The sequence below is a fragment of the Dryobates pubescens genome, chromosome 33, assembly GCF_014839835.1.
Source record: "Dryobates pubescens isolate bDryPub1 chromosome 33, bDryPub1.pri, whole genome shotgun sequence".
Lineage (NCBI taxonomy): Eukaryota > Metazoa > Chordata > Aves > Piciformes > Picidae > Dryobates > Dryobates pubescens.
The window spans coordinates 5,584,544-6,152,214 of NC_071644.1; the positions used below are offsets into that span (position 1 = coordinate 5,584,544).

Below are 567,671 nucleotides of genomic sequence, written 5' to 3' on the forward strand. Positions count from 1 at the left end.
AACAAGAAAAATGAATCCAGCCGTTCATATAAATCACTTCAGAAAGGCTGAGACAAACCAGTCTGAGGGGCTGGATCAATTCCATCTGCAGTATCAATCCACTGATGTCTGCAGACATACTATACAGTTGGATTTGATCACTCCAAGGGGGCACACTTTGTTCCCTTCAGAAATACCTTCATCTGGTAAAGCACAGACTCTTCACAGCCCTCTGGCTTAGACACTCTTGTGCCATTCTGTCTGGTGCACACAGCCAGGCTCATTACCATGTACAGGGTGAGCTCCAGTCCAAAGCAGAATTTGCTCACGTCCTTTCTTATGCCTGGGGAGGGGTGAGCATAAGAGATAGCTGAAGTCAGTGTCATCCATCACACTGATTTCCACTGGTGCTCTAAATCAGACCAGTGGATAGGAAACAAGTAGCCTCTTCTTCTCTCTCTTTTTCCTAGTGATCAATAGCCCCACAGAAGGAATAGTAACAGAGACCCTGGCTCATGAAAAAGTGCAAAAACAAAAAAATGTGAAGGTGCTGCTCATAGTTGTGCACAGAGTTGTGCACACAGTTGTGCACACAGTTCTTGTGCACTTCAAGCAGAAGGGAAACTCACTCAAGCCACTGCTGCCTATCCCTCTCCTTTTCTGGAACCATATTTTGCTGCCGAGCAACAAAGGGCAGAGACTGAACCACACCTAAAGGATCCCTAGAGCCTAGTCCTCCACCTGAATTCCAGCACAGGAAGCCTTAAGAAAGCCTGGTCTAGAAGAAGAAATTCCTCGTCCCTAGAATAGTTTGTAGTGCAAACCCTGGATTATCTCCAGTAGAACACTGTCCCAAGGGAGGAAGAGGTCAGAAAAGGGTGGTGGATGCCTGTTCACTGTGAATTCAGTCAGATGGACTTCTACAAGAACCTAGAGCTAGATGATTTCCTTTAGATGAAACACTTCTGCTCCTCTGATATTTCCAGTGTCACCTCTGCTCTTAGAAATGTCCCTGCTACAGAAGTGTAGAATGCCAGCTGCTATAGGGCTCCCAAGACAACACATTCCACTGAGGTTTCTGCCTATTCATCTTGCTTCCAGCAGCCTTCACATATACCTCTTGGTGTGGCTGCGTGCTGTACCTTGTAACAGGTTGCTTGTGTCACCTTAAAATGATTTGCAATTAAATATGACACTTTCAGCCTGTGAAGCCTCCTTATCCAGCACAATCTATCAGGCTTTTAAGTGGTTTTGGCTGCAATTCATAATAATTAGGGGGATTTTCCATGCCTGTCCTCCTCCTTTTAAGCAAAGATGGGTTTCCTGCCTCTGATGCTTAGCTTGGGTGGCATTTGGCCACCAGCTGTGTGCAGGAATCACGTACATCCAGTGATCTTAACCTGGCAGAAAGGACCAAAGAGCAATTGTAGTGCTTTGAACTCTGCTGATTCTCCCCACCATTCGACACCCTGGTGATTCATTGTTACCACAAAGGAGCCAGATATATTTCTGTAATCACCAGCAAGGAACCAACAGCTTCATACCAGCGTGAAATGAGAGCAGCATTGCATTCAAAATCTCCTTAGATAGTTCCTTGGGTCATAGTCCTCTAAAAAGTTGAATCATGAATCCTTGCGGTCACAAGCAAAGAAGGCAAAGTCTTTGACATCTGTGTCTTTTGCAGACTTTCTACTCTGGATGACTTGAGGGCATGACTTGTCTCACACACAGCAAACTGGCTGTCCAGGGGTAAAAATTAATCACAGACATTTCTTTTGGCAGCTGGAAATAAATCCTGACCAATTTTGTGCCACCAGGAAGCAAAGGGTATTCCAAGGAACCACTGGATGCAAGTAGTATGGTCACTGCTCCCTGCCATCTGCCTGGGGCAGGCTTGCCAGCTTAATATTGAGGACATATACAGATTAAAGTGTTTTTCAGGTCCCAAAATCATCTAAGGAGCCAAGACAAAAGCTTGGTTTACAGTCAGGCCTCCTTCCCTTCAGATCCTTGACATTCAGGACTGAAATGGGCATTTCTGGGCCACACATATTTAGGTAGAGATTGCTGTATTGCAGCATAGTCTCGAGTTTACTGAGGCTAAGACACAGCTGTCATTACAATCAGCCAAGTCCTGCCCACCCCTGGTGGATGTGCACATTGGCAATAACATCCTCACTATGAATAAAAGCTTGGTGCTAGCCTTGGCAGAAGAGAAACAAGTACTCAGAAGATTCAGATAACAACTGGTCCAAATCCCAGCCTGGGCTGGGTAAAACTGAGCTGAGTCAGATGTTTTCATCTCAAAACAGACTTTCTTTCCATAAGCAGCCTGTTTCCACTTACAGCAAGAGAGGGACAATGCACAGTTTCCCCCTCTAAAGGGCAGGAAGGAGCAAAGCTGATTTGTGTTTTCTTCCTGCTCAAGGACTCATAAAGAATGCCACACTGAGTCAGACCATTTTTCTAGCATGTATCTGTCTTTGACAGTGCTCTGTAACAGATGTTTAAAGAACTAGGACAATACTACAAGCATGCTGTGATCCTGCCTCTGATTTACTGCCTTACTCCCATGAAGGGATGGGTTAGATACTGTCAGGTTCCAGGCTTGTAACCAAGTACCTACCACCTTTTCACTGTTCTGAATCTCCACTGACGTTTGCTTGTGAGGCCCAGCATGCCAGATGGAAAAAAGGGAGTCAGGTTTCTCTGGATTTGTTTTCTGGCTTTACTGCTGACTCACTGTGGGACCTTTTGTGTCTCAGTTTCCCCAGCTATATAAATGTAGCTGGTATTTCTTCCTCTGCCCTTTATTTTGTGCCAGAGATATTTGGATGGGAGGTATGATATAGATAAAGGGTTGGAAACATGCTTTCCTAGCTTGGGCTTCAGGGATGCTGAGTAACTCCAAGAGCCTGTAGCTTCATGGGTTGTGATGTGCTTGGCCCCTCTGAAACAAATCAAATCAGAAGTGTGTTTACACTGCTGACTGCATCTGACAGGAGACACGCAGAAGACTTCACAGCCAAGTGGTATGAGTTAGCCTAAAAAAATCAAATCAATTCTCTATCTGTAAGAAACACTAAGCAGCTCCTTGCATTTACAAAGGCCAGGTGTGTATTGCAGGCAGGGATATCTGTACTAGCAGAGGAACTAACACAAGCCTCATTTCTTGTGTGTGTGTCTTGTGATTGGATCCTCTCATGCCTATAAGGTGTAACTCCTCTTATACTGGAGGGAAAAATCCAAATTCCTGGGATGTGAACTCCCAAAGCAATCTTTCCTAGCAGAGACTATCACAGAAAGGATTTCTGCCCTTGACCAGCTGCCATTTCAATGAGACTTGCAAGAACTTGGGAGCCTCTTTGTCCCTGTTAGACCCATTTGCAATAGGCCAATAATAATACTAATAAACCAGGTTGGAAGAGACCTTCAAGATCATCACGTCCAACCCCTCAACCAATCCACCCCACCTAAACAACTAACCCATGGCACCAAGCACCCCATCAAGGCTGTTCATGCAGACAGGCAGTTAAAGGGCCTAAATCCAGGCTAAACCAAAGTGGTAAAATCTAGGAAAATGAGCCTCTCTGTAACCAACACAATCCATCACTGCCCTTCTGGGTCACACATGGTCTTCTGAGGGGCATCCACATTTCATACCCGATGCTATCAGCTCTTCATTCATTGCTTGTGTTCTGTGTCTGCATTTCTAGCTGTCTGGAGCCAGTGCCATATCTCAGCATCACAACTTTAATCACAAAGCCACTTCCTGGTCCATGCCTCAGGCATTTTGCTCCTTTGTGCCATGACTCATGATTTTACACAGAATGGTGGGTGGCAGCTGGAGCAGCCCGAAAGCATCCCACGGAGAGGAAGTTGCACTGCAATTGCATTTCCTCTGCTGGGCTTTTTCTCCTTAATGTTTTGCAGAACAGTGAGGAACCTGGGAATTCTTGGTGTTGTGAATTGAGTGGAAGGGCAGGGAAGGTGCTTATTCAAGAGCCTTCAAAATCTTGTGCTATATGGTTTGGATTATGACCCAAAGGCCTCTATAGCTCATACAAACACTCACAGTTCCTACAATTTTCTTTGGATTGAACTTCAGGTGAGTTAAAAAGATTCATCAGGTGATGTTTCCAAAGGAAGTTCAATACTGTCCTTACACAGAATGGCTCTGCCAGAATCCCTGCTAAATGCAAGAATATCTGTCAAAATTTATTTCTTCTGCATGGGCCTAACAAGCAGAAAATGAGAGAGAAAAAGCAGATTAAGGAAAGCTATGTGAAACATGAACATAACAGGGCTGTTGTGATGCTCTGATGCAAATCTGAAGTTTGCTCTGAGCAGCACCTACAAGTTCTTTTCTAAGAGAAAGAAACAGTCCTGCAGTTCAGTGAATAAATCTTCCCAGGACTGACTGGGAGAGGGATAACACAGAGAAGATGGGATGTTATTTCTGTAATCAGAACTTGCAAAGCCACCAGACAGGAAGGATTGCAGTCAGAGTGTAAAGGCTGGGGGGAAGGCAGGAACAGAAACAGCCTGAGCAGCATAAAGCACCAAGGGAAATCAGACCAGGTTGGGGTAAAATTGACACACTGAGTGTGCCCAGGAAAATCTTTCAGCTTCCCCACACCTCAGTTTTCCCAGCTGTGAAATAGAGATGACAGCCCTTCTCTCCTACACAGGAGCACTGCGAGCCTAGGCTCATTAATGTTTGCCAAGCTGCTTAGAAATCCTCTGACGGAAGCTGCTGCACAGCATGAGCACAAAGTTGTTGTTTTTAGGGTTTGCTGTTTTGTTGTCCCCCCTTTTTTTTTTTTAACACTAAAGAGATGAGCAATTGAAAGAGTAACCAATGTAGTTCACTGCTTCTTTAGAAATGCCTGGTGAAATCCTAGCCAGCAAAGGAAAAAAAGGTTTGCAAGGATGTTGAGAAGCATGCCAATGCCAAGTGCAGTGAGAGAGTTCTGGCACAGGGAGGATGAAAGCATCCCTCCCCTCTCACACTTGCCTGGTAAGGAGAAAAAATAAAAGAAAGAAAGAGAGGAAAAGAAAAACAAAAAAAAAAAAGAAAGAAAAAAAAAAGAGGTGGGGGAAAGGGTAGAAAAATCAGAGAGAGAAAGAAAGAGGGAGGGAATGCAGTGCAGTGTAGTTGGAATAACTGCTCACTGTAGCGTGTCCAATAACAGCCCTGGCGGATCATAAAACAGCCTCTCACATCCATGTGGTTTTTGCTGCTAGGAGACAAGGTACAAAACACACAACTTCACGCCGGGCTCTATAAAACCTTATATTCCCCCTCAGGCCCAGAGTTCATCTGAAGAATTTGCATCACCTAATTAGACCAGAGCCAAGTTTAAAACATATTTTTTAAAAAGCACAACAGAAAAAGTGAAGTTTCTTTACCTTCTTTGTCCCCTTGCTGGTTTTTTTTTTTGGTGTGATTTCAGTGACCTCTTCCCAGGAGAAGTTCCACGCAAAAGCTTTGCTGGCAGGTCTTGGCTGCTGAGCACATTTGAAGGCTAAAGTCACTTCCTTCTATTGGTTGCCCAGAGGCAGATGTACCCTATTCTCCTACTCCATGGTGAGAATTGCTAACAGATAGATCCTGAGAAGCACAAAGAGCCCTCAGCTGCAGTTGGCATTTCCAAGGTTGTTTTTCTGCACAGAAAAGCCAATCTTCTGTGTAATAGATAGTGTGATGATTTTTCTCTTTTAATTTTCATTCTTTTTATAGCTTTATATTATATTTTTTTCAGTCCTAAATCAGGATAAACCATACTGTGGTCCAAGTGCTTAAGCTGGTGTTGTCTTTAGCTGTAACAGAGGCCCTCACAACCTTTGTGTTAATCCCTAATACTGCAAATGTACTATGCAGCTTTATCTATGCATCCTCTTGCTAACTCAGTCCAGGGCCGCCCATAACTGCAGGCCATCATGCATCCAAAATGCCACAGCAATACCTGTCACAGGCTGAAAAAACACAAGGTTTGGCAGTCACACGCTGGAGGGTGCAGCCTGGCTGCCATCTGCTCTCTTGTGCTGCTCCTCATGGCTGGCCAGTCCCCTGGGGAAGCGAGGCCATGGGCAGCTGCTCCAAGCAGTGGCCTGTCAGCTGTGAAGTGTGAGAGCAGGGAGGAGTGCTTGGGAGGAGGCAGATGATTCACGTGGCCTGCATCCAGGCATTACAACCCGCAGAGACCATGGGCATGTCTCTCCTGCCCTCACATAATGCAGACTGCAGGGCTCTTCTGTCCTCTGCAGCAGAGCCAGAGCATTTCTCTCAGAAGATCTCACATTTACTGTTCCTCTCAGAGGGGGCCATTGCCTCATGGTTAAAGGCACATACTTGATTTTTGCTCTTATTTCTCCGTTGCTGTGAACAGGGAGGGGAGTGCAGGGATTTGCTCACCCTCTCTGCACTGCCTCAGCCTGACTGGCCAGCGGCTGCAGGCCAGGTCCCAGTTCCTGTGCAGGCTACAACAGCCTGCATCCATCCAAGCCATGGAGAGCATGCTGTAGTAGAGGAGGAACAGCAGTGGTGGGGTCCTGGGCCCTGTGGCCCACCCAAATGTCACACTGATGTGGCAGTGGCTTCTAGTCAAACAAGCCTTAGCAGCAGCACAACGTGGCCTGTACCACACCAACGCTCACCACCACGTGCTGAAATCTCCCAGCGGTGACAGGACAGCCGTGGCTTGCTCTGCGGGGCTCTGAAAGGCACAGCAGCAGCCTGTGGCTGGAGGCAGACTTGTGGATGTCACAAGGAGGAACGCAGCGTTAGGACCCTCCTCAGAACTTGCCAGGCCAGCACGAAGAGCAGAGCCTGAGGCCTGTCCTTGGCCTGCTTCTCCCCTCTGCCCACACCTCATAGTTGCCTTCTTTCGGCAGAGGGGCTCTGAGCAGGGGACAGGCTGTAACTATGGGTTCAGATTATATTTTGATTACAGAGGCTGTGAGCAACGTTCACTCCTAGTGGGTGTATCCTGGGTATGGCTTCCGGAGAAAGCAGCCAGTAGAACAGCAACAGATCCCTGGCAGGGAGGGCCGCATCCGCTCCAGCCTGTGCACCCCAGAGGATGCAGCTGTATCCTCCCTGTCGCGCTTGCACTTGCATTTTCCTTCATCAGAACTCAAGTGAGTGCTGTGCCTCCTCTCCTTGCAGCCCCAACAACCAACCTGCTGAGTGTGCCTGCCCTGCACAGAGTGCTCAGGTGGTAGGTGAAAGGGGATTAAACACATCCACCCTCGCACCACCATGCCTACCAGAAGCCTTGGGCTGCAGCAGGAGGAGGCAGCTGGTTTAGGGAAGGAGTTACCATAACCTGGCCTCTGCAACTGGAGTCCACCCTCACAGTCTTTTAACACCCACAGACATAACAGCAAGGACCCACCCTAGAGACACTGATGTCAAGGAGACCCAATGGACACTGTATGCGTCACTGTGCTGAGAGGAAAAAGTCATCTCAGGGAGGGAGAGCAGAAAGAAAACAAAGACCCTCAGGATCACATGCTCAGAGGATGAGAGGGGAAAGAGGTCAGTTCCTGACAAGCAGCTCAAAACAAACCTATTGTTCTGAGTGAGACTCTGTCCCTTCTCTTTCACCAGGTGTTACCTGGAAAATCCATCTGCCCACTCCCCCTCCCTTCACCATTCCTCTGCCCTGGCTGCTAGCTAAATGGGGAAATTCAGGAGACAGCTGTAATGACACCAACTTCCTGACCAGTCTCACCTCACCTTCCTAAAGGAAAATCAGCAGATCTGATCTGATGCCTGGAGGAGGAAGCATGCCCTGGACTGAACTGGATGTGTGCACCAGACAGCCCTAAGACAGACTCTCTTTGTGGCAGAAGTGCCACATGCCACGGTAGGATACTGTATTTCATTACTTCTGTGTTTTTTCCTGGCCTATAAATAACTGCTCTGTGGGTTCACCTGCCAGGCACTGCCCTGTAGTAATACATACCAGGTTTAGAACCCATACCATCTCATAGAAATGCTGCTGTCTTTCTGACCTCCATACATTTTCCACTACCTGCTGTCACCTTCTAGGAAGGCTAAAACCCACAGACAGCTTCCTAGAAGAAAGGAAAAAAAACAAACACCCAGGCCTTCTAGACCTTTCTCTGTATGTCAGAAAGAAGTCCAAATCTCTTCCCTGCCACAGCTCCAGTGTCCCTTCTGAGTCTTCTCACAGTCTGTAAGGCATTTCAGAACAAAGCTGCAGCCCTGGATTTTGCGTCCTAATAAAGATGGAGCCTAGAAAAACGACGCTCAAACACGGTTGTCAGAGCTGTCCATTACTGTCCTTGCATCACAGCAGGCTCCATGGGCACACATGGAGTATACAAGCATTTTGCATAGAAGGGCTGTCTTTAAAATTGTTTAAGATCATATTGCCAAAGAAAGGACCCTGCAGAGGCCAGTGGTGCATACACAATGAAAATATTATGCTCCCCAAAATGCTGTCATGGGAAAGAAACACAGAGAAGAAGGCAACTTCTCCTCGTGGTTGATTTGTGGTTGCTTTGGCTCACAGCCCCCTTAGAATACCCCAAGCTTTTGGAGGACCTATGGAAATGAAATGCTGAGGAGGTTGTATGTCCTCCAGTCAACTACAAACAAAGTGCAGGTTTGATAAAGAAGCTATGTGAACGCTATTAAAAGCAATTTTCTGCTGGGTTTTGGCATTGTGTCTAATACTGCTGGCCAGAAAGGTTGGTTTGGAGCAGGAATTTGGGGATTTCTTAAAAATTACAGCATTGGGAAAATGTTGAAATGTTGACATTTCCCACAAAATGAGAGTTCTGAGTTTCTCTTTGGTCAGGAACCATAAAACTGTATCCATGTTCAATACAATTGGATGTGTGACTCTTCCAATATTTGAAAGGCAAGGTGAAAATATTAACCCTTTTTTGGCTCTGTAGTACCCAACTCCTACCTCCCTGGAGGGACTCTAGCTAAGAACTGGTGGTAACCACAGACAAAGCTAACTCAAGTGTTCCTTACAGAGGTCACCTACGTGAGTGTTTAAATCGGAGAAGGTGCTGAACCCTTAACTTAACATGTTCCTGAGTTGAGGCCAAAGACAGGCAGACACTGAAGTCACTGAATCAAGCTTTGCCCCTGACAGCAATAGGATTTAGCATGAGCCCATTCCTCATTGCAATTGTCATTACACTTGTAAGGCAAGTCCTTGGTTTCCTGAGCTCTAGGCACTGCTGTATGCCCTTCACCCCTGGTTGATATGAGTGTGCTGGGCCTTGACTATAGCCTTGCTCCTCTGTCTTTCGTAAGGTACAACTGATATTTCAGATTGGAAAGGAATGTGTTGAGCACACAAGTATCTTGTCTGCTCCCCAGCACAGCAGTTTCCAAGTGGATGCCACTCTGGCTCCTAGCCCTGTCTTCGAGAGTCAAGCAATAAATTCCATTCCTTTTACGCAGTTTAGCAAAGGCCACATGAGTCATCAATGGGTATAAGGACAATGATCAATGTTCCTTTAAAACGGTTTCTCCTTGACTATTCCTTCTTTAAGAGGCCTTTTGGGAAGGGATAATCAGGTCCTTGGAAAGAAGGGCTGCTCTGGGCCTTAACAAGCTGCAAGATGCTTTCTGCTGTGAAAAGCTGAAAAGACTTTTCTCCAGGTATTGCCCTGCTCCTCTGGGATATTTGCAGTCAGGCTGCTCTTTTCACAGGCTGGGTATAGCTTAGAGGTGATGGTAACTGCATGGATCCACTTGGCTGGCTGCTTCTGCCCTAGTTAGTAAATCTTGGGTGCAAACAGCAAGACAATTCCCAGTGAACATAGCCATCAGTCTCTTGATAATGATGAGAAAGGTGTAGAACTATAAAAAATGCACAGCTAACCATATCTATTACGGCAATTTAATTTTCTTTCCTTCCCACTGATGCCCACATGAAGTAAAGGAAGTGGTTTAGTACACAAAGCCTGCATCAGGAGGTACCACAGACAGTACTGAAACATGAAATAGAAACATACGACCTCAGTTGCAGTTTTCATTCCCATACTCTTACAAATGGAGGCAAAGTTTTCCTGTTTGGACAGATGGAAAGGGAATCAGTACCCTGTGCCTCTCACTGCAGCCTCAGATTGTGTCAGGGGATTAATGCATCTCTGCAGCTAAGCCAGTAGGTATGTACTGCAGCTGCTGTAAGGGGACCCTCCTGACACAGAAGCAGTGACCAAGATTGATGAGACAGAAGAAAAATAAAAGCAGTAGGCAGGATCCCTTCAGCCATAAGACAGTGGTTGTGAGTGACACTAGGGCTGAGATTTCCTTCTCTGTGGAACCTTGGGTAGTCACTAGTAAGCCATGTGTATAATTTCTAGAGAGCAGAGCCAAAAAGATTCTAAGGACCTTAAATGAAGGTCTTACCCACACTCTCATGGGTTATCTCCCCATTTTGAAACAAAGAGCATAAATCAGCTGTTGCCAAGCAGCTAGAGAATATCATTTTAAACCCTCAACAGCTGAGAATGAACATGTCCACGTGTTTGGAAAAGACATGTCACACTCCCATAGGTTTTCTTGCCAGGAATCTGGGTTTGCTGTATGAAAGGTAAAGGATTGCACCTTGCATTTCCCAGGATCAGGACAGTTTCTTTTTCTTTGTTCTTTTTAAGTGCTGTCATTCTTTAACTTGCAGGCAGCACTTCAGTGGGAGCTGTTCTGCAGCTGACTGTTCTGGGATATTCACGTGGCATTTTCTGTGGTCTTAGCTCAGGTCAGCTCTGCATCTTTGTTCCAGGCAGCCCTTTTGTTGACTACTCACGCTAAACTCTCCCATTAGATGTCCTGAGAACATGAGGGCTTTTTTAAGAAGCTGGCCGTGATCCATTCCCAGTAGTGTGAGGGCCATTGTTGCACCAAAGCCCTGCCTGGTCTTTCCAAGAGACATTTACCACCAAGTCTTAACAGGCCCACAAAAAGTGGGAAACACTGGGACAGCTCCAAATGTTTGGGGTTTTCCTAAACAAAACCCCATACAATTAAGAAGAAATAAACAACTAACTAACTAACTAAATAGCATTTGTTTCTGCAACAAGAGACTGACAATACCGTCAGGGAGCAGCAAGTGCAGGACAGGCCAACAGGCTATTCTGCTAGTGCATCTCCATCCTCTCCTCTCTCTCCTCCTTTCCTTGTTTATAGAATTTAGCAATAAAACTGTAGATTAAGCACCCAAAAGTCATGTGAGAATGTGCATATCCCCATCCATCTCTGACAGGTAAATGTGGCCTGGAGAGAAGCTACAGGCAGCCACCCCACGAGTAGGTCAAAGAACACTACAAACAGCTGCAGCAGTGCTGCAGGAATAATTGCTGTTTCTTCAGCCTGTGGTGCTCACCTCCCTTGGTGATCTTAGCTACATGGCCACTTTGCATAAAGGCTGTTGGTTCCTAGTTAATAAACACAGGTCTCAGCACACTGTTCTCTCCTGCACATTCCCAAGGCTTGGGGGTGGCAGGTTCTGGAGAGTGCTGCATAGTGACTCTGCACAGCTGTAATGAAGAACAGAAGCTGCAAGAAACTTCCCCTTCCTGCAGGAAAAAAAATAAAATAAAATAAAATTGAAGATCTGTATAGCAAAAGTTGTGGGAGGCATAAAAACATTCCCACTGTTCCTCTGTCAAACCTAGGAGCTGTGCCATGGAATTGTAAGTTCCATCCCCTGGTTTCTTGGTTAGAAACTCTTCACATTTCTGAGACACCAAGCATCCTGTGGCATGGCCTCAGCCAGTTCCAGTCCCCTCCAAGAGATGGCAAAGGAGATGAGAGCTGTGCTGTGCCTGTCTTCACACAGCCAGCCTCTCCTGCAGGTCTCTGTCTGCAAGCTACTTAGACAAGAGAAGGAATGAAGGAAAAAACCAAACCCAAAGCCTCAGGACTATTTTTATTTATGATCAAGTCCATGGGCCATTCTTTGTCTAGACAGCTGGTATTAGTATCTGAAACTGTCCTGGAATCTGAAATACCATTTATTTACAGGGGAAATAAAAGTCCTGGATTAAACAGTTCATAAAAATAATCTGGGAATTGACACAGAGCCCAAGGAGACCAAAGGTAACAAGATCTAGAGCAGGCATCTTTGTTTGTCTTGGCTGTAGAAATGTTTTCTTAGAAAACAAAACAAAAACTTCCCCCTTCTAACCACCCTCCCAAAACAATTTGGCTTCAGAAGAGTGTTTCCTTTTGCTTCCTCTCCTCCCACCTTTGTTTGGCTGCTTTAAACATATCCCTGTCCACATCCCCAGCAAGGAATTTTCCAAACAAACTGGTTACTCAGTTGCAAAGTGGGGACTGGAGAGGGGCAACTCTTACCCTTCCAAGAAAACCCTTGGAATTGGAGCTGCTGTATTTTCATCAGAGACTCCAAGTGTCATAGACAGCAAAAAGCCCTCTTGACACTGACATCTGACAATATTTTTGTTTCTGCAGGGAAAAAAAAAAGGGGGGAGGGGACAGAAAAAGCAGGAAGGTAGATAGCAGGAGTCCTTGATCTGCCCTTTTGCTGCCAGGGAGGCTCTGCCAGGCAATGATCGGTGCCTACTGCACTTGGAATGGCTGTGGTGCAGACCACCTGTTTGGCCTGCACACCACACTCATTTTTCACTGCCAGGTGACAGATTTTAGGAGCTTTCCAGACAGAACTAAGCAGGAAGAGACCAAAACAAACTTCTGGGCTCCATCTGCTCCCTTCCTTTGGATGAGCAGTGCACCATTACCCAGGGCTGCATATAAAGAGAGTTTGATGGAATCACCCTCTAATTTTACACAGCAGCTGCCAAATTTTAAAGACAGCCTATGCCAAGGTATGAGACCTTCCCCTTTTAGGAGTCACTGGCTCCTTGCTGAAGCAGAAAGTTCACATTAAGCAAGGCAACAGACTTAATGCATAACCGCTTGGCTAATGCAGTGCTGCAGTGCTCAAACCACACAGGGAGAGTTCAATCAAGAAGGCAGAAGCCACAGGAGAACATCAGACACAGACTGTCTCTGTGCAGCACTAGCAGGTACAAGAGCTGGGCTAAGGGCTATGGGCAGTTCTGAGCAGTTTGAAAGTATTTTGATTCAGAGGTTCTATGAGGGAAGAAGCAACCCTGGGTTCTGTGATCCTCGCGTTAAGAATGCTAAGAGTTTCTCTTTTACTTTGCTGGTGACCAAAGTGGGCTTTTCCCATGTAGCCCTTCTGGCAGCCCCCAAACATGAATGCAGAGCATGAGCCATATGTAATGAAACTACCAATTACAGATAGGAACATACAACCCAAAGAAGGGGAGGTCGTGAATGCCCCCTCCCTGGAGGTGTTCAAAGCCAGGTTGGATGAGACCTTAAGCAACCTCAGCTGGTGGAAGGTGTCCCTGCCCATGGCATGAGGGCTGGAACTGCATGATTTTTAAGGTCCTTCCAACCTAAACCATTCTATGAATCTATGAAGAAATCTGCCAGTTTAATCTAATGCAGGCAGCAAAAAAGGAAACAAAAGGTCAATGCTGGATTAGGACCAGAGTTTAAATCAAGACACAGCAAAAATATCACTCTGTTCACGTGCTAGGTTCTTGATAAAAACCATAAATAACAAAACTCAGCCCTTGCAGCTCTATGGGACAGCTTGGAAAGAAAGGTTCATGTCAGTAGTGCACCCAGGGCATGCATTTAATTTCTAGCTCATGTACACAAACAGGTTCTGTTGCCTATGTTCTAAAATGCAGCTCTTCAAACATGTTGGGTATGAAGCTGCTCCCTCTGTCTGCTTTGTTCCGAGGCAGGTACTGTCGTTCATAGCACAATGAACAACTAGCACAGGACTGCATAGCACAAAACAATGATCTGCTTCCTTTCTCCTTGCATGGTCTCTGCACTCTTTGGGGCATCTGCCACAAGACCAAGAGGGCAACTTTCAGTGGAAAATAGCCAAATTTTGCCTACTGTTGCAAGAATCAATTAATGTACTGGCCCACGGTCCTGACCCGAGATAGCCAAAGTTGTCATAGTATGGAGTCAGTGCTAATGAGATCAGAGTCTGAACAGGCAAATTCCAAAGCACAGAGAAGAGGATGTTTTCTTTTCCGCTGGACAAAACACAACTCTTCTGGCAGGCAGGCAGGACAGTCTGTCCACTTTGGCAATACCCTGCACGCCTGGACGTACACAAGTGTGTTTTTACATGCAACCCAGCTTGATTACACAATCTCCCCTCCAAGAGAATTTGGCACGAAAGGTACCTGAGAGACTTCAGAACCAGAGCAGTCTGCAGCATGCTGCTTCTCTCACTATTTCTAGCAGCTGACCACTGGCAAAGACACCAAAGACAATCACCCTGACTTGATCAAGTACCTAGCCTGGCATTTTGGGGATGCAGCAAGATTGCAGCTTCAGCCTCAGCTTGTGCCTACCAACCTGTATCAAACAGCTAAACTGCTGGGTCCAGGATCAGAACAATGAACTGGCCCCTAGGCTAAATCTTTTCCCCCTCTTTGTTTTCCAAAGAAAGATCCTGAACCTTTGCCAAATGTATCTGGTATGAGATTAACATGTCAAAGGCTTTTCCTGACCAACAATCTTTATGCACCTTGGCTTCTTCCAAACCTGGATCTTCTTTCAGTGTTCATCCTATACTGAAAATGTTGCTTAACAGCCAGCTGGGGAGATAATATTTAATGCTGGCGCCTGCTTCACCTAGACTCCAAGAGCATAACCCCTACGAGGAGAGGCTGAGGGAGCTGCGATTGTTTAGCCTGGAAAAGAGGAGGCTCAGGGGAGACCTTATTGCTGTCTACAACTACCTGAAGGATGGCTGTAGACAGGAGGGGGTTGGTCTCTTCTCCCAGGCTATCAGCACCAGAACAAGTGGACACAGTCTCAAGCTGTGCCAGGGGAAGTTTAGGCTCGAGGTGAGGAGTAAGTTTTTCACAGAGAGAGTTGTTAGCCGTTGGAATGTGCTGCCCAGGGAGGTGGTGGAGTCACCATTCCTGGAGGTGTTCAAGAGGAGATTGGATGTGGCACTTGGTGCTATGGTGTAGTAGTCATGAGGTCTTGGGTGACAGGTTGGACTTGATGATCTTTGAGGTCTCTTCCAACCTTATTGAACCTTATATGATTCTAAGTTAAACTTTCTGGGAAGTGTATCATAGCTTGTCTTAAGATTCTCGTGCTTGTTCAGGTTGCAGGTACCCTACATATATGACCATACTATTATTTGCCTTGCATTTGCTGCTTGGAGGGAAATGCACAGGCCTTGTGCTTACTGAAATGTTCTGGAGATCTGTGCTAGCAGCAGGCATCCTTAGAAAAGCAAACAAGTGTATTCTAGTCAAGGTCACAGTCCTGTCTGTGACACTTGAAACACAATTCACAAACACAAACATCAACACAGGAAAATGCAGACCTAAAGCATGTGGCACAAGTTTCTTAACTCTAAAATTTAGGCATCCTGCAAGGCATCACTTGCTGTGGATCTGCAAGTCCTCCACTTCAAGAATGTCTAAGCTCCAGGATGCAGCTTCTCAGAGTGGATTCCTGTCCAGAAATGTCTGTGGCTCTTTCAGACTCCAGCTTTACTTGCATTTCTCTGTCCCTCTTTTAAATGCAAATAAAAATGTCAGATTGCCAATGAAGAATCACCTTCTTTCCTTTCTAACAATGAAGATCTCATCATGGAGCACTTCACTTTGGAAAAGATAGTTGGCATCTCTGAAGGAACTAATTGAAAACGTCTGCACTTATCCAAGCAGGATGCATCGAAAGGACTCTGAGTGCTCCTTTTTCTAGGCCCTCCTTTACAAAAAATCAATTGAAAGCTTCATTGCTAAGTGTCTGTGAATCTAATTTTCATTGCTGCAATTTCCTATGGTGCAGCACAGTCTCAGTCAGTTGTCATTTAACAGCATTTCAGAGAGGCCACGTGCCTATCAGTACAGTAAACCTTTAAAACAGTTAGCTGTGCAGTGTTATCAGACACCACAGCCAATAACTTCTGAAACCCTGGAATGTGTGCACTGTCTATACCAGGTCAGAATGAAAAACATCAAAATGTTAGCCTTCATGATCAAATTTCCCTGCTTGTCTGCTTGATTCACTGGCTTCCCTGGGGTTTCCATCTAGCTCATTATACAAACCAAACCTGGGCCTTTGTAGAAATAAAGAGTCTGACATGATTAAATAGCTTTGCTGGTAGTGTGCACAACCCACCCAGGTGTCTAGACAGTTTGAAAAATAGAGATCATATTTAGGGGTAACAGCTGTTACTCCTCAGGTCTCTCTGTTGGACCACAAATGAAGTAGGAACAGACCTTATCAATATTGGGTGGTCCTCTTCCAAAGGAAACATCCAGCCTGTGGCAGGAAATAAGTTCCTGGTTCAGGGGGTGGCACTTCACCTTTCAGATCAATGTAGCACTTGTGCAGCCTGCAAGAAAGTTCTGCACTCCCAAAGGCACCCAATTAAGGAAAAGTTAGAGACTCCAGTTCGGACCTTCAGTTGTGGGAAATCCTCTATGCTTTTCATAGAAGAAAAAGATCAACACCTGTGTGCTAGCCAGATTACAGTTTAGACAGGTGTTTCTTGCCTGCCCGTGTACCCTGTGTAATAGTAAGTTGGAGAGCATGTTTGCTTACGCAGCTTTTAGAGAGTAACACTTTGTTAAGCGCTCCTAAATAATAGTTAATGGCTTAACAAGAGAAATGATGACAGACTCCAGTACAAACAGGCATTTATGGACAGTCAGGACAAACAGTACCTGTAGGTACTGTCTACAAGCTCATGCACAAGCAACAGCTATTTCTTGGCCTGTCCTTCCCACAATACCATCACACAACAAAGCTTCTCTGGGCCGTAAGCTGCTGCCTGCAGAACACTCATGCATGGTATCAGAGGAAAATGCAGTGCTAGTGCCTAAGAAGCTTAGACCCAAGGCCTCTGATCATTAAGAGATGCAAGTCTGAGCAAAGTGAAGAACTGCTGGTTAAACCCATTTAATGAGGGCTCTGCCTTAAGATGCTGTGCTGGTAGAGATGTGGTTTTCTAGGAGCACAAACCAAAGCTGTGTGCTTCTAACCTTTGTAGGCATATCAGGCACCTCCCAGCTGAGAGATTGGTACACCAACAGCAGAGGGATGGGGATGCTGCTGGAGCTGGGTACACAAAGGAAATCTTGAAGTATCCCTGTTCAGGGGGTATGTCTGCAGATTGAGACAAATTTGTCACAGATCTGGAAAAACATAAAAGTCTTTGTCTCAAATACTTCATTGTATTTGAGAATTTATTGCCCATCTTACTCATGGGGGGTGGGGAGTGGAGATTTAACTCAGCTAATTTACAGCTAGTTCAGGAGGCTGCCCAAGCCATGAACTGTGGGTGTTCAGAGTAAGGCTGTTTAGCAAGGCCTACATTCAGGCTGTAAGTGCTTTTATATGACTGTAAATCACCTTAACTTTTACACACTGTGGCAACATGTGAGCAGAGGAATGTGGCTGGTCTGTGCTAGTCCCAGCAAAGGTCCCAGATGAGGCCAGCAGATTGGGCAGCAGACGTGCGATACTGAGCTTTGGAGTAAAATACTCCCACTTGGATCTCCCCTGTGCTCTGTGGGTATGTGGCTAGGGCAGAGGGGTGGGAAACCAGCACAGAGGTGCTACAGGAACAGAATGCACCAGGGCAGCTCCAGCACCCGACGGGAAGAGCATCGCTAAGCAGTAAGCAAACTGTAAAACACAAGGCAGACAAAACATCTGGCAGCTGCCTCAAATAGTTTTCTGTCTGAAGGGCAGACAAGCCTGCAATAGTTTAGAATCAAAACATGTGCAAGGACAGGATCAGCACTGGGATGTGTTTTGTGCAAGCACTGAATGAGTTTTGTTCCCTTCGGCACTGTTTTGTATGCCAAAGAAAGTTGTGCTTTGGGTTAGGCTTTTAATTTTAATAGACTTTGCTAAATAAATGGCTGTGCATTTCCTTCTCCAGGCAAATGCAACTCAGCCTTTGGCATAAGATCAACAGCATTAACTCTGCATGGGAAGCACATGGGAGAGAAGGGGGGCATGCTAGGAAGTGTTCATTGTCTTACCTTATGCAGGAGAGAAGGTGTGACTGCCAAAAGAAGTTAGCACATCTCAGGCATAGGGAAAGGGACAACTGCCATGTGCTGCATTTAAAGACTTGACAGGTACAGATTGATGTCTGGGCCCCAGCAGAGAAGTTGTTTGAGCTCAGAATAATTTCTCTGTTCTGCAGACAAAGAAAAGAACTGGCAGCTATCCTTTCCCCCCCCAAATGTTTCAGTCCTGACACTGTCAGAGCTTTCATGAAGACCCACAGTAGGAACATTTGCTGGCACAGATGAGCTGCACAGGAGTGTAACCTGCACCCAACCGGCTTTCCTTTTGAAAGGAATTGCGACAGGACTACAACAGTACCACGATAAACTTCTGTATCAGCCACTGAACAGTTCCCCTCTTACACACTTCCCTACTCTTATGTAACTTTCACCAAGGCCTCAACCTCCAGGAAGAAACAAAAGCTCCTCCACTGATTGGAGCATGAGGATGCCAAGATACTCTGCAGAACTGCCACAGCTCTTCTGTATCACCAGTGGGCAAATACCAAGGCCAGAAGCCTCCTATAAAACGTAGGAAGAGTTCCAGGTGCATAAACAGGATTAGTCATCAACAGCAGGAAGATGAGAAGCTGGCCAGTGTAACAGAGTTGGTTTTCAAGGAGGCCCCAGCACCAGCAGGACTTGCAGGTTTTAATGCAAGTCAAAAAGGAGGTGGTCTGCCTGCTCTGGGCCAGTGCTTCAACACAGGCGAGAGGAGGGGAAGCAGAGAGCCACTGACTCATTAAGACTCCCTAATCTGTGATATCATTTGTTGATTCCACCAGGTCCAATCCCCATCTCATGACTTCCTCCACTGTTGCCATAGTGCTGTACATAAACACTGCAGGCTCCCAGCTCTGAGCAGGTCATTTGTTTCAAATATTCCATGCAGCTGGAACACAAGCCTGTTTGGGTGTCTGGAGCCGAGTATGAACTAATTTTGCAGCCCTCTGCACCCGCCCCACCTTGCGCACCCTCCCCAGCCTGCTGCTCTCCCAGAACCCCTCCAGCCACACTTCCAGCAAAGCAGAGGCAACCTTCCACTGGAAGGTAAAGGGGAAGCTGGCTTTGTTCATATACAGGCCAGGAAGTGCTCCACTGGAGCACTCCACTACCCGCAGCAAAACAAGTGTTGATTATTGGCTACGATGGGTATTTAAATAAAGGCTCTACTACCACTTGACTTCTCCCTGTGAGAAACCCAAACCAGCCTGACATCCAAATTTCAAAACTGGAGACAAAGGCAAGAAACCACTTCCATATTTTTTTTTTAAAGCTCTCCTCAGCCAGTACCCTTATAAGGCAGCTCATAAGTATATCGCAGCTTTAGTTGGGCCTCACATGTTGTAATGTTTGTGTGAACTAATTAAACCATTTTATTTCACACACAAGTTGGTAGCTGCAGGAAAGACAGAACTGTGTGGACAGGAGGAAGAACCAAAGGCTTTGTCATAACTGACAAAAAGCACCAAGTCATCTCCCTTGGGGTCCCTTTGGAGAGGTTTAACCTAACTGCTGGTACCATTCAGTAACAGGTTGGAAGTGGAAAAGACTTGAATGCACAAACAACAAGCAAACAGTTTGGACTCCACGACAGTATCTCCTCACAGCCCAGGAATGAAGCCTCTTGTGCAAACAGAGCTCAAAATACACACAAACACAACAACTTCTCGCAGTGGGTAGGGAGTGACTGAAAACTAATACCAAGCGACTTGAGCTTTATCAAGTTCATGACCCGAGGAAGTTACCCAGAACACATCAATCAGCCATTTTTCAAGCACACATGGTACAAGAACAAATCCCCCATCACTCAGCTTAGCTTGCCACAGCACCTTCTGTATTCAACTATGCCGTTCTACTGGCTAGGGAGCCTTTGAACTCCCATTTCATTTTGCTTTCTTCTATCCACTATCTCCCTTCCTCTGAAAAGGGACAGGCAGGTAGCAGGTCAGTGATTGGTGTTCATATGAGCTTATTTTCTGCAATCTAGGAGTGCAGTTTGCAAACCTGCACAATGCTTTGAGTCTGGCAAAATAACCAGAGCCCTGTTGGCCGAGTCCACTTGAAGGAAAAGCACTGAAGCAGCAAGTCCAGTATGGAGTAAAGTCAGCTCTAAACCAAATTAAATTCAGAAACCCAGGCAGCTGTCTCACCACAGATTTTATTCAGCTCCCTCTGGAGCAGCCATTTTCAGGCATTAGTGGCAGCTGTGTAAAACCTCAGCTTACCACACCCCACCACCCTGTATCAATAGCAGCTTGTCCTCCACCTGTACACACCTTTTAGATTCCAGCTTGGGACCGATATTCATTCAAGCAGAAACAAAGGCAAAACAGCCCTTGCATTACCTGTTTGGGATGGCTTCTTGGGAATAAGACAGAAAGGACTCTGATCCTTCCAGGCAAATAAAACCCAGCATTATGTAATAGTCAATAAAGTTTATTAGGTTACTGAGTATTATCTACAGTCATAAAATAGAAAGTCAGAATTTAAAACTGTACAAAGTGTACTGGTGAAGTGAGAAGAGATGGGAACAAGGGAGCACAAAGAGCACTAGAAGTAGGAAGAACACAGCTGCTTCCCTGGACTTCTGGAAGACACTGGTTCAAGCTGAAGGCAACCAAGCAGGGCTCCATACACATAATTTTCTTGTGTCCTACCCTGTGACAGAAACTAGTACAAACCCCTAGGTTACAAAACCAAAAAAATAAATCATACAATATTAGATTAAAAAAGGGGCACACCACGCCCCACCCAATTGGCACCAATTCTGTGCTTCAAAAAAATATACTATGCAAGTAGTTTATTCCTCCAAAAAAAAGGTACCCTACAGCAGCTGTTTAAAACATGTTCTTATACATACACCACAAATATATATATATATTAACATTTTCAACAACTAAACTCATTTGTACCTACACAGAACTGAAAGGATAACTCAAGAGCAGGAAAAAAAAAACAACAACCAACGAAAACAAAAACATCCAACCACACAAACAGGTTTCTTTTTGTTTTTTCTTTTTTTCAAGACAAAGAAATGTGCAAAATAACCCCAGAAAGGCAGCATAGTAACCTGTGGAGAGGTCAAGAGAGCAGCTCCTGCTAGTAAAGGAGTGTCATCCTCTTTACTTGGCTACTGAGGTGAGCATCTATTTGGGATGTGCTGATTTTGCCTGAATTGCTTGTCCTGTTTATTGCAGTTCCCTCCTGCCCCCCACTCCCAGCTCTGGAGAACTTCAGGTTTTTTTTCTTGCCCAAAGATCATCCCACTGGTCTCTGTTTAGACCTTAACAGGAGATGCTGATGGTACTTCTACAGCCACACTGCTACTACCTTCTCTAGAATAACTTCCCACCCCTAAGCAAGAGACAGAGAGAACTATTCCTGCTGCATAGTTAAGTTGAGATTACACCGATTGTCTGGGACAGAACAAGGCCTGGTTTGGATGACTTTAAGCAGCTTATCTAACAAGAGGAATCCCTGGCAGAGCCATTGGAGCAACACATGAGTGTTTCTCTAAAGCCTCAACATGGAACAGGCTATACAGAAAGCTGACCTAAGATGGTAGGACCTTTAGCTGTGTAACAAATCTCAGCTCATACAGCTTGTCTCACCCTATTGCAGGAGAAGTTTATCACTTTCCTGTCCCCACATCAGCAAGAAAACCCTGATCCCAAACTAGAAACCTGCAGGTTTAAGTCAGGAAGAGGGCAGGTAGAGACACAGTATGACTTCTCAACCATGAGTCAAACCCACTAGGAGGGGATGGAACAGAGGATGGAGCAGAACTGGGAAAGCAATGGTGATAAACAAGAACGCAGGATTCACTGTTTATGAAATTACATGAGAACATGGTGAGAAATCCTGGCAGAGATACAGACATCAGCAACATAACCACCTTCTCCAAGGTGTCCTGGTGGAAGGGTTTTTGAGTTTGGTGATTCAGGGCTTGGGCTTCTATTCTTTTTTTTTTTTTTTTTGGTTTTAACACTCCACAATGAATTCTTCTTGGTATTCCAGACTCTTCCCAACTCCACTGGCCACCCTGTGCCCTTCCATTCTTAGAACCTGGTCTTCAGATTTCCACTCCTAATGCCTTCTTTCCCCCAGATTATGTTCTTCCCTTTAGCTGGTACAGGAGAAAAAAAATCATTCACTCCTAGGCTCCACAACCCTACGGATGCAGCACAGCCTTTTCTCAGGAGAAGCAGGGAAGCACAGAGCTTCTGTAAATGTTCCTTTTGTAAGTGTGTTGGGGAAGTGGCTTCCAAAGAACAAAACACTCAATTGTGGAACAAGGATTACTTGAGAGCTTGTCAATAAGGGCACATGGAGACTTAAGCAGTGGTGGGAATACTTTGGCCAAGGAGTTCCAACAGTAGCGATGACACAAGGGTGGAGAGCCCGTTGCTCAGTGGGTCAGCTCCGACGTTTTGCCTTGGTTCCAACTCTGTCCTTGAACATGAAGGTCATTGGTAGAGCAGGTAACTCTTGAGGGAGGCTGGCAGTGGCAGTGTAGGGATCTGATTCAGTCTTTCCTTGCCCAGAGCAAGCCTCACAGCTCGCCGACACAAGTCCATCAAAGGCAGTGGTTCAGCTGGAAAGAGAGACCCAAAGTATTAACACCCCAACCCACAAGTTACACATTCATTCTGCTACTTCTAGAAGTCTCTCAGAAAAAAATCATCAAGAAAAGTGAATGCCTGGCATGTTTGTGGGAGCCAAGTCTTTCAGCATTTATGTATCAGCAACTTCAGCTCATCAAATACCCAGGCAGAGAATGATGTCTCTGTAGAGGTTACTTAAGCCATACAAGTGTGTGAACAAAAATAGTGCTAGAAATCCCTAATGGAAGTTCCCCCTCAGCAACAGCACTTCAAGTCAGAACACATCTTCCAGCCTGTGCCTCTTACTGCAGTATCCAAACCACCTTTGTAAGAGATTCAGTGAAGTAAAAGACAGCAGCTCCCACTGACTGCATCATGTGGTCGTGGGTACCCAGAGAGTACCATGATTTGTCTCACAGCAGGTTAAGAGCTGTCAGCCCCTTCACTTGCACTACATACTTCTTGTGCAAAACAAAGCCATCTGTCCAGGCTTCATGTCACTACTTGTATTGTGACATTTTCCATTAGAGGATTCCCTCCTGTGCTGGGAAAAATGCAAGCCTTTGGCTATCTTTTTTTGCATCCTGTATTGTAAAGGCTGCACAAGACAACACTTGTTTTTCAGGAATGGCAGTTGGGGCCCTTGGATGCCAAAGAGTCATTCACAAGATACAGGGAACTAAGGTCAAACACATCACTGCTAAAGAACAGGAAAGTACAGATCAGCTCCTCACAGCTTCAGGACTGTCAAAGCTCTCCTTTACACACCATGCTGCTCAAGCCTAAGGGGTTTCTCCTCCACCATGAGAGGGCCAACCTAAAGCCATCCTGAATTAGACAGATAACTGCCTAATAGCCTGAGGGCTGAGCAAAGACCATTAGAAAGCTTCCTTTAGATACCTTGAGTTGAACAGACACCTAAAAAACATCCACAAGAATGGCAAAGTTTGGCTAAGAAGCAGCAGTTTTCAGGAGCGCTGGTAGATGCCAACACCTCTAGCTTCTACTAGTACAAGCCAAATTAATCTGATTGTTCATACAACTGGTTTAAACACCTGAGACACTAAGCTTAGATTTTCCTGACCCTCATCATGTTACTGCTTTTTTTAAGCTAGAATAGATTCCATCAACAAGACAGGCACAAGTCCTCTCCTTCCAGATTCTAAGGTATCAGCTAACACCAAAAAGCTCAACAGAAGAATGTTGTCAGGAGCCTCTGATCAGGCCCCTCCTGATTCTGCTTTGGACAAACCAAACAGCCCTACTGCTCCAGGTAGAAAAAGACAGAGTGAAAAGTGGGGAAAGCTAATTTCTATCTGTTCTTTGGCAAAAAAAAAAAGTCTGTGAGAAGGAGAGGTTGTTAGCTGAGGAGAGATCTGGTAACAAAGTCAGGAAATGCATGCTTGAATTGGTCTGTCTCCCGAAGTTAGCAGCCAGAGCTGAACTGATGCCCTACTTCCCCTGCTAGGGCTCACAGGCTAATTACCTGCTCCAGAGGAAGCTGCAATGGAATGTGTTTGGTTTTTTCTTTTTTCTTCCTAGCAATTCCTTAAAGTTCTCCCAGTGCTTCAAGCATTAATTACTTCTGAGGACTCATTCCTCTCTATGCACACTTCTTTTGCACTGATAGCTGGGTGGAGAGCAAACAGATCTGTCAGGGCACCGCTGTTACTGCCCAAGCCCCACCATTTGTCATACACATTCTGTGTCACAGGTGACAATGTGGCTGCTCTCAGCGCAAGGGACTGCTGCTCTTGCCTGCTCATGACCTACTTCAGGATCCATGTTGTCTCCTCCACAGGGACAGGTCTCCACAGCAGGTCTGCACGTCCCTGCTCTGGCTGTGAGACTGCCAGGGAAGCCTGTTACTGGCAACGCTCCTCTGGCACTACCCAGTGCAGATTACTCTTCAACCGCTGAGGTACAAATATGCTGCATTCAAAGTGTGTCCCAATTCCCCCTGCCCCCTATGGAGATATCTGGGACAGAGGCATTGTCTAGCCAGCATCCCAAAGGACAAGAGGCCCTGACCTTTAGAGCCTATAGACATTAACATAAATAAACTCCAGTTTAAGGGCCTTAAAAGGAGAGGATCTTCTTCCCACAGAGATTAAGAAAAGAAGTTTGTCCTCATCTAGTTTGTACTGATAACCCAGTCTGACAGGAGAGCTGAGATGAAAGGGAAAGCACACACACATCTGACCTCCTTCCATTCACAAGCTCTCCAATCACTGGACAGTGTTGCTATTGAATGCTCACGAGTGCCTAGAGCCAGACACCTTCTTTCTATCTCTGCCAAAATAGCGTCCTGTCATTCCTGGCCTGGCGCCCGCAATTCACTCCCATGCTGAGAGCACACTACAACCAGATCCAGTGCTGGAGGTGGCTGCTTCCTTGCTAAGTGTGCTTCTGTGCCAATAGCTCCCCAGACTTGCTGGCTTCGAGGGGAGCTGCAGATTTTGGCTTTGACCCCTCAGGAAAGCCTGGTTACTGGAGCTGCTGCCCTTCTGTAAGCTGCTGTGGCTGAGCAAACTGGGTTTTGCTTTTGGAGAGAAAGTGCTCTGCCAAGAGCTCTCTGTTTGGTCTTGATGAGTTGATGTGTATTTGACAAGGCTCTCCTGGTTATTTTGACAGCTCAGTTTTTCTGGTGTCCAGTGTCAGCGTCTTGTATCTCCTGTCACCCTTGCCAGGGCTCTGCCACCGCTGGCCCAGCATTAGAACAGGTTCTAAGAACAAACAGAAGAGCCCAGCATGCCACAGCCTTTGAGCAGACACTGTTCTGGAATGCAAGGGACACACTGCTTTTTTCATATCAATACTGCCAAATTTATTTCACTAACAACATAAATCCAAATTTTAATCCACTTCCTTCACCCCTTTCCTCCACCCTACCCAAAGGACTGAGTCACAGCCTAGCCCCATGGGAAGTTCTGACTATGAGAGATAACAGACTTTAGCACATTTGGACAGCCAAATTGATTACTAAGCTTAGCTAGAGATTGATGTCCCTATTAGTAAAGGGCCTGGCATGCAAGTTGGCCTGGCTGCAATACCCGGCCCCACACCAGGAATGAGCACACCCTGTCCTGAAAGAAGCAAAAGTGAGCTACTTTTTATGAAAGATGAGACAGCTCCCTTTCCTTAGATAGGGACAGAACTTCCCACTCTTGCCTGCACAGGTTTCTGAAAATTCCTTTATTAGCCATTTAAGGAAAGCAACTGTCGCCCAGAGACCGCTTCCTGTAAAGAGGCACCATGACTACACTGCCAATAATGTAACTGTCACAAGGCCATTCCTGCTGCTGCTTTGGTAGCAATACAGGCATCTCTACACAGACAACTGGCATCACCTTCTTCCCCCATAGCACCTCCCAGGCCCTGGCAATCGCACGTGTGTACAGCTAAACATTTGAATTGGCCTTTATGGATTCAGAGCTGTATCTAGCAATCCTACTGCTGACAGGGTATCCTCACCTCAAGAGAAAGCAAAACCCTCCCCAGGATGGTCTAGTAAGCCTGCACTGAAGCAGCAGAGAGATCTGTGCTGCCAGAGCAAGCAGAGGGAGTTATACTCACGGTCAAGTCCATTCAAGTAGCGCATCCGTATTTCACAGTGGCCCCACACCGCGCTCACCACTGGGTACAGCTTTTTCCCTTTGAGTCCCCGAAAGGCAACACCCATGTATTGCCCATCTACGATGAAGCTCAACGTCCCATCATCCATGTCCAGAACCACCAGGAAGGAGTCTGGCACGATGAAAGTTTCATCTGGTTCCAAGAAGGCAGGATAGGTTTTGCTCGGCTGGTTCTTGCCGTCGTGGTAGAGTCTGTTGCGCCCCAGGTCCCACCCCCAGGACTCATGGTTGTTGCCTACCAGCGTGGTGTACCCTACCGAGTGCAAAGGGGCATCTGCTGTTGCCACCCCGACCACGGCGTGCGTGCCTCGCTGCCTCATGGCCCAGGTGATCTGCCACACGTGCAGGCCCCGTGTGTAGCCCACTTTGCCGCGGATGGCATCTGTACTCTGCGCCACCGGATGCCGGTGAAATATCAGTTTGTCATCCTCCTTCACAAAGACGTTCAGCGAGCGGTCGTCGTTGTTCCACGAGTGCAGTAACTGCACCTCATATGACACTGGAGGCATGTCCAGGAGTAAGTCCAGACGTGTGGGTTTGCTGTAGTCGAGTCCTTGGAGCTCCTGTTTCAGTGGCCTGTATACAGGGTCCCTCATATCCACAGTCTTTATCCCGCCTGTGACCTTCTGACCCATTGTGTGCTCCGATTCTGCCTATTTGTAGGCTCCCAAGGCAAGCTCATCGATTGATCCGGCTGCTCCTGCTGTCATTCAGCCCCACAGAAAAGCTGCTGGGAAACCTTGCCCAGATGTGCACTGGTCAGTATTGCCTAATGGATGGAAAAAACAACAAGAGAGTTAAACATTAGCACATGAAGCCTTGGATGCAACATTTACAGAGCAGACTTTTCATCTGTTAGTCTTAACAACTTGTCCTCCCTTTCCACCAGCAAAGAAGGACAATGCATGCTGCTTATACCCCGTACTCTGCACAGGGGAGGTAACAGATCAAATAGATAGCTACTAAGTTTCTGATGCTCCCTCCAGAAAGGCACTTCAGTTCCTGGTTCTTGGTCTAGGGAAGGTATAGATTCAGCCTTCAGAGCTTATCTCCTTATTACTACATTATTAAAGCTGAAGAGTACAGATCTGTACTTAGGCTGCCTCCAGCAAACCTTGCTTTCACATCATGACCATCTATAAGCTGTCCAGGCTGGGAAAGAGTTTCTTCAATGCAGAAGACTCAGAATCCAGTACACACTAATGCTTGAGATTTTTTTCCCCCCCTTACAGTCTTCAGCTAGTAGGAGGACAGAAAACAGTCTTGTGTAAGCATAAACTTGCCTCATCTCACAGCCCTAGCTCATACCACAATGTCAGACTGAACACGACATCCCAGTGAAGGCCCAGGCTGCCCACTGGTGTTCATGGTCCAGTTCTTTCCAACCACCATGAAGAATTTCTTCTCCTGCCAAAGTCATCTCTACAGCTATCCACAATAGAACCAAATCACACCAGGCATTTAACACTCAAAAGAATCCCAACAGCTCCAGTCCGTTTCTCAGAGATAGATCAGACCTGACAGTTGCATTACCTTTGGACCCTGTACTAACATCCTACGGCTGACTAGTATGGAGGGATTAATTATATGGACAACTGCTCTGCAAAGCTTTAGTCTGAACCGTTCCTAGCAGGAAAGAGTGGCATTACTGAAGAGACTTCCCCTCCGCTGCTCTAGAGAGGGTGGAATGAAACTTCGGAGTGGAAAACAGCTTCCACTAGTGATAAAAGAAAGCAGGCTGCCTTTCAGGAGGGATATTTGTGTGTTCTGTCCCAAGAAGAGGCAGTCTGGAAAGCAGGACAGGCACTATGAACAGGCTACCACCTGCAATGTTTCTCCAGGATCCAAACCAGCTTGTCTACCACACCAGATTAGCACTTGGTGTTCTCCTAGCTGGTACTCCAGTGCTTCCTTTGCAGTGCTCTAACATCTGACAGATGCTAGATGAAGACAACCAAATTCCAGCCTTCTTTTTTTGGATGACAGCTGTAAATTAAAGCTTTTGGGGAGCCTCTAGGGTAAAGGCTACATACTGCAAAGGCACACACCCCTATTACCTGTGTTTTTATCCAGTCATAAATGCCTTATAAAATGCCATTTCCTTCCTTCAGCACAAACAGTTCCAAAAGAGAACTACAGCACTGAACACAAAACATCTCCCCACAGCAGTAATCAAACAAGGTAGGAGCCAGGCAATAAAAATGAAAGCTTCTCCATCTGGAGTTACAAACCTTCTTCAGATCAGCTGGCAAAGCAGCTAGCAGCCATTGATAAGGGTCATGGAGATAATTCTCTTCAACACCACTAAAGCTTTGCTAAGTGCCTTGGAAGCCTAACTGCAAGTGCAAAACAGCAGACAATCTGCTGGGTCCAGCCTCATGGGCCACCTTGTCCAGCAGCTATTGCTATTTGCCCTATGGAATTACTGTAGTCTGGAGGAGATAAACCTGCTGTATGGTTTGTCTCAATTAAGAGGCTTCAGTTGGGGCAGCTTCTCTTCTCCAAGAGGAAAAAATGCCCATCTTCAGAGTCCAGAGGGAGGCACAAGATTCTTCTCCCAGTTGAGCAGCTTTCCTTCCAAATTGCAGAGAAACCTCTCAAATGTTCAAGGCAGCTTGGCCAGAGGTAGGAACTGACTTTGCGTACCTCTCCTCCATCCACCAGAGCGTCTCAGCTCTCACTCAGCAGCACAAACAACTCTCTGTAAGACAGCTGCCAAACTGGGGGCAGCTCTTAGGAGCATTAGAAGTGGGAGGGGAACAAACTAGCTTTCTAAGAAAAAAAAAAACCTTGTTATTTTAACATTTCCTGAAGTGAGGCAATCAGGCAGCGCTCCTGCCAGCTACACTCACAACACTTACTCACAAGCAAGGACCTCATCTGGCATAGAAAATAGAGCATGAATCAGATCTGTTTGAAAAATGTTACTGGACATCAGCAGCGAGGCTTCAGCTAGGAGGTGACAGGGACCCCGGTACATGGCACTGATGGACAGAAGGTGGTTTGTTAAGCAGCTGCCATTTAAGTAAGGTTCAATCACTTGATTTGCTGGTAAGATAACTGAGACATGATGCAGGTTAAGTAAGTACTATGTACAACACCAAAACAAATCTTGAATTACATAAGCCAGCTGGTGAGCAGCTGAAAATAAGCTAGGAACAGCAAAACCAGCTGAAGGACAGCAGTCACTGGACACCAGCCTAAGAGCACAGGCTCCCTTGCTCTGTAAATCCAAGAAGCAGTGATCTTTCAAACCAAGGGAATCCAAGCACAAGCTGATAAGACATGGAGCTCAAGTACACTGCTGTAACTGTCTTCCAGAGACTGTGGCACATTGTAATGAATCCTACAAACCACCTCAGCAATTGGTATTTTTCAGCTTCCCCTATGTGTTGCATGCAGTTATCCAAGGGTTTAGCAGCAGTTCCTCCAAGTCATCCCAGTGCTCTCATGCCTGCGTACTCTCTAGATCAGTTTTACTTCTCAAAGCTGACACCAGCTCTGTTAGGAAGAGATTTGTGCAGTCACTCTTAACAGGTACCTCCCCTAGGAAAGGGATGTTAATGCTGTCCAGAACCAATCATTTTAAAAGTTCCTGTGCAAGTTATTTCCTGATGCTGAGACAAAGACCATCAGGCTGCTGAGACAGACAGAATCCTCTAGTGTCCTACAGAACATACCAGATGAACTACCTGGCATTCCCAGAACCTATGGCATATGGACAATGGCTGTCAACAAGGCTAAAGCAGACTTGGAAGTCCATAGGCAAATTCAGCTGTTGGAACTTTGATTAGGATAAAAAACCCAAAACACTGTCAGAAAGAGGAGAGGCAGAGGTTTCCTGAGAGCTGTACAGTACACACAAGAACACTGCACAGGAAGCAAGAACCCAAAGGCAGCAGGAGTATTGGTACAGACTGCTTTGCAACAAAACACTCAGAAGATACAATTCTGTGTTCTTTGCTAGCCAAGCAATGCCTGTGGAATATTTATTTTTTTGCCTTCTGCAAACATCAGCTTCATCATATTTCTCTCAAAGCTGCTGTACCAGAAAGAGAATCACCACAGTGAAAGACAGGAGACTTCTGAAGGACATGGGACAGGACTCCACCTTGCTACCTGCTCCAAAGAGAAAGCCTTTCCCAAACAAGCACCACAGATCACTTGCATTAGTTAGGAGTCTTTTCCCAGGCAGACTCTTAAAACTAGATGAACAGAATGGCAAGAAAAGAGAGAAGGGGAGAGACAAAAAAAGACTGGAACTAAGTGGTCAGAGACAGCAGGTCAGATATACTGAGACCCATATGCCAAGGTAAGTGCAACACAGCTCCTTATTAGGGCAAGGCAACGATTCCTGCTCAGAGCTGCCTCCACTGTTCCTGGCACTAGCCTGGTCCAGAACTGCAGAGCACCTTGCCCTGCAGCCAGGAAGCACAATGATGCCCTCATTTTTTGAAAAGAGAAGTCTCTTCATGCCCAAGACAATACCAGGCACTTTCCCTCAGCAGGGCAAATAGAGAAAAGCTTACCCTGTTAAAATTAATGGGCTGATGCCCTGGGGAGCTTGATAGGAGACACAGGCAGTTCTAAGTGAAAAGGTATGCTAGGGAATAATCTGCTTCAGCCCTTTGAACTGTTACAGGTTTAAATACAAATGTAAGCACTGAAAGTACTTTTATCTATCATATCAACAGTTCAGGCTTGCTGCAATTCCACTCTGCTTAAACATGTGTTCATCTCCATAATCATGGAATCGTTAGGGTTGGAAGGGACCTCAAGGATCATCTAGTTGCAACTCCCCTGCCATGGGTGGGGACACCTCACACTAGGTCAGGTTGCTCAGAGCCACATCCAGCCTGGCCTTAGAAATGCCCAGGGGTGGGGCTTCAGGTTCTGCTCAGCTCCCTTCAGCTGGCACTGAACCTCCTAAGACGTAGCCATGAACCCAGCTAGGCAGATGTCACATAGGTAGCAGACTCAACTACTCACAGCAGAAGATATTCCCCCTAGTATGAACCAATCAACTAAATCTTTATTTCAGTATTAGAGGAACACCTTTCAAACACGAGGCTAAATAGGGCCCCTTAAACAAGTCATGCAGCTAGATTAACAAAAGTCACCCACTTTCAGAACCAGGGTCCTTACTGCTCCCAGGTAATTCACCTCACTCCCACCCATGCCAGCATTCAAATCCATTCACCTCATCTTGAACACACACAGAGACACGAAATGCAATCCAAGCTATCAATACAGTGAACTCAAGCCAAAGGCTACTAGCCCACGATGCCCTCATTGTTTAATATGAAGCCAGAAAGTTGTTGCCATTCAAGTTTCATCACACAGCAGGATTTTTTTTTCAGGTAGCTACATCTCAAAGCGACACAGGAATTTTAACTGGCTGCTGTACAGATTTTCAGCTCCATTTGGAAGCAACTTGCACAGCAGCCAGAGCCCTCGAAGTCCCACTCCAACATCTGCACACAAGGCATGGTATTGGTCAGTCAGAAGTCACTGTCACTGCTGGTTCCATTAACCAGTCTAACTCCTGCTGCCAGAGGCTTTGCACAGCATGGAGTTTCACAAGTGAAAAATCCACAGCACAAAGAGTTCTAGAGCCACCCTCTTCAAATCCTACTGGAAGATGCCTGCTCTGTAAGCACCTGTGAGACACTCCCAGAAACATCTGTTTTCTTGAGGTTGAATACTGGCAAACCATTCTCCTCCAGTTACAAAACTTACAGAAAGGAGGACCAGAAACACCTCAGAGTTACGTAAAGTTTGATAGCTTTGAGGACCTCACAGGTCCCTCCCTTGCTCTGCAGCTTAACACCTATAGGACATACCTGTCTGGAACATCAGTTATGAGAATACTTGAAGGCTCTGAAAGGCTCTGAAGGCTCCTGATCCAGATTTACTTGAAGTCTACTCCTTCCAGTCTGTTTACTGTGGCTCTGTTACTCACAACTTCCTCCATAATATTTACTGAGTGTACTTCTACAGATAAGAGGCCAGACCTTTAAACACCTAGCATATGCCGAGGTGTGCCACAGGCAGTGAATTGGAGCCCTGCCCTAAAGATTTCCAGCCTGGAAGAAAAGAATACACTTTCTGCACATGGCCATTTACTGGCTTACTGTTTTGGAAAGCTGAAGTTAAGGATCCCAGACAGTATTAATGAAAGAGACTTGAAAAACCCTATTGTAGTTCTGCTCAGGTTTTTCTAGTACAGTCATGGAAAAGTTTAGTACTCCTGGTCCACACTCTTGGGCTGAAAGTTCATCCCACAAGCCAACAGACAAAAGGAACTACGCTGCTCCTAGTCTGATGACAAACCTGCTGGCAGCAGCTTATCTAAAGGGTGTGAAAGGTGACCCCAGATGTGCACAACTACTTAGTCAGAAACTGTCCACCAAGCCCCTTGACGGTGCTAGCCCTTCTTTAGCATCATCTCTAGATGCTACTTCAACACAAGAGTCTTCCCCTTCCTCCCTTTGTGGTGATGAGAACGGACCCCTTGATCCTACAGACCTCCTGGGGTACAAACCAGACTGGGGTAGAGAGAAAAACCTCACATGCCTCCAACAGCATTCAAATCTTAGCCCCAAAGAACTAGGACACTCAGCTTTTCCCCTGCATTAATTCATAGCACACCACCTTACTGTGTTTCTCCTGCCTACCACGGAAACTGGTCGCAGGAAGGCTGTGACACCCCATCCAGCACCGATGCAGCCTTCTGGAACCCCTCCCACTCCACTAAATAATAATCAAACCTTGGGAAAAAAAGTAAACTCACCTATGCTATTGAAAATGTCTTTCAGTGCTGCTTTAGCAGAGCTCAAGCAGCCACAGAAGAGAAGACAGGAACAACTGCACTGACAACATGGTTAGAGCTGGTTTCGGAGTGTTGCAACTTTGCTTAGATCAGGGCTGGGCAGGCAACCCTCACTGCCCAGCACTGGGTTTGGCAGCACTGTCAGCCTCACTGCTGCTTTGCTCTACACAGAGAAGGTTGCCACAGGGGCAACTTCCTCGGCCCCACCTACCTGAAGAGCAGAAGCAGTTTGGCTCAGCAGGTTTAGCTGTTGGCAGGGCTGTGTGGCCTCCACAGAAAGTGAAACTGCAGTCACTGAGATCACAAGAGGTTGGGCAAGAAAGAATTAAAGATGGCACGTGTCCCAGCAAAAAGAAAAATCCTCCAGCAGAGTAAGAGGCACTTGAGAAGCAACTGTGCAAGATATGCCAGCAATGGGGAGAACAAGACACTTAGTGTTTGGCAGTGCTTGGTTTACCTGGACTACAAAGTTAACCACCTACCTGGCTGAGCATCTGCCCAGCAGACACCAAGAGCTCTGTTCTGATGGACAGGAGGCAGCTAGCATAAGCATGCCCACCCTGAGAGACACACCAGGAAAAGCTTATATCCAAAGCAGCCAAGAACATGTCATCATCAAACACTGCTGGGACTTGTAACCACTGGGAAACAGCTTGTCTGTATGACCACAGCAGTACAACCTTCCTCTCCTTGGGGTGATTCAGACAGTTTCTGCAGAAGTTCTCTAGCTATTTTTGCAATATTAAGAGCAGTTATGATGAAGGCAGCATGCCCTCTTGCATCATGTGTGGAGTGGCTGCTTCTCCAAAGCAAAGCACTGAAGTTACTCAGAGCAGCACATCTGAGTAAACCAAAACCCAAAGCAGCAACAAGCAGCCTCGCTCAACCAGAAACCAGCTGCAGCAAGTTTCCACTGTCCACCTACCCAGGCAGTTCCTGGCAACTGCAGTGCTGTATAACCTAGCAGAAGATACTAAGCAACAAGAGAGGTTACTTAGCAAGGGGTTTGTAATGATGGAAGCAACTCAGAGGTCTACAAGCTCCTGCCAGAGATCTTCTCTCCTACTGAGGTAGTTACAAACGGCAGTTTTGGTTGCAAATTAAAATACTTAAATGGGGGGGAGGGGAGGGGAGTGAACTCTGTGTTTTCCTCACAAAGGAAGTTAAACGATGCTTCAGAAAGGTCATTAGACTCTTCACAGCTCTGTGTAAGGTAGCTCCCAAATACCTTAGGAATGCCAACTGTGTTAAAGGTCAGGCCCAGTGTTTCCTCAAGGCTCTCTAAAATAGCTTCTCAGAAGCAGATTGCAGCCATTCTCCTGCTCTGGCAATGCCATCTTTGGCGGGCATCAGGCCTTAAAATGATCAAATATTTGGAGTTAAGTCCTCCTTTTCACTCCAAGCCTGTGCTTGAAGTGACAAGATTCTCTCCTAAGTCCTCAGATCCACTGTGTGACACATTCTTCCTCAGCCTCTCCCACTTATGACTAGCTGGTGCTCACAGGCACAGCACTACAGTCCCCATGCCACATGGGCACAGTGGCTCTGCCCACCAGGACAATCCATCACCTTTCATCCATCCCACCTACCTGAGCACACTTTGTAGTGTACTGCAGAAAGGATTGTTTCATGGCAGATGGTGGGCTGGAGACTTTCATTCCTTACAGGACAAATGGTAGTAAAGTAACTCTTCAGGACATCTGCTTCCTTGCCCCCACTCAGGAAGCAGAGGAAGTCAGCCTGAGTGCTACTAATCTGCATCCATAAAGAAGCTGGGAGCAGCTTTTTAGAAGACTCAGTGACTGTAAACCATTATGTTCTTGGCTTGAAGCCCGTTAGGCCATCTTCTGGTCAGCCTACTTAGACCACAGCTCTAAAGCAATTCTTTCATAGCTTTTCCAAGACTACCTTGGAGAACACAATCCTCAGTGTTCTCAGGACAGCAACATTAGAAAGCTACATAGGCTAAACAATTACTGTTGGCTTCAGACCTCTGCATTACCAACAGTGCTGCTTCTCCTTGACCCCTTGTCTGATGCCTCTCCTTCTACCCCTATTCATGGTCTGTGACCTTTACAGAGCAAATTCTGTGTTCAAATCAAGACAATGAGACTCTGGTTCATTTATTGGTGGTGTAACATCCAGATGTTGAAAGGAGTTAAGCAATCTGCTCTGGTTTCCTAGTGTGTCAGTGGTACAACACAAGCTTACTCCTAACATAGCCCTAACACTGCAGAACAGGCACATGGGTACACTGGTGCCTGCACTGCAGAGTAAGCACCAGTGTATGGTGTAAGAAGAGTTGATAAGGTGTCCATGGGGTCTGAGAGAAGTCATGGTAAGGGATGCACAGTGAGCAGGAGCTGACTGAGCAGGCCAGAAAGCCAGCAGCCATAGCTCTTCCCTAGTAAGGGAGGATGGAGCCTTGACTTCAACATCCCACACTGAACTGACAGCTTTACATCTTAGTTAAGCACTGAGAAATTGAGCCAGAATCCCTTCCCATGTCCCAAATCTGCAGCTGCAGCATTGACCTTCCCCACACCTCTCCCCTTTGCTCCCCTCTAGCTTCCTGCTGGTTTAGAATCTCTCTCCATAGCCAGCTGGTGAAGTGCTATTTTGCAGAAGCAACTTTAAGCTCTGTGTTCTAGCAAGCATTTACAGACAGCTGCTACAGACCTAGAATTGATGAACTTGGGGTTCCTGGTAGAATTCAGCATCTGGCTCATGGTTGGTGCCACAGAACAGACTGCCACATGCTCAGATGACAGCCAGCTCAGCTGGCAGCCTAGCTGTTTGCCTGTGGCTCTCAAGTTAGCAGTACATACAAATCAACTGCAGAAGTTGTGGCCAGGCTCTAGTGGGGACATACTGCTGATGAAGATCAGATGTGTCAAGTTGAGCTTTGAGCCATAGATCTGCACTCCAGATAGATTCTTGTGGAGGAAATAGCAAAGCAGCTGTGGTTTGGTGGTTAGGTCTGAGACAGCACCTGTAAGTAGTGGCACAGGAGCAGAAAGATCCACATTCCCTTCTTTCTGTGAGAAGGTACAGGAAGATGTGACAGCAGGGGCACAAAGCAATGGAGCTACTGGAGAGAGCCTGGACCAAAAATGAAGCTGCTGCAATTATGTCCTTGTGTACAGGCCCACTAGCCCTCCAAGTGCTTTGCACACCATCATCAGCACAGCCATGCTGGAGTGCAACCTGTTTACAGCTGATGCACTCAGCTGGTTTGGGCAGCTCACAGTCCCAGCTTTGAGATGTTCCACCAGCACAGCAGGTTCTCTGCATGCTTCAGCATGTGGATGCTCATTTAGAAAACAAATCCAGACCAGACAAGACACTTCCCACACACCAGGTTCTCACCTCACTGGTCATATTGGGCAAAGTCCTATTTTTTAGCTCCTGGTACCATTTCCAGGATAGATCCATCAGACATGGTATTTTCTTCAGTGCTTGTATAACCCCCCTCCCCCCTTTTCTGGGGATGGAGTTTGCTTGTACAACAATTCAGACTGGCTTCTGTTCAGATATCCTGTAGTACCCTTAGATAAAGCTGTGTCAGAGAATAGGGCTGTCATTTTATCTGCCCAAGGAGCTTAGCAACAGCTAAGTTGCCAAGACAGCCAAGTGCTAATGCAGCCACCATGGAAGTGTCCAAAATGTGCTTATCTTCAAGACCTTGTAGCTTAGATTGCTACTCAGGAAGAAATCCCAGAGCCTTCTAGGGCTCTGCTCAGTCCATCCTCACAAAAAGTCAACAGAGCAGCAAGGATTTTAAAAGTTTAATTTATAGTTGGGGAAATGAAAAGGTACAATGGAGGCACCTGCCCTGGCAAAGCTAGAGCAGATCAGTGTTGTAGTTCAGCTGCTCACCCTGAAGTACTTCAGGCAGTGTCTAGGTTAGTTTGCTACTCAGAAGCTTTTGCTGAAGACTGATCTGGAAGTGGGGAGGAGCAGGGGAAGCAGGCCAGTCTGCTCTTTCACTGTAGTTATTGGCTGGACCAGAGGATGATCATCAGGTCAGGCCTCATTCCAGTGCCATGAAACCCCCAGTCTAACCATCTGTTACTTAGGATTTTCTCTTCCCTCAGCCCTTGCTGTCCCACTCCCTCACACAACCAAAGCAAGCATTAGTGCAATCACACTGAAGACTGAATTGGGAACCAAATCCAGGGTGACTTTGTTCCCCAAGTTGTTCCACTGTCCTGTGCTACAGACATTTGCCCCAGCTCACAAGAGAAGCAATAATGTTGACAGCCACTACTCTCCAGAGCAGTAACTGCTCGGCACTGGTGTCTGCAAACTGAAGTCAGCACCTGGCCAAGCTGCCTAATGTTTCTCCCTCCCTCCCTCCCTCAAGCACTGCAGCCCTAACACCACAGGATGGGCTGCATTTAGAAAGGCATTTCCTCCACAATTAAGCCACCATAAAATTTTAAATAGTAGATGCTTATGTTCAGAGCTATTTGCATTAAAGCAGCCCACATAATCCACAAGCCACCCTCTTGCACAAGAGCTGACTGCTTCTACTTACTTCCCCACCAAGGATTTGCAACCCACACAACCCACTGTGCACCCCTCATCTTGGTTCATTAGTTTTCTCTGATAAGTAGATGAAGAGGGGAGAAGTGGATGGAAAGAATGAAGCTTGATATTTCCACCTCTATCCAGAGATTCCATTCCTCTATCAAAAGTACTTTTTTGCTATGACTGCAAGATTGGCCAACAAAACAAGGCACTGGGACAAAGGTTTTGGTAACAAAGCACTGCTTTCCCCTTGAAGCAGTTAATGAATCACTGTGGTTTAATGCTAGCAGCAGCTGCATTCAAAGAAATCCATGTTGAAGTTCCCAGCAGTCACTACTGAAATTCCCCTTCTGTCTCCTTCCTAGGAGACAGCAGGGCAGAGCAAAGACACCTGTACAGCTGCATCTCTCACCATTCTCTCCCAGTTCACAGCAGGTCAGCCTCCAGTTTTAGCCATCCTTTGCCTGAAAGCAAAGTGTTTATAAAGCCTTTCTTGTATGCTGTGTGTTTAAGGGCATGGGGGAGGCAACACCTTTGGGCTTGTCACAGGTTTAAGAGTAAAACTATGGTATCCTGATTGCTGGAGTGCTACTTCAGTTGTCCCAGCTTCTTTCCCAGGATAGTTGCTGTGCTGCTTACAGTGGGCAGAATAAGGCAATGCACAACACCTCCATAAACAGGGATCCATTAAGAGCTGAATGAAGTCACCACTACACAAGTACTAATCGCTGCATGAGAACAAGAGCTGTGCCCTTACTGCATTAGAGCATGGATTTGGGTATTACAGCCCTGAGAAGTAGTGTTCTCTCAAACAGATGGCTTGAAAAAATCTAAGGGACACAGCAGACTGGGGATTCCAATCCCTGCTCCTAATAGAAACACAGTATACTCTGCCAGGAGACATGTAGAATGCAGCAGGATTCCTTCTCTCAGGAAAGCCATGTGCAGCTTCAGCTGTTTTAGTATTAAGGTGCCCAGCTACTGCCACCTCCTTCCTCTTTTCATTTAAAGATGTCACAAGCACTGCTAACAGTAAAGCAAAAATCCCCACATCACAGCAGCTGCCAAGCACCAGATTACTCAGCCTGCTGCCCTCAAATAGGTTTATTGTGTCTGACACTTCAGTACGTGCATCTCCATCAAATATAGCCATGCCAGAGGGGAAGTTGTGCAAATGCCTGGTGCTCCTCACCAGCACTATGGAAAAAGCATAGCTGAAATCTGGGCCATGTGCTAGAAGCAAATAATCCTTGGTACATCACAGCAGTGTCTCTCTGTTCCCTTCCAGCAGAGTCTTAGATTCTTACAGCACCACAACCTGAATACTGTTCACATTGTCACAGCAAAACCAGGTCTTTATGGAGCAGGACTGAAGCTATGTTCCATGTCTGCTTCACCATCACTCAGCTTGGAAAGCTTCACAGAATGGTAGAGGTTGGAAGGGAACTCTGAGGATCATCTAGTCCAACCCTAGAGAAGGATAACCTAGTGTAGATCACCCAGGAACACATCCATACAGGTTCTGTATGCAGTAATATCATGTTCTTGGATCTGCATTTCCCCCATGGAGATGGGCAGCAATACCATCATCAACCTGCCATGCAGAGCAGGAGAAAAGGCCTTTTGCACAAGTGGAATGCCAATGAAAGTGCTGCACACTTCTCATTACAGGGAGAGAACTGGGGCAAAAGGTCCACACAGGATGTCCCACAAACTGCCTGGTACTGAAGAACAAATTCCAAGGCCCAGCACACTTGGTACCCAGCAGGACAGCATCCAGTTCCTCCTCACAAAAAGCTGCTTTGTCCCTGACATTTAAGGAAGCAGAAGTCAGCTTTTCTTTCTTCTCCTGTTTTACAATTTATTTACATTTGCATCCTAAGAAACTCCCTTGGCATTCTTTTCCTCACATTCAACAATCATCCTCTGCTTCCAAGTTCATCCCTTTCATCCTCCCTTTTACAGTCTGCTTTTAGTCACTCTGTTGACCTCTGTCAGAGCAATCCCACCAGAGTCAGGAGGATGGATGCAGGCAGACTCCCACCCAACGGGGCATGCCAGCTGCTATTTCTCAGGAAGGAAATAATAAAGCCCCTCAGTCAGGAGCTAATGAGTTTCCTGACTGAGTCTTTTCCACCTGATCAAACACTACAACAATCAAATCATGAGACAAAGAAAATCATTCCATACTCCACAAATTTAATGCAGTTTAGGACCTCTGCATAGCTGCTGTGTCACTCTCCACATGACCAGTGCTAGAGCATAACCCAGTCTACACACAGCTTTAAGCAGAAAAGGGCAGAGAAGGATCCAGCATGACAACTACTCCCCAAGCTCTTTCCTTCTACTAGCTCAAAACACACTGCCAGCAACACCTTGTTACCAGCCTCAGCCTCTATAGGACGTTTCCTTCCACTCTGTCACCAGCAGGTCAAGAGATGAAGTTCACTGTGCTCCTTTGACCTACCATGATAGTCACATCCCTCTTGAAAGGAGCGGACACCAAACAGTCAATCCAAGGGCCAAGCCTAGAAGCACTGCAGCTCAGTGTCTATCTTGTCTTGAACATCATGTAATGAGCCTGGAAGGCAGATACAGCATGGCTGCTAAGGCCTTGGGCAGCACTGCTGGGAAGAAAAACATCTTCCAAAGCTACCTTTGACCTTAGAGCTTGCATTCAGATCTGTCATCCTGTGGATCTAAGGAATATGAACTTTTCCTACAATCCTGAGCAGGTAGTTGACCTTGTTAATCATTCCCTCACATCCAGAACCCCTTTTAAGGACAATTCAAGATGCTGCTCCTTCCTGTAAATCCAGAAAGCAGAGGAATGCTGCTTGATCAAGGTCTTAAAACTTTGTTCCTCACTGCTCCCTGAGAAAGACACAACTGAAGGATCCTCACACTGCATTCTTCAGAAGGGACAAGCACCTAACAGAAGCAGCTTCACTGTCCAGCCCACAGCATTGCAACAAGTTTACAAGGGATTCAGAGGCACAGCACTTCACGGGATCGTAGCCTAACTCAGGCTGGAAAAGACCTCAGGAAGTCTTTAGCTCAATCTCCTCCTCAAAACAGGGCCAGACTAAGTTACTCAGAGCTTCATCCAGTTTGTTCTTGTAAATCTTAGAGTCTGTACAACATCTGGGCAGCCTGTTCCAACCCTTGACAAGCCTCATGTTGACAGAAGCTCTCCTTAGGGTTATACATCTTTCTCTCTCAAGGCATTCCAGTTTTTTAATCAGCCACTTTCAGGTTGAACACAGAGCTAATCCTCAGGTCAAATAAATCCTGAAGCAGCAAATGTAGTCCAGCCTCATGGTCTAGCTAGTGCCTTCTCACTGGACAGTGAATTACTCGAGCAATATAAACAGATTTAGTTCACAGATCTGTCTTACCTTGCCACATGGAAAAACTCAGCATTCCTCCACAATGTTTGCCCAGATCTCCTCATCCCAGGCTTGTTAAACGTTGATAAAGAAGACTGAAGTTAACATCCTCACGTATAAAGACTCAGTAGATCTCTCACAGCCTAAACTATAGCTCCAGGTCTTTCCTGTCCTGAGGTCTGTGGAGACTGAGGCTGTCACCACTGAAGACAAAAAACCTCACAAGAGGAGACAGTTGAGTCACTGAGGAAGTGATTGTTTTTTTTAAATGCTGTTTAGGAAATCCTTCTGTTCACTTAGCAAAAGCCTCTTTTCAGAAGATGCACATGCATCCAGACCAGGAGCTCATCACAAAAATCATGCCAGGTTCTTGAAATCAAGTTTAGGCTTCCTCATCTGAAAGCCTGTCAGATTCTTCAGAGCTTTCAGCACCCACCTATCTACCATAAAGCCTTCTGTGGCCTCCTTCACCAAGTCTGGTAGTTTTAGTAGGACCAGGCATGTAAGAGAAAACATTGCCACTTGAAAAAAAATGCCTTTTGCAACTTGTCTCCAGAAGGATCTGGGTTTGCCCATTTTCTAGAAGAAAAAAAAATCTCTTATTCCTCTATTCTAAGCAAAAAAAATGAATCTATCATTTCCCCTAGCCCCTACTCTCAAATGAGATCTTGGACACATAACCTGCACATCACAAGTGCCTCTGCTGCATCAGGTAGTTCTTGTAACATGCTAAATGGTGACAGCAACATTTTTATTTCTGTGTCCTGACCACTGGCCAAGCCAACCTCGGACTAAGTTTAGGAATTCTTCCTTCCCCAAAGATCTGCTACAGATGCTAAGCTGTGGCTCAGCCTTATCCACAGTTCCCTCCCTATAAAGGCAAGCAAGCTTCAGCATCCCCCTTGGAAACAACCCTCCTGAAGCACACAGCTCAGCCACATCACCCCTGAGGAAGTATCACACCTTGCAGGAACAGAGCTTATCTTTTTAAGTAGCAAAGATGAAAGCCAGAAGCTGGATGTTCATACAAACCTCATGCTCAGTACAAATCTTTGAAGGCAGGAAGGCTAGGGAGGGCTGGGAAAAACAACACTGTCTAGAGGACACAGACTGCTTCACTCCCACAATGAAGTGTCCCAAGACCTGTGTTCTCCTCAGCCCCTTCCCCCTGCTGTGCAGCACCTTGAGCAATGTGGTTGGCACTCCTGTGACAGCATCACCCACACTCTGCATCTCAGCAGCTGGAACGGAAGCAATCTGCAGAAACACTGTGCAGCAGCAGCAGCCACGTCTGCCACCCTCTTACCCATGTGCAGCCCCACCTCCAGAAGCTCAGCTTCATCTATGGCTCTCATCCAAAAAGAGCTGTCACTGATGTTCCCAGGCAAGGAGGGATCTGCATGTTAAATCAGAGCTAAGAGGGTTCAGGAGCTTCTGACCCTCAGATGGGTTTCAAAGGGCCGTGAATTACCTTCAAGACGACAACAAGAGTTTTATTATTGAAGTTAACTAGGTACTTTGCTTTGAAATACAGCTTCTTCCCCTGCATCAAAGGGCTGTTAATTTCAGTCTTGTAGGAAAAAAAAAGGCAAAAGAAATGAAAGCAGCATCTGCTTGCAAGAGATGAATGCAAGATAAAAGGTGTCTGTGACAGAAAGCTGGCAGCAGCCTTATGATTTCTATTCAAGTTTGATCTGGGAACAACAACAACCCTTAAAACATAACAAAAGCTGTGGAAAAACCCTTTCCAAATCCAACAGCATAGCCGGAAGATGCAATTTCTCTTCTCCAATTGCTGCAACAGTCAATAGAGGTGAAGAGCCCAGACAAATCCAAACTTGCTGTCCCACTGTAATCAAGCACCTTGGCTTGCTCAAGTCTGCAACATCCCCCCTTCAGCTTCCAAAACTCTCTTCTCTTCCAAGTCTCCAGAAGGAAAGCAGTTTCCTAGGGATGTTCCTCAGCAAAGAAGAAACAGTCACTGCATGGCAGAACACCTCCAGAGTGTTTGGGCATAAATGGCTTGTGATCCAGCCAGCAGAGAAAGGAAAAAAGCAGTGGCATTTCTTGCCTGCCTAGGACAGGCTGTTCTTTGCAGAAAGTCAAGTCAGGATCATCATGAGGTGGTTACATAACCCAGGTTTTTTAGACATGCTCCAGTCCTGTAACAGCAAGAGAAGCACTGAAGTTTGTCCCAGAAGTGTATCTGCTGTGCTCTGCTCTGAGTGGGCACACCAGCACTTCACACATTAGGGCAAGAGATGGCGGCTTCTACAGTTCATATGGAAAGCTGCTTCTACCTAACTACCAAGTGGAGAGAAGCCAACAGTGCACTCTGCCTGACCCAAGCCATGGCCAGTCTCTAGAAAGATGTTTGCCTGGGCTCTGTGAGGCAGCTGCCAGGAGCTATGTAACTCAAACATTGATTATATGAGCAAAGACCCAAAGAAAGAGCAAGATAAACATGCAACAGACTAGGGCCAAGACATTTGTCAACATTCAGCAAACCACTCCAGCAGCATGCTTAGGAAGGTAAGCCCTCCACAGCCAGGAATACACACCAGCAACCAGCCACCTCACAGCAGCTTCCAATGAAGTGCTGAACTAAGAGGATATTCCTGGCAGACGGATTACACAAGAGACAACTCACACTGCCAGCTTTACTGGAACACACACAGCAACTCCCCAAAGCACAGCATGCTGGGATGATGCCTCACTAGATTTCTGACTTGTCATTAGCCAAAAAAAGTTTAACGACATGGTTGGACTCTGTGTTTAAATGTAATTGGCCTGGGACATACCATAATTAGGAAGAGAGACATTGCACATCTCAGTGAAGCCTACAGCTGGGCACTGTCTCAGCATGATGCAATGTTTTGCTTTCACCATTACCTGAAGGAGTCCTTGGAAGTTGCTATGGTTGGGTGAGATAGGCAGTGTGACCAAAAGCTTCAGCTGGCTTCTTACATCATTCAGCACAAGGCCTCACATAACACAGCACAATTTTAGAAAGCCTTTCCAGCCTGGCTGCACAAAGTCCTATCCCTACACAAGTACAAGACAAATCAGAGCAGGCAGAGCATGCCCAAGTGCAATGGATTAAAGCACACCATACAGAGTGTGGCTGCAGGGATACACACATTGCTTCAGAGGACATCTGCTCTGTGAGGTGGCCAGAGAGCCACCAAGAGCAAGAGCAACTTTTTCCTGGAAATAACAAATTGTGGTAATAGAAGAAATGTTTTTGCCAAAAAGCCTGACTAGGACATGCACCTACAGCACTGTTCACTTGCTTCACTACCAGTCAGTGTCCAGAGCAGCTGGTTCAAGTGGCAAGAAGTGGAATTTGTCCCTTAGTCTTGGTAGGACACACTCAGAAACACATTCCTAAAGCACAGCTTTATCAGTTTAAGCTCTGTAAAGCAGGAGACATTTTAGGTACTTGACTCACCACCTGCTGTGTGCCAGCATTCAGCTGCACCTCAGTTGTTTAGTTGGAGCAATGAAGTAAATCTGTATGATTAGGTCCAGCAGAGTGGGGGGAAAAGCGAGTTTGAAGTAACAGTTGACATGGGTTGCTTCAGCACATGCAGCTAGAACAGCTGGTTAGGAGCTAAGCATGCTCTCAACCATGCAGAGGGAACATATGGTGTGACCAGCCGGGCAGATGCAGGGAGAGCAGTGGCTGCTGTCTACCTCAACTTCAGCAAGGCTTCTGGCACTAGCTCCCACAACATGCCCATAGGTAAGCTTAGGGAGTGTGGGTTAGATGAATGCATAGTGAGGTGGGTTGAGAACTGGCTGAACAACAGAGCACAGTGGGTTGTGATCAACAGTGCAGGGTCTAGTTGGAGGCCTGGTGCCAGTTTGGGTAGGACACTTTTGGCTTTCCAGGCAGTCGAGTCTGACAGCAGTCCAGTACTGTAACTGCTGGAGAGAGCACTGAAAAAGTGTTGAAGCTTTCTTTGCATGGAAAGATTCTGCCTACCAATTATGCTTAATTGCAGATATCAAAGTCATACCTTAGAGTCTTGCTCTCCTTGTAACTTGGGTTCAAACAGTAAGGTGTCAAAGATATTTTGCCCTCTCAAAAGCCAAGTAACTGAACACAGCTTGCAGCTCCACACAAGACTTACCTCTGCGCCTTTGACTCCCCAACAGCCTGGTCTTGCACAGAGTGTACAGCCACATGTCACACCCCAAGCAGCTTCAAAAAGATATTTTCTTTACATTAGAAGTACAATCTTCTGCAGGAAAGAAAAGGAATGGCCACTGCTCAGTGTCTGAGGTCTGTTTGGGGGTGAATGAAGATGCCAAGATGGTTTTTCATCTCCTGAACGCCTGACTACCACAGAAGCCTGAATAAGCAGAGGTGAAGAACATGCACGTTCATCATCTCTTCCTTCCCTCCCTAGGGCTTCTCAGCAGACTAAACTGTGGGTTTCCTCTCTAAAACAACAAAATTCCTGTACCTGTAATTAAGCCAACAGCTTGCTGCTGTGACTATTCCAGACACCACCTTCTGAGTCTTCTCCATTGAAATCACCCATTCAAAAACCTCTCCAACGTGAGAGACAAGAAACAGCACTACAGCCAGCGATGGAACAAGTTCATTTAGCTGTAAGCAAGCCTGAGTTTTCTTATCTAGGCATTAAACAGCTGCCAGTACTTTCACAGTTCAAAGGCAAGACAAAAGCTATACAGTCAACCTATCCTCCCAACATACCACAGTCATCATAGGTCCTCATAAGTCAACATGCCTTCTAAAGAAGTGTTTAACATCAACATTTGTACAGTCACTTAATTCCTGGTGAACCCAGCTATTTGATGTGGGCTACAGAAAGCTCCCATGACATCAATGGAAAGTTTCCAATTAGGAAACCAAGTTTGAAACACATTTATAGAACTTGAGAAATAGGATGAAACCTTGTAGCAACAGTCAAAAGATCTGTCCTTAAAGATGCACTCAAGCTGCATTGCTTTTTCAGAGCTCAGCAAGCAAGAAATACAGAGATAAGCAGAGTTATGTTAGCTGCTCCCTTCAGTATCTAAGCTTCTGGCTCTTTTAAGGCTGCTCAGTCTCAACCCAAGTATGCTCCCCTGTTTCTCAGCTGCTGAAGTCCTTAACCCTCCTTTGAGGAGGCTGGATGGCTTTGCCAAGATTTGCTGAGCACAACCAGCAATTTGAAAGTAATGAGAAGGCCACTGCCACCCACCGCTCAGTGCACTACAACCTCCTAAACATGGAAGAGAAGTAAACAGTCTAAAATATCTAATGACTGGGATATCAAACAAAGCCACCACATCCAACATCCTCCCCTAAAAACCTCACACCACAAATGAAAACCTTACCTTGCAGTTTTCTTTCCAGTCAGTTCATTACACAGATACTTCTAATAGCCAATGCAAGTAAGAGCTGAAGTCATCCTAATGCCTCGGTGATACATGCAAGGATTTGAAAGAGCTGGCTACAGAGCTCTGCACCCTGGGTAGATGCACCTAGCCACCTCCTAACTGGGCTGCACAGCTTTTCCATCAGACTTGCAAACAAAAAGGGCTACACTCAGTGACCTGGGAAGCCAACTCCTTCACTGCTGCCAGCCTGCCACCTGCTGGGCCATCTGCTCTGTCCACTAAGGACAGGACTTCCATGTGACACCTATTCAGCACCACAACCTTGGGTCAGGCATGATTTCCACAACGAGCTTGTTCTGTGGGTGTCTTAGACATGCTTGCCTTCTGTGCAGTCAGTGGAAGCTGTTTACCCTGACTGCTCATGTGCTGCCACATGGCTGTGCCCACAACAGCAAGGTGAGCTCTTCTACCTGGAAGGTGGGTGGCTGGGAAGGGAACACCAGCATGCACTTCCCATCATACCCTACAAAGGAAAACGAATCATTAAAGTTGGAAAAGACCTCTAGGATCATCAAGTCCAACCATCAACCCAGCACCATCATGGCCACTAGACCATGTTCCACAGTGCCATCTCTACATGGTTTTTGAACACCTCCAGGGACAGTGTCTCCACAACCTCCCTGGCAGCCTATTCACTCTTACAGGAAGCAAATTGTTCCTAATATCCAGCCTAAACCTCCCCTGGTGCCGCTTGAGGCCATTTTCTCTCATCCTATCACTAGTTACCTGGGAGAAGAGACCAACCCCCATCACACTCCAACCTCCTTTCAGGGAATTGTCTCAGCCTCCTTTTCTCCAGACTAAATAACCCCAGTTCCTTCAGCCACTCCTCATAAGACTTGTTCTCCAGACCCTTCACCAACTTCACTGCCCTTTGGTTGAGTCACAACCGAAATGTGTACTGCACAAGTCCTTAGAGAAAAAAATACCACCAAGCATTCCTGCAAGTACCTCTGGACAGATCTGCCACCCTGCAGTGACACAGCACTCAGCCACTTCCCCCTCGTAGAACCATGCACTGCTCTGGCTATGGAGCAAGGCAGGGGGCAGTTGCACAATCTGCAGATGTGGGTAATGGCTCCTTCCAGGTGTCCCCTCCCACTTAGAGTGTTGACACACAAAGCTGTGCCTCTTGCAAATCCAGTTCAGTGTCCACACACCAGGCTTTTATCTGATTACTCAGATAAAGCCTCAGGATTTAATGTTATTCATGCCAAAAGTACAGATTTGGGCCTGTGCGGGCACATATGACCTGCCCCTTTAAGAATCCCTCTGGAAATCAACATCTTGCAGCCACTTGGCATGCCTCATACCCAAAGAAAAGTACATCAGGAGCACCAGCACCTCAATAAAACAGGAATGATTTCCCTCCAGAAAAGCTCTCAGTTCCTTTAAAAGCTGCATCTTGCAAACACCAAGATAAGAAAGTTCAAGTATTTAGCAGCTTGTTGGTCCTTGAGTAGGTCATCTCAAGAACAAAACTACAGTATCTGAATTCCAGGATGGCCTCAGATACTGAAATGGACTCTTCAATAAACATAAGCTCCACAATTTGCCCTTTTTCTTCTTCCCATCCCAACATACAGCAAATCAAACCCATGACCTGGAACACCAGTAGGACATCACCATGCTGGTCTGCCTCACTCCCTGTGTTTTCACCATTACCCAAGCCCACAGCCACTTCACAGCCCCTTCTTAACTCCTACACAGCAGCTGTACATTGGCAAGACCATGTGCCACATACCTAACCTCACAGCAATATCCTGCTGGAATTGCTGCCATGTGTGCAGCTCTTCTGCCCTTTTCCTCTTAGGCTGCAAGCTAAGCAAGATCTAAGAGATGCATGTGCCTGAATCCATGCCAGAGTCAGGTCTGAGGCTGAAACCACTGATAACTGTCTGCCTGATCCTTACTGCAAGAGGGACACACAGCACTCCACAAACCCTGTGAGGTAGCAGGGAGAAAACAATGCCCTGGCTCACAAAAAAGACTGATTCACTCCCACCCCCAGCTCCATTTCATTCCAGCTGGAAGCGCACAACACGCCACATGGAAAACCCCAGAACATTAGTAGTTGAAACTGTGTGGGACATCAGGCAAAGAAGTCAAGTGTTCAAGCCAGCAGTGCAGAACCTTGACAGCAAGCTGAGGGTCAGGGCACAGCACAGCCTGCAGCAGCTCCTGCCTATCATACAATGCCAGAACATGAAGTCCAAGCAACTCATTTTCCTACTCATAAAAGTCAAGCCAGGTACTTTCCAGGTTCACACAGAATCACCAAGGTTGGAAGAGACCTCAAAGATCATCAAGTCCAACCTGTCACCACAGACCTCATGACTAAACCATGGCACCAAGCGCCACGTCCAATCCCCTCTTGAGCACCTCCAGGGATGGTGACTCCACAAGCCCCAAACCTCTCCTCAGCAGAGGCATCAACAGGTTTCTTCTGCAGCTGTTCAACAATTCATAGGAACTAGGATATAAGCATTAACTCTCCCAGCTCAGCTTACCCCTTACCAAATGGCCCACAAAGTTTTAGGTATTTCTTTCCATGGACACCACTTGAAGTCCCAGATGCACTGGTGCCCTGAGATTAGCATGGAACAAAACAATCTCTCCCTCACTGTCCAAGTTCAATAACACAAGCAGCTTAGCCTTCAAATAGCATAGGGAGAGAGGCCCCACGTAGAACTGCTGACAACTCAGCACCAACCCCAACCATTTCACATGCAATGAGTCTCAGTTCCTCCAAGAGCATGGACCGCAGACTGTTTGAAGTACCTCAAGAGCACTGTTCTCTCCTCGCTGTGCTGCCTCCCTTGCAGCACAGCTCACTAGGCTGCACCACTACAGACCCAGGGATCCTGAAGTACCATATGACCATGAATTAGGCTATCTAGGGAAGAACTACACTTGGTTCAACTCCAGGACTTCCTTCAAGCCTCCAAACACTGCAGTCAGAAACCAGACATTTGTCACATCTCTACTTAATGCAGAGTTTAACTTGCAAAAGGCCACTGGAACCAGAAGTTCTTAACAGTTTAAACAAAGAATTTCTAAACATCTGAGGCCAATGTAGCCTTCTCATGTAGGGAACAGCTTGGCCTTACCCCTTGCTTGCTTTTCTTGGCTGTTTACCATCTGTGGCTCACGTTCTTTAGAACTAAGTCGTTTCTGCAGTTTTTGTGCAACTGAGTGCCTTTGTACATTTATGGTGTCAAGGCCCCATCTGGGATCTCCTCAGGACAGATTCCTGACTTGATAACATAGCAGCTATCCAAAGAAAGCAGTTTGAAACTAACATCTACACAGCTGCTCTGACTTACAAGCTTCATCAAATTCCCCTCCCAGGCTAAAAGAATAAGTCCATGTTTGGTAACTCCATTCAGACATGATCACCTTCTGTCCCAGAGCTCTCCAGTCAAAAGCTGTTGCTCTCACTTTGAAATCAAGCAGGTGCTGGTTCTTGTTTGGATTTTTAAGTAAAAAGTTTTCTTGTCCCAGGGAAAAAATTGCATGTTACAAGCAATAGTAGCTTCCCATGTTCTGGAAGATGAAACCAGCCAGCAGAACCATAAGACAAGGAAATGTCAGTGGACGAGAGTCCTGAGGGTTAAAGAAGATAAGGCACAGGCAGGTGGCTGTTTCACTCTTAAGATCAGAAGATGTTAATCCAAACATCTTTGAAGCTGAAGGTCAATGCTGCTTAAACTACACAGCCAGAAGGGAGGATAACAAGACAGCCTAGTGTTTCATTCATATGGTAGGAATGGATGACATGCTGTCCCCCACTCCTAGCTGTGGCACTTCCACACTGTGGGCAGAAGAGACATTTCCCACCCCACTGCCAGAAATCCCTGCATGACAAATCTTTTCTAGTTCCACTCTTTTGAAGGGCCACAGGGCAGAACCCATTAAATAAAGCCTGCTATTCATATCCATCCCTGGTGATCAGGCAAGAAGAGTGTTAGCTTTATGTTCTCCCTGTTCAAAAATTCTAAAGCAATGTGTTGAGTAACTGGAGCAAGGGCATACATCAGGTCAGATATATAGAAAAGATTAGCCTACAGATGTCCCTGGCTTCTGTCCCTACACTTATCCCTCTAAACCACACTGCCTGGGACACGCACTCCTGTCAGACTGCCACGAGCACCAGCTGGTCTGGAAAGCTCTGGACCTTAAGCCCAATCTCAAGCATGACAACATAGGACAAAAGGAACTGCTCCCAGCAGTCATGAGAGGCACCAAGCACCCATCTCAGTGGCCAGCACTTGCATCTGCTCATCCCAGAACCCCCTCATTTCCAAAGCAGAGACCTCTGCAAAGGCAGCCTGCAGTACCCAGGCAGCCCCTTGGGTGGGCAGATAAGGTTTAACTCATTTTCAGCTCAACATTCCAGATCAGGTTGGATGGAGCTGATCTAGTTGAACACATCCCTGCTCACCGCAAGAGGATTGGACTAGGTGACCTCCCAATGCAAAGCATTATGATTCTATGAGCATCCTTTCCTTGCTTCTTTTGAAGAGGTGACACTGCTTTAGTAGTCCCTGGGGAAACATGCAGCACATAACCCATCTTTGCTAAGGGCAACTGCACTCATCCTCCCCCTCCTCCAGCAATTATTTACTGAAACAGTGACAGCTCTAGCAGTTACTCACAGGCAGCAGAGAGACACATTTTGTGGCTCAGTGTAGAAACTGGAAATGAGTCAACACCTTGACATCAACCCCTTCCACAATGACCACCAGCAGAGCGCTCCAGTGACTGCAGTTTGGTAGCCTTGGTTCTCAGACACTTACTCACTTTTATTCTGCAGGCATTACACAGCTTTGTCTGGAAGCAGCTAGCACCTACCTTGTATATTTTACCAGCAAATTCACTTTCTAATTCACATCAATGCCTGCAGGCAGAGGAGCAGGGCAGCAGTCTCACAGCCAGCCACACACATCAGCCTTTGGCCCAGGCCAGATTAGGGAAACTCGCACCAAAACAGAGCTTGTTACTGTTATCCATGCAGGAAACTGTTTCTCCACTGCTAGAGTGCTACATTACTTTACTGGTTTATACACCTCCAAATCTCCTTCCACAGGACATGAAGATAAGCGCAGACCAGCTGAGGTCATCTCATTGATGCTCCCTGCCAACACCAGATAACCCTCGCTCCCCTTGTCAACACAAGCCCTCAACAGCTCCAGACTCAGTCGGTGCATGTATATTACAGCCCTAAACTATAAAAACAACCAGCAATTGTCCTTTAGAGCCAGCCTAGGAGATGCAAATTCCACTGCATTCATCCCTTCTGCATCTTATATCCTTCAAAAACTACATTGTGACTGCAAAGACAAACTGTCAGCACGGTCTACTCTCATTCACAAAGCCTGGCACACACACTGTCCTGACAGGCTCACTAGCTACAAATTTTTAATTCCAGTAACTTAATGAATTCTTAATTAGCTCTCACAAGTCTGAGTTGACAAGACAAGTAGCCCTTGCAGACTGCTTTTAGTGTTCCTGAGAAAAGGAAATGTAAGGGGCCAGGGGAAAGAGACAGCAGAGCATGAAGCAGAGAACATTTTCCACATCCAGGATCTAGCAGCAGTGAGCTGACTCCACACAACTGCAGGACGTATCAGCTAGCCAGTTCCTGGAACACAAACCCGCATCTCAGGAGTATCTAAGATGAGTTTACAAACAGACTCCAACCACAGTACAGTGCACTTCAGTAACCTCTAAATATAGGGGAGAGGCTGCAAAAGCCTGCTGTTGATGTTCTGCAACAATATGATCCCCCCTAGAGAAATACACTGCTGAAGTTCATCCCTTGCCTTCAAGGGAGGAGAAGAATAAATTACTGCTTTATGTGTCCATCATCACAAACACAGAGAGCCATCCCAGGGCCAGTGGCCAGGCACAGTGACAGAGCAGGGAGGAGACCGGCACAGTAGCCACTGGTTGGTCAGGGCAGACACTCCTCCAGAGCCACTGGAGTGCTTCTCAGCATCGCCATTCACTTTGTAAACAGCAGCACGACTCCATCATATTCCCAGCAGTTCTCTTATCCACTCACCACAGAAATGAACTTCCTCATCAGCTGCAAGAGCCACTTTGACACCATCCCTCCTCAGCCAGGTCTTTTATTACAACCCACTGGGAGCTCCACATAGTTTGGTCCCAGTAACTTAGCAGTCAGCTTGCACCCAGGAAGACAGCTGCCTACAGCACTGTGCTTGGCAACGGTGGAGATCAGACATTAGCAGGGTGGGAAACGTGAAGACTACTTCTAGAATAAAAGATTCATAAATTCATCCTGCATTGCCATACGGAAGAAGAGAGCTGGTCTTTCTCCAAGGGGGCAACTCCATTTTTTTAACCATCTTGCAAACTTCCTCATCTGGAGCAATGGCTCAGACAACTCGTGGGCTTCTCACCAGGCATGGCTACCAGCAGCCACACTGACCACCCACTGCTCCAGCAGGTATAAGGAGCACAAATTACATAGTTCAGCACAGACCTACAGCAAATGTCATCTCTTCCCACAACCACAATTAAGGTACTTCAGATACGGGATTATGTAAGCTCCTATTGCAGTAGCATAGGACAAAACCAGACACATTAATGAGGCTTTGCAAGGTGTGCTCCAGAGACCACCACGGTAAACACAGACAGTGACCAACCAACCCTCCTTTCTTACCCGGCTGAAGCTCCCTGCACAGACCATGATCAGCGCTAGCTTCTCAAAGCCACACACAACCACCCCAGACAGTCCTTAGCAGACACCCATCCCTCACCGCATCCCGCTCCCAGCCCCAGGAGCCCCGCTGCTCCGGGCCCCGACGCCGACACCAGTGCTCCCCAGGGATGGGGCCACAGCCACGGCGAGCCGGTGCCCGAGCCGCCGGGGGTCTGCGAGTGCCTTGGCGCTGCCCGGGCGGCTCAGCACCGGCGTTCTCACCCCAGCCCTGCCTCTATCGCGATTTAACCTGGCGGCAATCGCGGGCAATCTCTCTCAGCTGAAAGAACAGGAGAGGAGCAAAGGAAAGGGGATCTCCGCTCCGCGCCCCTGGGAATGGAGGGAGCCAGAGGCCGCTGCAGCCCGAGGCGGGGAGCCGGGCCTGTCACCGCCACCCCGGGGAAAGACCACCACAGGGCCACCCTAGAGCCGCCCAGGCCCGCGGGCATCTGCGGGCACCCTCGAGCATCCGCCAACCCGCCTCGCCCAGCGCCCGCCACGGGCTCCTACCGTTCCCAGGCTGGCGGCCGGACCATGGCAGCGGCCGGGCCGGGCCCCGCCGGAGGCTGCTCCCGGGGCCGTGGTGCTGAGCGCGCAGAGGGCAGCGCCCGCCTCTTCCCCGCCGCGGCGGGGAGGCTGGAGCCGCAGCACCCCGGCTCCTCCCGGCGCCAGGCGCGGCAAGCGGGTCGCGGCCCGGCCGTCACATGGCCCAAATAGCGCCCGGCGGCGGCCCCGCTCCGCCCCCGGCCTGGCCCGGGGCGCGGCCCCGCTCCGCCCGGGCCCGCTCCCCGCCCCGCTGCGGGCCGCCCGCCGGGCCGGGAAGGAGGCGGGAAGCGGGGCGGGGCCGGGGGGCGCGGAGGAAGCGGCGGGGCCTGGGGGTACAGCCGGCGGCTGGGAGCGGCGCTGGGCTGCGAGGTGGGGAGCGGCAGCCTCTGATACACAGCTCCGGACCGGCCGGGTCAACAGCGGCACGGTCTCGGGGTGAGGGCGGGCTGGTTCCGTTCTGTGCTGCCCGGTTTGCGCTGAGAATGGATGAGAACGGCGGCCAGGAGCAGGCCCGAGGCCGTGTGGCTGCTCTGAGGACAATCTCGTCACTTTTTAATGAATTGCGTCCTCGGTGTCCTTCGCCAGCCACTCGGTGTCCCAGTATTTGCAAACGCTCCAGGGAACGCGTGTGTGCTCTTTGGAACTGATTTGTTTACCAAAATAACAGTTCTGTTCATTTCAGGGGTTTTGTTCATTTAGTTTGGTTTGTTGTTGGTTTGGGATTTTTTTTTTTTTACCGTAAAGCAACTTTTTGGACCATTCTGCCCGAGTCCTGTCTTTCTGAGGTGATTCGTCTTCCAGTGTTCCCAGACAAAACGATTCTTGGTAACAATACTGCTTGGGGCTATAAACCAGTGGGTTGTCATGAATTAAGCAAGCCGTGTTGCATGGAATCCCAACTGAGGACCACCTAAGAGCTGAAGGACTTGGTGTGAGTGATTCAGGAGGTGGCAGCCTGCCGAGTGCAGAGCCAGTGCCCCTGCATCCTGCTGAGCTGACTGGATTTGGGGGATGGCATTGACATGGGGCCTTGATCAGTACTCATCACTCAAGGGAAAAAAAAAACCCAACACAACCAAACAACAATAAGAGCAGGGTTCATTTGTGTGTCCTCATTTTATGTCTTTACTTCCAGAGGACTTTGCTTTCATCTTGGCTGAACTTAATTTCCAGCACAGGGCCTTAATTCAAGCAAAGTTCAATCATAAACGTGCAAGTGCGTTCTCCTGACCTAGCTAATTTAATTAAGTGGGCTTCTAAGCCATTTTTCTCCTGGCTGTGCTCTTAGGGTGTGGGAAGTGATTGCTTGTGTATGTGTGTGCTGGATCTCTGGGGAGGCTGGTGGAAGGAGGTACACTCTGCTGAGAGCTGGACAGGCTTTTGGACATGTTTCATGGACCATACATTAATGTATGACGTAGTTATGCCAGTGCTTAAAATCCTGCAGCTGCACATGGGATGAAATCAAATCACATAGTCCCCAGGGACCATAAACTCTCCACTGCTAGGTTATTTCTTCCAGTACACAAGGCTACCAGCAGGATGGAGACTCTTTTTTTGCTAGGAGTTGAATGGAGAAGACAAGGGGTGATGGGGACATGTTACTCCTGGGGAGATTCCAGTTGGACTCCAGAAGAAAATTTTTCACAATGAGAGCAGTGAGACACTGGAATCAATTCCCAAGAGAAGCAGTGAATTCCCCTACACTGGACAATTTTAAGACTCAGCCTGAAAGGTTACTGGGCCACCTCATTTCAGCTGCACTATCACCTAGAAAAGTTGGGCTGGGTGATCCTTGGAGTCTCTTCTAACCTGCGATTCTGTGAGGTGGTCACAGCAGGACTGCCAGTGACACAGAATGGGTAGGATCCAGTGCTGAACCCACCAAACTCTCAGAAGAACGCAGAAGATACGAATGCAATGCAAAGGCTGAGAGGGGGCAGTTAGTCTGCTGATTACTGTCCACCTCCTCACACCTTTCCATGCAGTCAAAAAACCCCAAGGAATCCCTAAAGAGGGTTTCAGTCAACGCAAGGAAAGAAGTTCTGTTAAACATGGGACAGTGCATGAGTATGAGGCTGTTTGTAGGAGCATTCATATCTTTGCAGGACCAAGGCATTAATTTGTTAAACATATATTGAAGTCCTTGGGGAACAGCTGCTCTGTGCCAGCCATTGTGGTTCATTAAAAAAAGCCCCAACACATTCACATTAGATTAAACTTACTACTTAGCTGGCCAGAAACATAAGGGAGATTGTAGATACAGCACAAATATGTTCTTTCACACCCTGCAAGAGAGAAAGAGGAGAAGATTTATGTTAAACAGATACATATTTGGGTAGCTTTCCCAAAACCTCTTTGCTTTGACCAGGTGCTGTTCCAGTTTCAGTCAATTTCCCCACTAATGAGTTCTTCAGCATTTGTCCCCAAGCATGTCGTGAAAATCTCCCTGTTTTCCTGCAGATTACTCTTCAGTTATTGGCCATGCTTTGGGGTCCCATATTCACCCAGAGACCATGAGAATACTGCTCTGAGGGAGCTGAGGAAGGAGTCGGGCACTGCAGACTGCTCTGGTGCTTGCTGTTGCCACACTTTCCAAAGATACTCTCCTGTCTCTTTCTTTGTCTGACATTAGGAAGATGTTCTTTACTATGCAGGTGGTGAGACACTGGAACAGGTTGCCCAGAGAAATTGTGGATTCTCATCCCTGGAAGTGTTTAAGACCTGTCTAGATGAGGCTTTGAGCAAGCTGGTCTAGTAGGAGGTGTCCCTGCCCATGGCAGAGGGGTTGGAACTAGATAAACCATCTCAAGCCTTTCTATGATTCTTCTGCCAGTGCCAAAGGTGTTAATATGTCAGGCATATGTTAGCTGGACAGAAAGACAAACAGAAGGCTCCAAAACTGCTTAGAACTGGAGCTCTGTGGATCAGGTTCTCCTTTACTACATTTAACTGAAATGCTTTGTTTCATTGCTGCCTAGGTGGGAGGCTGCTGTGAGAGCCTGACTGGTTGGAGTGGGGCAGAGGCAAGGATGGATTCATAATCTAGAAGGCAGAGGTGAGGCAGTGGTTGATGAGTTGGCTTTTGATGCCTAGAGATGTGGATGGGGAGTTTTTCTCTTACCCTGGGGCCTTTTCCTGCCTATCTACTGTGACCAAGATGAGTAACAGAGCCAGGGCCAGGGTCCAGAAGAAAGGCCAAGATCTTTCTTGTGGAGACTCAAAAGTAGGTTCTCCTTGGCCTGCCTAGCCAGAGCTCTCCAGGGTGAGCACAGCATGAGTCCCTTCTGCAGCAGCAGAGACATGTCATCACCAAGTCCAGGAAAGTTGTGAATGATGTCTGAGAGCTGTACAGGAAACTCAGCAGGCTTTAGTCTGCCTGTGAATTCAGCTGCTCTGCTAACTCCAGTACAGTCCTGTTACCTGCTTCTCGGCACTGGTCAGCAATGACCCTTTATCCCTGCCTCAGCACCCTGCAGCACATTTCCATGGCCAGGTGTGAGCTGCTTTCTCTCACAGGCTGGTGTTTTCTTGTGCTCCAGTTCCAGGTGTGCAAGGGTTTCCTGCTGGTACAGAGATCCCTGTTCTTTACAGTGAGAGGGAGGAATGGGGTGGAGGAGGTCTAAGAGCAGCAGGGAAGTTGGAGGAAACCAGACATGACAAGTGCTGAAGCAGAACATTTCAGCTTTGTGGTGGCTTCTCGCCAGATGAGATCACAGCTCCTATGGAATCTTGTCTCCTTTTATTTCCTTAATGTTTGACTTTCTTGCTTCCTTAAGAAGCAGGAATTGCTAATCTTCAATCACTTGCTTTGAATACTGCCCACATCTCAAACAGCAGTGCAAACAATGGCAGAGAGGGGGGGACTGAGGAATGTCAGTATTTACGGCCTGCAATGGAATCCCTCTAAGCCTAACTGGGGATGGAGCCTGGACTAGAAGGACTTTTCCAGGTATCATCCTTGTGAGTTTATGCTAAGATTGTTAAAAGGGAGGTGGGAGGGGGAGTGATTTGGCATGCTTCTTTTTGTGGTCAAAATTGAGTATTGTAGATTGACTATGGGGTCTGGAAGTGGATGAGCCTTCTGCGAACTGGGGCCCTTTTGAGTGTCTGAAGCTAAGCACCTAAATCCTTCCTAAGAGCACAGACTCTCAGGCTGGTACAGACTTGTGGGTCTGTTTTGTGCCTGCCTGATTCTGACCTTGTAGCAAAAAAAGGGGATCCTGCTGCTTTGCATTTGTGTGTGGGGGGGTGTCTAAAGACAGGCAGGCAGAAAGCATGCAGCTTTCTACACCCTGGGGAGAGCGGGAGAGAAAGAGAGTAAACACTCTGCCCGGAAACATGTACGTGCTGCATGCAGGCTCTGCCTGTGGGAATTAAGGGAGACAATGCAACAGATAGTGAACAATGAGTGTCTGTAATGTACAGACACAAAGCCAAAGTAACCCAGTGTGCTGCAGAACAGAGAAGGAGCCTGTTAAAACAGCAGCCTCATGAGGTAGAAATCCTGCCAAGCCTGCTTAGAGGACAATCAACAAGCCTTCCTCAGCTGGAAGACAGCTCAATGTGGTGGAAAAAGGAGTAAAAGACAGTGGGATGCTGGAGAAAAAGACAAATATTCCCCCAGGGCTTTTTTGCAAGGGAAGGGGGGGGGGGGGGGAAGAAAAAAAAAAAAAGGTCATCATCTTCCTATTAGTTAATCTTTTGTGAATTCTGATGCCAGTGCAGTCAATGAAACACTTTGCACTGCAACACAAGTAACTGAGGCTGGTGAATGAAACTGAACCCTTTATCCAGAACAAAGTGCAATCCTGGTATTTTGATGTACATTCTGGAAAAACAGGGGCTTGCTGTGATGTTTTCTGGCACTACTCCTCTTCTTCTCCCCTTCAGCACAGGGTACTGGATGTGAAATGACCTGCCTTAAAGGATGGGATACATATAACTCTGGAGAACTTGGATGCAGAAGATGCTCCACAAACTTCCAGTTCTATTTGGAACAACTCTTATCACAGCAACTAGCTGCCCAGTTACCTCTGAGGCAAATGGACTACAGACGTGACTGCCTCTTCATGAGAGCATGTCAGGAGCACCCCATTAAGATCCAGGTGTCTTTGCTGGCTGACACAACTGTCTGTAGCGGAAAGGACACATCGCAACACTCCTTTTGTGTCACAAGTGTGTATGTAGGTGCCAAGCATTTGGCTAGGGTCTGTGCATAGCAAGTCATTGGGAGTGGAGAAGCAGAAAAAGGAGTTCTGTGCCTTTTTGATGGAGAACCATAAAAGGAAAATGATAGCAAGCAAGATAGGACAGGAATAGCATCTGTTGAGTAGCTCCTGGAAGAGCAGGCTGACCAGAGAGGTCCTGTGTCACAGATCAGAGCTCATCTCTGCGCTGTGTGTGGCTCAAGGAACCGCGACAAAAGTGATGATGGCTGAGGCCCAGCGGCGTTGCCCTGTGCCTCAGGGAAAAGCTCCCTCTGCAAGACTGGGCTGTGAAAAGAAGCTCCACCAGCTCCCGCAGCGTGAGGAAGCAGCACCCTCTGCTGCTGGCTTGCTTACCTCCACTTACGGACACCTCAGTGCTTTCAGGAAAAGCACCCACAGCGATGTCCCTCTGCAGGTTCAAAACACTGCACCATGTGGGTGGTTTGTGTGTCAGACACTTCAGTCATGTCAGAATTCTGTTGCTGAGAAAGGGGATGCCAGGCAGCAGCTGCTTGCAGCAGAGAACAGCAATATGAACAGCCCTGGGCTTTGTGCTGAAAAGATTTTGCCTGCTGCTGTTGCTGGCAAGTGCTTTGGCTGATGGTGTTTGACGAACATGACTCGACACACACCACAGGGATGTGGCAGGATAAAGCTCCAGCCTCTTCCAAACATTTCCTATCCCCATGACGCAGCCAATGTACCACTGCTGCACAGCCAGAGGAAAGGGAAGCAGGCAAAGCAACGTGACCCACCCACGGGCCTGCCCTGCCAGCTCTCCTGCTAGTCATGGACCAGAGATTCCCATGGGGCTGGGAAGATGAGGAAGGATTCCTAACTCCTCCCATCCCTGAGCAATCCTATCATGGGGCATGCAGCCTGATGCTGTGTCACTACCAAACCAGCTCCCTGGAAAGCTGTGGGATGATGCAGGATCCCTGCAGCCAGAGGAATCCTGTTCACCCCTGTTTCTCCCCTCCCTTTTGCTGAGGATTTTTTGCTTTTTCCACACTGAGCTGTTGAACATCAGGTCTGTCCCACAAGCACATTACCAAGTGGGATATGCACACCTCAGACAGAGTACTTGGGCTCTTCCTCCTGTTTCTTCCCTCTCCCTGAATGCAGGCTGCCCTTTTCCCTAGCATCTGACCCCAGGGTTCCTTAAACCTGGTACCAGCTGCAGCTCCAGATTATGCATTTGAGCTCACGTTCCATCCTCCCTCTCCCATCTCACCATCTCCCTCTCCCAAATCTTCAAACACACAGACTTGTGCCTTAGGCATATTTTATGTGCCAGCCCATGAAATATGCCCACAGAAAATATGCCTGCAAAAAATGCCTGAATCCTGTTAAAAATACCCTGGGGTCTATGGAAAAGAACCTGATGAGCAGTTTGTGTCTGTGCAAAGGTCTCATTTCAGCAACAGCAACACCACTCAGAGCCAAACATCACTCACACAAGACCTGGATTATTTCATGGATAAGGAGATGCCTACAGAAGGGAGCTCTGTTTAAAGACAAAATGAGGCCATGTCTGGTCAGCATGCCACCAGGACACCATTTCTGCAGGAAATTCCTCTCTGGAGAGCGATATTGTCAGTGCAGAGCCAGCCTGTCCCTCTGCAGGGAGCAGCTCCAGGGCACCAGCCTGGCATAGCCTGCAGTGGTGCTTGCAGGTGAACCTGGTGCTGCATTGCTACAGGATGTCATGCCAGCTCTCTGCAGGGGGAGCAGCTGGAATGAACTGGATCGATTCACATTACCCACAGACGCTGCACAAGGCAGCTTGCTTCAGGAGCACTCTGACTCCTGAAATGTACTGGGTTTCATTCTCTGTCTCCTTTCTTGCCTCTTTTTAGGCAGCAGCCACATTCTCAGTTGTATTTTGGGGTAAAGAAGGCAATAACTCAAATCCCTACTAAGGCAGGTGATGAATCCAGAGTCACAAATCCCACTAAGGATTCCCCTGAAGTTAAGCACAGCACCAAATTGTTCTGAAAGTCATGAAGATGCTGAATATCTTGCTGCTTTGACTACCACTGCATCTGCTCCCTGTGTCTGGGGAGGATTCACTAATCCTCAAACTGCTTGGAGCATCTTTTCAGTGATGTGCAGTGGTCTCTAAACTAGAACAAAATTCCAAACTAGAATTAAAACACTTCTGACCTGGATGGGAAAATACTTTCCCAGCCCAATGACATGATTGTTAAATGTCCTCACCTGCACAGCCATCTTCAAGTGTAGGGTCACTTAGGTACCTCAGCATCACCCACAGCATCAGAAAGTATCATAAACACCTCATAACAACGTAGCTGCACACCCAGGGGAGCACTGGAGAGGATTTGGACACTGAAAGACCCACGTCACTCGGTACTATAGAAATGCTCTGCTACATTAAGCAAGAAAACATCTGATTTAAATATTCTTACCCTCCTCTTGCCAGGAAAATGAAGCCTTCCCCTGAGACTATATGATGAAATTGCTGTGCTCCTCCTCCCCCCTTTCCCAGGGCACACTGCACCTCTTCCATGTAATGGAGGTGCCAGTGGAGACTTCCCTTTCACAGAGAAGGTGGCTGGTGCTGGAGAGGAACATTTGGGCATCAGCTGAACTGCAGGCCAAGCCACTATGCTGTGTAATACCTTTGGAGCCAGAGTCACAGCACAGCTTGTTCTGGAAGTTCAGCTGCATAATCTCTGCTCACAGATCTTGAACAGATTACAGTTAAAAACTGCAGCTCTATAAAGTCTCTGTTATTAAGCAGCTCTCTACTATGGTGATAGTATCTATGGAAATGCAACTCAGGGAGTAAATGTGGATCAGTGGAGACTTTCTTAAGGCCTGGTGATTTGAGGACCCTACATAGCACTGGGTGACTCCGTGTTCTCACCTTAAAAGGGCTTTGGCTGTTCCTCTGTTTTGACAAAGTCCTGGCCTTGTTTGGATGACACACAAAAGAGACTCAGAGTGAACATTTAAGACTGCTGCTTTCAAAGGACAGAAAATTCAACATTGTCCTCTTTGTACATCCAGGCCTTTAAAACTTCACTCAGCAAGAGGGTAGGAAAAACCCAGAATGACCATCAATCCTTTGCAAGAATAAAAGACTAAACAGTTAAACCCAGAACGATCACCAACCTTCACAAGTCATCAAAAGACACTTCTGTTAAAAACTCTTTATTTATTTGGTTTTTAAAAATAAATGTAACTCTTTATTCATTACACAACATGAATCACAGAACTTTACTCATGGAAAAATAAGATTTGACAATTGGATTTAGAAAAGTTGAAGTGAAAAATTAACGACTTCCAGCGTTAGTTGCCTTGTAAAATACATAAACAATCACACCCCTCAAGTCCAGGAATGCACTTGCCAGTTAAAAAACCTAAGAAAACTGGTATCAATAAGGAGAAACAGACTGTAAGAAGTTATTCCATGGAGTTGCCTTTGCAAAGAAAGGTTAATACAAGCTCTCAAGAAGGTGCACATGTCCTATTAATAGCTTTCACAAAATAAAAATAGCATTGCTTCCTTGGCCCATAGCCCAGTGGATTTCTACCATTCCTCCTCAGCAGATTTGTTGCTCATTTAACCCTTTTCCCCATCTGCAGTCTCTCTCTTGCCAGTCACAAATTTGATATACATTAAAAAAATAATTGGTTTTCTTTTGGCACATGTTCAGTATTAAAGAGTTGAATAGGAATTGCCTGTGTAGAAAGAAAACTTAGCTCTAAAATATGCCAAACAAACCCAAACAACCCAGATAGTTCTGTTCACTGAGGAACAGAAAGTGTGTAAGCTTTTACTGGATTTTAATATCTTCTAGGATGGATTTTGGGCTGATCCATCAGAGGCTTTGCAAATTAACCCTATTCTCAGCTGAAAAGAACAGTAGCTCTCTGGGGGGGGGGGGGGAGGGGGAACCAACAACCACTACCAAACATATGCTTATTTAAAAGTGCAAATAAACCTCCCCAAAATCAGTATTTATTTCAAAAGGTGCCAGCCAGATATCAACAAAACATCAATGCCACAATCATCTGTACAGTACTAATACATTCAGCCCATCACAACAATACATTTATCCTCACACAGGTTGGTTTTTCCTTAAAAACATGTTCCCTCACACCAAACACAGAAGAACTGGAATGAAGTTAGCATGGCTATTTTGGTTTAAAATTGCAGTTTGAATTTATGGACATACCAGACCTAACCCATCTCCCTCTGCACAGCTGTTCCAGCCACTCTGCTGTATTTTGGAGCCAGTGTTTGCAAGCACTCATCTACAAAGAGAGTAATTCCAGTTAAGTCCCAGGCATATGCTCTTATTCCAGACTCCAGTGCCAGCACACCCACTTGACAAACGAGTCCTGCCGCAAGGAACCTGCAGTGCTCACCTTCATCCCACTTTTCTACGCCACCCTCCTTCCCCTGTGATTTATTTTCAGCCTTTGGTGTTTGTGCTGGTAGCTAAACCTGCCTGTACCCACGAAACTTATTCACAAACACCCACCAAGGATGGATAATGGATAACCAGCCATGCTGGCTGTCAAACCAGACCCCTGAAGGTACTTGTGTCTTTGTCCGTCTGAGCAAGCTAAACCACCACAACTCCCTCCTTTTCCATGCAAAAGCGAAGTGATGTGCAGCAGCGCAACTCAGCCCAGCTCAGGAAAACACAGAAAGTAAAATGCAGCTTTTCTGGACTATCTGTGAGGTGGGGGGAGGGTGTCTGCCAGAAATCACAGCCAGTCTCTGAGAATCTGGCTTTTGCCTGCTGCACAGAGCTCCTGCCAGGTTATGTTCTCACTGGCTCTGTTTGCCGAGGGACTGCTGACAAGTAAGCGGCTCTCTAGAGCTTACTCGGTGCACTTTCAGCTGTGAAGTTAGCAGAAAACAGTTCTGATTTCTGCATGAACCAGAATTATTATGCTGAAAGGCAACTTGAGAACCTGGGAGCACAGGCTATATGGACCTGCCCACCAGTGCTATCACACCGAAGCACCCAGCTTTCCCTCTTCACCTCTAGGATTTAGCAGATCCTTGCACAGGGAAGGATCTGAAGGCAATTCCTATTGTCCAGGTTTCTAAAGCAAAGGTTCTTTCTTTCCCTGCACTGCAGACTTTCAGGTCCCTAAGGGGTCACCAGACTCCCATTTTTCCCTTGTGATGCTCCAGGGCAGCGGAGGGTGGCCAAGCTCTGCTGAAAGAGCAGCACACAACTGAGCGCCGCTCGTCAGGGCCAGGGCGCCACCTCCTGTCAGCATCGGGGGCCCTGCGTCACCTCGGAGCCACCAGCTCCACCCGGTCACCCACACACAGCCACCTCTCTACAGGAACACGGCCAGCATTCCCCTTGAGAAGTCCCTTTGAAAGTGGTCTCTGCTCCTATGCAGAACCCTCGCTGCTGGCAGCCAGTCCCACATCCATGTTCCAGCTTCCTGCAGGGAGTTTGTCCCATTCTAGTGCTGCCCTAAATGACTGCATTTGCCTCTAGCCTCCAGATGGCCCATCAGACCAAATTCTCCCATTTTGTACTGTCTTGATTTCCTTACCAAAAGCTGCACTCTGGTTTGCTGTGGTAAATTACCCATCAGAGACGATCACAGAGCATTTGGGGCTATCATGAAAGCAGAGAGACCCCCACTGTGTATGGCAGTACTCTGGGAAGGTGAGAATTAGTAAAGGGAGTAGGGTCTCTAGGTAGGACTAGATGTCTCCAACCTTTCCTGTGAGCAATGACACTAGACATTTCTACAACCACATAATGCTGTCCTGTCAACACAGAGATGTAATTTACTATTCCACGTGCCCAAGAGATATGTACAGAGAAAACTTCCTCCCCTTGTAAGCCAGTGTCCTGGAGTTCAAATCTACCTCCACCCTCTGCAAACACTGTAAGCACCTTAATGTGTGGGGTAATGACAGATACCTTGATGGTTTACAAAGCTGCTTCCTGTACAAATGTTATAAGCCACTGACTGACACTGCAAGCTTTAATTCTGAGGACAGAGAAAAGCTCATTTCAGAGAATGAGACACAGTTAAAGAAAACATTTCTTTGCTAGATAAGCTCCAACAGCTCCTCTGCACACTAAGCTTTTCCCTCAGTAATTATTGCACTGCAGGCAGATAGCAGCTCTGTGAACTGCCATATTCCTCACCCTGTCCCCGTTATTCTAACAGCCTAAAAAGCAATGTGTCTTCCTTCTCCAGCCCCCATGGTACCAGCTATCCACTTAATGAAAGCAGCAAATTACTGCTTATAAACTCAGCCTCTTCTGCTGGGCAATTTGCAAAGGCTCAGGACTGCAGTGAGCTCACAAATCAGTGTCAGCGTGTAGGGGCCACGTGCCACAAAAGCAAAGGGATGTCTGTGCTTCCAGGGCGGCAGACCCACAGGCAGTGGCTCACTGGCACCAAAATGAGCTGCACAGACAAAACTACAGGCCCACATGCACAGGAAAATCATTTTACCAAAACAACAACTCTGTCCCAGCCAGACTGAGCAGGGCAGGGAATGAAAATGTTATTAACGTCTTCTAGCCTGAGAATTTAACAAAACAAACAAACAAAAAAATCTGGCAGGTAGTTAATTTAACAAGTCTCCCATAGTGCCTGCGAGGTAGTTAAATGCTAATAACCACAAAGGCCTGACAGGGAAAACTGAGGCACTTCAAGGTGAGGTAATTTGTCCAAAGTCACAGTCAGAATCCCCAGCAGAGCCAGAAATGCTGCACTGGGCTCTTGGCTCCTACTTAGCTCAGAACACTGAGCCAAGCTCCTTTCCGGGCTCAAATGTCAGAGGCACTGCAGGCCATGGATTTCCCAGAAGGTTAGAGGAGTTTGTCAGAGATGAAGCTGCTGCTGGCAACAGAGAAACATGGACGTTGTGTAGGAAAATCTAGGCTGTAAGGGACACGCAGACAAGGGAGGAGGGACATTGTGAAGGAATCACCCAAGTAGAGCTTCATAATCCACATACCACACCAGCTGTCCAGAGCTGGGGCTGACACCTGAGATAGGCCATTTCTTTGGCTCATGGCCCACTCTGCTGACCAGGGTGGTGATGTCATGCTTACCCTTCCCCAAAACCAGGACAAACACCTGCCTGGCCTTGTTGATAAGGGGTAGGCTAAAGCTCATCCTTTGGTGAGGTTTGACAGGGCTTTCAGTCAGCACCACAGTCTGAGTCCCTTCCAAGCCATTTTCAGACTGGGGGAAGAGTGAGGCAGTGTGTCCATCAGTGCCCATGCCCAGCAGCACCAGGTCAAAGCTGGCATTGGCCACCAGGGCCATGATCTCCTTGGCATACAGCTCTGTGCCTCTGTCTTCCTCCACACAGAGCCGCTGGTTCAAGTGCACAGGCATGGGGTGGATGTTGAAGTAGGGCACCCTGACACTCTGCAGGAGGTGGTTGTGCAAGCTGAAGAAATTGGACTCGGTGTCAGTGAGAGGGACACAGCGTTCATCTACCAGCCAGATGTGAGTGTCCTTCCATGGGAAGGCATAATGATGTCTGGCCAGCCGCTGGAATAGGACCACTGGGCTTGAGCCCCCTGAGAGGGCCAAGTGGAACTGCCCACGGTGTGCCACAGTCCTGCTTGCTGTCTTCTCAATGTCAGAAGCCAGCTGGGAAATCAGGCCCTCGGCCCACGCTGAGATCAGGGGACTTTGCCGAAATTTGGACTGGATCGTCTTGTAATCACTTGGCATCTGCCTGCTGGGGTTCAGCAGCTCCTCTGGCTCTGCCAGAGTGAATTCCACTTCCCCACTCACCATTTCAAAGTCTAAGAGGTGCTGGTTCTCCACACCCCCAGGGTAGAGGCGCAGAGGGTGGTGAGAAATGCTGTCCAGCAGCGGTGTCCAGAATCCCCAGGAGGCCAGCAGATTCTCAGTGGTAATGAAGAAGTCCTTCCTGCCATGGTAGATGTTGGAGATGAGGACTGAGTACGCATCTCTCTCTTTGACAGGGCTGTACACATAGTAATCAGACAAGGGCTGCCCAAAGATGTGCAGGTCAGACCGAGTCACTGCTTCCCTCCAGCTGCCTTTGGGCATGACAGGGCTGAAGAGGTTCCTGCTCACAAGCACTGCAGGGGTATTGAGCACCCCGTGCCCGATGTAGAAGATGATCTGCTTGGCTTTACACTGGCTGTGCCCTGCATCCCTCAGGGTCTCACTCTGAGTGCAGTAGGCCCTGTTCTTGAAGAGAACACGGACATAACCTACCCTTTCATCCAGAGCTTTCCCTGAAGTGAGCAGGAAAGGAACCCCTTCCCAGCGCAGGTTGTCGCTGTGGACCAGCACACCTGAAATGACAGTGAGCTCAGCTACCACCTGGACAGCAAATGGATCCAAGGGCATCTCTGTCATCCACCCAGCACTCTCCTTCCTCAGCTCTCAGAATTCTTGGCATCTACTGTGTCGCTTGCTCCACATCCAGTCCTTTCATGGCATCAGTGGACTAACTGCTCTCCAGCCACCCTGCTGTCCTTCCTCCCAGGTATCCCACTCAACTAGCCTCCTTTCCTCTTGCAGAAAACCAGTTTCTGAGTGTGAATATCATTCAAAGTGTTCAGAAGACACAGAGATGGCCTTGTGGTCTATTAATTACAGAGAACTGCCAATGCTTCATCCCTTGGATGCAGGCAGCAACTTGAATTCATGAAAAGGCATAAGAGTTTGCAGGCCGCTTCTAAAAACCAGGCAGAGATCTTATCAAGAGTAATGGGACTTTGCTCTTATGCAATGCTTCCCATTCACTGGAGCACCACTTAATGCACATGACAACAATATTGTCTTGTTACAGCTCCCAGCTACCATGCTGGTGATGCCTGGAGACATCCCTGTGTCAGCACTGAGGTCCGGAGTTAAGTAGCCGGTATCCACAGCTACATACATATCACAGACTCACTCCTCCTGCTCTCCTCAGCTCTAGACTACTCCCCTCTCCAGGGCCCAAGCTCTCACCTGCAAAGGTTGGAGTTGTGCTGATGTAGTCTTGTGGCTTCTGCAGCTCCTCCTGTACTTGGCTGGCATATGCCTGGTACTGACCCAAGACGGCGCTGCTCTTCTCCAGGCGCCGCAAGGACCGGAAGGCCTGCAGCTTGCACTGCAAGACCTCTTCAGCCCTGCTCACGTTGGCTGGGAGCTCCATGGTCAGGAACAAGAGGGCCTCTGTCAGGTGGTTCTGCAGCACATCCCGGATGACTCCGTACTGCTCGTAGAAGCTGGTGCGGCCTGAGGACAAAGAGGAGGTAAGATGGTGGTAAAATGATTTTGTTTTCCTGCAGCCTTGCCCTTTGCATGGCCAACCTGTGTGTCATGGGGAACAAAGAGCACAAGCCCTAGCTGGTCTGTACCAAGCTCCTGTTCTCCTGGACCAATGATGAACTTAAAGCTATGAGAAGTTGTGGGTGTCCCATCACTGGACATGTTCAAGGTATGGTTGGAAAGGGCTCTGAGCAACCTGAGCTAGTGAAAGATGTTCCAGCTAGTGGCAGAGGGGTGCACTACGTGATCTCCAAGGTCCCTTCCAACCCAAGCCATTCTATGATTTTATGATTCTAAGCCTTCCCTCTCCCTCCAGAGTGGCTTCCAAAATACTACTGTGCTACTCAAATAAAGCTAAAAGGTTCCAGGAAAGTGCTTGTCCTCCACAGAGCCAGACATAATCCTCCTTCTGGGTGCTTACAGAGCTTAAACCCAGCAGGAGTAATGCTCTTGCCTGATACTAACCAGCTGCAGAGAGCAGAAGGTAGTTTTGCTTTCTTGGATAGCTTATGCTTTCAGAAGATGCGGTCAGCAATTGGCAGCAATATCCAACTCAGACCTTCCACATACAGCACAATGCAAGTCCCCTGCACAGCCCTCAGCCTGATGGTGCTGTCCCACGGGTCACAGCATCTGGGCCTGGGACTCCACACAACATGCAGCTCTACATGAAATCTTGACAAGAGTAGCTGGAAAGCAGGGTCAGAGCAGGGACCTCAGAAGCTCTATAGCTACACACTAGGTCCACAGAAGAGCTGAAGCTGGGTCATGGCAATGAGCACTGCTCTTCACTGCCTCTTCTCCCATGGTTTTCATGTCCTCGGAAGGCTCTGACTAGGCCATGCCCTTGAGAGACAATATTTCATGTACAAAGCCCTCCTTCTCTTTCCCATGCAGGTAGGAACAGGAGCAGAAGGACAATGCACTTAGAGCAAAAGTGACTCAAACAGATGCCTTTTTATAGCCCAGCAGGAGCAGGCTGCACACTGCAGACCACATCAGAGCCATAGGCTTCCCCTATTGATTGATACATTTATCTCCCGTGCTCTAATCCAAAGGCACATTCATTAACGTAATCAATGCTGCAGACTTGCTGGGAGCCAGGCTGCCAGCTGAAGGCACAGGGGAGAAAAAGACATCAAATGAAAAATTACAAAGTGCTTCAAAACAGGAAGGGTAAAGAGTGTAGCTGGGGCTATGCACAGACAACACTCTTCTCCCTAGATCTCTCTGCAGTGCATCCCTCTCCCACAAACAGCCCCACCTGAGAGCTCCCAAACCAAAGATCATTCCAAGTTTGATAAAACTGCATTAATTTGTTTTGTGGTGGCTGAGGTGGAAAGGGAGGCAGGGAGGAGGAAGAGAGCAGAGGAGGTATGAGTGGAGAAGCAGTCCTGATGTTGCAGAACTGAGGGCGCCTGACATCCCAAAGTGCTGCGGGTGGCAGCTCAGCCCCGAGTGCTTTATGCTGAGCACTGCAGAGTGGATGCTGCAGCACTGCAGGGAGGGATTGCAGCCGTGTCCTTCAGCGGGAGACCCACGCTAGCAGCACTGGGCTTGCATTTTCTTTCTGCAGAGCTCTTTCTTACTACAGAGAGGAAGGGAGAGAAACAGGCAGAAGCAGACTGACCTAGGTACCAGCACTGACAGTGATGATGATATAAGTAACATCCAAGCAAAAGATACAACAGCATCTTCCAAAGAATAGCACAAATGTGTGCTCAGTGTGAGCCTGGCAGCTAACAGGACAGGAATACAAAAGGGCTGTTCTTTCAACAACCAGGTTATTGCAGCACTCGAATGAAACGGCCTTAGAAAGCCTCAGTTCCAAATCCAGTGCCTTTTAGCAAGACTTGGGATAAAAAGTGAGGTGCAATGCCCCCAGAACTCTGCAGCAGGAAAAGATAAGGGATTCTGCCCCTGCTCCCAGCTGAACTGCAATGGGAATCTTTCCTTGGAAGCAGCAACACTACCTGGAAGTGCGTCAGTCCCTAGCACATGAAATGTAAGACCTCTCCAAGGAGCAACATATCATTCATCTGCTCTTTCGTTTCTCAGCCAGCACCACCTTAAGGGCCACTTTCACATAAAGCATGAACCTGCCAGTTGTCCTTACTCATGCACCCAAGCTCTGCATGCTCTCCTCACCAACCTTTAGCATCCACAGTTTCTTTCAGGACAATCTCCACTCTCTCCACATGATGTCGGTTCCAAATGGGATCCAGAAACTGTCGGTTCTGATCTCGAAAAGGCAGGATATGGGCTACAGCCTGTGAAGGGAAAGGAATCAAAGACCTAACACAAACTCACCAGATTTCCACAGCTGTGGCCAGCTCTGGAGTGCCAGCAGACATGCCACATGGCAGAGAGCAGAGTGGGTCAGAGAAAATTAGCAAGAGAGCCTGCAGTGATGCACAATGCTCTGTAGAGTCACCACAGACCCCAGACATTAAAGGTCTTGCAGAGGCATTTTGAGGTTTCAGGTGAAAAAGACTGAACTACTAACTGCAAGGCACTCAGTTTAAATCCATCAAAGGACAAAGGGCTGAGTCAGACCATCCTGGGACTAATGTACTGTTCCAAAGTGCTGAAATACATCAGATCTGATGCTTACTCCACTAAGCCATCTGCTCTTCTGGGGAGAGAAAAAAAAACACCACCCCCCTGCTCTTATTAGAGATGCTCTCCTTGCAGCTGGACATGCAACCCTCTGAGTAAAATCTGGCCAGAATGCCATGGTTGGGACAGGCCACTTACAAAATGTGGCACTGCAAGCCTGTAAACCGAGGATGGCATATCCTTGAACACGTTCCCTCTGGGACAATGCAGCTCCACATCCTGAGCTATCCCTGCAGCAGCCAGCTCTCCATGCCCTGAGTGGAGCAGAGGGCAGCAAGAAACCTTCTCCCAAGCATCCCCTCAAATTAATATCCACCAGCTCCATATCATATCAAATTAAAAACTGCTTCTAGAAGCCAGGGCTAAGCAGAGAGGCCTGTGTGTAATGAGAGGGGAGAGCTGCGAGAGGAGAAGGGCGTCGCTTATTCAGCGAAATCAAAGCCCTGACCTTGCTGAGAAGACCAGATGAATTCTGCATCTCTCCACACACACAGAGCTCATCCCTGTACCCTGGCTTCCCTCTGGAGAGGAGACCCTCATCACTCTAAGAGGAGAAAGCCCTGCTTCAGTCTACACATTGCCTCTGCCCTGTAAGAGGATGGACCGCAGCACAGAACAGTACAGTACAGTTCTCCATGAGCAAGTGCAGGCTTAGCACACTCAGGGGTTCTGCCTGCATCTGAGAGAGGAACAGCCTTGTTATATGTAGAGCTGACACCCAACACTCCCAGCCACTAAGTCCCTCACCTTGGCAGGGAGCTGCATACTGCCAGCTGCTCACCTGTTTGCCAAGGTAGTGGTCCACCCGGTACATCTCCTCTTCCCTGAAGAAGCTTTTGAGCTCTGCAGCCAGCTGCTGGGCTGACTGCAGGTCATGGCCAAAAGGTTTCTCCAGCACCACACGCAGCCAGGCTCCTGGAGGTGGTCTGCAGCTGCTGTTGATGTGACGGGCGATCTCTGTGTAGGCAAATGGGGGTACTGAGAAGTAAAAGATCCTCCCAGCCTCCTGCAGCCCCTCCTGCTGAAGCAGCACCTCGATCTCTCTGTTCAGTGCTGTGTAGTTTTCAGCAGTCTTCAGCTGGTGGTACTGGCTCAGCTTCAGGAACTGGTCCTTGAGCACAGCACACCTGTTGGGAGATTCATCTGGGGGACAGGCCAGCTTCTTCAGCACGTCGAACATCAGCCTCTGCCCTGGCTCCAGCGCTGTCAGTGCAGCCCCATGGAACGTGAAGCTGTGGCCACTGCTCACTTGGTCCATGTAGAGTTGGAATAGTCCCTGCCACAAATACTTCTTGGCCAAATCACCTGTGGCTCCCAGTAAGACCACTGAGATGTGGCCCTGGGACAGTTCAGCCAGTGATGGCAAGGCTCCCATGAACAACACTGCACACAGGACTCTTCCCAGCATCTTGGGAGAGAAGAGACAGTCCCAGGAACACTAGATGACAGAAATAAACAAAACAACAAGTGGGTCAATGCATGTTGTAACACTGCAAAACACAGTACAAGGTACCTGCTTCCCATGGCTGAAGGGCCATGGGGGGTGGAACTAGATGATCTGTTGAGGTCCCTTCCAACCCCTAATATTCTGTGGGATTCAGCATTTCCACCCAACATGCTTTCTTTCCCTCCACAGTTTGAATCATGGTAGTAACTGGGGCTCTTGAAAAGACTGCAGGCTCCTTAGGCAAACCAAGAAGGTCTTTGAGTAGCATAAGCACTGCTCTCACAGCTGAGTTAATGAGAGGGTGTCACTGCCTTTACTCTGGGAAACTCAAACGCATTTTAATACAAGTTTCAGAGCTGGCTACAAACACACACATGTGCCTGCAAATTAAGCCCTGCTTTCAACAACCTCCTGTGTGGGACTTTGCTCAAATGGTATTATGCTGCCTTGGCACTGCTTCATGTCAATATTGTCATAGCAGCTCAGAGACAAGCCTGTGCAGGAAAACCAGCCATTATTTGACAGTAAGAGGCAAAACTACATAGCTTTTTTTATAGTGGTGCAGTTGCAGTCTCACTAGGCTTTGCACTGGTATGATTACACCAGTTTAACATGGCAGTTTTGTGAGACTACAGCTGAGAAATGGATCTTGGGTATGCAAATGAACATGATCATCTTAACCTTCTGTAAGCAGAGATGATTGATACATTCACATTCAGCTAGAAAACATCTGACTGGCTCCATCCCTTCAGCTACGGCTGTCCACATTCCCTAGGACCAAAAGCTGTCAGCTTTTACCTGCCCAGACTTACTCAGGATTGGTTTTCCTAGCCTGGAGCAAAAGGCCTGGTCCTTGCTCCCCTGGAATGGCAGAAGGATGAAACAAAGATATTGTCTTAGCTCTTGAGTTGTTCCCCTCCTGTAAAGCTCCCAGTTCCATCACTAAATCAACACAGGACCTAAGTCAGCTAAAGGATGAGGATATCTCAATTAAAATAAGGAACCTGTGAGTATTTCTCCCTATCTGCAGCTTGAACTAGCCTTTATAAACCCTGCATTTCTCTCCCCAGCAGACTCACATGATTGCAGTAGCAAAAGTAGCTGGAAACGTCTCTTCTTCACAGCCCCTCCAGAACACAGATCTCTCCTCTCCTGTGACTGAGCGGACAGCAGATGCTTCAGTCAGTGGTCAGGTGAGCAAATAAGACAAGGCAGGGTGCTCCCTTTCTGGTGAGATGAAACACCCAATTACAGCAGAGGAAAAGTTAATGAGTCTGTGCCAGCAGCTTTCCAGCACACCCCAGCTCCCAGCCCATACACGATGGCTGAGCTAAACCTTTTGGCTACTGTTCACGGGCAGGCACAGCACAGGCACATGTGGCAACTCCTACTCCTGAAGCATGTTCCTGAGCAACTCCTCTGCTTTGCATGTGAGCTCAGGTCAATGCTGGAGGTCTCCAACTGAGACCCCAGAGAGCCTCCCCAGGAGCAGTCCCCAGCTCCAAGCCTCAGAAGGGCTTCACAGGAAGGCAGAAAGGGGCAGTTTCAGTGAGCCCTCCTAGGCCAGCACTCCAGGTGCCCACTTAGGGAATCCAGCAAACAGCACTGCTAATTGCAGAGGCGCAGAAGTGCAGCTCCAAAGATTTTGCCTGATGTATAAATAATCATCATTTTAAGCAGAGGTTTGCTTTTCCTTCCCCCACTCTGGGGTTATAAAGCAGATGACAAAGTTTCTCAGTGCCACAAAGTAATATTTACACTTGCTTGAGCAACCTTTGTTCCAGGAACAAAGTTTGATGTGCTGCCCACTGCACTTCAGCAGGTACCTACTATGGCAGGGAAGGCTTTGGGTGGGTTGTTCTTCTCCACCTACCCTAAGAAATGAGTGAATTAACCACAGAGTTTCCTGGCAGATCCAGCTACCCAGTCACATGCATTTCCAAGCCAACTGAAAACCAGTTTCACAACACTTCCAATTGCAAAATATGGTGTGACACTGCCCAGAATAAGCACAGCAAACCCAGGGATGTTTGTTTACAGCTTTCAGATCAGATAATCACCACTGTTCACATCAAAAACTAATACTCCACTAATAAAACTAGAAATCCCCCAGTCTGACAGAACAAAGTTTCTCAGTCAGGCTGCAGGAAAAGACTCCTGGCATTTCAGGGCATGGTTTAGTGGGCATGGTGGTGCTGGGTCAACAGTTGGACCTGTTGATCTTAGAGGTCTTTTCTCTCTTTTGGAAGAGACATTTGAGATCATCAAGTCCAACTGCTCGCCTTCAGCTTGCTTGTCTAAAGCAGGTTACTATTATATCAGTAATTAAATGGATATGATTTTCTCATTTCAAGCCCTGAATCTTTCTTGACTCACATAAAAGCAAGCTGGGAGATGCAGCACTGATGCACAGCCATGCTCCAAAAGGAAGCAAGCTATGGCCAGCACAGTGACAGTGGCCCTTTCTAAAGCCCTTGAAAAGTAGGAGAACAAGGTTAGAGAAGAATGGCCACACGGTGCAGGTGCCATAGCAGGCACATAGGCACCAGCCCAGCAGTGGTTGCACTTGCAGCTCTGCAGTGGGTGCACCTTGCTGCTCCAGCCTGGAGCCACAGGGAATGGTAGAATCATTTCGGTTGGAAAAGCCCTCCAAGATCATCACGTCCAACCATCAACCCAACATCACCATGCCCACCAAAATGCCACATGTCTGCAGGGGTTTTGAACACCTCCAAGAAGGCATCTCATCACCCTTCCCCGGGCTCCTCCACCGATTCCCCAAGTGCTGGGGCTGCAGAAAGACCTCAGTGAAGGTCCCTCACCACGGCCGGGGCTCCAGCAGCAGCCCCAGGGAGGAAGGCCGACGGCACTGGAGGTGCTGGGAGGGACGCCGCACAGAGGAAGCGTGGCCGGGCCCGGCTCTGCAGCGGCCATGCCCCCCGCTCCCGATCGAGCTGCCTTGCTCTCCGCTCCTCCGTGCACCGCGGAAACTTGGACCGACCGACCCGCCCGCGGCGGGCTGCTGCGCGCTGCCCTGCCCGGGCGCTCGGGCGGCCAGAGGATCGCGACTCCCCCAGCCGCCCACCCGGTCTGTGCAGCGCAAAGGCCACTGCAGCACAGTGCAACGCACCGCACGGGGAAAGGCCGCCGGTTCCGGGCTGCCCACCCACAAAGAGCCGCCCCCATCCTCCGCCCCCCGCCCCGGCCCCTCGCCGGCCCCACTCACCTCCCTCCCACCCCGGGCCCGCCACTGGGGCGGCAGCGGCGACTGCGGGCGGGCCCGACACAGCTCTCCGCCCACCGTGCCGCTCCTCCCACCGCGCACCGACTCTGCGGTTGGCGTCGGATTCTCGCTAGGCAGCGGCGGTCGGGAGGGACGAAAATCGCAGGGTTCTGGGGTTTTGGGGGTGCAGCGCCAGCAGATAGCCACCCCTGTCCAACCCAGCTGAGCAGCGGCACTGTGATCTCAGCCTGGACACTGAGGCTGCACCCTTCGGACGCCGAAGGCATGTCCACGTGGATGGGCTCATGGTGCATTCTCTTGTAGTATTTTGGCTGGAGAGGTTTGTAAAACACCATCAGACCAAAGCTTCTGCTGAGGCTTTGCTTTTACTTTACTGAGGTTCAGTAACCAAGTAATCAGTAATGGCCCCATGTTACACCAGGGGAGGTTTAGGTTGGATAGCAAAAGAAACCTCTTCACTGGAACAGGCTGCCCAAGGAGGTGTTTGAAAGCCACAGAAATACGGTGATGAGGGACAGGGTTTAGCATTAGGTTTGGTAGAGTTAGATCATGGTTGGACTCCATGATCTTAAAGATCTTTTCCAAATGAGATGATTATGTGATTCTAACTGAGAACTGGAGTACTTCCTGCCCAGGTTGGTAGTCTAGCAATGCCATGCTATGCAAGACACGCCTTGCATCCTAGTTGTGATACAGCTTTCAGTTATATTTACAGTGTAATTTCTGGATGCTGTAACCTTCACCATTCTGTTCTGGGTGTTCTTACATCAGCATGTATGCCTGATCTCAAAAAGACCCTTTATGGTCTTGCATAGGTGTCACACCTTGGTTTGTCTACAAGAGATGGGTCCAAACCAGGGATGCAGGAAACTGCAGTCTGTCCTGCTTCCCAGTGCATATTGCTTTGGGATTCCAACCCTGTCACTAATGCAGCTCTGGATTGAGCAGAGTCTGAATGCCTCCAACAGTGGCCCTGCTTGTGGGAGGCAGCAGAGGGCAGATCACAAACATAACTCAAGTGATGAAATTTAACAAATTAAACTTGGTGAGGGAGTAAATAACTCATTTGAGAGAGCCAGCTGGACAAATAATCCAGCTCCAGAGATCTCCCCTTACTACTCTGTGTGATAATGCTACACAGCACATTCAGCAAGAAGCTTAGGGGAATCAGTGCTATATCCCATAGCTGTGTGTTTAACCCATTAATGCTCTGATGACAAAGCTTGCTTAGCTCTCAGGAGCTAATCTGGGTTTTTCTGGGTTTAGCGGGCTGTGAGGAGAGGTAAATGAGGGTCCCCTTTCACAGTCTGTTTTCTGTTCTAGAAGAAAAAGTGTGTGTGTGTGTGGGGGGGTGCCATCTACTTCAGCAGAAATCATTAAAGTGCAGCTCTCCCTGCTGCATGTTTCTGGCACATTGAATGAGATGAACAGCTGAGGCCTTGGTCACTTGAGCCTGTTATTATTAAAGATAGAGCTGGAAGTTGGGAGTAGCAGCAGTTGTTGAACGTCTTCTGTTGAGACACCATGTTTTCAGCTAGTTCTTTGATGCCAGCCTTTAAATATTGAGGCTGAAATTGCAGGGAGGGGTTCAATCTGTGCAGTTATTTTTTTGGGAAAGGAAAAAAAAAAAATGGTGCAGCTATTTCTGAGCTGAAGGTCAGAAGATAAAATAGGTTTTTTGATCACGTTAAAAATATCTCAGCTGTTTCATTAAGGAGCTCTAACATCTCATAATTTGGGGCAAGTAAGACTTTCATCAGGATAATGGTTTGGATCAGAATGTGCTTTTGTCAGAAAAAAGTGTGCTTTTGTCAGTGCCTCCTCAGCTGCATGCTCCTTTAAGGGAAATGGGTCCAGTGTGAGAGGCGAGACATGTGATGCCAATAAAGGCATAAAAGGTAGTTAGCAAGGGAAGAGGCAGTAAGGAGCCGGATGTTCTACAAGCAAATAAAGGCTCTGTAGGCAAACAGCTCTTCTGTAGGTGTTTGAAGATGGTGTTTCAGAGGAGGGAGTGTTAAGTTGAAGAGGACAGTGTATCAGTTCACAGAACTGAAGGGGGTTGGAAGAGATCATCAAGTCCAACCCCCCCTGCCAGAGCAGGATTACCTAAAGCAAGTCACACAGGAGCTCATCCAGGTAGGTTTTGAGTGTCTGCAGAGAAGAAGATTCCCTGATCTCTGAGCAGCCTATTCCAGGGCTCTGTTACCCTCACAGTGAAAAAGTTTTTCCTTATGTTCATATGGAACCCTCTCTGCTCCAGCTTGCTCCCGCTGCCCCTTACCCTAGGACTGGACATCTCTGAGCAGAGCCTTGCTCCATCCCTTCACATCTTTATAAACATGTATGAGTTCACCTCTCAGGCTCCACTTCTCCAAGCTAAAGAGCCCCAGCTCCCTCAGCCTTTCCTCAACATGCCTTCAGCATCTTTGTGGCTCTGCACTGGATTTCTTCAAACTGTTCCCTAAGGCCCTTCTTGAACTGAGGGGCTTGGAACTGGACACAATATTCCAGATGCAGCCTCACCAGGGCAGAGTTGAAAATTTCTGGTCTGCAAGCTTTTGGTAGATGTTGTATTTTGGCATAGCACTGAAAACTTATTCTGTGGCAAGGGGTTCTTTAGTTAAGAGTGGGAAAAGTAGTACAGAAGCTGAGCTTAGTGTCCTGAGAGTTTTTAGCCCTTTGGTGTTGTTTTCACAGCCTAGTCTCAAGATGTTAAGAGGTGAGACTGAGCCAGGTTGGGGTTGGTGCTGCTTTGAAGAGGTAAGGTGTGCTTCAGTGTAGCAAGCTTTTGATGAAGTAATCTAGAAGAAACTTGCTTGATACAGGTCACATTTATTAGCCTCTGCAAAGGCAACTACTGCCAATGGTCTATAGGTGTGGCTGTAAACAACTGAATAACTTCCCTGGATGCTTTATTGTGCCTCAGTTCCTTGTGTGTTGTTTCATGAGCTTTGCTCGGTCATGCTGCTGCAGAGCCTGGTGGGGTTTGGTCAGTCTCTGTGCTGGGGGACAAGCTTCCATGAAGGCTCTGAAGTTCTAGGCTATCAAGCTCACATGACTTTGAGTAAGGCTGTTAACTCCTGCTGTGAAGCCATAAAGAACAGCTGTACAGCAGCTGGGCTTCTTAGCAGAAAATGAAATTACTGTCTTGTGGCTTCTGGAAAACCAGACTAAAAAGCATAACAGTAGTTCTTAAACTGGTGTGGGAGAGAATAAGAAAGAGCTGCTTTGTTATGGCTATTGAGGCAAGTCAGTGATTTAGCCACAAAATGAGTTCTGGAGCTGCAGCTGGGCTTGAAGCTGCTTTGAGGTTAAACAAAGCTCCCTGGAAGCTTTGAATGGGCCTGATAGAGGGAGATCTCCAATCCTCTTCAAGAAGTTCAGATTTAAGTACCTACTACTCTTTGGTGTTAAACAATGCCATCTCTGTGTGTCAAGGCAAACTGTGTGTTGAGCCTGGAAAGCTCATCTGCAGGGGAGCTCTGTTGCAGTGATGGAAGGTGATGTTCTTAAGACCTGACTGCTCTGGTGTTCTCTATGGACAGCTTGGCTCTTAAAGAGCTTAGCATCAAAGTAAAGCTGAGGCACTCCAAGGTGAGAAAGTATTAGAGTAATGCTGCCTCTTAAGAGCTTCTGTTTCTATTGTTTGCCGACTTCTCTTCTTAAAGTGTAGCTTTGAAGTGGCAAGAATCATGTCACAGAATGATAGGGGTTGGAAGGAACCTCTGGATTTTAGCTAGTCTAACCACCTTGCTAACACAGGTTCACCCAGAGCAGATTGCACAGGATCGTGCCCAGGTGGGTTTGGAATGTCTCAAGAGAAGGATGCTTCTCAGCCTCTCTGGGCAGCCTGGTCCAGTGCTCCATTGCTCTCAAAGTAAAGAAGTTTCTCCTTAAGGTCAACCATGGGTGTGCAAACTGAAGTGAGGCAGAAAGTGTCTTAGTGCAGCTGAGCTGCTGCAAAGCTTGAGTGAATAGCATTGCCAGTTAATTCAATTACCTCTTTGCTGCCATCCCCAACCAGTCATGGGACTAAACTGTGGCTTAAGGCTCCTCTGTGAAGTTCTGTCAGCAAGACTAGAGGAGTCCTTCAGCAGTACTGCTGCAGTAATAATGCAGTCTGCTGTCCCACAGCAACCAGGATACTGCTGCAACACAAATTCTCCACAAAAGCAGTGACAAGGGGAAAGGAGCTGGGGAGTGAGGAGGAGAGCTAATTCTCACCTAGTGCTCTCCCAGAATCAAAACAGAGTTGATCGACCAAATAAGCTGAGTCTACTTCCTGCCTTTTGTTCTAACAAAGTGATGCTCTCCTCAGCTTGATCAGCAGATTAAAGTGCTGGTCTCTTCTCCAGGAACTCGTGCACGGGGACAAGCTCACTTCAGTTTTAGGCGGAATGATGGTGGAGCTGGAAATCACAGGCTAGACGTGCCTGTTCATTGGGCAATGCTGCCCTCCCCTTGGGCAAGAGGGAAAAGGAAGCAAGGCTGTGTTGCTTAGCTTCTAGTGGCCAAAGACATTACTTGTGGCTCCTGAGGACCTCTGAGTACATTAATTAACAGAATAAGTTGTACCTATCCCATCTGAGGAAAAAAAAAATTATGGAGAAACCACTGATTCATATTGTTGTAGACAGGAGTGAAGCTGGTCTAAAATCTGTCTACTCAAGGTAAGCAAAGGTAGTCCACAGATGAAGAGTTTCTCCTGACTGCCCTTGGTATTAAAAGCAATCATCTCCCCTTGCTCATTCTCCAACACGAACTGTTCTCAACGTGATCCAAAGTGATTCAGAGCTGCAGCAGTTTAATCAGTTAATTTACTTCAGAAGGAAGCACAGGACAGGTAACTTGTGTTGCTGGCTGGCTCTGACAGCTTCTGGAGTGCTCAGGAATTGGAAATGGGAGCCTTTGAAGGTTTCTGCTCTGCTGTGGAAGGGCTTTGTCCAATGAACAATGCTGCCTTTCTCCAAGCTCTTTGGGGCTGGGTACAAAAGAAATTACTTTTCTTGGCTTGAAAGGTGGGCAGGAGACAGACTTGTAGGGAGTACTGTAATCAGTGAGCTACCTGAAGATCCCCAAAATTACTTGACTGGTGTTTAATTGCTACTTATAGTGTTGATTGATGAAGACTGACACACTGAATTTCTGAAATTAATAATGGCTATTGTTGTGCTGGTAAACAGTTTACTGATTAATTCATAATGATATATTGCCCTAGATGAAAAAAACAATTAAACATTAATAGTTTATTCTCACAAGTGTGTTATTTATAAACCTTCAAATACATGGAGGCTTCCTAGTCTGGGAATATCTTATCTCATGCTTTGCCTTTTACATCTGCAGTCCTGGGTTTTTATTATGTGGATGGTGTGCAACACTGAATGCCAGGGTCCTCCTTCATATTGAATTCTTACTGAATGATACAGGATTAGCCACTGCAGGAGGTTTATTTCTTCTATTCAAGAAGTTTTGGAAGCTGTAATAAAAGTAAACCCACTATCTACCACCCACCTTTATGTTCTGATACACAAATAGTGGTCTAGACAGGATCTGATGGCATAATGCTGCTGCAGAGCTGTGTTGCACTTCATGCCAGAAAGCTGATGAGCCGAGGACTGCTGTACTCCAGAAGAGCTGAACTGTGTGAGTAGAGCTGAAGAAAGTCAAAGGTTTTCTGTGAGCATCTGACAGCTGAATGGGAAAGCAGTTTAAAAAGATACCTCTCTACCTGTAACTCAATGTCACATTAAGATTAGAGCGATTGGTAAAGTTTGAAACCAAAATCCTGCATCAGTAACTTAGTTGTTCTCCTATAGCAAAGTGAAATGCAGCAGAATGCATAGCCATGTTGCTATTAATGGACTGTGGTGCAGAGTTTGGGATGGTACATGATGTGCAGTGCATTCCTTGGCACGCTGCACATAGGCTGTGCACTGGAGCTTTGTTCCACTGAAGTGCTGCTTTCTCTCGTCCTACCTGCGCAAGATTAACTGTAACTGTGTTTCCGGTTTGCAGAGTGAGTGGCCTTGAAATATTGTGAAACACTTCTGCAAATCAATGATTTTAAAGCCTTGGCAAAGGCAAAGAAGTATGACATTTCAGTGAAATGATTTGACAGTCAGGAGAATCTCTTCCTGCTGGCTTTAGCTTCCTTTGCAGTGTCACTGGAGGCATGCAGAGGTGGTGGCTTTCTTACACTGACAGTATCCAGCCTGTTAAGGCAAGCTGCCATGCAGGAGCTGCAGCAGCTGGTAGTAAAGCACAAGTAACTAGAGATACAAAGCTAAATACCCAGCCTTGTCACCCTGTGCTCTTCTATGGCATTGTAAAACCAGAAGAATTGAGTGTGTTACCTTATGCAACAGGTATGAAGTAGTGAAAACTGACCCAGTACCTTGAATGTGAGGCTAGAGCTCTGCAGAGTGGGTGGTAATGACTGGCATGCTGGATGCAGATCTTGATCTGCATTTACTGCATCTCACCTAGCAAACAAGAGATATCCTGTGTGTCTGGGTTATGCAGCTGACAAGCAAGTAGGTGTATGTGGTCCTGTAAAAAGAAAAACCTAATCTCCAAATGGAAAAACAATGAAGGTGAAAAGGCAGGGGGGAAAAAAAAGCTTTCCAGTCAGTGCCAGGACTCTTTTGGATGCAGATAATCAGCATATCTGAAAATTTGATCTAAAAGCTTTCAAGGGTGGTACCAAAAGGAACTAATAATTTTAGACTGACCCTGATGTACACTTGGCATTTTGCTGTGGTGCATTGAAGTATGTGGATGAAAAATTAACATGTTTCAAAACTATCATGCTGCAACTGTTGGTTCCAGGGCCAGGCTGCTGTAGAGCTCTTGCCCACATTTTAAATGCTGCCTGGTTCAGTTGTCCCCCAGCAACGTCCTTCAATAACCTTGAACTTAAACTGGTTTCCCCTTCTTTGATGTCACTTTGCACTGGAGACTAGATCCAGAAATCATTGGTAACTGGTAACTCCAGGATGTAAAGTGAGGTCTCTTCTCTGGACACTTCTTTTGTGCCATAGTGCTGACTCTCACTTCCACTAAAACAGAAGGAAGATGGACTGGTGCCTGTTGTCTCTGCTCATTGACTCTCTCTGCCATGAAACAGGCTGAATCTACCATGAAATCCAGGGGTCTACCCAGACAAAAGCTTTAGCCTTTCCAATGGCTTAATCAATGGAATAGTGGAGGGGTAAACTGTGCCTTCTGTCAAACCAGTAAGAGGCAAGCATTAAATGTACACAGGGCAAAAAGCTGTTCTAGGCCTGAGCTGGCTTAAACCAGCAGCTTTGCTGAAGTTAGTGATAGCTCTTTGGATCCGGGCTTACACTCTTCTGTGGAGCAGGAGAAAAATGGGCCTGTTAAATGCTTGTGGAAGGTGTGAGCTTTTGGATTTGTTTTTGTTTTCCTTTTTCCCCAAATGTAATATTTATATTTGTAGCTTCTGTCTGAATTCTTGATGTGTTTAAAACTGGTGTTAGCACGGAGTACAAGATTCTTCCCCATTCTTTTTGCCACCCGCTGTCCTTTCTGATCAAAATTAAAGAGCACACTCCCTGCATCTTTGCAGCTTCTGTCTGCCTGAGAAGCCACTGCTGCCTCCTGAGGAAGTTCCACCCCACATTTGCACTAGCTCAGGTGGGAGCAGAGTATGCTTGAGAGCCTTCTGCAGATGTCTGATTTGCTTTTTCAGTTGCAGGAGCAACATCACCAAGTGAGAAAACCCAGCAGGCAGTGGAATGGTTCAGTCTCCACCTTGTCGGGAGTAGGGCTGTATTACAGTGAGTGCTTGCTTTTGAGACACAATCCTATAGGATCAGGGTTCTTGCAGTGTCAGGGATTTAAGACTTTTTAACTCCCCCTCCCCCCTCCTCTTTTTTTTTTCCCTCCCTTGCTTGTCTGAACAGCTCTGGGCTCTCCCGGCATCACTTCAGTGCAAGGACTCGTCTGACACTACTTATGCCAGGTCCTGCCTCCCTCGCAGAAGAAGCAGCCTGCAACTTTTGCTGCTCTAGACAACGCTTCATCTCTCAGGGAGCAGAGCTCTGCAGAGTGGATTTGGGGTAAGAAGAGAGAACTTCTGAGGGAGGGAGGGAGAGGGGGGATTCCTAACCTGGTTTAATGGATACTCTTTCCTTTGCATGCTCTTTTAAGAGAGGTGTTTTAAAGAGTGCTTCCTCCTGCAGGGTTGGATTGATAATTAATGATCTTTAATAATTGGGGAAAAGATTCTAAAGTCCCAACTTCTGGGATGTGCTTGCTAATTCAACTTCATTCAGTTTCTTTTCTGCCTTTTTAATGCTCCTTGGGACCAACGTGAGGGAAGCTGAGTCAGTGAAGTCTTTTTATTTTAATCTGCTTTTTAAAAACTACAAAATAACCTCCCCACCCCAAAACCAGAATGAAAGCCACTAAAATGACTTGTCAGGAGCTTTGGTTTTTGCGTGATGCCTGCTGCTGATTTCCCAAGCAGGTGGTGGGGTTTGGATGCCTTCAGGCTGGTGCAGTTGTGCTGCAGTCCGAGCTGTGCTGAGCTGCAGAGCCTTTGCAGGAGTGCAGCAGGACGCGCTGACTGCTGGTGCTGCAGCGCTTCGGGAAAGGAAACTTCCTGCATCTCCCCTCTTGTCCCTGCCCTGGCACTTCTCAGCTTGTCTCCCCATTCTCACTCCCCGTCACCCCCGCAAAGAAACTGGGGGTTTGTGTGACAGGATGCAGGAGGACGAAGGAGAAATTGGACGCTGCAGCTTTAAGAGTGCAGCAGAGCCAGAGCTTTTCTCCTTCAAGTGATCTGCAAAGCAGCAGCTTTAGCCAGGGATTCCCCTTTGCGCGGTAGTCCTGAGCCCTCCGGAGCTGCCAGCTGCAGTCGGGCGTTTTGCAGCACAAACTGACTTGCCTTACCTCGGAATTTTTAAGCAAACCATGAAAAGCCATCGGGTTCCTGAAATCTCCAGACTCAGCCCTCGGCTTCAGCACCCTTCTCCCAACAGACCATATCCTTGTGTGCTTGTGTCTGCTGAACTGAGCTGCGAAAGTGTGGCTTGTGAACCTGTGAAGAGTGCTCTCATGATCTCCAAGCATTAATACCTTTTTACAGCCTTCAAAAGTACAATTTGCTTTGGATAGATATTAGCACAGCTCTTTTTCTTTTTTTCTGCAGAAGTTTAACTTGCATTTTCTGGAGGAATGTGCAGTCTGCAGATGATTTTAATGGCATGAGGACAGCATTTTTAACTATAAAGTAAGAAAAAATAAAAATCACTTGGACATAAATGTCTGCTAGCAACTTTCATTTCCCTAGGATAAAAATACTTCTGTTAACTAAAAGGTAGCTGCTTCCCAGTTCCAGACTCATGGTAAGTGTATGAATGGATGAGGCAGGAGGAAAAATGCAGTTTGAGCAATTATTGGTTCTGTTGAAATAGCAGAACAGTGAAGTCAACTGTGCTGAAATCCCTCTAGATAAGGATTTCATATTCTGTGTCTGGGGGGCGAGTTATTACAGCACATACCACAACAGATCCTTGCTGCTGCTGTGGAGTTGATGCTGGATGACATTAGCAGCATCTGAAATGACTAAATATTTGACTAATCTTTTCAGTGATGTCTCCTGACATCAGGCAGGGTGCTCTTGTCCCTGCTGAAGCTGAGGCAATTACTTGTGTCTGCAACTTTATTTGAGAGTAGTGGTGTGTGTGTTTACATTGATTAGATCTGTAATTGCAGTGGGTTTTTTTTATCATGTGCTTGCACAAGGACTAAGAAAAGTCAGTCAGATCTGTAGGAAAGGTAAGTGTTCTCATCAGGCCAAAGCTTGATCTCTCAAGGTCACACAACCCAAGCTGCTGGTAGAGGCAAGCCCCCAGGCACCCTCAATTGCAAAGTCATTCTTTTAAATTCAGTGAAACTTTCAGACCTTCCATCTGGCCCTAAGTCTTGAAGGTATGAGAGGATGTAAGCACAAACCCTTGAATTCTGCATGATGGAAAGCACGAGTTCAAGTCACTGAAACTCAGATGGTTGTGATGCAGACTTCATGCAGCCCACCAATACTGTTACTCCTGGTTGCCTTATGTCATCATACTAATGAGCCAAGAGAGTAAGTGCACTTGTGAAGTGCTTATGCAGCAGTTTGTGGCATAAATGAAGAACCACTCATATTGGTAGGATATGAACAAATATAAATATCTAAGCAAACATCAGGTTTGACAGAAAGCACCAAGGGTGTGACAGAGTGTTCCAACATTGTGGAAGGGTAACCAGCAGTGAGGCATGTTGGTCTCTGCCTTCAAGAACGAAATACTGTTCTGAAATTGAACAGAAGAACAGACTTCAGCAAAGGTGGTGAAAGTGTGGGAACTGCAGGGAGGCAGCTATGCTCTCTGGAGTTCAGCTTTATAGAAGTGGGCATGAGAGCCTCTTGTAAGAGATCGCTTCATGTCTCCTTGAAATCTTGGCAGGATGACTGTCTACCAGATAGAGAAAATAAGAATGATTATAACTGACAAAACTGAGCCAGATCCAAGGGCTGTGCCTTTCCAGCAGTAGTGCCTGTTACTGAAGTGTCATTGTGCTGGTCATCTCCCATTCAGGTGGAGTATAACTGATTACATGCCACTGTGAGGAAATTAGGGGCAAAGAATCCTTCTGTGCTGAACAGTGGGAGGACAAGTTGCAAAAGACAACACAGTGCAAGGGCTGGGGAGGGAGGGTGAGCTTTCATGTTTCTCCTCTTACACCCCATACTGCCTGAGCAGTTCTTGCTTTGCACTCCTCAGGGAAGACATCCTCAGCACACATTAAGTCTTAACTGGTCCTCCAGTACCACCTTAAACTTCTGTGCTATGCCTACAGCTATCCAACATGATAGATCTCCAGACAGTGTGAATATAATATAAACCAGTGTACTGAAAAGCTTGAGTGTGTAGATTTATTGCCTCTGAAGTGTTGACTTTGCTGTGTCTGGTAAAAGACCGTATTTCAGCTGCTTTCTTCCTTTAAAGCCAGTCTCTGATCTGGAAAGCAGCAATCTTTTCCTGGCTGCCATGTTGATTTAGCATTTTGGGCTGCCTGGGGTATTTGCTTCTGCTAGAGTCCTTGCTTCTTATGAGTAAGGTGTCTTGACAGAGTACTGGCTTTCTAAAACAGGAGGCTCATCCCTAGTGCCAGCTCTTGAGGGTCATGAGCTTGCACAGAGATTTGTCATACCAAGTTCTTTGGTTATAGCCAGCACTACAGCAAGAGCCTCTGATGACTGCTTTTGCCACATGTGTGTGAGTGGGATTTAAATGATGTTTTGCTTGTTGTTACTGACTCAGCTGCTTCCCATGGCTGGTGTAGGAATGGTTAAGAGAGACAGGGTCAGATGACAGCATGTATTTTTGGAGAAGGTCATGGATTCTGTGCCTGGTGCCCCACTGCAAAAGGCAGATACCCTTTAGATGTGTGGATATGTCTGCAGTTTTATCTCCTGTCTTTGCGGCTGCTAAGGTTAATGTAGTGTAGTGCAACAGCAGGCTGCATGCAGGCTGCAGGGATGTAGCTGACTTCCAACCTAGGATATGCTTCTGCTGCCCTCCCCTTAATGAATGACATGCTCCATGGGTATTTCCTAGCACTGCAGCAGACTCACATGTTGTAGTTATGTTTCTTGCTTCCAGGACATCTGGTTTTATGTATAATGAAATACAGAAGTGGTTTGAGGACAAATCCCTTGTACAAAGGGCAATTTAAAAATGACTACTGGACCTCAGTTGGAGGGTCACTGGTGGTAATGCCCAGTCTGTGAGGAAAGGGAAGATGTGCTTCCCTTCCTGACTCATGTAAAGCATTTAGCAGTTGTGTCCCTTGTCCCGCAGACCTGAAACATTTGGACTGGGGCAAGGGAGAAAGAGAGAGGCTGCTGCTTGCAAAACCTCTGCAGATTCTTCTACTTGGCTCTTTCACTGCAGAATCCTGAGTGATCAGGAGTGCAAGGGGTGGGGGAAATTGTTGGCTCACTTGTGTGATGTGATGCACCAATGTATTTTAAAAGCCTCACCAGCTGCTGTGCATTGCTTTCTGCCCATCCCTGTCTGACACGTGAACACGAGAATTCCCATGTGCCAGGAATCTTAATGCTTCCTTCTCCTACCTCTGCCTGGGCATAAATGTCCTTAAGATGTAATTTTTTCCAGCTCAGCCTTTAGAATGTCTAATTATGCTGGGAGTGCTGAGCTGCAGCAAGGTTGCCGTTCAGTTACCCTTCGTGTGCCTGTCCCCTGCTTTTCAGACAGCTGACCTTTTGAGAAGGGAGAATCCCTACTGCTGAGTGAGTAAGAACTAAAATTTGGCAAATCTAAATGGGTCTTAATTCACATCAATATTCTGCAGCAAATGACTCTGTGTTTATCAACAGAAGGCAAAGCTTACCTCATTTTAAAAGCTTGCTTGTGGTGAATAGAAAGTACTCTGCCCTTGTCTTAAGGAGCAGAATTGAGTGAGGGTGTGCTTATTGAGGATGCCCTTCACTTGGTTTAGCAGCAGCAGTTGTGTTGAGCCCTGTGAAAAACAGAAGGAGGTCCCTGCCCTCGAAAGCTCACAGACAAGAATCTGTTGTATTGAAGAAAAGCTTGGAAATGGCCTTGAACTAGCTGTTGACCTTGAGTTGGTGGGGAAATTCTTAGGGCTAAAATGCTAGTGGGTTGCAGTTCATCATCAGTCATGAGTCCATGACACTCAAAACTGTGGAGAGTTGGCTGATTATGTAGGAATTGATTCAGCAAAGGGAAATTATGTGGAAAGCTGTTTTCAGCTTTGAAGGTCACTATCAGACTGGGGGTAGTGGGGGAGAAAGCTGCTGTTTGAGGTCATCCCTAAGGTGCTGTGTCTTGGCTCCTGTGGAGCTCCCAGGTTCTGAAGCACTTCCTCACTCACGCCTTCTCCCAGGGGATAGCTGAATGTAGCTCTATCTATAGTAAAGAACATGCTTTTCTTGACAGAAGTCCTTGTTGTACTAACTGATGCAGAGATATGGTGTTGAGGGACGTGGTTTAGCACCAGACTTGGTAGCTAGATAATGGTTGGGCTCAAACTTCTATATCTCTTCCAACCAAAATGATTCCATGATTGTAATGCAGCAGCTCTGTCAGTGGCACCTTAACCTGTCTCTCTTGCACAGTTTCTGAGAAGTGCTTGAGGGTGTCTGTGGTGCTTCTGAGAGCAACATCTGAACTGCTCTGGGCAGAGAGAGGCCTGAAGCAAAAATCCTTGAACTGAAGGACAGGAGAAATCTGGTCACTGAAGCCTGCCTCAGAATAACCCTGGTCTGTGGAAGAGCATGTGAGTCAGAACACTGGGTTGCAGTCCTGAGGAGACAGACTTTGGGCTGAATCCCAGGAACTGTTCCGAGCTCTGAGGCTGCCTTGCCTACAGAGCTAGGAACATCAGCATGCCTCAGGGTAGGAACAGAAGTGCTCTGCAGAGAAGCTGTTGGAAATGTGCTTATGGTGCACAGAGGGTAGAACTGAGCAGCATCCTTGTGTACACCTGGAGGAGTTCAAAGGAGGGGTGGTGCAAGTAAGTCCTGCTCCTCCTTGAAGACTCAGCCCTAGGACAGGCTGGGCAGCCGCTCTGTGTCCCACTGCCAAGTACCGGCTCGTGTGCCTCGGGTGGATGGGGGAGAAGCGGAGAGGAGGGAACGCTTTTGTGGTTTGCTGGCAAGTCACCCGCTCTTTGATGCACTGCAGCAAAAGCCCTGTCTGAGAAGTCTTCAGCAAAGAAGGACATTGCAGGGAAAGAGGAGTGGGGGGGGAGGGGGACAACAGCCGACCGCACAGGACTGAAAGATGCTGCTGCAAGCGCTCTGCCAGCCAACCCTTGGACCTGCTTCCACCCCCCTGTCATTTAGCAATGGAGTTGGCCAAGTGCGGTGCCTTAGGTCTGAGTACAATGCAGCATCCTTTTCCTGGATGTCCTTCAACTGCATCAAGGGATGGTGCTTCATGTGCATGTGTCCCCAGGGGCTTATTGTAACAGCCAGGATGAGGAAGCGGCAAGGCTCCAACAGGGCAATTGAAGTTGGGTGACAAACCACCACTGCAGCACCTGCTCTGCAGTGGCCTCAGCCAGACTGCTGTTGTGTGCTGGGGATGAAGACAGCAGATGTAGCGCATTGTGTAGCAGCAGTGGTGAGGGAAGTGTAGAACCAAGAGCTGAGTAACTGCTGATGCAGAGCAGGTAATGGGAAGGAAGTGTGGAATAAAGAACTGGAGAGCTGCTGATGCAGTGCAGGTGCCCCTTGGATGATGGCTGCAGCATGCAGCAAGGTGTCTGGGCTGTACCCTGAGGCAAGCAGTAGGATGGAGAGGCAGTTCCTTCATCTTATCTACTAGGGGTTAAATCTCTTCAGTTGGTTACAGCCTTTTTTGGCCCCCCCAGTGTTGCTGCAGAGTAGGACTGCAACCTGCAGGCTGCCTGGTCAGATGATCTGTTCTGTTCCTCTTCAGAGAATTACACCCCAAGGGGCAACTCAAGAGTGGAAGATGACTGACTGACCTACAGGCCAGGAGCAGGGCTGCCATGGATTTGAAGGAGCTTTGTAACTAACTGCTTACACTACAGTCATCACACTGAGGTGGAGGAGAGGGGATGATGACCTTATGTAGTTTCCTGTGGTGCTGTTGAACTGATAGCATAGGAGAAGCAAAGTTTGCAGGAGACTTCAGATGTGGAACAAACCGAAACAACTTGCAGTATCAGTTGTTTCTATGATGACCATTCCTCTCTGACACACAAGTCGAATACATCATGCAATGAATTTATTTCTGTTGCTAGGTAGCATTCATGATGTTAATATTTAGCTGATGCTTATTTTCAGACCCTCTATTTTAAGAAACTGACTCAGATTTACATGTGATAAGTGTTTCTGGTAATAAAAACTCTTCACTCTGAGACACACTACTGGAAGTGTTGGTGTGTTTAGTCATATAAACTCGAGTGGCACAGGATCTAAAACCAGTCACTTGAGGTGTGAACATGGAACAGTCATTTGTGTGTCTCAGCTGTGTTTGATTTAAATTGACCTTTATTTTTTTTGCTATGTTCTCTTCCTCTGTCTTGAAGGACCACGGTAGCAGCCAGGAGGGATGTGGAGACTTCTCCATGTGTGTTTTGAGGTGCTGCAGTTGTGTTCTTGTCTACGAGGTTGGGCCAGATGTTCCTGGGGGTCCCTTCCAATCTGGCTTTCTGTGATTTTGTATGCCTGCTCAGCACAGTGCCATCTCAGTGGGTTCAAAGCTGCTTTTCACCAGGCAGGAACAAGCAGGAGAAGGATGGATTAGGACAAGTATTTCTTTCCATGGCATTTTAAGAGGAATCGAGGGGTTGCAGTAGAGGAAGCATGGCTGGGCTAACAGAGCTGTTCGTTTTCTGCTCTGCATGTGAGGCAGCTGCACTTGACCCCTTTTTGTGTGGAAAACTCCACTGGTTCCATAAAAATACCTGTAGTCTGCTGGGCATTGGGGGGGAGGGGGGAAAGGACAGCAAAAAAGCACAGCTCTCAAAACGATTGAGCAAAGTGCCCCTCTGCCCCCACCTATGAACTAGGAGAGAAAACATGATGAGCATCTCTCACCTGAACCCCTCCTTACTCTTGTGACCTTGGGCATCTGGAAAGGCCTTTAGTGGGGGTGTCTTCCCCACTAGCACCTTAGAGGAGGACAGGATGCCTTGTCCCCAGGACGTGGTGCCCCCTCAGCTGGGTCTGCTGCCTGCCAGACTCCCAGCAGAGGGAGGCAGCAGCACACCAAGTTGCAACCTTCAGCTGCAATGTGTTCCCTCAGTCTTGGTGTCATAAAACAAACCCCAAACAAATCCCCCCACAACACTTCACTGAAAGAAAAAAAAGAGGCATTTCTCTTGCTGCTTAATGATAAAGCCTTTGAGTAGCAGGGAATTGCTACCTGTAATTGTAGCAGCTAATCCTACTAGCAGGCTCTGTCCTTCACCTTGGGTACTATTCTTAGTTCAGTCCCTACTGGATTTATGCCAGAGCAAATGCTGAGGCTTGGTCTGTGCCTTTGGAGAGGTTGAATTAGTGAATTGGGCAGCATCTTCCTTCTCTTCAGGGGCAAAGCCATGAAAAAGACTGATGGAGACCCTGCTGTTCTGAGAGAGGTAAGTTAACTACTGATGGAAGTGCTAGGAAAGAAGTGGAAAGGTGGGTGGATGAACTTGGTGAACTGTAGCTAGCCCTAACTCAGCCCAGGGGGAGGGACTGAATGACTTCAGTTTCTTGTGACTCTTTGCTTCTATGACCTTAGTACAGAAGTCTATCTTTTTGACTTCTTGCCTTTTTGATCTGAAGCTGTCTCCTGCTTGCTGCTCTTTCTTTGTTCCACCAGCTAATACACAGAATCCCTGTGCCACCCAGGCTCTGCTCCTGTGAGTGGGTGTGACACTGGGCAGGAGTGATGCAGTCCAGGAGGAGATTAAGGCCTGTGTGAAGAGATGTCTGCTTCTTAGAGGAGTAATGCGATTGCTGTGTCCTGTAGCTTTCTGCTCCCTGACACTACAGGCACAGCTTTTTGCATTGCAGACAATTAGTGTGTGTCAAAAATGCCTCAACTTTGGGCTTCTGCAGCCTGCCATTTCCCAGTCTTCCAGTGGCACAAGTTATAGAGTCCCTAAGGTTGGAAAAGACCTCTAAGATCGAGTCCAACCATCAACCCACCACCACCATGCCACTAAACCATGTCCTGAAGTGCCACATTTTTTGAATACCTGCAGGGATGGTGACTCCACCACTTCCCTGGGCAGTCTTTTCTGACAGCAGTTGCAAGCCAGGTCAATGCGTTGAGGTGTACCTGAACATCACCACTACTGCCTGGTGCCATCTCCTGTGCAGCCTGGAGATCTGCTCTGTGTCACCATTGATTTCTATCTGATCAAGAGGGAGAGAGAATCTTAACTAAGAAAGAAATACCCTGTTCTTGCAACTGGTACTGTCTGAGCAAGGCCAAGCAGACTATCAGAGTGAACAAGGCACTTCAATTTGAGCAGTCAGAGGTTTCAGTCATCACTGGAAACACTCAGCTGCCTGGAATGTTTCCCCCTTGCTCTGTGCTTGAATTAGTCCTGTTCCTTGAGCTGGTCACTCTGCTTCTCTCTGCTGTTTCTGCAGAAAGGGGAAGGGTTCCTAAGCTGTTCTACCCACAAAATGGTTCAGGAAACAATTTGCCTGTGTTCTTGGAGACCAGAAGCTTCTGGGAAATGATGCTGCTGGTGATGTCTAACTGGGGGTTTGGCTATTTAGACAGAAGCAGCACAGGAAGCAGAATTGGACCTGAGCTGCTATGCACTGATGAAGGGAAACTGATTAGCATGTGGTATGCAGGGGTAGCTTGTATGTTAGACCCCTATCTGTGAGATGGTCTTTCTGCCCTCTTGGATGAAACAGAACTGCTGCCACCAGCCTGGGCCATACAGGATCCCTGACAACCTGCCAGCCATTGAGGGATTGGGGAAGGCTCAGTGAACTCTGCAGGCTCATGTCTCAGGGCTTCTTTGCTCTTGTCAGATCTTTGCCAGTCTTTCCAGTCACTTTTTCCCTGTGTGTGAAGAAAGGGAGAGCCCAGCACTGGCAGGTGTACTTGCAGAATGAGACAGCTAAAGAATTATCCAAATGCTACATAAACTGTCTTCAGGATTAGAAGGACCTGGGTCCCTCATGTGGCTGTGGAAGTGGTAACTGAGCTTTGCAGGATGGATGAGGGCACCAGTGCTCTAGCTACCTAAGCATATGCTGAGCAGCAGTGTTCTCACTGGTGCTAGTCACTCTGCTCCATGGTTATGCCTGAAGAGTCTTTGTTTCTGTCTCTTGAGCTGTAATTAACCTCTACACAGTGTGCCTGTCCAGGCAGGTATGTCTGCAGCGGTCTTACCAGCAGGCAGTCTAAGGAGAAGGATCTGCAGAGGAGCTGAGGAGAGCTGGACCTGTATCTAAGCTTTGAAGCCAGCAAGTTGATGACAACTTGTGCTCCTCTAGCAGCCTGAGATCTTGCCTTGTGCTTATGTTCAATTCCATCTGGTTTAGCTGCTGTTGTGGTGTTAGGTCATAGGCTGGACTTGATGAGCTCAGAGGTCCTTTCCAGCCTCAATAATTCTGTGATCTGGTTAATGTATCTTAGTCTCTCTCCAGCCCTTATCCATCTGGTTGCTGCAAGTGAAAACTCCAGCAGAGAGCTACCTTCAGGAGTGGAGTGCTGGTGTGCATAGACCCTGCCCGTGTTATCAAGTTGAGTTGGTAGGTGAAATCTGCCTTCACACTCTTAGACTGCAGCATGTGAGAGGTATCTGGCTGAGGCTAAGGTTCCTCAGTGTGAGCTGACACTTGTGTTATCTGATGTGAACACAGTCTGTGAGCTTGTCCACATGGACAGCTAATCCAGCTCTGCTGAAGCATGGCATTCCCCTAGCTAAGTGAAGGGAACTTGTGCAAACTGATGATACTGCAGTTGGATGCCTTCCACATTCACTTGCTGCTAAAGTTTCCCCATTTAGATGCTAATCAAGGTGTTTCCACAATGAAAGGTGCAAAACAGGTTATTGAGGTTTGTCAGGTTTGTATGAAGACCTGGGGGCTATGTTTCAGCCATGTTCTGCATAGCCTCTGAGAAATGCTCATGATAGAAGGTGAAAGGGCCTGGTGACTATGCACAAACTATTAGGGTTATGTAATAGATACAACCATGAGCACAGTAACTAGTGGTGTACACCTCTTTCTGTTCATTAGCAGGTCACCTTGTTGCAATTAAGCTAATGAGATGCTCTGCTCATTACAGGTGGATAGCTATAAAGCCCTCTGCTTATCTGCTGTTGTAAAGGAGACTTGGAGACATGTACTTTGGGGAAAGCCTGAATTAGTTTCCTGTTTACCAAGACTCTTACCATTTATATGTTATTTGTGTTTTGAAGGGAGAGAAGACCCATGGTAGGGACTTGTGACAGACAGTTTGCATATGTGTTCATGAATCTGCCTCCAGAGTGGGACCTTTGAGGGGAAAGGGTTGGAATGGCTGAGAACTTAAAGGAGGCACTGAGTTTGCTGTTCACCTCCAGGTTATTTGAGAATATCCTCTAGCCTTGGTAGGTGATGTGGTAACTTGGTGTGATGATGTCTTGCCTGCAGGGTGGAGGTTAACAAGCTGCTGCTCAGTGAGGATTGGTAGGTCATTTTTCTGTGCATGTGTACTTCTCTTTCTCATTTGGTGTTAAAACCTACTGCTGCTATCTGCAGAGAATGCAAGTTTTTAACTAATGCATGGTACTGTGATTAAGGATAAAGCTGTGAAGGTAAAATACAGGTTGAAGTAAATTCACATTCAGATCATGGTTCCCTAGAGCTCGAGGATAGAAGGAATCTGCTGATACTGATGACTAAGCAGTGAATATTTACTGGGGCAATGGTTTTAAACTAGAGAAGGGCAGACTGAGCTTGGACTTTAGGAACAAGTTCTTTACCACAGGGGTGGTGGAGCACTGGAGCAGGTTGCCCAGGGGAGGGGATGGAAGCCCCATCCCTGGAAATATTCAAGTTCAGGCTTGACAGGGCTCTGAGCAACCTGATCTAGTTGGGAATGCTCCTGCAGGGGGTTGGGACTAGATGAGCTTTAAAGAATGGTTAGGGTGGGAAGGGACCTATGATTCAGCATACTAGATTGCTGGGCTGAACCAGAATACCAGAAAGGTGATTCAGCTGGATTTGAAGATAAAATACTCCTCCATTTGCCTACATACTGAGTTTCAAACCTAGATGCAGTTTCTCTGCTTAGCTTAAGCTGAACCTGTGGTGTTGGCTTTCAGCCACTGGCTCTTCTGCCTCCCACTGCTGCTGTAGGGAACAAGCAGCAGTATCCAGCATTTCACTCTGAGAAGAGCTTCCTTCCCTGTAATCAGGTTGTGTCTGAAGGCAGCTTGGTTTAGCAATAAGGGCTCCCTCAGTGAGACCAGTTCCAGTGCTCCCCAAGAGTCAGTAGAGCCCTAAATGCTGAGTTGGCATTACAGCAAGAATAGCTCAGCTGCTAGCTGCTGTTCCCATTTGCTCTGGAGAGCTTTCATCAGTGAGACCCATCCTTAATGAACTTAGGATAGGTTTTGAAGTGGTGACAGCTCATGCAGGTTTAAGGCAGCAGTTGCCCCTTGCATGGCAGGATGCCAGCCCTTCAAAAAACCCCTTCAGTCCTGGTGCCAGCATGCCTGCTGGAAGCCTTGGGTTGCTGGCTTCCAAATGTGTCCACTTAACAAGGTCAGGCAGCTCAGTTTTTCTGTTCAAGTGTCTCAACTGTCTGGGAACTGACAAAAGTCCACTTGTTCCTGTGGTGGTCCTGCCCAGTGAATAGGAGGAGTCTGTTTCCAGCCATTACACCTGCTTGGGGTCTATCAGACTAATAGCCACCAGTGCTTGGTAAATCTCAAGCATTTGGCTTCAAACCCTGCTTTAAATGGAGTTTCCAGGCATGACCTAGCCTGTGGTGATACCAGAAGGTCAACCCCAAGTAATCCATGCGTGTGAGTGTGGAGGCTGGCACAGCCCAGGGACACACCTGAGGAGTCTCCTTGTGCTGCAGCCCTGATCTGAAGAGCATCTCATCCCTTCAGTGAAGGAATTGTTGCTAATAATTCAACCTCTCCCGGTGCAACTTGAAAACTACACCACAACAGCAACAGGGAAAACAAACAAAACCCCCTGAACAAGCAAATAATAAAACACTCCCCCCCCCAAATAAAACCCAGCCAAACAAACCAAATAAAAACAATCACCAACAAAACAGCCCAAACCACACACACAACACCCCCCAAACAGATCAATAAAGGCAAACAAAACCAAGCAAAAGAAGAGAATCCAAACACTAAAGAGCCCCCAAACAAACCTTAGACAAACAATCCCCCTCCCAACATGGAAACAAAGTCCCAGACAAAACCAAACCAGGCAAGAATCCCCCAAACAAAACCCTGAAATCAACCAAACAATAACAGCAAAAAAGCCAGACCCAACCCCGTGGAAGTTGTACATTTGGCTTCCTTTTGTGCAGTTGTTTGGGGCTTTTTCCTTCTCTTCTCCTTTATGGGTGTCACGGGCCCGATCCTGTACTTTCTGAAGCAGGTACCAGTGCCCACTGAGGCAGCAGCTCTGAGCTTGTGCTGCACTGAAGCAGGAATCTGGCCCTGCAGCTTTGTGTGGAAAAGTAAATGTGGGCACTGAGTGATCCAAAGGAGAGGAGAAACCTCTGCATTGTGTGAGTGGGGAGGAGGCTGCTGCAGTTCTGTCTCTGAAGGGCTCGTTATTAATTAGCTGTGTGCACACTAAGTGCTTCTCTGGAGAATGAATGAGGTGTCTCAGCCTCCCCCCACAACCCTGGCTTCTGTGACAAAATTAGTGTTGGGGAGGGGGGGGAGCAGATTTTGGGAGGGGTGGACTGAAGCTGCATGTGCTGGCAGGAGGGAAGTGTCCAGCTCCTGATGGATGGGTGGGATGGTGAATGCATTTCAAACCTGCTCTGATGGGTTTCTGATGTCACTGCTGCAGTGTCTCTCTCTGTTGCCAGTTTGCTTTTTGCAATGATTGGAGCTTCTGGTGCGATTGCAAAGTTGTGGTTTACATTCCTTTACCAGGAGGAATCCTGGAGGACCCTTTGCATTCCTCCTGCCGTGGGCTTCTTGCAGCGAGAGATGAAATTCAGCCCTGGCACAAGTGTGCTGAGGTGTCAGTGCGCTGCAATCGCTGCCATCACTGATGATGCACTGAAGCAGTGAGGTCTGTGCTGTCACAAACTGGTGAGTGGTGACCTCTCTGCGGTCTGCACCAGCCTGAGGGCCACCAGAGACCATCCGTGGTACCTCGCTCTGGCATGCTGGGGGCTGGCTGCTCTCCGAAGGGGCAGGCTCAGGAAGAGGCTTTCTTGGGGCTTGTCTGGGCTTGTTCAGGCCTGAGCCTGCCTTTGTCTTTGTGATCACAGGGATCAGAGGGGATCTGCCTCTGCAATTTACAGCTGCCTTGCTGACAAGACCTCCTTGAGAGACCCCAGAAGCCATCCACTAAACTGGAGCTTTTCAGACCCCAGGTGGGTGCAGTCTGTGTTTGTACTGGTCCCTGCAGATATCCTGTCTCTGTCTCCCTGTGTTTTACTCTGTCAGCTTTCTTTCTGCAGAGCCTGTTCGTGTCTGTGTGGGGCTGGGGAAAGTGGTGGTGGTCTGTGTAAAAATGCACGGCTGGGTAAGCTTTCAGAAGGCTTGAAAGTCCTGTAGGAGAATGTTGTAGTAATTGCCCCTGCTAGTCTGTCCCGCTGGGGTAAAGGGGGTGGGGGTGGGGACTCCTTTTGCTTTTGTTTTCTTTCTTTTTCTGTAGCCCACTTCCTTCAAGCCTCCCATACACAAATGCACACCGGAGGTGGGGGGTACTGGTGAGTGTGATTTCTGAGGGAGCCCAAAAAGTAGCAGCGCCCAAAGACTCATCTGTGTGCTCACACTGTCTGAATGTACTGCAGCTGTACAGGGGAAGCTCAGGATGCTGCTTAGCAGCTTGGGTCTGCTGAGGGGTGGGTGGTTCTGGTGACTTGCCTGGTTTCTTCCAGCCCAAACCACTCTATAATTCTACACCCAGGTAACAGAATTCACGTGGGCTTAGCCACTCTGTGGTTCCTTGTCCTGTGTAGCATTTACATCAGGGAACAAGGAAACTGAGGGGTTAGTGCCTTTCTCTTTGCAAGGATCTGACATCTCTCCCCATCTCCTGCCTCACCTAGGATGGAGTGGGACAATTTGTGCTGCTTCCAGTGCCGTTACCTGGCTCAGCACGTTGCCTCTGCATTAATTTTGTGACGTAAAGGATAAATAATACAGCTGAAATGCTGCTGTCAGCTGATACTCCCACGGGGAAAGGAAGCTGTTATGCTGTGTTTGGCTCTGCTCCCCGCTGCTCTTCGTGAAGCTTGGCTTTTCCTGCACCTGGGTGTCCTGTGCATCACTCATCTGCTTATCATGAGGTTTCAGGTCTGTGAGCAAACCAACTATGATGTTATCTGTTATGTAGATAACTTGCAGCACACTGGAGGGGAACCTTTCCATGCCTTGGGAATATTCTTCTCACTTAAAGGCTGACAAAAAGTATCTATATCTAGATAAAACCATGGATAAGCTTTAGAGAAGGAGTCTGATCAGAGCAGGAAAGGAAAGGCTCCTCTGAGAATAGTAACACCTGAATTCTCTGTGCTAGCTGACCAGTTGTATTGTCTGATACTTTTGCTCTTGTTTCACTGTGTTCTGTATCATGGAGGATGGACAGGCTTATGAAGTGACACAATAGCAGATTTCATACCAGTAATGAGAACAGAGCTTTTTCTCTGTCATGACCTATTGACATCTCAGTGCCTGTACCTTGTCTCAAAGCATGGGAGAACTAGAGGCTTTTCAGTACAGAGTTTGAAAAGTCTTCTCCTTTCGCTCACTTTTACTGTGGCCTTTGAAGAAATGTGCTTAAATGAGAAACAAAACCCCAGGGCTGTCCTGCTGGGAAGATGTCCATCCTCCTCTTCATAAAACACAGTTATTTCTGCTTGTCCTTTACAACTGGATGGAGAAGACTTCTCCTCACCAGTGTTCCTTGTATGAACTGGGGTCTCCTGTTGTGTATACAATGAAACTTGCTAGTCCCTTTCATAGGCTTCATAGCTGTTTCCTCATTTTTTGAAGGTAGAAACCCAGTAATCTTGCAGTAACTGGTACAGACCATCTCTTAATACATATGGAGTGAAGTTGATTAACACATGAGCCATTGTTTTGTTTCCAAAGAGAGACTCAGCTGAAGGGGCTTATACAACTGGGGGACTCTAATTCCAGCCTTCACTTTTCTGTATTTTTTTCTGTTTGCATTTTATTGTAGGACGAGTGACCAAGCATCCAAGCTATGCCCAGCCTGGCTGCAGCAACCTTCTCCCTGAAATATGAATCTTTCACCCAGAGGACAAGAAAAGGCTTTGGTAAGAGGAATTAAAGAAATGTTATAGTACTGAAAATGGAATTTGATTCTCTTCCTCTCAAGTCTTCCTGCAGATGTTCTTCCCTGGTGATAGGAGTCTACTGTTGTACCTCTTTGCAAGGGAAGAGCTAAGATGGAAGACTTTGTCTATAATGTGAGGAGGAGCTTGGTCTCAACAAGCAAGGAAGGACAGAACTGCTTTGAGGGTAAAGCCGTTGCTCTCAGTCACCCTGGAAGTGTCCTCTATGTCCCAGCAGACTAAACTCAGGGGTCAGGAACTTCTTGGGCTAGATAAACTTGTCTTTTCTAGGCTACAAACCAACAAGTTTTGGGGTTCTTTTTTGGATTGACATGATCAAATAGAGGCTGCTGCCAGCCATGACTCTGGGTTTGTGATCTCTGGCTAGCGCTTGGGCGCCGCTCGGTTAATGACTCATGGTGCTTGTGTGGCTTACAGTCCTCAAACCTGCAGTGCATGGACTCTGCCCAGGCCTCTCCTGAGGCACTGAGTCAGCAGAACCCTGACTAGCCTGGTGGTGTCTGCTTATCCAGGCTGCTGCAGAGCAGAGCCAGCTAGGAAGAGGGGTGACCTTGGTTCCAGGAGTTGCAGCAGCACTATCCACCACGCTTTACTCCTTCACACAACGCCCTGCTGGGAAGGAATTTAGTCTGGGGCATGTCTGCACAAAAAGTAATGGCACTTGTGTAGATGAGTTGAGGTGAGGTTGTTTAGTCTGGAGGAGGCTGAGGAGAGGATCTCTTGTGCTCTACAATTCCCTGAGAGGAGGTTAAAGTGAGGTGGGAATTGGTCTCTTCTCCCAAGTAATGAGCAGAAAGACCTCAAGAGAAAATGGCCTCAAGTTGCACCAGGGGAGGTTCAGGATGGATATTAGGAAAAAAGTCTTTACTGAAAGAGTGGTCAGGCGCTGGAATAGGCTGCCCAGGGAGGTAATGGAGTCACCATCCCTGAAGGTGTTGAAAAAATTGTACACATGGCACTTGGGGATGTGGTTTAGTAGCAGCGGTGATGTTGGGCTGGAGCTGATGATCTTAGAGGTCTTTTCCAGCCTTTGTGATTCTAAGTTATATAGCTGCTAACTCGGGTGCTAGCAGAACTGTTTGTGTGAGCTCCAAGATGACAACTCCTTAAATACCTTCTCCAAGATGCTATTTCAGAGAATCAGTGTTTATGGTATTTGACAAGTGACCACAGAGCAAGTTTAACAGAACATTTTTGCTGTTGCTTAAACCTTTGGGTTCAGGCTGTGTGTTTTATTCAAGTTAGATAAGATATGGTGAGGGAATTGTGTAAAGGGAAGAGATAGCATGCACTAAGTTCAGTGTGTGAGACAGGAGGGTGCATCAGCTTTCTGGGTAACACAAGTGCTAGGTACTCCTCCAGCCACTGAGACTGGAGTACTTTAAAGAGCTTGCAGTCCAAGTTAAGATGTTGCTGCTAGACATCTCTGGTCTCACTTGAGAGAGAAGATAGAGGAAAAAGGTAAGAAAAGCTTTGTTAAATATTGTTATTACAAGGGGAAGAGTTTACTAGAATGAGGGAAGTGGGAAGCTCTTTTTTTTTTTTTTTCCTTTTCCACTTCATGTAAAAGGCAAAATGAAGTTTGAAAAGGAAGAAATTGCTCTGAATCTGGTGAGGAATGACCTGTTTAACCCTGCTGCAGAAGGCAGCACAGGTCTGATGTGCTCTGTGTGTGTTTCTCATTGCAGAGTACATGGAGAATTTCAGCAAGTGAGATGAATGTTAATTCCATAGCCTTATCTTGTTTTGATGTAGGGATTTAATGTTGCTGAAGCCAGTGATGTCGGCCAGGCCCAGTGAGATCCCAAATGAGGATTCACTTGGGTGAGATGCAAGAGGTTTTACATGTTGTGCTTTTCAAGGAATAGAAGAGATGCTTGCTCTAGATTTTCTTCTTGGTATCCTCAACTGTACCATGTTCTGTGGAATTTTTGTGCCTGTAATTGGTGGAGAGGGTGACTGAGGGGCAGTCAGAGCTGTCCTGCAGATCTCAGCAATGTAAGAACCTGAACTCCTTCCTGAATTTTGCCTGCTGTATCCGAGAGCTTTTGTGCTTCTCAGGGTGCAGGGAAGTCTGTGGAAAGAAGCTACCAAGAGCAGGTCTGGCTTCCATCTGCAAGATGATCCCTGGGCCACACAACTGCTGCTGCTTTTTCACTTGTCACCTGCAATGAGGTGAAGATAGCCTGCTACCCAAATGGCTGTGTCCCTCTGAGCTGAAAATCAGTTGGGTCAGGAATTCAGCTGCCCTGCAGGTAGAAATGCTGAGCCTCCTCAGACCAGGACTTTGTCTTTCCCCCTGTCATTCTGCCACTTACCTCTTGTGTGATTTTTGCCTGCCTTATTTTACAGAAAGAAATTGCTAATGCTGTCTGCTTCGTTGCAGGCAGCCTGTGACTCACTGCAAAGGCATGGTCCCATTTCCTTATGAGCTGAGGTTGGCCTGCAGGAGTGCTGGCAGCTCATGGGGTGGAGCCCTGACCGTATCAAGGAAGGAGGAACTGTTGGAGTTCACAGCCAGTCTGAGTTCTGAAGCAGGTGTCTGCATCTCTCTGGAGCCTGTGCTCAGCCTGCTTGTGGGGTGTCAGACCTAGCACTGGAAAGATGAAGTCACTTGGGAGCTTAGATGGACTTCAGGTACCACTGCCAGCTGGATCATCTCCTACCACAGAGCTGTAAGAAACTGGTAAGTATCATATCAGGGTCATATCTCAGAAGGAAAGTTTCTGTCTTATGGTTCATTTATAAAAGCAGCCTGTGTCCTGTGTTTGGGGAATTGGGATGCTGCAGGGAGTTCGTATGAGAAGAAAGTGACAGGAAAAGTATGATAATATATCAGTGCCTAATGAGCATTGCTAAGAGTCATAGCCTGCAACCATTTTCTGGTTGACTTGGTAGCATATTGTAGGAGTGGTAGTATGAGATGGGATCATACAGCACTAGTTTGGTAATTTAGGGAGAAACAAACCCAAACCCCAGGATCCATGTCGTAGGGCTTGTATCAAATCCAAGAGTTAATCAAATGTTGCCTTATCTTAAAAAGGGAAATCTGCCTGTAAGGTTAGAAAGAAAACTTCCTTTACTGGGAGAAGCAAGACACTTCCTCTCCTCCATGAAGGTTCATAATGGCAGAAACCAACACTTTCTTGGGGAGAAAAGAGAATTTGTCCTTGCTCTGCAGCCACCACTAGTGGTTTGGTGTAGCTTCAAGGTGATTTTTTTTCCCTCTGGGATGCCAGTTCATGCTGGTCAGCCTAATGGACTCAGCTAGGCATTAGCTCTAACTCCATGGGTTTGCAATACAACCTGCACAAAAGACATTGAGCATCCTGCTCTAGTTTTGAGGTTAGCCTTGTTTACAAGAGGCAATTGAGCTAGCTGATAGCCAGGATCCAGGAGCCTCTTTTAACCAAAGCCCTTCTGAAGTTTGAAAATCTTTCTTATCACTCAAACTCTTTCCTGTTGCTGCATTTCAGCCATAGATGTCACAGATAAAAAAAAATCCAACTTTGTTTTGCCTTAAAACAAGAAGTGCTTGAGATTTCCAGTGAGAGAGGATCTGTTTGCATCAAGGCTTCCAGCAGGAGTGGTTCAACTCTTTACAGAAACTGCCTGTAATTCTTCAGGTACTGGCTTGAAGGCTTGTGACTGGGTCAGTCATAGCTTGAAGGTCCACTTGTTGACAGCAGGAGGATGACACAATGCTGGGAAGGAACCTGAAATAGATGTGCTTAATGAAATGAAGCTTATGGTATCACATATTTCAGTGATGACAAAAAGAGTGCTGCAGATCTTACCTGGCAGGACTCGCTACCTTTCTTGGAATGCAGTAGTTCCGTAACAGGAGAGTGTTTTCATCTCCACACCCATCAGCTTCTTGGGTTGTAGTAGTGATTTCTTTACAGGCTAATTCCTTCCACTGTTACATGATCCACCACACAACTTTTTCCTGCTGCTTTATTGCCCACACAGTAACAGATTAAGCACAAATTTGCATGTAGCCACTTAACCCAGGACAAGATCAACGTGAGGTGGTGTGATCTGTGCAGATGGGGTCACCTCTCTTGAGGAAATGCACCCCAACAGCCTATGTGAAGTGAAGCAGGTTGTGTTAGCTTTTCTCTAAGGAAAAAACTGCCTGTTGGGGGCAAATGAGCCCTTACCTGGCAATTCCAACTGCACGCATTGTGACCGTGTCACACCTCTGGCCTTTAACTTGTGCTAAGGGATGCTACTGCACACTCTGCTGTCATTGGTGGGTTTGGTCACAGCTCCCTAAAACAGTGCTTGCCATAAATGCACAATCACAGGAAATTTGCCAGGTGCTTGAACTAAAGGGAGAGGAAAAGGATTTTCTGCTAGACAAGCTGCTGGAAAAGAAAAGTTGCTCTGCTTGTTGGCCAGCACCTTTGCAGAGGTCTTGTTCAACGCAACTAGCCAAGTTCTTTGGTTTCCCCATGAGACTCCAATGCTGGTCCCAAGTCAGCCATCCCTAGAAAGACAGCTTCTGACCACCTAGAAATCAGAGCAAGCTCAAGAGCTGGGTAACTTCCTCAGGTATTGCTAATGCTTGCTTTTCCTGCAGCCCCAGCCCCAGTGAATAACCAGCTCAACGATTCTAGGTCTCCGCAGAGGGGATTTTCCTGTGAGGCTGCAATATGAGGGTGGTTTTGCTGCTCCTTGTTCTCCCAGAGAGTTAAGCAGTTGCAGTTGGATGACTTATTTCCTCCTTTGCTAAAGCACTAGGAATTCTCATAGGTAGCAAGCAGTAGATGGGAGCTCAAATGTATTGAAAAATTAAAAGCAGGATCATTATCCTGCTGCACAGATACAAGGTTGTTCCTAAAAGCATCATTTTCCCTGGCCCTGTCATGCTTCATTTTTACTGGCTCAAAAGAGAGCTTTGCAGTTCCCAAAACAGCAATTCTGCAGTCTCCTATGTCCCCAGAGAAGGATGAAAGATGTAGTATCTTCCTCCTCTGTACCAGATTGTTTGGCTCTCCTATAGCTGTGCTTGTCCCTGACCTGTTAATTGCCTTTGAGATAGTCTGGTTTGTTCTGATCCTGATGGGAAATGGTGGAGGGATGATTAGGTCATTGTTTAAACAAGACAGTTGCAGAGTGGGACATGTTTTCAGGGCAGGATGATGGGTACTGCTTGTCAAGTCTTGATTTTGATGTTTTGGAATTGTTTGCTTTTTTTCCCTCAGGGTGAAAAGGTGACAGTCAAGGAGTGATTTGTTAATTAATTGGTGCTGTCTCCAGGGACCCAGGGAATGGAGCCCTCTTCCTGTTATCACAATCCATGGTGGGTATGACTGTTCTCTGCTGTGATGGTTTGATTGGTGTGTTGTTACAGCACTTCAGTTCACCTTTGTCAGTCCCCTTTGATACTCTACAGAGGGCAGGAGCCTTCCTCATCACCTGATAGAAATCACTGAACTTTGAGTCTTGCAATAAACCCAGCAGTTTTGTCTTGGATTACTGCCTGTCTTTAGGGGAAAAAAAAAACCCAAACCAAACCATGCTGGCCCTTCTGAAAACATGCTGACAGCCAGGAGTCTGGGGTTAACCTAACACCTGCTCTTCAGTTTGAAGCATTTCCAGTTCTTTCCTTTCTCTGCAGAATGGCAGGTTTCTGCTAACTTGTTGGTGGATGAAATACAGCTGATGAGGGCACTGAGGGCAGGCCTTTATGGCTCTCTACAACTACCTGAAAGGAGGTTGGAGCAAGGTGCAGGTTGGTCTGCTGTCCCTAGTATCAAGCACTAGGGCAAGAGGAAATGGCTTCCATTTGCACCAGGGGAGGTTTAGGTTGGATATTAGGAAAAATTTCTTTAGTGAAAGAGTGATCAGGCACTGAGACAGGCTGCCCAGGGACATGGTGGAGTCACCATTGCTGGAGGTGTTGAAAAACATGGCACATGGGGACATGGTTTAGTGGCAGTGGTGGTGGTGGGTTGATGGTTGGAGTCCATGATCTTGATCTTTTCCAGCTGACAATTCTATGATTCTGTGAAAACAGTGAGAGCAAGACAGAATCTAAAATCTGAGCTCAGCCTTTCTATCCAAACACAAACCAAATTCCTGAGTCTGGGAATGTGTAACCTGGGGAAGAGAAGGCTTAGATGCCTCAATATACAGACAGAGTGTTGCCAGTGGATCACTGAAAGAAATTGAAGGCTGACAAAAGCCAGCAAGCTTCTAGTCCTGCAGCATGTTTTACCTTCATACTCCAGTATTGCACAAGAGGCCCTCGAGTAATAGCCTGCTTTAGAGGCTATGATGCAAGAGTTGAGAATTGCTTTGCCCTGCAGGTTGCCTTCTCACATGTTCATGTGTTTCCAGGAACTGAGGACTGCAAGAATGCCAACACCAGCTCTTGTGCATCTCTGCCTGTTCCATGTGTATAATGGGGAAGCCAAGTGGCTTCAGTACAAATAAGTACTGGTCCCTTTTCCGTTTGTTTTGCAGGTGATTGTGTTCCCAGTGAGTCCTCATGTGTGTGACCTAAGAGCAGAGCTGTGCAGAAAAGTGAACCCACCAAAAGCTTAAGCAGGTTTATGTCTTAAACTGTTAAGCCTCTGGAAACACTGCATTGTTCCACTGTCTTGCCTGAGTGGTGGTGTGTGAAACTTGGGAGCTCCTTGAGATAAATGTGGATTGCAGACAAGTAAGATGGGTTTGTCTTGCTGATATTTGTAATTCAGAAGCTTTAACCCAGACTGGGGCTAAGGGGTAGGGTAAATGTCAGTTTGAGTTTGAGCCTCTTCTCCCTTGAAAGCTGTTTGCTTGCTTGCTTGTTTTTAAGTACTGCTGCAGTTGCTTCATTGACTCTTTCTTTGTCCCCAGACCTTCCCCTTCTGTGAATGAGAAGAGAGGAGGAGCTTGAATAACCTGCCCTAACTTCCCTCCTTGTGTGATGCCAGCTGTGAGTGTTTCTTTGGCAGTGTCTTAGCTGGTTGTTGTGAACAATGGTCAAGGAAGCAATCAGCAAGTATACTGCCCTAGAAGTGCTACACGTTGTTGGGCCTGCCTCATATCTCCGTGGCTTGAGAGCTGGATGGGATCCAGGCTGGGATACTGCCCAAGTGTGCAGTGGTGCACTGGAGCTTGGGGTGTCTGATGGAGCAGAGGGCTGCTGCGAGGAACGGCACGGGATCCTCGATGTGGTCGCTGCATTAGAGACAAGAGATGGAGAAAGCTGAATGTGTTGCAAGTTACTTTGCTCTTTCTTTGTCCTCCCCACACACCTCTTCCTGAGAGTGAAATGCCAACTCTTGTTAGTAACACTGCAAAAATACAGTTCTAGATAGTGAGAGGAGGGCTTGCTTTTAGGAAGAATTCATCTGAGCCTCAGACTGGTGAGGACAAGCCAGCTTGGCTCTGAGCCTAGCATGGGAGCAGCTCATCTCTAGTTGCTATTTCTCCTGGGTGCTGGTCAGCAGCAAATACATGCAGTCAAGGGCCCAAAACCTCAGCTGACTTTTCTGGGGAAGAATCAATTAGATTTAATTAAGCAATGAGACATTGCTTGTTATCTTGTCTGGACAAGAGGGAGGCAAGGGGGATTTGTCGAAGGGATAGATGTATGTTATGGGATTGTTTTAAGGAAGGAAATGCACTCCAACCTTTGCCTAAATCTTCTTTAATCTTCCATTATTCACATAAAGGAGAAGAGCTTATGTTAGTTTTGTTCAAAGCAAGTTGGTTCTGTGTGTTGTTCTGTCTCTCACTGGCCTGGCATGATCCTGGGTGTCATGATCCAGGGTCACCGGAGGTCCACCTCTCTTCAAAAAACCAGCTGTGATTTTTTTGCCCACACTTCTGCATGGTTTTGTTTTGTTTTTCTTCCTAGACAAGAACAAAATTGCACTGATTACAGGGAGTTGTGAAACTCCATGAACTGCCTGTAGAAGTTCTGCACTCAGAAGATGATGAATGGCCAGAAGGGAGCATGGTGCCCTTGTGTTGCAAGTCTTCTGAAGCTTCGTCTTTGCAGGATATTTGTCATGAGACAGAAGTTTCGAGTTAATACATTTCTTGATAAAAATATTACTTTTCTATGGCTTTTTACTTCTAGGGTTTGTTGTTGTGTTTTTTTCCCCTTTGTAGAGCCCAAGATGACCATCAGTGCCACACATTTGGTGGTGTTCTAGGTAATGAGACTAAAAAATCTCATTGGAAGATGGCCATGCAGATGGTTACTGAGAGTGCCTCTTTGTGTTCTGTGTAAATGCCCTTTCTGGCTCCCTTTCCCAAAGGGCCACTGCTCCATACTTGAGTCTGAGCTGGGTGTTGGCTGAGTGACTGATGCAACGATTGGAATGTGGCTGGGCTGACAAACATGTGGGGCTTGACTTGTTTCACTTTGCATATAACAGCTGAGCAACTTCACCTTTGTGTTAACAGAGTCAGTGGGTTTGAGTTCCAGGTTATAAGATCAAGTACTCTCCAAGTTTCCTCTGCTTAACTTTGCAGTAGTGCTTAAACCAGGATGGTTAGTAGTGACTAACCAGCCAGCTAGTTCCTGGAAATGTGGGAGTTTGATTTCAAATAGGTCTGTTAAATGTGCCCTTTGCTACATGGAAGGAAGCCTGCTGCAGACAGCACTGCTGAATATCAAGGGGTGTTCTGGAGCTCTGTGTTGGGAATGTGACCATGGCTGACTCCTTAGCTGGATGAATGGTAGTGGCTGTGCTGGGAGCTGAGCAGGCAGCACCCACAGATGGAGAGAGAATCTGTGAGTTGTTTAACACAAATGTTTTATGTCTGTTTGCAAAGAAGGAGGGTGAACAGTATGATGTGGTGGTTTGCAACCCATTTTTCGAGGTCATATTTGGATGCTGGATTATAGATGTTGAATATCCTTTTGTCAATGGTCTCCGGGGCTCTGTTGCACCTTGTCCCCTAACAGAATTGTCTTTTTGCTGCTTCACACTTCATCTCTTTGAAACAACTTGTGTGTAACAACCTGAGTGAGGTGTCTGGCTCATTAACTAGGGAAGATGTCATGCTTCGTGACTTCTCATACTCGAGGGTCTCATTATTACTTTTTATATTCTTCTCTCATCTGTGCTAAAAGTGCATGCTGTGGGCAGACCTTGCTGTTGCAAAGCAGAGCCTATATACCTCCAGTTCTAATCACAGTAAAAGCTACACCCTCAGAATCCTACTACTTGGCCTGTTGTCCTACTGTTAAATATAAGAGATGCTGTCAATGCATTTTGATTATAGGGAATGAGAATGGCTTAAAAAAAAGAGGCATTGAAAGACTGCCCCCAAGCTCACTGGAGCCCCTCTTTGTATGCTGTGCTAGTGCCCTTTCCCAAAGTGCCACTGCTCCATGTTTGTCTGACCTGGGTGACCTTAAGGCTAGGTCTTAAGCTGAGTATTTCTTTGCTCGTGGCATCCTCCCTTTCAGTGTGAATGCACAACACTAATCCCCTTCTCCTCCTCCACGCAGCCACAGCATGAAGGAATATCCCAGATTCATCTCCTAATTTAAATCTGAAATGAAACCCCATCACAACACATGGAGCATACTGTAATTCATTGATTGTGCTGGCTCCATTCCAGCAGTCTGACTAATTGCATTCTGCCTGCACACAAAAAAAAAAAAGAAAGGGGAGGGGGGGAAGAAAGAAAAATAATTAAAAAAATCTCCTTGCTCATGGCTTTTTGGAGAGTTTGCTGGCTTGAATCCTTGTGCACTCTCTGCAGCCTGACAGCACATTTTTGATGCTAATGGAAAGCTGCTTGAAATGACTAAGCATCTCTCCTTGCTGAAAGAAAAGCCACCGGGCTTGCTAAGCAGCTCCAGCGTAGCGCTCTGCGGTAGGTGAGGAGTGTGTCCTGCTTCAGCAGTGGTGCACACATGCTCTGTGGGGCTAGTGCTCTGGAGATGAACACAAAAGCCTGCACAAACCTCAGGCTCATCTTCCTCCAGCAGGTTTTTATGCTGTCGTGCTTGCCTCAGGGCCATCCCAGTGCTGAGCCTGCCAACAGCTGGAAGTTTGTTGCTCCGAGAGTTGCTTGTCATGTGGGTCTGGTTAAAGGAGATAAGAGGACTGCGTGTTTCAGTCTTGAGAATCACAAGGAGCCATCATGGAGTAACAGCTAACATACCTAAGTTAGTCCTCTGGTGCTGAAAGCAGACCTTGGTGTCTATCAAGAGGAGGGAGTCTCTCTTTTTCCAAGGAGTCCCACGGCAAACACAAGGGGGGATGGGTTGTAGTGTTGCAGTGCAAGGGCTAACCTGATGCTCCACCAGCCCAACAGTGAGGGGACAAGAAACACAAGACTCAGGGTTGAGATAGAGAGAAGAATAGTGAGATACTGGAGTTATTTCCCAAGGCAAGTAAAGCACTCCTCTGCATTGAACAGTTTTAAGACTCGGCTTGTAAGGCTGCTGGGCCATCTCACTTCAACTATGGTCTAGAAAGATTGGGCCAGATGATCCTTGGGGTGCCTTCCAACCTGGCATTCTGTGACCTGCCTGCCCTGAAGGGCACTCTGCTGTGGTGGTGTTGAACAGCAGAGGGATGGGGAGCAGGAGAGTGGTGAGTGTTCATCTAGAAGTAGCAGCAGCAGACTAAGTTGCAGTATTTGGTTTTGCATGCTCAAGACAAAGTGGGAGTTCATATGAGATTTAATTCGTGGGGACCAAGAAGGAAATCAAACCACTGAGCTACAAAGCTACGAAACTTTGCTCTGTAGTTTCCCACACAAGGCAAGTCAGGGAGAGGAGCACATCCTCTAGAGCTCCAAATTGCTGTACCGGCTCTGTGTGCTTTGATAAGTGCTGCAGTTCTGCTTCCACAAAGTCTGTTCTCTGTATGTGACATAGCCTCTCACTGTGCCAAACTTCCAGCATCACTCTGCATGTCAATGTCACATTTCATAGAATCATAAAAATGCCTGGTTGGAAAAGACCTTGAGATCATCAAGTCCAACCACAACCTAACATTTCCTTGTGCACATCTGTTGGACCATGTCCCTAAACTCCTCATTCAGGTATCTTTTAAACACCTTCAGGGATGGTGACTCCACCACCTCCCTGGGCAGCCTGTTCCAGTGCCTGATAACCCTTTTGGCGAAGACATTTTTCCTAGTATCTAATCTTAGCCTCCCTTGGTGCAACTTGAATTTCTCCTGGTCAGCTTGGTAGTACCTAGCTGTACCTGTTACAGAGCTGTCTTGACCCAAGAGTTTGGCAAGGAAAACTTTTCCAATCTCTGAAAACTTTTTCAGAGAAGAAAAGCCACAGGAGCTTTGACTTTGTGGTGTCTGCACCTATCTGACTGCCTTGCTGCTGAGCCTTCTTGGTAGATATGTAAGGACTGTGCTCCCTTGTGGGGTGTTGTGTTTTTTTTGGTTTTGTGGGGTTTTTTTTCTTGGTTCTTCTAAATCTATTTGAAGAAGTTGTGGCCTGGAGGGGCAGCTACTGAGAAACTGTGAGGAGGCTGTGAGTGATCATTCTGGAGTTTCCTGAGCAGCACTAGATGTCTTTAATGCTGTTTCAAGAGCTGTCTGTAATTAGTGGCTATCCAAAATGGAATAGATGGAGTTAATGAAGTGCAGGATTAGGTCCTTAATCTGCACCAGGATTGCTAGAAATGTAGGGTTTCTTTGGGTCACATGCTAGAAAAGGCAGCAAAGGACAAACATGAGGATTTTCACCTCTCAGAAGTCTGCTCTTAACCATGCTTCCCTGGCTTCCTTTCAGATGATGCAGTGAACCTGAGGATCAGGTGATGACTGAGAAAAATGGTCCCATTCTCCTGGATGTGAAGAGCTCAGGTGCTGGTAAAACTGTTGGTTAGGGTTTTTTTGTCATGTTATGATTCCAGAGCTAGGCTTAGACTTCCAGAGACTCAGGTTTGTTAACTCTTGGCTTGATGTTCTCACACACATGGTGTCTTGCCTGGCCATGGCCAACCTGTGCAGAAGAGCTGTGTCAGTGAAAGGTCCATTGAGTTCTGCATTCCTCTGCAAAGCAGAATTAGCCTTGAGGGTCTTGGTGCTCCCAGGCTGAGCCCTGAGAAGCTGAGTTAAAGAAGCAGTTGTCCTGACTTCCTTGAGAGGAACTGCATGGTGATTTGAAAACTAAGATGTTAAAGGGGGTTGCCCAAACTGAGTCTCTACTAGCTGACTTTTGAACTGTGGTTGGGTTTTTTCCCGGCCATTTCAGCACATAGCTACTTTTTTCTTTATGCAATGAAACTGGGCTTTAGGATTCTTTTTTTTTTCCCAGGCTCCTACTTGAAATCACTGTCTAAGATGTGGGTGTGACACAGGGATGGCAAAAGGTGACCAGGGTGCATCTGCTGGTGTTGGAGCCATCTGCCTTCATCAGAGAGAAGGTGAAGTGCTTGCTAGGTCAGGACGGTGATGGGGAGAATATTGCTGCCTGGAACAGCAGTGACCTCTTGTGGGTAGTGAGGATGGCTGATTAGGCTGGCAGTTGGCACTTGGAGTCGGATTATTCCCTTGTAGTTATGTCAGTGTGATGAAAGTGATGAAGCAAGCTCAGATTCTCTTGGCTGAGTACTGGAAATAAACAGCTATAAATGCTGCTGAGTCTTTTCTTCCTCACATGTGTGCCCTGAGGCTGTCCTGTGAAACAGTCTCTGAACTGTTCAGGAGCAGTCCAGACTCCTCTCCCCCTGCTGAACTCAGAGCTGACCTTTGAGCATATCAGAGGAGTCCAACAGAGTGGGACCAGAACTTCTGCTTGTGTCCCTTGTCCATGAAGTGTCGTCTTCTCTGATAAAAGCTGTCTCGCTGATCTGGCTCAACATCAGGAGACTAACATGGTTCTGTGCAAGCAGGCATTGTCTGTGATACACAGAGGTACTGGGGGAGGGCTCAGCCCCTCATGTGCACTTAAAAAACCCCAACCCTAAGGCGTGTAACCAAGTTCCCCATGAACAGAGAACTGTGTCTTAGCCCAGCTTCTCAGCCAGCTGCAAAAGCAAAGTGAAAACTTCTTGTTCAAGCCATTTATTTATTTAAAGGTTATGTCAGGACAGCCCATTTCATGCTTAGTGGAGGTGAATTTACGTAGTTGCAGCTCAGCTGATGCTCTATGAGATGCAGGGTGTACCCTGCATGTCAGAAGGCTCTTATGGTAGTCAGTGAGATGAATTCAAGTCAGGAAAAAGGACTTTGTCTTCCCTCCCAATGCCAGGTTGCTTCATCTCCTGCTTTAAGGAGGTGAAGAGGTGCTTCACATCTGAAGGTGAAAAGAAATTCTCAAAGGAGAATGTTCATTGTCTATGCTGTTGTATGACAAGCTAGCTGTTTAGATTGTTACTTCTCTCTACTCTGATACAAGAAGCACTGCCTTTGAGTTATCATGTATCTTGAGGCAGCTTCCAAGTGTTTCTGTTCTCTGGACAACTGCAGATTCCATGGGCCTGAAGGCAGGAATGTGTATCTGGGCAGAGGCAGCTGCACTGCTGCCTTGCAGTGAGGAGGAAATGGTATCAAGATGCCACAGAGATGCTGGGTGGTGGATGACTTTCACATGGAGATGTCAAGAAAACACAAGTGGGAATCTTTAGAAAGAAGGTTTCTGCCTCTTATTACTCAGTTTTGAAGCACTAGCTCTTCATCCATGGTCCTTCCCTTGAGTGATGAGTCTGTGAATTTACCATATCCCTATTTTTAGCAAATGGGGAGAGATCCAGCAGAAGACCCTCTCCCTCTTTCGTTTCTTTCTCCTTGCTAAGGGAAGGAGTCATCTCTCGGTGAATCAAGACAAAACCAGAAGTTCATTTTCACTGACTTATGGTTGTGATGCAGATATTCCCTTCCCTCCAGTTCTGAAGATTTAGCTTGACAGGTTATCATATGTTGTAGAAATAAACAACTGTCTTGCAAGACTTACTAAACTGCGTTGTAGAGCTACATCCATCACCCCAAAACATAAACAACACTCAGAAACCAGGGGCTTTGATGTCTGTGATAGGAAGATGAGTGTTTTATGCTATAAAAGTAGGGAAATGGAAACAAGAACAAAGAAGCAGCCAGGGATGTGTAAGAGCAACAACTGGCACACAGCCTTGACAGAGCTTTACTCATAGCTTAGTTTGGGGGTGTGTGTCAGGTAGTAGCTAAAGTCTGGAATAATGATTGATTAGGATACTATAGCCAAGAGTATAACCATCATAGAATGGGAGAAGACCTCTAAAATCATCCAGTCCAACCATCAACACCACCCTGCCCACTGAACCATATCCTGAAGTGCCATGGCTACAGGTTTTTGGAACACCACCAGACATGGTGACTCCACTACCTCCCTGGGTAGCCTGTTCCACTGCCTGACCAAAAGTGCAAACATCAAATGAATTGCAGGTTCTTAAGATATTTGTCAGGTGTGTTTTCTGGGGTGTGTAAGATGGCTCTGGGGTGCCGAGAGAAGCCTGGGAGAGGAATAAGGGAACTGGTTTTACAGGTTCAAATAAACCTTGTTAAAAACTGGGTAGGTAGCTGAGAAATGATTAAGCTGTTTGAGACAACAAGGCTCCTGAAACAATAACCATCTCCTTGGGAAATCAGACACATCCCTCTCCACATCAAAGATGAGGTGTGAGTTGTCTGTGTGGAAGCCAATCAGGTAAGGTAGAAGCAAACAAGGATGTGCTTTCAACTTGTAACTTCTTTGCAGGAGCTGGGTGGAAAAAGCACTTTCGTCCTACAGCAATGCAGGATCAGTTTTAATATGGCAGTGAATGCTCTCTTGTGTCTGCTCCTGGCTTTATGCTCCACAGGGCACAGGATGCTATAGGAGTCAGCTCTCAGCTGCAGTTGTGGAAGGGAAAGCTAAGGGTGGGGGCAGCTCAGGAGGGAAAGGAAAACCTGATAACCTGACTGACAACCTCTGATTTCAATGTCTGAGCATGTGTGGGTCACACTGTGCCTGTGGGTGTTCTGAGAAGTAGAATCATAGAGTCCTAGAATGGCTTAGGTTGGAAGGGACCTCAGAGATGACCTACTCCAGCCTCCTTGCCGTGGGCAGAGACATGTTTACAGCTAGACAGCTCTGGATATCTGTCTATAAAGGGTGTGTGTTTGTGTGTGTTTATAGGGCAGAGAGCTGTGTGCTCTGCTTGGGGAGCAAGTGTATCAAGGGTGACTTGGGAGGCGGCAGTTTAAAAAGCGTTTCGTTCTGAACCGGTTCCCTCTGTCACATCTCACCGCCCGGTCACGGCGCGGGGCTTCAGTTTGATTTAAAGAAAAGAGAAGGTGGATTTGAGAACAGGGCAGGTTTGGTGTTAGTGCCATGAGTCGTTCAAATATCAACCTCCTGGCGGGATTTCCCTCGGGAAGCACCCCGGAGTCAGCGGCGGGGTGCAGGGACTGGGGGGGCGGCATCGCGACGGGGCGGGGCAGCCGGGGCCGGGCTCGGGTGTCGGGCGGGGCTGGGCCAAGCTCCCTGCGGCGTCCCGGGGCGTTCTCCGATCCCCTAGGCTGCCGGGCCGGCTCCCGGAGCTCTGTCGCTTCTTTTCTTGCCGCTCTCATCCCCTCTCGCCGCGCTCTAGCCAGGGCTCCCGTCCCGCCCTGTCCTAGCCGGTCGCCTCCCCTCCCCCGGCTTTCCTCCGGCTGCTCGTCCGGGACTGGAGCCGTACCGCTGTGCCCGGCATGCCCGAGCCTTTGCCCCCCACACAGCTGCTGGTGTCGGAGCGGGCCGTGGTGCTGGTGTCCTGCGTGCTGTCCTCCCTGGGCTCCAGCCTGCTGGTCTGCACCCATGCGCTGTGGCCGGAGCTGCGCACCCGGCCCCGCCAGCTCCTGCTCTACCTGTCGCTGGCGGATCTTCTCTCAGCCCTCTCCTACTTCTACGGGGTGCTACAGGACTTCGACAGGACCTCCTGGGACTGCGTGCTGCAGGGTGCCCTGTCCACCTTCTCCAACACCAGCTCCTTCTTCTGGACCATGGCCATTGCCCTTTACCTCTACATCACCATTGTGAGGGGCTCGCCCACAGGCACGGGCTTGCTCTGCTGTTTCCATGTCGTGAGGTGGGTGCTGTCCCCTGTTTCTGGCAGAACACAAGGGGTGGACGCTGCAGGCACCCAGGCTGTGGTCAGGAGCCACCACCGCTGCATGCAGCATGTTCTGCTCGGCTACGAAGCCCTTGGATGGTTGTCGAGTCACCTGCTCTTTCCTTAAGGACAGCGTGCCCTTATCGAGTTCCTTTTCAACAGGGATTTTGCTGTCTAACTAACCAGCCCTGCTTGTTTTCCCCCTTCCCTCCCAATGAAGAACTGGCAATGTGGACAAGCAAAATGTTTTGGTTTTTTTACTTAAGTCTCACAGGAAAATCTTTGGTAAGAGAGGAGGACTCTGAAAATCCTGGCTTCTACTTTCCCTCCATAATCTGCTCTGGTGTCCTAGAAATAACAACATGAAATTCATTTTGGTAATACCTGCCTACTGCAGTCAAAACTCCTGTTTGGGATGTGTTTCTACAGGTCCCTGCCTCCCCAGTGTCAGTTTGCTCTGTTGATCCTTCCCCTTTCCCCAGGCAGGCTGCTGGAATTCGATGCTGGGTAGAGAAATGTAGCCCACAAGTGAGGAGGCTGCTTGTAAAGCACTCCAAAGGTTGTTTTGGCATGTTTGATTGAAAACAAGGCAAAACAGACCACAGAGTTACTCTGTGTCTCAGTTTCTGCTATTTAGAGAGCTCATTTTCCACATCATGTTCAGTAAAAAGCTTTCATTATGCAATCGGAGCTTGTGGAATCATGTGCTACCTCCACGCTGAGCAAAACAGTGATCCTTTAGTCCTCTCTGCTGCCAAGCTGGTGCCATAAATTACAAGAGGAATGATCTGATTTAACACCAAAGAAAAGCCATCAGCACAAGTATTGATTTTCATTTGTTTTCCTAACGTTGATTTTTCAAGCAGCATCATTTGGGAGGCGATGAGACTATGTGTTAAGGACCTGTGGTGATAGGAGAAGGGGCAATGGTTTTAAACCAGGTTCTTTACTCTGAGGGCAGTGAGACACTGGAACAGGTTGTCCAGAGAAGTTGTGGACACCTACCTCATCCCTGGAAGTGTTCCAGGCCAGGGTGGATGAGGCTTTGAGCAACCTGGTCTAGTGGAAGCTGTCCCTGCCCATGGCAGGGGCATTGGAACTAGAAAATCTCTTAAGATCCTTTCCAACTCAAACCATTCTGTGATTGGAGTTGAGTCCAAGTAAAGTTGGACCAGAAAGACATTAAGGCTATGTGTGAATCAGGGAGGAACTTCAATTCCTGCCCTACCTGCTCTCATTATTGCTTGACAAGGTCTACCTGTGAGGAGCCCCAGGTGACTGCATCTGGATACACCAGGCTGTTGGTGAAGATGGAGGAAGATGCAGTGAGACAGTAGAGTGAGTTAGTGAATTTCAAGTGAGGTGCACTGTGAGAACTATGGAGAGGATGGAATGCCAGGAAAGAGACAAGTGTTGCTTAAGGAAAAGAAGAAAGTTTGACTTCTTTGTGGGTGTGCTGCCTGCATCAGGCATCATCACAGAGTTGATGCAAATCTGGCCTGCCTGTAACTTTCCCATCTGCTAATCGCTTGCTGTGTGGCCTTTGTACTTGAACTTCTCAGTCTAGTTCAGTGCTTCTCAACCTCATGGGCTGCAAAGTGTGGAAGGAAACAGATTCACTGAAATCTTGTTGGCTTCAATCTGTGCACTTAGAACTGTAAAAACCCTGAATGATTGCTCTAACCCTGTGATGGAGAAGAAAGGAGGGTTCTAACTGAGCTTCCTCTGGGGGAATTTGCCAGGTTTGTTTTCAGGTCTTTGCAGTAAAAATGAAATGCCATTTTCTGCTCTTGGTATTGATCAGCTCCACTCGCCCTGTTTAAAGGGCAATAGAGAAGGTTCTGCTTTGTAAATGACTCCAGTCATATGCAGAGCCACTGTTTAAAGCTCCTTCCTGCTTTATGATCTGCGTGAAAAGCCAGAGAAAACAAGTGAGAATCTGTTCTCTGCCCATCCCCTCACGGCACACCTTCCTCCTTCCCTTCCCAGTGCTTTTAGCACTACCTGGGAAGCCAATCATAAATTCAATTTCTGGACAAAAGGCTTGAGGATGGCTCCTCTTTGCACTTCTCAGTGACTCCAATGTCCTTCAGGCTATCTGGTACTGTCAGCCCCCAAAACCATCTAGGCAGAAACTGCTACCACTGATACCAAAAGATACCACTTCAGACATTCAGTGCAGAGAGTGGGTGAGGGCAAAGGGCAGACAACGTTTTAAGGATTTAAAGATAACTTTCCAGTATTTTGCTCTAGGCAAGAACCTGGGAAAACTTTGTTTCCCCTTCTCACTTCACAGGATGCTGCTGCGGTCATACAGCAGCCTTTGTGTCAAGAGTCACTTCAGGAGCCACTCTGGAAGGGATTGCAGGCAGGATGGAGTTTGTCATGCATGTTGTCTATTCTTCACAAGCAGTTACTCATGAGGGGCAAGCCTTTGAAGAGGACTACTTTTTTAATGCTGAGTATGAACAGAGGCTGTTCTGTTGCTGAGTGGAGCCAACTAAATACATGTTGGAAGTTGGTACCTGGCATTTTCTTTTCAGGGAAATTAGGATGTCACACTGCATCAAACCTGTCTGACAGGTTTGTTCCTTATTGATTCATGTGATGACACATCCACCTATTCCACTGCTCAGCTGGAGAGCTGCAGCCTCTGTTTTGTTCTTAAACGTGTTGAGCTCAAATGGGCTTTGAAAACAAGCTTACAGTTAGCTTTGTAAATATTTATGTAGTTGTAAGTGTAAGTTCTGGCACCCAGAGTGTAAATTTCCAGGCTCCCTCAGTTGTCCTGGATTTCTGAATATCAAATAGCAGTCAGTGGGGTAATGTCATCTTTTCTGTGAGAGTGGTAGATCCAAACTTGGGGTGAGGAATGGACCAGAACCGACCTTGGGGCTGTTGGATTGTTTCTTGCTTTGCTTCTTGATAGCAACTGAAGTATTTGTATTTTGTGATCAGGCTGTGCAAATGGTTATAAGCAAATACAGGCTTGCTTTTACAGATAGATGAGTAAAATACACATCTCTGTGCTTATAGATATATATAAAATACATATGTGTGCTTATAGATGCATTTATAACCAGCTATATATGCCTGCATGACCATGGGGTGCTTGAAGAACTTTTCCTGCCCTACTGCGTTGTGCATCTGAATCCCAAAGCACTGCCTTGTGCCTGTGTGGAATTTCAGGACTGGATTTCAGTTCCCAAGTGCTGTCTGTAAGGTGCAGGGATCTCTTGAAATTTGCTGTGGAGTTATTTTTCAGTTTATGAGAGCTTGTAGGTCAGGCTGACAGTGGGATCAGCCTGACTGCTGGTGCCTTGGTTTTAGGTTCTCGTATGCTCCTCAGAGAGGAGACTCTGCTTGGTATTGGGAAACTGGTGGTTTGGTACTGCAAAGTGCTCAGTGTTTGAGATGGGGGGAGGGGAAGAAAAACCCCCAAAAGGCAAAAACTTAGTAAGAACAGATTCACTCTGGAGTGCTGCTTACAAAGCTGTCTCCTGAACCGTGGCTGCTATATCCAGAAGACTGATTTTTCTCTCTTCACAGAGTAAAAATTGCTGTCCCCAGAGGAATCACCTGCAGGCTTGCTGGCAGGATGGCTGCTGTCTAACCTGTGCAGGCAGGTGACAGGCTTGTAAAGAGCCTCTGGGGAGTTAAAAAAAGGGACTTGTGCAGCAGAAATCAGAATGTGGTATGAAGCAATGTGACCCAGGCTTGCTGAGGACAAGAAAGCCACCACAACCTGAGCTGTACTCTGCTGTGGTTTCATAGAATCCTAAAATGCTTTGGGTGGGAAGGGATCTATAAAGGTCATCTTACTGTAGTAAGCAGGGACACCTTTAACTACATCAGGTGAAAGGTTTCTTGTCTTACCTTGTGCAATGCAGCACTGGTTTATGTGAAAAGATGTGCTGGGCTGTATGAGTTTTTATTAATGGATTGCAGGAGCGCTATTAGGGCAATAGTACCACTGGTGTACCTGCATTGCCAGCCTGTTACAGTGATGCCAGGAGCAGTCATCTTCCCCTTCTCTCCCACACTGATTTCATTTAGATCCAAGTGTGGTGCCGAGAGCCCCAGCCTAAAAATAATTGCTCTGCTTTGGGGCTCAGAGTAACATTTTTGCCTCTTTGTCTTACCTTGGATCTTTTTAATTCCAGTCTTCATGCATACCTTGGGTGTATAACATCCTAACTCTCTTGTTCCCATGTTCTTCTAGGTGGGTGGTAGAGTGTTGGCATGTTCCAGTCTTTGGGGATCTGTCATTCAGGGCTTCTTAAGAACAAGCAAATCAGTACTCTCAGTTCTCCTTTCCAGTTTTCTAAAATGGAGCTGAAGAAGTTGCCTGAAATGTCTGATTGCTTGCTAGATTCTTTTTTACTCCACTTGGAGTCCGCAATCCTTCACCTTTGATTTGTGGTTGCAGTAGCCATCTGCTCCCCTTACGCTATTTCAGTGGAAATTAACTGCCTGACATGTGGCACTTTTCTTCCTCATGCCTCCTTTTACCACGTACTTGAAGATTTTTAAGTCCCTTGCCTAGTGGTCTGTTGCTTTCTCCTGTGGCCTCTCTTTCTGTGTCTGTACTTAATGCTGTTCTCTTTTATTTCCATGTGCAGTGATTTGACCTGGTTTTATTTTCTCATATGATTCCGTTTCAGGTCACTGTGGAGATTGTCATTAAGGCAAATTAGTTTCTTAACACACTTCCTTTTTCTTTCTGCTCGACTCATTTGTGCTTGTGTGCCTCACTATGGTTTCTTTTAGGAAGTGCCAGTTCTCTTCAATTGTTTTACCTTCCTGGCTGCCTCTTCCAAGTGTACTGCAGTTTGAATGTCTCTGCATCTCTAAGCTTTGTTTTCAGGCAAATCACAGCTTTTATCAAAATGACTCTTGAGTTCATTGAACCTCTCCTGGTGGTGGCAATGCTTGGAATGTTTGTAGCCTGCTCTGATAATAGCATGGGGAGGGCTTCCTGCAGCAGAACTGTCCTTAAATAACAACACTGACTTCAACTAGCACAGGCTGTTCTCAGCTGAGCGCTGAAACAAAATGTTCCCAACATGCTAAAAGCTTGACTCTGAATTTTCTGTCTTTACAGTGTTATATTTACATTTGTTTTGGTTTGCCAGTAGATGAACCTAGCCATCATTTAAGGGTAGGAAATGGGATATTTTTGAAATCTAATATGAGATTATCTCCTGATTTTTTCAGCTGGGCTGTGGAATTTCAGATAATCTGGTCTAGGCAACTGCTGGTTGCCTACATAGTCTGATGCACGTGAGATGGGTTTAAGGAAGATCTTTTTCTTGCTCTCTGCAGCTGCTCCAGGCTGTCAGGGAAAGATGAGTGTGAACCAGGAAGGTAATGGGAGCAGTACAGTAATGGCTTTGTTTTTCTTTGCATCTGGAGAGACCAGGAGGGTTGTGCTGGAAACTCAATCTCAGCACTCTCTGAAGCATTTGTGCCATTGATTGAAGTGTCCCTTGTCCCTCTTAAGACCCCACAAAACCTTCCTCTGAGGATAACTATGGGGAGGGGCAGGTGATGTATGCAGCTGAATGCAGGTCAGTATTTCAGCTGTGGAGTGGTTTATGAGTTGTACATCGCAGGTCAGAGCAGACCTGTCAAGTCCTGGGTGTTAACAGCTCCCAGGAAGGGGCTGAGCATTTTGGGCTCATGGAATATTTCAGTTCGTCGTTGTGGGGTTTTGTGGCCAACCCAAGCTGCTGAGTAACTTAATTCATCTGTGTCACCAGTTATTTTTCTTCTAAATGCTTCCCTATATTTGCTTTTGCTGTCATCGTGCATTTTCAGAACTGGGTATCCCAGGTCCTTGGAAATGGGTCTGCAGGCCATGTTCATAGGCTGTCAAATATCTGCTTCTCAGTCCCTTCAGTCTGAGGCAGGAGTGGTGGTGTTGTGGAATAGATATTGGCACCCTGTCTGATGGAGAATCCCTTGGGCTGTCACCCACTTTCCCTGAGGTGTGGAGGGGCTGATCATGTTCTTGGCTTCACCCCATTCTTCATGTTCTTTGCTCAGCTGGGGAGTCCCCCTTGGCATTACAGTGGCAGCTGTTGCTCTGAAGAAGATTGGCTATGATGCCTCCAACGTTTCTGTGGGCTGGTGCTGGGTCAACTTGGACGCGGAGGATCGTCTCCTGTGGATGCTGCTGACAGGGAAAGTCTGGGAGATCCTGGCCTATGTGACTTTGCCAGTGCTCTACATTCTCATCAAGAAGCACATTAACAGAGCAGTGAGTATTTTGCTGCTTTCAGCTGTGGTCACAGGCTTGCTCTGTGTGATTAGATCCTCCCTTGCTCTGAAGATTTTGCTGCATATTTGGCAGCTACACAGGCAGGAGTCACTTCATCTACCACTGAAATGCACCTAGCGAGCCTGGGAGAAGCAGTACACAACCCTGCAGCATCATTGTGTGGGGATTTAGCAGGAGAAGAATGTAAAAAGCCTTTTGAAAACGTACAAGGGTTATGTGATGTGCATGAGTGACATGTAAATCCTACAGCAAGCCTTGAAACAGGACCTGAAGGACAAACTTCAGTTTTGATGTCTTCCACAGTTCTGTCTGTACCAAGGCTGAGATTGACTCAGTCAGGTTAGGATCTCTAATGACAGCTTTAGGTGTTTATGAGTACCTGGTTTGTGCTAGCAGCATAGTCTGTGCACTGTATAGCCATGGGCACTACAGGCACCCACAACACAGGAGGACACCCTGTCCTTGGAGGGTTTCAAAATTCAGGGGTTTATTTGCTGCTGTTCCTTGTGACTACAGAGAATCCAAGCATCTAGGACAATGTTTGCATAATAGAGACATCTAGACTGAGGGTGGCAGAAGGAACTAGAGCCAGAGACTCCTTTTTTTCCCCTCTAAGTGTGTAAGGGAAAACAAGCCCCACATCTGGAGAGATGTCCAGGAAGATGCTGCCACTGCAAACCTGCTTGCTGTGGTGCGGGTGTGGTGGTTATAGTTAGGGAACAAACACAAATCTGTTAGGGCAGGATCCTGCAGATGGTTTGGAGCAGCAACATAGTGCTGAGCAGTTCCTCAGGGTCCTGGCAAAGGGGAGCTGGGATGGTTTGCTAGTGCCTGTCACCATCACCTGACGTAAAGCAGAATGGACACCGTGTTCCAGCAGCTGTCTCAGATAGCAGTGTGACTGCCTGGAAACCTGACCCTCCACCTGGCCAGGCTCTTCTCTCCTGCTCTGCCAGGATTCTTGGGCACTCTGCTCTCCTGGTCCCACTCCTGCACCCAACTCTTAGAGGAGGTGAAGGCCGGAAGCTGTCACTCTCCTCTTGTAACAGGAGTCTGTAGTTATGTCCCTGTTAGCTTGCAATGAGGTGCAAGAATTTAAGATGCTCTGGAAAGATTCCCTGAAGCTAAAAGTCTGACTTGTGTAGCTTTTTTTATTTCTGTTTTTGTCTTCCTCCCACCCTCCATGGAAGCATGCAGCTCTCTCAGAGTATCGCCCCATTCTCTCAAGAGCACCTGCATTCCAGCCCCCGACTTCCATAGCAGATAAGAAGCTGATTCTCATTCCTGTCATCTTCATCGTCCTCCGCATCTGGAGCACTGTCCGGTTCATCCTGACCCTCTGCAACTCTCCTGCAGTGCAGAATTCAGTCCTGGTTGTCTTGCATGTAAGTGTTCGTCAGGAAATGCGTGAGGAGGAGGATCCGGGAGGGAGATGAGATTTTGCTGCTCTTAATGTCACTTTCCCTGTGGCAGGGACATTTGCTGCTGGCCAGCGCTGGCTGGGGTGCTCCGCAAGAGCTGCTCCAGCAGCATCTAGTGGCCACAGACAGTAACTGCAACAGGAGCGCCGGGCAGTGCCAGCTGCTTAGAGCAAAAGCAGACTCAGAACAGGAATGTTGGGTGTCTGCCCTTCACCATAGCATCACAGAAGCTTTTCAGCTGGAAAAGACTGTTAAGGTCATCAGCTCCAACCAGGGCTCAGCGTGCTCCTGCCCTACACCAGGCTGTAGAAACAACAACCCCCAAAAGCCACCTGGGCCACTGCTGGGTGCCAGGGTGACCTTTCTGAATTTGTTTTTCCACTTTTGGAATGGGTTGCCCAGAGATGTGGATACCTTATCCCTGGAAGTATTTAAGACCAGGCTGGATGAGGCTTTCAGCAACCTGGTCTAGTAGGAGACATCCCTGCCCCAGGCAGGGGGGTTAGCGCTAGGTGGTCTTTAAGGTCCCTTCCAATTCAAGATGTTTAGTCATGAGGTCTGTGGTGATGGGTTGGACTTGATGAGCTTTGAGGTCTCTTCCAACCTTGGTGATTCTGTGATGTTCTATGAATTAGGTGGAAGTTTTTGGCTATCAGTTGGGCAGTACTGTAGCTGGTCTGACATTGAATCCTAAAGTCATTAAGGTTGCAAAAGAGCCCCAAGGTCATCAAGTCCAACTGTCAACCCAACACCACCATAGCCACTAAACCATGTTCCCAAATGCCATGTCTACACAGTTTTTTGAACTGCCCCAGGGGTGGTGACTCCACCACCACCTCCCTGGGCAGCCTGTTCCAATGCCTGACCACTCCTGGTGAAGAAACCATTTCTGATGCCCATCCTAAACCTCCCCTGGTGTAACTTGAGGCCATCCCTAGTTACTTAAGACATGATGGTTGCTCTTCTCTGGGGGTGCCTGCAGGAAGGGCTTTGGTTCATTCCTTCCTTGCTCTCGCAGGGCATTGGTAACACTTTCCAAGGAGGAGCCAACTGCATCATGTTTGTCCTCTGTACGCGGGTGGTGCGGACTCGGCTGCTTTCCTCCATCTGCTGTTGCCACTGTGATGAGTCAGAATGGCAAAGATCAAACAGCCCCTGGCAGAGCCCAGAACCCCACAAGGACAAGGATGTGCCAGGCCCTGAGCGGACCAAACCTCTGCTTTCCAGCACCTGAGCCCGGGCTGCCTGCATCTTGGAGTTGCTTTCTTGGTAAAGATCTTGTGTGAGTCTTTCCTCCTGCTCTGCCTGTGTACAGCTTCATGATGTGGGGGTTGGGGAGCAGCTATCAGTAAGCAGTTTGCAAGGGTAGGTTTCTACTGCTGCTGTGGGGGTTCCCTGTCCAGCTCCTCCTCATGCTCTTCTGGGGTGAGACCATTTATAGAACTGATCCCTCCCCTTCCCCATCAGCTGAGGCTGTGTCTGTACCTCCAGCCTGTAAAATGAGGAAGCAGACTGCAGTGCTGTCTGGCCCAGAGGGACAGCACACCAGTGAAAGCTGAAGAAGAATGTGTGGTTTCTTCTGGTGTAAAATGCCATGCACACACACATTTCTCCAGTGCTGCCCACTACAGATGCCCCATGTGTTCCTCAAAAGGTGATGCAACCCCTGCTGCCCATTGTTGCAGAAAGAGAACTGGGAATGTGTTCAGGTTTTTGAAGCCAGCCCTGAAGTGAAATGGTCACCAGCTTGTCTTCAGGGAACCCAAAACACCACCACACATACAAAATACACTCCCCTCCAAAAACACCAAACCAGCCTAATCAAAACAGACTCCTTGTTCTCAGATGCATTGTTCCACAGCAGAGCTCTGAGAAGTACTGTGGGAGGAAGATGCAGCTTCACAGAATGACACTGGCAGCTGGCAGGGGTTCAGGGAACAATGGTGGTTTGAAAAGGCCAGTGGAAAGTCTCCAGTCATCTTCCCGTAGGCAAGGCTGGAGTAAGGAAAAGAGCTCAAGGAGAACCTCAAATAGGTGTCTGTAGCTCCAAACACTGAAGCTGACCAGAAATGAAATGTGAGGTAATAAAGGAGGAGATTTACAGTAGTGCTTGGCTTCTCCTGATGAGTCCCCCTCAATCTGGCATGCAGATGACTCGAACACTTTCCTGTCAGGCATGGCCTGGAGAACTCTATCTCAGATGCTCCTGAAGGTGGCTGGGCATGGGGTACTTGGTTGTGATTTCGGATTGGGTCTGTTGTGCCTGTTTTCCGCAGTTGCATGGTGATGTGCCTGTGGCTTGAGCTGCAGCAAGCCTGTTGCCCTGGCTCAGGACAAAGCCGTGTGTGTTAGCTGCAGGAAGATGAGCCAGTCCTGGTTTTTAACTGTACTTCCTTTTGAGCAGGTGTGGGATCATCCCAGAGCCCCACAGAGGGAGCTGAAGCCTGGGGAGAAGCCCTGCTGGAGTGGCTGAAGGAACGGAAGAGGTCCTGCTTCTCCTTGGCATGCAGATAGCAGCTGCTTTGGTCTTGACTTATGCTCAGGATCCTCTGGAAGACGCTGCTTGGCTGCACTCCGACTTCCTGGGTTTCTTCCATCCTTCCCTTCTCCTTCCATTATAAATCTTTACAATTGTTTGGGAGTTTGCTTTTCTGCCTGACAAAGGCAATATGTTGTGTCTTGTGGGGTGGACAAATGTTGTGGTGATAGGAAGACTTGAGTAGCTTCTGAATAGGACTGTCCTGGGCATGGATTTCAGTCCTGGTGTGTGAGGCTTTCAGGCCTGGCTCCTGTTCCTCACTTGAATGTGGACAACTCGTGTGCAAACATGCTTGTTTTGTGGTGGTGATGGATGGATCTTGTTAATGGTTTAGTCCTCTTCCTTGGTGGTTAGGAGTTGCCATCATCAGGCTCTGTGGTGGCAGCATGCTTCCTGCTTCCTAGGGAAATGTGAACTCTGTGGCCCCCTTGATGCTCAGAGATATCTGGGTGTCCCACCCCAGCTGTCAGCAAGGACAGCCCTCCCCAGCAGCAAGACTGTGCCTGGCATATGCTCTGAACTCCTGATGTCCTCTGCTGAAGCACAGCCTGCAGTCTGCCCTTGCTCTGGGAGTGTTCCATCAGAGGCGGGGAGGAAGTGGGGTTTTGTTTGCTGTCTGGAGCTAGTGGTTTATTTACAGCTCCTCACTTGCTTGTTGTTTATATGTTTTCTCCAACTTGTACAAAATAAAGTTTAGTTCTTTACCAAGGTGTTGTTCAAGTGTGTTTGGGTAGGTCTCAGCAGCTTGGAGGATGTATAGCCAGTCAAAGAGCACATGCAAGGCACATGGGGAGCAAGCTGCTGGGTGTTAAAAGGCAGATGAACCAATAACAACAAGGTTTGGTTCACATTGCTCTGGCAGCAGGAGCTACCTATGGACTTTGCATTTCTCAAACTCCTGGCATTGGAGTTGACAATTAACCAGGTCCTGTACTGTTCCAAGTGGTCTCTGAGTGCAGGAGGTTAATACCAAGTCAGCTACACGTGGTATACCTTGCATGTAGAAGGTAAGGAGCTCGTGGGCTTTGGTGGGGAACCAAAGAGAAAGAGATCTGAGGATGAACCTGGTCTCTGGGGACTGCAGAAGTGCCCTGACAGCTTGGTCCCTGCAAGGTATGGCATTTTGGCCCAAGGACAGAGAGGCAGGAGGGTTAATTGCAGTTCAGCTTTATTGCTGAACAATTTATTGTTGACTTTGGCAAATGCCCTCTCTGCTGCCAGGGCTGCACCCCTAGAACACCTCATTCTCCCCAGAACGGAACAGTTGCCAGGCAGCCTTTGCAGCTGCACCATCCACAGCTACTCAGTAGCTGCTTACTGCTATAGCCTGGTCCCTGCGCTTACAGCTCGGGGAAAACAGCTCATTTAGAAGGTTTTGCAGTAAGTCAGCCCCTTCCCGCTGGCCAGCTGAGCACATTTCCCCTCTAGCTGGGCAGCACCTCTGTTTTGAGTCAGAGTCTGATGAAAGAACATCTGAGCTAACAGCCACACACTTGACCAAGGAAAGGAAAGAGGAGACACGAGGGAGTCGTGCAGAGAAAGGGGATGATCAGACAGCAGCAACGTGCTTTCGCTGCGTGAGCTCCTTGTTGATTGGATGCTTTCTGCAGTCACAGAGGGGAATTTTCTTTGCAGGGTGTTTTCAACCCCTGTGTTGTCTGTTTTGGCTCTAAAAGTGTGTGCTTGGCATCTGTGAATAGAACTCCAACATGAAGTTGAAGGGAAAGAAGCAGGAGAGCTCCAACAGCCATGAAGGCTCAAGGGGGGTAAGTATGCTGACCTGTATGCTTGCAACTTCAGCCTCCTGCAGAGAAGCTGTTTGAGATCTGCAGGGACCTGTAGAGGAAGGAGAAGACCAAAGTTTTGTGGGCTAACATATCTCACAGGAAGAACAGAGATGTGTCTGTTCTTGAAGGTAGTTTAGTTTATGTGTGTCGGCAGTGTCCTGTTGCACTCTCTGGTGATTTTCTCTCTCTGTCTGCAGCTGACTGACCATGTCACTCCTGGGGGACTTTCCCCTTCTGTCTGTGAGTTTCCTTTCCTACTTTCTACTCACTTGTAGGCTGCAGATGCTCTGGATGGAAGCTGCCTTTCACAGCAGTGTTTTTGTGGCATTGTGCACAATGCCATGGCTGTGTATGCTGGGGGCTGTCTGAATGTGAACAATTGCCACCAGTGGCTCTGTTGAGGCAGCCACCAATGCAGGCTGTAAACAGTCTCTCTGCAACTACCTGAAAGGAGGTTGAAGTGAGGTGGGGATGGGTCTCCCCTCTCAAGGAACTGGTAATAGGACCAGAGGAAATGGCCTCAAGTTGCCCCAGGGGAGGTTTGGTTTGGCTATTAGGAAAACCATCTTTTGTGCAAGAGTCTCTGGAGGTCTGCTGCTAGAGGTTCTGAGGGGTGTCCTGAGTACAAGGCATACAAGCAGCAATCTGGACAAATGGCAGATACTTGATGTGGGGCCTGAGCTGAGTGTTGGGACACAAAGGCTTGCAGACATTGAGGATACTTATGATGACAGAAAATTATGTGTCTGGATGTCAAATGGCTTTAGTGATGTAGCAGCAGTGAGAGGAATTAGTGAATTATTAAACCAACACAAAGCCAACAGAGCAGCTCAGCCAATGCAGCAGGGCCAGCCTGAGGACGGAACAGCAATGAAATCATTGCCAAAAGGAAAGTGCTTGTAAATCTGGGGACTGTACCCACATCATGGTTGGTGTTTGATCCTGCTCCAGGTGGTGATTTCACCCTCCTGTATAACTACAAAGTGCTGCTCTTCTTTCTCACCACCAAGCCTCCAGTGAGCTACTGGGATAAGTTCTAACTGGCTTCAGTGGCGTTCAGATTAGATCCATCACCAGCTTGATCCTGAAAAGTGGGAGGCAGGACAAGCCAGCATGTGATAGCAGAACAAATGAGCAGGAAAGAGGTTTTGTCACCTCATGCAAAATAAAATATCTTATCTTGAAAGATTTCCTGTGCCAATCTCCTGTGTTATGCACTCCCCAATTTACACATTGAGAAAAGAATAATTGCACACCATTGCATTGGGTTTTTTCCCCCCTTCCCTGCCAGGTGGTTCCTTTAAACGTGCTAACTTCAAAATTATTCATCATCCAAATGTTCCATCAGTAGCAGGGAAGAGTAGAAAGAATTATTGCAATGACTGGGTGCAAATGGAGCAGAACAGAAGGAGTGCTCATGAAAACAACCAGTTGGGCTTCTGTTGTACAGCAATGTGAAGCAGACAACACAGAAGGCAAGTCTTAGGGGACTTATTTATTTGTCATTCCTGCCTAAAAGCTTCTAAGGTGGTGTCTGTGTTTGTTCTTTCCCCTCCACAGAAAATGACACTATTGCTTGCTCTGGTAGCACTGATAGCTGCCTTTGGATCTTCTTTCCAGTATGGCTACAATGTCTCTGTGATCAATTCTCCAGCCCCGGTAGGTTGGCCTGTGGAAGGGAGCCTGGCGAAGGAGGGCAGCCTTGTAACAGCCGACTGTGGGTATTGGTGGTTCCCTGGGAGGGGAAATGGGGATGTTAAGGTGTTTGGTCTTTGCCAGCATAAGGAATGTCTTCATTCTAGAATCCAGGGGTGAGAGTGATGGGGAGGAATCTATGGTATTTGTTGGTAATGAACCTTTCCAGCATGAAAACTTGACCGTGTTAAACGTATCCTGTTTTTCGTTCCAGTACATGCAGGACTTTTACAACCAAACCTACATCAACAGGACTCACAAGCCTATGGATGGTGCCTTCATGACACTACTCTGGTCTCTTACTGTGTCCATGTACCCTCTGGGAGGCTTTTTTGGGTCCCTCATAGTGGGGCCTCTAGTCAACAATTGTGGCCGGTATGTGATAGTGGTGCTTGGGAGCTTTCACCACCTGTTTGCTGGGTTCAGATAAGATTTGCCTCACAAGTCACCACAGCTGACCAGGGCTGCCAGGAGCATGACTGTGTCTTGCACACCTTGATTGTAAAGCAGATGGGCTGCTGATTAGTTGCTGGACTCAGCAACACACCTTATCTCCCACATGTAGAAGAATTTCTGGATTCAATTTGGTCAGGCCCTGGCTGCGTGCTGGGCACTGAGCCAGGTAGACTGACTCTGTCTCCTTCCCTGCTACTTTGCAGAAAGGGCACTCTGCTGATCAATAACATCTTCTCCATTGCTGCTGCAATCCTTATGGGAACCTCAGAGCTAGCAAAAACCTTTGAAGTAATCATCATTTCACGTTTTATCATGGGAATATTTGCTGGTAAGTGAGAGGTTGGATGGCAAAAGGAGAACAATGAATGTGTTCTTGGCTATGTAAAGAGGTTGCATTCTCACAAGGAATGGTTTCACAGGTAGCAGTGCTGGCAGCCCCTGTTGTGTGCAGGGCCCCTCTACCAGGGCTGGTTCCCCATACTCTGAGCAGTCAGAATTCACCACCACTGGAGTGCAGGAGTCACTGCTAGCAGGGTTTGATCTGGGCAGTTAAAAGGCTGGTTAGAGTGTGAGCTTAAACCACTGCACCTCAGGAGTTCAGTTTGTTTTCTAGTTGCTTTATACTTGTTGCCATGCCTTTGGCTTTCAGATAACAGCTCGATCACCTGTGTAGCTCCAAGCTCCTGAAGGCTAGGAACTTTAGAAATGCAAGATAAGAGCCTCACATGGTCATCTGGCACCAGGAGCTTGGGGTTTGCATGCCAGGATTTACAGCATAGGCGTGGGAGCTGGCAGCTCTTGGTGTCACTGTGGGTGACACAGAATGATCCTCAAAATAACCTATGTCCTGCTCAAGTAGAGCTACCTACTGCAGCATGCTGATAGAAAAGGTGTGGAGATGTGAGGCACATGGTTTAGTGGTGGACTTGACAGTGCTGGGTTAATGGTTGGTCTTGATGATCTTAAAGGTCTTTTCCAGCCTGAACAATTCTGTGACTCAGTGATTCTGTGCTATCTGTAAGATAGCAAAGCACTCTGCAAAATATTCCTGAGCAATTAAAGGAGCAGTAAATTTTTAATAGCCAACAAGAGGTCACATCCCTCTGTCCTCATGCCAGCTTGTTTGGCCACTGATTTAATTTTTTGGTTTAGAGAAATCAGAAATTCCTTCCTCACACTTCGAGCTTGTTCCCAAACCTGAGCACTACATGTTTGTAATTTAATCTGCTGTGTTGAAATACTTGGCAGACCCTGCTAGGAGAAAGCTGATGGACGCTGAGAACTCCCAGATCATCTGCCAGGTCTGTAGGCAGGCTACTGCTAGTCTTTTTGGACTCCTAAAATGCAATGCTGCTGAGCAGTTAATAACCTAGACCCTCAAAGCAGCAGCAGGTGGGCAGGTTGCTCTTCTAAGGCTCATCATGCACACATAGTTGGTTCTCTTCCGTGCTTCAACTGAGATGGGTGAAACAATCCAGATGCACCAGATGCAGTGTTGGGTTTTGTACCTCTTCTCACACCAAGAGATCCAATGCCATGTGGGTTTTGTCCCATATTCCACTGTAGAAGGAGGGAAACACACGCAGCTTGTTCACTGGCTAGAAGATGGCATTAAATCTTCAGCTGGAGCAGAAGGATTTGGGTACCAAGTTTCCATAAGTCCTGCAGTCAGGCAAGGATCACTGTGGTCTCATGTGGGACACCAGCACATTGATGAAGGTAGTGAGCAAGCTGATGTCAGGCAGCTGCATGGCTAACACTGTTCTCTACCTCCTAGGTCTGGCTTCCAATGTGGTACCCATGTTTCTTGGGGAAATAGCCCCCAGAAATCTGAGAGGTGCTATTGGGGTAGTACCACAACTCTTCATCTCCGTTGGGATCCTTGTTGCTCAGATCCTTGGTCTCAACAGCATCCTTGGGAATGCTGAAGGTAAAGCCCTGCCTTGGGACTTCTCTGTGGGCTCCACTGGGGAAAGATTTCTGATGGTTGCCATCTTGTCTCACAGGCTGGCCTGTGCTGCTGGGGCTCACTGGGATCCCATCACTCATTCAGCTCCTTGTATTGCCCTTTTTCCCTGAGAGTCCCAGGTACCTGCTGATACAGAAGGGCAACGAAGAGCAAGCACGGAAAGGTAGAGCATCAGCCTTTACTGGAAGGGGAGGTGGAGTGGGGCAGGTCTGACTGTGGGGCACAACTGACAGCAAGCAAGTAGGAGATTCTGCACTGACATGGTGCTGGTGGATGGAATTGCTGCAACGTTGCTCCTTTCTGTGCACGTGTGAATCCCTGACTTCCCCCCGTGGAAGCACTGCTGGCCACGGCTTGCATCTTGTTCTCTCTTGATTTGAAGCAGGAGAGCTCACTGCACACCTGCTGCCTGGGGTCCATAACTCACTTTCCTCTCCTGACTAGCTCTACAGAAGCTGAGAGGCAGGCCTGATGTGGATGAGGAGATAGAAGAAATGCGCCAAGAAGACCGTTCAGAAAAGGAAGAAGGACAATTCACTGTCCTCAGCCTGTTCACCTTCAGAGGCTTGCGGTGGCAGCTCATCTCTATCATTGTCATGATGATGGGCCAGCAGCTCTCTGGAGTGAATGCGGTGAGTGGGAAGCAACTGGGAAAGGCCAGCAGGGTGGGAAATGTATTGTGGATGCTGTGAGGCAGTGCTGACACAGAGCTAGCACCTAGGACACCTCACGTTGTGGTGGGTTGACCCTGGCCAGTAGCAATCCAACAGTCACCTGTACCAGATAAAGACTCAGTAAGGATGGTTTGGATGCTTAGAGTAAGCTGCTTGTGTCTGGATCCAAACACCAACGTCTCCAGGAAGGAGAGAGTTCAGTTCTTGGGCTTCTGTGCACCAGTTCCAGGATGGAAAAGCAGCCAGGAAGGGATTCCTCTGTTCTGCCTTTGGTCACACATGAACACAGCTCTGGTTTTGCTGCAGGTCTTCTACTACGCAGACAAAATCTTCCGGTCAGCAGGTGTGAAAGAAGAAAGCGTTCAGTATGTCACAGTCTCTATAGGGGCCATCAATGTCGTCATGACTTTGCTTGCTGTAAGTTTCTATTCACAGTCCTCACTGGCATTGGGTACTGATGCATGGCTTTCCCATTCTCTTACTGTTATTAACACATCCGGATTTGTGCAGTTCCTGGGTCACTTCATACCCACAAACCCTTAGCAGATAGTGGAAATGTCACTGAATATCTTGGAAGACAAGGACTACCTTGGTAGATTTTGCTGGAGTAAGAAGTGTTGTGTCCACTGAGTCTGGTTTCTCACCTCTTCTGTCTCTTTCAGGTTTTCATTGTGGAATCCCTGGGGAGGAGAATCCTTCTCCTTACTGGCTTTGGACTGTGCTGTGTCTCCTGTGCAGTGCTAACTCTGGCCCTCAATCTCCAGGTGTGTGCTGAATGGCTCAGGTGATCCTCCCCATGTGTTTGGACCTTGGTGTACTTGAAGTTGCTTCTACACCATGGGTGGAGAGAGGACAGCATGAAAGGTCTCTGTACTTGTGTATGTGCCTAAAGTAAGCCCAGGAAAATCTATGATCCTGCTTGTCTGAATGCTGCTTCCAGTACTCTGTGTTCAGTACTTCTTGCATCCCTTTGTTGCAAGGTGGTTCTGGCTTAAGAATGCCTTAACACAATCACTGCCTTGAATGTGTTGGTGATGTTCAGATAGGAACCACATCTAACCCAGGATTCAATTCTTCACAGCCCACTGTCTCGTGGATGTCTTACATCAGCATAGTGTCTGTCATTGTTTACATCATCGGGCACGCTATTGGAGCCAGTAAGTACACACAGCCCAGCTGAGTGTCCTCCACAAGCTGGGTAAGCCAAGTGTTGTGCTCAATTTCAGATCAAAAGCTTTCCAGAGCTGATCCAAAGAGATCAGATTTCTTCTCTGTGTGGCCATGCACCTTGGTGATTGCCACTTTTGGCTCATTTATCACAGAATCCTTTGGCTTGGAAAAGACCTTGAAGATTATCCAGCCCAACCATTCTCTGAGTCTGCCAAGGCTGGTGCTACACCATGGCCCTCAGCACAACTCCTCTGTGGCTTTTAAACACCTGCAGGGATAGGGAATTCAGCCACCTCCCTGGGGAGCCTGTTCCAGTGTTTGAGAACCCTTTCAGTAAAGAAATTTCTTCTAGTGTCCAACGTAAACCTCCTCGGCTGCAACTTGATGCCATGTCCTCTTCTTCTGTCACTTGTTACTAGGGAGAATTGCCTTTGGGGTTTCCAAATCTGTATCTGCATTTCAGGTCCAATTCCCTTTGTGTTGATCACTGAGATGTTCCTGCAGTCATCCCGGCCTGCAGCCTTCATGGTGGGTGGGTCTGTGCATTGGCTCTGCAACTTCACCGTGGGCCTTGTGTTCCTCTACATGGAGGTAAGATGCAATCACAGAAGGCAGGGCAAGACTTCAGCTTTTTTGGATAGCTATTGCAGGTTCAAATCATTACACATACACAACTGGAGTATCCCTCTGATCCTTGCTCTGTCTTCTGTTGCTGTTCTAGGCTGGACTAGGGCCCTACTGCTTCCTCATCTTCTGTGCCATATGCCTTGCCAGCATAGTTTACATCTTCTTTATTGTCCCTGAGACAAAGAACAAAACCTTCATGGAAATCAACAAGATCATGGCCAAGAGGAACAAGGTGGAGATCCGGGAAGATAAAGAAGAGCTTAAGGATTTCCATACTGTATCAGGTGGGCAGGCAGAGAAGAAATCAACATCCAGCAGTGAGATGTGACCCAGCCCATGATTTAGCCTGGCCCAGACATTTTTCAGTGGAAGAACAAATACATCAATTCATCATTTGATACTGATCTTCTTGTAGACCTCCTGCAGTCTTTCCACAGAAGGACTTTTCCTATTAGCCATTGTGTCTTGAGATCTTGCTCCTGTTGAGTAATCAGCAGGACCATTCTGGTTCCTGCCATAGCCACTGCCCCGGCAGATCACCATTCATGGGATTTGTCACAAGAAAAGGGCAAATGTCCTCGGCCAGCTCAGCTCCTGTGATCTACTAACCTGTGTCATGAGGTGATGTATGTCCTGATTGACACATCTCAAGTGACACAAGTCAGGCTGTAGGCTGGGATTTGCCCTGAGATTTGTAGAGGAACACAAGTCATGTATTTGGGGGTCCAGCATGGGTGCCACTCTAGGATGAGGTGTCAGTTGTCCTGTTTGTTGGGTGGGCTGATAATGGCTTTCATCCTGTCAAGTCTTGTCGTCCTTCTGTGTGCCTCAAAGATTAAACACATGGCTCTGAGCCCCAGCAAGACAAAGCACCAGTCCCTGCTTGGGGCTTCACACTCCTGCAGCTGGGGATGGTGCTCTACCTTCAACAGCAGCGATCCTGTCCAGGAGTGAAAGCTAAGGGCATGAGAAGGTGAGAGAAGGGACAACATCCTGCTTTTCCCAGGACAGCCTGTGGCCATGTTCAAATGTTTTGATATTGCAATGGAATTTCCCAATTGCAGACTCCCTTCTGTAGTGCTAAGACGAACCACATTTTGATGAGTCCTGTATTGGTCATTAACCTTCTCCTAGATGTAATAAACATATCTTAGCCGTCCTGTTGTCAGCCTTCTTGCTGGTGTTAATTTCTGCATCACACTTCTGAAGGGTTGGACTTGAAGAACTTGCATGTCTCTTCAAACCAAAATGATTCAATGATTCCATGAATGCATGACTGTGCTTTTCTGCCCCGCAGGCAGCAATGGGATTTCAGCAACAAGACAGTGCTAACCTGAACCACACTCTTGAGGAGCCCTGGCAAAACCAAGGCTTAGCTTCCAGTTTTAGTAACAATAAAAGCGGTAAATTCCTTTTCTCTCTCCCCACAAGTCTTTATGTTCATACAGGAAGATGCAAAGGCAATGTAAGAATCATAGAATTGGTTTGGTTGCAAGAAACCTTTAAGTTCATAAAGTCCAATCTCTAACCCAGCACTGTACCACATCCCTCAGCACCGTCTATCCATGGTTGTAGAAACCCCCAGTCCTGGGGACTCCACCACTGCCCTGGGCAGCCTCGTCCGGGGCTTCGCCGCCCTTTTGGGGAAGAAATTTTTCATATCCAACCTCACCCTGGTGTCCGAGATGTGGCCTCACCAAGTGCCAAGCACTGGGCACCATCACTTTTCTAGCGCCTGTAGACATACGCTTAGTGCACAAAGGAAACGTTTCCGTCGCCGACAGGGCAGCAGAGGAGCTGCTTGGCTTCCCCCGACGGACACCAACTCTCCACCCTCTGCCGCACCTCCCCTCAGCGCCTGGGCGGTGCCAGTGCAGGTGGAGGAGGGCGCGGCCCCGCCCCTCCCGCACCACCACGCCCACGAGCCCGCCTCTGGCTCGAGGAGGCGGGAGTCCATGAGAATGCCGTGAGGGGCTGGGCCGAGCCGACCAATGGGAAGCCGGAGAGGATCTGAGCCGGCCAATGGGGAGCCGGAGGAGAGCGGCTCAGCTGCGTGGGGTGTGCTCTACCGCTACAGCCTGGAGTCCGCGCAGCCCAGCGGTGCTGGTGAGAGGTGAGGCGGTGAGTCAGGCTTGGCTGGAGCGGCTTCCTGGGCTCTAGGTGAGTGTGGCGGCAGCGGCGAGGCCTTCCAGCCCTCTGACCGTGTGTGGTCTGAGCCGCTCGTCCCCTGTAGTGACGCTCGAGGACCCTGTGTGGCCGCGGTTTCCCACTCCGTGGCTCTGCCGGGCTGCCCGGAGCTTCCGCTGCCCCCGTGAGACGAGACCTCGCCGTCCATGTCCTCCCAATGCCAGGCTGCTTCACATCTGAAAGTGAAAAGAAATTCCCGCAGGGGAGTTTTCATTTCCTAAGCGGCTGTATGACAAGCTAGCAGTTTAGGTTGCTACTCTACTCTGAGGTACAAGCAGGCAAGACCTGGAGAACTCTATCTCAGATGCTCCTGAAGGTGGCTGGGGATGGGGTACTTGGTTGTGCTTTTGGATTGGGTCTGTTGTGCCTGCTTTCCGCAGTTGCATGGTGATGTGCCTGTGGCTTGAGCTGCAGCAAGCCTGTTGCCCTGGCTCAGGACAAAGCTGTGTGTGTTAGCTGCAGGAAGATGAGCCAGTCCTGGTTTTTAACTGTACTTCCTTTTGAGCAGGTGTGGGATCATCCCAGAGCCCCACAGAGGGAGCTGAAGCCTGGGGAGAAGCCCTGCTGGAGTGGCTGAAGGAACGGAAGAGGTCCTGCTTCTCCTTGGCATGCAGATAGCAGCTGCTTTGGTCTTGACTTATGCTCAGGATCCTCTGGAAGACGCTGCTTGGCTGCACTCCGACTTCCTGGGTTTCTTCCATCCTTCCCTTCTCCTTCCATTATAAATCTTTACAATTGTTTGGGAGTTTGCTTTTCTGCCTGACAAAGGCAATATGTTGTGTCTTGTGGGGTGGACAAATGTTGTGGTGATAGGAAGACTTGAGTAGCTTCTGAATAGGACTGTCCTGGGCATGGATTTCAGTCCTGGTGTGTGAGGCTTTCAGGCCTGGCTCCTGTTCCTCACTTGAATGTGGACAACTCGTGTGCAAACGTGCTTGTTTTGTGGTGGTGATGGATGGATCTTGTTAATGGTTTAGTCCTCTTCCTTGGTGGTTAGGAGTTGCCATCATCAGGCTCTGTGGTGGCAGCATGCTTCCTGCTTCCTGGGAAAATGTGAACTCTGTGGCCCCCTTGATGCTCAGAGATATCTGGGTGTCCCACCCCAGCTGTCAGCAAGGACAGCCCTCCCCAGCAGCAAGACTGTGCCTGGCATATGCTCTGAACTCCTGATGTCCTCTGCTGAAGCACAGCCTGCAGTCTGCCCTTGCTCTGGGAGTGTTCCATCAGAGGCGGGGAGGAAGTGGGGTTTTGTTTGCTGTCTGGAGCTAGTGGTTTATTTACAGCTCCTCACTTGCTTGTTGTTTATATGTTTTCTCCAACTTGTACAAAATAAAGTTTAGTTCTTTACCAAGGTGTTGTTCAAGTGTGTTTGGGTAGGTCTCAGCAGCTTGGAGGATGAACAGCCAGTCAAAGAGCACATGCAAGGCACGTGGGGAGCAAGCTGCTGGGTTTTAAAAGGCAGATGAACCAATAACAACAAGGTTTGGTTCACATTGCTCTGGCAGCAGGAGCTACCTATGGACTTTGCATTTCTCAGAAACACCTGGCATTGGAGTTGACAATTAACCAGGTCCTGTACTGTTCCAAGTGGTCTCTCAGTGCAGGAGGTTAATACCAAGTCAGCTGCACGTGGTATACCTTGCATGTAGAAGGAAAGGAGCTCATGGGCTTTGGTGGGGAACCTGTGTCCTGCATACTGTGAGAAAGAGATCTGAGGATGAACCTGGTCTCTGGGAACTGCAGAGGTGTCCTGACAGCTTGGTCCCTGCAAGCTGTGACAACTGTAGCATTTTGGCCCAAGGACAGAGAGGCAGGAGGGTTAATTTCAGTTCAGCTTTATTGCTGTTGACTTTAGCAAATGCCCTCTCTGATGCCAGGGCTGTACCCCTACAACACCTCATTCTCCCCAGACGAAGCAGTTGCCAGCCAGCCTCTGCCGCTGCACCATCCACAGCTGCCCAGTAGCTGTTTATTGCTGTACCCTGGTCTCTGTGCACATAGATGGGAAAAGCAGATCATTTCACACTATCTCAGTACATTAGAGGTTGGAAGGGACCTCTAGAGATAATGGAGTCCAACCCTGTTCATGGAGTCCAACCCCAGCTCATCAAGTCCAACCCCAGATGGAGTCCAACCCCAGATCACTGAGTCCAATGCTGCTTTTGCAGTAAGTCAGCCCCTTCCCACTGGCCAGCTGAGCACATTTCCCCTCTAGCTGGGCAGCACCTCTGTTTTGAGTCAGAGTCTGATGAAAGGACATCTGAGCTAACAGCCACACACTTGACCAAGGAAAGGAAAGAGGAGACACGAGGGAGTCGTGCAGAGAAAGGGGGCGATCCAACAACAGCAACGTGCTTTCGCTGCATGAGCTCCTTGTTGATTGGATGCTTTCTGCAGTCACAGAGGGGAATTTTCTTTGCAGGGTGTTTTCAACCCCTCTGTTGTCTGTTTTGGCTCTAAAAGTGTGTGCTTGGCATCTGTGAATAGAACTCCAACATGAAGTTGAAGGGAAAGAAGCAGGAGAGCTCCAACAGCCATGAAGGCTCAAGGGGGGTAAGTATTATGGCCTCTATCCTTGCAACTTCAGCCTCCTGCAAGAGGAACTGTTTGAGATCTGCAAGGACCTGTAGAGGAAGGAGAAGACCAAGGTCTTGTGGGCTAACATATCCACAGCTGATCTCACAGGAAGAACAGAGATGTGTCTGTTCTTGAAGGTAGTTTAGTTTATGTGTGTCGGCAGTGTCCTGTTGCACTCTCTGGTGATTTTCTCTCTGTGTCTGCAGCTGACTGACCATGTCACTCCTGGGGGACTTTCCCCTTCTGTCTGTGAGTTTCCTTTCCTACTTTCTACTCACTTGTAGGCTGCAGATGCTCTGGATGGGAGCTGCCTTTCACAGCAGTGTTTTTGTGGCATTGTGCACAATGCCATGGTTGTGTATGCTGGGGGCTGTCTGAATGTGAACAATTACCACCAGTGGCTCTGTTGAGGCAGCCACCTTGCAATCACCAATGCAGGCTGTAAACAGTCTCTCTACAACTACCTGAAAGGAGGTTGAAGTGAGGTGGGGATGGGTCTCCCCTCTCAAGGAACTGGTAATAGGACCAGAGGAAATGGCCTCAAGTTGCCCCAGGGGAGGTTTGGTTTGGCTATTAGGAAAACCATCTTTCGTGCAAGAGTCTCTGGAGGTCTGCTGCTAGAGGTTCTGAGGGGTGTCCTGAGTACAAGGCGTACAAGCAGCAATCTGGACAAATGGCAGATACTTGATGTGGGGCCTGAGCTGAGTGTTGGGACACACAGGCTTGCAGACATTGAGGATACTTATGATGACAGAAAATTATGTGTCTGGATGTCAAATGGCTTTAGTGATGTAACAGGAGTGAGAGTTATCCCTATCATGGCTGGTGTTTGATCCTGCTCCAGGTGGTGATTTCACCCTCCTGTATAACTACAAAGTGCTGCTCTTCTATCTCACCACCAAGCCTCCAGTGAGCTACTGGGATAAGTTCTAACAGGGTTCAGTGGCAATAGGATTAGATCCATCACCAGCTTGATCCTGAAAAGTGGGAGGCAGGACAAGCCAGCATGTGATAGCAGAACAAATGAACAGGAAAGAGGTTTTGTCACCTCATGCAAAATAAAATTTCTTATCTTGAAAGATTTCCTGTGCCAATCTCCTGTGTTATGCACTCCCTAATTTACACGTTGGGAAAAGAATAATTGCACACCATTGCATTGGGTTTTTTTCCCCCCTTCCCTGCCAGGTGGTTCCTTTAAACGTGCTAACTTCAAAATTATTCATCATCCAAATGTTCCATCAGTAGCAGGGAAGAGTAGAAAGAATTATTGCAATGACTGGGTGCAAATGGAGCAGAACAGAAGTGGTGCTGATGAAAACAACCAGTTGGGCTTCTGTTGTACAGCAATGTGAAGCAGACAACACAGAAGACAAGTCTTAGGGGACTTCTTTATTTGTCATTCCTGCCTAAAATCTCCTAAGGTGGTGTCTGTGTTTGTTCTTTCCCCTCTGCAGACACTGACACCGGTGCTTGCTCTGGCAGTATCAACAGTTGCCTTTGGATCTGGTTTCCAGTTTGGCTACAACACAGCCTCGGTTAATTCTCCAGCCCCGGTAGGTTGGCCTGTGGAAGGGAGCATGACCAAAGTGGCAGTTTGCAAACTGAGAAGGCAGCCAGGTAACAGCAGACTGCAGGTGTTGCTGGGCTTGTTCTGCATGCTTTGAGTCACCAGGCAACTGGGGAAAAGTGGTTCCTTGGGAGAGGAAATGGGAGATGTTAAGATGTTTGGTCTTTGCCCAGCATCAGGAACTTCTTACTTCTGGAATGCAGGGGAATCTCCTAAAGCACGATAACTTGGAGTAACAGTTATCTAGTCCAGGCTTCTCCATCCCTCTCTTGCATTTCTTTTCCCTCTTAGCCATTCTGGGGTTTATCAGCATATATTTTGGGGGGCAGGAGGGGGAAATCTGTGGTATTTGTGGGTAATGAGCTTTTCCAGCTTGAAAACTTGACTGTGTTAAAGGTATTCTGTCTTTCATTCCAGTGCATGCAGGACTTTTACAACCAAACCTACATCAACAGGACTGACAAGCCTATGGATAGTGCCTTCTTGACATTACTCTGGTCTCTTACTGTGTCCATGTACCCTCTGGGAGGCCTTTTTGGATGCCTCCTGATGTGGCCTCTAGTCAAAAAGTGTGGCCGGTATGTGACAGTGGTGCTTGGGAGCCTTCATCACCTGTTTGCTGGGTTCAGATAAGATTTGCCTCACAACTCACTCCAGCTGACCAGGGCTGCCAGGAGCATGTGTCTTGCACACCTTGATTGTAAAGCAGATGGGCTGCTGATTAGTTGCTGGACTCAGCAATACACCTTATCTCCCTCATGTAGAAGACATTTCTGGATTCAATTTAGTCAGGCCCTGGCTGCACCCTGGGCACTGAGCCAGGTAGAGGGCAATGATGAAAGTCCTGGGGTGGGATCACAGTCAGGCGCAGCTTGTGCTGCTTGGGTCCTCCTGAGAAACTTCAGCTCATTCTTCAAGCCTTCATTCCCTGTAGGACAAACAACACATTGGGATAATCAGCATCTTCTCTTTGATTAGTCTTTGGGGTGGTGATTCACTTGAGTTTTGTCAGCATAACACAGAGGGCCTTTATCTGCTACTAAGGCTGACATAAAAATAAACTGACTCTGTCTCCTTCCCTGCTACTGTGCAGAAAGGGCACTCTGCTGATCAATAACATCTTCTCCATTGTTGCTGCACTCCTTATGGGAACCTCAGAGCTAGCAAAATCCTTTGAAGTAATCATCGTTGCACGTTTTATCGTGGGAATATTTGCTGGTAAGTGAGAGGTTGGATGGCAAAAGGAGAGCAATGAATGTGTTCTTGGCTATGTAAAGAGGTTGCATTCTCACAAGGAATGGTTTCACAGGTAGCATGTTCTAGCCATGCATCCACATAAAAATGCACTACTTGCCTGAGTAACACTTGTCACCTAGAACACAGTGGTGGTGAGGCTGGAGGAGATGTACAGAGTAGATGAGTCTGTGATGCAGCTACCCTCTGCAATCAGCCTCTGCCTAGGTGCTGGAGCTCCAACAGCCAGGAAACCTGCTCAGAATAATCTTTTCCCAGACATCTCAAATCAGTTGGCCTGGCTTTTGTGTGCCTTTTTGCTTTTTAACATAATCCGAAACAGAAGAATCCTTCTAAATCAAAGACATGGAGGACCACAGCAGATCCAATAATCCAGTCCTGGAACTGACTGTTCTTCCTGTTGGAGGAAAGAAATGGGAAAAGGGAGAGCAAAGGGTTCAGTGCCACAGGATTTACTGCAAAGATAGGAGGAAGTCAAGGAGCAGGCTGTGCGTGGGCTGCTGGTCAAGTGGCTCTATCAGAGCCAGAGTTATGTGGAACAAAGAGACACCCAGCACAGCTGGGTACCTTGTGCAGTGGTACATAGCCAGGCTGATAAAGATCCTAACATCATTTGGGCTCAATTAATTGGCTTTGGGATAATGAGACTTACATGCTCCATGATTTATTAGTGAGTTGGGATGCCCTGTGAAGATATAATGAGAGAACAAGAAACTGACCCAGGAAAACAACTCATTCTGTAACATGCAGCATTTCAAAGCATGAGCTAAGGCAGGAAAGTTGCCTTGTCAGATGCTTTGGATCTGTCTTTTCAGTCTCCTAAGCTGGGCAGCTGTTGTATTGGTTCTCTAAATATTAAGGGAGCTGTGAAGTGTCATCCCTCTTTCCAGTTATTTATAACAGACAAAAGAATCAGGACTGGCTGTCCTGACTAGCCCTTCACAGCTTGGTCTCTCTGGAACTATGGACTTCATGTCTGGTGAGGGAAGGTGATGAGCCTTGACCTGCTCCAGGCTTTGGAAGGATCCAAGCAAGACCTTTCCTTGCAGAAGAGCAGCTCTAATGCTGCTAGATGTGCTGGCAGCCCCCATTGTGTGCAGAGCCCCTCTACCAGGGCTGGGTCCCCATACTCTGAGCAGTCACTCACTGCTCAGTGAGTGCAGGAGTCACGGCTAGCAGGGTTTGACCTGGGCGGTTAAAAGGCTGGTTAGAGTGTGAGCTTAAACCACTGCACCTCAGGAGTTCAGTTTGTTTTCTAGTTGCTTTGGCTTTCAGATAACAGCTCAATCACCTTTGTAGCTCCAAGCTCCTGAAGTCTAGGAACTTTAGAAATGCAAGATAAGAGCCTCACATGGTCATCTGGCACCAGGAGCTTGGGGTTTGCATGCCAGGATTTACAGCATAGGCGTGGGAGCTGGCAGCTCTTGGTGTCACTGTGGGTGACACAGAGTGATCCTCAAAATAACCTATGTCCTGCTCAAGTAGAGCTACCTACTGCAGCATGCTGATAGAAAAGGTGTGGAGATGTGGTGCTGAGGCACATGGTTTAGTGGTGGACTTGACAGTGCTGGGTTAATGGTTGGTCTTGATGATCTTAAAGGTCTTTTCCAGCCTGAACAATTCTGTGACTCAGTGATTCTGTGCTATCTGTAAGATAGCAAAGCGCTCTGCAAAATATTCCTGAGCAATTAAAGGAGCAGTAAATTTTTAATAGCCAACAAGAGGTCACATCCCTCTGTCCTCATGCCAGCTTGTTTGGCCACTGATTTAATTTCTTGGTTTAGAGAAATCATGTGGGACACCAGCATCTTGCTGAAGGTAGTGAGCACACTGATGTCAGGCAGCTGCATGGCTAACACTGTTCTTTACCTCCTAGGTCTGACTTCCACTGTGGTTCCCATGTATATTGGAGAAATAGCCCCCAGAAATCTGAGAGGTGCTCTCGGGATAGTACCAGAGAGCTTCGTCACCAGTGGGATCCTTACTGCTCAGACCCTTGGTCTCAAGAGCATCCTTGGGAATGCTGAAGGTAAAGCCCTGCCTTGGGACTGCTCTGTGGGCTCCACTGGGGAAAGATTTCTGATGGTTGCCATCTTGTCTCACAGGCTGGCCTGTGCTGCTGGGGCTCACTGGGATCCCATCAGTCATTCAGCTCCTTGTATTGCCCTTTTTACCTGAGAGTCCCAGGTACCTGCTGATACAGAAGGGCAACGAAGAGCAAGCACGGAAAGGTAGAGCATCAGCCTTTACTGGAAGGGGTGGTGGAGTGGGGCAGGTCTGACTGTGGGGCACAACTGACAGCAAGCAAGTAGGAGATTCTGCACTGACACGGTGCTGGTGGATGGAATTGCTGCAACGTTGCTCCTTTCTGTGCACGTGTGAATCCCTGACTTCCCCCTGTGGAAGCACTGCTGGCCATGGCTTGCATCTTGTTCTCTCTTGATTTGAAGCAGGAGAGCTCACTGCACACCTGCTGCCTGGGGTCCATAACTCATCTTCCTCTCCTGACTAGCTCTACAGAAGCTGAGAGGCAGGCCTGATGTGGATGAGGAGATAGAAGAAATGCGCCAAGAAGACCGTTCAGAAAAGGAAGAAGGACAATTCACTGTCCTCAGCCTGTTCACCTTCAGAGGCTTGCGGTGGCAGCTCATCTCTGTCGTTGTCATGATGATGGGCCAGCAGCTCTGTGGAGCGAATGCAGTGAGTGGGAAGCAACTGGGAAAGGCCAGCAGGGTGGGAAATGTGTTGTGGATGCTGTGAGGCAGTGCTGACACAGAGCTAGCACCTAGGACACCTCACGTTGTGGTGGGTTGACCCTGGCCAGTACCAAATCCAACAGTCACCTGTACCAGATAGAGACTCAGTAAGGATGGTTTGGATGCTTAGAGTAAGCTGCTTGTGTCTGGATCCAAACACCAACATCTCCAGGAAGGAGAGAGTTCAGTTCTTGGGCTTCTGTACACCAGTTCCAGGATGGAAAAGCAGCCAGGATGGGATTCCTCTGTTCTGCCTTTGGTCACACATGAACACAGCTCTCGTTTTGCTGCAGGTCTTCTACTACTCAGACAGAATCTTCCGGTCAGCAGGTGTGGAAGAAAACAGCGTTCAGTATGTCTCTATCGCTATAGCTGCCACCAACGTTGTCATACCTATAATTGGTGTAAGTTTGTGTTGGGGCTTCTGGAGCTCCAGTCCTCCAGTCCCCCCAGCTACCTCTATGTAAATTGGATGATGTTATGGACACATACTGGGAGCTGCTTTACACAACAGATGCCCTGCAGTGTTGCCCAGCTGAAGGTACCTCTGTTGACCAAAGCAATCAATTCTGATGAGCTCTCATGTGCCTCAGAAGTTTTCGGTCTCTGGGTTGGTAGACCCCTTTTTGCTACCTGGTGTTACCATGTAAGCTTCTGTTCCACACAGTCCTCACTGGCATTGGATACTGATGAATGGCTTTCCCATTCTCTCAGTGGTTTTAATTGATCCAGATTTGTGCAGTTCCTGGGTCACTTCATACCTACAACCTCTCAGCATGTGGTAGAAATGTCACTGAATATCTTAGAAGACAAGGACTACCTTGGTAGACTTTGATGGAGTAAGAGGTGTTGTGTCCACTGAGTCTGGCTTCTCACCCTCTTCTCTCTGTTTCAGGTTTCCATTGTGGAATCTGTGGGGAGGAGAATCCTTCTCCTTACTGGCTTTGGATTGTGCTGTGTCTCCTGTGCAATGCTAACTCTGGCCCTCAATCTCCAGGTGTGTAGCTGAATGGCTCAGGTGATCCTCCCCATGTGTTTCTGGACCTTGGTATACTCCCTTAGTTGGAAGGTGGTTCTGGCTTTAGAATGCCTTAACACAATCACTGCCTTGAATGTGTTGGTGATGTTCAGATAGGAACCACATCTAACCCAGGATTCAATTCTTCACAGCCCACTGTCTCGTGGATGTCTTACATCAGCATAGTGTCTGTCATCGCTTACATCACTGGACAGGGGATTGGAGCTGGTAAGTACACACAGCCCAGCCGAGTGTCGCCCACACGCTGGGTAAAGCCAAGTGTTGTATTCAATTTCAGATCAAAAGCTTTCCAGAGCTGATCCAAGGAGATCAGATTTCTTCTCTGTGTGGCCATGCACCTTGGTGATTGCCAGCTTTTGGCTCATTTATCACAGAATCCTTTGGCTTGGAAAAGACCTTGAAGATCATCCAGCCCAACCATTCTCTGAGTCTGCCAAGGCTGGTGCTACACCATGGCCCTCAGCACAACAACTCTGTGGCTTTTAAACAAATTAAATTAGAAGCAACTCTAATGATTTTTGTGGTCCTGCAGATCCCTTTGCAGAAAGGAGGTGTGCAGATAGTTGTGGATATTGGAAAGGCTGTGTCCTGATTCAGCTTCTCAGAGTGACAGAGCTGTCTGTTTCTCTTGGAGAGCCCTGCCAGACCCTTGCTGGGTGTAGGAATGTGGGTTGAAACTCCCATAGGGGTTTCACTGGCAGATGGAATTACATACAACCTTTCCTGTTCCCTTGGTGCCATCAGGCAGGTTCAGGCACTGGGAACAAGCAGACTGCTGGAGGGGGAAGACCGGGCTGGACTGGTGGCCTGACCTGGTTTATGAGAGCATGGCCTGTTTCAGCTTGGCTGTGCCACAGGATGGCAGTGCAGGGCGTGGGCTGGAGGGCTTCTTCCAGGAGACCTCACCTCAACACGTGTTGGGCTGACTCCTTGCTTTTCTTTTTTAAGCAGCAGTGACTTGCTTAGTTGCTGCTCCTGGGGTGCTCTCTGGGGAGACAGTTGGTGTTTATTGATCTCATTTTGCAATTTGTGCTGCAGATAGGTTCATGATTAAGGTGCAGTCATGGGAGAGAAGAGGCTGATTGCTCAGTGTGAGCTTAGGAAAGTCATTTAGCTGCCCTGGGTTTTGTATTTAATCCCTTATTTGTTTTAGCAGTGTTTCTGAACACTGGCAGTTTACAAACCATCACCTGCTGCTGAACTGAACAGTGTCATCTAGGAATTCAGAGTGGGAGAATTGCCTTTGGGGTTTCCAAATCTGCATCTACCTTCCAGGTCCAGTTCCCTACGTGTTGATCAATGAGATGTTCCTGCAGTCATCCCGGCCTGCAGCCTTCATGTTGGGTGGGTGTATGCACTGGCTTGGCTATTTCGCCTTGGGCATTGTGTTCCTCTACATGGAGGTAAGATGCAATCACACAAAGCAGGGCAAGACTTCAGCTTCAAATTGGTATCTACACCCCTGGGCTCTTTGAGACACCTGTCAGTCCTGAGAGCTGTGAAGCTGATTCCTGGTGGCTCTATGCAGGGTTGCAGGTTAAGGGCAGGAAAGTGATGTTAATCAGCTTGGTTTTGTCAAGCCTGTTGCTTGTGGTTTAAAAGCAAGCAGTTCTTTTTCCAGGTGAATGCCTCATCCTGAATTCAGGAGCATGAAGAGGACTGCACTTTTCCCATCTTCCATTAGGGGATGGTGGAGAATTGGCTCCCAGGGATCCAGTTTTAGCTTTTGATCATTAGGTCATCGGTTAAAACTGCTCCCCAGCAGCAGTGACTCATACACCCTGCAGTTGCCTATATTAGCCTGTGCAAAGGGAGCTGTTGAGTTTAGTTTTACTGATGTAAGAGACCCTCACCCTCCTTTTCTAGCAAATCCATGGTGGTTTCAAATAAACCTGTGGTGGTGGTATGAGAAGACAGAATCTAGACCAGCCCTAACTTCAAATCGTTCAACTTAAAATATGTGCAGCTGACCATGTCTGCTTTTGTGGATGTCACATAGACAACTGGAGTATCCCTCTGATCCCTGCTCTGTCTTCTTCTGTTCTCCTAGGCTGCACTGGGGCCCTACTGCTTCCTGATCTTCAGTGCTGTCTGCCTTGCCACCGTGGTTTACATCTTCTTTATAATTCCTGAGACAAAGAACAAAACCTTCATGGAAATCTACAAGATGATGGCCAAGAGGAACAAAGTGGAGATTCAGGAAGATAAAGAAGAGGTTATGGATTTTGATGCTGTCTCAGGTGGGCAGGCAGAGAAGAAATCAACGTCCTGCACCAAGATGTGACCAGGCCCATGGTTTGGCCTGGAAGAACAAATAAATCAATTCATCACATGATACTGATCTTCTTTTAGACCTCCTGCAGTCTTTCCACAGAAGGACTTTTCCTATTAGCCATTGTGTCTTGAGATCTTGCTCCTTTTGAGTAATCAGCAGGACCATTCTGGTTCCTGCCATAGCCACTGCCCCGGCAGATCACCATTCATGGGATTTGTCACAAGAAAAGGGCAAATGTCCTCGGCCAGCTCAGCTCCTGTGATCTACTAACCTGTGTCATGAGGTGATGTATGCCCCTGATGTCGTGATTGACACGTCTCAGGTGACACAAGCCAGGCTGTAGGCTGGGGTTTGCCGTGAGGCAGACCATCAGTGGTCTGGGATCAGGTATCAGTTGTCCTGTTTGTTGGATGGGCTGATAATGGCTTCCATCCTGTCAACTCTTGTCCTTTTGTGTACCTACAAGATTAAACACATGGCACTAAGCCCCAGCAAGATAAAGCAGCAGTCCCTGCTTTGGGGGTTCACACTCTCACAGCTGGGGATGCTGCTCTATCTTCAACAGCAGCAATCCTGTGCAGGAGTGAAAGCTAAGGGTACGAGAAGGTAACTGAAGGGACAACATCCTGCTTTTCCCAGGACTGCCTGTGGCCTTGTTCAAATGTTTTTATCTTGCAATGTAATTTCCTCTGATTGCAGACTCCCTTCTGCAGTGCTAACCTGAACCACACTCTTGAGGAGCCCTGGCAAAACCAAGGCTCAGCTTCCAGTTTTAGTAACAATAAAAGCGGTAAATTCCTTTTCTCTCTCCCCACAAGTCTTTATGTTCATACAGGAAGATGCAAAGGCAATGTAAGAATCATAGAATTGGTTTGGTTGCAAGAAACCTTGAAGTTCATAAAGTCCAATCTCTAACCCAGCACTGTACCACATCCCTCAGCACCGTCTATCCATGGCTGTAGAAACCCCCAGTCCTGGGGACTCCACCACTGCCCTGGGCAGCCTCGTCCGGGGCTTCGCCGCCCTTTTGGGGAAGAAATTTTTCATATCCAACCTCACCCTGGTGTCCGAGATGTGGCCTCACCAAGTGCCAAGCACTGGGCACCATCACTTTTCTAGCGCCTGTAGACATACGCTTAGTGCACAAAGGAAACGTTTGCGTCGCCGACAGGGCAGCAGAGGAGCTGCTTGGCTTCCCCCGACGGACACCAACTCTCCACCCTCTGCCGCACCTCCCCTCAGCGCCTGGGCGGTGCCAGTGCAGGTGGAGGAGGGCGCGGCCCCGCCCCTCCCGCACCACCACGCCCACGAGCCCGCCTCTGGCTCGAGGAGGCGGGAGTCCATGAGAACGCCGTGAGGGGCTGGGCCGAGCCGACCAATGGGAAGCCGGAGAGGATCTGGGCCGGCCAATGGGGAGCCGGAGGAGAGCGGCTCAGCTGCGTGGGGTGTGCTCTACCGCTTACAGCCTGGAGTCCGCGCAGCCCAGCGGTGCTGGTGAGAGGTGAGGCGGTGAGTCAGGCTTGGCTGGAGCGGCTTCCTGGGCTCTAGGTGAGTGTGGCGGCAGCGGCGAGGCCTTCCAGCCCTCTGACCGTGTGTGGTCTGAGCCGCTCGTCCCCTGTAGTGACGCTCGAGGACCCTGTGTGGCCGCGGTTTCCCACTCCGTGGCTCTGCCGGGCTGCCCGGAGCTTCCGCTGCCCCCGTGAGACGAGACCTCGCCGTCCATGTCCTCCCAATGCCAGGTTGCTTCACATCTGAAAGTGAAAAGAAATTCCCGCAGGGGAGTTTTCATTTCCTAAGCGGCTGTATGACAAGCTAGCAGTTTAGGTTGCTACTCTACTCTGAGGTACAAGCAGGCAAGACCTGGAGAACTCTATCTCAGATGCTCCTGAAGGTGGCTGGGGATGGGGTACTTGGTTGTGCTTTTGGATTGGGTCTGTTGTGCCTGTTTTCCGCAGTTGCATGGTGATGTGCCTGTGGCTTGAGCTGCAGCAAGCCTGTTGCCCTGGCTCAGGACAAAGCCGTGTGTGTTAGCTGCAGGAAGATGAGCCAGTCCTGGTTTTTAACTGTACTTCCTTTTGAGCAGGTGTGGGATCATCCCAGAGCCCCACAGAGGGAGCTGAAGCCTGGGGAGAAGCCCTGCTGGAGTGGCTGAAGGAACGGAAGAGGTCCTGCTTCTCCTTGGCATGCAGATAGCAGCTGCTTTGGTCTTGACTTATGCTCAGGATCCTCTGGAAGACGCTGCTTGGCTGCACTCCGACTTCCTGGGTTTCTTCCATCCTTCCCTTCTCCTTCCATTATAAATCTTTACAATTGTTTGGGAGTTTGCTATTCTGCCTGACAAAGGCAATATGTTGTGTCTTGTGGGGTGGACAAATGTTGTGGTGATAGGAAGACTTGAGTAGCTTCTGAATAGGACTGTCCTGGGCATGGATTTCAGTCCTGGTGTGTGAGGCTTTCAGGCCTGGCTCCTGTTCCTCACTTGAATGTGGACAACTCGTGTGCAAACGTGCTTGTTTTGTGGTGGTGATGGATGGATCTTGTTAATGGTTTAGTCCTCTTCCTTGGTGGTTAGGAGTTGCCATCATCAGGCTCTGTGGTGGCAGCATGCTTCCTGCTTCCTGGGAAAATGTGAATTCTGTGGCCCCCTTGATGCTCAGAGATATCTGGGTGTCCCACCCCAGCTGTCAGCAAGGACAGCCCTCCCCAGCAGCAAGACTGTGCCTGGCATATGCTCTGAACTCCTGATGTCCTCTGCTGAAGCACAGCCTGCAGTCTGCCCTTGCTCTGGGAGTGTTCCATCAGAGGCGGGGAGGAAGTGGGGTTTTGTTTGCTGTCTGGAGCTAGTGGTTTATTTACAGCTCCTCACTTGCTTGGTGTTTATATGTTTTCTCCAACTTGTACAAAATAAAGTTTAGTTCTTTACCAAGGTATTGTTCAAGTGTGTTTGGGTAGGTCTCAGCAGCTTGGAGGATGTATAGCCAGTCAAAGAGCACATGCAAGGCACGTGGGGAGCAAGCTGCTGGGTGTTAAAAGGCAGATGAACCAATAACAGCAAGGTTTGGTTCACATTGCTCTGGCAGCAGGAGCTACCTATGGACTTTGCATTTCTCAGAAACACCTGGCATTGGAGTTGACAATTAACCAGGTCCTGTACTGTTCCAAGTGGTCTCTCAGTGCAGGAGGTTAATACCAAGTCAGCTGCACGTGGTATACCTTGCATGTAGAAGGAAAGGAGCTCATGGGCTTTGGTGGGGAACCTGTGTCCTGCATACTGTGAGAAAGAGATCTGAGGATGAACCTGGTCTCTGGGAACTGCAGAGGTGTCCTGACAGCTTGGTCCCTGCAAGCTGTGACAACTGTAGCATTTTGGCCCAAGGACAGAGAGGCAGGAGGGTTAATTTCAGTTCAGCTTTATTGCTGTTGACTTTAGCAAATGCCCTCTCTGCTGCCAGGGCTGTACCCCTACAACACCTCATTCTCCCCAGACGAAGCAGTTGCCAGCCAGCCTCTGCCGCTGCACCATCCACAGCTGCCCAGTAGCTGTTTATTGCTGTACCCTGGTCTCTGTGCACATAGATGGGAAAACCAGATCATTTCACACTATCTCAGTACATTAGAGGTTGGAAGGGACCTCTAGAGATAATGGAGTCCAACCCTGTTCATGGAGTCCAACCCCAGCTCATCAAGTCCAACCCCAGATGGAGTCCAACCCCAGATCACTGAGTCCAATGCTGCTTTTGCAGTAAGTCAGCCCCTTCCCACTGGACAGCTGAGCACATTTCCCCTCTAGCTGGGCAGCACCTCTGTTTTGAGTCAGAGTCTGATGAAAGGACATCTGAGCTAACAGCCACACACTTGACCATGAAAAGGAAAGAGGAGACATGAGGGAGTCGTGCAGAGAAAGGGGGCGATCCAACAACAGCAACGTGCTTTCGCTGCGTGAGCTCCTTGTTGATTGGATGCTTTCTGCAGTCACAGACGGGAATTTTCTTTGCAGGGTGTTTTCAACCCCTCTGTTGTCTGTTTTGGCTCTAAAAGTGTGTGCTTGGCATCTGTGAATAGAACTCCAACATGAAGTTGAAGGGAAAGAAGCAGGAGAGCTCCAACAGCCATGAAGGCTCAAGGGGGGTAAGTATTATGGCCTCTATCCTTGCAACTTCAGCCTCCTGCAAGAGGAACTGTTTGAGATCTGCAGGGACCTGTAGAGGAAGAAGACCAAGGTCTTGTGGGCTAACATATCCACAGCTGATCTCACAGGAAGAACAGAGATGTGTCTGTTCTTGAAGGTAGTTTAGTTTATGTGTGTCGGCAGTGTCCTGTTGCACTCTCTGGTGATTTTCTCTCTCTGTCTGCAGCTGACTGACCATGTCACTCCTGGGGGACTTTCCCCTTCTGTCTGTGAGTTTCCTTTCCTACTTTCTACTCACTTGTAGGCTGCAGATGCTCTGGATGGGAGCTGCCTTTCACAGCAGTGTTTTTGTGGCATTGTGCACAATGCCATGGTTGTGTATGCTGGGGGCTGTCTGAATGTGAACAATTACCACCAGTGGCTCTGTTGAGGCAGCCACCTTGCAATCACCAATGCAGGCTGTAAACAGTCTCTCTACAACTACCTGAAAGGAGGTTGAAGTGAGGTGGGGATGGGTCTCCCCTCTCAAGGAACTGGTAATAGGACCAGAGGAAATGGCCTCAAGTTGCCCCAGGGGAGGTTTGGTTTGGCTATTAGGAAAACCATCTTTCGTGCAAGAGTCTCTGGAGGTCTGCTGCTAGAGGTTCTGAGGGGTGTCCTGAGTACAAGGCATACAAGCAGCAATCTGGACAAATGGCAGATACTTGATGTGGGGCCTGAGCTGAGTGTTGGGACACAAAGGCTTGCAGACATTGAGGATACTTATGATGACAGAAAATTATGTGTCTGGATGTCAAATGGCTTTAGTGATGTAACAGGAGTGAGAGGTATCCCTATCATGGCAGGTGTTTGATCCTGCTCCAGGTGGTGATTTCACCCTCCTGTATAACTACAAAGTGCTGCTCTTCTATCTCACCACCATGCCTCCAGTGAGCTACTGGGATAAGTTCTAACAGGGTTCAGTGGCAACAGGATTAGATCCATCACCAGCTTGATCCTGAATGTGCTTTAAACATGCGAACTTCAACATTATTCATCATCCAAACGTTCCATCAGTAGCAGGGAAGAGTAGAAAGAATTATTGCAATGACTGGGTGCAAATGGAGCAGAACAGAAGTTGTGCTCATGAAAACAACCAGTTGGGCTTCTGTTGTACAGCAATGTGAAGCAGACAACACAGAAGGCAAGTCTTGGGGGACTTCTTTAGTTGCCATTCCTGCCTAAAAGCCCCTTGTGGTGTCTGTGTTTGTTTTTTCCCCTCTGCAGAAAATGACACTGGTACTTGCTCTGGCAGCACCCACAGCTGCCTTTGGATCTTCTTTCCAGTTTGGCTACAACACAGCTGTGGTTAATTCTCCAGCCCCGGTAGGTTGGCCTGTGGAAGGGAGCATGGATAAGGAGGGGTTTTACAAACTAAGAAGGCAGCCTTGTAACAGCAGACTGCAGGTGTTGCTGGGCTTGTTCTTCCTGCTTTGAGTCATCAGGCACCTGGGGATCTGGGGGGAATCTATGGTATTTGTGGGTAATGAGCTTTTTCAGCTTGAAAACTTGACTGCATTTAAGGTATCCTGTCTTTCATTCCAGTACATGCAGGACTTTTACAACCAAACCTACATCAACAGGACTGACAAGCCTATGGATGGTGCCTTCATGACATTACTCTGGTCTCTTACTGTGTCCATGTACCCTCTAGGAGGCTTTTTTGGGTCCCTCATGGTGGGGCCTCTAGTGAACAATTGTGGCCGGTATGTGATAGTGGTGCTTGGGAGCTTTCACCACCTGTTTGCTGGGTTCAGATAAGATTTGCCTCACAAGTCACCACAGCTGACCAGGGCTGCCAGGAGCATGACTGTGTCTTGCACACCTTGATTGTAAAGCAGATGGGCTGCTGATTAGTTGTTGGACTCAGCAACACACCTTATCTCCCTCATGTAGAAGAATTTCTGGATTCAATTTGGTCAGGCCCAGGCTGCACCCTGGGCACTGAGCCAGGTAGACTGACTCTGTCTCCTTCCCTGCTACTTTGCAGAAAGGGCACTCTGCTGATCAATAACATCTTCTCCATTGCTGCTGCAATCCTTATGGGAACCTCAGAGCTAGCAAAATCCTTTGAAGTAATCATCATTTCACGTTTTATCATGGGAATATTTGCTGGTAAGTGAGAGGTTGGATGGCAAAAGGAGAACAATGAATGTGTTCTTGGCTATGTAAAGAGGTTGCATTCTCACAAGGAATGGTTTCACAGGTAGCATGTTCTAGCCATGCATCCACATAAAACTGCACTACTTGCCTGAGTAACACTTGTCACCTAGAACACAGTGGTGGTGAAGCTGGAGGAGATGTACAGAGTAGATGAGTCTGTGATGCAGCTACCCTCTGCAGTCAGCCTCTGCCTAGGTGCTGGAGCTCCAACAGCCAGGAAACCTGCTCAGAATAATCTTTTCCCAGACATCTCAAATCAGTTGGCCTGGCTTTTGTGTGCCTTTTTGCTTTTTAACATAATCCGAAACAGAAGAATCCTTCTAAATCAAAGACATGGAGGACAACAGCAAAGCCAAAACAATCCAGATGCACCAGATGCAGTGTTGGGTTTTGTACTCCTTCTCACACTGAGAGATCCAATGCTATGTCGGTTTTATCACATATTCCACTGTAGAAGGAGGGAAACACACACAGCTTGTTCACTGGCTAGAAGATGACATTAAATCTTCAGCTGAGGCAGAAGGATTTGGGTGCCAAGTTTCCATAAGTCCTGCAGTCAGGCCGGGATCACTGTGGTCTCATGTGGGACACCAGCACATTGATGAAGGTAGTGAGCAAGCTGATGTCAGGCAGATGCATGGCTAACACTGTTCTCTACCTCCTAGGTCTGGCTTCCACTGTGGTTCCCATGTTTCTTGGGGAAATAGCCCCCAGAAATCTGAGAGGTGCTCTCGGGATAGTATCAGAGAGCTTTGTCACCAGTGGGATCCTTGTTGCTCAGATCCTTGGTCTCAACAGCATCCTTGGGAATGCTGAAGGTAAAGCCCTGCCTTGGGACTGCTCTGTGGGCTCCACTGGGGAAAGATTTCTGATGGTTGCCATCTTGTCTCACAGGCTGGCCTGTGCTGCTGGGGCTCACTGGGATTCCATCAGTCATTCAGCTCCTTGTATTGCCCTTTTTCCCTGAGAGTCCCAGGTACCTGCTGATACAGAAGGGCAACGAAGAGCAAGCACGGAAAGGTAGAGCACCAGCCTTTACTGGAAGGGGAGGTGGAGTGGGGCAGGTCTGACTGTGGGGCACAACTGACAGCAAGCAAGTAGGAGATTCTGCACTGACATGGTGCTGGTGGATGGAATTGCTGCAACGTTGCTCCTTTCTGTGCACGTGTGAATCCCTGACTTCCCCCTGTGGAAGCAGGGCTGGCCATGGCTTGCATCTTGTTCTCTCTTGATTTGAAGCAGGAGAGCTCACTGCACACCTGCTGCCTGGGGTCCATAACTCACTTTCCTCTCCTGACTAGCTCTACAGAAGCTGAGAGGCAGGCCTGATGTGGATGAGGAGATAGAAGAAATGCGCCAAGAAGACCGTTCAGAAAAGGAAGAAGGACAATTCACTGTCCTCAGCCTGTTCACCTTCAGAGGCTTGCGGTGGCAGCTCATCTCTGTCGTTGTCATGATGATGGGCCAGCAGCTCTGTGGAGCGAATGCGGTGAGTGGGAAGCAACTGGGAAAGGCCAGCAGGGTGGGAAATGTATTGTGGATGCTGTGAGGCAGTGCTGACACAGAGCTAGCACCCAGGACACCTCATGTTGTGGTGGGTTGACCCTGGCCAGTACCAAATCCAACAGTCACCTGTACCAGATAGAGACTCAGTAAGGATGGTTTGGATGCTTAGAGTAAGCTGCTTGTGTCTGGATCCAAACACCAACGTCTCCAGGAAGGAGAGAGTTCAGTTCTTGGGCTTCTGTACACCAGTTCCAGGATGGAAAAGCAGCCAGGATGGGATTCCTCTGGTCTGCCTTTGCTCACACATGAACACAGATCTGGTTTTGCTGCAGGTCTTCTACTACTCAAACAAAATCTTCCAGTCAGCAGGTGTGGAAGAAAACAGCATTCAATATGTCTCTATCGCTATAGCTGCCACCAACGTTGTCATCACTTTTCTTGGTGTAAGTTTCTTTTAAGGCTCCTCCAACTCCTCCAGTCCCCCCAGCTACCTCTATGTAAATTGGATGATGTTATGGACACATACTGGGAGCTGCTTTACACAACAGATGCCCTGCAGTGTTGCCCAGCTGAAGGTACCTCTGTTGACCAAAGCAATCAATTCTGATGAGCTCTCATGTGCCTCAGAAGTTTTCGGTCTCTGGGTTGGTAGACCCCTTTTTGCTACCTGGTGTTACCATGTAAGCTTCTGTTCCACACAGTCCTCACTGGCATTGGGTACTGATGAATGGCTTTCCCATTCTCTCAGTGGTTTTAATTGATCCAGATTTGTGCAGTTCCTGGGTCACTTCATACCTACAACCTCTCAGCAGGTGGTAGAAATGTCACTGAATATCTTAGAAGACAAGGACTACCTTGGTAGACTTTGATGGAGTAAGAGGTGTTGTGTCCACTGAGTCTGGCTTCTCACCCTCTTCTCTCTCTTCCAGATTTCTATTGTGGAATCTGTGGGGAGGAGAATCCTTCTCCTTACTGGCTTTGGATTGTGCTGTGTCTCCTGTGCAATGCTAACTCTGGCCCTCAATCTCCAGGTGTGTAGCTGAATGGCTCAGGTGATCCTCCCCATGTGTTTCTGGACCTTGGTGTACTCCCTTAGTTGGAAGGTGGTTCTGGCTTTAGAATGCCTTAACACAATCACTGCCTTGAATGTGTTGGTGATGTTCAGATAGGAACCACATCTAACCCAGGATTCAATTCTTCACAGCCCACTGTCTCGTGGATGTCTTACATCAGCATAGTGTCTGTCATCGCTTACATCACTGGACAGGGGATTGGAGCTGGTAAGTACACACAGCCCAGCTGAGTGTCCCCCACAAGCTGGGTAAAGCCAAGTGTTGTATTCAATTTCAGATCAAAAGCTTTCCAGAGCTGATCCAAGGAGATCAGATTTCTTCTCTGTGTGGCCATGCACCTTGGTGATTGCCAGCTTTTGGCTCATTTATCACAGAATCCTTTGGCTTGGAAAAGACCTTGAAGATCATCCAGCCCAACCATTCTCTGAGTCTGCCAAGGCTGGTGCTACACCATGGCCCTCAGCACAACTCCTCTGTGGCTTTTAAACACCTGCAGGGATGGGGAATTCGGCTACCTCCCTGGGGAGCCTGTTCCAGTGTTTGAGAACCCTTTCAGTAAAGAAATTTCTTCTAGTGTCCAACGTAAACCTCCTCGGCTGCAACTTGATGCCATGTCCTCTCCTCCTGTCACTTTTTACTAGGGAGAAAAGACCACCATCCACCTCACTTCAATCTCCTCAGGGACTTGTGGAGAGCCAGGAGTTCGCCCTTCAGCCTCCTTTTTTCCAGACTGAGAACCCCAGTTCTCTCAGGTCCACCTCAGCTGAGTTCTCCAGAGCCTTCCCCATCTTTGTTGCCCTTCTGTGTACACACTCCAGTATTTCAATGTCGTTCTTGGAGTGAATGGCCCTGAATTGAACACAGTATGTTCTAATGATTGGCTGCCTGTGCCCATGAGGCTGGAGAGCATCTGGCTTTAAAGAGCAAAAGCAAAGTTAGAGTTGTGCTTGTTCCTAGTACAGTTCCTACAGTTGTGCTCCCCCTAGTAAGATCTGAGCAAAACTGTGTTGACACAGTGAGCCTTACCACAGATGTTGTGTGCTTGCATCTGTAGGCAACAAATCAAATTAGAAGCAACTCTAATGATTTTTGTGGTCCTGCAGATCCCTTTGCAGAAAGGAGGTGTGCAGATAGTTGTGGATATTGGAAAGGCTGTGTCCTGATTCAGCTTCTCAGAGTGACAGAGCTGTCTGTTTCTCTTGGAGAGCCCTGCCAGACCCTTGCTGGGTGTAGGAATGTGGGTTGAAACTCCCATAGGGGTTTCACTGGCAGATGGAATTACATACAACCTTTCCTGTTCCCTTGGTGCCATCAGGCAGGTTCAGGCACTGGGAACAAGCAGACTGCTGGAGGGGGAAGACCGGGCTGGACTGGTGGCCTGACCTGGTTTATGAGAGCATGGCCTGTTTCAGCTTGGCTGTGCCACAGGATGGCAGTGCAGGGCGTGGGCTGGAGGGCTTCTTCCAGGAGACCTCACCTCAACACGTGTTGGGCTGACTCCTTGCTTTTCTTTTTTAAGCAGCAGTGACTTGCTTAGTTGCTGCTCCTGGGGTGCTCTCTGGGGAGACAGTTGGTGTTTATTGATCTCATTTTGCAATTTGTGCTGCAGATAGGTTCATGATTAAGGTGCAGTCATGGGAGAGAAGAGGCTGATTGCTCAGTGTGAGCTTAGGAAAGTCATTTAGCTGCCCTGGGTTTTGTATTTAATCCCTTATTTGTTTTAGCAGTGTTTCTGAACACTGGCAGTTTACAAACCATCACCTGCTGCTGAACTGAACAGAGTCATCTAGGAATTCAGAGTGGGAGAATTGCCTTTGGGGTTTCCAAATCTGCATCTACCTTCCAGGTCCAATTCCCTTTGTGCTGATCAATGAGATGTTCCTGCAGTCATCCCGGCCTGCAGCCTTCATGATGGGTGGGTGTATGCACTGGCTTGGCTATTTCGCCTTGGGCATTGTGTTCCTCTACATGGAGGTAAGATGCAATCACACAAAGCAGGGCAAGACTTCAGCTTCAAATTGGTATCTACACCCCTGGGCTCTTTGAGACACCTGTCAGTCCTGAGAGCTGTGAAGCTGATTCCCGGTGGCTCTATGCAGGGTTGCAGGTTAAGGGCAGGAAAGTGATGTTAATCAGCTTGGTTTTGTCAAGCCTGTTGCTTGTGGTTTAAAAGCAAGCAGTTCTTTTTCCAGGTGAATGCCTCATCCTGAATTCAGGAGCATGAAGAGGACTGCACTTTTCCCATCTTCCATTAGGGGATGGTGGAGAATTGGCTCCCAGGGATCCAGTTTTAGCTTTTGATCATTAGGTCATCAGTTAAAACTGCTCCCCAGCAGCAGTGACTCATACACCCTGCAGTTGCCTATATTAGCCTGTGCAAAGGGAGCTGTTGAGTTTAGTTTTACTGATGTAAGAGACCCTCACCCTCCTTTTCTAGCAAATCCATGGTGGTTTCAAATAAACCTGTGGTGGTGGTATGAGAAGACAGAATCTAGACCAGCCCTAACTTCAAATCGTTCAACTTAAAATATGTGCAGCTGACCATGTCTGCTTTTGTGGATGTCACATAGACAACTGGAGTATCCCTCTGATCCCTGCTCTGTCTTCTTCTGTTCTCCTAGGCTGCACTGGGGCCCTACTGCTTCCTGATCTTCAGTGCTGTCTGCCTTGCCACCGTGGTTTACATCTTCTTTATAATTCCTGAGACAAAGAACAAAACCTTCATGGAAATCTACAAGATGATGGCCAAGAGGAACAAGGTGGAGATTCAGGAAGATAAAGAAGAGGTTATGGATTTTGACGCTGTCTCAGGTGGGCAGGCAGAGAAGAAATCAACGTCCTGCACCAAGATGTGACCAGGCCCATGGTTTGGCCTGGAAGAACAAATAAATCAATTCATCACATGATACTGATCTTCTTGTAGACCTCCTGCAGTCTTTCCACACAAGGACTTTTCCTATTAGCCATTGTGTCTTGAGATCTTGCTCCTTATCTGGTTCCTGCCATAGCCACTGCCCCGGCAGATCACCATTCATGGGATTTGTCACAAGAAAAGGGCAAATGTCCTCGGCCAGCTCAGCTCCTGTGATCTACTAACCTGTGTCATGAGGTGATGTATGCCCCTGATGTCGTGATTGACACGTCTCAGGTGACACAAGCCAGGCTGTAGGCTGGGTTTGCCCTGAGGAAGTATCAGTCATGTATTTGGGGGTCCAGCATGGGTGCTGCTCTGGGATGAGGTGTCAGTTGTCCTGTTTGTTTGGTGGGCTGATAATGGCTTTCATCCTATCAACTCTTGTCCTTTTGTGTGTCTCAAAGACCCTTAAGTGCAAATGCTTCTTACTGTAATCTCACCCCCACCCTGCTCACCCAGCTCCTCTTCAAATCAAACTTAGACCTCAGTCATTGCTGAGTCCTTCCAAAGCCTTATTCTTCAAGTTTGGAGCCATCCATCTGGCTGATGTTTATTCACAGCCAGTTTAGACCCATTTGCTCCAGTCCTTGAGCTGTTTAGTTAATTTCACTTTCTAATGTTTATGCTTCAGTTCCCAGAGAACAACAGTCCCTCTCTTTAGCCCTTTACTAATCCCCATATCCCTTCTCTGTACCCATGAGCCAACTGAAGCTCAGTTTTCCCCTAGAGACATCGAACTCTGGGAGAACCTCCCTGCTTGCCTTGCGGGAGTCCAGTTCAGGTTGATTCCTGTGCAGTAGGCTACAGGTTGGAGCCTGTGTTTGCAAACATGTCCAAAATTGTCTTTAGCTTCTCACAGTGAGTTGCTTAAACTTAGGTTTTGAAGTAACTCAGCTCTCAGGCACTTGAAACCACTTGAGAAAGCCTTCAGATGGTTTGGATCTTGGTCCTGCTAGTGGTTTCTGGTTGTGTCCTCTGAGACACTGAAGGCTAAACTGGTTTGGAAAAACTCTGAGTCTAAGGACTAGTGCTGACTCTGGGGGGGAAAAGTGCACACTGATGGAGGGGAAAAAAAGGGATTTCCTACAGTATTTATTAGTTTAAAGGCTTTTGAGGTTAATTATGGCAGAATTTAACATGGAGAAAATAAACTTAATTAATCATTGTAGGGAGCTGCTGCCCTCTGTTTCGAAAAAGGGTAGAACTGTTGAACAGCTTGGCATGGATTTTGTGTTGGTGGAGATGATCCTTCCCATGACCAGCCTTAGAAAATGAATTTTCTGCCTGCCCTCAAACTTCTGATGCTTACATGTTAAAAAAAGAAGCTGTTGCCACCTCTGTCTCTCCCTCCATGCACAGAAAGGAAGGCAGGCACTGACTGAAGCACAGCTGTTGTGCAGGAGCTGAGATGTCCTGCAAGGGTGTGACAGTTAAGGCTGTGCCTTTAAGAAAGGATAGCTGCAGAATTCTCTAGCTGGATGTTTGGGTGTAAAAAGGAAAACAAAAGGAAGATAATTTTCAGGACCCTTTCCAAAGTGATACATCTGCAGGGGAAGGGGTAGTGATTTGGGAAGAAATGGGAAGGAAGGAGGCATGCAAGGGAGATGGTGAGAAACTGAGACTGAGTGAAGGGTGTGAGATAATTTTTTTATTTGAGAAGTGGTTCCTTTGAGTAAAGAGTGAAGCTCTTTGGCATGTAGGAAGCTCTACCTATGGGGGCCTAAATCAGACTCCTGCCAGTGACAGGGCATGGTGCTGGACTGTGCCAGGTTCTGCTCTTCGCCTCTATCTCACTGACAGGGGGTAAAAATGACCTGGAGCACTAGCAGGTGAGTAATGACCCTAACACAGGAGAAAGGAGCAAGCAGTATCTATGTTTTCCCCAGTCTCCCCAACAAGCAGTTTGGATTCTTCTGCTGCTTTCATCAAAACAAACAAACAAAACAAAAGCAAACACTGAAAAAGAAAAAACAAACAAACACACACAAAACCCAAACCCCAAACCCTGAGATCACTGACAGCTGGTGTCAGACTCCAGAACCACTCCTCCCAAGAGTGCCATAGAGGTTTCCCCCCATGCTATGATATCTCCCTTCAGCTGGCTTGGTTTGCACAGTGCAAGTGCACGGACATCTGCAGCGCTCAGAACTTGGCTCCACAGGTTCACATGAGTCATCCATCCTGCAAAACCATTGGAGAATGTCCCAAGAAGAATGTCTCTGTCTTTCCCAAGGACAAGTGTCCCTCCAGCCTGGCTTACATACCCCTGCTGGATACTCTTTTCTTTACCAGCTGCTCCATTGAGCCATAAATTTGCCATTCCAGACTGGGAGGCCCATGCCACGCAGTAGTGCAGCCAGTCTTGTGCCTTGTGGTGGAGAGGGAAGCTGATGAAATGACCTCCTATCCACAATCCCACATCTGAGCCCACGGTCATCACTAGCTCATTATCCCTCTCCTGTGTGGAGTAGGAAAGAACAGTCTGAGTGCCATCATGCTGGGCTTTGGTCCAGAAACACAAGGTGAAGGCTTGAAGAGACATATCATGGAGAGGATGAACGGTCACAAAACTCTCAATGTTTTCCACAGGGAAGTAGAAAGCTGGAAAAGTGCTAGATTTAAGACCTGCAATAACCAAAAAGCCAGCTGTTATTTTTCCTGCTGTGCTTTTACATTAGCCATTGGAATGTGCTGCCCAGGGATGTGGTGAAGTCACCGTCCCTGGAGCTGTTCAAGAGGGGATTGGACATGGCACTTGGTGCCATGGTCTAGTAGGCATGAGGTCTTGGGTGACAGGTTGGACTTGATGATCTTTGAGGTACCTTCCAACCTTGTTGATTCTATGATTCTACATCACTCCAAATCCTGAAGAACACAGCCACAGGATGTGGCAGTGTTGGCTGTCTGAAGCTACAGCTCCTGGTGTGTGTCTTACCAATAGGGAAGGGGCCTGATAAGATTAAAATCTGAACTCCCTCACACAATTGCTTGGAAAGTAATTTTTTCCTCCCTCCCTTCTTCCTCCTTCCTCATCTTGTGTAAAACAGAGATGATGATTATCTATCCTAGGGGAACCATGAGCTGAAATTCCCCACTGTTTATTAGAAAGTGCTTACACATTGCAGGAGAAAGCTGTGAGAGTAGCTAGATTAGGGTTTAGCTTTAATGATGCTGCAGCTGAAGAATTCCCACCAGCAAGCCTAGATATGGGACAAAATTCTCTCAGCACATCTCAGTACCAAAGCTGTTGGTGGTTTAGGCTTTTGAGGACAACACCCTTGCATGGTGAACTGGACTCAAGAGTAGATTGTTCCTTACCTGTGTGGCTCACTCCATTCAGCAACTCTCTCTTCATGTCTTGGAGCTGCACCTGGATTTGCTCCAACTTGAGGTCAAATTCTTCTGGGTGGCATTGTTCTAGAGCAACCAGACAGCTGAATTTACAGAAAGCCAGGACCTGCCCATGGTGGATTTTCTGCTTTCTACTTTGTACAGGGTTTGGGGGAAAACTTCTGTTTTATAATGCAGTGTCTCCCCTCCAGATGATGCTTGACTACTAAGCTATGCCAGAGCTGCTTCTATAAGGGCTGTTGTACTCCATCCATATGGATGCAGCCCCACCTGAACCTGGTATGGTGTCCTGCCATAGAGCAGCGCTTACTTTGGAGATCTGTGCGATGCTCTTAAAGGCAAAAGAAAGGGCTGCCAGCCAAAACAAAGGGTTGCCACCCAAGCTGCAGCCACCACTGCACTGTTGGGAGCAAGATGTGCTGGCAAGGGGCAGCGGCACAGGGGTCATCTCTACCTGCTGTGCAGGGACATTGGGAAAGGTAATCTCAGGCATACCCAGCTTAAGTGATTTACGACTGAACTCTTTCTTGCAAGGGTTTCTTGCCTTTCCTTGGGGCAAGCCTGAGACCTGCCTGTTGACTGCCTTTACCTTGGGTGGGTTTGGGTCTGAAGGAGGACTCCACCACCCTCCCGTTGAGGGGCTGAGCATGCCGGTAGTCGTTGCGCAGTGTCCTGTTGTGCCAGTCCAGCAAGGTGCCCTCCAGCAGGCTGATCTGTGAGCAGGGCAGGTTTGGTAAGGAGGGCAATGGGAGCAGCAGCTCTGCCTAGAAATTCAGAGCAGATCCTGCAGCTCCGGATTAAACCTAGCCATTTGTTGTGGAGGAACCCGCAGGGTCTCTTGTTGAGTAGCAGCGAGGGAAAGGAAGAGAACGTGAGGGCTTTTAGCAGCTAATTCATGACAGAGATCTTTTGCCTGCAGGAGGTTTTTAACACCTGCCTGATGGCACGCACGGATGGAGGTTTTGCTGCCGCTCTGTAGCATGCTGCTTTCTCACAAGCTCCTGTTAGCCTTTCCCCTGCCAGAAAGAGCCTTGCTTTCCCAAATGAGACTGCGCTGTGATCCTCCACTGCTACAAGCCTCCACTTTACCTTGCTCTCCCAGAAACAAAAAACCGCTTCTGATGCTTCTTTTTCCTTAAGGAAGATGAATCACTCAGCAAGACTCAATAGTAAGCTTATTTAACTGGTGTTCCTTTTTTCCCCTGCTGAAGTCTTTGTCCTGGCAAGGCAGACAGAGAGAAGAGGAGATCCTGCCATGTGATGGTGCTCAGCTGCTGGGACAAGTGGGGTTGCTGCCCAGCGCTCAACAAGGTCCTCTATAATGCTTCTGGAGCCTGGACAAACCCTCTCCTGTCACACAGCCAAAACTCACAGCAGGCCTGAAATGATCCAGTCTAGCTGCACAGTGTAAGTGTAGACAAGAAAAGGGAAAAAAAACGCCAAACACCCCAAATACTCTGCTAAAACTGGGCCAATTAGTCTGTAATTATTTTCATGCTATGAATGGCTCTCTGATGGTGGGGGTTTGGTTGTTCTGGTGGGGCTTTTGGTTGTTCTGGTAGGGATTTCTTTTGTTGTTGTTCTAGTTGGGGGTTTGGTTTCTCTGGTGGGGGGTTTTTGGTTGTTTTGGTGAGGGTTTTTCTGCACTTTCTTGCAGTACTTTTTGCCTTGGTAACCCTGACCTGACTGGTCTCTTCTTTTTTATAGTGCTTCAGTATGGCTGAGAGCTTTGCTAGACCTCAGGAAAACTGCTGCTATATAGAAGCCCTCCCTTGCTTTTATTCCAGTTGCTTAGGAGTCTATTCCAAAAGCCCTATGGGAGAAATACTTCCCTGTTAGGCTGTTCCTGGGGGACAGAAAAGGAAAGGTGAAGCATAGAGGAGAGAGCAGCTGCCCTGTCTGGTAAGTAGCTGCCACTTACCTGTGTGTGTGACAGGACAATTGGAGAATGAAAGATGGTCCAGATCACACTCTCAGAGCAAGGTGGGGTTGTTAGTGAGCCCTGGTACCTGTAGAAGTGTGAGAGGTTTTCTGGCAGCATGGCTTGGACATCCAGAGAGCCGAGCTTTGTTGATTGACCTCAAAAGGAAAGAGAGAGGCAATGGTAACAATTAATGGAGAACAAAGGTGGGAGTGGAGTGAGGCTGGCAAATCACTTTGCCCAAAGCACTGCTGTGGCAGATCTCTGGCAACTGGATGAAGAACTCTACAACCACCTCAAAGGAGGTTGGGGTGAAGTGGGAGCTGGTCTCTTTTCATATGCAACAAGTGACAGGACAAGAGGAAATGGCCTCAAGTTATGCCAGGGGAGGCTGAGGTTGGATATCAGGAAAAATTTCTTCACAGAAAGGGTTATCAAGCATTGGAACAGGCTGACTAGAGGGGGTGGAGTCACCATCCCTGGAAGGATTTAAAAGCTGTATGGATGTGGTACTGAGGGATGTGGTTTAGTGGCAGCGGCTTAGCAGCAGTGGTGGGATTTGGAGCTCCAGGCAAGTATTTGGACTTGGTGATCTTAAAGGTCTCTTCCAACCTTAACAGTACAATGAAAACAGAGGGAAGTGAATGTTATCTGATGGAGCTGCAGTGTGTTGCATGAACCTACCATGACTACAGTTATTGATGCCTGGAGCACCTCCCACACCACCCTGCTGTGGTGAGATGTGTGGGCAGGGATGGTGTGAAGGTGTGTGTGGCTGAGGGTGCTTGGCCATGTAATTGCAAGCAAGGCAGCTGCAAAATGCCTGTCCCCAGACCCAGCACATACAAACAGGCTTTGAGAACATCAAGGATGGAGAAAGGCATTCCCAGGTCTTACCTGCAAACCTGATTTTTGCCAATTTGGAAATGAATTCGCTGTAGTAGGTGTTCTCCAAGTGTCCATCCTAAACACAGCAGAGAAAGATGAGCAACAAGTGATCTGCCTGTTCCTTCTGTGCTGCTGCTCAGCTTGGGGGACTAACTGCTGAACTGGGAGACAAAAAGCCAAATACTATCTCTGATCTCTGGGGGGCCCAGACAGTCCTGGGTATGACAAGGTATGTACACATAGATGTTGGGTAGAAGAGTGAACCATAAGGATCTTTTTTCACCACTTCTGAATCCACACAAAATGAAAGCCTTGAGGGGAACCCAGCTGCCACACCTGATAGTCCATCTGTACTTCTTATGGGGCAAGTTTTTGGGGGTTCCCACATAGTACTGTGTGAGCCTCAGGTGACATAAGAGAAGAACATCCCTGCTATGGCTCAAATTGGTGGCAGCTATCATCTCATCAGATGGATGAGCAAACCTAGGCCAGCCTGCTTGTGTCTGGACCTGCTCAGACTGTGATTACACCACAAGCAGTGATCACAGCCTGGCCTTGCCCAGCATGGGCATCCAACCTACCACATACAGGAAGGCAAGGACAGCCAGACCATTTGGTTTGTCTTTGGCTTCTTCAAAGCTCAAGTAGTCAGCAGAGTTGTAATGGACAATGTGCAGCTGTCAGAAGAGAGATAAGGTTACTTAGGAAGAAGTGATAAATGGTTTCCTCAGTGCTTTAAAGGACCAAAAGCAGACTGAGGAGAGAGTCACCATCCCACCTTCTCCTGCTTGTGCCTCACAGCACAGCCAAACAGACCTTTAATTGCAGGGGTTTGTGATGAATGTGGAGGAACAATTCTGTCTTTGAAGGACATCAGTGCCATTGAAACAGCTTTTCTTAGTCTTCTGTGCCAGCACCATCCGGTCTGGCCCTTGCACTGCACCAACCACCTGCACCTATGGGAGCTCCATTTCTCCCACTTGCCTCTGCATTGCTCTCTGCAGGTTTTGTGTTTTGCAGCTTCCCTTTTCCCCATTGCCAGACCAGCCATGCGCCCTCCCTCCAGCCCACTCTGCTCACGAGTACCTCTGCGAAGTATCTCATCCCATCTATGGTGTGTTCAGAGCCACTGGTCTCCAGGTCCAGGCCACCCCAGTGCAGATGCATCTGTACAGCTGTGTAGAGGCTTGGGAGTCCTCTGGAGATGTGCATGGTGGGGGGCAAATCAATCTGAACTGGAAAACAGGATTGGAGACAGCAATGGGTGCAGCCATGCTTGTTCTTGTAGCTGTGCTTACAGTGCCTCCTGCTTTCTGCCAGTAACACTCTCTGGAATCACAGAATCAGACTGGTTCACACTGGAAGGGACCTTTAAAGGTCATCCCTGCAGTGAGCAGGGACATCTTCAGCCAGATCAGGTTGCTCAGAGCCCTGTCCAAGCTGACCTGGAATGTTTCCAGGGACGAGACTTCTACCGTGTGTCTGGCATAAGCTGGTACAGTCATGTTCAGGGAACTGACTCCAGCATGCAAGGAAAATCACTGAAGCTTAAAGCTAGGTATGCTTAAAATCCTTCCTGACCTCAGGCTTATGCAGCACAGAGAGCACAGCAGCAGGCACAGGGATGACTGGGCACTAGCTGTGTCAGCAGAATTGTTTTCTGTCTGAGCAGCTCTGGGTTTTCCCTTAGGCAGTAATAAAAGTGCTTTAAAGCTAATCTCTTGCACAGTACATCACATCTTGCAAGGCTCTGCAGAGATTTGTTAGGAAAGGGGGGGATAGGAACCAACAAAGTGACTGGCCTCATCTCACCTGTCATCATAATTTCCAGTATTCTGGACCCTGCATCTTCTAGGACCAGACAGACTGGGCCAGAGCCCTTTGAGTTTGCAAAGGCTGAGTTAATGCTGGGAGGATTTGGAGAGACAAATCTCTTCGCTTCTCCTTGCCAAGGAGTATTCACAAAGAGACGACGAAACATTTGTCTTCCTGCTAATGTGCGGCCACAAATCATGCACTAGGTCAATAAATATGCCAAAGCTGGGGTTGAAACTGGAGAACTGCCTCATCCTGAAGAAAGCCCAGAGCATGCTGCAAAAATTAGCAACCCTCCTTGCAGAATGCAGCACGGTCTCTGATTCATTAGTCACAGTTTGGGCTTGTGAGAAGCTTCTTTTGTTTTTAAATTGTTAACAGGCAGACAAGATGAAAACATGTTTCCTTCTACTACCCCAGAGAGTCTAGAGTGGGGATAAAAAGCCCTTCTACCTTGCTTTTTACAGGAGATCCCTGCTGACTGCCTTTCAAAATGAGGATTATTTATCTCAAGTACCTCGCTGTGATTTCTGCTTTCTGCAAAACACAGAGAGAGAGTTGTGTTCTGAGGTTATGGGAAGCTTAAGCCTTCTGTAACATATTTTACACAAATACTTTGGTGAAAGCATGAAGATGGATAGCAGCCCAGTTTGTGTCTGCTTTTCACCTGTGTAAAGCGTGTGTAGAGAGTATGGCTGCTCTGAGCTGGAAGTGCCTTACCCCTACTTAGCTCTAGTCTTGCCAGGCAGTGGAAAAGCTGCTGGGATAATGCAGTGTGAATCTTGAGTGCAACTGTGCCTTTCTCTGCTCTGCATTTGGCCTCCTGTCTATTAACAGCTCACAGCACAGCCAGCCCATTTCCCCATCTCTGGCCTCTGGGGAGGTAGAGTTAATGAAGGCCACACTTGAGATCCCAGTTCTAAGACAAATGTGCTACTAGAGGATGTTGCACACATCCTGCAGGGATGGTATTTAAATCTCCCAGGGCTAGGTGTGTCCCTGCTACCTGCTAGAGGACCAATCTTGTTTCAAAAAGCAGTGCAAATGCTAAATACAAAAGGCTTCATTAAGCTGAGGTTCTCTGTGTGAGTGTGTCTGCACACAGACACTGCACTGCTGCATCTAGGCTTTATCAGGTGGGATTTAGCCTGGTAATTGTACAGCCACAGAGAAAAATGTGGCTGGTTTCTTAGGTGAGACACTTGGTCGTCAGCTCCTGAGAGGCTGTAAGGAGAGTCCTGCTGATAAATCCATCTCCTGTCCCTTTCAGATCTGCTGTATGTTTTCTGATGTGTCCCAGTGGACTATTTTCCTTGCTCCCCTGTCCCATCTCACTGAAGCCAGTAGAAAAGCCTAGCCTGACTTCACAGGAGCTGTGAATAGGGACAAGCATTTGCCTTTGTGCTTGACTAAAATGCCCTGCACCAGAAAATCATTGTTTTGATGTTAACAAAAGGACAGGAAAACACACACGTGCAGCCAGGTCTGAAAGCTGAACCTGCAGGAATCCATTGTAGGCACTCAGTGGTGCTGACACCAACTGAATGCTGAATTTGTGTGGGCGACAGACAGCAGTTAGGAGTTTTTAGAAACACAATCACCACAGCCTTGCTCTGAAGGCAGTATGTCTCCTCACTTCATTTCTCTGCTCTCCCACCACATCTCTCTCTGTTACAGAGGAAGAAAGGGCTGTGGGATTAAAGAGCTCTCAGCTTTATGTTCCGAACACCTTCCCCAAAATCCTCATTCCCCTCCCCACTGCAGCTGTTAGAACATTCTCTCCTTGCTCATCTGTAGTCCAGAAGCGTTATCCCAACAGTACCAACTGATGAATTATTTAGACAGACTGCAGCAGGGGAATCCAGGACCTCCTAAATTATAAACCTTGCCCTGAGACTGTGTGGCCAAAGGCAAGGATTTTAACCCACGCTGTGCTTCAGCTTCCCTTCCTGGCACCTGAAATGCCAACACCTGTGTTGTACTTTGTGTGACCTCCACCTAACTGAACCCCAGGTGCAAACTTGCTGCTGAACTCTGGTTCTCCAGTCCTATCACTTCCAGTTCTTCTTATTGCACAGGGCAAAAGCTGCATTTTCTGAATGCAGAGAGGAGTCACTGTGCCCCAAATGCCACTCACTGCTCTAGTCCTGCAGTAGACTGAAAAAAAAAGGGTCAGTCTATAATGTTCCAGCTGCCTTTTGTCCCTTTTTAATGTCTAACAGAGAAAATATCATGCAGAAACATAACTGCCTTTTGTTTCTCTGCTTTATAGTTGTGTGTTTCTGGAGAGCTATTATGCACAAACAGAAAAAGTGGAAGAGCAGAATGAAGTGAGATGGCAAAGGAGAGGAAGCTGAGCTCCAAAAAAAGGGCATTGTCTGTGAATAGCATTTCAATCAGCTCAACCAAATAATCTGTTCCTGCACTGTCATGAGCTTGACATCTTCCCAGGACATCTGCTCAGCCAGGGAAGAAAGAACTGCCTACTGCTGTGGCAAAGCTGGATCATTCCACCACAGTTCAACCCGGTGTCACTTGTTAGTTTTCTATCCATGGCAGTGCTGAGAGGAACACACAGGAGCTCTCCCTGCAACCTGCTTGTGCTGGGAAAATACAGACCTGAACTCACAAAGTCTCCTTTGTACCCTAAACACACTGCCCAGGTGAAACCTCCGGAGGATACACCACAGCCAGAGGGAAACTGTCAGAGTATCTGTCAGAGTATTCCATCAGCTGTCCCAGCAGAAAGCTTTGTTCTTTGTTCCACTGAATGGCTGCAGGACTCGACCCAGTGTGATGCACAGAAATCTGAACTCATGAGTGCAGGATGCTGGTGAGGGTAAAAGGGGTGGGTGTTCAGAACAGACCTACCATTAAAGACATCTGCATTTCAAAACTGTAAATCCTTTGCTCCTGGTGACCTGTCCCCTGCACTGTTGGTTGCCACTGTCACCCACTGTCCTGGACTCTGCACTGCAGTGCTCCATTCATGTGCAAAGCTCAGGGGGCAGAATGGGGCTGGAGTGGCCAGGCAGCACTTGCTGCTGCTCTTTCTGACAGCTACAGCTGCTGCAGGAGCAACTAAACTCCTTGATCTCTGTGCCCTGATTTTTGTTTCAGGCTGCTCTTTTGTCCTCAAGGACTTCTTGCCCAGCTCCTCTTTTTAGGCAGGTAATGAGAAGAATGCTCCCAGTCTTACCAGAGTGACCATTGTTGGTCATTGTGAAATCCCCCTGTAGAGGTCCATCATAACCATTCAGCTCCAGCTGCAGCAGCTGGGGGTTGTACTTTACTTTTTTCCTCTGGATATCAACTGGAGATTGGTTCTTGCCAGCACAGTCTGCAAAGTGCTTTCCCCAGTGCTCTTCATCCAGCTCTCCTTCTGTGTGGCGGAGAAGCAAGCTGCTGTTAGCTCAGGAGTCAGAATACTCACCTCATTTGGCAGCAGGACATGTCAATCTAGCTGTTATAACTGCAGGAGCTGCAGCAATAAAAGGTTGTTCTGCATTCCCTAGAGTGAAAATATACATTATTCTGTCTGCAGGACAACTGTGCAGCAAAATAAGAAACCTGCATTGCAGTAATAGCTTACTGGTGGCTGGAGGCTGAACCTCCACCAGAAGAGAAGCAATCTTAACATAGAAGTGGGTCTAAACTGCCAGAGGGGTGGAATCAGGCTCTCAACCATTGTGAGAGTGAATAGGAGCAGGGCAATAGGTGGGAAGCTTCTGCTCAGGATAGGGAGGTGGCAGCAAATTTGCTAATTTCAGCTAGGGAGAGTGCTAATAAAAGAAGAAAAGGAGTGAAATGGTCTAAATAAATGGAACCCTTTGTACTTTTGGGGGGGGGAAAGGAGTGGCCTGAGGTGGCTCAGATAAATAAGCACTCCTCAGTCATCTGTACTGCGTGGCATATGGCAATAAAATAATAAGTAGGCAGTATTTAAAGCTTTTCCTTCCAGGATCATCCAAAGGGCAGCTTTTATTCTACCACACTGTAAAGATTTCCCCCATTGTTTGAACCTCATTGGTCTGCCAACTCTGACAATGTGTCCTAACCACACAAAGGAGTAGAAGGAGGTGACATTGAAGAGAATCACTTTCAAGACACACAGACATCAATAAAGTGGAATAAATTAGCTGCTCTATGGAGATCTTTCACTAATGGAAAGAGAGTCAAGCTGAGGGTTGCTTCTGCAGCACAGACAGGATGGAAGTGTCTTTAGCAAGTAAGAGCAGTCCCCAAACAGCCTCATTTTTCATTACCTTTGTATGTCCAGTGTACTAGGTGAGAACGGCTCAGCTGCACCAGGAGCAGGTGGAACAAGGCAGCTGGGATCCACATGTCCCTCACTGGACCTGCAGCCAGAAGCAAGGTGAGGACTGTGTCTTTAAAGATCCTCAGGAAGAGTAAAGACCAATTTACTGCAGGTCTGGCCTTTCCAGCACCCATCCTACCCTTATCCTCACACATCCGAAGTAATAACAGCAAACAATGCCGCGGAGATATTTTATTTGGACAGTCAGCTTTAAGCAATAAAGGCATTTTATTGATCCTCTGAACTAAGCTGCCAGGGCAAATGGAACAGGTTTCCCTGATGGCCCCAGAGTAACCATCTGACCCCAACTGCTACACATTCTGCCCACTTCTTCTGTCCATTCATTCCTGATTAAAGGTAGAAAAGCTTCATTGTGAGTATTCTTTCACCAGTGCTTTGCAAGCAAAGATACCTGACATAGATCTCAAAACAGTCCTGAGCTGGCCAACTGATTGCTTGTTACACAAAGGAGCCAAGGGACTGGATTTTGAAAGTGCTGAGTGTTCACAATCTCATTAGAAGTCAAAATTGTAGACGCTTAGCTCCTTTGAAAATCAGAGTTCTGAGGCCAGATTTAGAAGTGCTCCACACCCACAAGCCTGGGATTTCAAAGCATTTTGCTTTCAACACCTTTCCTAGTCACTGAAAATCTGGGTTTGAATGTGAGAGATTTGCAACCTTTGGAGAATTCAGAGCTCTGAAAAACTGTTTAGACTGTTGGAAGACAGAGGCATGATAGAAGGTACTGAAACCCTGATGGCTTCCTAAAAAAACATACAGGAATTGAAATGAGAACCAGCTAGTGTCAGATGTCTAAACGCTCTTGTGGACTCCAGTGCCTCCTCTGTACGTCTTCAGACACTTGATTACCTCAAAAATGTGTCCAAAACAAATAATTGCCTAAGGTCCAGTAAAAAAAAAAGTCACTCTGCAGACTGGGGAACAGACCATGGATCTTCTGTCTGCCTTTTTGTATCCTGTTACCAAGCAAATGTAATTCCCTTTGAAAAGCCTGCTCCCCCCCACAACTCTTTCTGCCTTCCAACCCATAATAACAAAAGGGAAGCAGAAATCTCCCTAGGAATGGAATTTTCACCTGGTATTAAGAGCCACAGCTTCCACCAAGTGCAGCACAACTTTGCTGGTGATTTTAGGTGACAGGCAGCAATATGAAACACGTGGCAAGAAAGAAAGCTCACAGCAGTGAGATGTCAGGGCTTCTGTTTGCAGTGACCTTGCCACTTGCAATAGCATTTGCAATCATTGTTTTCAGCAGTAAGGTAATAAGAGCAATTCAACCATGGGAGGGAGCCATAGGTGAGTTACAAATTTCACCTGAACTCGGGTTTTCAGGATTAGGCTGTGCTGAAGAACAGAGGCAGCTTTTTTTCCTTCAACCTCTCCCTCTTTCCAAGTGAATTGCCAGCATTAAAAGGCCTTTCCTGGTTTGCTGTTTTGTGCAGTGCATATTTAATCTTTGGGAACTGCTGTGATATTGAGTTGATTAACCAAGTGTGTATTTCCCCCTCTCTCTCCTGAAGAAGTCATTTATTCTGACAGTTGCACTGAACTGTGTAAGGACTAAACAAATCAAACATGCCCTGCAATGCACTTCATAATCCTTGTGTATCCAGTTGGGTAAACAGGCTTTGAAATTAGCTGAGGGAGAAATTTTGGGGGTTTATACCTGGTTGCACTCCAGGATTCCACAGAGCAGCACACGAGGGTGTGAGCAAGACTCAAGAACAGGAGATCAGAGAATCACAGACCTTTAAGATCATCAAGTCCAACAAATAACCCAGCACTGCCAGGTCACCGCTGAACCATGTCCAGCACCACATCCACACAGCTTTGCAGTCCCTCCAGGAACATGGACTCTACCACTGTCCTGAGCAGCCTGGTCCAGGCTTCCCGTTTGGGGAAGGAATTGTTCCTCATGTCCAAGCTAAACCTCTCCTGGTGCAACCTGAGGCCATTTCCTCTTGTTCTGTCACTCGTTCCTTAGGAGAAGAGCCCAACCCCCCTGCATCAAAGCATCTCTCCTGCCACCCTGCCTTTGTGCACAGCAGGAGTGTTTAAATGGCTGTCATTTGGGGGCAAGCTGTTTCTCTCGCCTGAACCTTATCGATTAGCTAGCCCGGCCTGCACAAAGGATTTGAAATAAAGCCTATTTGGGAATATCCTGGTGGCAGGAAACTGGAGCTGGCAGTGAATTAATTAACGGAGCTTTTACGACATGCTAAAATTGTGACGTTTCATCTGACATCAGGAGGATCACCACAGCAGGAGCTGCGGGTGCCCAGCACATCCAAAAACCACATCTCTGTCAGCTCCTGTCAGCCTTCTCCCTCCCAAAATGAGTGGCTGCAATCTGGAGAGGGATTTACTAGGAGCACTAAGTATGGATTTGTTTTGGAGTTACGACAGAATAATTTTAATTAAAATCTTTAAATGTATTTGTATTAAGCTTCTGACTGCAAGCTGAATAATATGGAAGGAGTCCTTCTCCTGTGTCTAGCAATGCACACATCAGCCATTGCTTATTGATTCTTGGAGTTAAAGCTATTTTTAGTGTACTTGATATTAAACCTGGCTGGCTGGAGGCTTGTCTGTGTTACTCATCTGTTCTGCTACCTCAGGGTAATTGCTAGAGAGAAGTATGGACATAGTGCCTGGAACTCCATGCATGAAGTGTTTCACAGGTGAAGAAGATTGTGGGTCTAACAGGACTCATCTCTGCACCCAGATTTATCCAGTGGGAAAATTTTGTGTTGGGTACCTCAGCCATGAAGATTCTGGGCACGATTTCTTCACCAAGACCGGCTGTTTTCACACAGACTTCAGCCGCCCTGCTCCTGTCCTGACTGCAAGAAGAAATAGCTCTTTTGATCCCACTTCACTTTTACCTCCATAGTTTTCTCTGACTCTTTGCTGTCTTTTAAATCCTACTTCTCCCAGGCTATTCCTTCTGTCCTTACTGTCCTAAAGCTCAGCTCAGGCCTGACTTTCAGATCCAGAGTATTGGTAGCCACATGAAAACCGTGACATTGCATTGAAGTGGCTGGCTCAACACCACCTCAGCCCTCCTTTGACCCAGAACTTGGAAGGGTTAAGTCCTTTCCCTCTGAATCAGCATGAATTTCACCAGAGGATGCAGTAATAGCTGCATCACTCCCAAGTTCAGCAAACATTTGACCAGGAACAGGCTGTCTGATGTGAGATGGACAGACTGCCTTCAGTCAAGCAGTCCAGGCTTTCCCGAATCTACAGCTGCTTCAAAGAGAGCTCTCTCTGCTGAAGTCCTGCTGGATGAAGGGAAGCATTTGGAGCCTACACAAGTTCCTTGAAAGACAAAATGCAGCTAGTGCTGGTAGGTCCAAACCCCTGAGTAAAGCTGGCAATAGCTGTGCAGACTGAAACATGAGATCCTTTCACTCAGCAATTCCTGCCATGTTTTTACCTCACCCTTCCAAATCTGGCCCTTGCTCCTTTGAAATTTTGCCCATGCCTTTTATTTTTCCTTCCCCTCTTTGAGCCCTGGCTCTCAACTGCACACAGAGATCACAGGTCACGGGTAGAGAAGCACTAGAATTCATTTCTCCAGTTCACACAACCCTTCCAGGCCCCCTTCCTCCTGTACAGGATTTTGATATGCTTGGCTAAAGCCACCTTGTACCGACTCAAATTCAGATGCATTTGGTGATTCTGCTGAAGCTTTGTGACAGAAATGGGCTTTGAGGCAGTGAGAGAGAGACACCAGAGGTTTACACCAGCGCTCCTAAAAGCAGGATTTGCCCATTTTAGAGCAGAGAGGTTTCCTCTGTGAATTCCATTTCACGGTCTAACAGATCTCGGCATTAGGTACCTGCAGTTCATTGTCAACCTAAATTTTCTTTTGCTCAGTTTCAGCCAATTACTCTTAGTTATAGCTATAGTCCTTGGATCATCTTAAAATACTTTTCCCTCTTTAATGTTCACATCACTTCTGGGGTGGTTATCACCTCACCGCACCACAGGCACGAGCAGCCTTTCACTCTCCATTTCCCCAAGGTGGTGAAAAGGACAATGTGATGCTATAAAAAGAAGAGAACGTGGTCAAATAATCCCTCTTCATTTTCATTTCCAGGAAATGTAATTACAGTTCTTGTAATGTCTATATAGGGCTGCTCGACAGACTTTGCTGCAAGTGACTTAATGTTCTGGATCTCTGCGTGAGACTTTGAAGAAAAATAAAACAGTGTGAAGGGAGGATTAGGAAGGGGGAGGTCAATCTTCTCTCTGCATTTAGAGGGGATTAGGGAGGGGGAGGTCAGCCTTCCCTCTGCATTTTGTGTGAGGTACACAGGAAAGTGGCCTGAATGTGCTGTTGAGAATTGGCCTGGGAGCAATTTTTTTCATCGTACCAGGGTGGTAGGCTGTGAACTCGATGGTGGTGGGATAAAGAAGGAGTAATTCTGTGACAAACCATTCTATTGGCATGTGCAAATGCCTATCTGCCTTCTCAGGCACTGGGTCATTGGTATTTTATACTTATCTGCGTCTCTTTCCATAAAAACATTCATTTTGCTCCTGATCTCCCAGTGCAATTGTGTGCAGGGCTGCTGCTCAGCCTGTCTGAGAATCAATATTGTCAGTCAATAGTCTCAGTCCATAAACACAGGAGAAGACCCCAAGGCCCTTAACAAACAAACACTCTTCACAGAGCAAATAATGGCTCTGGAAATGTGGCTGTTGTTGCCCACTGCTGGGTAAGCACTTTTCCTTTCTTATCTGAGCTGCATTGTGCGTTGAGCAGCTGTGACATCCAGTGGCCAAAGACAATACAGTTGGGCTTGGTACAGAACTCTTGGTAACAATAACAGAGGCCTTCCATTGCACTTTTCATCTTCAAAGAGCTGCGTGAACAGTAATCTATTAACCCCTACAGAGCTCAGTGGGGCAGATGAATGTAGTGACTCTAAATGCATGAGCCACAAGCGTGGCAGGCAGCTTTACAGGGAGGTGAAGAGCCTATCCTGGGATCAGAGCTCAGGACATTCACCCACCACTGCAGAAAGCAGCTGCTGAAAGATAAGGGATCAATCAGAAAGGTGCAATTCATTCAGCATCTTATAAAGAGGCCACACCTGAGGGAAGAGCTGGGGGTTTGTGTTTTGTTTTCCCTTTAGAGCAAGGGAGAGCAGAGCAGGGCCAGAGGTGTTCTGGAGAAGATGCTTTGTTTGAGGCTTGCCCAGAGGAAAAGGCTTCTGTGGTGATTTTCTGCAGACATCAGAGAGAGGACTTTGTTAAAAGCTGTGGGAGGGAGCACAGACATGGATTTGCATTAAGGAACACAGTGGTGGAATCTAAGATATGTGACTGTAATGGGATCCTAGCAGTTAACTGGGATTCCTGTCCTGAGGTAAGCTGGAAGATGCAGAATTGGGATTGTTTAGCCTGGAGGAGAGGAGGCTCAGGGGAGACCTTATTGCTGCCTACAACTATCTGAAGGGAGGTTGTAGCCAGGTGGAGGTTGGTCTCTTCTCCCAGGCAACCAGCACCAGAACAAGAGGACACAGTCTCAGGCTGCACCAGGGGAAGTTTAGACTCAAGGTGAGGAGAAAGTTCTTCAGAGAGAGAGTTGTTAGGCACTGGAATGTGCTGCCCGGGGAGGTGGTGGAGTCACTGTCCCTGGAGGTGTTCAAGAGGGGGACTGGATGTGGCACGTGGTGCCATGGTGTAGTAGGCATGAGGTCTTGGGTGACAGGTTGGATTTGATGATCTTTGAGGTCTTTCCCAACCTTATTGATTCTATGATTCTATGAAAACAATCTAGTAGAAAAGAGGAGTTGGGTCTCACAGTAGAGCAGGGCACCCCTGCTAGCCAACACCTATTCCCCAAAGGAAAAAATGGACTGAGGTGGGTTTGCACATGTATCTGGGGAGGAACAGTGGGTCTAAAGTCTCTGGCAGAGGTTTAGTTGTAGCATTTAGTGCATCTGCTGTATTTCAGAGTTTGGTCAACGATTTGTTTGTGCTTGAACTGTGTGCTGAGAGAGCTGGGTGTGTGGGCCAGTGTGTGTGCTGAGCTGCTCACAGCCTCTGAGAGTTAGTTTTCAGTGAGAGTTAGAGGTGCAGTTACTCCACATCCCACAGAGTGCAAGATCTATGAAGACATGGATGAGTTAGGTGTGCAGGTGTGAGTTTGCCACCTAAATCTTCTTTTCTAGCCCATGCAGAGAAACAGCCTTGATACAGATGCTGTGTTTCATTTGAGTGTCTTTTGAGGTCAGTCCAGACATGCCTGTTCCTTTTTGATTATAAAAGAGTCTGCATGACTCAGAGATAAAAAGTGTGGACAGATGCATCCAGTTTCAGAGCTCAGGAAATCAGTTCCTGCTTTCCCCACCTAGTCTGTGCCCAGTGTTTCCTTCTCAGATCTGCAGTGTTGGTTTTTTTTGCTGCAGGCAAGGTCCATGCAGGGACATTCAGCAAGAGCAAAGTGCCCACAGCCCCTCCTCTCCCAGTAGCTCATCACCACTGCACTCTGCCTGTGCAAGGCAGGGGGAGGCAGAAAGGGCTAGAAGTGATTCCCGTGAGAATCAAGTTGATTTTTTTTTAAGGCAAGACAACAACATGAAGGAAATTTAAATCCTGTGTCTGTGCTGTACCTGTTCTGTGGCAAGAGAATCCTGCTTGATAACTCTTGTGCTTTACATAAGTATTATGCACTCATGAGGAAAACAAATGAGTGGTTATTGATTTACTCAGATTGTTTTTTGCAGGTTTCCCTTCTAAAAAAAACCCTCTAAATGTAATTTATTAATGGCTAATCGATTCCTAGTTGCTTTCCCCTTTATAAGAGAATATATCTCCAAGTGAGAGGGAAAGACTTGCTCAGGAAAGAGCCTCAACACCCTGTAAGAGGCAGTGCAAGGCTTGCAAGCTGGCTTCTATAAAAGGGATTACTTAATGGTTTTGTCATGGTTTGAATGAACAGCTATGGCCTTTGTAGGCACAATTCCTGGCAATTAATATCCAGCTGGTTTAAAAGCCTTTCAGTCTCACCTTAAATCACCATATCAGATCATTAGTTGCTGTGAAATGTACTATTTGATGTTAGCATTCTGATTTGTGACTTGGGTCACTTCCAAGCAGCCCTTCACCATCACCTGAAAATGGATGGAGTACTTTTCTATCTAGGTTACATTTGCAGTAGTTTCAAGTAATATACAGTTTTCCTGTTCCAGCCATCTTTTTTTTTTTGCTATTTTGTTGTTGCCATGACTGTGGTGGAGGAATGTGCCATTTAAAATAAGTTCAAAGTGTTCTGCCTGGTACATGAGTGTCTAACACAGCTCTTGTGTACTCCTGTAGGCTGATGAGTGACCCATGCTACATTTCATAGCTGCACACAAACCTCTGTCAATAGCATCACCTCTCAGAAAATGGTCAATTTATTGCCACCTGCACCTTCAGCATCCATCAAAACCCTTTTAGTGCTGAACCCTGAACACCCATTTCATAGAAAGTCAGACTTAAAATTCTCAGGGTCTGTACGCTCCCTGCTCTGTCCCTTCTGGCTTGCAAACTGGGGTCAGTCATCTCCATAGCAAATTCAAATCCCAAACTTACTGAAGGCAGATGGAGAAAATCAGGTGAAATACCAGGCACACAGGGTTTGTCACTCTGACAGCAGATCCTCAGGGACAATTCTTAGTTTTAGTTTTGTGCTGTAATTACAAGTTTTCTGTATGAGGACATGAAAAGCTCTTATTCAGTCCAGGTCCTTCCCTTACCCCAGTCATTGTACTGAAGTTACCTTCAGAGTGGCTATTAAATGCAGGAATTGGTGGCTTTTAAATCATTTCCAGGACATGAACCAGTCCACCTCTAACATCCTGGGAGGAGACAGGAGAATCGAGAGAAGCAGTGGAAGTTACAAGCATTAAGACAGACATCAGGTCTGTCATCTCAAGCCATTTAGTGTGCTGTTTAAACTCAGGGTAAGACAAGAGCATGACAGCAAAGGGGGATGAGAGGCAAGAGAAGGTAAGTCAGAGGAGGTTTTGAATGCCTGGAAGAAAACATCTTAAAGTCATTTAAGAATTTTAATAGATACCCCAAACCAGCATGAGTCAGATTGTGCCATTACCTTTGAATGTTCCTTATAAATACCAGGATCTGCAGAGTCAATGAAGGGAAGTAATCTGAGAGCTGACTTAAGCATCCAACAGCTCTCCTCTGGAGATCTCCCCTCGACTGTGGTGACGTAGTCAGGCAGTCAGAAAGCCTTGTTCGTAAGGCCACTCAGCTGCAGGACTGCTCTTCTAAAGGAAACTTATCAATCCTAAGCAGGCTGGCACTTGCAGAGCTGTCAGGACGGAGCAGCTGAGGGTGGTGTACACGCAGCGCCCCAGACACAAGTTCAGGTGTTTGAGAGGCACTGAGGAGAAAGACAATTCCCTGAGTATTCAGGAAGCACTTTCAAGGCTTCACACCCTGGAATGCACCCTGCACTGCATAATCTTATGAAGCATATTAATGCAATGGCAAACAAGTCCTGATCTGTAGTGGTTTTGCTCCCTGCCTTGGCATCCTCAGATATCTGTACCAGTGATTTTAGACCGAGAAGCTCTGAGTGTCCCTGCCCAGCCACTTTAACCAGGGAAGGATAAGGCTGGTCTAGTCAGCTTCTGTGCCCATCAGCATGGTGCAAGCAACCAAAAACCTTACATCTATTACACTTCTCATCTTAGCATGGCCTGTAAAGCACCAGGAATGATCAGGCCTTGCAGTGGAGGTAGATTTTGATCACTACTTGCTTCCCATTCCTGGGTGCTGGATGCCTGTAAGTCAGACCTGTGTCAGTGGTTTTTCTCCATCTGCTCCATCAGCATGTCACACCAACATGCTAGGGTGACATGTGGGCTGCCAAACTGGATCACTAACTGCACTGCCTTTGTTTCCTGAAACCCTCTGTTCCCAGTGCCCACCCCATTAGCCACACACCTTCCTCCCAAACCATGAGAGAAATATAGTATTTTAAAACAGTGCACTGAGTATTTGATTAAGTGGTCACAAGCCTGGCTTCCCACAGAAACCCATGCCAGCTTGATAGCTCATGGCCTTAGGGATACTCAGCTTCTTTAAAGGGAGAGAGACAGAAAAATCAGGCAGGATACATGACTGAGCAGTGGCATTTTTAAGATCGGCTCTGACTTTTATTGTGCCATCTACAGCACAGTGCAATTTCAAATCTGCTGATCCAGAGAAAATTATACCAACACCTGAACAGTGCCAGGCTTCTGCTCATGGATGCCTGATCAATGCTGCCTCCAGCTACTGCAGTAGCAGGGTCTTCAGCTGCTCCCTCTCTTGTGGACACACAGTTCAGTGGAGCAGACGTGGCTCTTGGCATGGCATCTGTGGCCAGAACCACGACTGAGTCCTGCTGGGGATGGCACCATGTGAGTAGAGAGTGATGCAGGTTCTCAGCCCACAGCTTGTTGCTCACACTCCAGCAGAGGAGATCTGCTCATTTTGTGCAGGTTTTGTGGTCACAAGGGCAGAAGAGCCTAGACAAGGGATAAGTGGAAGAGTTTAGGCTGGTCTTCTACAGCCAGTCTCTCTCACAGGTTTGGTTTGGTTGAATGTGAATATGGAGGTGCAGGAGGCTCAGTGCTCAGCTTCCCAGGCCAAAGAGTTTGCTTTACACTTCACCTCTGCCCAACACCAAGCTAATTCTGACCTTTCACGTCTGCTGTTCCCAAAGAGCACCTTACCATGCTACACCATCTGTCTTTTGCTCAGCTGATTGAATTTCCCTCAGCCTTAGGCTTTCTTCTCCATCTTCTGTAGCTCGTTAGAAGATTCAGCACCTCTATGTGATTTTTCTGTGCATCACAACCAAGGGACTTTGATAAAGTGCAAAGATGATGGAGCATCTCTAATCCAGCAGCATAAAAATCTGGGTTTATAATTTCCAGGAGCATGTTTTTGCAGTGCTTCTTGTGCTTTTGCACTGGGAAAGGGAAGGCTCCAGGAGAAGTCAGGAGCTACTGCCAAGGACACAGCTGTAGGGGGTAGAACACACATTTTTGGGGAGGTTGGCACTGCAAAGAATCATCTGCCTATGAAGTGGCAGTTTAACTCCGAGGGCTTTTCTTGGCCAATATTGCTTTACACCAGCTGCGTGCAACCCAACAGTGGTTCAACCTGATTCATGGCTGTGCAGCCCACATCAATCTGTACCCCAGAAAGGCACAGAAAAGCACAAAAAGCCAGCACGTTGCGCTGCTGCAGGCATGTAGCCACCCTGCACTGTCACAAAGCAGCTTGGGCCTCAAATAGTGTCTCTTTGCTAGGAGTCATGCAGGGGGGCCCTGCAGGGTACTGTGTCAGCATAGCGTGCTAAGGGAAGGAGGTCAGCTCAACAGATTGCCTTCACTTTTTATTAGACTTAAAGCTTGCCTCAAGGGCATGTTCTCAGGAAGGAAAGAAAAATGTGCCCAGAAGACATGATCATTCATAGGCTGGAAGGGTGAGGCAGTTCTGGAGCAAGAAAAAAACTAACCAACCTTGCAAGCAAAGAAACACACAAACAGCTTTTTGGGCGCAGTCGGGAGGAACTGTCAGAGCCCTGGAGCCCCTAAACTGCAACTCCAGGCTTGGGGAACTTCTCAGGTTTGGTGTTATGTGCTTGAAATACTGCTGAGCCAAGCCTCCATCAGTCTAAACACAGGCTGTGTAGTGTTAGGTGAAACGGGAGGAAGCAAGGCCAGGGGAAGTGGGAGTGCCTATAGCATTAAACACATGGCTCTGAGCCCCAGCAAGACAAAGCAGCAGTCCCTGCTTGGGGCTTCACGCTCTCGCAGCTGGGGATGCTGCTCTACCTTCAACAGCAGCGATCCTGTCCAGGAGTGAAAGCTAAGGGCGTGAGGAGGTGAGAGAAGGGACAACATCCTGCTTTTCCCAGGACAGCCTGTGGCTTGTTCAAATGTTTTGACCTTGCAATGGGATTTCCCCTGATTGCAGAATCCCTTCTGTATTGTAATGTGTGACTATTCCTCAGTTAAAAAATCCTGGAAGAAAAACAGGTTCATGGAAAGCATGGGCACAGCTATTCTCCATAATAAACTCACAAAGACCTTGTGTTACAGCTGCAGTTTACCTACCTAACCAAAGCAGCACATTCCCTAGCAGACAGACCACCTGGGAGAGCCTAGAGGAATGGTGGCAGCCAGGGCTGAGGGGGAAGGAGCCATGCCCCCCAGCCAGCACCACACATAGCCACGGTCCAACGCTCCATCACAGAGGAGGAGATGGAATTTGGCCTTGCCAAGCTGGTTGCTGGGAGCAGCTACAGGGAGGAAATAGCATAATTAAATCCTGGAAGGGAAAGAATCCCCCCCCCCCACGGTGCCAGAACTGGGAACAACTCATGTGAGTGGTCATATTCTTATTAAACACCATGGCATGTGGTTACCACTGAGTCCACAGAAAGTGGAGTATTACTTTCCAGGGATCACAGAGCACCCAGTTCATTCAGCTGCTGCATCCTAAATAATTATCAATGAACAACTGGATGTTTTTCTTCAGTATCCATGGAGGGATTGGAGCTTTTCAGGAGTGTGAGTCAATCCCTCCTGCCAAAGTCTTTAATTCCATGGCCTGGTGTTGAGTTCTCTTCCGCTCCATTATTTTTTTGGGTCACAACATAGTTTTCAAATATGTGTCTTGGGGCAGATCCAGGCAAAACACTTGGAAAAGTTTTTGTTCCTGTTGGCACACGGGTATCTGGGGTGTCATAACCAACTGCATGAGTGCTCCTTCTCCACACCAGGAAGTGTAACGGTTTTTCACTTAAAAATCAAGGTTAAACTGTATTGTATTGGTCATTAACCTCCTCCTAGAAGGAATAAACCACTCTCTCTTAGCCTTCCTAATGTCAGCCTTCTTGCTGGTGTTAGTCATAGTTTCTACATCTGCCTTGTGAAGGGTTGGACTTGACGAGCTTGCAGGTCTCTTCAAACCAAAATGATTCAATGATTCCATGAATGCATGGCTGTGCTTCTCTGCCCAGCAGGCAGCAATGGGATTTCAACAAGACAGTGCTAACCTGAACCACACTCTTGAGGAGCCCTGGCAAAATCAAGGCTTAGCTTCCAGTTTTAGAGACAATCAAAGTGGTTAATTCCTTCTCTCCCTCTCCACAAGTATTTATGTTCATACCGGCACGTGCAAAGTCAATGTAAGAATCATGAAAATGTTTGAGTGGGAAGAGACCCTTAAGCTCAGGAACCCCCTCCCCTTTGCCCTCTCCCCCACGCCTCCCTCCGCGCCGGGGCGGTGCCAGTGCAGGAGGCGGAGCGCGCGGCCCCGCCCCTCCCGCACGGGGATTTTCCACGAGGCTGAGCCGCGCGGGTCGCCGCGGCACGTAGCGCACGCACACGAGCCCGCCTCTGGCGCGAGGAGGCGGTAGCCAATGAAAGAGCGGTGAGGGGCGGGGCCGACCAATGGGAAGCCGGAGAGGGTCTAAGCCGACCAATGGGAAGCTGGAGGAGGGCGGCTCATCTGCATGGGGTGGGCTATACCCTGGCGTCGGCGCAGCCAACCGGTCCCAGTGAGAGGTGAGGCGGCGAGTCAGGCTTGTGTGGAGCGGCTTGCTGGGCGCTAGGTGAGTGTGGCGGCAGCGGCGAGGCCTTCCAGCCCCCGGGCCTTGTGTGTGGTCTCAGCCGCTCATCCCCTGCAGTGATGCCCGAGGCCCGGCTGTGGCCGCGGTTTCCTCCTCCCTGGCTCTGCCGGGCTCCCCGGAGCTTCCGCTGCCCTCATGAGACGAGATTTCGCCGGCCATGCCTGGGGGCAAAGGCCGGGCCTAGGCGGTCTCCGGGGCCGTGCAGGCTTCTCTGGGAGCGCAGCCCTCTCTGGGAGCTTTCCCCGCTGCAGAGCGGCCCAGCCGCAGTGCGGGGGTGGTGGGAGGCCTACTCCGGCCTTATCCTCCTCGTCGTGTGCAGCGGAGGGGTAAAGCCTTCCGGGAAAGGTGATGGGTCAGGGCTTCTTTCAAAGATAGGGCTTAATCTCTCTCTCTTAATCATTAACAGTTGTTCTCGGATTGCGTGCTGTGATTTGGACCTTCCCCTCCTTAGTTGCAGCGGATGTCCTTCAGCTTTGCATCTCAAATATTTAGTATTTGATGTCAGCGCTCAAGTCTGTGCCTTCAGTCTCCTGGTGGGGTTAATTAAGTACTGGGTATCTCAAGATAGAACTTGTGGGGAGCAGCATCCAGTAACTCGATGTGCATCTCTGGATGTTAAAGTGTAGAAGAAAAACTGCCTCTTGACCAGCTTGCCTCGTGGAGGGTTGCAGGAGAGGATCTTGGTCTTTCTCCCGCCCGTTACTTGCCTGCTGAGTCACAGGGCATGGTTATGACTTTCTGAGCCTTGCAGGAAGTAGTGAAGTTCGTCATCCAAACCCACAAGACAGAGGCAGTGCAGTTTCAGGCCTCCATCTTGCCCAGCAACAAGAGAGAAAGTAGTTTAACCTGTCTGTGACTTATTCCCTGCCAGGCATTACTTGGAACACCCTGGATCATGTTGTGCATAGAGGTGAAATGATACTGTGTGAATGCAGGGAAATAGGATTGGAAGGTGCCTTAGGTGACCCACATGTGTTCCAATTTTTAGGAATACTTAAGCAGTAGAATGTAGCATTGATATTTCAGTATCTCATGCAGTGAGGTCAAAGGCCTGAGAGCAGTAAGCCTTCTTTTTTCCCCAGAATGGTGATGGCATGAGACTTGCACTCTTGAAGGATATCTAAGTCTCATGTAAGGCTTCCACTAATAACTATATAGCAGGACCCTAACAAGGATAGTTCTTCCTGTGGCTGTAGAATGCCTGTTCAGATGCTTGCAGTCCTCAGTCTTAACCTTGTCTTGACTGAAGAAAAATGTGTCTGCAGAATAGCTTCTGAGAACAGCTTTTGGTGGTAAAGCTGGCTGTTACCAGAACCTCTGGAAATGATTTTTTGAGTTGGAGTGGTCCACTCTGGTATTGGAGCATAGGATCTGATCAAAGTGGTGATTTCTTGGACTTGGCTGATGTTGAAGGTATCACTCAGAGCTGGCAGTGGTGCAGTGGGCTGTAGCTTAGCCTTGAAGTAGGTGACAACATGTGCTCTTAGAAAGGCCAGGAAAGCTGGTGTGTGTGATTCCTCCCCTAAAGGGAGACAGTGACCTTGCCAGCAGATTACAGTACAAAAAAGGATTTAGGCAATGCAATCATTAAATATCCCTCTGTTATTTGCATGTTTGGCCAGCTCCATACCCTGAGTGCAAAGGTCTGGATAGGCAGATGAGTCCTCTTGCATTCAGTTAGCATTTCCACAGCTAGACCTGTGTGTGGACTGACCCTTGCTTTCTAGCTGAGTTGGTGGCGGCAGGTTACTCAGCTTGTGATAAGCTAAACAGCTTCAGATTGTGATCGAGGAAGAGCTCAGTGGGAAAACATTCCTGAGCACAGAAGTGAGGGGATTGGCAAAATGGGGGGGGGGGGGGGGGGGGGAAGAAAGTGTGAGTAATTTGTGGAATGGTGTGGTGCTGTGAAATGCACCCTTCTAAAGCAAAGGGAAGGACAGATGGAGAGGTCGCTTGTCAAGGACGCTTGAGTAATGGCAGACCTGGCAGATGTTTCCAGAGGAAGCTCTTGCAGTGTGTGTTGAAGTGCCACCTTTGTGAAGGTGAACAGACAGTTGTGGCACTGCATTAAGGCGGTCTGTGAGCTAGCTGGTTCTGAAGAAGAATGTAAAGCATAGCAGGTGCCTGCAGAACAAACTTTGAAAGCTTTTTTCAGATAAGTGGGAATTCTTTCAGCGTGTGTAGAGAGATAAGGGCTAGTGTGGATGGGACTGATAGGGAGTTGCAGGGATTTATTTCTACCTTGCATATTTACAGATTACAGTTAGGTAGTGGCAGTGTGAAGGCCAGCTTGGAGTGAGTTGTTTTGTTTCTTGGATGAGACATTATCTGTCAGTGTGTGGGTCCTGCTGTGAAGCAGGTGCTTATCTAAAAATCTTTGAGCTGCCTTCATGGTGTGCTGCTAGGGGCAGGACAAGCTGGAAGGGACCCTGCAAAGCCAAGGAGACAAACCAAATGGCTGCCTGTGGTTTTTAACATGGGGAGGCAAAAAAAAAAAAGTGAAATTACTGTGGAGTAAGAATGAGTGGATGATGTTAACCCCCACACAGACACACACTCTGGAAGCAGCAGTATTTCTAAGGTCCTGTTTTCCTTGCAGTAACTGGAGAGATTCGTGACCATTTCTGTAAACAGGGTTACCACCCACACTGGCTTGCCAAAAAGGCAGTTTCCAGATAGTTCTGAGGCTGAGCTTTCTTCTCTCCAGATGAGCTGGGTTTGGTGCCAGTCCATGCCTTACAGGCATTGGTATGACTTGATTTTTAAATGTAGCTGAGCTTACATAAGGCATTCCTCACTGCAGTTTTCTTAGGGAAAAGTGTTTAGGACTTGAGAAGGTGGGGGGGGAAAGGAAATATTAAAGTAGTGGTGATTTTTCTTCCTTTTAAGAGGAAAAGCTATTCCTGTAAATACTCAAGACAGGGTGTGACTATGCTCTTAATTAGAGCTGTGGCTGGCTGTTTCTATTTCGAGCCAGGTTACATTTGGCTCTGAACAGCTGCTGTGCATACTGAGGACTGTTGCACTTCAGTCATTTAAAATCAAAAAGAATTCTAACTGCTTAGAGATTTCCTGTGTTAAGATTGCTTGGCTGCTCTGTGGTGGTGAGGTGACACAGTCCCTTAGATCTCTCTGGAAACAAGGCTTCTGGTTTAGGCTTTTCTTCCCACCTAGGCTGAGATTTCTGTCATCTTAACACACAGCTCTGTCTGAGGGGGTTTCTGCACCCTTGACACCTTTGGGCTTTATGGGAGAGGGACCAGGCAGCAGGTCTCATGAGGGATGAGTGAGAATTGGGTAGTGCCAGCTGTGCCTGTTGCTGGTTCAAGCTGCTGAAGGCCCTAGGGTGAACCAGCAGCCAGGATGTGGAACAAAAGGTGTCTAGTAGTAACCTCAGCAGCTAGTGTGGATCTCATGGGAAGTATCTATTGGTAATGGGGCTGCTGCCTGCTCTGCTCACCTGCAGGATTAGGCAGCAATCTCATGGTCACCCCAACTCAACTGGGAGCTGTTAGAAGGATGGCTCTGTTTCAGAAGGTTGACCACTTAGATAATGGACTCTTTTCTTTTTTTCTAAGAACTAGAAGGAGGCTGAGACCTGCTGAAAGAAAATGTTGTCCACCTGTACTGGATGTCAATAGCAAGTGCCACCATGGAGAAAAGCCTTTGAACCAAGTAGCTGTGCTATAAAAGGTGCTCCACAGGCAGGGCAGTATCCAGGGATGTGAGCAGGAGAAGGATCTGTGGCATTGTGCACTGTCCAGGCTGAGCCCTGCCTTAATGCTGTGCAAGGGGAGGGTAAGCCTGAATTCAGGTAACTCCTGAGGTAGAAGACTCTTGTCTCCAGTTGAGAAGAACCTTCCCTAGTCCTCTGTAATGCTCCTGCATAAGAGTCAAGTGCTCTAGAGTTGAAGAATGAAGAGTATAGGAGTAATAGATCAACCATGCAAAGCTGATCAGCCACCCACCACTTTTCATTCAGTTCTCTAGAGGAGTTAGCTGCTTACCAGGAGTTTGCATTTGTGGCTATTGAGGAGCTGCCAAGCTTGGTGAACCTTACAAATCTATCTTCTCCTACTGTTGTGTGTAGGATCTAATGGTACTGCAGTGAGGATCAACCTTTGAGAAACTGAGCCTTTTAGAAGTTGGTAGGATTCATTTAACCAAGTGGGACAAGAACATTTTTGCCATCAAGCTGGACAGACTTACAAGGAGAGCTTTAAGTTGGATTTAGTGTCAGGGGGGAAAAGAGCCAGAACCTACTGATTTTTATAAACCAACAGGAAAATGGTTGTGAGATGCCCAAAAGGAATTCAGGATTGTTTGAAAGTTGACAGTCAGTAGCCCCCCCTCAGATGCTTGTAGCAGTGCCCACAGCATGGCTCACAAACAGGAGGAGGTAGTAGTCCCTGTGCACTTAGAAAGCTGGGGTCTAATTGCTGTCATTGAAAGTTGGTGGGGTGAGTTGCACGACTGGAGTGCTGTGATCAACAGCTACAAACTGTTCAGGAGGAGTGTGAAGTTGCTTTGTGTTTTTAAAAGGAGGTTGCACAGAGCTGTGTTTGAAGAATACTGGTGACTAGATTAAAAAGTGGGTAGATTTAGTTTGGACATGAGGATTCCTTTTATGATGAGGGTGAAGAGGTTGCCCAGAGAGGTGGTGGATGTCCTGTCACTGAATGTGTTCAAGGTGTGGTCAGACAAGGCTTTGAGCAACCTTATCTAGCAAAAAATGTCACTGCCTGTGGCAGAGGTGTTGAACTAGATTATCTTTGGTTTGGATTGCAAGGGATGTTCATTCTATGATTAATGTTGAACTCTTCTTTGCAGGTGTGTAAAGATGTCCATCCTTAAGATCCATGCTCGCGAAATCTTTGACTCTCGTGGGAATCCCACTGTTGAGGTAGACCTTTACACCAAAAAAGGTGAGTCCTTAGCTGTAGAAGTTTATTTCTCTTTCCTCTATGATAGAACTCAAGAGGCAATCAAATTTACAGACTCTCCCTTTCTAGCAGTGGAATTGTGCTTACTCTTTCCTCCATACATACAACGTGTTGCTGAGCTTGCTATGGACAATGCAGGAAAAGCCTCTACCTCATTCTACTGGGATGAATTTGCAGAGCTCAGCATGGTGGCCTGGACAGTGAAGGGTGTTTTTGAAGTGTGTTGCTTCATGTAGTCTAAACTGACCTTGCTCCCCTTGCCCTGAGCATAAACTGGGATAGCACTTTCAGACTGAGTTAACAAGTTCCTGTCCTTAAGCAGCTGTTAATGGTCCTGGTTTGCAGAGTTCCCTAAGCTGTGACTCTACTTGAAGATTAATTCTTGGTTCATCCAACAGCCACTTTGTGTGATGAAAGTCTGCTGTTGCAAAGTAGAATCTTGGGCAATTGCTACTGTTCAGGCATGACTAGAAAACTTGTCTAATTGGGTTTTCACATGTAACATCTTACACTTTTTTTTTATTATTCTTTACTGTGGGACTTGCCTGTGGTTTGTTAGTTCTTCATCCCACATCTGATAGGATCTGACAAAGGCATTGTGCAAACGCATAGCAGCGTGGTTTGGTGGAATGAGCAAGCACAATGGCTCTAATACACTCACTAAATAGCTGATCTTTCTGCCTCAAAAGATTAATGCAGTCATTAAATGAGATTGCCCCTGCTAAGCTCTTTGCTGTAGTGGGATAAGGGAAGGGCTGGAGACCAAAGCTGGCATCTTGAGCCACAAGCAGAGGAGACTCCAGTGTACTGATTTGCTCGACGCTCAGCATCCTTGGCTGTCTGGGTGGCTGTGCTGTGGTCAGAAGAGCTTGAAACTCACATTAATAAAGCAGCCCTCCTAACTGTCCCTTTTGTGCTGTATCTTAGAAGAATTTAAGAGCTGGCCTGCCAGAGTGAGCTCCCAAGTAGATTGAGGGAGTAAAGCTACCTTTTTGGAAGGAGGGTGGATGATGTTCCAAACCTAAACCACTTGAAATGCACAGTGGAAGAGAGTGAGTGAGGCAGCCTGGTGTGGATCAGTAGGAGGAGATGCTGTAAAGGAGCAGGATCTCTCTCAGGATCACTGTGTGAGCAGAGATATGGCTTAGAGATTACCTCTTCATCTCCAGGGATGGAAGTATGTGGTAGGCTGGGATGGCATATGGGTTTGGATGTGCTAAGTCAGTTGGGTTCTTTCTGTTGTGAACAGGTCTGTTCAGAGCTGCTGTTCCCAGCGGTGCCTCAACTGGAATCTATGAAGCTCTGGAGCTACGTGACAATGACAAGACACGCTACCTGGGGAAAGGTAAACCTGAATTCTGGTACCTAGCTTGACCTGTTACAATGGCTGGTTGCTGCATATGCTGGATTGTAGCAGAGGACATGTGGGCTGCTTTGCTGCTGTCCATCTCCTGTACAAGGCATGGCACTTCGGCCAAAGCAACAGGGATTAACAGTGAGATGGTAGCAGTGCTCCCCACGTGTAGGTGGTGCCACATGGGGTGGCACAGGCTGCTGGCTTTTCCAGCAGTGTTGGTGATCACTGTAGCTCTGTTGGTGGCTACATGGAGCTCAGACATGCTAGCTAGGTGGTGTCTCCAGCACAGTATGCCCAAACATCCTTTGTTCCACCACTCCTGTTGCCCAGCATGCTGGCTCCTGTCAGAGTATCGAGTGCTCTCGTGGTGTGTTGTAGCAGCATCCAAATGACCTGTTCCAAAAAGTTTGACATTGCAGCTGGTCAGAAGATCTCTTCCTAGACCAAATCTTCAAATAACTCTTGGATATATTTGCTCAAGAAGTGTGTTAAATATTTCTGCTGTGGCACTGTGGACTCCACAGATCCCAGTTAAATGCTCAACTTGGAGCTTATGCCAACTGCTGCCCACAGCTAATGTGCAGCTTCACACTGGTAACCATGAAAGAAACTTTTGTTTCAGACTGTGTAATACCTGAAGCCTCTTTAACCTGTCATTATAGGTAGCCAGGATACTTAAGTTTGTGTATGTGGTGTAATATTTTAGCTGTCTGGGGACTGATTTTTATGTTCTGAAAGGTAACCAAACACAGCAGTCAGCAGACTGGGCTGGGAACAAGTGTGGGGACAATAGCTGTATACAAAATGTCATTGCTTAATAAACATCTTAATAGTAAGGCTTACAGCTGCTCTGAGAGCTTTGGTAGTCAGGACACCTCTTTAGCTTGCTGCTGTAAAAGCTTTGATGCCTTCCAAGTACAGGCAATCAACTCAAGTTTTGGCTGGGAAGAGAATTGCTTGTCTTCAGCTTCTCTGCCAGTCAGGTGAAAGAATGCTGGAATACTGTGTCCTTGTTACAGATGGGCAGTTAAAGGGAATGACTGTTGAACTAGACTTGGAGAGCCTTGTCTGAGAAGATACATGGCTGTTAATACTCTTAACACAGAATAAACTCCTAGGTGACTGAACATCCCAAAGAGCTGGAGAGCTTATGCTGTTTACCAGGGCATTTCCTTGAGGAGAGTAAATGTGTGCATACCTCTGTGTGCTAAATGTGTGTGCTTAGACCTGTTAAATCTGATCCTACAGGCACATAGCTAGAAAGCGGCTGAGCTTCCACAGCAGGCTATCACAGCTGAAGGGCTTTGTCAGCTGGGGAATAACTGGAGTTAGGGAAAAATAATTGCCAAATGGGATGAGTTGCAGATAGCTGAAAGGGCTTTTGTAATATAAATCTGCAGACTTAGAGCATTTAAAAGGCAATTAACATGGTTCAGGGTGCACTTCATTAGCATTCACCAGTCCTGAAGCGTAGGTCTTTATACAGGAATGACAGTATTCTTTATTGGTAGCTGGCTGGTGATGGTCTCTACTTATGAAGAAGTAGCAAGTTCATACTGGAGCTGCTACTTTACACAATGGAGGGTGCACACAGACTGAAAGGACAGTACTGTACTCATGCTTTATCCCTGTCTGAAGCCAGGAGCAGACAATTTCTGTTCCTGTATCCAGGAGCAGAGACAGTGTGTGTCGGCGCTCGGAGTGTGACATGTGTGCTAAGGTGGTGCATCAGCAATCTTACACAATAACAGCAAGTGATGAATGCCTGAGCTGCTGCATGCTTCTGGGGGAACCTTTTTCTTTCTCTTACTCATCCATTCTAGGAATTGGATAGCAGTAGCCTATCCTGAAGACTTTTCCCAATGCTGCCATTCAGCCCCTTGAGGTTTGGGTCCACAGTGGTGTTTGCAATAGGATGGAAACCTAGGTGGAAAGACCAGGCACAGCCTTGCTGGCTGATGCACAGCTTCTTCTCCTTCTTGAACTCTTCTAGTCTGCTGCTCAGTATCAGGCACTTCCTGACTTGTAGGCCTGTTGACCTGTTTGTCCTTTTCTTTCTTGCATGACTGGCTTTTGGTTTTGGCTATGAGTCTTCATCTCTTCCTTGATTCTCTTGTCCGTTTCGCTTCTGTCAGGTGTATCCAGAGCTGTTAAATATGTTAACCAGTTCCTGGGGACAGCATTGTGTACACAGGTAATGGATGTGCTTTCAGTGCAACCTTGTCACTTGGATGAATTTCTCCAGTGCATGGTCTTGCAAACTGACATTGCAGCAGGCATTCCTTGATGATGCTGACTTCATGCAACTTCCATTCAATTGAGATGACCTCTCTTAAGTGTTCAGAATTGGCTGTAAGCTCAGGTTGGATTTGGGGTTGAATAGCATGAGGTGATACATGTTCTTCAGATTCTGTTGTTACTGAGATCTCCTACTAATGCCTGCATAACCAGTGTGGTTGACCAGTGTCTGATCTGCTTGTTCCTTCCAGGTGTCTCAAAAGCTGTTGAGCACGTCAATAAAACAATTGCCCCTGCACTGATTAGCAAGGTAGGAGCAGTCTGTCTTCTGCTAACATCAGCTAATGCTGTCTGTGTGTCCTAACTGGTGGGCTGTCTCTCTGGAGACAGTTAATGGAGCTGTTGTTTTGGAGGTGGCGGGGGGTGGGGTGTTAGCCTGTGTGTTTAAGTGCATGTGAGCCACACTGACCTACAGCAGCTGCTTTACTTAATGATTGTGTCTAACCATGAAAAGGTTCTCTAGCAGCCTGGTGTGGTAGTCTGCAGAAATACCTAAGCTCCTGGGAGATTCAGTGGTGTGCAGTTAGATACAAGCTGCTTTGAGCTTGTGCTGAAGGGGCAGGGACCATTAAACTGGGGCTTTCTCCTGTGCTGTGCCAGATAGGTAAGAGTGTAAATGTCAGGAAATCAAGGGATGAGTTTAGAGCTTTGAATGTGAGGAGGAAAACTAGCTTCTGATGGATCCAGCTTCTCTGTCAGCCTTGGTCTGCTGGAAGTGACCAGAAGATGCTGTGAGGATGACAGGAGCTAGTCTCTTCAACTGTTGGTAGTTATCCTTAAGCAAGCCTTGGTGTCTGCTAGGGAAATGAAAAGGCAGCGGGTAGGTGAGGTTTGCAGAGCCATGGCTGGGGTCAAGCAGTGCTGTGTTTGCTTTTCTCTGCAGAATGTCAACGTTGTGGAGCAAGAAAAGATTGACAAACTGATGCTGGAAATGGATGGAACTGAGAACAAATGTAAGTGGGCTTCTGTTGCAGTGAGGTGTGGAAGGGTGAAGCTCAGTTTCTAGGTTCCTCGCTTGCCTTAACCAGCGACAGTGGACAGTGCATGGGATGTGCTGTGCACTGCCGTAACCAGGACCATGGTGCTGGTGTTGCTGAGTCTCTCTATGAAGACACAAGGTTTCTGAAAACAATTTCTCCCTATTTCAGCCAAATTTGGTGCCAATGCCATCCTGGGTGTGTCTCTGGCTGTGTGCAAAGCTGGTGCTGCTGAGAAGGGTGTCCCCTTGTACCGTCACATCGCTGACCTTGCTGGAAACCCAGAAGTCATCCTTCCAGTTCCTGTAAGTCTCTCGGCAGGAGCAGCTAAAGATTTGACCTGACCAAGTCCTTCATGATCTCTTGTGGCCTTGGATCAAATTATCTAGAGAATACAGAGTCTTGATGTAAATACTGGGATCAGTCTATCCTGAAACATTCTGACTTGTCTTTGTGGTTACTCCCAGGCTTTCAATGTGATCAATGGTGGCTCCCATGCTGGCAATAAGCTGGCCATGCAGGAGTTCATGATCCTCCCTGTGGGTGCCGAGAGCTTCAAGGAGGCGATGCGCATCGGTGCAGAGGTCTATCACAATCTGAAGAATGTCATCAAGGAGAAGTATGGCAAGGATGCAACCAACGTGGGTGATGAGGGTGGCTTTGCCCCAAATATCCTGGAGAATAAAGAAGGTGAGAATGAGCCAAGTGTGGGAGGAGATGTAACTAATAGCCAGAGAATGAAGACCTCATCTGTCCACTATGAATAGAAGCCAGGATCAGCAGACTGTAGGACTTGCTACTGCTTCTTTGCTCTGTTTTTTTATCCTGGCAAACTCTCTAAGGTGTTAAACTGTTGTGGCCCAGTATAGGGCCACAGAGTATTCCCTTGGACATCAGATTATGCTGCTTAACAGCATGGTTTCGACTTGTGATGCTTTGTTTCTGTAGGAGCTTAGGGAATCTTGCCCCCTTTAAGTTGCAGAGTGGTGTGGCAGTGTCTGCAAGCATTGCAGGCTTCCCAGAAGTCAGCAGTTAACATTCAGGGGAGTTGTTTTTCTGCCAATAAGGAGGAACACATTTTGAACTACGCCTGCTAGTGTGTGGGGGTTTGCCTGGGAAGTTGAAGCTTCTGCAGCCCAAGGGCTGTACTCAGGAACCTGTGGGGGAGGCAGGCAGCTTGTCCTGAGGAACAGGTATTTCACTTTCCAACACAAACTGTAGCAGCTGTTGCTGCCTCCTTCACAGAAATGGAGCTGCTAATAAAGCAGTAGAACTCTAGAACTCAAAGTTACCTAACAGCTTTAAAGTAAAAAAGCACTTTATTGTTGAAGGTGGCCCCTGAATGCATTGCCTTAGATTGAAGACACTGAGGCAGCACCATAAATCAGGGCCCTTCTAATTCCACAGTTGTGTGCAGCTCCTGCTAGGTCTGTGCCCTAGCAGACAGGAGTGAAGATGACCTTGACTGACCATTACAGTCCAAGGATTTTGTGTTGCTGACAGCAGCTGCTTTTGCAGTTTGTGCATGTTAACATCTTGCATTATGAATAGAACTGCACCAACCAGAAAAACAAGCAAAAAAAGTTGACAAAACCCCTTTTGATCCAGGCTTCCTACTGTAAATAGCCTGACTGATCCAGCTGCTTGGCTTTGACTCAGGGTGGCTAGGAGAGTCTTTCTGGTCCTTTCTTGGACTCTCCCCACGCAGGGCAGCATAGTGAGTAGTATCTGGAGACTCCTCCTGAGTTGCTCTGTGCAATTGGAGAGCAGGTAGACCGAGGAGCAGTGCCCTGTGCAGGGGCAGGCTGTGCATCACATTGCCTGACAGGGTTTGGAAACACTTCCATGGTCAGCACCTGATCTGGAGCTAAAAGGGATTAAAGTGGAGTCACTACTTCAGCCCACATGCCTAAAGCTGGAAGAGGATGTAGTATCATCTAGTATTAAGCTTTTTTGGGCTGCCATGTAGTCCTGCCTGAAGAGATTATGAATCCCATAATGGTGTCTCAAGGGTATTACAAGCTAAAAGCAGTATTAAAGTAATTTCTTGTTCCAGTCAGTTCAGAAATGAGAGTTTTAAGAACCTTTCCTATGTGGCTTTTGGGCTTTCTGTAGGGGTTAAGGGAGATTCTTTGCCAAGTGAATGTGGTGGTGTTGGTAAATGAACAACTTTTGAGGTAAGGAGCTTGGTGGGGACTCTAAATACTTTGCTGTGTTTCAGCTCTGGAGCTGCTGAAGACTGCTATTGCCAAGGCTGGCTACACTGACAAAGTTGTCATTGGCATGGATGTGGCTGCCTCAGAGTTCTACCGTGATGGAAAGTATGACCTGGACTTCAAATCCCCTGATGATCCCAGCAGATACATTTCTCCTGATCAGCTGGCTGACCTGTACAAGAGCTTTGTCAAGAACTACCCCTGTAAGTTGTGCAACAAGAAGCAGGGTAGCAGTGGTGGATAAGGGTTGGTTGCTGAAGGAAGGAGTAAGTGTGCAGCCTCCCTTATAAAAGGGACTAAGATCAGGACAAGCAGCTAGCATTTTAGAAGTCCTGTGAATGTTCTTTGAGGTGGCTGGTGCTGTGGTGCCACTGCTTTCAAACAAGACCTTTCAGGGTGACAATGTCTTAAAGCTCTTTGTGTCCCTCTCCAGTGGTGTCCATTGAAGACCCATTTGACCAGGATGACTGGGCTGCCTGGAAGAAGTTCACTGGCAGTGTTGGCATCCAGGTGGTTGGTGATGATCTGACTGTGACCAATCCAAAGCGTATTGCCAAGGCTGTGGAGGAGAAATCCTGCAACTGCCTCCTCCTTAAAGTCAACCAGATTGGCTCTGTGACAGAGTCCCTGCAAGCGTAAGTTCTCTCCTCTTGGTCTTGCCAGGGAGGGGGCTGGTGTAATTGAGGGAGATGAACATAGAGACCAGAGCAAGGGGAGCAGAAACCTGTTAACTGGGCATCAGTGAAGGGGGAGTAACTTCACTAGTAGAGGATACTGACAAATGAACCTGTGCCTTCATAGTCTGGATGCATGTAAGGACATGAAACAGCTGCACTGGGTTCAAGTATGTGTAAAAGCAGCTCTGTCACACAATCCTAACCTGGACCAAAGGGCAGCTCTCCCTTGCCAGAGCAAGGCATGCCTGCCACTTGGCAGCAGCACTGGTGCAAAGGCTGCTAAGCCAGTAGGAATGATGTGGAGCTTCGTCTGCTTATCTCTTCCAGCTGCAAGCTTGCCCAGTCCAATGGCTGGGGGGTGATGGTGAGTCATCGCTCTGGAGAAACAGAAGATACCTTCATTGCTGATCTGGTAGTTGGTCTCTGCACTGGTCAGGTTGGTATCTGCAGCTGCTGCTGTTTGCCTTTTTTGCTTGATGGGGTAATAACTGTGTGGTGATAAAGCTGTGCTTGCTCTACAGTAGATGGGCTCTGCTCTGACTTGAGGCAGGCATAATTGATCTTTGGCTGTAGGAAGCTGATGTGTCTAATGGGAGTGTGAGAAAGGAACATGTTATCCTGTGTGAACTCACCTTTGACCACTAATTAAAATCTTAGCCATCTCCAGTGAGTGTCAGCATTTTCTGCTACTGAAGCTCTTGGCAAATGAACACTCTATTGCTCTTTATTGCCCTGGCCTGTTTGATGAGATAGATACTTAGAGTCTGAGGCTGAAATAAAGCTTATGATTGCTGTTTGGAGTAATAATCATCCTAGTTTTAGTGTGGCCTTGGCCACAGTTCTTCACTAACTCTGCTTTCCCTTTCAGATCAAAACTGGTGCCCCTTGCCGGTCTGAGCGTCTAGCCAAGTACAACCAGCTGCTGAGGTGAGACTCAGGGGGAAGAGGGTTGAGGGTTAAACCTGACATAGATTGGATGCTCTGCTGGTGCATTTGGGGCACAGCCTGGTCTGCATCTCAAACTCTGCAGCCTAAGGGCATAAATGGATGCTGGCAGAGATGCTTTTGGGCAGGGGCTGTGCTTGCAGAGCTGGCTGTAGGCTCGGTGATGAGCTGGCTCAGTACTGTCTGTAACAGACATGCTAAAGGGGAACATCATACAAAGCATCTTGTCACACTAGATATGAGACATGGTCCTGCTGCCTGCACCATGCCATGGCCTTGGGCAAGCATTTCAAATGTTTGGGTGAAGTTACATGAGATGGGTGATGCTGCCTGGTGTAGTTAAATGTGTGGAACTGAAGTCTGGTGGGAACTGGCTCCTGACTGTGGAAGTATCTGAGTGCCAGGTAGAGCAGGTGATGGAAGACCAGCAGTTGTGCTAGTGCTGTCTGCTGACATTGAGAACTCTCTTCCCTTTCCATCAGAATTGAAGAGGAGCTTGGCAGCAAGGCTCGTTTTGCTGGAAAGAACTTCAGGAACCCTTGTGGCCACTAAGCTGTGGATCAGTCAACCCCTGTTCTGGTTTAAAGCACTAGTCATCTACGTAGGTCACAATTACCTGTACTAGAAAGATAAGGGCAGCTGAAGGAAAAAAAGACCAGTTTGCAGGTCCTCTTTCCCCTTAGACATTTCCTTCACCTAGTGTTATTACCAGCTCTGATCTGTTACTTGTAACGCTCAGCTGCTTCTGTAGAACAGTCCCTGGGGGGGGTTCTGTACTAAACACCCTCTGGGATCATGATCTTGTGACTTTTTGGGCATAAACACTTTGATTCCTTTCTCTGCCTGTCTGGTTTTCAGTGTTTGGAGCTGTGTGACTTGCAGTGCAGCAAGAGGTACCTGCAAACAGACAGTAGTGTTTTTACATGTGATAAATAAAAGCATCAAACAACCCAACAAAGTGTGGCTTGCAGTTACTCTGGGGGAGGCTGAAGAGCAGAGATACCTCCTCCCTCTGCAGAGTCATACCCTGCTCTGAAGCTGTTCTGCAGGGAGCAAGAGTTGGACTGTTGTCACTGTGGCCATGGGGTGGAATTCAGTTGCTCTGTGACAAATAGACAAAGAATGAGCTGACTGTGTGCCTGCTATCAAGAGAGTGTTTTCAAGGATATGTTTAGTCATTTGGAAGGAGGACTAAGAATAGGTTTCTGACCCCTAGATCAATTGTGATCCTGCAGGGGAAGAGGAGAAAGCGCAGAGGTCTTCCTTCATTTATCAAAGATGAGGTTTCTCCTGACAAGGGCTGTGATTAACCTTTCTCATGGACTGTTGCAGATGTCTGCTTGTCAGTCTAGTCACAGCACTGCTGAAAAACACCAGTGACAGCCTTGGCTTTTAGCAAGAGGTTGGCACACTGTTAACCATGCTGGAAGTGAATCTCTAACCTCCATCTTGATCTGTTGCTATGAGATGATGTAGCTCAGCAGCATGCAAGTTGTGGAGCAGGGCTGCTTCTGAAGCCTTGCTACTGAGCCTATAGCAGGTGTAATTGAAAGTTGAGCTGAGAGCTGCACTTTAATTTTTACCCTATTAGTAGCTTGGTAGCATATTTCACATGAGGAAGAAAAGACTTCAGGGCTTTTCCAGCTGTGTAAGAGCAGATGGCCATAAACAAAAGGCTCATCAGCAGATATTTCTTTCCAGAGTCCTTTGTTTTGTTCAGGTTGCAGCTTTGCTGGTTTGGCTGGGAAGGGAAGATTGCAGAGCTCATCCTTGGTGCTTAGGGGCGAGGAGGAAGAACTGCTTTTTCCTGGGCTTGGCAAGAGATTGCTCAGTGGCTCTCGCCGTCGTGGTTCTGCTGCTTTGTGGGGGTGGGGGGAGCAGAGGTGTTAAATGAATCCCTTAGCTGGCAGGAAAAAGCAAATTCTAGCACAGCCGAGCGAGGGAGGGCTTGTTTAATTCTTGTTGCTTACATTTGTTCCATAATGGCAGATGTGTAAGGAAGGGAGGAATTTCTGCTTCCCTTCAGTGACGTTCTAGGTCTTTCAGCTCCAGGAGACGATTCCCTGTGGCGGGGAAGGTTTGTGTCCGGGGAGCACAGCAGTGCCCCGCTGTGGGCAGTGCCGGAGTTGCACTGTGGTGTAACTCGAGTTCGTACCTCGTGGCTTGAGATCTATAAGCTTGAACACGGCACATTCAAAGCCTGCTACTGCAGGGGCGGTGTCACCATTTCCCTTAAACTCCGGATCTTACAGTTACTTCTACTTTGAAATAAAACCTGGGGTGGTGGTTTGGTGTTGTTTGTTTTCCCCAACAGCTGCTGCTATGGAATACAGAGCTATAAAATGCTGAGGGGCAAGGACTGTGTTACAGCCCTAAACAAATCTCTAGAGTGCTCTGCCATCAGGATAAGGGCTATGAGGCTGCCCTGTGAGAGGAGTAAAGCCAGAATGGAGATGGTTTGAAAGCTGCTGGGAGGTATTAGCTCTGACTAGTAGCAGTGTGAGTAATGGCTGTGGAAGGGTTTAGCATGCAGTGGAGATTATATGGGGAGCCTGACTTCTGTGCTGTCCAGTGATCAATGGAGTTTAAGTAGGAAGATTCATCTGTTGTTGGCACTTCCAGAATGTCTTGTCTTGTATAAAGCTGCAAGGCTAAGAATGCTAAACACCTCTCAAGAGAAAGAAGGATGCTTTGGTTATCTTTGCTGTAACAAAGCACAGAGAGAGGAAAATGCTGGCTCTTACACAGTGCAGTGTTCTCTGAGGTAATCAGCTCCTCTGCAAAAGGCTAAAGCCCTTCTGAAGCTGTGTGGCCCATGCTCCTGTGAGCTTGCTTATGGTCCAGGTAGAAGGAATGGTGAACTCCTGTCACCTGGGATGTGGGTGTGTTGGGCTCTAGGTCTGTGTTTTGCAGTGTCTGCTGGGAGCAGAGTGAAAGCAGTCTGCAGCCACGGCTTGGGCTTCCCTCGGCTCTACAGCTCCTTCAGTGGATGGGGTCTGAAAGCAGGCACAGACACAGCTGCCTGTTGAGCCAGTCCCCCCCTGCCAGACAATAACCAGTGCAATGCAAACACCCCTTTCTTGGGCACTTGGCAACTGTTTGTCCTTAGGAGATTGATCTCCTCTGTCAAGCCCTTCTTAAGAAGAGCTTTGCTATAAATACCAGGTTCAGCAGCCCAAGCTCAGCCCTGGGTCGCCGCTTCCTCTTACGTGTTTGCCCTTTCCCAAGGCATTGGCCCAAGCTGGTTGCACTGGGTGCAGGCTGGAAACGTGGTGCACTTTTCCCACGTAGCTGATCTCTGAGTGAGACCTGTTCAATGAATGAACCTGCTAATTACACATCAATCCTATCAAGGGATTTTTCTGCTGTCGAAGAGGCAAGCTTGTAATATATGCAACATGGTTTAGAGAGCTGCTGAGCAGAGCTGTGTTAGGAAGCAGTGGTGTGGCTGTTTCTCACCTGGTGCCTCAGAGAGTCCAGATTCTCAAGCCACTTACCTGAGCTTCTAATTCTACCTGGTGATTTATTTTTTTTTAAATAGGCATTAGAAAGCAGAAAGAGCTGGGAAATCAGGTCATGCATTGCCAGCAATTGACAAACCCCTAAATGGGAGTATAGTTGTGATGAAATATGACATGAGCAGAGTCAGGCACCTGGGCTTCTGTGCTTGTGTGCAGCTACAGAAACCTAGGGGAGGAAAAAATAGTAAGGCAGTGCACTGAGCTGGAATCCTCCTGTTCAGATGAATGGTTTGGTCCCAGCTCTGACAAAAGAGCCTTCTGCTGCTTAACACCACTGCAACTGAAGCCCAGGCATTAATTCATTACCATTCACACCTTGTCAGTGCAAGGGGAGAGCTGTTACAGGTACAATTACCAGATATGTCTTAAAATTATCAGGAGATCTGCAAAATGACAGGGTTAGAAGGACACTGGGCTGTGAAGTCAAGAGCTGGAGTCAGATGCTGAACTGTATCCTCCTTCCTAGACCAGGAATCAATCCCACAATGTCAGATGCTGTGCTCACCTGTCCCATCAAACCAGAGCTAGATAAAGCTTTCAAGTTGAATCTCAGAGAGTATTTGGGCCAGATCAGCAAGGTGCTTGCAGCTGCAGAGGATTCAGGCTCTACCTAATGAGGCTGGAGCATTGAAAGGAGTTACTTGCAAAGGAAGAAAAGAGCCCAGAATGGGTAAGTGCTGAAAAGCGGGACTGGGGTTTGCAGATAAGAATGTAAAGTGTGTTAGAATGATTGATAACTCTGTGTGTGTGTGTTTGGAGTGAACAGAGAACAAGATTTGATTGCTGAAAAATCAAGACCTAAACCTGCAGTGCTGGAGGGGGGGAAGAGATGTGTCTGCTCTTTAATCAGGGCTTGGATCCCGCTGCATAGCTCCTCACCTTTCTGTATTGTCCCCATGGAGCTCCTAGTCGAAAGGCTGTGCTTTATCACAGAGTGCAAATGCAGCACAGCCAGTGTCTATTACTGTAATAATTTGCAGGGATGGCACTCTTTGGAGCAGAAGAAGGCATCAGCTTAGCAAACACGGACTGGGAGGCTATTCTGAGAATAGCAGGCAGCCTTAAAAGCGGATCTGAAGTAAGAAGCAGGCAGAGCAGATGAGTGATGAGCAGGGAAGAGAGGTGGGTGGCCCTTTGGGGAGCTATTCAGGTAACAGGATATATAATGGAGTGATGCAAATGGCCAGAGTGGGAGAGATCTCCCATTACCCACTGGTTCTATTGCTAGGTTTGTGGAAGTAGCTCTTCTGCTTTGCAGCCCAGCCTGCTCTTAGCACTGATTTCCTAATGTCTTGGCTTCCAGGTGTCAGACAGGCTCTGTCTCTTTGTTCTGGACCAAAAGGAATGTTGCCATCCGTCTGTAATCAATGAGAGACCAAATGAGTCAATATTTGGCTTTCTCATGTGTGTTAGCCCCTGGCAGGAAGCAAGCACAACACCTTCCCTCAGAAGCTGAAGCTGGCAGTCCAAGGCATCTTTTCCGACCCTTTGCTTATTTCGAACCATCCCTAGAGCCTGATAACTCACTTTCTAGTGTCACAAAAACTGGCCCTTGTCTTCCAGCAGCAGCAACAGTGTCAAACACAGCAGTACTGTCACCCTCTCAGCTCAATTTGGTGCTGCTGGAAGCTCGCTGTCAGATCACCCTCCTGGTGAGGACAGCTGTGTCCCTGGAGCACAGACCTGACATTGTGTGTGTCCACAACGTGATGCTGGCTGGGGTGATGATCTGGATTGCTCAGTGTCCGTGTTTCATCCTGTTCATCTTCCTTCCCTGATTTCTGTGTAATTTAAAAATGTCAGAAATGATTGGTTTTTTTTCCTTACATCATTGATTTTTAAGAGGAAGCAAAACTACAATTGAACAGTAGATTGACCCTGTTCCTTGCAGGCACTGCTCAGCTCAGTGAAACCTGACTCTTGCCAGGTAGATTTAATTGCCTCTAACCTGGGTAAGAACAATTTTACACCTAATTCTGTTGGGGTTTGGGGTTTTTGTTGGGGTTTTTTTGGGGGGGTGGGTTGGTTGGTCTGTTGTTAGTTTTTTGGGTTTCCTCCTCTTTGCTTATCCTGAGCATGCCTGATGGGATGTTTCCAAGCATCCCATGCACAGAACAGTCCCTTTCTCATTGTGTTCATCCAGTGTGATGATCCTGGGGCAGCCCATGGCATGCACTGCTCAGCCTGGGCTGCTGTGCCTTCTGATGTCCCATGGAAGGGACCCTAGCAAGCCCTATGTCACATTTCCCTGGCTTTGGAGAGACAGAAGCCGTGGGAGTGAGCCACCTTTGAAAGGAATTCATTGACTGCTGTGCTTCCTCAACACCCACTCGCTCATTCACAGCCAGCCTTGTGTAAGCAGCCTCAAGCTGCTGGGGGTGCTCAGCTTGGGGCTGAGGGGAAAAGCCCTACAGTGCAAGGGAGCAGTCAGAGCAGATGCAGGGAGTGCAGCTGCTGTGTTTTCCCCTCTGGAAGGAGGGTATTTGGCTTCCCTTCTGCTGTGTAGACTGCAAGGAGACAGGAGGGTGGATGGTGGATGCAGGGAGAGGATCTCTGCTGGGCAGCCAGCCAGCCCTGCCTGCCCTGCAGCAGTGTCTCAGGCTATGGCCTCATGCTCCCTTTCACAGCAGGCTTTAAAGAACTGTGCCAGGCACCAGCTTAGTCCCACCACTCCCTTGGAAAGCTTTTATTACTGTTCTCTTTGTATTGCTGGGTGAAATTATTTCCTTGTAGATAGGAGCTGTGGGTGGGTGTGAGAATTAAATGGAAGAACCCTGCTCCTTTCTGAGCACATGGGAACAAAACCTCTTACTGCTTCTGACTGCTGGGGTCACCATGGGGGTGCTCAAGTTGTCCCATCCTGGGGAGTCCAGGTTTGGCCATTGCTACAATGAGAATGATGCCCGTTTGTGTTCCTCCTTTTCTTGGTGCCTAGGGAGGACTGAATTGCTGTCAGGTCTGACACACTCTGCCTGTACTTTGTGCTCTGTGGATACAGTTACAGAGGCTGTTCCAGGGTGTGGAGGAAGGAAAACGAAATAGGAAGGTAAAAAGCAATCAAGCCCCACCAGCTGCACCAGAAGCTTAAAGCCAACCAGGTCTCATTTGCACTCTCATGAGTGCCTAAAAACCCAAAAGATGCTGAAAAGGCAGCGTGTGCTAAAGCCCCTAAGCCAGCGCTTTGGAGGGTAGGTGACAAATCCCTGGGGGATAAAAAAACCCTGCCTGCTAATCAGAGTGGAGCTGCAGGGCTTTTGTGCAGGCAGGTTCCAGGATGTGCTCCCACCGCCACGCTGGTTTATTTGTTGATTTGTCTCCTCATTGAAGCAGGTCTGCAAACAAAAGCTGGGGAGGAAAAGCTCAGAGGCTGCCGCGCTGCTCTTCCGTTGCAGAGCTGACTGAGCCGTTTTACTGCGCTGCTTTAAAGAAGTCCTAACCTGTGGGGTTTATGCTCTGTAGTACTCAGGTTCTTCCCTCATCTCCTGCAATAAACAGTGATTGAAAGATGCATATTGTGGCTTTTATGTAGGCTATAAAATCACTGACAGAGGGAATAGCCGAAGAGCCTGCAAGTCTACTGTCCCATCAAAATCTAGAGAGCAGATGTTTCTGGGGATGTACAGCCTGAACCTGTCTCCAGCCTCTAAAGAGGAGGTCCCTGTGTCTTTAGGAAGGCAGACAGGAAAAGCTAAAAGCCTCTTGCCCAGCTCTTCAGGGTGATGAGAGTTAAAAACAGGGCTTTCCACGGGAGAGTCCCCACACAGGTGCCAGGAGGCTGTGAGCTCTCCTCAGCCCTGGATCTATTCTGAGACCTCAGATGTGTTGTTTCATTTCTCTGTTGCTCACTTGTCTCACCTGTCCCATGGGATGGATGACACTTTGCAGTGAGGTGGGAGCACTCATCAGTCAATTTTTGTGCGGTGCTTTGAAGATAACAAGTGCTGAGGGGGGAAAAAAAAGAGATGGTGCTTGAAATGGAAATGTTCCCATTTCTGTCACTATATTTTCCTCTCCTTTTAAAAAGGTACATTCACATGTACCATCAAAGGCAGTGGTGTTGCAACACCAGGGAAAGAGCAGCTACAATGGGGAGGTGAGGGCCAGAAACCTCCTCCTGGAGGAACAGATTTGTGGGGGGAAGGACAAAAATGCAAATCTGAAATCAATCCATCTCTCTCTCTCTCTCCCTTGAACACTTTGGCCATTTGTACCAGTTTAAAGTGAAGCCAGTCACTGAGGACAGGAAGAGAAGCTTGGAAATCCATTTACTACTCTCTGCACTAAAGGAGAAGCAGCGAATTCAGTGGGAATGCAGTCAGTGCACAGATGAGGTGTTCCACATTAGTGGCAGAGGATGGCTGAAAACTATCAGAGCAAACCTTTGAACAAACAGAAAGCACAAAGGCCTTGGGATCCAGACATATCAAATGGCTTTCTGCACTCATTTTCCCTCTGCTGCCCTGACTCTGTTTTCATCAAAGGCACAGAGGTGTCACTGCCACATCTCTCTCATGCCTCCTTTGTCTGTGCTCCCGTTGTGCGGGCAGCAGGAGCTTCATCGTTGGCTCTCCCTGCCACCTTCCTTGCCAGCAGGGGGATGGACAGCTGCCTCCAAAAGATGGGGCTCCTTCCCAGAGCGGTGGAATTTGGCCTCCCCAGGCAGCAGGTGAATCTCTTCACAGCTCAGAGGGCTTGACAGCAGGCTCTGTGAACATCTGAATTCCCTCCCATGATGTTTCCTGACTGCATGTGGAAACCACTGCGTAGCAACTGATACTAAAGTGATGCTGTGATTCTAGAGCTCCTTTTCCTGCAAGGCCAGCGAGCCCGTCCCAAAGCCATCCCACTTCTGGTGCGTGGAGGCAGCCAGCTTTCAGGCTGCAGTTTCTGATTTGACAGATCTCTACATGGACTTCTATTCTGAGCAATCACTTGGTGCTAACCATAAGAAACATAGAAAGAAGCCATCTCTGGGCACGTGCCAGCATGTGCCCAGCTTGTTGCTGACAGTGAGGTCCCTGGGTTTGGATGAAATTAGAAATTCCCCCACTTTGGAGCCACCCACTTAGGTCTCTGCTGCGGTTTACCCAAGGCACCCTGTCCACATATGCCTGCAGGCTACAACTTTATGCAAAACTGGCGCTTTTTCTTTTCCCCAAAGCTGCCTTGGGTCGCAAGTTTGTTATATTTCCTTTATACTGATTTTTATCTGGGGTGTAAATCACAGAACTAATTACCTCGTAGCTCTCCCCAGGTATGGAGGGGATCGAGAGATAAGCATCAAGGGGTGATGCAATTAATCCCACTCATGAGGAAAAAAAACCTGTCATTAGTCATTTGCAGCTTCAGCAGTGGTGACTTTCAAGGTGTACAAATCTCTCCTTAGATCCATTTCATGTTCTGCAGATGGCCATTTTGTCTTCTCGCTGCATGCACTGGAACATGCCCAAGTATACAAAAATGAGAGGAAGGATTGGTAGGGCTGAAATTTTTTGTTCATTTGCAATGGTTTTTTTTTTTTTAATTCTCTTCCTTTCCTTTTCTTTCTTTCTTTTTTTTTTTTCTCCCCTCCCCCCTTTGCATGGCACACATCCTGGGCTTTGATAAATGAGTCTCACCAGACACTGTGGTAAGCCAACCTCTGCTAATATTCATTATGCAGAACCCACTAGGAAATGGTCTGAGTCAGGGAAATGGAAAACCTTTAAAAAGATAAAAAGAGTTTCAGTTGCCTTCTCCCCCCGCTTTTTCCCCCCCCCTTTCCCCCCCTTTTCCCCCTTCCCCCCTTTTCTCCCCCTTTTCTCCCCCTTCCCCCCCCTTTTCTCCCCCTTCCCCCCCCTTTTCTCCCCCTTCCCCCCCCTTTTCTCCCCCTTCCCCCCCCTTTTCTCCCCCTTCCCCCCCCTTTTCTCCCCCTTCCCCCCCCCTTTTCTCCCCCTTCCCCCCCTTTTCTCCCCCTTCCCCCCCCTTTTCTCCCCCTTCCCCCCTCTTTTCTCCCCCTTCCCCCCCTTTTCTCCCCCTTCCCCCCCCTTTTCTCCCCCTTCCCCCCCCTTTTCTCCCCCTTCCCCCCCTTTCTCCCCCTTCCCCCCCCTTTTCTCCCCCTTCCCCCCCCCTTTTCTCCCCCTTTTTTCCCCTTTTCTCCCCCTTTTTTCCCCTTTTCTCCCCCTTTCCCCCCCCCCCCCCCCCCCCCCCTTTTTTTTTCCCCCTTTCCTGAGGAAACTAATTCATAACATTTTATATTTCTGGGATGGTTTAGAATGTTGCAAGCAGACATCATTTCAGGGCTGGTTGTGCTCAAAACTTCGTAGCAAAGGCGACATGATGGAGCCATGTGCAACAATACAGACAAGACACTGCTGTATTCAGAGGTGACTGAGGAGCTTGGTGTTGAAGAATGGGAAAGAAGTCACCAATGTCCCCATCACAAGAGGGACACAGAGCTGGTGGAGTGAGTCCACAGGAGGGCCACAAAGATGATCCAAGGGCTGGAGCACCTCTGCTGTGAGGGTAGGCTGAGGGAGCTGGGGGTGTTCAGCCTGGAGAAGACTCTGGGGGGACCTTAGAGCTGCCTCCCAGTAGCTGAAGGGATCCTACAAGAAGGCTGGAGAGGGACTTTTCATCAGGGTGCGTAGAGGCAGGACAAGGGGGAATGGTTTGAAGCTGAAGGAGAGCAGGGTTAGACTGGATCTTAGGAAGAAGTTCTTCCGTTGGTAAGAGGGTGGCAAGACTCCGGAATAGGCTGCCCAGGGAGGTTGTAGAGGCGTCCTCCCCAGGGGTGTTCAAAGCCAGGTTGGATGAGGCCTTGAGCAACCAAGCCACGGTAATTCTGTGTGCACTTGAATGTGTGTCAGTATTCCCAAAGTGATTTAAATCTCATTGACTTGGCTTCTGCTCTCATTGCAACCCACAGAGCCAGTTTTAAAGAGAGATAAATAGAGGAGTTCACAACCATCCAGCACGTTGCCCTTCAAGTGGTATGAGTCTTCCAGAAAGTTCTCTAGTGCTGTGTGTGAAAATGGGATCTGAAATTCCTGAGATTTCTACAGCAAACAAAACAAACCAGCAGAAGCCCCAAAGCAAACAGGTTTCAGCTAAAGGGCTCATATTCAGATATTACAAGGGGAAAGAAAGAATATAATCCTTTTTGTGAGTGGAGTTAGGTCATCTGTAAAAGCCTCTCAGAATATTATCTTCCAAGCTAATCGCTGTATTGACATTTGCCTGTTTCATTAGAGCTGAGTTTTCACTGCATTGCTGAGGTTAGAACCTGACTCATCTGTCATGGTCAAGGACTGGTTTGTAATTTCATCACCACAGAATTAAAAGAAAATATCTTTCTCCCTCCTTGGTTTTTTTTTTCACTAGTTGGGTTGAAGTGGTGCCCACAGAGTTCTCAACACTGGTGGATTTTTGCTTTGAAGTTCCCAGTCAGATTGCTTCTCATAGATTTGTTTTTTCTCTTTCATGTAGTTGGCCAAGTGACAGTTATTAATAAAAAGAGCCATGTTGGAAGAGATTTGTGAAGAGGTAATTAAACCAATTAACTATATGCTCTAACACAGAGGTGCCAGATATAATAGATGTAGGGGCTAACAAAGGGAGCAAGAAAGAAATGTTATTGAAAACTAGAAAGAAAAATAACAACCAAACAACAGTTTAGGCCAGAACTAAGTCAGTTCTCCATGTAGGAAACCTCCATGTCTACTCACCAAACCATGGTCTAGCACACTGACAGCAAACTTGGCAGCAAAAGGGAAGGTCAGAAAGTTTTGTGCTCATGCAGGCAAGAGATCAGCATCTGAAAGGAGTCAGAAGTTGCCTGTAGAATCCTTCTTTACCCAGGGTATGAATTCTTCTGGCAGCACACTAATAAATCCAGAAATGCTTGGCAATGTTGTCATGCAAATGTGTTTATTCCTTCCCAGAGTGTTTCTAAGGTCTGCTGGATGCACTGCAGATACTTTCCCCTACCCACGTGGGTGTTATCTGGATTTGGCAGCGAAGTCCTGGTGAAGCAGTTTAACTCTTCACTCCTTGATGGCCTGTTCTGTCTGTAATGGAGTTCCTTTTGCACCAGTGCATCAGATTTTCATTTTGCTTTCTCTCCATTCACTTTGTGGTGTTTGGCCACTTGGTTTTGGTTTGTTTGGTTTCTTTTGTAAGGAAGATGGAATGGCAACAGACAAAACACAGGATGATTTTTCCATAACATAAAAATACTAACACTAAACCCTTGGAAGTTTCTGCTATGTCTTTGCCTGAGTAGATGCAGACACATGACCAGCAGAACAGAACTGTGTGGCTGAGAGGCCCAAAAGGGAGCTGGCAGAACAGCCTGGGACAGGAGGTCCAGGAGAGCATGGAAGATGGGAAAGCAATACTGTGTGTTTTCTGTGAATGTGAAAGGGCATGCTGCAGCCTGGAGCTAGGCTCCTGGAGCACCTAAGAGCCTGCTCTTGGCTAAATGAGCTCCACAATGGATATTTAAGCATGCACTGGGGACAGGGAGCCCTGCTAGTGGGTTGTGAGTGCTGAGGGTGTGACTCTGCAGTCAAGACAGAGGCATTTCCAGATGACAGCAGGAGCAATGCTTCAGATCCAGGATATTCAGACAGCAGAAATGTTGCTGCATCAGATCTTCAGAAATATCCAGGGGTAAGGAACAGGATTTCAAGGATTAACATTTTGTGTGTAGATACCTTATGTGGCATGTTGGAATTTAAGTCTCTTTGTGGATATGGCCAATTAGCCTTTCTCTGCATCAGCAGTTTTATACCTCCCAGGAATGCTGGGGGATAGACACAGGAAACATTGCAGAGATGACAGGAACTGTCTTGTTAGAGACCTGCTGGTATCTCATACAGACAATCTGTATGTACATAAAATATTTTACAGGTAGCACATGCTCAGCCATTTCACCACCACTCTCTCTCCACTGGGATGTGACCCACAAAATTCAGCAGCCACCAGACAGAGGAGCAATGATGTCCCTCTGCAGCATTTGGGTCTTTCTTGATCTTCCTTGTGTTAACTAACCCTCATACTACTTTAGCTAGCAGAAGATTATAGGACAAGCTCTGTGGCTTTGTTCATTACTGGCCACAGGGAGGGCTGCATCTTTGGGAAAACAAACCAGCTTTAAGTGCTATTCCTGCAACAATCCTCTGGTTAAGAAGTAAACTTGTGACTGGATTACTCGTGCAGGGTATGAGGATGTGGGTATGGCTGTCAATAGTCACCTGCTTCTGCAGTGCAACTTGAGTGCATTTCAGGGGGTGCAGAGATGTTAGTCATGCAGTACAGGAGGAAATTCCCCCCCTGACATGCTTGTTTTGGTTTAACTACATGGCAGCAAAATGTTGTAAGTAAATACTTCTAATTTCTGTGTGGTGACATGATGACCAGCAGGTTGGGAGAAAAGAGGGAGAGAGAGGGAGAAGGAGGAGGAAAGAGAGGGAGAAGGAGGAGGAAAGAGAGGGAGAAGGAGGAGGAAAGAGAGGGAGAAGGAGGAGGAAAGAGGAGGAGGAAAGGGGGAGAAGGAGGAGAAGGAGAAGGGCTGATGTGGAGAATTTCCCCATCAGAGAGAGGGTGACTGGAGAGAGCTGATGGCAAGCCTGCTGCTGTGACAATTGGTACAGTTTTTAATGTGTACATCCAGAGAGCAAGGAACATGAAATTGTAATTAGCAGAGAAAATAGGAGAGATGGAATCAGACTCTATCAAGGACAGCTAAAGTGTAGCCTCCAAAATGGCTGTCAGACATTTAACTGATGTGCATTTTCAGACGCTTATCTAAATTAGTTATTAGAACACAATCAGCTCTGTGTCTCAACCTCTCCCTGAAGTTGTGCTAGGGATAAATTTGTCCTGTATGTTCAGTGCAAAAGAGCTAAATTCCTCTGATGTGCAGACCTCAGATCTCCTTGTGTGTGCCTTTCTGTTCAGTGAAAACAGATCCCGCTTCCCCCTGCTAAAGGCAATAATGTTAACAGCCTCCAACTTATCTCCTGTGCTACCAGCAGAATCAGCCATGAAGACAGTTTACAGAGACAGCAAACAGTTGGGGTTGCACAAGTGTAATTGAGGGCAAAATGTGTCCTGACACAGCCTAGTGCTTCTTCAAAAAGGAAGATGTAATTCCCCATGAAATTTCTCAGATCCCCAGGAAGAATGTCTGACTTTCCTTACCACCATGTGATCTATTTTGCTGGCCTGTGTTCTGCAGATGTAAGGTGAGGTTAATGTTAAACAACAAGCTTGCCCTGTTTTCAGCACGGGTACCTTCACGCTCTCTTTTCTAACTCTGTGATAGCTCCGACATGAAGGAGCTTAAAACTCTCTTAAGTGACCAAGTATTTCATTAATTGCTAACCAGGAACGTGGAATTCTGCTGTTTTGACAACTTCCTCACCGTGCAGAGCATTAAGCAGCATCAGCTTTTTATCCAGCGAGGCACTTGCGCATAATCTTAACTTTCTGTGCAAGACCAGTAACAGAGGCTTAATGTGACTAACACGGAGCATCAGCCTCAAAGGTCTGATGGGCTGGAGCCGCGGCGCAGCCAAACGCTTCTGACGGAGCCATAAAATTTTGCGCCTTGTCTCGCACTGAAGACACTTCAAACACATTTACTCATACCGCTGATAGCTGTTTACTTATTCATGAGAACAAGACAACTCGGAGGAAACACTCGCATGCCGAGCGCACGTTGAACACGTACTGCTGGAGGAAGGCTACTACGTGATTTACAAACAAAGCAGCGCGGCCCTGGGGATGCTCCACCTTTCCGCCAGGCCCTGCGCAGCTCCCAGGGATGGCCCGGGCTGGGCTGCGCGGCTGACGCCCGCCCATCAGTGGTGCCAGGGCTGGCCTGGGAAGGGCTGCGTGGATGACACCCACCCATCAGTGGTGCCAGGGCTGGCCTGGGAAGGGCTGCGTGGATGACACCCACCCATCAGTGGTGCCAGGGCTGGCCTGGGAAGGGCTGCGTGGATGACACCCACCCATCAGTGGTGCCAGGGCTGGCCTGGGAAGGGCTGTGTGGATGACACCCACCCATCAGTGGTGCCAGGGCTGGCCTGGGAAGGGCTGCGTGGATGACACCCACCCATCAATGGTGCCAGGAAGGTCAGCATGGATGACACCCCCCCCATCAGTGGTGCCAGGGTTGGCCCGGGAAGGGCTGCGTGACCAATGCCCACCTGCCTGCTGGGGCCAGGGGTACACAGCCAATGCCCTCCAACCAGTGGTGCCAGGGCCAGCCTGGGCTGCGCTGCCTGGCTGATGCTCACCCATCAGTAGTGCCAGGACCAGCCTGGGCAGGGCCACATCGCCAGTGCTCACCTGCCAGTGCTGCCAGGGCCGACATGGGCTGGTCTGCATGGCTGATGTCTGCCTGCCTGTTGGGGCCAGTGGTGCCAGGATGAACATGGGCAGGGCTGCATGGCCAATGTCCACCTGTCTACTTGGGCCAGCAGTGCCAGGGCCAACCTGGGCGGGCTGCATGGCCGATGTCCACCTGCCTGCTCGGGCCAGCAGTGCCAGGGCCCAGGCCAGGCCATGCTGGAGCTGGTGAAGAGGTCACTGGTCTTACACTCTCCATTATAATCTCTCGCCAAGCGTGCCATTGCAGCAGGGGATGACGACATCCTAAACCCAACTGTCCCTCGATGCTTTTGACCTTTATTTGTTAGCCACCCCGCAGAACGGTCACGGGCTGTACGTGTCCCTGTGTGTGTGTGTCCATCATATCGCTCCACGCTCCGCCGGTGGGTGGGTGTGTTGGAAAGGAAGGTTCGTCCCCGCTGCCATCCTTCTTCCCTCCCGTGGTCGTGCCCAGCCCACAGCCGCTCGGCAGCGCGCAGGTACCGGCCGCCTTTGTGCCACCGGGCCCAGCGCCCGCTCTCCGCGCCGGTGGCGGCGTGAGCCTGGCCCACACCCCCCCGCCGCCTTCCCCCTATTCTTTTAAATCACTTCCATTCACTCCGCCGATTGGCTCTCACCTCCTGCCGGGTCACGGGGTGCCCCTCCTCCTCCAATAGGGAGACCGGATACTGAGATGCGGCTCTGGCCTGGCTGCGTTGTTGGGTGCCCGCTCGGTGCGTGCGTGCGTGAGGGAAGGCAGGCGGAGGCAGCGCTCGGCTGCCTGGACCCCAGCCCGCCGCCGCCCCTCCTCCTTCTTCTTCTCCTCCTCCTCCTTCTCCTCCTCCTTTCCCCCTCCCCGCGGTCCCCCGCCCCGGCCCGGTCGCCGCCCCGCTCCTTGTCTCCCCGTTAAAATGCCCCTGGGCTGCCGCTGTTGAAAGCACCGCACGGGGACCCTGCCGCTCGCCGCCACCACCCCGGGTATAGAGGGGAGCTGCTCCCCGACTGCCGCCGCCGCCCCGCTCCCGCCCAGCGGCCCCGCCGCCGCCGCCGCTTTGTCCCGGCAGCGAGACGGAGCCGCCGTTGATGGTGTAGCTCACCGCGGAGGTAGGTGGGCGCGGAGCGGGGTAACTTACCGGGATTTTGTTGTGGCTGCGAGTCGGGAGGTGAGGCCCTTCCCTCCTGCCTTGTATGTGCAGCGCAGGCAGGTTTATTTATTGTTTTACCGGTGTTAATCACCGGGAGAGGAGAGAAGGGAGCGCTGGGTGAGGGAACTCAGGGAAGAATGCCCGGGGCTGGACGCGGGAAAGGCGCGGAGGGGGAATTGTGTCTGCAGGCGTGAGAGCAGAGCGGGGGGAGAAAGTCTCTCGCCAGACTTTGGTGTCCCTGCCTGCTTTTGCTGTGGGAGGGGGCACCCCGGGGGTGCTGGGGCTCGGGTTTGTGTGTGTGTGTGTGTTTGGCTTTTTTATTTGCTGGAGAGCTGCTGATGCTGAGCAGAGGAGGGGCTCTCGGGGAAAGGTTGAACTTGTTCACCTTTAAATAAAGGTGAGACGGGGAAATATTTAACTTAAATGGGCACCCAGAGAAAATTGACTGAGGTGGTTGAAAGCTGCACGCTTTTTCGTGTGTGATGGGTATGGAATTGTGAAATGAAGATTTTATGCAAATGAATTTAATCATAACATTTTCAGTAGCATAGGAAGGGGTGGGGTTTCAGTCTGGGGTGGTTTTTTTGTGTGTGTGTTTGTTTGTTTGTTCTTATTTTTCTTTCTGAAGTGTGAAAAGAAGGTGACCAGCGTCAGAAAAGTAGTAGGAGGTAGACAACATTAGTGGCTTCATACTGAAACTGGCTGGTCAAGGAATTGCTGGGAGGAAAACAATATGATTCATTGTTGAAGTGTCGTTCCCCTTAGATTTATTTTTACACGCTGGTTGCAGTTATTTTGATTTACTGACTTTTTCTGCTGAGTTTTTCCTTGAAGCAGTAATGCTCTTGGCGATTAGAAGCCCGGAGTGTTTTTATGCAGTCAGCAGGCTGGTGTCTGTTTACTCCTGAGTTACACTGACCAGTTACTGAAAGCAAAGATGTTATTCCCCTTCTGCACCCCCCTCAATGAGGAGTTTTTACTGCTTTGATTTAGTGGAAGTGTTTTCTCAGAACAAATCGGAGGTGACATAATTTGAGTAGTATGTCTGTTCCTAAAGAAGGGTTTAACCAGGTAGAAATGCTGTACTTGGCTGTTTTAAAAGGCATGTGTCAAATTTGCTATTGATGTGCAATCTATAATAATTTTTGTAGCTCCAGTATTGCCAGGCAAGCACTTTGGTTTTTGTACACTGCTCCCTTAACAGTGAGAAATCCATGGTTGTTAAGAGGGGTGGAAGCCTTTCTATGATAATAAAAGCACTTCTGGTAATGCATCTCATCTTGGTTTTACTCCGTGAGCTGGTAGCATAAACTGTGACCTGGGGTTGGGTTTGGTGGCCTGGTGTGGGTGTGTGGTCATTGGAGAGATTTGTTTTGTTGGTTGATGGGGTCTGGAGGGAAGAGGAGGAGGTAGATGCACACAATGCACAGGCTTGGGAGCTCATTGTTCTTTGCCGTGCACTCTGCTGTGTTTGGGACTGTGTGCTCACTCAGACACCATGTCTTTCTTCTTTTGAGAAGTGGAAGATAGAGAATGGGAAGCGTTTTCTACTTCCTTCCTCAGAGTGGCCTTTTGGTAACCTTGCAAAAAAGTGAAATAGTAAATTAGGAGTTGAAGGCCGCCAAAACATTGTGTGCGTTCTTGCCTCCTCCCCTGCCGGTGCTGGCTCTGCTGCTTTCTCTGTCTGCAACTGAATGTATAGAGAGAGAGGGAGCACATGAGGTGAGACTCGGAAGTACACTCTTTTGAACCCCTCTCAACTTTCTTTCACGTTCTACCTTCTCCCCTCGAATCGAACTCCGTCTGGCTTGGCTTAAAAATCACTCCACTTCAGATGAGTGTATTAGCTTTTGGGGTGTTTGGTCTGGAGACACCAGTGCCAGGAAAAGCGCTGTCAAGGGAGGGTACTCCAGATTAATGTGCCGGGATGACAAGAGTAAAAGGAAGTGTGCAGAGGTCGATTCCAGTGTATGCTTGGTTTCCTTCCTGGATGATTGTTTAATGTTTCTGTTTTTACAGCAACATCTGTAAAACCCAAACAAATGAACAACCAAGAACAATTGTAGAATCACAGTGTATTTCGGGTTGGAAAGGACCCGTGAGGATCATTGAGTCCAAATCCTTGCTTCTCACAGGATGACTGCTGTAAGCGTGTGCTGAAGCTGTAAGAGAGCAACTGCTGCCCAAGGGCCTCAGCTTCTGGGTTATTGGGCTATGGTCAAATCTCAGCTGGCTCACTGACAGTGCACTACCTATCAAGTAACTGGTGGTGCTGAGATGTGCAGAAGGGATAGGAAAATATGTGGATGTTGAGGCAAAGATGCCAGTGTGCTGGATTCTTTGGAGGGCAGGCAGCAGTGACTGTCATAGCTCTCTGGTGAGGCTTTTTAAGTTTTGGTTTTGATTGTTCAGCTGACTTCAGTGTGTAATCAGGGTAAATGACTTCACTTTCCTTCCCTGAATGAATTGTGATGATTGCCTCTGGATTGAGGACAGGTTTTTGGGTGTTTTTACACCACTGGTGTAGCTTTGGTATGGCTAGTGATAATTTTAACATTCCTGTAGGTTGCTGTCTGCATGAATCCTATGATTTGAGCTCCCAGAGGGGTACAGTGAAACACTTGCCCTGCCTCTGTGGTTTTGTGATCCCTGTGGCATGCAAATTTGTGCTGTGGGGTGAGTGAGTGGGATGATTCTCCATCAGGACAAAGCTCTTGATATCCCCATACAGAATGAGGAGCATTTCTTGGGAAGAAAGTTTAAGTGTGGCTAGGAGAGAGACAGACCTGCCTTAAGGAGTAATTACATATTAACAAATAGTGATTTCATTGCATCCAGGGGTTTGTTTTCCCTTCCTGGGGGGTTTGTGTGTATGCAGCAGTCCATCCTGTGGAGCTGTGGGTATAGATTCAGTGCTGCTGCAGCAACGGGCTAATAATAACAGCATTCACCAATGTGAAGAGATGTGGTGTGTGTGATTCTTAATGCTGATTACAGCTGAGGTGAGAAAAATGGCCTTCTGATGTTGCAGTTTAGTAATTGACTTTAATAACACGCTATTTGTAAACTTACTATCATAGCTCCAAAAGGCATCTCCCTGTTCCAGCCATACCAGGTAGTTGTTTTGCCCATAAAGAAGATATTTCCCTTTTGGGAGTGGGAGGGTGGTGGTGGGGAAGGTGTGCTGTGAGCATATAGTGTGTGTTACTGGCTGTGTAATGGCACAGCAGAACCTGTGTTACCCTCTCAGCAGAGCTGTTGGTACATTAAGATTGCCTGAGGGTAGCTTTGATTTCATTACGTGCCATATTTAAGGACACTGTAAGCTTCAGTCACACGCTGCACTCTGTGTTGTTGGCATATGAATACAGTGCTGGGATTGTAGTTAACTTCAGCTGGAAAACAATCAGTTGTTATGTGATCCTGGGACGAGTGAGCAGCTACATAAACTTAGAAGTGGTGGTCAGGGTGGGAGCGAACCATTCAAAATCCCCCAACTTTTGGATGTATGGGTTGGGTTGGTTTTTAGGGTGTTAGACTGGTTTTAAGGTTCAGCTATTTTTCACTCTAGCTTTGTTATGGAAATACTTTGCAGTTGTTTCATAGAATGGTTTGGGTTGGAAGGGACCTTAGAGATCATCTAGTTACACCCCCCACCCCCATGGGCAGGGACACCTTCCACTAGACCAGGTTGCTCATTTTCATGAAGTCAAAACAAATCATCCTGCTTGGGTTGAAGTGGTGAGTGGTGGGTGAGGCACTAGAACAGGTTGCCCAGAGAAGCTGTGAATGCTCCAAGCCTGGAAGTGTTCAGAGCAAAGTTAGATGTGCCTTAAGCGACCTGATCTAGCAGGAGGTTTGGAACTAGATGATCTTTAAGGTTCCTTCCAACCCATTCTGTTGATTCTGTGCTTGCCTTAAAGGGATGCATAGTCTCTGACTTGAGCTCAGAGCCTAAATTTAAATCAATAGGCTTTAAAATACAGCATATTTGGGGGGGTAAAAAAAAACCCAACTACTATCTTGGAACCAGAACAGAACAAACCCTCAATTGATTTGAGACCTGTTTATTTAGTGTGGGTTGGTTCTTTTTTTTTTTTTAAGCTTCTGAAAATGAAGCTTATGCTCTACTGATGCTAAGTTGGTTTAGTGCAGTGGGGAAGTCAGAAAGGGTGTGATTGGCATTGGTGGTGTGGAAGGTGTCGGGAGGAGGTGAGTGTGATCAGATGCAGTTTGGAAATGGCATTTCCAGCAAGTTGCTAGGAAGAAAATCTAGTCACTTCTTGGAGTGTTGGGAGGTGTTAGGGAGCAGGATCTACAACGCAGTATTGTGCTCTTTATGTTGGCTTGCCAGCAGCATTTTACACAAGCTTTTATAATGTTGGTAGCTGTGCCCAACTGCTCTTTTCAGAGAGGCTGATGTATGAACAAAGGAGCAAACAAGATATGAATACTGTGCTGCCTCCTTTTGATTTAAAAGTCTGCTGGGGCAAGGAATTGCTGTGAGTGACTGAAAAAACCCAAACATGGAAATATTAGCTGGCTGTTCCTGTTTCAGTAGGTGTTCTTTGGGTGGTTGGGGGTTTTTTGTTGTTGTTGTTTTAATACAAATGTCTGTTCAGTGAGCATTCAGAATAGTGCATTGACCTAGAGCAAAGTGGAACTAGCTTGGATGCAAACATCAGTTTTCCCCTCTATGCCCAGTGGGGCTCATGATGGCTTTTTGTTGTGAAATTCCTAGGAATGGGGATCTGATGGTTTTTAGTCTCTGAGTTCTAGACATAAAGGATTACATTTGTATCTGGCATGTCAATTGTGTTAGGAGTGCAGTTCTGAAAATGTAGATCAGTTTGGGTGTTGCATAAATTTGATAGATTTAAAAGTAGATTTTTATGGCTGAGTTATTGGAAAGGAGGAGTAATTCTTTGAACATGTAGGTTGTCTTTTGTTCACAAAATGAGAGGCTAGTTCATGCTTTTAAGATTCAAGGTAAGTGGAAGAAAATGAGTGCTCATTAATTTTGAGGTCTTAGTTCAATTTGTATTTAGTCTACTTACATAGATGGGGGGGGGGGGGGGGGGGGGAGGAAATCATTGTTGTGGGATTTATGTTGTATCAGGATTCATATCAGGGATTTGTCAGTCTCTGGTACTGAGAGTCAGTTTTGGCCTGTTCTAAAACCATACCAGAACTTCTGTTTGATAATGCTGATATTACCTGGTCCCTTCCAGTGCATACAGTGGCGATTGTGTTGTGCTGTAAACTTCTTTTCATGACCAGCAGTACTGATGGAACGTAGGTTTTAGTAGCTTCTTGGAGGAGACAAAGAGCTTCTAAGTCCTGAAGTTTGCCTCCTCTGCCCCTCTTGCCAGTGAATTCCTCCTTTTCCCCTGCCCTTCATAACAATCAAATGGGCAAGCAGCATGGATGTGCCTGTGGACTAGCTGCCTGCCAAGCTAAACTTAAATGCTGGTTTCTGTCTGGCCATGCCTTAGTGGGGATGTAATTAATTAGAGGATTTTTTTTTTCCTATCCATCTGCTGGTTTGCACAAAACTTTCAGGAATGTTGGTTATTGCTGAGCTGACTGTCGTGGCAAGCTGGATGAAATTCATTACGCACCAGAAGTTACTGGCATGAAATGAGAGGATAAGGGAGTTGGAGAGGGGGTAGTGAGGTGAATTAGGGAAGTGGTTTCTGGGGTTTTTATTTTTTTCCCCCCTGAGAAATCAGGTTAAAGGACAAAGGAAGTTCTGTCATCTAGAGCTAATAACTATTTCTCTGGGTATGATGAGCAGTTTCTCCTTTATAATCATCTTTTTCATGTGGCAAGTTCTGGGGTACTTGGCCCATCTTCCTGCAGACCTTCCTTCCTTTTTTCTTGGAGCTGTTTGGAAGCATTCTTAGTGATCAGCTGGTCTGGGAACAGACATCCCTTGCAAACGTTGGTTAAAATACGCAGGGGCAACATTCTTGCTTTATATTATGCTAAAACTGTTAAAGAGCAGAGTTTCTTATTAGTGAGAAATCCCTGTTAAAACCTCAGAAACCCAAGCTTTAGTCTGGTTTGACCTGGCTCTTGGTGTGTGTTCATACCAGTTCTCCAACAAATGAATCCTCATCTAGAATAAGCTAAATTCATTTGAGGGGACTAAAAAGAATCACAGATCTTATTTGATCTCGGAGACCTTGCAAGTGCTAGGCAGATATTGTATGTTAAACTCTTCCTCCTACAGAATTCTGTGTGTGGAATCATAGTCTGAATGTGTGTAGAGGAGTGGATTGGGGAACCTACCTGGAGTTTACTGATCATGCATCTCATGATGTTCATAACCTATGTATTTGTACTTAATGTGAGATGAGGCACGTTATTGGGTTGGTGTAAGGTAAGTTGCTGTATAACAGTGAATGTTAGGTACACAGTGAGTGTATCCCAATAACAGATGTGAGAGAGATGCTGATTTTCTTTCCCTGAAGGACAGGTAACTTCAGGCAGCCCTGTTTACTTCTGGCCTTTAGTAAATGGCTCTGGGCGCTTAACACAGAGAGGCTGTGGGAGGTCATGGGACCTCATCTGTGCATTCCTACCTTGAGTCAGCACACTGTGTAGTACCACTCATTTCACAAGCACCCATGTTTTGCATAAACTGAACAGATTGTCTTGTCTTAGCTAATATCTGAAAAATGTGAATAGAAGAGATCTGTGATCTTGGCAGCAGAAGCTTGGGCGAAGGAAGGTTTTAAGTTTCCTGTAAGTGAGAGACAGCTGAAAGCATGCATAGACTGAGAGGGCTAAAATGTGTGCTGAACAGTGGACTTACAGTGTTCAGGTGGCAGCTGAAGGCATTAAGTCAGAACTGTGATGGCCAGAGAGGTCTTTTCTGTACTGCTCCTGAAATCATTATGGTCTCAGGGGAGCCCCCAAGACTGTACTTTGCTTTAAACTAGATCACTTATGATAATGATGAGGTGGCATTGCTGTGTAAAGCCGGATGATGTAGTCTTGAGTGTATTGGTGTGCTGGAGCAGAGAATTCAGAGCATTATGGCTTCTGTCAAAGTCCACTCTTCTGGCAACCAGTTTGTTCCTTGTCTTCCAGAAAAAAATGGCAAGTTCAGTTAGTAATTAACTACTATAGGATGTTAGGGATCAGAAGCTTTGTGCTAGATATCAAAGTTATTAAATGTATGTGCTTAAGGATTATGAATCTTCTTAAACAAGTGCGTAGATGACATCAGTCTGCTGCTGCCAACAGCCACAAGGGACTGGAGTACACGATGTTGATGCTAAAATGCCTCTTTATCTTTCCCTTGATTTAGGAGTCTTCATTCATGCATGTTAACATGAAAAGTGTCATGAATATGAAAGAAGGGACGGTACATCACAGAATTCCAGTGCTTTAAAGGTTGGCTTTCTCCAAGAAATTATACCCAGTAAAAAAAAAAATAAATCATGGTGCCCAGGCAACTGGGACCTTCAGATTGGCTTTGGATTGAGGAAGAGCACTTGGCATGTGGGAAGGTTCTTCAGAGCAAGTGCCTCATGGTAATGGGGTGCCCACACACAACAATAGCTTTCTCCTGTACCTGTGATTGACTAGTGGCTCTGAGCTTGGAAAACACTTGAATTGAAGGGAGCTGCTTTACTCTTCTGTCTTCCACTCTGTGGTCATCTGATTTTGTGAATTTTGAGTCCTGTTGTAATGGTGGTGCTTATCTGTTCTTTGGAAGGGACTCTTGCCTACAAAACCAGCTCAACCTATCTCTGGGAGTTCTGCTTGTGTTCTTTTCTAATTCTTCTTCAACCTGTTTTGCCATCCCCTCTGTCTGCAGTAGCTTCAGTGCAGCTTCTTGGCTTCTTGTCTAGGTGCAGCAGCTTCACTGAGCTTGTACCTCAGCGTGATCTAGAATGGAAGTGTGAACTCAGAAGTATAAGAGAAGCTTCCAAGTGTGGAAGTAGAACTATGAACTTACATTGGTGAAGCTGCTTAAAATTTACCTGCCTAATGTCCAGTGTGTGACGAGGCTCTGCAAAGAAAGCTTTGCCTTGCTTCTTGTTTGTACTAAATTTTGAAACCAGGAAAGACCACCGGTCCTTGAGGTGAGCAAACCCCCGACAATTCGGTAGCAGCTGTGTGTCCTTCTGGTACCTGTGTGCCAGGGTGGTTCATCTTGTGTAAAAAGCAATGAAACGTCTCCATTAGAGATCCTCTAATGAGGTCAGTGCAGGAGACTTAACACTTAATCCTCATTTTTACAAACTGGGAGTGAGATGCAGGAAATCTAATTTATGTCTCCAAGGTCATTCATTTTCATGAAACTTAATAGACCTGCCTCTGCCTGCTCCTTAAACCACTGAATTATGCTTCCTGCCTTCTAACGTGAACCCTTAAGATGAGAAACTTTCCCCAATGACAGAATGAACTTAAAGGTACCTGTACATGTAAATGTTTCTGTGAGACAAATGCCCAGCCACTAAGAGTCATCAGGAGACAAACTGGTTTACCTTCAGACTGGTTTGGGCTGTGCAGTTCATCTCTTAATGTTCATTATTCCCCCACCACACACAAGTATTTGCTTTTACTGGAAACAAATTGAAATGAACATGGTTTTTTTTTATGTATATACATTTTTTTAGCAGAGTAAAATCCATTTTGTTTTCTGTTTTGAGGCCTTGCTGTGATTTGCCCCTTGTATCTGTGGTTAATCAGGGAAACCTCCTCCTCTTTCTTGTTCGCAGTGTTTTCTGTGACTCAGTTTCCATGGTAAATTTTATATTCCCTGCTGCTTAATTCAGCTGAACTCAGGGCAGAAGCTATGGAAGGCTTTCAGATGGTGACAGTAGAAAAGCTGTTTAAGGCTGCTCCTGTGCTGCTGGCCAAAACCAGAGCAGGGTGTTGTTCCAGAGGCTTTAAATTAAAGGAATTGAGTGGAAAGGGGCAAACATGGGTAACCTGATGAAGGTAAATGTTTGTGGAGAAATGTGGATGGAGTATGGTAATGCAAGGAGCTCTCCTGAGGCAGAGGTGCAAATAAAACAGCTTAATGTCTGAACAACAGCAGTAGGGCTGTTGGGCTTTTCTGTTTTGAGGGAAGCCTCCTGGAGTTGGGAGGGAGGCTGCAATGTGTGCTTCTGGGTGAAAGTCTGAATAATATTTGGTTTAGACAAGGGCCAAGTTGACTGTTACCATATGCTCTTGAAAGAAAACTTCGGCAGAATCCAGGTTCTCTTCTGACCTGCTGAAACACTGCTGGTTGCTGTTTGATTGTCAAAGTTTTGAGGTACTGTTGGAGTGCAGCAGGTGAAAAGGTGGTGATGCAGGTAGCCTTAAGATAGTTAATTGGTAGGGAGGTGTTAGAATTATCACTGCCATCTCTCAGAATATCTCAGGTGTCTTTTAGCAGCTCAGTAGATATGTGGCATCTAAAATATTTACTGTGTACCTCTGCTTATGTTTTCATTGTAATGATGCCAGTTTCCCTACTGTAGGTGTTGGGATTCTCCCTGCTGTTGCTATTTGGTTTTTTGGTGATCAATGTGAGTGTTTGAGGTTGTTTCTTTTCCCCCTTTGTCTCAGTCCCCGTGGCAGCTTACCTTCCAGGGCTGGTTTGTTCAACACGCTTCTGTCAACAGCCTATCTGCTCATTCTTCTGCTTGGAAAAAGTCATTTGATTCTTATTTCCTGCCTCTCTTCATGCTGAATAGACTTAGTCTTTTATTGTTGGATTTCCTCTATTGTCTAACTGCATGCTTCTCTTTCCATGGCTGTAATGTATGAAAAAGGACCCTGGCTCCACTCATGTTCCCCTTCTATGTCACTTCTCTCCATGCAGGCTTGCCTCAGTTAATGAGAGCCCTGTTCTCTTCCCCACTCAGCAAATGACTACTTCCATAGCTTTTGTCCCAAAGTACAAGTTGAGTAAGATGTGGAAAGTAATTACTGTTGTGTATGTTTAGTGAAGTCTTCTAAGTCTTGGTAAGTTAGAGTCACACTTTTCTTAGCTGGGACTCTTCCTGAGGTCCCGATGCACACGTTAAATATCTTTGAGTAGGAACAAAGGCTGGGAGGGATTATTAATGAAGAGGCCTCTTGTTTGTGACATTGTTTGAAATGCAACATGTTTCCTCTATTAAATGGCAAAGATATTTTAATTGGGTCATATATTTAATTCCTGAAGATGATAAAGGACTGTACAGACAGCAAGAGAGACTGGGAAGACTGCACATTAATTCACAACAAGGCTTCAGATGTCGTTGGCATTGCAATATTTGGATTGCTCTCCAGGCACTTTGAACTAACACACAACTTGTTGCTTGACCTCAAGCTGAAGAACTCACTGCAGCTGTGCTCTTCTGCTTGTGAAATAGGTGTGATGATTCTTTGTCATGAGGAAGTTTTATAGATGTTAACCAATAATGATGAAATGTGTGGGGATTAAAAGAAAGTCTTGTCATGGCAGTTTGTGCTCAGCAGTGGGTTACAGGAACAGGAGGTGAACTCTCAGGAACCTCTTGTTCTACTGGTTAAGAAATGACTACATTTCAGAAGTAATCATTTGGGCAGCTCTTTTCAGTCTGTTCTTACTTGCACCTCTTCCCCCAGTGAAGAATGAAGTTATTCTGGTATTTCACCATCTCGCTACGTGGTTGGGGTTTTTTTCCTGTTGGGACATAGCCGTGAGGTCAGGTGCACTTGATGTCTGGATGTTGTTTTGGCAGTGGGTTTTTTCCTGTGAGGTCTGGAGATTGGTACAGATGAGGTGGTGTATTTACATCAAGGCTCCAGTGAGCTCTGCTGTAGATCAGGGCTTTCTCCCTTTATCTCTTCATCTAAGACACGGTTGCTCTTTTACTTCTAACTCGAACTCTGATGGCAACTATCTGTTGTGTCTTTGTGTTTGTTACTTTGTCTCAATGTATCATCAATATCTATGGGGTGTTACTTGTCCATATCAAGGTTCTGATAGCAGCAGCTGTAGAAAATATCTAGTTCTTCAGTACTGAATGGCAATTTTTCTTATTGTTTTGTAAGTGCCTGTTGTGTTAGCTGCCAAATTTGAGTTACATTAAATTTTCTTCTCAAAGTATTAGAATGAATTTCTAGCTTGCTGGGTTTTATGACTCCCAGAACAATTTTGTGCTACAGTTCTAGCCCTGAATCAAGTTTGCCTTTAAAATAGGCTTTGTAGGAATTATTGTAGCTTCTCACTGCCTGGTTTCCTTATTTGTGCTTTCAGCAGAAGGTGTATGCCTCTGTGCCTTGGAGCAGCAGGATGTCTCCAGGTACTACTAATGGAGAGCTCCCATACTTTGTCTCCCTCCTGTTACTAATTGACTATTTGCCCACTCAGGGAACACTTCTGAATCAATAGGGGAAATACATTCTGAGTAATGTTCTCTTTCCCTCCTTGGAGTGAATCAAATGGGAATATTGCTTTCAGGTGTACAAAGGTGAAGATATAAATGTTGAATGAGGCTTCCAAGATGGAAGCAGGTGTTGTCACCCATTAGTGAGCTAAGGAAGGCCAGGAGGTTATTTCTGATGTGCATGTTTGCTTGGAATAAAAACATGTTCTTTAGAATCTAGTTCAGTAGGAACACAATTTGAACCCCATTTAAATATGGTTCTTGGAGATTGGTCTGTGGTTCAGTGAGTGTGTGAACAACAACATTCATGTTCTCTCTCGCTTGCATTCCCCCCCTTGCCCCTAGGTGAGAGGAAGGAAGGGCTCCAGTCAAGAAAATTAAGCAGAGGAGATTAATACTTGCAGTACAGAAAATTAACTGATCCTTCTGTGATCTGAGGTTTCTGTTTGAAGTCCAACCAGGCTTGTTCTCTGTGTGGCTGGGTGTGTTTTGGAGCTCGCATTGCCTCTCTGTCTAGGCTGTGATTAGGAGAAGAGGCGGTGGCTGCAGCGAGTTGGTGTCATGAGTTAAAACCAAAGTGTTCTTTAAACTTCAAAATAAAACTTGATGTCATACAACAAATTATTGGGGAGTGTGTCTGGTAAGGGGATTTCCATGTCCTCTTTTTGTGGCATGTGTGTGAGTATGCATGAGGTGTTGAATGTGATTTATGTTTTTTCCCCCTGCTGGTTTGGGGTTTTTGAGCAAAAGGAACACGATATCCACAGTGTTCCTTTTCCACACTATTACAATACAGATTTAAAAGATAGCTTAAAAGTATTGCTTCGCTGTAGCAGGGAGCCATGTCTTCAGTGATTAAGTTCAGGCAAATGCCCTAGTGATAAGAAGCATTTTAAATTTAGAATGTAGTGGATTTTTGTGGGGGAAGAACCTATTTGGGCAGCATCACTTAAACATCCCTTTGAGACTGTTGCCTGCTTAGTTCCTTGATGTTAACAGTTCTCAGGTCATTGGTTCCTACTTGCAGAAATAGGACTTTAGGGGCCAGTCATCCATAGCACAGGCTGACTTCTCCTGCAGTGGAAAAAATGTCTTATGTTTCAAAAGGCTGCAGATGTTAAGTGTTTGTCAGAAGGAACTTGCAGAGCATGGTACATGGCTGATATGCTTGCTCTAGTGACTTGATTAGCTATGAATTTGAACTGTAGATAAATTGGCTGTCAGGGTGGGCACTAAGTGTTGTCTCTATAGCACAGCAGTGTTTTTTTTAAACCACAGGTTTCAAAACAAACCTCTGCTGCTGTGGGGACTGAGCACTGCAGAAGCCTGGATTGGAAGTGTTCACGTTAGTGAGAAACTGCTTAGAGATAAAGTGTGTGCAGAAGATCTGACATTTGGGGGTAGCCCTGGGTAATGAAATGCATCAAATCCTGGAAGAGGAGGGAGCTGGTATCTGCTATTACAGTGCAGCATCTAAAGGAGTCGGTTTCCAAATATGAAAGAAGTTTCTCTGAGCAGCAGCACCCCTCCCTGCTCCTTTTGGGAGCTGGATATCCATTTTCCCAGTATGATTAGTTGAGCACATTCCTGAAAAGATGAAGTCTTTGTGTAGTCTTGGATCTTTTTGATGATCCTGAGCTTGAGGAAACCCACATTTCTCTATAGTGGTAACTCATTCAGCTGTCTAAAATTTGATGCTCTCTTGTAGGAGGCAAAAATACTTTCTGTGGATTGAGTTCTCAGTGAAGTGTCGCAGCTGAAACATGTTGAAAGAAATCTGTGTTGGATTACAAGGTTTAATTTTGCTTGCACACATTTAGCTTTTTTTCTCCAGTGTGGGATTTGTTGCTATTTTCTCAGTGTGAAAAGAGCCAGTAACTGTGCCTTTCATCATACTATCTTTCTGGATTAGACTCTGCCATATGATAAACTTAGTGGTTTGGGATGCGTGCTTCTCAACGAGGAGAATGTCACAGCTCACCTACACACCACTTCATTCTCTGTGTGTAAGGTTAGTTCATTATAGAGATATTTATTTGTATATGTTAAAAAGAATTCCTTTTTTGACTTCAAGTAACTATATAAAACTCTGAATGACACAGCTGAAGCCTTTGAGGTATGAAATTGATTCAGCTTTGGGAAACAGTATGATGCTGTTTCTATTGTGGTGGCAGGTTTGGTTGGTAGCACCACGTAAAATGGTGCAATAGGATTTTGGGGCTTTGTTATTCTTGGTCAGAGGAGCAGAGAGATGGATGCACTCATCACCTCTTGGGTGTCCACTGTGTAATCAGTGTTGACCTGACTGGACTGGTTATTGCTTGCCACAGGTACGAGTCTGGTAAGCAGAAAAAGCTTTCTGGAGGCCTTCAGGCAGTTTGAAATATTTCTAAGTGGGTTTAGAAGAAGGGGAAAGAGCCATAGAGATGATTACTAGGGGAGCTTGGGAGCATAAAATGTATTTATGGAAACAAGCCAACACTTAAACAGAACTGTAAAGACCTGTCTTCTGATCAGCTTTTTAATGTGAAAAGAGCTCCCCAGTTTGAATTACAGAGCTCTGGTTAAACGATTACAGGAGGTAGGTTTAAAAATAGCAAATGTATTTCACGTCCAGTCAAATAAGGTTCTTGGCACTCCAAACTCAAATGAAATCTATGTTGACTTCCATCTGACAGCCAAGCGACTCAAATTCTGTTTCCTGCGGGAAAATGGCTTTTTAATTTTAGATTAATTCCATTGTAGCCTGCAACAATGAATAATCTTGTGCTGGGTTCTCTTTTAAAAGAGCAGGATGCATAGCTCCACAAGCATGCTTCATTCAGCTGTTTAAAATAGGTTGGTGGGGTTGGTTGGGTTGGGTTGGGTGGTTGTTTTTTTTTTTTTTAAATGCTTCTGCTAAAGCAAGTTATAATTTGTGAAAACTCTTTCTTTTTTTTCCAGTGTGAAGTGGTCTGTTGAAGGCTGCTTTAGCTCGTTTCTGTGCGCTTCAGTTTGCCAGCCTAACAGAGCTATTAATAATAGCCACTCGTGCTTTTTCAGCATTAAAAGAGCTGGTAAGCATGCAGCTATATGTAGTTTGTGTTTTTAATTAAACTTGTTCTGGGATTATCTTGTATTACCAGTTACCTTCTAGAAGATTATGTTCATAAAAGGTTCATGAGTTGTTAAGTGGAAGAGATTAAAGCGATTGTTGGCATGTTAGTGGAATTATTTGTTGCCTACACAGCATTTGTTCCTAGCTTTAATTTGCCAGTAATGGCAGACAAGTAAAATGCAAGCATCTGAATTTGAAAAGCTACACTAGCTGACAAAGCCAAGATGTGTTTCGGGGTGATTGTCTTTTAGTAGCTTTTTAATGTGATGTTTAGTTGTCTAGAAATACTGAGTGGAAGACTTGGCGGTTTTCCCCCAGTGTTTCTGTGCTGTTCTTTTGTGATGATACCCTTAATGGTGTGGCCAGGAAAGTCTTCTGTTGAAGAATGGAAAATCACTCAAAGCACAGAGGGATTGAATGAGCATGAAGAACTGACAAACGGGTTCTGGAGGAGATAGCCTCCATTAGAGTGGATGTGTAAATCACAGAGTGAGAGGGGTTAGAAGGGACCTCTGGAGATCATCTAGTCCAACTCCCCTCCCAGTGCAAGGTTTCACAGGGCAGTGTCCAGGCAGTTTTGGAATGACTCCAGAGGTGAAGACTCCACCACTCCTCTGGTCCAGCTCTTTACCACCCCCAAAGTAGTTCCTTCTTCTGTTGCAGTTTGTGTCTGTTACCTCTTGCCATGTTGCTGGCCACCACTGAAAAAAGCCTGGCCCTGTCTTCTTGACACCCACCCTCTAAGTATTTATAAGCATTGAGAAGCTTTCCCCCTCAGTCTTCTCTGGGCTAAAAAGCCCCAAGCTTCTCAGCTTTTTTTTGTGTGAAAGAGATGTACTCCAGATGAGGCCTCACCAGGGCAGAACAGAGGGAGATGAGAACATTCTTTGACCTACTTGGCCACACTCTATAGGAAAGGTGCTGAAAGGATTCTGCACTTCCATAACTCCTGTGTTGCAGTGCAGTGCTTGGTATGATTGCATCTAGATCTGTGTGGAATTAACTGTGCAATGGTTGCAGCACTAATGAAGAATACAGTGTGTGTCTCTGCTGTTATCAAACTCCATTAGCCAGTTTTGCTCTGCTTGAATGCCTCTCATTGTGCTGCTTTCTGACTCAGCCTCCAGCACTATCAGTAAATGGCATCCATTCTGTGCTGATATAAACAGTTCCTAGATGCTTGACAAACAATGATGTTACAGTTTGAGTAAACATCTGTTTAGCTTTTAATAATGGATACCAGGCAGGTTGTGGAACTTTGAGCTACAGTTGCATGTGTTTACCTACAGCTGAGAAAAACAAACATGTGAGTGGGTATGGCAAACTTTGACATTACTGTGGAAGCACAGGATAGAATTAACCAGGTTGGAAGAGACCTTTGAGATCATAGAGTCCAACCTATCATCCAACACTATCTAATCAACTAAACATGACCTGTTCTTTTGAAAGCTATCTGTGGGATGAATTTCTGTGTGCAAAGTAATGTGTTGGTTTGGACAAGGAGCAGCACACAAACTGAAACCCAGGAAATTCTACCTCCATAGGAGGAAAAACTCCTTTACTGTGAGGGTGACAGAGCACTGGAGCAGGCTGCCCAGAGAGGTTGTGGAGTCTCCTCTTAGAGACTTTGAAGAGCCATCTGGACATGGTCCTGGGCAACCTGCCCAAGGTGGCCCTGTTTTGACAGGGAGGTTGGAAGATATCTCTGGAGGTCTCTTCCATCCCCTACCATTCTGTGATTCTGTGTTAATGGACATAGTCAAACCAGTTAGTGCATTCCATGATGCTACAGAGATGTGTGGCACTGTTCTCTCTGTATGTCATCCGAAGAGGGTTTTTCCCCCTCCCATTTTTGACAGGAACTTCCCTTGTAGGTCTTTGAATTTGTGTGGGCTTGGGGGAAGAGGAGATCTGTTTGTACGTGCGTGGATTTCAGGCAGTGCATCATCCAGACTTGGCCGGCGCTGTGTGGTGTTAATGCTAAGCCTGCTGTTCCAAACTGATGATGACTGCGAAAGTCGACATTACCGCCGACTCTCCCACATGCTAGCACACTGATCTCAAATTTGGAGATGTTCAAGATGATTAAGAATTCTAATCTTAATTGCTCTCTGGTTGCCAAAAGCGTATTCTGTTAGCAATATGTCCAATTTATCTTCATCCAGCTTTCCTTCTGCCCCCTAATGATGGTTGCATTATGTTGTCAGTGTAAACATGTGCCTGGCTTGCTGCATTTACAGCAAGACTGTCCGTGGTACGTGACTGTGTTTAGAGGGGGCGTGCGAGTTGAATATGAAAGCTGATCAAGCAGTGACCATTCTTAGTGGTCTGCTTTGCACTGTGGAAACACAAGTCCTGTCTGGAGCAACCTGCACACCCAGATTTTTTTCCCACTGCAGAACTTCTGATTGATGCATCACTGTTTTGAAACAGTCAGCAGCTGGCTGAGCGTGAGCCAGCATGTGCCCAAGAGGCCAAGGAAAGCCAGGATGCTGTTGGCAATATCAGCCATAGCGTGGCCTGCAGGGCTAGGGCAGGGATAACCTCATCAACTTGGCACTGGGGAGGCTGCATCTTGAACGCTGGGTTCAGGTTTGGGCTCCTCACTCCAAGAATGACATTGAGGTGCTGGAGCAGGCCCAAAGGAAGGTGACAAAGCTGGTGAAGGATATTAAGAGCAGATCTGGTGAGGAGCAGCTGTGGGAACTGGGGTTGTGAAGTCTGGAGAAAGAAGAGGCTCAGGGGAGATCTTGCTGTTGTCAACTACCAGAAAGTTGTTGGAGCCAGGTTGGGGGCGGTCCCTTCTCCCAAGTAACAAGCAACAGGATGAGAGGAAGTGGTCTTAAGTTGCACCGAGGTTGGACTTGAGGAACTTTCATTACTAAAAGGGTGGAACAGGCTGCCCAGGGCAGCAGTCGAATAGCTGTCCCTGTAAGTGTTCAAAAAATGTATAGATGTGGTGCTGAGGGCCATTGTTTAGTGGTGACCTGACAAATGCTGGATTAATGATTGAACTCAGTGGTCTTGGAGGTCTTTTCCAACCTTAATGATTCTATGACACAACTCCTTGTTTTATGATGTTCTTTCAGCTAGGGTGCATATTTGTATACACACATGACAGCTAGTCACCACGTGGTGGCAATTTTCCCAGTAATTTGTGTAGATGGATCTGAACTTTCTTTGCTCAAACACAAAGAATGCAAGACTGCTTTCAGTTGGGTGTATTATTTAGATTGATCACTCTCCTTTCCAGATGTAGCCCATTTGAGATGGAGCTGTATATTATAAGGGACTATCAAGAAATTAGCATTAGCTCTGTCTTTGAATTCAGTATTTCATGCGTGTCTAGCTGGTAAGGTGCTAAATGCCATTTTTTTTCAATTATAAAGGCTTAGCAAGGTTTAGAGATTATTTTCTCAGGTTCTAAAGTCTGTACTATTTAATACATAATGCAAAAGGAAAATCTGGTTTCTTAATGGAAGAGCACGAAACAGGAACCAGCTGCAATGTTATGCCACCCTGATGCAGCTTTGATGCTACATTTTTAGCAGTAGATTAAATATTGATACCTCTTTCTCTCCCCTCACCTTGCAGCAGACTCTCAAAGCTTTTGCTGTTGTTTTTAAACCTTTAATAGGAGAACTGGTCAAGAGCAGGAGGGGGAACTGGCTGGGCCATTTCCTTCTGTGCAACAATGAGTCTGTGACCAAGGGAACTGCAGAACTTGGTGAGCTCAAACGCAGCGTGTTCGTAGCAGTAAGGCGGAGCAGGATGCCCCTTGGCTGCAGCAGAACCATCCTCAAGATCAAGTAAACAGTATATGAAATTAAAGTAGTAAAATGAAAAATAAATATGTAATTACATTGCAAATGAAAGACAGATGTTAGGAACCCAGGGATTATGAGGGCTGGTATGAAAACCATGCCACAATCCGATGCGTGTTTGAACCATATGTTAGCTCTCAAGTGTGAGTTATATACCACTGAAACTGCTCGGGGTACTGGAAAAAAAGTTCTCATACTTCTGAGGATTAGGGAAGTGGGGAGGTTAAGAGGAGATTTATAAGGCTGTCAGAATATTCTGCCAGGACTGGAAACACTTGAATTCAGTAGGACAATGAGCTGCCTACTGCAGAAGATCACTTGGCTCTGATGGCAGGATGTACAGGTAGTCTGTCTCACGGTAGTAGCAAGGTCACAAAGAGTTCTTACTTTGTCACCGTTGGCTTCTGAGACTAAGCAGCTTCACAGAGCTCTTGGAATTAGCTTAACCCATCCCCAGATAGCTCCCAGCTATAGGCTAACTAGCATTTATGAAATGGATTCACTAAATGCTCTTTCCTTCCCATCAAAGAAGCTGAAGTTTCACAATACTTAACAATCTCTCTCTTTTTATTTTTTTGTGAGCTAAAGCTGGCACTGTGCAGCATTATAACTAAAGTGGAGTTGGAGAATCACTGAAAATGTTTTCTAGGGCCCCATGTAAGCTCTGTGAAGTACTTAGTCTGCTGAATTCTGATGTCTTTATTCCTTATTGCAGTGGAAATTAAATCAAACCTTTTTTTTTCCTGCCTCTGTCGTGGTTTATCTGTGTGGCTAGACTGCACCAATAAGGTGGGATGCAGAGTTAAACATCTGTAGACTTCAGGGGGTTTTAAACCCTGTGGTTTCCTTATAAACCCTGAGTTCTAAAAACTTGGCTTGTTTTTTGTAGAAACTAGTAATAGCTCTTGCTCCTCAATGTCAAGCTCTGAAAAGCCCACTCAGCAGGGAGATCTCTTCTGAATTGTGGCTGTTGATCTTTCTGCTTAGTTTGTTTGCTCTTCTGCAAGCAGTTTGTACTAAAAGTACCTATCACATGGCTTGCCTTTGGTTTTAATTTGCTGCAGTCTTCCCCATCTGTCTTCCTGCAATTTCCCTTTTGGAGTTTTTTGTTAGCTTGCAGACTGATGAGTAAATACTTCTGGGTGGTAAGCTGTCATGAGTAGAAACTGAATGTCCAATGTAATGTTGCACATGAAAAATAAAGCAAACCTAGATGAAATAGAAGAGTCTCCCTTCTTAATAAGGAAGAATGCAAAGCATTAAACAGTGGCAAAAATCCAAGGGGGAAAAGTAGCACTTGGAAATCTGTGGTGAACTATACATCCTCCTCTCCTTAGTGAGTAATCAGTTTGTGTTTTGCTACAATTCTGGATGCAGAGTGCTGGGATCAGTGTTTAATCCTGCCCATAGTTTGGGTTTCTGCAGTAGCAGGTGGATCTGAGTGTTCAGCTTATCTTTGTGTCTCGGTAACTGGGCCAGCTGGTTATGTTTGAGAGGTAGGAAGGAGAGGGCTCCATGTTTGAGTGGCGGTGAGCTTGTTTGTAGAGACTCAAGATGTCATCTATGCCTTTGCTGTTGAGCAGAGCTGGCTTTTTAGAGGCTTTTAGGAGAAATGCAGGGGGGCAGGTATCTGTGGAGGTAAAAGGAAAGACTTGGTTGTGATCTTGCCTAAAACAACCTCCCTTCCCCTCTAACAAGAATCAAAAGGTTCTTGGTTTTGGTGGTTTTGTTTTTTCTTTGTTGTGGTGAGTTGTTTGGGCTTTGTTTGTTTTGTTTTCCCCCAGGATGTTGTGGTTTACTCCCCGGGAAACAACAAATATCTGAATGATTCGCAGGGACTAGGCAATGTCAGTCTCTGTGTACTGGAGGCTGATGAAAGGACACCTTTAGTTCCACCCAGTTGTGATCAGTAGTACTGGCTTTCCTAAACAGCTGTTCTTAAGCTTCTGTGACCATGACATGAATCCCTCAGCTGGCTGCACCATTGGAAATGGAAATTCCGCTTGACTTCGCTCCAGAGGATCAGATCATTGACATTCAGGGGATGGAATGCAGTCGATATTCCCCAATTCCAATAAAACTTGGCAGCTTTACAATGACAGCCAAGCATCATGCCTGGAGACTCACATTTACTGAATTGCCTGTAATAAGACTTCTGACCTTGTTTTCCTAAAGAACCAGGAGTGGTGGTGTGATGCAGTGGGTGGTTTGTCTGGGGTGGGCAGCTCATCTCCAGCTGGCTTCTAGACTCTTGGATCTTCTTCATGGATAGAAGAACAATAGGGTAGTGAAGGGTGTTTTGGTATTCCCTCCAAACTGACTCTGAATGCCTGCAGGTTATATCCCACTCTTTGTTGCTTTGTCTTTTTTTGCCTTAACTCTTGTGTATTACTGTGCATGCAGTAGGCTTATCTGCATCTTGAGTGCTGGAAGCTATCTGCTGGGGTAGAGCAGGGTGGTGGGGTGTGAGAAACCACTGCTGCAAAGCCACTGTAAAGAGACAGGAAAGGAAATAAATGTGTAGCTCCATGACAGAATGCTCTGTTCTGAAGCAGCATGAGGAGAAAATAGTCATATTCTGTGACAGCAGAATCAATAGGGCCTCTGTTGAAATGAATGAGAATTTTTATCTCTTGAGGCTATTGTTGAGGGCAGGCTGAGGCAAATGTTTAATGGGTTCATGCTTTTGAAATAGTTCTATAACTGTAAGGGAGAGGAACAGGCTTTTAAAAATGGAGTGAGCAATTATGAAAAGGAGGTTAGTCACCACTTCTGCACGTGGTTCCCTTTGTCAGAGCTGAGTGTTCGCTGTTTGAACAAGCATCGGGGAGTCAGCGCTCAAAGCAATCGCACAACTTCTGTTTAGGTGTTTGTTTTGTGACTTCAGACGTGGTGAGTGCTCATTTACATGTCTGCAAAATGAGCATGGATGTCCTGGAGAAAGCTTATTGTGTACAGAGGTAGAACTTCTGGTTTCAAAGGCAATACCTCTGCAAAAGAGAAACTTCAGACAAATACGATTCCAGTGTCTCGTTCTTCAATTCAGGCCTTTGGGTTGTCCCACAAGATGACTCTGAAAAGTATTCACTTCTTGTGGTGCTGATCAACAGTGCAGATGGATCTCTGCAATCTGGAGCCATTGTTGGTGTTCATTAGTGTTTAGGAACAGTAATGGGTAACATGAATTCATAGATTCATAGAATGGTTTGGGTTGGAAGGGACCCTAAAGATCATCTGGTTCCAGGGACACCATCCATGAGACCAGATTGCTCAAGGCCTCATCCAACTTGGCCTTGAACACCTCCATTGAGGGAGCATCCACAGCCTCCCTGGGCAACCTGTTCCAGTGTCTCACCACCCTCACTGTCAAGAATTTCTTTCTAATATCCAGCCTAAATCTCCCTTCTATCCATTGGCCTTTGTTCTGTCACTGGAGGCCCTTGTGAAAAGTCCCTCCCCAGCTATTTTGTAGCCCCCTACAGGTGGTGGAAGGCTGCTCTAAGGTTTCCTCAGAGTCTTTTCCAGGCTGAACAGCCTCAACTCTTCATAGCCTGTCTCCACAGGGGAGTTTCTTCAGCCCTCTGATCGTCTTTGTGGCCTCCTCTGGACCTGCTCCAACAGTTTGATGCCCTTCTTGTGCTAGGGGCACCGGAACTGGACACAGTGCTCTGGGTGGGGTCTCATGAGAGCAGACTAGAGGGAGAGAATCACCTCCCTCATTCTGCTGGTCACACTTCTTCCTTAACAAGTTACTTAACACAAAACTGTATGTGAGTAGTGAGACATGGGCTCTTCTAAGTCTTTCAAGTGTGGTACTTGCTTATTGTGGTGAAAGCAGAGTCAGAATCATAGAATGGCTAAGGTTGGAAGGGACCTCAGATCATCCGGTTCCAATCCCCCTGCCATGGGACACCTCTCAACTAGACTTGGTTGCTGAAGGCTTCATACCATGGGACCTTCAACACCTCCAGTGAGGGGGCATGATTCGACTTTGACATGTGTCAACTGTTAACCACAGACTGTACTTGCATACTGGGAAACTGTGATACTTCCACCAGCTCATGTAGTTCTTGGGTTTGGGGTTTTGTTGTTGTACAAAAACTTGAAGTGTGGGGGGATGCTGTTGACAAAATAATGTGGTGGTGTGACTCGCAGCTCACTTCAGCCTCAAAGGGAAGAGTGAGAAGTTCCAGCTTGAATGTCTTGTTGATAAAACACACGTGCTCATGCTCTTACCTCCTTCACATATCTATATGTAGGGTGCAGCGTTTATGATGCAGACAAGGAAAAATGAGTGCTCCCTGGCTTGCCAGGGTGATTCATGCTTCAGCAATTTCACCTACTAATTTTGCTTGAAGAAGGGAAGTGTTTACTTAGGTCACTTGCCAAGTCTGATACTTTCTCGTTTTGTTTTGAAATCCTTGGAGTAGGAAAAGCTTTTGTTACATCCTCCCTTCAATGACTGCAGTGGGAACCAGGGAAGAAGCAGCTTTTACATTTTTTTTTTCTGAAAATGAAAGAATAGCTTGTTTCAGAAATACTAAGCTTGAAGTGATATTTCCCCCCCCTTTACCTTGTCAAATTAACATGATTGCATGTTTCACTTCTTATGCTAAAGAGTTTCTGATCTTCAAAGGCAACTTTCAAAAAGACATGCTGGTGCAGCCAAGGAGACTAATATTTTAGAAGGAATATTACCAGTAATAAAGAAGACAGAGTTATGATAGTTTGCATTAATTTTAATAACTTTTTGTACAGCTCTTGAGTCAAGATGTGAGAAATTGAAGGGAAACAGTTCTTGGTTTGACTGCAGTGTATTTATACCTGATGCCTGGCATTATCTCACACAGACATGGAGTGTATGGCTTGCAGTAGCAGTGCTGTAACAGAGGTGCGAGTTCAGTCCCTCATCACTGGTCAGGAGTTGCATGACCCTGTGCCCATATTGCCCCTACTGGTGACCTCTGCTCTTCAAATGGGATGCAAGACGTTTTTCCTGAAAACCCTGTTACCAGCTGGGATGAGTGAAGGGGAAAAGGTTTTGAAATGAGGTGATAGAACCATTTTTGTTTTCATTTTGCTGTCTTGTCAAAACCCAGAACTCTTCTGGAGGTGGTTAGGACCACAGAATCCTAGAATCACAGAATGGTAGGGGTTGGAAGGGTCCTCTAGAGTTCTAGTCCAGCCTCCCTGCCAAGGCAGCATCACCGAGGGCAGGTCACATTGGAATGCATCCAGGCGGGTACCACCGTCTGCCTTCTAGTGGTGTGTAATGGCCTGTAGCTGGTGTGTAAGCAGGAGAAAAAAAACTAAGAGCTGCCTTGCCCCCCCCCAAGAATGCAAGTATTTTCTTTATGTCCTCAAAATGTTGTGCAGGAATGAGAGCTCTTCATGGATCATCTTCCTCGTCCTGAGGTCTCGGTTACCCACACAATGCGTATTTCCCCAAATGATGCAAAATGGGGAACAAATGGAACTTCCCCATTAAGGGGCAGAAGTAGAATGTCCAAGTTCCTGTGAAATGTCAAATTTCATTTGCCTTTGTAGCCATCAGTAATGCACCAGATGTTTTGACTGCATTTAGCTTCGAATTAAATTAGATAGAGGCAGGGGTGCATGAAGTTCATCTTTAATGCTGCCCAGGCTCTTGACAGCTGCTTTTTGTGTCCTGTGGGGTTGTGTTGTTTGGTGTTGTAATTGTGTGTATGGCTGATGTCTTCAGAGGTGTCTTGCTTTTGGTGAAGATGGCTCTAAAATTAGTTGGCTTCCATTCTGATGAGCTTATGCTCTTAATGCTGCATGGAACAAATTCCCCCCCCCCCCCCCTTTCTGTCAATCAATTCTTACATTATTAGTTCAGTGAGTAATTACATTCCCTATCTGCATTTTACTCACTGAAATGGAGGCAAGGTTATAAATGGTAATAATTATGTTTAATACTTGAGTTGTAAGGTAAGCAGAAAACTCCAAGTGGGCTGTGTCTTGTGCTTAATAATACCTTTGTCTAAAGTGCAGTCCCCGGTGGTTTGTTAGTGTGCGGTGCACAGCCTCCCTAAATGCCAGCTAATGCCTTCAGAATGTGTACTGCTCAGAGTTGATAGCAGCAGACTGGCTGTGGAGTGGAGAGGTCTCTGCAATGTGATTCTTAGCAACGTGAGGAAGCAGTAGGGTAATTAAGATGGCAAACCTTGGAGATCTAACATCCCCTCCCTCTTTCCTTTAGAAAATCAGCCCCAGCATTGAAACGAGACTTGAAAAGCGTGCTCTGAAGCCAGAACAAACACCCTGAAATTTTTATCATAATGTTGCTTTTAAAAGTCCTAAATGTCCTCTATTTAAAATGAAATTCTTTTGTATTAACCTGCTTTCATATGCTAGCTTTCACCAGACTGCAGAATTGCCTGATTTGACTTTCTAATGCAACTGTAATGAATCTTCTGGGAGCCGGGGCGATTGGATGCATACACTGTGCAACTCCATTGTAAAATATTCTGTCAGATCTGCTGTAGTTCTGATTTTTATTTTATTTAGGGGAGGGGTGTCCCTGTCAGGTATTAAAACCTAACCCAAACGTGTTCTCCAGGGAACTTGAGGAGCTCAGCCACTACAGTGTGTAATATTGCCTTGATTAAATACATTTCCAGCGTCACACACGTAAATAGGCTGGGTGATGGGAGTGGGGTTATATTAAATCCAGAGGCGTGTGTTTGGAGAGAAAAGAATAGAGATGAGACTTATTGGCAGATAGGCTTGTAATGGGCACAAACAGAGCTGCTGTGTTTATGCATGTGCAGATAGCAAGGTGAAATATCTGCTAGCCAGATAAAGGCTGTGTATAATAGCTCCTAAGGACACCTCTCTAGACGTGGCTACAATCTAAGCTTTACATCCTACCATTTAATGTAGCAGCTGGTGGGCTTTTAAAAAGGGATTTCTGAGATACAAGTGTTTTGGAGGTGACGTATCCATAGTGTTTGTAATTGCTCTGATATGATGCTGGTTGGTGTGTGAAGGAAATTGAACACTGGAGTTTAATAATTAAGAATTTATTAGTTAAAAAAAAAAAACAACCTCCTGTTGTAATTAGCCAGAGACAGCTAACTGCTTCAAAATAGCAGCAGTTAGTGGGTTTAAACAGCAGGGGCTTTGTATTTAATGCTGTATAGGCTTGGTTTTGAAAATCCAAACTTCAGGACCTATTGAAGTCCGGTGCTGAAGGTGCCTTTTTATTCTACCAAGGCAGGAGTCTTACTGAAATTTCAGGCTGGGTAAGTGAATTGGAACAATCTGAGGTGTGTTTTTACTTGTTTGCTTTCCTTGCCATGACATTCAGGGTGGAATGTGTGGTGATAGTTGTTTTTTTCCCTTGTTTTCTTCAAGTGAAAGGTGTTTCTTTAATGCAGTTTGTGGTCTTTGATCGTGGTGGGGTTTTGTGTGTGTTTGAGTTTTCCCAAGAGAGCAAAAGGGAAACTGTGACTGGATGGATTGTTCCTCTTTTAGCCACAGGTAATCAAACCAAACCAGGCGACCACCTGATAATACAGGGGAGATCTTGTAGGTATCTGGGGTGCAGAAATGTGTGGGGCAGGCTTTTAAAGCTGTGTTAGCCTTTTTGTCATGGGCAAGTGGGTGTTTTTTTAACAGTATCAGCTTGAGTGGTGTGAGGGAGCATCCGCTGGGCCCTCCTGAGAGAGGCTGATTATACTGGAGAGATATCAAACTATGAATCATTTACACTAACCTCTTGTGAAGCACAGCTTGCATTTTTAATGAAGGATGATTGCATTTCATAAACAGACCTTTAAAAATTAAAATAATATTGATCCTCTTTCATTTAGCTCTATTAAAGCAGAAAGCTATATGTCCCCTTCTAATAGCTACAGGACAGATGATTTTTGAAAGCACCCCAAAGCGTGCCCAAAACTCTGCCTAGAGGGGCTGGTTTTGTGTAAAAATGCCTTCTTATTCTGCAGCTGGACTTGCACAGTGTCTGACTTGAGAACAAAAAGACCATTGGAGAAATGTTCCATACACCATATGTGAAAGGGAGGGGGGGATCCAAGTATCTCGTACTCAGCTTGGCACCTAACAGCCATTCCTTTCATGCCTTTATTTCAGGTCTGAAACAGTGATTATTTGCAGTCTTTATAAGCTGCTCCTGGGAAGGCCATACCCAAATACTCCTGTGTGTTGTCTGTGGTGATGACTTTGAAGGTGCTATATGTAATCTTGCTGGTTTTGGCTACTCTGTCTTTGGGCTTCTGAAGTCTTTAAGAGGACTTCTGCAGCAGGTAGAGATGGCCGATGTGATTCTTGAGCTGTGTTCAGCTGCTGAGTGCTACAGCGTGTCACCATCTCTTGAAGCTGTTAGGTGTCCTGCTCACTGTGGTCGTGGTGTTACTGCAGCTTCTGAATAGCCACATTAGCATCACAGAATTGTTTTGGACCTCTAAGGTCATTGAGTCTAACGGTCAATCCAACACCACCATGTCCCAAAGTGCCATGTCCACGTGTTTCTTGAGCACTCTCAGGGATGGTGAGTCCACCACCTCCCTGGGCAGCCTGTTCCACCACCTGAGCGCTCCCCAGGTGCAGGAGGAAGCAAGTGAGCACGTGTAGCAATGAAGATGTGACCAGGGTAACCTTAAATTCTGTTGTTTCATTACCCTTGTGCTGCAGTGGAGCTGTAGGATACCTGGGAGCCTTTGAAGTCTGGTGTGGGGGAGGTTTTCATACCCCTCAGGACTTCTGTTTTCTGTGCCTTTTGGTTCATCAGGACATACAGGTTAGTCAGCTTTTTAGTAAAATCTTCCTTTTAAATGATGTAGGAAACAGTACTTGTGTAATACTGAGAGTCTTGTGAAACAGTCAGACAAGTTCAGATTCTGTCTGGTTTTAGTGAGTAAGTACCTTTGGACCCCAATAATGAGCAGGTTGAAGGCATTTGCAGTGTTTGTTGAGATGGGAGCCTTTTGTATGATAAGTAGTCTCTTGAATTTCCTTGAATTATGTACACGTGGGGGCCAGAGTTATTTTAAGGCCCTGGGCTGTGCTGTTGTGCTTTAGAACCAAAGAGTAAACAGAAGCAGCAGCCAGTATTGTGATGGCTCTGCAGAGTAGATTAGATTATTAGATTATTCTAAGCAGTTTTCAACATTGAAACATAAGGAAGGGATGCTTCCCCCACAGTGCTGCTTGGTGTGGTGGTTGTGGGTGGTTGTGGTGATTGGTGTTACCTCATCTACCTCAACCTCCCTGCCATGGGCAGGGACACCTCTCAGCTAAGACTCAGCTGCTCAAGGCCTCATCCAACCTGGCCTTCAACACCTGCAGGGAGAGGGCATCAGAACCTCTCAGGGCAACCTATTCCAGAGTCTGAGTCTCACCATGCTTGTACTGAAGAACTTCCAAAGATCCCTCCTGTAAGGTAGGAGAGGAAATGTTTGCAGTCAGACCTTAAGGCAGCAAAGTACCTGAGGAAAATTATCTCCAAGTGCCAACTTCCAACTTGGTGGCCAGTACAGCTCCTCTTGACCCAACAGCATGTTCACCTGCCAAGCCTCCAGCTGATCAGTTCATTCAGAACAGATTTGTACAATGCCATCACCTTGTAAGCAGTGAGTTGAAAATGGCCCTGAATAAAACCAGGCAGAGTTGATATATCTGTGGGGGGAAAAAACCCCAAATCAGTATTTTATTTGGGTCTGATGTTGAATCCCATGGCCAAAGGACATAGTTAAACTTAAATCTCTTAAACTTTAAAATGCAGGTAGTATATTGTAAGTGGAAGACAGATAACTACAAAGCAGGTTCTCAAGCCTTGGAGGATGTTATAATCTCTCTATTTTTTTTTCCTGTAGATAACCTTTTCTTTCATCAGCTGAGTTGGGCAATTGAAATAAACTGTAGCACAGAAGCGCTGTTCTGTGGATCTATCTCCACATCATGCCAGTGGTTTGGGTGTTTTTTCCTTTGCTCCCCTCTCCCCTTTTTCCTTCCATATAAAATTTAATTCCTCAAACCCGTTGCAGCGGATTGACTTGCATCTCCCTGCCCTTAAACCAAGTTATAGACAAATCAGCCTTTTGTCAGGGCATTTGAAAAATGCAGCCTGCATTTTGGAGTCAAAGGCTTTAAACCCCCTGCCTGTGTGTCACCGCTCCAGCCTCGAGAATTTATCTCCCCTGTCCCCGTGTGGCAAGCCTACGTGCTGTGTTTATCTGGAAATGAGATTTTTTTTCACACCCCACACCCCCCTACCAGTTGTTGCCATTTTGCATTCTGGTTTTGCAATCATCTCTTTATAAAATGGCTTTATTGTTCACTGATCAGGTGTATCCTGACATAAATAAAACATTGGCAGTAATTGGCTGTGACAGATTTTTTTTGCTCTCCCCCCCACTCCCCTCCCCTGCTCCAGCCTTTGACAGTTACAGAAGGCGTCTATAGAACCTGGTCCTCACACAGCAGAGTCCCTGGGGTAATTGGCTTTGACGGCTACTGGTTGCTGCAATAATACTGATCCATGAGCTTGTGTGAGCTGCATAATGCCTCAAGGATTTTGTACCCATCAATATGTCCTCAGCTTGAATCATTTTTTTTCATACTTTTGCTGTGGCAGTTTATTAAAAGCAACGCTTGCTACACTTACTGTGTATTTGGTATCTACACAGCCTCAGCTGTCATGGCAGATGAAAACACTACCCTGCAATGCTGGGCAAAACACTGCTGGGTGTCTGCAGCTGATACAAAGCAAATGTCTCCTGCACTTGGTGGAAGCCACTTGCAGATCAGGCCTCTTATTTCTGGAGGTACACGGATGCGTTACAATTATCAGTGATGCTAGAACGTGATAGTCTGTTGGCAAAAGCACAACTGCCTTTTGTTTGCGGCACTGAGTACGCTGTGAGACAGCCCCAAAATAGGAAAAGGCAGAGAGGTACTCGCTGAGTGAGGACCAACAGTTGTCAGTTCTAGCCACAGCTGAAGCTGTGCAAATTTGTTTGCTACCTTAAGATCTGTTTTGCTGTGTCTGCTGGAAAAAGCCCCTCGGTTCAGAGTCACAGATTGCGTCGGGTTGGAAGGGACCCTCAAAGGTCCTCTTGTCCAACCTCCCTGCGGTGAGCAGGGATGGGGGTGGTATTGGTGACACTACATCTTATTAGGACGTTCTGAGAAGTGTAAATCGCAGCAAATCCACCTCGGCTGGATCCCAATCAACAGAAAGACCAAAGCTACTGGGCTCTTAACCAAAACTGACAATAGAGCTGAAATGCTCTTTTGTAGTTTTTACAACAGGATTGTTTTTTTTCTCAGCTAGAGTTACTGCTTGCTCATCACTTCAGACAGACTTTTGGGACTGAAGTGTTGGCCAGAGAAATTTACTCTCTCAACAGTAATCATGATGGTTTTAGGGAAGGAATTTTGTATAAACATCCCTGCAGAGCTTTGTTCTCTGCTAATTTTAAAGCTCTCTGTTGAGGGGATTGTTTGTAAAGGAAACACTATCCAGCAGGCCAAGGCTACAATGGCTGAGAAGTACCTGCTCTTGAAATGGATACTGCTGCTTGCTTAAAATAAAACCCTTTTGGCATACATCAGACCAACTTGCACTGCAGTGGAAGCTGGATGAGTAATGCATCTTCAAGAATGGCAGTGACTCAGGGAAAGGTCAGGGCTTTCTCCTGGTTACGTTTCGGTGCCAGATTCTAACTCGCTAGGATTACTTTTTGAACTTAACTGTGATAATTGCAGCGTGCTTCATGGCTTGGTTTTTAGTCCTGCAGTACCAGTGTGGTTTGATTCTTCTTCTTCTAGGGATGTATCAGATAACTTGTAGAGGGACATTCAGTATCTCTATCTTTAGAAACAAAAGGCTTCTCAGAGAAACACAGATGTTTGGGGTGGTTGAGCTTTGTGTTGAAGGAAGGTAGTGCTTTCCTTTTGAGGCTGGTACCAGCCATCCACTGTTGTTCTTAAAGGGAGTTTCTCCACGAGCTGTTGGTATTTGAAGAGGAGTGACATAAGGAGTAGGGGGAACGGAATGAAGCTGGAGGTGGGGAGATTTGGGCTGGACATGAGGAGGAAGTTCTTCCCCATGAGAGTGGTGAAGCCCTGGAATGGGTTGTCCAGGTTGAGGCCCTATCCCTGGAGGTGTTTAAGACCAGGCTGGATGAGGCTCCAGTCAGCCTGATCTAGTGTGGGGTGTCCCTGCCCATGGCAGGGGGTTGGAACTAGATGATCCTTGTGGTCCCTTCCAACCCTGACTGATACTATGATACTATAATCAGAAATGGTAGTGCTGAGAATGGCAGAAGTCCCTACCAATAATTTGAAAAGAACTAGTGAGGGCTCTGTTTCCTCTGCCTTCTCAGTGAGTTATGGCACAGTAAAGACAGCTCAAGTAAGGGTTTTCCTGGTGAAACCTGCTCTGTAGTTTGTGCCGTCACAGTGCCAATAATTCCTGGGCTTGATCCGTGATGCAAGCCAGAAAGAAGTGGTGACAGGCAGTGGAAGCTAATCCCTGTGGTATGTGTAGGGGACAGCAGAACTGTGGAAGGTTGCTGCACTGGCCATCTCTCCAGCATTAATAGCGGCTTGAATAACTGTCAGGAAAGGTCAGTCTTGCTGATCCAATGTGAGAGCTCCACAATCTTGTTAGCAGACACTACAGCACGCAAAAGAGGATTACGTAGCAATAATCGTTCCTGGTGTATCTCTTTATTGCTCTCCAAAGGAGATTGATTTGTTTTCAGGTGTATGAATGACAAAATGCAAACTTGAGTTCACTTATTTTCCTTAATAAAATGTAGACTTCATGGAATGCTTGCAGTGTGCTCTTCCACATAACCTCCTAATGATGCACAGGCTTGCCCTGGCTTAAGGAGATTAAGGAATTAATGTCAAATTACAGACATAACTGCAAATAGTATTTGCTGTGTTCAGCAGGCAGGAGAGGCAGACAGTTGACAAACATGGAATGTGTTTTCAAGATTCTGTTATTCTTACAGGAAGAATCCCAACTGTCACAATAAATGTTAGTATGTGGAGAGGGCGTATGAGGAAAAGACAGCGCTGGCCAGGGATGTTGTCATTCTGTTCTCTGAAGGTCTAGGGAGGTTTTCCTCCCCCTCTACTCTGCCCTGGTGAGACCACGCTGCAATAGTGTGTCCAGTTTTGGGCTGCCTGATTCAAGAGACAGGGATCTTGCTGGAGAGAGTCCAAGGGAGAGCTACAAGGATGGCAAAAGGACTTGAACGTCTCTCCCTATGGTGAAAGACTGAGAGACCTGAGGTTGTTTAGTCTGGAGAAGAGAAGGCTGAGAGGGGATCTTGCTGACATCTATAAATATCTGAGGGGTGGGTGTCAAGATGAAGGTGCCAGGCTCTCTTCTGTGGTGCCCACAGATAGGATAAGGAGCAATGGCTACAAGCTGGAGCACAGGAGCTTCCACCTCAACATGAGGAGACCCTTCACTGTGAGGGTGCTGGAGCTCTGGAGCAGGCTGCCCACAGAGATCGTGGAGTCTTCTTCTCTAGAGATTTTCAAAACCTGCCTGGATGCTTTCCTGTGCAGCCTGCCCTAGGTGATCCTGCTTTGGCAGGGGGATTGGACTCGATTTCCAGAGGACCCTTGCAATGCCTACCATTCTGTGGTACAGGCAGAGCTGCTCAGTAGCTAGCTGGAGATGTCTGTTCAGTTCTGCATCAGTTAGTTTCTTGCATGTCAGCAAAGTCTGGAGCAAAACAGTTTTGCAGGCGGTGTAGGTGTGCGTGCGCAGTGGGCTGGTTTTGGTGTGAGGTAATGATAAAAAGCCTAAGAAGATTGTCTGTGTTACATAATGCTAATGGAATTATGGTTGGATAAACACATTAATGGGAGGGAGGGAGGGAGAGAATGCACAGGCTTTAGCTGTGGGAGGTACAAATGTTGCCGCTGAAAGCCATGGCATAATTCCTGAATATGGTTTTAAATTCAGTGTGGCTGGTTAAAAACAACAACAAGTTTTGAGTTCTCCTAGCTGTAAGTGGCTTACCTTCATCTTTCTGGTTTGGTCAAGTGAAAGGTCTGGGGAAATGTTCTTTAGTAGGAGATGGGAAAGCAACCAAGATTACCTATCTGTCAGCTGAACTGCAGGTTTTATTTATATATATATATATATATTCATATTCTTTTTTTCCCTCATGTGCACAGCAATTTGCTCACTTTCAGAATCAAGAAGTAGCAGTGCTACCAAAAGAATAGGTTATGCTGAACAAGTGGCCAGCTATTAACCCTCTTGGAACAAGGAATCTCTATTAAGAGATGTATTAGAGATGTGCAGGTATCAAAGGCTCTGGATATATCTTCCGATAGATGGCCATTTTAGCTTCTCTTCTCAAGTTTTTGTTGATCTTGATGTTCAGAGGTAAACACAAGCATACAGAGGCACAAGTTTCAAGCTCCAGGTTGCTTCTTGCTCTGATAACTGTGAGGGAGCTGCAGACTTGGTGTGTGTAAAAGCATAGAGCTGTGAGCAGGAAGTCTAGGAGATATGTTAGCTGTGTGTGACACTCAATTCAGACCTTTGAAGCTGTGATATTACAGCTTTTGTGGCTCAAAATGTCATCTTGCAGATGACTTTATTTAACCCAGCAATGTTTTACATAGTTGGGCACTTGCTTCCCTCAGGATATTGCTAAAGATGGATTTCAGAATGATTGTATTTAAGGCTTAAGCTTAAGGGAACCTTAATCAGTGTCAAGAAACTGCTTTTATGGTCTGTATCATGGCCACCCCCCCCAGATGTGTTTCTGTCTGTGGAGAAGCCTACAGGTAGTGGCTATTTTGGAATATTGAGCAAAACCAAGCAAAACTCTGAGGCAGGGTTTCCCAGGGAGACACAGCTCAAACTTTAAATTACACTAAAGACCTGAGGAGTTTCAGTCGAAGCTGCTCTGTTCATAGAAAGGTTTGGGTTGGAAGGGACCTTGAAGATCATCTAGTTTTAACCCCTCTGCCATGGGCAGGGACACCTTCCACTAGCCCAGGTTGCTCAAGCCCTCATCTGGCCTGGCCTTGAACACCTCCAGGGAGGGGGCATCCATGACCTCCTTATCTCTATGAAAGCTAATTTGTGCTGGGAATTTATCACATCCTTTCTGGGAGGCAGTGTTTCTGCCTGTGCAGAAAAACCCTTTAACTGCTGGGGGTGGGGGGGGGGAGGGTGTTTGTGTCCAAAATATTTATTTTTCCAGCAATGTGCTTTTGTGTTGGAGAGACAAATTGTTTTCTTCTGCCTCTTTGGATTATTTTGAGCTTGTTTAAAAATAAAACCCAACTTTGTTTGAACTTTTCTCCCATGTCTGACTTTGAAGGAAATGGTTGGTTGAAGGTGGCCCTGAATTGGTATGGTCCTTTAGAGTTTCTGCAGTTACTGCCTGTGTCCTAAAGCAAAGTCCCCTGGAGATCTTTTTGAATCCCCTCAGATGAAGGGTGAATATCCTCTCCAAGAAAGATTAGAAGGATAATCATAGATTTTCTGAAACAGAAGATAGCTTTGCAGTGTGAGATATGTGAGGAAAGCTCTAGAGCATGACCTTGTATGTTTACTTGCTTTTCTCTACTAGAAAATGTGGTCCGGAGAGTGGAGTTGGTTGTGGGTGTGAAGGAAACACTATCCTGCTCCTTGGTTAGGAACTGAAGGTGCCTTCACAGCTCACTAGAAATTGCTTATACTGTATGACTTGATCAGTCTTTTCAGTTATCAGTAGCCTTTGCTTACTATGGAGTGGTAAAACAAGAAGATTAAATTCTGCAGTTTGGTTTTTCCATTGTTATTGGGTGGCTTTCCCTTTTTCTTCTCCTCCCAAGGGCTCAAATTGGGATGAAATAAATCGCCAAGAACTGAATTAAGCTACTTATTAGATGCTCCTTCCTTTTGTCAGAGTTAACTTTGGCATGTACCTGCTTTAAGCAAAAAGTTTGTAATCAGTGAGTGAGGATTTAATGATGCATTTCTACCTGTAACTTAACCTCAGCTGAGACTGAACTGGTCTTTTTATATTAGCTTGACAACTAAGTGGGCTTTTAATTAACTGAAATCCTATGCCTTGAAATACCTCACATACAAATAATAATTAAAACCTCCAGTTTTATGGGATTTTTTTGCTATGAATATATCCTGGCATAGGAATGGTGCCATACCTCTTCAGCTTTGTCTGAAGAAAGAGCAGTTTTGACATGGACACATGCATTGCTTGATTAAAATCAAAGGATTTAATGCTGCTTGGGTCCTTTAAGGGTTTGCAGGAGTCACCTGATACCCAGAGGAAAAAATATGTAGGGTTTTATTCAGGCTCTGTTTGTGCACACTGCCTTTCAAAAGGGTTCATATGTAGGGAAAGAGAGATGAAGTTGCCCACGCCCTTGAGGTTTCAGATAAGAAGCTCATCTTGTTAGATGGTATAATCTTGAGATCAAATTTAGTAGCTTATGACACTCTTTAAGGCTGATAAGAATGGAAGGACCTGCATCTTTGAATGATGAAAAGGAACTCCTAAAAATAGTTGAATTGGCAGGACTTGACTGTTACTTAGTGTAATTCCATGAGTTAAAGCGCTTCAAGTAGTTAACTTGCTGAGATGTGTACAGAAAGGCCCATCTATTGGGGCCACAAAATGATCTGAGGGCTGGAGTGTCTCTCCTGTGAGGATGGGCTGAGAGAGTTGGGTTTGTTTGTCTTGGAGAGGAAAAGGCTCTGGGGAGAGCTTGTGGCCTTTCAGTACTTAGAGACTGATCAGAAATATAGGGCCAGACTCTTTAGCCGGGTCTCTTGTGACAGGACGAGAGGTGGTGGGTTTAAACTGAAACAGGGAGATTCAAATTAGGGAGAGGAAGAAATTTTTCACACTGAGGGTGGCATGGCCCTGCCCCAGGTTGTCCAGAGAGGTGGTAGATGTCCCATTCCTGGAACCATCCCAGGTCATGTTGTTTGGGGCTGTGAGCAACCTGTTGCAGTTGGGGATGCCCTTGCTCAGTGCAGGGGGTTGGGCTAGATAACCTTTATTTGAAGGTCCCTTCCAACCCAAATGCTTCTGTGATTGTGTGATTTCCTGATTTAAGTGATTAGATTTGCAGCTCTCTCGCAGAGTGTGTATGGTTACAAAAGCATAGATTTATCCCCGATGTCTGCAATATGCTGCTGTGTTTACTGATATACAACGGGTCTGCTCTCAGCTTTGGTGTTAAATCCCACAGGGCTCAGAAACCTGCAGGCAGCAGTGGTTTGAATACTTGCAGTGAAGGAGTTCGTTGATGAGGAGCTGGCTCTAGAGGGCACTCCGAATCAATGCAGTGTTCTCCTTCAGCAGGCGGAGAGGAGGTTTCACTGAGGAAAAGCTATCCAAATCGCTGTGCATTCCTGCTGGCTTTCTCACCAGCCACATGGCCTCTCTGCAAGTTGGAAACATGGAATATTGGTTTGGCCTGGAGAGCGGCTCTGGGAGATGAGTCTTAATTATTTAGCTCTAGAGGGATTCCTTTGCAAGGCTCCCAAAACTCTGTGAGCTCCGAAGTCCTCCTATCTGTTGTTTTCATGGGGACTTAAATAATTTGGGTGCTTAAGGTAACTTTCCAGGATTTTTGAGAATATAAATGAATGGATGAATGGTTCAGACTTCGTGCCTGCTTTTGCCTTTCTTGGACAAGGGGTGAAATAACTGCGCTTTTGCCTCAATACACTCAAAGAGCAAGAAGCAGTGTCCTGACCTGCTGTGATTTTCTTTCTAGCAGCTACTAATAATGGGTAGCAAAACATGGAACAACATAAATCCCACACTCAGATTTCACATAGGGATTCTTTCCCCCTGTTGTTTATCACCATCCCTGTAACACTTCCTCCTTTTTCTTACTTTCACACACACACACTCTGTGATCCTTTCCCAACCAAGTAACTGTCTATGAAAGGGCATTTCCTGGTTGGAAATTGTAAAGCCTCAAAGTGCTGATATTTGTTTAGTGTTAGGGTTGAAGCATAGGGCAGGAGGTGTCAGATCAAATTCCTTTCTGTTGTGGCAGTTGTGGTAGGATGTATATCCATGGAGCAGATGTATGTGACCAAGGTGGAGAATGAAGTGCCAGTAGCCTTTCAGGGAGCATTTGGGTGTTGCTGGTCCTGGCTCTTGCTGTTGGAGTAACTTTCTAAGTGAAAAGTCCAACTCCTTTGAACAAGCACTTTAAAATCTGAAAACACAGCCCTGGCAATCACTGGATAAATGGAGGACAGGCTTCCAGGTCACTTAATTAGTAGCTTTTAAATAGCTTTTCCACTGAGCATGAGAACTGGTTCCCTAATGACTGAAGTCTCCTAGTTGTTTAAGGCCTTATCCAAGGCTGTGGCTGAAGTTCTTGGTTGGAGAATATTTGCATCTGCAAATGAAGTGTTTGTGCAGACTTCTCTTCTCCTTGCTGCTCTGGGGCAAGAATGGTGCATTTCTTTTATAGCTGAGAAGAAAGTCTTCTTGTGACTGCTTGGTGTGTATGGTCATCCTGGTATGTGCAGAATTAGGGTATGATTGTTGGAGCTCCCTTATTTCATTGTACTAAATATACTTTGCCTTTTTATTCTGGAGAAGTAAAACTCTTTCCCCCTGAACACACACTCAGGTAATACAAATCTCATCGTTTTTACCTCTGACTTGAGTGCTGATGAGGGTAGTAATTGTTCCAGCCTAATGGAGAGTAAAACTTGTCTTCCATGTCAGTTATTAAATGTGGGAATAGCTGCAGGCTGTGGAAGAAAATATTTGATTTACAGTGCAGCTCTGTGAAAGGCTATAATGCAAGAGCTGTATAGATTTGTTTGGTATAAAAGCTTCATTTAAGAGAAGCAGCAGCAGCCTACTACACCATTCCTGCTTGTGATTTCTATTTTAGTAGGCTGAGGCCCAGTGTGGTGATTTGTGTGGTGTAATGATGGTAATTCAGAGCTGGCAGATGACTTGTCTATAATTTCAGGCCTTTCTCAGCGATGCAGCTTCTTATCAGCACAGTTAACAGGAGCTGAACTGTCTGTAATAGAGGGAGTTTCCCTCCTTTTTCAAGTTAAAGGTGAAAGTTATTACAAGCTTGTCTGTTGGCCTTTGTTAGCACTGAAGGGTGCTTTGGCCATTTGCACCTTATTGCTGTTGACATATTTTTCTACTTAACGTGGTGAGCAGTTGTTTAATTGGAAAAGCTGTTACTTCTCTTGATCCTGACTTCAGTGAAAATCAATGTCATCTCTGCAGTCTGAACTAATAGGAATCAAACTCACTGAAGGATGAAAATGGTTTAATCAAGAGAGCCATCTTAAAGGTTAGTTAAAAACCCAACCCCCCCCAAAATGTAACACCTCCACCCAAGCTCTGAAACCAATGAGCAAAACGTGGTGCTTCCTGCCTTGAGTTGGACTAATGGAGGGAAAGGAGCAGAAGTTTTAATCTGGAATGGATATAGTGATAATCTTGGGAGCTATTTGATTTCAGAGTCTTGCCTTTGAAACACCATCTCCTCTATATATCTTCAGCCTTTGGATGAACTGACAGAAATGAGGTCTAATGATGGGTTTCTTTGTAGTGGGAGCCATGAAAGGCACTTTCTATTCATTCTAAGAATGGAATCAAACAGGCTTGTCAGGCTTGTTCTTGACCTCATTTGTCCAGTGAGGTCTGGTTATTTAAAATAATCTATTGCAGAGCTGGCTATTGGTACCCAAAGTGTAGATTTCATAGAGAATGGAGTAGAAGGGGAACAGCATAGTTTGTTGCTCACTCCTCTGGTCAAATGTAGGTGGTGTTGGGGTTGAATTGATGTCTTGTAACCCCTTGAATTGGGTAATGGACTAAGCAATCATTGCTTACATGCCTGTGAAGGGAGGATGTGGAGTATACTTCACGTTGCTTTCGTGAAATGGCATTCACTGTTAATATTTAACCACTCTTAACAACTGTGCTTTATAAATGAGCCTGAAAATACAGGCTTTGATTCCAGTCAGTTAGCTTCCCCCTCTTCTCTAAGCTTCATTCAGTTGATTTATATATATATGTATTTTTTTCCCCCTGTTGGTTCACTCCTGGCAAGTCCTTGCTTAATATATTTTAGAGCCTTGACTTGTGCTAGGGGCTGGCATCTTCAGGGAGGTTAAACATGTGCAGGGTGACCTTTTCATCTGTGTTTTAGGGGGAGGGCACTAGTTCATCTCTGTGTGGCTAGGTGACTGAAGTTACATGTGATTTGAAAAGCTTCTTTCTGAAACTTGATGACTGGAGGTTATTAGAAACAGGAACAAAATCGGATAATGGAGCCTGTGTTCTCTGACTGCTTAATGATGGCTCTGAGGGGAAACTGAAGCTAGGTGTGACTTTTAAATTATATTTTCACCTCTTGATATGCCACCCCTGACACACAGAGATCCTAAAAAGCAAAGCAGTGGATTTTTATCTCGGGAGGAAGTTGTCTGCCAAGCTTTAATACGAGTGTTATTAATGGATTATTAATGAACTGGTGAGGTGTATGTGTGTACTTTCTCCTGATAAAAACACCAGCATGAAAATTCAGCAGCTCCTGTCACTCATCTCGTCAAAGCCGAGACACTGTGCTCAGCAGAGAATGAGATGACAGCTCATTGACTAAACAAAGAACAGCTTCAAGGTGCTGTGCATCACAGGGCAGAAGATCTGCCTGCGCACCTCTGCGTTTTGTGCACTCGGCAGAGTTTCTGTGCTGCTTTAGGTCATGCCTTGCTTAATGAATCCAGTTGTTAGCTGGAGCGGGAACCAAACACGTTAAGAGTTGATCATCAGTAAATTTGCTGACGACACCAAGCTAGGGGCAGGAGCTGATCTGCTGGAGGGTAGAGAGGCTCTGCAGAGGGACCTTGACAGGCTGGACAGATGGGTAGAATCCAAGGGCATGAGATTTAACACATCCAAGTGCCGGGTTCTGCACATTGGCCACAGCAACCCCAGGCAGTGCTACAGGCTGGGGGCAGAGTGGCTGGAGAGTGGCCAGGCAGAGAGGGACCTGGGGGTGCTGGTTGATGGTAGGCTGAACATGAGCCTGCAGTGTGCCCAGGCAGCCAGGAGGGCAAACGGCATCCTGCCCTTCATCAGAAACAGTGTGGCCAGCAGGAGCAGGGAGGTCATTCTGCCCCTGTACACTGCACTGGTTAGGCCACACCTCGAGTACTCTGTCTAGTTCTGGGCCCCTCAGTTTAGGAAAGATGTTGACTTGCTGGAATGAGTCCAGAGAAGGGCAACAAAGTTGGTGAGGGGCTTGGAATACAGCCCTGTGAGGAGAGGCTGAGGGAGCTGGGGTTGCTTAGCCTGGAGAAGAGGAGACTCAGGGGTGACCTTATTGCTCTCCACAACTACCTTAAGGGAGGTTGTAGGTGGGCAGAGGTTGGTCTTTTCTCCCAGGCAACCAGCACCTGAACAAGAGGCTGCAGTCTCAGGCTGTGCCAGGGGAGGTTTAGGCTGGAGGTTAGGAGGAAGTTCTACACAGAGAGAGTGATTGCCCATTGGAATGGGCTGCCCGAGGAGGTGGTGGAATTGCCATCACTGGAAGTGTTCAGGAGGGGACTTGATAGGGTGCTTGGTTGCATGGTTTAGTTGATTAGGTGGTGTTGGATGCTAGGTTGGACACGATGATCTTGAGGGTCTCTTCCAACCTGGTTTATTCTATTCTAGAACTTCCTGTGATGTTGGTTAACTCTGTGCTGTGTGGTGCTTTAGTGATGCGTTCAGATGGGCTGCTGTCAGCTCTTCAGGGGAAAAGGGAAGGCTTCAAATGCGCAGTACTGAAGCAAAGTCTTCACCGAAGCTTTGTGGTTTCCTCGAATTTCCTGTTGGTCGGTTTTCTACCGTTCCTTTTAGGAGTCTGCCACTAGATGGCACACTGCAGCTTGACCATCTCACCTGATGAAGAACTGCTCCCTGCTTACTCTTGAGCCCTTGTTGACAGAAGTTTTCTGATGTTGCTATGCGCTGGCTTTAAAGCTGTTTGTTTGTTCCGTGGGAAAGTTGCCTCACATGATCTGCAACTCATGGCCTCCTTTTGTCCGGGAGGGTTTGTTTCTGGTGCATGTTTAATGTGGAACGTGTCAATGTTTTCTTAAATGAACGCTTGTTTCGTGGAAACCTTCCCCTGGGTGTGTGGCAGAATAGTGTCACACAAATGGGATTTTGAAGCCCTTGGTGTGTTTTGGCTGCGATTTCATGTGGAATGCCGTTAGGAAAACGTGCATTGTTTTGACACGTAGCACAGAGCTGGTTTGTGTTTAAGTATACAGCAGGATCCTTTTATTTGAGTGTTTGATAAGCTCGCGTAAACCATGCTTAACTACTGCCACCTCTTCATCTACAGCTGGAGAAATATTGTGAAACTTGTTCTGACAGGCCTTCTGGACCATTAATTGCTTGATATTAGCTTTCAAGAATCTGCTGCTTCCTTTTAGTTCACTTAAAGCATCTGTGTAGGAGGTTGAAGACTGCTGTGTGAAACACGTTCCTACATCAGAGAAAGCTCATCCGTTTGAGAAACAAATCAAAATAAGCTGAGTCCAGCAAACTGCTCCTGTAATTTGTGTGATTTAAGGAAGGTCATGCTGCACTCTGAGCAATGCAGTTTTGAACTTCTCTCTTTATCGAGTCTTTCAAAGTGTAAAGAGACCTTTTTCAGAAGGATCAAAGGTTTAGAGTTTAAGTGTAGTAGGCCGTAGCATGGTCAAGGCAGATAGATGCCTAGCACTTGGTTTCAATTCTTGGTCTGGTGGGTTGTGGGGTGGGTTTTTTTTTTTTTTGTTGTTGTGTGGTGGTGTTTTGGTTTGTTTTGGTGGGGGGGGGGGAGAGGGACCAGCCCCTTTGCTTGAGCTTGTACCAGGGAATGTATCACTTTGTGCTCTATTCAGACGGGGAAGTGCTCAGGTTCAAAACTGCCTGTGTCATGCTCCAGCAGGGCAAGTGGCAGCTCTGAATTCTCTGTTCCATTTTTACCATCTCCTTGCAACTCCCTCATGGCCCAAAGCAATTTGGGGCTAGTCTCTTTACTTTAGCTTATAACCTGGAATGTTTCACATTATGTCTGTGTGCACAAGTATCAATTTTTGACAGAAAACACTCTTTATTCCTACGAGGTGGAAACTATCTTGTTTCCTTACTTCTGTGAATTTGTGGAGGGAAAAGGAGACAAAGAATAAACTAAGAACCTTCACAGGATTACATGTTTTGGAGGATTGTGGAGGTGTGTGGAGGAGCAGCGTCTGAATTCATTTCATGCATTGGGATCTCCTCCCCTAGTTTGAGGAAATCAAGAGCTCCTTCCCCATGTAACTGAACTGCAGTCATGTGGTTTCAGACTGTTAACATTTGTTCAAGGTTGTAGTAGAAACTTCCTGTTTTTAGAGCTTATCTCCCCGTCTGGAGGGAAGGATTATTATAGGTATGGTCACATCCTGTGGTTATTGTCACTTCAAGACAACAAGTCTATTGAATTATCTGAAGCTTTGGAATGTGAAAGCGATTACCGTGCTAAAAACCTGTGAGCTGTAATCACATTTCCCATCTCTGCGGCGATTTCAATAGAGGACTGTAAATCCACTGCAAATTTTACATATGTTAGTTCAATTTCTGCTCCACTTGGTGCCTTGAGAAAAACCTCTCGGTGAAGAATCTGTCTTGCTTTTGGAGGGAAGGTTGCGAAGGAAGCATTTGGCAGTCATTTCCTTTTAGCCTGTGAGTATGAGCATGCTTTATATTATAATAGTTTAAACATACCACAGGCTGTTGATAGAGGTATCAAGTTTTCCATTCCCAAAGTTCCTTTGAGTTGAAACTGGAGGGAAGAACAGGCAAACTTCCGTTGTTTTACAGCTGCTTTGATAGAGCTAAAAAAGCTGTGTTTGCTTACTTCTTCCTTCCCTCCTTTTCTTTAGCTTTCCCCCTCCTCCTCTTCCTCCTGTCTGCATTTAACTATTGAGGCTTTTAGTTTGTTTGCTTTTTCTTTATATTCAGCTGAGAACAAATGGTGTCTTGGGGTTTTATAAATCCACTTACTAGACTTCTCAAGCATGTAAATTTTTTCCTTTTAAATGACTTCTCTTCTTGACAAATAGTTGGGTAGTTTTTTTCTCCCCCCTTGCTTAATGCTTTCTAAAATAAATCAGGGTTGTCACTTAGTCCTTAAATTTGAGAGGCTGCTGAACAGGTTGATGTCTTGTCACAAGTACCACAAAGTCTGTCAGACACAATAGATTCTGAGATTCATGGAATCGTTTAGGTTGGAAGGAACCTTAAAGACCATTTAGTTCCAGCCAAGGGCAGGGACACCTTCCACTAGACCAGCTTGCTGGTGCCTGCTCCCTGGCCTTGAACACTTCCAGGGAGGGGGCATCCATAACCTCTCTGGGCAACTTGTTCCACTGTAAAGAATTTGGATTTTGTTTTAACATTCTTGCCTGACACTGCACCATTCTGTAATTTGGAGTTTCCCAGAGCGGGGACTTCCTACATGTGTGAATTTTAAGTTGTGGTCCTTAAAGCAAAGAAGAAACAAGCCAGAGGAGAAATAATGGGGGGTGGGAGTGGAGGGGGGGAAAGAAAAGTGATTTCTAGGATTTGCAGACCTGAACTTCTGAGCTGAAATTTGTCTTGCCTGGTTTGTTCTCAGTTCCAGATATGAAAGCTGTAGCTGGGTTTCAAGTTACTTGTCTCACTACTTGTTCCCTGGTAGCTTGGTCACAGTATCCCAGCTGAGTTTATTACACTTTGTACTTACCTAGGCACTTAAAAGCTTTTGTTTTAAAAATCTTGCCAAGCTATTGCATTCCTCAGCTTGTTCATTTTTTGTTTCTTTTATTTTCTACCCCCTCCTTTCTGTTGAAGAGAAGTGTATTATCGTTCTGGCTGAATTTTGTTCTTTCTGGGGGTGCAGCTCTTTTAGAGAGCATTGCCCTTGAATTAAGTTAACTGTAAATAGAAAATGCTGCCTCCCCTTCTCTGCTTCTGTTACTTTTCTCTTGACCTTTTAGTGTGGCACGCTGAAGCTGGTTCCAAGGGTTTGCAGAGCTGTCAGAATTGAGTCTTCAACACTTGCAGGGGGGAGGAATGGGAGAAGGGTGAGGGTTGACCCTGCTGTGAACATTCACTTCATTGTATGTAGACCTGAGATTGAACTCAATGAACTGGGCCATGCTGGCTGTTTAGTGTGGGGTTTTTTGTTGTGGGGTGTTTTTGTGCGTGTGGTGGTTTGATGTTTTTTTCTGTTGTTCTCTCCCAGCACTTCCTATGCTTGGCCTTCCTGTGAAATGCTGCGATCTCACATGTTAGCATGTGAATTGCCCAAGCCTTCACAGCTCCCCAAGGCAGCAACTTTTGTTTTTCCCCTTCCTACTGTGCCAGAAATGCTGTGTGAATCTAAGATTAAAAAAAAATAACTGACCAGATGCCTTGCAACAGCATGTAGAATGGCCTTATGCAGACTTCACCTCCTTGAAGCACCCACAGCATTTCATTGGTGGTGTTATAGGCTCTGGTTAGGCTGAGGAGGATTCTGAGGCAGTGTGTTTTTACCTAGTGACCAGCAGTTGTATTTCCTAGTAGCAAGTGGCATCAGTACACAGATCTGGGGATTTGTTTGTCATCTTTAGAGGATTTCTGTTTGTTTGTGCTTTTGAGACTTGTGCCTCTTGCCAGGTGAAGTTTGGTCCAACAGTGTTACCTTACAGGGTGGCTGTTGGTGGCCGTTGCTGGTGGCAGTTAAGAGCAACGGCAGTGCCTGGTGTTCCTGGGTCTGAGGGTAGTTAAAATGAGGTTGAAGATCCTTGAACTTTACTGTGCTTGGTAGTCATCCTTCCTCTGGGCACTGATGTGTCAGGATGTAAGGACTTGGAGCTTGGTTGGAGGTCTTCTGAAGCAAGAAGCTGAACGCTATGTAAGTGCAGAAAAGGAGGCATACTTCTTGAACCGTGAAGTGGATGACAGCATTAACTCACTTGAGCAAGTTCTGAGTTAGATGCTGTGTACATAGAGGCTTGGAGGGGCAAAAAACCTTTCACCCCAACTGGTAACAAACATCCAAAACAAAACCCCCCCAGCAAAACAAACCAACCAAAATTGAAGCCAACAAAAGAAGCTCTGAACCTCTGAAGGTTCATGGCCTATAAAGGGCACAGGTTCTGTTTGGGGATTTGAGAAAGGCAAGGAAACGGTTGATCCAAATTCCAGCAGTTCTATGCTAAATTAAAATAGCTCTGCTATGATTCATGTGCTGATTTTGAAGAACCACTGCCTGCTGTATGTGTAAATGTGGTGGAGCCAAGTGGACAGGGCTGTGTTTAACTGTGTGCAGAGTTTACAGTCTCTCCTTAGGCAGACTTGGATTACAGAATGAAATGGCCCTTTGATTATGTTGAAGCAATAATAACATTGCACTGAATTTCCTCCTGGAGATGACGTGTTAGTAGTGTGGAAAAGCACCTTTGTGGAGTGAGTTGTAGCTGAACTAGTGCTGTTGTAGCTGAATCAGTTCTGTGGCAGGAAGCTGCTTAAAACTTAGTTCACATTTCAGGAGTGTTCACTTGGTGCTCACACGTCTACAAGTGCAGGTAAGGTTTGTCCTGCTTGAAGCAGGCCTGAAGAACCAGGACAGCAGTTAAGTGCCTTGTCAAGAGCTGGGTATCAGTTATTCACTGCTGTGTTTGTACTAATAAAACAGTCTGTTATTTGCAAAGGAAGAAAACATCACCTCTAACCTGACCAAAGGTTTTGTGTTTAGAATAGGTAGAGCCTGGATGCTTTGATGTTGAATTGAAAACAAACAGAAACTGGTAACAAACACTCGCTGCTCCTGTTCTGAGCAGTTTAAGGTGACCTTTCATGTTAGCAGCCCAGCCTGTTTCCTCTCCTCTGCTGAGGAATCTTCAGTTGACCGTTGGCCTCAGGAATTCTCTGGCTGTTTTTCAGTTTAAACTGCCTCTGCTTCAGGCTTTTTGTTTAACCGGAGGTATCGCTGTTGTTTTGGCTGGGAATACACTGAAAGGGAAACTTCTGATGAGGACTGGAATTAAGTAACACAAGAAAAACAGTGCTGTGACAATAATATGAAGTTGTTAGCTTGTTCTCAGGCCCCCTTCCTCCCCCCCCCCCCCCCCAATGTCAAACCCAAAGGGAGAGCTTGATGTGTGTGAAGCTCTGACTACAGTGTTAAGTCCCATTTTAAAAATAGGTTCGGCTTAGCAGGGGTTTAATGTGTTACACTTGTTGCTTGCCTAAGCTGGGAAGTGGTGTTGCATTAGCTTTTAGAAAACACTTGTCCTGGCACCCATCTCTATGTGGTGCTAAAAGTAAGTTTGAGGCTCCTTTTTGTAGGGTTTGTGCACGCTAGAGCGTTCTTGAACCTGCTCGCACGGGATGAGTGAACTGCATGACTTCAGTGAGCTGCCTTTAAGTGTTTGTGGGACCTCTTTGCCTTGGATGTCTCTTAAAAAGTTAATTTACCCATTTAATCTCCATGATCTCATTAAGCCTGTTTACGGTTAGCTTGTGTTTCAAGCGCATCCATAGCTGGTAGACCTGAAATTGTTCCTTTGGAGCAGTTTTTCTAGTGGGTGAAATCTTTATGCATGCTCGATGGCTAATTGTGTCAGAAGAAGGGGAGAATGCTGCTGATGGATAGATCTTGTGGCTTGGAGGGAGTATATCTGCACTTAATAGTACGCCTGCATTTGATATTCCTCAAATATGGTAGGAGTCTTGCACAAAGTGATGAATTATTCCTGTTTGTTATGAATAGTATGTCTAGAAAGCAGCAGATTTTACAGCCCTTTGAAGATACACTGTCTGTCACTTCTCAGTGCTCAATCTTTCATGAGCTGAAGTGCGTAGGTACAGTACACAAAGTGTTACAGGATTCATGGAAAGCACTGAAAACCCAAAGCTGCAAGTGAATGGCTGCTTCCCCGTTCCTGGCTGCAGGAGGAGGTGTACCTGGTGTATGTGTACGTGCCTTCAAGCAATGCCAGGAATTACTGACAGCGAGTCAAAGCTTTATTCTTTTCAGATTTCCAGCTTCTGTTGTTTGTTGTCACGACCTCAGTGTTTCTTCAACTAGGTGTTCTATTTAATTATAATGTTTATAATAAATATCAGCTCCCTCGGCTGCGTGCTTAGGCCTGCAGCATGCCGAGTGCTTTGCTTGTAACTGCATCCCTTGTCTCAGTTCATTATCTGTTAATGGTACTCAACATGACAGGGTTGTTTTGATAAATGGAGCCTGCCAGGAAAACTGGGCTGGATTTTGCAGGCGGAGGAATGAGCTGTATTTCATTGTGTAGCACCAGATAACTGATGCACGCTGGACCAAACACGTGTGAGGTCTGTTAGCAGTTTTTGTCCAGTGAATCACTGCTCAAGCCTACTTTAGGTCTCATTCATTGCCTCACCCTTGTGGAGGTGCTTTTTTCTTGAGTAGCCTCGATGGGTTTTGTGTGTAACTCACTTTACCCCCCCCCTCCCTTTCCATACAGGCACTCTTTTGGTGTTGATGCTAAAGGAAACGCTGGTCTAAGTTTGTAATGCCGTGAGTGGCAAGGGTGTGTTTTATGACCAAGAAAAGATTTTAATCTCTCATAATCCATTTCATAAAGACAAGATTAAAAAAAAAAAAGGAAAGAAAAAAAAAAAGTCCCTCTTGCAAAATGGAGCTGGAGGCTGTGCTCTGTGCATGTGGTTTTTATTTTAGTCTGTGAAATGGGGGCAGATCTCTGTATCTCATAGGAAAGCCAATTAGTGAAAGTTCAGTTGTTTCTGATGTCAGTGATTGAATGCTGTGGCTGCTCTGTTCATTCAAGAATCTCCAATATGCTGTACAAAACCAGATGGGGCTTCAGATGATTTCACTGCCATCTACCACACTGCTGAATTCTGAAGCTGCTTTGCAAGACAGTGCCTGAGATCCAAGAATGCTCACCAGTTCTCTTGCTGTGTTCAAACTGCTGGATGCTGTGCTCTGCACTGTTTGAACAACTTTCATCCTAATGGGATACAAAAGAGAAGAAAAGTATGCAGATATGTTCTTGGATTTTTTTTCTTTCTTAATTTGAGTGCATTTTCCCAATATAGCCTGGCTTTTTGGATTGGTGATCCAAGCTGGCTGGGTCATCTGCCCTAAAGGGAGAAGGTGTTTTTAAACAAATATCCTCAAACAGGATATTTTTCCTTTCAAATAACTGGAGCTTGGCCTGACTTAACTCGCTGCTGGAAAGCTCTTTTGGAAGTCATTAGAAGTAAACCCTGATTTAAATACACACTGGAGCAGCGAGTTCCTTTCACTGATTTGCCAGGTGCGGGGCCACATTTGCTTAGAAACTTGAAGTGAGGATAAACACAGTGTGGTTGCTTTGTACTGGCTTGGGGATTGAATTTCAGCTCAGGCAGGTTTGGAGCTATCACACGGCTACTTGGTTACAAAGCTTATTTTGAACCAGTTCTTTTAGGGATGGGCTCTAGTTGGGAAGCTGTTGTACAGGGACAAGTGGTGTGCACCAGCTTCAATTGGTATTGATCACAGCAGCCTCGTGGTGTGGCAGAGGCATGAGAATTAATCAGCTCCTTCAGCTCCTTTAGTGGCATTTGGCAGCTGCTTCTAGGAGGTGCAGAATAAAATTCTGAAGTTGGCTCTTTGTTTCCAGAAGGACCTGGGTGCTGTGCTGCAAAACGTGGTGGGAATAGCTGTGGATAAATAGAGGGAAAAGACACAACTCCAAATAAGAGCAGGAAATAAGTTGGCAGACGGCACTTGAAGGTGTCGCTCTAATTAGCTGAACCTTGAATAGTATTAATTTTATCTTTTAAGTTTGCTTTGTAAAAACCAACCCTGAGAAGGGGTGCTCCTTTATTTTATAGCTCTAATACAGCTGAAATACTGCTGCGTGGCTAGGAACTGGATTTGCTTGGCAGGGAAGAAGTGTACGTTGCCCTCGGGTAATGGATTACATAGATGGCTTGTTTTGCATGTTATTCTGCAAGGGAAATAGCAAAGCTTTGCTCTAAAATTAAGTCGATACCGGCAGCTGAAAGGTCATGGTTGTGGTGTTAAAGAAGAGTGCAAGACAGCGAGATGCAGGCAAGTTAGGGGTTTGCGTGAAGACACAGAGTAAGAGGTAAGTAGTCATTATTATTTAAAATTGCCAATTAAATGCAATTAGAAGGAACATGTTTTTGCTGAGCAGATGAATTTCTGTCTCTAATGGGGGGAGGGAGGACGTCGTAGAAAGGATTTTCAACAAAATGGCTTTCTAATTGAACACGCTGCCACCAGCACAGCCTTGTGGAGCCGCGGCTCGTACCGTGACCCTGGCCAGGCAGCTCTTTCTTACCCATCTTAGGCGCGAATGCCGTGTGTGAAGGGTTCCCTCCACCCCTCGGTTTATCTGCATTTTCCCCACCCCCTGTGTGTTTTGATCCGCGGCCGTGGAGCCGAGGCGGGCCGGCAGCATTAACATTCCCGGCTGCAGCTCGGCGCTGAGCAGCTGAGCACTCCCGGGGATGCTTTCGCCTCCTTCATATCTTGCTTGCAGATGCATTTTCTAGCTGACCACGCTATTAAAGAGCTGCCATCAATCACGGGGCTCCCGGTTCCGGCTCGGCTGAGCGGGGAGGAGGCAGAGGCGGGCCGCCGCCGGGGGAAGGAGCGTGTGTCTCCGTCTGCCTGCCTGCGCCCCGCCGCCTGCACCGGGGGAGCGGCGGCGCCGGGCCGGGCCGGTGCGTGAGAGCCGGGCGGGGCGCGGTGGGTACCGGGGATGGCGGGGTACGGGACCGGCGGGGCAGGGCGGCGGGCGGGTTATGTACCGGGCTCTTCCCCGCACCGCTGCCTCCCGGGGCCGGGCGGGGGCCGGTGGCAGCAGCATGTGGCGGGGCCGCGCTGCTGAGGTGAGGGGGCGGCCGGGAGCTGGGGCGGGGGGCGGCGGCAGCGGGCCCGGGAGACGCCGCTCGCTCCGCCGCCTGCTCCGCACCCCGGCCCAGCTGCTCGGCGGCGAGGCGCAGGGGCCTCCTTTTGTTCACCAACTGCGCCGTCTCGTCGCCCCCGGCCCCGCTTCCTCCCGTCCTCTGCCCTCCCCTGCTCCGCTGCGCGGGGGCCGCCGCCGGGCCGCCGCGGGAAGGAGCGTGGGGCGGGGTGCTGGGATCAGGCTGTGACCGTGGGGATTGCCCGGCCTCTGCCTGTGCCCGGGACCCTCGGGTGAGTGCTCCGACAGCGGCGGTGGGCAGAGAAGGGGCACGGACTCTGCTTCTGGCAGCTAGAGCTATGAGGGTCAGCGGAGCAGCTCCCCAGCCAGGGGTGATGCGTGACTTGGTGCCTTACGCGTACAAGTTGTTTCCAGGAGGAAGGTTGTGAAGGTTGCTCCTAAAGTTGACTTAGCCAGTGATAACACAGCAAGCACCTGGATGGAGAAGCCTGACTTCAGTCTCTCCGCTGTTGGTTGCTCCAGTTTTGTGGTGGTGTTTTTTTTGTCACAGAAAGTTGAGTCCCCTCGGTCGGTGAGGTGATAGTTTCTACTGGCCTGGAAAGTTCAGGATGCTGGGAGTCTGCAGGGTGTTCTTTCCATAACAAATGCTTCACCTCTGTGTCCTGAATATGAACAGCGAAGCTGAACAGAGTGCTGGGTTTAATTCTGGGTTTTTTAAAGCAGAGGAGATAAGCAGATAAGGATTGCATTTTCCTTATCCTGTAAGAAAGCACTTTTTCCCTGCACTTGAGAAAATGGAATGCCTTTGAAGTACTAATTGGTACGGCGTGTGGTGTAACTTTTCTTTTTTTTTCCTCCTTTTTCTTTTTTTAGCGACGTTTAATGGTGTTTTAAGATAGTGACAGGAGACCTGCTTGGCCACTTTGTTTCCTGAGGAAGAAACCAGCTCTGCTTTGTTTTGCAATTGGTTTTAAGCTCCTCTTGAGTACATGTGGCTTTGCACGGCATGGGGCATTGTGTGACTGGATGGCCTCCTCGCAGCCATATGGGGCTGCTTTAATTGATGGTGGATGGAGATGGCAGTTGACAAGGAGACTTAATTTATTATTATTTTTTTTCCCCCCCCAAGCTTAACGTTATTGTTAGGCTCGAAGGAAAGGAAAGCGCAGAATGGAAATCTAGTGGAGTGTGGTTTCAAATGCTCCACCACTATGTTTCTTCTGGGAACTCGGTTTAAAGTAAACTGGATTTAAAACCCTACAGACCAACACTGTTCCAATGTAAAGCCGTTAATCTGCAGGCAATTAGTTCCAGACGTGCAACCAGCTCGGCGTTTTTGTCAGTTTTTGTTCCTCCAGTCGTGTTTTTGAATGCTCTTGCCTAGTGACTATCACCAGACAGACGTTTTAGATGCTTAACAGCAAGTTGAGAGCTGTGGAGGAGCCACATTTCAAGGCTTTCTTTTTTTTTTATTATTATTATTTATTTGTTTTGTTTTTCCAACCCTGTAATTTAGGAGTGTTTAAACTATTTTATAAAGATCTCTGGGACCAGTGAAAGGTGGTTTTGAGTCCAGAGCACTTGAGTGCTTATTGTACTCTGGCAGGCTGGGTGCTTGGCAGGCAGTTCTTGAACTGTTATTTGATCTGGCTGCACGATAGATTTGACTAGGATTACACAATTTCCCCCCCTCCCCGTGGCTGTTTGAAAGTGATGCATCAGCGAGTGTTGTTCAAGAGCATATTTTAAGACATGAACTGCGTGTATTCAGTTTAACCACGCTTCCAGAGAAAGGCAGTTAAGAATTTGTCTTGTTTTGTGGTTAGGATTTATGAATTGAGGCGAGGGCTGACGTAATCTAGCCTACCACTTCCTTTGTGTGTGTTTTATAGTTGATAGTGCTTTGTTTTACTTAAAATAGCCAGTACTGTTTCTGAATTGCTTTTCTGGACTCCTTTATGCTGTGTCCTTCAGAGAATCACAGAGCGATAGGAGTTGGAGGGGACTTTCTGGAGATCATCTAGTCCAACCCTCTTGCCAGAGCAGGGTCACCTAGAGCAGGTTGCTCAGGACCTTATCCAGCAAGGTTCGGAATGATTCCAGAGATGGAGACTCCACCACCTTTCTGGGCAGCCTGTTCCAGTGCACTACCACCCTCAAAGTTAAAAGTTCCTCCTCCTGTTTAGATGGAACTTTCTATGTTCAAGTTTGTGCCTGTTATCCCTTGTCCCGTCACTGGGCACCACTGACAAAAGCCTGGCCCCATCCTCCTGACACCCACCCTTGAAGTATGAATAAGCGCTGAGATCCCCTTCAGTCTTCTCATCTGCAGGCTAAAAAGCCCCTCAGCCTTCAGCAGAAGCAGGCAACTTGTTCAAGTTGTGTGATTTTTGCCTCTTGGAGGAAATGGTTCCCTTTTTCACCGAGGTTCAGTGAATTGCTTGCGTGCTAAGTAGATGAGACTTTAATTTTAATTAACATAGTGATGTGTACAGCTGTTCTGTCAGGATGCATCGATTGCCTTGGCAATTTTACTACAAGTTGTAGAGACTCTCATGGTGTGTCTCACCCCCTCTTTTGTTTACTTTTATTTATGTTAAGGTGACAAGATGGGGCTTTTGTTTCCTGATGTGAGTGGTTAATAGCTCCTCTGCTAGAGAGATTTGCTTGGTGGTTGGTTGTTTTTGTGTGTGTGTGGAGAAGAAAAGAAGCTATTTATTATTAAACTAATCCCAAGCCTAGTTTTTTTGGCTGGAGGGGGGTTATGGTACTCGTTGTTTTGCTTGAGAGAAGCCAGGAGGAATTCCTTACTTCCTAATTGTGCAGGGTCAGTGGTGTTTTCTTTCTGGTGTACTGTGAATGAGTTCCTGCTGTAGTGGGTGACGTGTAGGTGAAGCACTTAGAGGCTGATTTTTACTCCCTTATCTGGAAAACACCCAAACCACTTTTTAAGTGTATAAAAATGCCATTCCTTTTGGCAGCAGAGAGAAAGAATCTCCATAGTGCTGAATGTGAATCTCTAGCATCGATAGTCGATGGCATGAATCTTTAAACCGAGTTTTTTCATCTCTTTGTGCAGAGCACTGAAGGCTGCACTGCAGGAGGGGTGGTTTAGGGAGGAAGGGCTGTGTCAGGGAAACTGGAATCAGTTGGCATTGTTCGTGTCATGTCAACTGGACCTTGCTTAGCCTTGCTCTGTTTTACTGTTTCTCATGTTGGTGTGTCTGTTTCTGACAGGACAAACCTCTCTTACAGAAAGCAAAAGCCTGTAATGATGTAAGACCCAAGGAATAAGAAATAGGACACATGGAAAACTTCCTCTAAGTTAGTTGTGTGCTATGCAAAAAAACCTCATGAAGCATCTTTAAATGCATCAGAGGGAAATCTGGGGGGGGGTGTTATACATTCACTTCCTTAATAGAAGTGAAATTCTTTCCAGAAGAGTGGACAAAAGTGATATTTATTCCAGAGTTTGCCTGGGGTAGTGATTGGAGTTCTGACCTTTGGATACAAAGTGAGAACAAATGGTGTTGAAAAATGTAAATGATTAAAACAAGCTGGCCCTTGCTTAGGAAACTTTCTTTGTCAAGTTTTGCCAAGAAAAGATCTTGGGGTTTGGAGAAACATTTCACTACTGAATAAATATTTGATTGTGATGTGTAGATTCTCTGAGCCACATGTGGTTGTTTGGTCTCTTTTTTTTTTTCCCCCCCTGTGATGGTGGGGTTGGAATTCAGGGTTTCTTTTTTCTAATGGTAGAAAGAAATGGTGGCTGGAAATTGAACATGAGCACATTGCTGTGCCCTTCTCTTAGGAAGCAGTGGCCAGTTGTGAGAGCAAACTTGGTTTAGGTAGGCTTCTCTGTAAATGGATGTGGCTGTCATTTTCATGTGAGATGACAAAGCAGTGTGAAATAACCAGTCTGGGTTGTGTTGGTATCGGCTCCTGAAAGTTATGTGCTTGCACATTTTCCAGCAAAAGGCTGTGCTGAGACTGGAACAGGTTGCCCATGGATGCCCCTTCCCTGGAGGTGTTCAAGGCCAGGTTGCCTTGAGCAACCTGAGCTAGTGGGAGGAGTTCCTGCCCATGGCAGGGGGGGTTGGAACTAGATGATCTTTGGGGTACCTTCCAACCCAGACCATTCCATGAATCTATGAATGGGGCAGCTTTTACTGAAATCCTTTACTAAAGCAGACCAATCCTGGTACAGAGGCATTGCTACTTCTGCAGCACCAGTTTCATACATTAAATAAATTTTGTCTAAAGCGCTGATATGAATTTTCTTGAAACTGGCAATAAAAACCCCAAAGCTCTGGATTTTGGCAGTGCTTCTTTCTGAACTCACTTATTTGTAGAGATCAAAATCACTTGGTTTTGAAATAAAGCTGATTTTTTTGTTAGCAGGCAATAAGTGTTTTGGCAGCATCTGGAGTTTGATAAGCCTTTATTCTGCTTAGATGCTTGAAGTTTAAAAGCATTTAGCAGTTTGAAGGTTATTGTCAGGTTTTGTGTGTTAATCTTGTTTTGGAAGATCAGGGGCCCCTATTCTGATGATTGCTGGCCGCTGGAGAAGGTGCAGGGAGTTTTGCCATTCCATTGGGTATTGTAATCCCTAGTTCTGTAATCTCTATTCTTGTTCATCTGGCTAGTAAAATGATGGCAGTAAAACATTCTCAAACTTAAAGATGATGCAGCTTTAGGTGCTTTACTGGAGAGGTTTCAGCCTGTTAATCTGATCAGTCTATAAAAACCAACATATTTACCTAACCCAGGAGCAATATGTTACTTCCTCTGCCTGTGGAAAGTTCACAGCCTTTCTCTTTTTGCCAGCAGCTCTCCCCCCTCCCCTCATCCCCCTGTATATTGTTTGGAAACCCAGCAGAGAGCAGTAGGTGTTGTAACCCCGGGCACGAGTTGGACCTGGGAATTCAGTTATTTGTTTTTTTCCATGTTGTGAAGTTTCTTGGGTTTACTTGGTGACTGATAACTGAAAGTGGCCTCAGCAGGTAGCTAAACCACGAGACAATATGAAAATGACAGAGCTGTAATAGAAGAGTCAACACAATTCAGGCACTTACAGTTGGAGAGTTTCTTTTTTCAGCTTGACGTTGTAACAGATCCCTGTAGAATTTATTCTTCCAGGCAGTCAAAACATACTCTCTGTGCTCCATTTCCTATTGAAATCTAACAAAGGAGCCAAAAAATCAGACTTCCCTTTCCTGGTAATAAAGCTATTCCTCTGAGATTGGGGCTGGGAATGGATTTCTTTATTTTATTTTTTTTCTATATCTCTAACCATTCCTACTTAATTGAATGCTCTCAGGAATCTCATGTGCTCGTTTCCGTGAGTGTGTGTCAGGAAGAACCCATTTAACCTGCATGCTTAATATTAGGCTGTTGTAACTGGCTTCAAGTTGGAGCCCTAGCCTGTGCTTGTGGTTATTACTGGTATAAAAGAGTTAAGAGCAGCCCAAGGTTGTTAGATCATTTGGAAACTGATTACCCTTTCACAGTGTAATAAAGTAATTATGAATAGGGGATGAAAATTGGTTGCAGTCTGTTTCAACATTATGACTGCCTGTCTTTAAAAGAAATTGCATTGTCCTCTTTTGTGTTGATCTTAGAATTTGCATATTGAAAGCACGTCGGGTATTTGCCACTTCCAGCTGTAAAAGCTAAGTAGCATTAAAAAACCAAGCAACCCCCAAACGATGCCATCTGTTTGTGTAGGTTTTCTGTGGGGTTTTTCAGGTTTTGATAATATTTCACCTTGGGTCTGTTTTCCTCACAATAGTACATGCCACTGTTGCTAGGGGAATTTGAAGTATGCACTGGTCTGAGCTGAAAGAATTCTTTCATGAATGGATGTAGCAGTTGAAGCTCAGCAGGGTTGTTGCAACTTCATCAGTGGGTAGCAGGGTATTTCAGTGCAGCCCTGACATGAGAAAAGGTGGCGCTGAGAAAGGAGCTGTCATGGTGCTCTATCTGTCTTTAATTAAGGCAGCAAATGATGGAGTGCTCCAGTTCATGGGGAGTATCAGTGTGAGTTTTTAAGATCAAAATAAAACAATGAATTAAAATTAAATTTGAGCCTAACTTGTGCACAACTGAGAGCAGCTTTGGTGCTTCCTCTGGGCTGGGAGATGGGTGGTTCAGCACAGTGCAGGTATGACAGCATCTCTGCACATGCAGAGCTGTGTGAGCGTTGCTGGATCGGTGGGAACAGACTCTTTGACACTAGTGCAGAGCCATGGCTTGGAGCTCAGCTGGTATGGCAGGTTTCTGTCGTGGGCTTTTTCACAGCTGGAAAATCAAGTCCTTAGCAGGCTGCAAGCTAAAGAGTGTGCCACAAGAAAGGTTAGGTGTTCAGTGTTCCTAACTCCTTCTTAAGGTTCCTAAAGACAGCTGACACAGCTGAAATACCCACTGGAAGTAATAAAGGAAGCGTGAGACTCCGCAGTGTGTTTTGGCATAGATGTTCTGGGTCCTGGCATTGCTGCTGGAGTGGGTCCAGAGGAGGCCACAATGATGATCAGAGGGCTGGAGCACCTCCCCTGTGGGGATAAGCTGAAAGAATTTGGGCTGTTCAGCCTGGAGAAGAGAAGGCTCTGGGAAGACCTTAGAGCTACATTTCAGTATCTGAAGGGGATCTATAGGAAGGCTGGGGAGGGACTGTTTTGAAGGGCTTGGCGTGATAGAATGAGGGGCAATGGCTTGAAACTGGAGCAGGGCAGATTTAGCTTGGACATCAGGAGGAAGTTCTGCACAATGAGAGTGGTGAAATACTGGAACTGGTTGCCCAGGAATGTGGTTGAGGTGCTGTCCCTGGAGACATTCAAGATCAGCCTTGACGTGGTCCTGGGCAGCCTTTTCTAGTTGGAGGTGTCCCTGCTGAGTGCAGGGGGTTTGGACAAGATGCCCTTTGAGGCTTCCTTCCAGCCTGATGCACTGTGTGAATCTGCTTTGTACCCACTGATGTCCTTTTCTTCAAGCCTGCCTTTTGTATGCAGATTGAACATTGGAAATGTGCCAGGACCTTGGATTGGGTTGTTTGTTTGGGTTTTTTTTTTGGTTTCCTTCCACAGATGCCCTAAAACGTGTTAGCTATTCTTCTTAAGCAGATAAATCATTTAATCCTACAGATAAGGATGTGTATAGATGATGAATAATAGATACCTCCCTCTGATTATCTTGAAGACATGTGACAGGACAAGGGGTAATGGCTTCAAAGTGGAGGAAGCTGGATTTAGATGAGATATTAGGAAGAAATTCTTCCCCATGATGGTGGTGAGGCGCTGAAACAGGTTGTCCAGAGAAAGTGTGAAGGCTCCAACCCTGGAAGCGTCCAAGGCCAGGTTGGATGGGGCCTTGAGCAAGCTGGTCTAGTAAGAGGTGTTCCTGCCTATGGCAAGGGGGTTTGAATTAAGGTCTCTTAAGGTCTTTAAGGCCCTTTCCAACCCAAACTGTTCTGTGACTGCAACTTTTGCTGCCTCTTGCAGCCTAAATTGTGCGTGTGGCTGCTTCAGTTTATTTTTGTTTGGAAGCATATGTGAGGAAAACAGTGGTTGTGTGTTGGCTTTCTGTTTGTTTTGTCTAGATTTAAATAAGGATTTTTTTTTTTTTTCTTAGAACTCTTGCTCTGGTTTTTGCTATGTTTGGGAGCGTGTGGTTGGTTGTTTTGGGTTTTGGTTTGGTGGTGTTTTTCCCCCCTCCCCCCCTCCCCGAAGACTGTTACTTTGTGGGAGTGTTTTGAAACTGTTGAGTAGTGTGAGTGAAGCTAAACCTACCTAAGAGGCAGGGGGCAAAGAAATAACATGCACAGCACCAGTGGAAAATGATTTTCACTTTGAAGTTGGGCTGAAAGCTTGATAAATATCCTTCTGCAGGAGTTTATCGTGTTAGTTCTTGGCACTATCGATGCTATTTGATACTAAAATGCTATACATCAAAATTTAGTTCAGGTTCTGAATGAAAAAGTTACATAATTGTTTGGAAATGTCACTTACACCAAAGTTCATTCTGATTCACAGGCCAGATCATAATTCAACATGTGTGTTAGGAACTAGTCAGCACGTAATAAATCTCACCAGAGCTGGATCTGTTATCTCATGGGAGAGGCACCAGGACTGGAGGAGAAAACAGCCTAATCCCTGAAGTGTTGGGTAGGTTTAATGAGGTCCCAGTTGCTTGGGTAACTGGCACTTGGGTGAATTTTCCTCTGTAGCATTTTGAAAGTACCTCTTAAGTCAGCTCCTGATCAGGTTAGTGGCTGAGGAAAAAAACTTTGATATCCCTCTGAACTCCTGCCTGATGAGCTGAATGCTGATGTGCAGCAAGTGATGGAAGCTGCGTAGAGGAGGATCCTCACAGGTATGCTTTTACAAGTAGGACTTTATTGCATCATATGGACAATAAATAGTTTAATTTGCTTTGCTGCCTCTGCTGAAAAATTGCCTCAGGTTTTTATTTGGAGGAACAAGCAAAATGCAGCAATCCTGGCTTGGGTTTTTTGGGGATTCAGGAAGTCTTAAAAGACCTTGGTTGATTAAACTGATTAAACACTGCCCTGAACAGTTGATGCTGCACGGCTTAGCCTGGTGTCTGTTGTCTCCGGTGCCACCACAGACTGCAAGTAGCTTTAGTAATCTTGTAAGGTTGTCTCAGAGCTGTTACTGGTGTCTCACCTGAAAAAAACCTTACCTTGAAAATAGAATTAGGAATTCCATACTGCTTCATTTAGTTCCAATAACCTCCATTTTGAAGATCTTTTCAGTGTGGTTTGTGACTTGTGTGGTCTTAATTTGCATGTCATGGAGTATTAACGGGGAATTAGGAAACAGAAGGAGATTTGCTTCCAGTATTTTTTTTCATGTGCACATTTTTCTCTTTAAATGTTCCAGGTCTTTCTTGTGTGGGAATGTATCATTCACTACACAAATGATGAGTAGTCCTGGATCGAAGGAGAGCAGGGCACAGGGGGACAAATGAATACAGTAAGGGTGGTGAGACGCTTGGAATGGGTTGCCCAGGGAGATTGTGGATGCCCCCTCCCTTGGGGGTGTTTGAGGCCTTGAGCACCCAAGCCCTAGTTGAGAGGCCCATGGCAGGGAGGTTGGAGTGGATGACCTCTAAGGTCCCTTCCAACCAAAACTGTTCTGTGAAATGAGAATCCTGGTGTTGCTGTGTGGTATGGAAACTGGTAAGAAGAGTGTGTAGGTGTGTTCCCTGGGCTGCTCAGCACGCTCTGAATACAGGCTCTGTGCTTAGGTGAACTTGCTAAGAACTTCCCAGTGCTGCAGGTGGTGGTGGCTGCAGGACCTGAGCAGGGCTGCTGTGGTTTGCTGGGGTGAAATGAGCTCTGTGGTGGTGGTTATAACACACACTGTGTTAAAATAAATGCAGATGAGAACTGATGCTGCTTAGCAGCAATAAGAGTTTCTGCTGGGCAGAAAAATACGTAATAAAGAATCTGAAGATGTGTTGGTTGTTTTTTTTTCTTTCTAATTCTCAGTTATTGAGCCATAATGAGTTTGTTTAATGTAGTCTCTAGTTCCATAAGGTGTTCTTGCTAACCACTGCCTCTCTGGAGTATATTGAATTTAATGAACAAACCTCAAGGCTTTGAAACTCTGTGGAAAAACAGGTTCAAAAGTCAGCCAAGCTTTAGAATATCCTGAACATAATGAAAATAAGCATGCTGTGGTCTGTCTTCATTTCAAAACCAAAGGCTAATCTTGGTGTCAGGAGGGAATTCTACCTGTTGTAGAGGGATGTTTTGTACAGTGCTTTGATTGTGATTGGTTTCAGGTTGGTGGTTGTTTTGTTTTTCTTAGGTAGAGATGAAGCTGAGGGGGAGGAGGGTGTATGCTTTGTTCTTGCTGGGGGCAGGTTACTGCAAGTTTTCCAGGGTCTCAGTGTGACCTTGGGCAAGTTGGATGTGTTCTTGGATGTCTGTAACTCCTAGCTCTAATTTTGGGATCAAAATATTCATAGAATGGTTTGGGTTGAAAAGGACCTTAAAGATCAAGTCCAACCTCCCTGCCAAAGCAGGATCACCTAGGGCCAGGTCGCACAGGAACACATCCAGGCAGGTTTTGAAAGTCTACAGAGAAGGAGACTCCACAACCTCATTAGACAGCCTGTTCCAGGGCTTCAGCACCCTAACAGCCAAGAAGTTTCTCCTCATGTTGAGGTGAAACTTTTTCTGTTCCAGTTTGTAGCCATTGTTCCTTGTCCTGTCACTGGGCACCACAGAAAAGAGCCTGGCACCTTCATCTTGACACCCACCCCTCAGATATTTATAGAGGTTGGTGAGACCCCTCTCAAACTCTTCCTCTTAAGACTAAACAGCACCAAGTCTCTCAGTCTTTCTTATTAGGAGAGATGTTCAAGTCCCTTCACCATCCTTGTAGCTTTCTCTTGGACTCTCTCCAGCAGATCCCTGTCTCTTGAGCTGGGGAGCCCCAAACTGGACACAGTATTGCAGGTGTGGCCTCACCAGGGCAGAGTGGAGAGGGAGGAGAACCTCCCCGGACCTGCTGGCCACACTTCATGCACCCAAGGGCACCCGTGGCCTTCTTGGCCACGAGGGCACATTGCTGTCCCCCTTGCACTGGTAAGGTTTTATGACTTGAGATCCTAAGTGCTTGTTAGTGCTTTGTGTGGGTGCAGTGAGGGCAGCGAGCTGTCAGTGAACACATCTCAGCTGTTGAGCATTATGAAGAATCTGCTGCCCGTTTGCTGCAGCCAGCCTCTAACAGAGGCAGATCAAGGCTGCATTTCACACATGAATAAGCACACTTAATCTCCTGATTACAACAGTGCTGCTGTACTGGGAAGAGAGGCTTTGTAGGCAAGAAAACTCTGACGTCTGCTCTGTCATTAACCAAAATAAGCTGCTCCTCAGAAAATGAGCCCAGTGTCTGCAATTAAAGACAGTTTCCCCAGACAGAAATATCATCTGTCTTGGTGGCTTATGCAAGAAGTATTTGAAAACACTGGGCAAGGAAGAAAGTGTCCTGTGAAATCCATTGCTCATTCTGCTGACATTGTACCCTTTCCCCCTCTTTGTTGTAAGGCTGAAAGAGAACAGAATTTCTTTGTTGCCACTGTTGTGGAATTTTATGGAGCACTTAAGTGGCATAGCTTTAGTTAGTCTTGTAGACAGCCTCCTCGGCTCTCAGGATGCTGCTTTCTTTAGAGAAATTGCTTTAATTATAGCCACAGTGGAAATGTCTGGTCAGACAGCTCATCAGAGGAGCCCACCCTGCAGTTATTCTTCCATTTTCAGTAGTTCAAATCCACAGACAGTTGTATGGAGTTAAATAAAACTGCTCCTGTGGCTGGAGACCAGAGGTTTTGCTTTTGCAGCTCAAAGGAGTTTTCCAAAAATAACCTGATCCAGTTTTCGTTTGGGTGATCTAAATGAAGATGTTTTTGGAGACCTTTTGGAAGATGAAAGGATTGGGAGAGGGCAGCTGGGTTTGCAGCCATTTAAAAAAAGGAACCTCCAGTGGCAAGAAGCAGAGCTGTGGACATGGGCATGTAGGGCATGGCAGTTTGGCAGGTACTTGGAGGCATGCTGCAGAGATGGAGGTACCAGAACAGAAATGGAAACAGAAATTAGTTGTGAGTAGAGATGTAGTGGTGTTTGCAGTGGTCTTGCTCTAATAAACACACAAATGACTGTTCCCAGTGTTATGCAGAACTCATTCCTGTCTTAAAGTAAGTGACCTCACAGGATGGCTTTGGGAATTCTGATGTGCTGGGAACTCTGGTAGTCCTGCCCTCCTGAGAACAAGAGCTGTTGTGAAAAGGACTTGGAAGTCCGTTGCATGGAAATGCTTACAGGAGGGACCTTGAAAGATCATCCAGTCCAACCCCTCTGCCAGAGCAGGATCACCTAGGGCAGGTCACACAGGTACACATCCAGGTGGGTTTTGAAAGCCTCCAGAGAAGGACACTCCACCACCTCTCTGGTCAGCCTACTCTAGGGCTCCAGCACCCTCTCAGTGAGTATTATTGGCTGAGTAGTTACCCTGCAATTCCAGTTCTGGCTTGTTAAGGTTACTGGAAGGAAAGCAAAGCAATTGTGCCTGATAAAACTAGAATTTGTTCAAAATAATCTGCTGTGTATCATAACAAGGTCTCATTTAATTTTTTTTGTTCTGGTTTAAATGTTAAGCAACCTCATAATGCAGATGTTTTGCTGGCTCCAAATGACATTAAATTCCCTAGATAATGGTTCTTGTTACAATAGCAGCTCTTTCACAGGTCCCTTGGGCCTTTTCTCCCCTAACAGCCTTCTAAAGGAGGGAGCTGTGTTGCACTATATGGACACCTTAGGTCTTACTTTGTTAATGCCGTTATGGGACAGCTGATTTGCATTACTCAGACATACATTGTTGTAATCATTTACATTAGCCTGAATGGCTTTAGAGGAAGAGAAGCACCTACAGGACTTGTATTTGCTGTCTGGGAATCATTGTTTGGTCCCATAGGTTATGACTTAGAGGCCATTAAAGCACCTTTTGAAGTGTCTGGAGTTGTTCACAGCATTGTAGTTCACCAGAGTGGGTCAGTACAGTGGGCTGGGATCTGAATCTCTGTCCTATGGTCATAGCTGTGTGTGGACTCGATCTCAAAGGTCTTTTCCAACCTGGTTTGTTCTATTCTGTTCTTAGAGTCATGGAATCATTTTGCTTGGAAAAGACCTTTAAGATCATTGTAGTCCAACTGTATCTAGTCTGGTGTTTAACCATGTCACAGAATCATAGAATGGGAGGGGTTGGGAGGGACCTCTGAGGATCATCGAGTCTCTTCTTAATGCACTCCAGGATACCACTGGCATTCTTGGCCACAAGGGCACATTGCTGTCCCATGGATAATTTACTGTCCACCAGGACTCTAAGGTCCTTCTCCATGGAGCTGCTTTCCAGCAGGTTAAACCCTAATCTGTACTGGTGCAGGACACTGATCCTCCTCAGGTTCAGGTCTCTCACTCTTGAGGTTCCCCCTTGCCCTGCTCTCCAGCCTGCCCAGGCCTCTCTGAGGAGCCCTTCAGCCTTCCGGTGTATCAGCCACTCCTCCCGGGTTGGTATCAGCAGCAAACTTGCTGAGGGTACACATCTCTCTGCCTTTTAACATCTCCAGGGTTGGGGATTCAACCACCTGTTCCAGTGTTTGAGAACCTTTCCAGTGAAGAAATTTCTTCTAATCTTGGCTGCTCTCTGGGTTTGAAGTGGCCACCTAGCCCTGCAGCCCTTAAACTTCTTGATACGTGAGAGGTGAAAAGGGTGCAGGATTTGGGAGAGGCTGTCTGCAGTGCTTGATGTATCACAGCACGGGAAATGAGGGCTGAACTCCTCAGGTGGTAACTGAACTAACAGCCTCATATCAAAATGAGTGTGCAGACAGCTCCAGGATCCCTGCTGCTTTTCAGATTCCTCACCAAACAGCACTAGAGAGAAGAGGAAGTCGAGCTAATTTGTCTGTTAAAATTGGGAAATCTTCTCGGCAGTGCAGAAACTTTCTGAGGCTATTCATTTGATATTGCTGCTCTTGAGATCATGTGGGGAGAATTTGTGACTTATCTGGAATTCCATGACTTTCATGGAAGCTATGTGTAAGCCTAGCTGAAGGCAGGTGTTCTCAGGAAGTTTCTCTTGGACCTCTGGTGTGACTATGATAGAGGAATTGCCCAACCTGTTCTGGAGGAGCGAGGAGCTAGTATGTTCCTGTCCTAGTGGACGATGTTATCAGTGGGACAGCAATGTGCCCTTGTGGCCAGGAGAGCCCCTGGTATCCTGGGGTGCAGCAAGAAAAGTGTGTCCAACAGGTCTGGGGAGGTTCTCCTCCTCTGCTCTGCCCTGGGGAGACCACACCTGCAATACTGTGTCCAGTTTGGGGCTCCCCAGCTCAACAGAGGCAGGGACCTGCTGGAGAGTGTCCAGCAGAGGCTACAAAGATGAGGAAAGGACTTGAATGTCTCTGCTATGAATAAAGACTGAGAGACCAGGGTCTGTTTAGTCTGGAGAAGGCTGAGAGAGGATCTTATCAGTACCTATAAATATCTGAGGGGTGGGTGTCAAGATGAAGGTGCCAGGCTCTTTTCAGTGGTGCTCAGTAATAGGACATGGGTATAAGCCAGATACAGGGAGTTTCACCTCAACATGAGAAGAAACTTCTTTGCTGTGAGGGTGCTGGAGCCCTGGAGCAGCCTGCCCAGAGAGGTTGTGGAGTCTTCTCTGGAGACATTCATGACCCACCTGGATGTGTTCCTGTGTGACCTGCTCTAGCTGTTCCTGCTCTAGCAGGGAGATTGGGGCTCAATCTCCAGAGGTCATTTCCAACCCTTAACATTTTATGATTAACCCCAAATCTTATCCTTGGTCTTTTGGTCTGCTCTCTGATCAGAGCTGATTGTCTTGTAAAATTTTGTTCTTGGTACTTAATGAATCAATGACCTTTTGCTAGTAGTTAATTGTTCTGCCTGTCTTGTGCCCATTAGAATACCCCCAGCATTTCCTTGCCTAGATCCTTACCATTCCAATCATGAAAAAAACCCCTCAGAATTGCCTGGTAAACTTGGCTGCCTTCTGATCCTTGAAGCATTCTTGAGTAAAATGAAAGGAAGCACGTTCCTCCTCTGAGAACACAACCGAAGCCATGCAAAAGAGCCTGTCATTTTCTGTTGATAAATGCAGAAGTGTTTATTTTGCCTTCTGAAATCTCGCTTTGCAGCTTTCCCCCTATTCCTCTAAGTTCTGTGGCATCAACATCGCGTTGGAGAAAGGGACTTATGATCTTATCTAAGCTGTCATCCTGCGCAGCTCATCTGTCAAACCACCCCTCGACCTGGATTTCAGAGTGATGCCCTAATATCCTGAGCCGGAGCGGATGGGTGTGAAGGTGGAATGTGCAGTGGGAGAGCTCTGATCTGTGGCATTATACAGCCTGTGATTTCCAGACTGACAGCTGTGAGCAGAGCTGGTGTAAGGCATGGCTCAGAAATAGGAGAGCTCTTGTTTTTCTTTCCTCGGGTCAAGTTAGGTAAATAGCAGGAGGGGGGGAAAAAAGGGCACTGTCTGTCATGAGAAACACCTTCAATTGGCTGCTTTTATTCAAGGGATGATTGCTTCTCACCAGAGAGAGAAGCTGACGAGTCAGAGCCTGGTGGTTTCTTGCCCCACACACCATCTTCTTGGAACCATTTGGGGATGATTAGTAGAGAGCAGTTCAAAGTAGACAAACAGGCCTTTAATTGCATGCACTTAGAGGACTTAGAAGAGCTATGGACTGTAAATATGTAGCTCATAACAGTCATTACTGCCTGAAGTGTTCCTGTGCTGTATTTGTTGTAAACTCAACTCAAGCAGATAAGGAGGACTGCTGATAACGAGGCGTGGAACTCATTGGAGAGACTTGTAAGAGCTTTTTAAAAGGCTTTCAGCAAATTTGCTTCCAGGATCTGAATTGTGAAAGTTGGGGCGAGTATCTCTTCTAACCTCTAGCTCCAAACTCTGTGAAATGCTATCTAAGTGCAGTGGTGTAAAGCTCTTGCTCTGCAGTTGTTTTCTTCTCCTTTCTGTGCTGCTTTGTCATTGAATTTGTCTTCAGTTTGCAGCCTGTGGAGCTGTGTTGTCCTCAGGCTGGTGGCCCTGGCTCTGCCTTTGGAGCTGCTGAGTGGATTGAGGGGTGGTGTTCAGGAGGAGACTTGATAGGGTGCTTGGTTGCATGGTTTAGTTGATTAGGTGGTGGTGGATGATAGGTTGGACATGATGATCTTGAAGGTCTCTTCCAACCTGGTTTATTCTCTTCTAAATATCCTGAGGGGCATCCTGTAAATATCTTCAAGGCTTCTGGGGATTATCCTGCAGAAACTCTTCAGATATTTTTGCACTCTGATTATCTGCAACTTGCACTCTCAACAGCAAATAGAAACTGAGAAAAAGTTGGTTACAGATTGATTTATTGTTTTTCAGTCTCTCTTTTGATCTTCAAGGTTAAACTTGGGTGTTCCTCCCCAGGGAGGTCAAGTGCATAGAAGGTGGTGTGGGGGCTTTTGAGGTGTGAGCTGAATCAGAGCTCCTCTTTTTGTTTGAGGCAGGCATGTGTGTAGCAATTCCTTCTGGATGCAAATTCCTTTTCCTCCTGTTGTCTCATTTGGGTTTTTTTCACAAGGGATGCTAAAGGTTTTCTTCAAGCAGTTCTTGAAACCTTAAGGGCATACAGAGGAATCTTTATGGGCTGATTTGTGTGTATTGGTTGGTGGGGTGTATTTGCCCCAGTTCCATTCAAGCCCTTGTACTAAACCCAAGCTACATTTTTTTTCCTTGACATCAAAATTAGCAAAACTCAGTGAAAGGAACTCCAGCAGCAGCTGCAGCACATAGTTCCTTTAATCTGGCATTTGCTGAAAACAGTGCCTTTTTATCTTGCAGTCCAGGACTAAAAGCTTACAGAAGAATGGTCCTGTTGTGTTTATTAAGGCTGGCAACACATGACCAAACAAATCTTGTTAAAAGATTTATCTGTCTGGCTTAAATAAGAAAAAGGAGCTCTTCTCCATATTTTTAGTTACCCTCTGTACTTAGGTGCCTTCCTGTTTCAGTCTCATAGCATTTCTGTGGGACTTGCTTTCACATTATCTTTAAAACCTGACTCTTTAATACTAGTTAAGAGGTTTAAGTACTTAAACGTGTGAAGAGGTGGGATGTGTGCCTTTGGCTCTGATAACGATTTCCAGGTGCGTAGATCAAATAACTGCAGAGCTGTGTATGCTGGGGAAAAACTTTTCCACTCTGGGGGTGACAGCACTGGAATAGGCTTTCCAGAGAGCTTGTGGAGTCTCCTTCCCTGGAGACATTCAAAACCTGCCTGGATGTGTTCCTGTGTGCCCTACTCCAGGTGGTCCTGCTCTGGCAGGGAGGTTGGACTGGATGATCTTTTGAGCTCCCTTCCAACATCCCCTAACATTGTGTGGTTCTGTGAAGCCCATCTCAACTTATGCTGCACAAATGTGACTGGAACTCATTTTTCTTGGGAGAAGTCATATCCTGCTCTCCTGACTTGGATCACACAATCACAGGAGGGATGTGAGGATGTGAAGGGGTTTTTTGTTTGAATGAATTATTGGACTTGAATTTGAACTAAATTTAAAATGCTGGGCAAAACCCTCAACCAGGTGAATGTGGGGTAATGAGCAGTTGAAAATAATGATAATCAACTTCCTCACTTCTCCAGTTCTTTAAATGAAGTTTAAAGGTCAAATTGTGCCTGCCTGATTCCTCATTAGATACTATGGCAAGAACTTTTTCGATGGCATTTGGAATTGCCTGGGCAGATCCACTCCTATCCATTGTGACATCCTTCATTTGCTGTCTTTGTGAGAGAGACAGATCTAGTGAGAGATGATTTCTGACTGGAGAAGGGCTGGTAATAAGATGCACGTGTAGCCTGTGTCCTGAAAGGGACCTCTGGGTGTTTCTGGAGTGTTGCTGATCTCGGCTTGCCTGCCAGATGGGTGACAGATGCAAAAGACCATTTCAGGAGCACAGGGACTGTAACTGTGGTGCTTTTCTGTCTGGCTTCATTTGCACCCAAGTGTGACTGTTGAACTTCTGTGGGCAGAGGAGTCATCTTCAGGACTTGTCTGAAGTTGCTGCAATTTTAACTGCTCTGAGAAACTGTTGTGCAATGTTAAACACCTCTTCTGTATGGGAGCAGTGTTTACAGCAGTTAATGGTACTGAGTAGCAGAGCTGTGGAGGGGCAATGTTCTGACTCAGTGAAGCACCAGCTTTCAGACTTGTCTTCACTTGGAGCAATTATTGCCGACTTGCTTTCAGCATGTCTGGCCCAGACTCTGAAGTTCCTGTCTCCTACCACAATCCTAGTTTCCTCTCTCTGGAGACCTGAACATTTTAACAGGTATAAGAGCAGTTGAATATAATCTTGAAGTGTTAGATGCCAAACCTGGTCTTGGTGGATGCCAAAAGATGGTCTTAAATTTGCGCCAGTGGAGGTTCAGGTTGGATATTAGGAAGGATTTTTCCACAGGAGGGGTCCTCATGCACTGTCACAGGCTGCCCAGGGAGGTGGTGAAGTCACCATCCCTGGAAGTGTTTAAGGGGTGTGTGGATGTGGGGCTGAGGGACATGGTTTGGTGGCAGCAGCTTAGCAGTAGCATTGGGATTGTAAGCTCTAGGCAAGCAGCTGGACTTGATGATCTCAGAGGTCTCTTCCAACCACAGCAGTTCTATGGTTCTGCGATTCTGTATCTGCATTTTTCAGAAAGCAGAATGCATTTTTGGTTTATGTTTGAGCTCTAAACAGTTTAAGAGTAAGGACCTCTAATGTCTGGTGGCACACTGGGTACAGATAAGTACAGCTGTCCTATACTGGATGTAATAAACTTGGTTGGGATAAATGGGCACATCCTGAGGCTTTAGTTAAAAAATAACACACAAAAAATAATGATCTCAGAGCGGGGTTGCAGTGAAGCCAGCACTTTTCCACTTGCATTGAACAAATAATGGATGGAGGCTGTTCTCCCACTCCTTTGTGTACCCATCTCAGCCCTTGTAAAGTGAATGTTCCCCTTTTAGCTTAAATGGCTTCTTTTAGAGTTTGATCTTTAAAGCATTCCCAATGGAAGAAGCAGTAAACCAGTATCAAAGGCAGCTAATAATCTCCAGCCTGTGGTGCTCTAACCTGAATTTCTTGTCTGTAGTGTGATGACAGAAGCAGCTGCTGTGGTGGTTTGGTATAGTGAGAACGAGGAGCTGCCAGTGAGTGAAATTACTGGAAACCCAAGCTACAGAGCCTGCCAAAAACCACTGAAGATTTTCAGTGTGTTTGCTTCTACTGTCCTAATCCAGAGTTAAACATCTGTGTGATTACTGTATTTGGCAATATACACCATGTGTTAGCCCAGTCTACTTAAGGCCTCTGCAAGTGCTTCCTAGATGTCACTGAAACAAGACCAAAAACGTTTGCTCATTGGCTTTTTCCCTTGGGCTTCCCCAAAGTTCATTTGTAAACAGCATTCAAGTCAATGAAGAGAAGAGGTTGGTGACATACAACAGCTAGGAGGAAGAAGCTCTGAACAGAACAGTGTCTTCTGGTTAGGCTTGGCTTTCTTGTGGGTGTTTACCCAGCTCAAAAATGGAGTCTCTGAGATCTTAGTGGGTAAGAATCACAAGTGGCTGGATTTTACCCATCCTTGGAGGTAGCTGAATAAAGCTTTTAGGTATGTCCTTTAGATTCTGTTCTCTGAAGAACACACAGGGATCTCTTGTGCATAGGTTGTTGGACTTGATGATCCTTGGGGTCTCTTCCAACCTTAGTTATACTGTGATACTGTGATAGGTGGAGATGCCACAACTTCTAATTTTTAGCTAGCTCTGGGAAAGTGATTAGTTTTCTTTCACAGTGAACAGATTATTTATTCTCTGAAGTGACTTTTATATCAACAACAATAGGGGAAAAAGCCCTCCAGCTTGCTCCTGGGTATTTCCTAGCCTCTAGAAATTTGAGTCGTTTCTTATTGAGTCCCTGTAGGCTGTCGTTATCACTATTATCTGCAACTTCTCTGGCAATTGACAGGTTCATTGTAGTCTTCTCTCCAGGAGTTCCTTGGATTCCCCTGGTGTGTTGCCAGAGTGATGGCAGCTGCTATAAGGAGGAAAGAAAATAGAATCATTTCCTACCTGGATGATCGGTTCATTCAGGAAATGCCTGAGAGATTCAAGCCACAGCCTGAATTGTATCAGCAGAAGCAATTTGTCTCTTTTTGGCTGTTTCCATTGCTGGAAAGTAGGAGTCAAGAGGGAGAAGAATATTGTAGTCTGAGATTTATGTAAGAGCAAGAAATAGCAAACACACAGGATCACAGACTTCTCAGCTGACTTCTTAGAAATGCAAATAGCCTTTTCCTTTCTCTAATGTGGTTTCAGATGCCTAACTCATGAACATGCTCTCTTAGGTCCCTGTCTTTCATGCTGCAGCATTCCACACCCTGGGCTAATTTCAAGTTGTACCAAATAGTAACTTCCTGAAAACTTAGGAACTGGGTGTGGATGAGTTCAGCTTCATCCCAGGGAAACCCAGCAGCTTAGCTTTGTGTGTTGGATGCACACTTCTGGTAATACTCTTTCATGAATATTCACAGAGTGAGAGGTATGATTCCTGTTCAGCAGCAGCTGTAACTGTTCAGGGTGCTGCTGGAGAAAGATTAAAAGGCACTTGCAAGGCCTTCAATTGGTGCAAATCCCCTAGAGCCCTTCCAGAGAATGTACCAACAATTCTCATGTGTGTGCTGCTGGTGTTTTGTGTAACCTGCCAGCCCAGATCCTTGGGATTTGAGCAAATGGAAAGGATATGTGAAGGACAGTCAAAAGAGTAAAGGCTGTACCTGCACATGGCCAGCTGCAGGGTGCTGGAGGGGAGTTAGGGAGCAGGTCTGTGGTGCTTAGCTGCCTGCAGGAGCTAAACCTCAGCAGTAGGCAGCTGTCCTGTCTGCTTGGTGGTTGTAGCCTGAGGATCCTGGCCCGGAGGTCCAAGTTTGCAATTATTCACCGTCCCTGGAGGTGTTCTAGAGGGGATTGGATGTGCCACTTGGTGCCATGGTTTAGTGGTCATGAGGTCTTGGGTGACAGGTTGGACTTGATGATCTTTGAGGTCTTTTCCAACCTTATTGATGCTATGATTCTATGATACTCTTGTACCAGCAAGTCCAGTTCTCTCCATCTGAGCTTGCATTGAAGGGAAAAAAAGGCTGCAGTTGATATTAGCTGTATTGATTAAGTGGTCAGGGGAGTAAAAGCAAAGGATTACCTCTCCCCTTCCTATTCCCCAGCAGGAAACTGCGTGTGTGAAGGTCATGAGTTACAAAATCCATCTCCATGTGTTCTGTTAGTGCTGAAGCAAGCGTGAAAGGTCATGTTGATGATATATGGAAAAGCAGAGTTTGTTAGTGCACTTGCAGCTCCTGTGGTGGGGTTTGGGTTCAGTGAATTCTTTCCTGTGATCTGTGGATTACAGGTTAGCTCTATTTTTGGAAGAGCAGGGTAGGGGGAAGACTTCTGAACAGCTTGGCCCGGAGGTGGCAGATGGCATTCTTTACTCTGTCCCAGCTTCGTAGGACATCCGTTGCTAGTGGTGTTGAGGTGCAAAACAACACAGCCATTAGCTGGACTTCATTTGCTTTCAGAAGGAGAAGTTGTAGACTCTTCCTTTCTGTACTTGGCCCTTCCTAAATGTTTGGGGTTTTCCACTTGCATGCTTCCTGTTCAGCTCTGGGTGTGAAATGATGCATGGCCTCTGTGAGAGAAGTTACTGCTGTAGTGAACCAAATAATTTCCTTTAAGGAGTTGTGAGATGTGTTCAAGAGAGGATTGGACATGGCACTTGGTGCCATGGTTTAGTAGTAATGAGGTCTTGGGTAACAGGTTGGACTTGATGATCTTTGAGGTCTTTTCCAGCCTTATTGATTCTGTGTTTTGAGGATGGAGACACCTTTACAGACTCTTCATCAGTCATTTCTACAAATGTCCAGAGGAGGCCAGAGGGCTGGAAAACCTGCCCATTCGGGACAGGCTGAGAGAATTTGGGCTGTTCATCCTGGAGACCTTAGAGCAGCTTTCCAGTAGCTGAAGGGGGCTACAGGAGAGATGGGGAGGGACTTCTAGCAAGGGCTTGGAGTGACAGGACAAGAGGGAATGGGCTGAAGCTTGAGGAGGAGAAATGAAATACAGACTGGAAATTAGGAAGAAATTTTTTCCAGTGAGGGTGGTGAAACACTGGAATGGGTAGCCCAGGGAGGTTGTGGATGCCCCCTTCTTGGCCAGGTTGGATGAGGCCTTGAGCAACCTGGTGTAGTGGAATGTGTCCCTGCCCATGGCAGGTAGGTTGGAACTAGGTGATCTTCAAGGTCCCTTCCACCCTATACCATTCTAAGGCTCTCTGAATGCTTCTAAGGTCTCTCTCGTGTCTTCCTGTGTTGCTTTCCCTACTGAATGGCTTTGGAATGTGGAGTTGTCTTGCTTTGTAGTGTTTATTTGCAGACATCTGAAACCATTCTGAATACTAACATGTTTTTTTCCCCTCTTTCTTCCTCCCCCTGCCCCCTCAAGAACCTTTTTAAGACGCTGGGGTTGTTGGAGTGGTTGAATTTTTCCTGGATTTGAGTGAGAAATTCAGAAGACTGAAGCCCAGGCTCACTGTCTACCTTTCACGGAGGCCCAGCCGTGAGAGGACAGAAGAAGGCACGTGGCGAATCATGACAGCAGACAAAGAGAAAGACAAAGACAAAGAGAAGGACAGGGATAGAGACCGGGATAAGGAGCGAGACAAGAGAGACAAGGCGAGGGAGAGCGAGAACTCGCGGCCTCGGCGGAGCTGTACCTTGGAAGGAGGCGCCAAGAACTATGCGGAGAGCGACCACAGCGAAGACGAGGACAACGACAACAACAGTGCCACCACCGAGGAGTCCACGAAGAAGAGCAAGAAGAAACCGCCCAAGAAGAAGTCGCGCTACGAGAGAACGGACAACGGTGAGATCACCTCCTTCATCACGGAGGATGACGTAGTGTACAGGCCTGGAGGTAAGAAACCCTGCTCTTCGCACCGCCCAGCGGGCTGCTACCTCTTCATGGGAACTGGGGGTGTCCTGGGAGCGTTTTCTGTTGGACACACAGGTGGCTATGCATGCAGAAGGGGTGACTGCATCTTGTGAGATCTGATTTGCTGGAATGAACTTAGCTCCTCTTAGAAAAAGAGCCACCCTTTATTATTTGTGTTCTGTTTCCTTTCCCTCCCCTTCCTTCCCCGCTGCGTTAATTAGCTGTGTATGGTCTGGAATCCATCCCTGGGAGTTTGGAAGCTAAATTGGATAAAGCACTCGGCAGTTTGCTCCAGCTTTGAAACAAGGCCTGATCTGAGCTAGAGATTTGATAGGTGGCAAAGAGAGCGATCTCCCAACCTTTCTGACAAGTTTGTCTGGTGAAACACTGGAACAGGTTGCCCAAGGATGTGGTTGAGGCCCCATCCCTGGAGACATTCAAGATCAGACTCGATGTGGCCCTGGGCAGCCTGATCTAGTTGCAGATGTCACTGATGACTGCAGGGGGGTTGGACAAGATGACCTTTGAGGGTCCCTTCCAACCCAGCGCTATCTGCAATGAGCGTGGTGAAGCTGTGATTTCTTTGTAGAGCTCCTCTCCAGTCCTGTTTGTGAAACAAATCAGGTGACTCAAGATCTCATTATGCCATTGATTTCCCTCTCATTAATAGCTAGCTAATGCCTGCAGACAGCAGCTTAGCTGTTGGTCAAAACAGTGTCAATGTCAGCAAGTATCTGCAGTGCTTTGGGGAGCTTGCAGTGTGCTCTGCATGTCTTGGATCTGCCTTTTAATTACTGTTAAGTTCACATCAGCTTTTTGGGGTGTCAGGTGAAGTTTCAGGATCTAATCTGCAGCTGCTGCCAGCTTATTCCTCACAGAGAAATTGTACTTGAAAATGAGATTATTTAGCTAGCTGTGTTCCTCCTGTTTGAGTAAAAACTCCTGTGTTCATCTACACAGCACTTAAAAAGCATTGATTGCAGTTGTTTGTTCCACCACAAGGAATAGTTATGTTTGCCTTTACTGCTCGAAGCACTGGCTTAAGGGCCCTGCTAGTTCTCTATTACTTCTCTGTGCAACGCTCAGTGTGCTGTAGTAACACTGCTGGAGCAAAACAGAGATGGATTCAAACTGAAAACCATGGAAACTAATGAGGTAAAATCGTGTCTGGTTTTTCCATGAGGTGCTGTATATCTCAAGTATTAAAATCTCATTATATGAGCAGAGATGTAAATGTTTGAAATGCTCTTTCCAGTTGTAGCTGCTGTAAATGCTCACAAATGCTGGTGGGGCTGGGGGGCAGGGGGGGCATTACCAGCTGCAGATACAGATGGGCTGAAGTTCTGCTGGTTTGGGGGCAGTTCTTGTTCTTCCATGTGAAAGTTGCAGAGTCTGTTTCCACTTAGGTCTCCCAGTATTTGTCAGAATCACTTACCTGCTGAAATGCTTCAAATGCCATTTCAAACCATTCCAGCTAAGTGTTGTTTTTTTTTTCCTCTGGGTCTGGGCTTGTTGCTTGAGCAGTACCAATAGGGAGCCTGCAGAAGCATCAGCTCTGGCAATCTCATTTTGAGTGTCAGAGGATGAAAAATAATTGAGAATCTGTTAAGAGCAGCTGTTGTGTGGGCCCAGCAGTACAGTGTGATACACTGGCTTTATTGCAAAAAGACTTTGCTTAAAATTAAGCTGGAAAAATCACTTTGTGATCTCAATTTGTAGCCTGTGGAAGGATGGAGAAATGTTAGCACCTTTTTTTTTGTGTGTCTGTTGGTGCAGTGCTTGGGGTATGTCTGATGGAGCAGGACTTGGATTGGAGGGTATTTGCAGGACAGCAGGGATCAGGACTGTGCTTATCCTGAGTTTGTGCCTTTGCCAGCTAATTGGCAAAGGAGGGGAGAGAGTCCTTGCAAGTGTTGGTTGTGTGGGGACAGCTGAGGTTGTTTATGCTGTATTTTTCACAGGAGTCTCCATCCAGAATAGAAATCTTCTTTCTGTGCAGGCTGGTGAGGGCTTCAGTGGTCATGGCTTGTACCTTCTGCCTTGCCAGCAGTTCCAAGCTGAGGGAGGTTCTGTTGATAGGCTGAAATGCAAGGCACAGCCTCAGCCCCAGCATGGGTGAGAGTGTGGGAGAACAATCTTCTCTTAAGAGGTTGAGTGCTTCATCAAAGGTGTTTTGATGATGGTGGTTGCACAACAAGTGATAAGGGAACTGATTTCATGGGGAGCAGTTCCTCCTGAGTGGTGTTTGGCAGGGTTTGGGTAGGGAAAGGGTTTGAAAGCTTGCCTGGCTGCTCTCAGCTGAGCCTAGTGCTGGCCACAGGCAGCTTGCTTCATTGTTGGAGTGAGTCCAGAGGCGGGCCACAAAGGTGATCTAAGGGCTGGAGCACCTCTGCTGTGTTGACAGGCTGAGGGAAAAGACTTTAGAGCTGCCTTCCAATACCTGAAGGGATCCTACAGGAAGGCTGGAGAGGGACTTTTCACAAGGGTGTCTAGCAAAAGGACAAGGGGGAATGGTTTGAAGCTGAGGGAAGGTAGATTTAGACTGGATCTTAAGCGGAAGCTCTTCAATATGAGAGTGGTGACACTCTGGAATGGGCTGCCCCGGGAGGTGTTCCAAGACCAGGTTGGATGGGGCCTTGAGCAGCCAAGTCCAGTTGAGAGGTGTCCTTGCCCATGGCAGGGAGGTTGGAGGAGATGATCTTTAAGGTCCTTTCCAGCCTAAGCCATTCTCTGATTTTCTCTTTGCCATCTTGCTGCTCTGTTTGAATTGAAGGACCCCCCCCCCCCAGTACCCCACCCTTGAATTGAGGTGGTTCTATCTGATCTGGAGGAGATTATTGAATGAGCAAGGGAAGCCATAGAACTGGTGATAATTGAGATATTTTATCCCTGCTTTGTAATTTAAAAATCTTCTTCTTCTTCAATGTTCCATTTTATTGGAAGCAATTAGCATAAGAGACGTAGCCCAGCGCTGACACTCTTCTGTTCAGTTTGCTCTCTTTGTGCTTTTCTCCAATTTGCATCTGTCTCTTGTCTTGAGAACTGCAGAGAGCAATGAGAGCACACATTATTGGCAAGCTCAGTGCAGGGGCAGGAGCCTAGCTGAAACCTTGACTGATTGCACTGATTTTTCAGTTTTACTTGAAACTTCATTCTTGAACAGGAGTGAGATCTTGAGTCCTCATTTCCGCTGTGCAGTAGGGGCTAAAGCCATTTCAGCATCTCTTGCAGAAGAAAGTCTTTGCTTCTGTCCTTGGGTGCATGTAGGGAGATGTATTTGTAGCTAAGGGTGCAAATTACACAAAATTTAAGAGGGATTAAGAGTTGAAGTTAATGAGACTTGCAGAGCACGGATCAGAGAGCTGAAAATTCCAGGTGTGTGCAGAATGGATGGCTGAAGGGAAATCCATTCCATTCCTTTGATTCTTTCCCTTCAGTGCCCTTATCTGATGGGGGTGAATGCTAAAGGTCTGCATTCCCTGACTCTGAGCTCCTCAGTTAAAACCTCATTCTGTGTTCACCCCACTGCTGTACGGTCCTTAATCCAACACTTAATGCTATTTTTCTCTCTGTGCTGAGCTCAGCAGCTGAGTAATAGCAGATAAAATGTAAATAAATAATCAAGATAATTGGAATTTCTTCATATGCAAGGTTGCCCTTTACTGTTATTATACAAATACTGTTCTTATTAATTTGCATAGGTGTAACTAATGTATGCAGAGCTCTAACCCATGCACTGAAATGCACTGAGTAGAGCTTAGACACCACTCTGCAATTAATCTTCCCTACTTTGTTGGAAATCACACAGGCCTGTCCTAAAAGCTGCTGGCCCATTTCCCCATCTGTCTTCTGGGCTTCCACAACCCCTCTCCTATTTCCTTCCAAATCTCATCTGTGGGTTGCTTTTTCTTTTCTGTTTTTCCTCACAGTTCTTCCCTTGCATTTGTCAAAAGGAGTGAGAGGGTAACAAATCCATTTTTAATGCGCAGTGTCTGTTCAGATTTCCTCAGAGGCTTCTTCAGCAGAAGGTAATGATACTGTAAGGTAGTTGCATCAAGACTGAGCTGTTAGGGTGTGTGGTTTCCCCCCCTCCCCCCCTTCCTCTTAGATTCAGTTAAATCATTTAATGCTGAATCTCTTTCTGTTTTTAGTGCAGATTGATTCCCTTCTCCAGCAGGAGAGGGTTCGTTTCCCATACGGTTTGTACTCACGTGCAATATGGTTAACACATGGCTCCTAATTGGGTGCACTTGAAAACTGGTGGGCTTGTTTTGTACTCTGCTTTTTGCAGTTCCACTTTTTTGATTGTCAGGCTGTAAGCAAATTTGAATACTTTGATACTCTGCTGTGCAAACCAGACTTCAGAGCTCCATCTGTTGTTTGGGTTAGACAATTGGTCTCTGCATAGGATTTTCTGTGTAGGAGGTACTGAAGTGCTGTCAGTCAGACGGCTGGCAATGTATTGTACTGGACTTGAGTGGCCAAGGTGCTCCTGGAACAGCTGTCCTCAGTGCCATGCTCCTCCAAACACTTACTAGAGTGGCTTTTATAGGCCCTGCTTTTGGTGCTTGGTGAAGAGAATCACAGAATTGTCAGGCTTGGAAGGGTCCTCAAAGATCATCCAGTTCCACCCCTGCTGCCTTGGGCAGGGACACTTCATCAGGTTGCTCAGAGCCCCATCCAACCTGGCCTGAAAAACTTCAGGGATGGGACTTCTACCACCTCCCTGGGCAATTTGTCTGTCTGGAAGAGGGCAAACAGCACTGTCATACCTTTATTTCTGACAGTAACTCTCTGGCAGTAAGTGGCTAATCTGAAAAAAAAAAAAGATGAATAAGGTGGTGGTGATATTGCTCCAGAGAGTCTTTCCCTTCCTCTTTGTTCCAGAGGGCAACAATTTGCTTAAAGTCTTGAAAGGACCAGAGTTATGGAGGTGTTTCTCTGGTATATCTTCATCTTGTTCTTGAACGCGGAGCTTTTCTTTTCAGTATCCCGGGAGGAAGCTGATCTTATGGAGTAGATAGGTCAAGACTCCAGAGAAAGCACCTAGCAGAAATACCTGCATCACAATAATAGCTGCTTATGAGGATACTTTCAGTGCCCTGCTCCTCTTTATTCTCTGAACTCATGCTCACCTTTCTTGCTGGAGGAAGCTGTTCTCTTTCACCCTCAGTCTGCTCACCACGCCAGGGAGGGATATTACTGCATTAGAAGCACAGAGCTTAATGCTGGGGATATTGTTGCTGCTGAGCAGTGGTGTAATGTCATCACCGAGTGCTGGACTGGAAAAACTTTGTCAGATGAAAGTCTAAGTTGATCTGGAGTCTCAGGGAAACAGATGACTTGATGTCACCTGGAGATGAGGACAATATTGTTTGCTCTGCCTACGTAGAAACATTTAAAAGGATCTGTTGGAATTAAAAGGATTTATGAGGCTCTGTTTCTACAGTGACATCAGTAGCTACATAAACAACACATCAGCAAGAGGAATCAACATGAGGTAACACAAGGTGAAATGCTTCTGCGGGGAGAGTGGAGCATTAAAGGACTTGATAGTTTCTGAGCAAATTGCTTCAGAACAGCTTACATGACAGCCTCTTTGTTCTAGGTGTTAACATCTGTGTGAAGCTGGAAGAGGTACAGAGTGTCAGATACAGAAAGTGTGGTGTGATGTGGTGCAGGGAAAGAGGCAGAATTAGCTTTCTGTGGATCCTGGAACATCTGGCCTAGCACATGAAAAATAGGAATGTGTCTCTGCCACTTGGAGATGGTTTAGGCAGTCTCTGTTGGGAACAGCTATTGGACTTTCTTGCTTCCTTCCCTGCTTTTTAAAGGTATGGGAAATCACTGTCACTAGGATGAAAGTGAGCTATTGCTACTGGAAAATACAGCTGGAGCTGAGTGCTAACTTTTCTGGATTTATGGGCTGATGTCTCTTTAAAGTTTTGTTAGCTTTTTCTCTGAGTGCTGTGAAGGAGGCAGCACAAGCCCATAAGCTATTATCTGGACAGGCATCAGAGAAGGAAAGAGACTGAATTTGCAGGTGGGATGCACTGTTGTGAAATACTGCTGCTCGGTTGTCACCACATGTATCAAAGTGAGATCTTACACACTTTTCACTTGGATACCTTCTGCAGTTGCAGTGTGCGTGGCCATTTTTCAAAGGGAGCACTTCACAAGGTAGTTTGCAGTCTTCACTGGCTGGGATTTGAAGCCTGCAGGTGCTGGGTTATTGCACCATCACAATGAGAAAATGACAAAAGATGGTGGGGCATCCTTTGTGTGAATCTGTGAGCTTGACATCAAAGTGTCCTGTGGAGTGTGGCCAGCAGAGTTCCAATCACAGTGGAGCCGGAATTGTATTTACCTAAGATGTAGTCAGTCTGGAGATTTCTTCCCTCAAGCTTCCCAGTGGAGAAGAGCATGTTTTCTAACATGCTGCACTCCCTGTTTCCCTCTCCATTTGCAAGTCTGTTGCCATTGTGATACTAGATCATGGCAATAATCAGACACTCAGTGACAGACTTTCAGCTGCTGTAAATAAGAATAACCTCGGGAGCTGTGCTGCTTAATGGCTTTGTGAGAGTTCCCTTATTTTTCACACTTACCCTCTGTGTTTTCAACCTTTCTGCACATGAGAGTAATGGGGAGGGGAAACTCCTAACCATCTTTTTTTCCCAGAAGAAAAGATTATCTTTAAGGCTTTTGTTTAAATGGAAACAAATGCATTCTTTACCCATTCCTCCTTCAGTCCTTAAAAGAAGGGGAATAAAAAAAATTAGAGAAGAGGCCAGGATTAGTAGGTGAGTCTTAAAACGTGGCAGGAGGGTTAACAAAATGCATAAGCATCAGAGAAGGATTTTCTTTGAAGTCAATTGAAGTCTGTAGAGAACTGATTCCACATGCAGCTGAAACTTGTGCTGTGCTTGTTTTGTGCTACTGGCTTGAGCAGCATTTGTAATTAGCTTTTCCTCTCAACACGGGAGGTTTTTATGGCAAGGCTGGATTTTAGAGATCAGGTGAGTAGGTGAATAGTGAATGTGGATAATGAAGGCTCCACGACAGCATGCATGGACTATATGGCTGCATATAACTCATGTCCTGTACTGGTGCAGTTAGTGAAAGCAGCAAACATTATCCAAATTGGGGGAGGAAAGGACAGTGCATTTTCTGAGCTTCATATTTACTCTTAAATGTGGGAGGCGTCGCTCTGTGTATGGGCAGCTGCTGGTGCCTGCCAGATGGAGCCCTAAGTGCAGATCAAGGTTGATCTAGCAAATGGATTCCTCTGGCTTTGTTTGGCTTTTGTGTATAAATCATGGAGAGCAGCATGAAGGAGGTGAGTGTATCCCGAGGGGTGGGGGCTGGGAGTCTGGGCTGGGGGACAGTGCTGAGCCTGGGCTGCTAGTTTTGCACATTGCCTTTGTTTGTGCATGAAATTGTGATGGTCTTCTCATAACAGATGAGTTGTGCAAAGTGGAGCTGTAAAACTTAAGGTGTTCTCTCCAAGGTTATTTTTCTTTGTGAGCCATCCCTCTCTGTGCCATCCTAACAAAACAAAGGGCACTAACAAGAGGAGCTGCACAGCCAGGGCTGGTGAAGTATTGCTGAAGTAACACCATTATAGGAGCTCTACAGACAGGAGCTGGCTACAAAATGAGCTTCATAACAGGCTCTTGAGAAGCTTGTAATGCAAAACAGTGTCATAGAATAGAATCCTAAAGTAACACCTTCAGAGGCATTGCTTTGTTTTTCATGCTGGAGGAGTCTTTGGTCTGTTTCCCAAGGAATGAGTGACAGGACAAGAGGAAACAGCCTCAAGTTGCACCAGGAGAGGTTTGGGTTGGACATGAGGAACAATTTTTCCCCCCAAAGGGTTGTCAGGCCCTTGAACAGGCTGCCAGGGCAGTTGAGAAGCCCCTGTTCCTGGAGGCCTTTCAAAGCTGTGGGGAAAAGTGGCACTGAGGAGTGTAGTTTAGTAGTTAGCTGCCAGTGTTGGGTTAGTGGTTGCACTTGATCTTAAAAACATCTTCCAGCCTGAACAGTTCTGTGATTCCATGTACAGGTGTTTTAAGATAGAGCCCAACCCTTAACACCTTGTGAAGCTGGGGTGTTTTGGTGCTGTTGCAGGGTGAATGTGAAACTTTACATCAGCACCTGACTGAAAGTTGTTTTGTGGGGGTCACTGCAAGAGCTTTGGTGTAACTGCTGTAGGTAATTGTGGAACACAGGTATGAGCAGATTGGCAGACAGCAGTATCAGAATCATAGAATGGCTTGGTTTGAAAGGGACCTTAAAGGTCATCTAATTTCCAACCCCTTGCTGTGGGCAGGGACATCTCCCACTAGCCCAGGTTGCTCAAAGTCTCCTCCAGCCTGGGATTAAACACTTCTAGGGAGGAGGAGTAGCAGGGAATTATTTTTGCAGAGGATGTATCTAGAGGAAGTGTAACCTAGGCAAAAAGTCCTGCTCCATGGAGAATGCAGTGTGTGTCATTCTTGAACTTAGGTGAGTGGAAATTGTGAAATAAAAACAGTGGAAATACAAACTGTGGAAGAATTGGACTAAGAGGAAGGAATTCCTTGAAACAGGAGAGCTTGAGAGTGAGGTTTGTGGCTGCAGTAATTGCTCGTGGCCTGCCTTCAATTTCCTTCAGTTAAAATAGTTTGAACTTGTAGCATATGAGTTTGCAAGGCCCTCTTGCCTTTGCTCCGTGGAAGTTTCCATGTCTTTCATCAGCAATCAGATGAGGGGGAGGTTGATCAGTCACAGAGACAGCTGTGCACAGTGAACTGAATTCTCAGTTCATGTACTGGGGACAATGCTGTGGTTTCCCAGGTAGCAGAGCAGTTTACTTCGTGCCAGAAGCTTGCTTGAACTTCTACCCGGAGATTGTTCTGATAAACTGGGGGAAGGAGGGAGTGAAAATTCATCTGTCAGAATTTTGGTCCTGGCACTGAGCTTAGCTGCTTGGTTTTGGAATGCAGGTTATGTCAAAATACCTTCACGGGGGATGGAGGAGAAAGCTCAGAGGTGAGAGAGAGGTTTCTCTGCAGGTTTGGCCCTCAGTGCTGTGTGTAAGCAGGTTAAGAGTGTGGTAAAAGGAGAATGCTTTTGTTTGTTTGTTTCCAAGGGAATAGAAAATGAGAAAGGTTAAATGCAACTTCAGAATTGATAAAAATAACTTTTAGAGCAGAATTTATCTCCATTTTCATGTTCCTGCTTGATGGACCACACTGGTGTAAGGCATTTCTGCCTGTAAGTGGCTATCTTCTAACTCATTGCTGAATGTTATTTTTTCCCCTGTAATGTCATCATCTTGGGGCAGTTATTTGGTTTTCCTTTCATCCCAAGAAGATAGTTTTGTATGAAGAGTACCCAGTAAGCAGAGTGTGTGGTGCTCTAAGGATGCATCTGAAGTGAATTGAACTACAATGGAAAGATTTTTGCTTTGTTTCAGCACTGGCAGGAAGAGTGTGGCTCTGTAGAACAACAGAATTGTTTTGGTTGGGAAAGACCTCTGAGATCATTGAGTCCAACCTTCAGACTCGCAGCTTGTTGTGGGTTGGAAGGGAGCCTCAAAGGTCATCTTGTCCAAACCCCCTGCACTCAGCAGGGACACCTCCCACTAGAGCAGGCTGCCCAGGGCCACATCAAGTCTGATCTTGAGTAACTCCAGGGACAGTGCCTCAACCATGTCCCTGGGCAACCAGTATTTCACCACTGTCATGGTGCAGAACTTCCTCCTTATGTCCAACCTAAATCTGCCCTGCTCAAGTTTCAAACTGGTGCCCCTCATCCTGTTACCACAGGCCCTTCTAAATAGTCCCTCCCCAGCCTTCTTCTAGGTTCCCTTCAGATATTGAAATGCAACTCTGGGGTCTCCTTGGAGCCTTCTCTTCTCCAGGCTGAACATCCCCAATTCCTTCAGCCTGTCCTTGTAGGAGAGGTGCTTCAGCCCTCTCATCTCTGTGGCCTCCTCTGGATCCTCTTAGTCCATCCCATCTAGTATTTTTGTTGAAGTCCAGAATGTGTTGTGGATGCTCTTGCCAAAAGCAATCAAGGGATTGTAAGCAAGAAAGGATGAGAGAACTTTCTGTAAAATACATGAAAGCTGAGAGAGATTTAAACCTTCCATTTGTGGTGTTAGTTTAGGAAAGAAATACACCAAAAAGTAGATTCATAGTTACTTTCCTTTGGCTTGAGAAATGTCTGCTTGTATCTTTACTGTGGTGATTGTGTCTCCTTATACTTAGTAGTGAGGCAAGCCCATTTTTCTGTTCTCCCTGAGGTGGGCATTTCTTATTCAAGCAGCTGGCCAGCATACTGGCATCATCATTATGCTTTAAAATGGAGGAGGAAAAAACCCCAAAACAACAGACCAGTGTTGAAAGAGTAAATGGGTTTCTCCTGCAAGTTCATCATTGTAGTGGCTGCACTAATTTGTTTTGTGTAAGAGGTGTCCCAGAGCTATTTACTTACTGAAACAATAGGAAAATAGTTTTCAGTTCAGGAAGTCCATGCTGATTATTTTTCAAATCAGGTACTGCCTCAGTGCTGCAAGGTATTTGCAGGTAGGTGAATATCAGGTTAGCAGACCACAGGGAGGATGTCACATAAGCTTAGCTGACCTGAGTGTATTTGCATCACAGCAGGATCTGAGGCAGCAGACTGCAGTATTTGAACTACAGTGCTCTGCGAAAATCAGCCTCACTCAAGTGACACATTCAGTTTTCCCCTTCAGAAGATGTGTCCCTGTCCAGGGCTGTACCAATACCTTGTAAAATGGGTCACATTCTCTCCATTTGTTTAAAGGGGAAGGTGAAGTGATGGGCCAGTTACTAGGGGCATAGCAGTGGCTGTTATGCTTTTGTAGTTGAGGGCCACCCAAGTAAAGCCTGTCCTTGTGATGAGGTGTTGTGGTGTGCTGCACTTCAATTATCAAAAGAATAGCTAAGAGAGAGAAGCTGAGCAGCCATTTGGTGTTTGTGGTGGGCTTGGGAGTAGAAGAGCTTTCTCTTCCAAGTCCTCTTGGTGTGCTTGCTTTGCCTGCTAGAGCACAGAGCTGTAGTGATGCACAGACCAATAGAAGAAGTTCTTCAAGCTGTGCGAAGGAGGTCAGCTTCATGGGCCAACTATATGCTCTCATTTGAAGACATTGTGGGGATTAAGTTGATTTCAGGTAGACAATGACAATTCCTCCTGTTGTTTTCTTAAGGCTTGCTATTAATGGTTGCTTTGAAGGTCTCCCTGAAATTATCCACAGCCATTTCAAGTCTGTTGCAATTTACACATTAAGGTTCTTTTAAGGGAGGGGAAGGATATCTGAAGCAGTGAGGCCATGTAGCAATGTGATGTATTTGTGGTGCTGCTTGTCTGTTGTGGCTTCCATAGCACAGGTGAGGGTCCATGAAGAGCTTTTGACATGCATCCAGTTCAGGTTTGAGGGACAAGCTGGGAGAAGCGTTGGGAGCAAACACTGCACCTCCAGCAAAAGTTTGCTGTGACCTTAAAAGATCAGAAAAGTCTTCCCAGGTGCAGTGAAGCTTATCTGCTGCTGCAAAAAGAGCTCTTAGGCTAACTGGTTATTTAATTTAGTGGGCTGCACTCTTGGTGCCACCCCTCCTCCCTTTTCATGATTTTAATTGAAGAAGAATAGCATCACTGAGATGGGAGGATAGCCTAGCGTGGGTACCCTGAGCATCTACAATATCTCTGCTTCCAGGGGGGTGGTGTTTTTGGTAGCACACTTTCTGTAAGAGAAGTGTTTGCTTTGTAGCAGAGTGGTTAACAAACTGTGGCTGAATGCATCTGCAGGAAGAAGTGGAGAGCGTTGTGGACATGCATGAGGAGTGCAGAAAAATAATTGGTGTGGGAAAGGCTGTAGCTGGGTGCCTGAGCCACAGAACAGTTGCTTTTATGAAACTGGGAGCTGCAGACTACAATTAGCTGCCATTAATTTTGTTGAATAGAAATATGTTCCATTTATTGTACAATCAGGAGCCAGGCTTGAATGAGTTTAAATAGATGAAATCTAAATTATACTGACAGTCCATTAAACAGCAGCAAAACCCCTTGAAGAAAATGGCTTCACTATGATACCAGTTTATAATAAAATCATTTGCCAAATAAGAACTATAGTCCAGGCACTGGGAATACTCCTGTGAGTTTCAAATGAAGACAGTAAATTGGTTGAACCATTTATTGCAGAGCAGGGCTCTAGCCCATTGTTTTCTGACAAGGAGCCAGCAGTGTTGCTTGAAATCTGCTCAGCAGGAAGAGACACTAAAAGATCAGGCTGGCAATTTGTTTGTTGTCAGCCATATGGGGGGAAGAGAGGCGACTGTACAGCTCCCTACCTGTCAGTGGGAATATTTCTCTAGCTACAACCATGTGTTTGTGGTTCCCAGTGCATTTCCTCCCTGTGCTTCTGTGTTTGTTACTAAACCTTCGTGCCAAATGCATTGCTTTTTCCATGACTGACCTTTGTTTTCCAGGGTTTGGTCATTTTCCTCTGCTCGGAATGCAGGCAAATTCAGATTGCAGCATTTAGAGTTCACTCAGTGTTGCAAACATTTTTTCCTGATCCTTTGGAAGGTACCACTTGGCTATTAATGACCTGTAACTGCTAATATCCTGCTCTCCTGGTAGCATTTAACTGTTCTGGGGGTGGCAGTGAAGGATTGTGGCATTTAACTTTAAGTACCTAAGACACTGAAAGGAAGAGCCCTGCTGCTTGGGGCTCCCACTGGTTTTGGCTTGGGCACAGGGAGAACGGTTCAGAATTGCCTGATCATGCTGATTCTCTGGTTGGCATAGAGCACTAGGAGGACTAAATCTTTTAATTTCCAGCACTAGAATGGAGGAATTCAAATATCCTTCAGTTCTAGGATGTAGCTATCTTGTCATTATTTGCCTACCCCACAGCTTGGATTCAGGATGCGTGCATGCACACACAGTGTCTCCCTCCCAAGTCCTTATGTATATGACTCTGTCAAATCTATTAATTCTCTTTCAGAGAATTGAGCTGTAGCTCAATAAACAATTGGATTTATTTTTTTTTTGTTTCCTTTTAAATCTAGGATGAAACAAACCAGGCTGGTTCTGATGACACAAACCTGTTCTGCAGAGCTGGCCTGGACACTGTTTGTTTTCTGGTCTCTCTGATCTATCGTACAAATTTCTGCTGTGATGCAGCTCAGTCTGCAGCCTTAATGAGAGTGGTTGCTTTCTGTGTATTAAGTTAGGAGTGGTGGATGAGAACCAGGAGTGTGGAGGGATAAGTACAGCTGGAGTAGGGGTTTTAGCACGCTGATGGAATGGTTGAATATAGAACACCTGCTTCTCCTGATTCCTGAGCCTGATTGATCTGGTTAGTTGTGACAACGTTAGAGCTGATGCATGAGATACTGCAACCAGTTTGCCGTCGTAAAGAGGACGCAGAGCTGTTGGAGCAAGTCCAAAAGAGGGCCACAAAGGTGATCCAAGGGCTGGAGCACCTCTACTATGAGGACAGGCTGAGAGAGCTGGGGTTTTTCAGCCTGGAGAAGAGAGCACTCCTGGGGGACCTTAGAGCTGCCCTCCAGTACCTGGAGGGATCCTACAGGAAGGCCATAGAGGGCCTTTTCCTAAGGGTGTCTAGCAACAGGACAAGGGGCAATGGTTTGAAGCTGAGGGAGGGTAGGGTTAGACTGGATCTTAGGAAGATGATCTGCAGTACCAGGGTAGTGAGACTCTGGAATGGGGTGCCCAGAGAGGTGTTCAAGGGTGGGTTGGATGAGGCCTTGAGCAGCTGACTCTAGTTGAGAGGATTCCCTGCCCATGGTGGGGAGGTTGGAGTAGATGTCCCTTCCAACCTAAGCCGTTCTAGGGTTCTATGAACTGGGTGTCTGATGAGCTCCCTGAAGTTGTACCTAACTTGTAAAGTGGGTTTTTTTTGCACATCTGGCATTATTGGTGTTCATACCCTCTAGGTCTAACATAAGGCGTGCAGGCAGACAAGATGAGGGAAAGAATGTGTAATCCAGTAAGATACTGGGAAATGTGTCTGTGCTGGAAGTCTGCTTGCCAACAGCTATACCAAAGCCTGAGCTTGTGACTGTTGAAATACACTAGCAGGGCTTGTAGGCAGTTCCTTGATGATGGCTTTCAAGGAATATCTTTGCTGTGTAAGTGTGGTGCTGTGCAGGGAGCCTAAGGCTTTGTTTCTTGGATGATGCAAGTGTTGACTCATTGGGCAAAGCATAAAAAGCTTCCAGTAGTGAAGATGGTTACTCCATAAAGTGCAGCAGTTAAGGTGATAAAGGTTTGTGTGCTCAGAGGAGTGAGGTGGTTGGGTAGTGGTTGTGGGGTTGTTTTTTTGGTTTGTGGTTTTTTGTTTGTTTGCTTGCTTTACAAAAGGTCTTTAAGTCCATCTATTGAAGCTCTAATTTTCAAAGCAGCTTTTAGTGTGGGGAATATTAATGTAACCCTTCAGAACTAGGGCACATCTGGTGAATATCACAAGCCCAAAGGCATAATGACTCTGTACCATGTGTCGTAGAAATACTTCAGCTCCAGTGGGACGTTTTACACGAGATAGGGAAGTAAGCAAATGCACTCATGGCTGGGGTCAGGCACTGAATCCCATGAGCTGTGCAGGGAACCTGGGATTGCTTTACTCTGTTTTGCCATCGCAGGGCAAACGGCAGGAGGTGCAACCAAATCAGTGGATGTAGTACACTGAGGGTGAGGTAGTGACTTATCACAGTATCACACACAGTCCCAGAATGTTAGGGGTTGGAAGGGACCTTGAAAGCTCATCCAGTCCAACCCTCCTGCCAGAGCAGGATCACATAGAATAGGTCATGCAGGAATGCATCCAGGTAGGTTTTGAATGTCTCCCGAGGAGGAGACTCCACAGCCTCTCTGGGCAGCCTGCTCCAGGGGTCTCTCACCCTCACAGAGAAAAAGTTTTCCTTTCTGTTCATATGGAACCTCCTCTGCTCCAGCTTGCACCCACTGCCCCTTGTCATGTCATTGGGCATCACTGAGCAGAGCCTCACAGATTTACAGAATGGTTGGAAGGGAACTTCAAAGCTCATCTAGTCTAATCCCTTTGCAGTAAGCAAGGACATCCCCAACTAGATGAGGTTGCTCAGAACCACATCAAGCATGACTGAATGTCTCCAGGGATGGGGCCTCCACCACTTCCCTGAGCAACCTGTTCCAGTGTTCCTGTCTTAAGAAATTACCATCGAGGCCCTTACACAGCTTGGAGGAGTAGGCACAAAGTAGAATAGCTGAACTGCAGCTCTGGGCAGCTCTGAGTGACAGTGGATGCTTGGATACAGAGGGGCCCAAGCCATAGAGATGAGAGTTGTCTGACATTGTCTATGCAGAGGATCTTGGCAGTCATACAGAGCTGAAAATGTTCCAGAAGTATGTGCTCAGTGGAAAAGAAGGGTTCAGTAGCACACTGCAGTGTGCTAGGGGTAAGGAGGCACTACACTGTCTTTTTCATGAAGATAAGGACAAGGGACAATGGTTTGAACTTGAGGAGATTTAGATAGATGTTAAGAAGAAGTTGTGCACCATAAGGGTGGTGGAACACTGCAATAAGTTCCCCAGGGTGGTAACTGAGGCCCCATCCCTGAAGATATTCAAGGTCAGGTTTGACAAGGCTCTGAGCAACCTGATCTAGTGGAAGGATGTCCCTGTTGACTGCAGGGGGATTGAACTGGGTGGCCTTTGGAGGGGCCCTTCCAACCTAAACCATTCTATGATTGTATAACTGACAGTACACAGGTTTGTTGCATTAGAGGAATGCTATCTAGTTTTCCCTCTATTGCTTGGGTCCACACCAAAGCTCTTCTTCAAAACAATCCACTTGGGTTTTGGCTTTCTGGCAAGAGCAAAGAATTGCTCTTTCCGCTGAGTTTTGAGTGGCTGATGTGACTGCATCCCAGAATGCTAGCCATTTTCCCGTGGCTTTGCACCTGGGCTAACTTGTTTTCCTCTCTCTCCAGCCTCTATTGCTTTGGAGACATCTTAACTGGATGTCATCTTTGTTTTAAATCTTGGCAGGCAGCCAGCAGCGCCTTCCTTAAATGCAATATACCACTGAGTCCACGTGTTTGCTTTACCCAGAGTAGATGCCAGATTCTCTTTTGTGTCAGCCATTTCAGAGGCATGCTTGGCTGTTTACTCTGTGTGCTGTCTGATAACACTCTGAAAATGAGGCTTGCAAAATTGAGATATTAAGAGAAAGGGTGGGGGGGAAACAACCCCACAACATGTGGAAGTTGTAGTGTTTCCTCCAGCTGAAACGGTGTAGCCTTTCATACACATTCCCCAGTGAGTCCTGAAAAACTTCCTGCAAATGAGTGCTGGAACCTCCTGTAAATGGCTGATTCACCTGGGATCCTGAGCTGGTGCTTTGAGTGAGTGGAGAGCTGGCTAAATGGGATGATGAGCTGAGGAAGTCTGGCTGTTTGGAAAAGGAAAGCCGCTCTTGAGATAAATGGACGCAGTTCTTATTGATTCTGGAGAGATACTGGAGGCTGTTAGAGAAGAGTCTTGAATTGTTGTTTTCTTACTGAAAAAGAAAAACCTCCCAAGATTTGGAGCATTTTGCATCCTTGAAATTTCTGTTTGTCTTGAGACTCCTGGTGTGAGATGTTTGGGTTGTCACATGCTAGATAGTGAAAATACACAGAGGAAGACCTCAAACTGATGCTATTTCTGTAGCTGCCTGGGTAGCTTTGCTGTTCCATTTCCTTGTGAAACTTAAGGCTTTGAATTTTCTTTGTGTATAGAAAGAAATCCTTAAAAGGTGGGTGTCAGGGGGATGTCTCTCTTTGGTGGTTCTCAGTGACAGGACAAGGGGTAATGAGCACAAACTTCAACAGAAGAAGCTCTATCTAAGCATGAGGAGGAACTTCTTTACTCTGAGGGTGGTGGAGCACTGGAACAAGGTGCCCAGAGGGATGAAGTCGCCTTCTCTGGAATCAAAACCTGCCTGAATGCCTTCCTGTGCAGCCTTTTTTAGGTGACCCTTCTCTGGTAGGGGGTTTGGACAGGGTGATGTCCAGAGGCCCCTTCCAACCCCTGTCATTCTTAGTTTCTTTGATTCTTCTCAGCTGGAGACTCATCCACGGAGTAGCTTCCATTCCTGGTGTCTTCTGCCTTTTGAATTGCAGCTACCTATCTGAATGTAAAATGAGAGACACAGTGGCTGTCCTTTAAATACTTGTTTGGCTTTGTGAATAGAGTCTTTGCCTTCTAGCAAGCTGTGTGTGGATGTTCTGATTTCTGAGGTCATTATCATTAATCAGGCACTTTCCCATCCTGGCTGTAATTTTCTTTGGAGGCACCGCTTTTGTTGGGGCTATTGCCAAGACTGTTTTGAATCCCACAGACCTTCTCTTTACAGCAACCTTTTAGAGTCCAGTTGTCAAAAGCAAACAAACATAATTACTCAGCTTCTGTCATGTCAAATGTAATTTGAGAGAGCCCAGTCCTTCCCTGAGGTAAATCTAATTGAGTTTGCTGCGTTTGGGCTCGGATTGGTCGTCTCGGTTTTCTTCACGATTAGCAGAGCAAATATGTTAGTGTGAGGCTCTTAATAGCGAGCTAACCATCCAGGATTTGATTAGTTCCCTGCCTTACTGTGATCTGGTTCAGAGGTTGTGACCTGGTCATTGTGCTGAACCGAATTCAGGATGGTCCTAGACGAGTCCCTTTTTGTTTTCCCAGCCTAATGTCCAAGTTTCTGTGCAGTCGATTCCCTTCTTTATCATCACAAAGCATCTAGTTTCTATTTTGAGATCACACTCGGAGTAAATTATGCTATGCAAATGAAATGGTGGCTCTTTCTAAGCTTAAGCTGCTTTGTAATTTAGCCTGGGTTTAGGTTCTTTCTTGGAGGGGCAGGAGTGAATTGCCATGATTGTAAAAATCTTGTGTTTCTCCCCAAGATTGCGTATATATCGAGAGCCGCCGGCCGAACACCCCCTATTTCATCTGCAGCATTCAAGACTTCAAACTGGTAAGGAAAACTTTCACATCTCCCATTTTCCCCACCCCCCCTGCCCCATTCTCTAGTGAGGTGATGCTATTTCTTCATCTGGATCTCTTTCTGTAGCTCCTTGCTCCTGAGGAAATCTTTAGCTTCCAAAGCAGGAATCGTTTTGCTGTTGAAGCGGTGATCTGGGCTTGGTGTAGGCTTGGTTAACCGGCCTGGAGAGCTCGGGTTGTGGTCTGTGTAATGTTAAGGTTTTATAACCCACAGAAATATCAGCTTGGAGTGGCTGGGGGAAATTGTGGCTCAGTAAGTGAAGTTTTTCCGGGGAAGTTAAATTTGGCTGTGCCTTTACCTGTAGTTTTATATAGCACAGGGCTGTAAAGGGAGGCAGGAGGGCAGACTTGTGGTAGCCTGTCTCAGCAGATGGGTGGACAAATGAGGATGCAGAGACACTAAAGCAATGTGGCAGGTTTGATTTGGGGGGGAAATAAAAGGTTTAAGAATTCTTTAGTGCCTTTTTTTATTATTTCCAATTTTACAAAAGACAAGGCAGGGCTATGAGCAAGAACAAATGAGTTCAGTTGTGGTTTGCCTCTGTTTATCTGAATTTGTACATGTAAAAGGTTAAACATGTTCCTTCCCAGGGTGCTGTCACTGCACAGCCTCTGGCTGCTTGTGCAGCTGCTGCCTGCTTGACATAAAGGGCATCCATGCTTGTTTTGGATGCTGCTGTGGGTAGTGTGAGCAGGATATGTGGGTAAGTTAACTTATGGCTGATCGTCCTGCTGTTGTTGGTTAGTGGAAGTTCTGAAGAGGTGAGCTGCCCTTAGAAGGCACAGATCACCTGCTCTCTCTTGCTAGCAGACAAAATAAATTTCCCCCTCCCACCTCCAATCTTTTTTTATCCAAGCCTTCCATTTTAGTCCTTATAACTCAGTTTTGTGAGCCCACAGTGAAGGAGGCCATGTGGGCTTTTTTCAGCATGGATATCCATGGTAGACCCAGTTGGAGATGTCCCTGCTGACTGCAGGGGATTGGACAGGGGTGCCCTTTGGGGGCCCCTTCCAACCTGATGCTGTCTGTGAATCCATGAGTCTTGGCACCTGTAAGCGTGCAGGATCCTTCCCTCTCTCCCTTCTCTCCTGCTTTGTGGTATTTGAAAAGAGCTGTTGGATTGGTAGCAAAGAGGTTCTAGCAATGGGTTAAGGCACAGTTGTTCTCCTCTTGCACAGCAGCAGGTGCTTTTGTGTCTGACTGGAATGACAATGCGATCGTTGCCATTCTGGGCAATAAGTTCCTGCTGAGTTGCATTAATTGCTCAGGATATTAACAACAAAAGCTGAAGCTTCTGTTGTCAGCATCAGTCTTGTACAACACATTAAAGATGTTTGCAAAACTATGTGGGAAGTGTATTGCAGCAGGGTTTAATACCTCCAGAATTTATTTGGTTTAGTGGCTCCTCTTTTTTTCCCCCCCTGCTTTCAGCCTTCAAAGGATATGACATCAGGGTACTGGCAATTTTGCTGCTTTTCTCACATGGAAATTGTGTCATTGGGGTTTGTTTACTTTTTCCTTGCTCCAACTTCTTGAACTTCTCTGTTAGATATTTTTTTCCCCTCTCTCTTTTTTTCCCCACCCCCCTTCTTACTGACACCATGTATCAAAGGAACTTGTAAAACTGACACCGCCACCAACGCCTCAGTGCTGATTATGCTAGCAAAAACCGAATCCTCAGCGTGTTTGTCACTGCTGATTTTACTATTGCTGGGAAGGAAAGATGTGCAGTGGAAAAGACACTTGAGCTCTCTTCTGGTGTGAGATACCAACAGGAAAACAGCCTTGTTTTGCCTTCAGCTAAACATGTCAAGTGAAGCAGGGAAGTTCAAGTCAACAGCTTTGAAATGTTGCCTGCTAATTAAATACATTATCATGCTGGTTGTCATACACTAAAAGTTTTTGGCTGAGTGTTAGGAGTCTTACCCTGGGCTGCCCTATTGCTCTAGGTGCAGTTCAGAACACAGGAGCTGGTAGTGGGCTTTTGCTGATGAAAAACAAAGAATGTAAGCTTGCATTTAGGAAAATAAGATAGAGGAGGGAGTTAAAAGTGCCAGAGTAAATACTGCCTCATACACTTAGGGGTGACCCTGCAGGGTGAAAGGGATTGGGGGGCACTCTGGGCACTGTTCAGCTTCATTCTTGAAGTAAATTGAGGTTGGACCTGCTTTTTTCCAGTAATATCTTAAAATGAGACATGAGTGTGTTTATTGCAGAGCTAGAAACTGGCTGTGTCACATCTGACAGTTCAGGCTTGGTGTCTTTCATCTGACACATGGCAGGAGGCAGAGGAGGTGGAAACAAACAGTGAAGTACAGAAAGATGCATTCCCTATAAATGGGCTCATTCCCTTTTGTGTTTGCCTGTTTTGCCTGCTTCACAACTACCAGCATGGAAAATAGGATGAGATTACTTCTAACTTGATGAAGTCATACTGCACAATGAAGCCATACTACTCCAGCAGCAGATGCTACAAATAATTTCAGAGCAGCTTTGTGTCCTAGTGCCTAAATCTTGTGACTTGGAGAAACTAATCATTGTTTTCCTGTGCATGCTCCTTGCAGTTGTCATAGAATCAGAGAATGCCAGGTTGGAAGGGTTTTGTGTTTCCAGTTCCAGCAATTCTGACCAGTTTCTCCTGACATAAAGATGAATCAGTTCTGCTGCAAATCATACTGGAAGACCTCTCTGGCTTTCCTGAAGAACAGCTGTGCTTCACCAATGGCCCTAAAATCCTCCTGATGAAGCTTTACTTGTTTCTGATTTCTTTGTAACCTGTCTCTGTGGCCATCCTGTGTTTTGTTGCTGGTTCATGTGAAGCAGAGCTGTGATGCTGCAGAGATTGGATGTTCCCTTTGTGGGCTGTGTTAGTTTTTCTGGGCTGCATTAAGAGGAGCATGGCCAGGAGGGCAAGCGAAGGCATTCTGCCCCTTTGCCGTGTGTGAGACCCCACTGCATCCAGTTCTGGTGTCCCCAGCATTAGAAGGACACAGAGCTGTTGGAGTGAGGCCAGAGGAGGCCACAAAGATGATCCAAGGGCTGGAGCACCTCTGCTGTGAGGACAGGCTGAGGGAGCTGGAGAGGAGAAGACTGGGGGTGGACCTTAGAGCTGCCTTCCAACACCTGAAGGGATCTTACAGAAAGGCTGGAGAGGGACTTTTCACAAGGGTGTCTAGCAACAGGACAAGGGGGAATGGTTTGAAGCTGAGGGGCGGTAGGGGCAGACTGGATCTTAGGAAGAAGTTCTTCAGTACGAGGGTGATGAGAATCTGGAGTAGGCTATCCAGGGAGGCTGTGGATGTCCTCTACCTGGAGGTTGGATGAGGCCTTGAGCAACCAAGTCTAGTTGAGAGGTGTCCCTGCCCATGGCAGGAAGGTTGGAGTAGATTATGTCTAAGGTCCCTTCCAACCTAAGCCCTTCTATGGTGGTTCTAAGATAAGCTGAGGGTGGGAGAAAGGGCAGCGGTTTTTGGCTCCCAAGCAGTGAGGGCAACTGGAGGAGCTCAGGTGGCTTTCTAGGTCCTTCTCCTAAACAAAAAAAAAAATGAAGTAGTGTGCTAAGGCTTGGCTGTGTGGGAAGAAGTGAAGTGATCAATCCAGATAAACTGTGTTAGGAGCTGTCATGGGTAACACAGATCCTGTTTTGTCTTTAGCATTTCTGAGGTACTGGATCCCTTCCAGCTTCTGTGACTCATGTAAATAACTTTGTGGAATTGAGAAGTAAAATCTGATTAAATCTGATGTGTTGGATCTTAGGGTAACTGTCAACGAGCTGTGGCACCTCAGTAATTGTTGTGTCCTTTCGGGTCTGCTGGTGCTTCAGTACTTCCATAACAGGAGTTTCACTAAGATGAATATCTCCTTTCAAAACCACTTCCAACAGCATGTTGATAGCCTCACACGTTCCTGGGGAGCAAGCTAAATAACACCAGGGGTATGACAGGAGAGCTGCTCTGCTCTGTGAACCTCTTGGCATGCTTTTGAGAGCTGCACTGCCTGCTTCTGCAGCTGGGAAAGCACTTTGAAAAAGCATTGATTTGAAACCTGTGGAGCTTCCTAGAACCCTGCTAGGGAATAAATAAGATGACAGAAGGGACTTCACCTGTTCCTTTATTGTTTGTCCTTTTCTGCTCTGTAGTGCCAGTCATGAGTTTGGAAACCTCCTGGAGTTCAGACCTTGCTATTTAGCATCTACTTGATATAATGGGCTTCAGGCTCTGAGGGAGGCAAATGAACACTCGATTCCTGGTCAGACTTCCTGGGTTTTGTTACACCTAACTCTCTGTGCTGCTTAGATGCTTGTCACAGCAAGCAGAAATACGCTTGGTTTTACCGTGCCTTGCCCCAAGTGACTGTGGATGGGAGAACCACCTCCTCAACAGATAGGATTCCTTCCTAGTGTAGTAGGATATTTAGAATCCAAGGAAACTTGGTGCTTTTTTAGGAGCCAAGCAAAAGGCTGGAAATCAAGAGTGAGGCAACAGGGAGTATTTTTAAGGCAGTGTCTTGGATCTCTTCTGTTACTTTGATCTGCCTGAACTTTGCTTAAAGCAGATGGCTGGTATGCAGAAATGGAGTGAAGGAAAACCCACGTATACATTGCAGCTGCTGGCTGCATGCTGAGATCTGAGTGCTGGGTTCAAAAACCAGCTCCCTGGTGGGGAACCCTTTTAGGTTCAAAAGTTGGTAAGGTTTCAGGATGGGTGAGGGAAGGGACAGCAGGAAAAACATGCAGATTTCTTTTTCCTCTGCCTTTTTCATCAAACTGGAGGTGAGCTGTTGGTCCAATCTATCCATTAAATCAGATGCTGCCTTATGCCATTTAAAAATCTCTTTTGTAATAGGTCATAACCCTGAAACCATTCCAGGCCAGGTTGTTTGAGGCTCTGAGCAACTGCTCTAGTTGAAGATGTCCCTGCTCCCTGCAGGGGGGTTGGACTAGATGACCTTTAAAGGTCTCTTTTTTCCAAACCCATTTTGTAATTCTCTGATATTTTTGTCTTCTAAGCAATTTTGTATTGACATAATCAAGACTTTAGAGCTGCAGTCTCTGTATCTGTAGTGGCCACTCATTGGGGTCTGCTAAATTGATAGTAAAATGTAGTTAGGCATTAATTAACTTTCTCCTTGCTTTCATTCTGTGTGCTAAGTACTCTGAAATTGATTACTGGTAGCTACCAGATAACTCTGATAGAGGCACAGTGGTCTTTTTACTTTTGGCCTTCCAGTACCTGAAGGGGGCTGGGGAGAGCTGGGGAGGTGCTTTTTACGTGGCCTTGCAGTGCTAGGACTGAAGGCAATGGCTGGGGCTGGAGGAGGGGAGATTTGGACTGCACATAAAGAAGAAATTCTTTACAGTGGGGGTGGTGAGACACTGGAACAGGTTGCCCAGGGAGGTCATGGATAACCCCTCCCTGGAGGTGTTCAAGGCCAGGTTGGATGAGGCCTTGAGCAACCTGGGCTAGTGGAAGGTGCCCTTGCCCATGACAGGGGGTTGGAACTAGATGACCTTTAAGGTCTCTTCCAACCCAAACCATTCTATGATTCTACTGGGAGCTGGCAGTCTCTGACAAACCATCTCAGCTGTGTTTATAGGGTATTCTGTAGCAAGGCCATCAATCTTCTGGCAATCAGCACAATTTAGCACAAAGGTAATTTTGTTGACAGTTCTTTAAAGAGGGGGGGGGGGGGGGAAGAAAGAAAAAATTGCTGCCAAACCCACAGTGGCCTGATCTGAACCAGATCTTGTTGGCAAAGCTTTCTCTGTGCAGGGACCTCTGAAATTCCACAGAGAGGCACAGATCTAATACAGAGCAATAATAGAGCTGCTGGATAAAAAAATTACAGGTTTCCAAATAGTGGCATTGTGTTGACTTCTTTACTCTACCAGATGTCTTCACTAATAGACTTTTTTTCCCCTCCCTTCCTCTAATTTAACTTGTATGAAGGCAGCAGTGATGGCAGTGTAATTTCAGTTCCTCCCTGGAAATATTCAGTACAATTAGCATGGATGTTGTGCTCTGATGACAGCAGAACTCCCAAGTGCTAACAATGTGTGGGTTTTCATTTATAAACCTGAGTTTAACACCGTCTATTTGACTGGAATGTTTGATTTCTGCTGCAGGAGGTAATAACCTGGTGAGTTAAGCCATTTTTGTGGAAGGGAAGGAACAGGAATTTGGCAGAGAGGGATTTCTTACCAAAGCATACTGTGACAGGGTGAGGACTAAGGGCTTCTAACTGCAAGCTTGATTTGGATGATACGTTGGGAACAAATTCTTCCCCACGAGGGTGGTGAGGCACTGGAACAGGTTGCCTGGAGAAGTTGTGGGGGTTCCAAGCCTGGAAGTGTTCAAAGCCAGGTTGGATGGGGCCTTGAGCACTTGTAGCACTTGTGGCCCAGAAGGCAAACAGTGTCTTGGGCTGCCTCAAGAGCAGTGTGACCAGCAGGGCAAGGGAGGTGATTCTGCTCCTCTGCCCTGCTGAGAACCCACCTGGAGTGCTGCATCCAGTTTTGGTGCCCCCAGCATAAGAAGGACATGGAACTGCTGGAGCAGGTGCAGAGGAGGCCAGAAAGATGGTCAGAGGGCTGTGAGATAGCTGCCTGTGCTTTAAAAGAAATCCCACAGAGGTGAGTTAATAGACTGTTCCCCCCCTGCTGAGGTTGTTATTTCTTGCTGTTTGTGACCCAGGACATTTTTTTAACCTCTCCTCAGTACTAATTCATTTTGCTCTGGATTAATGCTATCCTCTTTCAGGATTCAAGACCAGATTATCCTTAAGGACTTTGATTAGGAGCAAATGTGGTGAAGCAATGCTTCAATCTGTTTGGTTTGTTACCTTCCATGGTTTTACAGCTTATCAGTTCCTTCTCTTTTGGTGGTAGCACTCTGTTAGCTCTCAGGCACTTTTGCAGTGCTCTCCCTCCTTCCAAGCAGGGCACCAGGGGCAGCTGAACAGGCAGCTGGGTTTAAGTGGTCTTCTGTAAGTCTGCATTATGCAAGGTTATGATTAGCTTTAGAGTAACTTTTCTAACCTTGCTTTGTTCCTTGGCAAACACTTCTTTACCCTTTTTATTTTAGGCCTGTGTTATCCATCTTGCAATGTCAGTTGCTTCTAAAATACATGTATATTTTTAATAAGAAACAGGAAAAATGTAATTGAGAAGCTGGAACATGTGGATGAAGCTTGTAAAAGAGCACAGTAATGTGGCTTTTACTTCACTGACTTAACCTAACTACTGAACTACTATGAGGAGGCAGAAAATGTTATTTCACAGAGCAGTAAAACCAGGAGCTGTTAGCAGTGTCAGTGTTGCTTTGTTCTAGAACAGGTTTAGACTGGAGAAGGCTGAGAGGGGATCTTTATGACATCTATGAATATCTGAGGGGTGGGTGTCAAGATGAAGGTGCCAGGCTCTTTTCAGTGGTGCCCAGTAGCAGGAGAAAGGTGTAAGCTGGAACACAGGAGGCTCTGCCTCGACACCAGAAGAAACCTTTCTGTGAGGGTGATGGAGCTCTGGAGCAGGCTGCCCAGAGAGATTGTGGAGTCTCCTTTACTGGAGACTGTCAAAACCCACCTGGATGTGTTCCTGTGTGCTCTGTCCTAGGTGATCCTGCCTTGGCAGGAGGATTAGACTCAATCTCTAGAGGTCCCTTGCAGCCCCCTGACATTCTACAGTCCTAAGCTTGTGGTTTGGATGTCATTGGCAAGTCAGTCAAGTGGAAGCAGTTAATGCTTAAGTGTGGGGCTTTAAAATATCTTTCCCACATAACTTTTTTTTTTCTCACCAGTTTTGCTTCCTGTGAGGAAACTTTGAGGTTGTCTACCCCTAGAGATGTCTCCTGTCCATCACTCTGCTGCTTTGAGTTAATTCTGCACCAGTATTGCTGCGTTCCTAGGAATGCAGTTGTTGCAGCAGCAGCACGCTGCTGTCAGGAGCACACATTTCCCAATCATCACCCAGCCAGGGAAGCAGACTTTTTGTTCACTTTAATTTGGCATGAGTCAAAAATCTTAAAAATCTACAGGCTTCACAAAGTGTTTCTTAAAGACTCTTTGGTGCTACAAATACCCTGATCAAAGCACAGGCAGCAGCATTCTGCTGCTGCCGGAGTCGGAGAGGGCTGGCAGTGAGGAGGGGGGAAATTTTCTGCAGGCCTGAAGTTTTGAACTTTAATGCTTCTGAAATAAATAGCTGGGAATCAAATATTGCTTCACACACAACCCTCTCAAATGCTGGTTTTCCAGAATTGATACTATTTTCACTCATTTCATGTAGCCCTTCAGAAGTCAGCTTGACTTCAGTTACTTATCCTGTTATTGCGGTCTCTGAATTGAAGTCTAAGCTCTGCTAAGAATAAATCAAACCCGGACAAAATCACTTTGATCTCCTTGTTCTGAATTTCTGGCAGATGAATAGGATCTGGAATTTCTGGAGGAAGTAGTTAAGGATCTGCTCAGCTGCTCATGTTGTCTTTCACACACCTTGACTGTTTTTTTGCTGCTTCATTTCACCCAGCTCTTGTGTCCTACCCCTGGAAAAGAAAACAAATCCTTCTCTCCTTTTTCCCTTCAAGAACAGGGGTTTGGAAATTGAAATCCTCACTCAATTTCTTGTTGGATCAGGCCCTTTGAAGAAACAGATTTGGGTTCAGACTTGAGGATACAGAGCTTCATAGCTGCAGTGTTTTATTGCATGGTAGTGTTTCATGCTTTTCTATTGTAGTTGAAACCTTGACAGAGTCTTTCTGTTATAATCAGTGTGCTATAAGCAGTGAAGTTTCTTTTTTATCTCTATTAAGGGCTAGCAAGTCCTAAAATTCAGCCCATTCACTTTATCTTAATTAAAATGTTGATTGTGATTACTTCCAGATGATGAAAATACATGATTAAAACTTAGATGACTGACTGGTATGAGAGAATCCAATTAATGTACAGAAATTCAGTTAATCCACATTGACAGTGCTCACCGAGGTGGCTTTTGATGCTCTTTTCTGTAGGACCCCACTGAAATGGAGGGAGTATTCTTTGAAGTCCTATAGTATTTAAGCAAACACTACTGGAGTGATAGGACAAGGGACAGTGGTCTGAAATTAGAGAAGGGTGGATTTAGATTGGGACATGAGGAAGAAATTCTTTACTATGGGGGTGGCAAAACTCTGTTGTAAGTTGCCCAGGGAGGCGGTGGAGGTCCCATCCCTGGAGACATTTGAGGTCAGGCTTGATGGGACTGAGCAACCTGCTTTAGTTACAAGTGTTCCTGCTGACCGCAGGGGAGGGTGAACTAGATGAGTTTTAAAGGTCTCTTCCAACCCAGTGCATTCTGTGGTACCATCTCTCTGCAGAGGAGCATAAATGTGGACACTGTGTACCGAGCTCTCCTTCTGTCTGAGGGTGCAAACTGCTTCCTTGGGAGACAGCAGCAGCTGCTTTAGGAGGTTATGAGCAAAAATAAGTCTGCATTGTTGTTTACAGAGCTGTTTCACCCTAATAAAACTTTTCTCCTTACCTTAAATAACAGGCTGCTGGCTTAAGTACATGATGCAACAGCACTAACTGCATTTCGGATTTGGCTTTTAATTATGTGGCACAGCCAAACCCATGCTTGTCCAGCTTTGCTTGTTTCAGTGTAGATACCTGAACAGTAAGTATTGGCTGTTGGAAGTCTGTTTATCTGTGTGCAGGGATCAGCAGTGAAATGAGATTTCTGCCTGTTAGTGTTTTGGGAGAAGGAAACCAAGCACACTGCTGAACCTACCTAACTTCCATCCCTACTAAGAGCTTGCAAACACAGCTGGTCCCAGGACGCTACACTTAGGAGTGTGTTGAATATGAAGCTCTGATTCAGTGTGAATTAATCAGAAACCGAGGCAGTTCCAGCTGAACTTGTACATTGAAAAGGATGAAAGACACACCCCAAAGTGGAGCCATCACCCACCAAGTTTATCTGCTTTTCCTCTGTGATAACAAGGCGAGGTGAAGTGAGAAGTTAAATAAACAAGAAAAACAAAACCGAAGGGTGATAACTGGCAGCCAAGAGAAACACATCACTGCTGGTAGTAACAGGAGGTCTCTGCCCATGCTCCAAGCTAATTTATACAAATATAAATCTTGCAAATCTACTCTCTAATCCTCTCAGTGAAACCTTTCTTGGTATGAATTTCCAGTGTTGGATAAATAAGTCCAAATTCCCTTTTTAAGTTGGTGTTGTGGGGTTTGGTGGTGGTTTTTTTTTTTTTGCCTGTTCCTCCAGAGACAAAACCCAACCAGCAAATGGATTTCAGCAGCATGCTTCTGATTTATCCTATTTTGCCTTAATTTGCTGTCACATTTAAAATGCTAATGGGCCACACTTTGAATCCCTGCATCAGAGGGAAACTTTCAAACAACAAAAAAGGGTGATTTTTGTGTGTTGTTTTTTTTCCTCCCTGCCACACAAAAGAAAACATTATTAATGGCCATGCAGTTGCCCTTTGTGCCTGTATGTTTACTTGATTGAAGCATCTTGACTGTGGTGCTTTTCTCCTTGAAGCCTGATTTGAATGGAGTATACAGCTGGATTGCCCCAGGGCCTTGTAACAATTTATAGTCTGGATGGAAAGGCAGAAGTGCATAAAGAGACAGTTGTGAAACGCTGCTAGTGCCCTGTAATAGAAAATCTGTGTATGATGACCTTGTCTGGATGGGCCTGTGGGATCGTTTTAGCTGTGATCCAAGGGATTAGAAAATGGAAAGGATTGCTTCTCACCTGGAATAAAGAGGGGGAAAGGGAAAGAAGCGTGTTGATCTAAATTATGCAGCGTGTGTCTCCCCTCCTTTGCATTCTTCCTGCATATGGCTTTGCATTTTAGCAAACATGTTAAAATTACATCTGCTCTTCCCTGCACTTTTACAGGAGCGAGTGGGTTTTTGAATGCAAATATCTGGGTGAGGTTGCTGTAGCCACAAGCATTTATGTGTTTAAAAGCCTCGTTCTGTTTGCAGCTGAATTGATGTTCTGTTCCTGAACTGCAGCTGAATTAATGTGTGGCTAATTTTTCCTGGCCAGTTATGAGGCAGCATGACCTTTCCTTTTTTGGGGGGGGGGAGAAAGAAAATGCTGATTAATAGAGATTCTTGCTTCTCCAGATCCATCACCCCTTCTATAGCCAAGAAAAGGCTGAAAGATTTTTCTCTCTCCCCAAAACTGCTGTCCCCTGATTGCTCAATCCTGCCTTCACAGCTAAGTTTGCTGTGAAGGTAGGGAGCAGACATGCTAATGAGAGACAGACAAATGAGACGTTTGAAGGAGTGCTGAATTATTTAAGCTAAAAAATTTAGCCTGCAAATGAGATTTGGCTTTTATGTCTCCTGTGAAGCAGATTGAAGTGGCGCTGTGATTGCAGTGGGGCATGTGTGGGGTGGGAGATGAGTGTGAAAATGTGGGTATAGGGGGCTCTCAAACCAAGTGGCAGGGAGTGATGAAGAATGGGAGGTGACAGTTTAAGGATTGCATGGCAGGAGCTGCACAGTGATTAAATTCACTGATGCTGTCACTGAGCCGTAAGGCTGAAGATAACATTCTCTCCCTGTGCTGAAAACAAGAATCAATACAAACTCCTTGACAGGGGCTAAATTATTAAATAGAGCCTTTCTTACAATGTTTCATTATCTGGGATTTACCTCAGCTGGTGATTTGTCAGCAGTGCAGGGAGATTTGCTGGGCATTTTGTATTAAAATCATTCCAGATACATATGAATCCATTTTGATAATTCTGCCTCTTTTCTTTTTTTGCAGTGCTTCTCCCATAGCCTTTGAGTCTTTTTGGTTTAGTTTTGCCCATAGGACACTTTGCCTCCTCACACTGCTGTGAAGCTGTGCTACGCAGCAGGGTTTAAAGATCATGTCACATACATGTGAAAAAAAAAACAATCAGCCCTTGTGTAGCACCAGGCTCTGCTCTTCAAGGGCTGAGTTGATTTGCTTGCTTTCAGTGTGCTAAATTTGCAAGGTATTTGAAATGTCTTGCTGATGAGTGTTGAGAATTGAAGGAGGGGGATGAGGCAGCTCTGGATTTATGACTGTTGGAGTCACACTGAACTTGCTTGAAAAATACAGCAACATTCTTTTTATTTTGTTGTACATCATCTGAAGGCAGGAGCAGAAACCAATCCATCCTCAAGTAGCTAAACCAGCAGATCTTGCATTCCCCAAGTGCCCAGGGCTGTGTGAAGATGCTGTGTTCAGACCTGGCTGATGCTGGCAGAGATCTGTAATTTCACCAGTAGTGTTGTCTTGTCAAGTGAAGAATATTTTGCCTTTTTGCAGGGTTTCTGGGTTCTGTTTTTCCTGAGTAGCTTTGAGAGTATAATGCACCAATGTAAGTGAATTAATTTCTGCAGAGCCACAGTGTTATGTCACCACTGCATCACTTTCTTTTGGGAAGGTAGAGAATATTCATATCTGGGGTTGAAAACAGATGGTAGCATTGTTAAGAATAAGGATTAAACAGCTGGAAGTGAAGGCTTTGTGTGTATTTCAGGACTCTGCTCCAGCTCTTCCTCCATTCCCCTCCATATGGCCTAGATCTTTACAGTTGAAATTCAGACCTTGCACCTTAAGGGCTGCATATGAAAAAAAGAAAACAAACCACAGACTAACCTACAGGTTCTTCTGCTGCTTTTTCTTTGCATGCAATTACCCTGTTTGGTTTTGCACCACTTGGCATCCAGAAGACCAGCAACTGGAATTTTCATCGCTGGCTTCGTGCCACGTGGCAAATGAAAAGCCTGTCTGGAGGCTGCTGAGGATTCACCCCCAACAAAGGCTCTGAGCTCTTTCAGTGGCTCCAGCAAGTAGCGGCTGAAGCCCTTCCCCTATCAGCAGAGCTGTCTGAAGATCCTGCACTGCTGCTGGTGGCGAGCCGCTCGCCTGCGTGCGTGCAGCGCGGTGTGTGCACGCTCCAGAGGAGAGAACATGGCGCCCACTGCCTTCAGTGTGAGCTGCTGATGCTTGTCAGCTTGCTTTAAATCAGAACATTGCTCCCATTCATTGGAAAGCTGGTTTATTTTGAGAGCCAACTTCTGCAGCAAACAGAGAAGGGGATTCTGAGAGTTGCACGGGGACAAAAATAGGCCAAGATGTGCAATCCCCTGCTCGTTTTGCAAGCTTGCTATTGTGCTGTTTCCCCTCATCTAGTAGAAGGGAAAGCAGGAAGCACAATGGACACAAATTCCATCGGCAGCTCCCCAGCCTCCATCTGACTGTGAGCCAAAGATGACAACAGATACTGAGCAAGCAGGGAAAAACAAGAATACACCACTGATGGTTGTGGAAGGGCATCAGGATGGCTTTTTCCACGCTCTGTAATGGAGAGGGATGAGTGGGGCTAGTAATCTGTACATGAGAACATCTTGGGCTGCACCAAAAGAAGCATGACCAGCAGACTGAGAGAGGTGACCTGCCACCCTGCTCTGGTGAGACCTCACCTGGAGCACTGTGTCCAGCTCTGGGGCAACCAATACAACAGAGACATGGACCTGCTGGAGCTGGTCCAGAGGAGGCCACAGAGATGATCAGACCTGGAGCACCGCTGCTGTGGGGATAGGCTGAATGAATTGGGGCTGTTCGGCTTGGAGAGAAGGCTGCAGGGAGACCTTAGTGCTGCACTTCAGTAGCTGAAGGGGACCTACAGGAAGGCTGGGCAGGAGCTGTTCAGAAGGGCTTGGAGTGATAGGATAATAGAATAGAATAAACCAGGTTGGAAGAGACCTTCGAGATCATCATGTCCAACCTATCAAAGGGGTAATGGTTTGAAACTGGAGCAGGAGGGATTTAGGTTGGACATCAGGAGGAGGTTCTGCACAGTGGGGGTGGTGAAATACTGGAGCAGGTTGCCCAGGGATGTGTTTGAGGCACTGTCTCTGGAAATATTCAAGATCAGCCTTGATGTCTCCCTGGGCAGTCTGCTCTAGTTGAAGGTGTCCCTGCTAAGTGCAGGGGCCTTGGACAAGATGACCTTTGAGGCTCCCTTCCAACCAGGTGCAATCTGTGATGAGTAGCAGTAGCTTGATTGTGCATATAGCAACCCCAGAATTCATTACCATCCCTTTGTGTGTTTGGCTTGCCCAGCTTTTTCCTTCTGTTAGCCCCTTTCTCCTGGCAGTGTAGTTTTTCAGCACTTAATTGCCTTTTTTTCCCCCCCTTTGCTTTTCTACTATCTTGTTTCCTCCTACTCACCCTAAGTAAACCGAGCTGTTTCCTACACCTGCTGCTGAGATAATTGACTGCTAAATACATCAGTAAGTTTCATCCTGGATCTATGGGGGGAGGGGGCAAGGGGGGAATTGTTATTTCTAGCTTTTAGAAGGAAGGGGGGGGGGGGAAGGTATTAAATGGTATGTTAGCTGCTTTACATGTAGCAAGAGAAAATGGAGTTAGAATAAATTTAGCCATGTCCTCTAGTGTTGAATAGTGAGGGCATCTGTCATGTTTAATAATGCTCCTGACCTTTAGGATTATTGAAGTTGAAATTTTCTCTCTGGTCATTTGGGGGTATTTGAGCACTGTCAGCTTCCTCGTGTCTCTGCCCAGTCTCCAAAGAGACATTGTTATGCTTCGTGAGCTGCTGAAGATGATTCATTAAAAACATTTGTTTTCCTGCTTTCAAAATGGTTTTCCTTAAGGAATGGGAAATGTCACTGTGGTCACTAAATTTCAGTGCGTGCCCCATCCCTCGTCGTTTGCTCGCCTGCCTTCTGCTGGGAAAGGGCAACCTCACTGATGGGCTTCATATTGCTCTTCAAGCTGGTGATAATGCTCTTGTGAATATCAAGTGCTCAGTGTAGCATCTGGAGCTGCAGGACATCAACATCCCGCTACCACTGACCCAAAATGTGATCTGTGCCAGCTGTGGCTTCAGTGGGGAGTTGTGTTTTGGTGTTGGTAGGGCTGTAAAGGCATTGGAGCAGCTCTGGGGTAGGGATGGATGAGGGCACTGCCATGTGTAGCATCTTGCTAGGTTTAGAAAATGGCTGCTTGAAAATGAAACATGGTAGAAGAACCTCTTCACATCAACCTGTGTGGAGCTGTGGGTGTGATGAGAATCTCTGTTCCTTCTTCCTGTGTTGAGTTGGTTGGACACTTTCTTCCTGTTTTCCCCAATTTCCTTAACATTTCAGGACTTGGGGACAACTGAGGTGGTTGACACCTGTGTGTGTTCACCTTCAGTTATGGGTAGCTTCCCTTGCAAGATGATTAGGGGACTAGAACATCTCCCTGATGAAGAAAGGCTGAGGGACTTGGGGCTTTTTAGCCTAGGGAAGACTGAGGGGGAAATCTTCTCCATGCTTATCAATGAAGGGTGGACGTCAGGAGGATGGGGCCAGTGGCAGAACAGGAGGCAATAGGTGGGAACTTGAACATTGGAAGCTCCATCTAAACATGAGGAGAAACTTCTTTACTTTGAGGGTGGCTGAGCACTGGAGCAGGCTGCCTGGACACCATCCAGTGCAGCCTGCACAGGTGACCATTCTCTGGCATGAGGGTTGGACTAGATGATCTCCAGAGGTCCCTTCTAACCATTAGCATTCTGTGCTGCTGCTGAAGCAGGTGCCAGTTGTCTTTCTCCATAAAGGTCAGCCATTGTTGCTCTTCAGTGTGAAGCACTTGGTAATGAGACAGACCTTGGGCAACTGGGGTGGGTATGTGTGTGTGCTGAAATGTCAGTTTTCTGGATGGCCACTGCTGATGAGTCCCTTCACGCTGTTACCCCCGGTCTCACTGTGTGACTGTGTAGAACAAGTATGTTCTTAGAGGCAAGTGATTAGTCGGTCTGTCTTTGGTAAGTTTGAGACTAGCAGATCCCTAGGGGTCGAAAGGTGTTGATTTCATACAGATTAAAAACTGTCAGGCAAGATGTCTGCTCTGGCAGGTTGCTGGTGAGAGGTTCAGGAATGCTGGCAGGAAAATAGCAGAGAGGCTGTTTGAATACCTGGGGCACGTTCTGTGTCTGAGTGGCAGGAAAGGCAACATCTCCCCTTCCTACAGCAGAGAGATGGATGGAGCCTCTTAGGGAAACGCTTCAAGTCAGCTCCACCTTGTGACTGTCTAATAGAGTTTCAGATCTTTTGTCAATTCATTTTTCTCCTCTCCAGAAGGCAGACAGGAGGGCTGTGTGCTGCCCAGAACTTGTTCAGAGAGCATCAGTGAGGCTTCAGGGCTGGCTAGCTGCCTGAGCCAGAGATCCACATGGTTTCTGTAAATGAGATAACTGGTTCTGTTCCCAGCCTGGGACTCGGAGCAAGTGAAAGTAGGGATGTGATGGATGGGAGTTTTTTGACTCTGTAGTCACTGAACACTAATCCATGGAGAATTAGAACTTGTAATTTTGATTAAAGTGATTGATTTTAAATCAGTCCAAGTTCGTTTTGGGCCATTGGAGGGTATTTAAAAGAAAATAACTCTTTAATTAAATTAGTAGTGCATAAGTATCCTGTTCTCCTTGCTAAGCAGAACTCTGGGGGCTTCATTTTTTTTGTTTGTTTTAGAAATGTCTTCCCCCCCCCCACCCCCCATTATTTTAATTTTTTATTAGTTTTGTTGTTTTGAGGTTTGTTTCATTTCCTTTGAAAACAAAACCTTCCTCTTTTCAGGGTCTTGTTTCTTGGCACATTTTTTAAGGCTAAAAGCAATTCAAAATTAGTAAAGCAAACAAATTTGTGCTAAGCAAGTCTTGAACTTGATTTGCACGTTCCCCTCTTGGAAAACACACAAGCTGCATTGTTCTTGCTCCATCCACCTGCTTGCCCTGGCAATATGCCTCATGTATGGGATGTTGTGTAAACCAACAAAGTGTTGTTTTGTTGGCAGATAAAATAAAAGCCAGAGGATTCCAGTGGATGTCTGATCCAGAGGGGCTTTTTCTCAGGTAGCCTGACACCACCCAAGTGCTTTGCCTTGCACTGTTATGCTCTGTATCCTAATTTTGCTGGGAAAGCAAACTGATGCTGTACAGTGAGTGAGAGCATCTGAGGATGCCTGTATCCCACATTTATGGTTCAGTGTAGTATGCATCTTAGTACAGAATGGCTTGGCTGGAAGTGACCTTTAAAGGTCATCTAGTCCAACCCTCTGCACTGAGCAGGGACACCTGCAACTAGATCAGGTTGCACAGAGCCCCAGACAACCTGATCTGGAATGGTTGACCCTACCTCTCCCAGCCAGGGTCTCATGACCCTCAGCATAAAATATTTCTTCTTCTGTCTGGTCACAATCTTTCTCTTTTAGTTCAAACTATCACCCCTTGTCCTGTCACATCAGGCCCTGGTGAAAAGCCTGTCTTCAGCATTCTGATCAGCCCCTTTAAGCACTGAAAAGCTGCAATAAGGTCTCCCCAGAGCCTTTTCTTCATGAAATGTGTTAAGTATCTAAGAAATGTTGGAGTAGCTGCACTATAAAATAGATGTGACTTCATCTACACAACAGTGCTTCCACATACAGAAGAGATTCTTGATTGGAGTTAAGGCCACTTGACAGCTTTAGCAATTTGTTTGTGCAGTAGGAACAGCAATAAATGTGGCATCTGGGTGTTTATTGTCTCTGGAAAATGAGAGGGAATGGGGAAGATGAGGTGTACGCAGAACCTGGCAGAAAGGAAGGGAGCTGGAGCACTAATGCTGGGAATATTACTTCAGAGGAAGGAGTTGCAGCTGTTTACATCCTACTGGCTACAAACATGTCTAGAATATTTGATTTAGAGAAAGAATCAAGTAAATAAGATAAAAGAATATACATGATTCACAACTGTGAAATAGGAAGACGTAATTTATGCTTTCTATCTGCTGTAGCTCTGATTAGTGACCTAAGGCTGTTGAACTTCCTCTTTATGGATTGCAAAAATGCTGTGACAGTTTTCAAGGGAATTGCTCTCTTTGAGTTTAAAGAGATGAAAATGGGCCTGCTAACAAGGCCCAGCTTCAGAATGTGCTTTTTATATTCTTCATGTTTTATATAAAAAAAGAAAAGAAGAAGAAAAGGCAATTGGGTGCTTTGATATGTCTGAACCTTAGCACCCAGTGAGGCTGAAGGTGTGATGTAGAATATCCCTCTGTGTATGCAGTGGATGTGGAGAAGTCTCCAGAAAGGAATTCCCAGGGATGTTTTTCATGGTGTCTCTGTTGCTGAGAAGGTTGGGAAATGTGTTTTCAAAACAAAAAATGAGGAAGCTCTTGTCCGAGGTTAGTTTCCTGGTTGTGGTGTGTGGTGGTAGAATAGAACAGAATAGACCAGACCAGGTTGGAAGAGACCTTCGGGATCATCGTGTCCAACCTATCATCCAGCACCACCTAATCAACTAACCCATGGCACCAAGCACCCTGTCAAGTCTCCTCCTGAACACCTCCAGTGATGGCGACTCCACCACCTCCTTGGGCAGCCCGTTCCAATGGACAATCACTCTCTCTGTGTAAAACTTCCTCCTAACCTCCAGCCTAAACCTCCCCTGGCACAGCTTGAGACTGTGTTCTCTTGTTCTGGTGCTGGTTGCCTGGGAGAAGAGCCCAACCTCTGCCTGTCTACAACCTCCCTTAGGGTGTTTCACATGTTGGTGTTACAGGATTGCTCTTGAACGGAGGGGTTCCTGCTCCCTGTGCTGTGCTCACCATCAAAGTAGATGATGATCACCACTGTGGGCTGTGTCTGAGTGCATTAGCTGAGGTGAATTTGTAAGGAAATCATCGGGAAACTGCATCTGCTGATTGCAGAAGCTGTTTCTGTCTGCTTTCCTCAGCCCTCAGAACGTTCTTTCAACATAAGCTGTTTGAGTTCTGAAGTAGTTTGGGCCTTTAAGCTAAAAACTTCACACTCTGAAGTGCAAAATTCCATTAACTGTGGTGAAATATCATCATAAATCTTTCATCTGGAAAGTGCAGCTGTCTGGTGCTGTCTGCAGTCTTCCAGTGTAACCTGCTACTCGGTGTAAGTCTGTGCGCCGCACGATCTTCGCTCCTGATTAGGAAGGACACGTCCTTTGAACGAGCTCTCACCCGCTCTGGGTGCTGGAGAGGGCTGACACTGGAGCTGGAGCTGCTGCTGAACATTTGCCTTCAGTGCTGGCTGTGGAGAGGTGATTAAACCCAGGGTGCTGTTTGTCAATAAAGACATTGGGCCAGGAAAATAAACAGCTGGGCAAGCATCTGGAGCGTGGCTGCCTTTGGAACGGGCTAACGGGAGTAAATATTGAAATCTGAGCTAATATTGCATTATATTAAAGACTCATTTATTACAGTGCTCATTGGGAAGCAGCTGGGGGACAGGTGCTACAGCTTGCAGCAGTTCAAGTGTTGGAAAGTGGGTTTGTCAGTGATACTTTGGCCAGTGCATAAACCTTTTAGTTCTTTTTTCTAAGACAGGACAAACTCTCGTGGCTCCATAGCTTTTAGGAGCAGGCTCACAAAGAGCTAGGACCTTTATTAATCTCCTCCTTTTCTTGTTTGTATGTTTTTCCCTCTCCTTTTTCTTGTTGTTTGCTTTCCCACCCCCTTGACAAGCTTTAGTCACACTTGATTGGGATGTTTTGGCTCCTTTTATGAAGAATAGAAGACTCTGGGGGGACTTTAGAGCTGCCTTCCAATACTTGAACTGATCCTATAGGAAGGCTGGAGAGGGACTTTCCATAAGGGTGTCTAAAGACAGGACAAAGGGGGAATGGTTTGAAGCTGAGGGAGAGCAGGGTTAGACTGGATCTTAGGAAGTAGTTCTTCAGTATGAAGGTGGTGAGACTCTGGAATGGGTTGTCCAGGGAGGTTGTGGTTGCCTCTTCCCTGGGGTTGGTTGGAGGAGGCCTTCAGCAGCCGAGTCTAGTTGAGAGAAGTCCCTGCCCATGGCAGGGAGGTTGGAGTAGATGAACCAGCACCAGAACAAGAGGACACAGTCTCAGGCTGTGCCAGGGGATGTTTAGGCTCAAGGTGAGGAGAACGTTCTTCACTGAGAGAGTTGTTAGCTATTGGAATGTGCTGCCCAGGGATGTAGTGGAGTCACCATCCCTGGTGGTGTTCAAGAGGGGATTGGATGTGGCACTTGGTGCCATGGTCTAGTAGGCATGAGGTCTTGGGTGACGGGTTGGACTTGATGATCTTTGAGGTCTTTTCCAACCTTGTTGATTCTATGGTTCTATGTTCTCTAAGGTCCTTTCCAATCTAGGCCATTCTGTGCCAAATTTTCTCTTACGTGTAAGATGCTCTGAGAGTCTCTACAGCTCCAGGCAATGCTTGCACACAACATTCTTCGTTGCAAGAATAAGTCTGTAAAAAAAATGATGATGATACGCTTGGAATAAATCCTTGTGGCCAGAGCGGTGGGGAAGGTGAAAACTTCCCATACACGCTGATTTCTGAGTCAGGAGCATTTGAATCTGGCAAAGAAGGGTTCCAGGCAGTGCCTGTGGTAATAAGGTAAATTAATTTGACTTCTCCGGGAGGACTGAACGGTTTATGGAGCTACTAGTTGGTGTCAAAGCATTCTGCTTCTGGATCTCTGACTGAATTAACACCTTGACTTTTTTAAATGGAAGCTATTAGTAGCTTCATTTGTTAAAGTTGTGGTGCTGGGAGGATTATATTGCCCAAGACAAATGATTAACCTTAGAATTGTATATTAGCTTGGCTGGCTGTATTCACTTCAATCTTCATTCAAATGAGAGTGCAGATGGCCTCCTGTATGCTTAAAACCAATAGATTTTTGTTTCAGAACTCCTCTTAGTTGTCTGTATGGTCACACATGACTTCTAGCACCCGACAAAAGGCCTTTTTGCTTTCCTTTGTACCTCTCTCCCAACCTCTCCTTTGAGCATTTCTCTTTTATAGCAGGTAAATGCATCCATTTTATTCTCCAGTGTAGTTATTTCAGAGTTTAACATTTCCAATATCTGGCTATTTCCAGATGAATGGAGGCCATCTTTCCAATCTGCAGCTTTAGATTAGATTGCAGCCTGTGGACCTGGTTTGGGGTATATTTATTTAGTACTGATTTACATATAAATACAAAGGAAAAATATCAAGTCTGGGTTTGCCAATTCAGGTTATTGATAGCAGACAGCCCCAGCCTGTATTAGCAATTCCCTGCATAGTAAGGTATCAAGTTGTAGGAGATACAATTATATTTTTAAGCCTGCTGATTTGTTTTCTTGATGAGCTGCTCTGGTTTGTTTCACATTAATTACTGACAGAATTATTTTTATTAATGCTATATCATGGCCCTGTTTATCAGCCAGTGTCTGAACACCCTGATAGATGAAGCATGTGTGTAGAAAACTGATGATGAGGTTGCTGCTTTTTTCTGGTGTAGGGTGTTAGCTTTTTTTTTTCCCAACACAGCACATTGGGTTCTGTTCCACAGAGGATGCAAACATTTTAGTGACTTGAGCATTTCAGGAGGAAATGCATCCTAGGAGAAGCTGCACAAGGAAACATTGACTTTCCAAGCTTTTATTTTCCACACACACACAGAGTTTCCTCACAGGAACAGCATTTGCTGATGTGGTGAATTAGCCCAGTCGCAGGATCGGCTGAGCAGTCTTGGTTGGGTTGGGGTTTGGGGGGGGGGGGGTATTTTTCCTTTTCTCTTTATAATTTTCAAGCCAGCTCCAGCAAACCTTTCCAGTTTGCAGAGATGCTTCAATTTTTCCTGTGATAAAACTCCCCAGACTATTAGGTGCTATTTTAACAGCCACATGACTGTTCAAACTGTGCTGGGTTTGCAGAGCAAACTGTCTGCTGATTGTTTTATCCTTTAGCTCTTGGTATCTCTTTGTTAAAAGGTAAACCCCTTAGTGAGATGTTAAAGGAAATGTGGCCTCTTGATATTTCAAAGGTGAGAAATCTATTTAAACTGTATATGATGGCTTCAAATAGTGCCACTGCTGTGTGCTGCTTGTTTTAATAGAAGTGATAAATACTGTGGCTGGTGGTGCTCGGCAATTAGATTGGAGCTGTGTGCTGTAAATGACATCTAATGGCAAATGTCAGGAGCAGGCTGAGTGGTATCTTCATTTCAGTGCGGTGTTTCTTTGGGATAATGCTTAAAAAACCTTAATGGAATTTAATTACCAGAGCATATATTCCCTGATTAGTTAAATGCATTTGTAATACCATTAGTTGTGAGGTGGCTGTTTGCTGCAGCGTTGGATGTACACCGGGTGCAGTGCAGCAATAGAAATGCTAATCAGCCCCTCTGTTAAGGAGGGTCCCTGTGTCAGCAGCTCCCTGCCAGGTCTGCTTCTGGGGAAAGGCATCATCTGTAATCAGAGTGGAGTTGGTAGGAGCAGCAAACACGAGCAGAGATGCTGTGATCAAAAAATAGTGCTTATTGCTTTCTCTAGCAGGGATTGTAATTACAGCCTGTTAATGAAGTCTCACCCCTGCTTGCATCTTTCATACAGGGCTTTCAGTAGCAATATAGGTTGTGGGGTGACCTGGGGAGAAAGCCCTGGGAGTGCTGGTGGACAGCAGGCTGACCATGAGGCAGCACTATGCTGGTTCTATGATTTTAATGTGCCCTCGTGGCCAAAAAGGCAAATGGTCTCCTGGAGTGTGTGAAGAAATGTGTGCCCAGCATCTCGAGGGAGGTTCTTCTCTTGCTCTGTTCTGCCATAGGGAGGACACTTCTAGAGTGTAGTCTCCAGTTCTGGGCTCCCACAGTTCAAGAGAGACAGGGAACTCCTGGAGAATGTCCAGTGGAGACTGGAACATCTGTCTCATGAGGAAAGGCTGAGACACCTGTGTCTGCTTAGTCTGGAGGAGACCATGGGGGACCTGGGGGGCTCATTAATGCTGATCAATAGCTAAAGGGCAACTGTCAGGAAAGTGGAGCCAGATTCTCCTCGGTGTTGTCCAGTGACAGGACAAGGAGCAGCGGACACAAGCAGGAACACAGGGAACATAGGGCAACAATTCTTTACTGTGAGGGTGACAGAGCACTGGAACAGGCTGCCCAGAGAGGTTGTGGAGTCTTCATCCCTGGAGGCTTTCAAAACCTACCTGGATATGTATTTTGGCTGATCCTCCTCTAGCAGGGGAGTTGAACTATAGGATTTTCAGAGGTCCCTTCCAACCCCCAGCATTCTGTGATGTCATGACACTGACAGAACTATCAGCTGAGATGCAGCATCTCCGCTGCTTTGCCTGTGAGCTTGTACCCCAGAGCTGAGGGGACTGTGTGTGTGCATGCAGGAGTGCAGCAGCTCTGTGTGTTGTAATGATCTTCAGCATGAGCACAGGGCATTGTTAGCTGAGCACTGTGTAGAGATGTGACTTGCTAAAATAAAGGTAATAAGCTGGGTAAGATCCAACTGACTGTCCACAGCTGCTGTGTGTGCCTGTGTTCTGCTTTCCTCTTGGTCCTTTGTGGAGGCAGCACAGAGGGGATGTGCAGATACATCCACACTTAGCTGGTTGGGATCCACTGGTGTAGGCAGCTGCTTATTTTCCCCAGAAGGAAGCAGTCAACTGGGGGGGGGGGGAAGCTTTTTGTGGCACAGAAGCTTTCATGGGGGTGGAAACAGGTGGAGGCAGTGTCTCCTAGCCCTGACAGCTATAATTAAACAGGCTTGTTGGTGGGTCCTTGGACATGGTAATAGTGTGGTTACTTTGTGCTTTTGCTCAGCATAAGTGACACCATGAACCACAGATGGGATTCAGGGAATATAAAAGGGAAACAGAGCAGAAAGATGACACAAAGGGATTAAATGAGGTAGTAAGCAATGACCCATAACCTTCATGAAAGATCTTAGGAGAGTTTTATTTTAAGGCAGTCAGTTTTTAAGCATAACTGTTCTGGTTTTTTTCACAAGATGAAATTATCTTCTGTCATTTTGAGTGGCACTGAAGTGTTAAGGGTGGTGTTGCACTTACGTGTATTTGACGGGGAAACAGGTGACTTGGAAGATCTTGGCACAAGAAGCACTTTTGTTTCTAGTAAAGCTGAGAAGTTTGTGGAATAAATACCATTATTTTAAATACAGACATTTCTTCTGGACATGGTCTGATGGGAATAATGTTCCTTTCCTCCTTGAAAACTCAGATCAGGTTGTGTCCAGTTCCGTTTTCTGCTTTGCTCAAAAGTTAAACCCCTGCAAATTCATATATATTTAATAGCTGATCATAAAATGGCTTAGATTGGAAGGGACTAATGTTAGAGATCATCTCCTCTAAGACTTGATTGCTCAAGGCCTCATCCAGCCTGGCCTTGGAACACCTCCAGGGAGGGGACATCCGCAACCTGTTCCAGCGTCTCACCACCCTCGTACCGAAGAGCTCTTCCTAAGATCTGTGTTATTTGATGGATTGTGGGATGTAAGGGTACTGTCTGTGATCCTCTGTGTCTGTGTTACTGCTAGCTAAAAGCAGGGAAGGTGAGATGAATTTTGAGTGGTGTAGATGAGGAGGAAATTGTAGTAGCAAACACAAATAACTTGGGTAAAGACCGCGCAGAGTAGCTTCTTGTTTGGTCCCCATTGACCTCTTTTGTGATCTTCCTAAAACCAGAGATGATGATGTTGGTTATTGATTAGATCACATTTTCTGGGGAGTGAGTGAATGGAATTCCAATGAAAAAAAAGATGGATGCTTTTTTGGTATTGAAAGAAAGGAGTCCACGGAGCCTGGGTACAGAAGCCTGGTAGGTGCCGAGTGTACTGAAGGCTGTTCTGCTTTGCCAGATGGCCGATGCCCTCAGAGCTTCATTTTCCAGCAGCCACGTAGCCTCCTTTTGATCAATTTTAGTTTGCACCTGTTTTTATATAATTACACATACTCTCCTTTGCACAAAGTATGTCATTCTGGAACTAACTTGGACTAGTTGTTTATACAGTAGATTTACACACACACCACACCCCCCCCCCCTTCCCCAGTATTTCTTTCTGCTCTTCTGTGTCAGTAAAATTCAGGAGGCTTTGTGTTAAATTTTAATGGTCCTGTGCCTGTAGGAAATAAGCAAGATTTTAAATGGTTACCTATTCCTGAGCAAAGCTGGTAAAGCTTAAGCTCTCCATTTCAGTGGCTATTTCCCAGTTGCTTTTAGAATGTTGTTGGGTTTGGTTTTTTTTCAGGGCTCAAAGACAGACTTAATTTTTATTTGGCTCATGGCAATTGTCTTATTAAAGCTGGTTTTTCCATATGGGCTTAGGTCTTGGGAAATAATGACTGCTTGCCTAATGCTGTTTTCATTTGTTCCTTGTTTTCTTTTCTTTAATGTGATACCTAATTCACAGATTGATATCCTGTTGGCATTCAGCGTAATCAATGTCAGCCTCTCCGTGTCAAGGGGAATTGCTGACACGCACCCCTTGGCACTTCATTTGGAAGCAGATAATTAGAGGACATGGGTTTGAAAACACTGAGAAAAGAATAGCAGGAGAAGGGAATAGAGGTGTCTGGAAGAGTTTGTTCTTTCAGTCTGAGTCTAGCTTGGGTTTACTAGGTCTTTGAGGATGAAGCTGTTATCAATATGTTGGAGAGGATTATCTTATCTCTGAAGCAGCATTTTGTGAGTGCAGAGCTCTCCTCTTTATTGATGCCCTATCTGGGGAGTGATGTTTAGCTCACTAGTGAGGTGCTAATGTGTGACACCTTCCAACTAAAGACCCAGGAGGAGTTGTAACCTCTAAATCTGCAAGCACTTGTTTGGAGGGTGCAAAAGACTATCCCTGCATACTGGTTTTACTGGGAATGTCTGCTGATGAAGCTGGCTCCACACAGTGGTTACCTCTTTGCCTTAATTACAGCATTTTTCAACTCTTGGTGACTGGAGCTTGATTTGGGCTTGCTTGTACATCTGGAAAGCAGAAATTTAAGCTTGAGGAGGGTAGATTTAGATGAGACATTAGGAAGATATTCTTTACAGTGAGGGTGGTGAGGCATTGGAACAGGCTGCCCAGGGAGGTTGTGGATGCTTCCTTGCTGGAGATGTTCCAGGCCAGGTTGGATGAGGCCTTGAGCAACCTGGGCTGGTGGGAGGCGTCCCTGCCCCATGTGGGGGTGTTGGAACCAGATGGTTTTTAAGGTCCCTTCCAACCTAAACCATTCTATGAATTTATGAAATTGAGAAGAAGGGAAGATCTGTGAGTGGCACTAAAAATTAAGAGGTGGTGGATAACAGCATGGAGGGGAAGATGAGCTGTGAGGAGCAGACAGAAGAGAAGAATGCCTATAGATAGCTTAATCTGAGCTTTGGGCATACAAGTGCATAGTGAAATTCAATGGTAACCTGGATTCTTCTGAGGCAAGCTTCGCTGTGGAATTTACTGAGGTTTGCTCAGACCTCTAGTGCTGTTTGTTGCAGTTTCTGGTGGATCTTTCCCTATCTGTGTTACCATAATTCTTTATCAGATATGCTGCAGAGTTCGTGCCTTGTGACTGCGAGAGCTGTCCCACCAGAACATCTTGTGTTCATCAAATGGCAGTGTGGCAGGTTTGGAGAGTACAGCTCTTCTGGTGAGCTGAAGACTCTGGACTTTTTTTTTAAAGACAGTCTAGCAACTCTAATGCCAAACCACCCACACTAGGAGACAACATATGGCAGCTCCTCTGAATTAACATGCGGATAAGTAGCACATCACCTCCTGCTTTTTACAAAGCCTTGAGCCTTGCTAGCTGGATTCTAAGGTTTTGGCTGTCTGGCCATCTCGCAATAATGCACAAACCAAATCTTTGCAGATAGCAAGCCAGGATTTAAGACTAGTTTTGGCCTTATTTTGCAACCATTTAAAGGTGTGGGCAAGCAGATTGTTGTTTCAGACTGGCGTATGTGTGCGTCGGTATCTGTGTAGGCTGAGATTTACAGGTAGGGTTGGACGCTTTGCCTTCTCCTTCTGGAGGAAGCAACTCTGTATGCAAGTCACCTCCCTGTACTGCATGTTTGGTGGTGTTTGCAAACAGTGTTGCTTCAAACTTTGTAGAAACTGTAGGAGAGATCTGGAACAGATCATTCTCACCCAAGCAGAGCGGTTTGAGCAGAAGAGCTGTGTGCGTCTTGTGTAGGCTTCGGGGCCAGCGTGTCCTGGCAGGTTTGTGAGGGTTCGTCTACATCCGAGGGTAGAGGTTGAAATTCAGGGGAAGGTGAGTGTGGTGGTGCTTTTACATCTCTGAACTATTTGTACACCAGTTAATTTCCAGCAAGCTGAAATGAATTGATGAATTCCAAAAGGAGTTGGTGTGTAAAAGGGGGCACAGGAGACGTCCTTGCTGTAAACAATCGCAGAATGTCAGGAGCCAGACATTGTGAAAAACTCCTTTATTGTTTTGTCAATAAATTATGCTTTCTCTTGCATAGATCACAGAAATGGGACTTTACCCTGGAAACAGCAATATTTGATACCCCAGGCAGCTTATTCCCAGCTCAGCTCACACTTCACTGAATACACTGATCGATTATCCGCGGCTTAACCAAGCCTTCTCATTTCCTGCCTTCCATTACCGCGCTCAATCAAGCCGGCGGTTCTTTGTGGCCTGCCTTGTGCACTGAGATAAGCCATCAAGGCATGTTTCTATTAGAAAAGCTCTTGTAGATGGAATAGTCATTAGATAACACTAACAGGTTTAAAGGTTGCAGTCTTTGTGCTGGTTTGGGTTAAGAGGACAGGAACCAAAAGAGCTGCTGACTTGGGTGGCTGTGTGCGAGGTGCAGAGAGGATTAAAGTGCCCGGTGCCATGTGTAGGGTATTTAACATGTTTATTTCTTGCAGAACACTGATAGCTCTCACTTTAGACAATGCTTCTGTTTGCATGAAGTAATTATGTGTTAATGTGCATTGCTTCTGAATGAAATAATCAAGCTGCAAAAAATAACCTTTATAATAATAACCGCTGGGTTTCCAGGCTGGGTTTTCCTGGCCTGCAAACAGCTGATCAGGTTTCCTGTTTAATTAGGAAACAGCCTACAAAAAGAGATCCTGAGAACTTGAAATCACATGTGCTGTTGCAGTAAGAAGAAAAATGATCCTTGCTGGATCTCTTTGCCTCCTGATTTCCAGTTTGTTTCACTTCTGTGTCCCTTCTCTGCTTTTTCTTTTAACCCAGGGGATGTTGTATGAATGGTCTTTATTTTTCTCTTTTCCCCCTTCCTTTTGAATATTAATAAATGTCAAAATGGGCTGAGTGTTAAAATACTTTTAAAACAGGAGTAGAAATCTGGGGAGCCATTCAGTATGGCAGGGAAGGGCTAGGGAGACTGGGGACACAGCAAGTGGAGCAAGTCAAGTCTACTCCTTGTGCTGGAGTCAGGCTAATCCTGTGACGTGGAGCATAATTAAAACCATTTGTGTGAAATTAAATAACGACTTTTTTTTGGGGGGGGGGGAAGAGGACCCACACACAGTGTCCCAAAGGAATGACTTCATCTGTTGTGGTTAAAAAACAAATACACCACAGCAATGACCACTTGAAAACTGGTCTTGTGAGGCCGGAGCTTCCCTGCTGCACAAGATGTTTACTGGGAGCGCTGGAGTGACCATTGCAATCATTAACATGTTGTTAAGATAAGCCACACAATGTAGTCTCTTTGAATTAATCACCTGATTTCCCCCCCCCCTTTTTTAATTTGTTCCCCTCTGATAGGAAAATTTCCCTGTTGAAAGGGGGGGGGGGGGGGCTCAGGGGTAAGTGAAGATGTTTTTTTCCCCTTGCTTCTATTTTGCTGTTTGTTGCTTTGGAATAGCTACTATTGACTGGCTGCAGCGTGCCCATCTGTCATCTCCAGCATTTGGTATATTGTTTCCAAAGCTAGTTGTGATTTAACATGGTATCTAAATAGGGCAAGTAATGAAGGATACTGCTTAAATCCCTGGGAGAGAATCTGCAGGACATCTGTGATCATTTGCACAATTTGGTTAGTCATAACCCTGGGAAGAGAATGTGGAATCTCTGAAGGCAGGAACTGCAACGTGCAGTAACTCCGTTAAAAGACAACTGGCACCTGGAGTTGACAGCAGTGCTGTAGGAATCAGACCAGGCATCTTTTTAAAGAGAACCTGCAAGATTTTCTCTCTCTCTCTCTCTCTCTCTCTCTGTTCCCCCCCCTTGTAAGGGAAAAGCCTTTTTTTTTTTAATAGAAGTTGACCAGCTGCTTGTAAACTGTGCTGCTTTAATCCATTTACAGGCTTCAATTCTTGTTCAATGTCCAAAACTAATTCATGGGGTTTTTTTCCTTTTAAATGGAACAAAACCCCCAACCAGCAGCAACACCAAAACCCCCAGATGAGTGCTGTGAATCCTGCAGCAGTATTTTCATTTAAGGGGAAGAGTGCAGCCTTGGAGCACCCAGGCTCCTTTGGAGTTGGTTTGAAAGCGCTCGCTGTGAATTCTCTGCAAGTCTGAAGGTGGCATGTGACTATCTGCAGCTTTTCATATGTGAAGGTGTAAAAAAAAAAAAGAAAAGGGAAAAAAAAAGACAAGAAGTAACACTTTATGAAGTAGGGACACTTCTTTTGTGTGCACATGGTTCTAAAATAAATTGTCTACCACAGAAGTTGGCGCCTTGACACCTCTGATCTAGTCTGCTCTGTAAATGACATCTCCATATTTAGAAAGCTGGCTGAGAAAATAGCATGTCTAGGAATCTCTGTGCAGTGAGGGCTGGAAATGTGGAAAGCAAGGCTCTGACAGGCGTTCTGTGTGTTTAAGGAGGTGCAATCTTTAGGTTAAAACCCAGAGAAGCACCTGGGTTGGAGGGGAGAGACAGAACTGCTGGTTTTTTTCTGAAGATGAAGCTTTTAAATGAGTTGGACCAAAAGCAGCAATCATGGTAGAGAGAGGTGTTTAGGAAGGGGACCACATCACCACCACCTTCCAAAAAAAGCACACAACCCAAGCCCAACCACCACCTCCCATAAACCCCACAGCCAAGCAGCCCAAACCCAACTGCTGCCAGCAGAGCACAGATCACTGTGTTGTATTTTTAGTTGCATCATTGTCTAGAGACTCTTCTGTAAGAAGTTACTTCACAGAATCACTGAATTGTCAGGGTTGGAAGGGACCTCAAGGACCATCTAGTTCCACCCCCCCTGCTATGGGCAGGGACACCTCACACTAGAGCAGGTTGCCCAGAGCTACATCCAGCCTGGCCTTAAAAACATCCAGGGCTGAGGCTTCCACCACCTCCCTGGGCAACCTGTGCCAGTGTCTCACCGCCCTACTTGCACATCTTGGTAGCAGTTGTCTTGGTAGCTGTGTCCCTCCTGCACAGAGGCTTTGAGTTGTGCCATGTCTGTGAGATCTGTGGTTGAGGTGAAGAGGAGCACTCACCATGGTGCACCATGGGCTGCTCTCTGTTTGGAAGGCTACAGAATGAGTCTGCTCACCTTAAAAGGGGGCCTACAAGAAAGCTGGGGAGGGGCTTTTTAGCATGTCAGGTAGTGATAGGACTGGGGGGAATGGAAAAATACAGAAATAGGTAGATTCAGATTGGATGTTAGGAAGACGTTTTTCCCCATGAGGGTGATGAGACACTGGAACACGTTGCCCAGGGAGGTGGTGGAAGCCTCATCCCTAGAGGTTTTTAAGGCCAAGCTGGATGTGGCTCTGGGCAACCTGATCTAGAGTGAGGGTTCCCTGCCCATGGCGGGGGGGTGGGTGGAACTAGATGATCCTTGAGGTCCCTAACAATTCTATGATTCTAAAAGATAAGTGCATTGGCTGTGGTCAACTTTCCTCTCTGTTAGCTGAGAGAGTTGAGGTGGTTTAGCCTGGAGAAGGCTCCAGGGAGACCACCTTGTGACCTTTCAGTAGGTGAAGGGACCTACAAGAAGGCTGGGGAAGGCACTATTTATAAAGCCATGTAGCAACAGGACAAAGGAAAATGGTTTGAAACTAGAGAAGGACAAATTTCAGAATGGATAAGGGTGGTGGAACACCAGGACAGGTTGCCCAGGGAGGTGTAGAGGCCCCAGTCCTGGGGACGTATTCAAAGTCAGGTTTGATGAGACTATGAGCAACCTGCTCTAGTTGAAGACTGTCTGCAGGGGGACTAGATGAGCTTGTAAGGTCCCTGCCAACCCAGAGCATTCTACGATTCTATCATTTATAATCAATTTAAAATTCCCATTCCATAGAATTCAGGTTTAGGAAGTTAAAACCCTAGAAGGTTGGTGTATGCTGTGGCTTCACATCTGCACTTACACCATTTGGGTCGATTGTCTCTCTTTATCATCTGCTTTGGTTCCAATTCTAGCTTCATCTTTTTCTCTGTAGTTTTTAAAGGTAGATTGGTTTTGTTTCGAAAGTGTAGTGAAAGAAAAACCACTTCTCTGTGTTATGAAACCCAAATAATTTCTTCCCCCCTGACAATGCCTCACAACACTATGATCAACCTGAAGAAGCCCCCAGCAGTCCTGTTGGCAGGCTGCAGGGCTAGGCAATTCATCATTTCCCTGCAAACTTCTTAGATTCAGCCAGCCTCCTGAAATTCAATCTCTCTCCCTCTGCTCTTCCTGATTGTGAATCTGATTTCAGGGGAGGAAACGTTGTTCTTTTTCACTGTGCAGAGTAACTGCAAGTCTCTGGAACAAAACACAGTGAAGGGAACAACTGAGGCATTCTGTGAGTGTGAGAGGAGCATTTCAGAATGGGAAGTGAGCACCTTCCCACCAGCTTGAAATGCTTGAGCTAGCAGAAGCTCTGTGCTCAGTGTAGCTCCTGTGCTTTCCTAAGGTATGGGATTTTAGTCTGCTGAGATGGTAAAATACTGCAAACCATAGTAAATACTTGGGCTGCCTTCGCTGTGTGTCAGTGTGTGAATGCTCCCAATAAGCTCTTGTGTAATCCCCTGCCTGCCATTCCATTCTTTTTAACCCATACTGGGGGGTGGCAGTGAAGCTTCCAGGAGACAGCAACGAGCAAAAATCTCTTTGCATTGACTGACAAACTGGGAGGGCTTTTTTGGGAGCAGGGAAGACAATGAGGTGGTCCCTTATGGCAGTGGAAAAAACCCTCACTTCCAGCCACTGATTTCTTCTACCCAAGTGTATCTGAGTGCTTTCTGAGTGACCTTCACCTCATCCCTGTGCTGCTAAAAGCTCTGTGCTGTTCTGTGGTATAAAAAGAAACCGAGACAGGGAAGCTAAGTGATTGCATCACCATCTCCTTTACTGTCTTGGCCTAATTCACAATAAAACTGTGACCTCTTGGCTCACAGCTCTGCATGATGCCAAGGCAATGAAAACATTTGACAGTTTAGATGCCTCTCTAATCCCAATGTGTGTATGCATGCAGGATTTACTGTTACACAAAATTTCCAGAGCTCTTTTTTGCAAAGCTGCCCCTTGTAGCAGAATCACTGTGAGGTTACCCTAGGAGGTTGCATCCATTCATTCCTCATTTTCTACCTTTGTCCTCTCCGTGAGCAGCTCTTTTGTTTTTTTAACTAAGACATAGCAACTTGTTTCTTCTCAGAGCTCTCCATTGGCTGCTGGTGGTTGTTCAAACTTTGGGTGATTCACAGAATGGTTTGGGTTCAAAGGGACCTTCAAGATCATCCAGTTCCAACCCCCCCTGCCATGGGCAGGGACACCTTCCTCTAGACCAGGTTGCTCAAGGCTTCATGCAGCCTGGGCTTGAACGCTGCCAGGGAGGGGGCATCCACAGTCTCCCTGTTCCAGTGTCTCGCCAAGATAAGCACTTGTAGATGAGCACCATCCCTGGCAGAGCACGGGGCAGATTTCTGGTCCGTTTCCTTCCCTTGGTGTGATTTGCTACTCAAAACCACCATCACCAAAATTCAGAGCTGTCTTCCTTCCTATCCCCATGTCCTCAGGGCTCCTTTACACTGCTTCTTAGAGTGCTGTATTAGTTGAAAGACTTCAGACTTCAGTGGCACAAACAGAAAAGAAAATTGAAGCATTAGCTGTCGGTACTTGTTGTAAATTGCCCTTATTCATAGCTACACTGCTCACTTACATGCAAGCGAGTAGTTTTTCTGCTGCTTTCTGGGCGTTAGCTTCAGTTATCTAACACAAGAGAGGGATGCTCTCTCCTCTCAACCAAGAAGTGCAAAGAGAATTGGGAGAGAAATGCTGGGTTGATATTTCCCAGCATTGCTGCATGCAGTTTTTGTTGGCACTAATGCAATTTGTCACCTCCTCGGAAGAGGATAACAGAACAACTTTAAGTTTTAGCTTTTCTTCCCAATTCAGAGACCGCTCCAAACCCTGCAGTGCACCGAGCTTGATTTTGGGGGGAACAGACAAGTCTGTATCCACGTTTTTGGAAGAGCAGACGGCAGAGATCAGTGTTGCCTCTCAGACTTTGTCCCTTGGATATTTTTTCCCGTGCATCAGACAGGCTTGCTCGTCTTTGGCTGCAAATGTATTATTTAAAACAAAAAGGCAGTGGGTTCAGGTTTCTGCTGTAGAGCACCAGTTCTCTCCAGTAGCAGAGCAGATGGGCAGTGGAGGGGGTGAGCTAAGGAACTTTTCTCTGGCCCAATGCTGCCACTAGCAGTTGCTGTGTGGTATTACAGGAGGCTTTCATCAAAGCCTTCCACAAGTGCCTTCAGTGGAGGCATTTTGGTGGCGTTTGTGAAGCAGAAAGGGTGGAAATTGCCGTAACGATCGGTTGAGGCGAACAGCAGAGGCGGTAAGAACTTTCTAGTCCAGCAACCTGTGATTTAACTTGTAAATGTAAATGTTTTAAGAGCAGTCTTAGAAGGGTGTAGAGAATTGCAGACCAGAAAAAAAAAACCCAACTGGTGCTTGCAGCTGCCTCATGACAAAAGAATGTTGATTTCCCTTCAGGCTTTCGTCTGGTTCAAGTGCTTTGGAGTAGTAGAAAGAATTGACTACCAAGGGTTTCAAAGACAAGCTGAAGCAGAGAGTCTGTAATAACTCGATCTACAAATTCTCTTTTTAAGTGGTGTTTGCATTTTAGTTTCCTTCCAAGAAGGAACAAACTTGAGTTTCAAATGCAAAAGGAACAAACACTTGAGGAAGATGTGTGCGAGTTTTGCTGCTGGGTTTGTGACGGACGTGAGCAATCAGAGAGCCTTTACTTGCTGGGGTTGAAGGGCAGCATCCTGGTCTTTTGTGTGAAGAACTGGAATAAAGAGCATCTACCATTATGTCTGAATCCATCTGTCCTTGGGGGGGGGGGGGGGGAAAGAAATCTACTGTCTCTTGATTACAACCATTAAGAATGGCTGCATTGAATGATGTTTGTACTGTGATGCCCTTTTTTTTTGCTGTGTTTGGCCGTAAATACCTCTTGTTTACAGAAATCACCAGACTAAGATAGTGGTGCATGAGGTCAAACATTCCTATCCTTTTCTGATCCCTGCCACATCTTTCCTTGGGGTAGTTTTCTATGCGTGAAAAAGATCAGTATTCCCTAGCCAGATAAAGAGATAGAGCTGCCCCACGGTGCAGGAGGTTCTTGTTGCTTTTGTCTGGTTTGAAAGCAAATCTGCCGTTAGCACATCGTCCTTGTTTCATTGTCATAGAAATGTGTTTTCTTCCCTTTGGGGTCTTACCTCAAGTTTTCTTCAGTGTGAAAATGAATTTTCTGCTGTAGAAGACTGTCAGATGTGGTCTGATTGCCTTTTTAGTAATGCCTCTAGACCTTCTCTTTCAGAGCAAGCGGGACCACCTCCTTATGAATGTCAAATGGTACTATCGCCAGTCTGAAGTCCCCGATTCAGTCTATCAGCATTTGGTGCAGGACAGACACAACGAGAATGGTAAGTTAGGCTCTGTAGAGCAAGGCCTTCTTTCTTGTACTCTGAATTTGAAGCTTGAACAGCCCAGAAAGCAAGGACACTTCTGCAAAGGGATGTGAAGCAAGGACTGTTGCTGGAAATGATGTTTCAGAGGATGGATGATTCTGAACTGCCTTGTTTGTTCTAACTGGTTTATATCCTGTAACCATAGCTCTGCTTAAATACTGTGCTGTTATACTAATGCCTTAAGAGGAAACAGAAAAGTAACACTGGATCCTTTGTAGTCCTTCTGGACAGTGCACTAATAACCAACTGGCTGAAGACCAAGCTGACAAAATTGTGAATCTCTCTTATTTGCTGTGATTCCTCCCCAGTCTCCTGAGACCCCTGGTTTTTCCATTCATGCTGCCTTGCACCTATGAACACTCACTGTGATTAATATTGCAGGAAGTGATAGAACTGAGGCACTCGTAGCTGAATTTCCCCTGTTCTCTTTGCAAAAAACAAGTGTGATCCTGGGTTCAGTGGAGGCAGAAGAAACTTTAGTACATATCCCAGTGTCATTTATCTCTTGCCTCTAGGGGAGACATAACATTTGCTTCTGTTCTTACCAGGAAAATTTCCTTGAGGCAACTTAAAATTTTGAAGCTACTCCAAGGTGAACTGCGATGATAAAAGTTGATGCTTGAAATCTGGAGCTCATCAACTTTTTGGTGCATGACAGTACAAAGTTGAGCAGGTTTTGGGTTTGTTTTTTTAGGGGGGTTGTTTTGTCTTCCCCCCCCCCAGGCGTAAAAGGTGCTTTGTGTGTGCTTTTAGCACAAGCTGCACACGTTTAACATTTCTGTTAGTAATTCATTTGAAGCTTCTAACACAGGGATTATAGGCACGGTGTCAGGAAGTGGGCAGCTTTGATAACGGGGCTGCTTTTTCATGTCACACTCCTGTGCATGGGGAGAAGTATTTTTGTGTGTTCTTCAAAGGCATTAGAAGGAAGTCATGGAGAAAGTTGTCTTCCAGTTTCTCCTTAACGCTGAGCGTGTTCTTTAGCTGAGCATGGCTGTCAGTATTTATCTGGATGCCTGAGCACTAGGCAGTTGGTGCTGTCACCATTTTGATGAAGATTTGCTATTAAACAGGCCAAACAAGCAAAATTTTAACCTTTTCAACCAGAAGTCAGTGACAAATTCATTTGCTTAATTCTTTTCACCTCGGAGTGGCCAGTTGGAAGTGGTCTGTGGATAAGATGTGTCACCCAGTATCCCTGCAAGGTGTCCTTCCCTTTAGCAGCTCCTTCGATAGGACAAGGGACAATTTGGGTGTAAAAATGGGGATCAGGTTATTTCTGTAACCTCAGGGGCATGTAACCAATGCAAGTGTTTGTCATTTGAACACTGAGGGATGTGTATCTGAGAAACATCCTCCAACTTCGACCTGTGAAAAAAAAACAACCTATAGAATGGCCCTGCTGGATGCTTTCAGACCACAGCTAATGTGTGGTGGTTTGTGTTTTTGCTTTCTGGCAGACTCTGGACGAGAGCTTGTTATTACAGACCCAGTTATCAAGAATCGAGAGCTCTTCATTTCAGATTATGTTGACACTTACCACGCTGCTGCCCTCAGGTAAGTTGCAGAGGATGTGGTGCAGTGTCTCAGAGGCTGAGGAGAAAAACCTTACCGAGTGAGAGAGGAGGGGCTGCTCGTTCTGGTTTGGTGTGGGGATCATTAACATACTGCTCAGCTTTCTCCTCGGCTCCTCCAGTAATTAACTTGTGTTATCTGTTCTCATTCAAAAAGGAGCTGTAATTCTACAATCTCTTTTTAATCTCAGTTAATCAATGTTGCTCAGAAGATGGTTTCCCATCATTGCCAATTTGGGTTGCTGCTAGTTCCCGCAGAAATCCAACCCTGCCCTCCTCCTCCGTGTTTGATTTCACTCCTAACAATAGCAGCTCCCAGTGAAGTGACTGTTAGTGTGCTGCCCTGATTAAATTGCGTTAAAGGCTTTTTCTCTGAGGCACTTGTCATTGTTGCAGCTGAGCTAAGAGCTCCATTAGAAGCTAGCTGTACAGACAGGAGGTAATGGACCCCTGTATTGTTCTCGCTGTGCTCTGCCCTTCCCTGGAGGTTGCTGCTCTCTTGACTCACCGAGTTTTTAACTTCGGTGGCTAACCTCTGGGTAGGCTGAAGGGATACATCAGGACTTCAAAATGTTTTCAAAGGGAAGGAGCGAGGCATTATTTTTTCAGCAGATTTTCAGCATGCCAAACATGCATGGATATTGTCAAAATGCAAATTGAATAATCTCCCTGATAATAATGCTCAGATGGTGTTTCACTAGAACCATCTGGAGACATTTTTTTGTTCAGAGTCACTTTGCTGAAGCCACTTTACTTCAAGACCAACTAGCTGCAACTTCTGTTCCACGGGTGGAAAGATGTCTTTGATTTACATATTAGACTGTTTTTAATAAACTCTTGAAAATTCCAGTGGTGTGCTAGCATCTCATGAAATTCCACAGTGCCTTTGCTGAGGTACAGGAGGTCACCTTCCGATCTGAAATCGTTGTGTGCTCAGAAACAAGCTCGCAGGAGTTTGGCTGGCTGGCTGGAACCAACCTTGGACATCCTTCTGCTTTAAGAAACTGAACTGTGTGCATGGAATTTTCCCTGGGAGCTTTTTAACTTCTGCAGCTTTTTTTTTCTTTAAAGGAGGAAAGATAAAAATGGAATCAATGTGTACACCAAGCAAACATGAAAAATAACCTTCTCTTCTCCCCTTGCAAGATGTGAAGGCTGCTGAGAGCCCAAGCTGATCAGTTCCTCAGCCTGTCTTGTGTTTTATCTGCCTTCTTTTTGTTTGGAAGTGCATACCACAGGCGCCTGTCAGCTCACTCTTTGGTTTCTCTTTGCTGGCATATGGTTTCTCTGCTGTCTTCTGGATTGTTCATACTTTGGGTAATTCAGACAGGCTTGTAGATGACATCTAAAGATGCTGATAACAGAGAATGTACTTTTGCAGGATAAACATGGTATTTCTGCTGAGTCTTTTCTAGCAAATTGGGATTAATAAATGTCAGTAGTTTTTCAGTGTATGAGAGGAACAGAAGGGGAATTGCACGTGGTGTTCCTCCAGCTTGAGAACATGCAGTAGGCAGAAGGTATTGTGGTGTGTGAAAGGAGAGTTAACACAAAATCCTGATCTCTTTGAGGATTTCACTGCCCTCTGCTAACAAATGGCTTTGGCCACACAGTGAATGAGTGACAAGCTGGGAAGTAAACTGAGATTGTAACTACCAATCTTCTGCTAGAACTATAGGAGTAAAATATCTTGAAGATGCTTGTAGATCCCCGTGGAAGTGTGTGGTGAAAGTTATGTCCCTGTTAGCTTTGTAAGATGCAGTACTGCTGTCTGAAACGCGATGAACAAACTGTGCTGGCAAATGCTTATTAGCTGTTAGATGAATTACTGAGAGGAAAGAGTCTTTTCCCCCCCAATACTTTTTAAAATGGCAATTTCATGTGAGACACCAAACCAAGCCCCCCTTCTCATCGTCTAGGAAAACAGCTACAGCCACCAGGGATGAAATAAATATCAGAGAAGAAGTTTGTCTTGCAGTGTTTCTGTGTGACGGCTCAATTATGGACCTTGTTAATGTTCCATTACAACCTGCCCTGACCTGTGCAATATCCACTGTTGCTTTGTCCTTTGCCAGAAAGGCAATTGACTGAGAATTAGGCAATCATAGGGGCAATTACGCAGCCTCAGCTCACAGGAGAGCCCTATCGATTTTGTCTTAAAACTGTCGCCAGTTTTATTCATCCTTCATCCTTCTGCTGTGTTTTCCTCACCTGGAGTAGCTGATGTGTATCAGAGAGCTCATGTTCCAAGGCAAAGTTCTTAGTGGCTGTTGATGGGGAAGCTTTTCCCAAGTGCTTTACCATGAAAAGATTAGGAAGGGGGGAAGCAAGCTTGGCATTTCAACTTGGGAGCGCAGTTTGTCAAGTGTGCAGTGCTTTTAAGCTCTGCTGAGAACAGGCAGACATCCACTGATACTACAGGCAACACAATTATTCTTCTTGCTGTATTTGGTGGCAAGAGCACTTCATTCAATGTTAACCAAGGCTGCCAAACCTTTTTGTACCATGTTAAATAAGCCCCATAGCAGCTTATTTATAATAGCAAATGCTGTTCAGTAAATGCAAGTGAGAGGAGATGCCATCTGTATTAATGCTAGAAAGCCTGACACTGGAAAAGAGCAAAACCTTGTGCTTTGTTTATTGCTTTGAATCAAGTTGAGATCAAAAGCAGGAACTCTTTAGCTGTCTGGCCCATTTGTCTCTGCCACTTCTGATCTGATTTACTTGGCGGTAGTAAACTGCAGTGTGTTAAATGACAACACAAAATCACAGAATCATTAAGGTTGGAATCATAGAATGGCTCAGGGTGGAAGGGACCTTAGAGATGATCTACTCCAACCCCCCTGCCATGGGCAGGGATGCCCTTCAACTAGACTCTGCCGCTCAGGGCCTCATTCAGTCTGGCCTTGAACACCCCCGGGGAGGGGGCACCCACAAACCCTCTTTTGTGTGTTGCTTGTAGTCATGAGGTCTTGGTTGACAGGTTGGACTTGATGATCTTTGGGGTCTTCTCCAACCTTATTGATTCTATGATTTCCCCCCACCTTTTAAATGCCCTTTTGTGTTTTACTCTCATGTATGAAAGGAAGGAAGAAATACTTCATAGTATCAGTCAGGGCTGGAAGGGACCACAAGGATCACCTAGTTCCAACCCCCCTGCTGTGGGCAGGGACACCCCACACTAGATCAGGCTGGCCAGAGTCTCATCCAGCCTGGGCTTAAACACCTCCAGGGATGGGCCCCCAACCACCTCCCTGGACAACCCATTCCAGGGCTTCACCACTTTCATGGTGAAGAACTTCCTCCTCACCTCCAGCCTGAATCTCCCCACCTCCAGCTTCATTCCTTTCCCCCTAGTCCTATCACTACCTGAGATCCTGAGAAGTCCCTCCCCAGCCTTCTTGTAGGCCCCTTCAGATCCTGGAAGGCTACAATAAGGTCACTTCAGAGCCTTCTCTTCTCCAGACTGAACAGCCCCAACTCCTTCAGTCTGTCCTCATGAGCAGACGGCTGGAGCACCTCTCCTATCCTCGTGGCCCTCCTCTGGACACCTTCCAGCTCCTCCATATCCCTCTTGCAATAGGGGCTCCAGAACTGGACGCAGTACCCCAGGTGGGGTCTCACCAGAGCTGAGTACTTGTGTGGTTGGCATTTGCATCGTTGGGTTTGCAGCCTTGGTAAAGCTTTGCTTTGTGATTGGAAGTGGTCTCAAACTAAAGCTTCATTTTAGGTGGCTAAATAAAAAGCTGACTTCCCCAATAATGTGAATAGCAGAACTTTTGAAGCTTCCTCGGGGCTGTAAACGTAATAGGGCCGTAAAAAACTTTGCAAATAAGACATTTTCAGGATGGTGTTTACAGGATAGATATTCTTCATTACTCTAATTAAATTTGGGCTCCTCGGGACTGTGTGCTGGCTGAATGAGAATTAATGAATGTTTGCAGAACACCATCTGAGACACTGTAACTGAATTTTCTCCCTTTTCCACCATGGGAGGATTCTGCATGGCTGTTTGTTACAGCAGGCTTTATATTTATGATGTTTTAGACATTTATGAGAACACAAAGATGTCTGTGGCTTCTACCCAGATTGCAGTGGCACTTAATTAAAATAACTGTTATTCAAGATAGAATTTTAACACCATTTCCCCCCTCTTTCTTTCAGAGGGAAGTGTAACATCTCCCATTTCTCTGACATATTTGCTGCTAGAGAGTTTAAAGCTCGAGTGGATTCATTTTTCTACATCCTGGGCTATAATCCAGAGACAAGGTAAGTAAAATGATTTTTACCACAAGCCCTACCCCCCCCAGATCTCGACCTGTAGGAACAGTGAAACCACTCAAGGGAAGAAAAGTTCCCATCAAGTATGCTGTTGATTGGAAGGTGGTGTGGAAGGGAATGTGAGGGAGGAGAAGCTGTGAGTGCAGAGGAGAAAAATTGAGAGTGGGTAACAAAGTCGTGCAGTGAGTCATGACATCAGGATGTGTCTGTGGGTAAGCAATGAAGTGCCTCAAAACAGGTTTCCAGAACTGGGGAATTTTCCCTCAAGGTTGCACACATTATCAAGAGTTTTTTAGCTGCCTCACTGGCTGAATGCACCCCCCTGAAATGCTTTGTTAAAATACCTTTGCACTTTCTAGTGAGCAGTGTTGGAAATGGACCACTTCTGAGAAATCAAAGGGAAAGTTTTGAAGTGTGTTCATGTCCAAGCACTCATTCAGGGTCCTGTAGCAAAAATTCTGGCTGGCCTAGAGCAAATCAGAGTTATAGAATGAATACCTGTATTTGCAGGAGTTATGTTCAGCATGCTCTTTCATTTCCTTCAATCTGCCTGGGAGTTGTCCAACCCATCTTTACTATCTGGCTTTGGAAAGCAAAGATGATGATAGAATCATAGAATTGTCAGGGTTGGAAGGGGCCTCAAGGATCATAACCCCCCCTGCCATGAGCAGGGACACCTCGCACTAGATCAGGTTGCTCAGAGCCCCATCCAGCCTGCCCTTAAAAACTTCCAGGGATGAGGCTTCCACCACCTCCCTGGACAATCTGTTCCAGTGTCTCACCATCCTCGTGGTGGAAAACTTCTTCCTAACATCCAGTCTGAATCTACGCACTTCAAGTTTTCCTCTGTTCCCCCCAGTCTTGTCACTACCTGACACCCCAAAAAGTTCCTCCTCAGCTTTGTTGTAGGCCCCCTTAAGACTCTACCTTTCAGGTTCAAACCATGACTTCCTTTTTCCCATTTCTGTAGTTCTAAAATGCCTTATAGATGAGAAGGGAAATCTTACAAATGCCAACCTTAAAGAGTTTGTTTTCTGGGGGTGTATTTCTACGAGCACTTGAGTAAAATACTAATAATGTGGAACAGGGCTCAAGGACTGTGTTGGCTGAAGGCTGGTTTGTTTCTTTCAGTGCAGAAAACATCATTAGCTCTGGACCTTGATTTCTAGAGAGCTTGTTGAGAAAAGTACTGGTTTAAGTGGGGATTAGATTGGTGTGTACATAGTGACTATTTTAGTTGTGACACGGTGGATTTTCTGGTTTTAATGCAGATATGAATCTTGATGCTTTAGGGTGTAGCCAACCACTAACTGCCTGGGTTAGGAAGAACCTCCCTCTGTGGGTATATTGTTGTCTAATTGCCTCTTTATGAGGCTTCCTGTACCTTACTCTGAAGTGTTTTGAACTATGCCTGTCTGAGACAGGGCATCAGACCAGGAAATCTCCCTTAATCCATCCAGTTCATGTTCGGTGTTGTCAGTGAAAGTCCCTAGGAGGCAATCTTGGTAGTATGTAGTGCTGAGCCCTGGGAAAAGGAGCATGAAAACACAGAATGTTTTTAAAGTAGTGTGTTAAAAGGGATTTGTAACTTTTTTTGGATCAGCCTGATGTGGCAGGGTGTTTATGAAGTGTTTCATGATCTTCAGCACCGTGCTTCACCCCCTGTATTTAACTCTTGCATCACTTTTCCTCAATGCGTTTTGGTTTTGAAGGTGTAAATGCCATATGAACTGCGTGCATTTGGGGCCACAAGGTTCTGTGGTTAATGAACGATCTCTCTTATGAAATGCCATCTGTGGGAGTTGTCAGTGCAGTTTTAAACCCACTTTCTGTGTAGAAGTAGCTGTTAATTCTCCCAGCTATTAGTAAATGACTGAGCCTGAAAAGATCAATGAAATGACAAAGCACAGCACTTAGTGACCAACTAATTACTCAGACTTGCCAGCTCTCAAATAGTGGGTGGTTCACATTGGTTACAGCCAAGGTTTTAGAATAGAATTGAATTGACCAGGTTGGAAAAGACCTTTGAGATCAAGTCCAACCTATCAGCCAACACCATCTGATCAACTAAACCATGGCACCAAGCACCCCATCCAGTCTCTTCCTAAACACCTCCACTGATGGTGACTCCAGCACCTCCCTGGGCAGCACATTCCAATGGCCAATCTCTCTTTCTATGAAGAACTTCTTCCTAACAGCCAGCCTAAACCTCCCCTGGCGCAGCTTGAGACTGTGTCCTCTTGTTCTGGTGCTGGCTGAATTTTCTTGAATTCTAACTTTTTCAAGTCTGTATTTTGGCTTGAAACTGGAGGAGGTTTAGAATGAAGGGCTTCAGTTTAGGTTACTTCTTCATTTTGTCGACTGTGTGTTTGCTGCTGCTTTGGAGGTGTTCCAGGCCAGGTTGGATGGGGCCTTGAGCAACCTGGTCTAGTGGAAGGTGTCCCTGCCCATGGCAGGGGGTTTGGAACTCGATGATCTTCAAGGTCCTTTCCAACCCAAACCATTCTATGTGTCTATGAATACCTAACTGTAGATTTGTTTTGCTTTTAGAAGTTAAAGCATTGTAACACATTCCAGGACAACCACCTGTTGGTGGTTGGTCTATGAAAAGAAAACCTTGTCTTCCATTTGATCTGCTTCTCTGGGTTGGTTTGGGTTGGTTTATTGGTTTTTTAAAGTATGGAAAGGATGGAAAATGTTGATGGTAACTTGAAGTATGTTGTAGGTAAGGTTTTGAGAACTGCAGTGTGACTCCTCAGCTGACTTGTAGAAAAGTATTCTCTCAGACCAGACAAGCTGGAGCTGTGGGTTGCATCTTCAAGAGAGATTTCTGTTTGAGGGCTTTTATTTTGTCTTCAGTGTAAGTTGCTCAGGTATTATTCTAGGACTCTTAAAGGCAGCTTGGTGTGTTGAGAGTCTGCCTATTTTTCTATGTTCTCATATATTCCATTTACAAAAGAACCTGCAAAAATCCCTGAGCCCCAAAACATCCAAAACACTGGTCTGATGGATGTGTAGGAAGAGGCCTTTTTGTTCTTGGAGCTTTCTGACTGTATAGATTTAGCTTGGGAAATACCAAGCATGACCCTTCAATCATTCTGTGGTCTGGAAGTGGTAAACCTGTACTTTTTTGGGCTAACTTTTCCCTTTACAGTGTGTATCCAACTGTTTGGGTTTGTTTTGTACAGAGTTCTAGACAAGATTACACACTGGTTTGGGAATTTTCACATCAGTGAGAAAAATCTGATTGAGGAATAAATCCCTAAACTGATCTTAAAGCCAGAGGCTGAGTGTTATCACCTTGAATAGAGAATTAATCAAGCTAGTAACTAGACCTGAAATATGTTCCTGGCTCTCAAGAGTGTGAAATACCTTCTTTAAACTTCTATAGCCAGCTGAGGAAGAAAATTCTTTTTATGCTGGGTACTTTAAAATAATTAATTTCACATGTCCTCTGAGAAGTGACTGCTCTGACACTGACTAATTCCACCAATGTGAAATCCCACTCCAACAAATGGCTGGTTAATTGTGTATGCCCTGAAATTAGTTTAGAAGCACTGGGCAAAGAAAAGCAGACCTGATGTACCCCTTCAGAAAAGTAGTAGCTGCAGCAGCTTGAGTTAAGCTGATGATTCTGGTGTTTGAGTCAGAAATCAGCTCTGCCTGTAAAAGGAAATACACAGCAAGGCTTGAGAATGCTGCTCAACATGCTGCTTAACCTCAGACAGCTGTTTTTCACCAGCTCACATCTTGCCACTCGTTTACTACAACTCTGTTTACTACTCTGGCTGTAGGACAGTGCCAGATGTAGCTAATGTTAGCAAGAACTTCCTCCAGCCCTTCCTTTTGTACTCAGCCATCCTGAATAGAATAGAATTAATCAGGTTGGAAAAGACCTTTGAGATCAATGAGTCCAACCTATCACCAACACCATCTAATCAACTAAACCATGGCACCAAGCACCCCATCCAGTCTCTTCCTAAACACCTCCAGTGATGGTGACTCCAGCACCTCCCTGGGCAGCACATTCCAATGGCCAATAACTCTTTCTATGAAGAACTTTTTCCTAACATCCAGCCTAAACCTCCCCTGGTGCAGCTTGAGACTGTGTCCTCTTGTTCTGGTGCTGGTTGCCTGGGAGAAGAGACCAATCCCCACCTGGCTACAACCTCCCTTCAGGTAGTTGTAGACAGCAGTAAGGTAGACTCAGAGGAATGAGTCTGAACTCTTCCTCAAGGATGCCCTTGTGCCAAGTGCCACATAGATATTGGTAGTGTGCTGACATGAACCTGGCAATCAGTTGTTTGCTCTTGGGAGTCTATAGGTGTGTTGTGAAGTTTTGCCTGACACATCTCTAAATATAGGTAGGTTCAGATGCTGCTGAATTTTTACTTGGAAGTAGGAAGCATCAGAAACTCAACAACCTGTTTTTGTGGCTGTGGATCCAAGTGACTCTTCTCCAACTTTGTTTTGCATTGTAGAACAAAGTAAACCCCAAGGCATGGGTGAACATTCTGAGTAGATGTTTGGGGACGACCTGGATCTTGTTTGTGGTTTTATTCCACAAAGTTTGCTTGTCCCTTATTTTTAATCTCCTGCAGTGTTTTGTTGGGTTATGTTGTGACCTAAGCAAGTTTTGGTGTGTCTCTGAGAGGAGTGTAGCAAGAGTGGTGTGAAGGTGATTTGCTCCTTCATGTCTCACTATTTTATGTTGTCTGGAAGGGGATTTCTGTTGAAAAACTGAACCAAGTGCCTCTTATTTGTTTATTTTCCTCTTTTTAATGGAATTGGTGGGTGATGTCAAGAGAGAGGATTCTGCCCCTTCACTCTGCTCTTGTGAGACCTCATCTCAAACACTGTATCCAGTGGTGGTGTCTCCTTAAGGAAGATACAGAGCTGTTGGAGTGAGTCCAGAGGGGGGCCAAAGATGATCCAAGGGCTGGAGCAGCTCTGCTGTGGGGATAGGCTGAGGGAGCTGGGGTTGTTAAGCCCAGAAGAGAAGACTCCAAGGGGACCTTATCGCTGCCTTCCAATACCCGAAGGGGATCCTACAGGAAGGCTGGAGAAGGACATTTCATGAGTGTGTCTAGAGACAGGCTGAAGAGGACTGCAAAGCTCTGATTTGCCATCTTGATCCTTTTGGCTAGTTAATTTTTAGCAGTCAGAATATTTTGATTCTCTGCATGTAACAGTGCCTAGAGGGTGAAATGATCGTAGAGGTTTGAAAATGTATCCATCCTTCTGTCTCCAATTGGAGTCTTGAAATGAATTCTTCATTTTTCTTACACTTAGTGGAACATTCTGACAGTTTGTGGTGTACTTTGCTTAAATAAGACAATTCCTACAGCATATTGCATGTCCAATTTATTTTCTCAAATAGATTTAGCAATCTTAAATACAACCAGGAATCCTCCTGATGGGGGAAGTCGGGGGCTGTTTGGATGGTATGCCCATGTGATGTGAAACAGATGGCTTCTGTATGTCTTACTGAATTACAGCAGAGTTGTTTTGTACCTCTCTGGTCCAGTATTCCCAGAAAAGCATCCTGGAAGATGCTGAGCACCCTCACTTTACATCAGTATTGTCATGTGTGGAAGTGCTTTGCAGTTGATTCCTTCTAAAGAGGAGACAAGCTCTTCCCCACACTACTTAAGATAAATGGATGTCTAAATTCCTTGAGTTGTCCTTTCTGGCTGATACTACACTTACTATAGTTGGAATGCATTATTTCTATGTGTCCCCAGCTCTGTTTATCTCTGAACTCAGCATAAAAGCTGAGAACTCTTTCTCTCAGCATCATGTTGTGAACTTGAGAGCAGAACAACAGCAACAGAAAAATCCAGAGACGTGTTTGAGCTGTAGCAGAGATGAAAGCCAGATACATTTGGCCTTGTAAGTGTTCTTGCTTAAATCAGTCAGCTGGTAAAGACTGGGTGACATGTCTGGAGTAGTTTTTCTAGTCAAGTCTAGGAAAACCTGAATGTTCTGAATGTGCTGCCTCTTGCAATATTTTTAGTGCAGAAGACTAAGCCCCCCTATCCTGTGTCTTAGGGAATGTCTCCTTTCAATTGAGTGAGCTTGGATAGCATCAAATAGTTTCAGCAGAGCTACAGCAGCTGAAATGTTCAAGTTACTGAAGGTTTGAATTATTGCTGCAGGATGATTGAAGGAGCCAGACTGTTTGTGAAGGCTCCCAAGAAGAAGGGGTGGGAGGTAACATAACGTGGGCAACAAGAAAGGTGCATCCACTTGCGCTGTTAATACAACTAGAGTCAGAGAGTGGAATCATAGAATGGCTGGGTTGGAAGGAATCTTCAAGATCATCTAGTTCCAATCCCCTGCCATGGACAGGGCCACCTCTCACTAGATGTGGTTGCTCAAGGGTTCATCTAGCTTAGCCTTGAGTATCTCCAGGGAGAGGCATCCACAACCTCCTTGGGCAGCCTGTTGCAGTGTCTTACCACCCTGTCAAGTATTTCTTCCTCAACTTCAGGCTAAATCTCTCTTCTTCCACATTAAAGCCATTGCCCCTGGTCCTATCACTACAAGCCCTTGTAAAAAGTCCCTCTGCAGCTCTCCTACAGCTCCCTTCAGGTACTGGGAAGGTTGCTCTGAGTTTTCCCTGGAGCCCATTGCATGCTGAATAGCCTCAACTCTCAGCCTGTCCCCACGGGGGAAGTTCTCCAGCCCTCTGATCACCTTCCTGGCCTCCTCTGGACCCGCTCCAACAGCTCCACACCCTTGTGTTGGGGGCCCCAGAACTGGAAGTGTTCTCCTCTCTGGCATTATTGACAGGTAGAACAAGTATTTTTGTGAACCAGCTTGTTGCTTCCAATAAACTGCGTCTAGAACTGCAAAGCTGCCGGCTTTTCATCTGTGACAACCTCCGAGGCTCCCGATAATTTCCTTTAAAGCTAATCACAAACTAGGAGGGGGAGGGGGGGCAGCTTTTCAGAAGCCCCTTGCGAAGGGACGCGGGTTTCGCTTGGCGGGAGGCAGGGCGCGGGCGGCCGCGGCGTTGGCTGTCCCGGATCCCCTCGCTAAGGCCCCACGTCCCCGCTCGCAGGCGGCAGGAGCTGCGGAGGCTGCTGGAGAGCTCGGGCTGCCGCTGCTGTATTTACGGAAACAGCAGGGTGAGATTGATTGCGTTGCGAGAGGCTGTGTGGATGAGGGAGGGTCACAGCACATGCTCAGTCCTGTCAGTCCGAGGGCGAAGTTTCTGCGTTCTGCGTGCAGGCTTAGGTCACAGCACAAGCTCAGTGAAAGCTCTCTGAGGTCTCTCAGCCTGCATGTGCCTCCATTTTGAGTTGGTAGAGTGGAAAAGGCAGAGTTTTAGCTGTTAAGTAGAGGGTTCAGGAATACATCTAAACCCACCAGAGCCTGTCATAGTCATGGATGATCCATTCAGCCCCTGCAGGTAGGCTACATCACTCTGGCCTCCCCTAAACAGTGCTGATTTTTGCTGTGATTTGTGACTTCTGCAATGTTTATGAAATCATTTCATTACTATTGCATGTTCCTCAGAACCTCGGAACCACAGCAGCTTTGCTCTGCAGCTCTTTGCCTGGTGCATGAGGGCACTGAGCAGGGAATCTGCTGCCTTAAAGGGGTGCATGGAGCAGAACGTTGAAGCTGGGTGGGCTTCTATATTTATGCTTCTTGTTTTATCCCCTCGTGGTGCAGTTTGAATGTCAGTTGTGCTGTCTGCATGCCAACCTTTTGGCAGGTCTGTAGGGAGCTGCAGAGGCGCTCTGCGGGATGCAGCCTTAACCAGAGTGGCTATTAGGGAATGTTTTGGGGCCTGCAACAGTCTGCAGAAGGCTACAGGAGGGTCGTGGATCAGCCATTGGTTGCTCTGAGGATGGGTGGTTCTCACTGTGATTGAGGGCAGGGATCCTGCTGCTACTTCCTCAACTATTAAGGAGAAAAATAAATAGCAGCCAGCGTGGTTCTGCTTGCTCCTCAGTCACATGCAGATACCACTTGTGCATCTGAAATGCAGCGATGTTGTCTCGGCATTGGGAAGCTGTCACAGGAGAGCTCTGTAAGCTGTACCCACATCAGGTTTCTCGGGCTCAGAAACCACATTTTTAGACTGAGCTGACTAAAATAAAGGGCTTGGGCTCTGCAGTTCTGTGTAATGATGAGATGGCTGCATCTGGATTTGAGGTCCGTGTGGGACAGCTCTCGGTGACTTGTCACTGTTAAATGTAAAGGGGTTTGAGGGGACCCGAGTGTGGTGAAAGGAGGCAAATTTGATCCTGCAGCATGGCCCCATTGGCAGTTGTCTGAATTTGTGCAGAGCTCGGTGCTGTTCTGCTGGGGCAGCTGCTGGCCTGCAGAACTGATCTCCACACCCTGGGGGCTGTTGCTGAGGGGAAGTACTTCAGTCAAGGCAACTTGGCTGTGCATTAGTGGAGTGTATTGAGTTTGAAGGTGGCAGGATGCTTTGTGCTGCTCATAGTGATGTCTCTGGAGCTTTGTAGCAGAAGGCTGACTTTTAGCCTTGCACACAGAGTCACTCACCTGTGCTGTGTGTGTTACTGGGGCCATCTTCCTGCTCTTGTCAGGAGCTGAGGGTTGAATGATGAATAAGGCTGCATCATTTTGCCCTGCTAGTGCCACGTCTGTTACCTGTATGCTATCTGAAGTGTCATTCCCTTTTCCGTCTTTTATACCCACAGAGCATATAAATCAGGAGCACCTATTTGCTGTGGGTCACTGGCTGGTTTTGCCATTGACTGAAGCAAAGTCATGCTGATGATTAGAGAGCACAGTTCCCTTGAACTTCAGTCTAGCTGAATCACCTCAGAGTTGAAAGAGTTGTCTCTGTAGGTCTGGGCTTTAGAAATATTCTCCTTCCTGATAAAGGAGCCACATGAATGAGTGCAGGAATGTGACACCACTCTGCAGGAATATGGGGATGTGACACCTTGTGTCCTTAATGTTTGTTTTAAATGCTGACTTAAAAGCAGAAGGGAATGCATTAAGGCATGGGGAGGGTACAAAGCACTCTGCTTCTTGCTGGTTTTCAGCAACAGTTTGTGCATGCATTTCAAAAAGGTTGGGAATAAGTGCCACTTCTTGGGGGGAAAAAGTGTCACTTCAAAACTTCAAATGAAATTTGGTCAGGCTTATTTTTAAAAGGTTGACTTGCAGGTGGTAAAGAGTGCAAACACTTCTAGGTCATAACAAAACAATCTGGTCGTCAAACAAAAGTATTATGTTTGGCAAAGCCTGCTGCTGGAATAATATGCCAAGTAAGGCATTCTTCACTTCATCACTGGCACTTGAGAGGTGATGTTGGCTCCCAGAACTCCCACTTGAAGGGTGCCTCTGGTGTCCATTCTGTGCCTGTGTGGAATCAGGTGGTTCCTGCTCCTAGCAAATGGATAGGTAGTTTTATTCCCTGTAGCAGGACTCTTGCCACAGGAGACAACCCATGCTTTTGCTCCTTCAGGCATGCTTCAACACGAATGTCTTTCACTTGTTCTGTCAGTTGTGGGGCTGGTCGGGCAGTTTGTGACAGAAGCAATTCTTTTGGTTTGGGCCTAGGTGTATGAGACTGTTTCACTTTAAAGCAGCAACAGAAATAGGCAACCAAACCCACCCCAAAAAACCCAAACAACCCACCCCAAAGCAACAAAACCTAACAAGGGGCGTGGGGGGGATCAACCCAAAAAAGCCCTTGGTAGAGAAGCAGGGCTGCCAGCTCTAAGTTATCTGTGGTACTGGCAAGAGACTCAGTGAACTGGAAAGACCCTTTCTCCTGGATCATACTTATGCAGTTATTACTAAGGGTGAGCTTTCCAGCTGGTTGGATGTTCAGAAGATTCCCTCTGGTTCAGAGACTTGGTGGTCTGGGGAGTTAGAGGTCCACTAAACCCAACTTAGAGAAGTCACAAACATGTTATGGGAAGTGCTTGGGGTTTTTGTCCTTGGGATGAAGAAGTAGTGGCCAAGTACTTGGTATTTTTACTTCCCTTTGTCCTGGCTGCATTGTAGCATTTTTTTCAAGGCTTAAATCAGTAAGATTGCTTCTTCCCCCTTCTTTCCTTCCCCTCTGCCAATTCTTTAGGCTCTAATTTGTTTTAATTAGTTTTGCCTTTCCAGATGTATAGTAGAACTAGGGGATATCTTCAGGTTTGTTTTACTCTTCACATTATTCATGCTTATCACCTTTAACACATGGTGGTGTTTCTCAATGTATCTGCTGTTCCAGGAAGCTGGAGATTGCTGTTGGCAAGCAAGCTGAGAGTGGTAGATCATTGCATCTAACCTCGATGGAGCTTTGTGGGGGAAAAATTAACTGCTGGGCTGCTGCCTGGTTTCACTGTCCTGCATACAAACTGTGATTGTGCTGCAGGAATGGTGCTGTGGCAAGATATGGTCTGTTTTAGTAGTGAATATTTGCTCTGGGTGCTGCCTGGCCATGTTAGAAATACTGCAGGATAAACACTTAAAGCAACACAACTCCACACTGAATTGATTTAGAATAGAATAGAATTAACCAGGTTGGAAAAGACCTTTGAGATCATCAAGTCCAACCTATCGCTCAACACCATCTAATCAGCTGAACCATGGCACCAAGCACCCCATCCAGGCTCTTCCTAAACACCTCCAGTGATGGTGACTCCAGCACCCCCCTGGGCAGCACATTCCAATGGCCAATAACTCTTTCTATGAAGAACTTTTTCCTGACATCCAGCCTAAACCTTCCTGGCACAGCTTGAGACTGTGTTCTCTTGTTCTGGTGCTGGTTACCTGGGAGAAGAGACCAACCCCCACCTGTCTACTACCTCCCTTCAGGTAGTTGTAGACAGCATTATGGTCTCCTCTGAGCCTCTTCTTCTCCAGGCTAAGCAACCCCAGCTCCCTCAGCCTCTCCTCACAGGGCTGTGCTCCAAACCCCTCCCCATCTTTGTTGCTTTTCTCTGGACACATTCCAGCAACTCAGTATCTTCCTTAAACAGAGAGGCCCAGAACTGGACACAGGACTCAAGGTGTGGCCTAACCAGTGCTGAGCACAGGGCACAATGACTTCCCTGCTCATACTGGCCACACCATTCCTGATACAGGCCAGGATGCCTTTGGCCTTCTTGGCCACCTGGGCACACTGCTGTCTCATGTTCAGCCTACTACTGACCAGTACCCCCAGGTCTCTTTCTGCCTGGCTGCTCATTTAGAGTAAATGTTGCTTCTAAGTAACATTCTAGTTCTGTTAAACTCACCTGTAGACCAGATAAACTTCACATCATGCAGAGGTTTCTACTAATTCATTGGTTTTGAACTTGTGATCAAAATACTGGTGCCTTCCTTACTTGAAGGTAAACAAGTACTGGAAAGTGAGCATTAGAGAGGTGATCAATGAAATCCACCAGCAGGCTATTACTGACACAGGTAATTATTATGTGGAGAGACTGCTTGTCTCCTTTGCAGTAAGTACCCCACCTGGAGCTCTGCATCCAGCTCTGGTGCCCCCAGCACAAGGATGACATCAAACTGCTGGAGCAGGTCCAAAGGAGTTTGGGAGGATGATCAGAGGGATAGAAAACCTGTCCTGTGGGGACAAGCTGAGAGAGTTGGGGCTGCTCAGCTGGGAGAGGAAAAGGCTCCATGGAGCCTTCCAGTACCTGAAAGGAGCTACAGGAGAACTGGGGAAGGATTTTTTCAAGGGCTTGTAGTGACCAGATGAAAGAGAATAGATTGAAGGTTGAGGAGGGTAGATTTAGACTAGAGATAAGGAAGAAGTTCTTAGCAGTGAGGCTAGTGAGACACTGGAACAGGTTGCTTAGGGAGGTTGTGGATGTCTGCTCCCTGGAGGTGCTCAGCACCAGGCTGGATGAGGCCTTAAGCAGCCTGGTCTAGAGGAAGGTGTCCCTGCCCTTGGCAGGGGGTTGAAACTAAATATCTTTAAGGTCCCTTCCAACCCAAAGCATTCTATGAATCTTTTAAACTCTCTTGGATTGGCTGTGTTATGATCACTTCCATCCTGCCTTTGGAGTAGGGAGCAATACTCCTAAGGCCTGTCTGGTCTCTTTTCTCATAAACCTGATGAGAAGTAACATTCTCCTGAAAAAGCTTTCCCTGACTCCATCTTCTGCAACTATTTCTTTCTCCAAACAGCAGAACACAAAGAGTTCTCCACTTCCTTAAAGCTCTGGCTGCCATCAGTTAGCAGGTTTGAGCTTGTACTGAAGGTACCACTGTCAGTACATGTTTATTCATAACTGCTTTAGGTTGAGCAATCATCCCAAATCTGCCTGTAGAAGTTCATTTGCCAGAAACACAGGTTTGATTTTTCACTTGGAACACAAAATTGCTCTTTTATTTTATTGCTACCATCACACCCTGTTGCAACAGGTTTTAAACAAAACTTCATCCTCCTTGCCATTGGAGCAAGAGTATTTTCTGAGCCCTAAGCTACTGCTGGAAAAGGGGTTTCAAAATCTTGCTTGAAAAAAGTATTTAAGGCACAAGTTCAAGCTGGACACGTGAAATGGGGTGGCTTGAAGTAAAATTTTTACTGTAGAAAACTCATTCTTTAATCTGTTTATGATGTAGATCCCCATACAATGAGAACAAGCCAATGTAACCAACTCACTGTAAGCAAGAACTGAGGTTTGAGTGGGGGGAAAGGAACCAATTCTGTCATTCTTAGGCATCAGACTCACAAATGTGTGGTAGCTGTGGAGGGTTTTTTTGGTTAAAGTTGGAGTGGCATGAACCTGATTGTGCCTTTTAGATGTTAAACCATGTAGCACAAGGACATTGAATGCATAAGAATGATCTTGGGTCAGATTGAGGATCTGTTTGGCTCAATATCCTGTCCCCCAACAGTGACTGTAAGCAGATGTTTGGAGAAAGTGAGGCCAGAGCTGTGATGTATGACAGAGGCTTATTGTGGTTGTGGGCAGCTCATGTTTGCATCACCGTGGTGAAATCTCAACAGCTTCAGTGCTGCAGAGGAGCAAATGGATGTAAAGTTCTGGCTTGTAGCTAAATCTTTGCAGACAGAGCCTTAGGTAGCTTTGCATGAGGGAGGAGTAGTATGGCAAGGGAAGTTCTGAATTTGGTGTTGTGGAGGCACAGAAGAAACTGAAGCTATGTCCTCCCAAATGGGTCTCTTAAACGGAATGTTAGTCCCTGATAAACAATTTTTTTAACCAGCTGAAGTTGAAGTGCAGTCATTCTGTTCTCTCCTGTTTTGTCCCTCAAGATAGGAACAAAGTGATCCTTGCCAGATGTTTTTAGAGCTGCCTCTGAAGAGCCTTTTTTTAATCCTTGGGTACTGGGTAATTTACATAAAAGGATTAAAAAAAAAGGGCAAAACAAACAAAAAACCCCAACCATCCTTCTTGAGACTTTCTCTTTGCTAACTACTTGAGATTTACATTGGTTTTATACAGCTCACAAATATCCAGGGGGTGCCTGACTGCATCACACTTCCCATTTATGTAACTCGTTATCTTGTCCATAATAATAACTCCTCTTTGGCTACATCAGTGTTTGAAGTATATGGTTGCAGTTTATCATCTATTCTGCCTAGGATGCATATATCTAACCTGGGTTTGGTTCACTTTAGTGAGCCATTGATTGGTGAAACACTGGAACAGGTTGAACAGTGAGGTGGTTGAGGTTCCATCCCTGGATACACTGGAGAGCAGACTTGCTGTGGCCCTGGGCAGCCCGATCTAGTTGGAGGTGTCCCTGCTGACTGCAGGGGGCTTGGACATGATGACCTTTGAGGGTCCCTTGACACCCAATGCATTCTGTGAATCTGCATCTGTGAACCTCTTCTGGTCTCAGCTTAGATCCCTTTGTTGCCTCTTAAAAACTGCATTTCAGGGTGATGAGAGCTACTTGGACCAAGAGTGCTTCTGCTTCTGTGGCTGCAACTTCTTTTGCACTCTGAAGTTTGTGTTGGTGATGTGCACTTGGTGCAGTAGGCAGTGGGTTTTAGCAAGTTGGTCTTGATAGCCCTTTTTGGAGAGCTCTGAAGAGAATCAGACTGAGAGGCAGTCTGTGGCTGAGCAATTTGGCCAGTTTAAAAACCATTTTCTTTTGAACCATCCCTCTAGGTTAGTTGTAGATCATCCCAGTGTTCAGAGTCAGGAGTGATTGGGCCAGGAGTGGTTAGATGGGCCGCACACAATGCTGTCCTACATGTGGTGTTTGGGTTGTGGTATTCTGTTTTGGTGGTGGCTGTTAGGGGTTTTATTTTAACTTACTGATGGCATTAAGCTGTTTTCCTGTTTTGTGAGCTGTTGCTGGCTAGTAGCAGGTGTTGCAGAAAGGCAGTGGAAGTGCAGTGTGTGGTGGAGAGCACCGAGTGCACGGTGACCGCGGCAGAACAGAATGAAACCAAGTCTATTGCTGGGTGAGATGAACTGATGAAGGGCACAGTGGGTTCAGTGTGGAACTGCAGCAGTGCCACCTCCCTCACCCCTCTCTAAGGCATGGAAGTCAGTATATAAAAAAAAATGTTCAATTACTGCACAGCATGTTTCTTGCTGAACTTTGGTGGCAAAAAGGAAGACATGAAAGGAGCAGTGTCACAGTTTAAGATTCTACCTTGTACAGGTGATCCCTGACCTTGAAGGTCCACTTTATGTATACTGCCTGTGTACTTTCTTTCAGAAGCCTGGCTTGCCAGCAAAGATCCTCGCTAAATGTGCTGGGGAAAGAACTGACTTGGATGCATGTCAAGGGTAGGACAGTGCAGAGAAATGCTACACAGAAATCTCTTGAATGCCTTTTGCCATCACCTCCAAACTCTGGAGAGTTTTGCTGCATGGCTCTGGTAATGCCATCATAGCTGTTGGTGTTGCAAGTCCTGAACCCAAGTTCTCCTCAAAGCTGACCTGGTCTCATTGCAGCTTAGATTGTCTGGTGGCAGTTTTTCTATTGCTGTGTTTCAGTCCTCCATGGCATTGCAGTGCTGCTTTATTCTCATGGACATGGGCTGCCAGCTGTGCCAGCTGTGGTGTAAGTGGAGTGAGTCTGGTGCACGCTACGGACAAGAAGGTGATAGAGAGGGTTAAAGCTGTTGCTCTGTTGGAAATCATGGAGCAACTGTTGTTGCCAGCCTTCCTTCCTCTGTCCTTTCTGAAGGAGATAAATTAAAGCCCTGCACCACCCTGTGCTGTCTCCTGTTCCTTTCTCATCCTCACCTCTGAACTGGTTTCTCTCAGCAGTGCTGCTTTTGGCCTTGAACCTCCAACCTCCCCTGTTGCTTTAGAATTGAGAGGACAAAGCTTTATTGAGCTGAACATCCTCTCTGTTCTCTCCGAGCTGTTTGCAACAAGGCTCTCTCAGATTAGAGGGTGCTTGTGTTGCCCTGCTCTGCTACAGAAGCTTCTTGCCTTTTTGATATTCAGTCACAGGCTTCCATCTCCTTTCTGACCAGCCCCTGTTTACTTTGCAGAATACAACGTTGTCATGGCAACAGGTTACTTCTCAAAGGGAACATCTTGTCATTATATTTAATCCACTGCAGCTGAAGAGGACTGAAATATTAAGTTGTTGTTGCTATGGATACTGCTTTGTTACATCAGTTTCTTTTGTGTCAGATTTCATATACAGTGTTGGGTCCCCTTTTTCCTTCCCCATAGAATAAACAGAGTGCCCTGCCATTATTATTGTAATTGCTCTCCACCAATATAATTTAGCTTAAAAATCTACAGTGCATTTCAGTTTCCATAGCAGGAATTTTTCTTTCCATTTGTAAACCCATTCCTGGGGACCTGGAAACAGTAAAAAACAAAATTGATTTAACAGGTTGTGTGCCACTGCAGAGCGCTCAGCTTTGTGCCCTTTGGAAACACAGTGTGATGGAGTGCAGGCTGAAAGAGCTTCCTTCAGTCCAGTGTTTCCCTTTTGGGGCAGGGGAAGGAGTGAGTACAATCAGGAAATTGTAAATGAGTGATGAAATGCACACAGAAGTATTCCTCTCAACACTTGATGTTCATGCATGGCCCCACTGAGTTTCCCCAGCTAACTCCACAGGAAGAGTTGGCAGCAGAAGTCCCATCCAAAACTTGGCTTTTTATCTGTGCAGTGGTTTACAGGCTGCTCCAGCATCCTCTAGTCAGTCTCAACTCTGAAGGGCTTTATCTCGTTCGCTGTGATGCACCCTAAGAAACTGGGAGTTGGAGGGTATTAGGAGCGCTGTGTGGTTTGTGTTTTCCTATCTAAATAGGGAAGAGCTTAATTTTCTTCTTAAGTACAAAACCTCCTTGTGCTGCCTGGTGTGAGAGATTGTAGCTGGCAGGAAGAGCATAGGCATGTTTGGAGTTTGACTCGCACTGGCCAGCGGAGATGTGCATGGCTTTAAAATGACTTCTGGGAATAAAGGAAGAACATCAGCATTTGCTGGTGTCAGCTTCTCCTTCCTTCTGCGCAAGAAACAATTCTGACACCTTGGAGCTGAAAAAAAGAAAGGTGTCTTAGTATTTAATGTATAATTCTGTTGTAAAGAAAGTTGATTTTCTGCTTCAGTCATTTCTCTGCACAACCTGAAGAGAAGAGAACAGTGTCAGATCACATCTTGCATCGGAGAAAAGCATTTTTGCATACTCTTTTCAGGAGGCTTTTGGCACTTATTTCAGAGCAGATCTGCTTACCAGCAAGGCAGCATTGTGCAGACATCGCAGCGTAGGACTGGGGATGACAAAACCTGTGTTTGTTCCTGTCTGACAGGTTCTGCTGCCACGCTGTCTTGGCTGAGGTCCATTTAGATCCACTCCTGTATTTGCCTGCTTATGCACCAATGAGTAGCATTTCAGAGTGGTCATAAAGTGAAGTTTAACTTCTTAGATGTGCAGCCTAGTTTGAAATTTCCAGGTGGAAATGTTCGTGAAGGTATCCAAATGATTGTGTCAAAACCCCTTCCAGTAACTGTTTACTTGGAATGGTGCTTAATGGTTTGGACTATCCCCTCAGAGCTGGCACTTCATGGTCATGAGCTTCAGTTTCTGAAGTTCAAAGGAAACTCTCAGTCACTGCTTTTGATCACTGAAATCTTGCAGAGTGGGAGCTGACTTGTCAAATGATGTCATGGCTCCTACAGCAGCAAAATCGCAAGATGAAGTCAGGTTTGCTGTTTGCAAATGAGCGATAGGGATCTGTTAAGTTTGTGTCTGCTCTTCTGCCTGTGTGGTGAGGCTCACGTCAATGTCTTGCAGTTACTGAAGTTCAAAAGTTTGTCTTAAAACATCTCAGATTTTTGTCATCCTTCATAGCTGCAGATTATAGATGAAAGATGTCAGCTTAAACAAGCACAACTTACAGGAAAAGAAGAATGTTTGCCTTAAGGATATTGCATTCCCTTGCATTTGCTTGCGGTGTTTAATACTGTTGTAGAGGAGATTTGGAGGATCTTTCAGGTTTTTCAGTCTTTATCCCAAACAGCAGTGTTCAGGCACAAGTGCCTTGATAGGATCTGGAGATCTGGCTCTTGAGAGGAGCTGGATGTGTGAGATTCCAGCAGAGACCTCATCAATTCAACTGCAGTCCTTGAGAAATTAGTTCCCAGTCAGTAGTCTTGCTCCTGTGCCTCCTTGTTGCTTATCCTTTGATACATTTAATAAAGAAAAAGGGCACCTTTCAGTGATAAAGTTTTATTTACTCTGTTAGTTGATGCAAAATGTAGGAAGAGCAATAAATCCTGTCACGTCAAATGTGTTGTTCTGGTTTATCTTGGCACAGCTTGAACTTGCCGTGTTGCCAGGGTGATTCTGCTGCAACTTGAAAACATAGTTTTGTTCTTCTGCCATAGAATGTGATGTACCAGTAGCTCCAGCACACGGTGTGAGCAGCACAGAGCTCTTCAGAGCACATTCTCACTACATGGAGGACAGTTCATTTGGAACTTGAAGCTTTTTATATACATAACTTTAGAAAATAGTGGAAAAACCTGAGGGCCGAATGCCTTGTGTAGAAGGGAAGCCCTTTCTGTACAGACTGCATTAAGTGCACTTACACAGACGTTACAGGGTGTGCTTTTCATACAGTCATGGAATGATGGGAGTTGGAAGGGACCCTGAAGATCATCTAGTTCCAAAACCCCTTGCCATGGGCAGGGACAGCTCCTGCTAGACCAGCCTTCTATCGCTCTTTGGATTTTTGGTCCTGCACTTCTGTTCCTACCTGATGTGATTTTAGCAAACGACTTGGCAGCAGCAACAATAATTTTAGCTTCTTAAAACAGGAGCTGCCTCATTTTGCACGTGAGATCCTGAGTAACTTCAGTGTTTTTCCACAAACTCTGCCTGGAAAGGGAGCAGGGAATGTTGCCAATTCTAGTAATGCACAGCTCTGTTTGTTAAAGATTGATACTCCCAAGCTATTTTCTCTTTCAAAATGAAAATGACCACCAAGACCTTCCTAAGGAATGTGACATTTCCTGGGTATTGATCCGTAGCAGAGGGCTTGATGCGTTGTCTGCATTGGTTTCGTTTTGCTGATGAAATATTTAGGTTGGGTGTTGAAATGAGCAGTAGAAGGAACATAGTACTGAAGTCAGATGCTCGTTGGCAGGTGGTTCTTTGCATAGTAGGCACTGGAGAAAGCACAGAGCAGTTCAGAGCTGTCAAGAACTGCAGGGGCTCTTAAAGAGGGACTGTTGGCAGAGCCCTGCAGCGATTGGACAAGGGGCAATGATTTGAAAGCAGAGCAGATTGAGTTTGGATGTTAGAAAAGAGTTCTGCACCATGAGGGTGGTGGAACACTGCAACAGGTTGCCCAGGGAGGTGGTTGAGGTCCCATGCCTGGAGGCTTGGTAAGGCTCACTGAGCAACCTGATCTAGTGGAGGATGTCCCTGCTGCCTGCAGGGTGGTTGGACTGGATGACCTTTGAGGTCCCTTCTGACCCAACCATTCTGTGATTCTGTGATTACAAGTCAGTGCTACTTCTGCAGTGCACAAAATGTAACCATCAGGAAGGAAGTCAGTGTGTGTCCCAGTGTCAGCTGCCCAAAGCCTTCTTGCCACTGTGGGGACAGCTCACCCTGATTCTTTTCTTGACCTAACTGCCTGCTTGATGTGCCAGACTTGCCCTGTTGGTTGTTGCCATTTGTTGTTGTCATTTGCAGTGCAGCCTGCAGTACACCTGAGCGCAGCCTTTCTTGGTTTCTTCATGTCTTACTGTACTTCATTCCATTTGCATTGCAAATGCAGTGATGGAACATGATCCTAAATGGCATTAACTGTAATTCTTTCTCATTACTGTTTGTTTTTTGTGTTTTTTTTTTTTCTTCCTTTATATATTAGGAGGCTAAACAGTACCCAAGGTGAAATCAGAGTTGGACCCAGCCATCAGGTAAGGGATTTTGTTCATGTTCCAATATCCAGAGGGCATGCTTTTGCCACTTCAGCTGTTCAGAGACCGCTGCTTTCAAGCTGTCTGCATTCACATACTGTAGTTCTGGGTGATTATTAAAGTATCCCTTTTGTCCACAGTCTACAGAAGTCATGTTCTAATTACAGGATCTTATTTGTATTTCCCAGGCAGGTTTTTATGCAGGCTTTCTTTTCTCTTTTAGATGCTGTAGAGAGGGTAGGTTTTGATTTTTAGAGATAGGGAGACCTCACTTGTATTGTTTGCTTGACTGAGAGCAGCAATTAAGTTGTTTGGGTTATTAAAATAGGAGGTGAGAAAGCACACTGAATGGCTTCAAACACTGGGGAGCAGAATAAGGTTAAGACTCTAGATGCTAGTTAGCTCATTCTAATTCGAGGGGAATCCTTCCTAAGCATTGCAAAGAATCCATTCTGAAGAGCAATAAGCACAATTTGCTCTGGGTTATAAGGCCACTTCTGTCACGAGGAACTGAGTCCTCTCCTTTACTTTGGGAGCTGACTTTGTGCTGCCCAAGAGCTGCATTTTTTTGCATCCAAGTGATGAATCACAGAAAGCTTTTGGCTGGAAGGGACCTCTAAAGGCCATCTGAGCAGGGACATCTTCAACTACATTTGGTTGCTCAAAGCCTCAACCAACCTGACCCAGAATGTTTCCAAGGATGGGGCGTCTGAAGGACAGACTGAGGGAGTTGGGGCTGTTCAGTCTGGAGAAGAGAAGGCTCCGAGGTAACCTAATTGTGGCCTTCCAGTATCTGAAGGGGGCCTACAAGAAGGCTGGGGAGGGTCTTCTCAGGATCTCAGGCAGTGATAGGACTAGGGGGAATGGAATGAAGCTGGAGGTGGGGAGATTAAGGCTGGAGGTGAGGAGGAAGTTCTTCACCATGAGAGTGGTGAAGCCCTGGAATGGGTTGTCCAGGGAGGTGGTTGAGGCCCCAGCCCTGGCGGTGTTTGAGACCAGGCTGGATGAGGCTGTGGCTAGCCTGACCTAGTGTGAGGTGCCCCTGCCCATGGCAGGGGGGTTGGAACTGGCTGATCCTTGTGGTCCCTTCCAACCCTGACTGATACTGTGATATTATGATCTACCACCTCTCTGGGCAATCTGATGCAGATTAAATGAACATGGGATGTCTGATGCCATATTTGATACACATTTTTCAATGTATATTTAAGGTCCCAGATCAAGGATGGAGCCTGCAGTTTCTGCAGCTGTGAAGTTACATTTAGCAAGGATCTTGTGTCCCAAGCTTTCACAGAATTGCTTAGGCTGGAAAAGTCCTTAAGATTAGGTCCAAAAATGAATTTTCCTTCAGACTCTTTTAAAAATGCTGTTTGAAAGTAAACATTTATGGAACCTATGTAACATTCTTGAGGATGTTCTGCACTTAGAGAAAGGAAACAAAGAATCCTTGGCAATTAAACCTGTAGTCTTCTTTTCACCAGGCATAATGAGAGGACTCTAAATGATACCTTCCAAACAACTTTCATCTCAAATTGCCATCTAATATTTTGGCAGGGATTAGTCACCTGTGCTGTAAGGTGTAATTACCAGGTGCATTTGTGGATGGGGATAAAAAAACAAGTAGGGAGAAGGTCCAACAATTTAGAACACTGTTAGTTTCTGCTTGGCTAACATATTAAACTTCCATTGTTCTGCCACTCATTTGCTGAGCATCTCAGTTTCTGGCAAATGTCATGGCAAAGAGGATGTTCCCTCATCCTGTTAATTAGTGTAAGGTATAATCTTAAGATACACAAATGGCTGATTGTTGGCCACTGTAGGAAGTCAGATTGAAGATGATAGTTGCTGCTTCCTCTTCTGTAGCCTGACTCATTTTGTGGCAAGTGTAAAATGGATCTGCCCTACGCACTGGGCTTGACTCTAGGAAAGGACAGACTTTGCTCCACTCACCTCACTGAGAATGACAGAGTCCAGAAACAACCCTGGGATCCCAGCAGTGGTTTCTGATTAGTATCTGTTGCCTTCACTGTCCTAGAATTGTGAATGTGCAGATTCATAGAATGATTTCAGTTGGAAGGGACCTTTGAGGATCATCTAGATCCAACACCTCTGCCATAGGCAGGGACACCTTCCACTAGCCCTGGTTGCTCAACACCTCATCCAACCTGTCCTTGAACACTTCCAGGGAGGGGGCATCCACAGCCTCCTTGGGCAGCCTGTTCCAGTGTCTCACTATCCTCACTTTAAAGAATTTCTTTCTAATCCCCAGTCTAAACCTATCCTTCTCAAGCTTCAATCCATGCTGGAGATGCTGAAGGACTGTTGGGGTTTTTGACCCTTAGTGTACAGATCCCTCCAGCTCCTGTTTGTATCACGATAGCAAGGAGGGACCCAAGAGGAGACGAATGTTTTGTAGAACTGCAGTTGTCCTCAACATTTACATGTGTAGGAGGAGGAAGGAGGAGGAGAGACTCTGCTGAATGTTCTCTTCTGAAGACTTTTGCCTAACAAATTCATGACCAGAAGGAAGTTGCTCTTAGGAGTAGCTCTAGTCATTAAGCATGTTCCTAGGCTACGTGAGGATGAACGTTAATAGTGAAGGTGCCCTGGTTGCTGGAACACATGGCTCTCAGAGAAATCTCATCGTGGTATAATGCTGGCTTAGCCTTTTCCAGAAGAGAAGTTCAATGACATACCCATTTTCCCAGGCAAGGAGTAAAATAAAGTACAGATTAAAGAGCGGAACATGAAAGCCATCTGAACCTGTGACTTGTAATTACTGGGTATGTCTGAATGTTGCCTCTCAAATATGTTTAGCTTGTAAGTATGGGAGGTAATTACAGGGCTTAAAAGCTGTTTCTGAAGAGGCTCTCAGCTATCTCATCCCATTGCAGCAGATGACTAAAGATGCTAATTGGGTCTCTGGATACAGTGTGATACTTGTTTAGTGGCAGAGTTCATTTCACCCAGCTAGCTCACTTTTCAGGAAGTGTCTTTGTTTCTCTTGCTAGCTCTAATGATTTACTGAGGACTTGGTTTAAAACTTGTGTGGGGTGTTTCACTGATCCAAAATGGTACACACATGGTAGCCACCTTCTTGCCTTCTTTTGTATCAGTGTGTCACAGGAGTTGTGTTTTGCCCTGGCTGGAAGGAGCTGTAACAGCAAATTGTTAACAAATAAAAGCTGTGTCTTTGAGGGTGAATTGTCCAACGGTGTTTGTCTTCTGTCCAACAGAGGACTACAAAATAGTCAAGCAGTAGTATTTCTACAGCCATGCTTGCATTTGGTCTGTGTACAGTGGGACTTCACTAGTGGTAGACTAAGAGGTGGTGTTAACACAGCAGAAAGGTCAGCAGAGGAGCTGCCCTTGTAAAAGGAGTGCTGGATCCAGTGAATAGATTGGTGACCCTGGTGACCCTGTTCCCTTAAACTTCTGAAACTTGAATCAAATAGTTTCACCACCTGTTGTCTGAATATCTTCCCTCTATGAGGTCATGATCCAAAGAATTTCCAAACTTCTTCAGTACACCCCTTGTGCATCCTCCTGACATTGATAACAGCTGTAATGTCTGTATGAACTCTCCCATTTTTTCCAGGCTAAGCTTCCTGATCTGCAGCCGTTTCCTTCCCCAGATGGTGACACAGTGACACAGCATGAAGAACTTGTGTGGATGCCAGGAGTCAATGACTGTGACTTACTTATGTACCTTAGGGCAGCAAGGTAATTTCAGCCAAGATACCACCCCTGTCTTTTGAGTGCTGGAGTGGAGGTGCTGGCTGCCATGTGTGCCATGCTCACTCCTTTCTCTTCTGCTTTGGAGTAGCATGAATGTCAATCAGATAAGCTGCAGCCTTTAGTTCAAGATAAGAATGCTCTAATTTGATGTTAGGCCAGCAGAGAATCTCTCCATTGACTGTGGCTTTTAGACTTAAAATGCCAAGCCAGCAGCATGTACTGCCATGGTAGAAAGAGTGTCGGATGTGTAACCTGTAGCAAGGGAAGTGACAGCTCTGAGTGGAGCAGCCATGATAGTGCAGGATTCCTTCAGAGACTGGTTTGCTAATGAGCTTTAGCTTGTGTTTCCTCCAGATCTCTGGTGTGCCAGCTAGGTTCATCAGATACACTAGAGTATGAGTAGTACTGCTTGTAGCTTGCAAGAATTCAGAGGTGTGGGGAATATGCAGTTTATAAGCTGTTTTCTTAGAGTGAAACAAACAAGAGGTTTGCTATCTCTGCTGAGACTCTGTCCTCATGTATGGAGGTTATATCTTCCATAATCCTGACCAGGCTTTGGTGCTCCTGCAGTGCAGGTTTTTAATTGATGAAATCCACTTAGATTAGATTTTAATTTCCAGTGGATTATTGTCCATATGCTGAGGTGTCTCAGGTTTGCACCACGAGCATTTGTGGTGCCTTGTTTTACTACTTCCCACAGTATCCCGAGGCCCTGTAGTTTGTCATGTGAGGTGTAAATACACTGTTTGTATATTGCATGGTGTGCATCAAAAAGCAGCTGAAGAATTTAAACTTTTTTCCCCCCCCTCAAACTGTGAAGGAGCATGGCAGCTTTTGCAGGCATGTGTGATGGAGGATCCACAGAAGATGGTTGTGTTGCAGCCTCCCGTGACGACACCACACTTAATGCTCTCAATACAGTAAGTATGGAGGATTACTGGCTGGCAGGACAGTCTTCCCATTTATTTCTGGATTCCTTAAAGCATATAGTGCATCATGTATTTAGGAGGCAAAATAGATTGGGGGATCACTATATGAGTATGATAGGAGCCTAGGAGATCATGACTTCCTTCCAAGCACCAACTAGTCCTCAGAAAGGTAACCTACAGAACCTCAGTGACCATTGTCTGGGCAGAGTGTAAAAAGAAGATCTAATGAATGTTCTGCATGGGAAGATGCTCAGGTCAAGTACACCAGCTGGAATTGGTACTTACTCAGCTGGCACCTGACCTGGCTATTGGTCCTTTCATTCAGTCTAGTGAGTTTCCAGCTGTAGGAAATCAGTGGTTATTTCCTAGAAGGAAGATTCAGTGCTCAGCAGATGCTTAGTGCCATGTATGTGGTCGTGGCTGACTGCAAATTGTCCTCCTTATGATCCAGTCTTCCTTAGCATTTATATTTGGGTGCATATATATCCTGTGATCTCTTGTACAAGCATCCTGTGTGTAAACAGAGCATCACTGAGTGGTTGTACAGATGGGAGTGTGTTGAGGTGCTCCCAGTTTCACAATTCACTGTTCTGGGGAGAGTGGGGAGCGCTCCCACCAGTAACTCATGACTCAGATGTTTTTTTAAGATCAAGCTGAAGACACTTGTCTGTCATTGTGTGCTTTTGGGAACATAGTGAAATCCATAGTTGGTTGTTTCCCTGGAGCTCTGTCTGCAGCTTTTGGAGGATTGTGGTTGTAGTGAGTCAAAGCTGCCTTTTGTTGTCTCTTCATTGCTTCCTTCCTGAAATATAATAAAAGGATTTAGTATAACTGGTCATACATTAGTCTGAAGAAACACACAGACAGATGTGCTGACTCTGCCAATAAACACTATTGATTCTTCCTTTTTTGTGTGTCACCTTTTATCCATAAAACACATCTTGGAGGTATGAACAGTTGAGTTCTGTCCTGTTGTTTCATGGTTATTGGCTGCATTCTAATCCCATCTGAAAGCTGTGGAAAGGACAGGATGTACCCTTTACTGAATGAGTTACTAGCTAAATCTGTGTTAGGGGCAATGTACAGACTCAAGGACAGCTGGTAAGGCTGGAAGCTGGGAGCAGCTTCAGTTGAGCATGTGGTGGTTTGTGAAGCTGCCAAGGAGGGGATGCAGTCTCTAGCTTCAAATTTAATTGTCAGAGACCTTTCCTCAAAATCTTAAACTTCTAAGCATTCTCTGCCTCAGTGCCCAGCACTGTAACTATCTCCAGCAACTCAGACATTCTTTGCTGACAGTGCTTGAGGCCCAGGTAATTTGTTTTCACTCAGTAAAAATGAAACTGCTGATGATGCCAACAAAAAACAACTCCAGATATGGTACTGCTGCAAATTGGCTGAAGTGTCAGCTAATGACCACGGTGCTATATCTGCCTCTGCACACTGTGCTTTAACTATGTACAGTTGCAGAGTTTTTAACCCTGTGCTGGGCTGCATCCAGAGGATTGTGACCAGCAGGGCAAGAGAGGGAATCCTGCCTGTTTGCTCTTGTGAGACCTCACCTCAAATACTGCATCCAGGTGTGGTGTTGTTAAGAAGGACACAGAGCTGTTTGAGCAGCTCCACAGGAGGGCTGCAAAGATGATCCAGGGGCTGAGGGAGAGTAGTAGGTGTAGACTGAATCTTAGGAAACTCTTTCCAGTGAGGGTGGTGAGACTCTGGAACAGGTTGCCCAGCGAGGCTGTGGATGGCCAGGTGGGATGAGGCCTTGAGCAGCTGAGTCTAGCTGAGAGGTGTCCCTGGCCATGGAGGGGAGATTAGAGTAGGTTATCTCTAAGGTCCCTTCCAGCCTGAGCCAGTCTATGAATCACATGAAATATGCTTAACTGTTTGTTTGTTTGTTTTCTCTGTCAGTAAAGCATCTCATTACAGGAAGCTTTTAAATACTTGAGAATGTTGACAGGAAGCTCAGTCTATGTAAGTTGTAGAACTGGTTTCTAACTGGTCAAGTCCATGGTTAGATGTGCATGACTTCATTTCCACTAGAGTCAAAATACTTTTGTTCTTAACCTGAGCAATGGGCCTTGGCTAGCATTAGCTTACCAAACCTACTTGCACTGGTTTCTTGTTTTATTTCTGCTTCTATTTGAGTGCATCAGTTTTTGTCATCTTGCCTGCCACAGACAGGATCAAAATAGACTAAAGATGTAAAATATGCCCCTGTAATCCTTACTGAGTAAACAGCAAGAGAGCTTGCTTTCTTAATGTGTAAAACTGTTTAAATCCAGTCTGTGCACTCAACATGTGGAACCATCTGAAAGCCAAGATCAAATTCTGTACCCAGATTAAATGCTTGCTTGTTGTTCTCACTTCTCCACCTACAAAGTCAAGTGTTACTTCTCGGTGCTTCACAGCACACTTCAGAACTGAGGTGAACCATAGAATGGTTTAGGTTGGAAGGGACCTCTGAAGGTCATCTAGTCCAACCCTGCTGCGGTGAGAAGGGCCATGTGTGAGTTTTCATCCTTTGGTTCCTTTCCCAAAGGCAGCTGCTGTGTGTGTGTTTGTACTGACTTGCAGTTCAGTCTGTATTGCACATCCTCTTCTGTTTCTTACCTAGTTTACATTCTATTTCCTTCCTCTCTCTTGGGATGGATGCCATCTGATGCTGGCGGCTTACCGCTCCAAGGTTTGTTAAGTTATTCCTTACATAAGAGTTCTTGGAATTGGACTTTGTTTTTCCTCTGTCATCTGTAATAGACTAAAGCAGACAATTCACTGCTTCAACATCTACTTTAATTGCCCCTTTTAATCCCTTGGGAGCCTAAGTAGCCTGTTGTTGCCCTTGTAGGTTTCTTACTTAGTCCCAAAATGCTTTGCTTCTGTTCTGATTCCTTTCTCTGTGGCTTTCCAGTGCATATTTATTTTGAAAATCACTGCTGAGTCATTTTTCTGACTGGGAGAAAGTTTCACACTTCCCAGCTGAAAACACTGTACAAACCCATGGTTTATCTTCTTTATCTTGTTTGTCTGTGTGCAGTTCTTTTAATTGCTGTTGTCATGACTTCCTCTTCCCCTTGATATGACATCATAGGGCTTTATCCTGCGGTGTTCTTGGAATCATCTCATTATTTTCAGCTTTGAAGTTTCTCCTTTGTAGGTATTGTGGTGCTCATCCTCTCCTCTTCTCCAGGCTGGGGTTTTCAACCCTTTATTGACACAGTGGAGTTCTCATTAAATATTTGGCCTGAGCAGGGACTGTCCTACTTCCAAGAAAAGAAAAGAGTCTGCAAGCTTTGGCCTTAGTGACTATTGAAAGGTCCTAAGGCTACTGAAATGTTGGCTTTTATTCATCCTTCAAAAGTCTGTTCTGTGCACTAACACTGTTCATCACCATTTCTAGAGCCCTGCCTGTGAAGATGCTTTCCTTGTTCACTTGGAGTTTTCCCAGAGAAGTGGTGGGGGTGGGGGGTTCTGAGCAATGGCAGGTGGGACATGTTAAGAAACTTTTAGTTCAGAGAGCCTGCTTCTTTGCCTGACACAAGTTTAGAGAGCTGCTTTGTTGTCCTGACAAAAGGATGGCCTCTTCATCTTTCTGTTCACCATTTAACATGTACCAGATTTATCTGATAAATAATTTGTGAGGGCTTTACCCTGCACTGAGTTGTGTTTTTGTTGCAAAATGATCATGCACAACCTAGAAGATTGATGTAAAAAAAATTGGTGTGCTGTGATTTCTTATTATGGAGATGCAATAAACTTCTGAGCAGCACTTCATATAAATCAGCCCTGACAAGCTCCTTTGCTAGTGTTTTATTTATGTAATAACAGATGCTGCAGCCCCTAGAATGATTTATTGTTAATTACAGCAGATAGAAATGAAGATCATGGAAGGCACAGTGCAACACATATATATATATCAGTTTGTGGAAATGATTATTCATTTAATGTTCCAGGTGAATTTCAGGTCCTGTTCCTTTGTCTGGCTATTGGGATTTGATGCCCCATTTGTCATTGTAACCCTTAGGAAGGGAATAAAGTTTCCATTTGGAGGTGATTGCCCTCCTGATGAGTGCTGGCATCACACTGAGAGGTATGGAGGAGGACTTGCTAATTCTGCAAGCCTTTCACCACGAGAGCTTGAGATGGAGATGATCTCTTTTGTTACCAGATCATAAACCAAGCAGCTGAATTTGGCTGACTTTTTAAAACTAGCTGGGTTTTGTGCTTTGTTGAAATATTCATGAGCAGAGGTAGTTGGATTCATTAGACCTTAAAATCTTAGTGATGTAAAACACAAATATGCATATTCAGGGCACTTTTGTTTTTCCACTTTCATAATCGAGCTGTAATCTGTGAAGCCATTTGTATGTCACCAACTGCTAGGGGGGGATGGAAACAATTGCTTTATAGCTACCAAGTTCCTCCTGTCTTCTGATCTGGAGAACCACACTGCTTTGAGGCAGGAATCTCCCTCAGAATCATAGAATCAATCAGGGTTGGAAGGGACCACAAGGATCATCTAGTTCCAACCCCTCTGCCATGGGCAGGGGCAGCTCACACTACATCAGGCTGGCTAGAGCCTCATCCAGCCTGGTCTTAAGCACCTCCAGGGCTGGGGCCTCAACCACCTCCCTGGACAACCCATTCCAGGGCTTCACCACTCTCACGGTGAAGAATGTCCTCCTCACCTCCAGTCTGGAGTGAGAAGGGAAATGGAAATGCTGATTTGAGTTACTCCCAAGCCTTGTCTTGGGTCACTGTGGACAACATTATTGCATTCTGAGAGCCAGCCCTGCTTGATGTGAAGGTTTTACAATTAATACTCCCTAGCAGTGCACTTTTTAGAGTGCTCTTGGGCATTGAGTGTGGGCAAGAATCATGTTTTAATGATCAGAATACCATCAGAAAGGCCCTCAAAATACTATATTTACAAGATAACCTGTGGAGATCCTCAAGTTAAAAACAATAAATCATGCAGGTGAGACCTGGACTTAATCAGCCAGTTGTGGACTGTTGGGGGTTTGGGTTTTCTTTTTTGGTGTGTGTCTCTTTTAAGCTAAATGAAATTTGGAAATCAATCAAAAAACCCTTAGAATTTGTTCCCTTCCCAGGTCAGACACATTTAATTAGTTCAGAGAGTTCAGAAATGGCTGGCAAATAGGTTGGGGAAGAAAGTATGCTCAGAAAGTTCATCCTGCAGTGTGATAGAAAGCTGGTGCTCTAGATCTGACAGTCCATGGAAAGAGGGTGACTGTTGAGCCATAAACATCGTTGTTGGCTATGGAGTAAGAGTTGGGGTAGATCTTGGTGTAGTGTGATCCCCTCCCTCTGTCCTCCAGAGATCTGATATCTAGTGTCGGATCTGGTTTAGGATCCTTGTGCTCCATACTAACAGAAACAGAGGGCAGATGTAGACTGGAGATGAGGAAGAAATTCTTTCCAGTGAGGGTGGTGAGACACTGGAACAGGTTGCCCAAGGAGGTCATGGATGCCCCCTCCCTGAAGGTGTTCAAGGCCAGCTTGGATGAGGCCTTGAGCAACCTTGGCTAGTGGAAGGTGTTGAAACTGGATGAGCTTTAAGGTCCCTTCCAACCAAAAACATTCTGTGAGAGTATCAGTTACCTCAAACAGCAGAAAAGAAACTGGAAAGGGCCATGTGCAAGCTCACTGCCAAAGCCTGAGTCTCAAGGTGGTGTTTTTGGTGGGCAAATGGACGAGCCAGCCACTCCGTGCTCATAGGGTAGGAAAATGCCACCGCTGCAGCTTGCATGCTGCTACATGGAGGCAAGACAAACCATCATATGCTAATACTGCATAAATCTCTCTTTGCTAAGAGCATTGTTCTGACTTCTCCTAACACACCAGGACATGGGAACGTGTCATTATGAGTGACAAACATGACAGTGTAATATCAGTTTAAGGAAATTCAGTTCGAAGTAAGATGTCACCCAGACAAATTACTCCCTGTTTTAACTTGCCCTTAGACCAGATTTTCTTGTTCATTAACTACAGACAAGGTTGCAAGCATAAAAGATTATTTAAATACATGTTAGCATTTCTTCTTATTACTGGTTTTCCTTTTGGATGAATCAGCTCCTCTCATGGTTCAAATGAGGTAGCGTAGCACTTCAGGGGCCATCACTCTCTGCCTGGGCTTGCTGGAAAATGAAGCCACTGCTAGTGCATGAGACAGTTTTGCCACTTTGAATTTTCATTCATCCTTATCCTTGCTCTTAGGGGAGAAACTTCAGCACTTTATTTGTGAGATGAGTCAGGAAATCTTTCTAGAGTAACTGTCAGAACAGGCAGATATAAAGGGCCAAAAATGACTGCCATGGGTACTTGTGAAAATGTTTGGGACTATAAATACTCCGTCAAAAAAAAAGAAAACCCAAACCAAACAAACCCCAAACTGTTGCAAGTCTAGCAGGTATTGGAGGGGTTCTTGCCCTGGGTGCTGGGGGAGCACTGGCCATGTCTGCAGTGGTGACCCACGGGTCAGCTGGCACCCTTGGCTCCCTCTGCTGTTCTGTTCTTCCAGCTGTTCAGCAGAGCCCCAGCAGTACCAGCGTGTGAGAAGTGGCTGTAACACAAAACATCTGGCTTTTTAATCTCCATCATTAACATCTTGGAGCACTTTGTAGCAATTAGAGTTATTGAGAAGCTTAAAATAGAGTAGAACTAGGAGGAGGAGAGGGAAGTTGCTGCTTTCCCCTGCCAAAGCAGTGGGGATTCATTTCTGTGCTTCCAAGCTGTCAGATACCACAAATCAGGTATTTAAACCCCCCAAACTGGTAGCCATTTCCTTCTGAAGCAGCTTACTGATTCTTGTCACCACCTGTGTTAGTTTCAAATTCTGTGGCAATCAACCTGTGTCAATCAGTTCAGGATCAAAACTTCCCAGGGGGCTGTGGCAGCGTGTGGGCAGAACAGGATTGCTTGGCAGAGTCTTTTTGTTGGACAGTTGAGGTTCTTGGCTGCTTAAAGGTTCCATTGTCCTTGAGCACCAGAGGGAGCTCAGCAAAGTTGTTTTGTTGTCTGTGGGCAGTGTAATTTCCCCCTCCCCTCCCTCTGATCTGGATTGTTTAGTGTGTTGCAGCAGGTGGGAGGAGGTAGGATTTCAGAGAGGAGTGGGCAAGGAAATTCCTGGAATTAAAGGGCATGTGGAGCTTAGTGTGTTGTTGACTATGAGACACGGTGGACAATCAGATCTCTTTTTGGAGGGTGAGCACTTTGAAGAATGCTGCAGATGTGAAAAATAGATTTTGCTGTTTCACTTAATGAGATGTGTTTGCCATGGAGCATATGCCATTTGATAGCAGGGCAAGATGTCCATACCTGTAAAGAGGATCTGCAGCAAGCAGAGATTTGTCAGCTCTGCTACTGAAAGAAGTGGCCTGAATTACATTTGGTATTAAATTGGGTGCTTGAATTAGCATAATTACAGCAAAAGACCTAGCTACCTAGCCACATGGCAGTGATTCTTGTTCTGCTTTTCGTTTCATCCTTCTCTCTCTCCTCTATTTTCTAGCCTCTTGAGCATGGTACAGTGTTAGAGAGCTGCTGGCTGTTTTCACCATTGTCCCCTTCAGTGAGAGGAGCAAATCCCTCATTAATAACTGCTATGTTCTTAAGCCTGCATAGATTAAAATACCTGGTACTTAAATAGGGCTCTTATGTAGATACTGACAGGGCAGTACCAGGCAAATACCATCTTCCTTGCCTCTTCTAGGTATCTTTCTTGGCAGCAGTTCTTTGACCTACCTTGCATTATTCGAGTTAAAATGCTCTTGCAGTACTGGGGGTGACTACCTCATGGTTGGCAGGTCAGGCTTTAGGTCTTTATGCCTTGACAAGTGATGTGCCTTGTCCTGTGCCCAGTGGAAGATCCAGCACTCCAGGCTGGGGAACTCCTCAATTCCAGTGCTGTCCTCGACAAATGCTGGATGTGACTGCATCCCCTGCCCCAAAGTGTGGCCTGCATGAACAATCCCTTTGGCTTGTATTTGTTTTTCTGGGTAGATTACAAAGCAGTTCAGTACTTCCTCAATGTATAGTGGCAATTTTTCTTGAGAGTCAAAGCCTCTGGAATTTAACAGTGTTCTTAATGGACTGCAATTATTTAATATTGTAGCCTGAATGCAGCCTAACTCAGATGGGCTTTTCAGCAGAGATCATAATGACTGTAATTGCAAAAGGATGCCTTGCTGAAGTAGAAGCTGCCAGATGCAATGCCATTCTGAGCTAAAAAGGTCACAGTAAAAGGGACATTTAAATTAAGTTATAAATTACAATTGAAGAACAATATTTTGATGAGCAAGAGCAGAGATGTCAGAGCTGCAAGATGTAATTCATGGGTTCATTACAGAACAGAGGTGCCTGACAGCTGAGCCATGCCAAAAGGAGAATTTATTTGCAACATCACGCAGACAGAAAATGGCAGCTCTGCTGAGGAGCTGGAGTAGGAACTTGAAACCCTGTGGTAATGTGCAGGCTTTATGGTAATGAGGCCTGCCTGGGATCTAGCATTGTTTAATGGCTGTTGTAATATAAATGAGCTTTTGGGACAGGTGCACGTGCAGAATGTTTCTTTAATCTAAGCTCCTGTCCGGTCCTACCGAGGGTGCTGTCTTCTCTGTTCTCAAGTACAAAATACCTTTGTCTTGCCTCCCTTTTGTTCCACTTGTGTCCACTTGTGTTCCCAATGTGGATGGCAGAATTCATGCTAAAAATGGTGATGCTCTAGATGACAGAACAGCAGTCTGGTGTTTATAGCTGTACCTTGAAAAGTTCAACCAGAAGTTAATGAAACCATAGGCAGTCATCATTAGCTATTATTTATATCTTGGAGTTGCTTGCCAATAAAGTGCTTATGTATATTAAATGACTGAAAGTAATAAGCAGAGAATGAGCCAGATTGAAACACATAAATTTAACTCTGCCATTCATTTGAAAAAAAACCCAACCACTAAACTTCCCTTTTTGCTGCTTTATCCCACTCCTGCCACTTAGAAAAGATCTTCTTTTTTTCCTCCCCCCCCTGCTCCAAGCTTGCTAGGAGCAATACTATTTTTTTTAAAGAGACTCTAAACTTGTATCAGGTCTCTTGTTTTCACATCTGTGTTTTCTCTGTCCTGTGACTCCTTTCACATCTGTGTTTATGGCTTTTGTGATTGTTATTAATGTGATTGCTTGGTCAAAAGTGAACGCCTGCGTTTTCCATCGCTGAGTTGGGGCAGGTCTGATGGCCTTGTAAATTCTTCCATTTTCCTGTAAGCAGAGAAGTAAAAATGACACCATTTTTTTTTTTTAAAGTTCTTATTGCCCAAGAAAGCCTTGGGTAATAAGATGGCAATGGATTGGCCTGTCAGACCAATCTATTCTTTCTGGGCTGCTCTGATGTTTTTGCTGTTTGAACTGCTTGGGCGATTTGGGATGCCAGGTTAAAAACACGTGTTGTCCTTGAAACAAAATAAAGATGCCCTCCAAGTTACAAAAAGCCTTTGGCATTGCTGCATGTTTTGGGAGGGAGCAAGGAGGGAAGAGAAACAGAAGCACTATTCTCTTCAACACCATCAGATTTCCAAAGTGAAAAATCTTCTCAGTAGTGGCATGCACAGAAAAAAGCATTTGCAAGGTGAGCTGGCAAAACCAACAGAGGGTTTTTTTTTCCCTTTAAGATGGATCTGTTCCCAGTGCTGGAGTGCAAACAAGGAGAAAAATTAATGTGTACCCTGTAGAAAAGACAACATCTTATTTTCATGTCTTTTAAGTTGGTATTGCATTCCACAGGAGCCTTAAAAAAAACAAGGTAGAAAGGAGTTTGAAGTCTGCAGTGCTGTTTGCATGAGGACTTTGAGCACTGCCATTGCAGGTCCAGCTTTCCTCCCTTATCCCTTGCCTTGTGGCTTTGAGCACTGCCACTACAGGTCCAGCTTTCCTCCCTTGTCCTTTGCCTTGTGGCTTTGAGCACTGCCACTGCAGGTCCAGCTTTCCTCCCTTATCCCTTGCCTTGTGGCTTTGAGCACTGCCACTACAGGTCCAGCTTTCCTCCCTTGTCCTTTGCCTTGTGGCTTTGAGCACTGCCACTGCAGGTCCAGCTTTCCTCCCTTATCCCTTGCCTTGTGGCTTTGAGCACTGGCTCTGCAGGTCCAGCTTTCCTCCCTTATCGCTTGCCCTGTGGCTTAGGGCAGATGGACCGAGTGGTTGTTTCTTTGCACGGAGGGGCAGTCATGGGAGCTGACACTGATGTGGTCAGCAGAGGCAGATTTACAGCCATCCTTCTGTTGTATGTTAGGAAATTTCACCTGGGGGGACAGGTTTGAAAGCAGTGGCTCCTGCTGAGTGACCCAGGGGTGATGCATCTCTGTGACAGGCAGCAGTGTGAGGAGCTATGGATGCCTCCAGTGTGTGAATGCATCTCCCAGCAGCAGCCTGCAGAGAGCTAAAGGAGAGGGGTGGGGAGGACATTAAGGACACTATTGCTTGGGAGCTGAAGCATTGTCTTCTATGGTTATTCTACATTACTACATACAGTTACAATTACTGCAGAGAGTATCTGTAACTTTCCTTTAGGTGCCATATAGAAAGCTGAAAATGAATAGAAAAGCAGCCTGGCTTAGCTTGCTTTCTTGTTGCCATTATTATTAGCCAAGCACTTGTTGTACTGCAGTAACACCCTGTATGCCATTGTTATTGCACTTGTTGGTAGGGGGAAAAAAATGTTCAGGCCACCAGTTAAGGAACATTACTGTTTGTTCTCAAAACATGTTGCAGTTAATGATCAGAGAGGTCTTTGCACAGGAATGACCTACTGTTTTTAGAAGTACTTTGCTTGCTTTAAAAGCCCCTCAAGTATAAATAAATTTTGAATGCTCCAGTAACTTGGTGGAGGTAGAAGAGCACCTTCAAGGTCTGATTTATTGATTAGAGAAGATTTGAGCCAATTTGTGTGAAGTGTAACCCCTGAACTACTGGTTTCTTCATCACACAGCTGACGGGAGGAGGGGTGCAGGAGGACAGTTCATGCCATGTCACTGTTCTGGATCCTTGCTCTGTCCTCAGTCTTGCAAAGACTTCAGTTATTACAGTGCCTGTGAAAATGTTTTCTGAGACCTGGCTAAGCAGAGGTTTAGCAGCATAGGAGCTTGTAGAGAATGGGATGCAGATGGCTGAGGATAAATTCCGGATGGGAAGGAAAAGCAGCAGATAATCAGTGCACAGAACCATCTTTTGGTTGTCCCTGTTGTAAAGAAACCTTTGAGGGCCTTTAAAATTCTGTGATGTTAATTGATGGCTTTGATTTACCTAAACCCACCCCTTGTGTCTCTTCATGAAAACCATTCTCCCTTTTGGGTGGGGGGAAATAGTTCAGTTTTTAGCATCCCAGCAGTATTTCTTCTGGAGAACATTTTTCAGAAGACATAGAGCAGGCTTCTGACTTCAGCTCTCAAAATCCCTCTGTACTGTGGAGATAGGATGGGCTCTCCATCTGCAGCCTGCTAAAGATTTCCTGTCAGGAGCTAAGAGCTGGAGGTTCTCATGGGTTCATTGTTGATTTGTAGTTTTTTTTCAGTGTAGTTGTTCTTCTGTCTCATTGATTTAAGTCTGTTGTCTACTTCAGACAGCTTTTGATCATATGGATATGAGTTAAGGGTAGAAAATAAGGTACAGTCTATACTGTGACCAACTGAAAGAGGAATCTCAACTTGGACATCACTGGTTGCTGTTCTATATTCCTGTAGCTATCTGTAGAGGTTTGGCTTCTTCCCATCCTTGTGTTCCAACAGCCTGCTGATCTTTGCAGTGCAATAAAAACTCAGAGAATTTTCTGGATGGGCAAACCCAACATCTCCTGACTTGCAGCCCCTCCTGAGTGTCAGTTTCTCTGGTTGGTTTTACTACTCTGGATAAAACACACTGTGAAAAATACAGCTCCTTTTGTTGAATAGTTTGTTGGAGCTTTTAAAATGTTCTTCAGAATTTCTAGTGTGGAAAAAAAACATTAGAGTTAAGTACAAAAACCTTCAGTGCTTTATGGACTCAGACAATATCTGGGAGAAGTTTAGGAAGGAAGGGGAAAACAGATTTGGTTTAATGCTGTTTCTTCTACTAATAAAACCCCAATTACCCTTCAGGTTGTTTAAATTTAACTTCATATATCAACAGCAAAAATAATTAGGCACTGAACCTCTCATGTGGTCCCTTTAGTGGTTTTGCTCCAATATCAGATCACTGCTAATTCCACTGAATGATCTATTTGTCTTCTTTATTTTTTAGCTACATGAAAGTAACTATGATGCTGGAAAAGCCCTGCAGCGCTTGGTGAAGAAACCTGTGCCAAAACTGATTGAGAAGTGTTGGACTGAAGATGAAGTGGTAGGGAAACGAATTATTCCCTTGAGCCTTATAGTTCATGTTGCTTCTCTTGCTTCTTGCTTTCTTTGTTCTTTTTCTGAAGAGGTTATCTTTATGGGAAGGAAGAGGGGCACGGTATTTCCTGCGCAGGATCAATTTGTGCACGATCCAGGCCTTTGTTTGATATGCAGAACTTTATTAGGCTGGGGAGAATAGCTTGCTACTGGTAGGACAAAAGAGAAGAAGATCAAGTGCAGCAGGAAGTTCTTCACAATGAGAGTGGTAAAATACTGGAACAGGTTGCCCGGGGATGTGGTTGAGGCCCCATCCCTGGAGACATTCAAGAGCAGACTTGCTGTGGCCCTGGGCAGCCTGATCTAGTTGGAAATGTCCCTGCTGGCTGCAGGGGGGTTGGACAAGATGACCTCTGAGGGTCCCTTCCAAGCCAGTGCAATCTGAATCTGTGAATGTGACTAAGAGGATAATGAGGGTAAATGAGCAGCTGCAAAACTTCTGGACTCTAAATCTCACTGTTGTGAACAAAGCTTGGCCACATGCATTAATCGGAGTAGAAGATGGACGTGCAAGGCACGTAAGGAATTCTCTGTTTCGTTCCTGCCGGTCCTGGAGGAAGCTTACAGTGTCAACTCAAGCTGGCTTATGGAGACTGGTATCAGTGTGTCTCCTAAACAGTTTGAGATGAAGTTCCTTCTTCCCCCTCATATGGAGTAGTAGAAAGTGTTTCCTGGCGTTTCAGTGCTGGTGGTAGTTGTGCTTAAAGAGGAGCTCGATGTGAAATGGAACATGTGGGAAGATGGTGACTCGTCAGCAGGCTGCTGAGGCATGTCTGCTTCTGTGCAAATGGTGAAATGTTGTCTTTCCTGGCTCAATAATGAGGCTGCAGTGTGCACTAAAATAGAAAATCAGACAACTGGAAGTTAGTTATGGCTAACTGTTGTTATGACTAATACTTATCACAGAAGATCCTCCAGACTCTCTTGTGGGTTTTGCCTTTCACAGTTGCAGAAAACTGCTTCTCTCTTATCCTAGAATAGGAGAATTGTTTGGGTTGGAAAAGGCCTTCAGGATCATCTAGGCCAACTGTTCTCTAACTCTGCCAAGGCTGGTGCTAAACCATGTTCCTCAGCACCACATCTCTGTGGCTTTTAAACACCTCTAGGGATTGGGATTCAACCACCTCCCTGGGCAGCTTGTTCCAGTGTCTGAGAACCCTTTTAGTGAAGAAGTCTCCTCCAATGCCCAACTGAAACCTCCCCTGGAGCAACTTAAGGCCATTTCCTCTCATCCTGTCCCTAGTTGTTAGGGAGAAAAGACCAACCCCTACCTGGCTCCAGCCTCTTTTCTAGGGGTTGTAGATGTATCTTATGTAGGATGGAGTGAGGGTGGAGATTCAATTTGTGGTGTACTTACCCAGTATATAAATGAGAGAAACCCAATAGGGTGCAAGACAGCATTGCTTGTGTGAATGTGGTGAGAGGGAAGCTTGGGTGGGGTTTATTTCCTTTGAATCAATAAGTCTTTAAGCTAGTTAATTGGTAAAGGAGTTGAAGAAGTAAACAAAAAAGGAATCTGTGATGCTGTGAAGCTACTAGTAAGGTTGGCAGTGGTGCTATAAAGTGGCACTGGTTAATAAGAGGCAAAGCTCTCAGAGTCTCCTGGCGTTGTCTAATTTTTCAGACAGCGTCTGGAAAGACTTTTTTTAAGCTCTGGTTTCCCCTGAAGTCTTTCAGGGAGTTATTCCAATGAATTATGTGTGCTTGTTCTCTCCTTTTGTAAACCTTTTTGCAAGAGCTAGATTAGGGGTAGGCCAGGCCATATAAACCTGGATTAAAGCAGGCTTATTCTGAAATCCAACAAAGAACCTTTGTGGGAAAGAGACTGCCTGAAGTCGCAGAGTGAAAGAGGATCACAAGCTAACACTGGCAGCAGAGCAGATGAGTAAGAAGCCTAGAACAGTCTCCTGGTAAGTTTTGCAGTTATCTTGTCCCAAAAGGCAGTTTTGTTTAGGGAACTGGCCATTGAGACAAATAACTTCCAGTGCTCTGCCCTGTGTTTGGTAGGTTTCTATTCATATTGGTTTAACCTCTCTTTTCTCTGCTTACACTTTCCCACAGCCATGGTTAAATTGTCCAGTGCCAACAGCCCTCTTCTCTCCCATGTAGGGTGGTTTTTTCCCCCCACTTCCTTTGGGCTTTTTTTCTCATCAGCAGCACTATGTTGTCAGAGCCATGGCTGCTGCAGCTCGGGGTTTGTTCATGGGCAGTCCCTGTTAAATGACAGAGAACAGAGCCTTACAAATAGAAACAGCAAAGTTCATGAAAAATGAAGCATTGCTCCAAAAGTGCAGACTCTGTGAGTACAGAATAATGATCACTGACTCTATAAATCATTGTCAGGCTCAGCTCATTTTATCATATTTGTTCTTGCTCTGTTCCATCCAAGTTTCCAGAAACGTTTGGCAGCCCTCCAGCCTCAGCAGAGCCAAAGATCAAACTGTGCTCTTATTTATAGGCAGCTAAGCTCCACCTGCACAGCTTCATGGTGTGGTTGTCCCTGGCAGTTTGTAGGAGACTCTCAGATTAAAGCAGCTGAACTGCACTTCTGAGCATGTGTGAGACATGCAGGGGAAGTTTCTTCATTGTGAAACTGGGGAGAACTTTGTGCATGATCCATGGAGTGCTAAAACTGCACAGGAACTCCCCAACAGAGGATTTGTTAGAAAACATTGGTGTGGCAAACCCAAAGTCTGAGCAAAATGATGACGTGATGGTGAGACCCTTAAGTGTCTCTTTGCTGTTCAACAGCATTTGAGATCTGATGCTGTGAATAACTCAAAATTATCAGAATTCATTGCTAAATAAAACTTGAAACTTTCTTTTCCCCCCATGGACTTTCTGTTGCCCAAAGAGAGAACTTTTCTTGTTAAACAAAAGCAGGTTTTGCTGCCTGTGAGCAAGCTGAGCAAGAGATACTTTGCAGTGGTCAGAAGAGAGGGCAATAAAGGCTGGGAAGTTCTGTTATTTTTACTGCTGCTGATGTGGTTACAGAGGTTGAGATCAGATTAAAGAGAGGATAAAATTTGCCAGTGATTGAATTAACTGGAGGGCTCTGTAAATATGAAGATGGAGCTTTGCTTTCTGCCATGTGTTTCTAAACCAATGGCTATTTTAAAAGGTCTTTCCCCCCAGTATGTAAATTCAGAGGTGTACTGTGAAAAGCAGTTGTCCACACTGCCTCAGAACAGTGGCTAAAGAAACTTCTTCACTGATGTGCCTCCATGCAGCTCTAGCAGCAGCTGTTTCCTGTTTATCAAGGCTTCAGCTACACCTGACAACATCCATTTCCAGCAGTGATTTGGTGGGGGTGTTGGGTTCTCATGTGATGCTCATGAATTTCCTTCTGTGGACACTTCTGGTGAGCAACTGTCATGTGTAATGCCACATTTAAGCACCTTGTAAGCAAGCACCCTTACAGACCAGCTTTCAGCAACATCACCTGGTGGAGCCCTGTTAGTCTTTGGCTGCAGTTTGAACCAGCAGTGCAGCTCTGGTGGGTGTGTTCTTTGGGAAGGAGCCATGGAGCAAGCCCTTTGTTCTGATACAGCTGCTGGCAGTGGCCTCTTAGGGGTTTCCTACCATTGAATGCTATGATGTGTAGTGTGATGCTCTCTGCTGGAGCAAGGTCATTGTAGCTGGGGAAGGGAAATTGACTGGGAGTGGGTCCAGAGCAGGTCACAAAAATGACCAGAGGGCTGGAACCCCTCTGCTGTGAGGACAGGCTGAGAGTTGGGGTTGTTGAACCTGGGGAAGAGAAGCTCTGGGAATACCTTCTGATGGCCTTCCAGTGCTTTAAGGAGACAGTCAAGAAGCTGGGACAGACTTTTTTGCAGGGCCTGTTGTGACAAGACAAGGAATAATGGGTTTAAACTAAGAGGGAAATTCAGACTGGTTGGAAGTGAGACCCTGTCTGAGTTTGCCCAGAGATGAAGTAGAAGGCCCAGCCCTGAAACCATTCCAGTTAGGTTGTTTGGGTCTCTGAGCAACCTGCTCTAGTTGAGGATGTCCCTGCTGACTGGACTGGAGGAGCTTTAAAAGTCCCTTCCAACCCAAACCATTGTGTGAGTCTGTGACTTAGCCATTGGGCATGTGTTCCATGTGGCATTCTCAGCTAGAATGAGATACCACATTAACCACTTTCATTTTCTTCAGCCATCTTTCCTGGTCTCCCTCAGACCTGCTGTCACCCAGTCTCTGGGGTGCTGGTTTTGTCACTCTGTGTACAGCAGTGGGTTCCTGTACAGGCAAGATGTAGTTGGCATTTGTCTGAGAAACCAAAGACTCAAAACTCAGCAAGGGATTGTCAGGATGAAAGAGAAGTGGGCTCTGCTTTGCATCTCATGGTCACCTCTGAAAATGCTTATCAGAGTGCAGGCGTTTTGGGTGCCAGCAATCAGAAATCCCTAATAAAGATGGAATGCTGCTGGTCAGTTCTTCTCCAGTTAGAAATATCCCAAAACTACCATTGAAATTGTATTTCAAACCATGGTGAGTTAATCATCTGTGGGGAATGAATACCACAGACCTGAAACCTGCCTCTCTTGAACCTCAGCTGATGATGTGCTGCTTTACTTTCCACAGATTCCAAATCTGGAGCTATGATCATTAGCTTCTTTCAGTTCAGCTTAAATCGAACACTCATATTTCCTGGCATGCTTTCAGTGGAAATACTTCACAGGGGAGGGGGGGGAAGCGTCCTTATGGAATTTCCACCCAAAATCTCCTCTGCAAAATGGTTTTGATACTTCAGTGACGTTCAGTGCAATTCTGACCCTACCCTTGGTTCCAGTCCAAAAACCCGAGTTTATTGTGCACCCTTCCCTGTCAGACAGGCTGTCAAGTGGCTGCCAGTTGCAAAGGACACAATGCTCATCCCCAGTTGTGTTAATTTACTGAGATGGTTTTCCGTTCTGGTGAGCCTCATGGATTGGAAACATTGAAGGAAATGGACTGGTTCAGCCTGTTCTGCACATCAGCCCTGCTGATTCCAGCTCACTTTTTTTCTCCCTTTATTCAGAATCTGCTGCCTTCTCTTGGTTTGTTTTTTTTTTTCCCCTCCTTCCATGGCTTTTGATAAAAAGTACTAACAAAATCAATACAGCTTACAGAAGAGAGAAATACAAATCAGAACCCAAAGAACCTCTAGTTTATTAGGTTTTTAATTAAACATGATGAACACATTTTAAATAACACAAAGGCCTCAGGCTGAGCTGCATCTAATCGAAACAGATTAAGTCACCCGTCCACACTTGGGTAGTTATTAATTCTGTTTACTTATGCATGCTAGCTGAAGGCAGAGTTCACTGCTGCTGTGTTGCAGCTTATTGCACAGGGATGCTTTTGCTGCATGGAATTGTGCTCCTGATTAGCATTCAGGTGTTGATTACGGAGAACACCGGTGAGGCTCACAGAACCTCCCCCCCCCTTGAAAATGTAGGGTGCTGCCTTGCAGAGCTGCGCAGAATTTGCATGTCATGGAGTGTGAACCTGGAATTAGGAAACAGAAGCAGATTTTTCTTCCTTTTTTTTTTTTTTTTTTCCCATGTGCTCATTTTTCTCTTTAAATGTTCCAGGTTTTTCTTTTGTGGGAATGTATCATTCAGTACACAAAGGATGAGTAGTCCTGGATCGAAGGAGAGCAGGGCGCAGGGGCACAAATGAATACAGTAAGGGTGCTGAGACGCTTGGAATGGGTTGCCCAGGGAGATTGTGGATGCCCCCTCCCTTGGGGGTGTTTGAGGCCTTGAGCACCCAAGTCCTAGTTGAGAGGCCCATGGCAGGGAGGTTGGAGTAGATGACCTCTATGGTCCCTTCCAACCAAAGCAGTTCTGTGAAATGAGAATCTGGGGGACCAAAGAGTAGTTTTGCTTTTTCATTTGGGACACTCCTCCTTTTTTCTTCTCTGCTTGGCCCCCATCTCTTTGGAGATGTTAAATTCTCCCGTTGCTCAGCGTTCCCTAGGAAGGTGGTTTGTGTTTTCTTTCCTCTTGTGCATCTCCAGGCAGAGCTGTGGCTGACACCCCTGTGACATCCCTGATAAGTAGCTTTTATCATGAAATATGCTGCCCTTTAAATATTTTACATTGCTTTTGATGTCGAGTTGTTGAGGTAAACAACCTAGATTCAACCAACCTCTTAAATTTATGTGCAGGGGTAGTTAATCCTTGCTGGTGATAAACCTTAATTGGCCATGTACATGGATTTACAAGTTCATAAATTTTAAAATCTCCACACCTGGCTTCAGCTTAAAGCTTATTTGTCATAAAATAGAAGCAGAGATCCTTCTGCCAAAAACTGACAAGATACAGCAAACTAATTTCCAGACATGTTTGCAAGCATTTGTAATCCAGCGTAGCTGGTCAAGAAATTGCTTATGCAAAATCCATTCTTATTTGCTTGGCTCCTTTGCCTGGAATCATCCTCAAATGTCTCCTCTCTGCCCTTTTTGGAGGATCTGCTCGTAAAAACATTGTTTTCACTGCTCACTCCTTTGAAGCCAGGCTTCTCAGATACGCTGGAAGACAGAGCTGCTTACTGGGGCAAAAATACCATGAATTTTATTTACTGTTTATATGGCAGCTATAGAAAATGGAATTCGCAGCAGAATTGAAACAGAGCCTCTGGAGTAGTCGGTGGGGGTGGGAAATATCATCAAGGGATGTCAGAAATGGAGGCTGGCGTTGCAGGGTTGCTTTGAGTAATGGAGTGGGCTTAGAAGGTTAAGGTATCCGTTACTGCTTAGTTTTAGGGGGGTTTATCACCAAAAAGTAAATGATACAGCTTCAGAGTGACAATTGCTGCCAAATTAACCTCTCCTGGACTTTAGAAGTCAAGCCACCTGATGGCCATTTGCAAGTGTGTTAATCAGTAACAGTGGAAAATTAACTGAGCATTGAGATAAAGCTCACAAAGAGCAATCACCGTGGTCTAGTAGGAACCTTGGAAGAGTAAGACTTTAGTTTGAGTGGGAATGTAGAGCCTGGGCTGTAGCTTGTTCTGAGAACTGGAGAGTGTAAAAGAGGCATCAGTCCTCACAGTAAAAAATTAACTCATGAGGGATGAAATAATTCTGCTTGGAGGGGGGGGAAAAATGTTATTAATGAGAGGCTGCATAAAATTGCAGCTCCTGAGTAGCCGACAGGTGCACAAAATAATAAGGTCTAGTGCAGCTAGGAAATAGGAGGCTCCAGTGAGGCCAGAAAAGGTGAATTTAGTTTAACCAGGTTTCTAGGCAAAAGATAACAATCTCTTTGGTTGTGATTAACTTGCATCAGTCTTTGATCCAAGCCCTTGTTTCAAGGGATCAATATTGCACATCCAGCCCCGAGTTTATTGTCAAGTCCTTTCGGAAATAAGACAGTGAATTAAAAATCAATTATACGTGCAGAAAAGTTTGTGTAGGGCAATCAATTTTGTCCTTTTAGTTTGCAGAAAGATTCCATTGTTTAACCAGCTGTGAAAAGGAATGAATTTTAAAAGCCTCCAGCAAATGAGATAGCTCAAATGGGGTGGGGGAAGTAGATTAAATGGGGGGGGGGTAGGGGGGAGGGTGTAGGGGTGGGAAAATTATTTTGGCATTTCATGTTCAGCAGAGGCTGCCTTCAGGGATAAATCTATAAATCCTGTCAGTGACCTTGGCTTCAAAATGGGTGGTTTCACTGCTTTTGCTAATCTTGATCTTTCCACAGCTGCCAGATAAGTTTAGTCTTTTCTTAACAATATCCTTTTTGTGTGTGCTTGCTTTTGTTTGACCGCCATATGGTTCTTGATTCAGCCTCGTTCTGCCTTCATGTGGAATATTTTTATCTATTAAGCACTTAACATATTGCTGATCATCCCCCCCCCCAAAAAAAAAACAAACCCAAACCACCACAAAAAATTACAACAAATATTTACACTGGCCAGTTGCCATAGCTTAGAAGGCTATTTCTGTGTGTGGGGACGGAAGCTAAACTCTAAACTCCCGAGCTGAACTCCGGTACAAACTTAAATCATTGGTGGGCGCTTTCAGAAGCCTGTGGTTTGTTTTGGTTTGTAGCAATAGGGAGACAGAGGCACAGCCACACAGACAGAAGCACAGACAGGGAGCTGACTGTTGCCAAGGGGGAAGAATCTGCTGCTTTAAAGATTAATAAACACGACAGCAGTTGATTGCTGAAACCGTGTTTTTCATCTCATTTTCAAGGGCATCTTAAAACCGGCGCTCGCTCGCTCACACTCGCTGGCGTTCTCCATCATCTTTCTGTGTTCATTTAAAAATGAGAACAAGGCACTGGGGGACTTTGAGAGATTGCATTCCTTCTCCCATAGGGCAGAGTGGTTATTTTATAAATGAAGAGGGCCAAAAAAGCTATCCTCCCTAGTTCCTTAGCAACAGAGCTGGAGTCGGTTTTAATGTTCGTGTATATCTTACAAGTTCTATGTATAGAAGCAGGAGCTGTGCAGCTCAGCAGTATTGCAACTGGAACAAAGACTGCTCACCCCAGCCTTGTGCCAGGGAGGAAAAGAAACCAGGAGTCCTGATAGGGACCTGCCTAGTTTTTGTGAATTTCTTCCCCCCACTTTCTCCACATTCAGATGTCTTCTGCTCTGTGCCATAGTTGCTGTCTGCAGTACTCAGACTTCCTATTCAGATTTAATCTGCTGAGAAATCTGGAACCTGCTTTAAGCAGAACAGCATTACTAGGAATAAATTCTTCCCAGTGAGGCTGGTGAGATGCTGGAACAGGTTGCCCAGGGAGATTGTGGATGCCCCCTCCCTGGAAGTGGTAAAGACCAAGCTGGATAAGGCCTTGAGCAACCTGGGCTAGTGGAAGGTGTCCCAGCCCATGGCAGGGGTTTGGAACTGGCTGGTCCTTAAGGTGCCTTCCCATTCTATGAATCATCCCATGTCCTGTTGTTCTCCAACAGCAAAATGAGTCATGACATTGTGACAGAGCACCTGGAGAGTGCAGGGAGCATCCAGGCTCTGGGAGGTTCTAGAGTTAATGCTCTTGCCATAGCAAACAGAACCAAGTGTGTGATTTTAAGTGTTCATCATAAAACCTTTTTTGCCACATGTCTGGTTTTTGGGGAGGGAGGAAATGCATCTTGATTGAATTCTGTTAAGATGCACAGTATCAAAGCTTTGTTGTGCACATTCCACTGACCTATTTACTCTCCCTTTGTACATAAATTAATTCCCAAATTCTGAAATTTCAATTAAAAAATTTAATGCTAGATGTAATTCAGATTTGTGCATATTGTGGCTGGCTTTTCAAACACTGACAGTGTCAGTAAGGTCTGTTTCATAGAATGGATGAGGTTGGAAGGGATCTCAGAGTTCATGTACTCCAACCCCCTCAGCCCTTGTGTCCCTGTGCTCAGCACTGGTTAGGCCACACCTTGAGTCCTCTGTCCAGTTCTGGGCTCCTCAGTTTAGGAAAGATGTTGAGATGCTGGAAGGTGTCCAGAGAAGGGCAGCAAAGTTGGTGAGGGATTTGGAGCACAGCCCTGGGAGGAGAGGCTGAGGGAGCTGGGGTTGCTTAGCCTAGAGAAGTGGAGGCTCAGGGGAGACCTTCTTGCTCTCTACAACTCCCTGAAGGGAGGTTGTAGGCAGGCTAGACCTGTAGACAGGTCTCCCAGGCAACCAGCACAAGAGGACACAGTCTCAAGCTGTGCCAGGGGAAGTTTAGACTGGATGTTAGGAGGAAGTTCTTCCCAGAAAGAGAGATTGGCCATTGGGATGTGCTGCCTGGGGAGGTGGTGGAGTCACCATCATTGGAGGTGTTTAGGAGGAGACTTGATGGGGTGCTTGGTGCCATGGTTTAGTTGATCAGATGGTGTTGGATGATGGGTTGGACCTGATGATCTTGAAGGTCTCTTCCAAGCTGGTTTATTCTATTCCATGGGCAGGGACACCTCTCAGCCAGGCTTCGTTTCACAGTTCGCTTCCGATTCTGAATGCAAACATAATAAATGGGCTCAACCATCTGGATCATGCTCCTTGGTGTATGTTATCCTAACAGCAGCTCAGCACCTAGGATTGGAGGAGCTGGTTTATGAGTAATGTGGTTTAAATGTGGGTTCACCTTTTCTGATGGTTAAAGAGAGCTGAGTGGTTCATTGGTTTGTATTAATAGCAGCATCGAGAGTCCTTGGTTTGATTTCAGATTGTTTCAATCATCTGTCGTTTCAGTAGCTCGCTGGTGTTTCTGTCTTGCAGGTGTTAAGAAATTGAGATTAGTGTACAGGATCCCTGCCTCCTTAACACCTGAAGTGCAATTACAGTAATAAATGATGGTGAAGTGCTTTGATATTTTGCCATGTTAAGTGTCTGATAGAAATCTCCAGCATCTTTCCAAGTCATTTTGGCTGAGCCTAAGTTGATAGAGGTAAAAGTGTTATATTTTGGAATATATAAGCTGGAATTCCACTTCCTTGAGTACATGGAGCCCAGGAATGGATTACATGATATGGCAAATCACTGGTTTGTCTTGAAAGAGCTGTTTGTTGTTAAAACCATGGAATGGCTTGGGTTGGAAAGGATGTCCAAAGGTCATCTAGTCCAATCCCCCTGCAGTCAGCAGGGTCATCCTCCACTAGAGCAGATTGCTCAGAACCTTGTTGAACCTGACCTTGAATATGTCCAGGGATGGGGCCTCAGCCACCTCCCCGGGCAACCTGTGGCAGTATTCCACCCCGCTCATAGTGAAGAACTTGTTCCTAACATCCAATTTAAATCTCCTCTAACTTCAAGCCACTGGCCCTCATCCTATCCCTGCAGGCCTTTGGAAATAGCCTTCTTGTAGACCCCTTCACTTAGTGGAAGACTGCTCTAAGGTTCCCTTGGAGCCTTCTCTTCTTCAGGCTGAACAGCCTTAGTTTCCTTAGCCTCTCCTCACCACAGAGGTGTTTCAGCCACTTGATCATTTTCACAGCCCTCCTCTGGACCCCTTCCATCAGGTCCATGTCCTTCCTGTCCTGAGGGCTCCAGAGCTGGGCCACAGTACTCCAGGTGAGGTCTCAGCAGAGCAGAGCATGGGAAATGCCACAGGAAACAGCCAATTTGCTGATCCTAACAGCTTTGTTACAAACACAAAACCCCAGGCTCAACTGGTAACTAACTGCAAATAGCTTTGATTGCAACCCCTACCATTCTAGGATTTTGATGTTGGGAAAGGCTTCTTTTTTAACAAGTAGTTTGATTTTTTTTCCTAATAATTATAGGATTTGTTCCCCCCCCAGGCTTTTGGAATGTCACTATGTGCTCTGCCATTCCACCTGCCAGCTTCTCTGAGCATTACTCAGTACGGCCTAGCGGTCACTGCAGCAGAAAATGACTAAATGCTGCTTCAAATTGGTGCAGTGACATAACTCTTAGTTCAGAAACTTTGATTGCTGTCACAGTGTGGATGCTCTCTGTGCTTTGGCACTCAGGACTTGCCTTTCTTGCCCAAGCATAAGCAGGGTGAATACCAAAATGCCCCTCCTTTGCCAGTGCTGCTTGCATGATCGCTTTGACTTTTCTCATCTTCCTCTATCAACACCACCACTTTATTTTTTTTTCCCCCCTGTAATCTCTCAAATGGCATAAAAATGCATTTTAATGAAGCAAATTACATAGCTCTGTCTCCTTTCTTGTATAAGCAGGGGTGGCCATATTCAATTAGACTGAAAAATGATAATTTGTTCTGTTACAGGCTGTAACAGAGCGAGTGGGGAAAAAAAACCCACCACACAAAAACCTGTGATCCATCACCAGTTGCTCAGCTTTATGTTACTTAAATCACTTGCCATGCTGTCAGTGGCTCTGAATCCTCCATGGGAGCCATTATTTAATTGAAGTTTGTGGAGGTGTCACTTGTTTGATAATAGGCTGCTTCTGTAGGAGATGCAGAGTGACTAAATATTAATCATTTGCTGCATCCATCCAGGATTCCTCATTAGTTACGAGGGTAACAGTGCTGTAAAGCTAATGATTATACTGCCATAGAAAGAGTTTGACAGCAAATAAGGACTTGATCCAGAGAGATACACAGTACCTGCTAGTACTGAGGAAGTCTGCTGCTGAGAGGGCTTAATTTCCCAGTCTGGCTCTGTGCTGCTTACATAGCAAATGTGAGAGGTTTCGTGTGAGCCTGAAGGAGGCTGAGGTTTGAGTGTAAAAATGCCACCTTGGAAGAATCATAGAATCTCAGCATGGTTGGGGGTTGGAAGGGATCTCTGGAAATTGTCCAGTTCAACTCCCCAGCAAAGCAGGGTCACTCACAGCAGCTTGCCCAGGATCACAATGGCCAGGTGGGGTTGGAATTTCTTCAGAAAAGGAAGACTCCACAGCCTCTTTGGGCAGCCTGCTCCAGGGCTCCAGCACCGTCACAGGAAAGTTCTTCCTCATGGTCAGATGGAACGTCCTGGGTTCCAGGTTGTGCCCACTGCCCCTTGTCCTGTCACTGGGTACCACTGAGAAGAGTCTGTCCCCAATCTGTTGCCCCCACACACTCTTTAGCTCTTGCTGAGCACTGATCATGCTGCTCTTCTCCAGGCTCAGCAGCCTTAGGTCTCTCAGCCTGTCCTCCTCACAGATATGCTCCAGGCCCCTCAGCATCCTTGTAGCCTCTGTCAGACTCTCTTCAGCAGTTTTCCCATCTCTTTTGAACTGAGGAGTCCAGAACTGGACTCAGTACTCCAGATATGGCCTCACCATACTGTTTGTCATTTCACAGTAGCTGAATAACATCCCTTTTAACCTTTCTAACAGTTGACAGAGATGAACCTGGACAGCTTGTAAGGACTGGCTGTGCTTCTGCAAAGCTTCTCTTCATCTGTCATGTGGTTAGGTTTGCTCTTCCTTCCTCTTTGTGTTAGGTAAAAGATGCCTTGTGTTGATCAGTGCTCATGAGGGTGCTTTTTGAAACTTCCTCTTTGTGCTCCTTGCCCAGTGTTGCTCTTGTACTTTCATGTGCCTTGTGGTTTTGATCTCTTGTGGTAAAGACTCAAAGTGCAGGTAGCTTCTGGCTTTGTGGGTTTGCTGCAGCTTTTACTGACCTCTTGCTATCTCACATGTTCCCTTACCCACTTGTGCATGATCCTCTATGTTGTTTGTTTATTCTTTTGTTCCTTTCCCTCCTCTCCCTGCTCCTTCCATAGCATCCACTCAGATTTATGTAGCTTTTAGGCTACATGGGGAGATGGATCAGACAGCAGCTTATGCATTAAGAGGAGCTAATAAATAAACATTACAGCACATTACTGTGCACTGCACTGGAGTAACTTCAGACAATCAGATCAGACATTCCAGTTGTTAGAAATTGGGGAAGGCAAGAGAAGGCAGCTCTGCTTTATTAGGGTGCCTATTTCACTTACCTGTTAAGGAAGATACTGTCCAGTCCTGGTTGTCTGGGGAGGTAGTGCCGTACTCAGCACTCCTCCTCCCAAGTATTTGCCTTTCAAGCTTCGTTTCCTAGTGTTCACCTTTGTGACAGATGCGCTTCTGGGCCTTCATTTTCAAATTTGTCATCACTAGTCTGTCTTACATCCAGATTTGTGCCTCAGGTCTCTCTTCAGTGCCACTGCAGCCAGCAGCCAACTCAGAAATCCAGGAAGCTTGCAGAGGTTGCCTGATGTCATCTTAGTAAGGGTCACAAACTGGAAGTTTTATCTCAGTGCTTGAACTCAAAGCTGGCCATTGCCACCATGCACAGCCCTGCTGTCTAATGATTTACAGGATGAGGTCACCTGCCCCTCTCTGTGAATGACTTCCTTGGGGATTCTTGCCACCATTTTGTCTCATTTTGCTTGGATTTGTTCACTGCTCTGAAGCATGGGAGTTGAAGTGGTTTTATTTGTTGCCTTCTGTCATTTGCATAAAGGCACCGTTTGAAGGCAGAAGTAGTCTCCAGGATAATTGACAATAATGCTTGAAATCCCAGTGGAACAATCTTTCTGCACTAGGGAATCTCCAGTAGAAGCAGTGTGTCTGAGTCTGGAAAGGAGCATACAGCAAATTCCAAGCAGTCTGAGTGCTGCTGGTTTGTGCTCAGTGTTGCAACTTGACTGAAAGGACAAAAATGTCACAGAGAAAAAGCACAGTTTCAGGCTTGCCTGATGATGTTTAACCTGAGTCCATGGCCATGTGTTTCAGAGCTCTGTGTGATTTGTAGAACAAACCCAAAACTTCCTGGGGAAAAAGATGGAGAAAATGGCAATACTCTGATGTTTAAGGGAGGAGCTCAAGAGGGAGCTTATTTGGTGCTCCCCCTCACATTGGTTATTAGCCTTGTGGTCTGATCTTGCTGGAGTAGAGCTCATGGGTTGGGGGCTGGTGGATATCTGTGTTCACCCACCCATGTTATTGCCTAGAACAGGCATTTTAGTATCGATGAGTTAATGGAGATCTGCTTTGTGTTGGCAGGCAGAGTGTGCTCCCCACGGTATTGTAAGTTGAATAAAAATCCTGTTGTTAGGAAAAACAGTGTGAGGAGACTGGAATTCGGAGGGAGGATAATGTGATGTTTTCCTTCTGGGCTTGTTTCTGCTCAGTAGAGGTGAGGAAGCCCAAGGAAAGCTTCCATGCATAACACCTTCATCCTTGTGGAAGATGCTGTACCTTGTGACGTTGCCATTGTCCATAACTTTAGGAATGAACTGGCACTGCAGCTCTTGGTACAGGTACTCGAGTATGTTAATGTTCCAGAGTGATGGAACCATTCCTCTGGAGGGAAGGTGGCACAGGGGGGGCATTGTTTATATGCCACAAGCGCTGCTTTCCTGCTTGGGTTCACATTGCATGTCCTGCTTTAGATGTCTTTTGATCTCCGCTTTTGGATTCTATGCTTTGACTCTTTTTTTTTTGCTTCATCCCCTTCAAAACAACAATTGGAACTGTGAGGGTTTGTTTGGGTTTTTTTTTTTCATAGAAAATGCATGGTTACCAAGTCTGGTTGAGCATGAGTATGAGAAATGGAAAGCCAATAGCTTTATTTTAGCTTGGAGTTTACAGGTTAAGTACTGAACGTCTGCTACTCACCTGTATTAAAGGGAGATAGTTTCAGCTGTCATATAGGAAAGTATGGCCTTGAAAGAAAAACAAAACATGTGAACCAACTTTGTCTTTGCTCTTCAGTTGAAATGTATGAAAAGGTTTTCTGTATCTCAGCATTTTAACAGCAGTTTAAAATAACAGTCAGAAATGAATCTCTTTGTGTACACAAAAAGGCGATCTGAAGTATAATCAAAAGCTGTCTGTTGTCTCTTGGCAGCGATGCATTGTTTTGCTTCTCAGGGTCATAAATGTGCCAGACCTTTATTCTCTTTAACTCTTAGAATGCATCTGTAAAAAAGCCATTTATGTAAAACCAGGCTTGAATCGTTTTACCTTTGTCTGCAGCACTGAGGAACTGTTGATTACAGGAGACGACAATCTCCAGATAACGCTGGATAAATAGAAAGCTCTTTTTTTGCCAGGGAAAGCAGTCTCCAGCTTGGGTTCCAAGGTTTGTGTGCACAGAAGGGGATAGTCTAAGACTCGCTGTGTGAAACCTTACACACATAAACCTTAATGGTTTGTGCACATGTGCAATGTGAGTGATTCCTGAGGATCACAAAAGAGCAAATGTTGCAGCGAGGCTTGGTGAGCACGGATCTGGATCTGCCTGGCGTGCCTAGGTGGACCCTGATGTCTGTCAGCACAAGATGTGTCATGGACATTTAACTGGAAACGTGGGCAAGTTGGACAACCAGGTGTCTTGCTGATTGAAGTGGTTGAGTGTAGTAGAACTGGAACTGCCTTTTTGTACTGCTGTTCAGGGGAGAGGTATGGAGGGTCCTGAGGATTTGTGCATTTCCAGCCTTCTGGAAGTTCAGGACTTGTTGCTCTCTGGAAGATCTTCCTGCAGCTCCATCCTCTGTCTCAGTGGGAGGGAGTTCTCCAGACCTACTTAGGGGAAATAAATGCAGCCTCTTCCTAACCTTTACTCTATTAGAGGAAAGTCGCTTGCACACCAAGCAGTCCTCAGACAAAGGTGTTGGTCTGTCCCTGCCTGCTCATCTTTGAAATGTGGGACCCCACAACCACAGTGGTGTTAGGACAGGTTCTGTGCTTTTAATAACCCACAGATTGCTTTCCCATTGAGTCAAGGTTGTTTATCAAATGCCCCTTCTAGAGCTCGGTGAAAATGAAGTCAGGGTTTTCTTTTTTTCCCCCTGCTGCTGCTTTCATATCCAGCTTGAGTTTTGGGTTGGTGGTTTGTGTTTTGGGTGGGTTTTTTTCTTTTCGGATCTGTGCATCAGTTTCTGCTGTGCCGCTGCAGGCTGTTCTTAGATCAGGTTTCTTGGCGTGCTGTTGACTTTATCTCGTTTACCGGCTCACATTTCTGTTGCCGTTCGCTGTGTGATCGCAGCCTCCCCGCAGCTTCTGAACAATTAGTAATTGAGCAGGAAGTGTGTGCTCATTACAATAGCCTTTTGATTCGGGTTTTACAATCACCCAGTGTTTGGCAGAGAGCAGAGGCGGGGGAGGCACTTCTCCCAAACACGTTTTTTGACAGAGAGAAGTCTGTTGTTGCAGCCGCTTGGCTATTTGTCAGCACTTCGCAGACATCCCTCTTGCGCAGGTTGCTTGGCAACGCGGGCCAGAGCCAGCGCGCACGGCCAGCGCCTTTCCCAGAGCAGGTTGGGAGATGATTTATCGGCGGGGCTGGGAGCGTGGTGAACCCAAGAGGCAGGACTGGACCTTTTAACAGGAACCGACGTGAAATGTGAAGGCGAGAGAGACTGGCTGGCTGCGGCGCGTTAGCTGGGGATGCGCTGTGAAAGCACCCAGAGCCGATAATCGCAGGGCACAATTAGAGCAAAAAGAAAGGCTTCCCATTGAGGCACAATTGATTTTGTTGTTGTTGTTGTTTTGCTTTTCTCCCTGCTGTTTGGTCTTCTCTTTCTCCTTTTGATAGGACGACAGGGAATGGATTGAAGCTGGAAGAGGGGGCATTTAGACTGGAGATTAGGAGGAAAATTTTTGCGGTAGGGTGGTGAGACACTGGAACAGGTTGCCCAGGGAAGTGGTGTGTGCCCCCTCCCTGCCGAGGTTGGGTGAGGCCTTGAGAAGCCTGGGCTAGTGGAAGTTGTCCCTGCCCATGGAAGGGGGGGTTGGAACTGGATGATCTCTAAGGTCCCTTCCAACCCAAACCGTTCTGTGAATCTGGGCTCTGACACAGAAACAGGTACAATGCAGGAAGCGAATCCAGGCTTCGGGTGAATCTGACATCTCTCTCCCTCTAAAAATAGCTCTGTTAAAATACCGATGGTAAAATAAAGCTGGGGTTAGCACATAAGGTTAGCAGCACCCTGACAGCTCAAAGCCTGGGGTGAAGGAATAGTTGCATTCTCCCCCAGCTTTGGAAATGTCTGAGAGCTGTCGTGTCACCTTCGATATCGTGTTGCCTTTCATACAGCCCGTTGCATTGATCCCTGGCGTTAAACGGAGAAGGAGAAGAAGAGTTTCATCAGCTGGCATTTAGGTAGTGGTTCGTGCTGTGTTCAGCCTTAAAACTCTTACCACCACCACCACCTCCCATAAAACATCACCTTCAGTAAACTGAACTGAAGGGAGCTTGGATAACCCTCAGGCAAGCCCCCCTCCCCAGCTCAGTTCTGCTGCTGCTACTCCGCGAGTTCTTTTTCCAGCATAGTTGTGAGGGGGGATTGGCACGACGTGGAGAGCTGTTGACAGGAGCGTTCCTGCCTGTTTCTAGGAAGGCAGAGAGGAGAGAAAAGCTGATGAATCCACTTTGACCTCTGGAATGACACTCTAAATACTTTTCTTGAAAATTCTGAATAACTGTGTTTGTAACTCGTAATCCTGCTCTGCATGCAATCTCATTTAGCCAACTGTGTATGCAAATGTGCTATTAATGTGTTTGCACCCAGTATAAATATACAAATCTAATCTGTTTATATATGTAATTTACACACAGCTGTGCTCATGCTCACTTCATACCAATATTTTCAGCCAGCCAGAGGTATCATGGGAGAGCTATTGTTCAAAACAAAAGCCAACAGTGCAGCACCATGGAAGGGGCTTCATTATCATTGCAGGATCTTTTGGCATTCCCTGGAGGGAGGCTGCTTAATGACTTTCTGTCTGTGGATATGGCTGTGGATACCCCGAGCACAGACTGGGGCATGGCGTGTGCCTCTGCTGCCGCGTGATGCTCTGCTGTTGGATCCCTCACAGCCTGAGACAGGGTTTAATCTTTCAGTATGGTTTTTCAGGAAGACAAAGCCATCCGATTTGGGAGGGAAAGCTAATTGTTGGGCACCTTTAAGCCTTACAGCTGATACATTTCATGTCAGTTTGTTTATAGAGGATACTTGATCTTACAGGCATATGGCCTAAGGAGTGTAGGAGATTGTTATCACGTGTAGATGACCAGCAAATGCCCTCTCAAGAGGGGCTTTGAATATCCAGTGAGAACATTAATCCCTTCTAATATAGATTGGTATCTAATGAACTTCTACTTTTCCCTATTTTTTTGAGCAAAAGGACTTAGTGGAAAAAGAATTTTATTTTCACAGTATTACAGGGCAGTTCTGCCTGGACACAATGAAATGATTTCATCCTCAAAGTCTGACAAGAAAAATAAACAGAGCAGTATCTATTCAAAGAGAGCTGCATTTAGGGTTAATATGTATTTTAAACCAAGGTCACAGTCTGCTGAATGAAGCAGCAAATTGAGTAAGTCTGTTGCAGAGTTCAGAGATGCTTTGAACCACAAGCAAGCATCTATGCACAAGCTTGCATACGTGTTTGTGATTATTCTCTTCCACTCTTGCTCTACACAATGACCACCTGCCTGTGCTTTCTTGGACTGGGAGGCTGGGAACATAGTTGTGGCACAGTTAAGAAACGTTTACCTATTGACAGTTGTGACAAGGGACCAAAAATGCCAGAAACCAAACCAATAAAACACAGACTAACAAAACCCAACCAAACAACTCCCCACAAAACAAAAACAGAAGCAAACAAAATCACACCAAAAAAATCCCCCCCCCCCCCCAACAAAACAAAATCAAAACTAGTGACATTAAAATCTGTAATTAAGCAGCAAAAACTGGCACTGCAGGGGCTGGTTGTGCTCATGCTTCACTGCAGTGGCCAGTGCACCAAGTACAATGAAGGATCTTTGCTTGCTGTTATGCCCTGACTTCCTGCAAGCCTCACAAATCATGAAGGAGCTCGTGTGCAGTGTCAGTGGTCGTCAAAGCACAGACACTTCCTTGCAACAGAGATTTGTAGTAAGTGGTTGCAGACATCTTCAAGCAGTTGCCAGACTGTGTGGACCTCTGCGTGGTTGTCAGAGAGAAGAATAAGGTCCTTCAAATCATGACCTGTGCTTCAGTGCAGCCTCTTCAGGAGGAGACTCTAAATTGCAAGCTGGTGACAGCCTCACTTCCTGCAGGAGTAGACAAAGAAGGCCTGTAGTTAGGGATGGGACAGAGCAGTCAACTGAAGAGCAGCTGAGATATGGTAGGCTAAAGGGAGGGAACACTGAGAACATAGATGTTTCAGGAAAGAGCTGCTGCTTCTGCTTGCATGCTTGAGCTCTGCACACAGCTCTGGTAGAGTGCCAAGGCCTGTGGATCACCATGCAGAGCCATTTGGGGAAGGCTGATGCTGTGTCTGCTACCCAGGTTTGCCAGCGAGGTGGTTTTTGCAAGCTCACCGTTAACTAACACAGAACAGCACAAGGATCTCATGCTAGGGGTGCAATCACTGCTTACTGCAAAAGGAAATGTGGAAAACATTAAGCACAAGAGTGACAGGAAGCAATCGAGTGAGGTTCGGCTGAGGCTGAAGCGTATCCTGTGTTCCTAGCAGCAGGGCAGGGTAAGGGAACACGAACACAGCAGAGTCCTGAACGTAGATATTTTTCTTCTTCTTGATAGTTCTTCCCCCCCAGTGTACTGATTTCATTTCTTTTTACAAAGGTTGCAGACAAGCTTTGCTTTTGTACTTGTTCCTCATTCTCCATACTTGTTACCTTGGGACCAAACCTTGTTTATGGCAGGTTGCTTTGATGATGTGCCTTCTTAGGGCAAGAAAACTGTGGAACCAGTCTCCTCCTGCTCTCTCCTGTACCCCTAGAAAATTATCTTCTCCCCCCACCCCACCCCCCCTTTTTTCTTTTGTTGCTTTTGTAGCTTTCTCTTTGTGCACCTTAAAACTGTGTTCTGTAAGCCATATCATAGAATTATAGAATGGTTTGGGTTGAAAGGGACCTTAGAGATCATCTACCCGAACTTCCCCAGCAGGCCAGAGATGCCTCTCAATTAGACTTGATTGCTCAAAGCCTCATCCAACCTGGCATTGAACATCTCCAGGGAGGGGCATGCACAGCCTACCTGAGCAACCTGTTCGAGTCTCACCACTGTTGTACTGAAGAACTTCTTCCTAGGATCCAGTCTAACCCTGCTCTCCCTCAGCTTTAAACCATTTCCTCTCATCCTGTCTCTAGACACTCTTATGAGAAGTCCCTCTGTAGCCTTCCCATAGGATCCCTTCAGGTATTGGAAGGCAGCTTTAAGGCTCCCCCAGAGTCTTCTCTTTTCTAAGCTGAATGACCCCAGCTCCCTCAGCCTGTCCTCACACCAGAGATGTTCTTTTTGGCTATCCTCTTCTCTGATGGGACAGAAGATCTGTTCATCTTAACACCTGCTTCTCCATCACACACTCTTCTGGGCTCTGTGCTAGAAGGCATTTCCCCCCAGGTTTAACCCAGCCACCAGTCCCCACTCTGATCTGTTAGAGAAGGCAGGACTGGGAGAATGCCTGCCAGCTAGGGCTAGAGTAGGTGGGGCATGGCAAAGGGCACATCAGCCTGGCTGCTGCATTCCATCCTTGAGAACCTTCACTTCTCTGCCCACTGTCTTAGGTGGACTTTTTCTGGGAGCATTCAGGGAACAAAGCAGCTTGTGGAAAGAGTTAAGCAGGTTTGCTTGTGTCTGCAGTGGTTAGGTGGCTTCTGAGATAGCTTGGGGATGTGACAGCTGCATTTTCCTTAACTTAAAATACCTCTTTTTGCCCTTGCTAGAATTACTTACTGAGCAATACTTAGTCCTGTCTGTTACTGAGCATCTAGAATTCCTTGGAGGTAAAGATACAGTGAGTTCTAGCATGGTGTTCTGCTACAGCCAGGTAGAGTTTGGTGGAAAAAAAGCTTGGTTTATTCCTAGTGTTATGTTTTTGTAAGAGATACCTGACATCTTTAAATGGTGTGTTAAGGAAAGGATCAGGTTGCTTCTGTTTCCAGAGCACAGTATCTAACATTTAACATTATTGGCAATTGCTTTTATTTGCACTGTAATCACACAAGCAAACTGCAATGCTAAAAGTCAGCCAAGCTTTCAATAAAATGTCCTCTGTGCACTGAAATCCAGCTCTAGTGTGCATGCAGTGTCTGCAGGCTGAAAAACTCTGAATGGGCAGCACTTTTAACAGAAGCTGCGCAGATACAACCAGGGAAGTCATTGTGCCCCTGTGCTCAGCACTGGTTAGGCCGCACTTTGAGTCCTGTGTCCAGTTCTTGGCCCCTCAATTTAAGAAGGACATTGAGATGCTTGAAGGTGTCCAGAGAAGGACAATGAGGCTGGGGAGAGGCCTCAAGCACAAGCCCTATGAGGAGAGGCTGAGGGAGCTGGGATTGTTTAGCCTGGAGAAAAGGAGGCTCAGGGGAGACCTTATTGCTGCCTACAACTACCTGAAGGGTGCTTGTAGCCAGGAGGGGGTTGGTCTCTTCTCCCAGGCAACCAGCACCAGAACAAGAGGACACAGTCTCAAGCTGCGCAAGGGGAACTTTAGACTCGAGGTGAGGAGAAAGTGCTTCACAGAGAGAATTATTAGGCATTGGAATGTGCTGCCCAGGAAGGTGGTGGAGTCACCATCCTTGGAAGTGTTCAAGAGGGGATTGGACGTGGCACTTGGTGCCATGGTCTAGTAGTCATGCGGTCTTGGGTGACAGGTTGGACTTGATGATCTTTGAGGTCTTTTCCAGCCTTATTGCTGCTATGATTCTAACCTAATCTCCTTTTCCTTTCAGGACAACTGCCCTAAGTTTTCATCTTGTGAAATACAAGAAATAAAGAAAGATACTTTCAGGCATTTAGTGTTTATTTGCTGTTAACTCTTAAACCCCCACGAATTTTCCTACCATATTTACTATCAAACTTACAAAGGGTTCTTAAATATGGGAGATGGGGAAAGCTTCCAGTTGCACGGAGGACTTTGGGCCTGTCAAAACATGCACTCTACCTCTTGTTTTCCTTATAGCAAGATGATTTTTTTTCTGTGCTCATAATCAAGGCAAAGGTTGAGAGGAGCTTGCTGTTCTTGGACAGGGCCTGTTCTATTATTATTATGAAAGATGGGGGGGGAAGTCTTTAATTCCTGGATTAAGAAGGAACAGAAAAGGTTCTGTTTGTAAACACGCTGCATTGCAACATGTTCTTCACTAATTGGGGGAGGAAAGGAGGGTCATGGCAAGGGACTGCAATAGCTCCTGGATAATTCTGAGAGAAAAATGTATTTGATGTCAACCTCATGTTGGTAGCAGTTAGGAATTGACAGCTTGATCACTCATCCTGCCTTCCTGAGGCCTGGGAGGTTTCAGTTTGAAATCCTTCAGTCGATTGAACAGGTTCTTTTGGACAGGATGCTATTCCTGCACGCTTTCAGAAACCACTCTAGTTGAGCTTTCTGCAGCAAAGGAGGAAACTGGTTCCCAGTTGAAAAGCTGGGGTGCCGAATTCCGGCGTGCAGCAGCAGATTTTTTTCCTGCCAAGCTGTAATCTCTTGATAATAGAAACCCTGACGCAGAACCTTAACTACAGCTCGGCAATGGCATTACCATCACGTTGATAAACACGCCGCCTGAGCTCTGCTAGTCAGAACATAATGGCTTTGTGTATCTTGTCATGATATTTGTTTCTTGGGATGAAATATGGGACCTGCAAGTAACACATATGCAAACATTGCCATGCTTGTTCCTTGTCCTTCCCTGGTTATTTATAGCTCCCTGTTTACACATCGGAGCAGGATACGGCAGAATCTTAACGCTGTTCATTGGGGAAGCTCAAAATGATCAGATGGCTTTAGGAGACCTTGAGCTGTGGCTGGTCAATAGCCATGGAAACCACTTCATAAAATCTAACAGCGTTTGTCTGTCAGCGCTGCCTGCCCTCACAAGCCGTGGGATTTCCTACGGCCACTGCGCAGCAATAATTAAACATTGCCTTTTTTAATTGTGTTAGTTTGTCTTCAGTGAGCAGTACAAAGAGCAATGCTGACAGAGGTCTGTCATAAAGAATGGTTTATAGTTAAACAGAAGTGGGAAAGCTGACATGTTTATCTTCAGTTTGAAAAGTACAGAACTGGGATTTTTCAGCCATGAGGCTCCACTTTTGGATCAAAACTTCGTTCTCATGCATCCGCCAGAGCTTTAAGCCTCATTGTTCTACCCGCCCTGTACTGTCAGATGACTGTAACTCAGCAGCTGTCATTCTCAGATGCCTTCTGCAAGTAGTGCAACATCTCATGCACCACTGAAATGCAGACATAAAATTTGTTGCTTGTCATTTGTGCAGAGCAGGGAAAATTTAGGCTGTTGTGCAGTCTGGTTTAAGAGGTGCTGGAGAGCAACAGGTCACTTCTGCTTTGGGGTGCAATTATTTAGTGCTTTGAGATTTAAAAACGTGTAGAGGTCTTTACTGTGGTTGACTTGGAGGAGTAGCTGCTCTGGCAGCAGGCTAATGGGGGACTGAACGTGGTGCCAGAACTAATGGAGGACTGGAATAGGAAGGAAGATCTGGAAATGCCCTAAAAAAAGGTCTTGCTTGTTTTGTTCAGCTCTCTTAAGCTTCAGAAACTCTGTTCTTTGTGTATTGAGTGGTTTTCTTTTGCCTTTCAGTAGAGGCACACAACCAGTTTATAGTTGGGTATCTTGCACTGCCTCAGTGGTCTGAGAATTCTCTCTGATACTGTTGAAAGTGATACCATCACTGGCCAAAACTTCAGAATGCCACAAGGATTGTCTTCCTTCCTGTTGGGAAATTTGGAGCAGTGCTTCAAGCTCACTCTGCTTCTCTTACTCAGGGTATATGTTGGGCTTGCATTCCCAGTAGGGATTTCTGATATCTCATAAGTTCAAAGCAGAAGTTTGTCATAGGCTTTTTTACTACAGAGCTGAGTCACAACGAAACAAATGTGAAACAGCTTGATTAAAAGGAATCTTTAACAAAATAAATGAAATGGTCCCCTGACAGTCCAGGTACACCACAGTAAGTCTTTAGCAAAATGAGGAATAGGGAATCAGGGCTTTTCATTTTATGCAGTGGACCAGATTGCTCTCTTGTATTTCCCTGATCTTTTTTTGTCCATGTTTGGAGTGTTCCAGTTTTAGTTGCTTCTTATTGCCCTACACCTTTTTATGTTACCTTCTCCTGTGTATGCTGTGTTAACTGCTGTTAACTAACCTCTGTCAGAATCCATGAGCCAGGAGCTGAGCTGCATCATTCAGAGTCTGAGTTCCCTTTGCATTGTCTGGTTTTAAATGTTTCATTCTTTATGATGAGCTGGGAATCACGTTGCTCCTGGGGAAGCTGGGGGTGGTATGAGGACACGTTTATTTGCCTTCTTGCTGCTGCCATCTTTCCTTGCCCAGAAGCACAGAAAGAGGTATGTCTGTGGTGCCAGACTGGCCTCCCCTTCAGTGAATGGAAACTGTCATTCACATGGGAAGAAGTGGGAAGTACACCTGTGTGTGACCAGTTACCGTTGCAGGCAGTCTTGGTATCTTGCTCTGCAGACCATTGTGATTGCTGCCTGTGAGTGAGGGGCTGGCACCACGTACAGTAACATTTTCCTTGTGTGGGAGCCCAAGCCCCACTGTCGCTGAGCTCTGTCCTGCTGACTGTAGTCTCAAAGCATATACAACTGATGCTTAATTCTCGTCTCTGTACCCCCAGGCACATTGTTGGCGAACCCCAGCAGTCCTGCTGGTTTTGAGGGTCAGGGTTAGGCAAGGAGAAATTGCTGTGGGAACACAGCTGCAAAATAATATGCATGAGGTTCCAAATAGGCTGCTCACTCAGACTCAGCATTGTGGTGGGAGCTCAGGAGGTGTACAGAGCAGTATTCCAGGAGGGAATTCCCCTTTCTGGGATTCTGTATTCACTTCAGGAAAGCATCTGACACAGTCCCCTACAGTATCCTTGCAGCTAAACTGATGTGTTGTGGTCTGGTACTGATCTGGATGTGAACTGGTTGAAGGAAAGAAGTCAGAGAGTTGTGATCAATGGGAAAGTCTAGTTGGAGACAGGTATCTAGTGGAGTCCCGCAGGGGTTGGTACTGGGATCAGTACTATCCAATATATTCATCAATGACCTGGATGAGGGAAGAGAGTACACTGCCAGCACGTTTGCTGATGACACTGAACTGGGAGCCCTGGAACAGGCTCCTCGGAGAGTTTGTGGAGTCTCCTCAGCTGGAGACATTCAAAACCCACCTGGGTGTGTTCCTGTGTGACCTACTCCAGGTAGTCCAGCTCTGGCAGGGGGCTTGGTTGGACTGGGCAGTTTTTCAAGGTCCCTTCCACCCCCTAACATTCTGTGATTTCACAATATGGAAACCTCTACTCACCTGCCCACCTCCTTCAAGTAGATGTCTGCAAGATGTGGTCCAAAACGCATTAACCCAACCCGAGGAATTTGTCTTATTAGGGAATATTTAATTCTCATCCCCCTTCCCACAAACTTAGGGTCCATATACTCTTCCCTAGTCCTCACCTCTTTTTGCGGGCAGGATTCGTTTGCTGGTGTTTATACCTGTTTGTTTATCAGGGGGAAGGAAAAGGTCCTGAGGGCTGGCCCTGTCAGGAACAGGCACTCTCTGTTTATTGGTCTTATCTCTTGGTGCTGGTTCTTGGTGGCGAAACGTTGGAGGGTCAGCGAGCCTGGTCCCGGAGCTGCAGGCTGGGGTGGATAGCAGGGTCTGCAGCGTTGACCGAAGGAAGGTGCTGGGAAGAGAGGAGGAGGGGACTGAGCGATGCTTACAGCTGGGGCCTGAAGAGTTATTTGGGAGGTGTTGCAGCGGGGGAACATGAGTGCGAGGGGCAGCTGGGGGGGGGTCTGCAGAGTGACGAAGGGCAGCTGAGGGCTGCGGCAGATGAGCCACAGCAACTGCCAGGGGAAGAAGCCGCCACCCCTCTGCAGAGCCCCCGGGGGACCGGCGGGCGTTCAGCCGGCGGCTGCTTTCGCGGGGCTTTCCCGGGGGAAAGGGAGGCGAGGGCCGGCGCGGGGCCCGGAGTTGGGGGGGGCCCGGCGATCCAGGCCGCCTTTTGCGGCGCGCCCCGCGGGTGCCGCGCAGCCCAGCCCCGCCGCGATCACATGCTGGGCGGCCGCGGCCGCCGCCTCCCGTCCGCCCGCCCGGCCCTCAGCGCCGCTCGCCTCGGCTCGGCTCTGCCGCTCGCCTCGCTGCCCGCACCGCAGCCCCCGCCGTCGCCGCGGGCCCCGCCGCGATCCCTACCTGCGCCCGCACCGCCTCGTCCCGCCGGGCCCTGTCGAGCGCGGCCCCGGCCCCGGCGGGCGGCCGCAGGGCGAGAGAGGAGGAGAAGGAGGAAGTGTCTGGGCTTGGCGAGCGACCGCGCAGCGCTGCGAGCCGCGGAGGGGGAGCAGCGGCCGCGGCCCCGGCCCCGTTTTCCTCTGGCTTGCTCGGCAAGGCGTTTGGTGGATTCCGCCGAAAATCGGGAAGGGTGAAGCTGGAGAGTTGGCGTCTGCAAGGACTCGTTAACCCCTGCCGCACCTCCTCCGGAGAGGCACTTTTCTCCCGTGGAAAGCGGCGTTGCGTATTTTCGTTCGGCTTGCTGTCGTTGCTTAGTTGGAAAATAGACTTCGAAAGAGACGTGCTGCGGGATACTTCGGTCCTTTTGGGAAAGAACTGATTGTGGTACTGACTTTTAAAGCTTCAACTCTTGGAAGTTTGACGTGGAAGGGAATGGGGTTTGAATTTTTTGGTATCTTTTCCAAGCCTTTTCTCCTCCTTCTCCCTCCCCCTCCCCCCCCCCCCCCTCCCCGTCCCTCTGTAGGTAAACGCTTTCTTCTCTCGACAGACCTTAAGCTAAGAACACTGTTTGGCTGTTGTGCTGATTAACAAGATAATTTTTTTTTTGCTGCTGCTGACATAGTGTTTTTGTTATCTTTTATCACAGAAACGTTTTATTAAGGGGTTGCGGCAGTACGGCAAGAACTTCTTCAGGATCCGAAAGGAGTTGCTTCCGAATAAGGAGACCGTAAGTACATTCCCACTTTATGTAATTTGCTTTTTTGCTGCTGCTGCCTTGCTGTTCGAGCTTGCGAAACTCTTTCCTTTTCACCCCGAACTTAAGTCCCTTCGGAGAAATGGACGAGAGAAATGCCTATCCGGAGAAAGGGAGCCGTAATTGGGAGTGCAGTTTTTAGGCTTTTCACGTAGGAAAGGTTACATAAAGCAGCCGTCGGCGCTGGACGGAGGCACTCAGGTTGGCTGAAGTGTATTTATGGAGAGCAAATCTAATTTTAAATTCTGACATTATGATGGGATAATACATTTATGTCACCCAGTTGGGCTCAAATGGCAGTGGGTAATTAAAGAAAGCCTAAAACAAAACAAAAATCTAATTGAATCTGGAAGGCTGAGGTATGTGGCTGCTCCTGTGACCTGCAGAATTCGGCGGTTGTGTTTAACTCTTCGTGTTCCCGAAGCGTGGACGGCAAGCCTGTGGCTCCAGCTGCTGAATTGATCTGTGGCTTATTACTCTGCTGAACTTCATAGAGCTTACATAACTGTCATTCTGCTGGAAATCCTGGCAAGTGCTTAGGAGGAAGATGGACAGGGAGGAGTGGTTGACTTCTTCAAAGGAAAGAGGGTTTGGGAAGCCTTGGGAATCTTGTTACTTTTCCATTAGTCCTAATTGCCAAGCTTCTCTAGAAGCTTCGGTTTCTGTTCTGCAGGTGTCACTTAACTGCTGGGAGGGTGGGTTTGGAAAGTGGTTTTCATATTTATTCTCAATTTAGAAGGGAGATTATGAAAATAGACTATTTCCCAGCAGTTTGTTAGTGATCTGGAAAATGTTTAAAGCATAACTGGTTGTTCATAGTTCTCTGCATGTGGGATTTGGATGCTTAGTGGGGAAGAGCATTGCTGTAAAAATAAACTCTTATCTTACTGTAGGATGTTTCCATTCTCTTCTGAGGTGTTTTTGTGAGATGATGCTGTGATACCACAATCTGCTGTTGGTAAATAGTAACACCACTTCAGTCAAATAGGAAGGGGAGGGTGAAGTGATGCCTGAGTGCCTTAGTTGCTCTGTATGTTCACTTGATTCTATAGAGATGGGAACAGTTAATTACCCATCAAGTGTAGGCAGACTTTGCAGTTGGATGTGGGGACATGAAGGCCCAGTGCTGGACAGATGACAGCTTAAAGGGAATGCTGAAGTACTGTGCTTCTTGTGCAACGTCTCACCAATCCAGCACACAGCTTCAGCAGTCCATGCCTCTTTTCTTTGGAGTATCTCCTAGCAAGGTATGGAGAGCAAATTGGGATTTACTTCAGGAATTAATTTTGCTGATGGTGAAGTTAATGAGAGGCAAAAGGACTCTTCTGAAGTTTGAATTACAGCGGCAATGAAATACATTTTTCTTTCTGATGGAGAAAAGGAGCATGCAGGAGAAAGGAAAAACTGAAGAATGAGAGCCGAGGGCAGGTGTCTGACCCTGCTTGTACTGCTTGACTTCTGCATTCAGACTTGGAGATCAGGCCTAAGGCTTTTTGTAGAAGTTTTGCAAGTTTGGGACTGGTGTGAAACTTAACAGAAGCTACCATTTTTTTCAGCTGTAACACTTTTGTTGTGTTAGGTCTGAATTTTTACTATAAAGAGGACTAAATTCTGAGGTTTAGCAAGAAGAAATCAGCACATTGATTGTTTGGAGCTGTTTTTTTTTAGCCCCTGGTGGTAGCTGATCTACAAACAACCTTTGACCTGCAGCAGATTGTTTAATCTCTCCTTCCTATTTTTGCCCACAAATCTCACTTCTGGTTTGGTTTTTTCCCCCCCCCTAATTCCCAGTCTTTTTCAGACAACATTTTCAGCAGTTACACTCTAGCAAGACACACAGAATAAAGGCTGCACTAAATGTTTGACTATCCAGTTTTGCTTTTCCTCTTTAAAGAGGAATAATGAACAATGTAAATTACAGGGCTGGTGGAATGAGTCTGTCTCTATTTTTGCATCACCAAAATAATGTCAGCTATTTGCCTGCCATTTTTCTCTTGGCATTGCGAAGAAACCCTCTAGCAATGGCAGGAGCACTTGAGGGGAAAAAAAGAAAAAGCCCTCATTTTCTTGTTTAGCAGCATTATTATCATGAGGTGAGACTCAAAAGATTATTCTGTGGAAGCAAAAGCATTATGGTAACTCCCAAGTTCTACAAAAGCTACTTGAAAATCAGTCAGGGGCATTCTTAAAGCGACTTGCCCTAAATGCAAACAGACTGGAGGTCAATGCATCCTGCACGCTTCTGATTTATTAGAGTTTACCTTACCACTCACTGAAGCCAGTGGGGAGGGGAGCCAGGGGTTTTACCTCTCTGCAAAAACCCACTGCAAGTTAAATCTCCTTATTATCATGCTTCTCATATAATGCCTTTCCACTTAGAGTTGTGCTGCTTTCACTGGGGGAGAACTCTCCCTAATATCGCTTAAGCCCTGCAGTAGGAACATTACAATAGTGGAAGATAAGTAAGTACATTAGAAACACAAAAATATCAAGAGAGTCTAGGCCTATTTTATATTAAACCTGCTGCTGTAGAGGCAGTCAGAATACAGAGGTGAATATGACATTGGATTTCTTTTATGATATTGGAAGGTGTAAAGTGACTGTGGGGAGAGAGAAGAATTAGGCCATACTGTTCCAAGTTCTCACAGGCATGTTAAGGAATGGCCTATTTGAATTGTGCCTTGGCTTTTTTTTCCCCTCTTTGTAGTTAATGTACAATATCTTGTAGAGAAAGCCTGTATTTATCAGGGTGGGTTTTAACTAGTTTAACACAGTTTCTCAACCTTCTTTTTTTTTCAGTTGTTTCTTTTAAATTAATAACCAGCAAGGAAAAAAAAAATATGAACTAAAGTACTTGCAGCATATCAAAGCTGAAAGGTCTTCACTCCTCCAGTTTGTTGCAGATACCCAGTTTGTTTCAAAGCTGGTGTCCAAGAGGGCTTCTCAGTGGGCACCAGTATGAATATAGCTGTAGCATTCTTTCCAAGCTTTTCTAAGCAAGAAGCATAGGAATTGAAATCAGCTTTGACCTCATCATGCCTTCTGACTTGATGTGGCCCTGGGCAGCCTGATCTACTTGAAGGTCTCTCTGTTGCCTGCAGCGGGGTTGGATAAGATGACCTTTGAGGGTCCCTTCCAGCCAGTGCAATCTGTATCTGTGAAACAGATCAAGGAAAGGCAGTTGTTTAAAGGCTGGATCACCAAGTGTTCATCTTGTGCTACTCTGGAGATAAGGTGCTTCCACGTAGATGAGCTTCAATAAAACTTCTGAGGCGTTCTTGAGTTTCCATTGCACTCTGTCTTAAATACATCTTGCAGCTTTCTCTTTCTCCTCTTCCTCCTCAGTAGTTTTCTCCTTGTTGCAGCTGTAGTTGAATGGCACAACTGATGTATCCTGCTCTCATTTGCTTCATGCCTAGCAGCACTTTGATTCTTCTACATGGTAAGAAGGAAATTTCGGAGGCATCTATGTGACTCAAGCAGCTTTCATTAGTAACTCATTCAAATTCAGGTGGTTTTAAGAATACAAGGTACACAGCTGGCAAAAATGTTCCTCTGAGTGTCTGATTTGGCTTTAAATGTGACTTATTTGTTCCCCTTGTTTGGGGATAGTTTGTGAAAACTTTGTGCTAATAGGAGATTTTCCAAATATTTCAGATTCTTTTCGGAATTCTTTAGGTGAGCACACTGAGCTACTTGAACTTGAGAGGTTTAGAAGCGCCAGAATGGTGCTAGGCCTGAGATAAATGCACTTCAGTGCCTGCAGGGTTGGGGATTGACTTACTGTGCTCTTGTAAATAACTCAGCCCTGTGCTTGTGACATGTGGAAGGTAAATAGAAACACAGAATGAACATGAGCTTGAGCAGGGCACTGGTGTACCATCAGAGCAGGAGCAGGTGGGATGCCAAGTCATGGTGTCAGCTTGCTCAGATGTAGAACTGGGTCCTGTTCCACTCAGTGTACCCTCCTGGTTCTCAGAAGCACTTCTCTAAGCTTTAGTTCAGGTGCAGTTTCAGTTTACTGAACTAATGAAGTCTGCGGTCCCAGAAGAAATAGATTTCCTCTGGCTGGAGTTCCTGCAGCCTGCTTTGTGTCAGATTTGTTGTCTGACCAGTGGAACTCAAACCTTGTGCTGGTTCTTCAGCTGCTAGAAATGGAGTGATGTACATGATTGTGCCTGTGTCTCTGCCAGCCTTCCATACGTGTGATATCCTTCCACAGCCGTGGTATATGCTGCAGGGAAATTGGGCTTTTGGAAGCACTGTCTGGCATGGAGTAGACTCAAGTACTTCTGACCTCTTCAACCTGTTAGGCAGGGGGTGACACTCATCAGTGTTGTGAGGGTCTGAAATGACTCTGACATCCAAGGACAGTTTATGGGACACTGACTGTGACCACAGTCTAATTGTCTGCTTGTCTTTTTTCCTGGCCAGCTGAAGCTCCTTAGTGAGCCCTGTAGAGCTGCTTGATCACTGAGAAGTCTAAAAAGAGGACAGTGAATCTTTGTGGAGGCACGGAGGCTTTGGTCTAATTCTGTGTTGAACTCCTCCCTATTGAGCACAGGAGTATCTTTGGGGTGTGTGATTTTTGGTTTGGCTGCTTGGCAAGAGGACAGAGTGCAAGCAAAAGGTCTTGCTTCTGGGCAGACGTTTCTGTATTTAGCTTTAAAACACAGTGTAAACACAAGCCGTGAACATCAGCTGCTTTCCTTAGATCAAAATACCTGCAGCCTGCTGTGTTTATCCACATCAGACCTAAATGTGCATCACTTCTGTAGGAAAAAAAATACCTCTCTTCTGATAGGAAAAATCTCTTTCTCCAAATGAAATGCTGTTGGGACTTACCTCAGAGACTAAATAAGCTGTGCTCTGTTAATGTTAGGAGACAAAATGAGTGCAGTGTGAGCTTTCAGCATAAACTTCTGTTTAATTTTAGATTGAGGTTTAGATAAACAATTTCATTCTTGCCTCATTAATGCTTAATCTTGTGTTACATAATACACAATATTGGCTTCCTGAGCAGCTCTTAAATATAGTGCAAATGTGTGGTGGCTGAAAGGTCGCTGCCTTTACCATATGCGCGGGCTGGCAAGGTATTTGTCCTCGGAGGGGACAGGCCGCACGCTGCTCATGTCAACAAACAGCATTGCTAATATTTGTGCACAATCCTCGGGAGCCTAGGAGAGGCAAAGCTTCTCCCTCGACATAATTGTTCAAATAGCAGCTCTCCTTTGATCAAAAGAGGGGGGATAATGAGGTGAATAGATTTGGGTCTGTTAGCATGAGGCGATTGGTTAGCCCGGCCTCGGCTGTTCGCTGTCTGCGTTTAGCGGTGTCACTTCTTTGTGCCGGCAGCAGAGTTTGTGTCTGTGGCACGGCCACGACTCCTTCTCCCAAAGGAAATGTATTTTATTTGATGCTGTATTCCCCTAATGATAGGATATTAATAGATTGCATAGGCAAGGAGTATTATTTCCTGACTTCTCTTTGCTGCAGGAGCGTTCAGAGAGGGCCAAGCTATGTAAGCCTTTTCTGTTTGAAAGCTGAACCTTTTTCCTTAATAACTTGTTCTAGCCTCCATGCAGCCAGGGCTGAAATTTTCCATTAGAGTTTGAAGCGACTGCCAACATAAACAGCCACTGCTTCTTTTCATTTCATCTCTGCTCGCTGCTGCTAGTGCTTCCAGTGCATGGATATTGCAGTCAGAGGGTTTTATTCTTGCTAAAACAGGGGCTGTAGGCTTCATATTTTAAAAATGAGAGCCTGCCTCTTTTTTTTTCTTCCCCCTTCCCTTTAGTCAGAGCAGATCTCCTGCTGGGCTTCAGTCCCTCTTGACAAATGGGCAGAGGCATCAGTTAGTTGCTTTTCCTGTGTAAGTGAAACCATTGATTCATTTGCATAACAAACTCTGCTGTAGGGAACATGTTGTTTCTTTTTTTTTTTTTTTCTTATTTTTTTTTTTTTCTTATTTCTTTTTTCTTTCTGTCCTCTTCTTTTTTTTTTTTTCCTTCTTCTTTGAGTGTGGCTAATCTTAGCTGATTGAGGGAGAACACTAAATTAATATGTTGGGCTTTAAGGTGAAGCAGTGCACCGAGGAGGCAAACAGTAATTCCGTTCACGCTTCTCACCAGGAGCAGAATATGTAAGCCAACGAATTTAATGAAATGCTGAGCTCAAAGGAGCTGAGCTCAGATGGAGATATTCCTAAATGTAAGTGGCATGGAGCTGAAAGCTGTTGACAAAGACCAGATCATCTGTAAGGGGGTGCTCAGTACGTGTGGTCGCTGCGATTTGGCTTGTTTTAAAAAGTTTTAACTGTTAAACCCTTCGCAAATGTCATCATTTTATTAGCTCATAAAAGAGAGGCTTCAGAAAGGTCTTCGAAGAGACATAAAGGTTTAACTCAGGTATTCACTGTGTCATCTTCATCCCTAAAACTGATTTCAGGTCTTGGGAAGAGAGCTGCCAACTACATGCTCCGGTGGAGAAGCCTGGGCCTGAGTTGCAGCTCGTGGTTTGTGTTCCAGAGGTGTTCCTTTTGTTGCAGGTTCTTGAGGTTTTTTTTTTCTTTCAACTTCACAGGTCCCAAAGATATCTGTTGTTTAGCTCTGAAATCCTTGCTCTGAGAACTGCCTTTTACAGGGCCCAGTGCCACTAGTGTGTAGCCATCGGTTAATAGCTGTGGTTCCATCTTCCAGCAACCAAAATCCCCTCTGGCATACCTGTGTGTCTTATTTGCAGGTGAGGCAAGTAAAACCAAAGGAGGAACTACTTGATGTGCTTTGGTTTTACTTACTTCACATCTCTCAGGCTTTCTCTTAAGAAAATGAGCTCTTCACAGTAAGGGTGGTGAGACAGTGGAACAGGTTGTCCAGGGAATGAGGGGGCCCTGGAAGTGTTCAAGGCCAGATTGGATGGGGCTTGGAGCAGCCTGCTCTAGCAGAAGGTGTCAAACCCCCGGGCAGTGGGGTTGGAACTGGATGATCTTCAAGGTCCCTTCCAATCCAAACCATTTTATGAATCTGTGATGAAGAAATTCTCCATGTTATTGTTCTGTATTCTAGAGGTGCAGTGTTGACAGCTCAAAACCTGGGCTGCTTAATTGAGCTTCATACTGAGAAACCTTGGTAGGTGAAGAGCATAAAAGCAGGTGGTGTACTCCAGTGCTGACTGGACTCTAGAGCTGCATTTAGCCTGGGTAATAAATCAGCTCTGCACTCTGCTGGGGTTTTTTTATTATTATTTCACATTACATGATTGAAACTCATTGTTTATTTTTCTCTGAGCCTTTAGAGGTAGGTGGGGGAAAAATACTGTTGTAAGCCATTAGGCAATTGCATTGAGTTCTGTCAGGGAGCCAAAAAGGACAACTTCTGCTTTGTAGTGGAAGGTATGTGGCCGAGGAGCTGAGCCAGGGCTGTTGGGAAAATTGATAGAGTATTGTCTGAGTCTTCCTCAACACCTGAGAGTACACAGTGCTGCTGTGACTCCTCATGGTGCTGTTGCACTGCATTTTCCCTACCTTCTGCTTATAATTCACCATCATAAGGCATTTTGGTTTGTTTGTTTTCCTATTGTGAATTCTGCTTTTTACATCCCTGCTGAAGGGGGTGTGTGTGCCTGGTTAGAAGAGTTGTTGTTCATCAACAGCTGTATGCTTTTTTCATTCTGTCTTTTTCTTTCCCTGTGAGATAAGATCCTGGCCTTTTCCTTCTGTAGCAAGTGTCAGATTGTGTCAAATACTCAGACATCAATCCTAAGGTCCTGTGAATCTCAGGTGAATAAAACAGCTACCTATCAGAGAATTTGTGTAGTTTATTTTCACAGTTGAGTGGCATATCCTCAGCAAGATTCTTTGCCAGGGATGTCATGCACCAAACCCTTCAGGTTGGTTGTTTCCCCTACAGTTCATGACTGAAGATAGACTTTAGCTGGTTGGCAGCTCACAAGCTTGACATTGACAAGATTGACATTGGATATCAGGGAGAAATTCTTTCCAGAGTGGGTGGGGAGACACTGGAACAGGTTGCCCAGGGAGGTTGTGGATGCCAACAGCTTTGACCTGTTAAGAGAGCCACATTACAGGAGAGCCAGGCTGGAGTGTGGAGCAGTTTTCAGTTCCTTAACACAGAGACTCTTTAAATTGTGGTCCAGATTGGGTGGGGTTCAGCAGATGAAGCCATTTGAGGAGGAGAAGATTCTGCACCGGGGCAAAAGCAAAACTAAGCAAAAACCACCACAATAAAACCCCCCAGAAATCCTGTGTTGGCAGAGAGCAAACTGTACCTTTAATGTGCCTTGCCTGCCACCCTGAGCATGAAATGAACTTCATTCTTACACAACACATCATTGGCCTTAACCATTGCTTCCTGCCCCAGATGGCACTGTAGGAATGGCATCTACAGTGTTCCTTTGGCATGGAAGCAGCCCCCAAATATATCAGTCCTAAGTACCCTGTACTGTGCTGCTGTAACTGTACTGTGAGAACAAGACAATAACAACTTCAGGAGACAGATGCACTCATTTTGTCAGTTTTGTTCCAGAAAGAAGCAGTGCTTGATTGCTGGGAGTTTTTGTTTGTTGTTTTGTTCTTGCCAAGGAAAACTCCCAGGAATTACACAGATTATGGAAGGAACTGAGAACAGAGAGTCAAGAGTGGGTTTTGTTTATGGGTTTTGTTTAAGGGCTGGGCCATAGGGGAAACGAAGGCAGTATGTGAATATAGCAGGCTCTGAAAGCCTTGTACTTGAAGAAGCATCCAGCATCACAAGCTGAAATCTGCTAGGTCTGATTTTGTTTGCTTTCCCCTTTCTGTTTTGTGTCTGAAAGAAAAATGCTTAGGAGTACGATGGAATTCAAATTCTCAGGATATAAAAATGCTAATGACTATGTAGAGGTGATGGTGGTGTTCTTTTGGGTAAAGAACTGCTGCTTTTATCCCAGCAGCATATGAAGGAAGAGGCCTGTTCTGCAAGTGGGTAGGAGGAAGGCTGAATGATTTTCAGACACAAAGATAATGAACCTGTGAGCTGTGTGAAGTGCTTACGCTTTGAGTTTCCCTTTCCTGCTATCTTGCAAGACTGGCATCCACCGTTTGTGCTGTTGGTGCATTTTGCTTGGAGTAAAAGGACCTCCTTCTGCTGACTCTGGCCTCAGTATTGCCCCAGGTAGAACCACAGTTGTGCTGCAGCATCTGCTTCACTTCTTAATTTTAGCCTAGTTAGGAAGGTACAGGTTAGTGTGACATCAAACACTGAGAAACCAAAGCAGGTGCCACAGGAGACCTTTAGGTTTTTACATCCCTTATGTACAAATCTTAGGCTGTTGATGGATTTGTTTCCTTCTGATTGAGCTCTCTCAAGAGTAAGTTTCTCAATTCCAATTCTATTTCATAGAATGGTTTGGTTGGGAAGGGTCCTTGAAGGTCATCTAGTTCCAGCCTCATGTGAAACTTCTCTTTTGGAGAGATGTAAATGAAAGAGGCATTTCCTGAAGAGCTTGGAGTCTTAAGAAATAGCAAAGTGTTAGGAGATCAGTGTCAAAATCATAAACACTGACAGTACTGATGGCTGGCAGATCCTGACTGGCTCTGGTCAGCTGGTACCTAGAAAACTGACAGAATTGTTTCTTTTTATGCTACCAAACTCCTGTACAGCAGCAGTAAGAAAGGTGCTGCTAACTCCTTCAATTGCCATGGTGAAATAGATTCTTCTTGTTGGGTGGAACAGTTGAGCTGATTCCTCCCCTGCCCTTCCCCCAACGTATTTTCTGTGCTCCCTTTTCCCTTCCTCCCGGTGCCCCTGACACAAACTGAATTATTTTGTACCATGCCTCTAGACTTTAACCTTTAGAGAAAGGGAGACTGCATTCCAGGTTATAAAACAGCTCTTTCCTCATGCAATTTGAGAAGTCCTCCCTGTTGTTTAATTCTGAGCCTGCTTTGTGCCTGGTGCCTCATGTTGTGTGAAGCACTAGGACATCCCACAGGAACTTTTGATTTATTTTGCTAACTCTGCCCTTCTCTGTGGTTCAGAAACCTCTAATGATCTGTGAAGCTCCAAGATTTTTGAGTTGAACAGTAGTAGTTTTAAGAACCTCCTCTGCTAACATGAAAGCCTTAACGCTTTCCACATGCTGAGTTTTTGGCCTCATGAAAAGCTGACCTCCTACAAATACAGTTTGTAAAGCTGGGCATCCTGGGCCAGGGCTTCTTAATGCTGTTGGGAAATGGGGGGGGGGAGAAGAAAAAAAAGTCATGAAAACTCTGGGCTCTTGGCCAGCCTGAAAGATGTGATACAGCAAACATGTTGCTGCTGCCCTTTGTTACTCCTCAGCTTTGATTAGCTTTGTTTCCAGTAAGCTTCATTATGGGGTTTTTCCCCTCCTTTTTTCCCCCCCCCCTTTGTTTTGTTTTTGATGGCTAAGGATGTGCCAGAGCTCAAGTCTTTCATTACCTGAATTGCAGTGAGAGGGAACTAGAGAAATAAATTGTGCCACCTCCCCAACAAATCAACCAACCAACACAAGCTAATGAAACCTCCCCCAAAAGGAACCTCTTTAAACTAGACACACAAGCCCTTTTCTCTCTGCTTTCCTTATTCCTGCAGCCTTACACTTTTCCATCTGCTTCTTTCTCTTCTCTGAAGTTTCCTTTAGACTTTGAGGATTAAGAGTGAATTTGGACAGCTGTGCAGTGCTGACTGCATTACCTGGATTTATCTTTTCTACTTAGCAGCACAAGGTAAGGGAAAGAGTGTCAAGATAGAGGTGCCAGTCTCTTTCTGGTGGCATCCATTAATAGGACAAGGAGCAGTTGGGTGTAAACTGGAACCCAGGAACTTCTACCTCAACATGAGGAGAAACTTCTTTACTATGAGGATGCTGGAGCCCTGGAGCAGACTGCCAAGAGAGGTTGTGGAGTCTCCTCTGGAGACCTTCCAAACCCACTTGAATGCATTCTTGGTTTGGTGCATTCTGCTTTGGTAGGGGTGTTGGTCCAGATAGTCTCTAGAGGTCTCTTAACATTCTGTGATTCTATGATTCTAAGAGGGATTTTCTCAATGTTTGTTTATTTCTAAGAACCCAAAATACATGTTTGTTGGCTGTATAGGAGAGGTTGTGCCATGCTGGCCTGATGACCTCATCAGAGATGTATACTTGGTGGTCGGTGTGGTAAGGGCTTAGGGGATTTTTTTGCCCAGGCAGTGATCTTCACCTTGGCTTGTTGTGCTTCACTTGAGCTTGGCTGACTTCTCTGCAGTGTCAGTGTCACACAGACTACACTCTCTGTGGAGGTTTCCCTTCATGATGTTAGAGCAGTCCAGCTGCAGTTTCTAATGGCTTAGCAGCTGGCAGAACATCAGAAGTAGGTGGGGTTCAGTTCTGACTCTGGCTTTGTTCTGCAGATGTGAGTAAAAATCTGTGCCATAAACCTTGCACCTTGCTTAAAGAGCACCTAGAAAAATGCATTTGTCTGAATTCCCACTTTTCAGTCAGAGCCAGTGTGTAGAATAACTGGGGGAAGCATCCCTGGGCTTTCACCTTGTTATGATGAAGTGACACGGACAAAGTCCTTCCACCTTCAGCGCTGTGTTGAAGATGTATGTGGTTAGCAAATCCCAGCTCATGTTCTTAATCTGTGGCATTCAGTGTGATGGATTTTGGATTATTTTTCTTGAACATTCTTTTGTTGTGAGCAAAACACTTCTGAAAAGAATTTGTCTGCTCACTGTGGGTATAAAGCTCTCCTCCCTGTCTTTCCCTTATTTGTATTCTTTTAAGGTGAGTAATGGTTTTGGTTCAGACAAACACAAATTGCTCAAACTTAGCCTTTCAAAAGTGATTCAGATGATTTTCAGCTACAGGATGAAAAGGAGGAAGCTCAAGTCATGTTAGATTTGAACAACCAGAGAGTTTTAACCCACAGCTGTCCAAAATGTCCATGGAAATCAAAAGGAGTGTGGGTGGCAGGTTGAGAGAGGTGATTCTGCCACTCTTCTCTAGTGAGCCTGCAGAGCAGTACAAGTCCCAACACGAGGGAGACAGACCTGCTGGTGTGGATCCAGAGGAAGCCACCAAAGTCATCAGAGGGCTGGGGCACCTCTGCTGTGAAGACAAGCTGAAAGAATTGGCACTGTTCAGCCTGGGGAAGAGAAGGCTCCAGGGAGACCTTAGAGCTGCAGTTCAGTATCTGAAGGGGACCTCCAGGAAGGCTGGGGAGGGACTGCTCAGAAGGGCTTGGAGTGTGTGATGTGGACAATGTCTGTGGATCTGTCATGGAGTGACGGGGCAGTGGTTTGAAACTGGAGCAGGAGAGATTTAGGTTGAACATCAGGAGGAAGTTTTACATAATGAGGGTGGGGGAATACTGGAGCAGGTTGCCCAGGGATGTGGTTAAGGCCCCATCCCTGGGGACATTCAAGATTAGCCTCGATGTGGCCCTGGACAGCCTGGTCTAGTTGGAGGTTTCCCTATTGAGTGCAGGGGGGTTGGGCAACCTTTGAGGGTCTCTTCCAACCCAATCCAATCAGTGAATCTGTGCAATGATTCATCTTCTTGTAGAAATACTTACTGACTAAGTGTCTGTGTACTGTAGAGAAAGAAACCGAGGTCACAAGCTGCTCTTTGTGGTTGTTACAAATGACCCCGCTTGCCCCACGCATCTCCTGAATATTCTTCCAGGGAGAATATTAATATCACTGAAGCACTAATAGTGCTGGAGACAAATCAATGGCATTGATAAGTGTTTGAGTGAAAACTGCCCAGCCATTTCCCCATCTCATCTGATCACTTTTTACAGTCCTCATCCCATATTTACTCAGTCTTGAGTCACGATTCCAAAAAGCCACGCTGGCATTTAGCAATTGGGACCATGGCAGCGTTCATTGCTCCAGCCATGAAACAGCATGTACCAACTGCATGTGAGTCACCACTGAGGAGCTGGCTCTGTGGCTTTGTTTGCACCAAACCACTGCTAAGGGTTTGTTCTTCTTTTAATGAGGGTTTTCTGAATTACCAAAGTTTGGGTTTGACCTTTTCAAACAAACTTAGGTAGAAAAGAGATGGGAAATTTTTACCAGGCAGTTTCACGTTCTCTTTGATTGCTTTGGTTGTCATCTCGGAGCTGAAAATGTGGATGGAATCCTGCAGGCTGTAGATAAAAAGCCTCTGGTGCAGTGTTCGGTTGTGGGTTGTTGTTCCATAAAGGTCATGTCAAAATGAGGAAAAAACCCAAACCCAAATGCCAAACCCTCCCTGGCTAGCAGAGGCTTCCTACCTTAGGAATAAGAAGTTCTTTGCCATACTGATTTTTGGGGTATTCCTCCTTCATTCTCTCTCCAGGAATCCCTCTCTCTCTCCTCCAGCGCTGAAAAGAGCCTGTTGCGTAACTTGCTTCCCAAATACTCTGGCAATCAGCCTCCAGCTTTTGTAGCTTCATTGCAGCTGTAATACTCTGTTGGCCATAGGAAGGCTGATGAGCAGAGGTACTTTGTTTAATTGGGTCCCTGTCTGTAGTTGAAGTCTTTACAGACTGAGCAGTGCAGAGACAAAACACAGCTCCTGGACGCCCAGTGGATGGACATTGATAGATCCAATTTACTCTACCTGGCTGTTCCTGAAGGGCTGTCAGCAGGTGGGAGGACAGAGCTGGGAAGGAGCTGGTCTGTTGAGGCCCAGGCAGTTTGCTAAGGTCATCCATCTGCTTTTATTCCTTTTCTCCCCCACTTCCCAAGGTCACCTTCTTCTGCAGTATGTAGTGGGGATTTCCATTCTATTTCACGAGAAGTGTTTTTGAGAGGGCAGCAGGAAGGCAAGTGAGATGCTGCCAAAGCTTTGTTGTCTCTGTATTATTTTGCTTTGTCTCTGTAATAATTAATGTTGACATTGTTGCTTGAAGGCTGCTGGGTTCCTGGCAGCTCTGCTTTCCTGCTCCCCAGGGCATCTGCTGGCCACGGGATGCACGGCCTCCAAGATGCAAGTGCTGAAAAAAAGAAGTTTGAGGGTCCTGCATCTTCTCTGGGCAGCACCGATGAGTGCCTGCTAATTCACTCCTGTAGCAGGTTAAAAGCCCTTTTGTTAGGAGGCTTCCTCTGTTAGCTTTGAAGCATTCTGCAGGAATTCTGTGAAGCCTTCTGAATGCTGTGAGCTTCCCACACCTCGGTGCTGGGAGATTGCAGGCTCTCCACCTGCTCTCTGGGTCCTCCTGGCTGGCTGAGGTCATGTTGCAAATATCTTTCTCTTGTTTTTTTTCAGGCCTAGTGAGTAACCAAACCACAGTGAAAAATAGCCAGTGAGCCACAGAAAAAGCCTTGTTGGTGCATTTGACAATGGGAATGGTTTCAATTATGAGACCACTTTGCAGGAGCATGTGTTTGATGGATTAGGGAAACATGAGTCACAGAAAACCTGTCTTGCTGCTTTGTCTCTGGTGTCTCTTCTGAAGGGAGGAAGGAGCAGGTGATGTTTGGGTTAGCAGCAGCTTTCTTTGGAGGAAGGAAATGCAAGTTCAGAGGGCCTGCATGGTTTTAAATATAAACAAATAACCAAAGCAAATCCACACAGCCACTGTAAGAACTTGCTGTTGAACTTCACAGTTGTGATATTCACAGACATCTCTCCCCCCACACACACCACTTTTCATACCTCTTTGAAGGTTGGACTTTGCAAGGGTGCTGTGGGAATTTGTGCCTACGTGAGCTCTCACTGTGGGATGTCACCCTGCTCAAGGGCTGCTGTGACTGACTGTAAGGAGAAATAATTTGTGTTGGTTGTGGCTTTGTTGGCTTTTGTCACTGGGGTTTTTTGGGTTTAAATGGTTAATGGTTTCTACATTCAGTTGCCAGAGCACCGAATGTAGAACAGGAGCTCTCCTAAGGAAGCAACCAAAAAAGGGGCTGGAGCACTGCCCTATGAGGAGAGGCTGAGAGCCCTGGGGCTTTTTAGACTGGAGAAGACTGAGAGGGGATGTAATAAATGTTTATAAATATCTGAGGGCTGGGGATCAGGAGGAGGAGACAGGCTCTGCTCAGTTGTACGCTGTGGTACAATGGACATAAACTATAGCACAGGAGGCTCCACCTCAACATGAGGAGGAATTTCTTCAGTGTGTAGGTCACAGAGCACTGGAACAGGCTGCCCAGAGAGGTTGTGGAGTCTCCTTCTCTGGAGACTTTCAAGACCAATCTGGATCTGTGTGACCTGTGCTGGATTCTATGGTCCTGCTCTGGCAGGGGCTTGGACTCGATGATCTCCAGAGGTCCCTTCCAACCTCTAACATACTGTGAGCCTGTGTGACACAGGTAAATGACTGTATCTTGTAATGCTTTCATCTTGTCCCACATATTTAACCTATTTTAAACAAGCAGATGTTCTTAGAAACCTGCATGTCAGTACAGGGAATAGCTGTTCTTGTTCTGAAGTCTGTGCCCCTGGCTAAGGCCAAAAGGAGCTTGGTGTCCTCCTGCGCCGCTGAACGTGGTTCTTTCAGTCTGCTAAACAATTCTTCCATCACAGTCCATTAAAACATACACACATCCATAGCTCCAGCACCTGGAGAATATCTTCATTCAGGAAGCAACCTGCTTTGTTATCCTTCCCACAGTTCAAGTCTTGTCAGCTGGATTGTTCCTCTTGGGTAAGAAGCACAAGGAGGAAGGTAGTAAGTTTGATGGTTTGGCTGTAGTGTTTTTCCATGCCATGCAAGTGACACACAGTGCTCAGCTGACCTCTTACCTCCTCTGCTACAACTCAGAGTTAATTATTTTTTTCCAGTTGACTGTTTTTTGCCCCCTTCCTGTGTGGACAATTATGACAGCTTTGGAAAGCAGCACAGAGATTGTTAATCTTATCTGGACTTGCTGAACTTTCTGTTTGAATTTATTGCAAGGAGCACAGCACGTGTGGCAGACAGAATGACTAACAGACTTGTTACTGATCAACATAACCCCAGTTCATTTGGGTTTTTCTGTGTGATGCAGTCTCACTCTCAGCTTCTCCATGTAGGAAAATTGACTGCCATGTCTGAACAGAAGTAGTGTAACCGTACTGGAAAAATTGACCTATTTCCAGGGTACATAGAATCACAGAATGGTCTGAGTTGGAAGGGACCTCCAAAGAACATTCAGTCCAGCCCCCTTGCAGTCAGCAGCAACACCCACCAGGTTGCTCAGAACCTTGTCCAGCCTGACCTTCAATATCTTCAGGGATGGGACCTCAACCACCTCCCTGGGCAGCCTGTTGCAGTGTTCCATCACCCTCATGGTGCAGAACTTGTTCCTATCTAAATATTCTCTTTAATTTCAAACTATTGCCCCTTGTCCTATCACTGCAGGCCTTTGGGAACAATCCTTCTGTAGCCCACTTAGGTGCTGGAAGGCCACTCTTAGATCTCCCTGGAGACCTCTCTTCTCCGAGTTGAACACCCCCAGCTCCCTCAGCCTCCTCGTAGCAGAGATGCTCCAGCTCCCTGATCATCTTCGTGGCCCTCCTCTGGACCTGCTCCATCAGTCCAAGACCTTCCTGTGTTGAGGGCTCCACAGCTGGACGCAGCACTCAGGATGAGGTCTTACCAGAGCAGAGTCGATTGGCAGAATGACTTCTCTTGACCTGCTGGCTGTGCTTATTTTGATGCAGCCCAGGGTGTGACATGACTACACTTCGCTGTGATCCCTTCAGTTGCTGGTATGCTCCTGGCAGTCTTTGGTTCCTTGTGACAGAAGCTTTGAAAGTGGATTGGCAGGAACAAGGAGAATGCAGCATTGCTTTTTAAAAGCAAAACAACCAAACCAAACTACAACACTGCAAATACACACACACATAAAAAACCCCTACCTCATTCCTCATTTCATGGCCTAAATCTAATTAAACTACAGGCTGGGTATTGAGACAGAGTTTCCAAACACAAAGGGCCTAACAGCCTTGTGAGAGGATGAGTGTTCCTGAAGGTCACTTTTCAAACGTGCAGTTAACGTCAGCCTTTTGGAGATTATCCACTAATGCACTGGGCAGCCTGCGGCCTTTCATCTTGGAAGGGGCTACATTTCATGTTGAAAGGATGGAGCCAATTATTTCAGGGTTACATGGCAGTTGGTTTTGGTTTTTATGATCAGGGGCCTGAAACACCTCTGCTTACGAGGGCAGGCTGAGGGAGCTGGCCTTGTTCAGCCTGGAGAAGAGAAGGCTCCAGGCAGATCTAATAGCGGCCTGCCAGGACCTGAGGGGGGCTACAAGAAGGCTGCAGAGGGACTGTTCCCAAAGGCCTGCAGTGATAGGATGAGGGACAATGGTTTGAAATTAGAGAAGAGTAGATTTAGACTGGATGTTAGGAATAAGTTCTGCACCATGAGGGTGGGGGAACACCGCCACAGTTTGCCCAGGGACATGGTTGAAGCTCCATCCCTGGACATACTCCAGGTCAGGCTGGGCAAGGCTCTGGGCATCCTGATCTAGTGGAGGATGTCCCTGCTGACTGCAGGGGAGTTGGACTGGATGAGCTTTAGAGGTCCCTTGCAATCCAAAATATTCTATGATTGTATAATTCAGCGTTCCATGAGAGTGTCTGCTATCCTTTTAAGCAATTTTACCTTGTTCCAGTTACTCCTGGTGTTGCTGTTGAAGAGAAAAATGTCTTCAAGAGAAAATACTGCCTGGTGAAACAAGCAGCACTCCCAAGCTTGGCATTCTTTTTTTTTATGGTAATGGGGGAAGGAGAGGGGGAAGAGGATTGATTAATGACATGTAGCAACATATATGGGTAAACTGTGATAGCATCTTGGAAACTTCCTTTGAACAGAGAGCACAGTGGTAATGTGTGTAACCAGCACTACCAACCACAGGAGGAATGTTTAGCATAAAGATTTGTTCTCCCTTTGTGAAGTCATTCTGGATTTAACAAACAGGTGAGATCTGCCAAGCTATCCCTGCTTGATGTGGAAAAATTACTGTCTCTCTTTCTCTTTTCACATGTTGATGTTGGCTTTTTTTATTGTACCTTGTGCTTCAGCATTCACCAAACCTTGGATAATTGTTTACTTTCATACTATGCCACTTGGAAATGGTTTTATAGCTCCCTGTGAAATAGAAATCCTCCAGGAGGACTGTTAATGTTGCAGCATATTCATAACAGCAGCATTATTCTGTGTCACTTGGGTTAGTCAGGAAGCTGCTTTGCAAATGGTTGGAACTTGGAACAGCAAACATCCCTCCAGGGTTGATAATTTTTCCAGACAAGATGATTGAGGTGATAGAAACACTTTCAGCACTGCCGTGCAGCAGAATGCCTGGTGCTGGCTTAAATCTGAAGGCTGCCTCTTCATCCTCTTCCAGTGGGCTTTGATAAATACTTTCTTTCAGGTGGCAATTAAAGCTCCTGAAAAATAGGAAGACTGGAAGGTGGTCTTGGGCAAAGAGATCCATCAGTGGCTGGGCCCGTGTGTGCCGTTGCAGTCACTGGTGTTGACCCAGAGATGGATTGTCTCAGGGTTTGTCTTTCTGCAGAGGAAAGGATGGCCAAGGAGAGGGGGGAGGTAAGGGAACTGGGAGGAACAGTAGTTGTTAACATGGCCTACTTTTGATGTTTAACTTAATAAGGAGCTTTGGACAGTCAATTAACAGGATTAGCGAGTTATTTGTCTGTTTGAATGTGGATATTTGCATGCTTGCTTTTCTGAAGGGTGTGCGATTGGCAGAGGGTGTTTCTTTGCTGATCCTCTCTCATCTCCTGTTTAATACTTCACTGTTTCCCTAGCTTCAGCTTCAGGTCACAGTTTCTCCATTTCACAAAGGTCTGGAGTTTTGCAGGGTTGTACTTCTCTCTCTCACTCTGGGGAGAAGCAGCTCACAGTGATTGGGGTTTACACAAAGTGCAGATGAGTTACTCACTGGTTTTCTCCCAGTGGTTTTTTTTGGTGCCTTACAGAAGGGTAGGAGTGGATTTAGACTCCTTGACTCCTTAAAATATCTGATCCCCCCAGATGCATATTTGCTGCTTGGGCTGCTGCCAGCTGTTCAGCTCTTGGGTCACTAATGCTTCAGACTGAATTTTGAAGCAGTGAGTTGGAAGTGAAGAATTGCATATCTCACCTCCTCAAAGTCACTTTCCTGCTTTGCAGATGTGAATGTGGAGTGGGTTGCCTGCTGCTCACAGCTTGCTGTTCTTACATGCCTGAGCTGAATGTCAGGTGTTTGTTGGGCCTCTTGTGTGTGTGTTTGGGTATGAAAGATTCATGAAGCATTTTGAAGAGATGGTTGTGCCGGTGTGAAAAGCAGCACTAGAGAAAAATCTCAGGAAGTGGTCTGTGTGTTTGGGTGGGGTTTGTTTGGTTTGGGTTTTGTTTTGTTTGGGGTTTTTTTCAGGGCGTCATTTCACAGGTTCACAGATTGTATCACATTGGAAGGGACCCTGAAAGGTCATCTTGTCCACCCCCCCGGCAGGCAGCAGGGATACCTCCACCTGGAGCAGGCTGCCCAGGGCTACATCCAGGCTGATTTCCAATGTCTCCAGGCATGGGGCTTCAATCACATCCCTGAGCACTTCCTCCTGATGTCCAACCTAAATCTCCCCTTCTCCATTTTCAAACCATTGCCCCTCTATCACTCCAAGTCCTTCTAAACAGTCCCTTCCCAGCCTTCCTATAGGTCCCCTTCAGACACTGAAATGTAGCTCTAAGGTCTCCCTGGGGCCTGTTCCTTTCCAGGCTGAGCAGCACCAGTTCTTTCATCCTCACTTCATGAGAGAGGTGCTGCAGCCCACTAAGGAGCTGCATTTTCCCTCTTGTTTTTACCAGTGGTGCCATACACATGAAAACATCTGGGTTTGACTTAATTTGTTGCTTTTGATTTATTCCCACCTGAATTTTTGCCCTGCTAGCTTGGGAGCAGCTAATTACAACAGCATTATAGACCTGGGGAATCCTGACTGATCACTTAAAGGAATGGGCTGAATCCCAGACTGACTTCACAACTGAGACCTAAGCAATAGAAGCACACAAAGAAGTGGAGAAATTAACTCAAGTAAGGCAGCAAACAATACCTGCAAGGATAGATCAATGCTAAATGACATCTTGGCAGTGTTGCTGTGATCAGTTTGATTGAGGAGGAGAAATAGGAGCAGTAAAATGACTTCCAAAAATGATACATGGGACAAAACATAACTTGTGCTTACATTGGTTGTGGCTAGATCCAGCACAGTTAAGTGATGTTTAGCCAAGAAAATAGTGTCTGTGGTCTGTCTGTCAGATGTCACAGGGTTTCTTCGCCAGAGTTGTGTAATAGCTCAACTCTTGTTGTTGCAAGGTGTCTGCCTTAGTTGTGTCAGCTGGTTGGGTGACTGAAGGTATTTGTAATCAGAAAGGAGCTTGCATCTTGAGTCCATGGCTCTTCATTTCTTGGTGTTTTCCTGAGCCTGCAAGATGCAGGGTTTGTGGTGGGTAGAGCAAGGTGCTGCCAGCTCAGAAACTGGATAAACAGATAGGGAAGGATTAAGCAGGACAGAAAGGCTGTTGTGAGGCAGTAACATTGCTGTTGGAATAACTTGAAGTGATGAATTGTTTGAAGCAGCAGCTGCCTTTAAGAGCTGAGACGGCTGACACTGCTGTGTTTTGCTCCTAATTGATGGAGAACTGCACATAAAGCTGAGAGCATTCTTAGGCTATTGAATATTTCATATGGAAAACACAGGGATTCTGCATTTAGAGAGGCTGCAAAGAGGTGGGAAGAGGTTGCCCAGAGAAGCTGTGGATCCATCATTGGAAGCATTCAGAGTCAGGTTGAACAGGGCTATGAGCAGCCTGATGTAGTGAAAGTTGTCCCTGCCAGTGCCAAGGGGCAGAAGTGACTTCATCCCAGATGCCTTTGCTCCTTTTGGATGCCAGAAAAAATTGCCTGCATCAACCAGAGGGTTTCTCTTTTCCTGAAGAATGCTATCTGTCTCCTTTGCCCAGACAAGAAGCTGTGTAATGCCAGACCATTACTGCTGCTGTGATCTTCTCTTGTTGAGGAGCTGACAGGAGCAGCATATTACAACATGGTCCTTAAATGGGCAGGATGCCATCTTCTTATCTTCAATCACTCATCACCTAGCCCTTGCCAGGAAGATTTGAAGGGTTCTTTTATGTCTCATGTGCTCAGCCACAGCCCCTTTCAGGTATTTCTACCTTTTCTTACTCTGGAAGGATTGAAAAGAGAGAAGACTCTGATAACAAAGGATGATTTGACAGACCATGAAGTCAGTCTTGTAAAGAGAAAATTGACTTCATCTCCTTGATCTTTTGTGTGTGGACCTTCTCTGCTGAATTGATTAGGCTCTCCCAAGCTCTGTGAAATGGGATAATAGATTCATAGAACGGTTTGGATTGGAAGGGACATTGAAGATCACCTAGTTCCTCCCAGGTCATGGGCAGGGACACCTCCCAGCAGCCCAGGTTGCTCAAGGCCTCATCCAGGCTGGCCTTGGACACCTCCAGTGAGGGGGCATCCATGACCTCCTTGGGCAACCTGTTCCAGTGTCTCATCAGCCTCACTGTGAAGAATTTCTTCCTGATCTCCAGCCTAAAGCTCACCTCCTCAAGCTTCAATCCATTCAGTCCAAGCCCTTTTCTCAGCCTTTTCTGTGAAGGTGCTGTGGAAATAAAACTAAGGTTTAGAGAGCTGGGTGGAAGGCTTGGTTGTAAGAGAGGCTTTGTCAGGACTGTAGTAGGCAGGAAAAGGAGAAGGAGAGGAGCTGGAGGATTCCCAGAATTTGTCATATGATGTCAACATGGCCTTTGTAAGCTGCCCCTTATACTGCAAGTTTGATGTGCTGGGGCAGCACACAGAGAAACCCTTCACAAAACTTCCATGCATTCAGTGTCTGCAGGAAACATTAACTTGTGCCCTGCGTGTGGTTGTTTGCTGAGCTTGGCCCTGAGCCCAAGCCCTGTGTTCAACACTGATCTTGTTTCACTAATGGAAATCTTCCACAGTTAGAAGGAAAAATGAGAATGTGTCCCCACCAAATAGACTCTTGAAGGCATTCCAGCTTTCAAACTTAGCCTGAGCATCCATCAGGAGCTTTTTCTCAGTGCTGAGCTGTGTCATTTGGTGTCTGCATCTTTCTCCAGAAGAATTCATTTATTTATAGTGCAATATTTTGCTGTAGTAAACCAAATCCAAACTGTAATGTAACTTAATAATAGATGAAAGCTGATGTTTTTTTCTCTAGAGACACAGGTTGCTTTGTGGGGGTAGAATTCTGTTCTTAGACTCATTCAGGGGAGGGAATTCTTTAACTCAGCATGTTCTCACTTCTAGTTAATAGAGTTTCTCTTGCTTTACTTGACTCTGATTTTCACTCAGGCCACACTACTAATCTTAGAGATGATAATTCCAAATGGTTGCACACAAAGTTAAGGCTGGGAGTCCTAGCTGGCCATGTCACCTCACTCTGTGTGCTTCAAGCAGGTTTCACAGTTCCAGTTCTGCTTCCTACTACCACCTTGATTATTGATAGGGTCATAGATTCATAGAATGGTTTGGGTTGGAAGGCACCTTGAAGATCATCCAGTACCGAACCCCTGCCATGGGCAGGGACACCTTCCACCAGCCCAGCTTGCTCAAACTTCATCCAGCCTGGCCTCAAACACCTCCAGGGAGGGGGCATCCACGCCCTCCCTGTTCCAGTGTCTCCCCACCCTCACTAGAAGGAATTTCTTCCTAATTCTCCAATCTCCAGGGGTGCTGGATTTAGATGATCTTTAAGGTCCCTTCCAACTGAAACCATTCTGTGAAGAACAAATACTGATAAAATCCCTTTTTTTGTAGTTGTTTTGAAGTTCCCAGTTATAAGAGGTTCTCTTCCTGACACCTTGGATGGTGTGTTGGTTACAAGCCACTAATTAAAGTGATCCCTGTCGCTGCCTCGTGGTAGACATCAGCATGCTGTGACTGTTAGACATGGTAGCAGGGAGTAAGTGGTGTAATGCTGCATGTGTTTGGCTTAGCTGGTCAGCCAGCCTATTCCCAAGGCATGTTGGCATAGACTAATAATGAAGAGTTTGTGGGCTCTGATCGAAGCAGCTGGAATGAGACTCTTCAGTGTTTATCAGCAGGTAACAAAAAGAGCTCTCTGCATGGAGAGCTGGGTGGGCAGGTTAGAATGTGGGTCTGTGTGGCAGGAGCTGTCAGGTATCACTCAGAGAAAGCTGTTGCAGAGTTTTGCATAGCCAATAAAGCAGCACAACAAAGCAGTCTTCATCTTAATCTTCAGAAGCTTGCTGACGGGGTGAAATGACATTTTGTTCCTCTTTATCAGGAACTCTCGGTCTCTAATTTGCAGAACTCAGGAAGGGAGGTAGAGACAAGTCAAGAGGGAAATAAACCTGTCTCCATTTACATGAGGGAGCTGAGCTTTCCTTGGGTAGTGAAGTGAAATGCAGAGAGTCATGTTTCAGGGACACAGAAAGGCAGCTCCAGCAGAAGCTCGGCAGGCAGCTGTAAGGAACAGGCTAGGTAGGAGGCAGACAGGCTGCACAATAGGTCAGTGCCCTTGTTTGACAGCTTTCCTGGGGTCTGCACTTCTTTTTCCTCTGCCGTAAGAATGCAGGGCCAGAAGAGGCCTGGGGGGATTGCTGGATCTAAAGTTCTGTTGTCACAGGCAACCAGCTCTCAAATCCCTTTCATGAAGGGATCAAACTTCATATTAAAGCTCGTAAGGTCTGCAGCCATTTGTTCTTTTGCCAATACTGCCCTTTTGCTGTAATGGCTCTTCTGTCTCCCTGGTGGATAACTGGCTGTGGAGCTGCAATTCTGTGTAATAGGTATTGTGCAGAGGCAGACAGACAAAGATGACTTTTCTAATGCTGCAGCTGCTTTGTGTCATCCAGCAGGTCAGAATCTGAAATTTGCCCAACTTGTCAGAAATAGCTATTAGAAGGTTAGCTTGCCTGGTGGTGTGAAGCAGCTCTTGGGTGTTCCTCCTGTTGCTGAGATCTTGTGAGTGGCATCTGATCTGGGGATTGATGAAAAACACTATTGCCTTAACTTGCTCCTTCCATCATAATTATTTTCCCTCCTGCTTCCATGGCTCTCCTGTCACAGGTTAGCATCCCTGTAGTGGACATGACAGAAAGGTAAAGATGAGCCTCCTGTTTCAGTGCAGCTGGCAGGAGAAACTGCAATCAGTGTCAGTTTGAGTTAGCACACTTTGACCTGTCCTGACAACTCCTGCTGTGCGTGTGGGCCACGAGCAGGGAGGACAGGATTCATGGCAGCAGACGGATTTCTTTGAGCACGCTGGAGTGTGATTTGCAGGACCTGAGGAGTCATAGCCCTAAGTCATGCCCCAAAACCAGTGATGCCCAGGGGGGTTGTGGTGTCTCCCTCTCTGGAGATACTCAAAACCCGCCTGGCTGCGTTCCTGTGTGATCCGCTCGAGGTGATTCTGTTCTGGCAGGGGGAGGTTGGACTGGATGATCTGTCGAGGTCCCTTCCAGCCCCTAACATTCTGTGATCCCTAAATATAAAGTGGGGATCAAACTGACTTTCCAAGGGAGTAGCTGGGATTACTGCTTGCTGCAGACACCAGAACTGTAAAGAATTAGCAATGTCTTTCACTTTGAGCTCCCTGTGTGTAGGTATTATAGCAGGCTACAATGAACTGATCGTTCTAATGCTGCTTTACAACTCCTAGCATTGTCTTTTAGTTGAATTTTGCTTGCTGAGGATTTTTTCCTGACAGAAAGAATTTGAGACTGGAGGGAAGCAACAATAACTGAGGGATAAGCAGCTTACGTGGCAGTTCTTTTGTGGTTTGGAGGGGTGGGGGGTTGCTCAGCGTCCTGCTTTCAAATATTCCTCTCTTCATATTGCTCTGATAAACAGGAAAGCGCTGAAGTACCCCTCAGCCCTCCACACTTAATCTAGAAAATCTCCTGGTTTAAAGAAATGTTCTTGGAGAACAGTAAAAGGAAAACAGCTGTTGAGGGATCAGATCTGAGGGAAACCAAAGTCTGTTTAAAATCAAGGCATAATGACAGGGATGCCTGCTTGAGGGGTTTTGTTTGCGAGCTTGTTGCATTGTCCATACCTCAGAGTGCAGAGCGGAGCAGGAACCCATGCTCCTTAAACCTGTGTTTGTGTAGTGTGTAAATCAAAGTTCTCAGTGGTAAGCTTTGTGTGAGTTCATTTGATGCGTTCCAGGTGTCAGATGGGATGGCTTGCTTCATCCATCTGGTTTGCTCAAGTGCTGGACAGCCTGGGATGGAGATTTTTATTAAGATGTCAACATCTAGCTGTCTTCAGCATGGAATAACCCCTTGGCATGGGGGGTTGATAGTTTTCATCATGAAATAGTGAGCTGTGAGGACTTTAAGGATAAGAAAGGGCTGGAAAAGGTTGCTCTTTCCACGTGATGCATCTTCACATTGCTCATTAACAGCATGGATTATTTCAGGAGCTTTGTTGCCTCTTGTGTGATTCTCAGTGTTCTCTGAATCCTGTTGTGTGAACATGACTTTATACTGAGCTATAAAAACTCGAGAGCTCCCCTATAGGTCCTGAGCTGCAAAGGGAGGAAGCTGTCTGTCAGGGAAGATAATGCACACGTTTGACAGGCCAGGCTTTGTGTGATTGGTCACAGATGTGTTTAGAAAACCTCAAACATCTGTTACATGGAAATGTGGAATGCAGGTCAGTGCAGACACAGCATCTGAAACTCTGCTGCTAGTGGCAAGTTGCATTGCTGGTGAGCCTCAGAGCTCAGTGGCCCTTGGAGTCTTACTTCTGTAGTAAAACAAAAACAGAGAAAGTGACATTGGAGAAACGAGTGGCTGATTCCTTACCTTTCAGGTCTTGGTTAATTAAAACAGGAAAAGCTGATCAAACTTTCAGATTTTTCCACTGGCTGATTTATTTGAGTGGTTTTGTTTCCTTGCTGTTGTGAATATGTTATCTTCTCTGTGACCACTGTCTGCTCAGGAAGGAAATAGAGCTGGGACTGCAGAGCACAGTGTGAGTGATCTGTGTTCTTAATCTAGAGGCAAAAACCCTCTTACCAAAGGAATAAGAGAGAGGGAAAAAACCCAATCTGACATCATGGGACTTAACTCCTACTGAGAATGACATCAGATTCCAATAATAAAGTATGGCAAGAACTAGGTTTGCTTTGAAACCTGCTAATTTAATGTGTTCTGACTTAAGCCAGGGAAGGCGTCAGACAGGCAGTTTCATCCAAGGAAACAAACAGAAGCAGCAGCTATAATTAACAGGAAGATGTCCTCAGTGGCCCATAAAATGTCATAGGATTTACACTTTTGTCTGGTACAGAGAAGCTGCAGCAGCTTGAGGATTGGAACTTTTCTGCAGACGGTTCAGGCTGCCCCAGAAGCTTTGACTGATGTGGTCTGTTTGACCTGGAACGCTTGCCCACACATAGACTAACTCATCACTTTTCAAACTGTGGCTTGAAAGATAGCTAGAAACTCCTTGGGTAAGTAGGAAAGACTCCAGTGCCTTCTCAGGTGAGTCGAGCCAGGGATTTGCATTGCAAGATGTGAGCACTTAGCCATTTGAAAGAACCTCTTCAGATCAGTCAGATGTCATCCATCTCACCCCTGTGTGAGCTTGCAGCTGAGCAGAAGGGGAATTTGCTGAGCTGTGTAATGGTTGTCTGGTTTAGCTAATGAGGAGTGTGACAGTCTAGGGGTGGTTTTATTGCCCTTCCTCAATATTCTAGTGAGAGAACCCCCTTCTAACTCTGCTGAGCTCAAAGCCAGTGTTTTCTCTCATCCGTTCAGTTCCATGTCAGTATCATTCCAGTGAGCCTGAGGCATCCAGTGGAGTGTTGCAGTAACAGAGAGTACTGGTTTTAAGTGACAATTAGCTGGAAGTGGCTTGTTTTAAATACCAACTTGCATTATTGCTGTGAAGCAGTCAGCTAACAGACCAAATAAAGCTAAGGGTAACAACAGGGGGAATGTTTTGGTAAGTATAGTTTGATTCTGTTTGTGACACTGTCACCATGCAATAAGAGAAGTATTTGTGAGGTGGTGAAACTTTGTCTCATTGCAAGCCTGGTTTCAGCCATGCAGAATCAGAAAACAAACTGGACACCAAACTGGGAGGAGTGGCTGACACCCACCCCTCACCCACCCCCCCATCCCCCAGGCTGTGCTGCCCTTCAGCAAGACCTGGACAGGCCTCAGAGTTGGGCAGGGAGAAATTGAATGAAATCCAGCAAGGGCAAGTGGAGGGTCTTGAATCTGGGAAAGAACAAGCCAAGCCCATGGACCAGTAGAGACTGGGGGCTGACCTTTTGGAAAGGTGCTCTGAGGAAAAGGACCTGGGGCTCCTGGTGGGCAACAGGATGCCCATGAGCCAGCAATGTGTCCTGGTGGCCAAGAAGGCCAATGGCATCCTGGGCTGTGGTTGAGAGAGGTTCTCCTCCTCCTCTACTTTGCTGTGGTGAAGCCACATCTGGAATATTGTGTCTAGTTCTGGGCCCCTCAGTTCAAGAAGGATCTCAAGGAACTGCTTGGAAGGGTCCAGCACCAGAGCCACAAAGCTGCTGAAGGCAGTGGAACATTCCCCTGTGAGGACAGGCTGAGGGAGCTGGGGCTCTCTGGCTTGGAGAAGAGGAGCCTGACCGCATTCATGTTGACAAAGATGTGGAGGGCAGTGTGGGGAGGTTGGAGCCAGGCTCTGCTCAGTGATGTCCAAAGATAGGACAAGGGCCCACTGGGTGCAAGCTGGAGTGGAGGAGGTTCCATGGGAACATAAAGAAAAACTTTCTCACTGTGTGGGTGACAGAGCCCTGGAGCAGGCTGCCCAGGGGGGTTGTGGAGTCTCCCTCTCTAGAGACATTCAAAACCCACCTGTGTGCCTTCCTGCATGACCTGCTGTAGGTGACCCTGCTCTGGCAGGGGGAATTGGACTGGGTGATCTTTCAAAGTCTTTTCCAACCCCTAACATTCTGTGATTCTGTGAAGTGAGCCTGTGAAATGCAGGAGGATTAAGTTCCCTGCCAAATAGTAGGATTCCATTTTTAATACTTTAGTTATACAAAAAATCTGACAGGAGGAAATGCTGCTTGGAAAAAAATGCCCTGCTTGGAATGCCACTTCCTGCACGTGCCTGCCCAAACACAGACTGGACTTGGGTTTCGCTGGATTCGAGCTGCCATGCAAACCACAACAGAAAACAGGCAGGTTGGGGAGGAAATTGCCAAAGTCTGCCAATATTTTTGATTGGTTTCAATAGCTGATTGTGCTTGATAGAATTTCCAGCCTCTCTCTAAAAAAATGCATAAAACAGAGGAAGTGCTGTGGTTGAAGGAACCTTTTCATTCTCTCGCAGCCATTACGTGCTGCTGCTACAGAAAACCCCACACCACATTTTGTTCTGAGCAGTCTTTTCCCAAGCTCAGAAATGGATTTTTTCCCCCCAGCCACTGTCATTCCATTATCACCTCAGGAAATGCAGGGATATAACTGATGATCCCTTTAAAACATCCTGTGGTATTCCACTCCTCCCATCCTTCATTTCCCTCCTCTCTCCAGTCATTAGAAGTAGCACTGCTGATGTATATTTTATGGGGTGACCCTGACGGGCTGTCGCTTTGAGGCTCTGCAGAGATAATAAGATTGTGCATGTAATGACGGGCAGATAAATAGAGAAGTGTTTACAGGTTGCAGTGGGGTAGCTTTAGCTGCTTTATGGCTTGCTGCTTGCTCACACACACCCCCATGTGAGCAGCCTTGGCTTTAAATAGAGTGACATGTATCAGAGAATCGCAGCATGGTAGGGGTTGGAAGGGACCTACAGAAGGTCGCACAGGAACATGTCTAGCTGGGTTTGGAATGTCACCAGAGATGGGAGGCTCCACCACCTCTCTGGGCAGCCTGTTCCAGTGCTTCAGCACCCTTAAATTAAAGAAGTTCCTCATCATGTTTAGATGGAACTTCTATGTTCAGGTTTGTGCCTGTTACCCCTTGTCCTGTCATTGGGCACCGCTGAAACAAGACTGGTGCCACCCTCCTGACACCCACCCTTGAAGTATTCAGATGACCATTGATGAGGCCCCCCTCAGTCTTCTCTTTTCCAGACTAAAAGAGCCCCAGTTCTCTCAGTCTTTCCTCATCAGAGAGATCCACATCATCTTTGTAGCCCTTTTCTGTACCTCTGTCCTCCTTGAACTGGGGAGGCCAGTACTGTAGGCACTGAGAAAGGTACCACTGCATCCCACACCCAGCAATATGCAACCAAGAAACTTAATTATTGAGCTGGTACAAAAGGAAAGTGCAGCTAAAGGGATACTGTACTGGTGCTTGGCACCTTCAGTGAGACAGTCCTGTTCCCTGCATTGTGCTGCTGCGTTCTCCACACCAGCAACATCGATGGGAAGTGTCTGGGAAGGGGGCAAGGCATGGCCCAGTGCAGGGTGTGGTGGGCTCTGCTCCGAGACCTTTCCTGAATGCCTTGCATTTCATTTCTCTGGGTATTTAGCCCACTCTCCTCTTTGTCCTGCTGTGGGAGCTCCAATATTGAGAACTTCTACTTAACAGGAGACTGGTATGGAACCAGCTGTGAACCCCAGGACTTTGATGCGGGGTGTAAAATGGAATGAAAGAACTGCTGGCTCAAGAAAATCAGGACTCTGCCATCTTCTGCAAAAGCATTTCATCTCTGGTCTTCAGAACTACACTGTGCTTGATTTGCCTGTCCCACTTGTGCTTTCTTTGGGGTAGTGCTTTGGGCATCAAGATGTGAGTGAAAAGGGAAGAAAGCTGAGTATTTGCATTTGCCAGGGGGAACAAATGGCTGTTGAACAGCAGGTTGCAAGGAGCCTGCAACCTGTTCAGCCTGAGCCTCAATAGGAAGAGAGATACCCTGGCTCCATGGGGGCTAAATTACATTCTCCAAGCTCTGTCTTCATGAAGGAGTTTGTGCCAGGTGAAAGCATCGCTGCAGTGCTGAAGAACTGAGCTCTGCTGGAATGGGAGACCTCTCTGTGCTGCAGGCTGGGCAGAGGCTGGTGGAGGTATGTGGGAAGGCAAGAGGTGGAGGGTCAGCTGAGGAGAGGGAAGAAGTTCCCTGGTGGAGCTGAGCGGTGTCAAGCAAATCAGGACTTCTAATATGATTCTAATTTGATCTGAGTAGTAAAGGGGAGCTGAGTAGAAGAGAAATTTTTGACAAATGCCTGTGAGGCAAACAAGTTCTTCACTCTTTCATTATTTTGCTAACCTCTTAATTGACCAAGGACCAGAGATCCCTGCGGGGGGTACCTGGTGACACCGTGCTCCTGGACAACTCTGACACTATTAACCATAGGCTCTAATAATTAATAATGGATGCAGCCAACAGTCTGTGAGTTCCTGTGGGGATTAGAAACTCTGTTGATTAACAAAAAGGAGTCTCTGGAGGAAGAAGCCTTAATTACAAAAGCTTTCTTTTCATTCTGGCATGGCGTGCAGCTGCAGAGAGGGTCAGCAGCTTTTGACTCTGGCTGAGGCTTACAACTGGCATGTTATGTGTTTGTTTAAGCAGAACTGAGGCTGGTACTTAAATCCCTAAAAATGAAATAAAAGAAGGATCATTCTCATGGAACAGATAGTGAGGGTAAGCTCCATAATATGCAGATTATCCTCTATTTCCTGCCAGCATGTGCAGCTTTAATTGCAAACACTGGAAGAGGTTAGCAAACAAAGTAGATGGAAGTTGTGAGTTAGATGTGGCACAGAGACATGCTCTTGGTGTGTCTTTCAGGCTGTGGACAAGAACATTTAGATTTCTCTGTGGCTTCCTAAAACCACAGCAGTTGAGTGGTAGGGATGAACCAGGAATGTCCAGCTGAAAGAAAAAGCAGCTTGTTGGAGGGCAAATGGAAAGCTGAGCTGTTGAGGAATAGCCAGCGGTGGCTGGATAAGCCTCACCAGTAGGTTTGGTTGTGAAAGACATCAAGAGGAATTTCTTTGCAGTGGTAAAATACTGGAACAGGTTGCCCAGGGAGGTAGGTGAGGCCCCATCCCTGGAGCCATTCAAGATAGACTTAATGTGGCCCTGGGCAGCCTGATCTAGTTGGAGGTGTTCCTGCTGATTGCAGAGAAGTTGGACAAGATGACCTTTCAACTCAGTGCAGGCTGTGAATTATGAAAGAGTTTTAAAGCTGGACTGTTGCTGGTGGAGCTCTTCACTTCATTTGAGGTTAATCAGCACAGTTGCACTTCTCACACAGGCTTGATCTTGGCCAGTGTATAAATCTTCTGTGTCTCTGGTTTTATGCACACTAAAATTATAAAGGACTGTGCTAAGAGTTGATTTGTAAATTCTTCATGCTCTTTGTCATCAAGTGGAAGATGCTCTACAGTGGTTGAGTGTTGCTGTGCTACTGCAGGTAAATACTTGTTTCAAATGAGAGATTTGCACCCTAGCCTGTATATTCCCTTTTTCTCCTGGCTTTGCAGTCCCTGTTCCCCCACTCTTTTCTGCTAGTGATTTCCATCACTCCTTAGGTCTCATGCCACTTCAGTTCCCAGGTGTAATTTTGTTGTAGGAGTTTAATTTGCGCTCGCCCTTTATGTTGATGGTACTGATGTTGTTGTTAGTGGATTCTTCTTGTTGTAGGGCAAATTATTATCTTGGGAGAATTACCAAAGTGATCTGAGTGTTCAGGTAGCATGAAAAATGAAAATGTTTTAGTTTCTTCACTGCTCAAGGAACTTTAGAGTGAAATCTTTGGGTTCCAGACTTATTGCTGCACTCTCAGGGGTGACACGGCTCTCTGATGACCTGTTGTATCCTTGGCCTCTGTCAGCTACCTGAGCAAAAGCAGCATTTCTAGGAGATAGAAGCTTACTTTTCCTGTGCTCTGAGGAGGACTAAGCAGGGTAGCAGGCTCATTTAGCAGAAACAATTAGGAAGCTAAAGCTGTATCTGATTGCAGGTTTTTTCCACAGCAAAATGAAATCCAGAAAATACAGATGGAGCCTCGGCTGGGTTCCCAGGAAATTCTGTGATTCTTCCTGTACTAAATTGACAGCATTAAAACCCAAGGAGTTAGCCTGGGTTTCTTACAAATCCATCTCTTTTGACTCCTGCTTGGCCAGCCTGTTTTTTTCCAGGAGTTTCAAATTAAAAATGGAACTAGCCAGCTTACCTTGCTATTTGCAGAACAAGGAAATGGAGCATTAGGACAGCCAGTCTTCTCCTAAAATCATCAGGAGAGTTCTTGGCAGAGGCCAGGGAGAGAAGGTTGTAGAATCACAGGTTGTAGAATCACAGAAAGAGCTTTAAGGTCATGGAGTCTGTTTTACCATCCAAGAGATGATAATGACTGTAAGGAACTGCTAGATAAAAACACCTGGCCTTCTAAAATGGGAACTGGATAGTCCTCAGGGAGCATCCCACCATTTTTAATGTGTGGGGCTTTGGGTTTGTTTTTCTTTGTTTGGGTTTGGTAATATTAGTTAAAATACTGCTTGGTTTTTAAAAGCCTCTCTTAAAATTTCAGTAATGTTTTAGATTCTGCAGCATTGCCTGCACCCAAGGTGGACATTGATCAGCGCTGCTGAGACTTACTGCTTAATTAGAGCATCTGCAGAACTGTTTGGTGTAGCTGGCAGAGGCATGCAGGCTGAGCTTACAACCATCCAGGTCCAGCTCTTCTGAGCTGCACACAGCTGTTCTGCCTCTTCCCTGCTGCAGTTTTTCAACGCTTGAGCTTGTTCAGACCAAGGGAGGAGCTGTAGATTGTCTCCATCTGGATATAGGCTCATGACAAGGAAGAGCCATGTTTTCCTCTGCTGTTTCCAGCTCAGTGTGGTAGGTTCTGTTCTTCAGGAGGTCAGAGCATTTGTTGTGTATATTGTCTGCAGCTTGAGGAGGGCAGATTCAGACCAGATATTGTGAAGAAAGTTTTTACAGAGAGGCTGGTGAGACCCTGGAACAGGTTGCCCAGGGCCATCATGGATACCTCTCTCTGGAGGTGTTCAGGGCCAGGTTAGATGAGGCCTTGATCAAGCTGGTCTGGTGGGAGGCGCCCCTGCTCGTGGCAGTGGGGCTGGAACTGGATGATCCTGAAGGTCCCTTCCAACCCAAATGATTCTGTAAAGCTCCCATTACACAAACTGTACTTGTGTAAGTCCTTCTTCCTGATGTTCCCCTTGGCGTTTGAGCAGAACCAAGACTGAAGCCAGAGGATTCGGTGATGGAAGGAGCTGCTGGAGACAGCATTTTTACCACAGGACTTTAGCAAGAGGGAGCATTAGCTAAATTGCCTTGGCTTAATAAAATCTTGATGGATTCCAGAAAGATTGTGAATTCATTAAGGCCACAGCTGGACAATCTATTCCCCTCTGCTATGCCCTGGCTGGTTTCTAGCCACTGAAGAGAGTTGTCATTTACCTTTGCTGTTTAATTACTGTAAAGAGATTCTCCTCCTCCTTGATATTTTTTTTCCTTTCTTTTTTTTTCCCTAGCAGAGCTAGGCTCTGGGGAAATTAAACAGCAATTATGATGTTTGCTCACTGTGTTCTACCATAACAGATACTTGAAGGTAAGTTGATGTGTTTGTGTGATTGGCTTCCATAGGAGCAGCTCTGCTGCAGCAGGGCTGTCAGAGCCTCTCAAATCCAGAAATGCATCCACGGTGTTAATCCTTTGTTTACCTAAGGCAAGACTAAACACAAACACGGGGTACAGCTTGTATTGTGTATTTTACATTGGGCAACTACTGATAAGGAGGCAGAAACCAGGGTGTGCAGCACTTACTGGGCCTCGGGAGAGTTGAAGGGGAGAGAAGAGGTAGTAAGGCTTGCTCTGGTCTGGTGTTTGTGCTGTGGCTTGGAGAGCTTTGTTGAGCTGCAAGACATACATGTGTGAGAGCAGTGGGGAGAGGTAAGAGAAAGGTTCCACATCTCCTAATCCGTGCAGGTGGCCTGTGCAGTACAAGCAGTAATGCTGGGTTAGCGGGGGAGGTGGGCACTGGTGGAGCACTCTTCCTTCAGCTCAGCCTCCAAAGCTGAATTGAAGAGGAAATCTCCCTGCTGCATACTCCTGTGGGAGTGGATCTCAACCATTTCTTTCTCTTCAAACATAATCCCTAGAAGAGAGAGAAAAGGAGCTGAAGCGTGACTTTCTGCTGTGTACCTACAACACAGGGTGACATGGCCTTGGCAGGAGATTGGAGTTGTGAGCTCCAGATGTGTTTCAAAATTGATGAAAGCTGAGCCATGGGTTTTAGTGAAGAACACATCCCCTCAGTCCTGTGGAACTTGAGTAATGGGAGAGGAGGTGTTCCCAAGGAAAGGTGGTGTTACAAACCTGAGCAGTGCTGCTCATTCTGCTTTGTGTGTTTGATAAATTGCTTGGGACAGTTAACCAGATGTTAACACAGAGAAAGGGAGTTGTGTTTGCAGAAGGGAGGTGGCATAGCAAGCAGAGGTGAGGCTGTTGCTATGAACCCATAGGGAGAGAAGTGAATCTGCTCCCCATGCTGATGGAAAAAGCTGTTCCTTGGTGGAAGAGGGCAACAGAAGCAGGTGGAAGCATTGGAAAAGGAGTCAGTCCCCTCTTAACTTCAGACGGTCTGTACGCCTCAGGCCACTAAACTGGATTAGGGATGAACAAGGTCTCTGTTTCAAGCAGCAGATTCTGTCCTTCCTGAACTCAGCTTGCAAGCCTTGAGCTTCTTTCATCAGCAGCCAGAGACCTCACCACAGGTAGTGGCTGTCTCCATGGTCTCACCCCTTCCTTGATTTCTGTCTGGAGCTTGGAAGTGAGGGGGATGTATGATGATGCAGTGCAGGATGGTTCAGTCTGCTTCATCCCGTGTGTTGCTAGTGATACCAGTGCCTGGCACCAAAACCTTCAAAGGAGACAGGGTATATTTGCAGGTTGTTAGGTGAGGACTGTTTACCTGGGTCTAGACCTGCTACCCAGAAAATGGGATTGAGAGCAGCTGCTCTCAGCCCTCCCCCAGTGCAGCAGCAGCAGCCTGGCTCTGTTCATCCTGCTGCTGGCAATTACAGCACAGAGCTGTGGGATGTGTTGACTGCGAGACCTTGTGGTGAGGTGAGGTGAGCTCGTCGGGAACAAAATGATCATTACAGGCCATTCATGTCAGCAGCGTTTATGCTTTTCTGTTTGCTTGCAAGCAAAAACAGCAGCTAATTTGCAAGGCTGCCTTTTGTAAAAGGGCCTTTTGATCAATGCCTGCCTGTGTTAATGTTTCAGCAGGCTATTGATTTCTGCAGCAGCTTTTGTTGCCTGAATTTATGTACCCTGGGTTTCAGCAGCACACACTATGCATGTTTGATTAAAGTTCATTTAACTTCACTGGCAGTGGAGCTGGAAGCTGCTTTTTTCTTCACTTCTTGTTTGCAGAACCAAAGCTGTTCTGACTTATTTCTTTGTGCTGAAGCTTCTGCCTCCCGTGCAGTCACCAGTATGCTGTTTCTAATCCTTCCAGACTCACTTCTCTCCAGCATTTAATCCCTTAGGTAGACACTATAATATTAGGTAGCCAGGCAGGCAGTAAGATCTGGCATGGAATTTTTTTCAGTGTGATGCACGTTTAAGCTGCGTGGATGTACACAGTGTTCACCTTCTCTGCCTGTGCTGCTGCTCCGAGCGTTTCACTGCTCTGTTTTTGTCAGAAAGTTGAGTCATTTACTGAGTCATGGAGCTGTGCAGCCTGATGATGCATTGGAAGTACAGAATATTCTCTAATAATTATAGAATCATAGAATGGTAGGGGTTGGAAGAGACCTCTGGAGATCATTGAGTCCAAGCCCTCTGCCAGAGCAGGTCGCACAGGAACGTGTCCAGGTGGGTTTTTAAGGTTTCCAGAGGAGGAGACGGCGCAAGCTCTCTGGGCAGACTCCTCCAGAATGCTAGTGAGGTTCAAATTAGTGCTCATTTAGGGCATAAGGAGTGAGCTCTTCACAGTGAGTGATAAAACACTGGAACAGGTTGCTCAGGGTTGTGGTGGAGGCCCCATTCCTGGAGACATTCACAGTCAGACTTGATGTGGCCCTGGGCAGCTGATCCTTGTTGTCTGCAGGGGAGTTGGACAAGATGACCTTTGAGGGTCGCTTCCAATCTGATGCAGTCTATGAATCCTCTTTTAGTGCAGCATACTTGGGATTGAATCCTTTAATATATCCAGATGTCATCATTGGGGTGAGACTAGCTGATGAATGAATTTCTATTTCATCTTCAGCTGCAGTTTTGGGAGGGTCTCAGAGACTCAGAATGAAAAAGGCTTTCTGGTCACGACGTTAGTGTTTTTTATAACTACCCACCATTTCTCTTTCCAGTTGGGTTTATGATGTAGTGCCTGTATAAGCTGTTAAACCTCCTTTGGGACCTGATGGGTTTGTGATGTGTAAGTAGAGCTCAGATAGGCTCCTCTCTCCTGTTTTGTGATGAGAGGAAAAGAGATTGGTTTGCACTCTGCTGTGGCCGTATGTCAGAGAACACATTAATCCACTGACATAAAGACGTGGGATTTACTGACTTGCTCCTTGGTGCTGGCACCTCAGATTTGATATAAATGGATTTATAGGTAAAATATGGCTGCTTCCATTTGCCAGAGACTTTTCTGCCTCTGAAAAGCATAGCACAAGCTTTTCTGCAGAGCTCTGTGTGCCTCCTGGCACAGGGCATACTCTCAGCTTGACAAACAGTGGTGCCGGATGGACTTTGAGCCTGCTTAATGGACTCGGAGTAAAATGGTATTGCTAAAGCAAACAAGTAGGCTTGGACAGGCAGCAGGGGGGTGCTGGGTGTCAGAACTCTGTGTTCTTCTCCTCTAACATTGCTTGAATGCTCAGCACCAGCCTGCACCCAGTTGGGTTTCAGATTCTCTTCAGGAAAGAGATTTTTTTTTTGGTTTGAGGAGAGGTATTTCTTTATTGTTGAGTTTTGTCCTTCAGAATCAGCACTTGAAGGTAATAACTCATTTTGCTCACTTATTCCTCCTTCCTCTCCACCAGGAATCCCTCTTGAGTACAGTTTGGTGTGGAGATTGATCAGGTTTGGTGGTGGGGAGATCAGTAGCATCAATCCCAGTGCAGAGTGCAAAATGCATCCATTCTGTCACTTGCCAGCACTCAGAGTTGTGGCTCTTTGCTTTTCCTGGTGTTTCTCTTTTCAAATTAGGCTTTGGTAAAGTTCTTAAGTGTCTTTAATATCAGCAGTTAACATCTAAAACAACGTCCTCCTCCTGTCTTTCACGTGTTTCAGTGGTACAGATGCTGGTTATGGCAGTAATTAGTTGGTTGAGGCCCTTGGGAGAGTTTGGATTAAGGGTGTGTCTTTATTAGAGTTAAGGTGGGTGACTTGCCCCCAGCATAGGCTGCAGGATTTCCCCAGAGGGGCAGCAGGCTGAGGTTATTTCATTTGATCACACAAAACACAGTTCAAAGAAAGCTTTTTTGTGGGCAGTTCAGGTATGTTTGTTCTGATGTTGGGGGGGGGGGTGGTGTATTTTTTCAAGGGACTACTTTTTTTTTCCACTTGCAACTTAAAAGAAACACCACCTTTTACCTCAGAGGCAGAGAAATGGCCAGGAAATGATGAGGTTTCAAAGTGAAAGGAAAGAGATTAAACCCACATTCTGTTCTCCTTTTGGGCATTGCATCCACTGGTTTGACTGGCAGCTGCTCTCGGTTTTTGAATGCAAGCCAGATTCATTAATGCTGTGAAATTATCGCTCCTTTCTCTAGGTGTGCTCTTTTAACTGCTTAATTGATTTAAATGTGGGCATATACATTCAAATTAAAACACCATTTACAGTGGTAGGGTTGAGTTATGATTATAGACTGCGTGGGGAACAGGGTTTCAGTCTAACTTCCAGCTTCTGAAACGGGAAGATTGGAAAGCAAACCTCTGCGTGGAATGTGGGTTGACAAAATGGCAGGGCCTGTTTGTATTGATCCTTACTCTTTCTGTGAAGAGCAGAGAATTCGTAGCAGTGATCAATTATTTGTGCTGATGGCTCACTGGGTGTGCTCCCTCTCTGGCTGGGGTGCTGTGGAGCTGGGCAGGGGTGTCAGCAGGGTGCTGCCAGCAAGGCAAGAGCATCCTCCTCCAAACTGCTGTGCCCAGAGGCTGGCTACATGCTGCCCCATTCTCTTTTTCCAGTAGAGGAGAGGAGTGAGAAGGAATTTATTTACTTCTCTCCTGCAAAAGCAAACGAAAAATAATAAGGCATTTTTTTTCTGTCTGATCCAAAGGATTCTTTTGTCTGGCTGAAACCCATCATGGAGCTTCCTACAGGAACTACATGTGCACGCATCCGGAGAGCAAAAAGGGAGGGGAAAAAGCTGACAAGTCAGGTTTGCATGCCCCTCTAACATACTCCTTCTGTGTTTGCAGGGAGAACTAATCACCTTCTATTACTATTGGAAGAAAACCCCTGAAGCAGCAAGTTCTCGAGCCCACCGTAGGCATCGAAGGCAGGCTGTGTTTCGGAGAATTAAAACTCGAACTGCTTCCACTCCAGTCAACACTCCCTCCAGGCCCCCCTCCAGTGAATTCTGTAAGTGGAAGCTGAAAGCAATGCATTTATCTTTGTTTAGATGCAGGGAGCAACAGTAATGTAATGGTGCTGCACCTTCAAGGGAATGAAGCAAGGAAATGGAGTTCAGGCAGTTGCCCTCTCCTGTTCCTATACCATTATGCTGGAATGCGGTAGGCGGCTTTGATCACCGCCTGCTTTGTGCAGTTCTTAAACATAAAAGCATCCTGGAAGGATGGAAACATTGCTCTGCTACTGAATTTCCCTACTCTTGTCTTGGGTCTGGGTTGTGTTTTCTCCATGCTTGTTACAGTAACGGGAATTAGACCATGCAGACAGAAGGAAGTCCTTTATGCCCTTGGAAGGAAGCCCTTTTCATCCTTACTTGGTGACCCATACCTCCTGCTTGATCTCAAAGCCTGTGCCGCAGCCAGCACTGTTGTATCCTAATACATCGGGAAAGAACTTTGGCCTTGACTCAAGCAGAAGTATCTAAACAAAAAATAACTACCCAAACCAGTGAAATGTGCTGCATTGCAAAGGGTTATGAGTAGTGAAGTCCATGTGGGTATATGCACTTTTATCCTGATGTGAAAGGCTTCTCTTACCCTGGGAGTTGTAAGTCTTCTGTAGGCTAAAACCAGCGCATCTCACTCACCCTCTAAAGGAAAAGGCAGGAATGGGCAGGCTCATATTGGTGAGATAAAGAATGTGGTGAGCAGGCAGGACAGACAATACTGCAGAGGGTATTAGTGAGGTAGTGAGAAAAGGCTCTTAGCTTCTCCTTGTGAAATGGATAGGATTTATTGCTGATTTCTGTCTGCACAAGAAATGAGGACTTGGACTCTCCAGCTCGATCCAAGATACTCAACACTTCAGTGCACATGCGGCTGGAAGGACCCATCCATATGGATCCAACTGCAGGGTGGGAATGAAAATCAATCTAGCTAAATAAAGCAAGGTCTAGCCTGATGTCATTTTTGCAGCCAGGGTTTAAACACCTGAAAGGATTAATGCAGAGAGGATGACTGTGTTAGAAGCTATATTTATTAGATGGGACCCTGTGTTAATTTGAAGGGTAATGAGTTGATGACAAACACTCGTGGCAAGTACTGTAGGATCCCTCCCTCTCTGTAACCTGCATGTATCACAAAATATCCTCTTGGAACCTTTAGAAAAACAGTATTCTTGCATCAGGGACTTCTCTTCCTAGTTAAAGATGAGAACAAAAGAAGCCACAGGGCTCTCTGCTTGTGACAAATTACAGACCTCTTACGTTGTGGATTTATTGGGGCGATGCTGGAAAAATGCAGTGTGCTCAATAAAAGGTTTTACTCCTGGCTTGTTGTAGAAGATGAGGGTAAGGTACAAATTTTGAGATGTCTGCAGATTTTCAGTGGGTTAGGGTGGTGCTTTTCTGAGATGTTTGCAGATTTTCAGTGGGTTAGGGTAGTGCTTTTTAGCTGGCAGACTTGTAAGCAGCTAAAGGAAAGGGACCCCTTCCATAGTCTCCACATCCTCAAAGGACAAAGCTCTTGATATGTAAGGTTGCCATGGGGCAAAACTCCCAAGGAGGCTTGCAGTGAGGATTGGCAAACTGGTAGTGTCCATGTAGTACCTCTCATCCAAAAGATTCACTGGTTTTCACACAAGTGCATTATGTGTAAGCGTTGTTTCTTCCACACACAAAAACTGTCTAGTTCCTGGGCTGAATATAGCCACTAACAGAGCATAGCAGCTCTCCCCATCTGGTTTAGAAGATGAAGTCTAGAAAGAAGACAAAACCGAGAAAAGTCACCACAGAGTCTGCCCATGGAGTTTACAGGAGTAGGATTTAGAGAATGATGTAAAATTGGACCAGGTGCTAGAGATAAATTTCTTTTTGCTTGAGAATTGTGCTTTGGGAGCACAGCCTCCATAAGCATGAACAGTATTGGAATGACAGATTGGAAAAGTACCATATGCTGAAGCAAAAGTTCTGTGGTTTGTGTCACTCCTGGAGCCCTTTCTTTATCTGCAGACTGAAAGAAGAAAAAATCCCCAAACAATTCCCATTCAAGGCAAGAGGGGTGCAGGAAGTCACAAAATTTACCAGGAGCCATTGTTAGTAGTGATTGTTTTAACAAGTAGGAAGAACAGAGAATCCTGCTGAGTTTTCATTTTATTTTTTTCTCTTTTTTCCTTGTTCTCTACTTACTTAGTGGACTTGAGCTCTGCCAGTGAAGATGACTTTGACAGCGAGGACAGCGAACAGGAACTGAAGGGCTACGCCTGTCGGCACTGCTTCACAACCAGTATGCTCCCAGTTCGTTTGTTTCTCTCCTTTCTGCTCCTGCTTGTTTCACGCAGTTTCATTCAAGTCACAGCAGTTCATGTGCATGTTCAGCTGTTCAAAACATGTGGGTTAGGATCAGCTGAACCATGCAGCAGTCCTGCCAGAGTTAATCATGCTTTGCCATTGCAAATTAATCTTGCAGTGAGAAGCAGAGATGTCTACAGGAGGAAATCTGCATGATCCGCAGTGTATCTAATCAATTTGTGATAGAGCAAATCAATACAGGACTGTGGCTCTCACACAAAACTTCTTCGCTCTGCACCTAATCTCTTCTGCAGCAGCCCCATTTGTAGATTCATGGAATGGTTTGGGTTGGAAGAGACCTCAAAGATCATCCAGTTCCAATCCCCTGCCGTGGGCAGGGACACTTTCCACTAGGTTTCTCAAAGCCTCATCCAACCCAGCCTTGAACACCTCCAGAGAGGGGACATCCACAACCTTCCTGGGCAACCTGTTGCAGTGTTCCCCCATCCTCATACATATATATAAAATAATACAACAAATTCTATGAACTAGTGAATTCTCTATAAAGTATAACAATGTGGCAGCAATCTGTCTGCTCATTAAACCACAAGAAATAAGCAATTTAATAGGAATTATGCTAAAGTAACATACAGTGAGGTGTGTTTGTGCTGAGTATCTGCTGCATGGTGTGTTTCTAAGCTGTTTCTGTTCCTACCCCAAGCCTCCAAGGACTGGCACCACGGTGGGAGGGAGAACATCCTGTTGTGCACTGACTGCCGCATTCACTTCAAGAAGTACGGCGAGCTGCCCCCCATCGAGAAGCCTGTGGACCCTCCACCCTTTATGTTCAAGCCTGTCAAAGAGGAAGATGATGGACTCAGTGGAAAGCATAGCATGAGGACAAGGAGGAGTCGAGGCTCGGTAGGCTGAACATTTCTGCTGTGCAGCGGCTTTGGAGCATCTTTCACAGAGTGTTAGGAGTTGCAAGGGACCTCTGGAGATGATCTAGTCCAAACCCCCTGTTAAAGCAGGGTCATCTAGGGCAGGGTGCACAGGATGGCATCCAGGTGGGTTTGGAAAGTCATCACAGAAGGAGACTCCACAGCGTCTCTGGGCAGCCTGCTCTAGGGCTTTGCCACCCTGCCTCACATTGAGGCAGAACTTCCTGTGTTCCAATTTGTGTCCATTGCCTAACCCCATCTTCTTGACACTGATCCTTAAGGTATTTGTAAACATTAATCAAGCTTCTCCTCTCCAAGCTAAACAGCCTCAGGTCTCTCTGTCTTTCCTCCTCACAAAGATGTTCTATTCCCTTAATCACCCTCATAGCCTCCACTGGACTCTCCAGTAGTCCCCCTGCCTTTCTTGAACTGGGGAGCCCAGAACTGGACACCATGCTCAGATGAGGCTTATCTTTACAATGTAGTAGACAGTGCTGAATAAAATCATCAGCACTTCATGTTTTTAAGCAGACCAGTCAAGGATTTGCCTCCTTTTAAGCCCAGGTGAGCTTTCAAGGGAGAGCTGTAACAGTGTTAAATGCTTTTGTTTTTCCATTTTGCAAGCTCTTAGCAGGAGTGATCTGTCCGTGCATAAGACAGAGTGGGGGGAAAAGTGAAGAGGTTGGCCAGGTGCTGACTTTAATAAGCTTTTATTTCTGTCAAACAAATAGATGTCTACACTACGTAGTGGTCGTAAAAAGCAGCCAGCCAGCCCCGATGGTAGAGCCTCCCCTATCAACGAAGACATCCGCTCCAGCGGCCGCAACTCCCCCAGTGCCGCCAGCACCTCCAGCAATGACAGCAAAGCAGATTCAGTGAAGAAGTCTACCAAGGTAAAACATTCCCATCCTCCTTCTGTGTTAGGACTGGACACCTCAGGCCTGCTCAGTCAGATCACTGAGATGCAGACTCTAGGAGAGCGGGGAATCTCGCAGTGACCTAGAAATTCCTACTTGCCTGCATAAGCAAAGACAATAATTTAATGGTGCATCTGAGTGATGCTTTGTTCCTGTACACGAGGATGTGTGGTGATAAAAACCAGCCAAGTATCCCCACATAACCTTAGTGCTCTCATGATAAATTAATCCTTCCATTTCAGATGCAGATGCAAGCATTAGGCTCCTGGAAGTAATACAGATCAGCAGTGCTGTGTTCGAGACAAGTAGACAGCTCCAAGGATTTTAGACTTTTTTTAAGCAGTGCTTAATCTTCGTTTACAAAGGAATATGAATATGGAGTAATTGAGACTACTTCTGCTACTGGTTTTCTGGGGAGTGTGTTTGCTTGATTTTTCAGAGCAAGCTGATAGTTTAGCCTGTTTAAATGAGTAAGTGCCTTCCCGAGAGCACTGGAGAAACAAAGCCAGCTGAAGCAGGAAGGCTTGCTGTCGAGCAGTGTAAATTGAAAAGTAGCAAGTTAAAAATAACTTTAAAAAACCCAACAAACCAAACCAACTCAAAAACTGGATTATGGGGCAAGTTTTCACATGATAAAACTGAGGACTTAGCAAAAGCTGAAGTCGGGTTAGGTAATTATGTGATGTGTAAAGCTGTCGTGGGCCATGAAAGGAGGTAGTAATCATGTAATAGCTACTCACTGCTAACCCTGTGTTTGAGGAGGTACAAAAATACCCCTCTCAAAATATCAGGAGTAAAGCAAGAGTTTTGTGTGGTAGAAGGAGGCTTATCCTGTGCCTGTCTACTGCAGAAATTCTTCCTCCATTCTCTTAATTTACATTGGTCTGTTAGAAGAGTTCACTGAGCTGATAGATCCAGTGTGAGTTCCTGATAGACTTGGTTCTGCACAGCTGAAAGACAGCTGCTTGGTTCCAAATAATCCTTCCCTTTCCAAGCTGCAGACCACCTCTGCATGATGAGGAATGCTTTGCTCAGTGATCCTTCTTCCTACTAGGTTGTGTCAGAAAAGCATGCAGGGGTTGTGAGCACACTGCCCCAAGGGTTGCTGTCTACAAAAGGAAAACTGCAGCCTGGTTTGGATTCTGCCTTAAATGCAACTTCAGAGGGAGTAGCTGGAGCATTAAGTAGATGAAAGTCTTCTGGGAGCTGCTTCTGGAGCTGGCAGAAGAGAGCAGCAGCTCCAGAACAGATTCCATGCAGACTGTAATTGGGCAGAGAGACAGATGTGTAGTGGGTGGTTGTTAAATAGTGGCTTTGTTGACTTCTGCTCAATTTTTCTCCATAGGAACTCTTCTTATTTGAGTTAAATATGGTAGCACTGGACTATGTTCAGTTTACTTTTGCATGGACATCACTGATAACTGCTGTGTTCTGCTTCATTTATGGCAGAAGATAAAAGAAGAGGTGTCCTCTCCTCTCAAGAACTCCAAGAGGCAACGGGAAAAGGCAGCTTCTGACACAGAGGAACCTGACAGAGCCAATGCCAAAAAATCCAAAACTCAAGTGAGTGTCACAGAGGACAGTAGTTAGAGAGGGAGAGGGGGTGCAGACCTGGTGACAAAGGGAAAACATGAAACCCATTTTGAGCCACAGCAAACTGGAACTTAATCTGCGGTTGGAAAGCAACCAGTATTACAATGTGGCCCTTCTGCTGAGCCACTGGAATGGTACAGGGGAAGTACAGGAGTCTGCTTGGTATTTTTAATATCAATATTGATTGGATTATTTGCAATTTCCTCTGATTTTATTTTTTTTATTGAAATTTGATTTTTTTCCCCTTTTCTGTGGCAATTTAGAAGATTGCCACTGGAGTTCTCTTAATTTAACCGTAGCAAAGCTCAATGGAAATACCTTCAGGATGTCTTTGCAGCTTCTGTGTACCTGATCAGGTTCACTCTGTGCCTAGGGAATTTTGGCACTGAGCTTTCCATATTACAGAATCACAAAATGGTTGAGGTACAAAGGGATCTGGATGTCATCTAATCCACCCCCTCTGCTCAAGCAGGGCCACCTACAGCAGACTGCTGAGAACCATGCCCAGAGAGCTTTTGAATGTCTTAAAAATCCAACCTGATCCACTGCTTGCTCACCCTCACAGTGGTAAAGTTTCCTTGCATCCAGGCAGACCCTGATGCATTCAGTTGGTGCCCATTGCACTTGGACACTATAAAGAGCACAGCTCTGTGCTCTTTGCACCCTGCCTGTGGGCATTTGATACCTGTGCTGGTTCAAGTCCTGTCAGGTTCACAGAGTGACTCTGGCACTTGTGTTTGCACAGCGTGTCGCAGGTTGCATCCTGTGGCTGGCTGGTGGTATTCTTTGTGCAGCCTTGTGATGCTCTGTGGTTGTTCTTCCCCTCTCCCTGCAGGAGATCAGCAGGCCAAACTCTCCCTCGGAGGGCGAGGGCGAAGGGGAGAGCTCTGACAGCCGCAGCGTCAATGACGAAGGCAGCAGCGACCCCAAGGACATTGACCAGGATAATCGGAGCACATCCCCCAGCATCCCCAGCCCCCAGGACAATGAGAGCGACTCGGATTCATCTGCTCAGCAGCAAGTGCTGCAAGCACAGCCCCAAGTGCTGCAGGCACAGGGTGCTTCTGGCCAGGCTCCTCCTGCCACACCACCAGTGTCAGCCCCGTTGCCAGCATCACTGCCAGCAGTGTCAAGCGCTGCTTCAGCTCCACCACAGGTCTCGCCATCAGCATCCCAGCCCCCCAGCCAGTCCCAGGCCCCTGCTCCACCACCTCCTCACTCTCATATACAGCAGGCCCCTGCTTTGCACCCACAGAGACTCCCATCACCCCACCCTCCTCTGCAGCCACTGAGCGTGTCGCAGAGCCAGCCAACCCCAGCCTCCTCACAGCCTCACTCACAGCCTCCGCTCCACAGTCAGGCCCAGCCTGCCCCTCACAGCCTTCAGGCTCAGCCCCTCCTGCCCCATCCTGTACCCTCCCAGCCATTTTCTCTCCCCACTCAGTCATCTCAGTCTCAGGTTCCCCTTCAGACACAAGCACCATCTCATTCTCACTCTGCTCTGCAGGTTCAGGTAACGCAGCCTGTCCTGCCAACCGCAACCTCGCTGCCGCAGGCTCAGCCTCCCCGGGAGCAGCCCTTGCCGCCTGCACCCATGGCCATGCCTCATATCAAACCTCCCCCTACGACCCCGATCCCTCAGCTCCCCACTGCTCCATCCCACAAGCATCCTCCTCATCTCTCGGGCCCCTCTCCATTCTCAATGAACTCCAACTTGCCTCCACCACCCGCTTTAAAACCTCTGAGCTCCCTCTCAACTCACCACCCTCCATCTGCACATCCTCCTCCTCTGCAGCTGATGCCTCAAAGCCAACCACTGCAGTCTTCACAAGCCCAGCCTCCTGTACTGACACAGAGTCAGAGCCTTCCTCCACCTGCTAATCATCCCCCATCTGGACTCCATCAGGTATCCTCCCAGCCCCCCTTTTCTCAGCATCCATTTGTCCCAGGAGGTCCACCTTCCATCACCCCTCCGTCTTGCCCCTCCACTTCCACGCCACCCACTGTGCCTGGCATCCCCCTTCAGACTTCCATCTCCACATCAGCAGCTTCTAGCGGAAACGTGCCGGTGGTGACAGCCTGCACGCTACCACCTATTCAAATCAAAGAAGAAGTCCCAGATGAAGCTGAGGAACCAGAAAGCCCTCCCCCTCCACCCAGAAGTCCATCACCAGAGCCAACTGTGGTGGACACACCAAGTCATGCCAGTCAGTCAGCCAGGTATGAGGGTTGTGAGCTGTGCTTCCTTAATGTCTGTCCTCTGGTTATCTGTGGTACAATTAATGTTCCTGAGGCTCTGAGGGCAGTTCTTAGGAATAACTGTGTAAGTGCAGAGTAATACTTTTTGGGGCACACAGCTCTCAAATGCCAGACTCTTGCATCCTTTCCAGGTCTGAGCTCTTTCTCGTATGTGTCTTTCAGGTTCTATAAGCACCTGGACCGTGGCTACAACTCATGCTCAAGAACAGATTTATACTTCATGCCTCTGGCAGGATCGAAACTGGCCAAGAAGAGAGAAGAGGCCATTGAAAAGGCCAAAAGAGAAGCAGAGCAGAAAGCCAGAGAAGAAAGGGAAAGAGAAAAAGAGAAAGAGAAGGAACGAGAGAGGGAACGGGAGCGGGAGCGAGAAGCAGAGCGAGCTGCGGTAGGTTTATTGGTAGCTAAGAGCTGTTGGAGGGAATTGGTGTGGTGGGATCTGACCTGGATGGTGGCTGTGGAATGCAAATCCCCAGAAGCACATTCATGCATTTGCAATCAGGTATTTGTGAGCGTTGGGAGCCTTCTGTGTCAAGTGAAAGCCAACCAGCTATGAGCACTTCTTGGCCTCGCTGTGACTTTCTTCTCTTTAAAGGAAGTGGAGTTTCTGCTCCTGGTCTTTGTTGTGTGCAGGAAGCCAGTGCAGCAGGGGATAGCTAGGTCAAGTGTTTACTTTCACTTGCAGAAGAAAAGCACTTTGTGCAGTACAGTGAATGCCTTGGTGTACCTTGTGTAAGACTCTGCAGGCATGAGAGTGCTGTCTGCTGCAAAAGGGACATCTGAAGACTTCCAATGTGAAGTCGATTTAATTAAAGCCATGGAACTCTTTTTTTTTCATGGGGGGACCCAAACTCCAGTCCAGAGCCAGCAGAACTAATGCATGTCTCTGGAACGATTCCAGACCGGGGAGGGTGGTAACATATTATTGATGCTGAACAAGAAGGTGATAAAGTCTTGTACTGTAGGTGCATTTCAGAGGGCTGAATTGGAGCTGTGTGTTTCTGTAGGACTGTGGAACTCAGGGTATAGCATCTGTCCATTAAGAGGTCTGTCAGTGTTCCAGTGCCTCACCACCCTCATGGAGAAGAATTCACTCTAATGTCTTAATCTAAATCCAGTTTCCAAAGCCATTACCTTTCATCCTTTCACTCCATGCCTTTGTACAAAGTCCTTTCTCCAGATCTCCTGTAGCCCCTTTCAAACCCTGAAAGGCTGCTATAAGATCTGCCAGGAGCCTTCTCTCCTCCAGGCCAAACAGACCTAACCCTCTCAGCCTGTCCCCATAGGGGAGGCTCTGTAGCCCTTGGATCATCTTCATAGCCCTCTGTAGCCCTTGGATCATCTTCACAGCCCTCCTCTGGACCCGCTCTAACAGTTGCACGTCCTTCTCGTGTGGAATTCACTGTGTTGAATTGGGTTTTTCTTCTCCATTCTGTGCAGCAGAAGGTATCCAGCTCGTCCCACGAGGGCCGGCTCGGCGAGTCTCAGCTCAGCGGTCCGGCACACATGCGACCTTCCTTCGAGCCTCCCCCGACCACCATCGCCGCCGTGCCGCCCTACATCGGCCCCGACACGCCCGCGCTACGAACACTGAGCGAATACGCTCGGCCTCACGTCATGTCCCCCACAAACCGCAACCACCCCTTCTTCGTGCCCCTCAACCCCACCGATCCCCTCCTGGCCTACCACATGCCCGGCCTCTACAACGTGGATCCCACCATCCGGGAGCGAGAGCTGCGGGAGCGGGAAATCCGGGAGCGAGAAATCCGGGAGAGGGAGCTGAGGGAGAGGATGAAACCTGGCTTTGAGGTGAAGCCCCCGGAGCTGGATGCTCTGCACCCAGCTACTAACCCCATGGAGCATTTTGCCAGGCACGGTGCACTGACTATTCCCCCAACGGCAGGACCTCACCCCTTTGCTTCCTTCCATCCCGGTTTGAACCCCCTTGAAAGAGAGAGACTTGCACTGGCAGGCCCTCAGTTACGGCCTGAAATGAGCTACCCTGACAGACTGGCAGCAGAGAGGATACACGCGGAGCGCATGGCATCGCTGACCAACGACCCCCTGGCACGGCTCCAGATGTTCAACGTCACGCCCCACCATCACCAACACTCACACATACACTCACATCTACACCTACATCAGCAGGATCCCCTCCATCAAGGTGAGCCCAGTGCCCAGGGTGGTTTAGGTTGGGTGTTCAGAACAATTTCTTTACCGAGAGGGTGGTCGGTGGATTGGAACAGGCTGCCCAGGGAGGTGCTGGAGTCACCATCTCTGAAGGTGTTCAAGAAACCTGTGGCTGTGGCACTTAAGCATATAGTTCACTGGTCATGGTCTTTGGGTTATGGTTGGACTCGATCTTGAAGGGCTTTTCCAACTTCAATGACTCTGTGGTGCTAGGGGAGCCTTTCTCCCCAGGCAGGCTGTGACTCTGGAAATCAAGTAGCAAAATCCTTGTCGTCTTCTGTGTGGGTTGACTCGGGTGTGAACACCATCCCTGGAGTAACAAGTGACAGAACTACAGGCAAGGGCCTTGAGTTGCACGAGGGGAGGTTTAGATTGGATATTAGGACCAATTTCTTTGCTGCAAGAGTGGTCAGGCATTGGAACAGGCTGTCCAAGAGGTGATGGAGTCACCACCCCTGGAAGTCTTCCAAGAGATATGTGGGCATGGCACTTGGGGACATGATTTAGTGGCCATGGTGGTGTTGAGTTGAACGTTGGTCTCGATGATCTTACAGGGCTTTTCCAACCTTAATGATTATATCATTTTGTGCTGTGTAAGCTGTGATAACTGAAATGCAAACAAAAATGCTTTTGGAGGGTGGACCCACAACAGTGATCAAGGGTACAGGGACCTCCATGGAGCCTGCCTGCTGCCACTGTGGAAGGGTTGCTGGTTTCTAGTGGTGTTTTCAAAATACTGGAGTTCCAGAGCAATACCTTACAGGGGGGTGTCTGATCTACAGGTGAGAATCCAGTGGGTGAAGGTAATTGATTAGGAGAGATGTCATGGAACAGGTAACACTGCTGGTGTAAATGACTCTTAGATTAGGAGGTATAGCTAGAAAGGAGCTGGTGTTTCCATATAGGAGCTGGCGAGGGGAGAAACTGAGGAGAGAAAGATTTCATCCCTTCAGCCATTTACATGCCAACCATCTGGCTTTACTTGAGCTGAAATTGTCACAATTCTCCTGGGAACCATTTAACTTTATGGGTTGGCATCTTCTAGCTGACAGTTTATTCTGATGTGTGGGATTTTTTTGTGTCCCCCCCCCCCCCACATACTTTAATAGTCTCCAAAAGGAATTGATGCCTTGCTCATTGCTAAAGTAAGCTACGTGGTTACTCCAGGCTGGAGCCTGGAAGATGAGGCACCGAGAGTATTTCACATTTCCTGGTGGCAGACTGGAGAGAATGTAGCAAGCAAGGCACCAGGTGCAGTAGATGTGATGTCAGAGGGGAAAAAAAAGTCCAAGTGCTTAAAGTGCAGCTTCTGGTGCAGCTGGCTACAAGTGTTTGTGCAATCAGATGTAGCATCCTGTGCCTCGGAGCAGCGTGCATGGAATGGAGCTGGGATGTTTGCTCTGGGCAGTTGGGAAGGAATTTGAGTGCTGCTGCAGAGGCCAGATTGTACAGCAAGGAATCTGGTGAGAGGAAGGGGCAGGAGGCTGCAGTTAGGAGGTGGTGGTGATGAGTATCAGCATTTCAGGGTGTCACTGTGGACTTAAATTCCAGACTGGTTCAGTATGGGGCAGATTTGCATAGCCCACTGTTAGCAGAAGACATTTGTTGTAGGTTGTGTCTGTGCAGGAGTCTCTGGGCAGGTAAGTCACCAGCTCTGCAGGTAAGTCTGGGTACTCCCCAGCTACTTGTTTAGGATGAGGGGGAATTGAAGCTGAAGAAGGGCAGATCTAGACTGGATATTAGGAAGAAATTCTTTCTGGTGAGGGTGGTGAGACACTGGAACAGGTTGCCTAGGGAGGTCGTGGATGCCTCCTCCCTGGAGGTGTTCAAGCCCAGGCTGGATGAAGCCTTGAGCATCCTGGTGGAAGGTGTCCCTGCCCATGGTGGGGGGGTTGGAGCTGGATGATCTTTGAGGCTTCTTCCAACCCAAACCATTCTGTGGCTGTATGAAAAGCAGAGGTAGCAGGTTGTGATTCTCACTCTAGCTAGAGACTGGTGCAGACAAAGCCAAGTCAGTTCATTTTCAAATCTCTTACCTGTATTTGGAAAGTAATTGGGCTTTAATTTTGGGTGCCACCTTAAAACTATTAGGGGCTCTTGGGTGTCTCCAAGTAGTTCTGTAGGTGAGTGAGGCCCTAAGTGCATAACCTGTACATCTCCTCACATTCCTGCTCTGCACCAGCCGAGGGACAGTTCTGTTAGCTGTGCTGTGTTCCCCTCATCCAGGGTTCCTCTGCAGGCTGCTAACAGCTTCACAGAGGTTTCACATCAGCTCACTAAGGGGTTTTCAGCTTTTTCTGGTGTCTTTTTTTCATTATATTGCTAAAGTGACATCAGAGAGCTTGTCTGCAGGTGTCCCTCTCCACACAGGGGTGGTGACAGTGTCATCTTTGACAGAACCCTTGGTTAGCCAGCTTGTGGCCTGACAAGTAGTATCAGTAAAGTCAGAAGGATGCTGAAGTGCTTCTGTACTAAATGTCACTGGTGATCCTCCAGTTTTGTGTGTTCAGGGGAAACAGGAGAGAGTTTGGGGGGGCCTGTCTTCTAAGTGTTGACCCTTTTGGTGGGTTTCTTTCTCTTCCAGAAATGGAAAGCACTGGGCTGTTGCTTTACCAATTCAGACTGTTGGGTAAGCAGATGTTACTTGAAGATAGAAAAGTGGGTTTCAAATAGGATGGAGTTAAGCTCCTGGGAATTACATGTCAGTTTGGCCAAAAGCTGATCCAGCTCAAGTCTAACAGGGCTTTTGATCCCCCCAGCAGTGAGTGATGCTTCCCAAAGCAGGGAATTGATTCTTTCTTTCCTTCTTTTAAAGGTTCAGCAGGACCTGTTCACCCGCTGGTGGATCCTTTAGCAGCTGGACCCCATTTGGCACGTTTCCCCTACCCACCTGGGACCATCCCCAACCCATTGCTAGGACAGCCACCTCATGAGCATGAAATGCTCCGACATCCAGTCTTTGGTGAGAGCATTGTATGGTCCTGTACAGAGGACAACTCTTGATCTGAACTATCATCTTTTCATCTGGGTCGTCTTAGCCTGTCATAGGAGGGAAGTTGGTGGAGTGGAGCTGTAACTTGGGTGACAGCCAAAAGCTGGTTGGTTTGGTTTTGTCATAGCAACAAACAAAACAAAAAGCTTCATGGGACAAGTCTCTGCAGGCCTCATAGCAATTAAGTGTCTAAAAATGAGCAACTCTCTCTTAGGTACTCCTTATCCACGAGATCTGCCTGGTGCCATTCCACCTCCTATGTCAGCAGCCCACCAGCTGCAGGCCATGCACGCCCAGTCAGCAGAGCTGCAAAGACTGGCAATGGAGCAGCAGTGGTTGCATGGGCATCCTCACATGCATGGTGGTCATCTACCAAGTCAGGAAGATTATTACAGGTGAGAGGTGCAATGAAAGCTCTTGGAGACACAGGGGTGCTACAGCTTCCTTCCTCTTTCTCCCCATTCCATCTTTTTTCTTCTGGATTGCTGCCTTGCTTGTGTGTGCTGAGTTACTGTCCTGATGCGGTTATGGGAGGTGGTGAAGCTGTAGAAAGATCTCATTTGGGTTTAGGAAATAGGGCAGATGGGAAGCTAGGTCCAAATTATTGGCACAGGATGTAGACTAGTTGAGGCTTACACTGCAGAATTACCTCTGAGTGAGGTTTTTATTGCACTACTCACTACAGCTGCTGCTTCTACATCTCTCTCTCCTTGAGAACAGTGGAGGAGGGTGGGTAAAGCTTCACAAATGAGAAGAGGAACTCAATAAATCTTCAGAAATGATTAAGGGCAGTGGGAATTTGAGATGTGTGAAGAATACAGGTCCTGCATTACCAGCTGAGAGTGCCTAGATGAATCACGTGAGTTCCTTCTCCCCAGAATGCTGTATGGTGTTGACAGTAGAGCGGTTCTCTTCTGTGACACCACCTTGGGTCCTGTTCGGTAGTGAGTTTGGCTGTGTCAGCTAAGAAGAAAAAGCCACCAGCACCTAGCAGGAGTCATTCCACATGTCTGTGGGTAGCAAGGACAGACAGGAAGCAGCATATCAAACACCTGCCTTGCATTGCTCGGCTCTGATGTTTCAGTCCTGGCTTCTGCTCTCCTGAATCGCCTGCTGGCCTCGTGCCACGGGGGCAGCCAGCCTGTCTGAAGCTGACTGTCATATCTGCAGCTGCAGATAAAGCTGAAGGTTGATGAGCTGGCACCAGTGATCCTGCTCACATGTAAAGAGCACTTCAGTAGCAAAAGGTCATCGCTTCCTCCCACCGCAGACGGCGTTATCACTGCTGCTACAGCGGCTCTCATTTTTGTGCTGAAAGCTCACAAGCCCCATTGCAACCTTTGATCCCTTCAGGGCACCTGGGGGAGGTCAGCAGGAAGGCAGAGCCGTCTCTGAAGTGCTGTGACACCTCCTTCCTCCTGCTAAACCCCAGTTTTCCTTTCTCTTGCAGCCGACTGAAGAAAGAAGGCGACAAACAGTTGTAATAAATTATTTATTTGTACCGCCGGCTCTGGAATCCCCAGGCCTTGGGAATGGAGTGGAACATTTTTACTTACAAGAAGAGCTACAAAAGGAAAAAAAGAAAAGAAAAAAAAAAAAAGAAAGAAAGAAAAAAAAAAAGAAAGGAAAAAAAAAAGAATATCTTATAAAGATTTCTTTATATATTTAAAAACACAAACAACCACCCAACAAGTAGAGACTGATCAGCATCTAGCGTTCCTTTGTAGAGAAGATTCCTCAAGACTGCCGTGGGTCTCCCTGCATGACAACGTATTCAGAAGCCTATTGGAAATAACAGGACTGTGTGGAATATTCAGAGAACTTCCTGCAATCTTGGGGTTGGTTTGGGTTGGGGTTTTATTTTTTTTGGGGGGGGAGGGGGGGGAAGAGAAGGGGAGGTTATTTTATTTTTTTTTTTTCTTTCCTCCTTTTTTTGTTTTTTTTTCCTTTCCCTTCTTACTAGTTTTGTTTTGAGTAGGTGCTAGAATCAGGTTCACAACACGAGTCACTGTGCGTGAAGAGACACTCAATGCATCTATAGCTATTGACGAAACCAAGGATTGCAAGTAGGTGACACAACAAGCTCTGAATCCAAGTGCTCTAATAATAATAAGAAGAAGAAGAAGAATTAAAAAAATCTACTTTTATTTTAATACATTGTAGGTAATCTTCATAATTTTAAAGAGAGCTCAGTTCTGCAGCAGCATGGCTTTTTAAATCTGTAAATAACTTTTTTTTTGGGGGGGGGAGGGGAAGGTGGTAGAGGGGAGAAACAAAACAAAACAAAACAGAACTCCAGAAACATTGATCTTGATTTTGGTTGGTTGGTTTTTTTTTTTCTCCTCCTTTCTTTGTTGTGGTTTTTGGTTTTTTTTTTTCCAGTACCATCACAAATTGTGACTTCCTACCTGGTATTGACAGAATACAGAGTTGATTTTGTAATAAATAATAATAATAATTAAAAAAAAAAAAAAAGGATCTATATAATTATCCCTTTAATTAAAGGGAGTGGTGGGTATCAATAATTTCACATGGGCAAAAGCTTGACATTTGGTTTGCCATCAACTACAAGCATTAAAGGGAGATGCAGGGATAATGTTGCAAATGACTGTTTCTGTTCTTGGGTGTTTGTTTCTTCTGGTTGGTTTGGGTTCTTTTCCTGTTCTTCAGTTCGTGTTCCATCTCTCTGTTCTGCAGAATGGTTTCTGTTGAAGTTGGGTTTCTCAGCAGCACAAGATGTCCCTTGGAACTAGCTTACCTTGTTTTGATGCCTGCTTCCAGGGTTCGTTTTCAGTGTGGCCATAATACACCTCTTGACCTGTGACCTTTGGAAAAGTTCCATCTAATGACATTGGGTTTTAGACTTCGTAGGCAAAAGTTGCAAGAAATACTCTCTTCTAAAAGTCTCTTTGGAAGATGTTCCGTGGCTCCAGCTAGCCCAGCCAGGAGTTTGTATGCATGTGCATATCTTTGCTCTTTCTGGCCTCTTATGTTTGATACGTTCTTAAGAAAAGTGAAGTAGGCAACTCAGTTAGTGTCCTTGAAAGTTGTTTTTGCAAAGACCAGTCTGTATTTATTTTCTTGATTGTTATTTTTTTTTTCCCCCCCCTTGGCTTTTTAGTTCTGGTTTTGCAAGCAAAAAATCTTTCTTACTGCCACCCATGTTCTGTATCTCAGGAACTTGACTGCTTTGGGATGAACCAGACGTCATCCGGACAGTAGCTTTCACTGACTCCCAACACAGCAGGTCCACACAGAATAACTCCTGTTGGCCTGTTCCCACGTGGATGGGAAAAGGGAGAGGAATACACAGAAGGCCAGTCAGCATCACTTTGGAGACAGCTCTGCTTACTGTCTAGGCAGAATGGTTTTCTTTCCCCACTGTTGTTGTACCATGGGTTTTCTTTGCCAGAGCAGAGGGTGATGCAACCAGTGGAATCTGAACCTGCTGGCCCTTTTTTCTGCTGGTGCATAACATCCCCCATTCTCTCCCCTGACTCAGGAGTGCTCTCTCTCTGCTGTTGTAGGCTGTTGAGTGTGATGGTTGTGTCATAGGGACTGTTCTGAGCTGTGGTTGATGAAGCTGCAGTTAATCAGCTCTCTGATGGAAGGCATGGTCTGCACAGTCCACCTCATGGATCTCAAACCAGCATCACTGCACAAAGATGGACAGTTAGTCTCATCAGTTTAGCAATTAAAAACACACAGTGAGCTGCTTTAGGTCCAAGAGTGCATAGGAGACAGGGGAGGACTATTTCAGCTAGTGCTGATCTTCCTCTTTTCTGCCCTCCATGTGAGATTTCTCAGTGCTGAAGAGCTGCAGTAGTGTTTAATCCATTCCATCTGCTCTATGTGAACTCTGCGAAGGGGTGGCAGGAGGAACAGCTAGACTTGGAAACCATGAGGCCAGTCTAGAATCAAGGATGGTGAAGTCTTCAGTCAGGAAAAACATGTCACTAAGAAGAAACCCATTTCACCTGATCAGTGCAGACAGCTGCAATGGTTTTCTTTTGAGTGATTTTTGCTGGCCCGTGAGTAGCTCCTAACATCAGTCTGCTCAGCAGAGAGAGTTGCCTCCATTTTCTTTAAAGGTTCAATTAGGCACATTTCACTTAAGCCTGAACTTGAGGAGTTTGGGGGAGTTCAGCCACTTCTTCTGTTATTTTTAGCTACAGTTTGTCTTGAAGGAAAAGAAGAAAGGGAAAAAAAAAAAAAGCTAATTGCCTCCCGTGGTCCTCTCTGTGTTCTTATTTTTAGCTACAATTTGCTGTTCAAAAGCTATTCATTGATCTCTTTTTATTGGTTTGGGGTTGTTTTTTTTCCCTCTCAGAAGAGCATTCTTAATCATTTGGGGGAGGCTTCTCTTCACATCATTCAGCAAACCAGCACTGAAACCCTTCCATTGTAATGATTAACTACGACTTTACACGCAGTAGGTTTTGAAGCCATCCTGGTGTTCAATGCCCTGTTAAAACAACCCAGACATTCTGATTCTTTTTTTCCCCCCCCTTCTTTCAGAAGTCTTTTCTCTTTTTTTCCCCCCCCCTCCCTCTTGTTTGGATAGTTTCTTTCCTTTTTAACCTTGCTTTACTGTTTTCCTTTGAACCGTCTCTCTCGTTCTCTATGTCGTCATGGTTGAGCTTGTTTCACTGCACCGTTCAAAGCAGAGTGTACATTCTGACTGCTACATTTATATATATCTTGAAGCTTAATGTATATATGAGTAGTTTGCCATGGGATAACACAGTGTAAACAGAGTAGAAACCCAGAAATTGTGACTTCTGTGTTCTCTCCATTTGAGTATTTTGTAATTTTTTTGAAATATTTGTGGACATAAATAAAAACCAAGCTACACTACAGCAGCCAGGTTTTGCCTGCAAGCAGAATGTGTCTCTTGATTGTTAGTGGGCTTAAAAGAGTTGATTTTCCTCTGGGATGATACGTGTGTTTCAAAGCAGTCTTGGCTTTATTCTTCCCTTCTTTGAGTTGAATACACAGTACAGAACGCCCCAGCGTCACGTCTGGATATCAGCTGCTCCTCATCCTCTTTTTTCCAGCTTGATGTGAAGCTCTTTACAGTGAGGGTGGTGAGGCTCTGGAGCAGGTTGTGGATGCCCCCTCCCTGCTGATGTTCAAGGCCAGGTTGGATGGGGCCGTGAGCAACCTGGGCTAGTGGAAGGTGTCCCTGCCCATGGCAGGGGAGTTGGAACTGGATGATCTTTAAGGTCCCTTCCAACCCAAATCATTTAATCTATGTCCACTTGTAGAGACCTTGTGTCAGCCAAAGAGTAGAAAGAAGAGAACTTCAAAACCAGAGAGGAGAATTCCCTGAGTTTCAAGACGAGTAAAGACTGCCCACCATCATCTCCTTTTAAATTGGGTGAACCTGAGGTGTTCAGAAGACCTGCAGGGGAGAAGGAGGCCTGACAACTAATGAAGTGTAAGCCTGAAATTAGGTACAGTTCATGGCAGCAGAGTTTCTCATGCATCTTATTTTCTAGCTGTAGTGGAGTTGTCTCGCAGACAGCTGATACAGAGCTGGCAAGAGAAGCATTCCAAAAGGGTGGTAATTGCAGAGAGGGAGATGCACAATTACTCATTGTCTGTTCATTGTCTGCTGAAAAGCTAAAATCTGCTTTCAAATTGCATCAAGTTACATGTTTGTGTACATTTGTAGTGGCTCCCTGTCTTCCATCTGTCAGGGATTTAAATGTATTTGTATGAGCTGGCTGTTTGGGTGTTCTGATTGTTTGACTGGCCTGAAATTGTGCCAGGAGAGGTTTAGGTTGGATATTGGGAACAATTTCTTTCCTTCAAGAGTGGTCAGGCATTGGAACAGGCTGCTCAGGGAGGTGGTGGAGTCACCATCCCTGGAGGTGTGCACATGGGCATGGCACTTTGGGACGTGGTTTAGTGCCCATGGGGGTCTTAGGTTGTTGGTTGGAATCAATGATCTTGGGTCTTTTCCAACCCAAACAGTTCTGTGGTTCTGTACTTGCAGTTCCTGATAATCAGCATCTCCAAGAAGCTGGGAAATGTGATGCCACAGAGAAAAGTGATGAGGACTTGAGAACAACTTGTCAGAAGGGAGATGGGAAGGCTGCATTCTGAATCTAGTTCTACTTTGGTTTTGACCTATGATTTTTGAGAAGTAATGAAGTATTTTGACTCCAGTTCAAGCTAATTAGTGCGCTGAGTGTGGTCAGAAGTGTGCCCTGTTCTTTGGAGTGTGCTTGAAGGAGACTGAGAAGTATTCATGACAAATTGCATGGGGCTTTGGAGCAGCAGATTTGAAGTGGCTGCTCTATTTATACCCTGTGGCATTTTCTAAGGGGAAGGTCAGTTCTTGTCTGCTGGAAATAGCTTCTGAAAGTGCTTTTTCTGAGGCCTGCTTGAACATGTGCTATGTATTTATTTTGACTTCTTCTTTTTTGGGGGGAGGGGGGAAACAGGGGTGGGGGTTGATTCATAGATGCATAGAATGGTTTACATTGGAAAAGACCTTAAAAAGATCAGCTAGTTTCAACCCCCCCTGCCCCACCTGCATTACTGTGCCTAGTTCTGGTGCCCCCAGCATAAAAGGGGACATGGAGCTGCTGGAGCAGGTCCAGACCACAAAGATAATCAGAACCTCCCCCTATAGGGACAGGCTGAGAGAGTTGGGGCTGCTCAGCCTGGAGAAGAGAAGGCTCCAGGGAGACCTTAGAGCAGCCTTCCAGTGCCTGAAGGCGCATGCAGCAAAGCTGGGGAGAGACTTTGTACAAGGGCTTGTAGTGATAGGATGAGAGGGGATGGATTGAAGTTTGAGGAGGGCAGATTTAGACTGGAGATGAAGAAATCCTTCACAGTGAGGGTGGTGAGACACTGGCGCGGGCTGCCCAGGGAGGCTGTGGCTGTCCCTCCCTGGAGGTGTTCAGGGCCTGGTCTCATACTTGGCGCAGGACTGGAGTGGGCTTGGGCTGCCCTCCCTTTCTCACGACAGCATCTAAGTTTCCAGGCTTTGAATGATGAATCCTGTGGGAACAAGGCTGAAGAGGGTTTTTATTACTGCATAAATGAAACAATATAGTTCCTGTTGCAGTGGTTCTCTTGTGCTCACGGTGCCTCAGAAGCCCATCTAGCGCTGGGGCCTCCTGCGCCTCGCCAGGCCTCATCCTGACGCCAGGTCAGCTGGCAGGACTAATGCAGGCAGCAGGCTGCAGGCCTTCCCCAGCCCATGGATAGCTGGGAGGGATTGCTCAGGTCTGGTGGCATGGTGACCTGCAGGGAAGAGCCTTGTCCCTCTGCTGTGACGGGCAAAGTGTGACAGGAAGGTGCTGTGAGGGATCCTTCACCCCGTGCAAATGGCGGCCTGCGGGTAAGAGCCTTTCTGCTCCCGAGATGGGGAAGAAGGTGCCAGAAGGTGGTGACAGGGAGCCCCTCAGCCCATGCAGCCTGGTGGCCTACAGGTAAGAGCCTTGTCCCCCATGATGGGGAAAAGGGTGACAGAAGGTGGCAGAGGGAGTCGTGGAGCACGGTCTCCTTGAGAAGAGCCATGCCTGTTTGCCTGTGGAGGGAGGCCCAGACCTTGTGGTACGCCATCCCTTGGCCCCTCCTGGCAATGTTCCTTGACCTAAAGGGAGCCAGCTTCTCCTCTGCCCCCTCCTGGTATTGTCCTTCAGTTCCCAAAGGAGCCCCATGGGTCCCTCTGTACTCCTGCTGGCAAGTATCCTTTGGTCCCTGAGGCAGCCCTTGTTCTGCTCAGCTGGTCCATGTTCCTGTCACAGGTGCTCCTCCATGTGTCCCAGATGCTTTTCCTCCCTTGCTCTCCTGTGTGACAGGTAAGCTTGAGAATGCCATGCTGGTGGTTTTGGGGGGGAGGGTTTCCAGAGGAATTCCTCACCCTGAGTGCATCAGACTCAAATGTTGTGTTGGAGGGCAGAGCCTTTTGTGTGCCCTGCATGTACAAGTCAACCTTTGCAAGCTGCTGTTCTGTTTCTCTCCTCCTTTTGCTTTAATGCCAGGTAATTAAGCCTGATCTTTCTCATGGTGTTGACTTAGCAAAAACAGGAGGAAAGAGATTAAAAACAACCTAATGCAAAGCACAAATCCCAAGGGGATGATTTAGCCAGGCTGCTTTTTGTTCTTCACAAAGGCTTCTCTCTGTAGAAGTGGTAACTTGGCCCCTGCAAATTCAGCTACTTCTATGTATATGTCTATATAAAGAATGTACTTCCCTGCCCTGTTTCTAATCCCATGCCCCTTTCCCACTCCCTAAATAAAAAGAGGTGAAGGAATGTGACAAAACCAAAACCTTTTATCTGCATAAACTCTCAGATACTTTGCAAAAGTGAGTTCTGAAGACACCTGAGAGATGTCCCAGGGAATGCTGATGCAGCACAGGCTTCTGCCACCACGCATCTTGGATCTCCTAAGAGAGAGCAGTTGAGTTTTCCCAATAAACACCATTCAAATCTACTTTCTCGTTGGATGAGTAGTGGGAAGGGTTAGGCTCAACCTTGCATTCCTCTGCAGGTGGAAAAGGCACAGTCAAACAGCACTGACAAGTTAAGGGCACTCGGCAGGTAGGAGCTGCATCCAGTGCAGGATCTGATAATTCCCTTGCACATCTCTCAGGTTTTGAAAGTCAAAATGTTTAATTTTTAGGGCACTAAATCAAGCCCAGCTTCAACAGAAGCCTATTTTTACTGATTATTAATGAACTAGCGTGCTCTCCCTGACACCAAAGCACACTTAGGGTAATTCACAAGTGCAGTTGTCAAAGTGAAAGACCCAGAAAACGTTGGAGCCATCAGCCTTGTTGCTCCTTCCTTTATTCTGGATGACTTTGGGTTTTTCCAGCTTCTGAATCCTGTTGCAATCCCACTTCATTATTTGTTAGCACTTTAAGTATTTGTCCAATGTCCTTACCTGTGGCAATGTCACCAGGAGGAAGCTCTGCAGAGCTGTTGCTTAGCTTCTGAACGCTCCTGCCTCACGCTGTAGCTGCAAGGCTGAGTCTCTGCACCAGGGGACGTGCATATGGGAGAGAAATTAAGGAGTAAATTGGTGCACTGGCCTTGGAAAATAGCTGTGTGTGATGTCAGTGGAGTTGTGTTTCTCTTTGCCTGGGGTCTTGGTTTTGCAAGCTATTAGCCAGATCTTTAGGGTGGAAATTTCTCTGCCCTTGCAGCTTGTTTAAATGAGCAAATTAATTGCAAAGCCCAGGCAGGGACACAGTCTCCAGTTTGCTTGGCCTGTACCATGGGTGAATTTGTGCTTTCAAAATAGACATCTTGATTCGAGGGGGATTTTCCTCCCTGTCAGTTAGGTTGTTTTACTGTCATCCAGCTGCCACTGGCTTCTGTTCCTTCACAACCCAATGCTTTTTATATAGTAGCAAATAAAACAGATACTGATAGCAGTAATTTAAGAAGCACAAGAGGATGCTCAGTAGCAGAGAAGTGAAGGTACACAGTCCCCAACTTCCCCAAGAAGCTCCAGCACAGCATAACTGGAGTAGATGATCTCTAAAGGGCCCTTCCAACCTCAGCCATTCTGTGCTGTGATGATACTGAGGGGTTGGGTTGTCACCAGGGGAGTGCCTGTGACAATTTACTCAGAGAGGATTAACAGAGGAAATTGTTGAGTGGTCAAAGTGCCACTGCAGAATGCATGAACTCTTACTTGTTCTCCTCTGAGAGGGCCCTCACAGCCCTCAATCTTCTAGTGGACAACATTGCATGATGCCCCATGTGCCTGCCAGCAAAGGCTTTTTGTGTTGTAAATAATAACATAAGGAGAAACTTCTTAGCTATGAGGGTGCTGGAGCCCTGGAGTCCCGAGAGGTTGTGGAGTCTCCTCTGAAGAGCTTCCAAACCCACCTGGACACTGTGATCCTGGGCAAGCTGCTGTGGGTGCCCTGCTTTAGCAGGGGGTTTGGACTGGATGATCTCCAGAGGTGCCTTCCAACCTCCACCAAACTGAGCTTCTATGAAACCACAGTGTCTCGTGGTACAGAACTGAAATGGTTTGTGAAATGCTAGGGCTGACACAGGGCCCCTGTGAAGTATCTCACTGCTTGTAATAAACCAGCATTTAATTAACCATTCCATCATGTGCTGGCATGCAGGGACCCTGCAGGTGAAGGCAGGCTGTCAGGAGAGCACACAGGAAGGTTTCTACAGCTGCCTCAGCATCTGGGGGAGCTTTGTCTGCATTTGTGTCGGTTGTAACTTGTTCTGAGTTGACCTCAGACAGGGAATCTGAGCAGAGACTTCAGTCCCTAGGGTGGCACTGAGCTGTAAGCACTAATTCATTCAGATGACAATATGTAAGTAATCCCTTGACAATGTCCTGTCTCAGGTATCTCTTTTACTTTGAAACTATTAATAAGTGTTTGGGTGGTTTTACTTTCTTGCCCCCTTTTGAGCTGCTTTTTTGGCTCAATAGGAGAATGTGCTGGGTCTAGAGGGTTTGTGATCTGTCCTCCTTTAGCCATCACACTGCTGTATCAAAGCCTGGGCTGTGCTCAGCTTTTCTGTCCATGGTGTGGATTTGGGAAGTAGAAATACTTAACTTTTCTCCCCAGTTACTCCTTGATTGCAGGATATTTATTCCTTGGCAGTTGATAAGGCAGTAGAACATTTTATTGGTTAGAACTGCATCTGTTGTTTTCACTCCTGTGACACTGGAACAGGTTACCCAGGGAGGTCTTGGATGCCTCTTGGATGAGGCCTTGAGGTACCTGGGAGGTAGTCTCTGCCCATGGGAGGGGTTTGGAGCTAGATGATCTTTCAAGGTCCCTTCTCACCTAAACCATTCTATGAAGTATTGTGCAGTGCTGGAACAGGAACAAATGTCTAGCATGTTCAAGCCTTTCAACAACAGCAGCCAAAAGCACAGGGCTGTTGTTGTTCAGTGACATTTCTGTGGTGGTTTGGGACATGGATGCCAAGGGTAGTGAAAATCCTTGTCAGATCTGTGCTCACTGGAGAAAAAGCAACACTGAAATAGGTACCTTTGCAAAAGCATTTGCACTCTGTCAGTGCTGCAGCAATGTGGCATGCATTTCATTTGTCTGATGTCTTGAAGACTTAGAGTGTAATGAACTGAGGAAAGGAAAGGCTGGAGGTAAAGCTGCCAGGGTGTAAATCTGGGGTGGTAGCAGAGCCTTTCCCAGCAGCACTGACTCTGGTCCGTGGTCAGAGGGTTCATAGAAACCTCTGGGAGTGTTCAGTGCACACAAAGCAGGGCATTTCAACAGGCTTTGTACTGGAAGATGTGGTTTCCAGACAGAAGCTTTTTGCTGTCTCTCCCTGGTCACAGAATCACAGAAAGGCAGGGGCTGGAAGGGGTCTCTGGAGATCAAGTCCAACCACCCTGCCACAGCAAGATCACCAAGGACAGGTGACACAGGAACCTGCCCAGGTGGGTTTGGAATCTTTCCAGAGAAGATGACTCCACAACCTCTCTGGGCAGACTGCTCCAGGGCTACAGCATCCTCACACCAAAGTTTTTGTTCATGTTGAAGCAGAACTTCCTGTGTTCCAGTTTGTGCCTGTTGCCCTCATCCTGTCACTGGGCACCACTGAGAAGAGACTCCCCATCTTGCTACTGGTGTTTGTAAGCATTGGTCAGGTTTCCTCTCAGCCTTTCCTCAGAAGAGAGATGTTCTATTCCCTTAGCTATATTCTCATGGCCTCCACTGGACTCTCTCCAGTAGTTCCCTGTCTCTCTTTAACTGGGGAGCCCTGACCTGGACCCAGTAGTCCAGATGAGGCCTCACTAGGGCAGAGTAGACAACCTCCCTCTACCTTCTGATGTGGTGGTGCTACTCTGCTCTCCCCTGCTGACATTGCCTTGCTGCAGATTGTGACTCCAGACTACAAAGTGCTTGCAGTGGGACTGGAGAGATTTTTTTCCCCCCCTTTTCCTTCTGTTTTATTTAAAGCGAAGCTCCTTGACTTCACTAATTTCTTGTGGAGACAATACCTGCAGCCAGGAACTGTTGGGAGGTGCTGTGACAGAAATGCCTTCATCTAAATGTAAATGTTGCTTCCCTGCCTCAGGCTGCCTTTAAGAGGCTTTCTTCTGTTGGAAGCAGCTACAAAGTAATGGTCACAATCAATTTATTCATGTCAATAAAAGGTCTTTTCTATGCTTATTTGAAATGTATGGTCTGGGGTGATAGGACCACAGGCAGGTTTTAAGCTGGTGTATCAGATGGAATGAGAAATAAAGGATTAAAGGAGAGGGAAAAGAAATTGTGTAAGGCTTATGCAGGTGGATTCTTGAGTGCAAAGGGTGGAGAAACATGAAGGTGTTTGAATAGTGGGACACAAGAGAGGGTAGAAGTGGGACACAACTCCCCTGCTGCTCCTCCCTGTGCCTCTGAGACACTCTCTTCTGACCTGGGTTGTCTGTTGAGTAAAAGAGTTCAGTGCAGAGTCCCTGACAAAGATAGAGGAAAGATTTGGGTTGGACTCAATCTTCAGAGGTCCTTTCCAACCCCTACTACTCTGAGAGCCTGTGGTTTTCTGAGTCACTTCAGTGCAGTAGCATCCACTTGTAAACAACCATCTTGGGCGGTGTCAGCTTAAAATTCTCTTACTGTCCCCCCCACCTCCTGTCTGTTTAAAAGGGAAAGCAGGTCAGGAGGTGCCACAGCAAAGTGCAAAACAGAACTTCTTCATCGATTTCATACTCCACATCAGACTGAACTCCGTGTCTCCTGCCCAGCACTACCTATGAGTGGTGCCTTGTATGCTTCATTTTCTTCTGACTTGGACTTCAGGCTGAGGTAGCCTCATTCTGTGCTCCTGACAGCAAGAGGCACATGGGACCAGGCAGCTTAACTCTGCCAATGGGCCTCAGGGATACTCTTTTCCACTTCAGGCTTTTATTTCTCTCAAACAGCACTTTGGCTTTTGTGACAGATTACTTCATGGCCCATTGCCTGATTTATCTGTGGCCCCCCAGGCCTGGGGTGACGGTTCAGCCATGCTGTCCTGGTGCTCTTTGGCTCTGCCACAGCTCCCAGGGCTGCTCTGCTGGTGCCTTGGTTTTCCTGTGGATAAAACAGAGGTGAAGAGACTCTAAATTTGTGGTTTGGTTTGCTTTGTTTTTTCTTTCAGAAGGTATTTGAACAGATGGAGTTCTGCTATTTGTATTTGTGCAACGGAGATGAAAGAGAACTTGGTGTTCGTGAAGGTCTTGAGAGCTCCACTCCTAATGGCTACAGAATTAATGACTGCAGCCACAGGGTTTCAGATGTGGTTTGGACCTGGCTTGCTGGGGTTACTTCCACCTTCTGTTCTGCTAATAAGGTCCTGTAGCTACATGGCATGGATCTGGCCCCTAGTGCTCTGAGGCTGCTGCTTTGGAGGAGGCAGTGAGATAATGCTTTGCTCTCCAGCGCTGCTGAGCAATTACAGGTTGGAGCAGCGGCGGCATCTGAAGTGGTCCATCATGAGCAGGAGGTCACACCACCATCAAGTAGGAGAGTAATTGAGAGCAGTGCTTGGAATATTCTGCCTGTGTAATCTCTGTGCTTGTTTGCTCAGTGTTTGCCACGCTGGGTTAGTCCTGTGTTTGCTCTGAGGTTCTGGGACCACTACAGATGATGAGCTGAGCCTTTGCTGCAACATTTGGAAAGGGAAGATCTGGCACTTAGATTATTCCTTATGGCCAAGCCTTTGCAAAGGAGATGCTCTCTCTTCAGATAGAGGGCTTTTGCTTGCTGTCTGGGGAATGCTGATTTTGAGACTCCAGGTATGTGGCTGCTGCTTATTTTGTCTCCAGTCTCACACCAGCATGCAGTGTCCTGCACACTGCCCTGTGTATTTCTGCATGTGCCAGACTGAGTTCTGAGTCATGAAGAGCAGACACTCAGATGATGGGGGACTGGACTGTTTCTGGCTGGGCCCCCAGGGCCCTTGTCTGGCTGATTTTTATTTACAAGACTGCAAAAAAGACAACATGGGCAGTTGGCTGCTGGCCCTGGCATGTGTTCCTGTGCCCAGCTGGGCTGCAGGGACTTGGCAAAGCCTCCTTTATGATGCCTGCTGGCTACTGGAGGGCTGGGGCAGGGAAACTCTGGTAGAGGGCTGAATAGAAAGGACAGTGGTGAGAGAAGATGCCCTCTGAAGGAAGACCAAGGGGTGTGAGGGGTTTGAACTAAACTGTCCCAACCTCAGCCCTCAGTGTAGCTTGATAGCTTCCTGCAGCAGTTGATTTCTGTGTTTCACGCAGGTCCTTCCTCTCCAGATAAGCGTGAGGCAGCTCCCTCCTTCCTTCCAGGGCCATAGCTGCTCAGGACACTCGCTGGGCACCGGGGCCAGGCTGCAGGTTGTCCCCGGGGCGCAGGCAGGGCTGCCCTGGGAGCTCCTGGGTGCTATTGCAGCTTTCGCCACCGGATGGCAGCAGAGGCTCGGAGAAAAGGACTCCGACCCTCGCCCTGCTGCGTCTGCCCGGGGAGCCCTGAGGAGCAAGTCGGCAGGTAGTCATCTCTGGACCGAAGGCACGGTCAGGGAGCAAGACTTCCACAGACAGGGGAGCTTCCTTACAGCCAGGGAGAAGGATCTTCTGAGATCTGGGTCCACCTGCTCCCACCCAGCACTGCAAGCCGTGGCTGTCTTTGGGGTTGGTTTGTTTTGCAAACCCAAGTTTGTTGCTAAAACTTCCCAGCTGCTTCCTCTTGTTTCACCCCCAAGGCTCTGCACAGTGCACCCTTAGGCTTTGTCGTGGTTGCAATTCTCTTTGCTCATTCCCCCCTGGGGCCTGGGGGACGCAGACCCTTTAAGGAGCTCTCTCTCTGTGCACATTTATATCCTGGGGGAATGCAGTCTGCGAATTCTTGTCTGGACTCCTGACCAGCTGTGTGGCCCTGTGCAAGTTGCAGAGCCTCCTGGTGCCTTGGTTTCCCTCCCTGCAACTAATGCTTTTGATGCCCTTGTATGGGAACAGAGATATAAACACGAAGCAGCTGCCCTTGAGAATATTTGTTTCTTTTAGATGGCCTCAACTCCAGGCTCACTCTTGAACTTCAAAAATACACAAGCCATGCAATAATATTTAATGTAACAACCCCAGCTAACAACAGCCCTCTTCTTCCACACCATTCAGCAGCTGGGTGACAGCAGATGGGGTTTCCTTCCAGACTTTTTGGCTTTCTTGGTTTGGCTGTCACAGCCTCCTGAGAGGCAGCATTTGTCTGGAGGCCATGCCAGCCAGCCTGCCTGTCAGCTCCTGCTGAGGATGGGTGTCATTTATCAAGCAGATGTACTGCAGTGATCAATGGTGGCTGTCACTCAATATTGGTCTGGTAAGGACTGGTCTGTGTTGTATTGGCAGAGGATGCTCTACATAAAATGCTTCTGACCTTATTGATCAGTCCTGTTTTCTGCCTCTGGCCCCTGGGTGTCAAGAGGGGACTCAGCTCCTGATGTCTCCCAGGGAGTTTGGGGTTTTTGTGACAGCTATTGCTGCAGCTCCTGTGGGATGAAGGGGGTGAGGAAATCACACCACAAACTTTGCTTTTGAAAGGAGAAACACAACCTGTTCTGAAAGGGAGAGGAAAACACCTTACAAATTCAAGGGCAAGGGCTGCAGGCAAAGAAGTCAAGCCCAATAGAGCCTCTAGGCCTGTCTGAAGTGCTGCATTCCTGTCTGATAGCTGCAGATGTCTGTTTTACAACCTGGTCAGCAACTACCAGGTGCTCTTGCATAGTGCATGGGAGCCTGAGTGTCCTAGATGATTAGAGATGTAAAGTAATCTGGCTATCAAGTGCCAGAAGTGTCTCTTAAGTCTTAGTTGCTCAGTCAGAAGTGTTTAGCTGTGTCTTTCCAAGAGGTTTTGTTCTGAGACAGCAGTGAGGAGTGTGCCTTGTCACTCCTATGAGAGCAGACAGGAATTAATAGCCCAGGGACAGGAGTTTGCAGCAGGATCCAGAATCAGTCAGCAGCTCTGGCTGCCTCTAGATTTCTCTGCCCCATTTTTAGGTCTGCTTATATTAGAAATGGACCCTCTGGGGCAGCTGGGGAGGGGTGGAAGTCTATAGTTCTTCTTGAGCCTCTAAGTGGTTTCTAGCCAGAGGTTAGTGAGAGCCCTGCAGGTACCTCTGGCAATGTTCACCAGCACAGGGAAGGGAGAGGAGGAGATGGAGCAAAGGATGTGAAGCTGAGCTGATGTCACTCATCTCCTCTGTTTCTGTCACTGGCCCAGACAGTTCCTGGCATGCATGTGCTTTGCACCTGCTCTCCTTTCTAAGCTGCTCAGACCGAACTGCTTGAGCACAGAACAGGAACCAAAGAGCAGAGGGCACAAAGATGCATGTGCTGGGACACAGGAGGAAATAATCTTCCTGCTCTTCAGAGGTGGAGTTGCAGCAGGGCAGAACCATCCATGTGCAAGGTCTTCCTGCAAAGATGCCCTCCTGGAGCAAGCAGAGGGAAGTCAAAAATCAAGAGCTGGTGTATTCATTGGTGTAGTTCATCAGGCCTGAATCCCAGACAGGTGGAAGTCCTTCAGGAGCAGCCAAAACCACACCCCCTGATGACTCCACTAATTAATTCAGGATGGGTCAGCAGGTTGCTAAGAAAGAGCCTTCTTTGGCTTTGGTGTTGGCCTCACAGCCAGGTGTTAACCCTCTCCCCACCAGCCCTGCCAAGTACGTGGGACAATTTAAGCTATGCTCTATGATATTTAGCCTCCCCTGTCCTAGAGGGCTGTGTTTGTAAGGGGAGAATGAGCAGAGCTCCTGGTCCTCTGCCCAACATGTGCAAGGCATCCAGCTGGTGGCTTTTCAGCTTTTATTTTTGATACAGGCTTTGGTGAGGAGATGAAGGACAGCACCCCGCTCTGCCACGCACCCAGAAGCACACCTCTCTCACCCCCCATGCAGCAACGCCAGAGCTTGCAGATTTCTCCTCTTAACCTGCCATGGTGCTCTCAGGGGACATGCATTTGGGTGGAGCCAGACTTGCCAGTCCCTCATTTCTTGTTTTCTGTGAAGAACTTCTCTGTAGGGTCTACCAGAGAGTCCATCCTGCAGCACACCTCCTCCACTCTTTGTCTTCTGGAGCGTTGCTGGTGGGGAACAACTCATTTATGTCACTCTTGTGGAGGAATGAAAAGATTTATGACCTTCTCCTCTATTCCCCATCCACCTCTGTTGTTTTCTTTCCCTCCCCTCTCCTCCACCTTCCCAGAGCTGGAAGGTCAGAAGTTTAAATCCTGCTTTGAGCAACTCCTGACTTGCTACCAGCTCCTACACATAGCTTCTGTGGGTTGCACTTCAACTCTTTCCCTGGAAATGAGCCTCTTTAAACGACTTTCTCATGTGTTCAGTTATAAAAACATCCTTGGGAAGGCCTCCTTTGAGTTGCCTTTTCTGCACTGATGCATAGGCTTGGCCAAGCTACTCTTATCTTCTCCTGCAGTGGGTGAGAAATGGCTGCTGTTAATTCTGGCTAATGACTGGGTTCAGTGGGTGAAATAGAGCTGCCCTGAGTTCTGCTCTGCTGTAAATACCTTTCTCGGTGTGACAGTCCCTGCTGCCATTTCTGATGTCCCTGGTGCAATACCAGTATTGATTTCTGATATACAGGGAAGAAGATTTACTGCTTTATGTTCTGGAGACATTCCCTTGGACTCCAGCACCATCTTTCTAGCCTCCCAAAATGCCCTTTCACTTAGCTTTAACTGCAGGGCCCCCCCAACCACTATCTAGCTCCTGACAAGTCTACCCCCATTCTGCATTCACAGCTCCACTTCATCTTACAGAATGGTTTGGGTTGGAAGGGGCCTTGAAGATCATCTGGTTCCAACCCCCTGCCTTGGGCAGGGACAGCTCCCACCAGCCCAGGTCGCTCAAGGCCTCATCCAGCCTGGCCTTGGACACCTCTAGGGAAGGGGCATCCATGCTTATCCTTGGGCAGCCTGTTCCAGTGTCTCACCATGGCCACTGGGAAGAATTTATTCTCCATTATTTTAATTCTTGTCAAGAAAATCTTCTCCATTTTTGTCCTGAACATGGGGGGGGGGAAAAAAAGAGAGGAAAAAAGTACCAACCATGGATTCCCTCTGGAAAGAAAACCCAGAGTCTGCATTTTCAGCTGGGAAAGCTTCTTGCCAATATCAGAGAGATGACTTTGAGATCCACAAGGTTCAACCCTGAGCTTTTTGAAAGAGAGGGGAAGAGAAATAGTTCCCCTTAGGTGTCTTCCTGTGTATCGCTTCTGCCACATCAATATCTAGGCTTGGCCAATCCTTTGTTGTCTTCCACTTCCAGTGAACTGCAATATTCACTCTTCTTGCTGATGCCTGGGCTTGCAGGTAAGATGTATCTGTGAATGAATTGGTGCTGTGGCCTTTGGCCATTCAGTACTTGCTGGGAATTGCAAAACCTCTCCACGTTCTGTCTGGATCCAGCTGCGTGCAGGCTCTGGAGAGACACCCAGTCCAATTAGCAGTGATTGGGGAAGAAGCTCTCTTGTTAGGATCAGGATGCAATAAATAAAATATTAGTGAGAGGAGGTGGGTGAGCCAGGAGATGAAGCCAGGGCTGTGCAACAGCTTGCCTTCTTTTCTCCTTTCTTTCTCTTTTTTTTTTCATCATGAGAAACGCTGTGGGGAGCCCACAGTAAAAGGAGAGACTGTCAAAAATGCACACAGTATTCTGTTTGCCTGCCCCTGTGGAATGCCTGGTGTTATGCAGTCTTGGACTTCTGGGAAATCAATCCCATGCACATGACTCTGCTTCTCTTTTCCCAATAGCAAAGAAAGATTTCAGCACATGCTGGAGGGGGTGGGGGGGGGGAATGTGAGCAGCTTCTCTAACTGCTTTGTGTTTCAGCATTTGTTCCATTCATTAGATTAGCCCTTTACAGAACCTGATGCAGGTTGTTGATGGCTGAGTGCATAGTGTGGCTCTTGGCAGAAGGTTTATCTGCCATGGCTGGCTTGGTCCTCCTCAGTGCTTCAGCTTCCTGGTGAGGGGTTTGGAACACAAGCCCTGTGAGGAGAGACTGAGGGAGCTGGGGTTGCTTAGCCTGCAGAAGAGGAGGCTCAGGGGAGACCTGAAGGGAGGTTGTAGACAGGTGGAGGTTGGTCTCTTCTGCCAGGCAAGCAGCACCAGAACAAGTGGACACAGTCTCAAGCTGTGCCAGGGGTGGTTTAGGCTGGAGGTTAGGAAGAAATTCTACACAGAGAGAGTGATTGCCCATTGGAATGGGCTGCCTGGGGAGGTGGTGGAGTCACCACCATTGGAGGTGTTTAGGAGGAGACTTGGTTGGGTGCTTGGCTGCATGGTTTAGTTGATTAGGTGGTGGTGGATAATAGGTTGGACTCGATGATCTCGAAGGTCTCTTCCAACCTGGTCTATATTCTATTCTATTCTATTCTATTCTATTCTATTCTATTCTATTCTATTCTATTCTATTCTATTCTATTCTATTCCTCTTCTGTAGGCTTATGAAGCTTACACTAAGGGTTGTTAAATGCTCCAAGGTCACAGAATGGTAGGGATTGGAAGGGACCACTGGAGATCATCTAGTCCAACCCCCCTGCTAAAGCAGGGTCACCCAGATCTGGTCATACAGGAATGCACCCAGGTGGGTTTTGAAAGTATTCAGAGGAGGACCTCCCAATGTCTCTGGGCAGCCTGGTTCAGTGCTCCACCTGAAAGTGAAGAAGTTCTGAAGTGAAAAAAGATTCTACAAGGGCTCAACAAAATGTTGGTGAAATATGTTGTCCATCTCTCCTAGATGAATCAATGTGACTAGATGATCTTAAAGGTCTTTTCCACTCTTGGCAGTTCTGGGATTCTGTGAAAGATGTCTTGGATTTCAGTCTGGTTACAAGCAGCTTGGGCAAGAATGAATAAATGTTGAGAGGGTTTGGCCCCAAAGAAACCCCCAAAGCTCAGTACTTAAAATGGAACCACTTTCTTTACTCCTAATGTGAAACATCAAGGGGGAGGTTTGCCTCTGGGTGCTGTGCCTGCTCTGACAGCAGCAGCAGCCCTGGAGTAGCAGCTACCCCTTGTTCCTTCCTTACAGCTGATGATTCTCTGCTCAGGGGCCTTGTCCCAGGTCGATGACACCTTTCAGGACTATCAGAAAAAGCCCTGAGAAGAGCTTTGCATAAAGGATGAGGAGGGGCAGAGTTTGGTGTTGCTTGTCAGTCTGTGCTTTTCTTCAGTCCAGTTCCAAAAGCATACAGCTCAGGGAAAAGCAGAGACATGGAGGGGCCTCCTCATCTGCAGGAGGCTGGCAGCCCCTCTTCTTCTGGCTGATTTCATGGAGCACCTAGGAGGAGAACCACTAGGTGGGGTACAACAAGGTCAGACAAGTCCTTCTAGGGCAAAGGAGCAGTTGCTAAGAGGAAGGCAGTGAAGCGGCTCAAAAGCGGGTGTGATGTGTTGAGATAATCTAATATAAGCAAGTACCCTGGAGGCAGAGGAAGCCATCTTTAAACCCAGCAGCAGCCCCTGGAAAGCCTTATCAGCAACAGCAGGAAGTTAGAATAATCAATCCTAGAAGAAACACAGTTCCTGGCTGCAGCAGGTAGAGCCACGAAATATTTCACATCTTAATATGTGACTTGGATGGAGTCCTAGCCAGCTGCTGGGGTTCAGTGAAATAGAAATAAGCACAGAAAAAAGGAAAGACAAGAAAAGGGGGGGGGGGGGGGGAAGGGGAAGCCCAAGCCTTGACTGCCTGCTGTCACTAAGGAGCATTTGCCACTTTTCACAGATCTCTGCATCTAAATGCTGGAGAGTGAGGACAGGTGCTGCTCAGGAGCTGTGGCAGTGAACTGGGCAGTGCATCTTTCATCTGTGGTGTTAACTTGGTGCATGGTGAGGTTGTCTGTTCAGAACTGCTGTAGCTTCAAGACTGGAGACTTGATGGGGTGCTTGGTGCCATGGGGTAGTTGTTTAGGTGGTGTTGGATTGGTTGGTGGGTTGGACGCGATGATCTTGAAGGTCTCTTCCAACCTGGTCTGGTCTATTCTATTCTATTCTATTCTATTCTCAGCTGTAAAATAATCATCTCCCTGTAGGACAGCTCCATGAGGTTTTCCAAACCTCCTAGCAATCAGCAAAGTCTGGTCACTGGCTGTGGCAAAGGAGGAGCAGCTCATTTTGCTGCTTCTATCCTTACTTCAGGGATAAAAATGGTTGAGCTATGATGCTGGGTGTAATCCAGCAACTGGTGACTCCCTGACTTGGAAGCCAAAGTAGAGCAACTGAACACAGGTTTGTGATTTGCAGCTTGAACTTAAGACTGCTGAAGATTGGTGACTTAGAATTGCAAAGCAAAGACTGGGATTAACTTTGCCTTCCTTCTACCACCTCCCAGCCTTTGGTGCAAGGATCTTAAAAGTGCCCTGGATGGTTGAATCACCTTCTTGGTACATGCTACAGCGCTCTGGATTGCACTGGAAAGGTTCCTTAGGAAGGCAAGTGCTACCCTTGGTCACTTCCCCAGGTCTCACCTTGTCTGCATCCAAGTCTGTACCTGTGCACAGGAAAGTGCTTCACTGTTTGCATCCAGCTGCCTTCACAAATACAGAGAGGAGAGCTCCAAAACTGGCTGTAAGAGTAGGAGGCAGAGGAGGGAGGATCTGGTGGTGTAGTGCAGGGGTGAGAGAAGCTTTCCTAGGCCTGCCAGAGGAAGGAGATAAGACAAACCACCAAGCTGAGAGCACTCAAAGGCAGGGAGCACTTCACATCGGAGCTTTCAGCCGGTGCTCTGATGGTGGCATGACGGAAACGGGACAGAAGTTCGGCATTACCACTGGCTGAGCACAGCATAATGAGGGCACAGACAACCACGGCTGGGCTCATTAGCCATTCTGCTGCCCAATTAGGCTAGGAGCTAATTGCTCATTAAGGAGCCCATACCTGCTGAGGCAGCTGGGCTTCCCTAGAACTCGCGGCTGGAGCCACAGCAGAGACTGGGGAGAACAGAAGCAGGATTTGAAACCAAGGGAATGGAAAAGCTCGTCTGCCTCGGAGGGAGGGGTTTGCTGCCTCTGCCGCCACTCCCTGGGGACAGGAGTTTGATTCCTGGCACCGCTGCTGTCAATTAGCCCTGAGCTCCCACTGAAGGCTTCCTCTTCCTGGCATCCTACAGCCCTGATGCTAATGACGTGCAAAAGGAGTGGCTGAGGCAAAGAGGATGGGGAGCTTAAGGTGGAAGGTGGTTCTGACCTGCATTCCTCTCCTGAAGACCCTCTGGAGAGCAGCCAAGCTTCTGAGTCAGAGCAGGAGGCCAATCCCAGACAAGGGACAGCAATAGGCTGTTGGAGAAGTAAACTGCAGTGCCCTGATGAGGGCAACCCTGGCAGTGTGCAACCCTGAAGGTGGATGAGCGAGCTGGGATAAGACAAGGGCTGACTGTTCAGGAGGCTCAAGGCCACTTCTGGAAGATTTTGCTTTAAAATCATCTGAAGTCAGTGCCATTTAGTCCCTCACGTGCCACGTTCCTCTGGGAAACAGGATTTCAGCCCCACAAATGCTTTCCTTCTCACCTCAGCTCCACTAGGTGAGTGCACTGAAAGCCTGTGGAGGGGGTCTGAACACCAGAAGCACCAGGACCTGGGCTGGATCCTCCCGTAGCTGAGAAGCCACTAACACTGTTGGGGCTCAGAAGGGGCTGGGTGCATTCCACGTCTCTTGTCCACCCAACATGACTTTGTGTTTTCCATTTGCCCCAGGCTATATCTGCTGGGGGCTGGAGGCCATTTGAGAGCAGCAGAGGGCTGGATGCACAAACATCCTACTTCAGTTTGCAGACTCTTTGTCTCTGAGGGAAGCACAGCACCACTGGCTTGGCCTGCAGACTCCTGTGTCTTTTGGAGCAGGCCCATAGGAAGAGGTGGCTGCAGGAGGAGGGAACAGGGAGGGGAGGAATGCATTTCTCATTATGTGCTTCTGCAGCCTCTCTGCTCTGGCAGCCTGAGAAGAGAAAATTTCTCTTCCTCCCCAGGTTCTCCACCCCCTGCAGCTTGCTGATTATTTTTGGCTGAGGTGGAAAGCACAACCCTAATATTTTTCCATAGGGGAGTGACCCAAGCAGGAGGGGAATGAAGCCCAGGCTGCTCCCTTTGTGCTCTTCCAATTAATAGCCACACTTTTGCATGTCTATAGCTTTCTCCAGCACAACTTAGAGCTTTAAGAGCTGTTAGGTTCTCTTAGCTCACTGGGTCAGCCTCACCTCTGCTTAGCAGAATGGGTGATGCTAAGGCACAGAGGCTTCCTGCAGGTCACACAGGGAGGCTGTGACTTTCCATCCACTTTCCTTAAGCTTTTTTCCTCAGGCTCTTTCCACGCTGTTGAAGGTCCTTATTCCCTGCTCTGACTCTGTGCTGTGGATCCCTCCTGGCTGCACAGTGCTGTCAGTAATGCCTGCAGGGTGTTGCTACAACATTTAAATGGGAGGGTTTCTCTGGGTTGTGCCTTCAGTGGTCTCTTAAAATACTTCCTGAAAAGTTGGCTCTGCCAAGCGTGGGGCTTTAGCTTTTGAGGAACAGTGGCACGGATGTGGGAGTCACTTTGGCTACAGAACATCCTCAGAAGCTGCATTTAGGAAGCTGGGTGGAAAAGAAAGTTGTGCACATGTGGGGTTAAGGACACCCCAATGGTGGCTGCCCCCCATTGCCCAGAAGCCAGCCCCTGTGTGCAGGGCTAGGGCAGAGGCAGGTTTCCCAGGTTCTCCCCTCTCTGCTCCCCCCCACTGCCACAAGGCCACCTCCCTGTGCTGGGAGCAGCCTGGCTTGTTTTCTCAGCTAATGGAAAGCAGATGAGGAGCACAGGCAGGCCCAGTGACAGCTGTTGGGAATGATTCATTTGGGACACAAACAGGAATCGAATGCTGGCTGATCCCTGGGCAGAGCCTGTCCTGCTCCAGGCCTTTCCAGGGGGTGACGATGTGCTCTGGACCCCCCCACTCCAGCTCCAGCAGTGACTCACTTCCTCCAGCCTTGGCAGCCAGCTTAGATGATTTGGGGCATGAAACCTCCCAGATCTCTTCTGTCCTCCTCCCTGCCTCTGCTGAATCCCTCTTGTTCTGCTCAGAGGGCAGAGTCCATCCTTGCTTGATCTGTGGGGCCAGGAAGGGAAGCTGAACAAAAGGTCTCCAGCCAGATCTAGATCAAAGCAACCTGGTCTAACAGGAGGTGTTCATGCCCATGGCACCAGATGATCTTTAAGGTCCCTTCCAACCCAACCCATTCTGTGATGCTATGTAAACAGCACAGTGTAATGCACTGGAGCCAGCAATGATGCAAACTGCATTGGCAAAGGCAGAACAGATGGACTGGCTGGGAAGGGGAGGTGGGCACGGGTGGGAGATGGCTACTGATCATGCATCCCTGTTTCTGAGGTCATTTACTCTTTATTCACATCCCCAGTAATTTCCTGTTGCTTTCCAGAACCAGTGCACAGTCCTTGGATGCTAGAGGCTGGCTTTGAGATGTCCTGGATTGGGTTTTACCTTTTCCTCTTGCTCCTCTAACAGACTCAGTGCTTGTTTTAAAGTCTGATGTGCTTTGAAGCAGCACAGTCTAGAATGGCAAGGCTGGAGCATCTCAGGGCACTGAGAGCCTTGACTTTCTATGAAGGCCAACCTGATTTTTCCCCTCCTGACACACTAGATCCCAAATTCCCAGCCTTTGGTTTGTGTTTGGAGCAGATCTGCTTGCTGGCCTGTGACCCAGCCAGCTGTCTGTTGCTCCTGCCCTTCTCTGCCTCTGTGTGCCAGCAGGCTGGTGATTATTGGAGCAGAAGAGACAGGCAGAGGTGCCACTGCAGAGCAAGGCAGAGAGGAGCTTAGGAGCGTGTTCCTCCTGGAGCGCTCTGAAGGCTTGGCAACAACACAAGTATCTGGAAAGACCCCCAGAGCCAGGCAGCATCTCTTTTTAAAGCAGGGGGCCTCTCTTCCAGGAAGCCTGGCCACTGAGGGAGGGTGGGGGAAGGATGGTGACACCTGCTGTCCCCTTGGGCCACCACTCCAGTCTCTCATGGCTGCACTCCAGAGCCATGTGTCAGCCGGAGGAATCTGAGCTGTGGGCTGATGACGCCCCCAGTGCCCCAGCAGGCAGTCCCAGGCAGAGCTGCTAGGCTGGTCATGGAGCTCTTTCCTCACCCCTCTGCATCCCTGTAGCTGCCACCCATCCTCCTCTTCCTCCAGCACCGTTTTGGAGTGACACTGCCCTGGGAATGGGGCCTGGCAGGTGGGATGTTGTTAGCAGGGCTGGTGCAATATGGCACAGCTGAAAAGCACTTGCATCTTCCCTGCTTCCTCAGAGCCCTCACATTCCTACTGTGGCCTCCGGGCTGCCTGGATACCACACTCAGCTGTCACAGCATAATAGCCACCGACTCCTAATTACAACCCTCCCTGGCTGGATCAGAGGGTGGCTGGGCAGTTCCATCTGGATTGTCTCTCTGGGACTGCAGTGGGGGGCTCTGAAAGGGGAGCAATGCTGCACAAATGTCGTGATCCTCAGAAGCATCCAGGCCTCCAGTCTGAGACAAAAATAATCACCCAGCTCCAGGGGGCACAGGGGCCACCAGGAGGTTTGCTGGAGCAGAGGCTCTGCAGCAGAACATAATGAGATGTGCACACCTCACCCAGCACAGCCCTGCACATGCTGAATTGGAAAGGGCAGATGGACTTGATCCCAAACTGTCTCCAGGGGTCCATCCGTCAATCCCTCTTGAACTCCCCTTGGGCTTCCTATAGTGAGGGGGAAGCTGCAGCTTCTCCAGGGGAGACTCTGCAAGGCCTGCAGAATCTCCATGACAAAGCACAGACTGCAGACAAAGGCACCTGCAGTGAGGCTTCCCTTGCTGCCTCTCTCAGCCAGCTGACTCCCCAGGGAATGGGGAGCTCCCAGAACATGTGCTCTGGGCTTTCCTGCCTGGACCATGATGGTGCTGCTCAGAAAAGAAGGCACATGAAAGAAGCTGCCTCTCCAGGCTCCACTTGCAAGTTCTACAGCTTGGCTTAGAAATTTCCATTGCTGAGACAAAAGACCTCTTGTCCTGGTGTGTTTTGAAATGACCAGGAATCAGGTCTCCTGGTGTTTCACCCTGACCTTCGAATGCATTGGGTTGGAAGGGATGTTTAAAGCTCACCTAGTCCAACTCCCCTGCACTTAGCAGGGACATCCCCAACTAGATGAGGTTGCTCACAGCCTCCTCAAGCATCTCCAGGGGTGGAGCCTTCACCACCTCCCTGGGCAATCTGCTCCAGTGATCCACCACCCTCAGGGTAAAGAACTTCTTCCTAATGTCTAAAGAACTTCTTCTTTATATCCAGGAGTTAAATGTGACAGGGAAAGGCAACAGCTGAGAGTAGTGGGGAGCCATCACCTCCGCCTGGAGGTTTGGGACTTGTTGAGCAAAGGACCAAGTGAGGAGGTGTAGGTTTGTGTGCTATTCTCTGTCATGTTGCAGGGGACCATCGCTCCCCATGAGCTCCTGTTTACCCCCTGGGCACAGCAGTGGGAGGGAGACTTTGGCCCTTCCCCATGTGCTGCTGTTTTGGTGCCAAGGGGGCACAGCTCATTTCAAACCTGCCCGGGAGTGGTGCAGGTCGCTCCCACGAGGCATCAAAGGCTCTGGCGCGACACATGAATGCGTGGCAGGGACTGATCAGTCCTCCGGGGGCTAATGCAGGGCGGCAGCTCCCTGCTAGTGCACCCCCCCCCCCCCCCCCCCCCCCAGCCTCCCCTCATCCCAGCCCCCTGCAGGGCTCCTCTTCTCAGGAGTTATCCGAGGCCAGCGGCGTGGCAGCGCCTGCCGCCGCCTCTGCTCCTCTTCCGCCGAGTTTAACCCAAGGTCAGGCAGCGCCGTGGCATTTGCAGCCTCCTGAGGTCTGTCTTGAGGGATTTAATTTTCAAAGCCTTTCCCAACATCCCCTGGGATAGACCTTGGCTGAGGTCCAAGGCCTGTGACTGCCAAAAGGAACTGTACTGGGCCAGACCAACAATAACAGCCTGCTTGCTCGATTCCAGCAAAGAAAGAAAGGGAAGAAAAGCAGTGGGGAAGAAGGGGAGGGGACCTAAGGCCCTTGTGGCCTCCAGCAGGCTCGGTGATGCCTGCAGCAGAGCCTAACCTGCAGCTGACACCACAGCAACACCCACAAGCATGGGATGCTGCATGCCTGCAGAGTCCTGTCCCCTCCAAAGCAGCTGCTGAAAATCTGCTGCCCAGCACAGAGGGGTTTGTGTGTGGAGAGGAGGAGAGTCCTCTTGGGACAGGGAGCAGAGGCTGCTCTTGGTGCTGAAGCAATGGGCTTACCGGTGTGGCTGTGGCCAGATCACACATAGAGGAGCACTGGGGAAACTTTTATCCCCAGGCAGCTAATGGGCTTTGCCAGAGACCTCAGTCCTGACCCAAGACATCTGCTGCTGCCTGTCCCAGCTCCAGGTCCTGCCTAACATGAACCTTTTGAAATGCTTCTTTCAGTTGAGAGAGCTCAGCCCTGATCCATGCTTGCATGGAATCATAGAATGGGTTCTGTTGGAAAACACCTCCTAAGATCAACCAAGCATCTATCTACCACCATCATGGCCACTAAACCGTGTCCTGAAGTGCCATGTCTACGTGTCTGTCCTGCCAGACCCACTCTATTTCACTGCTGGAATCCACCTGGGTTCCTGGGGCTCTGATCTCCTTTCTCACCCCTGGCTTCTTGCAGCCTGTCTCTTCTTGTGATTCTCTGTCTAGCACAGCAGCAGCAGTTCCAAGAGTAACAAAAAGGAGTCCAGCCCAGGGATGTTTGAAACAGCCCCATCCTTGCTTTTGACCCTCAGAGAAGAGGTAAGAGGCTGGTGGAAGGTACCAGCAAGTACCAGGAACAGGCATGTTTAAAGGTGAGTGCAGCCCTGACAAAGGAGTGCAGAGTGCTCCAAGATGCAGGATGCTGGATGTGGAGTTTGGGGATGGTCTGGCTAGTAAGGGGGACATGCCAGGGATGTGAAGGATGTTCTAGGATTTAGGATTTCTTGCAGAGATTCCTTTCTAGAACCAAATCTCACTCTGAAATTCCCTGGCATCTACACTGTGATCCAGGTACTGCTCCTCACTGCCTGACCACTTCCATTCTGGTACATTCAGAGTGCAGTTTTGTGTTCCCTGGCTGTTGTCTCAGCTGAGCATTCACTCCCTGTTGCTCCAGCCTGTCTGGGATGAACTGGAAGGAGCTGTGTTTGCCTTTCTCGTTGCCATCTTCCTTGGCTGGGCTATGCCAGGCCAGTCAGGGACTCTGAGAGTGGCCTCTGTCAATCTGGTTTTACTTTACTCTCTTCACAGTCCTAGAAGCAAGACAGGAATTAGGGAAGGAGGAGATGGTTATTTTAGATGTTGCTGGTCACAAGCCAGCAGGCTGGGAAGGCAGGGGATGTAGGGGGCATGTGTGGGGAAGCAGAGGTTTACTAAGTCTGAAATCCTCTCATGTTTCTGTAGGCATGAATGCAAAACCCAAACCAGAGGTGGTTTTGGTTTTGACCTTGTAAAACGAAAACATGACGACTGAGCTCTTGCCAAACCCAATCCCCAGCAGCCTGTGCTCCAGTCTAGCTCTGATCCATGGTCCTGCCATGCCTCCCAGCTCTCCTGGCAGGCAGAGGCAGCAGGAAGGCTGTTTTTTCCCAGATGGGTTTTAACACTTGCCTGCAGCAGGCAGCCAGCTAGGGGGTAGGGGGAGGCTGTCTCAGATGCAGTTAAACCTCCGCTCCGTAATCACAGCTTCCTTTGGAACTTTATTGTGCAAGCCTACGCTGGAATGGGTTCTGGAACCACATTTTGGGCTCTCCAGCAGAGTTAAAAACAGGAGCTTCCCCAGGCAGGGTGTAGAGCTGCTGGATTTGTTGGATGGCAGAGCAGCCAGATGGTGACAGGGGAGGGGAGGAGAAGGGGTGCTTGTGAGGGAGCAGCTCCATATTCCAGCTTCCATTTGGGGGATCGGCTGCCATGAGAATGCTTTGATAGAAGCTGGCTGTGGCAAGCTGCAGAAAGAGCCTGTGCCTGCTCCAGAGATGTATTTTGGTGTTCTGCTCTAGAAATTGTGTTGTGTGGTCTAGGCTACATCTCCCTCCTGCTACCAATCAATCAATAAATGAGTGTCCAGCCTTACTGTTAGGTGGGCTGTGTAGACCCAGTTCCCAGCCATGGAAGTGGAATTTAGGAGTGCTCCCAGCCTGTCTGAAAATCAACACACATGGCTGTTGAAGTTAAGGCCCTGAACAATGCAGGCAGGTAAGTGCTTGGAGAAGAGGAGGCTCAGGGGAAACCCTCTTGCTCTCTACAACTCCCTGAAAGGAGGATGTGGCCAGGTGGGGGTTGGTCTCTTCTCCCAGGCAGACAGTGGCAGAATGAGAGGACACAGTCTCAAGCTGCACCAAGGGAAGTTTAGGGTGGATGTTAGGAAGAAAGTCTTCACAGAAAGAGAGATTGGCCATTGGAATAGGTTGCCTGGGGAGATGGTGGAGTCATCATCCCTGGAAGCATTTAAAAAGAGCCTGGATGTGGCACTTGGTGCCATGGTTTAGTCGATCAGATGGTGCTGGGTGATAGGCTGCACTTGATGGTCTCAAAGGTCTTTTCCAGCCTGGCTGATTCTGTGATTCTGTCCTGTCCTTCCATGTGTCTCTCCTGCATAACTATGGAGAGAAGGTTGGATGGGATGACAAAATCTCTAGGAGCAGAGCCTGGGTGCTGGGATTTGTGCATGTGATGTGTGAGATCAGGGCTTGTTTTTTCCAGCTCTGCCCTTAGCCCTGAGTGTTTGTGTTCAAGCAGGATGGAATTTCCTACGGAGCCTGGTAACAGCATGCTTGGGCAAGTCAAGCCCTGCATGTGATGCTGGGAATTAAGCTGCTTGGGATTCTTTGTGTGCTGGTGTTGCCTGTATATAAGCCCCTTTCAAAAAGGGGTTGCAAGCGTGGGGAGGTCTCAGCTCTGAACGTGTAAATAAACGTGTGGCACAGCTACTGCACACAGCCAGAATGGCTGCAAAGTTTCCTGAAGACTGCAGCAAGTGGTAGTTTAAATAAAAATCAGGGGAAGGGGGAATAGGATTCCAAAATATGGAACACCTCATAAAGCTGGGGAGGTAGGAAGCCAGTCAGGCAAACCCAGCCATGCTTCAGACTCACAGGGGGCACACTGTACAGTACATAAAGCCCAGGGAATCAGCTCAGGATACCAACTAATGAGCTTTTTAATTAGCTGCAATTGCAGGCAAGGTTTAAAACCCAAACAAGTCAGTAAATTAAAGATTTAAAAGGGCTGAACAGAATCAATGAGGGGTCAGCACTTAACTGCTTTGGCATTTTAATATTTTAACTTCAGAGGAAGCCTGCAGCTCTGAAGCAGAGCTGTCCCTTTAAGGAAGCAGAAGGCTCTAGTTTTTCTGGTCAGAAGCCCTCTGGCTGGAACATGCCATCTGCAGAGATCCATAAATCATCCTGCACTCGGCAGCCTGGAGTCCAGCAGGGTGTCCATGTGTCCCAGCCCTGCAGGCGGAGGGTCCTAGCCAGGCACTCCCTTTGGCTGCACTCCACGTGCTTCCCCCAGCCTCATCCCGTGAGGCGATGGGAACCACGGCCAGGAAACTTGCAGTCAGCTTGGCAGCCTTCACTCAGTGCTCTGCAGCAGGGAAGGGGCTGTGCAGACTGCACTGGCACTCCTGGGCTTGGGAGTGGTCAGGAAGGTCTGCTCACAGTGCGGTGAGGTGGCAGAATGGGTGGATTGTCCCCCACCATCTTGCCTCAGCATCTCTTCCACCTGAGTCCCTGGCTCCTTCCAAACTCAGCTTTCTCTGGGTTACTGTGGGCTGCTCTCTAACCACTCTGGAGAACAAGCCTTATGAGGAGCAGCTGAGGGAACTGGGGTTGCTTAGTATGGGGAAGATGATGATGAGGGGAGACCTTCTGGCTCTCTACAACTCCCTGAAAGGTTGGAGTGAGGTGGGAGTCGATCTCTTCTCCCAAGGAACAAGCAATAGGATGAGAGGAAATGGCCTCAAGTTGCAGCAGGGGAGGTTTAATTGGGGCATGAGGAACAATTTCTTTCCTGCAAGGTGTGGCACAAGGTAGGGTCAGGCTCAGGGACCACAAGACATTCATGATTTATTCACCTACAGTAGGTGAGAGCTGCAGTGCTACTCAACAGTAGCTCTGTCTGGGGGATGAGTGCCTTTTGCCCTTGCTCCCATGTTGGCCACCCTATTAGACACACAGAGGACATGATGAGGAAGTCTATGGGGAGGGAGAGAACCACCACATGCCCAAGCTGTCAATTTAAACCTGCAGTGGCTCCACTAAGGCCAGAAGTGCTGAAGTGGATGTGTCTGAGAGTGTGACTCAGAATCAGGGATCACCGAGAAATCAAAGGATGTGGCTCCTGTGTGACATTAGGATTAGGCAGCAGGTTTTGCAGCTGTCTCACCCATCAGCTCTGCAGGGCAGCACTGTGGCTTTGGGATCCTTTTAGCAATTTTTGTGCCTCCTATCATGGTTCAGAAAATTTTATTGAGAAGTTAAAAGTCACTGAGGAAATAAGAGCATTTTTAGGAGCATTTAATTTTAAACTGCTGTGAATGGTGTCAGTGTGATGCTTTGGGGTGCTGGAGCAGCCTGTGGGACACTGCATTGTGTGCTGTGGTGCTCAGGTGTTTGTGAGTAGTGGTCCTGGTGTGGCCTCATGCACCTTGCAGGGTGGCTGTGCAGTGAGCCAGGCACTGGTGCATTGTTGGCATTCAGGGCAACTGGGGCATTGGTGGCAACAAAGTGCCACCTTTTCCACCTTCCATGTGTAACATGCATGTCAGAAGCAATTCAAAATCACCAGGGTGTCCTCTTGTGCCCCCTGTGCAAGCAGGCAGAGCAAAAGTAGACTCTGCTCTTCATTATGCCAACGCTCCTGGCTACCCTCAGGGGTGGAGAATGCTGAACAACCTTAGTCCTCCAAGTCTGATGTGCTCTGGAGAGCCAGGTGAGCCCTGTAAGACAGGGCTGCCCCTGCCCTCTCTGTAAGCAGTGCTGTCACAGGGCAGCAGTCATACCTTAGTGTTTGGAACAGGAGATGAATTTGTCTGTAATCATGATGCTTTTTGGGGTCTTTTGTCTGAAGATCTCAGACAGCTTTGTACACATCAGTTGATAAGGCCTTACTCTGCATTCCAGGAAGATAAATCTTACTGTCCTAGGGGAAGCCTGAGGCAGAAAGATGTCCAGTGAGCAGCCCAGCAAAGGCAGGCACTGGCAGGGCTGGGGCTACACCCAGAGTTTCTGGCATCCTCTTCCCAGATGCTGGAGTGTTGCTGCCCTTCAGCTAGAAGGAGTCTAATATTTCAGAAGGCTGAGCAAGATGATTGCTGTGTAGGAAGCATGGAATGGAGAAACATTTTGCTCAGTTTCTCTCAGCTCCATTTGCCAGTGTCCTGCCTTACTGCATCCTCTGCATTTCCATTCTTGAGACCACCCTGATTAGAAGCTGCCATTTGGAGCAGTGCTCCCCTCTGGGTCAAACAATTCTACCAATGTCATAAGGCCATGGGGACAGAAGTAGAATTTGAATCCCAAGTAAGAAAAGGGCCAAGTGTGAACATCTGCAAATGAGCTGCTCTTGTCTCAAGCAAGAGAGTAACACACAGCTTCAAAACTGCTAGAATGTGGATATGAAGCAAGGGTCAAATGGGTTTGTTGAAATGATGATTTGCTAAGACTTGTGTACAAGAGGGGAGGAGAGAAACCAGAGGGGTGGGAGGTAAAGAAGAATCCAGCTCCCAGTGGCCTTGAAAGCAATCTGCAAGTGACTGCTGTCTCCATGCTGATGGATTTGCTGTCACCTCTCCCTGGCATGAGGTGACAGATTTCTCTGTTGGATGAAGCCAGAACCAATAGCCATCCATCACTAGGAGGACAGACAGGAGCAGGAGGGAGGCACAAAGAGGGAGAAAACAAGCTCTGGCAAAATGTTTCTCTGCCCTCCTTCCTTGTCAGTGCCAGGTCATGGGGAAATAGGTCTTCTACAGGCACCTACTGAGGATGGCACTATTGGTGTCCACCACTGAAGGGATGGAGGGATGTGAGTCTGGGGCCAGGACTGGAGGCATCTGCACTTGTAGGGAAAGCTGTTCCCCGCATGGAGAGAGCTCTGCTTGGGAGACTTCTCCTGGGATTTATGTTGCCATATTACATCATATTTGCATGGTGTTACCCAGCCATGGGGGAAAGGCTCCTGGAACAGCTGGTGGGTTTGGTCTGTCTGCTGAAATTGCAGTTCCCAGCAGAGGGAAGGGCAGGCCACTGCTGTGTTGCAGCTGGGTCAAAGCTTTCCGGGGCAAGGCTTGCCAGCTCTGCCTCATTCTATGCAGGAGCAGCAGAGCCAGAGCCCAGGAACTCTCCTGGGCACCGTGTCCAAGAGACTTCTCTGTACTAGTGAGGTTGAACACCAGCAAGAGTGGATGTGGGCATTTTAGCTGGAAATCAGGAGGAGATTGCTTCTGTGCTGCTTTAGCACAGTGAAGTTCCATAGGGACCTCTGAGTGATGGTGCAGTGTAAGATGTCCAGTTGAGTCCTGACGAGCTTGAGGGAGGTATGCAGCATGTATCTGTGATGGGAAGTGGGAATCACAGACACTGCAGGTCCTTTGCTGTCTTATGGGACTATTCTGCCTGATGAAATGAGCAGAACTTCCAAGATTTGATAGTCCTGTCCATGTTATTACCACCCTTCAGCCATGTGTAAGTAAGCCTTGAGGAAGTTTGGAGTGTAGGGTTTGCATGTGGACAAAATCCAGAGCTCCCTAGGGCAAATCAGAGAAATGCCCCTCCCTTTTCACAGCATCACAGTGTGGTGGGGGCTGGAAGCAACCTCTGCAGATCCTCCAGCCCAACCCCCCTGCTAGAGCAGGATCACTTGGAGTAAATCACCCAGGAACACATCCAGGTGGGGTTTGGATGCCTCAAGAGATGGAGACTCCACAGCCTCTGTGGGCAGCCTGCTCCAGTGCTCTGCCGCCCTCAAAGTCACTTGTTGCAAGTGACAAGGGACCAACCCCAACTTACTCCAACTCCTTTGAGGTTGTTGTAGGAGGTGATGAGGTCTCCCCTCAGACCTCCTCTTCTGAAGACTAAATAGCCCCAGTTCCCTCAGCCATCTCTCATAAGATTTGTGTTCCAGGTTCTTCACCAGCTTGGTTGCTCTTCTTTGGACACACTCCAGCACCTCCATGTCCTTCCAGGAGTGGGTGGCCCAAAGAAAGAAAAGTATTTCTCTTGCAGAAAGGATGTGGAAATGTTTCTGCATGCCTGGCTCATGCACTCCATTCAGATGTTCCTCTATATCCTGCAAAGCCTTGGGTTTTGGGGCTGTCATTTAAATAACTTTGTAACTCTGGCCCAAAAGCCTCTGCGTGGGGTGTTGGTGTCTAATGATTTTTACACTGAGCTATCCCCCTCCCCTTGTAGCTGTTTGCTGCACAGCAAAGAGCACAAGAGCCTTCCTCCAAACCCAATTAGCATGCACAGACCTTGGGCTGCTGCTGAAGCCTTGCTGCTCCCAGGCCTCAGCCTTTGCATCTGGTTTCTCATTTGCAGCAGGCTAATGTGCTCTGACACTGCAGCCCTCTGGGAAGTTGCTGGCAGGCGGTGTCGATATTTCCTCCTTAAACAAAAAAAACCCCAACCAACCAAACCCTCTCAAGTGTTGCTTCACAACATGCCTTGTAGAATTAGATTGTGGAGCATGCAGGCTGGAAGCTTCCACCTGGAGAAAACATCCCCAGTTCAACCTGTGCATTCCCTGCATCCCTGGAGTCCGGGGTTCTGCTGTCTTCTATCCTCCTCCTCCTCCTCTGCAGAAAAGCAAGGGAATGTGGATATTCACTGCCATGCTTGGCAGCTGCCAGACTAGGTTATACTGGTGTCTGAGCCAGGCTGTTGTGCTGTCAACTGGAAGTGCTCCAGTTTTCAAGAGTCAGGCACCCAAAACCTGGAGATGGGCAGGAAGGTCAGGAAAATGAAGTACAGGCATTGGGAGAACTGCTTCTTTATAGTTTGCTTCTTTTGTTCTGTTGTTTCACTTCTTCACTCTGCCATGCTAACAGTCATGACTTCTTACCTGTCTAGAAACTCTCAGAGGCTGGGAATTGGCCTTTAAAGTGAGAAAGATGCAGGGTTTGGACATAAGCACTTGACTCCAGGAGCGAAGGCTTTGTGAAAAGCACCACACAGCGGAAGAGTTTTGGGATTAAATCACAAGTGATGACAGCAGCTGAGGTGTATTTTCCCTGGGGCTCTGGTGGTGCTGTTGCAAAAGGTGAGATTCACACCATTGTTTCCCTTTCCATCTGAATAACTGTCCATGGAAAGAAAATGAGAAAGGATACCAAGGATACATGGACTGAAGCTTGAGGAGGGGAGCTTTACACTAGATATTAGAAAGGAATTCTTTCCAGTGAGGGTGGTGAGACACTGGCACAGGTTGCCCAGGAAGGTTGTGGATGTCCCCTCCCTGGAGGTGTTGAAGGCCAGGTTGGATGAAGCTTTGAGCAGCCTGAGCTAGTGGAAGGTGTCCCTGCCCATGGCAGGGGGCTGGAACTAGATGGTCTCCAAGATCCCTTCCAACCAACCCATTGTATGAATCTATGAATGAATCCCAGCTGGCACCAGTAACTGACACAGACTGTTAACATCATCTGTGACATTGCCCATTGCCAGCACTGGTCCAATACCTGTGGGATTTGTTAGTAGTCCTTTTCCCCTGAGGTCCTACAACCCCCATAGCAGTGAGCTGACTGGAAGCACAACTCTTGCTAGCCTTGCTTTTATATTGGTGATGTCTGCAGGAGCAGACTCAGTGCTTTGCAAAGAGCCCAGGTGAAGTTGTTGCTTTTCTGGTGTCTACAGAACTTGAACAGTTCATGGGTTAGCAGTGAACAGTTTCTCTCAGAGGAGTCTTGCTGAATTAGCAGCCTTGGCTTAGCCACCTCTGGGGCTACTTTGCCTTTAAGCAGACCTTCAGTAAGCCAAGCAAAGTCAGCCTTAGGAGGCTTTAATGGCTGGTATTTGGGGACTGTGCAGGGGGATTGTAAAGACCAGCATCGTTTCACTGACTTGCTGCTCTCCAGCAGCAGTTGCTGTTGGCTAGGCCCTCACTGGAGACTTCAATCCCTTCTGAACTTGCAGTTGAAGACCATCTGGCCCTGGTGATTTATTGTCTATGAGTTCCTCAGCTTGGTTCATAACTTCCTCCTTGGAGATTCTGGTGTCTGCAGAGGCCACATTCTGATTTCCTATGGAAAGGGCTTTCAGAATAGCAATCTCTTCATTGTCCTCAAAGGGAGGGACAAGAGACACAATGAACTGTCCTATAACTCTCTTATTAAGGGACTGAGGGCTTCTAATCATGCACACATGCTTCTTGCCTCTTTATGCATCCTTCTGGCTGAAGAGAGCCTTTATTGCTGACTGTATTTCTTCTCATGTTGTCTTATTATCTCCTCTAGCTTCCAGTGTGAAACTTATGACACAGATTACATTCGAAATGGCCACACATTAAGAGGGAAATTGTCTTCCTGAAGGATGCTGAGAAACATTTGTTCTTACTCTCTGAACTGCTCTGACTTTATTCTGCCTTCCTGGAATCATAGAATCAGTCAGCCTGGGCTTAAACACCTCCAGGGCTGGGGCCTCAGCCACCTCCCTGGACAACCCATCCCAGGGCTTCACCACTCTCATGGGGAAGAACTTCTTCCTCATGTCCAGTCTGAATCTCCTCACCTCCAGCTTCATTCCATTCCCCCATGTCCTATCACTACCTGAGATCCTGGGAAGTCCCTCCCCAGCCTTCTTGGAGCCCCCTTCAGATACTGGAAGGCCACAATTAGGTCTCCTGGGAGCCTTTTCTTCTCCAGACTGAACAGCCCCAACTCCTTCAGTCTCTCCTCATAGGAGAGGTGCTCCAGCCCTCTGATCATCCTCATGGCCCTTCTCCCATACACAGAAGTTTCCAAAATCCCAGAATCACACCAATGGGATGGGTTTGGATTAATTATTTCCCCCCTCCTCCCCCCATTCTTTCATTCCCTTTCTTTTTATATAGTTGACTAAAGATCTTTAAAGTCAACTACAGGACTTAAACAATTATAGAACCAGTCCTGTGGTTACTGCATCTCTAAGCTGCTCCATCCCAAACAACTCTGCCATACAATACTGCTGTCTTTTCTCCTGCAATTTTGATATTAACTGGGATAAATGAATCCCCTGTGCCTGCACCAGGCATAATAGCCACGAGGAACACAAAAACCCCACAGATTTCTCCTTGTGAAGAGCAACCAAGTATGTTCTTAGTCATGTGTGGCCAAGCAGTCCCATGCCAGCTCCAGCAGGAATACTGATGTGGAGCCAGGTCTAGATGCACCCTGTAGTGGCTCTGGATGTGTTTAGTCTGTGCTGGGCATTGCCAGGCTGAGAACTTCTGCTTACCTCTGAATAAGCTAATCCTGACCTGGAAAAGAGAGAGAGCCTGTTAGAGAGATACTCCACCCAAGATAATTACCTAATTACCTGAGAAGTAGGGTTAATTAATCTGGGAGGATGGCCACAGCCATGGTTGTGCTGCTTCTGTGAACTGAGCTGGTCTCTGTGTGCTTTGTGGTGTGGGGATGGACAAGCTCCTGTGGGGCCAGCTGTGATATTTCTATTCAGATGTGCTCTGCGCTCCCCTTAATGTATCAGGACCTCATGAATGCTGAATTAATTAACTTTCACTGTGATTTCATGGCTATTTAATGATCTCTTTGTTATGGGTGGAGAACTGAGGCACAGAGCAATTAGGGACTCTCTCAAGGTCACCCAGGAATTCTCTGGGAGAGCTGGAGAGTGCAGCCAGCATTTCCTATCAGTGATGCTGGACACAGCACTGCCTTCTGTGTCTTTTGGAGAGTTGAGGACAGGTGCATTGGCTTGGAAGCTGCATCCCAAGGATGACTGGCTGCAAGTTGGTGCTGGGGCTGGGGGGGTGGGATGATTAACTCTCAGGAACTGTGGGTTCATTCAGAGGCTTTTAGATAAACCCTCACTGTGGCACCACAGCTCTGTTCAAATGCAGGAATGAGATTAAAGGTGAAGTTTCAGCCCAGAGCTCATCCTCAGGCAGGACAGAAAATAGAACCAAGTGAGTTCTCTGGGTTTTTCCCCAGCCTGGAGATGCTCTGTTGGCCAGGATGTCATTTCTGATTTCATTTGTGCTGTTCTCTCGTCCTTTCTCATTAACCCCTTCTCCTGTGTGACTCCTGCAGACTGCACAGAGCTCTGCCCTGCAGCCAGCCTGGCTGCTAAGAGAATCATTCTGCTTCCCTGAACAGGAATCCCCAGTATGTGAATTTCCTGCTCTCCTCTCCAGGCTCTCCTCCAGTCTTCCCAGCTTTATGTTCTTCACATTTTAATTGTTTTGTGGTTCTCCTTTTTCCCCCTCACAACCCCCAAGTCTGTGCCACCTCTCCTCTTGCTAACATTAACCATTCCTCTCTTCTACAGTCCCTCCCTGCTCTGAGGATGGCTGTAGGAGAGGAGCCAGGAGGTGGCAGACCTGTGGGCTAGCCCAGTGGATCTTGCTGTGTGTTTTGACAAGTTGGGGTTTATCTTCCTCCCTGCCTCTTGCAAAGTGTGACAAGATGAAACTCTGAAGGCTGCTTATTGAGGTTTCATGATGTGGTGACCACCACTGCTCACCAACTCTTCTCTCCCATGGTGGCTCCATCACAGTGGCTGCCTGTCATGTTGTGTGCTCTTGTTGGGTCTTTGGTAATGCCTTTCTCTGCCCCTCAGTAGGTTTTGGGTAAAGCTTCCATTCTACCTTCACAGTGCTTTGCAGCTATTCACTCACTTGCACACTGTCCCCCTAAGGCTTTACAGTTCTCCAACAGAAAAGGGGATAAGCTCTGGAACACTCCCAACTCCTGGTGTAGGCCAGGCCTATGTTCACTGAAGCAGAAGGAACTGCATCACCTGGGAAAAGGGCAGGCAGGAAAGCTGCTGATATTGGGGGTTTGTTTCGATGTAGAGGGAGGGAGATTGTTCTCTGCCAGATGGATCTCGTAGAGCTTACTCGTGGTGATAGGAATTGCATTTTGGAAGGGCTTTCAAACCCATAAACTAGCCCAGGACTGCCTGTGCAGCCAGGACTTCGTGACTACTCTTTCCCTAGATGGCCATGAGGGGCACTGCAGGGTAAGGAATGGGGACAGCCACACTGCTCCCAAAGGAAGAGTTTGGTCTGAGAGGACAGCACGGGGCACGGCCAGCAATCTCCGGCAACACAGAGGAGCTGTCTGCATTGGTGGGTCACACAGTGTGGCAGGAACAGGGATGGTGGTCCCAGATGTGTCTGTAGAGCCTTCATGATCGACAGTGAAGGGAGAAGGTTGTGTGGGCACTGCTGAGACACCCATGGAGAGGCACAGATTCTCCTAACTGGTGTGATGTAGCTGATGAAACAGTCCAGACTGGGGGGGGGGGTGTGCACCTGTGCACACGTGGGCTTGAGGAAAGGTTTGAGTGTCTGACCTTGCTTGTCAGGGCATGGGATCAGTCATGAACCTATATAGGATGCTCTTTGGTTTTAACTTCTTAACTTTCCAGGTTGCAACCAAAGGAGTCCAGCATCTGTACAGCACAGAGCCAATGCCAGAAAGTCACACAGGGCACTGGTTTTGCTCTCCTTCTCTCCTGTGCTCTGCCACTTCCACGACTGCCTTCAAGTTTAGTGGCAATTTACACAGAATTTCATTCCACAAATGGGCCTCTGAGTTTCCCTGCAGGAGCTGTGCAGGTATGTCCATCCTGTTGTACAGATTTAAAGTGTGAGTGGAGCTAAAACACACAAGAAAGCCAAGACCTGCTAACAATAAGCTATGAAGACATTTGGGCTGGCAGTTCACTCCCACCTTGCTGCAGGCTGATGCAGCCAATTTTTTCCAAGTGCTAACTGCAGGCCAGGGAACCTCAGGTTTCTGTCTGGGTAAACTGGCCCTCCCATACTGTTGTGAGCTGTCAGCTAGTCAGCGTGGCTGCTGGAGTGACAGTGCTTATTCACTTGTGTCCCAAGGGATGGTGCCAGCACCTAGCTGAAAAAGAGACATTTCAGCTTGGAAAGGACTGACACAACCCTTTCCCTATTGCAGTAATATCCTGCTGCAGACCCCTGGCAGTAACAGGGTCTCCAGAAAGCAGGGGGGAAGCAATGGGGACACCTTTACCATCCTCTTGTACCTCATTCATCTGATAGCAGACAGGCTACCCGGAGCATGCTCTCTGAGGCACGTCCATCTGCATCCAGCAGCAGAGTGGACACTGAGGAGTTTTCAGTGGAGGTCTGGTTCCATGGCATTATAGCCCCAGCTCCTCTTTTTCCTTCTCTCAAGCAGATTGACAGACACACACAATGGAAATGGGAAATGTCTCTCTTGCAAGAGTGGTCTCCAAAGAGTTAATCTGTGCAAGAGGAGAGACCTGAGGGGACAAAGGGAGTGCTTGGATTTTGCTGCTCCCTGGGCCCTAGCCCTTCTGCTTGGGCTTCAGCTCAGCAAGGCTTCCTCCCTGCCCCTTCCTCCTTTCCAGCCTTTCACCAGAGCTGAATTCTCTCTTCCCTGGCTGTCCCCCGTGCAAGCCTCACTTTGGAGTGCAGTAAATCTCTTCATGCAACCTGGGCAACTACATTTTCTCAGGGGGGAGAGCAAGGGAGGGAGTCAGGCCTGGCCTATCACCTGCTCGTGGTCTCATCTATCACCTTGAATTGTGTTGCAGGATAAAATTACTCACCCAAGCCTAATGTTAAATTAAATCAAGTCTGGAGCAAAGAGGATTAATGGGTTGTGTGCAGGCACACACACGTTTGGTAAAGTGGCTGTGACCCAGGCAAAGTTTGAAACGCTTGCTGGAAATGATGAAGTCAAGCACAAGGCAGGCTGGGGAGGAGCCTGCAAGCTCCTCCATCCCTCTGCAGAAATACATTGGGCAGCTGTGGGACCAGCTTCCACCCAGTCAAGGTGGAGCTGACTCCTAGCAGAGTCATCCATGTTGTAGAAGAATTTATCCAAAGGGGAGGAGGCTCTCACCTGTGAAAAGGGTCTTGTGTAGGGGGGTAAACCATGGGAGAGGAAGGCTTTGGGCAAGAGGAGGCTGAGAGGAGACCTTACTGCTCTCTACATCTCCCTGAAAGGAGGCTGTAGTCAAGTGGATACTGGTTTCTTCTCCCAAGTAATAAGTGATAGAGTTGCAGCAGGGGAGGTTTAAGTTGGATATTAGGAAAGAATTCTTTGCTGCAAGAGTGGTCAGGCACTGGACCAGGCTGCCCAGGGGGGTGGTGCAGTCTCCATCTCTGGACTCATTCAGAGCATGCCTGGATGCAGTCCTCTGCTACCTGCTCTAGGTGACCCTGCTCTGGCAGGGGAGGTTGGACTAGCTGATCTCCAGAGGTCCCTTCCAACCCCTGCCATTCTGTGATGCACTTCAGGGAATCCAGGTCCTCAGCAGCGCTCCAGCAATGGGCACAAGTCAGTCCTGTTTGTGCTGGGGACACTGCAGCACAGAGTGACTGTGGGTGCCAGGTGCTCTGCCGGCCCTTCCCCTGACTCTCCACACAAGCCCTCTCTAATAAAGAGAGGAAATGTCTGTGGGGGGTGGGTAGTTCCTCCCCAGAGCACAGAGGGTAGGTCTCTGCCTCTCTCAGGTTTGGCTAAAACAAGCAAGTCAGCCACAAAGGAAGCGAGCACGTCATGGTGCAAACCCTGAGCAGATGGCGGGGCGAGAGCGTGGGAGGGGACAGGGGGTTTCTCCGAACGGAATATGCATGTCAAAGAGGAAAAGGACAGAGAACGGCAGCGATCAGAGAGCTCTGGTTTGTGCGACGGTTGGGGGTGTCCCCCAGCCACGGCTGAGCGTCCTCCCGGGGGGAAAGTCTGTGACTGAAACCAAGAGTGCTGGGGGCTGCGAGTGGAACGAAACAGGGCAGAGCTCCCCGGCAGCAGCAGCAGCAGCCCACAAAACATCTCACTCAGCTCCTTTCTTTTTCTGTTTCACTCCTGCTTCCTACTGAACTCTCTCAGGTGCTCCTCCTCTCTCCCCTCATCCTCCTCTCTCCCCTCATCCTCCTCTCTCCCCTCATCCTCCTCTCTCCCCTCATCCTCCTCTCTCCCCTCATCCTCCTCTCTCCCCTCTCCTCCTCTCTCCTCTCTCCTCCTCTCTCCCCTCTCCTCCTCTCTCCCCTCCCCTCTCCTCCCCCTCCTTCTCTTTTCCTATCCAATCTAAACCTCCCCTGGTGCAACCCAAGGGCATTTCCTCTCATCCTATTGCATCTGATTATGGGGAGTGGTTTGCAGCAGTGAAACAAGCAGGGCATTCATGCTATGAAGTGGACATTGCTTTGGCTTCTGTGAGATGCAAAAACCCTTTTGCAAGGCAGCCAGAGCTCTTGTTAGACCCTTCTTTCCTTCAGTATTGGTGCTCAGGCCTGCGAGGGATGGGTAAACTCCACCATGAACCATCATAAACCAGTTCCAGCTGTGGTGGAACCTGTGGGCATGCTTGGGTGATAGTTCTGACTCACTCTTGCCAACGTCTTGCAGTGATATTTTGGCATAGGGGATCAAGAAAGGCATGAAAGACACGGCAGAGAATGGGCAAACCATTCAGCTCTGGGCTCAGCTCTGATGTGCTGTGCATGCATGTGCACACACTGGAGTGTCAGCAAGCAGGGTAAAGCCAAGTGTGCATCTCCACCTGCATATTACTTGAAGCACCATCAGACTGTGGCCAAGTGAAGCAGCAAGGAAATTGGCCTCAGTGCCTCTTGAGAACATTCAGTTTCCATACATCACTTGGGCACAGTTTTCCCAAGAGGCATCAGGGACACAAACTGCTAAGAGTATTTTGAGAAATGTCTTGGAGCACTCTTCAAACACAAACCTTCATTCTGCCTTAGGCAGCAGTGATGATCACTGTCATTTCAGATGGGGAAACTGGGCACAAAGATGGAAGAGAATAGCCTGAGGCCTTGCAGGGAACTGCTGCCAGTGCTGGAAGAGTTTGGGAGGTTCTGCTTCCCAGTTTGGGACTTGAGCCTCAAGACAATTTTCTGTTTTCCTGTCCTTCCACCATTTCCCTCTTTCTCTCCCCAATTTCCTTTCCTCTCCCCACCCACAGTGGTCTCAGGCATCTCTCTCTTCAGGAGGACAGGCTGAGACACCTGGGGCTGTTTAGCCTAGAGAACAGCAGCCTGAGAGGGCATCTTCTAGATGCTGATTAATACCACAAGGATGGAGGTCATGTGGATGGGGCCAGAATCTTGCCAGTTGTGCAGATGTAGTGCTTAGGGATATGGTTTGGTTAAGGGCTTGTCAGTGTTGGGTTAATGATTGGATTTGGTGATCTTAAAGGTCTTTTGCACTCTGGCCAGTTCTGTGATTCTGTGAATGGCATCTGCACTGGAAGGTATCAGCTAGTGAGGGAAAGCCAGGGAAGGCTGTGTGAGAGTGGATAATTAGGAGAACTGAGTGGATAGAGGCAGGGAGGTTTGTAAATGAGGTGGGGAAGGTTACTAGGAACCTGATGAGGAGTGTGGTGTCTAAAGTGATGTGTGGAGAGAAGTGCTGTGTGACAGTACATCAAAGGTGTGAGGAAGAGGGTTGTGGGGCGCAGCACATGGAACTGCAAGATGGAGAGAGGAGAGTCGTGGCGGTGAGGTTGCAGAGTGGGATCTGCCAGCAGGAGGAATCATAGAATTGCCTGGTTGGAAAAGACCTTAAGGTCATTGAGTCCAACCACAACCTAACGTGTCCCTGCACACAACTGTTAGGCCATGTCCCTAAGCTCCTCATCCAACCATCTTTAAAACACCTCCAGGGACGGTGACTCTGCCACTTCCCTGGGCACTAAGGGTGAATGGGGATGGAGCTGTGCTTGGAAAGAAGTGGAAAGAGTCACAAACTGCAGGATGGGGAGGGGGATGGAGTGAGCATGTGCAATGAGGGAGGAAGATTGTACAGAGGGAAAGAGTGCAGGATCTGAATGGGTTTGTGCTCAGAGGGGTTGGCTGGTGCAGTGCATTAGTGCATTAACAGCCTGCAGCGCTGTCCTGTCAGCGTGACTGATGTGGCTCCAGACTGTTGGGAGGGGAGGGGAGGGGAGGGGGGGTTGCCCCGTGGGGAGAGGGAAGTTTTGTGTTTTCCTCCCACAGAATGTTTTAGGAAAGGGCTGCTGCAGCTCCTCTGGCAAGAGGGAGGTTTGGGCAGATCTGCTTCACCGGGCAGAATGACAAGGGAAGGGCAGAGGGGGGAAAAAAACCCCAACCACCAGCACACAAATAAAAAGCTGTCTGTTTGTTCCCCCAAAGAAGAGGTGGGAGTTAGCAGCCTCCCCCCACGCAGTGACTCCCAGATAATTAGCATGTCTGTGGAGCAGAGCTTCTGGCAAGAGTATTTTTCAACAAAACAAAATGCAGATTTATTTATTTTTCCCAGTAAGTACTTGTGTTGGCTTCTGCTTCCCTTCCCAGCTTCCAACCCAGCACCACACAGGCAGCTCCCAGCCCCTGAATGTTCAATTATTGCTGCTGCGTGCTGGTTAGGAGCTGTGGAGTAGCTTGGAGGGGTGGCAGGAGCTCTGGAGGGAAGGGGACACAGGAGGAAATAAACACCAGCAGCAGGATCTAAATCAATGTTTCTGGAGCAGAGAGAGGGAGTTCTGTGCTTCAGTTCTCTTCCCACTCCACTGATGTAACTGGGGCCAAGAAGGAGCACCATGGGCACATTGGTAGTTACAGCTCTGTCTGCCACCATCAGCAGCAAGGACTGTTGGAGGGGTCCATGGACTTCATGGGGTGAGATGTGACTGCAGCCAGGTAATGGAGATGATCTTGTGTTCTGGCTCTGAAGGAGGCCATGTGCTGTGGCAAGCATTCTGCCAGGGATGCAAGATTTCAGGCGCCCATGTGTGGCAGGAGAACAGGAGAACAGTGGTGGCAATGTGCTGCTCTGCAGGTGACTCCATTATTCCTCAGCGTTGCAAGCAGGTAACTCTCCTGTGACAGACACCACTGATGGATTTAATGGGCCTGCTTATGTGGACAATTGCTCTTGCATAGCAAGCAGGGTGGGGGACTGCTGGCCTTAAGATTACAGTGCAACACTGAACACAACAGGCTCCTGATCCCTGTGAATCTTGCTCTTGCAGGTAAGGAGCCTGCATTTCCCAGCGTCAATTACTATGGAATGAGTGCCACAATTTGCCAGGACTTTGGACTCCAATTCTGTTTCTCTACTTTTCATTTTTTAATTTCAAAAGACCTGACTGAAAGGATAAAAACTTCTCAAAGCATACAGAAGATTTTCCTCTTGCTCCTCTTAACCACGTTGCTCAGCCTCCGAAATGGGGCCAGGCACCGTGAAGGACTTGTGGAGCTGATGTTGAGGAAGAATGTGGCCTGTAGCCCCTAAGCCCTCACAAATACACATCCTTAGGGGTTATTTACCTTCAATCAAATCCAGACATGTGGCTTAGCCTAATTGCTGGCCAACATTAGCAAAAGGCATTGACATGCCATGGTGTTCACTCCAACTTGTTCCATTGTCATTACCTCAGTGACCTCTTTCGTGTCTTGAATGGCTAAGTCAGATTTCCCATCATTTCAGTCTTTCTTGGGAAGTGTTTCTCAATCCAGGTTAAATATTCCTCATCCTACATTTCCCTACCTTTGCACTGTCCCTGAAAGGTAAGGTGAGAGCTGGCTGCTGAATGAAGGGCCCTGTCTCACTCTGAGGGTGTTTATGTCTGAATGCTGCTGGGATGCAGCTGTTGGCTGCTACTAAAATGCACCAAAACGAGCTAGAATTAGAACTCTCATTAGCCCTCCCATCCCTCCCTCTTGGCAAGGGGTGGGGCAGGAGAAAGGATGGGAATTTTAGAAGGCAGTTCTGATGAAATCCATCTCCCTTTCCTGGCCCTCTGCATGGAAGCAATCCCAGCAAAACAGAGATGCAGATGGTCTCACCCCTGGAGCCAATGCCTATGTCAAGAGCCTAAGAAATGTGAGACCATACCACCAATGAAGTTCAAACAGCACTGAATATCTTCTGTCAACGCTGAGTAGACTCCCACACCCTCCTTGTCCTCTTTCCCTCCCCCTTTTTGTTGTTATTGTTGTAGTTGCTGATGCCATTCTTGTTTTGCTTCTTTTTATTTTGGGTGGGTTTGTGTGTGTTTTGTTTTCTGTCTTTAGGCCTTGAGGGCCTAAAGGAAGACTGATGGGAAAACAATCAGTCCTGCTTTTGGATGGCTTTGCTAAGAGATCCTGTTTTGAGATCACTTCTGGAGGGGTATTTTCTAGGTGTATCTCTCTATCTCTCTGCCCCTCCCTCCTATGTTCTTTCACCTCTCTCCAGCCTTAGCACTCGCCAGTTTCAGTGGAATTACTGCATAAGTGGTACTGTGGGACCCCAGCCAAGCCCTATGGATCACAGTCCAACATCTGACTTGTACAGAGACAACATTCACCTTGGGGCCTCCTAGCCTGCTCCAGGCTTCTCCCTCCTCTCTGGGCAACACAACCTCCATGTCCATGGTCTTCCAGCATCCGCCTTGCTCTTTTGGCACAGCCACTGCTCCATCTCTGCTGCATGCTCAGCACAAGCCCTCTTGCTGTAAATGATGCCATCCCATGAGTAACTGTAAGTTTTAGCTCTTGCTGAGCCTTGTGTTTTGGCAAAGTGAAAGCTGGACTGCATGTCTCACAGGTCAGGCTGTCCTCTAGCCCCAAGGGCAGGGGATGGGCAGAAGTCTCAGCTGAGCATTTTATTTTCTAGGCTATTACAAGAACTGAGCTGGAAGCAGAGGCCATTCTCCACTGGAGCAGTGGTTTCCCAGTATCCCAATGGCACACTGATTCTAGTTCAGCCCTGCAGAGTCATTGGATCTCACACTTTACATGAGCTACTGGTCCCTCAGATAGAGTGAAAAAGGCAGGGCAGATGGGTCTGGATGCTTCCTGGGCTGGGACATCCCAAACCTGCTGGACCAATCTGCCTTGACTTAGCAGTGTCTGGCAAATTGCTCAAGCAGAAAAGCCTGGACCCAGAATGGCCTTTGGGGCTAAATTACCATGCAGGCTAGGAGACAGAAACCAGGAACTTGGTGGGTGCTGACATTTGAGCTACTCTTTCTCATCATGAGTCTGTGGTGACAGGTTGGACTCGATGATCCTCGAGGTCTCTTCCAACCTTAGTGGTACTGTGAAATATGTGTCTGTGAGGACCAGTGTGTGTGCTCTGTGGTTCACATTGCAGAGAAGTAAATGAGCCTCCATCCAGCTGTAAGAGGTGGGCTTCTTTGGGAGAACATTCTGAAGAGCTACAAACTGCAAGACCAACACTTGAGCTTGCTTCCAGAAGATTTGTAAGAGTATGTGTAAAGAGAGGAGCAGGTATTGAGAGGCTGCTGGTGCTGCCTCTCAGCAGCCTATTGCCTATTTCAGCATGAAATAATCTGGCATTAACAATTCACTGCCAGGTCTCATTCTTTCTTGCACCTTTTCCCAGTTTGCATTTTTTTTTTAATCACTTGGCTTTTGGTGTTTGCTTGTTGGGGTTTTTTTCCCCCCCACTAGTCCTAACTTTAACAGGGGACCAGCACAGAGAGCTGACTAACCCCTCTGACTTTTCTTTCTGGTTTCTGAAGTAATAAATGGCAGGGATCAAAATAAATCAGTATAAATCTGGAAGAATTCAGAGCCCTTGGACATGCAACAACTCACTGAATATTCAGAGAGAAAGACAGAGAATGAATCAGATCAGCAAGCAACTATGAATCTAAAGGAAATATAACCATGATAAAACTCCTGATGCTGAAGCAGCACGAAGTTTAATCATGGGAGACTTTGAAAAGCTGCTGCAGCTTTTGAGACATTTTTATTCTTTCAACCAGGTCTTTTGAGATAAAAAAAAAAAAGGTAATAAGCTAATTAAAATGTACCCAAGCATGGCTGTGGGTAATAAGCTGAGAGTATGGGCATAAAAACCCCCACAAACAAACAAACAAGCACCCATGCAGTGCCTTTGTCTAGTTGAGGGTGTACAGGCACCTTCTGAACATCTGTGGTACCAGTGGGAACACAGGCTGCATGAAATGCTTGGACAACCTGACTGTAGACCTTCTCTTGGTCTGTGAGTGAATGCTGGAGGCTTTGCAGGAGGCTGCACTGGGTACAGGCCACCCTTACATGCTCTGCCCTCAGACTGTTATGCACAGCTAGAGAGAATTGATGCCAATTAAGCATGGGACCAAACTGTACCCTGCTGCAGACATCTAATTAGCACCACTTGCAGCAGCAGCATTAAGGGAATTAGTGGACTCATTTGCAGGCAGGCCAAATGTCAGAGCCAGAAAACCAGCCCTTGTTGTAGCAACACAAGGACTCTCAAGGAGGTGATGTGAGGTTTTTCACACTTGACCCTGGTGCTGCTGCAGGGTGGGTGCAGCCAGGAGCTCCACCACTCTCACTCTTCCTGCCACAAGCTTGCTTTTTCCATTTCCTGCCACTGTGGTGAGAAAAGCCTTCACATGCCGCCTCCTCCCTTGCCCTTTCAAACTCCTTCTCCCCAGATGAGTCTGCTTTTTGACATATAATGTGCCCTGAGGGGCATCTGAGAGAGAAAGCCTCCTCAAGAGGTACTCCCCTTCCCACACACATGCTTACTGGGCAGGCAGCCCTTGGTAATCTCCTCTGTCTCATTTGCAGAAGTGCTTGCTCTTGAAAAGAAATGCCTGGTGGTTAAAGTGGTTCCAGTAAACACCTAGTGAGTAGGTAGCTCATTTCCATAAGACAGAGAAGCCCCAAGAAAATCAATCTCTGAGGCTTGGTCTGCAGCAGAGAAACCACCTATCACAGGCCAGGAGCACTGTGCCCAGCACTGGTTTGGGTCTGCTCAGTGCTAGTTTTGACCCTTGTCTGCTGTAAGGCTGCTGAATGTGGTTTGAACCACATATGTCTGAACTCATATTGAACCTGCTAGGGGGGAAAAAAAAGAAGCTATTTTTTTTCAGTCTGCAATAGGGATGGGGACAAGTAGGCATGCACAGACCTGATGTCATTATTGTGCTCTTCAGTAAGGGAACTACACCCTACCATTGCTGGTAATTCTTGTCCCCTGGAAAACTCTGCTCCAGCTCAACATCTGGTTTTCCAAATGCCTCTGCAGTGCTAGGCTTTTCCCAAGTGCCTTTCAAGCTCAGCTGGCTGACTTGCATCAGGAGGTCAAGCGACTTGCCCCCATAGGTCATGCTGCAAGCCAGCACTTTGATCCTTGTCCCGACAGATGAGATCAGTCTGAGGCACTGCTGCTGCCAGTGCTGAGATCTGAGCTTCAGGCTTTGGAGGCAGGGTGTTTCCTGGATTACACAGCTCTGTTTGCTGGAGACTAAAGGGACAGTAGGGAAAGGTTTAGCTATTTACTTCAAATGTGACCTGATCTCAAGTCTGGAAGCAGCAAGGCTTATCCTCTAAATGGATTGAAGGTGTGAACTGCCCATTTTATCACTCCTCCTTTCACCTCAGGGAAAGCACAGACCCTGCACCACTCCAGCACTGCATTTTAGCTGCCAGGTGTTTGCTTCCATGGGCTGTGTATCCTGACGTGCCTGCTGGCTTTGACAGGAGCTGCTGAATGTTTCACTCTTCCTGGAATTTGCAACTTAATAAATGCTTTCCAGCTCAAGCAGCATTTTGAGCAGATGAGGTCAATCCCAGGGCCCCTGAATAGCAGGGAACAGTTTTGCTAGCTGGGTGCTCCTGCAGTAGATGCAAGCAGGCTTCCAGGGCTGAGGGGGTGTTTATATTGTGGGAGTGGGTTGGAAAGGTTGGCTGTCTTCACTGGAACTGATGCCCTCCATCTGCTCTGTTATGGAGCCCTCTATCAGAGCCAGTCAGTGCAGGTGTCTTCTGGATCATTGCTTCCCATCACCCTTGGAAACCTTGTCACCATTAAGAGGGCTGAGTGAAAAGAAAGAAAGAATTGCCTGACCACCTGCCAAGAATATCTTAATGCACAAAACCTCTTGTGGGCAGGCAGGCTTGGATGAAGCCTAAAGCATTCCAGTTCTTACTGTTCTTCTTGCAGCCCTTTCTAGCATCCAGTAAGGGGAGCTGAGAACCTGCTCCCTTCCCTTTCTCCACCACAACTGCATCCCGAGTGAAGAAGGCAGCATTTCTGCATCAGTTTACAGCTTGCAAGGGCTGACTCCCATCCTGCTGCATTCATCTCGCTGCCCCTGCTGGCCTGGGGTTCTGACTGAAAGCTGCTGGACAGGAGCCTGCACACCAAGAGGCTAATGTGCTGAACAGCTGCTGCAGGGCCATATTTCACATCCACGCTTCACCCTCGGACCACTTGCCCTCTCCCTTGTGTTTTGGGAAGGCCACACTTCCCCCCCTGACTGCTTCCCACTTCTTCCAGCATGGGAAGGTTCTTTTTCATGAGATCTTAACTTTTTTTTCCCCTCCAGGTTTTCAGAACTCTATTATTCCCTCTTTTTTTTCTCCCCTTGAGTGATGCCTTAAACTAACAGCAGTTAAGCTCAGGATACAAGGTCAATCCATAGGGCCATGCCTAGGAAACTGCCTGGTTTCAGCAGCTAACCTACTTTCCCCCTCTGCCTTTCCTCTAAGGACTTCACAGGGGACATGCAAACCAACAAAAATTCAGCCTTGTTTTCTGCTCTCTCATCCCAGGGGAAGGTGGAGGCTCAATCACACTGCAGAACTTTGCATTTCATGGGGCAGTCTCCAAAGACCCCTCCAGAAGCTCAGTGTTCCTGCACTAATCCCTGTGTTTTCCTTTGGTGTAGTCTTGCCCCACTCTTGAGCAGTATATTCAGCTGGCCTCCTCATCTTATCCCCCAGGGAATGCACAGATCCTGCAGGCAGAATCCAAGTTGTTCATGCAGACTCTGTGCTCACTCCTTAGCCTTGCACATGGCCATGGAAAAAAATTTGGCCTTCCATTCTGTGCTCAGTGGGGAGTTCCAGGCCTCTTGCTTAACACTAGATGGACCTTAGCAAAGTTCTGCCATTAATGTCAATTAATTCTGCTAGGCTTTGGTTTATGTAAGCCTGGAAGCCTATGGAGGCTTCTGTGGGAAGACTTCTTCGATCCAAGCTGTGGTTTTCTATACCGATTCTAGGCTCAAGTTTTGTTCTGCTCTCCCAAGGCTTGCATTGAGGATTGCATCACTGTCGGGGAAGCAAACTGGTGGTACAGAGTGTTTCTGGCTCTCTGCAAGGTCTCAAAGACATTTAAGTTGCCTCTTTGCAGAAATTAGACTTTAAATTAGTTGACCTCTGCTGCATGCACTGGGTCCTTCCTGGCAGTGCAAGGATGGCAGATCTTAAGATGGAAGAGGAGAGACTTAGACTGGAGATGAGGAAGAAATTCTTTACACTAAGGGTGGGAGTCACTGGAACAGGTTGCCCAGGGAGCTTGTGGATGTCCAGGGGGAAGTGTTCAAGGCCAGGCTGAATGAGGCCTCGAGCAACCTGGGCTGGTGGAAGGTGCCCCTGCCCATGGAGGGTGGGGGAGGTTGAAGCAAGGTGATCTTCTAGGTCCTTTCCAACCCAAACCATTCTATGGATCTCTGATCTCCGACTTCCCTGTTTTGTCTGGTGGGTGAAGAGTCACCAGGAAACTGATAAGCAGAGAAGTTAAATGACTCCAGGCTCACACAAAAATTGAGTGACAGCCTGAAAAATAAACCCCAGGATTCCCAGCTCCCCACTGCCTGCCCAGTGGCAGGTATGAGATGTCAGGAAGGAGCAGTGATTTCCCTGGGGCCCCGTGGCTGGCGGATGCTGCCCATCATTTTCACTACAGAACGGCGCAGCCACGTTCTTGCCACACACGTGGAGCTCGGAGGCAGCTTGCAAAGAATGCCACTCACTCCCAGGAAAACTCCTGAGAGCACTGCCCAGCGCTGGGGAGAAAATAACCTGGGAGATTTGCATGTGCTGTTGCTCTCTCCTTTGCCTAGTTTCAGGCTTTGATTAAAAATACAGAAGGTTTCTCTGTCTCCCATCTCAGCAAAGCGCAGAGGCACCAGCGGAGGCTTGCCCCTGTCAGCCCTGGCTGCCCAGATCCTGTGGCAGTGGATGCTGAGAGCGCACATGTGGATGGAGAAGAGGGTAGAGAGGGGACAGAGCTGCTGCCACAGGGCTGGTTTTTTCCCCCCCACACTTCTTGCCAACATAATCAAAATAACTCACTCACACCTCATAAAATAAAATGCAGAATCCCAAAGCTTTCCTTCCCTCCAGCGGTTTGTCTGGAGTCCCATTCCTCGAAGCTGGCCTGAAAAAGCAAGGGGGGGTGAGGTGGGGGTTGTGTCTTAGTTTGGTGAGGTGGAAGGTGCAGCATGTTTCTGCCACAGATAGAAGTCAAATAGTTCCTAAAGCTGCCAGCTTGATGAGGACCAAAATGAATGGCTGTGGTTTTTCTTTTCCTTTCCTTCTTCCCCTGCACTCAGCACTGGTTAGGCCACACCTTGGGTTCTGTGTCCAGTTCTGGGCTCCTCAGTTTAGGAAAGATGTTGAGTTGCTGGAAGGTGTCCAGAGAAGGGCAACAAAGCTGGGGAGGGGTCTGGAGCACAGCCCTGGGAGGAGAGGCTGAGGGAGCTGGGGTTGCTTAGCCTGCAGGAGGCTCATAGGAGACCTTATTGCTCTCTACAACTACCTGAATGGAGGTTGTAGCCAGGTGGGGGTTAGTCTCTTCTCCCAGGCACCCAGCACCAGAACAAGAGGACACAGTCTCAAGCTGTGCCAGGGGAAGTTTAGGCTGGATGTTAGGAAGAAATTCTTCCCAGCAAGAGAGATTGCCCATTGGAATGTGCTGCCCAGAGAGGTGGTGGAGTCATCATCACTGGAGGTGTTTAAGAGGAGACTGGATGGGGCACTTGGTGCCATGGTTTAGTTGATTAGATGGTGTTGGGTGATAGGTTGGACTCCATGATCTCAAAGATCTTTTCCAACCTGGTCTATCCTATCCTATCCTATCCTATCCTATCCTATCCTATCCTATCCTATCCTATCCTATCCTATCCTATCCCTTCTCATTCATTTAGTCTTTGCTTAAAGACAGGTTTATTCCCTTTTTGTCTGCTCTAAATATATGTGGATTCTTTTCCAGTTAGATCTGATATGCCCTTCCCTTCAGTCCATTTCCATTGAAGGTAGTTTTCCTTCACAGCTGTAAATCTCCAAAGCATCAGACAGGGAATGGGAGGGGAAAGTATCAGGATGGTAAAATATGACCAGAGATTATGGAACCAAAAGTGCTAAAAAATAAAGGAAAGCATAAAGGCAAGAAACTCCACGTGGTGTGGTGGCAACCCTGTGCATTCATTAACCCTCCTGCATATGTAAATGATGACAGTGAAGGGGACTGCTCCTGTGGTCAATTAAAATGCAGCATTAATGATTTACTTTGTCGGTGATACAAAGCTGGGCTTGCTTCTTGGAGGCTCTGAGTGATGTTGATTGTGAAATGATCAACTCAGAGTGTTGAGAGTTCAGAGAAATGTGTTGAATTGTGGCAAGGCTTCCAGGGGAAAGGCAGTGGAAGAAACAGCCTGGGACTTCTCCATTTAGGTTTCTCCTCTGTGATAATGAATCAGGATATTCCAGGGACAGACACAGCCCTGATGTGAATGCAAGCACAGCTATGACCGTGACCCCTAATTTTCTTTTACACCCTGGGTCAGTGATGAGGGAAAGCTGTGCCTGTCACCAGCAGGCTGCACCCAACCCTGGAGAGCAGGAGCCAGCTGCTCTCCAGTGTCCTGTCCCTTCAGGTACACTCAATGTTTCTCAGCCTCAGTAAATCCTTGTTTATTAAAGCTACAGAAGCTCATGGTTTTAGTTTCCCAAAGCTAAGTCCTTGGTGTTGGTCAGGGAGATGGCACTTTGAGACATGGTTTAGTGGCCATGGTGGTCTTAGGTTGATGGTTGGACTCGGTGATCTCAGAAACATGGAATGGTAGGGGTTGGAAGGGACCTCCAGAGATCATCTAGCAAAGCAAGATCACCTAAGGCAGGTCACACAGGGATGCTTCCAGATGGCTGTTGAAAGTCTCCAGTGAAGGAGACTCCACAACCTCTCTGGGCAGCCTGCTCCAGGGCTTCAGCACAGCACCCTCATAGCAAAGTGTCTGCTCACGTTGAGGTGGAACCTCCTGTGGGAGCTTCCTGTGTTCTAGCCTGTACCTGTTGTTGCTTGTTCTATTACAAAAAGAGCCTGGCACCTTCACCTTGACATCCACACCCAAATGTATTTATAGACATTTATGGTATTGTATTTATAGACATTTATGACATCCCCTCACAGCCTTCCCTCCTCAAGACTCAACAGCCCCAGTTCTCTCAGCCTTTCTTCACAGGAGTGATGTTCAAGTTCCTTAATCATCCTCACAGCTGTCTGTCAGAGCTCTTTTCCAACTGGAGCACTTCTATGCTGCTCTGACATTTATCCTGCAAACCCCAATTTTTTAAAGCAGCAGATACAAACTAAGTGGGGAAATTAAGAGCCCTGATCCACTGCCAAAGCCATCTCTTTCCAGATCACTGCATGATGTGCATCCTTGAGTGAAATGGAGTTATCATTCAAACCTGTAATTTTCAAGTCATCAGCGAGTATCGGAGGGGTGGTGTGCTACCAGCAGCAGCCAGCGCCGGAGCAGGAGGCAGCAGAGAGTTTCTACAAACATGCCATCGAAAATACTTTCCATCGGTGGCACGTTTCAAAAGCTGAAGCACCAGAGCCATACCTCCTCAATCCCTGCCTGCATCAGGGGCAGCAGATCCAACGTGCAAGCCAAGAGTCCGGGGTGGGGGGGTGGGGGGGAAGATAAATCTGATCATAAAAAATTACACAGATAGCATGTGAGAGGCATAACCTAGTAATTTGCTGGTTGGGATGAGAAAACATCAATGCTCAATTCTGTGTATTGAGTTCTGTGTAAGTTATTATTAACAATGTAATTGCCCAGCACAGGTGCTGGTGGCAAAGAGCTTCCCCGTGATAAATATGCCTCCAGCATAACTCAATTCTCTTCACTGGTGTTTGACTGAGGCCAAATGAGGTTGTGTACGTCTGGGAGTGAATTTGGGGGAAAGAGCCTGTACCAAAGAGCCTGGAGAGTTGAGGAGGAGGTATGATGAACATAAATTGACTTGCTGGAATGTGTCCAGAGAAGGGCAACAAAGCTGGGGAGGGGTCTGGAGTACAAGCCCTGTGAGGAGAGGCTGAGGGAGCTGGGGTTGCTTAGCCTGCAGAAGAGGAGGCTCAGGGGAGACCTTCTTGCTCTCTACAACTCCCTGAAGGGAGGTTGTAGACAGGTGGGAGCTGGTCTCTTCTCCCAGGCAAGCAGCACCAGAACAAGAGGACACAGTCTCAAGCTGTGCCAGGGGAGGATTAGGCTGGATGTTATGAAGAAATTCTTCATAGAGTGATTGCCCATTGGAATGTGCTGCCCGGGGAGGTGGTGGAGTCACCATCACTGGAGGTGTTTAGGAGACTTGATGGGGTGCTTGGTGCCATGGTTTAGTTGATTAGATGGTGTTGGGTGATAGGTTGGACTGGATGATCTCAAAGGCCTCTTCCAACCTGGTCTGGTCTATTCTATTCAATTCTATTCTATTCCAAATGTTTCTTGGTGCAGAGTATGCTTGACCTCCTTAGTATCAGGTGATGCAACAAGAGGACATGGACTGAAATTGTGCCAGGGGAGGTTTATGTTGGAGAATAGGAAAAAAAAAACTTTATGGAAAGAATGGTCAGGCATTGGAACAGGCTGCCCAGGGAGGTGGTGGAATCACCATTCCTGGAGGTGTTCAAGAACTATGGACATAGCATTTCAGGACATGGTTTAGTGGGCATGGTGGTCTTAGGTTGAAGGTTGGACTTGATGGTCTTAGAGGTGTTTTCCAACTGTAGTGATTCTATGACAGTAAACCTTGGGGCAGAGGATTCAAATATGCAGGACTGCTGCACACATGCAGTAGCACTGATTCCTTTACCTGCACATAACACAGAAAGCACCAGCTCAATTTTCAGTATTGAAAATATGGAGCAATTGTCACTTTGGATTTAACCTGTTGGAGCAGACACAATTCCACCGAGACAGGGACAATTCTTCACCATTACCAACAGCCACTACAAACCCCATCCTCTTCCTCCTCATTTCAAAGCTAGATTGTTAAACATCTTACACAGCTTTGGAGGAATAATAAAAGCAAAAAGAGATCAACAGATCAACCCTATCTCCTTAAATATCAGGGAGGAATTGATTTCCCTTGATGCCTTCCACATGAAGGAGGGACTCTGCCGGCTTTGCTAAAAAGAAAGGAGAGAAGGGAGGAGAATACAACTGCTGGGGAAGCTCCAGCTCCCCAAATGGCTTTCCATAACAAGTTATTTGCAGCCTGTGTCTCAAAGTTGTGCTCGTGGTCCATCAGTTCAGTTCTGCTCCAGATAAATCAGTTTTGTTGCCATCATGAAGAGGGCCCAAAATGTTCTGGTCTTTTCCTTGAGGAACCCAAAGTGCATCCCAGGAGCCAAACGCATGACTCAGGTGCTTCTTTTTCATTCCAGTGACTTGAGCTGAATCCTGCAAACCCAAACCTGGATGGACTCTGCAAGAACCTCGGTTCAGGAGCACAGCAGGCACGAGCATACCCAGCACGGCTGCACTGCAGATGAGACTCACCTGTGGGTCTTGGCCGTTGGTGCACACCTGAGATTAATTAGTGCTTGTGCTCGGGGCTGGCACGGGCTCCCGGGGCTGGAAGGGTCTAGAAGGGTTTGGAGAGGAGCCTGGGAAGAGAAGGCACCATCCTGGAGGTGCACAGCACACTGAGGACCGAATCACAGAACGCATCTAGTTGGAAGAGACCTTGAAAATCATCGAGTCCAGCCCTTGAACCAGCACAGAAGGGTCAGCACTAAGCCATGTCCCTAAGCGGGCGCTTGAACACCTCCGGGAACGGTGAGTGCACCACTGCCCTGGGCAGACCATTCCAACGTTTGATAACCCTTTCTGTGAAAAAACTCTCCCTAATATCTAGCCGAAATCTTCCCTGGCGCAGTTTGTAACCGTTTCTGCCCGACAAGATTTCTGCGCTCCCACCGGGACGGCTCCGTGTGGGATCCGCCGGGGCTCAGCTCTTCCACCGCTGCCCAGCGCCAGCACCGCGGCCCGACGCAGCCGTGCGCAGAGCGCTGTTGTCTCAGAGCCGCCGTGCCAGCGGCCGCCCCCGGGGTCCCCTCCCCTCCCCGGCCCCAGTGCAGGGCCCAGCGGGGCCGTTCCCCTCCGGCGGAGCCTCCCCCGCCGCTGCCCGCCCCGCGCCTGGCCGGCGGCTGCCACCCGACACCCGCCGCTTCCAGGAAGCCGCCGCCTCCCCCCGCCCCGGCCGCGCCGCGCCGTCTGGGGCCGCCGCCGCTGCCCCGCGGGGCCCGGAGGCTGGCAGCGAGCCCGCCGCAGCCCTGCCCTCGGCTGCCGGCCACCGGGGGAGGCCCTGCGGCTCTCCCCTCTCCGGCGAGGGCTTGGAGGGGCCCCCCCGGCTCGTTCCAAGCCCGCCCGGGCAGCGCCGAGATCCAAGAGCGGCTTCGAGGGGTCCCGGGGTAAAGAACCCGCCCCGACTTAAAGGGCTGCGGGGGAGGGAGGGAGCGAGCAGGGAAGGGCAGACGGGGCTTGTTCTGCTGCATTTCTGTAAGGTAATTACACAAGGTTTAAAGGAGCGTGTGTTCCCTGCCGAAAAATCATCGCTGTCGCAGAATGGTTTGTGTTGGAAGGGACCTTAAAGCTGACTTGGTTCCAAAGCCCTACCATGGGCAGGGACACCTCGCATTAGACCAGATTGCTCAAGCACCATGCAACCTGGCTTTGGGCGCTTCCAGGCTTGGAGACTCGACAACTTTTTGCAATCCTTCGTTACCTCTGAGCCCCTCTCTTCTGGATTGCCTGCTCTGCGTGTTTAAAATGTTAAGCCCCGTGTAGGAGCAAGCGCTCAAAAAAAATCTACTTCTCAGCCTAAAAGAAAATCCTTTTGGAGAGAATGGCTGGCTGCCTTCCTGCAGTGCTGGGAACCTCCAGCTCCCATATGATGCTCAGCTCCTAGTGCTTCCATGTTTTATTTCTTCTTCCTGCAGCATCTGTCCATCCTTCTCTCGACCCATCACTAACTCAATTCCAAGTCCGTGGCAAACTTGTCGCTAGGACTCCCCAAGAGCCATCCAAGATGTAGGGTCTGTTTTCCCTGCCTTTGGAGCAAGGGAATTGAAACATGCCCAAGGTCACCCAAGGAAACCTGTACTAGGTTAGCCCTGGAATCATTCATTCTGGTCACAGAAATGCTAATTTCATCTACCAACATCTGAGCAGGACCTTGAATGATATGACTGAATGGAGGTATTTCTGGTGCTGGTCCTACTCTGTTAAGCTCAGTGCTAAATTTCCTTGGCAGCAGAATGAGAGCTAACCAAATATATTTTTGGGTGGGGGTGTGTGTTTGGTTCTGGTTTTGTTAGTGTTGCTTTCTATAAAACTGATGTAAGCAGGAGAAGAATTGGAGTATTTTATTCCTTCAATTCCTATATAAAATATCTTCTGTATTATTGTGGAATTACTCAACAAACACGCTGGGATATCTTGCATGTAGTAAACTTCTCTCCCCTTTTTTTGGTGCAATCCTTTATTTCTGCATTCTTTACAGCAGCAGGAGGAGGAGATAAGTGGGGCTGGAATGTCCTTCTTGATGGTTCATGGTAGTTCTCTGTGTCAAGCAGGATAAAACTCCAGCTAATCCTGCCATAAATTTAGGTATTCCTAATCATTTAGTATTCCCACTTTTCTTCAGGCATTAGGCATTTAATCAGTCTGGTGCCAAACAAAAAAAAGAATGTTAAAGAAGTTGGGACTGTAAACAGCTATAAAAAGTTAAAAATGGGCAAAACCCCAAGTACAAGCTGCCCAGTGTTGCTCAAGTTGGACTGGCTTTAATGGCTCTCTGCTCTAACCTACCTGGCTCCACAGGCCCTTGGCACAGGACAGTTTACATCTGGGAGCTTTAGAGCTCTCTCCTGGGACTGTTTAGATAGCTCAGTGCTCCTCATCCAGTGGCAGAGTGGTGCTTTGCCCCCTCTTACTGCAATGCCCATTAAAGAGTTGCAGCTCTGCTCTTTAGGTGGAATTGGCCATTTTTTTTCCAAGCTCCTGTGTGGGGCTAGTGAGAGAAGGGAGCTAGCTGTGACATCTGGAGTTAGAGTGTGGCTAAGCTCATCCTCTTGGGATCTAAACAGGAAGGGATGGGTCCAAGCAGGAGGGGAGCTGTTGAGAACTGCTGCCTCACAAGCAGGGGCCCTGGTTTAAGATGTGTTGCTGCTTGTAGAAGTGTGTGTTGTCCCTTCTTCCCCGTGCAGCTGAGCTGGGGGAGCCAAACCAGAATACAGGAGGTGCCATGTAAACGTAAGGATGAAGTTCTTCACTTTGAGGGTGGCAGAGCCTGGGAGTAGGCTGCCCAGAGGGGTTGTGGAGCCTCCATCTCTGGAGATACTCAAAAGTCCCCTGGATGTGTTCCTGGGTGTTTTACTCCAGGTGATCCTGCTCCAGCTCTTCAGAGATCCCTTCCAACCCGCACCATTCTGTGTGAGACTCCTGTGCAGTCCTCCCTGCTTGGAGTCAGCCTGGGGAACCACCTCTGTGCACCATGGACTCAAAGGCCTTGGTCTTGCTTTCCCTCCAAAGGGTATTTTCTCTCACTGGGAAGGCTCTGATCTGATATGGCTTTCTGGCTGATGGGGAGGCTTTACAAGCAAGCCAGCTGCTGTGAGGGGGCCACAGCCGCACAGCTCCCAACTTGGGTTTTTGTCAACACTGAAATAGACAACAGGGGGTGGAAATAGAAATAAACAAGCTGGCTGCTTTTGATTAGGAGCAGCCCTTCTTCGGTCTGCACTAGCAGCATTCATGTGAGCTTAACACCACAAATAATTAATCATGTGGAAGTGGATGCCTGGACCAGGAGTAGATGGCAGGAGCTTTTGCTTGCTCCCACAGCTCTGCATCTGGAGGGTTCCACTAGCATCTCGCTGGCGTTCTCTGAGAGGTGTATCGGCCAAGCCTCCCAAGTTTCATATCATGGGTTCTTTCCCAAAGACATTAAATGCACATCAGAAATACACAAGCATTTTACAGTGCCAGAGCTGTTCCTTCCTGGAGATGTCCTAGGACCTCATGGAGGGGCTGTGCAAATGCCTCTGCCTTGCTGGTGAGCCTCGAGAGCTTTCCTGGGGAGCAGAACCTCATGGCTGCGTTGCTGGCACCTCTTGCAGCTTGGAGGAGCTCTGTGTCTTAGATAGAAAAAGCTTTCAAGGTGCAACAGGCCCAGAAATGCTTCCTTCCATGCATGGAGGAAGATACTGTGATTAAAAACACTCCCCCAGAGAGGAAAATAAAATCAACAGCCCAGGAACTGCTTGAAGAATGATATTTATGTCCTAAGTTGTAAAAGTAGCCAAGCTCCCCAAAGAAACAGCAGTAACAGAATTTAGCTGTTGGAACCCAGAGATGCATTGTTCTGATTTAATAATTAATGTGAAGCTAATTGAGGCTTTTACTGAACTGAAACAGGATAAAAGCAACCCGCCAGGCTGGACACCACGCTTCTCTGAGAACAAGTTCATGCTGTTCCCCTGTGACCACCCCACCCCCACTTCCCTTTCCCCTCAAACAGGGCTACTTCTGCTGTCCCACACAAAACAGGGAGTCAGGAAAGATGGCAGCAGAGGCATCTAGCCATGGGTAACAGGAGCCACAGGAGAACCAAGCCTGCTGGTGCACAGAGCTTTCCTCCTTCCCTCTCCTGGGCCATTGTTTGAAAAGGATTTTCCATATATGCACGGGCTTGGGAATTACTGAGCCATGCAGGAGTCACAAAGAATGCCCCCAAAAGGCATCAAAACAGAGGCAGACACAGGGAGAAGCTGGCTCCATGTTATCTTTAAGAAAGTAAATAATGACACGGGTTTATGGCTTACAATTTAGTGCTTTAGAAATTGAGTCACACAGAATCTATCCAGAAGAAAATGGCTTTTAACCCCTTGGAGTATCTGCCACTCCAGTAACTATGACTCAAGTTTGTTGGGGAAAATGGCAAAATTGTGGGGTCAGAGTTGTTAGCTACTGGAGAATGGAATGAGCAGAGAACTTAGATGATCTTCAGAGGTCCCTTGCAACCCCTACCATCCTGTGACTCTGCAAACATTTCAACTAGGGCATGGCTGCTAGTTTACAGATCCTCTGGAAGAAAGGCTGGAGTCAGTAGGAATCTTTATACCAATGTCAAGAACCTTGGGATGAGAATGTCTCAGCCTGTGATGAAGGAAGAGCTGGGGTTTATTATTTCATTTTTGATTATAACAGTATTGAGGGAACATGAGGTGCTAGGATGGATGAGTCTTGGAGTAGTTTAGGTGCCCTACATTATGGCCCATGTGGACTCCAACCCTGGCTCTGTGTTTTGTGGGAAAATGCTGCCTTTGTTTCTGCCTACTGACATACTGTGGTATGTTAGCTGGTACAGAAAGGGTAAAATAAGAGTTTCTTTGAAGGAGCAGCTCCCATTTCTCCTTTTCACTCCCTTCTACATGAAGCTCCTGCTACTTTCGTTCCACTCATCCTCACCTACTTAGAAACCAAATGAACAGCAACAGCTGTTGGAAGTCCATGAGATTGTGACCACTTTTCTCTTTATTATTCTAGGTTCACTGAACACAGTGACTGAAAACTCCTGCCTGCAGCGCAAGAAACTTGCAAAGCAAAGCTCCTCTACGTTGCTGATGCTTGATGGGATGATCAGCAGAAGACTTTTCTCAGTTGGGACTCAGGGAATGCTGCAACACTGAGTCCTTTTGCTTCCAGATGAGTAAGGTGACAGATCACTCAGCTTGCAGTAAGTACTTTTTCCACCACTTCTTAAGTCCGCACATCTCTGTCTGTAGCTGTGAAAACCACCTAGGATGCCATCTCCAATCTATATGCTGTCCTTAGAACACTTGTCTCCAGACCTCCCCAGAGTCTGCATGCTGGAGGCAGTTATTAGCCACCTTGGTTGTGGACCATGTCCCCTCCATGTCTGAATATGGATTGTAGGAAATTCAGTGTATGACCTGGCTACTACAAAGCACGCTCTGCATCACATTCAGGAACCTACTTGCACTCCCCTCTTCTGCTCCATGTGAACTGGAAGGAGTTAGGGAAGGAGTAAGGAACACCTCTGCTATGAGGATAAGCTGAAGGTTGTGCAGCCTAAAGAGATGACCTTAGCGCTGCCTTCCAATACGTGAAAGGATCCTACGGGAAGGCTGCTGAGGGGCTTCTCCTAAGGGTTTCTAGACACAGGACAAGGGGGAATGTTTTGAAGCTGAGGGAGAGTAGGGTTAGACTGGATCTTAGGAAGAAGTCCTTCAGTGCAAGGGTGGTGGGACTCTGGAATAGTTGCCCAGGGAGGTTGTGGATGCCTCCTTCCTGGAGGTGCTCATGGCCAGGCTGGATGAGGCCTTGAGCAGCCAAGTCTAGTTGGGAAGTGTCTAGCTGAGGTTGGAGTAGATGATCTCTGAGGTCCCTTCCAACCTAAGCCATTCTTTGAATGCTGTAAATGGTGGAATTTGCAGAGAGAAGCACAAAGTGTTGGTCTGGGATGTGGGAATACACAGGGCATGCACATTCTGATGTGGAATGGGCACTCTCTGGATAAAACGACACAGTCAGTTAATGTACCGTCTGAAAACTACTTTTATACCCTGAAGAGATTAGTGTCTGTCGTTTGGGCTTTTACTTTAGACTCTAATAGCTGGAGATTTAATCCCTTATTCAGAGAAGTAATTATTGTTCACATAAATAGGTCTGTTGGAGTCAGTGAGCTGAGCTGGCTGAGGGAGGAGGGATAGGCAGTTTTACCAATCAGCAGTGTGGTATTTAGTAAATAAAGGGATGGTGCATTCTCTTGCACTTTGGCAGTGGTAATCTGTGAAAACATCCAGGTTCTGGTGCTGACTGAGGCCACAGCCCTGCCAGACTCCCATCTCCCTGTCACATAGGCTGGGTTGGATGTCAGGACATGATTCTTCCTGAAACCAGTGAATTCCAGGGGTGAGCCTGCTTGGGAGCTGGCATCTCAGTCTCCAAACCTCCCAGGTAGTTGCTGTGTTTTGATGAAGGAATCTGGAACTGTAGTTTTACCCAATGAAGAGAAACATGCACCAGGATTCAGATTCCTTCATTTTTAACTGCTAGATACATTAGACCTGAATTCTGGGGCTGAAAACAAGTGAGATTTGCAGGAATTTATAACAGGTTGTTTCTTTAATGCCTCTACCAGCTGGCTCTGAGGGGGGATCCTGCAGCACTCACACCCTTATCTCTCAAAGAGTGTTCCTGGCAGTGGTGCTGGGGTTGTCATGCCAGGCCAGGAAGCAGACATGTGCAGCAACAGAGCTGTGATTTTGGTGGGGTTTTTTTTTCCCTTCCTTCCTCCCACCTCCATGTGGGGGAACTCCCATCAGCCATCAAGTGAAAACATTGCAGCACACAGCACATCTCTGAGGGTGGAAAAGGGGAAGCTTGGAGGAAGAGGAAGGAGTGAAGATGATCAGCCATTTCTTGAGGCTCAGGTGAACAGGGTATGCATGTGCCTGCTGCAGGTAGCACTTAAGGTACCTCCCTATTTATAGACAAGGGATACTTGGATTCATCTGTGTGCAGGAATGGGGGGTGGGATGAGGATCTGGTTGTGGTCACTGTTGCCAAAGAAGCAACAAACGTTCCCATTTCTGGGTCCAACATCGTCACATCCTCTTGAGATTTACTGAGTCTGCTCTCAGGTGAGAGGTTGGACTGCAGTTGGTGCTGCTTTAGCTCTGTTGCCATTTAAAATGAGCTGGTCTAATTCTGTTTCTGTAGGAATGGAATTAAGCCAATATTGGTAGCAGTTTGAAAAATCATTTGCAAGTGTGTGCCAAACCCCTGGAGGTCTGATGTTTAGAAACACTGAAATTAGAAGGAAAGAATGGGTCCAGTGATCCAGTTCCTGAACTGTTCATTGTATGACCTTAGGCAACTCATTTAATTTCTTTGTGCCACAGTTTATCTATCAAAAAAAAAAAATAGGGATAATATCAGTTTATCCCTTGCAATGGGTTGGGAAATCTAATAAATGTTTGCAATAAGCTTTTGATCCTGTAACAGTAACAGAGAGCAGCAAAAGAGAATATTATTTACAAGTGCATCTTTCATTTCTCATGGCATTGCCACTGTTATGGTGCTGTTTGGAACTGAGCTGATGCCAAGTAGTTTACTGAGGGAGAATTCAACAGCCTCTTGATCCTGGCATGAGGATCCAGTTTAGAGTTTCTCTTTCATTTGCTTAGGTAGTTGGATTAAGTCTTGTTGGGCATGCAAGCCCAGGCAGGTCATGTACAGCTTCCAGTGGTCTCATTTAGAATAGAAGAATAGAAGTAACCAGGCTGGAAAAGACCTCCAAGATCACTGAGTCCAACCTATCACCCAACACTATCCAATCAACCCAGGATCAGTCACTAATTCAGGGGGTCTGTTCCCAACCGCCTGCAGTCTTACCCAGACTTTCCCCCTGAAGAGCCAGATGTTTCTTAGGAGGATGCTTTCCTAGCCTCTCTGCTTCCCTGCTCACCACTTGATACTTTAATTAGTGAGGAGAAGGATCCTGTTGGCTTTTGCCCCCAGCCTGAATTCCAACACTGAACTGCTCAGAAGCCTGAACTACATACAAATAAAGAGGATTCTGATGTGCTTCTTTGTGTTTAGCTGTCCTTCACACTTACCTGTCCACCCATCTTCTCTGTCTTAGGCACATCACATACAGCCCTGGGGCCACACATACAGCGCCCAGGTGGCCTTTGACTGTGTCCTCTGTCTGTATGCGATTCTGTGGGTTTGGCTTGGTGTAGAGAAAGGTATTGATTGTGCTGAGCTTTGGTAGGAAACCTGGTCCATCAACAAAATAAATTTGCAGACCCAGCTGGAGCTGTGAAGGCAAGCAGCAGTGGAAAATGAGCCTTGTTTAGGGAGATTTATTGAAATGAGCCATAGACTCACACCAAAATGTGTCATCTGCGTGGGTATGCTTACCTGTATCTCTACATGTGTGCATAGCAGAAAGGAGGCAACCTAATGGTCATAGAGGAACCATATAAAGCTCTAGGGAAGAATGAGCATCAGTGGCAAGGCAAATGCATCCTTCTCTAATGAGAAAATGAAGATAAACTTTAAACAAGTAAAAAAAAAAAGGAACAAATGCCACAGGTGTACATTCTAGGAATGGAATATTGTCAGCTGGACTGGAGGCACAAATAGGAGACATACCTGGCTGCCAGGTCTGTCTCAGGACTGTGGTCTGCTGTTCTCCTAGAATGGCTTAGATTGGAAGGGACCTTAGAGATCATCTACTCCAACCTCCCAGCCACGGGCAGGGACCCCTCTCAACTAGACTTGGCTGCTCAAGGCCTCATCCAACCTGACCTCGAACACCCCCGGGGAGGAGACAACTTGAAATTGGATGAGGAGAGCAGATCCAAGATGAAATTTCCTTCTCAAGCTCCCACAGACCTTATGAAGGGCTGAGGGGCAAGTGTGCCTCAAAGAGAAAGAGGCAGAATCATGCTGTCCAGAAGGGGGGAATTTAATTCCTGGTTTGAAATGCCCCAAAGGGAATTAATAAGCATAATTCAAAAGAGAATAAATAAATCTCCTGTCCATTAGAAAATCCTTTGCCTCCCTGCAGGAGAGAGGAGACTGGGAGCTGAAGAGTGTAGGATGTCAGAGCAAACTGTAACCCAGTGAATTAGTCTTAACTATAGCGAAAACAGCACTTGTGTAAATGAGGCCCCTCAGGGCCGATAACCAAGCAGTAAAACGTTACAGGAGGGAAGTAAGTCAGGGCTATAAAGCTGGGAAGCCAGGACTGGGTAGCCAGGATTTGGAGCATAAAACAGGCGAGATTAGAGGATGACAGATGAGGGCTGGGAAGGATGCATGAATCCTTCCCAGCACCAGGAGTCTAATTCCTGTGGCCTAAAGACAGCCTTGTTCCTCTGAGCACTGCCAGGTACCAGCAAATGACTGAGGTGCCCACCGAGAACTTGTGAGGAGAGCAGAAGCCATGGACAGTAAATAAAATAAGGAAATATAATCAAATCAACATTGAGTGTATTTGATTTAGGAGGACACCAATGAATAGAGAAGGGGAAGAAAGCAGCAGGGTGAGAGTTGCTGTTGGTTAGGACTGTGGCTTGAGTGAGATATAGTGCAAGCCCTAAATTATCATCATCATTATTTTTTTGGCTGTGCTGTGCTGTGACATCAATACCAATTTACACTCTGGGTGAGTAGCACTTACTACCTTCTTGTCTTCATAAATTGTGCATTGTCCTTATTTATTTGCTTCCCTGTCCCCTTCCTCTCTTCCTGTATTGCCTCTCTCCTTCTTCATAAGCACGATGGGGATGGTGTATCCTTGCTGTGTCCTTCATAAGTTTGACATTTAACCCCAGTTATGGATCCCCAGCTCCACTCTCCTCTGTGTCAGGTGTGGGCATACTCAGCTCACGTTCTTCCTTGTGAGGAGGATGGGGAGTGCAAAAGCAGGCAAGGCTGGCATTACTCTTCATAGCCCTGCTAGCAAGTGATTCTTTTATCATCGTTGCAGCTGGGATTTCCATCATACTTTGCGTTCCCCATGTCTAGCCAGGAGCAGGGCTATTCTGAGGCAAAGCCTTCTTCCTGACATCATCTGGTATGCATTTAAAGGTCATAAATTTATCCTGCCTTGCTCTCCAAATTTAGAAAGGCACCTTGTATTGTGAAGTGCACTAAAGCACTGCTGTGGCATCACCAAGGTATCTTCAAAACCACTTCTGTGCATGGAAGAAGGCAGGTTGCATCATGGCAAGCTCAGCAGTGCCTGGAAGCAGGTCTGTTCTTTTTGATGGAGCCATAGGACACAGCTACTCCATTAATTTTTTGTTGCTGTGCAGACTAAATTCTAACAGAGAAATCATTCTGCAGGTCACCCAACTCCCCAGGGCATCCCTGTGATACCTATTGTGATGTTAAAGAGAGAGACAGAAGCCTTTTGATTTTGTTTTTATACTCTTTTCTGTGAATCTCCTGCAGAAAACACAGCACCGAGCAAGCCAGTGGGGGAGATGGGTTAGAAAACAATAAAAGGTCAGGCTTGAGCTGCAAACTCTGTGCAACTTTTGCAGAGGGGTTGGAAAGGAATCCAAATAGCCAAGAAATTGGAGAGTTTGACTTGTGTGTCTGAAGAACAGACTGTCCCAGACAAATGAACAGATCCCATACAGTAGAATTCTCAGAGACTGGAGAGAGGTAATGTGTCTGCCCTGCTGTCATTCACCAGCCCTCTTTCCATCTTAATTGATCCATCTTGAGAAGAGGAAGAAGCTGGAATTCAGATACATTTCCTTGGACAAGGAGAACTTTCAACTAACAATTCTCTGATTACCTTTCTGGAGTAAAGTTGGAGCCATGGCAGCCTCCTTCCTTTGTGGTTTTTTTCCTCTCTACTCCTTGTACTCTCTCTTTTTCTCTGTAAATGCTGCAAAGAGCAATCAGCTTGGTGTAGCAGAAAGGGGATGAAGTGTCTGTAACAGGTGGATGCCATATAATTTACCAACTTCTTTTGTCCTCCCCCCCCCAAAAAATCAGATAATCTATAAAGAACCTTGGTGCTGGTGCCTGCCTAAACAGGCAGAGAAGGGAGAGACTGGGCAAAGAAAAAGCCAATGACCTTATTTAGAGGTAGTAGATTTAATAATTTCTAATGGAATTAGATTAAATGCTCATCTTTTCCTGCAAAGGTTTTCTTGGTTTGGTTTTCAGTTGTTTTGTTTTGGTTTCCACACCTCCCCCCCCCTTCTCTCTAGCCTCCCTTCTCCTGCAGGGAATCAGTATGTAGACATTCTCTTAGGAGAGCAGCTGCATGATGGTACCCAAGCTGCAGGGTCATGCCCTAGCATAATACATGATGAGACAGTGGGTTAGAATATGCTTAACCCTGTGCAGGTGCACAGGGAAGAAGATGGATGCAAATAATTTTTCTCCCCTGTTGCCTCTGTGCAGGGGGTGGGGAGGAGGCACCATCTCTGAAATTAATTTTACACACTGTGTGGTGCTGTGGGAATCTAGTCCAGACTAGAAGGGAGTCTAGCCCCAGGCACAGTGCCTTGGGGAGCAGCTGCCAGTGTTGAGTCCTCTTCTAGCTTCCTTCCCTTCCCCACATAAGCAGAGACCTGCAACTGTGGCTTTTCCTAGAGCTGTAATAATGCAAACTAATTGCCAGGGTGCAGCAAAGAAAGCTGAATCACCTGCTCAAAGGATGGAGCAGTTCCTGCATTCCCATTCTCTGCCTGCACAGAGGAAGAGTAGGAATTTAAGATACTAAAATCCTAGGGATCTCTCACACCCTCTCAGGCTACAGCTGAAGGGTGGGAGGATTTGGAACTTCACTGCTGGCTCTGTGGTTTGTTTTATTTGGGGGGAGCAGGGGATGCAGACCTCCCCCAGTGCCCTGTGCAGAACAAGATGCCTTTGACATGGCTTCTGGGTCAGTACTAGGTAAAACCTGCCACGTTAGGTTTTCCTGGAGGGAATTTCCTGGCGTTTGTAACCAGTCTTGGTGACAAGGGAATCTTCCAATGCATAATGACATGGGGGGCAGTCTCATTTCAGCTTTTATTGACAAATAGGAAGAAATTAGGATGAGAAGAAATGGCCTCGAGTTGCACCAGGGCAGGTTTAGGTTGGATATGGGAAGCAACCTCCTCTCTGAAAGGGCTCTCAAACGCTGGAACAGGCTCCCTAGGGAGGTGGCTGAATCCCCATCCCTGGAGGTGATTAAAAGCCACAGAGATGTGGTGCTGAGGGACACGGTGTAGCAGCAGCCTTGGTGGAGTTAGAGACCAAACTCACTTTTAAAATCTGGAACCTTGTGTCGAGGTGGAGTTACATTTGCAAGGCAGGAGGAAAATCCCCTTTTGAAACTAACTTACTTCTTGTGTTAAAGGACTGCATCTCTTCATGTTTGTTGCTTGGCTGCATCAGGAACTTAGCAGAAACACTGGTTAATTTGTATTGGTTTTACAGAAAAGACATCTCTCCCCATTTCACTTCTGCATCTCAAGCCACCCAACACCTCTGTACCTGAACAGCCCCACTGGATTCACCAGCATCAGTAGTTAGTAATCCTTAGCTGGATTAAATCTTTAGCCCCTGATCCTGCTAACTACTGCATTGTGGGTAACTTTACCCAGGGATTAGCCAAACCCAGATTTGTAGCCTCATCTGGGTGGAGCTGTTTGTAAATCACAGGTGTGTGTTAGACTTCAGTGGCCTGGGTCATTTATTTAACATTAAACATGTCTATAAAGGTGAAACTTTGGGGCGTTGAGATAAGGATGATCCTGAAGGAGATTTCTTTGTGCATATTTCGTCATGCAGCTTTATGTATGTGAAAGATGCCTGAAACTCAGCTGTGTTAATGAGGTATTGGTGAGGTATCCAAAGAACAGGCTGCCCAGAGAGGTTGTGGAGTCTCCATCTCTGAAGGCATTCCAAACCCACCTGAACACGTTCCTGTGTGATTTACTCAAAGTAATCCTGCTCTTAGCAGGGGGGCTGGGGCTAGATGATCTTCAGAGGTCCCTTCCAACCCCTGCCATTCTGTGATTCTCTATGGCTAACAGCATCTAAGGGTATTAGGTGATATTTATAGTATCTGATTATTCAACACTCAGAAAAAAGCATCCAAATTTTGAATGCAGCAGTGTCAGGATGGGTCCCAAACCTGGCTGGGTTCCAGGAATTCACCCTTGGAGCATCCGAGCACTGTCTGCAGCAGGAGGAATGCTGAACTCTTTGGAATAGTGATGTGACCCAGGGACAAACCTTCCATCCTTTCACAAGAAGCAAAGCACCACTTTCAGACAAGCAGTAACACCCAATAATTTGTGCTTCTAATAGAAGTGCCAACACTCTGTTAGCTCCTTGGCATGGTGGCAAGCCCATTTGCAGCAGACACCAGGATTGCCCAGATCCCAGTCACCCGTCTGGGTTGTGGCTTCTGTGGTGCAATCAACCTTGACCAGGCACAGGCACTTTCACTGTGTCCATAGCTGACTCACACAAGGTAGTTTCACATGGGCTTCTTGCAGTCCTGGAGACACAATTACCTCAACACACCACTCTGGCTGAGATTATAGGACTGCTACTGGGGACGTGAGGACAGGTTCACACGGTGAACAGGTCACCTCTTTGCTCTGGAAGCTGAAGCATTCCACTAATCCCCAGGTCTAATAGACCAACTTCTCCCTCCTGCCCTCTTTGTGACCCCAACCTGATCTGGAGGAGCCACTCCTCCTGAAGGTCAGAGATAATTCATGTGGTGTCGTGCTGTGTCATTCATGATGAGTGACTGAATTGGTATGATGAATGGGGAAGGGTCAGCTAGAGCACTAACCCTAGAACAAATTTGTGGGGCCACCACTGTCACTTTAGTTAGGGTCTGCACAGAGCCCCTCAGGCTTTCTGCCTCAAGAATGAACAGCTCATCCCTGAGAGGAACTGAGCTGCTTTTCCCCCGGGGCATTTTCCCTCCCAGACTCTAGGAGAAGAGAGTGAGAAGCATTTGCAACTCGGTAAAAATGCTGAGCACAAAGGGGAGGCCTTCTAATTGATAAGAAGCCTTAAGTCTCCTTGTGAAGTGGCACAGAAAACTGCTGAAACTTGGCATTCTGAACTCTTCCCATCTCTCTTTTTAGAGAAGATTGTTTTCTCACATCATCTTGCACCTCTTTCACTCTGCACTCTTCCCCCCCCCTACCCCAAGTTGTAATTCCTGGCAGTTGCTCAGAGAGCAATTGCTGGTGAGGGCTCTGAGCTCTGCCAGTCAGAGCTGCATCCCAGCTTTTCTGAAATGGAGAAAAAAAAAGAAAAAGGAGTTTGTGTCTTGGGATTTTCCTGCCTGAAACAAAGAACAAATGATGCACAGTCTTGAGCAGAGGTTCCTGAGTGCTGTGTTCTTTGTACCTATGACCTGTGTGTTAAAATGGCATCTGCCAAGGGCCCACAAAAAGGCCTTTAAGACCATGAATTTCCATTTCAGATCAGAACTGAACCCTCCTTAAGGGTTTTACTCCACTGCCTGCACCAAAGTAACTGAAGTTGTATAACTTCTTTAAGCTCCACTGAGCTAAAGCTCCTATCATGATGGTATAGCTGCATCCTTTTAAGAGTTGTACTGGTCTTTTCTGATAAAATCAAACTCTTCTCTCGCTCTCTCTCCCAAATATGACATTGTTATGATAAATGAAAAAACCTTCTGAAGGCCATACCTGAATTAAGAGATTAACCTAGTTGCCACCTTCTGCTTTTCAGTGTTTCTGAGCTAGTGCTGAGAAGGAAGAGGGTTGGGGTCCCAGGGCCAGTGTGCCATCAGGGCACCTGGTATGTAGCAGAGACCTGGATTTTGGGGGGTATTTCACAGCTGTGTTAGGGCCACTTCTGGGTAAATTGTGGGATGAGCTAAGCAGCAGAATCTTGCCCATTTGATGTAGTGCTCTCTTTCAGTCTTCCTCAGCGTCTTGCCCCAGGAACATGCTAACAGCATGCTGTCAGTGCTGAGAAGAAATCCCTGCTCCATGGGATGAGTGTGGCCCTTTGCACTGCACTTCATTGTGAGGTGTGAAATCTGCCAGCTCTCCTTAGGCAAAGCTCTCACCAATGTCCATGGGAGTTGGCAGAAGGAGATCTGCACTGTCAAGGACTCTTGCTCCCTCCTGGCTGCTGCGTGCACAGTGGTAGGACTAAAAGTCTCTATGCTTATCTCACTGCCAGTTTTATTCACCTGCTTTTGGTAGGGCTAGCAGTGTGTAGATGTTGCACTTAAGGACATGGTGCAGTGGTGGACCTGGCAGTGTGAGGTTTACAGTTGGACTCGATGATCTTGAAGGCCTTTTCCAACCCCAAGGATTCCATGAGATTCTGTGATTTTTTTGTGTCCTTGGCCAACAGGTTCTTACCCTGGGATGTGCTCAGGTACAATTACCTCAGGTTCTGCTGGAAGCTTTGCTTGCCTCAGGTCTGCAGGCATAAACACAAAGCCCCTCTCTTGTGTTGCCATAATTCCAAGAGAGCTTACATTTTAATAATAAAATATTGCAGGTATTTACTCCCCAGTATGGATTAGGCCTCCCTTAGCTGCTTAGGAGAAGGAAAGATAATGTAAATGGCAGATAGTTTTGTCATTGGAAAATGAGCTCTGTGTCTGAAATACCCTTTTTTTAGTGGTTGTTGGCATGGAAACAAGTATAGCCCACAAGTCCTTCTCCAGACACCTTTGTCACTCCAGTAGAAGTCAATGGGAGCCTATGGAAAAGCTCTGCAGCTCTGAAAATCAGATGTCAAATACCCTACTTTCATCTCAAAAAGTATCTGATTTTGAAAATTGGCTTCAGTTTGAAGAAAGTCTTGCTTGAAGTGGGTGACCTGGAGCAGTTGGAAGACAGGATGCATATTGAGAGTTGAGGTTAAATACTTCAGGCCCAACAGCTCCTTCCACACCTTCTGGTTCCTGTGTTGCTTAACAATGAGATCAAAATCATAGAATCACAGAACAAGAGAGGTTGGAAGGGACCTCTGGAGATCACCGAGTCCAACCCCTTGCCAAGGCAGGGTCCCCTAGAGAAGGTCACACAGGAACATGTCTGGGTGAGTTTGGAATGTCTCCAGAGATGGAGACTCCATCACCCTTAAGTTAAAGAAGTTCCTCCTCGTGTTTAGATGGAACTTATGTTGAAGCTTGTGCCCATTCCCCCTTTTGTGCCTTCCTGTAGCTCAGTGGACACAATGTCACTTGAACAAGGTCTTATGCTGGAGCTGGATGTTGCTCATGATGTTCCACTTCTTGCCCCAGTCCTTGTAGTATCAAGTAGAAGGGGACCTTGATAAGGATGGTGAGCTTTGTTCTGTTTTCAGACTGGTGTTAGGCTGAGCCTACAGATACTTTGCAGATTGCTATGCTTTTTTTCCCTGCAGTGCAAACTCAAGAGAGGGAAAAAATCTTCCCCTCCATATATGACTTGATGATAATATGGGGCAAAACAGCATCATCATTTATCCCTGGAGGTGTTCAAGACGGGATTGGATGTGGCACTTGGTGCCATGGTTTAGTCATGAGGTCTGTGGTGACAGGTTGGACTGGATGATCTTTGAGTTCTCTTCCAACCTTGGTGATTCTGTGATCATTTTGTGATGAGAAGTGATGGCATTTTGCTGCAGTGCCATGGTTTAAGATTACAACCTGTCTTTCCCACCCCAAAATGAGTCCCAGGAAGGCACAACTGGAAGTAGGACCATGCTGATAAATGAGGGGTTTAACACTCTCCTTGAAGCACAAAAAGGGAAATTTTCTACCAAAAGGAAGTATTTTTGTTTTAACTGTTTGAAAATAAAGCCAGAAAGGAGGACAGCTTTGGAACCTGTCAGGTCAGACAAGGTGGTGATTAAAACACACTCCTAGTCCTAAAGTAGTTTCTAAAGTGGCTGGCTTCTGAGGGATTGCATCACATCTTCTGATTAAGGGAAGTGCTGGCAGAGGGGGAAAGGAACATGCCTAAGGGGAAGAACTTCCATCCTCTTCCTTACTTTCCCAGGAAACAAATGCATCTCTCTGTGAGGAAAACAGGAATTAGAAGCTTCCCCCAGTTTCACCTCTTGTGCAGTGGAGACCCATCTCTCTTAAAGATGGTCCAACATGCTGGAACAGGAGAGGCATGGGCAGAGGACACCAGGAATTTGAGTTGGGTGTCAGTTGCGTGGTATGTGGTATTGCAAAGCTGCTGGTGGGTGACAGTGAGGACTGGGCTGAGCTGAGCAGTACAGCTTTGTGTAGGACAGATAGGGAAAATGGAATCTTTATATGCTTAGTGCCAAAGCCTGCCTTCATGAAAGGTCTTGCTAGGTATGGAGAATCTTCTGGGCAGATGTAATTTGAAGGGATGGAGCTCTGGTCATTACTTCAGCCGTTTGAAAGAACACCAGTGCTTTGACAGTCCTCCTTGCCCAGCTGGAGTGTGGCGTTTGGAAGGCTTTTCCTGTACTTGGTGTCCCAGGGTCAAACCAGCAATGTGAAAAGCCCAGGAGAGAAGCTGTTAATTACTAAAACACTCAGAAAAGCACCAACACTGATGTGCAGCCTCTGTGTGCCCCCACCGTGCTCCTCCACCGAAGGTAGGCTCAGCAGCTCCGGCCGTGGATGCTGTCAGGGGCTTGTGTGTGTCTCTCCCACCCGTGTCCCCCGCCCCCGCGGCATAATTCCCCCCCCCCGGTAGAGTGAGACCCCGCAGCTCCGCGGGGGGTGCCGCCGTTTTCGCCCGCGTCTCTTTTTTTTTCCAGGCTATCGCCCTTTTAAGGCTCGCTCCCCGCCGAGCACCGGCCCCGGCCTCCCGGGGAGTGCGTAGGCGGCGGCGGGCGGTGCCGAGCCGAGCCGTGCCCCGCAGCGCCCCGGGGGAGGCAGCGCCGGGGCCAGGGCAGGGGCCGCCGCCGCCGCCGCGCTAATTGAAACGTGTTGGCGGCTGATCGCCGCCCGGCTCCGCTGCCAGCCCGCTCCGACCGCGGCGGCGGCAGCGCCTCGGGGGGGACCGGGCGGCGCCAGCGCGGACTGGCCCCAGGCAGCGCTCCCGGAGCCCGGCATAGCCTGGCTCGCCCCGGCCCCGCGCAGGGTCCTGCGGGGCTTTGCTGTCGCAGAATCACAGAACTGTTTGGGTTGGAAAAGTCCTTTAAAATCGTGGAGTCCAACCATTCTCGAACTCTGCCGAAGCTGGTGCTAAACCACCGCTTCTCTGCGGCTTTGAAGTACCTCCAGGGATGGGGATTCAACCACCTCCCTGGGCTGCCTGTTCCAGTGTTTCAGAACCCGTTCAGCGAAGAAATTTCTTGCAATGTCCAACTGAAACATTCCCTGGTGCAACTTGAAGCTGTTTCCTCTTGTTCTATCATTTATTTCTTGGGAGAAAAGACTAACCCCGCCTGGCTTCAACCTCCTTTCAGGGAGTTATAGAGAGTTAGGTCTTAGCCTTTTCTCTAGGCTGAACAACCCCAGTTCTCTCAACTGGTTCTCACAAGACCTGTTCTCTTTCACCGTTTGTTGTCCTTCTCTGGGCACACTCCAGGATCTCTTTTTTTTTTCCCCTCCAGCTCCTGGATACTGCCTCAGGTGATTCCAAAGCTCCCTACCACAACTGGAGCTGCCTGTGCCCCCAGCCTTGATTTCTGCTAATGGAGGAGATGCCAGCAGAAACCAGGAAAACCCTTCTCTAATTCCCATTCCCATTGTTAAGCACTTCAGCATGATTCCCAGCGATGGTGCTGGGATTAGGGTAAAGTCTCTCTCCCCCTCACTGTTTTTATTTCATAGCAGGGATAATCAGATTGCTCCCAAAGTCCATCTGATGTAGAATCCTACATGTCCAGTATAATCACAGAATTCCAGCATGCTGGGAGTTGGACTTCTGGACATCATCCAGTCCAACCCCTCTGCTGGAGCAGGATCACCCAGGGTAGATCACTCAGGAGCACATCCAGGTTTGGTTTTGAATGCCTCCAGAAACAGAGTCCCCGCAGCCTCTCAGGGCAGTTTGCTCCAGTACTCTGCCATCCTCAAAGCGAAGAATTATTTTTGTCCTTATGTTTAGAGGGAGCCTCCTGCATTCCAGTTTATGTCCACAGCCTGTTGATTATTGTCCTGTTACTGGACAGTAATAGTATCAGTCATAGGATCAGTCAGGGTTGGGAGGGACCGCAAGGATCTTACAGTTCCAACCCCCCTGCCATGGGCAGGGACACCCCACACTAGATCAGGCTGAAGTATTGGTTTGTCTCCCTGGGGCTTGTCCCTCGATACCAAAATAGAGATGTTGAAATATTACCTATCTATAGCACATTGCTTTTGGTGCATACCAAGGGTGTGTAGTCAGCCTGCTGATGAAGAGAGCCTTTTATGGTGGGAGTTACAGGTCTGTAGGAAGGGAGTGCCTGTACAGTGTTGGGCTGAAAGGTTCTGTTTTGGTGTTTTATGGACCTGCTGAAAACTTTGTGGTGTGAATTTCTCCAGGTACATGCAGTAGTCCACAGGTGCATTACTCTTCCTGGTTGGAGTGCTGAGATATTACAAGTACTGTGGATCTCAAGGAGGAAAATTAAATGAGTTTCTTTTTCCTGCTGGGGTGTGATATGGTGAAAGGATTGGGAAGGTGGATTGCTTGATAGCAGCAACTCATATCTGCAGTTCTCACTTAACCTTGTAGCTGTACATGTGAAGGGTTTGTTGACAGCAGAATGTAGCTTCCAGAGGAGCTGGGAGTGTAGGTTACTCTGGGCTTGAAGAGAGAGCTTCCTTAGCTTTGACTCTTAGAGCAAGGGATGTGGATTTGGGATTGATGAAATGGGAAAGTGGGAGGGGAAGAAGTATGAGGCACTGGGATTCTGTCACAATTGCTGCACTTTTTACATGACCAGTGGATGCTTTTCATCTCAGTAAATAAGGTTCTGTCAGGTGCCTGAATTAAGGCCCCCAGCTTTGAAAAATGTCACTTCCCAGCCTTGCTCTCAAGGTCACAGCAGCTCAGTGACAGATCTGGAAACAACCTGGGAGTCGTAGCCCCTTAGCCTCTTGCCACAGGCAGGAGGGAAAGGAACCATGGAGCTATAACTTAGGGAAAAAGAAGAACCATAATGAAGATGGTGCAGGAGCCAACTTAGATGCCTGGAAGGGAGAAGCAGAGAGTTAGAACTGAAAAGATGAAGGACCTCATTGAACCTGAAGTGGCTCATTAAGTGCAGTGCAGCTTCTGTGTGTGCACAGTGGCAAATTTTTTTGTAGGAGATATGTGCAAAGCTCAGACTGGGAAGGGTGGGAGAAATGGGGGGGAAACAGTTCCCCTTCTAGAAATACTGAACTATTGCTATTTATAAGGGAGGGAATTGAATTGCTTTATGCTGAGTAGGTAGTAACATGCAGAGTCCATTTTAGAACAGTCTGGTGATGTGGAGCTGCCTGTGTGTAAGGAAACAGAGCTGTCTGCCCTTCCCAGCTCTTGACTCTGAAATGCCAAATGCTTGCTCTGTGCCTTTGTTGTTTTTTTTCCACAGACAAATTGAGGGTAATAAGTTGATTTCTCTGGATCTTTGTGCATGGAATTGTAAGGCAGCCAATATCCATCGGGTTGAAGGTGGCGAAGCAAAACCAAAAGCAGAATAGAGACAAGAAATGGATTTGGAAACTCAACTGTGTGTATTGAGAGATCCAAGGATGTTGAGTAGCAAAATGCTTTTAAGAGGTTTTTAGGACTTTGGGACACTGTTCCTGAAGCATGGAGGGGTGTTGGTTTTTTTGGTACATTACTGCCATGCACATCAAAAAATCATAGTAATATTTACCCATGTTTGGGGCTTCCCTGGCTCCCCACAGTACCACTGGAAAGCTGAGGACTTTTTTGGGCTGTTTGCCAAGTGTTCCATGAACTTCAGCTGAGGTTGTTACTGCTGTGCAAAGGAGCATTGTGAATTAAATCAGTGGCATGCTGGCTATAGGGAGAAAGAGAAGGGAAGGGGTCTGGAGAAAGACATCTGCTTGAAATGCTGACCTCTTGGGAAGAGCAACTGAGGAATTCCTGTCATTATTGCTACTGTGGTGTTGAGATTTCATGATGTGAAAATAGGAAGTGCACTGTTTCTTGTAAAGGGTCTCAGCCACGTGTGCTGCTTAGTATAACTTCCTGGCAGGTCCTGCACTGATAGCATTTAGCCTTGTAGGGACCATTTCTCAGTTGTTACTCAGATTAAGCTGGCAGGCTTTGAGCAAATGATGCAAACCGGATTTCCAGGGACTCGTTGGAGAATGGTTTGCAACCAGACTGCTCAGCTGAAGGGTTCTCAGCCTGCTTTTAATCTTTAACTGGACACCAAAGTCCACTTTCCTATTGCCTCTCAAGGAATTTCCTGAGGCATCTGTCTGCTGCTTTAACCCCCCAGAAGTGTGGCTCTGTGACCTCCCCTCAGCATCTTGCCATTGCTCCACCAAACAGTTGATACACTTCTGCAGTTTGGTTTCATCTTTTGCATGAGAGCTGGTATTCAGCTAGCTGTCTCAATGAGGATCTGACTAAGGAGTTGGGGAGGGCATGGAAATGGGGATGGGTCATCCAAGAGGCAATATGGGGACAGCATTATGACCAGTCCTGCCTGTGGCATGCTACCAGCTTACTTTACAGAAAGCATGGCCTTGGGCTGGTGTTGATGGCAGCCAGCACCAGAACAAGAGGACACAGTCTCAAGCTGCACCAGAGGAGGCTTAGGCTGGATGTTAGGAAGAAGTTCTTCCCAGCAAGAGAGATTGGCCATTGGAGTGTGCTGCCCAGGGAGGTCACCATCACTTGGAGGTGTTTAGCAAGAGACAGGATGAGGCACTTGGTGCCATGGTTTAGTTGATTAGATGGTGTTGGATGATAGGTTGGACTTGATGATCTCAAAGGTCTTTTCCAGCCTGGTTAATTCTATTCTTTTCTAATATGTCTTATGACCAGTCCTGCCTGTGGTACGCTGCCAACTTACTTTACAGAAAGCATGGCCTTGGGCTGGTGTTGATGGCAGCAAAAGAGCTTTGGGATGGGTTGTGATAAAGGGAGCTCTCCTGGGAAGTGGAAAAGGGAGTGATAAAGAAGGGTGAAGATGTGCTTGTTGGGAGCTGTCCTCTAATGCACCAATTCTTGTAAGACAGTCTAGGGGTTTGGGGAAAGCCTGAGAAGATTCCCATTGATTGTGGGGTTTTCAGTATTTTTCTCTTCAGGGACAGAAATGTCTCTGTTCCAAGGACTTACAATAGATTTCTGAGGATTTGGGGTCCCTAGGTCCTGAAGGGTCAGTCAACCTTTCTTCTAAATGGAATGAAGCAGAAGTCCTGATTTCTGTTACCCTCTCACTAGATCTGGGTTTGAACTGGGTCTGTTTCATCCTTATTTGTGTTTGCAGCTAAGTAACTTTCTCTTCACTCATCTATTATTTATTTTTTTCAGTATCTGCTTCCACTGATGAGCTCCATCCTTGCTTTCAAAAGGAACTAGGTGGTGCTTTGGGGTTTTTTCCCCAGCCTTGTCTGCACCTTTAAACTGGAGAGTCCAGCCTGGGAGCAAGCTAGGCAGAAAGCATGGGATGTGTGAGAGGATGAGGGGAAAGCCCAGGGTGTGTGTGCACTAACCAGGAGCCCGTGCAGGGTGCAAAACCGACTGCTTTGCCTAATGGAAAGAGTCTCTTCTCTGCCAGTGTCATTTTGTGCTAGGCTGGGGAGGTTGCTGCTGTGATCCATAAATCTTTGCTCTGAAGGAGTTGTGTGATGCTGGTGTTGCTGCTTTTGAACGTTGTCAAGGACAGATCTGCCTGAGTGATAAAGCAGGCAACTGTTTTGTTTGCCTTCGGTTTTTGTTTCAAACATCCCTGTTACAGCTGTGATCATTTCAGCTGTGGGCCCTCCTGTGCTCCTGTTTTCAACACAGGCTCACTCTTTGGCTGGGTGGGGATGAGCAGGTTGTTTTCCAACATAGCACCTTGGTGAGATGGAAGTAGGTGGTGTGGGAGCAATTCTTCAGTTTGATAGCGGTCTGGGGGATGCTGTGCAGCACATGGGCTTCCTAAACTACCGTAGGGTGGGCATCCTGCTATGGTTGATGAGGATGGTGTGTGCTTCTCTGCTGCTTCATTACATGCTGCTGGCTGGAGAGATTTGAGCTGGTTTTTTGGAGGGAAAGGCTGCTCTTTGCTTCTGAGAGAAATTAACCCAGTGAAACAGAGCCCTAGTGACACTCCTTCAGCAGGTCATAAGAATTGAAGGTGGACATTTGGAACGTGGCCTGCACCAGGGATGTGTTGGATGTTACCCTGTAGACATCAGCATTGTTTTCAAATGATCAGTGACTCACCAGTGCAGCCTCATCACCAGAGCCATGCCCAGCACTGAGCCATCAGTCACCCCTGAGCTGACAGAAGAACCTGATGTGTGCACTGTGCCTGCCCCAGTTCCCCATTATAAATCCTGTGGATGGGGGAACATGTGTTCCTCCTGACACACCTCCATGCACAGGGCTGCCCTCAGCCTCTCACAGCATCCTGTTATTGATAGGCATCATCAGACCTCCATAGGGCCACTTGTGCTTGGCCACACTGGCAGGTGGAAGCGGTCTGAATAAAACACCTCCTGATCTCCAGCCTGCGGCTTCACCAGCACTTGTGGCAGGCACTGTGTCCAGTTCTGGACTTCCCAGCTCCAGGGGGACAGGGCTATACTGGAGTGAGTCCAAAAGAAGCTGTGAGGATTGTGAAGGGACTGGAACATGTCTGACAAGGAAAGGCTGAGGGACCTGGAGCTGTTTAGTCTGGAGAAGAGAAGCCTGAGAGGGGATCTTACTAATGTTGATAAATATGTGAAGGGTGGCTGTCAAGAGGAAGGGGCCAGGCTCTTCTCAGTGGTGCTCAGAGATAGGACAAGGGGCAGTGGACACAAACTGGAACAGAGGAAGGTGTACCTCCACATGAGTTAAAACTTCTTTACTGTGAGGGTGACAGAACCCTGGAGCAGGCTGCTCAGAGAGACTGTGGAGTGTCCTCCTGGAGACTTTCAAGATCCATCTAGATGAATTCCTGTGTGACCTGCTGCAGGGGACCCTGCTTTGGCAGGGCCTTTGGACTCAATGATCTCTAGAGGTTCCTTCCAGCCCCTAGCATTCTGTGATTCTATGATTCCTTTGTGATAGGCACCTCCAATGCACACAGCCATTCTTGAGCTCCCATAACCTGGTTTATGGAGCAGGTGTTTGACATTTGAAGAAGCTGGGAGGGAGAGCAGTGGGCTTGGGCTGTGCCCAGAGCAGTGGCTGGAGTTGCCAGTGGAGTGTGTAAGCACAGAGCAAGGGAGTGTGGATCCAAAGAGCACTGTGAATGGGTGCTGCATAGACCAGCACTCAGTGGGTGGTTGTCTTTCAGTGAAGACAAAGCTACTCCTGCACCTCCTGACTTCACTTTTCTCTAGAAGCTCAGGATTTGCACAGCCCTTGGCAAGTATTTTTGCACGTGCCAAACGTGCTCCAGTGCCTGAATCTCTCAGTATTTCTTTTGAAGTTAAGCAGATGTTGGTGCAAATGTTCCTGAGCCACAACTGAAAGAGCTGTGGAATGGAGAAGACCATGAGGCTGACATATGGAAAGGTCCAACAATTTTGGTGTGGTTTAACTGTGAACTGCTGAACTGAACAAAACAATCAGCATCAGTAAAGAGCATCCCAGTGCTGAGTGCCAGGGAAACAAGAAGGATGTTTTGATAGCTTTTCAAGGAGTTTTAATTCCTGGCGTGTTTCCCTCACTGGGCTTCAAGAACTTGGGCAATTTGAGTATCCATTTTACACTGTAGCCTTGAGAGATTCTTGTCATTCACCTGCTAGTGTTGTAGGAAGAGAAAGGCCAAGCATTCCAGTGAGGGTGTCGAGACACTGGAACAGGTTGCCCAGGGAGGTTGTGGATGCCCCCTCCCTGGAAGTGTTCAAGGCCAGATTGGGTGAGACCTCGAGCAACCTGGGCTGGTGGAAGGTGTCCCTGCCCATGGTGGGGGTTTGGAACTGGATGATCTTCAAGGTCCCTTCCAACCCAAACCATTCTGTGATTTCCTTAGCCTCGCCCAGGACTCAAACATCTTAACCTGCAACTGGAGAGACAGTCATCTTGAGTACACCCTGAGCCTGTGCCAGTACTTTGCTCCTGCTCTTCCAAGGCTGGTATGAATTCCAGTCTCCCTCCATCCTCACGCTGAGATGCAGACATGCAACTTTCTCGCTTGTATTCCAAGCAGCTATCTGATAGAAGCTGGCAGGGTGGTGGAAGGCTGTCATCTCCTCCCGGAACGATGTTTTCATTAGAAGCAGAGCTGGCAAATGGCAGAGGACCTGCCTGGGCTGCACAGGCACGATGCGGCGCCCACACCTGCCGGTGCCGAGGTGGGGAGGAAGGCTGGGAGGGAGGCAGTGCAACAGTGGCTGTGTGTAATTAAAGCTGGGATCGCCATCTTTGCTGCCTTTCTCATGCAGCATGAAATAAGAGCGAGACTGAGGGGTTGGCTTCTGGCGATCTCGCCGTGGCAGCATGAAAAATGAGGAGGAGTGCGATAAGAAACTAATAATTTATGTTCCAAGCACAGACTCACACCAGTGTGGAGGGAAATTTGTGCCAATAACTCCTACTAACTCAGAAAGGCACGCAATCTTTTATTGCACAAATTATTAACGACCAGAAAATAAATGACTCTCTAATCAGATTGGTGCTGCCGGCGCTTTCCCTTTCTTCTTGTGTAAATTCCGAAGCCAGTCCACCCCTGAAGCTCAGGCAAGGGGAACTTGTACTGGCCCAGTGCCCTGCCTGACAACAGGAACAGATTAAACAAGGATGAAACAGGAACATCCTGGTATCTCGTGGCCTATCAGAGATGGGTTTACTCAACAAACATTTTCTGGCCCCTCCAGCAGTAACTGCTCTGTAGGGACAAAGGGGTCTGAGATTTGGGACCCCATTGCACAGTGGTTGGAGAAATCAAACTGCAGCATTGTGAAGCTCTTCTGTAGGGACAAAGGGATCTGTGATTTGGGACTCCATTGCACAGTGATTGGAGAAATCAAACTGCAGCATTGTGAAGCTCTTCTGTAGGGACAAAGGGATCTGTGATTTGGGACTCCATTGCACAGTGATTGGAGAAATCAAACTGCAGCATTGTGAAGCTCTTCTGTAGGGACAAAGGGGTCTGTGATTTGGGACTCCGTTGCACAGTGATTGGAGAAATCAGACTGCAGAATTGTGAAGCTCTTCTGTAGGTACAAAGGGATCTGTGATTTGGGACTCCATTGCACAGTGATTGGAAAAGTCAAAGTGCAGCATTGTGAAGCTCTGTTCATGAAAATGCACAGAAAAATGATGGCTCCACATCATCTCTACAATGAGAGTGGTGAAACACTGGAACAGGTTGCTCAGGGATGTGGTTGAGGCCCCACTCCTGGAGACATTCAAGATCAGCCTTCATGCGGCCCTTGGCAGCCTGATCTGGTTGGAGGTGTCCCTGCTGACTGCAGGGGGGTTGGACAAGATGTCCTCTGAGGGTCCCTTCCAACCTGATGCAATTTGTGAGCTTCCTCTTGGCCCTGTCCCATTTCAGGCTCCTTTCTTCAGGTCCTTGCTTTGTCCTCAGGGCTGCTGCTGTTGTATTCCATATGCTTTAGTTTTTCAGCATTCATGCTTAATATTCAGAAGTGCTGGGCACCTACAGCAATGAGTGACATACACAAGGATTGTGGGGTCTCAACCCTTCTTACATCAGGCCAAGAGGAATTCCAGCCTTGTACTTGTATGGAGAGAGGAGCAGGAGGAGTTTGGTTTTACTCAGACTCTGTATGGAAAAGCAGCATGGAAGATTTTCCCAGTCACCAAATGATTGCATCCTGTGATCTTTCTTGAATGAAAATCTTTATTATGATGAAGAAGAAAGGAAGCATTGATGAAGACTGAAACATCCTAAAGAGGAAAGATGATGGCTGTTGGATTTGCTGTGAGTTCTCTCCTGTTTACATGGTGCTTTGTGTGAAGGTGGCAACGTTCCTATGTTAGGTAGGAGTAGTTTGGGTGTGCTGCCAAAGCAAGATGAGGGATTTGATTTGGGCTTCAACTAGCAGATATTTGCAGGGAGACACAGAGTGAGCTAGAACAGTAGAAGCAAACAGCTTTGAGCCCACAAGTAACTTTAGATCAAGATCTGAGCTTCACTTGAAAATTGTGATCAGAACATACTGAACTTAAACCTTGATCTGGATTTCAACCCTGGGAGATGCTTGATGTTGAACCTGAAATTTGCAGGACGTGCTGCATCCAACCTGTGGTCCAAACCAGCCCTGTTTTGAAGCCCAAGTCATACTCTGAACGACAGGGCTGTTTAGGTCTAGATCCAAAAGCAGCTGCAAGGTCCATGCCTCCAATTTGTGCAGGTTTCTGACTTCTTAAAGATCACAGGATGTTAGGGGTTGGAAGGGACCTTGAAGATCATCTAGTTCCAACCCCCCTGCCATGGGCAGGGACACCTTTCACTAGCCCAGGTTGCTCAAAGCCTCATCCAGCCTGGTCTTAAATACTTCCAGGGGTGAGGTGGCCACAACATCTCTGGGAAACCTGTTCCAGCATCTCACCACCCTTATAGTAAAGAACTACTTCTTTTTCTCCAGTTCAAATGACTTACTCAAGCTTGTGTGACGTGGCTAGGACTCATTTGAGCTCTGTGTTTATGGGTTTGTAGGGTGGTGTTTCTTCAGGAGGTTCATTGAAGGCGAGGGAGTTGCTCTGTATGTGACTGAAAGCTGCTGGTCTGTATTCACACAGAATCACAGCGGGCTGGAAGGGACCTCTGAAGATCATCGAGTCCATCCACTCTGAGAGCAGGATGAGCTAAAGCATATTACATAAGAACATATCCAGGTAGGCCTTGGAAGTCTCCAGAAATGGAGATCCAAATGTTTTTCAGTTGGTGGGGGTGACCCATACGTGAGGCTCCAGCTTCTCTCCTCCCCGTTTCGATTACATTCACCACATGATAAGGAAGAAAAGTGTTTCTATTGTTGATTCAGCCCGTTCCTTATCAATGGCACCATGTCCCTGATGGCTTCCTCTGAAGAGGGAGGAGGGGGAGAGTTGCTTTCCACCACCCCTCCCCACCCCCTCTGCTCTGTTTTTACGGTGAGGGGGTGTTGGTGAAGGCAGCGGCAGCCGGGCTGCAACGATGAATAATGTGCAGATTGTTCCTGGGGACTGCAAGTGTTTTATTAAGGCAGGTTTTCTTAGACTGAATGCCCAATCACCACAGAACCATGAAACTCAAATTGCCTTACAGCTCTCTCCTGAACATACTTTTAATCTCATTGACCTGTCGTTAGACTACAAGGCATAAATCCAGATTTGGAGATCTTATGTCCAATCATAAATTGGGCTGGCAGACTTCCGATCCACAGAATAAAGCTGTCTCCTCTGAGGTGGGGTTTTTATTCATCAGTGCAGTTCCAGCAGACAGAGTGGAGGTACAGTCAGCTTGTCTTAATAAACTATTCCTTTAAAAAAGAAAAAAAAAAAAAAAGAAAAAAAAATGGAAAATAGAATTATAATTAACCAGGTTGGAAAAGACCTTTGAGATCATCCTGTCCAACCTAGCACCCGGCACCATCTGATCAACTAAACCATGGCACTAAGTGCCCCATCCAGTCTCCTCTTGAACACCTCCAGGGATGGTGACTCCACCACCTCCCTGGGCAGCACATCCCAATGGCCAATCTCTCTGTCTCTGAAGAATTTCTTCCTCACACCCAGCCTAAACCTCCCCTGGCACAGCTTGAGACTGTGTCCTCTTGTTCTGGTGCTGGTTGCCTGGGAGAAGAGACCAGCCCCCACCTGGCTCCAGCCTCCCTTCAGGCAGTTGGAGAGAGCAAGAAGGTCTCCCCTGAGCTTCCTCTTCTGCAGGCTAAGCAACCCCAGCTCCCTCAGCCTCTCCTCCCAGGGCTGTGCTCCAGACCCCTCCCCAGCTTTGTTGCCCTTCTCTGGACACCTTCCAGCATCTCAACATCTTTCCTAAACTGAGGGGCCCAGAACTGGACACACATAAGAAACCCAGAGTGAAATTCACAGGAGAGAGAAGGGGGAAAAACAAACCCCCACCATAATAAGGTGGTGTTTAAATAACATTAACATTGTTTATAAACTTAGCATGTGGCAAGCTGTGAATTTCAGGGTGTCCATTTCTGCTCACAGCACGGAGAAATGATAGAGAAATGAAAGACTTTGTGCAGTGTCATCCAGCAGTCCACTTTTGGCCATAATTCTGTGTGTTTTGGGGGCAGGCACATATGTGGCAGCTTCATAGAGCTCCTTCCTCCTGCCTTGTGCCTTTTTCTTTGTTCACTTAAATGAACAACCCAGGGGAAATCTAATTTCTTCCTCCCTCCCTCCCTCGTGTTTTGCAGTGTTTTATTTGGATGCAGCAGTGAGTGGGGGGACTGAAATGTCTGTGGGTTGGTGGGAATTTGGATCTGAGGGGAAACTTTGCTATGCTGATACCAGGAGTGGGTACTCCCTGTGTGAAGAAAGATGAGAACCAGTAAATCCTAAGTGGTGAACATGTTGAGAGTGGTGCAGAGGGCCCATCTGTGAGTGTTGTCGTTGCATATGGACCGTTCCTATTGTTGTCAGTAGAGATGTGTCATCCTAAGTGCTGGTAGAACAGGTCAGATAATCTTTTGTGTTTGCACATTTCCACTTCAGAGCTCATTGTCAAAGAGTTCTTGTGGTGATCTGGAGCTGCTGGGAGTGTTTCTGATCTTTTCAGTGGAGTTGCCTCCTGAGATACAGCACACAGTGGTCATGAGGATGGGGCTGGGCTTTTCTCCGTGACAGCACAAGGGACAATAGGTACAAACTGCAACATGGGAGGCTTCACTTGAACTTAAGGATGAAAGGAAACAACCTCAAGTTGCACCAGAGGAGGTTAAGGTTGGATATTAGAAGAGACTTCTTCACTGAAAGGGTTCTCCAACACTGGAACAGACTGCTCAGGGAGGTGTTGAATCCTCATCCTTGAGGTCTTTCAGACCTGCAGAGATGTGGTGGCTGAGGGCCATGCTTTAGCACCAGCTTTGGTAGGGTTAGTGAACGGTTGAACTCCATGATCTTAAAGGTCTTTTCCAACTGAAAAGCTTCTGTGATTCTAGGGGAGTTTGTGGTGGAAGTGGCTCATGTGAAGAGCTTTGCAGTGGCTTTGGAGTACTAGCAGGTGAGAGCAACACAAGAACTGGAAGAGTTACTGCATTAATGTACATCCGCATCTGAACCTGCCTTCAACTGCATGCTGGGCAGGCAGTACCCTCTAGTTAGCCCCTGTGGTGGTTCTCTTGCTCTAGGACCAGTAAAGCAGAACAGAAGTCTCTGGGTTTGGACAAAGGAGAAACTTTTGGCAACTGCTTCCCTTCAGGTCCTGCCCTGTGACACCGCAGCTGCTGCTGGCTCTGGCTTTGCCCCTCTCAGCGCTCCGACCTCCTACCTGCAACAACTTAGCTGCAGTCAGCTGAGGAAATAAAGCACTTGGACTCCCTCCCCCAAGCTTTGCTGTCCTTACAGTAATTTTTTGAAGGCCTCTGTTTTCACAGCACTGGGATAGATGGACCCCCTAAAATATACAGCCAATTACACAGCAGAATTTATTAGACTTTATTCTGGTGCATGTTACAGGGTTGGGGGAGAAAGAGCCAACTCTGGAAGGAAACCCATAGCAACTGAAAATGGAAGTGTGAGGATTAGAAGTCCCCATAAATATACCTGACTTTGCCATCTCTTTTAATTAAATGCAAGTCTTGAAACACGGGCAGGGAGTGCAGTGGTGACAGGGTGCAGCAGTGTGCAGAGACAGGGAGGAAGAGTAAGTGCAGGGAGCTGGCTCTGTGGCCTGGGGCTGAGATGCAGAGCAGAGCCAGGAGGGTTAGAGTTCCGTGGGTGATTTATAGTGAGCCCTTCACAGCCAGGCAAAGGGAACTCTGCAATCAGTTATTAATGTTTCCTGGTTTATCTTCTCATCTTCATGGCTTTAATTGTAAATTATCCAGCACGCCGTACTTCTCCACCGTGGTGTCTCCTCCCCTCCCAGGCAGGTGGTAGAGGAGACTGTGCTGATGCTAACAAGGAAGGAGGGGACATAGGAAAGGCCTCTCCCTTCTGAGCTTTTCTTCAGGGTTGTGCAGCTATGAATTGTGAAGCTCTCTGGGCCCTTTGCTGGGAGTCACTCAGCTTCTGAGGCTATCTTCCCTCAAAACGATGTGCCAGAATTTGCCTTCTGTGAGCGATGGTGCTTGGTTTCCCTCCAGATCTGTGTGGCCCAGAGGGCCCATGTCTGAGAGACCAGGATGAGGTACTGTATTAATTCAGTCCTGCTGTAAATAGCTTCCTCATTTTCTCCCCCTTCTCCACATTCAAGCATTTTTCCTTTCCCAGCTCTGTTTCACTGTAGGTAATCTCCCCGACATGCACTCCATCAGCACTCCTGTGGGGCTTCTATATGTGGGAAATAAAGCCCATAGTTCAGCACTATCCATCTAATATCTTCTGACTGCCTTTAATCATAGCATTTTCCATTTAATTGGGAAGGCAGGCACACTTTGCATATTAATACAGCACAGCCTGCACCTCCTAAGTGTTGAGCTCGTGGATGCTGGGATGTCTTATGCAGGGGCTGTGAAGCTGCTGGGTGTCTTTTAGCACCTCTGTGAATGGAGTTGGTTTTTTTTGGGGGGGTGATGGTGGTGGTTTGTTTTTTCCATCAGGGCTGGGGTTTGCTCTCCTGATGGAATCCAATTAAAATGAACAAACTTCCCCCTCAAAATAATTGCTCTGCAGACAGTGCCACCATGCCTCTGTCTGTTGTGTCCATTGTCTGTCTTAGATCATAACACTGCTGGTCCCATTGCCTGTGGAGGACAGCCAAAGGGAAAAATACCATCTTCCCTTCAGCACATCCTCTTCTGTGATCCATGCAAGACCCATTCTTCCTTTTCCAGGAGTCTGTGTGAAACCCATAGTCTTGTCTTAATGTCACTGGGGGTTTGGTGACTCTCTCTCTTCACTTGGATCAGAACTTGCCTTGGGACAGATGCATTGGTTTTGGTTTGGAAGAGGTCTCAGCAGGTCTTTCATAAAATGTTGAGGAAGCTGTTCAAGAGCACCCTCACAGTGTGCTGTGTGTCAGCCACAGTGGGCAGCTGCTGCTGTGAGTTACTATCACCACTGGCTGATTGTGTGTTAGATGCTGTCCAGGAGGGTATCAAATGTGTACTTCTGTTACAGAGAGGAGATGTATTTTAGGCACAAGATAGGTCCCACTTCTACTTTTCATCTCTTCTAGAGGCCTCCCATTCTCCAAAGCTGATGGTGTTTAAGGTTCCTGTTCCAAGCCAGTAGAGGAAGAGCATTGATGAGCTGAGGCTGCAGTAATGTTTGACTGTTTTTGTTACTCAGAAATCATAATGCAACAATATTCTAGAGTCCTGCCATCGTCGACAACACTTGCCCCGGAGCCTTCTCGTGGCCAAACAACTCCAGCTCTCAGCTGGATATTTTCCATAGCTATGAAAATACAGGACCAAACCAGAGCCAGATCTTGCATGCTGCAACCATTTTCTTGCCTGATCTGTCCTGGCTCCTGCAGCCTGTCAGCAGCCCCAGCCATTCCTGTTTTTCTGGTCTAGCCAGAGCTATGTCATTGCGTCTCTGTCTTGACCTACAGTTCCCTGCAGACTTCATAATTACGGCCTTCTTTCAAACAGACATCACTTACCATGCCAGGAATTGTCACAGTGTGGAGGAGCAGATCAGAATCCATTAGGGAGCAAGGGGTGACTAGATTAATTTCCATCAGAAATTTCAATTAAGCTTTGGAGTGTAGGGCTGGTGTGTAAACCAAGCCGAGACACAATGACTCTGGGCTTTGCCTCTCACAAATGGTCTGAGAGGGAGAAATAGATGGAGCTTTCCTGACTTCTAAAGTATGTGGCATTGCTGCAGGCAACTGAGGAGAGCTCTACTCTAGATAGCTGTAAATATTTCACATTGAAAACCACAAATATGTAGAGGTTCTCCTCATGTTAATGTGTCTGATGTGCTTAAAAGCTGAATATCCCACTGGAAACAAACCCAAACAGATTCATCTGCTCATTGTTATTTCAACTAGAGACCCAGTCCTCTTTGTGTCTGTTGAAGCATGGAATAAACTAGCTCCCAGGATATATTGCTGCACATGTAGCTAATAGGGGTCTGGTTTTCTGAAGCATTGAACTGTTGGAAAGGGTCCAGAGGTCACAAAGATGATCAGAGGGGAGTATCTCCCCTATGGGGACAGGCTAGCAGAACTGGGGCTGCTCAGCCTGAATGGAGAAGAGAAGAATAGAAGAATAGAATAGACCAGGTTGGAAGAGACCTTCAAGGCTCTGGTGAGACCTTAGAGCAGCCTTCCAGTACCTGAAGGGAGCTACAGGAGAGCTGGGGAGGGACTTTTTACAGGGGCTTGCACAAGCCCTATGAGGTGAGGCTGAGGGAGCTGGGATTGTTTAGCCTGGAGGAGAGGAGGCTCAGGGGAGACCTTCTTGCTCTCTCCAACTACCTGAAGGGAGGTTGTAGCTGGGGGGGAGTTGGTCTCTTCTCCCAGGCAACCAGCACCAGAACAAGAGGACACAGTCTCAAGCTGTGCCAGGGGAGGTTTAGGCTGGAGGTGAGGAGAAAGTTCTTCCCAGAGAGAGTTGTTAGCCATTGGAATGTGCTGCCCAGGGAGGTGGTGGAGTCCCCATCCCTGGAGGTGTTCAAGAGGGGACTGGATGTGGCACTTGGTGCCATGGTTTAGTCATGAGGTCTGTGGTGACAGCTTGGACTCGATGATCGCTGAGGTCTCTTCCAGCCTTGGTGATTCTGTGATAGGATGAGGCAATATGACCTTGAGCTTGAGACAGGAAATGAAGAAGAAACTCTTTACAGTGGGGGTGGGGAGACACTGGAGCAGGTTGCCCAGGGAGGTTGTGGTACTAGACCTAGTTATTTCCCTGTGCTAACGGTGTGGCTGCATCCCAGCGATTGCTGGGCTGGAAAACTGGAGTTTGCAGCTGGAATGCTCAAGCCTGGTACCTGTGGGGAGGCAGCTGACTCTCTGCATCTTATCAGCAGCAGGCAGGGTTTACACATTCCATGCCTAGAACACTGCAAAGCAGCTGTTTGAAGCACCACTGTGGAAACAGAAGAATAATATTGCTGGCATTCGGCAGCAGGTGGAAGAACAGAATGCAGGATGAAGTGAAGTGGCAGTGGATCTGGGGGTGTTTAAGGAGCTTTAGGTTGCACTGCCTTAATAAAAAAAATCTGTTGGGTTTTTATTATTATTTTTTAAGGAAGTTGACAGGTCTGGAGCAATTAACTCTGACCCACAGTGCTTGAGCTTCTCAGAGTAGGTTGGAGGTTTCCTCTGATAAGTGACATTAGCCCCTGAGGTCTTGGATAGCCTTCAGCATGCATTACAGAATCACCAAGGCTGGAAGAGACCTCAAAGATCACCAAGTCCAACCTGTCACCACAGACCTCATGACTAAACCATGGCACCAAGTGCCACATCCAATCCCCTCTTAAATACCTCCAGGAATGGTGACTCTACCACCTCCCTGGCCAACAACTCTCTCTGTGAAGAACTTTCTCCTCACCTCCAGCCTAAAGTTCCCCTGGCACAGCTTGAGACTGTGTCCTCTTGTTCTGGTGCTGGTTGCCTGGGAGAAGAGACCAACCCCCACCTGGCTACAACCTCCCTTCAGGTAGTTGTAGAGAGCAAGAAGGTCTCCCCTGAGCCTCCTCTTCTCCAGACTAAACGACCCCAGCTCCCTCAGCCTCTCCTCTTAGGGTTTGGGCTCAAGGCCTCTCCCCAGCCTCCTTGCCCTTCTCTGGACACCTTCAAGTGTCTCAGTGTCCTCCTTAAACTGAGGGGCCCAGAACTAACATTGAGCAGAAGATGCTGTATATCAGGGAGAGGAGGACCTGGCTGTCTCAGCAACTCAGGAGGTCTTTCCCTCACTTTCCTGCTTCCTTGTTCTGTGTCCCCAGAAACCTTATTTAAGTTCTCTGTTCTGTATCAGACTGCAGCACAAGTGTAATCGCTGCCCACCTCCATCACACTGGAACTGTGAGACTTGGTTATCAAGGACCTATGGAAGCAGTTAGAAATTGGAGGGAGGTCACAGAAACATTAAGTTTCTTATTCTCCAGGCACAGAAAGAGAGAGGATTGTAGAATTTGGTGATTTTTATTTTCTTTTTTTCATAGCTTCTGGGAAGAATTGCCCTGAAGGAGCCTGAGGAGCTGGTTCCTAAGGCTGGAAGGCATTAAAGAGTGGATGGGGCTCTGCTCCAGGCTAGGGCATGGCTGTTCTGCTGAAAAGATGCCACTGACAGCTCTGTGCTTGTGGAAGTTCAGTGCTGGGGAGGAGAAGGAGGTGTGTAGCATGCAGGGTTGCAGAGAGCTTTGTCCAAATAGTCCTGCTTGTTCTTTTGAATGCTAGCAGGAGCAAGGTGCATGGTGCTTTCTCATCTGATGGATGGGGGAGGGAAGAAAAGAAAGACAATGGTTAGAAAGCTACTAAACAGGCTTAACCAGCAGCTGGTTACCGTGAAACACTGGAAGGACATCCCCAAAATGCAGGGATTAGGAAGTCACCAGGCTGCTCTTTAGTCCTACTAGCACCTGCAGTACACATCTTCCAAACAGGTCCTTCCCACACTGCCAGCCTGTGTATATAACAATTGGATCTGTACAAACATCCATATACACACACAGAGAGCCACATACAGAAACAGCAGGTCCTGGGGACAGCCTTGGGAGTCCCTGGAGAACAAGCTGTTACTGCACTTACTTCGTGTCACCCTCCTTTCTAATCAGACACACACACACACACACACCTCTCACTGGCTCACTTCAGCTCTGGATCTGTGTTCTTTTATTATCCTGGCAGGAGACGAGCTTCATTAGGGGAGTGGAGTCTCTAACAAGGATGGGGAATGGCAACAACAAAAGGATGTAGCAATATAAAGTTATGTCAGAAAACCCTTACAAGAAAAACGGCTGACATTAGAAACAGTGCCCATTAAAAATTCAAGACGGCTGGAAGAGGAGGGGGCAGGACTGGGGAGAGAGAAACAAATAAATACACAGGCTGGAAACTAATAAATCCTTGTATTGGGGAAATGCATCAAACCCTGCATGCTATTAAACCCAGTTTTGTTTCTGTTATTGTTAATAACAATGATAAATACAGTTTTTTCCCTTGGATCTCGGTGTGGGCCATCAGCATTTTAAATCCCCGTTTAATGGCTAAGCAATCTTGCCCTTGCACTGTTTCTCTTGCTAATATCCAGTGACTGGGAAGTCTCTTTCATCATAGCTGAAATGAAAATAATTTTGGATGTATCTTGACCAGCAGCCCCAATTTAGTCAGCTCTGTGCAGCTATCAGCCCATCCACCCTCTTTCCTTTGGCTAATCAGATATGCCAGCAATCATTATCCCTGGGTCCTCCTAGTGAGGCTGTTGCGGAGAATCAGTTGACCCAAACACAAAGAAAACTTGAGGCTCATCTGCAGGTAGATCAATCAGGTTTTGTAAGGAGCTGAGCAGTCCAAATTTACCTGTTAGGGAGAAGGATGTGGAAAAGAACTTAGAAGCCCGTGCTGTTTAAGCAGCAGGGAATTTATGTGTTAGTCTTTACTTAGGTTTTTACTGCTCTGCTTCTAGGTCTTAGCATCTAACCCTGAAGATCTCGAGCACTAATTTGTTTCCCCCCTTTCTCTGCCAATTGACAAACACATCTGTATAGAGTAAAACTGAATCACTAATCCAGTTCTGCAATTAGCAGGATTTGAAATGAGAACTTCCACTTCTAGCATCTGCCTCATTAGAGAGATGAAGACTTGCGTGGTAGGTAATAAGCTTCCCAGTCCCTGTCGAGCTCAGCTGTGCTCCTGAGAGCTGATGCCCTGAAGATAGGACAGTGGCAGGGGGAAGTTGGCCATTTTGCTCCCCTGACTTGAACAATTCAGAGGAGACCCAAGGTTCTCCAGCCTGACCATTCTAGACCTCCTTACCTACATTAAATTCATATTAAAGCTGTGATTACTCTCCCTCAGCTGCTGAGTCTGAATCTGCAGTTGGAGATAAGCATGCAGGGATGTTTTCCAGGTGGAAAACCTCTCGTGGTGCTGTTTTTATCTGCTTTTTCAGGGTGTGTTAACAGATTCCTATGGGTTATTGCATTGTGCTTGGATTTCCTGCAGTGAGGGACCTGGCTTCCCAGCTTCTCCTTTGTGATAGGTTTCTCCCTCTCTTTACAAGGCTCATTCCTCCTGGTGTAATTACAGACTTTCACCAAACCAGTTCTACCCACCTTTGGTTTTAAATGCAGTTAAAAAATGACACAGCAATGCACAGAGGTTACCAAGAGCTCTTGGGAGTGCTGGAGGCTGGGCAGGATGTGGAAGCAAAGGATTCCCCTTCTGTGAAAGGACAGTTTGCTTTGTGCAGCCAGCATGAAAAAATGATGAGGAAAAACCCTTCCTAATGCCTAGATCAGGTGGTAGAACCATCAGCACAGCCTCTCCAAAATCCAGCTTCAGATTAAAGGAAGAGCCACAAAACAAAGGAGATAAAACCAGGAACCTCTTGCTTTGACACTTTCATCTTTATTGCTTTAGAAGTGGAAGCAGCAGAGTCATGCTTAATAAATCCTGGGATCTGGGGAGTGCATCAAACTCTGCGTGGTATCAAAATGTTAAAATGCTTACTGGAACTGTCTGTAGTTCTTGGGACTTCCTGAACAGCTCCAACAGTCTGCCAGGTGCTTCAGACAGGTCAGAAAAGGAGATTCCTACCTACATCTAAATGCTCTCACCTCCCTGTACCTCTCTCTTGTGTCTTTACCTATTCAGCCTTCCGTCCCGGGTCCTGCCGTAGCAGACAGCCATGAGCCTGGCTTTCTGTCTCTGTATGCAGGCATTGGTTTTACAGGCAGAAGGGGCATTCTGCTGGGCAGTCAGGACTTTTTCCTTTCTGTTCTCGTGATGCAACTGCTCTGTGCTCCTTAAGGACTTTTTCTGTCTCCATTTCTGCTCCCCTTCTCCAGCTCTCGTTCCTTAGCAGCATGAGGTTGGCTTTTTAGAGCTATCCAAGTGGCAGCTTTTTTCAGTTGCCTTTATTCCAAAGGCAGAAGTAACAGAAAATCCCCTGCAGTTTCTTCTAGCCTTCAGGGAACCATATCTTCCCTAAGCAGGCAAGCAGCCCTCCAGCAGCTTTGGATCTCTGCTGCTCTTCAAGGCATGCTTTCTGCAGTGGGAGCGGGGAGTGCGGACAGAGAGCTATCCTGTTGTTTGGAAGCATGAGTGGAGAGGGCCAGCTGTGTGTTGTGGTTAACTTAATACCTGCTCCTTGGTTTGTTGAGGTGACATAATGCAGCACAAAGCAGAGGCAAAGCATTGTGCACAGGCAGAGCAGGACCTTCAGGCTCCCACTGCAGTGTCAGCTCAGGACCCCCTGAGCAGTGCAGTACCTGCAGGTGTTTCTTCACTGGCCTTCCCTGTGCAGCAAGGCAGGGAAAGCAGGAAAGCAGTAAAAAACATCAGGAGGTGGAGAAAGGAGGTTGGGGTCAATGTGTTGACAGCAAAATATCCACTGAGGAGAAAATGTTCCCTATGAAACCCAGTAAACCCCACCTTTTCTGCCAGTACTTGTTTGTACAGTTGTATGTATGTGTGTGCAGGCTTTGCCTCTCTCACATACACAGCTCTCCTCTTAATATTATTCATCCTTATTATGTATCATTATTCTTTATTGTGATTTATATGCCATGCCATGGCTTTATTATGATTTATACCTCTGCCTTGAGAAGAGCTTACAGAAGGCATCACACAGCAAAGAGACAGGCAGCCCTGTAGAGGGGAGGAAAGAGGGCTCTCTCCCTAAGCACTGATCCTAACATTGCTTCTGAGCTATAATGAACCCCACTCCTTGGCTAGCCCAAAAGGATTTGGATGTAGTTGTACCAAATCTACAAGACAAGCTTTTCTCCAAGGTTGTGGGCCTCAGTTCATGTGATTAACTGCCAAGAGTATCAATAAGAATTGCTTGTTGCTGGCATCAAGGACCGATATCTCTCCCTTCTCCTGCTTATTCTTCTAGATCTTGATCTTTATCTTGCCTATTACAAGAGATTCATAGAATGACTGCCCTTAAATCAGGCTGATCCTTGTTCTGGTTGGGGAGGAGCTTTCCTGGACTGCTTTACAACAGCAGCTTCACTTGGTGCTGCTCTTAAAATTAGTCACAATTTAGGGAGGTTTCCACAGCTGCAAACATCACAAGTGGCAGCATTACCTGTGTGTAAATAACAAGGATCAAGTGAATCAGGCTAAGGTGCTGATAAGGTTTCAGTACTCACCTGAGGGAAGTTTACTTTCTCGCTTGGTTTTGAGCAAAAAGATGCCCTCTTTTGTCAGCTGTGTTGGTGAAAGACCTGGAGAAGTGAAGTGCCACATCTCCAGAACCCTGGGAATATTTGCTCTTCTCCATAACTTCAGCTCCCCAAAGCAGAAACTGAAAGAAGGAACCTTCTCTGCAGGCTGAAGGCAGGACCTTCAAAGAGCTGTCTCAGGATGAGACATGGGGACCTGTGTATCTGGGGAGCCCACAGCCATGCACTTTCCACTCCCTCAGAGCTTTTGTCTTTACTGAGATAATTTTTGAAATGTATAAATGTCATTTTGTTTACAGCCAAGGCCTCATTGCTTCCTCCACATTCAAATTCAAAGCTAGGCCATTCCTTGAGCTCCTTTGGAAACGCAATCAAGGCCACAGCAGCTAACAGAGGGGAAGAGAGGGGAGATGCAAGACCATAGGAGTAAGGAACTCATGACCTTTCCTTAGGGAATGTTGCTGTTTCCTTTGAGGGTCTAAAGCAATGGAAGGAAAAACTTCTTGAGAACCATGGGCTTGGGCTTGATGATCTCTAGAGGTCCCTTCCAGCTCCTACCACTTTATGATTCTGTGATTCTATGATTTTGGGGCTGGGGTACAGCAGAGAGTGGTGTGAAGTGCTGTTTCACAACATGGAAGCTCATCTTTTGGCATGGGTTGTGCAACTGTATCATGGCATAAATAATCTTTGCTGGGTGTTCAGGTTTGTGTGGAGCCCCTGTGACAGAATGATGCCAGCAAGCAGTAAAGGAGGAGTTAACCAAAACCTTCATAGACAACCAGCTCCTCTGTGGCAAAGCAAAAGAAACAAACTCTCAGCTTGGATTTCTTGTGCTGTGTTTAGGAGTTTTGATCTGGCATCCACTTTGGATGCCAGAAGTTTCTAAAGCTGGCCTGGTGTGAGTCCCATCCTATTTGAAACATTGGCAAAACTCCTGTGGAATTCAGCAAGGCAAAAAAAGGAGCAGTCTTGGAGTGAATCAGCTGGCTGGCTGGGACAGGAACCATCCTTTGTCCAGCTCCTCATAGAAAGTGGTGCTGGTTCTGAGATGTAACAGCAAGGCAAACACTAAACAACAATGCTTTGTGAGTTGATCAGGGCTTAGGGCAAGCACCCACTCGTGGCCCATGTCTGCATGCAGGAGTAAGTGCCAGGACTGGGGAGCAGCAAATGTTTAACCACAAGAAACAGACACAGTTTCATTCCTTTTCCTGAGGAGCTGCTGGTCAGCCACCCAGCCGCTTTATTTATTTATTAACTATCACTGGAGCTCGTTCAGCAGCAGGGGAGCACTGGGCTGCCTCCCGAATGCTGATTGCCATCAAGGCTGGAGAAATCTGTCATGCCTGGCAAGGGAAAAAACCACCCTGTTTGGTGGGTTAATGATGCAGGGTAAATACTGACAGTGGCCAGTGGTCTAGAGAGCACACCAGACATGACCTAAGGGAATCATAGATTCTGAGGGGGCTCTTGCTGCTGCTCCTCTGTAATGTGATTGCTGCTTTATAATGGCTTCAACTTCTTCTCCTCCTCACCACCCTTTATCATTATTGACCAAGGAGCATCAGTAAGGCTCGAGAATAAATAGTTCCCTGATGGTTAACAACAGGCTCCCCACCAATTGGAATTCAAGCTGTGTTCCTCTTACACTCTTTATAATCACACTTTATTGCATAGAGCAGAAAATAAAGCATCCATCGAGCCATAGCCCACCCCACCACCACCCCCAACCCCCTTTTCCTCCTCACTACCCCGGGGAAAGTGGGTGCCAGCTTCTCCCGGAGCAGGTGAGAGGCTCTCGGGCTGGGCGTGCACCAGTACAATGGAGTGTCCCTGCAAACTGGGAGCCACGCTCACTGGGAATCCCATTCCCAGCAGCGAGGGAGTAGGTAACCCCCCTCCCAAGCCATGCGGGACGGTTCCTCTCAGCCCCGGGGTGGGGAGGGGGTATCCGTCCCCTTCAGCCCAGCCCGGAGCCGCCTCAGCCCCGCCGGGAGAGGCGAAGCGCGGTGCTGTGTGTGGTACCGGGGGCAGCTCGCCCACCCTGCTGTCGCAACCCCCGCGGTCCGGTCCGGCTCGGCTGAGCTCGACGGGGCGGGCAGCGGGGCCGGTTGGCTCCTGAGCGCCCCACTGTTTGCGCAGCCATCGCCACCCCCCCGCACCGCGCCTGGGGCCGGGCTGGGGCTGGCTCCAGGCTCCCGGGGGCGGGAGGTGATGATTTTCCAGTGGGTATTTGTCAGGTCAGAGTCTGCGCCGCCCGCCGGGCTCCGCGCCGCGCTCCCCGGGTTATTTATTACCTCTCTCCCCGGCGGCAGCGCTGCGGCTCCGGGGCTGCTGCCAGCAACCCGCGGCGGCGGCGGCGGCGGAGGGGGCCTCGCCGGGGGGGTTCCCGAGCAGCGACGGGGCCGGCCGAGCCGGCTCTGCCTTCATCCCTGTGTCCTCATCCCTATGCCTTCATCCGTTTACCCTCATCTCTGTGCCCACATCCCTCACCCCTCTCCGTACCAGCGCTCCTTTCCTGTATCAGCAGTAGTTTGTCTGGCAGGACTGGGCAGTGATTGTGCCCTTGTGCATGGTGAGGCTGCATCTCTAATAGTCGGTTCAGTTTGGGTCCCCTCCCTCCAAGAAGGATATTGAGGTGCTGAAGCAGGTTGAAAGAAGGGCAACAAAGCTGGTGAAGGGTCTGGAGAATAAGGCTAATGAGGAGTGGCTGAGGGAATTTGGGTTATTCAGAACACGGAAAAGGAGACTGAGGGGGAGAGCTTATGGCTCTCTACAGCTCCTTGAAAGGAGGTCAGGCATGGGATCAGGCTGCCCAGGGAGGTAGTGGAGTCACCATCCTTGGAGGTGTTAAAAAAACACGTGGACATGGCACTTTGGGACAGGGTTTAGTGGTCATGGTGGTGTTGGGTTGAGACTTGGAGTCAATGATCTTAGAGAGCTTTTCCAACCTTAATAATTCCATGATTCCTTTCCACAGGCTCTCGCCCTACTGGTGCAGCCAGGTCTGGAGTCTCCTGGAGTGTTTGGAGCTTGGCAGTGGGAAAGGCTTTTCGGAGGGCTGAGGGGAGGCTGATTGTAAAACAGCAGTCTGAGGCTGAATTAGAGGAAAAGAGGAAAAGGAATCTCATGTATATCTAATTGTGATTGGATTTGGTGGAGCTAGAGATGCTGTAACAGCTGAGCATCCCAGCCCATCAGTTAGCTGAAACTCATGGTACCCTAAACAGTCTCATCCCTGTATTTATGAGCTCAGAAATCTGTGTTATACAAGGGGGAAAACTTGGTTTTGCAGACTTTTTGGTAACCATATGGTGGTCAGAGAGAGGGTACACCAAATGGGCTCTGCAGCTAGACAGAGCTGCTCCTGAGAGGGGATTGCAAGAGGCTGGGGCTGTAGCCTACCTCAGCACTCACCTCACCAGCTCACTCTCATCTGCAGATCCAGTGATGAGTGATTGCAAGTTTGGTGGGACAGCCTTTGAGGGGCTCTGGGATGCATGCTTATCTATAAACCCAAACAGTGGACAGCTTGGACTGGAGGATGGGGTCAGAGCTGTGTCATTCTGGAAGGCACACCCTGTACCATTTCTGATGCAGAATCACTCAAAATGCACACTGTTACCTCATTTACATGTATGATGCTTTTGTTGAGTCAGTGCATGTAAAGTTGCCTTTTTGAGATAAGGCTGAGCACAGTCCCTAGGCTGACCTTATCTGCTGTTGCTGGCTGAGTTATGTTCCTGGGATACCTTTAATCTAAGGATCTCCTCATGCTTTCCAGATCTTCATTAACATTTCACCCTGAGTGCAGCTTGTTTCTTTCTTTGCATGCAGATTATTAGTGGGCTCGATCAATTTGTTTCCTTTGCCAGCAGACAGCGTGACCAGCGTCCCTCCATGGGTTTTGTCTCTGGGATTGCTGCTCTCAGTGATGGGACAAGAGCACCACAGCATCAAGGAAAGGCCTGATTTGTTGGTTGGTGTTCCAGAAGGAAATGCCCCTCTCTGGTGGAGAATTGCCACAGAAAATGCTTTTGCTTCTGTTTGTGTTGGGGATTCCAGTCTAAGCTTTCTATACCTTCTGTACTGGTCTGACCCTAGGATAGAGCAGACTTGCTGGCTGCTGTTCTTCCTGGAAGGAGCAGGTACTTAAACCTAACCCAGTGGTGCAACTTGAGGGTCCCCACATGTGACAGACATGCAACCCACATTCCTTTTGCAAGGGAAAGCAACTCGCCTTCGATTCTGCTGCTGACAGCCTGACTTGTCACTATTGTTAAAGTGCCTTTTGGACCTACCACTTCTGTTCTGCTGGCAATGCCAGTTCAAAAAGAAGTAGGAAGTAGGGAGCAAATGTCTCTTTAGCACAGTGGGTAACACCACTGTCATCCTGATCAGAGCTCCCTGGACATGTGTGGTGGGGTACAAGAAGCAAAGCACACAATTATGTTGTTAGCTTCGTTTCTCTCCTGGCATCCTCTGCTTGTCTGAAGATGCATCAGGATCCTCACAGCTCCTGAACTCCTTTTTTCCCCTTTCCCTGCCTACCCCAACTTCCAAGCAGTGAAAATAGCCAAAGACTTGGCCTCTGGCTGATGGGGAGAGAAGGAAAGAGACCACTATGAACTTGTAGAATGTGTCAAGGCAACTGTTGTTACAGGTAGGTTAATAGAGACATGCATGGGGGGAACTTGGTACTCTGGAGGCAAAGGGGACTGCACATACAGGTAGAAGGGCTGAGGAAAAAATGCTAACAAGACAGAGGTGGTTAGCAGCAGTCAGAAGCTGCTAATTATCCCATGCTCCAGCTTGTTCTCATGAGAGCTGGGAAACTCTCTTTGATCCTCCTGCATTTCATCTTATAATTGGATGGGGGGTCCAGATGTTACTGCTGAGCGTTTTAGGGAGCTGATGGAAAGACCTATCTTGAATTGAGGGCCTTGGACAATCCCAGAGGTATATTTTCAGTGCTTGGGACACCCCCTTCTTGTTCCCCTGAAGTTATTGCTAGAGTTTATTTGTATTGTCCCCTGAATTGCTTTTGCTTTACCATGTACATCCTTGAGGTTCCACCCTCCTTCACTCAAGTTTCGTGGAGGACAGAACTGTTTATTTCCTCCTGCTCGGAAGACGTTTGCATTGGATGAAGTTTGTGTCTCATTGCTGCAGCTCCCTAGGACTATTCCAATAAATGGATTTATTGATTTTTGTGGCATTTGGTGGTAGCTACTGCAGCAGCAGTTCTGAAGGCAGCTCCAAGAACATCAATGGGAAGGGAATGCTGAATTTGTCATTGCAAATACGCACATTGAAAGGCTGATTCTGGCAGCCAGATTTCCTGAACGCTACATCCAGCCTAAGCAAAATGACTTGAAATGTAAAGATGTTTGTGGGTTGGGTTGGTTTGGTTTGGTTTGGTTTTGCAGTAAGTTGCTCTTCAATGGGCCACAGATCAAGGTATGAGCAAAAATCAGATGGGGGGGATTCTTTTTTTCCTGGCTGTTCCATGAGGAGATAAATCCAGTCCTGAAACACCTGCTCTCAGCAGAAGCTCTGAGTAGAGATGCTCATTGCTCTGCAGGTTTCTTTACTATTTCCAGAAGAATTTCTCCTGTGGCACAGCACTGGCAGAATGGAGAATGAGGGAGAGTGGGAAAGATCTGTTTGCTTGGGGGAGGAAAGTTGCCAAAATATCAGTGTGGTTAAGTACTGCAGGTATAAGAGTATGAGCTCTGTGAATATTCCACATAAAAATGCCTTTCCCCAGCTGAGTGATACAAATAAGGTCAGAAAAGTGCCTCTCAGAAAAGCTTCCCAAGTGGGATTTTGGCAGGATGGAATGGCTCAATAATTTTAATGTTAAATTTCTTACTGCAGACAAATTCTGCTCTGGTAAGAGTCCCAGGGAATGTCACAGGAGAGGGCATTTGCCCTCCACTAAAGGGCCCCCAGCTTTCTGAAGAAATGTTTTCCATAATCAGCTATAATCTGCAATGAGATAACAGTGCCTAGATACTGCAGTGACACAGATAGATGGGCCATGCCAGCTACTCCCTCTAACACCTCTTGAGGATCTCCTTGTGAATTAAAACACACCTACCCAAGAAGCAAACTACAAAAGCTTCTTTGCCCCCCATCTCCTCTGACCTAAGTGAGGCCATATCTGGAGTATTTTGTCCAGTTCTGAGCTCCCAAGTTCAAGAGAGACAGGGAACTGCTGGAGAGAGTCCAGCAGAGGCTACAAAGATGCTGAGGGGCATCTTGGTGAGGAAGAAAGACTGAGAGCCCTGGGGCTGTTTAGCCTGGAGAAGAGCAGCATGAGAGGGGGGCTGATCAATAGCTAAAGGGTGGGGTGCAAAAGGAGGAGGGGGCTAGGCTTTCTCTAGTGGTACTCAGCGATAGGACAAGGGGTACTGGGCACAAACTGGAGCCCAGGTTCCATTTGAACATGAGGAGAAACTTCTTTCCTTTGAGGGTGCTGGAGCCCTGGAGCAGGCTGCCCAGAGAGGTTGTGGAGTCTCCTTCTCTGGAGAGATTCCAAACCCACCTGGATGTGATCCTGAAGAACCTGTTCTGGGTGACCTTTACAAGGGGGGGTTGGACTGGATGATCTTCAGAGGTCCCTTCCAACCCCCACCAGTCTGTCAGAATGAGGTAGGAAGTGGCACAGGTGGATAAGGCCAGAGGTGTGTGTGTGGCCAGTGTTCGTGTGCACATGTGCAAACACACAGATGACTGCTAAGCAGCACAGTGTGCTCATGGGAGGCTGAAAGTTTATCCAGTTAGAGACTTGATTTCCATATTGACTCAGTGAGAAGGGAGAGGATCTTTGTAGTTATAACAAAAATACCAAATCCACTGGAACAAGGAACATTCTTGCAGCCAAATAAAGCAAACTCCCTGGTGAGTTATGCTAGGTCTGCTCTCTTGGGCAGCAGGAGAGAGGGGGAGAATCTTGCACTCAATAATTTATGGATCCATAAAGATTTGGTTTTGCTTGTTTGTTTTTATTATTTTTTTTTTGAGCAAGCAATAATTATTTGGAAATTAAGGCTAATTAAAAGCAATACCATCCCTGTAAATGCAGTCAGCTACTTTGTCAGGGCAATGTTATGTTTGTTTCCTATGCTGTTCCCACATGCATCCTAATCAGTGTTTTGCTCTAACTGTGCTTAGAGACCATACCATGGAGACAGACTTCTTTGAAAGGGAAAGTAAGTCCCAAGCAGTTGGGTGTAATAGACTGGAGTGTCTTCTGGATATTTACAGTGGATTAGGCTGTTTTATTTTTGGGTCAGTGCAGCCTTAACCTCCAAGGAGTGGTTTATGGCTGATGCCAGCATTGCTTCTGGGTGCAAAGCTCGTGTGAGAAATGTCTGCACGCTTCACGTACTTAAGAGGGAAGAGAGGAGCTTAAAAACATCTCCTTCATCCACTCCTTCTCCTCAGTAATTGGACCAAACTTCCTCTCAAGTCTTTCCTGGGTGGTGAAAAAATGAAATGTGTGTTGGAACCCAGCTTTTTGCCCCTTCAGCTGTTGGCACATCTGTTAGTCTGCCGTGAATGAGATGCAAGTTACCATATGGCTGAGATCTTAACAACTGAAATTCTGGTGACTGCTCCTGCGAAGCCAAACTCAGTACTTCAGCAGCGTGTCTCTGACCAATTGATACTCACAGAGCCTCAGGTCTGATATTTGAGCTCTTCCTGTCTTTCTGAGGGCACAAACCAAAGAAGAAAATAGCTCTCTTGTTTGCCCTCAGTCTGTTTGCTGAGCGCACAGAGCCGCGCGTCGCCCTGTGCCCGGCTGGCTCTGACGCTGCATGACCCTCGGTGCCAGGCTGTCACTGCTGCTCTTGTGTGTCAACTGCTACAGGGCTGTAGCTGTTCCCATCAGTTTACCCACAGCGAAGGGCTAACCCTGTGCTACAGACAACAGCTGACAGGACTGGCTTTTGCAAACAATGCACTGTCCAAGATGCTTTTTGATCCTTTCCTCTTGGTGCAAAGCTTTAGGCTCTGCGACAGCGAGCAGAGTGGTTTGTCCAAGCATGTGCTGACAATATATCTGTTTGCACACATGCCTTCTGAGTGTGGAGAGCGAGGGAAAACAGTTTGTGCCACATCTGGATGTGGACTGGTTTTGGCTAAGGCAAGGAAGATGCGTGACAAACAAAATCCATTCCTCCTGCTGTGAACAAAATAGTTGTGTGGAAGTATTTGCCCAAGAGTTTAGATGGACGGTTTTAGGCATCGGGCATCAAACTGCTTTGTAAACCACTTGCTCTGACATTTCTGCATTTGCCACTTGTGGTGTGTTATGACTCACAATTACTTGTTTTTTGCTCAATGACTGAGTTACTGAGCTTAAGAAAAACAGAGCTGTGGAAGTCTCTAGCATGAGACAGAAATGAATGAGGAACCTGAAGGGTTGTGCTTCCCAGCCCTGCTGGACAGAAACGTTTCCTCTCTGTTCCGTGAGTGCAGAACCTGAGTTTGGAGTCGCTAGGTGAAGTGCAGCAGGCACACAGTGAAGCAAAGCAGAAACAGAAGTGGGAATGCCTGCAAGGAAAGCTCAAGTTTGGAAATGTGACAGACAAATACAACTTGGTGCTAACGAGCTGCAGCAGGCAGCTTCTCTTGTCCACAAGCACGAAGCCATGGCTGTAGAGCAACACAAGGGAAGGAGCAGAAAAGTTGCTCTTCTTCCAGGGAACTCAGATCCCCATGAAAAGGTTCAAATGTGTAGATCCCTAGTTCAAGATGTTATTTTTTTCTAATTCACTTTGCTTTTTGTTATTCTTTTCCACTATCTTATCTAAGTTTGTGTTTGATTAAAGCACTCTGTTGCAGTGTAGTCATGGCAACCTGAATGACTTTTTTTTTGGTGTTCTTGTTGTAGGAATGCAAGATTTAAAAGAAAACCAAACCCCAAGAGGACAAACCCTCCTGTGGCCCTCACCCAGCATTAATTCACAACGATGAGGAGTGAGTACAAAGCTGCTGATGTCTGTTTGGCTCCACAAGTTCACTGAGGCTCTGCTTCTTACGCCCAGGACTGTTTGTGGGTTATGTCTTGGGGTATGTTTTCTTCCATGATGTACGTGTAGAAGAGACCACCTAAGAGTTCTGGTCACACTGAAGTTGTGGTTGCCTATCAGCACTGACCTAGATACAGAATCACAGAATGCTAGGGTTTGGAAAGGACCTCTGGAGATCATAGAGGCCAATCCCTCCTGCCAGAACAGGGTCACTTAGAGCAGTTTGCACAGGATGGTGTTCAGGTGGGTTTTGGGTGACTCCAGAGATGGAGACTCCACCACCTCTCTGGGTAGCCTGTTCTAGTGCTCTGCCACCCTCACAGCTCTCCAGTGAGGTGCAGTTATACTGGTGGAGAGGGGATGTATGTTCATTCCATCATTACTAGGGCACTGACTACACTACATCAATTTCCAGAGAGGAGGAGAATTAGAACAACACAAAACCTGTCTGCAGAGATGCCCAATGATTTAAAGACTTTAGGACATATTAGCTCTAATTAGTGCATTCACAAACTATAAGCCAGCTCAGGTCATGTGTACTTCAGCACCTCCTAAATTGGTCAAGGCAGGTTCTGCCTCGTCTTTAATTGGATCTTTGTAGCATGTATTAAAAGCAGTCACACCTTGATTACCTTGGACTCTCCTGACACATTACATTCAAAGGATTAGCTAACAGCTTCATCTGCTAACCCAGAAAAAGTGCTCTGGCTGTGCTCACCTGCTTGCAGACACTTGTGAACTAAGGGAGAGAGCCATGGCTTATTCTTCCAGGGCACTGTTTGACGCTGGGCTGGCACACCTGCTGTGAGCTTCTTTTCAGTGGGCACTGACTTTTTATTCTTTCAACCCAGCAGCAGACTCCAGCCTTTTCTGGACAGTTGTGGGGGGTTTTAGCATGTCTTTGTTACTGTCATTATAAGAAGGGAAACAGGCAGGAAGTAGGGAAGTGGAGTAGCAAGAAGGGTTGGGACGCAGCCAAGCTCTAGATTAATGCAATGTGAGCATCATTTCACCATCTTCTGATACAGAGAGGTTTTCTTAGCAGTGGAGCAGAGCAGAGCAGCACAAACAAAGGCTTTAGGGAAAAGAGGGAATCTGGTGGAGGTTTTCTTGTGCATTTCAACTCTAATATCTCAACTCTTTCACAACAGTTACAAATCAGCAATAAATAAACTCTGAGGAGAGGAACAGGCAAGGGAGGAAGATGCATTTTTAATTGCCATATGCAGAAAGAAATAGAGTTAATGAAGAGAGAAGCACAGGGAAGCTGCCCAATGACTGCAGCTGCAAAGAAGGCAGCTCTGGCCTTAAAAGTAAAGGGTCAGAGAGAAGGGTGACCATAGCTACATAGGGCACAGGTAGAGAAGGGGGTTTGGAAGAGATACTTTGTGAAAATAGGGTGATGAGAAGGGAGTTTGTTCAGCCACCATTGACTGTCCCATGCTGTTCTCTCAGAACAAACTGCCTGCATGAGCTGGGGACATAAGCAACTTCTGGCTCTGGTTTGGTGTGTGAGCTCACACTACCATGACACTACTTTCAAGAAAGACAGAAAAACCTCCAGAGTTCCACAGTGCTCCAGTTTCACTCCAGTAAACTGGTGCAAGAGGCAGTGTTCTGTATCAGTGGGATTAAGAAGGGCACAGCCCAGCAGTTCCTGAGAAAGCATCTCATCGGAGATGCTTCCCTCCTTCCCAGCCCTCCTCCCCTGAATACCCACCTGTGCCCTCCCTGCTGTTGCTCTTGCTGCTGGGCTGTCAAAATATCTCTGGTAATGAAGCAGTCTGGCCTGAGGCTACTATTACCTCCAATCCCGATCCTGCTGAGCATGACTCTGGCAGCATGGCTGGCTGTTCACACAGTGAGCACAGAGCTGAGCTACACCTGGCGAGGAAAAGCAGACACAAAGCAGTAAATGCTGGTTGGTAGCCTTGGTGTCCTCTGAGAATGGGGAAGGCATGAATCTGGCTGGCTCAGGAGATGGTGGTGTGGCTCTTTGGCATTCTGCCCTGGTTTTTTGGTAGGCTCAGTGATTTGGTAGGGCCAGAGCTGTTGCTTTCCAT

At 46.9% G+C, this 567,671-nt stretch overlaps 9 protein-coding genes and 1 long non-coding RNA gene across 16 annotated transcripts; 7 read left to right on the forward strand and 3 right to left on the reverse strand.

The window, feature by feature from the left end:
• Positions 1–21,125: 21,125 nt before the first annotated feature.
• Positions 21,126–54,014, reverse strand: SPSB1 (splA/ryanodine receptor domain and SOCS box containing 1). Of its 2 annotated transcripts, none has more exons than XM_054175803.1 (3): positions 53,760–54,014; positions 26,292–27,119; positions 21,126–22,705 (listed from the first exon to the last, which is right to left on the reverse strand). In XM_054175803.1, exons 2-3 carry the CDS (start codon positions 26,983–26,985, stop codon positions 22,578–22,580), a joined length of 822 nt encoding a protein of 273 aa, XP_054031778.1. In that variant the 5' UTR covers positions 26,986–27,119; positions 53,760–54,014; the 3' UTR covers positions 21,126–22,577. The 2 variants fall into 2 exon arrangements, with proteins under 2 accessions (XP_054031778.1, XP_054031779.1); XM_054175804.1 differs by lacking the exon at positions 53,760–54,014 and adding an exon at positions 28,582–28,718.
• A 9,598-nt stretch (positions 54,015–63,612) lies between these two features.
• On the reverse strand, positions 63,613–72,332 carry H6PD (hexose-6-phosphate dehydrogenase/glucose 1-dehydrogenase). The gene is made up of 4 exons (XM_054175890.1): positions 71,682–72,332; positions 70,434–70,551; positions 67,979–68,248; positions 63,613–67,317 (listed from the first exon to the last, which is right to left on the reverse strand). Exons 1-4 carry the CDS (start codon positions 72,306–72,308, stop codon positions 65,960–65,962), a joined length of 2,373 nt encoding a protein of 790 aa, XP_054031865.1. The 5' UTR covers positions 72,309–72,332; the 3' UTR covers positions 63,613–65,959.
• Positions 72,333–83,559: 11,227 nt separating this feature from the next.
• LOC128898841 (uncharacterized) lies at positions 83,560–99,621 on the forward strand. 2 transcript variants are annotated; one of them, XR_008462991.1, is made up of 3 exons: positions 83,560–83,672; positions 97,602–97,706; positions 99,524–99,621. It is a non-coding gene; the product is annotated as an uncharacterized LOC128898841 (long non-coding RNA). The 2 variants fall into 2 exon arrangements; XR_008462992.1 differs by lacking the exon at positions 83,560–83,672 and adding an exon at positions 91,651–91,761.
• Positions 99,622–115,276: 15,655 nt separating this feature from the next.
• Positions 115,277–124,677, forward strand: GPR157 (G protein-coupled receptor 157). The gene is made up of 4 exons (XM_009906844.2): positions 115,277–115,684; positions 121,757–121,970; positions 123,182–123,376; positions 124,431–124,677. The coding sequence occupies exons 1-4, from the start codon at positions 115,308–115,310 to the stop codon at positions 124,644–124,646; spliced, it is 1,002 nt and encodes a 333-aa protein (XP_009905146.2). The 5' UTR covers positions 115,277–115,307; the 3' UTR covers positions 124,647–124,677.
• Positions 124,678–127,634: 2,957 nt separating this feature from the next.
• SLC2A5 (solute carrier family 2 member 5) lies at positions 127,635–134,746 on the forward strand. The gene is made up of 12 exons (XM_054175891.1): positions 127,635–127,717; positions 129,299–129,397; positions 129,648–129,808; positions 130,093–130,217; positions 131,667–131,819; positions 131,896–132,021; positions 132,303–132,490; positions 132,839–132,949; positions 133,195–133,296; positions 133,614–133,689; positions 134,166–134,293; positions 134,424–134,746. Exons 1-12 carry the CDS (start codon positions 127,661–127,663, stop codon positions 134,655–134,657), a joined length of 1,560 nt encoding a protein of 519 aa, XP_054031866.1. The 5' UTR covers positions 127,635–127,660; the 3' UTR covers positions 134,658–134,746.
• Positions 134,747–136,320: 1,574 nt separating this feature from the next.
• Positions 136,321–149,341, forward strand: LOC104305927 (solute carrier family 2, facilitated glucose transporter member 5-like). The gene is made up of 14 exons (XM_054175690.1): positions 136,321–136,435; positions 136,563–136,640; positions 140,576–140,646; positions 141,078–141,238; positions 141,754–141,878; positions 143,791–143,943; positions 144,020–144,145; positions 144,427–144,614; positions 144,964–145,074; positions 145,802–145,916; positions 146,985–147,112; positions 147,760–147,949; positions 148,803–148,836; positions 149,227–149,341. Exons 1-14 carry the CDS (start codon positions 136,321–136,323, stop codon positions 149,339–149,341), a joined length of 1,710 nt encoding a protein of 569 aa, XP_054031665.1.
• Positions 149,342–149,510: 169 nt separating this feature from the next.
• ENO1 (enolase 1) lies at positions 149,511–199,148 on the forward strand. The gene is made up of 12 exons (XM_009906779.2): positions 149,511–149,532; positions 189,608–189,702; positions 190,970–191,065; positions 193,567–193,625; positions 194,259–194,328; positions 194,524–194,657; positions 194,820–195,042; positions 196,574–196,771; positions 197,002–197,203; positions 197,573–197,681; positions 198,114–198,172; positions 198,673–199,148. The coding sequence occupies exons 2-12, from the start codon at positions 189,618–189,620 to the stop codon at positions 198,740–198,742; spliced, it is 1,305 nt and encodes a 434-aa protein (XP_009905081.1). The 5' UTR covers positions 149,511–149,532; positions 189,608–189,617; the 3' UTR covers positions 198,743–199,148.
• Positions 153,377–159,774, forward strand: LOC128898840 (solute carrier family 2, facilitated glucose transporter member 5-like). Its single transcript, XM_054175892.1, has 11 exons — positions 153,377–153,478; positions 153,698–153,858; positions 154,143–154,267; positions 154,981–155,133; positions 155,210–155,335; positions 155,617–155,804; positions 156,154–156,264; positions 156,751–156,852; positions 157,026–157,101; positions 158,741–158,868; positions 159,516–159,774. The coding sequence occupies exons 1-11, from the start codon at positions 153,383–153,385 to the stop codon at positions 159,747–159,749; spliced, it is 1,500 nt and encodes a 499-aa protein (XP_054031867.1). The 5' UTR covers positions 153,377–153,382; the 3' UTR covers positions 159,750–159,774.
• On the reverse strand, positions 161,820–172,079 carry CA6 (carbonic anhydrase 6). The gene is made up of 9 exons (XM_009906846.2): positions 172,049–172,079; positions 170,983–171,165; positions 167,055–167,203; positions 166,550–166,645; positions 165,978–166,044; positions 165,081–165,238; positions 163,749–163,872; positions 163,127–163,225; positions 161,820–162,454 (listed from the first exon to the last, which is right to left on the reverse strand). The coding sequence occupies exons 2-9, from the start codon at positions 171,002–171,004 to the stop codon at positions 161,820–161,822; spliced, it is 1,350 nt and encodes a 449-aa protein (XP_009905148.1). The 5' UTR covers positions 171,005–171,165; positions 172,049–172,079.
• Positions 199,149–213,835: 14,687 nt separating the features above from the next.
• On the forward strand, positions 213,836–461,778 carry RERE (arginine-glutamic acid dipeptide repeats). Of its 5 annotated transcripts, none has more exons than XM_054175884.1 (22): positions 213,836–214,176; positions 285,619–286,089; positions 304,065–304,135; positions 338,759–338,864; positions 340,370–340,466; positions 344,648–344,752; positions 364,037–364,085; positions 367,684–367,808; positions 368,644–368,743; positions 381,032–381,130; positions 408,424–408,504; positions 446,881–447,043; positions 449,224–449,316; positions 450,043–450,242; positions 450,994–451,155; positions 452,629–452,742; positions 453,608–454,992; positions 455,194–455,416; positions 456,469–457,192; positions 460,034–460,180; positions 460,425–460,605; positions 461,661–461,778. In XM_054175884.1, the coding sequence occupies exons 2-22, from the start codon at positions 285,765–285,767 to the stop codon at positions 461,692–461,694; spliced, it is 4,584 nt and encodes a 1,527-aa protein (XP_054031859.1). In that variant the 5' UTR covers positions 213,836–214,176; positions 285,619–285,764; the 3' UTR covers positions 461,695–461,778. The 5 variants fall into 5 exon arrangements, with proteins under 5 accessions (XP_054031859.1, XP_054031861.1, XP_054031860.1 ...); XM_054175886.1 differs by having other exon boundaries at positions 456,472–457,192; XM_054175885.1 differs by lacking the exon at positions 213,836–214,176 and adding an exon at positions 263,032–263,280.
• Positions 461,779–567,671: the final 105,893 nt, after the last annotated feature.

Excerpts from the sequence above, each read along its gene's own strand:
- SPSB1 (XM_054175803.1), bottom strand. The coding sequence starts at position 26,985 with ATGGGTCAGAAGGTCACAGGCGGGATAAAGACTGTGGATATGAGGGAC. Across the intron at positions 22,706-26,291 it reads CTACTTGAATGGACTTGACC|CTGAACCACTGCCTTTGATG; the intron begins GTGAGTATAACT and ends CTCTCTTTCCAG.
- GPR157 (XM_009906844.2), top strand. The coding sequence starts at position 115,308 with ATGCCCGAGCCTTTGCCCCCCACACAGCTGCTGGTGTCGGAGCGGGCC. Across the intron at positions 115,685-121,756 it reads TGCTGTTTCCATGTCGTGAG|CTGGGGAGTCCCCCTTGGCA; the intron begins GTGGGTGCTGTC and ends TTCTTTGCTCAG. Across the intron at positions 123,377-124,430 it reads CAGTCCTGGTTGTCTTGCAT|GGCATTGGTAACACTTTCCA; the intron begins GTAAGTGTTCGT and ends TTGCTCTCGCAG.
- LOC128898840 (XM_054175892.1), top strand. The coding sequence starts at position 153,383 with ATGACACTGGTACTTGCTCTGGCAGCACCCACAGCTGCCTTTGGATCT. Across the intron at positions 155,805-156,153 it reads AGCTCTGTGGAGCGAATGCG|GTCTTCTACTACTCAAACAA; the intron begins GTGAGTGGGAAG and ends GTTTTGCTGCAG. Across the intron at positions 157,102-158,740 it reads TGGACAGGGGATTGGAGCTG|GTCCAATTCCCTTTGTGCTG; the intron begins GTAAGTACACAC and ends TCTACCTTCCAG.
- CA6 (XM_009906846.2), bottom strand. The coding sequence starts at position 171,004 with ATGACCAACAATGGTCACTCTG. Across the intron at positions 166,045-166,549 it reads TCCTTGCCTTCCTGTATGTG|GATGGACACTTGGAGAACAC; the intron begins GTAGGTTGGATG and ends TGCTGTGTTTAG. Across the intron at positions 162,455-163,126 it reads GAATGGAGTGAGCCACACAG|CTGGCTTTTTGGTTATTGCA; the intron begins GTAAGGAACAAT and ends GAAAAATAACAG.
- LOC104305927 (XM_054175690.1), top strand. The coding sequence starts at position 136,321 with ATGGGAAGCCGGAGAGGATCTGAGCCGGCCAATGGGGAGCCGGAGGAG. Across the intron at positions 143,944-144,019 it reads CATCCTTGGGAATGCTGAAG|GCTGGCCTGTGCTGCTGGGG; the intron begins GTAAAGCCCTGC and ends CTTGTCTCACAG. Across the intron at positions 145,917-146,984 it reads TGGACAGGGGATTGGAGCTG|GTCCAGTTCCCTACGTGTTG; the intron begins GTAAGTACACAC and ends TCTACCTTCCAG.
- SLC2A5 (XM_054175891.1), top strand. The coding sequence starts at position 127,661 with ATGAAGTTGAAGGGAAAGAAGCAGGAGAGCTCCAACAGCCATGAAGGC. Across the intron at positions 131,820-131,895 it reads CATCCTTGGGAATGCTGAAG|GCTGGCCTGTGCTGCTGGGG; the intron begins GTAAAGCCCTGC and ends CTTGTCTCACAG. Across the intron at positions 133,690-134,165 it reads CGGGCACGCTATTGGAGCCA|GTCCAATTCCCTTTGTGTTG; the intron begins GTAAGTACACAC and ends TCTGCATTTCAG.
- ENO1 (XM_009906779.2), top strand. The coding sequence starts at position 189,618 with ATGTCCATCCTTAAGATCCATGCTCGCGAAATCTTTGACTCTCGTGGG. Across the intron at positions 194,329-194,523 it reads GGATGGAACTGAGAACAAAT|CCAAATTTGGTGCCAATGCC; the intron begins GTAAGTGGGCTT and ends TCCCTATTTCAG. Across the intron at positions 198,173-198,672 it reads AAGTACAACCAGCTGCTGAG|AATTGAAGAGGAGCTTGGCA; the intron begins GTGAGACTCAGG and ends CCTTTCCATCAG.
- H6PD (XM_054175890.1), bottom strand. The coding sequence starts at position 72,308 with ATGCTGGGAAGAGTCCTGTGTGCAGTGTTGTTCATGGGAGCCTTGCCA. Across the intron at positions 68,249-70,433 it reads AGAAACTGTGGATGCTAAAG|GCCGCACCAGCTTCTACGAG; the intron begins GTTGGTGAGGAG and ends CTTTGTCCTCAG. Across the intron at positions 67,318-67,978 it reads CACAACTCCAACCTTTGCAG|GTGTGCTGGTCCACAGCGAC; the intron begins GTGAGAGCTTGG and ends CTGTCATTTCAG.
- RERE (XM_054175884.1), top strand. The coding sequence starts at position 285,765 with ATGACAGCAGACAAAGAGAAAGACAAAGACAAAGAGAAGGACAGGGAT. Across the intron at positions 286,090-304,064 it reads CGTAGTGTACAGGCCTGGAG|ATTGCGTATATATCGAGAGC; the intron begins GTAAGAAACCCT and ends TTTCTCCCCAAG. Across the intron at positions 454,993-455,193 it reads CATGCCAGTCAGTCAGCCAG|GTTCTATAAGCACCTGGACC; the intron begins GTATGAGGGTTG and ends TGTGTCTTTCAG.